We start from the raw sequence: 506,134 nt of genomic DNA, 5'->3' as shown, positions 1-506,134 counted from the left end.
GATGATTTCATAAGAGTTTTAACATTTATATTTGACTCTAACATCTTTTTATTCAATGGTAATTTCTTTAAACAAATCTTTGGCACTCCAATGGGCAGCAAAATATCCCCAATACTATGTAACTTTGTTTTGGATGAACTTATAACAACGTGTAAAGAAAAGATACTTTTTCACATACCTTTTATTAAACGATATGTTGATGATGATTTTATCGGTCCCTGAAAACAAAGTAACTGATGTGTTAAACACCTTTAACGCCCAATGTGAACACCTAAAGTTTACGGTTGAGAGAGAGGCTGATAATATGATTCCTTTTTTAGACATGCTAATCCATCGTGGCAGTGATGGCATTCTAAGGACGGAGTGGTATCCTAAACCTTGTTTTAGTAACCGTTTTATAAACTTTCATTCTCAACATCCATCTAAGATGAAAACAAATTTGGTTTTGGCCCTGAAAACTAGGGTTATCAACTTGTCACACATCGAGTTTAGAGACAAGGGACTAAAAAAGCTGAAATCTATATTACAAGAGAACTCTTATCCTATAGGGCTGTTAAATAAACTCATTTTCGGTTCTCCTTTTCCTTCGCATTTTTCTGACAACCAAAATTTTCATAACAATGAGGTCCGACAATTGCCATTGACACAGAACACATCAGTGATACCATCTAAAATAACTTATGGTTGCCTACCCTACATTCCAGTTTAGACACCGAAGCTAATGAACATCTTCAAAAATGTTAGTGATTTAAAAATTACAACCAAAAATGTGAAAACGGTATCGAAGTTATACACAAAAACAAAAGATCCTTTAACAATACAGGAGTTATCGAATGTTGTTTATTCTATACCGTGTAATAATTGTAACAAAATATATATAGGAGAATCATCTCGTAATTTTCACAGTAGGGTGATCTCACATCGTAGCGATATAAAAACAAAAAAATAAATGCATGTGCATTGACAGAACATGCATTAACGTTGAAACATGAATTTAATTTCGAGGATTTCTGTATTTTGGCAAAGGAAAAGAACCATTCAAAACGTGTTTTCTTGAAAATGTGTTCCATAAAATCTAGTACATCTTGCATCAATAAAAAGTCAGACATAGATAAACTGAGCAACATTTATTGTTATTTACTGGAAAAACATCCAAAATAACATTAATATCTATCTGTACCCGTACCCACACAAATTACACTTATATGCATAACATGTTGCATACCATTAAGACAGGTTTAAAAATAAAAATCACCTAAGATGGCCTCTAGTATTTCTTAAAAAGAAATATAATATTAAGTACACCTAATTACTTTTTAATCATAGGATTTTTTCTTTTTGTTCTCTATGTATATTTTTAATCATAGGATTTTTTCTTTTTGTTCTCTATGTGCCAGAGTTAAAACACACCAGTAAAAGATGACCAACAAAATTTTTACTATCTGTACCTACATTTTAAAGAATTATAAAATGTATTTTGTCCACTATTTTATATTTTATGTGTGTGTTATTAATGTTGAGTGTCTATGCTTTTATAAATAATCTCAACGACTAGTAAGTTGCACTGAAGATTTGTGATATTTTATAAATATTTACACTTTTTTTTCTTATTACAGTGTCTTGAAAAAGGAATAAAACCATTCCGAAAGCTAGACAAAAAGTCATAAGAGTGTTTCATTAACATCCCGGCCAATTTTCTGACTGCAACCCTAATAAACTGTGTTGTTTGTTTATATTGACAGTCACTAATATCCAGTAATTCTTATATATATATATATATATATATATATATATATATATATATATATACATATATATATATATATATATATATATATATATATATATATATATATATATATATATATATATGTATATATTGTTGTATACATCATATTTTTACACTAGATACATATTATTCATACTGTATAAATCCGTCAATGTCTACAATAAATGTTATCGTCCACCGGAAAGACGAGGTGAAAATTATCCAGTCGTTCGTTATTTTCCTGAAGAAGAATCTCTTCAGTACTTACTTTTTGCACCACCTAAACAATTGCAAGGTCCTACAGCATACTCAACAAGAAGTCGTTTGAAAAAGACTTTTTCAGACAAGCTTAATTTAAGAGTGTCTTAAAAACTTTAGTTTTTACATTTTTTCCTAACTCATAACTTTACTTTATTTTACAAAACTTTAATTATTATTATTTTGCTTTACTAATATTGTCAAATTTATTTTATTATCTTTTTGTAACATTTTATTTAAATCAAAATTTATTTTCTATTTCTAGTTTCTTTAAAATTTTCGTTAATTTTTAAAATCAAAAATTTTAAAAACAACCCCAGAGGTGTTGTATACCTCATATTTTTACACGAGATACTTATTATTCACACTGTATGAACGTATTTCAAATGTTTTTTTCCGTCACATAAATAATAATTTATAAATTTTCCAAACGCAATTAAAAACAGTAAACAAATTATTCCTTATTCACTAAGTATCGGAATATTCCCGTTCTAGAATAAGGTTTTTTCCTATTTTTCAATATTTTTTATTTTTTGAAATATTTTGTTTATTACAACTCATTATTTTGGACAAAGTAAATATTCGAGAACTATTTAATTAGAATAAAAGTAGTAAACAACTTCTTCCTAAATAACTGGAAGATTTGAGCTTCTGGGCTGTTTCTATATAAACTAAATCTCTTTGTAAACAAGTTAATTGTAGACTTACTTCAGTAGCAGCATATTCTAGTACACGAGAAAGTGCAACTAAAACAACACATTAGTATTTTGATGTTTTATTAAGCAACAAGTGTCTTAATTTAGTTACGGACCTTCTACAAAAGGTGCCCTGGTGACAGCAAAAGACGCCTCTCGTTCATTCCTAGCAAGAATACAACATCATTTTTGGTGACAGCACCAGCGGTGGGATCTCACTGGACTCTTGGGAACAAAAAGATCTACAGGCATTGGTCCTGGGTTGTGCAGTACACTTAACTAGTGAAACGGACCTCGAGAAAAGACAAAAGGTGAGTTATACTTATTTCTGTCATTCCTATCAAAAATTATTTTCCTTTCCCATACCTTTATTTGGCGATCGGAATTTTCTTGTTTTTCTTGTCCGGCTTTGGTGCTTAGAATTTTTGTCTTAGACTTTTTGTTTTCTCTTAGATAAAACTAAAAAACCTTAGTTTCTTTTTCCATTCTTTTTTGGAAATAGAAATTTTTTATTTTTGACTTTTTGTTTTTAAAACAAAATAAAAAAGTTTTATTTATAATGGAAGTTACAAGTTCCTCTTCTCAAACTCCAAACGAGAATTTGAATATAAATCTTAATACATTATTCAAATTCATGAAACCTTTTGATGGCAATCGACTTCATTTAAATCAATTTATTCTAAACGCAAAGTCTGCTTTTGACACATATTGACACATTTGACATATTTCGAGCATTGTCATCAATGAAATTGATATAGAATCTATCCATGAATGGGCAGATCTCAAACAAATGCTGAAGTCATTTTATGGCAGTGCAAAAAATATTGCACAGCTCTACGAAGAGTTAGAAACTATTCGTTAATTGCCAAACGAATCAATAACTGACTTTTATAAAAGAATCGATAAAATCAAAAATGACTACATAAATGCATAACTAAACTCATCAGAAAATGAAACTGATGATATGTGTGCAATCAAAAGAGGAATTCAAAAAACTACATTGCGGAGGTTTATCCTGCATTGCCATAGTCAAATATCTCAAATACTTAGAGCCCGTGACATAAAAACTATAAACGAAGCCTTTTCTCTTGCTCTACAAGAAGAGAAAATTCTAAATTATCATAGGGACTCTCCATATCAAGCATTCTGCTCTTATTGTAAAAAACAAGGGCATACTATCAAACAAAGTCGTAAAAAACCAAATTCTAATTCTAATCCGCAGTCTTATCCTAGTATTTCTAAATTCTGCAGTTATTGCAAAAATAAGTGTCATCATATTACTGAATGTCGTAAACGGCAATATAATAACAAAATGAAACCAAATATACATCAAAATCAAGGTCATTCGCAAAATCATGTACTTCAAGTGACCTCTACTGATACTGAATTACAATATCAAGAAATAATTCAGCAATTTCAACAAATTTCTTTTTTCAATCACACCTCGTACACTCATATTGTCCTCAAAAAATTCCAATAAAAAGCTTAATATTTTAGTTGATACGGGTGCTTCAATTTCTATAATTAAACATACCAGCATTCTTCCTCATAAAACATACCTGAATATCAAAGAAACCGAACAAATTTCAGGTATCGGATCTCCCAATCCAATTCGTACTTTAGGTACAACACATGTCGACCTACATAATCAAGATTCATCAATCAAGCCTAAATTTCACGTGGTAAATGCATTTCAAATTTTTACTCCTTTTGACGGTATTTTAGGAAATGATTTTTTTAGCCTAAACCAATGTGAAATAAATTATAAAATACAAACTCTAACAGTTAATGATAATATTTTTTCTTTTTCTGATTCTATCCAAAATAACACTATTCGTATACCACCTCGAAGCGAAATAATTGCAACAGTCAATACTAAATCTATTTCGCCATTTGAGGCATACATTTCTAAACGAGAAATTCAAGAAAATATTCTTATTCCAGATGTTATCACCACAAAAGTTGATAACATGATTAAAATTCCAATTCTAAATATTTCTGAGGAAGAAAAGATAATTCAGGTACCATGCATTGAAATGGAAACCTTTGAGTTGGTTGAAGATAAGCCAGCCACTCTAGTTCCTCCAAACTCTAAACTTTTTCCAATAAAAGTAGGAACTAATACAAAAAGAAGTAACCTTCTGGAAGAAAATTTACGAACCGAACATTTAAATGAGGAAGAACAAAATCTTTTATTAAATCTCTGTCACTAATAAATGAATTAACTTATACTAATACAACTGAACACAAAATCCCTACTTCTTCAAATCATTCTATTGCTGCAAAAACTTATCGCTATCCTAAATGTCATGAAGAAGAAGTCAAAAAACTAATTGACAAACCCTTTATTTTAACCACAGATGCTTCTAATGAAGCCATAGGTTCAGTTTTATCTCAAGGAGAAATAGGAAAAGACTTACCAATTTCCTACTACTCCAGAACTTTAAAAAGTGCTGAAAAGAATTATAGCACTACGGAAAAGGAATGTTTGGCGGTCATCGATTCCGTTAAACATTTTCGTCCTTATATTCTTGACAGAAAGATCTTCATAGTTTCCGATCATAAACCACTTTTATGGCTTATGAATATCAAAGATCCTTCTAGCCATTTAGTGCGTTGGAAATTAAAATTAATGGACTATGATTTCGAATTAAAATATAAATCAGGAAAATCAAATCAAAATGCTGTTGCACTTAGTCGACCAATATATCAAGTAAATAAAGAAATAAATCTCACAAATTGGGAAATATTCCATATAAATTATAAAAAACCTAATTTAAATATTATTGATATTCCGATAACCAAGATACAAAATCTAGTTTTTTTTTTGTCTTGTGATGCTGACCGTCACAATTTTCCCCTTGATTATCTTAAACAAACAAATCCAGATCATGATTTCCTTAAACATAATCCTAAAGACGTTTCAATTCTTAATACTCAAACTCAAACATATTTTCTTATTTTCCCAAAAAACAAATTCGAAGATGAAATTGAGAATACCATACTATTCGAAACATTACTCACTCTTTCTCAAATAATTTAAAAACAACAAATAAAAAATTTCACTATCATAAATCCTACTGTCTAAGATAAACAATTTCCATTGGATACGTTATTATCTATGTTTCAATATCTTTGTCCTAATCTCAAATATAAATTAAATCAAGATATTCGAACAGTTCTTATAACTTCAGAAGCTATAAATAACTGTCTAAAAGAAAATCATGACAGTCCTTTATCCGGTCATCAAGGTATTGAAAGAACTTATGATAAAATAAGAAAAGATTATTATTTGAATAACATGAAAGAAGGTATTAAAAAATATATTAAAGAATGCCCAATATGCCAAAAAGCAAAAACAAATTTAAAAAAAAATAAGTCACCGATGGAAATTACAACCAGATCTACCAAATTTTGCGAAAGAATCGCAATCGATATCGTGGGTAACACTTCCAGAAACTATAAAAGGCAAAAGATTTATTTTAACAATTTAAGACGATCTTACCAAATTTCTTCAAGCCTACGCTTTAAATGAACATAATGCTTAAACGGTAGCTAATAAATTAATGAAATTTTCTACAAATTTTGGATTTCCAGAATCTATTCTATCTGATCAAGGTAGAGAATTCATATCAGTTACTTTTAACGAATTCAATAAAACGATTAGTGTTAAACACGTCTTTAGTAGTCCATATCACCCACAAACAAATTGAACTTTGGAAAGATCTCATTTAACACTAAAAGACTATCTCAAATGCTATGTCAATGATAACGGTACAAATTGGGATAAATACTTGAATCAAGCAATATATGCTCATAATTCACATATTCACAAAAGTACCCAATTCACTCCCTACGAACTCGTATTCGGACAAATTCCTAGAGTACCAAAAGACTCAAAAACAAGAGATTATGAAGCTTTTCAAGAAGACTTCCAAAACAAAATATTAAAAACTACAGAAATAGGTAGGAATGCACAACTACAATCCAAAACACAATCAGAAGAAAATTATGATAAACCGCATAATTGCGAATATAATTTCAAAGAAAATGACTTAGTTTTAGTTTATGATGCATTATCCAAATCTCAAAATAAAAAATTAAAGCCAGACTATAAAGGACCTTATAAAATTATTCATATCCATAATAATAAAACAGCGACCTTACAAATATCAAAAAGTAAATTGAAAACTTATCATTTCAACTTACGAAAACCTTATTATTTTTTAGGAGATACTAACCCAAATCAAGAAGAAGAAAACAAAGAAAATGATGAATAAGAACATTTTGTTCCGTCTCCTTATATCCATTTTTCTTTCTTCTTCTTCTCAAATTCAATGTGCTCCTAATAAATTCTCTATTACTACAATTCCAAAGTCAAGTGGCATTTTTTATAATTCTTTAGGCCTAGCAAAAATCAGTAACAAAAAATTTACTTTACTAAACTTCCATAATCTGACATTTATCGAGGAACGTATAACAATTATTTCAAATTTCTATGAAAAATCCTTAAGTCTTTGTCATCATTTCTCTCATGATTATTTGCAAACAAAATGTAGCGAAACGCTTAAATTTATAAAATCTTCATGAAAATAAATTAATTTTAACTTTAATATTATAGCCCACAAAAATTTTAATAATAGAAGAAAACGTGGGCTTCTTAATGGGATAGGCGTCGGCCTTAAATGGTTATTCGGCGTCCCCGATGCGAAAGACGCAGATTTCTATTCCGATTCTATCAAAGCTTTAATGAATAATCAAAAAGAAACAGATTTATTAATGAAAGAACAAATATCATACACAATAACTAATATCAATAATTAATTAAATTCTCTACATCAAAATATAAAAGTAATCAATCAAAATTTTTAAAAATTTAACAAATTTGTTAGAAATACAATTACCAATCAACAGAGAACTACTATTGAATTAGACATGAATAATAATCTTATATTATTCATTAAAATGACCACGGAAACTCAAAAATTAATAGAATCCTATTTAAATTTACTAACTCTTGTGAGTCACGGTATAATCAGTTATAAAATATTAGCCCCCATCGATTTGCAAAAAGAATTAAAAAAAAATTTGTATTCGATATACATTGTCAATCACCTTGACTTTTGAAAACACATATCTTTATTATAAAATCATTGAAACCAAAGCTTTTGTTAAAAATAATCTTTTAATCATCTCTTTCGATATTCCTTTAACGACTGATCGATCATATGAACTATTTAAAATAATTCCATTGCCAATTCCACACCGTGTCAATCCTAAATCACACTCCTATATTGAACCTACAAAACCTTATATCCTTATTTCCAAATACAGAACTGTATACTCATTTCTAGAAGATTTGGCAACATGTGAAAATTACGAAACAAAAGAATTCCTTTGCAAAGACGTTTCCACCATAAGCAGATCACAAAAAAGTCCATGTGAAATGCAACTATTCTTATCCACTACTACGTCAATTCCTGAAACATGTCAAATAAGAAATATCTATGCCGAATCTAAAATATGGTTTTCTCTTCAAAACAATCAATGGTTGTACGTTTTGTACAAAACAACTACATTAGTAGTAGTATGTAACGAAGACACGTCTGAAGTAACTATCCAGATGATGGGCATCTTAAATCTTCAACCTTTCTGTAAAGCATACACTAATCAACAAGTCCTCAAAGCCACTACCACCATCATGGTTCAAAATTCTACACATCGAATTCCAATAACAGATATCACTGAATATGATTGCTGTATTAAATTTAGAAGTAACGCTACTGACCAAATTCAGCTTACTCCTATAAAGCTGACTAACTTAGATATTCAAGAACTCAACTATGCCCAACATAATCTACAGCAGTACGACGAGATTCTCCAAGACCATCTTAATTAACCTTTCATTATTAAACACACTACCTGGTACACATCAGCTCTTTAAATTGTACTAGGAATAGTCATTTTGATCATTACCTATAATTGTTGTAAATGGTTTGGTTTCCTTAAACTACTAAAAAGAATCTGCTGTTGTGTGAAAGAGCCAGCCAATACAAATCAACCCTTGAAAGCTATTTGTGGTCCATGCGTCAATGTCTACAATCAATGTTATCGTCCACCGAAAAGACGAGGTGAAAATTATCCAGTCGTTCGTTATCTTCCTGAAGAAGAATCTCTTCAGTACTTACTTTTGCACCACCTGAACAATTGCAAGGTCCTACAGCATACTCAACAAGAAGTCGTGTAAAAAAGACTTTTTCAGACAAGCTTAATTTAAGAGTGTCTTAAAAACTTATTAGTTTTTACATTTTTTACTAACTCATAACTTTATTTTACAAAACTATAATTATTATTATTTTGCTTTACTAATATTGTCAAATTTATTTTATTATCTTTCTGTAACATTTTATATAAATCAAAATTTATTTTCTATTTCTACTTTCTTTAAAATTTTTTTTAATTTTTAAAATCAAAAATTTTAAAAACAATCCCAGAGGTGTTGTATACCTCATATTTTTACACTAGATACTTAGTATTCACACTGTATAAACGTATTTCAAATTTCGTTTTCCGTCACATAAATAACAATTTATAAATTTTCCAAACGCAATTAAAAACAGTAAACAAATTATTCCTTATTCACTAAGTATCGAAATATTCCCGTTCTAGAATAAGGTTTCTTTCTATTTTCCAATATTTTTTATTTTTGGAATTATTTTGTTTATTACATCTCATTATTTTGGACAAAGTAAATATTCGAGAACTATTTAATTAGAATAAAAGTAGTAAACAACTTCTTCCTAAATAACTGGAAGATTTGAGCTTATATATATATATATATATATATATATATATATATATATATATATATATATATATATATATATATATAAAGTAGTTAGATATTATTGACTGACACGTTATGTAAAATAAAGTTTTATTTTGGGGTTGCAGTCATTAATAGGGCAGGAAAGTGAAACTCTTTGTTCTTTATCTAGCTTTCGCAAAATGTATTTGCTTCTTCAGGATATGCTAAAATATGGTATCAGTAAATACAATGAAATTAAAATTAAATAGCATTGTATAAAACTAGTATAAAAACTTACAACATGAGGTTAATCCATTAAATTTTCAAATTTACAAAACATTAAAACTTAACTCATTAAAATTATCTAGTTATGTAAGTACACTATTTTAATTTTATTTAATTTTGTAATAATATATTATAATATATAATGAATTTGTACAAAATTAAATAAAATTAAAATATTGTACTTACATAACTCGATAATTTTAATAAGTTAAGTTTTAATGTTTTGTAAATTTGAAAATTTAATGGATTAACCTCATGTTGTAAGTTTTTATACTAGTTTTATACAATGTTATTTAATTTAAATTTCATTGTATTTACTGATACCATATTTTAGCATATCCTGAAGAAGCAAATAAATTTTGCGAAAGCTAGATAAAGAACAAAGAGTTTCACTTCCCTGCCCTATTAATGACTGCAACCCCAAAATAAAACTTTATTATATATATATATATATATATATATATATATATATATATATATATATAATATATATATATAAATATATATATATATAATATATATATATAAATATATATATATATATATATATATATATATATATATATATATATATATATATATATATATATATATGAAAATTACTTAGTTCTCGGGAAGAACCGCGTTGAGAATTTATTACTCGACGTTTCGGCACCCATTTTGGAGCCATTATCAAGAGTGATAGGTTCGGTACGAGTTTGAGGTCTTAATCTGCCTACTCCCCTCACTCGAGACGTACCAGTATCGTGTTCTGTATTGCAAGAACTGTCTCTCGGCACTGAGGTCTCAATCTGCCTACTCCTCAGTGTCGAGTGACAACCGGTCTTACCCTGTGTGGCTGCTTATATAGATATCGGTTTGTATGAGTGTACCGATATCTTAATGCCCAGTCACATCATCACCCCGCCCAACTTAATTCAGTTGTCAACACTCTCATTTCTCGTTCCATAAGACTTACCGATAACACTCATAGGTCATCCGAAATTAATTCAATAAGGCAAACACTCTTACAAAACGGCTACCACAAAACCCAAATCAATAAGAGCGTTCAAAAACATCTAAACCCCATTCCATCCAAAAAAGAAACCTTGCCGCCGGATCAACCCAAAATCTTTCTACCTTTTATTAAAGGTATCACTGACAAGATCAGTAGAACTCTTCTTCCTCTAAATATCAAAACCATCTTCACTACTCACTCCAAGTTGTCCACTCTCGTCAGATCCGTAAAAGACCAAATCCCTAATGAAGACCATGGTGTCTACGAGATACCCTGTTCCAGTTGCCCACGTACATACATCGGACAGACAAACCGACGAATCCATAACCGTATTTACGAACATTCTATATCTGTCAAACATTCCGATACTACTTCAGCCCTAGCCCAACATCATATTCAAACAGGCCTTAAAATAGACTTCGAAAAAGCAAAAACCATCGCCCCCATCCGCTCCTTAAAATCGAGAATCATTCGTGAAGCTATCGAAATCGAAAAGCGGCCTAACAGCTTGAACATGCGCGATGACGCGAAACGATTGCCGGCAACATGGCGACCCCTGCTTCAGCGACCTCCCGCCCACACCGCTCAGGCCGCGTCAGTTCAGACCACGTCAGCGCATACCGTTCCCGCGCATACAGCGAGTATAAAAGCAGCCACACAGGGTAAGACCGGTTGTCACTCGACACTGAGGAGTAGGCAGATTGAGACCTCAGTGTCGAGAGACAGTTCTTGCAATACAGAACACGATACTGGTACGTCTCGAGTGAGACATGTCCTTTAACAAAACAGAACTTAACTTCTTCTAAAAATTTTAGTTATGTACCAATTGGCAGAAGAGGATAATACTGTCATATGTCGAAATGAAATAACAAACTTTCCTGAATTATTAATTAATTATCAAGGTTATCTTTATTTACAAGAAGACTAAATATGACAATTAGCTGTGTATTTCTTTTTAAGCTTTTAAGAAAGTTTATTACTTTGGAATTTGATACAAAACACACACACTGTCCACACAAACTTAAAATGATTGGATTCGACCCATATGAGGTGGAAACTGGACAAATCGTGGGAAGGTCAAACATCGAATTGGACTTCAGGTTATCCTGATGATAACAATATGTATTCTTCAAAACTCGGCTACTTAATTTTCACATAAAACCATGTGGGCCTCTTAAAACCATAGAAACGCTGTTTTTCAAACTCCCTAGCACGGAACACAGTAATAGGCCGGTGATTATCTCACTTTATAAAGACTGCCAAATAGCATTTTAAGATTAAATTTACCTCCTTCTAACTCATTGAATTAAACAAAAATTTTGCCAGTTTGTTTTGAAACCATCTGCTGAGAACCAATTCTACCGTTCTGAAGTCAATTCTCCTCGATTCATTCGACATTTCACTTTCAGTCCCCTCTATCCCCATCCAGTTTCTAGCTGTCAGCCAATCGGAACCGTTTTTTAAAGAATGATAATCGTAAATGTGAAAAATACATTAAAAATTTATTATAACACATTTATTATTACAATATCATTCGTCGCTGATACCGTCGCTAATACCGTCTTTATGTTTTACTATCTTTATTATTATCTTTATCTATATTTAAAGTTCTTGTTCAACACAATGTATCATTAGACGTTTCAAACGTTCTTGCAGCATTGTCGATCGAAGTTTTGATTTATTATGCTCAAGTACAACTTGTTACAGGAATTGTGACAGATTTTACCATTAGTTGGTTAAACGCGGAAAATATCTATTTTCTATTTTGTCGATACATCCAATCGTGCCAGTGATATTTCAAATCTTGATTTCCTAACTCATCTATAACGATATGATTTTACCTACTGAATAAATATGTTTTTTTATTCTTAGTCAAATTTATCGTTTAATGACTGAATCATTCGGTCTAAAAGTAGATAATATACAAAGAGTTTCACTTCTCTTTCATCGTTGACTTAAGCATTATAATCTAATGTGTTTTAGATAAAAATTTCAAAGTTTTTAACTTATTATTTCTGACCTTGAGGCCGAAGAACAGGCCGGCTTTAGAGCAGGTAGTTCAACTATTGACCATCTGTTTACTGTTACCCAGCTAAGCGAAAAAAAAAGTAGCATGAAATCATTAGTAGAAAGCATTAGAAGCAACAGAAATGGACTTCTGGAGAACAGTGGCTGGAAAATCAAGATTAGACAGAGTTAGAAACGAAAGAATACGAGAAATTATAGGTGTTAAGCACAATATAACAGAGGAAATCAGAAGAAATCAACTAAGATACTATGGACACGTCCAAAGAATGGATAAACATAGAATACCAAAGAAAGTATTGAACTGAATACCGCTTGAAAGAAGAAAGCAAGGTAGACCAAGATTAAGTTGGACAGAAGGAATAGATAAAGACTTAAGGGAGAAAGGAGTTAAAGAAAACCTTTGGAACGACCGAGATAAATGGAGACTGAAAATCAGAAGACGGCATAGAATGTTATACACTGATTGATTGATTTGTGACCTTTGTATTTTTAAGAGAATCTTTGTATTTTTAATATGATTAGCACAAGCAGTTAGCAATGCTAAATTAAGACAATAAGCATAGCAATGAATATACAAAATTTTAATATTTTTTCTATTGACATCTTTTCTGTACACCAGTAAAGTTTCCTAATATCGCTCAAAGGATACCTACAGCTGCAAGATCCTCCCATAAAACATTCATGTCCATGTAAAGTAGAATTTTGCGCGTTCAATTTTAAAATTACCAACGGTGGCCCGTATTAGGTATATCCACCTTAATTATAATTTTTAACTTATTTATTTTTATAATAACTTATTGATTTAGGATATCGATCCCAATTTTTGCTCCCCTCGAAAGGTAGTGTGGATTCCACGGCACCCGCTGTGGCCACGCCTATGGATACTTGTTAATATTTAAGCTTTTTACTTTTAAATAATTTTATTGATACATAATATAACTTATTAATTTTAGATAATACTGATTCAGATGACTTGGATATGACTTCTCCTAAAAATGAATTCAAAACAAGTTTTAATGGTGCAAAAAACGACGGATCTTTAACGACCAAAAAGACAACGACAACCAATCCTTCAGCAAAAAGTGTGTATACAACTCTAGCAAGACATCCAGTCACAATACTAACTCCAAGAACCACTAGCAAATTTATGCATGTAATATATTTTAAAACGCCACTTGTAACTCCTCGAGTGTTAAGAAGAACAACTAGTACCACACCAGGTTTTAAATCGTCAATGCCGAATAAGCAAGTAGCAGTTACTCGTTCTAAATTAACTTCTCTAGCTACTGTCATACCGCATCTACTTAGAACTACAGTTACAACTCCTACTACTTTAGTGACAGCAAATAAAGATGATGTAATTAATGTACCGAGACCTACAAACATCGATGAATTACTTTATGACGCTATAAGTGGATCTAAAGAATTTTGGTCAGGTGAAGTAGAAAATGGCATAAATACTCCAAACACAAGTAATTTCGGTAAAAGCAAGAAACTTTTCAGTCAGGTCAGACAAGTAGAAGAAACTCCGTATTTAGTAACCGTAACATTAAGTGTTTCTGCTGCTGTAGTTTTAATTTCTGTTGTTATTTTCGTAGTTATGAAGAGATATAAGTATTTCAGAAGTATACTACAATCTTCAAATGGGGAGAGTCAAAGTGACGTGCGGTATTTGACCAATTCTGACGTTCTGGACCTTTCCTTAGCTAATATTTATGACGAATTAATAAACTAACTTGTTTCAAAATGATTATAGGTAATAGGTAGAGTATTTTTGAAGATGTGCTGTTGAGTTTGTAAAACATTTAAAGAAAATAAATCCACAATGAAACAGTCCATATCATAAGTAAATTATTTATCTTTAAAATATAACCTAAATTGCTACGTAATTGCTTTAAAATATTTTTCCATATTGGTGAAACGTTAAATTTTCACTCCGTTCAATTTTTACTTTAGGGTAAAATTTTAACGTTAAATTTTTAATGGACGTCTTAAAATTTTACTCTCTAATACGGAGTAAGTACCACATTGGAAAAGTTGATCTATCCTATGTTAAAGAAAGATATTTAGGTGCTTGTTTAATTTCTCCCATGTTTTGTGGATGGACGAAGGTGCCGTAAATCTCCAAAAAATGGTTTTCTAATTGTTTCATTATTAGTCATTTCCACAAAACATGGGAGAAATTAAACAAGCACCTAAATATCTTTCTTTAACATAGGATAGATCAACTTTTCCAATGTGGTACTTACTCCGTATCAGAGAGTAAAATTTTAACGTTAAATTTTTAATGGACGTCTTAAAATTTTACTCTCTGATACGGAGTAAGTACCACATTGAAAAAGTTGATCTATCCTATGTTAAAGAAAGATATTTAGGTGCTTGTTTAATTTCTCCCATGTTTTGTGGAAATGACTAATAATGAAACAATTAGACAACCATTTTTTGGAGATTTACGGCACCTTCGTCCATTTTCTTTATCACTGAGTGTCTAAACCTTTTGATGATTATTTACGCATCAGCTCTCATTTTTAATATCTATGTATAATACACTAAGGCTGCTGTGCGAAAAACGAGGATAAGTATTTAACCTACTACATGTTTTTGTGTGCAAATGCGGGAGGAACTCCAATAATTTGGTATTTTACTGCAGGACCTGCATATCATGGTGTTTATATCTCGGGTTAGGCGGCCACCTGAGGGATTATGTAATTAAGCTGGTTATTAACAAATAAACATTTAACAAAGATTTTGATAGCTATTTTAATTCATTTTAGGGTATATGAAAGGAGCTCTTTTATAATGCTCGTCTTTTTTGAACCACTCTATTTCTGCCTGTCATGAAAAGCTCATTAGTGTAAGTTAATTTTGTTTATTAGTAACCAGAATTAGTAAACAAACGATTCAGTAAATTCAAGGCATTTAACAACACAAAATGCTCATAGATTTTTACTTTTTGTTAACATAGGAAAACAGTCCTGTGGTCAAGATTTGATCTCTGTTCAATTTTTTCACATGCGAAAAATCATGTCATTTTTCGCTGCATTACTTGCTACCATTCAACCACAATTTTACAATTATTTCTCATCCTTCAACCCTTCCTACTCACATTTTAACCCCGCTCCATTAGAAATACAGACAGTTGTAAGATAGCAAACAAGAAAGTCGCTCTCTTGATTGTTGACTGTCGCTAGGGACAGTCGTTGGCTTTTTCGTCTGCTGAGTCTCGCTAGGCAGGCGTATAATCTCTCTATCGCTACCTATCGCTTGGTACAGACTTACCGCGCTTTTTCTCCACTCTAATTATCTCTCTCGCTTATAGTTACGCGAAAAATACCGCAAATACTATTTTAAATCGTGTACAGACGAAATGTGCTATATCTCGTGATCTCAGTGTTAGTACCGCGAAACACGTGTTTAGAAACCGGTACCCGGACAGATCCTCGTATGAAGAACAACCGCGACTGAAAGCCTCTAAATACCCCGAGTGTGTGTGTGTGTACAGCAGAAGAATTGGTAAGACTTTGTATAAACTTATTTTGCTATAATCTGTACAACCTTTTACCACATATCCTAATTTATTTGAACCAGCGCTATGTAATACAGTCCTCATTAACTGAAATTATAGTCATAATTTCACATATGTACACCCTTTTTGTACATATTGTGGTCCTTCGAGCCGGATGTAAATTATAATATCATAATCTCTCTCTCACTCTCTATCTCTCTGTCTCACATCTTGATTCTACATAGTTTGGCACACTTTTAAGTCATATGTAAATCCTTATTCTCTCTGTTTTATCTCATGCTCGATTGAACATATTTTGATCCAATTCGGTTCAGATAATTCTTATCTCTGCTGTAAATCTCATTAGATTTGGTCCTTCGAAGTTATGTATTTCTATATATGTGTATATGTTCTCTGATATATATGTATATACGTATGTATTGATAAATCGATATATTGATTGATCGTCGTTTAATAATTTTCACCTGCGTAAATTCCAATTTTATGATTTTATTGTTCAAAAACGTTAGAAAGTCAGGTACAATTACCCATTGATAGATACTTGTGACGTAGTAAAAATCACAGCCTTTTGTCAACCAAAAATACCCATTATAATCCCAACTAATTGTATTGTTCTCTAGCACGTTTCGCCATAGGTACACATCTAGGTAAATAATTTGGGATTTTGTCCTATTATTCTGAATAATAAATTTTTACAAGAATTCTCCGCTGTTATTGTCATTAATCCCTAGCATAATAATTGCTTTATTAAAATCTCTTGCTGACACAAACTAAATTTTTACAATAATCTCTGCTCTTAGAAAGTATTTGCGTATTAATTGCTTTATTAAATCAATGAAAATTATCTCTATTAGTGTTAATTTAAATAAAATTCACGATACCAAATATAATTTTCACACAAAAAAACAAGAAACTGATAATCTCATTACACTCTTATATATACAATTTTTTCTCTTCTCTTTGTACTCTTATCAAGGGTCGCTGGGTTTCATTCTCTTTATCATTCATCTCTGTCTGGTACATTCTTATTATACTTTATTTAACTATACTATAGTCTGATTAGAAATGGTAGAAACTGCAAAATATTTACCCGCAAAGCGTGCAGCGAAAACAAACATTATAAGGATTATGAGCTCTAATGAACGAGATCTCACTAAATTTAGAATCAGAGAAAATATTACTCAACTTAAGGCTGCTTTTCAATCGTATTCAGAAGCTATGGAAAATCTAGCTGACGATGATAATGCTCTAGAAACGAAGATGAAAAATATATGGATGCCTTATGTTACTTGGAAGAAAAACTGGAGCGTATAGAAGATTCACTCTCTTCTAACTCACTATCGGGACAAGGATCAAGTCATAGCAATAGCACTGCCGCTAACTCTCGACAAAGCAATCAGGCTTCCAGAACTAAAAATAAATAAATTTAGCGGAAATTTACATAAGTTTCCGTCATTCTTTCAAACTTTTATTGGAATTATAGACGCTGATGACTCTCTCACCGACATTAAAAAATGTATATATCTCAAAAGCCTTTTGACACATGATGCATTAAAGGTTGTTGATAATATTCCCCTCTCTGGTGAAAATTATAGTTTGGTACGTGACACTTTGGAAAAAAGATATACAGACCATAATCTTATTGTGCAGCAATTGATAACTAATATTGTAGATACTAAAAGTCTACAAAATAACGCCTCATATTCAGAACTAAAAGACTTCACTCTCGCTATAACAAATTCTTATAGAGCTTTAAACAATCTCGATTTGTCATCCAAAGAACTTCTTAATTTGATTTTAATTCATATTACTTCCTCAAAGCTCGACAGTGCCACTCTCAGATTCATTGAATTTTTACCTGAATCAAATAAAATCAAAGATTTTAACCAATTTCTAACGATGGTAAATGACAGAGCAAAATATCTAGAAAATCACTATGCAAACTCTAAAGCGAAACATCAACCCTCAAAAGAGACAAGGTCCTCTTTTTACATAAGCACAGATAAAAATAAACCCCCATCTCAAGTAATGAAAGCTAAAGTATGCAGCTATTGTAAGTTGAATAACCATTCTATATATCTTTGTCAAGATTTCAAATCTCTATCTGCTCCCTCTAGGCGTAATTTTGTTCAACAAAATTCTCTTTGTACCACCTGCCTTGGAACCAGACATCGCACGATTGATTGTACCTTCAGGTATTCATGCTCTAATTGTAACAGAAGGCATCACTCTTTGCTTCACAGTGACTCGAGAAATCGCGAAGCCACGTCCACACATCGTGAGCACTCAAATTCATACAGATCTTCTCAAACAGTCGATGCTCACGTTTCTACACGGAATAGGATTGAACCTTATGCTTCAACGTCTAGTCCTTCTCGACATCTCCATCTACTCATGCTGTTTCAGCAGTCTCTACGTCGGCTCCTATGGTTTTATTAGGCACTGTACAGGCATATCTCATAGCCCCGAATGGAAAAAGAGAGTATGTTAAGGTCTTATTGGACCCAGCATCACAACTTAGTTTTGTCTCTAAAAGCTTGTTAAAGAAGATTGCGGCACCCACTTATAAAAATCATTTTAAGATTCATGGTATCGCCCAATCTATTTCAAATTCAACCCTTATGTCTGATCTGACTATCTTCTCTGCTGCTACAGACACTTGCATTAAAATCAAATGTTCAGTACTAGACAGTATCACTACTAAACTACCCCAAGTCCCAATTTCTATTAATAAGCTTAACTTGCCTACAGAAGTGGTATAAGCCGATCCAAACTTCCACTCTCCTTCTGAAGTAGATATATTGCTTGCCGCTGACATATGCGCAGATATATTGACAGATAATATCATACAGCTTGACTCTGGCCTTCCAATTCTTCAAGGCAGCTCATTTGGACACATTGTAAGTGGAAGAATTCCCGAATCTTTTATTCGAGGGAGGTGCTCTAAGTCTCAGTACGTAAATAATTTAGTCACTTGTGTTGCTCAGTCGTTTGATATGAAATTAGCTGATAGCGTTGATTTACACCTCACTCAAATCATCCAACGCTTCTGGGAAATCGAAGACATTCCCTTGGACCGTAAAGTATCTGTGTCACAACACCCTGCTGAGATACAGTTTATTAAATCTGTAGCAATCTTAAACACAAACAGATATCAGGTTAACATAGGTCTTAAAACTAATAGGAATCAGCTTAATTTAGGTAACACTTTCTTATCAGCTAAGAAGCGTTTTCTCAATCTAGAAAGAAAAACTTCATGCATCTCCAAAGTTGCTACATAATTATTCAAAAATCATACAGGATTATGCGACTGACGACAAGATTACACAAATTCCTTTAAAAATCCAAAACTCACAGCATCAATTTAATTATTTCTTGCCCCATTTCCCAGTTAAAAAAGTAGGTTCTTCAGGGATTCGAATTGTGTTTGACCCAAATAATAAGGTAGCAGGTGGACAATCTCCTAATGAGGTCTTAGACCCTGGGTACACATTCCAACCTGAATTATTTGATATTCTCCTAACCTTTAGGCAATATACCTTTGTATTAACTGCCGATATGTCCAATATGTATATGCAAATTATGATAAATCCCGAGGAAACCTTTGTGTTAAATTTCCTTTGGAGAGATCATCCTGATGAACCCATTCGCGCTTATCAACTAAAACGTCTTCCATTTGGACTCTCTTCATCTCCCTTTCTCGCTACACGTGTGTTAAAATATATTGCTGATTCCAATCAAACCACGCACCCAGTAGCCTCTCACACTCTAAGGAATTCGACATATATTGACGACATCTTGTCAGGCGCCAATAACTTAGAAGGCTTACATACACTTTATTCTCAACTATGCTCGCTTCTAAACACTCTTGGTTTCCAACTCCATAAAATACATTCAAATTCTCGTGATTTTTCAAGAGAATGTAACATGGCCTCCACTTCAGAAGTCAATCTTAACTTAGTTAACGGTTCCACTAAGGTTCTAGGTATTAACTGGTCACCTGATCTAAATGATTTCTCTTTTAAGCTGCCCGTTTATGAAGGGGCCCCTCCCCTAACAAAAAGAAAAGTATTGTCATATGTGTCACGAATGTATGACCCCTTAGGATTACTGTCACCCATTATAGTACACTCTAAACGGTTCTTACAACGTCTCTGGTCATTACCCTTAGATTGGGACAGTGAGATACTGGATGACCTATTGATCTTAGATTGGAAATCATTATTGGATACATTCCAATCAATATCTAAAATTACATTTCCCAGATGCCTGACACTTCCACTGCCTATATCGGATATGCAATTACATTGTTTCACCGATGCCTCTCAGGACGTCTATGCTGCTTGTGTGTATCTTCGAGTCGTGTATAGTGACAACACAGTCACGTCTCGCCTCATAGCATCGAAAACTAGAATAGCTCCACTAAAAAATAAACTAACTATTCCTCGGTTAGAATTATTTGGTATCTTATTAGGTGTCACTCTTACTAGAAAGGTACTTGAAGATTTTTCAAAAAACGTCACAATATCTGAAGTTCACATATTTTCAGACAGCCTCATCGCTTTAACATGGATTTTAACAACTAAATTTACATGGAATCCATTTTTACTTCATCGTGTCAGTCAAATCAAAGAATTAAGTAAATCCTTTTTATTTCATCATGTAAGTTCCTCTTTAAACGTAGCAGATTTGCCCTCTAGAGCCTCAGATATCACTCAGTCAAACTTAAAAAAATTAGACCGAAGGTCCCCCCTTTGTAGTTTTCAGTGTAATAGACTACTCTCAATTCACGATAAAAGAATAGACGGGAGATTTACTGGAACTCAGACACACTCAGATCACTCTAAGCACAACCTCTGACATATCTTAAGTGAATAATACCCTTGAAACCATTTTTAATAAATGTTCGTCATTCTCAAAAATTCAGAGAATTTTGGCATATGTTTTTCGTTTTCTCTCAAATCTAAGAAAAAGACATACTAATTCACCTTTAGAATTAGGACCACTGCAGGTTTGTGAAATAAGCTCCTCCACCACTGTGATTGTTAAGTACATACAATCACAGGCCTTTCCTAAAGAATTTCATGAGTTAAAACATCGGAAAATAATCTCTGATAAAACTATCATAAAACTAAATCCCTTCCTCTCTGAGAAAACTGGACTTCTTCATGTAGGTGGTAGATTAGAATTTGCCCCTATCTCTTTCGAACAGAAACATCCCTTGCTACTACCATCTAATCATTCAGTTGTCAAATTAATGATAAAACAAATGCATGTTAAATTGGGACATGCAGGTGCCTTGACCACATTGTCAAATTTTCGTTCGAAATATTGGCCTATCTCTGGACTAAGACAAACAAAGAAGATAATACACGACTGTGTAAAATGTTTCCGTTTCATGACACCCAAGTCAACACAACTTATGATAGATCTCCATCCCGATCGTGTTCTCTCGACAAGACCTTTCCAAAAGGTCTCAGTAGATTACGGAGGTTTTTTCATAATCCGATCTTCTCATCTTAGAAAGGCTCCATTATACAAAGCATACATAGCCTTCTTCATATGTATCACCACCAAATGTGTACATAGCGAACTTGTTACCGGCTTAACAGCTGATGCTTTTATTCTCACCCTTAAAAGATTTATTGCAAGGCGGAGTACTCCCGAGATTATATGGTCAGACAATGCTACTAATTTCTATGGTGCCCGCAATCAGCTTCTTGAGTTAAACTAACTCTTTAAAAGTAAGAACTTCTCGCAGAGGATTACTAATTTCTGCTCTGAAAACTCTATTCGTTTTAAATTTGGAGTGCTCGTAACCCTTCTCAATTTGGGTTGCATGAGGTAGGGATTAAAGGTGCCAAATACCATCTTTATTGTCTTGTAGGAAATCTTCGTTTTACCTTTGAAGTTTTTTATACAATAATTTGTCAAATCGAAGCCATTTTAAACTCAAGACCTATCACTCGGCTCTCAAACGATCCAAATGATCTTTCAGTCTTAACGCCCGGACACTTCCTTGTAGGAAAAAGTCTCACAAGTCCACCAGAACCAGATCTCTCACAAATACCACAGAACCGTCTTTCCCTCTTTCAGCATATCTCGAAAATTCATCAAACCTTTTGGAAAAGGTGGTCGGTGGAATATTTGCATATGACCCAAAGTAGGAGTAAGTAGAACATCGCTACTGATCCTTTAAAGATAGGTGATGTTGTACTAATTAAAGATGAAGAGACTCCCCCACTCCTCTGGCCTCTGGCAAAGATTATCGAAGTGCTCCCAGGCAAAGACTCTCTTGTTGGAACTGTTAGGGTATCCACACCTAATGGCGAATACCTTAGGTCAATAAAGAAAGTAGCTAGGTTACCCTTTAACCAATAGTGTCACTTTCTGCCAAATATGTATATAGTTTCTCTAGACTTTAGTTTCTCTAGATTTTAAATAGTTTTTAGTTATCTTAGTTCATTACAACAGTACCCCTAATGTATACTGGTTTACCCTCGTTCTCGAAGTAACTATTGGATACCCTATCCCAGTGGCGTAACTCTTCTCGCCCGCCCCCAGTATGTTCAATTTTTTCACATGCGAAAAATCATGTCATTTTTTCGCTGTATTACTAGCTACCATTCTACCACAATTTTACAATTATTTCCCGTTCTCCAACCCTTCTTACTTACAATTTAACCCCACTCCATTAGAAATACAGACAGTTGTAAGATAGCAAAGAAGAAGCTCTCTCTCTTGATTGCTGACTGTTGCTAGGGACAGTCGTGCGCTCTTTTCGTCTGCAGAGTCTCGCTAGGCAGCCGTATAATCTCTTTAACCTGTTACCTATCGCTTGGTACCTACTTACCACGCTTTTTCTCCACTCTAATTTATCTCTCTCGATTATAGTTACGCGAAAAATACCGCAAATACTATTTTAAATTGTGTACAGACGCAAATGTGCTCTACATCGTGATCTAAGTGTTAGTACCGCGAAACACGTGTTCAGAAACCGGTAACCGGACAGTTTTCCCGTATAAGAACAACCGCGACTGAAAGCCTCTAAATACCGCGAGTGTGTGTATGTGCAGCAGAAGAATTGGTAAGACTTTGTATAAACATAATTTGCTATAATCTGTATAACCTTTTACCACATATCCTTTTTGTACAGGAACCATACATGTATTTGAACCGAAAAGCATATCTCACTGGAGTCCACCCTTTGTCTGCATATGTGTCACACAATTTGTTTTTCCATTCATCCCAATTAGAATTTATTGAATATTTTATAAGCATCGACCTATACCAATACACTCATGATCCTTCTAAAAATAATCTCAGAAGTTCAATTGTTTCCATATTTTGATCTATTTGCAATCTTTTGCACTCATTTTTAAATATTTCCATCCATTGTAAAACGTTCACATTTTTACCTGTAAATTTTTTTATGCGCGCATGTGTTTTTCTATAGTCGATGTTGTTTAGTAGTAGACCAGTTGTTAGTTGTTAGAAGAGGCTCATTGTTGAGTAAATATCTGCCTATTACTTTCGTGTTAATTATTATTCTATTAGGTAAGTAATACACTGTTTAATAAATAAAATACATTTTTTATTTAGATTTCAAGTTTTAATAAAACAGTTCTGTAAAAAATACTACAGGAGTTAGGACTTTTTCTTGCCTTAAAATTATTTTTACAAAAGACGTAACTCCATATTAACCTAAAAATCTTAAAGTATTAAAACTAATAATATATTTCTGGTAAAATACTTCGTAGACCTACCTTCTTGAAATAATTAAGTTTTATTGGTTTACAAAATTTAGTTTACAAAAGAACGTACTACACAACCGAAGTACTTGCTACTGACCTGAAGGATCTACTACTAAACGTAGAGCCGTAGTGCTCTTGTGCGCATCACACCAATCGTATTAGAACTAGTTTTTCATGTGGTTTTTCATATGCTTGTGTTTTGTGAATAATTATTATTAGAATAAAAGTGAGCAGTGAGTAAAAATGAGTGGTTCAGATTCCGAAGCGACAAAAGAGTTAGGCGAGGACAAAAATGAACAAGTATTGTTTGTTAATCTTCTTGAAAATTATTAAATTTTATTTGATAAAAGAATGATCCCAAAAATTAAACATGAAAAGCTGCATTGAATAAATTAACTGCTGCCTTTAATAAAATTATCAAAAAAACATGGATTTAAAACAAATTATGAAGAAATTCAACAACATGGAAAGAAAGGTTAAAAAAATTTTTGACGTAAAAAAACTGGTAACAAAAAAATCGTACTAACTGACTGGTAAAGAAAATTCTATGAGTTATGGAACATTGGAGAAAATCCAGTCTTTCACAGGGTACAAGGTGCTTGTCAGGTCAGTGTAACAGAGGAGATTGGGGTTTCATCACAAAAAAATAATGATGAAAACGTTCTTTTTAGCTCCAATTCTGGTTGCCAAAAACTAACAGGCAGAGCTCCCAAATATCCTAGTGCGAGGGAGAAGTCGCTGATTGAACTACAGAAGACCTGCTTACGAAAACAAATTGAAGCAGCCGAAGCTCAAATTTCTTGTGCTCGTGCTCAACAGCCTTCGGCAAAAGCTCAGGAACGAGCCGCGAACAAAATTTGTATGTAGATGTGTATTTTTATAAAAACAAAGTTATAAACTAAATATTAAATAAATATGTGATTATGTTCGTGTTTAGTTTATAATAGAAATTAGTTTTATTTATATAATAGAAATCAAAATATTCGTTACGAATTTTTATTAGACCCTGTACATATGGTAATAATATATTATGTGTTAGTTGACATTATGAAATAGAGCCTCCGCAACCTCATTTCTACGTTGTGTGCCTCGATTTCGAATTTGTGCTTGATTTCCTTCAGGTATCACTGCATCTTGCACTACAATTTGAACTGGATCAAAATCATGGTACGAATCCTGCAGATGTTTAGATATGTTGTGAAGTACAAATGCACTTACAATATGTTTTGGAATGTTTTCAGTTTTTAGGCGAAAAGTATACTGTAACATTGGAAAACGCCTTTTCAACTGACCAAAACAGCGCTCGATGACACAACGTTCCTTCTCATGAATTGTATTATAATTTTGTTGAATAGGTGTGGTGGATTTTTAAAAGGTGTCAACAAAAACGGTGCAATACCATATCCTTCCTCACCTATCAAGGCTGCTCCTTGAACATTATTATACATAATTCGATAAACTACGGAGTTTTCGACTATCGTGCACGGAGCCTGGCCAACTCGCATTGACACTGGTAAATATTTCTTGGGCGTTACAAGTAGCTTATACATTTTATGGAATATACTCCTTTTCTATTTACGTATTCTTTACCATGGATACGTGGCTTTGTTATTTTAACGTGGGCACAATCAATAGCACCTATAACATTGGATATTTGCTTATTGGTATTTGCCCACTGATTGATAGCAACTTCAAATAACTTAGTAGTTAGTAGTTAGTATTAGGAAATGCTATCCAGTTATTTCTCTTTAAGTAAATTCCTTCTGAAACACTGATCAAAAAGGTAATATTTATATTTTTCAAAGTTTACAACTTATTTCCAAAACTAACCTAAACTTCTTAAAAATATCTCCATTTTTCGGGTGACAAGGGTCCACCTCTTTTTTCTACGGAATCGTCATCGTCAAGAAAATGACTAGCAAGCCACTCTACATTTTCTCTGTTGAATCTAAAACAAAAAATATGAAAGTAACTTTTTATAAAGATTTTATATTAATACCTAAATATATATACCTACATATGCAGTGCGCTGAAATAAGTCTTACCCCCCACTTTCCTACTTTCCCATTTAAAAAATCAAAGTTATGACTGTCACCTGAAGAAGTATTGCTTAAAGTTCGAAACATTGATGCTATAATATACTATGATTATTTTAAACATCGACCTCTCTGAGCGTTTTGCTTATATACTAAAAATAAATGAGTTAATATGGGGGTATTGCTGGCATTATTCCAGCAAACTGTATGAATAAAACTGCACTATTCATGATAATTACCTGAATATTTTACGATAAATATCGTCATTGTATATTCTTCCTGGTTTGTAGATTTTTCTACGACAAACATTCATAAATGCTACCATTTGTTAACAAAAAACACCTACGCTGAAGTCGTTCATCCACCAACTTCACCTAAACTGAAGCAAATTTTACTAAACTAGCAAATACTTCAAAAGCGTAGTACATCCTTCTATGTATCTGGTAAATAGTAGCAAATATTACGGAGGAAAGCAAAATGCTTTGTAAGTGTAGCAAGTACTACAAAAATGTAGAATTACTTGAAGCATTAGCAATACTACGTTTTATGCATTCCACCCAATGTTTATGCATAAAACCTGTTTAAAAAAATGTTTATTTATAAACTAACATAAAACCGCCTAACCTAGCTAAAAGTGTTAATTCCATATCTATTGAAGAGTTAGTAGTTTCAAGACCATTTTTTGAAAATAATAAATGATTGTTTTATTGATTAACAAAATTAAAATTAATTTTTATCATAATAGCTATTTAATTAATGTTTATTTCTAAATTAACTAACTAACGTATAACCACCTAACCTGTTGAACATTATTTTATTATTTAGAAATATATATAATTTCAGTGTTTTTGTATTGTTTCAGATTAAGAAATAATAATATTTCGAACAATCATGACCAGTAGAAGCCGTAAAATTATGGAAATGTTAAATAGTGTAAATACATCTGAGGTGACTAATGACATCTTAAATAGAGCAATTAATTCAAAAAATGAGATATTGGTTATAAGTGATACAGGATCTCGTTCTAAGCTAGAATTCTTAAATGGAAATACCGAAGTTTCTGTTTCAGCAGAAATTTCATTTGATGGTAGTCTACTGGAGTACTGCTAAATAATGATCCTTTGATTATGTCATCTTACACTGATGGTTTGATCAAATTTTTGAAACAAGCTTACACCATGACACAGTTAAAGATGGTAGGCTTACTGAGCAGTAATGTTTTAAAACAGTAACAGAAGACAGTGTTCTAGATAAAGCCTACAGATTAATATATTTGATGCTATTAATATTTGCGGGAATATTGAGATAGAAGACAACTTGGGCATACAACCTGATGAAACCATCTACCAGCCAATCACGTCCACTGCTGGACAGAGACCTCCACCAGTTCTTTTTAGTGATGAAACTATACTGGATAATAATGTATATCAGTTTCAGAATGTTGGAAAAAGAGTTGAACTTGAAGAGGTTCAGCAAATAGTTGAAATTGTGCAAAGAGTAGAACTTGAAGTATGAACAAACAGTTGAATTTAGAGGAGAGGAAATTATTGAAGAAGGTGTCCAGGTTACAGAAGAGCCAACTTCTAATAAAAGAAAATGGCAAAAACGTCACCAAGTAGTTTCAGGTAAAAAAATATTGATGGGAAATGGAAGTACGATATCCCTAAAGAGCAAAAGTCTTTAAAACAAAAATGTACCTGTACCAGAGGAGAAAAATCCATTATGAAATGTAGTATATTGTCCGAAGAAGATAGGCAAAAGATATTTAACCAGTCTTGGAAGATGTCTTGGAAGGAAAAGAAAGTTTTTGTTAGTACCCTCGTAATGGTCAAACCCTCAGAAAGGGCAAGAGACAGAAAAGAAATAGGAAAACGTCGAAAACAGACAACTTTTCTTTATTTTTTGATAGTAAATGACACAACACTAATGGTGTGTAAGACAATGTTTTTGACCACTCTGAATTTGGGGGAAAATAATTCGACTATGGAAAAAATCTTTGAATGAGTTTGAAAACTTAAATGATGATGAGTCACGTAGAAGTGTAGAACCTAGACCTAGACAGAAGAGAAAATCAGCTAAGAAAGAATCTAGTGTCATTTTACATGATTTTTTTGATAGCTTGGTGAAAATGGACTTACATTACTGTAGGCAGTCTTCAAGCAAAATGTATTTAGAGCCCAACTGGACATGTAAACAAGATCTTTACAGGGAGTATTGTAGATGAAGTCAAGAGAAAGAGAAAGATACAACATTACTGTCCTATTTTGTATTTTAAATACATTTGAGGACAAAAATTTATGCTTATTTAGACTTAATAAAGATGAATGTGAAACTTGTGTTGGTTACAAAGAGGGCCAAATTTCAAAAGAAATCTACGATATTAATCTTTCGAAAAAGGAAGGAGCCAGAGCTAAAAAGGAAAACAAAACAAACAAAAAGTACGTGTTCACAATGGACTTACAAAGTGTATTGCTTTGTCCAAAATCAAATGTCTCTAGTTTATATTATAAAACAAAGCTTGCTGTACACAATATTACTTTTTTTAACCTACACACTAAAGAGATAAAATATTATGTTTGGCATGAATCTGAAGATAGACTCACGCCTAATGAGTTCTCATCAATAATCTGCGACTTTATCAATTGTGAATGCCTCTTACAAAGCGAAGATCAATTAGTTACATTATACAGTGATGGGTGTGGGTACCAAAACAGAAATACTGTTCTGTCGAATGCTCTCCTTAATGTAGCTAAATTAAAAAACATAAAAATTGGACAGAAATATCTAACAAAAGGACACACTCAAATGGAAGCAGATTCGGTATACTCCCAAATTGAACGCCAAGTGAGAACAAGAAGTTTCAATGTTCCAGCAGATTACTGCGATGCTCTCAAGAAAGCTCGTACAAAGCCCAAGCCTTATGACGTGAAGTACCTTAACCACTCATTTTTTTTTAATATTGAAGGTACACGGAAAAATATAAAATCTATTAGGCCAGGAAAAAGATGCGGAGACCCTTGTGTTGCTGATATTGTTGCACTTCAATACCAGCTTGATTTAATTAACTACAAGTTACGTTTCACACAAGAGTGTAAACCTCTGGCTTTAATATGCAATATTCCATCAATTCAACGAGTGAATTTGAAAGATATTCCTAAACTGTACTCTGAAAGATTGAAAATAACAAAGAATAAATACAATAATCTTCAGGAGCTAAAGTAGACCCTTCCAACGGATTACTATTATTTTTATGATAATCTTCCATGGCAGTAGTTTAATATTTTTTATGTATTTTTAAATTTTATATTGTAATAAATAAATAAATACTTTAACATCTTGTGTGTCTCTTTTATTTTGTATACCCTAATTTACAAAATAAAATGTCATATCTCCTCAGTAAAATTAAGATTCTAGCCAGAAAAAGGCATATCTTCGGCAATTACATATTAAAATGTATTATTTTTTATTGAAAACTATATAAATAAGCTTTTCTATTTACAAAATAAATAAAACCATCGATAAAAATTAATATAATACAATTTTTTCTGTTTTTTTCTTCTCTTGTAAAATTAGCATGTTTGGAGTTACAATTACATTCCATGGGCTTAACTGTCCCAATGAAAATTATACCACATAAAATAATTTTAATTTACCAAATATTTATCGGTTTGTTTTTTTTTATAACATTGATAAAACAACATAAACAAGAAATTTGGATATTCGTAAAATAATTACACTTCCTATGAAAATTTTGAAATATTTTAATCTTTTTTCATATGTTTTTGTACTCACAAAAAAAATAAAATTCTGAATATTATAAAAAGAAACTTTTTAAATTTATTAAGCAATATTAATAATTTTTCTTTGGCGTTAAAAAAACTTTATGATATTTGCAATGTGAATCAGAACACTTTAATTAATTTTTTTTAAACTTTATTAAAATTTATGGTATTTGAAAATTGCGATAATTTTTGATCTTCTGATGGTATAAAGTCTTTTATTTGAAACATCCAAAAAATCTGTGACAAAGAATTATTGACTGACCTTTTAATTCACACACGACGATGTCTCCTTTCGACCATAATCAAAGCCTTCTCCGTTCTAAGTATCAACATATAAGCATACCAGCAACTCTTTCTCCAAAACACGAGCAGGCCTCTTTTACCAGTACTCGTTCAACAAACTCCAAAATTCTCTCCCCTCTTTCATATACTATAGTTTATTTTTATGAACGAGAGAGTAATTAGCATAATTTTAACTGGTAGCTCCGACCACTCCATGGGCGTGCTCAAGATTAATTGAAAAATTACTTTGAATAATTGTAAAAAATAAATGAATTATTTCAGTGTTATAAAGTGTTATGTGTATGTAAACAAAAGTGACCTCTTTTATCACACACTATATTAGAACTGACTGGCCTACATTAAAAAGGGTTTTAAAAAATTCACATTTCTTTTAATTTTTAAAAATTACAAAAGAGAAAAAGAGTTTTTAAAACCGTCTAAGGTATGTTAAATATATGAATAAAAATATTAATATAGAACTTACAGCTACTTGTTACAAATCCAAATCAGATTCAGAAGATGAACTTTTAGAACCAAGATTGATAATAACTGGCTCGATCATTTTATCAGTAATATTGTCCAGCTTCCACATTTTTTCCTCTTCTTTAATAGTGTGATTTACTGCCTTTTCCCAGTTTTCAGGATTTACATTATTTACGGCCTCCAAAAACAACTGTTTAACATCATGAATTTTAAAAGTGGTATTTTTTCTTGAAACTTCACTCTTTATCTGTGCCCATACCAGTTCAATCGGGTTTAATTCACAATGATATGGTGGGGATCTAAGTACTGTCATTCCACGATTTTTGGCAATTTCATCAATTTCGTATTTTTTAAATTTTTCTTTATGAAGGGCACACAACGAATAAAGTTCCTTTCTTATAGATCCGGGATGGTACGTAATATTTTTTGAACTCAGCCAATTCTGCAAGTCTTTTTTTAACCACTTGGTTGTGGGCAGTCCTTCTATAAGTCTGGAGTGATAACTTGCATTATCCATTACCATTACACAGTTCTTAGGAAGAAGATCTATCATTTGTTCGAACCATTCTTGAAAGACATCAGCGTTCATGTCTTCATGGTAGTCACCGGTACGAGTTGATTCAAAAGTTAATAAACCACCTTCAACAAAACCGTCTGAACTGCCAATGTGTACTATTATCAGCCTGCGTCCCTTTCCTGATGGTGGGGTTTAAACCAGTAGATAAGTTATTTACAAAAGCGTGCCGTTGACTTGTAACAGTTTCATTCTGCCAAAATTTATTTGGTGTATGACCTTCGTTGATCCATGTTTCATCAAGATAAAATATTTTTCTTTTTTGGTTTCTCATTTCCTTTATGGTTCTTAGAAAATGTCTTCTCCATATGACAATATCGCTTCTTTCTAATAAAATAGACTTTCTGGGATTCTTTTTCCAGCGGAAGCCTATTTCTTTTAAAAGTTTCCATAACGTACTTCGACTCATTTCTGGGTAATCCTTATCATCTCGAACTGAGACAAGAACTTTATCCAATGTTGGAAATTCTTGTCTAAAGAAGAATTCATGCACTTTCCGTCGAAGTCCTTCTTTAAAATGATATTCTATTTGAAATTTTGGTTTCCCTGGAGCATTACGTGGCATTTGAAAACTAATACATTTCTCTTCTTTAATAACTCTGTAAATCGTAGATTTCCCAACACCAAGTGTACTGCTAACTAACTCAACGGTCTCATCAACACTTTCACATAAACGTTTGTCTGTAAATGATTTAAAACAATTAAATATTAATGTTTTTTCATTAACTGTTAGAGGACCAATTTTTCGGCGTTTACACGGCACTTCCAAATTTTCCATAACACTAGTATACACAATAAACTGCACCTTGCAACTGAAGTACCTACTTTTAGTGAACTGTTAAGAATTTTGAATGCGCCACTTGGACCTTCCTATATACAAAATGGAAAAACCCACTATCACATTTTCTGTGGAATAAGTTCAGAAGGTAATTATCTAGTCAATTACTGTCGTAGATTCCTGGAATTAAAGAATTAAATGTTCTGTATTTGCTGAATTAAAATAAAACTGCACTATAAATGCTTTGTATTTATTGCATTAAAGATAGCACAATGATTTTATGTGTCTTTAGTTCTGAACGTGAACTCTGACTCTGACTGAAGTGCGTAGCATCTATGCGCACCGAATTTAAAGTCAAGTAGGGGAGATTGGCGCGTACATGCCCCCCGCCTTGAAATACATTTCAATACATTACACAAATTATGTATATACAAATTATAAAAATAAAATCAAAATGTTATGAACTAAAGAGAATGTAATTGTAAGTCCTTAACTAAAATGAAAATTTAAATGTTCGGTAATGGCGAAATGTTTTTAACCGCACGTTTGTATTCTCCGCGGGCTGTTTTCACTGTTACTACACGAGTTACACCATCTTGTCCTGGATGAATGGCTGTCACACGGCCTAATGGCCAACATAGAGGTGGAAAACGTGTGTCCTTGATTAGAACTAATTGTCCTACTTGTATGTTGGGTGGAGGGTCAGAAAACCATTTCTGACGTTGCTGCAACTCTCCCATGTATTCTTTGGACCAGCGATGCCATATGTGCTGGTGCATCATTTGAAAATGTTGATATCGAGACAACCTGTTTGTAGATATGTCCGTAAGATCGGGCTCTGGTAATGATGTGAATGGTCTCCCGATAAGAAAATGAGCTGGTGTGATAGGATTAAAATCATTAGGATTGGAACTAAGAGGTGAGAGTGGTCGGGAATTTAATACTGACTCTACTTGAACTAAAAGTGTTTGAAATTCTTCGAAAATGAGTAAGTTGTTTTTCATTGTTCGTCGTAAATGAACCTTCATTGACTTTATTCCTGCCTCCCAAATTCCCCCGAAATGTGGAGAATTTGCTGGAATAAATTTCCAAGCTATTTTATCATTTGCACAAAATGAGGCTAGTTCAGTTTTGTTATTAGTTAAAAAACTTGAAATTTCATCTAACTCACTCTTGGCTCCTATAAAATTAGTGCCATTATCTGAACATAATTGTAAAGGCCGCCCTCTTCTAGCTATAAAGCGTTTGAGGCAGGCAATGAATGCTTCGGAAGTAAGACTTGTAGCTATTTCAAGATGTATAGCCTTGGTTGTAAGACATATAAAGAGGCAAACCCAAGCCTTAAACGTTTTGCACCCGCGACCCTTCCTATCCTTTAGTAAAAAGGGCCCAGCGTAGTCTACACCGGTTGAATGAAAAGGAAACGTTTGAGTAACCCGTTCCTTGGACAGATCACCCATTATAGGGGTTTGAAAATAAGGTTTTGCCTTGAAACATGTTATGCAATTATGTACTGTTTTTCGAGCAATATTGCGGCCTGAAATTGGCCAAAACTTATCCCTGATAGATGAAAGTAGATGGTTGGGACCTGAATGAAGAAGCCTCCTATGTTCATGTATAAAAAGTAATTTAGTGAAATGAGAATCCTTGGGAAGTAGAATAGGATGGCGTTTTTCAAATGACCATGGGGAATGTTTGAGTCTACCTCCAACTCGCAAGATACCATTGTCATCCAAAAATGGGGAAAGAAACTTAATAGAACCTTTTCTTATTTTGCAGGATTTACTCAACAAGTTTATTTCTGAGCTGAAATGCTCAGCTTGAATTATCTTTGAAAGAATGTTTAATGCATTTGAAAGTTCTACACTGCTCAATGGCCCATGGAACTTATCGTTACCTGGTTTAAGGTTATGAATGAAACGTAAGCAAAATGCCATAGAGCGATGAAGTCTTGAAAATTTTGAAAATCGCTCAATGTCTATTATTGAAGAAACTCTTGTCGTCATTTGTAGCACTTGGGAGGTTTTGATGTCAGGAAGTTCTGTTTTTTCGAAAGCTGAAGCAATGGGCCATTTCACCGATGAAAGTGAAAGCCAGTCTGGACCATGCCACCATAAGGTAGATGGCATTAGTGAAGTCGGAGTGGCACCACGCGACAATAGATCGGCAGGGTTCGAAGACGAATTCACATGGTACCAATTTGTACATAAAGTCTTGCTCTGAATTTCAGATATCCTGTTTGCAACAAATGTTTTTAGTGAAGAAGATGACAAGTTTATCCAACCCAAGACTATTGTGGAATCTGTCCAATGAAATATGCTGCTAAACGATACTGTGAGAGCCCTTTGAATATGATGAGACAATTTGGCGGCTATAAGAGCACCGGATAACTCCAATCGAGGAATTGTAAGAGCCTTGATTGGACTCACCTTAGATTTGGCACAAAGCAGATGAACATGAATGTTGCCTTGAAGGTCAATTGTTCGAATGTATGCGCAGGCACCATAGGCCTTCTCACTTGCATCACAAAAGGTGTGGAGTTCAGTAAGGACAGGGTTGATGCATCTTTTACATGTCTAGGAATTGTGAAATTATTAATATTATTAAGCTCATCGCGTAGATTTACCCATATTGTATGAATGTATGCTGGGACAGACTCATCCCAAGATAAACGTTCCATCCAGAGTTTCTGAAGAAGAATTTTTGCTATGATAACGCAAGGACTTAGTAAGCCCAATGGATCAAAAATCTGAGATACACTGGATAGAATTAGACGTTTTGTAACAGTTTTACAGGAGCTGTCCACTAAAACCTCTGAATTGTAAGTTAGGACATCAGACGAAGATGACCAAAATATGCCTAAAGTTTTCGCATTTTCCTTAGAACCTAAGTTCAATGTGTTAAGTTGCACATTGGAATCCGCAATATGCATAAGAGCTTGAGGTTCGTTAGAGATCCACTTCCGCAGTTCGAAACAACCTTGTTTGAGGATTGAAGATACTTCCTTGCAAATATTGGACAGCTCTGTTAATGAATCAAAGCCTGTAAGTAGATCGTCTACGTAGAAGTCGTTTTGGATGACCTTGGAAGAAGCTGGAGATGCACTCATATTTTCTAAAGCAAGCTGAAAAATAGATCTTATGGCTAGATATGATGCGGAAGAGGTGCCATATGTAACGGTATTTAATTGAAATTCCAAAAGAGGATCTGAAGGCTTTTCTTTCCACAAGATCTGCTGAAGATTTCTTTGTGGAGGATGAATTGAAACTTGCCGATACATTTTACATATATCAGCTGAAACGACATATGTATGTTGCCTGAAGCGAAGTAAAATGTGAAAGAGATCATTTTGAATGGTTGGTCCTACCATTTGAATGTCGTTTAATGACCAGCCTGAAGATGAGGAACAAGAACCATCGAACACAACTCGCAGTTTGGTTGTAAGTGAATCTTCCTTTAGTACTCCATGATGTGGCAAGAAGAACTGTGTTGTGTGATTCGACGTTTCTACCTGGGACATGTGTCCTAAGTCTTGATACTCTCGCATAAATGAAATGTATAGATCTCGAAATTGTACATTCCGCTGAAGTTTACGTTCTAGACTATAAAACCGTTGAAGAGCAATAGATTTTGAGTCACCTAGTCTAGAAACAGGTTCCTTCAAAGGTATTGAGACCACGAAACGACCTTCATTGTCTCTGTAATGAGTTGAAGTAAACATATGCTCACAAGATTTTTCTTCTGGAGACTGAATTAACTCAGCACACTCCTCTATTTCCCAAAAGCGAGAAAGCTGAGTTTGTATGCTTAAGTTTTGGGAATGCCTTTGAGAAGAGCTTGATTTGTCTGAAAGAAGAGGTTTTGTAAGTGGCCCACTCACTATCCAACCGAACTTAGTTTTATGAAGAAATGGACCTGAAGGTTTAAGACGAATTTGTCCTATGCATAATGTTTCCCAAAACAAATCAGCACCTATGAGAAGATCAATTTGTTTGGGAATATGAAAATCAGGATCTGCTAATTTATGACATGAAGGTATCGAAAGAGACATCGGGTCAATAGGAGCTTCAGGTACGACATCGCATATTTCTGGAGCTACTAGACAGACTAGAGGAGCTGTAAATGGAGTGTTTTTAGAGAAAATCTGAATTTCACAAATGGATTGAATTGTAGATTCCACCTTAAATGCCCCTGAAATTGTAATATTTGTAGGCTTTCTCGGTAATCCAAGTTTATGACATAAATTTGAACTAATAAAGTTCGACTGGCTCCCTGGATCTAAAAGTGCTCTGCAGTCATGACGATTTCCCTTTGTATCAACAACCTCTAATAAAACAGTAGATAAAAGTACTTGTTTCGAACTTAAACTGAATGTGAAGAGAGACTGTTGTGCATGTGTCTCAGATGTAGAAGGTTTTGTATCATGCAACAGAGAATGATGCTTCACAGTGCATTTTTTGCAATGACCAAAGTTGCAACTGTTTAATTGATGCCCACGATTTAGACAGTTAATGCACAAATTGGACTTTTTTACTAAATCGATTCGTTCAGGTACAGACAACTTTAGAAATTTTGTACATGTATAAATTTTGTGATTTGGAGCATTGCATGATGAACAGGTATGGTTTGAAGTATGAAAACTTTTCTGAACATGAGAATTTAATCTATTACTAGATACTTTTGGTGATTTGGATGGCTGTGCCCTTATGTTTTGGGTTGAATTCGCCTCTGTATGTTTGTCCTTCATTTTTTTGAGCATTTTTGACTTTTGCTTTAAAAATGAAAGAAAAACTTCTAAATTGGGTGAATCGTTCATTGAATCTTTAGATTCCCATTCTCTAATTGTAATTGGATCGAGCTTGGTATACACTAAATATATCATTAGAGTATCCCATGACTCTGTAGGCTGTCCTAATGACCTTAAAGATCTTAAGTGCATTTTTACGTGATCTACCAAGTGGCTTAAACCTTTTGAAGATTCCCTTTTTATTGGATGAATGTCGAATAAAGCCTTGGTATGTACATGTAACAATGCCCTTTTATCTGTATATTGGTCACACAATAAATCCCAAGCTATTGGAAAATTATCATGTGTGACCTGCATGTTTGCAATAATTTCGAATGCTTCGCCCTGTAAAGATCTCTTTAAATAATGAAACCGCTGTACATTACTAATTGAACTATTGTTATTTATCAAACTGTCAAATGAATCTCTAAATTGTAGCCAATCACCTGATTCGCCTGAAAATGTTGGCAAATTGATGGCTGGCAACTTTACTTCTGAAAAATCGAATTTATTGTTATTTGAATTCTCAATGGAACTTGCATTATCTGTGCTATTTTCCTTAATCAGGGCTTGCGCTTGTGCAAGTATCGAATAAAAATCATTTTCAAAGGTTTCGCGTGTTTTATATTCGTTTTGCAAGTCCTCTTCCTCTACCAAGCATTCAATCTCTACCTGCATAACTGAATATTCAGCTAGTAGACTTTCAATATGTACAATTCTGTTTTTTAAGTCCCTATCGTCAAATGAATCAATTTGAGACATGCATTTATTTACATATGTCTGAAAATTTATTAAACGAGCTTTCAAACCACCTCGCTTAACACGAAGTCTTTTTAAATCTTGTGCTGATTCCATTTTTATTAAAAACAAATAAGCAAATATTAAATAAATCAACAACTGCTTTGTAAGAATGCAAATAAAACTGGACTATTTATGTATTGAATATGCCTCTTTGTAATAATATTTAATAATAGTAAAATATATCCTAAAATAATACGAGAAATAAATAATTGACTATTTGTATTGAATATGTCTGCGTAATATTTAATATGATGGTAAAATATATACCGTGAAATCGTAGAATAATATGAAAACAAAGAATGCAAATTTTTAATTTTGGTATAGGAATGAAAGGTAGTAGGGAATATAGCTCTTATTGAATAAGTAATACGTTACAGTTTTGCTGCCAATATGATCGAGTGTATCGCCTTAAGTATTCTAGCGTTCTAGTCGCTGGAAGCCCAGATGAAGTTGTTGTCGTCCAGATGAATATCGATACAGCGCACCGCTCTTGAATGCTGAACCTTGAATTGGCTGATCGGCTGGAACTGGTTCTGTATATGGGTTTAAATGTCCTTGTTTTTAATGGTTTTTTCGGCTTGGCGTCACTTCACAATCACTATGTATTATCATTGTATTATTGTATTTGTATTATTTATGAATTAATTAACTGTGGACGTGTGTATTATTTGAATCGAAGGACCAAATATGTAGCTTACGCTTGAAATGTTCTGTATTTGCTGAATTAAAATAAAACTGCACTATAAATGCTTTGTATTTATTGCATTAAAGATAGCACAATGATTTTATGTGTCTTTAGTTCTGAACGTGAACTCTGACTCTGACTGAAGTGCGTAGCATCTATGCGCACCGAATTTAAAGTCAAGTAGGGGAGATTGGCGCGTACAGTTTGATTGTTGAAACCCTTACTTCGTGGAATGCACTCATTTCAGATAAAATAAAACGTTTTATTTTATCTAAAGAATTAAACTTTATTTTGCAAATAGGCAAAGAATTAAACTTTATTTTGCAAATAGATAAAATAAAACGTTTTATTTTATCTAAAGAATTAAACTTTATTTTGCAAATAGGTAGGTACTTATTAAACTTTTATTGGTTATATATAACCAATAAAATAAACATCTTACATTTCTTGCAAATTCATTAGTACCTGTTAACCTCCATCACTCCGACACTGGCAACCTTATTTAGGGCTTAGTAACTCTCACAAGTATTGTATTCTATTCTGCTCCAACCTTTATACCTGGTGGTCATACTCAATTTAAAATTGTTTTCCTATATACTTCTGTAAACTTGTTGACAAATATCTGTTTTTCATTGAGTCACCCGTATCAACAGTTTAGGGATTTGCATACATAATTTATTGTTTTATTACTCTCTCATACATAAAAATACACTATAACAATCTCCTGAGACCCACGTATTTTTTTTCTTGGTGTCGCAAATATTTTCAATAGTTATAGTTCTTGTGACTTACTCACTTGGACTTTATAGAATCAAGGAGGTATTCGACTTCTCAACTTTGACCTACATCTCGTTTCACCTTTCATCCACCCACTTCTAACTATTAACACCACTGGCACTTGCTTCTTAACTGACTACACAAAACTTCAACTGCTGCTTTCGGATGACCATCACATAATAATCTTTTTTACTCCAAACTTTCAAAACATTCACTCACTTTCATCCCCATTCCAAACTCGCCAACCAATCAAAAAATTCCTATATCCCTCATCTTATTTTACATCAGAAAAACCCAAGCATCGCTTCTAAACATTTTTCTTTGAAAATGATAACGGTTTTGTCGTATACTTTCTAAATACAATAACTACCTGTTGGCTTTGGCCTTTCCTGCGAAACAAAACCAAAGGCTTTTAAAATATAACATCTACAAATAGGCTTTTTTAGATGTTATAAAAACTCTACGATAACTTAACATTAAAACTTACTAACTAAACGAGAAAAAAGAAACAAAAAACACAAGAAAAACTGTAAAAGAGCACTATTGTTCATTTAATTTTGACCGATGGCTTCATTTGAATGTTGGTTTAAGCATGTGGCTTGATTTTGTATATATGTTTCTTTGGGATGCAGGGAGGTACGATTATCGAAGGAATTGGTAAACGAAAAGGGACCGACCTTTTTTTAAAAAGGATTCATTTTTCCCTCCTTTTTTAACAAAAAGAAGAAAAAAAAAAAGAATAGGAATTAAGCTAATTTCTTGTAAGGGGTTTTATTATTTGTTTTGTATGATGAGAGAGTGATATATCTGGCTCAAGTTGTCGATGTTGGTTCTTTTATTTAGGGACGCTGGATGTTTTAGAATTTGGCACATTTCAAGGATGGATCGCTTGTGATAATTTTGTTGTTTGCACAATATTTTGGTATTCGTGGATTCGATACTGTATTTAGTTGAAATAGCGTGTTGAGCAAGGGCACAAGATGAATTAGAAATCCTAATGTCGCTTTTGTGGGACGTTAGTCGACCTTGAAGAGAGCGGCTGGTCTGGCCAATGTAGCAGGAGTTGCACTCTGCACAGGGTATATGATAGATGACATTAGTTTGTTCTAGAGGGGCCAATGGAGTTTTTGTCTTCGAAAATAACTTTTCTAAGGTTGTGGTGTTTTTTAAATCTATTTTAACAGGTAAGTTTTTGAAAAGTTTGTTAAGCTTGTTAGTGATTTGTGGAAAGTACGGGAGCGAAGCATATTTTGTTATAATATTGTTCCTATGGTTATGTTTATAGATCCTAGGGTTATTATGTCTTATGTTCAGTCATAGTTGAGAATTCGATGAATTTAGACATGCTTTTGATAAACGATTTTGTTTGTAAAATATAGTAGCGTACCCGTTTCTTTTGCACAGTAGGTACTGTATTTCGAAGTAACGTCGAGATCAGAGCAATTTTATTCATATACGCGTTACTGCTACATATTATTTGGAGAACCATTATTTGGACAACTTATTTGAAGTGTTTTTGGATTTATTTGGTTAAATTCGTCCGGTTTCGTTCTTAAGTGATAATTTCAAAATGTCGAAAAGAAAAAGAAAATGACCTGCAGGCTTTCAATATAGAAAAATAAAAGAGGCAAAAACTGACAAGAAAAAAAACTTAGCGGTGCACTGGAATCATTTTTGATGAAAAACATACATGAAAATGTAGAAGACTCGGATGTAAATTTACTACCTTCAACTTCAAGTATAAACCATAGAAAAAAGTACCAAACAATTGAATATTCCTGCGGATAGAGACGGAGGATTTGATCACAATAATAGAGATAGTGTGAGGTGCGAGTGCTGATGCTGAAACGCGTAAACCTGAAACCACCAACCAAGACAGAACAATTAATGTTCCAGTTAATCTGGATTGCAGTGTAGGAAGCTTCAGGATATACTTGGTTTCAGATGATCCCGACAAATGGCCTGCAAATATGAATCCAAGTGAAGTTCAATTTGTTGTTGAAAATTTTCCTAAGCAAATTATAAAAATTAACTTCCCCAGAGATACAAATAATAGGAAATTTTCAGAAACTTATTATTATCGCACATTACCTAATCAAGACCAAATTCATCGCCCGTGGTTACTTTACTCATTATCACTAAATATTGTTTTTGTGCACCTTGTAAACTGTTTTGCTGTGATGAAAGCAGCCGACAATTACTTAGTGGAATTAATGGGGTAAGTGACTGGCAACATTTAGCTATTATTTTAAAAGGACATGAATTCGGTGCAGCTCGTCTAAAATATTCTCACAAACTGTTTAAACTATCTACAGCATTAAAAAAAGGATTAAACAGTTGACTCTGCTCATCAAAAAATTATGTATTATATCATTAAAGATTATTATCTATTGTAAAATTTTTATCTAAACAATGTTTAGCTTTTAGTGGATCATCCAATAAGTTATTTGAACCGAATAATGGAAATTATTAGCGATTAGTTGAAATGATTTCTAAGTTTGACGCTGTATTATCAGAGCATCTTCGTCATCTGGAATCCAAGAGTACAAATATACCACATTATTTAGGAAGGAAACATATTAATTGTTTTATTGGCAAACTCTGTTCAGGACGTTATCCTAAAACAAATTCGAGAATCTAAATATTTTTCCATTATATTAGATTGTACCCCAGATATAACGCACGTAGAACAAATAACAATTGTAGTAAGATGTGTTTGAACTTCAACACCAGTTCAGATATTTGAATACTTCTTGGGCGTTTCTTCTGTAACTGACGTAACTGGACAAGGTCTGTTTGAATTTATAGAAAATAAACTGAATGAATTAAATATAAATATTAAAAATTTGCGTGGACAGGGTTACGATAATGGAGCCAATATGCGTGGTAAACACATTGGATTGCAGAAGAAAATCTTAGACAAATATCCTCGAGCTTTTTTATTCCCTGTTCTGCGCATAGTTTAGTGGTGAATGATGCAGTAAAAATAAGTTTTGAGTCAGTGGAATTTTTTAATACTGTACAGGAACTATATGTATTTTTTCTTCTTCCAATATTAGATGGAACATTTTATTAAAGCACCTTCCAAACTTGACATTAAAAGCATTGTCGGAGACGCGATGGGAGAGTCGGATCGATCCAATCGCACCATTAAAAACCCAGATTAGTGAAATATATGATGCTTTAGAAGAATTGCAAAATGATAACACAAGGAATATGAATACTAGGAGTTTAGCAAAATCCCTTAAAAATAAAATTTGGAAATTCAAATTCATGTGTTCCCTTGTATTGTGGCAAGATATTTTAAGTAAAATAAACGTGGTTAGCAAAATCCTTCAAAGTCCAAAATTTGACATAAAATCTTCACTTGATGCGCTTGATAATTTAAAAAAATATTTCATAACCAAACGTTTTAAGGAACATTTTCAAAATTTTGTAACCGAATCCAGAGAGATATCTACAAAAGCTAACAAAGAAGAAGATATCCCTAGCTCCTCTACCGAACGAATTAGAAGAAGAAAAGTGCATTTTGAGTATGAAGGAGCTGATGAACCTATATTATCTCCGGAATGGTCATTTAAAATAATTTTTTTTTTAAGATTTTGGATGCTGCCATAACAGCAATTGAAGAACGGTTTCAATTACTTCAACAGCACGCAGACATTTTTAGTGTAATATATGGCATAACCAAAGTTAAAAACGATGATGAACTTAAAACCAATTGTGAGAAAGTGAATCAAGCCCTTACAGACATAAACAGATCAAAGACTGACATTAGTGCAACCGATTTATGTGAAGAAATTAAAGCTCTTCAACCATTTTTTTCCGCAGAAAAAAGTCCTAGTGATATTCTTGAATATATTTATGAAAATAATCTTGTATCAACATTTCCCAACTTAACTATAATAGTACGTATATTCCTAACTCTACCTGTAACTGTAGCTACGGGTGAGCGGTCGTTTTCAAAACTTAAGATTATTAAAAACTATTTGCGATTCTCAATGAAGCAAGATAGACTTTATGCTGTATCAATGTTATCTATAGAACATGAAGTGTGTGCGACATTGGACATTAAAGATATTGTCAAAAAGTTTCCTGAGACGAAAGACCGAAAAGTGCGTTTTAAGTTTTTTTATGTGTTTATGTTTCTATTCACGGTTTATTTTAATTAAATGGACGTTTAAATTAAGATATTAGAATATACATATTCTGGACGTTAAATTATGGTTATTAAATTAAGCCAAAGGACGTTTAAATTAGGATATTAGGATGGGATAGTAGGATAATAGGATATACATTAGGATACACATTAGGATAATATATGGACGTTGGATCATGGAGATTAGTCTAAATGTTCAAGTAAGTATTTATCTATTTACAAATTATCATTGTTATATTATGCATCTTCTGCACATTTCTTTAAATAATAGTATGTATGTCTAAAGTATTGGAAGGAGGGCGACAAATATTAAGTTGCACACGGGCGGCCAATTCCTTAGCGGCCCTGCTTATACTCTAAGATCTTTTCTATTATTTGTAGTGAAATAATGATGCTTTTAAAAATAAAAGCGAAACGTATTCAAAGTAAATCAATGAAGTAGTGGACGACTTTCATTTGCCAATTATTGACCGATCAAACCTCTGCTATTCAACTATTGAAGATATTAAATGTATATATATATATATATATATATATATATATATATATATATATATATATATATATATATATATATATATATATATATATATTCAATATAAGTGTAATATCATACCCTTATTCATGTGAAGAGATAGCAGTTTGAATTCGTCTAAAAAGAGTTTATTATCGTTAAAATTCTACAATATAAATTATTAACAATAATAACATAACTTAACAAATATACAAACCTAAAAAGAGAATCAAGAACAATGCTATTTCTTACGCCATTAAGTAATTTGACAATTGTACCATACAATTTACAATATGTCTTAAATCAATAAAACTTAAACAGTCATACAACCTAACACTTTAAATAACTAAAAATAACTAAACCCTGCTGTTTCACTTAAAATAAACATAGGTTTACTTTTACATCCCCCTACCAAAAATGTATGATAAACCATCTAAGTATATGGTTTATCACAAGGCATCAATTTTGAAATATGGAAATAATTCATATCATTCTTTTTATATCCAATATCTACTTCATACAATGTATTTGAAATTTGTTTTTTTATTTGAAATGGACCTACTCTTACTTCGTCAAGTTTTTTTCTATTTAGTTTTGATTTATTTTCTACATATGCCCAATCTCCCTCTTTGAATTCACAGTATTTTCTATTTTTGTCATACAGTTTTTTATTATATTCATGATGTACCGAAATTTTATAGGCTATTTCTTTATCTTTTGATACATTTGTTGTCTCACACAGTTCCTCGGGAACAATCGGATCTGCTTTTCCAAAAAGCAAATATTCTGGGCTATATCCGGTTACAGAATGATCTGTTTTATTGTATTCCTGTATACATTCTTCAGCTATTTTTGTCCATGCTGGAATTCTAGTTTCATTTTGTTTGCATCTTATTCTGTTAACTAATGTCTGATTAAGTCTTTCATTTAATCCATTCGAGAATGGACAGTCTACTGCTGTAAAAATTAATTGAATATTTAAATGTTTCACAGGATTTCTAAATATTTTGGAATTAATTCCTGGATACTGATCTGTTAATAATGTTTTTATGGGGTGTTTATCTTGAATTTTGGCGATTAATTTTATGAAATCACTGTGGTCTGATTTTTAGAAGTAATTACAAACGCATATCTGGTGAAGTGATCTACAAGTAAGTGGAGGTATTTTTTTGTCGAACGATTGCCACCAAATCCTCCTATTGTATCTAAGGACATTATCTGAAAAGATTCTTTTGCTGGACCCAATTGTGACAAAAGACCATATTTTGGACCGATTCTTGTTTTATTTTTACAGCAGATCTCGGATTTTTGACAGATATCCTTTGCTAGTGAATCTATATTCTTAATGTATTAAAAATTTCTAATTTTGTTTGTTACTTTAACAGCACAAATATGACCATAAAATTTGTGAACTTTTGTTATTAACTCTTTTCCAAAATCTTTGGATGAAATTATTTTTTTTATTCTTCCTTAATTAATAAAATATATCTTGGTTCAAAATTGTTCCTCTCATTGTATCTATAACTTGTCGATTATTATTTTGGTCTTGTTTTATCTTAGTTAATGTGACTAGGTTTACTGTTCTTATGAATGTTTCTGCATTTTTCATATTTTCCAAAACTGGGTTTCTAGAAAGGCAGTCTGCTTCTACATTTTCTTTTCCAGGTTCATATTTAATGTCGAAGTCAAATTGTGAAAGAAAATGTGTCATATCTCCTAATTCTTCATCTGGCCTTGTACGAAGTTCTCTTCCCTCAAGAGGTTTATGATCAGTAATAACGAGAAATTTTCTTCCCATTAGCCAGTATTGCCAAAATTTTATTGCTTCTTTAATTGCCAGGCATTCTAAAATTTTTTTTTTTTTATTTAACATCCAATGTTTATTGCAATCTGTCTCATTATAAACAATAAGCAATATGTATAATATATGTACAGTAACATAGTGGGAAGCTGCCCAGTGGCGAGCACCCAGGTAAAAGATAACATAAATATAATCTATGATATATCAACTAATTTAAACTTTCATTTAACAAACAGAGCTTAATACAGGTAAACATCACTGACACACATATGAGAATTACAAGGCAAAAACACAAATTAAGGAAAGATTTAGAAAACACCTGTATAGAAACTTGTTATTTCACCGCACCATGACACTATGTTCTATTTTTCCTGATTTACTAGAGGTCCAAAGGGTCTGGTCGTTTTAATCTTCTTACGTGTGAAATGTTGAGCAGATCCGTGGCCAGCGGATTTGGATGTCAGGATAGTCTGTTCTTGTATACAGAGTTTACAGCAGATATTGCTTCGCAAACTGTTGGTAGCTGTAAATCGTGGTGTAATCTGTGGTTCGTGATATACCAAGGGGCATTACAGATCTGGTGCAGTACTTTCGATTGGAAACGTTGAAGTTTTTGTATGTTGGTATTACTTGCTGTACCCCAGATTTGTGCTGCATATTGCCATACCGGTTTTAAAATACATTTATATATCAGAAGTTTGTTCTCCAGGCTAAGATTTGATTTTCGACTCATGTACCAATACATTTTCCTGTAGATTAAGCTGAGTTGAAGGCGTTTCTTCCAGATGTGGATGCCCCAATTAAGTTTGGTATCCAAATGGATTCCTAAGTATTTAACGATGTTATTAACTGGTAGTTGAGTGTTGTTTATAGAAACTGGTGGCGCGACACCTTTTTTTAAAGTAAACGTTATTTGTGTTGATTTTAAACTGTTAACTTGGACTCGCCACAGCTTAAGCCAGCTCTCTAGTTTAAGTAGGTGATTTTGTAATACCTGGGCTGCTTCAGCTGCTGTAGAGTTTGAAGCCATGATAACTGTGTCATCGGCATATGTAGCGATTGTTGTATTGGTCGTCGTTGGGAGATCTGATGTGAATATAAAGTAGAGGATGGGTCCTAGTATGCTTCCTTGTGGAACTCCGGAACAAATTGGAAACAGGTTAGTGATTTCCCTACCTCTTTTGATTGAAAGAATCGATCTGTCAGGTAGGATCTTAAAAGTGAACTTATGGGATGAGGAAATATAGATTTAATTTTGGAGATAGGACCTACATGCCAAACTTTGTCGAATGCTTGAGAGTCATCTAGAAATGCAGCAGTACAGTAATTTTTTTGTTCAAGCGAATTTCTGATAGTCTTTACCACCCTATGAATTTGTTCGATAGTACCATATTGTTTCCTAAACCCAAACTGATAATTCGGTAAAACATTACTGTCATATAAACTAAGCTCCAGTCTTCTCAGAAAAAGCCGTTCAAATACTTTAGATATAATAGGCAATAAGCTAATAGGACGGTATGAAGATACTTCCGTGTGATCCTTATTAGGTTTTGGAATCAGAACAATTTGAGCAACTTTCCATTGGAGTGGAAAATAACCTGTTTTTAATATTGAATTAAATATATAAGTAATTAAACTTACGCCTTCGTTGGGTAGATTTTTTAGTACTAAACTAGATATTAAGTCATCTCCAGGTGACTTTTTAATTTCCAGATTATCAATTATTTCTTTGATTTCAGATTTCTTAACAGGTTTAATAGGTGGAGCCATTTGATATGGTGCATTTACGACTTCATGGATAGCTTGTTCTTCTTCAACTGAGACTTCCCTCTGATGCGGTTGAAATACTTCGCATAGATGATTTGCAAAAGTATATGCTTTATCTATGTCAGTTTTAGCCCAAGTGCCATTTTGTTTCCTGATTGGCATATTCATTTGTTCGTTGTGTTTAAGCTTTTTTGTTAGTTTCCACAGCGAATAGTTTGTATCATCTGCAGGTGAGAGGTTCTTTAAATATTTGTTGATTCCACTGTCTTTATGTTGGATCAGTTTTCTTTTGGGTAGTCTGCAAGCTCTATTCAGATTTGTTTTATCTTCTGGATGCCTAGTGAGCTGCCATATCTTTCGCAGTTTTCTTTTTTCCAATATGAGTGTATTTATGTGTGCAGGATAGGACTCGGAATTGTGTTTGTAATAAATTTCTGGGGTGGACGTCCAAGCAGCTTGCTAAATAACTGTAGTTAAGTGAGCAACTGCGTTTTCTATGTCACTATCACTTTTAAGAGGCAAGTTTAGATTGATGGATGTTTTTATTTCTTCTCTATATCTGTTCCAGTTTGTTCTTTTATTAGAGAGTGTTAAATGTTTAGAACAGTTATGAATTTGGCTTTGTAGATCTATGAAGAAAGGGGAATGATCTGATGAGAGTAGGTATGTGATATTCCTTTTACTATAGCAAAATTAATAAGATCAGGAATTTTTTGTCTATCAGTAGGCCAATACGTAGGCTCTCCAGTAGAGAAAGGAACTAAATGATTCTCATTAATACTTTTTAATAATTCTCGTCCACGTGAGGTTACGATTCTGGAACTCCATTTATGATGTTTGACATTATAATCTCCAGCAGAAATGAAACGGTGTCCTAGCTTCTTAAAGTATTCAGTAAAATGATCAGCTTTAATTATTTTATTCGGTGGACAGTAAACAGCAGATAGAATAATCGAGCCTTGTGAATCTTCGACCGACACTGATGTGGCTTGGATGTTAACTTTACTAATTTTATTTGTTTCATGATGCTTAATGTTATTTCTTATAATAATTGCCGTACCTCCGTGGGCTTTACCTAATGGATGTTGAGTTACATAGGTTGAATATTTGGGAATATGGAAATGGCTCTTATTAGTCATGTGTGTTTCGGAAATAAACATAACATCTAGATTATGATAGTAAATAAATGCTTTACCTTCGTGGAAATGAGTGGTTAAGCCATTGACATTCCAACAGCACATCTTTAGTTTAGTGTTGAAGGTTAAGCTTAGATATCAGAGAAATTATGAGATCAAACATCTTATCCATTCTTTCCATTAACTTATGTACTAGTAGTTCTAGATTATTTTGTATATGTTGAGGAGTTGTTGTTTCTATTATATGAGAAGTCTCATCTATGGTAGATGTATTTATATTATCTCTTCCTGCAACAATTTTCGCATAGCTTGTAGTTGGTTGAGTGCTTGAAGGAAATTCTGCACGAGGTGGTTGACTTGCGTTTTTATCTTGTAACGTTATAAACGTCACATCTTTATTAATTTATATTTTAATAATTATTTCATTTTAATTTCTTTATTAATTTATTAATTTCTTTATCTTCAGATTAATTTTTACTATTTTTTATTTATAAAAATAGTTGGCGCCCCATGTTTTTTCTCTTCTTCCTCTGTCTTTATTTTTTTACTCTCTTTCTGTCCTATAGAATAAATATTCGCCCTCTCACTTTTTTTCGGCAGACTATTCTGTTCCGTGTTGACTGACAAGCTAGTTTCATGATATCTATAGCAACATCCTATGACATCTGTGCTAACTTCATTCAGTCTCCCACTTTCTGTCAAAACAACTTTTTTGTAGTGGGATTATTTTTTGCCACTTTTTAAAATTTATAAAAGAAGGCAAAAATTATTATAAGACTCATTTTTATGGTCTACAAATTCTCTTGGGGTAAGTACTTTCATTGTGATATTTACTCTATAATTCTGACCACATTTCCAATATTTGTAACCTTACCTTCTTTCGAAAGCACATTTTTTTCCTGATGTATGCATTAGGACTCTTTAACAGAATTTAACTAAGTAGTAACATTTATATTTCATTTTATTCTTGCCATACGCTATTTGTTTAAGTGTAATTTTGTAAGATGGCAAGGAAGTTAAACCTTTCTTTTTGATGTGTTTCTAATGCAGTTGTTTCTTATCTTTTAGTTTATTGGACATATCAAAACCTTACTGGACAGTTTATTTTTATTGGACATTTCATTGGTTTATTGGAAATATTGGTTTATCAACAACTGAATTGACCAGATTGAATTGATTGGCCACATTCAATTTTACTAATCAGGACATACAGCCACGTGTGACTGCAGCTCTCTCTCCAGAAGCCACAACTTCTAATTGGAGGACCCAAAAGACAGATGAATTATCATATGAAATTCTTATTAGGAATGTCTCTGTCCCAAATACAGTAGAGGAAAAACGAAAGATCCTTGCTGGACTTCTTTCTCAGGAAGCCAGTAACCGTAGTTTTTCTGATGTTTCTGTTAATCTATCTTTTGATGTTGATTACCAACAAGCTTTAGCTTCCTATTCTGACCTATTAAGTCTTATATCTGATTATTCAGGTACAAAATCTGATAGTAGATTCAAAGCTTTCAGTTCTCGTTTAACTCATTTGTCTGGTAGAATCTCCCGTCTACAGCCAACTTCTGTAGATGAAGAAAAATTAAAAAAAGCTATCCGCTATGATTTGTTGAAATTAGAAGGTACTTTGTCTGACATTGTAGATCAACCTGATATGGTAGACCAACCTGTTGCTTCTACTCCTGATAGAGTAAACCTCAATTATTCTCAATCTTCAGTCTCGCCTGTTAAGTCTGTTCCTGTTTATAAATGGGGTATTAAAAAATTTTCTGGTAAAGAACCTCTAATTCCATTTCTCGAACAGATTGAAAGTTTTCTAGGAACTGCACTGATGAAGATTTATTCATCTCTGCAGGAGACCTATTTGAAGGTGCTGCTTTTACTTGGTGGTATAATCACTTTACAAAAAAATCTTTTAATTCTTGGTCTGAATTAGTTGCTTCCTTAAAGGAAACTTATTTACCTTACAATTATGAAAGAAATTTGTGGGAACAAATACGTTCTACAAAACAGTCTTTCAAACAACCTGTCTCTGCATATATTTCTTATATGGAGTCTTTGATGCTCCGGTCTTCAAAATCTATTCCTGAGTGTGAAAAAGTAGATGAAATCATTAATGGCTCTTCCTGATTATGTCAAGGCTCTTGCTTTCCAGGATGTGGAATCAGTTGCAGACCTTACAAAGTATTGTAAGAGATTTGAAGCCGCTCTTACTATTTCGTCCCGCAGTAAATTTTCTGTTGAGTCTCTTTCTTCTTCTGCTACATGTTGGAACTGCAACATGACAGGCCATACTTGTCAAGTATGTAATAAACCCAAGAGAAAGTTTTGTCATGGTTGTGGGTTTAAGAATATCACCACAAATAAATGTAGCAGATGTTCAAAAAACGGTTTGAAAGAACATTCCAGGGAAAACTTTTCGAAGACATTCAAACAACCCAAGTCAGTGAATGTGTCTAAGAAAGTTATACCTAAAACTACTTCTTTTATATCTTATGGTGATTTAAGCACTTTTCTTCAGTACAATCTGAAACTTTACCTTCTAGTACTTCTGTTCTTTCTAGTGGTCCTTTAAAATTCTAAGGTACATTTAAATTCTACTTCATTATTAGATGTTCATACTAATGATAATAGACCATATATTTCTATTTCTGTAGGTAGTGAAACAATCTCTGCACTTCTTGATACTGGCAGTAATGTTAGTATTATTGGTTTTCCTTCTTTATTTTTACTTAAAAAACTCAAATTAGCACTTAATTATGATGTTTCAAGTCAACTCACTACTGCTGATGGAAACATTCAGAGTATTTTAGGATATGTTTGGTTACCTGTTACTTTATTGAGTAAAACTCAATCACTTAAAGTGTTAATAGTTCCTTCTATTTCACATAAGATGATATTAGGTATGGATTTTATTCGTTTGTTTCAACTTTGTTTGGATTTCTCAAATTTTTCATTTAAGGCTACAGATTTATCTACTTGTGTAGTAAATACTGTTAGCAGTGCTGAAAATCTTTCTGACATTTAGCAGTCACAACTTAACTCTGTTCATCGTAGTGATTCTGTAAATGTAGTAACTGACTCTCTTTCAAGAATTCCTGAAGTATCTCAAGTTTCTCTCTTGAATTTATCTAATTTAAAAACAGATGCTTGGTATAGGAATATGATAAGGAAAGTTACAGTAAACCCTAACTTATATCCTGCTTTTAAGGTTCAGGATGATGTTCTCTATAAACATGTTTTTTCTAGCTCAAAGTTTTCCGATTCTTCTCCAGAATGGAAAATTTTTGTTCCTTCTCCACATAGGAAGGAAATTTTGCAAATATATCATGATGATCCTACAGCTGCTCATTTAGGTGTCTTTAAAACCCTTTCTAGGATTTCAGAATTGTATTACTGGCCTAAAATGAGATCATTTGTGGTGAACTATGTTCATAAATGTAAAGTTTGTGCTTCTTGCAAGCCTAGTAACTTACCTCCAGCTGGTCTTATGGGACAATATCGTGATATTAATTTTCCTTTTCAGTTTTTATCTGCTGATTTACTTGGTCCATATCCTAGATCTAAAAATGGAAATCGTTATCTTTTAGTTGTTGTTGACTGGTTTACAAAGTTCATGTTTGTACATCCTTTGGCTAATGCTACTTCTAAAGCTATTGTCAAGTTTATCGAAAATCAAGTTTTTCTTATTTTTGGTGTACCACAGATCTTTGCAGTTGATAATGGAAAACAATTTGTTTTCAAAGATTTTAAAACTTTGATGGAAAAGTACAAGGTACAAAAAATTTGGTATAATGCTAAATACTTTACTCAGATTAATCCTACTGAACGAGTTAATAAGACAATTGTTACTGCAATTAGGTCTTTTATTCAGGACAATCATAAAGATTGGGACAAGGAAATTTTTAAAATAGCCCAAGCTATTCGTCTAGCTAAACATGAAGTAACACAATTTTTTCCTTCATTTTTAACATTTGCTAGAAATGTTCCTGTTGATGGTTCATTCTTTGGTGCTATTAAAGAAACATCTAATAATATTGTTAATATTAACAATAAATTGTTTGATCCCAAGCCTTTAGAGAATATTTCTCCTATATTTAATGAAGATTAGAAGAGAATACGTCACTCTTACAATACCAACACTAAACGCTACAATTTACGTAGACGTGATGTAAAATTTCATGTAGGTGACAAAGTCTGGAAGAAAAATAATATCCTTTCAAAAGCTGTGGATGATTTTTCTGCTAAATTAGCTCCCAAATTTATTCCCTGTATTATACATAAAGTTTTATCTCCTTTAGTATATAATCTTAAGGATCTAGATGGTAAAGATCTTGGTAATTTTCATGTGCAAGATATTAAGTTAGATGTTACTGATTCTAGTGATGATGAGTCTCAATAATGTTGTATAATATAGTAAAGCATTATCTTTTATCTCTTTATATTTTGATATTTCTGTAGTTATGATAAACATATTAATCTTATTTATTTGACATTACCCTAACTGTTTATATATTCCTATTATTTTACTTTGGGTAATTGTTTTTGATTTTGATACAGCACTTTATGTATGACAACATGGTTAGTTGCATACATGGTGTATTAGTTTTCCTAGGATACATATATCCTAAGGAGATTTTGGGCCAGACTATATGAATCTGTGTTCCTTTTTGTTTTTTTAGAGACAATTAATATACCGTAGTAGGTATATATATATATTTTTTGGATGATGTGTTTTTTTTTATTTCTTTTGGAGTTAAAATAATTCTATGCATCTACTTTTGGAAATCTGGTGTAGAATTATGGCGCTTTGAAGTTTGATTGTAGTATACCTACTTTCACTTGTTTTCTTCTATTTTTGTAAACTATATTTATGCAGTACTTTATTCTTTTGTGTAGATCCCTGGTTTATATTTAGTGAGAATAACATTTCTTATGTATCATTATCTTATTTTCATTATTAACTTACTCTTAGTCTTCTAAGACTTGTTTTATGCAGTTACTATATCTCTTTTGTGTAGAACTTTGTCTTATTTGACATATCAAGTAAAGTTTATATGTATTTTTGAGTTGTTTATCAATAATTACATTTGCATATCAATGTCTACATGCTTTTACTCATTTTATAATTTTGATATTATTGTTACCTTACTTTAGGTACTCAGTTATCCTGAGTACAAATTTTTTTTGAGGTTCATTCATTAGCAGTATCCATTAACTATTCATTTTTGTGAGATATGATCTCTATATTATGTATTTACCTGACTTTGCTTATTTGTCTTTATTTTTGTATACTTACCTTTGACTTTGATTATTAACTAGACTTCATACTATGTGTATAGAATGCTATTTTGCAAAGAAAGTTTTGTACTTCCGACGAAGAATTTCTGAAGAATATACTTCAACAATGTATATCTGAATATATCAGATGCATTGCCCCTTTGTTATTATTATTTTTGTTATTGTGGGCCTGAGCTTTGATGCAGATGTACATTCGTACCACTGGATCTTCCTTAAATGGTGGGTTGTCTCCAGGGTATGGCGTCGGGGGGTTCATGGCACATAGGGCTATCGTCTCCGAGGAGCGCTGTCGTGGTTTAACCGTGGGCTATGGGCTACTGCGTTCATACCAACATGGTTTTAATTGATCCTTTGGTAGGGTCCATGTACAGTACCAAAGTCTACAGATACCCGATTAATTTAAATTAATATTCTTCATTCATTTTTAGTCTAATGAATACTAAAATTCATTGGGTAATATGCATTTATATTCCCCTGAGCGTTTCCCTCAAAAACTGTATATTATAATTATTAAATTTTTATTATAAACTTTATGCTACACCATCTTACTGCTTACTTTATAACAGTACCTATTTAATTTCAGCTTAATGAATACTGAAATTCATTGAATAATTTTTTTATTTTTCCAGAGATATTCTCTGTAGTAATTTATTAATATTAGATTAATAATTTTAGTGTGATGAATACTACAATTCATTGGGTAATTTTTTTTATTTTCCCCAGATTAACATCTGAAAATTATTTTGTAATTTTTTTTTAAATATAGCAAATTTGAGTTATACTTTAAATTTTTTATGAATAGTAATGTATACTTAATTACTTATATTCATTAATTTAATTATTTTGTTATAATATTTTAAATAACATATAACAAATTTTAGTTTGACGGATACTACAATTCGTTGGGAAGTATTCAATTTCCCTGAGTAATACTCTAAATTTTTTTTATGATCAATCTTTTGTTATTATATTTATTAACTTGATTGCTTTGTTATAAAGTATTTATTTTTGATTTGTTACTACAGATTACTACTGCATATATTTATTCCTAGGTAGAACATTGTGTTCTTGTTTTCTTTGAGAAAAATTTCTCAGTTGTGTTCGAAATTTTTCTGATGGGTGGTAGGAGTGTGTAACGTTATAAACGTCACATCTTTATTAATTTATATTTTAATAATTATTTCATTTTAATTTCTTTATTAATTTATTAATTTCTTTATCTTCAGTTTAATTTTTACTATTTTTTATTTATAAAAATAGTTGGCGCTCCATGTTTTTTCTCTTCTTCCTCTGTCTTTATTTTTTTTCTCTCTTTCTGTCCTATAGAATAAATATTCGCCCTCTCACTTTTGTTCGGCAGACTATTCTGTTCCGTGTTGACTGACAAGCTAGTTTCATGATATCTATAGCAACATCCTATGACATCTGTGCTAACTTCATTCAGTCTCCCACTTTCTGTCAAAACAACTTTTTTGTAGTGGGATTATTTTTTGCCACTTTTTAAAATTTATAAAAGAAGGCAAAAATTATTATAAGACTCATTTTTATGGTCTACAAATTCTCTTGGGGTAAGTACTTTCATTGTGATATTTACTCTATAATTCTGACCACATTTCCAATATTTGTAACCTTACCTTCTTTCGAAAGCACATTTTTTTCCTGATGTATGCATTAGGACTCTTTAACAGAATTTAACTAAGTAGTAACATTTATATTTCATTTTATTCTTGCCATACGCTATTTGTTTAAGTGTAATTTTGTAAGATGGCAAGGAAGTTAAACCTTTCTTTTTGATGTGTTTCTAATGCAGTTGTTTCTTATCTTTTAGTTTATTGGACATATCAAAACCTTACTGGACAGTTTATTTTTATTGGACATTTCATTGGTTTATTGGAAATATTGGTTTATCAACAACTGAATTGACCAGATTGAATTGATTGGCCACATTCAATTTTACTAATCAGGACATACAGCCACGTGTGACTGCAGCTCTCTCTCCAGAAGCCACAACTTCTAATTGGAGGACCCAACAGCTAGAACACACAAGCAGCCCATCGAAGCAATAAGTAACACTAATTAACTGTTAAGCTTTGGCAGGGTTAATTATTGTTTTTTTATTCATTTAAATAAATATGTTTGGTTAAAATTTGTCTTATTTGCTATCAACTGAAAACTCAGGTTCAATCCCTAGTTTAAGACAAGACGAACTCACCCTTGAGATACTGAGCTAGGCAAGGTATAGACGATAAGCTCCCATGGTTGATTGAGGTATTATTTTTACAATAGTATTTCAATTCTCTTTGGTAGTCTTATCGTTACAATCTCTAAGTGTTGGAAATTTTTTTTTCTGTATTTCTGTGTTTTTCACACATTTTACACAGCGCGGACTCCTGTGGCAATAATTGTGGGTGTGACCAAAATTTTGACATCTTTGACATTGGGGTCAAGGGGGGGTTTAGTAATTTTGTAATATTATATATATATCTTTATTGTTACTTTGGATAGCCAGTTCTATATTAAATAGTGGCAGATCTTTCTTTTTGCCTCTTTGCTTAATGTTGGAGATGTTCAGTGCTGTATGTCCGTGCGCTAGCAACGCTTTTTTAATGTCATCTGGATCTGTTGAAGGATGTAAATTACGTATAACAACTCGGAATCCACGGTTTTGTTTCAGTTGGTATGTATGGTACTAAGTATTTTTTTCTGCTAAAGATTTTACAATTAATGAATAGTTTTTGGATGAGTCAGCTTGAACTTTAATTTGGTTGTAGCAAGACATTTTAAAGTATATTTACCTGGAGTTATCTGCTGTAGTAATTCCTGTAGTGGTTTGATACACTTAACATTTTGGATAAATATAGGTGGTGGCTCTTCATCTTTTTTTTCTTCCAGCATTTCATCCTCTTCATTAGATTTATCATTTTCAAGTGCCTCGTATCTGTTAGATGTAAGAACAGTTTTACTTAGCCAATAATCTTTGAGTGTAGCTTGTTTGGTGTTTTTCAATTCAGGACTATCATCGTTGCGTTGACGTTTCTTGTGGTGGACTGATACCCATTCACTACCACTTTTTACCTCTTCTGCATCTGTGAGATTTTTTTGTGGTTTCTCTATTTGAAAGTTTGATAATTTTGTTTGTAGATCGATGTTGCGTATTTTAGATTTTTTCTGCTGTCCATCTAGAGAGTTGTAACTGTCTTTTCGATTTCTTCCAGGTGGAGGAGTGCTGGCTAGGCAGGATTTTCTAATGGCTGGATTTATGTCCTCAATGCATTGGTAGCTAGTTGGTTCTTGGTTATCTAGTTGGTGATCCATAGTTTTCCACTAATTACAACTAGGAATTGTTAAGACATTCTGGCATATTTTGTTAATATACCGGATTCTTTGTTGGATAATTATAATAACATTGAACACAAATTTTAAATTTCAAAAAATGAAATTTGTTTTTAAAAAATATTTTTATTTCTAAGCTACAATTTTAATGCATCTAAACTGAACAAGACCAAGAATAATAATAATTTTTACAATGCAAATAACAAAGAAACAATACGACAACTTCTGGGGAAACTACAGAGTAAGCCGCAGGTGTTGGTTGCGATTCTGCCAGGTCCGGACTTTCGTACCATGTAACTCCTCCGTCCTTAAGAGGAAAAAATAACGGAGGTATTTTTGGATTCCAAATTTTGGGGACATCTTTCTTCCAATGGAATTTCGTCAGGAACCCTCTTATTTTTGCAATACTTCCGGTATCTGGTGATGATGTAAATTATAACGATTAGTATTAATATAGATAAGATGACTGAACCGGTGCTGATAATGGGTGTAGTTGGAAAGCCAATTTCTTCTACTGGTGAAAGATTTCTGGTAATTCTGTTAATTTCGTATAGTCCTTCCATATCGATTTTGCTCAAATTGGTTACTTGATAATTTACCTTTTCAGTCGAGAAATTTTCTAGTTTTGGTAATATTATGATTTTTCCAGATTGGATTCGTGGATTGTTTGAAAATTTTAAGGTTCCAACTTCTATTTCACATTTTGGCGGGATTTCTATTAACGAAGGTTCTTTTATTTCCAAAAACGAATTGGACTCACATTTTGAGATTAATTTGACAGTACTGGATGGGATTATTAAGATCTGGTTCTCCATGACGTGCTCGATAATGGGTTCTTGTAGATTTACTTCAGTGGCGTAGCATTTCTCTGGGTAACGTCCATCAATTAATTTATAGGTGCAGGTATCTATTTGGGTGTAGTCCTGTTGGCAGTAGTATCTGGTTTCGAGGATGGGACATTCTTCTTTTATCGATAGTGATTTTTCTCCTTTTGCCAAGTAGGGATATAAAGGAATATATGTTTGATGATTTTGTATTACGGGGTAAACATGGAAAAAATCGTAATTTTCTGATTTGAATATAGGAACATGGATAGCGAATATAAGCTTGGATTCGTAAAAGGTTAGATTAGATTAGATTAAGAGAGGTGGCCTTTCGGCCTATTCCACTGCGACCTTTTCAGATCTATTGTGGTCCTCTAGTCCTAGATAACATTCTCTAGCCTGACCCTTTTTATAAAGTCTAGTAGCTTCGAGACTGTACCTTCCATGTAGCTATTTGCCGGTGGATTTTCTTCTCCTAATGCAAAGAACCGCACATTTGCCAGACTGTCACACTGACATAAAATGTGGTCTGCTGTTTCTTCTTCGAGGTGACAGAATCTGCACAGGTCATCATCTGATAATCCCATCAGCTTCAAGTGCCTATTCAGCTTACAGTGCCCTGTTAGAAGACCTACTATGACCTTGACTGTTTTCCTGTCTTTGCTTATTAGGTCTGCCGTAAATTTTGGCGAATGTTCTGTAATGAACTGTTTCGCCTGTCTTTGTCCTGGTGAATTCCTCCACCATTCCAGAGATTTGCGAGCTACCCACTTCCTTGTAGCCGTTCTTGTTACTGATTTAGCAACTCCGCAGAAGGGTTCCGGTCCAATGAATGGCAATGATGAGCCTTGTTTGGCCATTTCATATGCTTTTTCATTGCCCTTATGACCCTCGTGCCCCGGTACCCAGGCTACCGTAACCTTGCTACGGTCTCCTAGTTTATTTAGGGCACACACGCAATCCCATACTAGCTTAGAATTGACCTCTACGGAATTGAGTGCCTTAAGCGCTGCCTGACTATCTGTGAAGATAGCAACTGAACAGAACGTTCTTTCCTGCCTTTCTATTTCTTCCACGCAGTGATGGATTGCAGTTATTTCCGCCTGGAAAACTGTCACATCCTTAGATAGACTTACCGGGAAATCTATCCCTTGATTTGTCCCTACTATGCCGGCTCCCACACCCTCCGATGTTTTTGAGCCATCCGTGTACCAGGTAGCAGCAGCTTGTATGGGTACACCTTTATTCCAGTCTTCCCTGCCTGGTATCTTAATTGTGAACTTATTGTTAAAGCTATATCTCGTAACTGTTGCATCGATAGGTTTCCCCATCACAATATCGGCTTTTAGCTCCTCGATTAGCTTTCTGTTGTCAGTACCATGCATCTGGCTTATATGTCGCTGACTATGGATTAATCTGTGCATCACGGATCTGGCTTCGCCCTGTATAAAGATATGAAGTGGTGGTAGATTCAACAGGACTTCCAGCGATGCAGTAGGAGTTGTTTTTAAGGCCCCCGTAATGCACAGGCATGCTAGCCTTTGTGTATTACCTAGCAGCCTTATTGCTCCCCCTTGCTGCGTCTTTGTCCACCACGTCACCGAGCCATAGGTTATCATGGGTCTAATAACCCTTGTATATAGCCATAGAGTCATTTTGGGGTTAAGTCCCCAATTCTTACCGCACATTCTTCTACATCTGCCCAAGGACATAGTAGCTTTCTGTGTGGTTTTTAGAATGTGAGTATTCCATGTAAGCCTATGATCAAAATATACCCCAAGGTATTTTGTTTCTTTGGCAAATGAAATCTCTGTTCTTCCCAGCACCGGTGGTTTTAGGCCTTGTAGTGCTGTTTTTTTGGTGAAGTTGACAATTTGTGTTTTCTGAGCATTGACTATCAGTCTCTCTTGTTTACACCAGTCGTCAACTATATTTAGGGCTGCTTGCATTCTCTCAGAAACTACCTAAGCAAACCTGCCCCTGACAACGATTGCTATATCGTCAGCATATCTTAGACAATAAAAGCCTTCTGTGGACAGATTTCTGAGGAGATCATCTACCAAGGTTGCCCAAAGTAGAGGGGACAGAACTCCTCCTTGTGGACAGCCTCTGCCTACTTTTGCTTTGATGGTTGCTTTACCCAGAGTGGACATTACTGTCCTATTCTCCAGGGATGCCCTTATCCATCTGCATATTACCGCAGGTGCACCTCGTCTACTCATAGCCCCTATCAAAGAGCTGGTGGTAACATTATTAAATGCCCCTTCTATATCTAAAAAAGCGGCCATTGCTATCTCTTTGTCTTCCATTGACTTTGAGATAAGCCTATTTAGATCATCCAACGCGGAGTCCGTAGATTTACCAGGTTGGTATGCATATTGACGATTGCTTAGAGGATTATCTTTTAGCACTTCGTCTCTGATGTACCTATCAAGAAGCCTTTCCAGCGTTTTTAATAGAAAAGAAGATAGGCTTATCGGTCTATATGACTTTGGTGTTAGGTCTGATACTTTACCTACCTTAGGCAAGTATATGACTTTGACCTTTTGCCATATTTCCGGTACAATCCCCCATGCTAAAGTGGCTTTGAGGAGCTTGCATAGGTATGGTATCAATACCTCTAATCCCATATGCAACAGTATTGGATATATGCCATCTGTCCCTGGAGACTTATATGGCCGAAACTTATTTATAGCCCATCTAATTCTGTTTGGTCTTGTGATTGCTGTGGCTATTTTCCAATCTGTAGACCTTGGTCTAGTGAGCCTTTGGTCTATGTTGGTTTGCCTATCTGCATCATCCAGAATTGTTGAGCCCGGAAAGTGCGTGTTCATTAGTTCTCTAAGACTTTCCTCTTTGGTGTCCGTAAATTTGCCATTAGCTTTCTTTAGGAAACCTACTTCTTTGGTTGTAGCACCATCCTTTGCCAGGACTTTATGAATTCGAGAACATGCCGGGATATCTGTAATCTCCTCGCAAAACTCTCTCCATGAATTCCTTTTGGCTTTCCGAATTTCTTTATTGTATAGCGTTAGCTTATACCTGTAGGCATCCCAATCTTGGTTACTTTTGGCTTTATTAAATAGGCTTCGGACTTCCGACCTCATCTTCCTTAAGCCGTTGTTCCACCAGACTGTATTACTGCCCGTACTTTTCCTTGTTTTTTTTGGACAATTTTCCTGGTAAGCCGCCATAATAGCTTCGCTTATCGTTTCTGCCGCCGAATCTATAACCTCTGGGCTTTTAAACGAAATCGTACATTCCTCGAGATTTTTACTGAGGGACTCCCTATATCCTACCCAGTTTGTATCTCTAGGATTCCTGTATTTAATTTCCGATGGAAAAATATAAAGGTCAAATCGTATGTGTCTGTGATCCGAACATGAGGGTTCGTCAGACACAAACCAATTTGTTATTATATCACTTATCCTGCTCGTGCAGAGTGTTAAATCTAACACTTCTTTGCGTGCCTTAGTGACAAAAGTTGGCTTGTTTCCTATATTGGATATAACCAAACCTTTAGATAAGATGAAATTCAAAATATACTCACCCCTTGCATTGATGTTTGTGCTTCCCCACACGGTGTGATGTGCGTTGGCATCACATCCTATAATGAGCTGTAATCCTTTTCCTAGACAATATGCAACTATGTCGCTTATAATGCTTGGTGGACACAGAATCTCATCACCTGGAAAGTAAGCTGAACACACCACCAGTTTCTTCTCTCCTACTTCCGTGGTTATAGTTAGAACAGCTGTAACAATATCATCAGTGCAGAGCACCGGGATTAATGTACAATCTACTCTATTACTGTGAATTATACACGACCTTGGCCTTACAGCTTTGGGTGTGTATAAAAACTTACCTTGTTTGGTTGATAGGCCAGAAATCTTCTCACCTATCCTCCAAGGCTCCTGCAGGAGGGCCACATCAATGCCTTCTTGTTCCAATCTTCTAACTAGCGTTGCCGATGCGGCTTTTGCATGTTGAAGATTGGCCTGCAGGAGCCTTATTTCTCTCTTCATTGCGAAGAGATGGCCGGTTCTGGATCTGTGGACATTCCTTCTTCCGTGGGTCCGACACACTCTTGGACATTAGTCCTTATGGGTGTGTCAGCTCCACCCGAAGAAGGTTGTTCCTCGTCCTGAACCTCCATATGTAGGGCCTCAGGGTTGGAATCACCTCCTTCAGCCACCGCGCACTTATGTCGTCCGCACAGTTAAGTTCCAGGCAACCCGGCCTGTATGTACTCTTCAGGAAGCGAACCTGTGGTCCTGCTTCCGGAATTTTGTCATACGCACCCAAGATGGCTATTTCGACTGCCTTAAGCTTGTCTATATCCATCTTGGCTTCCGGGAATCCTGTTAGTACCACTGCAACCTTAACAGAAGCGGCAGCTTCGCTGAGAGTCACACCTTCGGTTCTTGGCCTTTTCCCTTTGCGTTGGCTTTCGGGTGGTGTGCTTCCGTCTGAACTTAGCCTTTTTGGGCCATCGATCTTCTGGGTTTGTATTACTTTTGTCATGGCCTTTATTGGCTTTGACGGCATCTCTTTTGCCCTTTCAGTCGCCTTGGTGAAATTGGCCTTTATTACAGCCCTTTTGGCTTGAACGTAATCTTGGCCTTGTTTCACCAGCCTACTGATTTTGGCTTTAGAAACGCCAGATAGCTTTGCAGCCCTAATTTCTTCGTCTGTCATGAGATCAACGTCTTCCAACGCTGTTACTCTGACAGCCATTTTGTTTCCTTGCCTACCAGCTTGAGAGATTTCTTTAGAAATTCCGGGCCTTTCGGCGTTCGGATTTTCTCCAGAAGCTCCCTGCCCTTCGGCTTTAGGAACTGTGATTTTGGCTTTGGAGTTCCCTGGCCCTTCGGCATCGGGAACCCTTTGGCCCTGAGTTTTTTTTGTATTTGTTTTTGTTTGTTTTTGAGATTCCATATTGATCCCACGAGTAGCTAGGGAAAGACAGTCAACTCCTCGCAGAGCCCCGCTTGCGAGGGTAAGGTCTAAATACTAAGGGGTGTGACCTGTTGCCCCAAAGGAACCGTTTGCGACACTGTCACCCCAGTGCCTCACAGCCTTCACCACGGTGTCTCACGGCTTGGCGTGGGGATTGTTTATCGACTATCTAGTCTAGATCCGCTGAGTTTAGTTTCAACAGGGCCACCACGTGAAGGGTGCAATCAAAGATTGATTACACACCCCCAATCATTGTTGGGGGTACCCAGCGGTCTTGGGATAGTTTAAGGAGGTGCAAAGTCCTAAGACTCTCCGTGCAAAACTTATCCCCTGAGATTTGTTTTTTTCCCGCTCAGCTTTACGCCGATTAGAAGAAGAGCGCATCCCCCGGCCCCTTCGTAAAAGGTTACTTGGGTACTGAGAAACAGATAGTATGTTAGCACATTGTTAAATTTTGCTATTTGTTCTTCTTTGTATATATGTGATAAATATGACATCATTTCTGAGATTTCTTGGGTAGATATTATTGAATTATGAAGAGTATTTCATTTAGAGAAAACGATCGAATTTTCAATATTGTCAATAAATGTTATTAAATTTTGGCAATCAAGATTAATCTGGTAAAGAATACTTTGATAAGTTATGTAATTATCCAAAGTGATTATTTTGGTTTCTAATGAATATTTAAATTTTTCTATATTGTCTTGTAATTTTTGTTGATTTTGCCACAAGGTTGATAAAGATTGATTATAATGATTAAGTTGACTGAAGGTTAAGTTCATGAATTACATTTTTCTGATTTAATTGTAAAATATTAATTGCTTTATCGTATCGTTCTCCATCGTCAGCATCTAAAGTTCCAAAAGCCCATTTATTAATTTTGCCTATTCCATCTAGAGGATACCTCTTTTAGAGCGAATATGTGGATGTAAATTTTCAAATTTTCTTTCGAGAATTTTTATTAAGAATTCGGTTCTTTTTGTCATTTGTTCAGCTAAGTTATGAAAAGATATAGGGTTAGAAGCATTACTTACTATTAGACTATTCTTAAGGCTATAAAAATGGTTAGTTAAACTAGTTATCTGTTTAGTTACTTCTCTTAAATCTAGATAGTGTATAAAGGTATGCTTAGTGTAAATAATTTTACAGGGCCCTAATAGTATGGGTAACAAAGGATTCGTTATAGGAGTAATTTTTACATCTTCTCCTTCACATCTCCGTTGAAGTGCCAAGAATATCAGGAGAAAACACGTTGTCCGGATTTTCATTTTCCTGAAAAGATATTTTTTGTTTTACTCTGGGTTTTCTGATTATATTTTTATGGTAATTTCCTTTATTAGTTTGTAAGATAAGGCCTGAATCTTGGACTACTTCAGTCTTTTTAAATTTTGGTGCCTTTTTATTGCGTAATTTTGTTTTGACGTATGCAACGTCCCGGTTAGAGAAATCTGGAGGGTCATTTCGATTTTCATTTAATTTGTTAATTATTTTTTCTTTTGTTTCTTCGTTTCTACTTTTTATTATTTCGTATAACTGTTTACTAGCTTTTTTATGGTTTTGTACATAGTATGATAAAATAAGGTTATCGTCCAAGTCGAAAGGATCTGGACTATTAATGTGTCCTTTTATTATTTCAAACGGGGTAAACTTAGTGATGGAATGAATTGAATTATTATAGCTTAGAATAGCATGTTTTATTAATTGGTTAGGGGTTAATTCTTTATTTTCTTCTCTAAGACAGCGAAAGCATTCTATTAGTGTAGAATGAAACCTTTCTACGGGGGAGTTGGAATTACTATTTTTAGAAGTTATGAAATGTAGTTCTATATGGTGAAGTTTACAAAAATCTTTAAGGTCATTATTTTTGAATTCTGTTCCACAGTCGGCAGTAATTTTATAAGGTAAACCGTGGTGGCTTACGAAGAGAAGTAAATTTTCCACTACGGAGGTGCCATTGACACTAGGTAAAGGATATGCTTGGGCATATCTCGAAAATGAATCTATAATCGTTAAATATGATTGGTTAGAAATTTTAAAGACATCTACATGAATATGTTCAAAGGGTTTTGATGCAGTGGGAGTTAGACTAAATTTTATAATTGGAGGATTTCTATCGTATTTGTTTTTAAGACAAGTTTCACAATTACTTATAAATCGTTCGATATCTTCTGCCATTTTTGGCCAATAGTAACGTGATCCTAGGGACATTTTTACTTCATTTATACCGCGATGTCCTTTTTTGTGTATGTGATAATACTCTAATTTTTCTTTCTGTTCCTGAGTATCTATTATGTCAGTTAAAAATTTTGTGGAATGTACAAATTTAAAAGCGGAATTTTTAAAATAATTCTGAACTATTACTACAAATGTTTCTGGTAAAATATTTTCTTTAAAGTACAACGCACGAGAATCGATCGAGCAATCGAAGTGTAAACACGCTATCAGTTATAGCAATTGGTGATAATTGAATTTTTAATTTTACCAAGTTTAAAATAATTATTCATAATTTTTATCTATATATATAAGCGGGGATCCTACAGCTTCTGCCGCATCCCGCATTTCGATCGCCATCTTTTTCTATCTCTCCAGGTGTCTTCATCAATGGCTCTGTCTTTCATGGTTTCCATAACACCTTGTATCCAAGACTTGGCTGGTCTTCCTCGTTTCCTTCTATTACTTGGATTGTATTCCATAGCTCTTTTTGGCCATCTGTTGTCGTCCATCCTCTGTACGTGTCCATACCATATTAACTGTCTAGTTTCTATTCTTTCAGAAGTTGTATGTACTCTATCTGTTTTTCTTCTAATTTCAGAATTAGGTATACGTTCTACTCTTGATATACGGCAAGCTCTTCTTAGGTAGTCCATTTCAACCGTGTCAACTTTTTTCTTTCCTTTTACTGTCATTTGCCAACATTCTGCTCCATATGTAAGAATGGGCTCTACAATTACTTTGTATTGTAATTTTTATCTACTTATAGTTAATTTTCCTAATCAAATAAGTATGTAGTGATAAGTAGTAGTGAGTGCAGTCTCTTTGCATCTTTAAAACTAAAGTAAGATGCACAATTATTATTTTATTTTGAAGTAAATAAACAATCTACTAAAGTAAGAAATAAAAACAAAGACAGGCTTCTTATTAATTAGTTTTCGTGCCTCTTATCAGTCTGATTTGCTTCAAGGCAGGTCCGGCCTGAGGGGGTACAAATAGTTATTGGGAAATAATGGAACTTCAAAATAATGCTGCAATTATTACTGTCAACAATACTAACAATCAACAACAAAGTTACTCAAGAGCTCTTACCCAACCGAAATTCCCTTTAAAAAATCAAGCTATAATTTTCAACTCCCTTAATGGAAAAAAACTAGAAGAATATCTTATATCCATCGGAACGAAAATTAGTCCGAAAAATATACTTTTCTCGTCTAGGATATCTAACAATAGAATATGTGTTTATCTATCCAGTGTGGCAAAGGTCGATGAATTCATGAACACTGACAATGGAATAATTACAGTAAATTCAGAACAAATTCAAACTCGCAGATTCATTACTCCAAGCCAACGCTTATTATTATCTAATGTGTGTCCATCTATCCCACATGATTGTATAGAACAAGAACTCCGAGAACAAGGCTATAACTTAGTATCTCCTTTAAATTTTCTCAGAATTGGGACAACCAACCCTGAGTATAAACACATTCTTAGTTTTCGTCGTTACATCTATATATCACCTCCCAACAATACGGTCCCAGACTCGATTTTATTATCTCATGATAACATATCATATCGTATTTTTTTGTCTCATGAAAGCCAGCTGTGTTCAAAGTGTAATCAAACAGGTCATTTCTCAAACAATTGCTTAACTGCAGTAAGTCAAGAGCCTACAAACAATACCAACATCCCTACCTCACCAAATGAAATCCCTATCATGACAACTGTACAAGTAAATGAAAAATCTTCACCTTCCCAACCTCTAACCCATAACATAGCACCAAATACACAAAATAATAATAACGATATAGATAAACAACCAACCACAGACATATCTACGCCTTCCCCAAAAATAAAGGAATCAGAAAATGTACAACAAACAGGTTCCAAACGCAGTATTACAGACGTAATAACACCTCCTCCGTCCTCACAAACTGAAGTTACATTTTTAGTACCAACTACGCAGAGAAAGAAGAAATCCAAAACTGATACTGAAGAAGAATCATGCTTGCCCAAAACACATGAACCAAAATCTAATGAAATACTGCCGTTACTGGAACCAACTAGGAAAATATTCAAAGAAGAATCGCTTAAACTCAGTTTTGATGAAATCGTCGATTTCTTTGTAAATGTTAAAGGAAACACAGATCCGTTAAGCTTAGTTAAAACATATACCGAGAATGTTCATGACTTTTTGAACCTATTAGCTAAAATTCATCCTTATTACAAAGACCGAAGTATGAAAAACAGAAGCACGAGAATAAGACGTAAGATTATGAAGCAACTAAAAATGGACCCGATAGCAATGAAGATATATCTAGAAGAAGAATCCGACACCTCTGTCGATTCAGCGTAAAGTACATAGTAAATAGAAGCAATGGCGTCCATAATACAATGGAACGTAAACGGTTTCTTCAGCCGTTACGAAATGCTAAAGCATATTATCTCTGAAATCAACCCAATGATACTTTGTTTACAAGAAACCAACTTTAAGGATTCTAGCCATGCATTCAAGTTTCAAAAATACTTAAACTTTTTCAAACACAGACAAAACGCTGATATAGCCAGTGGAGGGGTTGCTATTTACGTCGATAAACAATATGAAGCCCAGCAATTACAAATCAACACACATAGCTTTGAAGCAGTAGCGATTACAGTAAACATGGAACAAACAATCAATATTTGCAACATATATTTACCTCCTGATCAAATTAGTCCAAGAAGATTTTGATAATCTACTGCAACAAATCCCCAGCCCCCGCATTATTTTAGGCGATTTTAATTCACACAATTCACACAAATGTGGGGTTCAACAAAAACTAACGCAAGAGGCAAGATTGTGGAATTTTGTATGACCTCACAAAATCTTAATTTGTTAAACGATGGTAGACCCACCAGATTTAGCATTCAAACGGGTAGTCAGTCGGCCATCGACATATCTTTATGTGATCCAATGTTATCCCCAACACTAGAATGGGACGTTATCCCGTACCTATACGGAAGTGACCACTATCCCATTAAAATTACGTTTCCACGACAAAAAAATAACAATATTACCACAACCCCATCGAAATGGAATACAAAAAATGCAGACTGGGAGAACTTTACAAAATACATACAAAATGAAATAAACAACATAAAAGATATTACTCTTAATGACATAGATAAAGACCTAGATACCTTCATATCAATAATTAAAAAAGCAGCAGAAAATCATATTGAAAAAACAAAAACACTAAAATATCATAAACCTTTACCATGGTGGACCACAGAATGCAAAGAAGCCGTAAAAATGTATAAAAGAGTCTTCAATAGGTATAATCATCACAAAACTAGTGAAAATATGGTAGAATACAAAAAACGTCGAGCAGAAGCTAGATATATTCTCAAAAAATGCAGGAAAACATCATGGCAAAAATTCGTTGCAAGTATAAATAGTTCTACCCCAGCAAGTAAAGTGTGGCAAAATATAAGGAAAATATCTGGAAAAAAATGTTCAAATAAAATACCTTTCCTGGCAAAAGATAACAAAATTATAAGCGACCGAAAAGAAATTGCGGAGCTATTCGCCGGTGAATTTGAGTCAAATTCAAGTAACGATAACTATTCACCGGAATTTAAGCTCAAGAAACAAAGCATAGAAAAAACGAAGTTGGAATACTACTCTCAAGATGATAATATACTAAATGTGCCAATTACAATGCAAGAACTAAGGGATGCCCTAATGTCAACTAAAAACTCCGCTCCAGGTCCAGACGGCATACCATTAATTTTTTTGTTAAACCTACCAGAAAGTGGAATATCTTGGCTGCTAAAATTATACAATTTTATATGGACAAATCAGGTCTTTCCATCTGTATGGTCGGACAGCATTATAATTCCTCTGCTCAAGCCCAACAAAGACAGAACAAAGGTAGACTCGTACCGTCCTATATCACTCACTAATGTATCCTGCAAAGTTCTAGAAAAAATTATAAACAAAAGACTATTGTGGTACTTAGAACAAGAAAAACATTTAATTCCACAGCAAAGTGGCTTCCGTCAAAATAGATCATGCGTAGATAATCTATTAGATTTAGAATCAGAGATACACGAGGGTTTTGCAACTAATCAAGAAACCATCGCAGTGTTTTTCGATATTACCAAGGCGTACGATACAGTTTGGAGGTTTAACATTATATCAAAATTACACAAATGGGGAATCAGGGGTAATATGCTAAGATTCATAGAAAACTTTCTTCAGTCAAGAGCTTTCTCTGTGCGCGCCGATAATTCCACTTCAACAAAAAGAATTCAGGAAAACGGAACACCTCAGGGATCAGTTATGAGCCCAACTCTCTTTCTTGTCGCTATCAACGATATACTGGATCATTGCTCCCCGCTAATTAAGGGAAGACTATATGCCGATGATCTGGTTCTATTTGCAAAGGGCAAGAATATAAAAATGTTTCAAAAACACTTACAAGAATCCATTTACAAACTAGAGATATGGTCTACATCAGTAGGTGTACAATTCTCCGCACTAAAAACAAGATGCATGATTTTCTCAAGAAGGCACCGGATGCATAGAACTACACTAAAGCTGTGTGGCAAGCCGCTGGCATTCTCAGACAAAATTAATTTTCTCGGAGTGGTATTCGACCAAAAACTAACATGGAAACATCATATTTCAGAAATAAAAAAGTCTTGCCAAAGTGGATTAAACGTAATGAAAACATTATCAAATAAAAAATGGGGAACCGACGAAACCACATTATTAAATATTTATAAGTCACTCGTTAGATCAAAAATAGATTATGGGGCTATTGTATATGACTCGGCTAAAAAACACGTTACCAATCAACTTGAAATCATTCAAAACACAGCACTTCTGATCGCCACAGGTGCATTTAGAACCACACCCGTTAAGAATCTCCAATGTCTTACAGGAGAACCACCTCTTACCCTACGAAGGAAGTATCTAAGCCTTTCGCATGCATCTTCAGTAGCCAGTAACAAATTCCACCCAGTGTTTCGAAATACATTTACGGACCGGTATCTAGAAGCTTATAAAAAAAGTAAGTTCGATCCACCTTTCTATGAAAGAGTCCGAAGAAATTTAAAAGATCTGCAACTGCAAATTCCTGACCTCTATCCTTCAAATCTAAAAACTCCCCCTCCCTGGTTAATCATGATTCCCGAGATCAATACGACACTACTCCAATATCACAAATCAGAGACATCACCAAATGTAATCAGACAGTTATTTTTAAAAGAACTCGAGACTTGCGGGGAAAGTTTTTGTATTTATACAGATGCCTCCAAATCTGCAAACGACGTAGGAGCAGCATTTGTCACTCCACATGCATCCTTCCAATTTAAATTAAGGTCGGCCACCTCTATATACTCAGCAGAGTTATATGCAATATTACAAGCCCTCATTCATATCAAAAGTACAAAACAGTCTTCCTCCGTCATTATCTCAGATTCTCTAAACTCGTTAACGAAGAACAATTGATCAACTATTCACTAAGAACCCTATAGCCTTACTTATCAAGAAAGAACTTGCAGCCTTACAAGAAACTGGTTCCGAAGTCAAATTTATATGGGTTCCATCTCACATGGGAATACAAGGCAATAAAAAAGCAGACCTCCAAGTAAGGGAAGCTTACAAAAACGATCATGCTACAATAGTGTCAAAGACTATTTCCAGTGATATAAAACAGTTCGTCAAAGAAAAAGTGATCAGTGCGTGGCAAAATGAGTGGAATTTATCGGAATCTAAACTAAAAGAAATTAAATCGACAGTGAGTCCGTGGCGCCTAGTGAACTTAAAAAGAGCTGATCAAGTCAAAATCTCTCGACTTCGATTAGGTCATACCAACATTACACATAAGTACCTAATGAATAAGGAAGACATTCCAGTGTGTGAATACTGTCAAATCAACATTACTGTTAAACACCTCCTAACAGAATGTGGAAAATATACAGTCAACAGACAAAATAACAATATTTCCAACAATTTAAAAACAGTATTAGGTGAACATTTAAACATCAAAGACTTAATTAATTTTCTTAAAGATACATCTTTATATAATTTAATCTAATGTAAAAACTAATGTCGCTAATGACCCAAGTGGTTGAAGCGACTATTTTCTTTGTAAATAAAAAAAAAAAAGTACAACGCATAAATTTTTGGGATCTATATATTCTTTTACAAATTTAAAAATACTTTCTTCAATATTTCTTTGGGGTAAAGTAACATAAAATATATTATTATCAAATATTTTTTCATTTTTGCATTTTATTTTATTTATTTCTCCACCTGTTAATATAATTTGATTTTTATAAGTATTTAGGGATTTTTCGGTTATGGGTATACCTAGAATGGGATTTTCTAAAGAGGTATGACAGGTTTTTAAGTCTGAGTCATCTCTTTCGGGATTTTTAAGAGGGGGTAGAACTTGTATGTCCGAGATAATATTTATTTTACTAGTTGATCCATAATTTAGTAAGGAGTCAAGGTCTCCTTCTGAAAGTTGCGGTAAGTCGTCAAAGTTGCGTAGTTCATTATCTATTATTTCATTTATGTCACCTAAATTAACGTCCATCGATTCCGTTTCGAGAGCATTTAAATCGGAATCTATTTTAATTCTAGAAAGCGCGTCGGCTACTTTATTATTTTTCCCTTTTAAATATTGGATATCATAATCAAATTCTTCGAGCTTAAGTCTCCACCGTACTAAGCGAGAGTTTGGCTCTTTAAGTGAAAATAACCACTGAAGGGGTTTATGATCAGTTAAAATTTGGAATCTGCGACCGAAGAGGTAGGGTCGAAAATATTTGCAACCGTATACAATCGCTAATAACTCTTTTTCTATGGTTGAATAATTAATTTCGGCTGAATTTAACGTACGTGAGGCGTAACATATAGGATGGTTATCTTGCATAAGAACGCTGTTGTGGATAACTTTCTGATCCTTTTTTAAACACATGGTCATAGGTTTAGTTATAGCTGCAAAGTTTTTAATGAATTTTCTATAGTATCCTAACAAACCTAAGAATGACTTTATTTCTTTCTGCGTGGTAGGAACATTTTTAATCGCTCTAATCTTTTTTGGATTGGGTTTAACTCCGTCTGGGGTCACTATATGCCCTAAAAATTCAACTTCCTTTCTAAGGAATTCGCATTTATCAATTTGTATTTTTAATTGTGCATCTTTTAATTTTGCAAACACTAATTTTAAGTTTTGAATGTGCTCTTGGAGGCTTGTGCTAAAAATAATTATATCGTCCATATATACCATACAGATTTTGTTTTGTAAATCCTTTAATATTTCATCCATTACCCTTTGGAAGGTGGATGGTGTGTTTTTTAAGCCAAAAGGCATTCTTAAAAATTCGTAGTGTCCATTATTAACATTAAATGCTGTTTTTTCTATGGAGCAGGGGCTCATCTCGATTTGATGAAAACCGCTAGCTAGTCAAGAGTAGTAAAATATTTTGCTCGTCCTAATTTGTCCAATATTTCGGTAATATTGGGTATCGGATATCGATCACTAATGGTTTTATCATTAAGTTTCCTATAATCTATAACACAGCGAAATTTTTGTTGATTGGAAGAATCGAGTTTCTTCTTTACTATCCTATTACTGGCTCTAATAATTCCGTCGTCTAACATTTTGTCAATTTGCTTTTTAATTTCTTCCTTGTGAACCTAATGGTATCTGTACGACTTTACATATACAGGTTCCTCGTCGGTTGTTTTAATAACATGTTTTACTTTTGACGTAAATGTAAGTGGGTCACCGGGTTTCAAAAATATATCTTTATATTGCGAACATAATTTAATAATTTCGGATTTTTCTTCCGTGTTCATGTGATCCGGTCTAATAAGATTTTGGATTTGCATTTTATCTATTTTATAATTATTTTGTCTATTAGAAAATTCAAATTTATAACATTGATAAACGTTAGAATCGTATGGATAAGCGTTTATGGGTTTTAATAAAGTTATAGATAAATTTTTATTAGTTTCATTGACAAATTCTACTAAAGCTAAACCATCATTTGCTACAGTTAGCATTTCTGGTACATACATATCACCTAAAATTATCTTATCAATTAATATTTCACCGTTCGGTACGGTCACAGGGACTTCTTTTCTAATCTTCTCATAAGGGCCAGCAGATATTTCAAACTTTATGTCTGATGGTTTTCTAAATTTAATAGGGATTATTGTGTCTCTGCTAACGAGACATTTATTATTAAAATCAATGTTAAACTTCATGGATAATAGGTCATTAACCCCGACCAAGCCATCATAAAACTCATGAAAGTCATATAATATGTAGTGCAGTATGTTGTTTCGATTAAATTCTTGGAACGCCGGTATGGCTGCTTGGTATTTGATATCTTTCGTGCCAAGAGACGTAGAAATTGAAACGTTTGAAGAATATAATATGCAATATGAATAAAATTGTTCGGCAATACTGGGTTTTCGTACTACCAGTATCAATTAATAATTTTAATGGGGGATTAGAAGTAGTGATGTAAAGTAAAGGGTTATTAGAGGTTAAATTTAATTCGATTAAGTTATTTGGTTTTCTGAGGTGGTTTCCTGAAAATTCTGAGGAAAATAATCTAAATCTACTTGCTCACCGGAATGGATATCTGCGTCGACGTCGCTATGCGTCTGTTCGCATTCTTGTCTATCGTAATCATTATTATATAATTCTTCAACTATAATATTCGGCTTTTGTCCATTATTTTGAAAATAGTTTCTATTAAAATTATTTGTTCTTCTGTTGAACGTTGAAGGGAATGTAGAATTTGTGGAAATATTCATCGGTTCCGGTTTTGGGGCGAGATGTTGGGGAGTTCGATTTGGTCTGAAAACATTCATATTTCGGGAAGGTCTAAAGACTTCTGAGTTAGTTGGGAGTCTTTTAGGGGGTAGCTGTTGAGGCTGTACATTAATAGGTTGGCGAGGCCATTGGAAATTTTGGGGATAATTATTATTTGTATTAAAGTTTGGATTTTGGGGAATAGAAGAATTTGTTTGAAAATATTGATTATTCATGGGATTATAAAATTGCCTGTTTGGATTACGGAAATTCTGATTTCTGAAATTGCCTTTATTTTGGTGCGACTTATTGTCATTATTACTTGCATAAAATTTCTCGAAATTCTCAAATTCATTTACATAAGCTATGGCGTGTTCTAAAGTAGCTGGTGCTTTTAAATGCATATTATTTTTTAATGTGCCGGTACAACCCGTAATAAAAGTGTTTAGTGCTGTATTTTCGCAAAATTGTATGAAAACAGCCTTTTGATTTACATCAAGATTAGTATCATTGCTAATTCTTTGTACTATATTACTTACTAACAATTGTAATCTATTTCCAAATTCTATTAAATTTTCATTTCTTTGTGGCCTAGTTCTAGTAAGTTCTTGTGTTAAGGATTGTAAATTACGTTTATCAGAAAAACATTGTATAAGCGCGGCTTTTAAAAGTGCCCAATTATTAATTTCTACCCTATTTCCTACCATAAGCTCAGCTTTTCCTATAAGTTTTCTTGAATACATTCAAAAATGTGATCATTTAATTCTTGGTCATTATATGCTCTATATGTAATAATTAAGTTATCGCAAAGATAAATAAATTTATTTAGAGTATTAGTATCTCCATCATAAGGTCTAATATTTGAAATTTTTGAAAGGCAAGAAGGAACTTAGCACTCATCTCGATAGTCTTTGCCAACTACTTCTCCAAATTCGTCCACCCAAATGAAGGACTGCTGTCACTGAAGGGCTGCTTTCCAATGGGGGCTGCTTTCCACTAAAAGGAATGTTCTTTGGATTTGCACTTAAGGCGTTGAAACACCAAAGTCCCGAAAAAGTCTGCTTTCCGATAGATACGAAATTCACAGTTTCGCGACTCGCACAAATCCTACTGACTGCGCCAATTTTAAATTTCAAAAAATGAAATTTGTTTTTAAAAATATTTTTATTTCTAAGCTACAATTTTAATGCATCTAAACTGAACAAGACCAAGAATAATAATAATTTTTACAATGCAAATAACAAAGAAACAATACGACAACTTCTGGGGAAACTGCAGAGTAAGCCGCAGGTGTTGGTTGCGATTCTGCCAGGTCCGGACTTTCGTACCATGTAACTCACAATCACTTTTTCGGTTGTTTTTAACTTTCTTGATAACAAATGGCTTATACTAATTATAGGTACTAATTACAAAAAGATAAGATAATTATACACAAGTACTTCTTCGATGCTTGTTTCCAACACGAAGGTTCGAACGCGACTGCCTTTATTAGAAATAGCCTTTTTATTTTTTTGATGTTTGTTCAATTTTTTTGAAAAGTATGCTACGGGTTTCATTTCTCCATCTCTTTGTTTTTGTTTCAGAATTGCACCAATTCCTAGAACACTAGCATCTGTATATATAGTTGTAGGAGCATTTGGGTTAAAAATGGCTAGTATAGGTTCAGAACAGAGGATATTCTTTGCCCTATCAAAAGCTGTTTGGCAGCTTAAAGACCAGTGGAATTTGATATCTTTTCTAAGTAAATTATGTAGTGGCTCTAATAACCTAGCTGAATCTTTTATATATTTGTGGTAAAAATTTACTTTTCCCAAAAACTCTCTGATCGATATTAAATTATCATGTAACGGACGAACTGAATTGTTTCCCACAATGTGTCCCAAATATTTAACCTCTTCTCTTGCAAAATTACATTTTAGAAGTTTGAGCCTAAATCCCTCTTCAATAATTGCTTTCATAAGTCTTTCTATATGGTCTAAGTGTTCTTCAAATGATAATGAGAATATTAAAATGTCATCTATGTAGTTTATACAAAATGAATTTAAATTATGCTTCCTGATAATATTACTTAAAATTCTTTGAAATATTGCGGGAGATGTTTTAAGCCCAAAAGGTAAGCATTTCCATTGCCAATGACCACTTTGGGTAAAGAAGGCTGTCTTGTATTTATCTTTTATCCGAACTGGAATACAACAAAAAGCAGAATTTATATCTAAAGTAGTAAAGAACCTAGCATTCCTTGTTTTCGTCAAAATCTCGTCAATTAAAGGAAAAGGTTGGAGTAGAAAAGGATGCGGTACATCCCACTTTGACCTTTGACCCCGCACGCTCGACGCAGCTCCTCGCGCCTCTCGATAGCCCACGTGACCTAGGCGGGGTGACGTCATTGGACCAAGGACCGATTAATTATTTTTAATCATTTCTAAAATTATTAAAAAAGTTTCTCCTTACGTGTGGTTTGAACCCAGAACGTTTCTATTGGTCCGATCGTGACGTGCGAGGGCTCGTTGGAACGGGAAGGAGACGGGGAATATTTTGACACAAAAAACAAAGATGGGAGCATTGCCAAATGGGCGCTAAAATGTTTCTTCGTTGGTATTGGCCTGATTTTGACGTATGAGGTATCAAATGAAAGCGTTGGTGACACAGAAGCCATGTCAACGTTCAGTATGAACATTCTTTTTCTTCTTCTTTTCCGTACAGTGCCTAGGAGAACGTGACAGTCGACGCAGAACGTGAAATGTCGCGTGAAATGACGTGACATTCGACGCAGAACGTGACATTCGACGCAGGACGTGAAATGTCACGTGACATTCGACGTAGAACGTGACATTCGACGTAAAAGGTGAAATGTCACGCGAAATGACGTGACATTCGACGCATGACGTGACATTCGACGCAGAACGTAAAATGACGTGACATTCGATGCAGGACGTGACAGTTATGTGTCAACGCAAAAACGTCGCTGGACATACAAAACGCAAAGAAATTGTCAAAACGGCACTAAGCTTGTAACATCTAAACGGTTCAACGTACAACGACGTGCAAGGTATCGATGGAAAGGAGAGGTGGTAACGAACATGTTAAGATACAAATCAACCGCAAAGACATTGCGAAAACGGCACTAAGGTTGTAACGTCCAAACGGCTCAACGTACAACAATGTGTAAGATATCGATAAAAAGGGGAGGGGGTAACGAACATGTTAAGATAAAAATCAACCGCAAAGACATTACCAAAACGGCACTAAGGTTGTAACGTCCAAACGGCTCAACGTACAACAATGTGTAAGATATCGATGAAAATGGGAGGGGGTAATGAATATGTTAAGATAAAAATAAAACGTAAAGACATTACCAAAATGGCACTAAGCTTGTAACGTTTAAACGGCTCAGCGTACAACAATGTGTAAGGTATCGATGAAAAGGGGAGGTGGTAACGAATATGTTATGATAAAAACAAAACGCAAAGACATTGCCAAAACGGCACTAAGCTTGTAACGTCTAAACGGTTCAGCGTACAACAACGGGCAAGGTATCGATGGAAAGGAGAGGTGGTAACGAACATGTTAAGATAAAAATCAACCGCAAAGACATTACCAAAACGGCACTAAGGTTGTAACGTCCAAACGGCTCAACGTACAACAATGTGTAAGATATCGATGAAATGGGGAGGGGGTAACGAACATGTTAAGATAAAAATCAACCGCAAAGACATTACCAAAACGGCACCAAGGTTGTAACGTCCAAACGGCTCAACGTACAACAATGTGTAAGATATCGATGAAAAGGGGAGGGGGTAATGAATATGTTAAGATAAAAATAAAACGTAGACATTGCCAAAACGGCACTAAGCTTGTAACGTCCAAACGGCTCAGCGTACAACAACGTGCAAGGTATCGATGGAAAGGGGAGGCGGTAACGAATATGTTAAGATAAAAACAAAATGCAAAGACATTGCCAAAACGGCACTAAGCTTGTAACGTCCAAACCGCTCACCGTACAACAATGTGTAACGTATCGATGAAAAGGGGAGGGGCAATGAATATGTTAAGATAAAAATAAAACGTAAAGACATTGTCAAAAAGGAGACTAAGCTTCAAACGTTCAAACGGCTCAACGTACAACAACGTGCAGGATATCGATAGAAAGGGGTGGTGAGAACGAATATGTTAAGATAAAAATAAAACGCAACGACATTGACAAAAGTACATTAAGTTTGAAATGTTTAAACAACTCAACGTACGGCAATGTGCAAGGTATCGATGGAAAGGGTAGGTGTTATTAAATATGTTAAGATAAAAAGCAAACGCAAAAACAATGCCAAAACGGCAATAAGCTTGAAACGTCTAAACAACTTAACGTGCGACAACATGAAAAGTTTCGGTGAAAAGGGGAAGTGGTAATGAATACGTTAACACAAAAAACAAAGATGACGGTATTGTCAAAAGGACACTAAGCTTGTAAGTCTAAACGGCTCAACGTACAATAGCGTGCAAGATATCGATAGAAAGGGGGGTGGTCACGAACATGCTAAAACAAAACACAAATGCATAAACATTGCCAAAACGGCACTACAGCAAATCTCTGTTGTTATTAATCAGATTACTACGTGTAACACGTTAACTGAAAGAGGAGCGATATTTAATACGTAAACACAAAAAACAAAAGACAAAGACATTGTCAAAACGGCACTATATCGGATCTTTGTTGCTACTAATCGGATATAGAAAATAATGATCAAAGCAGTCTAAATGCAAACATTAAAAAACATCGAAAATCATGAGAGGCAACACGTAATAAAAATACTTTAAAAAAACATCAAAAATCATGAAAGGCAACACGCAAAAAGTAATAAACACATACAGCCAAGAAAATAATATTCACAAGCAGTACACATCAAAGAAAATACGGTTAAAATAATACTCAATTATGCAAACGAGACATGAACCTGTAAATTAACAACAAAGAATTGTAAAAACGTAGCGAGTACATACCCAGACAGGCGTAATCTTTGGAAAAAAAACGAGAGACAACCGAACAAAAATTTGTGAAATATGCTCAAATACAACAAAACTATGTTAAATACTGTCAAAATAAATACCTGCAAAGAAAAATGAACAAAATTTGGCGTAAACAATGGTAAAATATAATAAACTATGTAAATTACAGTCAAAAAAACAGTCTACACAGAAAGAAGAAGCAAAAAAAAAATAACAGAAAACATAACAGAAGAGGTACTAATGTGTACAACAAGTAAAAAAAGTAATAAACACGTACTAATGGCTAGCAAATAATGTTCAAATAAAATCGACATACAATGAAGTAATAAAACACTTATCGATGGATAGGAACTAATGATCAAAGCAGTCGACATACAATGAAAAATACATTTAAAAAACATCAAACTTATAAGAGGCGACACGCAAAAAGTAATAAGCACCAATCGACTAATAGGAAATAATGATCAAAGCAGGTGACATGCAATGAAAATACATTAAATAATATCAAAATTATAAGAGGAAACATACAAAACAATAATAAACACCTATCCGTCGGAAAGGTAATAAAATACAGTTAATACAATAAAAATTGAATTATGCTAAAAACGAGACATGAGACAGACAATTAGCGACAAATAGCAAAGAACATCAAAAAACGTTTACAAATACCTGAATACATATCCGATAGATGTAATCTTTGGAAAAACGAGACAAAAAGACGGAACTTCTGTGAAATATGTTAAAATAAAATAAAACTATGTAAACTACAGTTAAAAAATAATTACCTACGAAGAAATAAACGAAAAAATATATATAACGAACAAACATATCTTAAAACAGAAGAGGTGCTAATATGTAAAACAAGAAGGGTTACAACCTCACGGCAAATATACCGTCTCAAAAAAAAGCAAAGGGCAAGCCACCTAAACACAATAACAATAAAATAAAACATTAAAAATCATATTCCTAGCAGCCGTAAAAAGAAATAATGCATAAAGTCGACGAAATATCGTGAAAAATACATTAAAAACATCAAAAAACATACACACAAAATGTAAAAAAATGGAAAAAGCAATCTAGCATTTATCATGTAATCGTAGCAATAAAAAACATCACAAAGGACAAGAGGTGTTATGCATAAACAAAAATTACTAGTCACCATCCGATGGCAAAAGAAATTATCCGATGGCAAAAGAAATTAGTGCATAAGTCGTCGAAATACAGTAAAAACACAGAAATATCTACTAAAATACTGCTAAAGGTAAAGGTAAAAACAGTGCCAAAATGGTAGAGTAGAGCTAGACGTAATCTTTGGAAAAAATGAGACAACCGAACGAAAATCTGTGAAATATGCTCAAATACAATAAACTTATGTAAACTGCTGTCGCAAATAAAGAACTGCAAAGAAATAAACAAATATACAGGGGTGATATGCTAAAAAAATAATAAAAACTACATGTAAATTATTGTCAAAAATAAACACCTGCAAGGAAAAAAAGCAAAATCTAAAGTGAAAAAAAATGCTGAAATAAAATAAAAATATTTAAAATACAGTCACAAATAAATACATGCAAAAGAAATAAGCAAATATATAACGAAAAACAGAATACAGCATGCGTTTTATGTAAAAATAAGCAACTATATATGATAATCATTACTTGTCTGAGTAAACACTATTTGCGAAAACACTCACACTACGGCTGCAGAATCTTGGATATTGTCTATGTACAGAACACATCGACCCCAGTGTTCTCAGAAAATAACACAGAAACAGTAGACACACTAACAGTGGATGTATGTAGCAGATGCTACAGACTCTGTCACTGTAGTGTCACACGCCGTTTGTACCGTTCAATATCACAGAATACTAGCGGTATGTAACAATATAGTTTCTGAAGGATACGACTTTCAAATTTGATGACTGAATACTTGCATACTGATTTGAAAACTGTACAACCAAGTGCTTCCAGCCCATGCATTGATAACAAAAAACCGATAACTTGAAAAAACACATAAACATGTTTACTATTTTGGCTAATTTTCTAGGCTGGGATTATGAACAAATAATGGATCACTCAATATTCTTTCAATCTAAATCAAAAATAGTCTCAATACAAGCAAAAATAAGAGTGTATAAAATAATAATTCGTCCCACAATAATTTATGGAAGCGAGACATGGACTCTGAACCAGCGGGAAACGACAAAATTACTGGTACTGGAAAGAAAGATACTGCAGACTATCTATGGGCCTTGCAGAGAAGAGACAACAGGAGAATGGAAAAGAAGACACAATGATGAACTCCAGACAGTTTATGGAGATGAAAAATATAGTACGCTACATTAAAGCAAACCGAATAAGATGGGTGGGCTACGTACTAAGATCGAGTGACGAAAGACTTCTGAACGCCACATTCTGGGAAAGGCCCGATGGTAGAAGGTCAGTTGGTCGCCCAAGAAAAAGATGGAGTAGCCAGTGATCTACGCAAAATGGGAATACAGCAATGGGAAATAGCTACTCAGGACCGACAACAATGGAGGGAAATAGTAAACGCGGCCAAGACTCACATAGAGTTGTAGAGCCAAACGATGATGATGATTATGACAATATTCTTTCAGAAATTGCGGTTTTCGATTTAACCACGAGACTGTAAGAAAACGATAACTAGTAATGTACTACACAAAAACAATTAAATTTATCATCTGTAGTTTTAAATGAAATTAGGAAATAACAATTACCTAAATATGCATATATTTATTGTCCGCTAGATTGTACCCCTAAAATAGTACCAAATAGCCAATAAGGCCTGTCGTTCGATAGATCCAATAATATGTTATTTTTATTGGCAAAAAAAGTCAACCGAATCGACTGCTTTGACAAAACACAAAAAATATGTGTAATAGAACCACTGAAAGACCAAAAGACCTTGAAACGTCCAAACGGCTCAACACCCAACAACGTGCAAGGTATCAATGGAAAGGGGAGGGGGTAACGAATATGTTAAGATAAAAATAAAACGCAAAGATATTGAAAAAACGGTACTAAGCTTGTAAAGTCCAAATGGTTCAACGTACAATAATCTGCTACTAAATGACATCGACAAATAGAATACCACTTTACGTTAGGAGCATATACTAGAAGAGCAAAGTCACTCTCATTTAAGATTAAATGGTACCATTCTCTTGGTGACTCTTCGTAATCCTTTGCCATATCCTCTGACGAAAGAGCATTAATGCCGTTGACACTCAAAAGAGCCAGATAGGCGCTTTTTGACAAAATAGGCATATTTTAACTGAATGCTTAAGAACAAAGAACTGAACTCTCAAAACTGTATCACTAGACTAAAAGAGTCTTAACGAAGTCGTTAAATTTATCTACCAGTACAGCTTCCCCACCGTAATTGATTATTTCACGCATACGCCATTAACACGGGCAAAGGTCAAAGCGTGTCTTAAGATGGTAAATGTATTAGGTTAGATGGTCTCTGCATACCTCTGTCTACGCGTTACAGATGGTTCTGTGTGCCTCTGCATGTCTCTGCGTACTTCTGTCTACGTGTCACAGATGGCTCTGTGTGTCTCTGATTCATGTAATTTCACATGAAATGACGTGAATGACGTGACATTCGACGCAGGACGTGACATTTCACGTGAAATGTCATGTGAAATGACGTGAATGACGTGACATTCGACGCAGAGACACACAGAGCCATCTGTGACACGTAGACAGAAGTACGCAGAGACATGCAGAGGCACACAGAACCATCTGTAACACGTAGACAGAGGTACGCAGAGACCATCTAACCTAATACATTTACCATCTTAAGACACACTTTGACCTTTGACCGTGTTAATGGCGTATGCGTGAAATAATTAATTACGGTGGGGAAGCTGTACTGGTAGATAAATTTAACGACTTCGTTAGGACTCTTTTAGTATAGTGATACAGTTTTGAGAGTTCAGTTCTTTGTTCTTAAGCATTCAGTTAAAATATGCCTATTTTGTCAAAAAGCGCCTATCTGGCTCTTTGAGTGTCAACGGCATTAATGCTCTTTCGTCAGAGGATATGGCAAAGGATTACGAAGAGTCACCAAGAGAATAGTACCATTTAATCTTAAATGAGAGTGACTTTGCTCTTCTAGTATATGCTCCTAACGTAAAATGGTATTCTATTTGTCGATGTCATTTAGTAGCAGATTAGTAGTTTGTACGTTGAACCATTTGGACTTTACAAGCATAGTACCGTTTTTTCAATATCTTTGCGTTTTATTTTTATCTTAACATATTCGTTACCACCTCCCCTTTCCATTGATACCTTGCACGTTGTTGGGTGTTGAGCCGTTTGGACGTTTCAAGCTTAGTGCCATTTTGGCATTGTCCTTGCGTTTGCTTGTCACAGACCCTATCGATCACTATTGATTTTGTTGATCGATAATATCGGTCTTTTGGTCTTTCAGTGGTTCTATTACACATATTTTTTGTATTTTGTCAAAGCAGTCGATTCGGTTGATTTTTTTTGCCAATAAAAATAACATATTATTGAATCTATCGAACGACAGGCCTTATTGGCTATTTGGTACTATTTTAGGGGTACAATCTAGCGGGCAATAATTATATGCATATTTAGGTAATTGTTATTTCCTAATTTCATTCAAAACTACAGATGATAAATTTAATTGTTTTTGTGTAGTACAATACTAGTTATCGTTTTCTTACAGTCTCGTGGTTAGATCGAAAACCGCAATTCCTGAAAGAATATTGTCATAATCATCATCATCGTTTGGCTCTACAACTCTATGTGAGTCTTTGCCGCGTTTACTATTTACCTCCATTGTTGTCGGTCCTGAGTAGCTGTTTCCCATTGCTGTATTCCCATTTTGCGTAGATCACTGGCTACTCCATCTTTTTCTTGGGCGACCAACTGACCTTCTGCCATCGGGCCTTTCCCAGAATGTGGCGTTCAGAAGTCTTTCGTCACTCGATCTTAGTACGTAGCCCACCCATCTTATTCGGTTTGCTTTAATGTAGCGTACTATATTTTTCATCTCCATAAACTGTCTGGAGTTCATCATTGTGTCTTCTTTTCCATTCTCCTGTTGTCTCTTCTCTGCAAGGCCCATAGATAGTCTGCAGTATCTTTCTTTCCAGTACCAGTAATTTTGTCGTTTCCCGCTGGTTCAGAGTCCATGTCTCGCTTCCATAAATTATTGTGGGACGAATTATTATTTTATACACTCTTATTTTTGCTTGTATTGAGACTATTTTTGATTTAGATTGAAAGAATATTGAGTGATCCATTATTTGTTCATAATCCCAGCCTAGAAAATTAGCCAAAATAGTAAACATGTTTATGTGTTTTTTCAAGTTATCGGTTTTTTGTTATCAATGCATGGGCTGGAAGCACTTGGTTGTACAGTTTTCAAATCAGTATGCAAGTATTCAGTCATCAAATTTAAAAGTCGTATCCTTCAGAAACTATATTGTTACACACCGCTAGTATTCTGTGATATTGAACGGTACAAACGGCGTGTGACACTACAGTGACAGAGTCTGTAGCATCTGCTACATACATCCACTGTTAGTGTGTCTACTGTTTCTGTGTTATTTTCTGAGAACACTGGGGTCGATGTGTTCTGTACATAGACAATATCCAAGATTCTGCAGCCGTAGTGTGAGTGTTTTCGCAAATAGTGTTTACTCAGACAAGTAATGATTATCATATATAGTTGCTTATTTTTACATAAAACGCATGCTGTATTCTGTTTTTCGTTATATATTTGCTTATTTCTTTTGCATGTATTTATTTGTGACTGTATTTTAAATATTTTTATTTTATTTCAGCATTTTTTTCACTTTAGATTTTGCTTTTTTTCCTTGCAGGTGTTTATTTTTGACAATAATTTACATGTAGTTTTTATTATTTTTTTAGCATATCACCCCTGTATATTTGCTTATTTCTTTGCAGTTCTTTATTTGCGACAGCAGTTTACATAACTTTATTGTATTTGAGCATATTTCACAGATTTTCGTTCGGTTGTCTCATTTTTTCCAAAGATTACGTCTAGCTCTACTCTACCATTTTGGCACTGTTTTTACCTTTACCTTTAGCAGTATTTTAGTAGATATTTCTGTGTTTTCACTGTATTTCGACGACTTATGCACTAATTTCTTTTGCCATCGGATGGTGACTAGTAATTTTTGTTTATGCATAACACCTCTTGTCCTTTGTGATGTTTTTTATTGCTACAATTACATGATAAATGCTAGCTTGCTTTTTCCATTTTTTTACATTTTGTGTGTATGTTTTTTGATGTTTTTAATGTATTTTTCACGATATTTCGTCGACTTTATGCATTATTTCTTTTTACGGCTGCTAGGAATATGATTTTTAATGTTTTATTTTATTGTTATTGTGTTTAGGTGGCTTGCCCTTTGCTTTTTTTGTGAGACGGTATATTTGCCGTGAGGTTGTAACCCTTCTTGTTTTACATATTAGCACCTCTTCTGTTTTAAGATATGTTTGTTCGTTATATATATTTTTTCGTTTATTTCTTCGTAGGCAATTATTTTTTAACTGTATTTTAAATAGTTTTATTGTATTTTAACATATTTCACAGAAGTTCCGTCTTTTTGTCTCGTTTTTCCAAAGATTACATCTATCGGATATGTATTCAGGTATTTGTAAACGTTTTTTGATGTTCTTTGCTATTTGTCGCTAATTGTCTGTCTCATGTCTCGTTTTTAGCATAATTCAATTTTTATTGTATTAACTGTATTTTATTACCTTTCCGACGGATAGGTGTTTATTACTGTTTTGTATGTTTCCTCTTATAATTTTGATATTATTTAATGTATTTTCATTGCATGTCACCTGCTTTGATCATTATTTCCTATTAGCCGATTGGTGCTTATTACTTTTTGCGTATCGCCTCTTATAAGTTTGATGTTTTTTAAATGTATTTTTCATTGTATGTCGACTGCTTTGATCATTAGTTCCTATCCATCGATAAGTGTTTTATTACTTCATTGTATGTCGATTTTATTTGAACATTATTTGCTAGCCATCAGTACGTGTTTATTACTTTTTTACTTGTTGTACACATTAGTACCTCTTCTGTTATGTTTTTTGTTATTTTTTTTTGCTTCTTCTTTCTTTGTAGACTGTTTTTTTGACCGTAATTTACATAGTTTATTATATTTTACCATTGTTTACGCCAAATTTTGTTCATTTTTCTTTGCAGGTATTTATTTTGACAGTATTTAACATAGTTTTGTTGTATTTGAGCATATTTCACAAATTTTTGTTCGGTTGTCTCTTGTTTTTTTTCCAAAGATTACGCCTCTCTGGGTATGTACTCGCTACGTTTTTACAATTCTTTGTTGTTAATTTACAGGTTCATGTCTCGTTTGCATAATTGAGTATTATTTTAACCGTATTTTCTTTGATGTGTACTGCTTGTGAATATTATTTTCTTGGCTGTATGTGTTTATTACTTTTTGCGTGTTGCCTTTCATGATTTTTGATGTTTTTTAAAGTATTTTTATTACGTGTTGCCTTTCATGATTTTCGATGTTTTTTAATGTTTGCATGTAGACTGCTTTGATCATTATTTTCTATATCCGATTAGTAGCAACAAAGATCCGATATAGTACCGTTTTGACAATGTCTTTGTCTTTTGTTTTTTGTGTTTACGTATTAAATATCGCTCCTCTTTCAGTTAACGTGTTACACGTAGTAATCTGATAACAACAGAGATTTGCTGTAGTGCCGTTTTGGCAATGTTTATGCATTTGTGTTTTGTTTTAGCATGTTCGTGACCACCCCCCTTTCTATCGATATCTTGCACGCTATTGTACGTTGAGCCGTTTAGACTTACAAGCTTAGTGTCCTTTTGACAATACCGTCATCTTTGTTTTTTGTGTTAACGTATTCATTACCACTTCCCCTTTTCATCGAAACTTTTCATGTTGTCGCACGTTAAGTTGTTTAGATGTTTTAAGCTTAGTGTCTTTTTGACAATATCTTTACGTTTGATTTTTACCTAACATATTTATTACCACCTCCCCTTTCTATCGATACCTTCCACGTTGTCGTACGTTGAGTTGTTTAGACGTTTCAAGCTTATTGCCGTTTTGGCATTGTTTTTGCGTTTGCTTTTTATCTTAACATATTTAATAACACCTACCCTTTCCATCGATACCTTGCACATTGCCGTACGTTGAGTTGTTTAAACATTTCAAACTTAATGTACTTTTGTCAATGTCGTTGCGTTTTATTTTTATCTTAACATAATCGTTCTCACCACCCCTTTCTATCGATATCCTGCACGTTGTTGTACGTTGAGCCGTTTGGACGTTTGAAGCTTAGTCTCCTTTTTGACAATGTCTTGACGTTTGATTTTTACCTTAACATATTCATTATCACCTCCCCTTTCTATTGATACCTTCCACGTTGTCGTACGTTGAGTTGTTCAAACGTTTCAAACTTAGTACCGTTTTGGCATTGGCTTTGCGTTTGCTTTTTATCTTAACATATTCGTTCTCACCTCCCCTTTCCATCGATACCTTGCACGTTGTCGTACGTTAAGTTGTTCAGCCGTTTCAAGCTTAGTGTGCTTTTGGCAATGTCTTTGCGCTTTATTTTTATCTTAACATATTCGGTACAACCTCCCTTATCCATCAATACCTTGCACGTTGAGCCGTTTGGACGTTACATCTTAGTGCCGTTTTGGCGATGTCTTTTGCGTTTGTTTTTGTGTTAACGTATTGGTTACCCCTTTTCATCGATACCTCGCACGTCACGATCTGACCCATAACAACGGAGAGATGACGTAATGCCATTTTGGCATTGTCTTTGCGTTTACTTTTTGTCTTAACATATTCGTTCCCAACTCCCCTTTCCAACGATATCTTACACATTGTTGTACGTTGACCTGTTTAGACATTTCAAGCTTAGTGCCGTTTTGGCAATGTCTTTGCGTTTTATTTTTATCTTAACATATTCGTTACAACCTCCTCTTTCCATCGATAACTTACTTGTTGTTGTACGTTGAGCCGTTTGGACTTTACAAGATTAGTGCCGTTTTGACAATGTCTTTACGTTTTATTTTTATCTTAACATATTCATTGCCCCTCCCCTTTTCATTGATACCTTACACATTGTTGTACGGTGAGCGGTTTGGACGTTACAAGCTTAGTGCCGTTTTGGCAATATCTTTGCATTTTGTTTTTATCTTAACATATTCGTTACCGCCTCTCCTTTCCATCGATACCTTGCACGTCGTTGTACGCTGAGCCGTTTGGGCGTTACAAGCTTAGTGCCGTTTTGGCAATGTCTACGTTTTATTTTTATCTTAACATATTCATTACCCCCTCCCCTTTTCATCGATATCTTACACATTGTTGTACGTTGAGCCGTTTGGACGTTACAACCTTAGTGCCGTTTTGGTAATGTCTTTGCGGTTGATTTTTATCTTAACATTTTAGTTACCCCCTCCCATTTTAATCGATATCTTACACATTGTTGTACGTTGAGCCGTTTGGACGTTACAACCTTAGTGCCGTTTTGGTAATGTCTTTGCGGTTGATTTTTATCTTAACATGTTCGTTACCACCTCTCCTTTCCATCGATACCTTGCCCGTTGTTGTACGCTGAACTGTTTAGACGTTACAAGCTTATAGTTCGTCCCAAACCCTTCTTTCAGTGCGTCATAGTTGATCGAATTCTCTCTAACACATTAAGCTAGAAGTGACAGAAAAAAACGTGAGTCTGTGATTATTATACATAGAACTTAGAAAATTATTTATCGTAAAGCTAATTCTACTTACGGATGTACAATTGGTTGGAGTTTAGAATACGCTAAATAGATATCCAATAAATGATGCGCATAAATATAATTTGACGCAGAAGGTCTCGGTCTCGATCTTGACAGTACTTTCACAACGTCAACTGATAAAATAATTGTCATTCCAGGTTAGTATCAATTAGTATTATCAGACATTTTACAGTGAAAATTTAATTTTGTATTTATTGTCATAAAAATATTTTAAATATGCCGAGATATATCGAGAAAGAACAAAGACTAATATTAAAATTATTAAATTATTTTCAATTAGAAAAAGAGGGATTACGATCCTACAACTGTCAAATTTAACTAAAATGACATGCAATAATTCTCGACATTCTTAAAATCCTATATTATGTCAAAATTAGTGACGCACTAAAAGAAGGGTTTGACAGACTGTAGTGCCGTTTTGGCAATGTCTTTGCGTTTTGTTTTTATCATAACATATTCGTTACCACCTCCCCTTTTCATCGATACCTTACACATTGTTGTACGCTGAGCCGTTTGGACGTTAGAAGCTTAGTGCCATTTTGGTAATGTCTTTACGTTTTATTTTTATCTTAACATATTTATTACCCCCTCCCCTATCCATCGATACCTTGCACGTTGTTGTACGTTGAACCGTTTAGACGTTACAAGCTTGGTGCCGTTTTGACAATTTCTTTGCGTTTTGTATGTCAAGCGACGTTTTTGCGTTGACACATAACTGTCACGTCCTGCATCGAATGTCACGTCATTTTATGTTCTGCGTCGAATGTCACGTCCTGCTTTGAATGTCACGTCATTTCGCGTGACATTTCACCTTTTACGTCGAATGTCACGTTCTACGTCGAATGTCACGTGACATTTCACGTCCTGCGTCGAATGTCACGTTCTGCGTCGAATGTCACGTCATTTCACGCGACATTTCACGTTCTGCGTCGACTGTCACGTTCTCTTAGGCATTGTACGGAAAAGAAGAAGAAGAAGAATATTCATACTGAACGTTGACATGGCTTCTGTGTCACCAACGCTTTCATTTGACACCTCATACGTCAAAATCAGGCCAATAGCAACGAAGATACCTTTTAGCGCCCATTTGGCAATGCTCCTATCTTTGTTGTTTGTGTCAAAATATTCCCCGTCTCCTTCCCGTTCCAACGAGCCCTCGTACGTCACGATCGGACCAATAGAAACGTTCTAAGTTCAAACCACACGCAAGGAGAAACTTTTTTAATAATTTTAGAAATGATTAAAAATAATTAATCGGTCTGTGGTGCAATGACGTCACCCCGCCTAGGTCACGTGGGCTATCGAGAGGCGCGAGGAGCTGCGTCCAGCGTGCGGGGTCAAAGGTCAAAGTGGGGTGTACCGCATCCCTTTCTACTGGTTGGGGTTCAGGAATAATTAATTTGTTTAACTCACGAAAGTCAATGCACAATCTTGTTTTAGATCCTTCATCTTTTTTAAAAGCCAATTTAAAAGGTGCTGCAAAAGGTGAAGATGATTCTTCTATTAAATTTGCTTTTAATAATTGTCTTATTTGAAATTCTTTCTCTTTTTGGCCTTCTATCGAGCATCTATAGGGCCTTTTTGCAACAAATTTATGTTATAAAAGTTTAATTTGAGCTTCATTATTTTGAACCTGCCCAATGTCAAATTTATGTTTTGCAAAAATATTGTCATATTTATTTAGCAATATTTCTATTTTATTTTTCTGATATGGCAATAAATGTTCTAATTTTGCTTCAAAAAGTTCTGTGGGAATTCCCTTATTAAAGTTTATGGAGCTTATGGAGTATTCTGTAATATTAATATTATAATTAAATTTTTCGATTTTTTCTTCAATTTTTCCGTATAATCTTTGATAAAATTCTAAATTTAAAATGGAATCTAATCCGAGTAGAATATCGTACTCAAAATATTCATCATTTGTAACGATGAGTCAAAGCCATCACCGTTAAACCAGCGTGCGCGCGAACCAACCCATGAAGTAGGAGTGTATCGACAGTAGAAAGGGCAAAACTAATTACACAGCTCCGCTATATAAACCGCAACATTTCCTCATAGAGACAGAATCGACAGGTGTTGACTGAAGGTTCTCTTCTTCCCTACCCCGGCTTGTGGACATGTTGAGTTCACAAGTTGTTTCCGTCCCCCATACCGTCGTTACCCGAAGAGCGTGTTGAGCTCTTCACTACCCGTACTCTGAAGCAGTCGTGTTGAGACTGTCGAGGAGTGTCCTATTAACCCGAATCACTTAAGGGACGTGTTGAGTTCCTTTCCTTTCTTTGTACCTATCGTCCGCTGTTATTAAATCGATACAACGTTACCGTAAAATTTCAAATACACACTCGCTTGCCGATAAGACTAGTTCCATATGACAAGGTCAAACTTAATTTGAATAAATAGGCCAGGTACTGAGAAGACTAAATCAAGTTGTAAATATGTACATAAGATTTTTGTCAATTTAATTTAAGGAAGACAATAAAGTTTTATTTTTATTTTGAACTCTGTCTCTGACTGTCTAAAAGCTACCCGGATAGTGACTCCCACGAGAGGACGTCACAAATGGCGCCCGAGCAGAAAAATACGTTTTAAACAATAATACCGACCGAATTCCGAATTTTATTTTCATGAGACAGTACTACATTTCAAATTTTAATCAAAGACAGGGTGATTCACAGTTCAAAAATGACAGACGCTCCGGAAACGTCGAAGATTAGTTGGGTGTACCTATTAAAGAAAGACGAACTTATAGCCGAATTAACAAACAGAGAACAGCCGACGGAAGGGAATTTCAGCGAGCTAAGAGCGAGATTAGTTGCGATCATCAAGGCAGAGGAAATAGAAGAAAACCAGATGGAAGACAGACAAAGAAAGATGGAAATAGTACGCAAATGGGGGTTACACTTTGACGGTTCAAGAGACCCAATAGAATTCATAGAACGGTTGAAAGAACTCCAGACAGCTTACGGCCTACAAGACACCCACGTTTTACAAGCTCTACCAGGAACATTAAACGGGAAAGCTTTACTATGGTACAGAAACAATAATAAATATTGGAACGAATTAAAAGACTTCGAACAAGATTTCCGCAATTTCTTCGTTTCCTCCGTTCTCACGCAATCTCTGGAAGCTCAAATCCGGAACCAACTCCAACGAAACAACGAAGGTGTAAAAGACTACATCATTGATATTCAAACAATGATCAGAAGACATGGTGAATTCAATCACCAAGAAGAACTAAACAGGATATACACCAATATGAACCCGAAATACAAGTTGTATATAAAGAGGCAAGACGTATCGTCAACACAGGACATCATCAGATTAGCGGAAGAATATGATATGGTCCAAAAAGAAATATATAACAGAAACAATACAAGGTGTGACTGGACACAGGCAAATAGTCATAATAACAAAATACAGAATTTCGACAGACAGACTTGTTGTTGGAGATGCGGCCGCAGAGGCCACAATAGAAGAAACTGCAGAGCTATCGCTGTACTCTTCTGCAGCCATTGCGGAACCCGAGGAACAACTTCCAATAACTGCCAATGTAGAAGCCGACTGGAAAACTCCAACAGGACTGGACAAGAAGGAGGCAACCCAGTCAGCATTTAGAGTCCTCCCTAACAACCTCCAGCTACGCACACTATACAGATCAACGACCCCACACAACGATAACGTTCAGCAATGGTAAAAAGTTAAGAGCACTAATAGACACAGGAGCCCAAAATTCGTTTATAGGACAAAAAGGTAAAAAAATATTGGAACAATGTGGAACAAAAAGCGACAGAAAAGCTTTAAAGATCACGCTGGCAGATGGAAAAACCAGCAACATAGAAATCTGTTTTACAGCAAAATGTTCCATAGACAACGTTTGGAGAAATGCCAAGCTACATTTTTTACCAAACCTAGCTTCAGAAGTAGTACTGGGAATGCATGAAATAACAAGATGGGGCCTTGATTTATCAAACATCTTAAATAGAAATCGCGTAAGAAGGAGAGAACAATACCCAACCAGGACAGAACACGGATCCAGATCGTACAATGCAGGCAATAACCGAATACCGACCAATTCCAGGGTCAACGAAACACCAACCGCAAGATATCCGCTCCAACAGAGAAGCAAAATATATAACAAAACGACCCACCGTCTACCGACCGATACCGCGGTCGAAGACCACACCGAAAATATACCGACTACCGACCGATACCGCGGTCGACAACCAGACCGAAGATATACCGAACTACCGACCGATACCGCGGCCGACGACCAGACCGAAGATATTCCGTCATACATACCGGAATTCACGAACAGTCCGAAACGAGAGCAGCTCGACATCAGTACTACACTAAACAATACCGAAAAAAAACAATTACAGGAATTGTTACTAACAGAATTGGAGAAATTTAAACAAATTAAAGGAACAACACATCTAACCGAACATACAATAAAACTCAAACATAATAAAATAAAAATTTATTAAAATCCTTTGTAAAAGGTATATATTTTTAAAAACCCAAACGGGCTGTTTTAGACAAAACGTTTTCGGAATCCATTATTCCATCATCAGTGTCCTATAAAATATATAACCACTTAATTAAAAAGAACGTGAAGTTAAGATTTTGACCAAGATTAATGTAAAGTGTGGTTAATACTTACTAGGAGTACATGAATGTAGCCACTAAATACATGGGTAAAAACCCGTTAACAAATAATTAGTTACATTTGTTTTACATTATATTGTATAAATTATTAGGATGTTAAAGTTACCGTTGGATTAGGTAACATGGTGACATATGACTCCACGTTGAAGTTGCAAGTCCTGAGACGGTGTGTCTACGAGGACTTAATGGAAGCAACTGATTGAAATTTGAAATGACAATGTTGACAAGTTAGGACGGAACAAGTAACAGAGTAGTCAATATAACTGTATGTGTCTACTTAAGACAAAAGCCAACGTTAATTAAATTTGTTAAAGTAATAGATTTTTTGATATTAAATTAATATAACAGTATCAACCATCAATGTTGTTGTTTTTTAAAAATTGATTTTTATGTGTATGGGATGAAATGTGGAGAGAGGCAAAACCTCAGTTAGGCAACCAACTATGCATGTGTGTGGTAGTGTAATGAAAAGAGATTTTTATATTTAGGCCCTTTATGTTTCTTCAACATTTGGTACTTGGAAAATAGAAAATAGACACATGTAGAAGGTTGAGTTATAGAAATTTTGTTTGATATTGGTGGAAAATGAATGAATATATTTAAAATATGAAAGTGTTCTTACATGAATGAAATAAAACTTTTGTAGTATAATGGTCATGTGAAATTTAACTTATAACTTGATTATAGAAGGCCCTGTATGTCAAAAAACAACATTTGGTACCTGGTAAATGTAAAACTAATTAAGTTATAAGTACATGAAATTAAATATCTGATAGGGTGTTAACAGACTAAGTGGTATGGAAGTTTTATTTTATTATCTATTATGTGAAATGAATAGAAATTGATGGTTGGGACATGTTTTTTTTTAATAAGTTAATAGAATAGTACTCAACTTATAACTTAAGAAAGGCCCTATCTGTCATAAGCAACACTAGGTACATGGGAACTATAAAAGGATAAGTTACAAGTTATATGATTTGCAGGTGTATAATTGTCCAAAATGTGAAAATGGAATGGTTGTGGGTTGGCTCTGTTAGAATTAAGTAAAACGACAATTATGGGGTCAGCTTTAATGGTAATTAAGTTGTGGGATTTGTTTTTAATTCTTAATGGATATGAAGGTCTTAAGGTGTTCATTAAACTATTATCTAAAATAAACAAAATTTGATGGCTGGAGCATGGTTTTGTAGTATGTTGTAAGTATACTACTCAACTTATAACTTGAGAAAGGCCCTATCTGTCATAAAGCAACACTAGGTACATGAGAAATATAAAGAGATAAGTTATAAGTTGGGTGATTTTATAGGTGTATATAAACCTCAATTATGAAAAAGAAATGGTTCTAGGGTGGCTCTGATGAAATTGAGTGAAAAATAAGAAAATTATAGTGCTTTTGAAAAAATGTAGGATACGTAAAGAATACAGAAGGCTGAGATCCCCAGAGAGCTGCAACCAAACCCTAGGGGGGTTGTGTGGAAGAGTGAAATGAGGACTGAGAGGTTTGTTTGAAAGAGATGAAGAATAGTCTAAGGTTTGGAGGTGCCGACAAGAAGTATGGACAACAAAAGGTATAGTGGGTCGGATTAGAAGTTAGGGTTTACTAGAGAGAGATAAGGACTGATTGTGAGTGTGATGTGTAAACAGAAGAGTTTTTTGGAGTGGATTAAAGAAGATGAGTATTGGGCGGACAAATAGTGATAAATGTAGATTTTTGTTGTAAAAGTGAGTAGGGGATGAAGATTATGAAAATAGTTGGCGATGGAGAGGGAGGAAGTCTCGATTGAAGGATACATGACGATTGACGCAATTTGGGCTTTTTTGTTTTTCTTTAAGAATTTCAAGGTCTTCGTATAAGTCTAATTTAAGGAAATTTTTTTGGGGGATGTTGTGAATAAGTGAAACGTCTTCTGGGATATTAAGGGTGTGTTTGTGTTCTTTAAGATGTTGAGAGAAAGTGGAAGTATTTTCTCTTTTAGTGTGTTCTAGAGAACGTGAGGATAGTGATCTGCATGTTCTACCTATGTAAGAGGCATTGCAATCTGAACATTTTAATCTATACACTCCACTCCGATCCATATAATTGATGGGATCTTTGGAATTAGATATGTGTTGACCCAAATTGTTGGGTACTTTAAATGACACATGGATGTTTTCAACCGACCGTTGGATGAGATTTCGAATATCTCCAGAAAGACTTTCATGATAGTATGGAAGTGAAACGTAATTGGGCTTGGTGGTGAGGTGTCTGGGGAACGCATTCTCCTGTAGGGTCTTAAGGCGTTTTTTACGGATGAGTTTGTTGATGATGTTGGGATCATATCCATTGTTGACTGCTATTTGTCTAAGTATGTTGAATTCTTTTTTGTAATTTATGTCTGAAAGTGGAATGGTTTCTAAGCGGTGGATGTAACTGTGAAAAGCTGCATGTTTATGTGACATGGGGTGGTTAGATGTAAATGGAATTGTGTGATCAGTCTGTGTGGGTTTCCTATAGATACTGAAATCGAAGTGGTGAGTTAATCTGGTAATGGCGAGATCTAGAAAATTGATTGACATGGATGATTCTAGTTCCATAGTGAACTTGATATTGGGGTGAATTTGGTTAATTTTGGAAAGTAAATGTTCAGCTGAATTGGAATTACCTGAAATGAAGACTAAACAGTCATCAACATAGCGGAACCAATGGAGTATTTCAGGGTTTTTCATGATCTGTGTGGATTCTAAATGATCCATAAATACATCAGCCAAAAAAGGAGAGAGACAGCTACCCATGGCTAAGCCATCAGGTTGTCTATAGTATTTGTTGTTAAAAAAAAAAGAAATCTTGTTCTAAACAAAGTTGTAGAAGTTGGATAATGGATTTGGTAGTAGATGAAGTAATGGAGTTGGCTCTGAGAAGAGAATTAACCAGATTAATTGTTTCTTGTTTAGGGACAGACGTGAATAGAATAGAATCAAACATAATACACCGATCAAACAAAGATACAGGCCCCGAAACCCGGCAATGCAGAAGATCATAAACGATGAGATAGATAAGATGCTAGAAGAGAACGTGATAGAAAAATCCAATAGCCCGTACAGTTCCCCCATCGTCCTAGTAAAAAAGAAGGATAACAACGGATACAGATTTTGCATCTATTTTAGGAAAATCAACGACATCTCAGAAAAAGATGCCTACCCATTACCGTACATCAATCATATCCTAGAAAAGTTAAAATCTGCAAAATATTTTACCACGTTAGATCTAAAAAATGGATATTGGCAAGTACCACTTTCCGAAGCAAGCAAACCCTTGACCGCTTTCATAGCACCAGGAAAAGGACTATTCCAGTTCAAAGTACTTTCATTCGGATTACACGCCGCCTCCGCTACTTTTCAACGATTACTAGATACAATAATCGGCCCAGAAATGGAACCACATACATTCGCCTATTTAGACGACATAATAGTACTGAGGAAAACGTTCGAGGAACATATGGAAAACTTAAAAGAAGTACTTCACAGACTACAGCAGGCCAAACTACGAATTAATATAGACAAATGTAAATTCTGCAAAGAAGAGATAAATTATTTAGGCCATGTAGTAAACAAAACGGGAATAAAAGTGGACGACAACAAGACAAAAGCTATAGTCGAATATCCCGCGCCAAAAACCGTTAAACAACTACGCCGATTTTTGGGCATCATCTCATGGTATAGGAGATTTATAAAAGATTTTTCACGAACTACAGCCCCTTTAACAAAGCTACTAAAGAAAAAACAACATTGGACTTGGGACAGAGACCAAGAGGAAGCATTTAACAAAATAAAATTACTACTGACACAAGCTCCAATACTGATCTGCCCGGACTTCCAGAAAAGATTTTTTTTACAATCTGACGCTTCGAACCACGGTTTAGGAGTAGCTTTAGTACAAACAAACGACGAAGGACAGGAACAAGTCATCGCTTACGCAAGTCAAACCCTAACAAATGCCGAAAAAAATTACAGCGTTACAGAAAAAGAACTACTAGCGATCATCTTCGGTATAGAAAAGATGAAACCCTACATCGAAGGATACTAATTTTCAATTATCACAGATCATCAAAGTCTACGATACTTACAAACAATGGAAAACCCTACAGGTAGAATAGCTAGATGGGCAATGCTGCTGCAACAATTTGACTTCGATGTCATTTACAGAAAGGGCTCCCAGAACGTCCTGGCCGACGCGCTCTCTAGAGAACCAGTAGATCTGGTTTGCATAATAAACGTAGAAGATGTAGAACCCGACGAATGGTACAATAAAGCTTTAAATAAAATCCAGACAAATCCGCAACTATTTCCAGACTACTCTATCAAAGATGGACTTCTCTATCGACACTTCTGGGACAAATACGATTTAAAAGAGACAGAGGTATCCAACCCCTGGAAACTATGCATCCCAAACCACAAGAGACAACAACTCCTGGCAGAAAACCACGAGCAACCGACCGCAGGACATCTAGGAATAGCCAAAACAATAACCCGCCTAGCTAGAAAATACTACTGGCCAGGGATGTTTAAAGACGCCGCAAAGTTCGTCAGGAACTGCAAGAACTGTCAGCAATTTAAGCCGCAACAAAGCTTATTTCCAGGCCGCATGCAATCTACACAAATTCCGCCACATCCATGGCACACCGTTTCAACCGACATCATAGGAAACCAATCCAACATCCAGCAAAGGAAACAAATCTATAATGACATTCCAGGACACCTTTTCAAAATGGGTCGAAGCCATACCGATCAGAACAGCAACGGCAAAATCAGTCTGTCAGAACTTAAAAGATAAAATCATTATGAGATTCGGATCACCCAAAGAGCTAATAGCAGACAACGCAAGAACATACGATAACAGGGAAGTACGAAAGCTGCTAGACGAATTCCAGATTTCTAAAAGAAACATTCCGCCATATTCACCCCAGAATAATCCAGTAGAAAAAACAAACAGAGTAATCAAAACAATGATAGCTCAGTTCTGCGATAATAACCATAAGAAATGGGACACGAGCCTTCCAGAACTACTATTCGCATATAATACAGCTAAACACGATTCAACGGGTTTCTCCCCAGCCTTCCTGAACTTTGGACACGAACTAGAAATTCCAAGTAAAGTCGTAAAAACCCCAAACGACACACAACATACCGATCGAAACATAAAATGGCATAAACTACGAGAAACATTCGAACTAGTACGTACAAACCTGGAAAAAGCTTTTACAACTCAAAGCCATTACTACAACTTACGACGAAGAGAGTGGAAACCCACAATAAACGACAAAGTCATGAAAAGGGAATACCAACTCTCAAATGCCGCCAAAAATTTTAACGCCAAATTAGCACCGAAATTTTCAGGCCCATATACTATAACAAAAGTGTGTTCTAATGTAATATTCAAATTAAAACACGACGATAAAAACCGTACAATAACAGCTCATATCAAAGACCTAAAACCCGCATTTACCGATTTCCCTACTCCTTAATCAGTCCAAGCACTTACAGTCAACACCAAGTAGTAACAGTATATTTTAATACAGTTTTCCAGTAACCTTCAAATATAATGTCAGACACATTAGAAATATATTACAGGGACATAGAAATGGACGGCACAGTTACGCCGCCACCATACACCGTTCCAGAATTAATATCACCATTGGGGAACACACCAAAACCTTTTCGATGAACCAACCATGGGCACCACAAAAATTCAGAAAGTCCAGTCAATTCCAGTGTCAATCCCGCTGCTCTCACTAATTCCGCCGCAGCATAAAGGAAAAAATACAGACTGAGACTCCCGAACCAGGTGCTGAGGATAAAAACCAATAATTGAAGTCCCACGAAGGAAGACGTTTTTTTTAAAAGAGAGGAAGACGATTTTTTTTAAGAAGACGATATATTTTTTTTTAGGGCGGACATTTTTTATTTCGATGTATTGTAAATTTTTTTTTTAGGGTAACCAAGTACCTGGCAAGGAACAAAAATAAAAAAATTTTGTTCCAAAATTTTTTTTCCCAGGAAGAGGGGGTGTAACGATGAGTCAAAGCCATCACCGTTAAACCAGCGTGCGCGCGAACCAACCCATGAAGTAGGAGTGTATCGACAGTAGAAAGGGCAAAACTAATTACACAGCTCCGCTATATAAACCGCAACATTTCCTTATAGAGACAGAATCGACAGGTGTTGACTGAAGGTTCTCTTCTTCCCTACCCCGGCTTGTGGACGTGTTGAGTTCACAAGTTGTTTCCGTCCCCCATACCGTCGTTACCCGAAGAGCGTGTTGAGCTCTTCACTACCCGTACTTTGAAGCAGTCGTGTTGAGACTGTCGAGGAGTGTCCTATTAACCCGAATCACTTAAGGGACGTGTTGAGTTCCTTTCCTTTCTTTGTACCTATCGTCCGCTGTTATTAAATCGATACAACGTTACCGTAAAATTTCAAATACACACTAGCTTGCCGATAAGACTAGTTCCATATGACAAGGTCAAACTTAATTTGAATAAATAGGCCAGGTACTGAGAAGACTAAACCAAGTTGTAAATATGTACATAAGATTTTTGTCAATTTAATTTAAGGAAGACAATAAAGTTTTATTTTTATTTTAAACTCTCTCTCTGACTGTCTAAAAGCTACCCGGATAGTGACTCCCACGAGAGGACGTCACACATTAATTACAAAAAGATTAATATTTTTCTCAATTTTATTAATTTTCAGTTTTGCAATTAGTTTTTCTGTAAAATTTGTTCTGCCATTTATCGTTTTAAACATATTCCTATCTTCTTGAATATCTAATCCTAACTTTTTTGCCACCTTCGAATTCAGAAGAGTAACATTTGAGCCTGGGTCATAAACTCCACATAATTCTTTATTATTTAGGAATACTTTTAATTTGATCAATGGCAGCAAATCTAGTTTTTTTGTTCAGTTATTGTTTCATTTAATGTCTCCTGTATAGCAATATGATTAATATATTTAATATCATTTGATTTGTTTTCTTTTGTTACCTTTTTATCTTTTTGCTTTAAACGGCATATTGCCTCTGTATATTGACAAGTAGTTTTCTGTTCTTCTGGTATTATAGTAGTTTTTTGATAAAAATTTGGTTTTGTCTCCAATTTATTCTTCTTTTTTATAACTAAACTTTCCAATTTTCGTAATTCACCTACCAATTTTTCCATTGCTGTAACGTCAGCTCTATTAATATTATCTTGTATATAAATTGGCAAATTAGTTACAATTAAATTAATTAGTATATCAATGGGAAAATCATTCTTTATATTTAGCAATAAATTTTCTTTACGAAACGCATAATCAACAATACTACCACCTATATACCTAAAAGAATAAGCTTGCCTATGATTATGCCAACCTGTTTCACAAAAACTATCTAAAAAATTAATTTTCCCTACCTCAAAACTGTTATCTAAGCCTAATGTTATTATTTTTGATTCAAACCATTCTTTTGCTATTCCATCAAGAAACAAACGTAGAATCAAAATCTTGTCTTCATCACCAACCACCTCACATCGCAAACATTCTGATTCGAAGGTCTTGAGCCATGAATTCATTGGAACATTATTTCCATCAAAATTTCGAAGTACAAAATCATCTTTTATTTTTTTTTTAATTTTTCTTTTCAACTTTAGATAAATTTGTATCATTAAATTTCTGGAGCAACTCAGCAAATGATGGAAATTGTTCAGTTGTTTCTATCTTCTCATACACTGGTAATAAGGTCTGTTGTAAGTACCTACTCACTTTGATAAACCACATCACCATCTGAATCAAAATAAATCTCCTTCAAATTGTCTTCTAATGCTATAGTACATGTTCTAAAGGATCCTCTTGTTTTCATAGATGCTAACATATTCTTCACTTTTTTCAGATGAAATAGTTCAGAATGATCTATTTGAAGTTGTTTTTCAAAGGGGATTTCATAATAAAACGGGACCCTGTGGGCTGCAGCCACTTAAATTTATATACATTTTTCTTACTATCACTAGGTACTGTTTGCTTCTATAACCATGCAAATTCTCATTGATGTAAAATTCATTCTTAAATATCGTTTTGTCCAAATAACGGCTTGGAAATTTATAGTTATCACTATTTTTTTTTATCAGCTTAAGTTCTTGATTTATAAGTGTAATATCATACCCTTATTCATGTGAAGACATAGCAGTTTGAATTCGTCTAAAAAGAGTTTATTATCGTTACAATTCTACAATATAAATTATTAACAATAATAACATAACTAACATAACTTAAGAAATATACAAACCTAAAAAGAGAATCAAGAACAATGCTATTTCTTACGCCATTAAGTAATTTGACAATTGTACCATACAATTTACAATATGTCAATGTCAATAAAACTTAAACAGTCATACAACCTAAAACTTTAAATAACTAAAAATAACTGAACCCTACTGTTTCACTTAAAATAAACATAGTGAAATGAGAATTTATTTAACTGCTATGTCTTTATTTAAAGGTTCTTATTTTAATTTATTAAAAAGCACGATAACTTATATCAATTTATTTGACGAATCAAACATAATTTATATAGGCGAACGTAACATTTAAATCGCGAGCGCGTCTTCAAAATCAACTGTCCCTTCTATGAAAGCTCCGTTATTATATATCCGGGTCATCGGTTCGACCGTTTTCTGGAAGGTCCGTTCAGGTAAATAGAAGCCTCTCGTAAAATCTAAAACATAAACATGTGAATAAAAACATGTTTACAGGTTAAAAATATGACTCATATTTTTACGTAACAATAGGTTTACTTTTACATATATATATATATATATATATATATATATATATATATATATATATATATATATATATATATATATATATATATATATTATTGTGATATTTATAGTCTTGGTGCGCCAAGCAATAATTAGCTAATTAATTTTTTTGATTAATTAAAATTATTTAAATGATATGATTATGACTCTATCACAATTTTTAATTCTTTTATCTCAGGGTTAAATTCGTGCTTCAATATCTATGCTATTACATGTGAAAGGTAAGGTCCAGAAAATACCGGAATAATAAAAAACACATATGATCTACCACTATATATTGAAATAAAATTAATGAAATAATTCACACTCAAAAGTTTTCAATAAACAAATCTCATATAAGGATTCTCTAAATTTTGTTCTCCGTACGTGAACAATCAAAATTTATGGTACAAACAATATTAATTGAAATCTCAAAATTCCAAACTATTCTAACTCTCCTAATCAAAATATTTATATCCTTTCTAAATTAAGTGTAAAAATTGTGTTATCAATAAAAGAAAAAACTGCAGAAAACAAAATTATCTCTCTCTGATGATGAGTGGTCCAAATCCTTGTTCCTTGTAGATTATATTATCTCCTCTCAACCGCTCCCTATGTAATCAGCAATCTTACATCAGATTGTTGCAAGTATATCGTCCTTAATGATCTCCTTCAAAAGCACAAATCATTCAAATTATGATAGCCTTTCTCCTCTCGATAAACTGAATCTCTCGTTGGCCCGAGTGAAAAATTGACTCTTGGAATATCTTCTCTTTACGATAAACTGAATCTCTCGTTGGCCTGAACAGTGACTCTTGGAATATAAGTAGAGAAATATGACTTACAATATTTTGTTGTTTCAGCTTCTGTCAGATACACTAACTCCACAAAAACTCACTAACATTCAACACTACTGCTTGCTACATTTCGGGGACCGACAGAGAACAAACACTGTTCTTTCTTGAAGACTTGGAAACCAACTGCCTATATTTTCTCTCTCCTCAATCTAGCTAAACTTTCCTTATCCCACCTTTTTCAATCTCCGCCAATCAAAACTCGTCACAATTCCCCATTTTTTCATTTCGATAACAAACAAATTTTTACCTATAATTATAAAATTTCCTAAAACTTATTTACAAATATTATTTTCTATAATTCTTAAAACTAACAAAAACCTCTTTCTAAAATATCTTCTATTGTCCTTAATTACTGCACTAATGTATTTGTAAAAACCCGTTTCAATTTGTCTTTCACTTAAACTTATGCGGGTCACTTAAGTATAACAAAGCAATGATTGATGTAAAGCTTACATTTTGTTTGGTACAGGTAATTCAAGGATTTAATAACTTTCCTTCTCCGAAATGTTTGTTGGATATTATCCTAAATTATTTTAATTTTTTGTTGAACTTTGAAATATTTTAAACAAACCAATATTTTCTTGATTTTACATATCATAACAAATCCCCGCCATTTGATCTGCCGAAAACTCTTTGTTAAATTTTAAAATGACAAAAGTTTTTCAGGATCAAATCATTTCACTATGTTATTAAAATCTACTTATGATACTGATAAATGTCGTGAATGTTAAAATACCCCGTATATTGCCTGTCTTTATACGGGATTGGATATATTTTCGTTTTAAATTTTTCCAAGTATTTTCCCTTCAAAGAAAGTTCATAATTTTTAGCCACTCGGTTTACTTTATTAACAAGATCTCCATGGTTTCTTAAAATCTTCTCTATGTTTTCTCCACAATTTATTTTTCTTTCATCCTCCTTTTGTTCATATGTGTTCACTGTCCATAATACTTCTTCACACAATTCTGGATTCTCGTCCATTAGTGCCATTTTTTCTTCTGTTTTCCTTTTATCCTCTAATTCCCTTTGGTATTCCGAGCACCATGTTTCTATTCCTTTCATTTCTCTGATGATACTTTCTTTTTCTTCCTGCTTCCATTCTGTTTTATCGTCGGTTGCCGACAATTCTTCTGTACCTTCTATTTCCTGTTTTTCTCTGGTCTCCATCTTATTTTCCTGCTTTCTTTTCGAACTCTTCTTCTTTTTCTTCCTTCTCTTTTTCTCTTCTGTTAGATCTTGTTCTTGTACTTTCGGTTTATTCTCTACAGTCATATCGATTTCTTTGTGTTTTTCCTGTGCATTGATCCTTCCAGAATTTGTTTTCCTATCTGTTTGCTTTTCTTCTCCTGTGTTGTCTGGTTCTGCTCTGATTTCCATTTTATTTTCCGCAAAATTTATGGTGATATCTTTTTTCCTCAATTCATCAATTCCCGCTATCATATCATGATTTAAGTCTTCAATCACCACACATTTCATAATATGGAATTTGTTTCCCACTCTTATCTGTACTCCCAAACCTTCGTTTACTGTCGTCAAATTTTTATTGTTTGCACCCACTAAATCAACCCTAGGAATCTTATACACAAATCTGTCCAAATTTAATTCTTTTACTAGTTTTTTATTGATTAGCGATATCTCCGAGCCAGAATCAATCACAATTTTAATTGCTTTATGTTTTATAAATGCATCTAAAAATATTAGATTAGAATTAGAGATTTGTCTTTCGTTTCCTATTGCTACATGATTCATCTCCCTTCTATTTTGTTGTTGGAAGCTCTGGTTATTTCTATCATCCCTTTGTTCGTTAGTATTCCTATTCGGAGTATTTTGTGTATCTCTATTCCTGTTGTGATTTTCATATGTTCTATGTTGTGTGTCATTCCTGTTATCGTAATTTTGTTGTCTATTGTAATTATTGTAATTTCTCGGCCTATATTCGTTTGTTGATCTGGGATGTCGGTTTCTCTGGTCATAATTTGATGAATACCTTCTTTCCGCTCCATTATATTGGTCATGTTGTCTTCTATTTCTCATTTCTTTTCTTTTCGCTTCTTTTAATTGAAGGAATTGGCACAAACTATCAATATCTTGATAGTTTCTCAAAATCACGTGATCTTCCAACGTTTCCTCAAAATGTCTGCTGATCATTTCTACCAGCTGTTCGGTAGAATATTTGTATTCTAGATATTTTGAATTGTTATATATCTGCAAAGCATATCTTTCTTCAGATATTCCCATTTTTTCGTGATATTTTCCATTCTGTAGCTCTTGGTTGATTTCTCTCTGTTTATTTTTCCCTTAGAAATAGTTGAGAAATTTATTTTCAAAATCTGTCCAGTTTTCAAACTCATCTTCCTTGCTTTCATACCATAACGCTGCTCCTTCTTTCAAATGGTTTCTAATTGTTTCTTTGCAATCGTCAAAATATCTAATATGTTGTAATTTGGTTTTCAAATTTTTAACAAACGGTACTGGGTGTGTTTTCCGAATATCCCCGCCAAATTGTATTTTCGCCTCGCTTGTTCCATGGATAATAACTTCTTTTCTCTCTACCCCTCTTAGTTCAATTTCTGCCATTTGTTTTTCATTTTGCTTTAATCTTCTTTCTACTTCCTTCCTGTCTTCTTGTAGCGCCATTTCAAATTTTTCTTCTAACTGTTCTAATTCCTTTTTCTGGACCGTCTTACTATCTTTCATTACATTTTCAAGTTTGCTTTCTAATTCCTCCAAATTATCTTTAATTCTCATTTCTTGTTCTTTCATATCATTTTTAATTTTATTAATCTCTTCTATTTGTTGTATCAGTTCTTTCTTTATCCCCTCAACACATCCTCTAATTTCCTGTTCATAGTTTTCCAGACGCTGCTCTATATTGTTCATTGTTTGTTTTGTTTCCCGTTGGTTTTTTTCCATTTTTAGTGATGTTTCTTTTTGGTTTTTCTCTATTGTTTGTTTTGTTTCATCCATTTTCTTTGATGTTTCATTTTGGTTTTTCTCTATTGTTTGTGTCTGTATTTGCATTAGTTGTAATATTTTCTCTATTCCTGATAATTCTTTTTTCTCCTCAACTATTGTAACATTTCCTTCATTATCCGATCCTTCTTCAACAATTGTTTCCTCTTCTCTGTTATCCTCCTTCCTTTCCTGCATTTTACTTTGTCTCCTTGTGACAGACATGTTGTTACTTTTTGTTATTGTTTTTGTCCCCGCCAAATGTGAACTTTTACAACACTCTATATGTTTCAGAACACGACAATATTTCTCCCCAAATGTATTAAATTTTCACGACAAATATCAAATATGCAATCAGTAAAATTCAAATAATTCAAAATAAATATCAAATGTACGATTGGTAAAGAAAATAAAATCAAATAATTCAATAGCAGTAAATATCCACTAACTACGATCAATCAATAAATCAAATTTATATTCCCTGGAAAAATTGTCAAAATATTTTCAAATTCAAATTCCCTCAATGTTATATGTTTTTATCTCTGGATCACCTGTACTTATTCCAGATCTCTTTCCCTTCCTTCAAATGTAAAGCTGCGATATTTTCAAGCCCCACGTTTTGGAAGCCAGTTACTGTGATATTTATAGTCTTGGTGCGCCAAGCAATAATTAGCTAATTAATTTTTTTGATTAATTAAAATTATTTAAATGATATGATTATGACTCTATCACAATTTTTAATTCTTTTATCTCAGGGTTAAATTCGTGCTTCAATATCTATGCTATTACATGTGAAAGGTAAGGTCCAGAAAATACCGGAATAATAAAAAACACATATGATCTACCACTATATATTGAAATAAAATTAATGAAATAATTCACACTCAAAAGTTTTCAATAAACAAATCTCATATAAGGATTCTCTAAATTTTGTTCTCCGTACGTGAACAATCAAAATTTATGGTACAAACAATATTAATTGAAATCTCAAAATTCCAAACTATTCTAACTCTCCTAATCAAAATATTTATATCCTTTCTAAATTAAGTGTAAAAATTGTGTTATCAATAAAAGAAAAAACTGCAGAAAACAAAATTATCTCTCTCTGATGATGAGTGGTCCAAATCCTTGTTCCTTGTAGATTATATTATCTCCTCTCAACCGCTCCCTATGTAATCAGCAATCTTACATCAGATTGTTGCAAGTATATCGTCCTTAATGATCTCCTTCAAAAGCACAAATCATTCAAATTATGATAGCCTTTCTCCTCTCGATAAACTGAATCTCTCGTTGGCCCGAGTGAAAAATTGACTCTTGGAATATCTTCTCTTTACGATAAACTGAATCTCTCGTTGGCCTGAACAGTGACTCTTGGAATATAAGTAGAGAAATATGACTTACAATATTTTGTTGTTTCAGCTTCTGTCAGATACACTAACTCCACAAAAACTCACTAACATTCAACACTACTGCTTGCTACATTTCGGGGACCGACAGAGAACAAACACTGTTCTTTCTTGAAGACTTGGAAACCAACTGCCTATATTTTCTCTCTCCTCAATCTAGCTAAACTTTCCTTATCCCACCTTTTTCAATCTCCGCCAATCAAAACTCGTCACAATTCCCCATTTTTTCATTTCGATAACAAACAAATTTTTACCTATAATTATAAAATTTCCTAAAACTTATTTACAAATATTATTTTCTATAATTCTTAAAACTAACAAAAACCTCTTTCTAAAATATCTTCTATTGTCCTTAATTACTGCACTAATGTATTTGTAAAAACCCGTTTCAATTTGTCTTTCACTTAAACTTATGCGGGTCACTTAAGTATAACAAAGAAATGATTGATGTAAAGCTTACATTTTGTTTGGTACAGGTAATTCAAGGATTTAATAACTTTCCTTCTCCGAAATGTTTGTTGGATATTATCCTAAATTATTTTAATTTTTTGTTGAACTTTGAAATATTTTAAACAAACCAATATTTTCTTGATTTTACATATCATAACAATATATATATATATATATATATATATATATATATATATATATATATATATATATATATATATATATATATATATATATATATTATATATATATATATATATATATATATATTTATATATATATATATATATATATATATATATATATATATATATATATATTATATATATGAAGTAACAAGAAGTCAAGATACCTCTCTTTGATAGCAAATTAGGTGAACCGCAAATTCAAAGCCTCTTACTAGAATCTTCTGAACGACGCTAGAAGTATCCTTTTACTTTGACATGCATATACAATTCACCTTTGAAAATACTATCTTTTTCGCTCTTTACGTAGAGAAAAGACGTTTAAATAAAAGTAAAAGATTGCATTTTATTGCATAACAGAGCGAAAAAGATAGTATTTTTCAAGGGTGAATCGTAGATGCATGTCGAAGTAAAATGATACTTCTAGCGTCGTTCAAAATTTCTGGCCCATTACAATATCGGTAAGATTCGGTAATATTATTTCCACCATCATCAAACAACTCTGCTATATACATATTTCATTCTCTTCTTATTTCGTTCTCATTTACAATAATTTTGTTATTATTGTCAACTAGTACAGAGGAAACTCTTTTTTAAACATGTTGCTTATTTCTTTTACTTTTTTGTGCACATTAAAAAAGTCGTGCCTAGATATCACATCCTTCATTTGGTCGCACCATTCCCCCATTCAATTTTTGTTGGCTAATTTTATCTCCACTTTAATTCTTCTCTGTAGATGTCTACATTCTGTTTCATTCGATTTTATAAGTTGTAGCGATTCAAAATACTTAATTTAATACACAAAGCAGTAACTTTTGTGCGACCCTGTATACGGTGTTAAAGAAAGTGTATCGTGGAAAAAAACATTTTAGAGTTTATCTTTACTTCATATTAGACAAGCAATATGAGTCGTAAAGTGTCGTTTGATGTTCCGATAAAATCCATCAGAAGGAGAAAATAGACATCTTTGGATACTTCCCTACCTTATTTGTAATTAAAATTCCCTTTTGATAGACGTAAGATATACTTAAGACATCAATATAGTTTATATCCCGATGGATAGCCGGATGCTGAAAACATTTCCGAGCTTTTTACCCAAAACTGGATCATCTTTGTACTAGGATAAGTAAAATTTACCAATTTAAGCAAAAAACGTTAACATACACTCAGATGCAAAAAAACGCAATGGAGAAAATTTTGGTCAAATTCAAATTATTTAAATTTTTTTATTTTTGTCCCTATTTTGATGATTTTTTTTATTTGTGTAAAAATTTATAAATTTTAATTTAGTATAGTGAGTTTTTTAATAAAATTTTGTATTTGACTTATTATAAGGGGTTAATCGAAAGGTGGTTTTTTATCCTAACTGAAACATCTATCTATCTATATAAGGATTTTTACAGCCGTCGCCCCCTTCCTTCTTTCAGTCATCATCTCCAGTATTTTCTGTTCTGCCATTCTCCATCTCTAAGGTCTCGTCTTTCTATGGCCTCCATGATTTTCGGGGTCTACCTCTTTTCCTCCTTCCTATTGGGCTCCAATCCGAAATCTTTGCTATCCACCTTGTATGATCTGTTCTTCTCACATGTCCATACCAAATTAAACGTTTTACTTCGATGTCTTGTTCTACTGCCATTCTTGGTTTTATCTCCTCATTTCTAATGCGATCTTTTTTTGTCACTCTGCAGCTTCTTCTCATGAACTCCATTTCAGTTGCTGTGATTTTGGACCTGTTTCGTTTATTTATTACCCAATTATCTGCTCCATAGGTCATTATACTGCGTACCAAGGTCTTATAAATTCTCTTTTTTGTATTTCTGGTCATCTGTCTATCCCACAGTACGCCGTTCATTTGTTTAATACATGTTCTTGTTTGTGCTAATCTGCTGTTTATCTCTTGCTCGGTGGTTCCATTTTTTGAGAGTATGAATCTTAAATGTTTGAATTTGTTAGTGCCGTTAATTTCCCTATTATCGTCCATTTCCAAGTTTCTCACTGGTTCTTGCTCTGTTGTTAAATATTCTTTTCTAGATTTATTTCCAGTCCATTTTTTTGTGTATTCCTTTTCTAATTTTCGGAGCATATAGCATAGATCTTCTTCATTGAGCCGTTATGACTTGGTCATCTGCAAAGCTTTTTTTCAAACATCCTGTGGCATAATTCTGTCACCGGATTTTCTTAAAACCTTGTATTTCGGTTGCAAACGTGTCTTCTAAGTATTATGTTTTTATTGTATGTGAAGATATCGATTGGTTCATTTTTAGGAGCGAAATAACTTTGCCACCCACAATTTACAACTTTTTCTATTATTACCATTATCTTTTGTATTAATTTGTAATACGACGATGGAGGCTTTGGTGACTGGCTATCCAAGGAATGTCATATCGACATCCCAGAAGTACTGTATTTAAATAATGATTAAAAGCAACGACATGATCTTGGTTTTATTGAACAATGAAACAATAACAAAACATAAAAAAACAGCTTAAGTGTAACTTAACCTAAGTGAGCAAATAACAAAGAAAGACTACTAAAAACTAACTTAATACTTTGTATTGGCTCCCCTAGCATCTATAACTGCCCGTACACGTTGGCTCATGCTGTCTATGAGATAGCGAATATAATCTTGCTAGATGTTTTGCCATTCCTCTTCTAGAGCCAAGCAAAGTTCGTTATTGGGTTGAGATCTGGCGAACACGCTGGCCAGTTCATTTTATTAATAACAAATTTCCTCTAAATATTGCGTGACACGCATTGCAGTGTATATTGAATTGCAGATATATTGAAAAAAGGGTACTACGTGATTCGCTAAAATTTCCTCAATATACCAGTGTGCAGTCAACGAACCCTCAATAAATAACAATTCAGTGTGCGAATCTCGGGATACTCGTGCCCATACCATCATCGAACACTAATGTCTAGAGCCTGACCCACTACTCTGAGCCGCGTAATGTAGGTTGCCTATTATGAATTTGAATCGGGGAAATTACTGACAGACTTACGCATGACGTCCGACATCGGATAATCATTTTTGACTAAAATAGATGTTAATAATTATTTTTCTTTCAAAACGAATTGTCATTACAACAAGCAATTTTAGTTCTATCATATAATGATTTAATGACTCCCTTTTAAACATTTATGTTGTGATTTGATTTATAATTATTTAGATATTATGTTCATATGTGTTGGTTTTTGTATACATGAATCCCATATCCACTATTTTCCTTTGAGATTAAAACATCCAGAAAAGGCAACGATTTATTTTATTTCTTTTCCATTGTAAGTTTTATTGACTCCTCTTTTTTATCTTTTATTTATATTAATCAGAAGTGTGTCCAACAGATCATCTACATATTTCCAACGTATTGTGGGCTTTAAATTTTGATTAGGAATATTTGTTTTGGAATCTTCCGTCAATATATTAGCTAATAATGGATTTAAAGCACAGCCTAAAAATTTTGTTTATAGAAATCATTGTTTAGATGAAAATAAGTGTTGTCAGTAGATAATGTCAACAGTTCCGTTATAGCTGACACATTTAATTTAGTTCTAGTTGTTAATCTATCATTTTGTAATTTGGTCCTAAATTGTTTTCAAAGTTTCATCTAATGGTACATTTATATATAGACTATTTATTTATATAAAAACTTACTTAGAAAATATTACATATTATACAAATTAATGTACCAAATTATATTAACATTTAAAAAATATAGATAATTTTAATGAAATTTGTGATTTTTTTTCTATCTAATCGTTGTTTTATTTAAGTTAAGCATAGCCCCAGCTATACAGATCCCTGTTTATAGTAATAACTTCAGTTTGTTTTTGAATAATACATCTATAAAAAACGTGCTACATATTTGATTCATTCATGCCTTGTAATGTGATTTTTTTGGCTTGCTTAAAAACGTTTTAGAGACCTTTTCTTTGTAATATCAATAAATGAATAATTTCTCCGTTTCGAAATACATTATTCAGCACAGTTATATAAAAATTATTTATTAAATGATGGTTAGTTCCTCGAAAAGCTCTGGCTTTTAATATTTTTTGTTGCGTATATGAACATAAATATATCTAAATTATAAATCAAATCCCAACATAAATGTTAAAAAGGGAGTCATTGAATCATTATATGATAGAACTAAAATTGCCTGTTAAATGACAATCCGTTTTTAGAAGAGAAATAATTCTTATAACATCTATTTGAGTAAAAAATGATTATCCGATGTCGGACGTCATGCATGCGTAAGTCAGTAATTTTCCCGATTCAAATTCATAATAGGCAACCCACATTACGCGGCTCAGAGTAGTGGGTCAGGATCTAGACATTAGTTCATCGAACCCCCTCCATGGCTAACGCGGAGACTGAAAGCGCACTTCGCAAATCTCTCTCCAGTTGTCCAATTCGACGCCATACTCATCTCATCTGATGCGTGAAGACAGTATCTCGACTCATCCGTAAAAATAACATTACCCCGTTGTGCTAAATTCTAATGTAAATGTTCCCTGGAAAATTATAGTCTAGCCACTCTGTGCCGTGGAAGTAATTCGGGCCCAGTTGCTGGTCTGCAACTTTGCAAACCAAATTCATGTAATCTTCGACGAACTGTGAATACACTTACACTATTGCCTCGAACCTCTTGAAGCTAATTTCTTGTTTGTACCACTGTTAAATGACGATCACGCAAAGCGTTGACTCGTATAAAACGATCATCTAAAGCGGTAGTTTTGCGCTTCCTGCCACTTCACGCTTTACGCTTGTTTGTTCCAGTTCGTAAAAAACGTTTCACTATCCTTTGGATGGTAGAGCAATAAGTGTGTAGTACTCTAGCCACATATTCATAATTTCGGCCATCTTCAACCAGAACAACGGCTTTTGCACAATCTTCGACACTAAGAACCATGATCCATCATAGGTGAACCATGTCTCACAAAATGTACGTGTCAATATGACATAATGATAACAGTCACCAAAGCCACATCGTTGGCTTACAAAATAACTCCAAAATAATCAAAATTAAAAAAGTGCAAAAATGTGCATATAATCAAGGCATATTTTGACATGAAACAGAAAATAAAATGCTTAGGAGACATGGTTGCAACCGAAAAATAAGGTTTTAATATAATCTTATTATATTAACACCTTATTTTTCGCAAACGGAATTATTCCACAGGATGTTTAAAAGTTAGGATAATAAACCCACGTTTTAATTAACCCCGTACAATAAGTCAAATATAAAATTTTATCAAAAAAGTGACTATACCAAATTAAAATTTATAAAGTTATATACAGTGTGCTAAAAAATCATTAAAATAGGGCTAAAATAAAAAAATTGAAATACTTTGAATTTGACCAAAATTTTCTCCGTTGCGTTTTTTTTGCATCTGAGTGTATAATGCAATTGTGAAATGAGATAATAATGCATGTTATGACTCACTGCAACTAGTTCTTAAGAAAACACTAATAAGCAGTTAAAAATCAAAAGAAAAAGCAAGTACATCAATTTGGCTGAACTGTTATCAACAAAATTCGTTCGTATGATTGATTTAGTATCGGCAAATAGATCCTGTAGATTCTCAAGAAGCGACGCCTTTGCTCGATAGTTCCAATATTTAACCTAAGACCAAATCGTAATGGATTTGCCCAGAACTAACAATTAGTCTTTAAGCAAACACGTTTATCTTTAACAATAAGTAATAGTCATTCTGAAGATTTTTTGTGCAAACAGTAACTGGACAATGAGAATTGTGGAAATTTCTTATTTATGTTGAGGTGGTTAACGGTGCGCAAGGTTTCTTCATAGAATGGATATAGGCTTTAAGTTAAAACACGAGAATCCAAAAAAACAAGCAGGTCTAGTTAAAAAACTATTCTTTGGGTAAGTTATCCTGCAAGGTTTTTATACAGGTACAGATACTTTGTTTACTATCAAATGAGAGCTAAAAAATGTAGAAATAAATATAAGTAATATTATATTAATATATATATATATATATATATATATATATATATATATATATATATATATAAAAGAAATTGCTCTCAAGGTTACTTTAGATATTCACAAGCATAGACACCTTGAAATATGTCGACAAATTTTTTTTTTTTTTTTTTTTATTTATTTTGCTTCAACCACTTAGGGTTATTAGCATAAGAAAAATACAAAAGTGATAAAGACATACATAGGCATATACAAAATATCAATTACATAATAATGTATACAATATATATTTTAATTATTAATGTATTGTATTAAATTTTATTGAAAAGGTTTATAGTTTTCAAGAATTCTATCAAGTCAGCTACGTATTTAGATTCTCCTAAAAGTTCTTTTATTGTTTTTGGAAAATGATGATAATATAGTCTTTCCACTGAGTATATTGGACACTCAATCAAAATGTGCTTCACTGTCACTTTACATTCACAAACAAAACACACTGGTTCCTCTTCTTTCTTCAACAAGTATTCATGTGTAGTAGAAGTGTGTCCTAATCTGAGACGTGTTAATAGGACTTGATGTTGTCGCTTTGAAGGCCAGGAGTTCCATGGAAGGACGGAAGATATGTCGACAAATTGATTTACCAAAAGTTGACCACCGTTACGTCTTAGATCGTTATATGTTTTTGCTAAGAGCCAACCCTCTCTTTTCTCCCTGAACCAATTTTCCCTACAACTTCTTCTTCTTGTAGGGCCTATCCGTTTCGGATGTTGGCGACCATAATGGCCATCTGTATTTTCCAAACTCCTGCTCTGAAAAGATTTGTGATTGTTGTGTTGAACTACGTACGTAGATTTTCAGCCAGGAAATCCTTCGCCTCTCTTATTTTTGTTTTTTTTTCTACTTTTTCTTGTAAAGTTACTTCCAGCAATCCATATCTTTTGCTATTTCTTATGATGTGACCGAGGTATTCGATTTTGGTTGTTTTTATTGCGGTTAACAACTATTTCCCTTTTTGCATTCTTAATAAAACGTCCTGGTTAGTAACATCTTCGGTATAAGATATCTTCAGGATTCAAAGATAAAGCCATATTTCGAAAGCCTCAATTTTCTTGCAGCTAGCGTCTGTGAGAGTCCACGACTCAACTCCGTACAACAGTATAGGAAAAATATAATATCGTAGTAACCTGATTTTTATCTTCTTCTTCAAGTGCCCTCTCCGCTACGGAGTTTGGCAATCATCATTGCTATTCGTATCTTTGAAGCTGTTGCTCTAAATAATTGGTTAGATGTGCACTGGAACCAGTCTCTTAAATTGCGCAGCCAAGATATACGTCGTCTCCTCACTCTTCGTTTTTATAGGTACTGATAAATACTCTCTTGATTTTTATAGGTACTGATAAAGCAATGCATTTGAATAGCTTAGCCATTTTTTGAAATGCAGATCTTGCTTTCTCTATCTTACATTTTATTTCTAGGGAATGGTCCCAATTTTCATTGACGTTCGTACCAAGGTAGGCGTGTGTTTTTACTCTTTCTATTGATTGACCATTCACACTGATTCTTTCAATTTGCTGTTACTTCTTACAGATTATCATACATTTTGTTTTCCATATGTGAAAGTCCATATCTATGACTCAATTCTGTGACTCTATTAATTAATCCTCCTGGAGAGCTTCATAACCGTCAGCGAATACCACCGTGTAATCGACGTTTCTGATGTTATTAATACATTCTCCGTGAATTCAAATTCCGGCTTCAACATCCCTTACTGCTTCTTGAAAGATTTCCTCAAAGTATATGTTGAACCTTGGGTAAAACCAGGGGTAATAATAGACGGTTGAAGCGTAGCACTGGCCATGTTACCTTCCTTGTATACCGTAGGCCCTAGATATAGCAGACTACCCTGCTATACTCCCAAAGCCGCGACAGCGGTATAAAACGGGAGACTATTATATATGTTGAACAGCAAGGGTGATAGTATAGATCACTGTCGGATCCCATGTTAGATTTTGATACCATCGGATTCTCCTGCCTCTGTAGGATAGACGATGTTTGATTCCAGTAAAGATTGCTAATAATTCTTAGATAACAGGTGTTTATTCCAATATTTGTTAATATCTCCATCAGCTTGTCGTGTTTTACTATATCGAACGCTTTATGGTAATCAATGAAGCATGCATAAATATCGCAATTCACATCTCTACGTCGTTGAAATAGCACTTGTATGTTAAAGAGAGCCTCTCTCGTACCCACTGCGTTTCGAAAACCAAACTGTGTGCGATTGATTTTTTCTTCGCATAGTCCTAAACCTTAATGTTTTTTACTTAAGTTTTTATAATAACTTTTCTATATACATGTATGTTTATCACATGTTCTTTTGTTGTGCTAATTTTGTTAAATTGCAAACTATACCAAGTTTCAATTCATTGATTTATACAACTTTACTCTAAATGTCCAGTTTCGTAAGCTTTTTCATATTTTTAACATCATTGACTGCTACATGTCTTTGTAAGGTAACACACTTTTATTGTAACTTCTCTATGGATGTTTGGTTTCATATTGTTCTTTTTAGATGAACTGATGATGCTTTCTGAGCAGAAAGCGAAACGTCTTCAATGAATAGATGAAGTAGCCACCTTCTTTGTCTTTTATTTCTCCACTTTGACCGAAAAACCCACCACTCTTCGAGTGTACCTTAGTTTATTTTGGATTGACGGTCGTACTCCTTTTCTCGATTTATATATATATATATATATATATATATATATATATATATATATATATATATATATATATATATGTATATGTACACACACACACATATATATATATATATATATATATATATATATATATATATATATATATACAGGGTGTTTCAAAAAGGTATGTCATAAATTAAACCGCGCATTCCGGGGACAAATATAAATTTATTGAATCCAACTTACCATAGTTCAAAATTGTACACAAAAAAAGTTACAGCCCTTTGAAGTTACAAAATAAAAATTGTTTTTTTGCATTATCTCCTAAACTACTTGACACTTTGTAATAAAAATGGACACGTTACTTTCTTGTTCTAAAAGCATTTTTCATACAAATTAAACAACAAAATCTAGGCGCACAGAAAATTTTTAAGGGAGGTGTGCAGCCCTAAATCCCCCCAAACTTTTGAGTACGTTCAAATCAAATGAATTTTGTGGCATCATTAGTTTAACACATTATTTTTAAAATTTTTTTGCCTTCTATCACTTTTTTCAAAAAACAGTTTTTATTGAGTTAGGACCCTTTTCATTAACCTTTAAAACAAGACGTGCAACTAAATAAATGTCTTAAATAAAATGAAATTTAATGAAATAAAATACTTAAATAAAATGAAATGAATTAACAAGTACAAAAAATTTCTATATAAATAATAACGGATTTATTACGGCTGTCGCCGCTTCTCCGCCCCCAATTTCCATCTTTTTCTGTCATATGCAGTTGCCTCCTCTAAGTCTCTTGCCGCCATTGCTTCATCAATATCGTTGCGCCAACTTCTCCGTGGTCGTCCTCTCTTTCTTCTTTCAGGAGGGATCCATTCCAGTACTCTCCTAGGCCATCTGTACTCTGGCATTCTTTTAACATGTCCGAACCAGATTAATTGTTTTCTTTCTATGTCATCATTGATATTTCTCTCCATTTTCATTTCGTTTCTTATTTGTTCGTTTCTAACTCTCTCCAGTTTCGATCTACCGCAGCTTCGTCTCAGATAATCCATTTCTGTCGTCATAAGTTTGTTTTTATTAGCTTTGGTGACGTCCCATACTTCCGAACCGTAAAGTGTAATATTTTGAACTATACTACCGTAAATGTGTTTTTTGGTTTCTCGTCGAATTGTTTTTTGCCAGAGAAGAGAGTTTAAGGCACGGGTCGCTGCTCTGCCCTTGTTTATCCTTTCCCTGATTTCATCTGCGCTATTTCCCTTCTTGTTGAAAATGACCCCCAAATATTTGCAGGATTGCACGCCTTTGATTTTGTCGTCTTCCAAGACTAGGTCACATATTTCATCTGTTCCCACTGAGAGATATTCACATTTTGTCATATTCATGTTTAGACCTGCCACCTCATATTCTTCTTGCAGTTTTCTTACCATATAGCTAAGATCGTAGCTGTCTTCGGCAATTACTACCTGGTCATCCGCAAAGAAAAGTGTATATAGCTTGTTTTCTTCCACCGTTATTCCCATGTTTCCACATTTTTTTACCCATTTCACTAAGGATCTGTCCAAATAGATTTTAAATAAGGTGGGTGACAGACAGCAGCCTTGTCGTAGTCCTTTTGTTGTTTGAAAAGGAGAGGTGATTTCTTGTCCCATTTTAATTCTCGCAAAGTTTTGTTCGTAATATTTTTGAGTGGCGTTAATAAGAATTGGGTTTATTTTCAAGTTACCCATTTCTATCCATAGTTGGGAGATCGGTACACTGTCATATGCTTTTTCCAAATCTATTAAAGCTATATGAGTTTCTCTATTTCTCTGCACTCGTTTTTCCATTGCAATTTTTAATGTGAAGATATTATCCATAGTGGAGCGTCCGGCCCTAAATCCCGCTTGTTCTTCGGGTTGTTTGTCTTTGATATCATTTTCTATCAGGTTTCGTAGTACTTTTGAGTATAGTCGGCCTATAGTAGCAATCACTGCGATCCCTCTATAGTTTTTAGGATCCATCTTTGTGCCTTTCTTGTGTATTGGAGAGATATACGATTGTCTCCATTCTTCTGGAACTTCTTCTCCGTTTAAGCATCTTTCGAATAATTTTCGGATCATCTCAAACAGTTTTGATGATGCATATCTAATCAACTCTGGATGTATTCCGCCTGGGCCTGGAGATTTTTTTAATTTCATTCCCTTAACTGCTTCATTCACTTGTTCTATTGATATTTCGATTCTTCCTTCTACTTCCACTTATTCATTTGTCTGTTTAAACCTTTCTCTTCTCTCTGTTAATAAGTTCTCAAAATGCTCTACCCATGTGTTCTCTGGTATTCTATTTATTATGACTTGGTTTTTTGTCGTTGTTCTCATCGTTTTTATAGTTCTCCAGGCTTCAGAGCTCTTTGTCCCTCCTATATGGTTGTCTAGGTAATGGCATTTTTGTTCCCATGTACTATTTTTCTTTTTAACCACTTCTCGTTTGACTTCTTTATTCAAGTTTTTATATTGTTGTTTTGTACGTTCGTCTCCCTGTTGTAATAACTGTAGATATACTTCCTTCTTTCTTTTTATCCTTTCTTCCACTTCTTTATCCCACCAATATGGTTTATCTACTCTTCGTACCTGTGGCCCTAAGGCTTCTAGCGCTGCGTCTTTCATGCAGTTTTTTATATGTTCGTATTCATCCGTCGTTGATCTGTGTGATTCCTGTAGTTTTTGTGTTAGTCTCCAGGAGTAAAGTAACTGTGTGCTCTCGTTATCGTCAAAAAATTTCTATAACCTCAATAAATATGATATTACAGTAAATATTCAAAATGACGCCCATTTTCTTCAATACACATTCGGTATCGTTTTAATAAGGAAAACCGAATGCGCTGAAAACCATATTTCTCTGACGAAATTGATTTGCAGATTCAATTATTCTAACCCTCAATTTTGTTGTTCGTCCTCTATTGTTACAAAATACACTTTCTCTTTCATAAACCCCCACAAGCAAAAGTCCATGGGGTTAAGTCTGGGTGGCCAAGCAATAGGTGCGTCATGACCCCTTCCAATCCACCGACCAGTATACTGCCTGCAAAGGTATTGCCGGACTTCATTACTGTAATACGTTGGAGAGCTATCTTGTAGAAACCATATATTTTGCCTTATTGCAATATTCACTTCTTCCAAATACTCTTGTAAATCGTTTGCAAAGAACTGCAAATAATTATCACCAATTAAATTGTTGGGAAGAAATACTGAGCCTATTAGATTGTTATTCACAATTCCTGTCCAAACATTAACTTTGAAAGTCCTTTGGTGATGAGTCGTTTTTTGACGTAAGAATTTTCGTCGGCCGAAATGTGCTCGTTGTGATGGTTTGTTGTTCCATTTTTACTGAAGGTAGCCTCGTCGGTAAACTAAATATTTCTAATAAAATTAACATTTCAAGTGTTTTCTATTCCACCAACCTTTTTCTAACAACCAATCGCAAAATCCAATCGTTTTAGGATAATCTTCAACCAATAACTCTTGAACCGTTGTTAAGTGATAGGGTTTAAGCTGCTGATCCTTCAAACGCCTCCAAACCCTTACGTGAGGAACATTTAGTTGAGCAGCTATTACCCTTGTATTCCAGGGACTTGTACCCGTTTCCCGTAAACGATTTTTTACCGATTTTTCCCGTATTTTACTGCATAACGCCTTGCGGCTGCTCCACTATTTCCTTTACATTCACCTACGATATTCCCGATAGTTTATTAAAATTATAATTTAATCTGATCCAACATACCCAAAGTTAAATGCATATCTGCCATTTCCTGAAATGTGTAGGCCATTGTTATATCAAAATTTTTAATATTAATCTTATTCACACAATAAATGACAGCTTCAAATTATTGACTATTATTGATGGAACTGTTTGTAATTATTGTATCCGTAGAAACTAATTGTAATTTTATGGCCAACTAGGAAAAAACTAGTTTTTCAAAAAAGTGATGAGGCAAATTTTTTTAAAAATAATGTGTTAAACTAATGATGCCACAAAATCATCTGATTTGAACGTACTCAAAAGTTTGGGGGGATTTAGACCCCCCTAAAATTTTTCTGTGCGCTTAGATTTTGTTGTTTCTTTTATATGAAAAATGCTTTCAGAACAAGAAAGTAACGTGTCCATTTTTATTACAAAAGGTCAAGTAGTTTAGAAGATAATGCAATAAAACAATGTTTATTGTGTAACTCCAAAAGGCTATAACGTTTTTTGTTTATACGTTTGTACTAAGGTAAGTTGGATTCAATCAATTTATTTTTTCCCCGGAATGTGTGATTTAATTTATGACATACCTTTTTAAAACACTCTGTATATATATATATATATATATATATATATATATATATATATATATATATATATATATATAGTAAACTCTTAAATATTGGGGAAATCTGCAAGAAAGACTCTAATGAGTATCAATTGTTTCGCCGGACGTTTTCGCCAAAGAGAATTAATTTGGCTTCTTCAGGGCTGAAAGAGAATAAATTATAATTAGCTACTATATATTATCTATTAAAACATTATTGATCTTACCGTAACTTAGAATTGTAGAGTTAGAATATTAAAAAAACTTTGCTAGTAACATAGTGGCGTTTTTTGTTACTATGTGCAAAAAAAGTTTTTTTTTAAGGTTTGAAATGTATGGTAGCTTTGAACTTAACACGCAAAGGTATACCCAAGGTTAATCGAAAAACCCAATGTAACTACATTTAAAAGGAGGTAATTCTTTGAATTGTCGGCAATAACTAAATTTTTGATTTTTAGAAAGTTTAAAAGTGAGGTTCTGTTTTAGCCAGAACGCAAGCTCTGACAAATTCAGTAGTTCTTATGAATCTTTATGTCGTTAAGGTTCATTGGTAAAAAACGAATGAAATTAAATCCCAGTATAGGGAAATATTATTTTGATTTTCTTTATTTAATTATATTCTATTGTTCATGCATTATTATATCTTATTGAGATGTATCTAAGAAAAGCAAGGGAAAGTTATCTTTTTTAGTTAATGAAAATTAATTATAAAGGTAGGTTAGTTGTTAATGGATATATCAGTCAAATTAGTTATCTGTGATGTTGTACTGTTCTTGGTATCTGATTTAAGTAAGAAGTGGTATATATCGCTTAGATTCTTAATGTCACTCTTAACATTAATGGAGAAATCGTTAAGGAAAATATAAGACATTTTGATGAACTCTCTTTTAGATTTATTGTTCTCACGGTGGAGAATTGTAGTGTTCGTATAGTCCATGAGATGACCAGTGGAATGGACATGTTTGGCTTATGCACAACGGTCAGGGCGAAGTCACGTGATTTCAATAATTGAGATGTTTGACCGATGTAGGAATTGTTGCAAGAGAGACATGGAGTGTTGTAGACAATGTTACTAAGCCTATCTATGGGAGTCTTATCTTTTATCTTAGAATAAAGATTATTAATTGTTAGGGCTGATCTACAAGCCACATTAAGTTTAATGTTGTTATTATTATTACCAAAGCTATTTTCAACACTTTTCAGAATCCTTGTCAACCCCGGAGTGATATCTCTGAAATATATATATATATATATATATATATATATATATATATATATATATATATATATATATATATATACATATATACATATATAAATATGTATATATATATATATATATATATATATATATATATAAGTATATTATGTAACTCATAAAACTGTTTTATTTTATTTTTTTAAAAGTAGTGTTACGTTTTTTAGAAAAAAAAATGTGTGCGTTGTATAAAAATATTAAGTTTTTCCAACATCAAACTAATATTTTATTGTAAGCGTATTTAAATGTGGATATAGGCTTTTATAGTAGTTTTATAGTTCGGGGTCTCAATCTGCCTACTCCCTTCACTTGTGATGTACCAGTATCTTGTTCTCCAGAAATACGAGAACCGTCAAACGACACTGAGGATTCTTTTTAAACAATATACTGTGACTGAGGTCTCAAGTCTTTAAAATTACATTCTCGCCTCCCCTACTGTTGATGTGTCCCGCAAAGCCAATATAATTCCAAGACAAGCAGGTAGTTGCTTACTTTAAGGGTGGCACTTATTTCCTTGCTAGCCTACGAGTGCGTCTGACTACCATTAAAGTAGTCATTGCTCTTTTGATTATTCGTTCTATCCAAATAAGTCTCGAGTCCAATATACCCCGAGGTACTTTACAAACCAGATTTAATCATATTCTATTCCGAGGAACTAATCGCTCTAAATTCCTACTGCTAAATTTCATGATTTTAGACTTCTGGTAGCTTATCTTGCCTGTGTCCTTTTTCTTAATACATTTATTTATCTTTGGATATTTTTCTATTTTTATTACCTCGAACACAAAATATTCATTTAGCTACGAATTCTCTTGTTTCCTGTGAGCTATTTTGCTCTTTTTCTTTTTCATTTGTATAACTTTTTTTCCTCTTTTCACTAATGTTTATGAAATACTACAAAAGACATAACAAATAGAAAAACAGACAAAAGACAGAAAGATATATTGACACATTACAAATCTTCGTGGTTTTAATTTTAATTTAATTTAGCTGCGATTTTGTGGGCCAATAAAGTTCAAACGTAAATACTGAAGCGTTGATTAAAGTTGTGTAATAAGTTCTTGTTGCGGAAAATTTTAATAAGACGATAAACGGGTGATTATTCTGGAGTGTACATAAATTGTCAAGTAAACTGCTTCATTATTATATTTACTATGAGAATTCATGTAAATATTTAACAACGTATTAAAACTAGGTAACGTAATAATTATGTCAAAGCTTATAAAATTATTTCAATGTAGCATATGTTTTACATTGTGTATTTTGTATTTTTTCGGAATCAACTACAAGAGTTATAAGTAAAATTACATGTTTTTGTCATTTCGACTACCAGCTCATGGCCACTTACTATCTAGTCATATTTTAAAGGTCATCTGATCTCTGTTGATCTGGTCATCTGATATTTGTTGATTTTAAAACACTTGTTATTCCGGCTACTCTATACAGACATGTAACATGCTGGTTCCATTCGCGTCTTCTTCTCTGTCTTCCCCTTGGAACAATTCATGGCATTTTACAGGGATCTTTTTAAGTTGAATACTATGTTTATATGGGAAAAAGCCACAACAGATTGTAATAACTAGTACGTTTTAACTAAAAAAATTGACGTTTCGATTTCCATTTCGCCAAAGACGGCAAGAGACGGTTCCCAATAGGAAGACGATTAGTAGAAAGACCACGAAAACGATGGAACGACAACTTACTAGAGGCACATTGAAAAACAGACAGAGTTATGTCTACATAAGAAGAAGAAGAAGAAGATTTCCACTTCGGAAATCGTTCTTAAAAAAGATTATTAAATAATTTAGTTGAAGGAAGGTATGTATAACTGCCAAGATTGTTGACAAGGTTATGTCATGCCAATAAAATTGGAAGTTGATTCACTTTGGCGCACGGTGTTACAGGCATAGATTAATGAAACGAAAAATATAACATTTACGCAACAAACATATGAGCAAAAGCTGCCAAATATTTCTAGTTAGGACAAATGAGCGGGAGAAGGGACAGGTACATATTCAGTAGTAATATCCCTAGGACATTGATAATAGACGAGATAATTTCATGACAATCGAAAGCTCGTTCCTTGGTAACAGCACGAAGCCGAAGGCTGAGTGCTGTTACCACAAGCAACGAGCTTGAGAAATTTGTCATGAAATTATGAGGCATTCATCAATGTCCGAGGGATATTCGGCGGATAATTTTTCGAAAAAAAAAAATCATAACTCAACATAACGAAACATTTATTTATTAAAAGTACAGTTAGTAAAAGTACAATTATTAAAAGTTAAGTTAACATTAGATTCGTTGCTGTTCTCTACTATAGAAGATCTATTACTACGTAATGCTAATATGCTAATAGTAGGTTGTATTTCTGGGAATTTTTTCTTTGATTAGCGCATTTATACTTTGAACATTCTCATTGCCGAAACGTGACATTTTGAAATTTTTTTGGATGAAGTTGTCAAACTCGATCGTGTTGTCATAGGGATTAAAAATTGCACTGAATGCAATTATCAGTCTAATGTTGACATGATTGGGTGAAATTGTTCCACATGACACAAAATGACGAAATTTGAATGGTTGTTAGAACAGTCGAAAAATTATCAGGACAATTTTGGAATAATAAAATAATGACGATTTAGAGTATTTAATGAATAAATAATTTATTTAAAACAACTAAAAATAGTATGCGTACTTATACGTCCTATTTAAAGTATACAGTACTCGCAAGTTTTGCAGATATTAGTGATATTTTTTTTTTCAGGAGGGGAATGCATTAAATAAATAAATACTTTATTTCCTTTTAGATAAACATAGTTTGTGTAGAATTGGCCAGTGAATTAAGTAAAACAAACAAGTAAACAAACACTGTTTACATTAAAACATAAGTGCAGTTGTCGGTGAGAGTGGGTGCAGTTGTCCACATCTTTAGTTGAGAAGTGACAGCAGATGAAAAAAGAAGAAGACAATGAAGTTAGAAACAGATTTAATTTTTGAGCGTAAAAATAATTTGTGTAATGAGATTTTTGTAAGTTTCTTTTAATAACAATAAAGTCTACTAGTGTATCAGTTTTACACAAGCGAGTTATCAAACCAAACGATTTACCCCAACATTTTTTGGTCCAACGAGACGACTAGTGAGAAAAACCAGTGCAAGCGATTAGAAACACGTGTAAATTAACCTCAACAAAGGTGAGTTTTTCCTTATAATTTCCATTTAATTTTACCGTTACCATACATTTCCTATATTTCGAATTGACTTTTATTTGAGTTGAACTAGTACTAAGATGAATTCCGAAATTAACATATTAATAAGGGAAAGGGGCATATTAAAAGGTCAACTGTCTAGGCAGAGTAAGTTTTTTGAGAATCTTTCGGCGAATTTAGACGATAGAACTGCAAAAGAATTTGAAGTAAGGTTAGACAAAATCGAATGTTTATACGTAGAATTTAATATAAACCAAGAAGCAATAGAATTAACTGAGACGGCAGAATCTGGATTACAAGAGCACGAGGACGAGAGGGAATGCTTTGAAAAATTATACTTGCACTAATAAGTAATATGAAGTCAAAACTGGATAAATTTTATACTAGCAATAGTGCAGTCTCTTCAGGTTATAATTTATGCGATGCTCCGATTCAACAAAATCGCTCAAGAGCTGTCGATTTGCCCGCGATAAAATTGCCAAAATTCAGTGGCAGTTTTCAACAATGGATAGAGTTCAGAGATTCATTTAAAGCCTTAGTTGACGATAATAGTACATTGTCTAATATTCAAAAATTTTATTATTTACGATCATGTTTGAGTGATGAAGCATTAGAGCTTATAGTATCAATTTCAGTTTCCGAGAATAATTATATAATAGCGTGGGATTTGTTTAAAGATTGGTATGATCAAACGAGTTTATTAATCCATAGTCATATAAAAGAATTATTTGAATATCCTGTTATACAAAAAGAAAGTCATGTAAGTTTGAGATCATTTTATGATAGCTTCACTAAAAATTTGCGAGCATTGCAAGTTTTAGGAGAGAATGTAAACATGTGGGATAGGTTATTGATTTATTTGTTTACTAACAAGTTAGATAAATATACTCGTAGAGAATGGGAACTATTTTTGAGGGCGATTTGCCGACAATGATTGATTTTAATAAATTCTTTAAACAAAGATGTGAATTATTAGAGAAGCTTGAAGTTTCAAATGTAGTTCATGATAATACAAAAGAAAAAGTTCAATTTAAAGGTTTTAATAACAAATTCAATAACAATAAAAGGAATGCATTTGTAAGTACTTATCAAGAGGGATCAGGTGCGGTAACTTGTTATTTTTGTAAAGGAAAACATACTATTTTTCGATGTGAAAAGTTTTTATACTTATCCTCAGCTATGTGGTTATCTGAGATTCGTAAATTAAATCTATGTAAGAATTGTTTGAGACCAGGACATGACATTATGAGTTGTAGGCATTCAGGTTGTAAAGCTTGCGGAGGTCGACATAACTGTCTTCTACATGTCGATAGTTCTAGGGATACTAGGGTATCTAGCGATAATACAAGGGAAAATAATAATCATAAACAATCTAGCGATAATTGTAGAACTATTAACAATGACAATCTAACATTACAAACTACATGTGAAAATCATAACAATACACAAGTAGAAAGTAGTCATACTTGTTTTAGCGAGAAAATTATGACATCACAAGTGCTTCTGTCAACAGCCTTGGTCAATATTAAGGACAGCCAAGGCAATGTACATGACTGTAGGGCTCTGTTAGACAATGGATCACAAAGCAACTTTGTAACAAGGAGATTTTGTGAAAAATTAAATATAAGTATGGAGTCGGTTAATTTTAATATAATAGGAGTAGGGCAAGCGGTATCCAAGTTAAATAATCGAGTGAAGCTAAATATATCTTCTTGTACAAGCGATTTCAATTTAATTATTGATTGTTTAGTGTTAGAAAATATTACCTACAAGCTACCTACTACCTCATTTAATAACATTTTAAAAATACCAAAGGATATTAAATTGGCTGACCATACTTACAATCGAGCGAGAGAAATTGATGTGTTAATAAGATCATCTGTATTCTGGGAAATATTACAATTGGACAGGATTCAATTAGAAGATAGCAAAATTGTTCTAGAAGATAGCAAAATATAGAGTACTACAACTGATCGTCCAAGGGAAAATAGACAGCAGAAGGGGTCCAGGGAGGAGAAGACACTCGTGGCTCCAAAACTTGCGGCAATGGTTCGGATTATCATCTGCTGAACTATTCAGATCTGCCGTAAACAAAGTCAGAATAGCCATGTTGATTGCCAACGTTCGGAACGGACAAGGCACATGAAGAAGAAGAAAATTGTTCTACAAGAGACAAAATTAGGATGGATGTCTTGGGCGGCGTGATAAGCTCAACGTCTAGCCAGGTAGAAAAGCATGCTAGCAATTTTTCCAGTGAGTTGAGCCAGGAGCAGGCTATTGATAAAATATTGTTGAAATTATGGGAGATAAAAGATGTTCATTCTAGTGTAAAAACGATTCTTGCTGAAGAAGAGCAATATTGCGAAACTTATTTCAAAAATACATTCAAGCAACCAGCGGACAATAAATTCATTGTATCGATTCCATTTAAGGAAAATTTAACAGATCTAGGTGATTCACGTAAGAGTGCTTTACAAAGATATTTTTCACAAGAAAGTAGGCTCTTAACTCGTTCACTGCCGATCACGCAGCGTTTGCGTGATGCGGCTCATTGCCGAGAGGCCGATCGCGCATAAGCTGCGTGATGCGCATTTCTCTCTTTATTGTTGTCTGTAAGCGTCGGCTCATTTAATAATCAGTCTATCTTGTGTCGGCTTGTAGGCAAGGTGTATACAAATTGTTGTGCGGTCGCGGATTTAAATTTTCACGTAATTTCGATACCATTAAAAAGTTTGAAAATATGGATACTCGTGATTTGCCAGGCCCTTCTGGTGAACAGAAAAGACGAAAAATTACATTTAAAAATCCAAACAAACTAACTGAGGAAGAAATGTTAGCTTATGCGGCGCTTTCAGATTCGGAAGATAGTTTAGACTTAGACAATAATTCTAGTGATGATGAGCTGTATCAAGTAAGTGAAAGTGGAGATAGTAATAATGAAGATGCGTTTGAAAGAGAGAATTTACCAATATTACCTGAGCGTACCGTTCCTGTGGTAAATGATATAATATGGACTGATCCTCCCTTAGTGAATCGGCGGCAGCTTCCCTTTCTAGGAAATCCAAGTTTGAAGAAACAGCCGATAGGAAATAATCCAATAGACTATTTCAACATGCTGGTAGACCATAAATTTTATGATTTGATTGTGGAAGAATCAAATTTGTATGCCGAAGAGATATTTCTTGCTAGTGGTACAGTTCGACCAAGAATATCGGAGTGGAAGACGCTTACCGCAGAAGAATTGCGTGTTTTTCTTGGACTAATTCTGCATATGGGTACCATAAGAACTAATCGTATACAGGATTATTGGAGAAAACATCGACTATTTAATTTGAAATGTTTTTCGGAATATATGGGCCGAAATCGTTTCATGCTGATTCTGAGATGCATGCACTTCGCAAGGAATCCTGCGGTGGGAAACGTTCATTCAATAGATAGATTATATAAAATCAGACCCATTATTGACTATTTTAATGAAAAAATGATGGAGGTAAGTTTCCTCTTTTTTACCAGTAGACAAATATTCTATATATTGTATCTTTCAGGTCTACTCTCCATGTAAGGAGCTATTAATTGATGAGTCTATGTTATCATGGAAAGGTCGTTTGAGTTTTCGCCAGTACTTGCCTGGCAAAAGACATAAATATGGAATTAAATTTTATGTCTTGGCAGAACCAAATGGGCTTACTATGAAGCTTATGATTTATGCAGGTGCTAATGATGTGACGAGTGGTGTTGGTCATGCTGCTACTGTCGTTTTACAATTAATGCATGACCATTTGGATAAGGGGCATTCGTTGTTCCTAGACAATTTTTATAATAGTCATTCTCTGGCATCAACTCTGCTTCAAAGAAAAACTTTTTGTACAGGAACTCTTCGAATGAACCGGAAAGGAAACTGTGTTGATGTTATGAAAAAAAAAGTGCGTAGGGGTGAAGTAGTAGAAAAATGCGATGAAGTAAATGGCATCGTTATGGGCAAATCGCGCGATAAGCGGGACGTGACATTTATAAGCACAGAATTTAGCAGTACTTTTGTGGAAGTGACAAGGAAACGAGGTGAGGTGGTATCAAAACCACAAGCAATTGTGGAATATAATAAGTATATGTCGGGAGTAGATCGTAAAGACCAAATGCTCTCATATAATTCGTGTGATCGAAAAACTTTGCGTTGGTATAAAAAATCCGGCATACACGTGTTACAAATACTTTTGTTAAATTCGTGGTTTTTATATAATAAGTATTCGGGCAACAGGATCAGTTTTTATGAATTTCGAATAAATATTATTGATATTTTATTGCCAAAACCGAGTGCAATAATTCCACAACCAGCAAGTGCCCCTGTTCACCTTCCATCAGAACTTCCTAAATCTGATGGAAAGGTTCAACGTAAAGATTGTAGGATTTGCAGAAACATAAGCAAAATTAGAAAGATGACTAAATATTGCTGCAATATTTGTAATGGCAATCCAGGGCTGTGTTTGGAGCCGTGTTTTAAAATTTGGCATGAACAGTAGATGAGCGAAATTATTTCTTTTTTATTTACACATAAAACATTTGCAATTTGTTATTATGAAGCAAATCTTTGGATTATAAGCATAAAATTTTAATTTTGTTATGATTCTATTGATGATTCTATAGAGCAATCATGTTCTTTTTTTGGAAAAATATATATTTTTTTATATAATGATAATACTTTGTTCAATTTTATTTTTATTCACGAAAAAAAATTATTTATTATCACACAACATGTGCGTGATCGGCCGCTACGATTTCATACAACTTACCAGGCCGATCACGCACCATATGCGTGTCAGCTATTTTGGCAGCCACGTTTTCCAATTCATGTTAAGAATCGATAATCTGATATTTGTATACCAGAATAACCTGATTTGGATGCATATAAGCCAATCGGCTCCTAACAGATGATCACAAACTAAAGGCGGCAGCGAACGTGTTAAAAAATCCCGAGCTAAAACGCGATTATGATATGTTTATGCAAGAGTACTTACAATCGGGACATATGAGTGCGATTGATGAAGGAGTGCAACAATTATCTTACTATATGCCTCATCATGCAGTTGTTCGTGAAACAAGTAAAACTACACGTGTTCGAGTAGTATTTGATGCTTCAATGAAATCGGAATCCGGTCTGTCTCTTAATGAGGTACAATGTGTAGGACCGACCTTGCAAGATGATCTTTTTTCAATAGTTCTCCGGTTTCGAAAGTATCAATTTGTTATGACTGCAGACATATCAAAGATGTATCGAATGATTCAAGTATCTCCCGAACAACGTAAACTACAGAGAATATTTTGGAGACAAAACGCAGCCGATGACTTAAAATGTTATCAGCTGAACACAGTGACGTACGGTACGGCTTCAGCTCCTCTTATTTAGCTGTACGCTGTCTAACAAAATTAGCACGTGAACATGAAAAGGGTAATCCTAAAGCGAGTGAATCGATAAAAAGATATATGGATCATTATCTAGAAGGAGCAGATAGTGAGCATGAATTACTGACTTTACAAGCACAAGTGACATCCATTTTAGCGAGTGCAGGATTTCAACTCAGAAAATGGCTATGTAACAAAAGACGATTATTGACAAAATTCCAATTAGATACAAGCTTGGAATCAAGTTTCTTAAATTTAAACAATGGAGAGACGAACAAGACATTAGGGATATTATGGGACTCTGAATCTGATTCTATAAAATATTCCTTGCCAGTATTTCACGAAATGCGTTATATTGTCGTCTATTTCGCAGATTTTTGACCCTCTAGGTCTACTCAGTCCTATTGTAATAGTTTTGAAATTATTAATGCAATCACTATGGCAAGGGCGGTTCGATTGGGATGACAATCTTCCCGAAGAGATAGTTAATGTATGGTTGAATTTCAAGGACGACTTAATGAAGATTACTTATCTTACCATACCCAGAATGGTCACAGTATCTACGTATGTATCTACGGAATTGCATGGATTTGGCGATGCTAGCCAAAAGGCTTATGGTTGTTGTATATGGTGTAAAGTTCAATCAGGCCAATATATATCCAAACTTTTATGTTCAAAATCCAGAGTAGCACCAGTTAAAACGTTATTAACTATGCCGCGATTTGAGCTATGGGCTTCGTTGCTATTAGCACAGCTGGCACAGAGAACAATAAAGGATTAACAAATTAAGTTTGATAAGTGCTATTTTCATTCGGATTCACAGATAGCATTATCATGGATAAAAGGTCCAGCTAGTAAGTGGAAATTATTTGTAGCAAATCGTGTAAATGAAATTCAACAACTAACAGATGTGAGTGATTGGTATTATGTAGCGACTGGTCAAAATCCCGCGGATCTCGTCTCTAGGGGTATGAGCGTTGGTGAGATACTTATGTCAAATTTGTGGTGTAATGGTCCTAGTTGGCTAACTACAAATGATCTAAAAGAATTTATATCTAGTAAAATCCTAAATTTTTAAGGCTTACCAGAGCAAAAGGCTACTGCTCATCACTCAATATTAATTGATAATTTTAATTTGTGGACACGTTTTTCAAATTTGAATAAACTTATTCGAGTAACAGCGTATATTGCGAGATTTATGTTCAATTGTCAATTAAGGCTTAAGGTGAAAGATTTATGCGATAAGGAAAAAAGAGTGGGCTTATTTACTAGTAATGAATTAAAAGACGCACTCGATATATTAGTAACCTTGGCACAAAAGGAGTCTTTTCCTGAAGACTTTCAAAGATTAAGTAAGGGTTTAAGATTGAAACGCAATAGTACCTTATTATCTTTGAACCCATTTTTAGAGAATGGTATTATTCGAGTGGGTGGCCGGTTGCGGAAGTCAACCTAAGAATACGATAAAAAATATCCAAGAATTTTGTCACCTAAACATGTACTAACACGTTTAATTTTAAAATCTGAGCATCAACGATTGATCCATTGTGGGCCAACTATGTTGCAAGGGAATTGTCAGGAGCAGTATCTCATGCATTAGAGCAAAACATATACCTGGTAATTACATTATGGGAGAATTACCAGCTACACGAATAACACAATATTTACCTTTCATTAATATAGGAACGGATTTCGCTGGTCCGTTTTTGTTAAATGATCGATTGACTAGAAGTTCTAAATTAATAAAAAGCTATGTATGTATATTTGTATGTTTGTCGACAATGGCTGTGCACCTAGAGGTTACATCTGATTTAACCACTGCTTGTTTTCTAGTAGCTTTTAGACGATTTGTGAGCAGACGTGGAAAACCAAGTAAGGTTTATTCAGATAATGGAAAAACATATGTAGGTGCAAAAAAGGAACTACAAAGTCTTAATAACTTTCTTAAATTAATTACTATTAAAATGCCATAAAAAATAGCTTCAGAACAACTTTCTTAAAAATCAAGCGATATCGAAAGAATTCAATGGTTACTATACCGAGCAAGGAATAGATTGGCATTTCATACCTTCCAGAGCGCCAAATTTCAGAGGGATCTGGGAAGCCGGGGTTAAGAGTTTTAAATTTCATTTTAAGAGGGTTGTGGGAGAAGCACATTTAAATCTAGAAGAATTTCACACAGTACTGGTTCAAGTAGAATCAATTCTTAATTCACGTCCTTTATGCCCTATAACATCTTCTTCTGATCAGTTAAATCCTTTAACTCCCGCTCACCTTCTTCTGGGAAGAAGTTTAGTTTCGCTGCCAGACAGAGATGTCAGTCAGATACCAGAAAATCGTCTCAAGCGTTTCGAGGATTACAAAAAATTCTCCAGCATTTTTGGAGAAGATGGAAGAGAGAATATCTTGCTGAACTACAAATCAGAAGCAAGTGGAAACAACATTCCGAGAGAACCATCCAACCAAGGACCCTTAAGCTAGCGGGGACACATGAGCGGAATCCAATTTAACCTACGTAATATTTTTTCACCCATTTTTCACTAATTTATTACCACCCTAATAATTTTTCACCACCAAACCAACCTTAAGGGGAGCGATTCTGCTGGCTTAGATTCAAGCTAGCAGAATTCAAAAAAGAAACTTTTTGTTGATGGCATATTTTTTCACCCATTTTTCACTAATTTATTACCACCCTAATAATTTTTCACCACCAAACCACCCTTAATGGGAGCGATTCTGCTGGCTTAAGGTTCAAGCTAGCAGAATAATAAAATAAAAAATCTTTTTGTTGATGGCATATTTTTTCACCAATTTTTCACTAATTTATTACCACCCTAATAATTTTTCACCACCAAACCAACCTTAAGGGGAGCGATTCTGCTGGCTTAAGGTTCAAGCTAGCAGAATTCAAAAAAAAAACTTTTTGTTGATGGCATATTTTTTCACCCATTTTTCACTAATTTATTACCACCCTAATAATTTTTCACCACCAAACCAACCTTAAGGGGAGCGATTCTGCTGGCTTAGATTCAAGCTAGCAGAATTCAAAAAAGAAACTTTTTGTTGATGGCATATTTTTTCACCCATTTTTCACTAATTTATTACCACCCTAATAATTTTTCACCACCAAACCACCCTTAATGGGAGCGATTCTGCTGGCTTAAGGTTCAAGCTAGCAGAATAATAAAATAAAAAATCTTTTTGTTGATGGCATATTTTTTCACCAATTTTTCACTAATTTATTACCACCCTAATAATTTTTCACCACCAAACCAACCTTAAGGGGAGCGATTCTGCTGGCTTAAGGTTCAAGCTAGCAGAATTCAAAAAAAAAACTTTTTGTTGATGGCATATTTTTTTACCAATTTTTCACTAATTTATTACCACCCTAATAATTTTTCACCACCAAACCCCCCTTAATGGGAGCGATTCTGCTGGCTTAAGGTTCAAGCTAGCAGAATTAAAAAAAAAACTTTTTGTTGATGACATATTTTTTCACCCATTTTGCACTAATTTATTACCACACTAATAATTTTTCACCACCAAACCACCCTTAATGGGAGCGGTTCTTCTGGCTTAAGGTTCAAGATGGCAGAATTCAAAAAAAAAACTTTTTGTTGATGGCATATTTTTTTACCCATTTTTCACTAATTTATTACCACCCTAATATTGTTTCACCATTTAACCACCCTTAAGGGGAGCCATTCTGCTGGCTTGCGGTTCAAGCTAGCAGAATTAAAAAAACATATTTATAATATACCACAGTGTTTTGCTAGGTTTTTACGAATTTATTACCATCCTAGTAATTTTCAGCCCTTAACTACCCCTTGTGAAAAGTCAATAAATGTGTTAGATTAAAATTTAAGGAGAATTTTTTTTTCAAATTTACTGTCCACTACTTATAACTGAAATAAAAAAGTGTTTTATTAAGTTTATACTAAACTTTGACCATCCTGATAATTTTGCTCCCATAAACCTATTCGAAAACTTTCCTACTAGCTGAATATTTGAACCAGCAAAATAAGAAAAAAAACGTATTTTTGAAATACCTCAGTATTCTGCTAAGTTTTTACTAATTTATTACCACCCTAGTAATTTTTCACACCTAAACTACCCCTTGTGATAAGTCAATAATTCTGTTAGGTTAAAATTTAACGTGAAAAAAATCTTTTTTTACAATTTCACTATCCTCTACTTATAACTGACATAAAAAAGTATTTTTACCCTGATAAGTTTCCATCTCTAAACCAATCTTATTTGGAAACGTTCCTGCTAGCTTAATATTCGAGCCAGCGTAATTAAAAAAAATTATTTATGATATACCACAGTGTTTTGCTAAGTTTTTACGAATTTATTACCAACTTAGTAATTTTTTATCCCTCGACTAGCCCTTAGTGGAAGTCAATAGTTCTGCTATGTTTAAATTAAAGGTGAAAAAGTTTTGTTTTATAATTTTACTAAATACTATTTATAAGTAAAATAAGAAACTCTCTGGTTAGTTTTTACTAAATGTTAACCAACTTCACCAATTCCACCATCTACACATTTACGCTGGTTGAATGCAAAGCAAATCTTTTCGGAAATATGAGATACTACAGTATTATGCTAGATTTGTACTAATACATTACCATCCTAGTAATTTTTCACCCTTCAACTACCCTCTATGAGGAGTCAATAATAATTCTACTACGTTAAAATTTAAGGTGATAAAAAATCTATTTTTATAATTTTACTGTATTCTACTTGTAACTGAAAATATAAATTGCTTGCCTGGTTTTTACTAAATTTTATCCACCCTTATAATTTTTGACCCCCTAAGCCTCAGTTAATGGGAAACATTCAACAAGATACACATTGACGCTAGGTGAATAAAAAATCTTTTTGAAAACACAAGAGTGCTCTGCTAGAATTTTACTATATTTTTACCAGCCTAGTCATGTTTTTCTCAACTACCCTAATTGAAAAACATTTTCAAATGTTATTCTATACTAACTAATATTTATTTTTTAAATGTTTAAATATTAAAAATATGAAAACACTTTATTCCAAAAACTATAAATTTTACCTGTTTTAAAAAATTGACTCTGATTCGAGTCGTATTACATGGCTAAGCGAAATCGAATCGTTAGTCCCTTTTATGAATATAAAATAACTGATATCAAGTTGAGTTTTAGTAAATACAATGGAATTTTTATATTTCACAGAATAAATTACCAGGTAAGAAATATTCAAATTGAAATAATTTTATTACGTCTATTATATTATTTATCTGATTGTAAAGTTATTATTGTAAATCTATTGTTAAAAGATTTGTATTCATTAGGTAGATGAAAATTTGAAAAATAATTTAGGTATTTAATATTTTAATATTATTTAAATAAGAAGAGTATTAACGATTGGTCAAAACATAATTTTAAGATTAGGTGTATAACATAAAGAATTTATATTGCAAAACATTTTAGGATATAAATATTTTAAGTAGGTATATTCAAATGAGACCGAAATTACCGGTTGGTCAGAACAGCTGATATAGATTATTTGCGTAGTAAAATAAATTTATATTAGCAGCATTTTAAAAATTTAAAGATATTTGTATTTTAATTCTTTGTCGATTTTTCATTCATTGTCAGTTGAATATAGGTAAAAATTAAAGGTTATTACAAAAAAATATTAACTTATTTATTTTGTTTATGGAAATGTTTGAAAGAATCGCCCACGGAGAGATCTGGTTTCTCGGCACAATCCACACACTCATAAATTGGGTTTTTTCTTATTTTTAGGATAGGACATACTCTGCATCTTTTCGTTTTCGTTTCGCGTTTGTCCGATTTATTAGCAATTATTTATAGGTAAATGTTCGCGTGCGATATTTCGTCTTTCTTTGCTTTTTTATAAATTAATTTACGAATTAATTCTAACCTTGATATCGTCTTTTATGTCTTTTGTTTAGTATATTGTTTAAAATGTGGAAAGTCTAACTTTCCACGGTACCATCGATTCATCTAGCGATAATTATTTTACTGGATAACGCAGAGCAGTCATTTTATTATTAAAAAGTCTATAACTGTTCTTATTCTATAAAACCGATCTTCAGGAATAACATTCGGTCCCATTGGATTATGGATGAAGATTAAGCACCTTAAAATTATAAGAAAAAGATCTCTTCTGATGTTCTGCAAAAAAGATTTTAAGTTGAATAGTGGATCTGTTTTCCAATAACCCTCCAATCTTGAAATCCGTATGTGTCAGTGTGGAAGATAATTCCCATAAATACTAGAAATTCAAATAAGGAAAGTGGTTTACATCTTTAAATGCTAGAATTTACACAAACACCAACTTCACCAACTTTTTTATATGCTAAACATTGCAATATTGTTGTTTTGTACATTACCTATTTTTTAACAAAATTTTACAACTTAAAAAGGGATCATTTCCGTGAGTTGGCTGTATATCATATAGTTAAAAAACTCGAACATTGAAGTAAAACACTGTTGTGATTGGTATATTTAATTAAATTTTAAAAATCCTAAAGGATTAAGTTCAAAACGTTTTCGGACTTATCAGTCCATCTTCAGTGAAATTTGTAGTACGTAATTAATAAGTAATAGGTAAGTAGTAATTTTTAATTAAATATACCAATTATTATAACAGAAGTGTTTTTCACACACACACACACACACACTCGCACATACACCGTGTAAATGTATTGAAGTATTTTTAAAAAAACAAATTTATTTAATTTTTGTTAAAGGGGTAGTAAGGGGTAAAAAATTACTAAAGTTGTAATAAATTCGTAAAAACCTAGCAGAACACTGTGGTATATCATAATTATTTTTTTTTAATTCTGCTAGCTTGAACCGTAAGCCAGCAGAATCGCTCCCATTAAGGGTGGTTTGGTGGTGAAAAATTATTAGGGTGGTAATAAATTAGTGAAAAATGGGTGAAAAAATATGCCATCAACAAAAAGTTTTTTTTTGAATTCTGCTAGCTTAAACCTTAAGCCAGCAGAATCGCTCCCATTAAGGGTGGTTTGGTGGTGAAAAATTATTAGGGTGGTAATAAATTAGTGAAAAATTAGTGAAAAAATATGCCATCAACAAAAAGTTTTTTTTCTGAATTCTGCTAGCTTGAACCTTAAGCCAGCAGAATCGTTCCCATTAAGGGTGGTTTGGTGGTGAAAAAATATTAGGGTGGTAATAAATTAGTGAAAAATGGGTGAAAAAATATGCCATCAACAAAAAGTTTTTTTTTTTTTAATTCTGCTAGCTTGAACCTTAAGCCAGCAGAATCGCTCCTCTTAAGGTTGGTTTGGTGGTGAAAAATTATTAGGGTGGTAATAAATTAGTGAAAAATTGGTGAAAAAATATTACGTAGGTTAAATTGGATTCCGCTCATGTGTCCCCGCTAGCTTAAGGGACCTATCCAACCAGGAGATATTGTCCTAGTGATAGATGAACAGACTCCAACCCTAAGTTGGCCAATGGCTAAGATCGAACAAGTTCATCCAGGAACTGATGGAGTAGTGCGAGTGGTAACAGTCCGCATAAACAATAAAATGTTTAAACGACCCGTATCAAAACTTTGTATATTACCGACTGAAGCACTGGACATAGTTACAAGTGTTAACACGTTTCAAGGCGGCCGGTATGTTACGGAGAATTAAAACATAAGTGCAGTTGTCGGTGAGAGTGGGTGCAGTTGTCCACATCTTTAGTTGAGACGTGACAGCAAATAAAAGAAGAAGACAATGAAGTTAGAAACAGATTTAATTATTGAGCGTAAAAATAATTTGTGTAATGAGATTTTTGTAAGTTTCTTTTAATAACAATAAAGTCTACTAGTGTATCAGTTTTACACAAGCGAGTTATCAAACCAAGCGATTTACCCCAACAAACACACTAAACAAACTAACAACAAAATGGGTAATATTTAAAATTAAAGAAATTCTTCAATGGAATAGAAAATTTGTAGTCGCAAACTCCTTTAAATTTAGTTTAAAGCTTGTTACAGCTCTTAGATAATTTTATATGCATTGGTAATGTATTTGTCCCATTATACTAGAAATCCTAAAATATATATTTCACCTACATATTGGGCCATGTAAGGAATTTTTTTTGGAAATACCGAAGAAATTGTTATTGGACGGTAATTATTCGCTTGTTTATGGTCACCTTTTTTATGAATTGGTAGCAACTTTCCAGCTTTTATATAGTCTGGAAAGCCGTTTGTATTTTGAGAACGATTTCCCAAGTGGAAATTGAAACATCAATAAACTTATTTTAACCTTTAATTGTGCCTGATTCCTATTAAATTAGTAATTATCTGAAGAGTCGTCATTTGAAAATGATAAATTAACTAAATATGTTAAAGGCGACAATATAAAAGAAACAACCTTTTTTAGTAAAAGCCTTGAGATTTTTTAAAATTTTTGGTTTAATAATTCGTTTAATTCTAATCTAGTGTAAGGATGAAGAAGAAGTTGGTCATCCAAAACAGTGTTGTTACAAATGTATGTGCCACAGTATAGACAACAACCAGTATTCCCACTCCGCTTTGGCGCGAAAGTTCGCGCAATTTTACTCGCGCAGACAGCGACGCCATTTTCTCTGGTGTCCGAAAAATTTGACGGCTCTCATTGGTCATTGACCATTGTCATTTGTCATAGATAAATAATATAGAGGCCATTGTATTTGTTTACTTTTTGTGTATTTATAGATACAAATAATCTTTATACATTTTTTATTTCGCAATTGCGTTGTATAAGTACGTCGATATGTACAAAAATAAAAACAAAAAGACTTGCCACACTTGTGCAGCTATAAAGTGTTGTAATAATTCTAGAAAAAGTAATTTTAGCTTTTTTTCGTTTCCAAAAGATGTTAATAGGTGAGTGTTATTAGGATTAAAATTGTGTATTACAGATGCTAAGATGTTATATTATTTATTAACAGTGGATTTTCATCGTGTATTAAAAAATGTTTGTATTTAGGGTATTAAAAATTTGGTTAATGGCATGTGGACGAGAAGATTTATTGGATAAGGCAGAACATTTACATAGAAGTCATCGTCTTTGTGGTACTCATTTCGACAATAAGATGTTTCTGAATGGAATAACAAAATCGATTCTTCAGCAGTTCCCACAAATTTTCCTTTAATGGAGGGCTCATCAACTTTTGATCATACTTATTCTGCAGTAGTCCAAAACATATGTCTTCCAAGATGTCCTATTAATGAAGGTAAATAAAATAAATAATTAAGATGTAACACATATCTAAGCTTTCTCTTTTTCTTTTAGAAGTAGTGAAAAGTTCAGCTATGGATATAGAGAAAAATGTTAGTATTAAACATAAACCATCCACTATAACTGTACTTCAGGATATTACTATTACTCCTGGTAAAAACAACATATTCCATGGAGAACCTGAACATGTAACTACACGTCCAGTAACACCAAGTTCAACTCAAGTGTCACAATAATTATCAATAAATACTATCCGAAAAAATGTATTACGAAGTACAGTTATACAATTAAGGAAGGAAAACCATTATTTAAAAAAAAAAACTTCAGAAGTTACAGTCTACAGAAAAGAAGTATATTGACAATTGAAAAATTGAAGTTTTATAACATATTTGTGTGGATATTTAATGAAAAAATGTTTAAGAATTCCATAGTTGTGAAATATGTGGCAGATACTCAAAAATGTGTTAACTAACTTGTGAGATACTATTGTATATTCATATTTAACGGATATGAAAATAGAACTAATGAGACATATGGTAATCTAAAAATGCCTACTGGTGATTTTGTTAACTTTATTAGTATACTTGACTGTCTCTTTCACAAGAATTTTGACATATTAGCTGTACAGCCGAATATTATTAAAACATATGTTTCTCTATTTAGTACCATAAATTTTAGCCACCCTTGTGAACAATTTCCACTAAAATATTGTAGAACTTTATTTAGCTGTGTACGTTTGTACTATTCATTAAAATTCATGAAGAGAAATTTCAAGACTGAAAAACATGAAAATATATCCAAAAGAAAAAATAATAAATTGATTATTTGGAAACATCAATAAAGCATTATTTACTTGTTTATAACAATATAAAAAGTCAAAATACTCTTTTTTATTACAGTGATCAGATAATATCGATTAATAATTAATATACCTATTTAGGGGTTTTCTTCACATTATCTTATGTTTTTAGTGAGATGTAACTAAAATATCTGATCATATTCCATAAAAATGTATTAGAGTATTACTTCTAATTAATTAATAATTAATTATATTGACATTAATCAAGATCAAGTAAACAACAATGTAAAATATCATTCAAAATCACATTTGAACAAAAGCAATTGTTTATAGAATAATCCATACTCCTAAATTGCTTTAGCTAATTTCTTTTCATATTCCTTTGGCATATTAATTGCAAAGCCGAATATTATTAAAATAAAATATTGTATAACTTTATTTAGCTGTGTATGTTTGTACTATTCATTAAAATCCATGAAGAGAAATTTCAAGACTGAAAAACATGAAAATATAACCAAAAAAAAAAAATAATAAATTGGTTAATTGGTTATTTGGAAACATCAATAAAACATTATTTACTTGTTTATAGCAATATAATAAGTAAAAATACTCTTTTTTATTACAATGAACAGATAATATCAATCAATAATTAATATACCCATTTAGGGGTTTTCTTCACATCCTCTTGTGTTTTTAATGAGATGTAACTAAAATATCTTATCATATTCCATAAAAATGTATTAGAGTGTTTCTTCTAATTAATTAATAATTAATTATATTGACACTAATCAAGATCAAGTAAACAACAATGTAAAATATCATTCAAAATCACATTTGAACAAAAGCAATTAATTATAGAATAATCCATACTCCTAAATTGCTTTAGCTAATTTCTTTTCATATTCCTTCCCGTTCACTTCTTCAGAAATTACATTTCCATATATCTCATCGAAGAACTAATTATGGTTCAAATATAGGTATGATATGACTTCTCATACATGCAAATCATTGCTCATGAGATATAATTTGTTTAACTTCTGAAATTTTAAACTACAAAATGATACTTTGTAAACTTAATGTGTACTTGTTTTATACATGTATATTTGATTTTTATCTGTAATTGTATTTATCTACAATGTATTTTTGTCTAATTTTGACAGTGGGTCTGTCACCTTTGTTATTATTAAATAAATAAATAAATGTAATATCTAATGCAACATGTAATAATAAATGAAGTTCATTTAAAAATTTATTTTGTATTTCCACAAATACATTCTTAACATTAACAGGATGACGCTACTTTTAGCACTTTGTACGATTCCGTTAGACATCTAATGTACATCAACAAGGATTGTAAGAAAAAACTCAAAGAAAAATTGTGCTATGAAGTACAGTTATAAAATTATGGAAGGAAAACCATTATTTAAATAAAAAATTCAGAAAACATTCTGTACATTCTACAGAAAAGAAATGTGTCGATAATGTGACAATTGAAGACTACATGGCACTTACATCTAAATTTTGTCCTTCGTTAAATTTAGCTAATTTCATAAATGTTCAAATTTTACAGTCTAGAAAAAAGGAAAGAGGTATAAGATTCAGTAATCAGTTTAAACAGGATGTCTCTTAATGTACTTCAAGGGGCCAAAAGTTTTACAAAAATGTTTTGTGTAGCAAATTTTGTTTACCCAGCCCTAATATATTATTTAAAAATAATATACCAGACAGCTACTCAAAAAATGTAACTAATTTGTCGGCTAAAACTGTATATCAATATGTTAATGTATATAAAAATAGAACCGGTGACACATTTGGTAATCTAAAAATCCCTACTGGTGATTCTGTTGACTTTATAAGTAGGTATACTTGACATTCTCTTTCAAAAGAATTTTGACATAGTTGTAAAGCCGAATATTACTAAAACATGTTTCTCGACTTAGTACCATAACTTTTAGTCACCTTTTAAACAAAGTCCGTGTAGGTTTGTACTATTTATTAAAATTCAATAACAGAAATTTCAATACTCAAAAATCTGAAAACAAAACTAAAAGAAAAAATAATAAAATGATTATTTGGAAACATCAATAACACATTATTTAATCGTTTATATCGAAATAACAAGACAAAATAGTCTATTACAATGACCAGGTAAGATCAATCACTAATCAATATACCTATTTAGGAGTTTTGTTCACATCCTCTTGTGTTTTTAGTGAGATATAATTAAAATATATTAACTGATTCCAAACTCTGTACTTGAATTTTGAAATGAAACTTTGCATTTTATTCTACTTTATAACCATACAGCTTTAAAACTAGCATATTTATTAAAAACTGTTGCATAACTCTCTATTTGATTTTTTTGATAGTGTATAAGACAGTTTTGTAACAAATAGTTGTTACAGAACGTTAGAAAACAAAATCATAAATACAACGCAGTGAAAGAAACAATTTTAGTTTTTTTTTTAATTTCTCGAAGAATGAAAGGGTAACAAGAAAAGAGTTTTGAAATTGGTTGAAATTAAAATCAATTTCGTTAAATAAATCAAAGTCGGCTCTGTCGCGTCCATATGTGCAGTGCCACTCCACGGTTTTCATCCAAACAATATGGCGTCAAGGTCACCGAATTTTGACTAAAAAGATCAAAGGTACCGCGGTAGAGTGAGAATACTGGTTGTTATTTATACTGTGTATGTACGATCAGTTTTTTTGGGATGGTCGCAATTGCTACTAATGGAACATTTTTAAAAAACAGATTAAAAGTATTGACTATTTCTAATGAATCTATAATAATGTTATCCCTATTTGATAGCGTTATGTTACTTTCATTCTTTTTACATTTTAAAAAATCAGACATAATTTTTCAAGCACTTGTAGAAGGATTATTAATTGTTTTTATTATATTTTGGTAGTGGCATTTTTTGGTTGAATTTAAAAGCTTTTCATGATTTCTTGTTTTATGTTTATAATTACGCAACTCAGAAAATGCTCTAGATAATGCATGCAAATTTTTCAGCTCAGAACTTAATTGTCTCACCTTGTTATAAACCCATTTATTACTATTAGGTTTAGACCTTTTATATATAATAGGGAAGTTTATGTCAAAATGAAACATAAAAAGATTTAAAAAAGTATTAAAAGAAATATTTGTGTCCAAAATACCATATATTTAAGTCCAGACCTCTCTTGAGATTTCATTTATAAATTTATTAATACTAATGTCATTAAAATTTATTTTTGGTAGAAAATACTTGACTCACCTATCCTAAAATCAAAATTTAATCAGTACTTTGTGATGGTCGGACACATTATTATCGTTTACACCAGTAAGAGAAGAGGTTGAAAAATTTACAAACACATTATCAATGGTCGTAACGCTGGTATCCCTGACCCTAGTGGACCATTTACGAGATATGAGTTTACATTAAGAAGAAAGGACATTTTGCATTTTAATATCATCAGAATTTTAATACGTTGTATCAATATTAAAACCGTCGCATACAATAATATAGGTGTTAGATTTAAAAACGAAACTTAAAACAGATTTAAGATTTTCTAAAAAAGTATTAATATTACCAGATGGCAATCTATAACAGTTTAATATTATAACTATGTCATTTAACTTTTCTTTATAAGAAATGCAACAAAATTCTGAATGTTTACTGGCATAAACCTTTTGAACGTTGATTTTGTTTGTTTTGATTACATCTCTAATCCATATCCCTACATCTCCACATCTACTGAATTGTCACGTGTGTAGTTACCGTGTAGTTACTTAGTGCTTAGTGATTATATTAAATATTTGCTGTCGCAATCAGAAAAGTCAGTACGGTTGATTGCCTAATGCCAGAACTTCCGCTAGCTTTTTGTGCGATTAATAAGAGTTTCTGCAAAAATGCTATATGAGAATAAATTTTACACATTTAAGTTAGTTCACCTTAGAGTCAGTTAGCTACATCGGTTAGCATAAAGCTTAGTGTTTTTTAGGTTCTGGTTGGTATGGATTAGATCATATATCTACATTATGTTCTTCACACATCGCAGTATTTTTTAAAATTGGTAGATTCTAAAAATATGTAATACAGTTTGAAGATTTCAGTAAGTTATATTGCATGCATATGGATTTAAAAATTATTTATTGTGCCTTAGAGGTTATAGCATTTGTCTTTAGATACATTTTAAACGACGATTTTTCTCTGTCCAACGAATCTTCTGTGAAATGCAAATTACACATACGAGTGATTTTAGGTAGTTTTTTTTTCTCTGTATTACAAAACAATATCCCTACCTGACTGTAGGGGTAGCTTAGTGTAGCTTTTCTCCCTATTTACTTTACTGTTTAACTTTTGCATGACTTTGGGCTCTGTGCCTCTGAAAAAAATGTGTGTCCGATCAGGGGGTCGGCAGGAGGCTGACGGCCCCCTGTTCGGAAGTTGTGTGCTCGATCAAACAGTCGCCAATTTGGCAAAAACTAGTTTTGGTCTCCTTGCCGGCTGAGTGATCGATGGGTCTGGCCATCAAGCCCATGCTTGTCGCACACGGCCTCAATGCTCAGGTTTCGCGTTTGCCTAGGGCAATTGGTCCTAAAGGGCTGTTTCCTGAAGGGTTTTGCCTGAAGGGCATGTCTGAGGGGCCTTTGCCTGATGGGCTTTAATGACGTGTGGATCTGTGTCCAGCTATTTTTTCTTTAAATCTTTAAAGTTAACAGTTTGTTTGTTAGTGGAGATTTTGGTTGAAAATAATAGGGGTAGGGTTTGAGGGTGGGTGGGATGTACATTCCCAAGTGTATAATGCTGTCACACATCCCGTGTATATGTTTTTTGGGTTTTTGTTTTTTTTTTGTTTTAACTGGTTAGTGAAAATAAAGTAAATAACTAAAATAAGACAAATCATAATAAAAATGGGGTGGTGGTTGGGAGTTAAGGGTATTTCTTTGGTTAGCATATGCTCATTTTTTGGTTTTTTGATTTTTTTTTTGGATTTTGTGTTTTTTTTTGGCCAAAACTGTTAAGCTATCGGGGTTTAACCATGCGAGTATATTTTCTTTACGTTCAATCAGGGTTGTCCCCGTATCCTGCCAGCTGTTGTTTAGGCCGTCTATGTACCGTCCTTAGATTTGGATCGTAGTCAGTCAGCTCTCTTAGCAAACGGTTCGGATGGTTTCTGAGGTTTTCAAAAAGCTCATATGCATGTTCGTCCATCATGCTCAGGACTCTCTTTTGCTGCGAATCTATATATACGTACCTTAAAGTTACGTACGTAGTGATTTTAAGAGCCTCCCTGATCATGAATTTCTGTACAGTTTGGATTTTCTTCCTGTTTGTTTTACATGCATGTCCCCTCGCTGCAGAGGCGTATGTGAGGGATGGCAGAATGATAGCGTTTGCTATTCTTATTTTTGTTTTGAACCTCAGTTTACTTCTCCTTCCAATTAGCGAGGAGAGCTGACTTTTGAGGATCTTTGCCTTATGTACCGTTTAGTTTATGTATTCGGTAAAGGTGAGACGTCTATCTAGTGTTACTCCGAGATATTTGGCGTTGTTTGTCCATTCGACCGGAGTGTTTAAGATAGATAATTCCCTGTCTGGGATTCCTTCACGTCTTTTGTACATAACAGCCTGTGTTTTGTCCGGGTTAACGGCAATTTTTCACGTAACACACCAAGATTGCAGACGGTTTAGGGCCGTTTGTAAGTATCTGCTGGCCAGATCTGGATTGCTACTGCTAGCAGCTACAGCAGTGTAGTCAGCGTACAGACTGAGCATAGTTCGATGATCACTAGGGGTGTCCGAAGTGTATATGGTGTACAGATAAGGCGACAGCACAGCTCCCTGTGGCACCCCTGCCTCTATGGTTCCGACTTCGGATAGGGTGGACCCTATTCGAACCCTGAACCTTCTGTTGGCTAGGTACGAGGAGAGAAGGCATGTCATCGCCTTACTGTATCCTAGTTCGTTCATTTTATACAGCAGACCGTCGTGCCACACTCTGTCGAAGGCTTTACTGACTTTTAAGAAGGCGGCTGCTATATATTTTCTTTCGTTGAACCCTTTTGTGATGAACTCTGTCAGTCTCAGTATTTGCAGTTCGCAGGAGTGATTGCTCCTGAATTCGAACTGGGCCTCTGGAGTTGCTCCTATTGTATCGGATTCTTCCTTTAATCTGGCCAAGATAACTCTTTCCGAAATTTTGCTTATTGATGGTAATAAGCTAATGGGTCGGTAGTTTTGTGGAAACATCCCGTTTTTACCTGGTTTCCCTATCATGATAACATGAGCCTCCTTCCATCTGTCCGGAAAGTGTCTTAATCTTATAATATGATTTATTAAGTTCGTTAGATGAACAATGGCTTTCCTGGGCAGATTTTTTAAGGCTCTGTTTGTGATGTTATCTGGGCCTGGAGTATTCTTAGTGTTGGTCATTTTGATGAGCAGCTGGATTTCTTCAGGGGTGGTATGTTGAAGTGCTATGGTTTCTTTACTTCTTTTTAGGTGTCGGCTCCTTCTTTCCACTTCTTCTTCGAAGTCTGGATGTTCTGGAGGGGTATACTCTGTCTGCTTATGTTCTTCTTCTTCTTGCTTGCTTCTTTTGATTGGTTCTGGAGGGGTAGACTCTGTCTGCTTATGTTCTTATTCTTCTTGCTTGCTTCTGTTGATTGGCAAGACAAAGGAGTGGGAAATTAAGGGAAACGTACAGGCTGCGCACTTGTCGATGTTATATCTACAGGTTTCATTAATCTAGGTTACAGGCAACAGCCACATTTGTCTGAAAAGATGAGAGAACTATGGAAAATTAAAACTCTGATTATCTAAGTTTTCAGTATTGCTAATATCTGCTGTAAATATTGTAGAGTGTGCTTGTTTAGTGAACGTGCATTGTGTGCTGCTTATAAATATTGTGTATGATAGAGAATTATGTGTATACTGCATTTCTTATTCCGCTCTTGTTGGTATATTCTTGTTGGTGACTTCTTCTTTAAGTATTGACAACCAAAGCCTGCTGCATTCTGCTGATGGATTTGCCATACATTTTTCTTCATTAAGTAGGATGAGGGCTGCTTCTTTGGTTTCTCTGTTTTTCATATCTGTTTCTTTTATGGCTATTGTTGCAACTTTCCATTGTAGTCTATGTTTATTATCTCTTGCTGACCCGATTCCTGGCTCACTCCAGCTCTTTCCCTAATCACACCTCGTTGCCGATACTTTTCCTTCTAGTCTTATCCAACGTCCACCGTAACATTTTCTTTGCAGGCCACACTTCACCACCGTACACTAACGCAGTCCTTACCATACTCTTGTATATCTTTTCTTTCAGGCATCCTCCGTTTTTTGATATCGAAGAACTCCGCTTATTCGCTTCTATTTAAACCAGCCAGCCTGTATCCTGTTGGTAATTTCTCGATTTAGTGTTAGAGTAGGGCTGATCTGGTTTGAGGTGAATGTGAGAGGTGACATTCGGATTTTTGCAGAAAAAGTTAGCTAATGACTTCAGTAATATTAATTGACTTATTCTTCTTCTCAAATAGGTCAAGAATATTAATAAAAAAATTAAAATATTGACAAATTACCAAAAACATCGATTTTTCTACTTTTCATGCTTATAACTTAAAAAAAAATCATTTTGCAGCAAAGTCGTAATCAAGTAAAATAGCTAAAATTCAGTTTTCTATAAGATACAGCTGATTAGAAATGTTTTAATTTATTACCCTTACAATAAATACAAAAAAGACGAGGAAACAAGCATTTTCTTATTCAATGTTTTCAACCACTTGAATTACACGTAGGATCTTCATAATTCTTCTAGAAAATCTTTATAACTTAATAAAACGATTCACAAAATTTAATTTAAATCGATTTAACAAATTTTTTATTTTTATTTTTTTTACGTATACCGGATATCTATATTTGAAATTCAATTTTATTCAACATATTTTTTTTGGTATTTTTCATCCGCAATATCAATAATTTTTATTATTATAATATATGTTATAAATATCTTGAAGATATAAAAAATTTTATCAAGAAAGAACTCCGAAAGAAAAAGGTAATGGTTTAAAGTTTAAAGATTATCATACTGTTATTTATAACTTCGTCGTAAATGCCGGTCAACTTTGACCAATTGTATTTCAGAAACTACTACTCTTAATTTAAGTTTTTTGCTTTTAAAAGAAGCGTCTTGTCAAGTCTTTCTTAATGCCGTTTTTTGAATTTAATTCAAGGTAACAGTTACCGAGATATTCTATTTGTTTATAAGCCAAAAAATTGTTTATAATTATAAAACATTTCTGAGGCCGTCTAAATAAACCGATTTTAATTCCATAAAATATGTTAGATAGGTTAAGTACATTTTTATAAGTAGAAAAATTGGTAAACTTCTATATGGTCTAGTTTTTGTTTTTCAATATTAAAAAAAAAAAAATTAATGTTACCTATTTTAGTTTAATAATCTATTAAATAAATTGTAAAGAAATCTTGTGGACTGTTTAATTATGTTATAAAAATTTTTCAGAAAAAATATAAAGGTCTTAAGTGCAATATAAGTGGTTGAAAAACATTGAATAAGAAAAAGCTTGTTTTCCCCTCTTTTTTGTATTTATTGCTATTTTGCAGTAAGGATAATAAATTAAAAAGTTACTAACCAGCTGTTTCTTATAGAAAATTCAATTGTCGCTATTTTATTTTATGACGACTTTTCTCCAAAGTAAACTGTTTTAAGGTTGCGCCTAAGCAAGAAAATTAGAACAAATTGAAGTTTTTAGTAATTTTTAAATATTTTAATTTTTCTATTAACATTCCGATCTATTTGAGAGGGTGGAAAGTCAATTATTATTACTGAAATACAATTATTATTATCTTCCATCCACGTTTAGTTATTTTTTCACAGATCCGCTCTATTCTATGTCCCACTTTCCGTTATGTAAGAGACACGATATTTAAATTCTCCTACTCTTCCTAATTCCCCAGAAGCAACTACGATCAGTAGGAGAATTAAATTATTACGAACTGAAATTTAATTTGAAGAGAAGGATTTAAATAAACGTTAATATATACATTTTAAATTTAAAACGTGATATTGGTTAGACTCATAATATATTTATATAGGGAATATTTCTTAGTATAAGTATTTAGCATAGTTTTATTCGTTAGTTACGCCACTGCAATATACCACTTAAACCATATACTTAAGTCGCTATAAACCAGACGCCATTCAGGGGAGAAGGGGACAGGAAATATGTAGACGAGATCACACATTCTTGAGCTAAAGGGGGATTCGATATTTGTCGCTCGAACTAAATAGACGTAAATTATCGTGCACGCCGAAAAAGACGAAAGACGAAAACAATTAACGACGATGCCAAGTATAAATAAGAGGCTGACTGTAAAGTAACAAAACGACTCACGACGAAGCAGACGACAAGTGGCTGTTTGCAGACACGATAAGATTAATTTATGGTTTATGGATCTTTAGACCCACAGGATGATGACAAATGATCAGGTGACTTTGTTCCTTTAATAGATCGTGCGAAGATTATTTTTTTTATCATGAACTGTGAACATTAGGAAAGAAACAAACAAAAGTATTTGCAATTATTTTTTGATTTAACTTTACTCTGTTGATGTGAGGACTTATATTTTGATAATGATAGTTGATATTTGACTCAAATAATACTTTAATTTGAATGTTAAAATCAAAATCTTTTAGTAGGATATTTTGCTATAATCTGAGATATTATTGTACTTATTATATTGTTGTAATACAAAGAGATAAGAGTTGCGAATTAAATGCGACCACAACCTCGTTCACGGTAATACTAATTTAGACTACACTCAGAAAAATAATCTAAGTTTTAACTTTTTATTTTTTTTTAAATAACTTTGATATCAATTTTAAAAATGCAGTCTAAACAAACGACTTTATGACTAAAAACTGTGACTAAAAAAAGGGGTGCCTGGACAAACAAGAAGAACTTGCGAAATTTTTCAGGCTTTGCATGGGATAAAAATGACGACGTAATTAAACGTATTTGTTCGTTTTTGAATGAATTAAATGTAGATGATAAGAATGACAATGACGCGGACGACGATAAAGAAGCTTATGACGAAGATAAAGACGTTTATGACAATAAAGACGGTTTCGACGATGAAGACGATAATGAATACGAGGACGAAACTGAAAGTAGGCAAACAATGGCTTTAAAGACGAAGAAAAAAACAAAATCGGGTAGAATGACGGCCGGTAAAGTAAATGATTCTTTTGCTTTGACTTTTAAAGACGTAGAAGACAGCATAAGACCCTCCGACTGAAAAGACGATTATCCGGTGAGAAAACGGATTACTGACTTCGAAGAAATTTCTGAGTTAATGGGATGAAATGATTTGCAAATGCTAATTTTTGCCAAACGATCCCTAAAAGGAATTGCGAAACTGTATATTCAGTCAGAAAAAGAAATTAATAGCTGGAAACTATTGAAGAAAAGACTTATTTCGGAATTCGAAAATAAAATAGGTAGTGCTGAAATACATAAAATGCTGATGCGCAGAAAGAAGAAACATGATGAATGAAAGTGTACAAGAGTATGTACTGACGATGAGGGAAATTGGTAGCACAGGTAACATAGAAGACAAGGTCATAATACAATATACAATAGAAGGCATTCAAGATGACCCTGTTAACAAAGTTATACTTTATGGCGCAAACAACTTCAGAGACTTCAAGGAAAAAATTAAATTGTATGAACTCAATAAAAAACAGACGGCACAAATCCTCTACAACTGAAACGCATAGAAAGAAGTGGACAAACAATGAAGTACGACGGGATTATCGAAACAATGAAGTTAGAGGAGATGACAAAAGAATGTCGGAAAACAGAATTAAGAAAGAAGAACAATGTTATAATTGTGGAAATCGAGGGCACAGATCGAGAGATTGTCCTGATAAAGCCAAGGGAACGAAATGCTTCAAATGCAACCAATTTGGACACGTGGACACGTTTCCTTTAAATGACACGTTTCCTTTGAAAGTTAATCAAACCTTTGAGTTTGGATCAAAAGAAAGGAGGGCATTTTTAAAACTTAAAGAGCTGTTAACTAGTCAGCCGGTGTTAGAAATTTATCACCTAGATAGAGAAACCGAGTTACACACAGACGCTAGCAGTCATGGATATGGAGCTTGTCTTCTACAGAGATCAAGAGAAGATAATAAGTTTCACCCAGTTTATTATATAAGCAAGAAAACAAGTCCAGCCGATGAAAAGTATACAAGTTACAAATTAGAAGTTTTGGCTATAATAGAAGCAGTGAAAAAATTTCGTATCTATCTACTCGGAATCAAATTTAAAATAGTAACGGATTGTTCGGCATTTACTAAGACCATGAATAAAAAAGATTTAACTACCAGAGTTGCGAGGTGGGCTCTGTTACTGGAAGATTATCAATACAAACTGGAACACAGAAAGGGAACAAGGATGGGTCATGTAGACGCTCTCAGTCGATAACCTATAGTCATGATAATAAATGAGACATCAGTAGTACAAGAACCAGGTTTTATAGAAAGAATAATGCATGCTCAAGAAGCTGATAACCACATTCAAGCAATAAAGAAAATACTTGCTACGGAAGCTTACGAGGACTTTCTGATTAGAAACAATATTCTATTTAAATATGACGAAGGTAAGGAATTGTTATTCATTACAGTCATTCCGAAACGAATGCAAACAGAAGTAATTAAACTGTTACATTACGTAGGACATTTTGCTGTAACAAAAACACAGGAGTTAATTCAAAGAGAATGTTATATTCCTAACATCAAAGAAAAAGTCAAGCATTGTGTAAGAAATTGTATTAAGTGTATACTTGGAAGTAGAAAAGAAGGTAAAAACGAGGGTTGGTTACATCCGATAGTAAAAATCGATGGACCTTTACAAACATTTCATGTTGATCATTTAGAACCGTTAGCTACGACCAACAAGAACTATAATCACATTTTGGTGATCATCAACGATTTTCGCATGGTTAGAATGTATGAAGAGGCAACAGAAGGATTTTGGAAATCCCCTTAGAATAATATCCGATAGAGGTACCGCATTTACAGCGAACGAGTTCGAAGAGTATTGTCAAAGTGAAGAAATTAAGCACAATAAGATTACGACAGGTGTGCCAAGGGGCAATGGCCAAGTAGAACGTGTCAATAGAAAGTTAATCCCAGTATTAACCAAATTGAGTATAGAGGAACCGACGAAGTGGTATAAGCATATTTATAAGTTGCAACAGTTTTTTAATTCCACTTATCAAAGAAGCATTGATGCTACGCCATTCGAAGTACTTTTTGGCACAAAGATGAAGAATAGAGAGGATCTAAGGATGAAAGAAATAATAGAGCAGGAAATGATCAAACAATATGATGAAGGTAGAGACATGTTAAGAAACGAGAGTAGACGTCAGTTAATCAAAGTCCAGGAGGACAATAAGCGCAGGTATGACCTACGACGGAAGAAGCCGAGAATGTATAGAAAAGGGGACCTAGTGACAATTAAGAGAACGCAGTTTGGTGGTGGACTCAAGCTGAAGAAGAAATATCTCGGACCATATGTGGTAGTAGATGTTAAGCCAAATGATAGATATGATGTGAAAAAGTCAGGATACCATGAAGGCCCCCTGTACATCAACGTGCGCTGAATATATGAAGGCATGGTTAGGGAACCACTGCAAGATACCACTTAAACCATATACTGAAGTCGCTATAAACCAGACTCCATTCAGGGGCGAAGTGGACAAGAAATATGTAGACGAAATCACACATTCCTGAGCTAAAGGGGATTCGATATTTGTCGCTCGAACTGAATAGACGTAAATTATCGTGCACGCCGAAAAAGACGAAAGACGAAAACAATTAACGACGAGGTGTCCCACATTTTAAATCGCAGACAATTATCTGTAATCTTGTGTACCTGTAAATAACATCATTACAGTTTATTTTATGTAATAAAGACTTCTCGCACGGATCTCGGACTTTTATTCTAACGTTAGTTCCTCTTCAAATAATAAAAGAACTTTAATAGACCTATATTTATAATAAATATTGATAATTTTATTTTTGTACAGCCCATTAATCATATCTCGAAAGTGTGGCATACATCACAAAAAACACCTTTTGTTAGTTTAATGTTTTTTACACGTGAATTTTTTAATTACTGTACCAATAAATTGTCACCAACTTTCTAATGTTGACTTCTTGGAAATATGGAAATAAAACACAAAATTGTAATTACAATTAGACATTTAATTAACATTTCCATTTTAAGTTCGGAGCATTTAATTACAAGTTTATGATTTGTTTTTTAGATGGCTAATAAAACTAGTTCAACAAGGAACAAAGAAGCAATTGGAAATATCAGATTTATATGAGACACTGGATAAGGATAATTCGAAAAAATTAGGTGATTGTTTAGAGGGACATTGGAAGGCCGAAATTCTAAAAAGTCAAATTAAAAAGACGAGCCCAAGCCTTTTAAAAGCTATAATAAAAGCTTTTTATTTTGAATTTCTAATTTACGGCTTGGTCTGGTTTATATTAAATGTTGTGTTAAGGTAAGTATATGTACCTTCTTCTTCATGTACCATGTTCTTTCAGAAAGTTGGTATCATCATATCTATCTTAATTTTATTCACCGCTACCCTAAATATCATGCTTGTATTAACACCATACCAATCACGCAAGTTCTTCAACCATGAGGTTCTTCTTCGTCCTGGACTGCATTTGCCTGCTATTTTTCCTTTCATGATATTTTGTAGCAACCTATATTTGGGACCTCTCAGTACATGTCCGAAATATGTACCAGATATACGTAAAAGTCATATTAAATATCGATAAAGCAAATAGCAATAATATATAGAATAGTTACGTTGTCATCAATGTGTTACCCCTCTAGAGCAGGGTTGCTAATATTATAAAATAATATAAAGAGAAGATATTTTCTTGTTACCTTGTCATCTCTACATCAACTACATCTTGATTGTTGAAGTGAATGTCAAAACTAAATGGGTGAAATTTAGTTAAATACGTCGTCTTGTAGATTTTATCAAAAACTATTCGCACCATTCTTTTAAATCAGTAGAAAACGATGGATGTTTAGAGATTCTAACCCTATTAAAGTGATCATCTCTGAAAGAAAACGATATTTGTTCACGCATAATTGGGTAAAAGCAATGATTGTCATTCAAGCAATATCACTTGCTACGACCGCGTAGCATAATAAATTCTTAATGTATAGGTGATTAGATTGGTTAGTTTGTTTACAAACAACAGAGCAGTTGAATGTTAATATAATATTATCTCATAATGGCTACTAGTAAAAAGACTGATGAAAGAAAGAAAAATATGGGGAGGATGTACGAGGTTATGAAGAAAATAAGGTTACGATCCCACGAATTTGGTGAGTTTTGCAGATGCAAACGGCTAAAGTGCGTCGAAAAAGTAAGCAATAAAAACAAGGAACGTATTAAAAAGGAAAAGACAGTTAAGATTTGATTTCACGTACAAGGCGCTTGCGCATCCGCTTATACGTATTTCGGCCCAATAGGCCTCATTAGCCGGCTTTCGCAATCGCTCTGAACGTGAAATAAATCTTTCTGTCTTAGGAAGCAAATCTAACATGGCTTCGTATAGACGCAATGTGTCCTAAGACAAAAAAGATTTATGTCACGTTCAGAGCGATTGCGAAAGCTGCTCTGATAAGGCCTATTGGGCCGAAATACGCATAAGCGGATGCGCAAGCGCCCTGTACGTGAAATCAAATCTTAACTGTCTTTTCCTGTTTATTTCGATATACTCTGTACGAGTACTAGAAATCAATTCGCTAAGAATTTTGCTTAGTTGAGGAGATATGCTGGGGAATGCAATTTTTAGATTCCCCGTGTCTCTCTTAACATCTTTATCAACGTCTGTTTTGCCTTGCAATTCTTAGAAGGCACAGATTAAAGCGGAATTCTTGAATTTGGTTTCGAAAATTATTCTACGATTTTATTATCAGATGTCGCTACATTGCATCTATACGAAGCCATGCTAGATTTGCTTCCTAAGACAGAAAATATTTATTTCACGTTCAGAGCGATTGCGAAAGCCGTTCTGATGAGGCCTATTGGGCCGGAATACGTATAAGAGGATGCGCAAGCGCCCTGTACCTGAAATCAAATCTTAACTGCCTTTTCCTTTTTATTTCTATATACTCTGTACGAGTACTAGAAATCAATTCGCTAAGAATTTTGCTTAGTTAAGGAGATATGTTGTGGAATGCAATTTTTAGATTCCCCATGTCTCTCTTAACATCTTTATCAACGTCTGTTTTGCCTTGCAATTCTTAGAAGGCACAGATTAAAGCGGAATTCTTGAATTTGGTTTCGAAAATTAGTCTACGATTTTAAGGAACGTATTCTTTATTATTTCAACGCATTGTTATCGGATAACGAACAAAATTCATAACTTTGTTCTTTAATAATGCTAATAAATGTACAGAAACGATGATGAAGGACACAAAATAAGAATGAGGAAAACTTTTACGACTCAAGATGTATGTACAGAGTACGAATACAACCTGATGGGAACGACGATGATTCAATAACACAAAATATCACAGAAATTCAAGTTTGTGTTAAGTTTTTTTTGGCAGAACACGGGATTACTGCAAGTAAACTTCAACATTTACAGAAATCGTTAAAGAGAACAAGTTTTGTAACTAAAGATAGAAGAGGTGAAAAAAATTATAAAAATTTAAAACAAGAAGACTGTTCGTTCACATATTGAATCTTTTTAATCACGACAAAGTCATTACAGTGTACGTGACAATCAATCTAATAGCTATCTATCTGAAACTTTAAATATACGGAAAATATCAGGAAATTAAAGTTGCTTACCAGACATATCGAGGCTTTTTAGAAGGGACTTTAGTATAGTTTTTGGATATCTGCGGATTGACACATGCAGTGAATGTGACGAATTAAATGTCAAAATGAAAGCTGCAGAGAATAATGATGAACTTTCTAATATCACAATTGCTCGGGAGCTTCATCTACGTTAGGCCCAAATCTTTTATTAAAGGAAAATGCAGACAAACTAAAACCACGAACAAATGCGACATTCGAAGCGATAACTTTGGATTATGGAAAAATCATTTCATTGCCTAATATTGCCACGAATGATACATATTATCGCAGGCAGCTCTCTATGTACACAATTAATATACATGTACTATCTGGTTCTGAGTCGCATTTTTACACCTATCCCAAATATGTTGCAAAAAAGGGATATAAAAGTATATAAATTTCACAATATCACTTTTCAGTTGGGATTTCAAATCTTTGCTTATGCTCTCGATTGATCTGGTAACATTTAAGCTGGATAAAAGGACCGCTTTGAAGGCAGATAAAATCCGTGCTTTCTTTTGGATTTAATCAAATAACACATCAGCCGTTTCAATAAATGCCCCTTTTACTAACGTTCCATCTTCAAAAAGTTTCTTGTATTGCGCCAGTATGTAGGAAATTTGAAAAGGCACGATTGTTTCAGCTACTTATCGATTGTTTATTTGACATAGAGAAGATGGATTGCTGCCACTTAAAATATTTCTCAAATCTTGCAATTTTTGCTTTCTTAGCTCACTCTTTGGCCGAAAATCATTTTCATACTTTTTATGCATGATTTTACAATGCTTTTTTAAGTTCCGACGGTTTGGCAGTATCACTGAAGATCGACAAAAGACACAAACGCACATATTCTTTCTCCCAATCACTATTAAAATGGTACGTTTGTCTTTTTTTCCAGCGCACTCATTTAAATATTGCAACATCGCCACAAAGATTTATATAATGTTCCGTCGCCATAGGGCATTATCAACGAATAAAGACGCATATTTATAATATTATATAGAAGCACCCTTCAAATGGTAGAAAGGGTCACGTTAGTATACTTCTAAATACTCCTGTATATGGCGACTGATGAGGATAAGCCTCAATACATTTAAGTATTTTCAATTTGAGCTTCACGACTTCGAAGAAGTGTAACAAAAGTCCTTAATAAACGTCTGTTTAAAAGTTGGACTGAAAGGACAACTTTAATGTTAGAAATCACTGATCTAGATGATGGAAACTCACTATATAAACAAAGTCAGCTTTTGAACCACGTATTAAAATGCATAGGTCTCTTTTTTGCATTTTATGTAACTCGGTAATATAAAATTGAAGATAAAAAGAAAATAGAAAATGTTTCATATCAAGTTATTCGAACCAATGGTAGTCAATATTTTTTATTTTAGATGTTCCCAACCGATAATTTTATTTCGTTTCATAGCTCTATTCTCTGGAGAAAACAGGGAGAAAAATCAAGAAGAAATGTATACGTACGGAGGTCTTCTAATTTTAGTTTCAGTCCTTTCCATATTTTTTATGCATCATTTACAAATTGGACTGGCATCAATTGGTATGAGAATCAGAGTTGCTTGTTCTTCACTGGTGTATCGAAAGGTAAGAGAATCATATAAAGTCTAAGGTATAATAATCATAATTATATAGAGGTAAAATTTAGTTTAAGATTAGGCAAAGATACCATCAAATTGAATTAGTGGCGAAGAAATTCCAAAATATTAGATATTATTAGAATATTCAATATTCATAGTTTTCTTTTACAAAATGTAATTTATATTATTATGTTAAGTTAAGATGATCAAGGTAAGCTTAATAAAAATATTAAAATAACCCTATCTCCTATTCCTCCAAAAACTATATGCCAGCATACATGTTTTCTAAAACCTGTAAAGAAACCCGTTCATGGCATTACTCATTCCTTAAAACGCAACAAACATTCTGCCATAAACCATATTTCTGCAGATTTGATCCAAAAACCAGATCCATAAATTATCATTGTCATCATTAACCTATATGTGTCCACTGCTGGACATAGGTCTCCCTCAGCTGTTTCCATCCGTCTCTCTCTCGTGCGGCTTGCATCCAGTTGCTTCAGGTCGTCAGTCCATCTAGTTGGTGGGCGTCTTCTGCTCCATATTGCTTCTTGCCTTGGTCTCCACTCTATAATACGTTTTGTCCATCGGTTATCTGATAATCTGGCGACGTGTCCTTCCCAATTCTATTTTAACGACACGATTTTTTGGATAGAGTCTGTTGTTCTTGTTCTAGGACATATTTCTTCGTTTATGATTCACTCTCTCAGAGAGACACCCAACATCCGGCGCTCCATAGTCATCTGAGTTACGCAAATCTTATTAACTACCTTTTTTGTGAGTGTTAATGGTTTCGCTCCATAACTAAGTACATGTAACACATATTGGTCAAAGATTTTCCTTTTGAGGCTTATGGGTAGGTCCGATTTAAATACATCGTTTAATTTACCAAACGCTGCCCAGGCTAATCCTATGCGACGTGAGAGCTCACATGTCTGGTTATCTCTGCCCTACCGAATTTATTGTCCTAAGTACTTATACGATGTAGTCTGCACAATATTGCATCATCCATACGATCGGCTATAAGGACGATGTCATCTGCAAAGCTCAAATGACCGATCTTCTCTCCATTTATGTTGATACCATGCTTGTTCAGATGCGCCTTCTTACAAGTATGCTATAAAAGCGCCGTGAACAGTTTTGGAGAAACTGTGTATACTTGCCGTACTCCTCGCTATATACAGAATTTATTTGTTTCTTGTTCAGATAGTCTTACGCTAGGTGTGGCATTTTGGTAGATATATTTAATTATGTTAGTGTAGCGATGATCTATTCGGCATTCTGTCAATGCTTTTAACATTTTCTGAAGGCTTATGGTATTGAATGCTTTCTCGTAGTAGGCAAATATCAGTGCCAATGGTTTGTTGTAATCTGCAGACTTCTCTATTAGGTTCTTTATTACTAGTAAGTGGTCGTTAGTGCTGTATCCCGATCTAAATCCAGCTTGTTCTCTAGACTGATAAAAGCCTAATTTAGCGTCCAATTGTTTTTGATAATTTTTGTGAAAAGTTTATATATGGTGTAAAAACAAACTGATAGGACGGTAGTTTTTTTAAATCTGTTATGTTTCCTTGCTCGTGTAATTAAGTAAAGACTGCATTATTCCACTGAAACGAATTTTTTCCTTGTTAGACGCATTCGGTGAAAAGCTTGGCCAAAGCCTGGATAATTTTATTTTCACCTAGTTTGATCGCTTCGATCACTACTCCATCATCGCTAGGGGATTTGTTATTTTTCATTTCTAAAAGTGCTGTTTTGATTTCGTATGTAGTTAGTTTTGACATTAATTCTGATCCCTGGTTAATGATTTTAGGCAGGGGCTGATCTTGCCTTTCGTCGGTGCTCTCATACTTTTCGCGATAAAAGGATTAGACAACCTCAAGGATTTTGCTTCTATCAGCAGTAATGTTTCTATCTTTATTTTTTATTTTGTACATATTTTTATTGCCTATGTTGTTCGTATTTCGCCTCAAAACTTTTAAACTTTTGTTTTCTTGAAATATTTTGGTTATTTCTCTTATATTGTTTTATATACATAAGGGGTGGCGGACAGGGATGAAATTGCAATTTTTTGGGGAAAAATTAACGATCAGTAATATGTCCGCCATTTTCATGGCTCATTATTTAGCCCCTAAAAACTCTAAATCCAAAAGAGCGGACAGCTGGGTTGGTACAGAGAGCCATAAAACGGGGTCAAATGTACCACTTGCCTGCGCATTTTAGGTCTCGGTAACAATTTTCAAACTGATTTTATTATGATATTTTTATACCGATTGATTTGAAAATTTGTCTGCTCACTTCTGTTACTATTCTGAAAAGCGTCAAGTAGAGTTTTCCTCAAAATTTTCCAAAAAAATTTCCGTAAATGAAAATTTTCGTAATTTTTTGTGGTAAAATCTAATTTGTAGAATCATTTGTATAATTCTGTCAGTTATACCATGAATTTTTCCAAAAATTTTCAAACGATTTTTCCGATAAGAAAAAAAAATTTAGAAAAACTTTAAAAATTGCGTCATTTTTCTCACTCTCACTGATGTCATCACATTCATCATCTTCGTCACTTTCACTTTCAATAATATCACATTCATTATCTGCTTCATTTTCAATCACTACTTCTCGAATTGATTCTGGCATCTGAGGTCCACTAAACCATTTGAATTTATATGTTTCATCTTCAAACTCCCAACCATGTTCTTCAACAATCAATTCTGTTGGTACTTTTTTATGAGCATTTGTCCAAATATTTGAAATATAATGGGGTCGCAGTAGATGTTGGTGTAATTCATCTTGACATGGTGGTAAGCTTGAAGCATCGAAATTTTTTAGTTTTTTTTTAAAAGGCTCGTTCATATCATGCAACTTATACTGCCGGTTAAATAGTGAAAATCTGACATCGTTTACTTTTCTTTTTGGAATTGTTCTCGTCAGTCCTGTTCCATATAAGTGACATATATGAAAGTTTCTAAGGTTTCAAAAACTTCATTACAATCGAAGTCAGTTTCACCAAGTTGGATAAAAGCATCTTGATACTTATTACATTTAGCGCATGTGTCTAGAATTACTGATCTAAATGGAACGCGCATCATTATTATTTTAATATTTTAAAATACTAATGATGCAAAATTAATGTCCAAACAGAATTTGTAAAACTATAATTAACTAATGAAAAAAAAAAAAAATTCAATCAATTTGAAAGTTAAAAAAAATATTGAAAATATCTAAGTACAAAGTAAACTTCAAAACTTAAAAAATTGATAATTCGACTATTAAAATGATTTTTATTAATAATTATTTGTAAAATGTTAAAGGAATTCTACAAATTGAATTTTACCTTTTGATAAATAGAAATAATATATTTTGTATTTGATTATTAATGAAATAATAAATCAAATTTTTCTTATATCTGAACAACCATTATTTATGCAATATAAATTTAAAAACCTTTTTATTGTAATAAAAAATAAGTAAAATTACTATTTGTTATACCAAAAATATTTAATAGTTAACATTATAAAATTACTTGAATTTAATAAAATATCAAATATCAAACATTTATTCAATTAAAAATTAATTCGTAAAATATTTATATTTAAGAAAAAAATGTGATTTGTAAAGTAAATATGACTTTAGTTTGAAAAAAAAAAACATTATCATAATATCATTTTAAAACTACAAAATATTCTATAAAAGATTCAGACGATGACGTAGAGTTTTATCAAATGTTTTAGAAAAGTTTTTCTAATTTTTTTTTTAATCGGAAAAATCGTTTGAAAATTTTTGGAAAAAAATCATGGTATAACTTACAGAAAATCAAAAGAATTCTATAAATTAGATTTTACCTCAAAAAATTACGAAAATTTTCATTTACGGAAATTTTTTTGGAAAATTTTGAGGAAAACTCTACTTGACGCTTCTCAGAATAGTAATCAATCGGTATAAAAATATCATAATAAAATCAGTTTGAAAATTGTTACCGAGACCTAAAATGCGCGGGCAAGTGGTACATTTGACCCCGTTTTAGGCTCTCTGTACCAACCCAGCTGTCCGCCCTTTTCGTTTAGAGTTTTTAGGGGCTAAATAATGAGCCATGAAAATGGCGGACATATTACTTATCGTTAATTTTTCCCCAAAAAATTGCAATTTCACCCCTGTCCGCCACCCCTTATGTATCCACTCTCGCGTCCGCCCTTTGGGATTTCGTCTGGTTATACCAAGATCTTACTCTGGGCAAATTTTCAGCCATATTATCGATCGTTAATTTTTCTGAAAAAAATTACAACTTCATCCCTGTATAGCCACCCCCTGTACCACGAGGGGCGTCCGCCTGTAAGGCAAAGTCTTAACTCAGTTACAATGAATATATTCCAATAGAGAAATGTCATATTACTGATCAGTTCAAAATTTCGGCTCTATCCCTTGGACTATAAGGAAGCGATAAGTGGTTTGACAGCATAATAACTGCTTGTGTAATCTAGTTTTCACAGTGATTCTAGGCAACCTATTTGGGTGGAGTTTTGACTTGTTCTTGAATGAATTCAGAATCCAACAGCCCGCTGAAGTATTGGATTTTTATAATATAATTATTTGACAACCTTTTGTTGGCCAACCACCTAGAGCGGAGTTGAGCCGAAATACATTGATTTCGTATGTTCCGTTTTAAATTCGTTCAATCTGTATATATTTAATATTATATATATTGTATATATAATATATATATATATATATATATATATATATATATATATATGTATATATATATATAATGTAATATATATTAATATTATTATTTATGTGATATGTTTTGTATTATTTATTAAATGTTCATAATTATTTTAGGCTTTTGTATTTCAAAATAATAGTTACAATAAATCACTGTGTGACCGAGAACTGTCAATTTTGAAATACGTAAGTGTCATCTCCAATTGGCAAATTTCTTACGTGTTTGGTTTATACGCTGGTATATGTGAGTTCGAATCCCAATATAAATTTCCTTTTTTATTTTTGAAATATTTAAAAACCCCACGTTAGTCTTATTAAATATATGTAATATACGCAAAAATGCTAAATTTTAAAATAAAATGAAAATTTACAACATTATCCGAGTTGTTGGTCTTTTATTTTTATCTTCCACAAATATTTTTTGAAGTTATTCTTCTATACGTACGTTCGACGTTGGAAATTTGTGTGTATTCGTATATATTGAGTGAATCGGCAAAATCATTACATATGTAAGATATAGGTAAGAGAGAGACAGAAGATATATTTTCTCTCCCTTTCTCTCTAAAGAAAAAAATGTTCCTTTTGTAAACATATTTAATATTTATTAATATTATTATTTTTTTAATAATATTATTATCATGGTAAATTAAACATATGCGTAAGTTATGTATATTGTAATTTTTAAATACTTATAAATATTGCATTTTAATTTGTATTGTATTATAATATTAAATTATGTGGCAGTGTATTGTGTTATATTTGTATAATAATAACAAAATTAACAATGAATTTTACTGCAGAGTATGTGTAAAAAATTTTTTTGCATTCAATTCCTTTTATACATAATGAAAATAAAAATATATATTTTCATTAAAATATTGATTCTATCCTTCATTTACTTACTATACTCCTATTACAGGTCAAATGTTTATATACAGCAAACGTTGCACCATATACCTGTATACCTAATTCTTTTTCTCTTTCTGCTCTCTCTCTTACCTATAGCATTACATATGTAATGATTGTGCAGATTGACTCCCATATAAATTTGTAACGACGAACGCGTGTATAGAAGTATAACTTCTACCGGCAGTCCCACTGGACTACCACACCCGTTTTTTTACCTGTTAGCTCTTTGGTATTTTGGCTTAGTTTTTCTTTGTGGGCCAGAACGGTTGGGCAGTTTCCGAGCCTTTTTTTCCGTTTTTTTAGAGACTTTAATATGCCATTATTTGCTTGATCTACATCTTCTATTTCGTCTTGCAAGTCTTGTATTTGTCTGGTTTTTCTTTTCATTTCATTTCTTTTTTCTTATTTTTAGGATCATCTTTGTTCTTTCCAATTTATATTTCTTTCTTTCCAATACATTTAACAGTATCTTAGCTCGGATTAATCTGTGGTCGCTTCCTATTGAAAATTTGTTGAGTACTTCGATGCCTTTGATTATTTCTTTCCTGTTTGTTATAATCTAATCTATTTCATTTTTGACACTGCCATCTGGGCTGATCCATGTCCATTTACGCTGAGGCTTTTTATCGGAAATAGAGTTCATGATGAATAAATTTTTCTGGTTTAAGAAATTCAGTAATCTTTGCCCTCCTTTATTTCTTTCGCCATATATATACCAATAGCCATACTTACCCATTGCTACTTCTGCATTATCTTGTTTAAACCCTATTTGAAGTGTCTTCTTCAGCTCTAAAATGAAATACGTGTCCTGATTTAAGAGTAATTTGGGTTTCTCCTCTTCGTCTTATTTCACTGGGGGCCGATAATGTCCCATGTTATGTTTTTCAGCTCTTCCTTTATTTCCATCATCTTCTGGTCTGATATAAGAGTTCTAACATTGTATGAAGTAATATGCATTTGTCGCTCTTTGTAGTAGCCTGATTTTTTCCGAAGGTTCTTAGCAGCCTCTGCTCCAAACCTGTTCCAACTACTACCTTGGTTGGGGGTGTTGGACCCGCCGGAGGCTGAGGGCCGTTCACTAGTTTCGTCTTTCATGGAAAATAATATATAATATAAATAATAATATATAATAAATAATATTATAAAATAATAATAATCATATATATATATATATATATATATATATATACATATATATATATATATATATATATATATATATATATATATATACGTACATATATATATATATATATATATATATATATATATATATATATATATATGATATATTAGGATTATGATCTCTAAAAATAATTGAAAACAAATTAGACCAAGGCATAGACCATGAGCTACTTATAGAAATGAGCGAAGATATGGTGTGTAAAATAAAATTGCCAAGACGTACATTATATGGAGAGCTGGATCAAAAATGACAACATCGTCAATATTAGAACACAATATATATGGATTTTTATTTTAGAAAAAGTTTTAAATATAAACTTAATGACTTAAAAATAAATTATAAAACTTTAATTATAATTTTTTAATTTCTAGATTACCAAACTCAGTCACAAATCACTTGGACAAACTGCAGTGGGACAGGTGGTTAATTTATTGTCGAATGACGTTCACCGTTTTGATTTAGTGCTGCTACCATTGCACGCATTTTGGGCAATACCTTTTCAGTTTGTCATTTTATCTTATTTTATATGGCAACAAGTTCAAATAGCTTCTTTAGCTGGTTTATTTTCTATGGTGATTGTAAGCTTGCCAGTACAAGGTAAGTGTTGTCAACAATGTTTTAAATACGCGCAACGGAAAAAAGTAGTCAAATTTTATGATTATTCGATTTGCTCATTTGCTGATTTGCTGATTGACTGTCGGACGGTAAGCACGTGCGTGTGAAATGAGTTCGGTAGTGAAGAGAATAAACCAGTATAGAAGCGGTAAGCCGTTCAGTTAATTAAATATAATTTATTAGTATTTATACTCATTGTTATTATAAAATAAAGAAACAATAACAACAGACGTTCAGGCCAGGTTTGTCTTCGAAGAGTAGATCTGGACATCTGGACAGATCTGCTATAGCAATGTTTGTTTTTGTTTTTATCGCTTGTGCCATAAATAAAAATAAAATAGGCCAGGCCTTAAACAAAAATTATTAGACTATTTAAATTTATTTATTTATATTAGTTATTCAATGCGATGTTCGCAGAGAATACACAACGTTCACAAAATGAGCAGTCGCTTTATAATGCATGGTGTCAGTCAGAAGAAAATGTTAAGAGACTTAATATGGATAATCAACGGTTGAGTCAAATAATCGCCGATATGGAAAAGAGATTAGCGCAGCTGGAAAAAGCCGAACAACATACAGGGATAACCGCAAGTGCTGATGAATTACAAAAGAAATTAAAAACAGATAAACTTGAATACTGCACCGATGAAGAAGATTTAGCGTATGAAACGGGCTGGATAAAAACTGAAAACAGGAAAACTAACAAAAAACGTAAAATAAATACCTCATTATCTCCTCCCTCTCCACAAAAATCAAGTGCAGAAACACAAATTAAAAAACCAATAAAAAAACCAAAACCACCACCTTCGGTTGTAGTAGAAGGTTTTCAAAGTGCTGTTGACCTAAGCAAGCTTTTGACTGAGGCTGGTAGGTATTACCTTCACTATAAAAATCATAAACAGTGAAGTTATAAAAATTAATACAGCCAATAGCGATCATTATAGAGCTTTAATAGACAAATTAAATACGAGTAACCTTTCGTACCACACTTATGAAAATAAGCAAGAGGGACCGATTAGAGTTGTTGTTAAGAAATTACATCACACATGGCCACCAGAGGAAATAGTAAAAGACCTACAAAAACGACAATATAAAGCTATTAGAGCTGACAAGAAATTCAAATGGAAAACTAAAAAACCACTAGATATGTTCATCCTAACATTTATACAGGATGAAGATATAAATAGAATTTACGGCATAACAGACATACTTAGTACGAGAGTTGAAATCGAGCTACTAAGGAGTTCCAGATTAGTCCCACAATGTAAAAGATGCCAGGCTTACGGACACACGTGGAAATACTGTAAAAAGGAGCCACGATGTGTAAAATGTATTGGTAAACACATTACTAAAGATTGCCAAAAACCACCAGAAGATAAACCAAAATGTGTTCATTGTGGAGAAAACCATCCTGCAAACTACCGCGGATGTTATGTAGCTAAAAAATTTCAAACAATAAGAAACGAGAGAAGAAACAAAGACAATGTTATGAAAGCGCCCCATAGAGTTATTGAAAGCAAAAAACTAAAAACGGCAGAGGTCACTGAAAATAGAAGTTACAGCGATGTAACAAAAAATGCAAGGAGACATACATCATCGCAAGAAGAAAAAGAAACTGATATTACATTAAAAATGATATTGGAAAAGCTCACCAAGATTGATGACAAAATAACTAAAATCGATATCAGAGTTACCCGACTAGAGCATAGCGCTAAAGGAGCTATTCCAAAAATCAGAAATGGCTAAAGACCTCCGAATAATGGCGTGGAACGCAAATGGACTGTTACAACATCAGATCGAGTTGCAAGCAGTACTAGATATTGAGAAAATTGATCTGTGTCTCGTTTCTGAAACACACTTCACTAAACAGTCATATATAAAATTTAGGGGGTATAGAGTATATTCTACTGTACACCCAGATAATGCAGCCAAAGGAGGAAGCGCTATTATAATTAAAGGTAACATCTTGCATCATGAGGAATTAAAATATGCAACTGAGCACATACAAGCTACAACAGTCTGTATGAAGATGAAAACACATACCTTAAATATAAGTTTAATATATTGTCCTCCTAGACACTACATTAAAAGAGAGCAATATAAAGAGTTTATGAACACTTTAGGAAAAAGATACATCATCGGTGGCGACTTTAATGCAAAAAATACCCACTGGGGCTCTAAGTTAACTATAACTAAAGGAAAAGAACTATTGTCAGCTGTTAAGGAACAAAAGGGTGAAGTAATCTCTACTGGTAGACCAATATACTGGCCTACCGATAGGAACAAAATTCCAGACCTGATAGATTTCTTTATTTACAAAAATATCTCAGCTAACTATCTGGATATCAATGACGGCTGGGACATGAACTCTGATCACTCACCGATAATTTTAACTATGAGTGATACAGTGATTAAAAAAGAGTTTAATCCAATATTGACTAATAAAAAAACTGACTGGGAGAGCTTCAAAATAAACCTAGAACACAAAATGAATCTTGCTGTGCCATTGAGAAACAAGAGGCAACTTGATGACGAATTATGAGTCTTTATAAAAAATATCCAACAGGCAGCTTGGGAAAATACTCCCACAATAACTTCTAGAACAAAAGGGAACAACTATCCAAAAGAAATCCGAGAACTCATAGTAGAAAAAATGAAGTTAAGGAAAAAATGGCAGCAATATAGAGCTCCACGAGACAAAACTAGTCTAAATAATGCTACACAAAAACCAAAAAGGGAGATACATATTATAAAAAATTCAACAATTAATTATTTTTTAAGTAATTTAACAGCTGACCAGAACACAGATTATTCTTTATGGAAGGCAACAAAAAGAATGAAGAGACCAATTATTCATTCTCCTCCTATCAAATTGGAAAACGGCAACTGGGCTAGAAGTAACGAACAGAAAGCAGAACGATTTGCAGATCATTTAGAAAGCACGTTCAAACTCAACCACAATGATGGTAAAGAACTGACATGGGAAGAACCATTCCAAACTGAAGAAATAATAATGTTAACATCACTTAGAGAAGTATCAACAGAGATAAAAGAGAATATAAATCCTAAGAAAGCTCCAGGATATGATCTCATAACAGGCGAATTATTAAAAAATCTACCAAGAAAAGCCATAGTTAAGCTGACACACCTAATAAATGCTGCTATTAGATTGAGATATGTTCCCAGACTCTGGAAAGTAGCCGAAGTAATTATGATCGCCAAACCAGGTAAATCTCCTAATGAAGTGACATCCTATCGACCAATATCACTCCTTCCGGTGATGTCAAAACTATTTGAAAAACTTCTATTGAAAAGATTAAAACCAATAATAGAAAGAAAAAATCTTATACCAAATCATCAATTTGGTTTCAGAAATCAACATTCCACTATAGATCAAGTTCACAGAATAACGAATATAATAGAAAAAACATTAGAAGAAAATAAAGTCTGCTCTACAATCTTCTTGGATGTAGCACAGGCGTTTGATGAAGTCTGGCATGACGGTTTAAACTATAAACTAAGAACGTTCATGCCTAAACAGTATTCAGAAATCTTAAAATCATACATTGCGAATAGATATTTCAGAGTAAAACAAGAAGAAGTTTACACCAACTTAAGGGAGATCAAAGCTGGCGTGCCATAAGGGAGTGTCTTAGGTCCGGTCCTGTACCTATTGTATACGTGTGACATTCCAGAGCTAGAACAAAATACTATTGCCACCTTCGCGGATGATACAGTCATACTGGCGATAGGAGACACTAGTGAAGAAGCGACTGATAAGCTGCAACTATCAGTAAATAAAATACATAACTGGACCAGAAAATGGCGAATAAAATTAAATGAGACTAAATCTGCACACGTTAACTTTACAAATAAAAAAATAGAAAATTTACCAGTTAGAATAAATGATACCCGAATTTCTTATGCAACATCAGCAAAATACTTGGGCATCACCCTAGACGTGAAGCTGCGCTGGAAAGTCCATGTCAAAAAGAAAAGAGGGGAGCTTGATATTAGATATAAGAAATTATCAATTCATAATAAATTATCCATCTACAAGCAAGTACTGAGGCCAGTATGGGTATATGGGTGCCAACTCTGGGGCTGCACCAAAGGTAGTAATATACATATTATCCAGAGATTTCAAAACAAAGTACTGAGAAACATTGTTGATGCTCCTTGGTATATCCGTAATAGCAACCTCCACCAGGACCTGGGTATGGAAACTGATCGAAATAATCAAGAGAACAGCATGTGAATGTCGAGGCAATCCAGCTTCTTGACAACACTGAACTAAAGAGAAGACTCATAATGTAGCAGTCACAACTGCTAACATATAATTAATTAATATAATTTATTATTAAAATCCTAAAACCCCTCAGAATCCCGTTTATGAAACGTTTATGGACAATAGACGATATGATGCGCAAACTAAAGTGATCAAGAGGCGCTCGTCTAAAGTCAGTTTTGGCCAACAACTCACACAGCGAGGTGTATTTCTCCAAGCCTTAACCGGCATTTTTTTGTCTTAAAATCGGGTAGAAAATCTGGGATTGGATTTAATATTGTCCCCGAACATCAAGGGAGAAATTTTAACAACATAATATGATAAAGAATCTTGATTGAAAAACCCGGCTTCCAAATCTGCCGAAATGATTATTTAAAACCCAGATTTCACCCGATTAGGATAACGATTAATATTAGGATTAGTTTAACCAAACACCTACTTCAACCCATTGGTAACCAGGAACCGATTGTCTCCAGAACCACAGCGTTCGCCTTCATTCGCTTTTTTCGGAGCCCCAAGGACCGGCAGAGTCTTAATGGGACTTAACCAGGACAGCTGTAGTGTTGTGACAGACATTAACATCAAGTTTCATAGGGTTAAGAATTTTTCTTGTAACTTACAACTTTGTATATGCATATACCAAGGTTAGTACTTATTACAGTTTTTGTATCATCTATACGAAGTTAGGTAAATGGTTATTAATTAATTAAATTAGATTCATTGTTAGGGAAGGGGTTCATGATTTTTGTATAGCGGTTTTTAAAAGGGAAGGGAAGAAATTTATGTATCAGGCCTTTTAAAATTATATATATATATATATATATATATATATATATATATATATATATATATATATCTTTCCGAGTCTGTTGGATATACTCATCACACTTGATCACTTTAGATATCTCCCAGCATCTATGTGTAAGCATAACACTTACACATAGATCTGGTGTTTACTGCTTCGACACATATTAGTCATATATTTGTTAGGTAAGGAAGTTTCTTTTGTATAACCGTCACGGTTTTTTAGTATTTATATCCCCTACCTTACCTATCTAGGATTTAACTTTAATAACTAACCTTAGTGTTAAGATTTCGCTTCTCCCATGGACTTAGATTATATATTTACTAATACATTTTTTCGTTTGGCCCAGTAGTGGGGATATTTCATTTTGTCGTGGCTTTTTGGTCCTCGTATACCGTAGCCCCACTACTGTAATTATATTTTCTATATATATATATATATATATATATATATATATATATATATATATATGTTACGAGCAATGTCCGAGGACCAAAAACCATCTTGATGTTATTAAAACAAATCGCACTGCCATTAACCTCAATCAAGTAAGTATAAACAACAAACTATTATTAAATTGTATTTTACCATGTTTTAAATAATTGTAGCTTTCATCTGATGATGCCAATGAAAATTGGCGAAATATAATGAACTGTTGAACAGAGTACACTTGGCTTTCAATCAGCTGTATACCCAATTAACCTCAACCCCTTTATATATATATATATATATATATATATATATATATATATATATATATATAATATATATATATATATATATATATATATATATATATATATTGTTATGATTGTTTATTCTGACTTTAATCTTAGTTTATTGAGCCAATAAAAAAAGAATTGTAACTTATTTGTTATCAAAAGTAAAATAATCCTTATATTACCTGTGTTCGATGGATTCAAAAGATTTTCTAGTTGTCTTTTATCGGGATAGAGAAGAAAGATAAGAATAAAAATGTATTGTATTACAAAAATTTACGTTTCTTTATTTTATATGAACGAATAAAACAATTACCAAATTCTGTCGTTATCTTATCAATCAGCATACAAGAAAATAAATCAAATTTTTATAATAATAAGATTCTAAATCTACATACATTTATATTACGTGAAAACCAATTTTACTTAAATTTTTCTTTACTTGAAACAAGAAACAACAAAACTTTAAACTTTTGATTAGCCTACCAAAACCTTAGTTCTTAAATTTGAATGCTACTTATTTATGACACAAGGACCTCCTTTTATCAACTTGATGCCGTAAGAATACTTTCACATATACTTTACAAAATGCCCACGGTAGATACAAGGACCTCTTTTAATCTACTTGTTATCTCCTTCTGCAAAACTATTCACTTCTTTTTACAATGCCCGTATCCAAACTCACGAACCACACTCTATCTTGAGACAAACGACTGTTTCTTTCGATGACCAAATTATAACTAAATTCTCCGGTCTCATGATCGGCTCACAAATTCCCATTTAAAAACGACCGTCCAATTAAAAGCTCCAATTGTGTTTACCATGATTTTGGAAAAGCCTAATTTCGGTTTCAGAGAAAAACTAAATAGCTTACTTTAAAATTGGTTTTGTCAATACAATTTATACATATTTCAAAAGATTCGAATATGGTCATTTAATACTCGACTATACAAACAATGAAAAGATTAACTTACAGGTAAAATGTCTTCTAATTCTAAACAAAGGTTTTTTGATAATTTTATTTGAAACGAAAAAAGGTCGTTTGCCAAACAAATTTCTATTCTTATCTACACTAAATCTTATCTTAAATTACTATATTCAATTCGTTTATATTGATATCTTGAAATTTTATTTCAATGGATTTTTTTTTATTTATTTTTCTTTTGTTGGGAAAGAAGAAACATAACAAATCCCCGCCTTTGCATATGATAAAAATTACTAAATTATGCAGGGATTTTTCTCTATGCAAAAACAATACCAGTATTTTATTCATAATATTTGTAAACATCGTTGATATTATAAATTCCCCTAATCTTGTCTGATTCTATGTGCTTCAACTAATAACTATTTATCCCATTCTCATTTTTTACTATGTACTGACCCTCAAAAACAGGCATTAACTTTCCGCACACGTTGCTAGGTATGTTGGACACGCGCAATGCTCTCACCATAACCTTCTCACCTTTTTTGAAAGTAACTGGTCTTCTTTTCCTATTTTGGTCTTGCCTCTGGATATATTTTTCGTTTGCTCTCCACAATCTCCTCTGCACATTTTCCATTATCTGTGTATATTCCTTTTGTTCTCTATCTTCCCATGGTCTTAGTGGCATTATACCCTTCATTATATATTCTGGGGTCTCTTTCGTTACGGTGCTCGGGATGGTATTTAGATACGTTTCTACTTCGGCGACATTCCTATCCCATCGTCGATGTTGACCCTCTGTTGTAATTTGTAGAAACTTCGTCACTTCCTGTATAAAACGTTCCGAAGGATTACTCTGTGGATGTCTGATGCTAACAAAATTTGTCTCTATTCCCCGTTCTCGAAGTTGTCCCTTGAAACGATCATTTCTAAAATATGTTGCATTGTCTAGAAGAATCCTTCTTGGTGTTCCTACGGTGGCTATAAAATTGTCGATTTTTCTCATTATTTCTTCCCCTTTCGTGGTACGGCAACTGTATAATTTTACATATTTGGAAAACACATCTACCATGACTAAAACATGTTTATTCCTCTTCGTCGTCATAATTAGATCGCTTAACATATCTATTGCTACAACAACTAATTTGTTCCGGGATATAATATTTTTTGTAACCTTTTCATTTTTGAAATTTCTAATTTTATATTTTTGACAGATCTGGCACTTTTGTGTAATTTCTTTTGCGATGCGGTAATCTTGTCGGCAAATATAATTTTCTCGAAAAAACAGCCAGACTTTTCTGCTACCGATATGTCCATTGTCTTCGTGTAAATTTTTTACAATCTTCTCTGCCAATGTTTGTGTCACCAAATATAGTTCCCTTCCGTCTATTCTCTTGAAATATATGTCGTTTTCTATTTCCGCTCTTCTTTTTTCTCTTTCCTCCAATTCTCCTTGGTCTCTTCTTATTTTATTTAATGAGAATACACCTTCTTCTTGTGTCATGATATTTAGTCCCACATGTAACGTAATTGCTTCCTTTTTTCCTGTGTCTTCATCCCGTGTTAGCGCGTCGGCTATGATATTGTCTTTTCCTTTGATATACCGGAATTCAAAATCGTACTCCTGTAGTAATAGAATGCCTCTATGTATCCGATTATTCACCAACCGGTTCTTCATGATGTGAACCAAAGCGGCATGATCCGTCTCGATTGTGAATTTAGCTCCCAATAAGTAACATCTTAATTTGTTTACACAAAATAGTACACTGGCAAATTCCAATTCTGTCACACTATATTTTCTTTCGTGAGTTTTGGTCACCCGAGATATAAAACATATTGGCACTTGGTCGTTTTGTATCTGTGACAAAACTCCTGCAAACTTTTGTATTGACGCATCAGTTCGGAGTATGAATGGTAGATTATAATTGGGGTGGTATATTTTTGTTCCTTTTGCAAATTCTTGTTTTAAAAAGCCTTCTCCTGTTCTTCTTCCCAATTCCATTTTATCCCTTTCTTCAGCAATTTTATTAGAGGAATTTCCTTTTGGCTTAAATCGGGAATTAGTTTTTTAAAATAATTGATCGTGCCAAGCAAACCTCTCAATGTTCTCAAATTACTTCCTTTTGGAAAAATTGACATTTTTGGATGTTTAATTTTAATCCCGCTCTGTCCAATTCTTCCAGAATTATCTTTATATGTTTCATATGGCTCTGTATATCTCGTGAAAAAATCAACAAATCATCGATGTAATGGACTATGAAATCTTCGTATCGATTTAAAATAGAATGTAGAACCCGTACCAATGCTGCACAAGCGCTTTGTAAACCAAAAGGCACTACCTTGAACCTGTATACAATACCATCAATTGAGAACGCGGTATAGTTTCTACATTTTTCAGCTAAAGGTATCAACCAAAAACTATGCTTTAAATCAATTTTAGAGAATATGTGTGATCCTGTAATTCTTCCAAATATGGCCTCGATGTTTAGAGGTGATTCATATTGTGATACCGTGTGCTGGTTGATATTTCTGGCATCTAAACATAGTCTTAATTCTCCACTGCTTTTTTTACTATTACAATTGGATTAATATACGGTGAATCACATCGTTCAATTATTTGATCTTCAAACATTTTATTAATTTCTTCTTTCACCTGTTGTCGATATTTATATGGGATCGGGTAAGTCTTCGATCGAAAGTTTCCCAAGTTTTTTACCTCAAAAGAATGTTCGTACTTTTTTGCCACTCTGTTTTCCTCATTGATTAAAGTTTCGTGTTCTTTTAACATCAGACGCACCTCATTTTCTTTTTCTTCTCCACATATCAATTTTCTTTCTTTTTCCTCAGATTCTTGACACATATTTATCGCCCATTTTTCCACCTCTTTTTCATCAATCTCTTCCTTAAATACCACTGTTTCAATCATATCCTTTTCATTTTCCTTTGTTGACACTATTTCTTCTTCTTCTTCTTCGGGGCTCATCCCTTCTTTTGAGGACTCTCCGGTATTGACTTCCTTTATCCTTTTCTTAAGTTTTCTTCCTTTTCTTCTTTGTCCTTGCTTCGTTGCCAAATTCATTTCCACTGTTTGTTCTTTTTCCGAATTATCAATTTTCTTTTTCCCATATTCATTTGCCTGTTCTCCTTCTTTTTCTTCTGTTAGTTTCATCGTATTATTTTTGAAATCTATGACTACATGTTTTTCTGCCAGTTCGTCCACTCCTACAATCATGTCATGCGACATGTTTGGCATTATTACACATTGTAGTGCATACATTTTCTCATCCAATCGTACCCTCACTCGTATTCCTTCATTTATCGTTGCCAATGTCCGTTTATTTGCACCCACCAAATTTACCCTTGGTATTTTGTAAATTAAATTTGTCAAACTCACTTCTTCTATTAATTTTCTGTTTACCAATGTTATTTCTGAACCAGTGTCTATCAAAATTTTAATTGGTCTATTTTTTATGAAACCATCTACAAATTTTAAATTAACTCCTCTTCTTTCCTCATAATTTCCTGCTAATTTAATGAATTCCTTCGGATGACAAAAAATTCCTGCCTGGTTTTTTGGTTTTAGTGGGTGCTTTCGTGAAAAACCGTATGTTGTTCTTCCGTAGTTCTTCTTTCATCGCTGTGTCTTTCATTCTCATTTTCCTCTATTTGTGTATTATTTACCTCTCTTCTGTTTTCTTTTGGTCTGTCATATCCGTTCCGGTTTCCACGATATTCCTGTTCATTTCGTCTATTGTAATTTCTGTTTTCGGGATATGCGCGTGTGTTATTTCTGTTGTGATTTTCTCGATATCTGTCCTCATTCCATAGCCGATTTCTGAAATCATCATTTCCTCTTCTGTTTTCCCTATTTTCGTTTTCCCTCCTGGGAATAAATTTTCGTCTAGTGTAATCCCTTCTAAAATTTTGTCCTCTCTCTCTGTATTCCTGAGTTTCTCGGTGTCTGTCATTTTCTTGTGACCTTCTTGCTCTTTTTTCCTGTATCCGTGATGCCCTTATTTGTAGGAATTGGCATAAACTATCGATGTCTTTGTAGTTTTGTAGATTGATTTGATCTTCAATTGTGTCATCAAAATGTCTTGCAATCAACTCTACTAATTGCTCGGATGAATAATTGTATTGCAGATGTTTTGCGTTATTCTACATTTGCAATGCGTATGTTTCTTCTGATATACCCATCCTCTCATGGTATTTCCCATTTTGCAATTCCTTGTTTATCTGTAATTGCTCTGTCTTTCCCCAGAAAAAACTCAGAAATTTATTTTCAAATTCTTGCCAATTTTCAAATTCCTCCACTTTGCTGTCGAACCATAGACACGCCTCATCTTTGAGATGATTTCTGATCATTTCCTTAGCTGTCTCAAAGTTTCCCATGTATTGTATCTTCTTCTTTAGATTATTCATGAACGGTACGGGGTGAAGTTTTCTTACATCCCCGCCAAACTGTAATTTTACCTCGCTTGTTCCCTGGATACACATTTCCCTTCTCTCCCCGGAATTTTGTTCCTTTTTGATTTCCTCCATTTTTCTTTCTATTTCTCGCATGTCTTTTTATAGCGCCATTTTAAATTTTTCTTCTACCTGATCTAATTCCTTTTTCTGACAATTTCGTATCTCCTTTATTGTATTTTGGATATCTTTAATCTCTGTCTCTTGTTTTGCATTCTTTAAGGTTATTTCTTCTATCTGTTGTATCAGTTCTTTTTTTATCCCCTCAAAACATCCTTTAATTTCCTGTTCATAGTTTTCCAGACGCTGCTCTATATTCCTGTTATTTAGTTCTATTGCTTGCCTTGTTTCCCGTTGGTTTTCTTCCATTGTTTGTTTTGTTTCATCCATTATGTGTTTTGTTTCCAGTTGATTTCTATCAATTTTCTTTGATGTTTCAATTTGGTTTTTCTCTATTGTTTGTGTCTGTATTTGCATCATTGCTAATAATTTTTCCAGCATCCCTGTTTCTTTTCTTTCCTCCATTATTGTAGCATTTCCTTCATTATCCGATCCTTCATCAATAATTGTTTCCTCTTCTATCTTATCCTCTTTCCTTTCTTACGTTTTGCTTTGACTCCTTGTGGTCGACATGTTCGTTAGAATATTTATCCCCGCCAAATATGAAGTTTTGAAATTTGTGCAATAATATCCCCGCCAAATATGAAATTCGAGTAATGTTGCAAAGACGAAAACTTTTCCTCTTATCCCAAATGCAATAAATTCAAATAAATGCAATAAAATTTTAAAACTTTTGTCAGTTGTAAAAATCAATCAAATATCATAAATTATATCATGTAAAAATTTGTACCTAGAGAAATTTGAAATGTAATGTCATAAAAGCAAATATTATAAACTTTAACCATCGGCAAATAAATTTTCAATCAATCTGCTTTCTTTCTCTATTCGTTTAAATTTTAACTAGAAATACTTTCTACGCCTTACACGTTGGGGGCCATTAGTTATGATTGTTTATTCTGACTTTAATCTTAGTTTATTGAGCCAATAAAAAAGAATTTCAACGTATTTGTTATCAAAAGTAAAATAATCCTTATATTACCTGTGTTCGATGGATTCAAAAGATTTTCTAGTTGTCTTTTATCGGGATAGAGAAGAAAGATAAGAATAAAAATACATTATATTACAAAAATTTACGTTTCTTTATTTTATATGAACGAATAAAACAATTACCAAATTCTGTCGTTATCTTATCAATCAGCATACAAGAAAATAAATCAAATTTTTATAATAATAAGATTCTAAATCTACATACATTTATATTACGTGAAAACCAATTTTACTTAAATTTTTCTTTACTTAAAACAAGAAACAACAAAACTTTAAACTTTTGATTAGCCTACCAAAACCTTAGTTCTTAAATTTGAATGCTAATGACCATGATGTCAAACCGATCCTTCACAGATATAAAATTTAATTGTACAAACACTTACAGCTTTTCTTGTTGAGTTGTATGTTGGAACATACCCAACATACAACTGGAAAAGTCCAGTCTCCTCAACGATGTGATCTCTCCTCTTTGGCACCTCGGCTCCTTCCTAACGTCTCTGCAAACCTCCTGCAGACTACACAAAAACACCTGGTTCACTTCTTCAAACTCAGCTACTTATTTATGACACAAGGACCTCCTTTTATCAACTTGATGCCGTAAGAATACTTTCACATATACTTTACAAAATGCCCACGGTAGATACAAGGACCTCTTTTAATCTACTTGTTATCTCCTTCTGCAAAACTATTCACTTCTTTTTACAATGCCCGTATCCAAACTCACGAACCACACTCTATCTTAAGACAAACGACTGTTTCTTTCGATGACCAAATTATAACTAAATTCTCCGGTGTCATGATCGGCTCACAAATTCCCATTTAAAAACGACCGTCCAATCAAAAGCTCCAATTGTGTTTACCATGATTTTGGAAAAGCCTAATTTCGGTTTCAGAGAAAAACTAAATAGCTTACTTTAAAATTGGTTTTGTCAATACAATTTATATATATTTCAAAAGATTCGAATATGGTCATTTAATACTCGACTATACAAACAATGAAAAGATTAACTTACAGGTAAAATGTCTTCTAATTCTAAACAAAGGTTTTTTGATAATTTTGTTTGAAACGGAAAAAGGTCGTTTGCCAAACAAATTTCTATTCTTATCTACACTAAATCTTATCTTAAATTACTATATACAATTCGTTTATATTGATATCTTGAAATTTTATTTCGATGGATTTTTTTTTATTTTTTTTTCTTTGGTTGGGAAAGAAGAAACATAACAATATATATATATATATATATATATATATATATATATATATATATATATATATATATATTGTTATGATGTATTATTTGTGAATGATGAGCAATGAGTGTTTTTTAATAATATATATAGGGTTTTTATCAAAGAATTAGTTTGTAAGCACTTTTTTAAATTATCTTTATTATATCTATTATAAAACACACATATATATATATCTAACATAACCAATGCAAAATTTAAAATAAACTATCTTTAAATTGAAATTCTTAGGAAACTAATTAAATTATATAGACAATGTAAAATTTAAACAAACTATCTTTAAAATTGAAATAATTATGACACTAACTAAATTATATTAACAAAATTTTGTACCTTTCTTTCACTGAATGCCTAAATGAAAATGTTCTCCAAAATAAAGATTTTAATCACCACTCAATGTCTTCGTTCTCAGCCTCGGTTATCCTTGTTTTTGTGAAATTACTTTTTCCAATTATCAGCTTCCACCAATTTAAAATATATTTCTGCTTAACTGTATTTATATTTATTTTTTTTTTTAATACACCAATCTCCAATCACCAAATATTATATAATTTTAATTTTCAATTGATACTTTCTTCCATTATCCAATTACCATTTTTACATAACATAATTTTTAATCTTCAATAATATTATCTTTATACTGTTTATTAATCTTCATGAAACTTATTATATTGAACATCTGTACCTTCTGACTATTTTGAACTTACTGAACAATTGACTTCACTAACTAAATGTTTCTATCTTCTAACTAACTTTCTTACTAACTGACTGGCCTTATAGTAACTGTAACTGATAACTCATGACTGATGCCAAATCACCGGGTATTTATATCTTTTTCCATGTTCCAGAATCATCTGGCCAGAAATCATGTTCGATTTGTTCCATCTCCTACATGTCTGAATTTTCTGGAACAGTCCATTTCGCAAACAAAGCCATCTTTGGTTATCTAGAGAATTCCTTACTTTTCTATCGAGAATTTTATCGACATTTAGGCTTTTCAGATCAGAATATAAACTTAAATCAGTAACTAAAACACTCTAATTTAATAAACTACACATATTATTATAACTCCACTTTATATTCGTAATTATTATTTCAAATGTCATTTTAATGTATAGTCGGTTGCATGCACATGGCTCACTTAAATATTTTTAAAATATTATAATTATTAAAATAAAAATTTTTACACTTATTACATGCTAATTTCTTAAAAATGCCCTCACATAAATAATTTTTATAAAATTCTCTAGTATATAACTTATTAAAATAACCAAATACTTTTTATATCTAATATTATCTAGTATATGACTTGTAAATTAATCTTTTAAACACTATTTTTCTTTCCACCTATATTCTATTCATTTCAATATATATATATATATATATATATATATATATATATATATATATATATATATATATATATATATATATATATATATATATAGGTGAGTTGTTGTTAGTTGTCGATATTATAAATATATTTGTTACAAGTAATTTTGCTTTTATTTCAGTTCCTGCTTACAGTTATAATATAGCAGAACAAGGTCAAAAGTGTCTTTTTCGGTTTTTTTTTAAATCATTACAGGTTATTATATCAATAGTACTTTATTCCTTGTTGTTCATAACTTCATTTATTTTTTCTTTAATTTACTTCAGAAATTAGCTGGTGCCCATTTCAGTATTTTCCTAGGCATTTCCGTATATTCTCTTATCTTACCCTTTTTATAGTTCCAGATTTTCAGTTGCGTTATTATATTGTATTCTTTTGGTTAAAAGATCTCTTTTTCCCTTATCTCAAAGCCAAATTCTAGTGTAGTGAGGCTAGCCCGAATTCTTGCTTGAGGTTTTGTGTCTCTGTGTTCTTTTGAGCTAAGCCATTCTTTTTACAATAACTTCTTTGCTAGGTCTTCTCTAATTTATCATCTCCTTCTCCATATACCCCCCCCCCCTAAATTTTATTTAGGTTTCAATTGGCGCCCAACGTGGCGTGGCAAGCATAACACTTACACATAGATCTGGTGTTTACTGCTTCGACACATATTAGTCGTATATTTGTTAGGTAAGGAAGTTTCTTTTGTATAACCGTCACGGTTTTTTTAGTATTTATATCCCCTACCTTACCTATCTAGGATTTAACTTTAGTAACTAACCTTAGTGTTAGGATTTCGCTTCTCCCATCGACTTAGATTATATATTTACTAATACATTTTTCCTTTGGCCCAGTAGTGGGGATATTTCATTTTGTCGTGGCTTTTTGGTCCTCGGACATTGCTCGTAACATATATATATATATATATATATATATATATATATATATATATATATATATATATATATATATATATATATATGTTCGGATAAGTTTCCGCGGTCAGATAAATGAAAATTACTGAGTTCTCGGGAAGATTCTCAACGCGGTTCTTCCCGAGAACTCAGTAATTTTCATATATATATATATATATATATATATATATATATATATATATATATATATATATATATATATATATATATATATTTATAGTTGTATATATAGGTGAGTTTTGTTAGTTGTCGATATTATAAATATATTTGTTACAAGTAATTTTGCTTTTATTTCAGTTCCTGCTTACAGTTATAATATAGCAGAACAAGGTCAATAGTGTCTTTTTCGGTTTTTTTTTTTAAATTATTACAGGTTATTATATCAATAGTACTTTATTCCTTGTTGTTCATAACTTCATTTATTTTTATCTTTACCGGGCTTATCTTGACCTGAAAAATGGACACCCCATTTATGAATAGGAGCAGACTTAACGAAAGGAAATGAATTTGCTGAAACACTAGCATTATGAGGAGTTGACTGTGCCTGTGGAATCAATTTACAATCAAGTTCGTCGATTGTTAGGAATGGTTGGTTATTATAAGAAGTTTGTTAAGTCTTATTCGACCTTGTTGTCTCCTATCACAGATTTACTTCAAAATCGGAAAAAGGGACAAAATATTGTGTGGACTCCTGAGGCTAATGAAGCTTTCATTAAAATCAAGGAGGCTCTCACAAATTCTCCTGTTATGGTAGCCCCAGATTTTACTAAGCCTTTTTATCTGATGACAGATTGTTCTAACACTGCATCTGGAGGTGTACTCTATCAAATGGTAGATGGAGAAGAACACCCTATAGCTTATACAAGCAAGAAATTAAATAAAGCCCAGAAAAATTATACTACAACTGAAAAAGAGTTGCTAGCTATAATAACTGGTATTGAACATTTCAGATATTTTCTTGAGGGTCGTTCTTTCACGGTCATAACTGACCATAGTAGTTTGGTGTGGTTACAGAGTATGAAGAACCCATCTCCTCGTTTGGCTAGGTGGATTTTAAAATTGGCACAATATGATTATAAGATTGTTCATCGTAAAGCTGCAGGTGTAGTAGTCGCTGATGCACTCTCTAGAACGTTCGATATTAATTTGTTAAATTTATCTTCCTTGCAACCAGATGACTGGTATCGAAAAATGTTGTATGATGTACAGAATGTACCAGGTAAATTTCCTGATTTTAAAGTTGAACATGGTGTTTTGTATAAACATGTCTTAAGTTCCATGGATGCCCTTACTGGAATGTCGGATTGGAACATAGTCGTTCCAACTCCTAATAGAGCAGAGGTTTTGGCCACTTTTCATGACCATCCTACTGCAGCTCATTTTGGTTTTTACAAAACTTTCCGTCGTATATCGGAACTCTATTATTGGCCGAAGATGCATCAAACTGTACGTAGCTATAGCGCTAAATGAAAAATCTGTGCTACATGCAAACCGACAAATCTTCCCCAACCAGGTTTAATGGGTAGTTATCGACGGATTGATTTTCCATTTCAACTTATATCTTTAGATCTCATTGGTCCTTATCCTAGGTCTTATAAAGGTTCTCAGTATGCCTTAGTAGTTGTTGACTATTTTACAAAATTTCCTTTGGTTCATACTATGTCTAAGTCAACTACTTCATCCATTATCAAGTATCTTGAGAATGAGGTTTTCTTAATTTATGGTGTTCCACATATCGTGTCTTGCGATAATGGACCACAGTTCACAGCCAAGGCTTTTCACGACCTCATGTCTAAATATAATGTCCAAAAGATCTGGTACAATGCGAACTATCATCCACAAGTCAATCATAAATCAATCGTGACTGCTTTAAGGTCATATTCCTTTCCTGATCAAAGAGCTTGGGATACTCATATCCACTCTATAGTACAGGCTATCAGGACTTCTTCTCACGAAATAACCAAATGTCCTCCATCTTATTTGATGTTTGGTCGTCATGTTCCTCTTTCTGGTGATTATTTTGGTACAATTTCAGAAAATGCCAATAACTTTCCCACTATATCAGATAAATTACACCGTTTAGAAGATATTCAGCATCTTCCTGATATTTACGTGGATGTTCGCAAACGTTTGAAAGCATTTTATGCTAGAAATAAATGCCATTATGACTTGAGAAAGCGAGAGTTATCCTTCAGAATTGGAGATTCTGTGTTGAAAAGAAACTTTGTCAAATCTGATAAAGTGAACTTTCAATCGGCCAAGTTATGTCAGAAGTACATACCTTGCACAGTTATTAAGGTCATTTCTCCTTTAATTTATGAGTTGAAGGAAACTTTCACTGGCAGGAAACTAGGAAGGTTTCATGTCAAATACTTACTGGAGGACAAGACAGTAGGTCCACATAACTTGTCAGATAATTTGGATTCTTCATCTTCAAATGAATATTAACTGGTTCCTTATCAATGCTGTACCAGTTTGGTTGTTTAAGATCGGTTTATCTATTTTGTTTACCTGGCAAAACAATAAGATGTTGTGCTATTTTGCCTTCTATTTTTGTTATCTTATGTTAATGTTGGTTATTATCTTAGTTTATGGAATTGTTAATTTTGTTGTTTGTTTTTTCTTAAAAGTCCAACTGCATATCATAGGAGTACAGGATGGATATATGGGAATTTCCCCCATCTTGAGTTCTGAGTTGAATAGATATTTACAGGGATAATTCGGAAAACATTCCAAATATTTTCTTTAATAGTGTTGTATGGTTTTGTGGACCATGGCCATAAAGTGTCGGTGTTTTAGCGTGGGTTCAGGATTGATCACCCTGGATGTATGCCCTCACTTGGCTCAGAAATATATCAATACATATTAGTTGTTCCTTGAGTGTCTCTTAGGTTGAAATTAGAATGTGTCATTTAGAATTGGATCGTTCTGATATTCAGCAGTAAGTAAGTCTGTTTAACTTGGTTTGTTATCTCCTATGTTGTTATCTTCTCAAGAATTTGAGTTTAACATATCTTAGTATCTTGAGTTTGTACCTGTCTACCTACCATTCGTACGGATTGGTAGATATGAGTTTATCTTTACCTTGAGTGTATCTTTATCGTTACCTTAATTGAGTTTATCTCGTACCTTTACCTTAATTTAGTTATCTTTACCTTTACCTGGATAAGTTTATTTCTTATCTATATCTTATGAATATATATCTTATCTTTATCTTGATTATGGAGTCCTAAAAATCTGTCCTTTACTGTTCTTGTCGTGAGTAAAGAATTGGACCACGTCAATAGTACAGTTTGGGTATTACAGTTAGGATCTCTTTTATCTTTCCTTCTACCAAGTGTATAGCTGGTAGAAGTGAGTTTTGTGCATATCCTCTACCATGAGTAGATCTGGACTTGTAATTATCTTTTACCTTTTGTGCATATTCTTTACTACGAGTTGGGATTGCAGTTAACTTACTTAATTTTTTTTTAGCATACCCTATACCATGAGTATAGTGGGCTTGCTAGTATCTAGGCTGGCTAGTGCCTTTACCGATTGTGTGTTTTTCCTACCGCTGCTAAAGCAAGTAGATGTATTGAATTATCTTTTACCTTGAATTTTCGAATATGTTGCTGATATCCAGAACCATATCATATAGATGTTTAGGTTTGTAGTAATATAGTTTCAACTAGTTTTAATAAATTAAGCCCTCATTGAACTCTTGAGTGATTAATAGAATCTGTTCGCTCTAGTGTCAACGTTGGGTAAACTTGATAGGACTTTGTTTGAGTTTGTGTTGTGAATGGTTCTTGGTGTTATCTTTTAGAGGTTGTTAACACACCTCAGTAGTGTAGTTTATTTATAGTTTTACTAATACTTGGAAATATAGAATTTAAGTATTGTTGAAGGTTAATTTACTCTATATAAGGTTTAATTGAATTATATTGAATATTTTGGTATTGAGATTGATATTTCCATAAGGTTACTGAATTATATTTAGAAAGTACCTAAGTGATTGGGTTATATGTTTTTTTTTACTTTTCTTAATACTTTGTCTAAATAAATTAAATTATTTTAATTTTTTTTTGGTAAATTACACATTATTAAATAGATCACATGTTATCTGTCTACTGTACGTCTGTCAGTGTCATTACTTTTATCCCATCTCCTGAGTAAACAGTGTGGCTGATAAGCTCAAAATCCTTGTGGTTGACACCACAACGTTTCGGCTTCATCATATTCATCGTCTGGTTTGTCTTTAAGGCTAGATTGTCCTAGACAATAACAAAAAGGAAACTTCTGGTAAGTGGAAAGTTTTCCTTTTTTTTCTGGAGTTGAGAAAGGATGTAGCAGTCACAACTGCTAACATATAATTAATTAATATAATTTATTATTAAAATCCTAAAACCCCTCAGAATCCCGTTTATGAAACGTTTATGGGCAATAGACGATACGATGCGCAAACTAAAGTGATCAAGAGGCGCTCGTCTAAAGTCAGTTTTGGCCAACAACTCACACAGCGAGGTGTATTTCTCCAAGCCTTAACTGGCATTTTTTTGTCTTAAAATCGGGTAGAAAATCTGGGATTGGATTTAATATTGTCCCCGAACATCAAGGGAGAAATTGGAACAACATAATATGATAAAGAATCTTGATTGAAAAACCCGGCTTCTAAATCTGCCGAAATGATTATTTAAAACCCGGCTTCCAAATCTGCCGAAATGATTATTTAAAACCCAGATTTCACCCGATTAGGATAACGATTAATATTAGGATTAGTTTAACCAAACACCTACTTCAACCCATTGGTAAACAGGAACCGATTGTCTCCAGAACCACAGCGTTCTCCTTCATTCGCTTTTTTCGAAGCCCCAAGGACCGTCAGAGTCTTAAGGGGACTTAACCAGGACAGCTGTAGTGTTGTGACAGACATTAACATCAAGTTTCATAGGGTTAAGGTTTTTTCTTGTAACTTTCAACTTTGTATATGCATATACCAAGGTTAGTACTTATTACAGTTTTTGTATCATCTATAAGAAGTTAGGTAAATGGTTATTAATTAATTAAATTAGATTTATTATTAGGGAAGGGATTCATGATTTTTGTATAGCGGTTTTTAAAAGGGAAGGGAAGAAATTTATGTATCAGGGTTTTTAAAATTATATATATATATATATATATATATATATATATATATATCTTTCCAAGTCTGTTGGCCATACTCATCACACTTGATCACTTTAGATATCTCCCAGCATCTATGTGTAAGCATAACACTTACACATAGATCTGGTGTTTAGCTGCTTCGACACATATTAGTCTTATATTTGTTAGGTAAGGTAGTTTCTTTTTGTATAACCGTCACGGTTTTTTTTAGTATTTATATTCCCTACCTTACCTATCTAGGATTTAACTTTAGTAAGATTATATATTTACTAATACATTTTTTCGTTTGGCCCAGTAGTGGGGATATTTCATTTTGTCGTGGCTTTTTGGTCCTCGTATACCATAGCCCCACTACTGTAATTATATTTTCTACATATATATATATATATATATATATATATATATATATATATATATATATATATATATATATATATATATATAGGTGAGTTTTTGTTAGTTGTCGATATTATAAATATATTTGTTACAAGTAATTTTGCTTTTATTTCAGTTCCTGCTTACAGTTATAATATAGCAGAACAAGGTCAATAGTGTCTTTCGGTTTTTTTTTAATTATTACAGGTTATTATATCAATAGTACTTTATTCCTTGTTGTTCATAACTTCATTTATTTTTTCGTTAATTTCCTTCAGAAATTAGCTGGCGCCCATTTCAGTATTTTCCTAGGCATTTCCGTATATTCTCTTATCTTACCCTTTTTATAGTTTCAGATTTTCAGTTGCCTTATTATATTGTATTCTTTTGGTTAAAAGATCTATTTTTCCCTTATCTCAAAGCCAAATTCTAGTGTAGTGAGGCTAGCCCGAATTCTTGCTTGAGGTTTTGTGTCTCTGTGTTCTTTTGAGCTAAGCCATTCTTTTTACAATAACTTCTTTGCTAGGTCTTCTCTAATTTATCATCTCCTCATCCATATACCCCCCCCCCGTAAATTTAATTTAGGTTTTAATAAGGACAAAACCATTTGAGCTAGTGTAAATGTGTAACAGTTTAGTGTAAAAAGGAGAGTATAGTGCTGTGAAATTATTGCATGTTAGTTGTAGTGCATTAGTTAATAGATAAAATAAGAGTAAGCCATAGGGTAAGCCTTAGATTTAAGCATTTGCTGTTATTATGTTAGGTCAGAAAATAACTTATAATTGGTCATTTGTGACCAGATAGCAGTATACAAACACCGCACAGGTGTTAATAAAAAAAAAATTTATGAAATAAAAAGAGTATCTGTTATCATCTGTTATTTGCTGAGTGTGTTGTGTAGATCCAAATTTTCATAAAGATCTTACTATCATTATAATTTCATTACGTCAATAATTTATGGGCTTAGCAATTTAGGTGATATAACTCGAAATTCTGCAAAATAATATACGAACAAGTCAAACTGACAAGCAGCGAAAAGTGTGAAATGAAGTTGATCGAAATCGAAATCAACAACCAGGCAATGTCGCTTTTATTCCCCATCAAGCAGCATTCAATTGTAACGTAGCAATCCATTAAAATTTACAAAAATCGTCGCTATCGGAGAAATAAATGTTATGTGTCCACCTGGCAAATAATTTAAGAATTATGATAAAGATGAATTTCCTGGAATAATCCCCAAACATAAAGGAGATGCTACCTAGGAGAAGCAACGTTATTCTTAATAGTTTTCTTATCTTGGTGACTATCCATATGTTTATATATTTTCTCTCATATTCAAATTGTGCTTTCAATAATTGTCAATTTCTATTTGTAATTAAAGGTAATATAATTTTTACTACATTTTAAGGTTATCTCGGGCAATTAATGGGCAATTTTCGAGCCAATATAGCCAAGAAAACAGACAATAGAGTAAAACTGATGAGTGAAATCATATCAGGGATACAGGTGATAAAGATGTATGCTTGGGAAAAGCCATTTGAGAAAGTAATAGAAATAGCAAGAAAAAAGGAGATAAGATGTGTTACTCATACTTCTTATCTACGAGGGATATTCGCCAGCTGTATGGTGTTTATGGAGAGAATGTCATTGTGCTTCACCTTAATTTGTTACGTTTTATTGGGTAAGTTTAAGGTCTACTGTAAATTAGATAACGCAAAAAAAATAGTTTTTTCTTTTACTTTTTCATAAGTGGAATAATTGGGGGGACAAACAAGACATCTTCCAGCAGACAATGCATGGCAGTCAACGAGGCATTATTAATTCTTCGACGACTGTAGGTATGCTGAGATGACCACCTTTACAAACATTTCTTTTAAACTTCCCAGCGGTTTTACAGTCATATCAGTTTAGAACCGATTTGATTGAATCACATTGACTGTATAACATAATTAGTCAAGCACACATTTGAAGCGGACATTCGGTGTTGACAAAGCTACATCTTTTAATTTTTTTTCTTGTTTATTCAATTATAATTAATTACAAAAATTACGGGTAAGTGATATTTTTGAAGTCGTCTGTTTCACACTAAGTACTGTTATTTGCATGAATATATTTCAATTTTTTTTTTGTAGATCACTGTCTTTTATGTGGTATTCTGGCACGACCACAGAGCACTTCCTATATGAATTCTGCCAATATGAACAATCAAAAGTGGGGCTTCAGGTATTTGGAAAATATTTCCCAAAACGAAATTGACCAGCAGTTAATTGTTTCTGATATTGAAAGCGTGTTTGGAGATGAATTGAATGTGGATAAATTTCGGCGACCAAATAATGAGGATGTCTTTGATATTTTACATCGTATTTGAAGACCAAATTAACAATCAAGATGAAACAACCAATACTCCAAATAATCAAGAATCGAAATCGGATAGCGAAGACGATATACCGCTAGCAGTACGGCTAGCAAAGCGGGACACCTCTATATTTTGGACCCAAAATGAAAGTTATATAACATAAACAAATCAATTTATTGAAACTACAGGCCCCAAACATTCCAAATTCTGCAGAGAATCCCATAGATGTTTTTGAAACTATTTCCTGAGGATGTAATTCACCTAATTGTATTTTTAACCAATCTATATTACGTTCATAAACACGGAGGAGGAAATGGATTTACACTTACCACAGAAGACGAAGTCAAAACATTCCTTGGAGTCAATTTATTAATGGGTTTAAAGCAAATGCGGAGAAAATTACGGAGATTATTGGTCGCCACGTAATGAATTACAAGACCCTTTCATCAGTTCGGCTATGTTATTTAACATATTCGCTTGGTTACTAGGCAATTTACATCTGGTTGATAATACAATGCAGCCAAAAAAAACTGATCTCAGATTTGACAACTTTACAAAGTGCGACCTCTACTGATCAAACTCACGGATACGTTTCTTGCAGCACTGAATCCACATGAGTTTCAAGCTATTGATGAGTCTATGATACGATTCAAAGGTCGAAGAAGTACCGACAATACATGCCCAGTAAACCTATAAAACGTGGCTACAAAGTATGGATTAGAGCAGATTCAACCGAAATCATGTGTGAGTTTCGGAGATATGCCGGTAAAGTGGGAAATTACACCCAAAAAACTTGGGACAACGAGTCGTACATGATCTAACAAGGGTCTTAGTAAATAAATACTACTGAGTGTTTTTTGACAACTATTTCAACTAGATTGATCTTCAGAGATCTTTATTTTCGGACGGAATTTATGCAAGTGCAACCGTTAAAAAACAGAAAGGATTTACCAGAGTTCAAAACTGACAAACAAATGAGTGGAGGAGATACAGATTACCGTATTTCAATAGATGGACTATCTGCGTTGAAGTGGATGGATCGAAGAAGTGTGATTATTTTAGCAAATCACCAAAACCCAAGTTGTAAAGAGAATACAAAAAGACGCTAGTCTGAATGAGGTTTCATGTCCACAAATGTTAGTACTCTACAACTCACATATGGGATATGTTGACAATTTTGACATGCTGAAAAGTCTTTATGAGGTGAATCGTAAATCACATAAGTGGTGGCATAGAATATTTTTTGATTTTATGGATGTTTGCGACGTAAACGCATTTATTATATTTCAACTTAGACGCCAATCCAAAAGTATGCCTTTGAAAGAATTCCGGCTCTATGTGATTTGAGGCCTTATTGGAGCTACAGAACAATTAAAAACGGAAAGACCATCAGCAGAAAAACCAGTGAGTGAATTTAAAAAATATATTCCCTTGGAACTGTGCCCTTCAATGTCTTCTCATATGCCCAAAGAACTACTTCTTTGATATGTGCCAACTGCAGCACGACAGCAAATGTTAGTAGAACATAGTGGAAAAATTCAACTTGCAATATCGGACTTTGTCTCAAACACGACAAAAATTCTTTTGCAACGTTCCATGCAAAGCAATAGGAAGAATAGGAAGAAAGAAGTGCTACCTGTTTTTTTTCTCATTAAATTTTTTGTTAAGCTATGTTCCTGCTGGTATCTTGAGAATATCACATCCTGCAGGATATACTTCAGGATCAGCATTGTTTATTTTGACTGAATTTGTTTTAAGAATATACTAAAATAAATAAATTTCACAAAAATCCTGTTTTTTTAATTAAAAAAAAAATCGGGCTTCAAAGGGTTAATAAATATAATTAGATACTGATGATATTGCGCTTCTTGAGAACAGACTGGAAGACTTGCAGTAATTATCATAGAGATATAATACAAATAGACTTACTGCTGCAATACAATCGCGTTTCCCCAGTGCGACTGAAAAAACTGACGCAAACCAGTATCTGCATCTTTTTTTAATCGGCCGGATTTATCGACCATGTGACCTCTTTGGTCATTTAGGTGAAGTCTATGGTAGGAAAGTCCTTACATGAAGTCGTCCATGTGGCACAGTATCGCAGCCAATGGAGACAGCAAGCTAATAATATTTAGAGTGTTACCACGCCCTGACAAGGGCTCAAGGAATGAGGAGTAGGAGGTTAATAAATCCGGTAAACTAAAAAAAGATGTAGGGACTGCTTTGCGTGAGTTTTCTTTGTCGCACTGGAGCGACTGTATTGCAGCGCTCAGTCTATTTGTACTATATGTCTATGGGTATTGTTAAACTTTGTGACAGGTAAGAGTAGAGAGATGGCTCAACTTTAACGTCAAGCAGATCAGGTGATTGGTAGTTAGCAAACAGAGGAAATTTGAAGAGGAAATAAAAAAAATCAGCCGTATACAGTTTAAGTTTTGGAAAGCAGTGGGTACGACAGAACCTTTCTTTACCACACAAGTGCTATTTTAACCATGTAGAGATGTGAATTGCGATATTTATGCATGCATTATGCCATGCCATGCCAACAAATATTGGAATAAACACAGAGGTATATACTATTACATTTACTGTTTAACAGATACTTTAAAGAAATCTTTCAAGAAACAGTAGAGGATGTTGAAGCCGGAATTCGAATTAACGGAGAATGTATTAATAACATCAGATACGCGGATGACACGGTGGTATTCGCTGACAACAGCAAATTGGAAGAATCAGTGTGAATGGTCAACCAATAGAAAGGGTAAAAAACGCGTGTGGCAGTCCAGTGGGACTGCTGGTAGAAGTTATACTTCTATACACGCGTTCGCCGTTAAAAATTTATATAGGAGTCAATCTGCACAATCATTACATATGTAATGCTATAGATAAGAGAGAGCAGAAAGAGAAAAATAATTACTTATATAAATATATGGTGCATCGTTTGCTGTATATTAACATTTGACCTGTAATAGGAGTATAGTAAATTAAGGATTGTATCAATATTTTAATGAAAATATATATTTTTATTTTTATATATGTATAAAAGGAGTTGAATGCAAAAAAAAAAATTACACATACTCTGCAGTAAAATTCATTGTTTATTTTGTTATTAATTTAAAAATTACAATACAATAAATACACTGCAACATAATTCAATATAATAATACAATATAAATTAAAATGTAATATTCATAACTATTTAAAACAGCCAATATACATTAACTTACTTTACGAAGATAAAAATAAAAAACCAACAACTCGGATTATGTTGTAAATTTTCATTTTATTTTAAAATTTATATTTTTTGCGTATATTACATATATTTAACTTAATTTAATAAGATTAACGTGAGGTTTTTAAATATTTCAAAATAAGAAAGGAAATTCATAATTGGGATTTGAACTCACAACCACCAGCGTATGAACCAAACACGTAAAGGATTTGCAAATTAGACATGACACTAACGGATTTCAAAATTGACAGTTTTCGGTAAAACAGTGATTATTTTGAAATACAAAAGCCTAAAATAATTATAAACGTTTAATTTTAAATAATACAAAACATATCACATAAATAATAATATTAATACATATTATATTATATATAATATTATATATAATATTATATATATATATATATATATATATATATATATATATATATATATATATATATATATATATATATATACAATACAAAGGAACATTTTTATTCTCGAGAGAGGAAGAGAGAGAAAATATATCTTCTGTCTCTCTCTTACTCATTATCTTACATATGTAATGGTTTTACAGATTCACTCTCATGCAAATTTCCAAAGCCGACCGTGCGTATAGAAGTATAACTTCAAAAATATTATGTTTGCGGAATATATAAGCAAATATAAGGGTGGCCAAACTACGGCTTGCGAGCTATATGCGGCTCTTTGAAGGATTATTTGTTTCTCTACGAGATACGAATAAATGTATCCAAGTTTATTTGCATTTTTGTGTTATTATATTATAAATAAAACATTATTATCATTCTGTATGTGTATTAACACACTAATAAAAACAATGCGTTCCTTGGTCTTTTACTTTTTATGTTCATCAGCTCTTCTAGGCTGAAAATATACCTATTAGGGTATTTATCATTTTGTTTGTTATGCAATAATGTTCTGAGTTTTATCCTTAATAACGCTATATGGACCTGAAAACAAATAGTTTAGTTTAGCCCGGTCTTGTAGTAGGTTCATGTGTATTTGAAGGTTTCCTGATGCTACTTGGGGGTCATAATCAATGGATATTATGGCGGTGTCATCTGCGAACATGGCTACTGTGGTCGTATTTGTTGTTGGAATATCAGCAGTGTATATGAGGTACAGGAGGGGACCCAGGACACTTCCTTGACGGACACCGGATTTTATGGGATAGTAATGAGAGGTTTCTGTAAGGAATCTGACTTGAAAGTGACGTTCTGTGAGGTATGATTTTAAGAGTAGATAGTGAGGAGTGGGAAAGGGTGACTTAAGTTTATACAGGAGACTATCATGCCAAACACGGTCGAAGGCTTGTTCTATATCCAGGAAGGCAGCAGTGCAAATTTTTTTCTCTTCGAGGCATACATTAATGTTTTTAACAATCCTATGACACTGTTGTAGAGTTGAATGGGCTTCGCGGAAACCAAACTGGCGTGTGGGGATCACTGAATTAATTTCGATGTCTTCTGAGAATATTTGGAGCAGAAGTCTTTCTAAGATTTTTGACATTATTGGAAGTAAGCTGATTGGTCTATATGAAGTAGTAATATTTGGTGGTTTATTTGGTTTACTAATCATAATTATTTGTGCGAACTCCCAATTAATCGGGTAGTAGGCTAATCTTATGATACTATTATATATCATTGTTAGTAGGACAATTGCTTTTCTCGGTAATTTTTTTAATATTAGCCCAGTGATCATGTCAAAGCCTGGTGCTTTGTAGTTATTGCATCTAGAAATTTGTTCTTTGACATTATTAGGAGTAAAGCATTTGATTGGTAGCATCATTGAGCATGGAGCGTCTAAGAAGTTTTTAACTTGTTCTTCGTTATTATTGTTATTAAGTTCAGGTGCACCAAAAACGTGTGAGAGATGTTCAGCAAAGATTGATGCCTTTTCTTGTTCAGTTTTTCCCCAGCTTCCATCGGCTTTCCTTAAAGGTGGTATGTGCTGTGTAGGTGTCTTGAATGATTTCGTTGCTTTCCAGATGCTGTGGTCTTCTTTTAACAGGCTGTTGATGAATAGTTTAAATGTATCATTCCTCGCGTCTTGTAGAGCAGTTTTAAGTTGCCGTGTTAATCTATTGTATTCATTTTTATCTATAGGATTGCGACTGCTTTGCCATATGCGCCTGGCTCTTCTTTTTTGTACAACAAGACTTTTTATATATACGGGTATGTTGGTGTCACTTGGTTCTTTGTCATTCTGAGGGGGTGTAGCTATTTCAGCGGCTGCATGTATAGTTTTGGTGAGAAGAAGCACAGCATTATCGATATCGTCTGGTTGCTTTAATCTTATATTTAAATTTAAATTTTCATTTATGTAAGACTCGAATATATTCCAGTTGGTTTTTGATGTCGTTAACTTAGGGATATTCGGACGTTTTATAATTTGCGTAGATAGTGTCACAATTATGGGAGTATGGTCGGTGGACAGATCCCAGGATGTTTGTATGTCAAAATAATTTAAGGCCATGTTATGGAGGATAAAGAAGTCGAGTAGATCTGGGATTTTGTTTGGATCTGATGGCCAGTAGGTGGGTTGCCCTGTAGATAAGTAAGAGCTGTTTGTGTTAGCTATGGCTTGTCTGAGATTTTTTTCCTTTGTCGTACATAGTCTTGATCCCCAGTCCAATTTACTGAAACTCTTCCTTTTGTCACACAATATGATGTAGATACACTATTGTCGCGCTAGAGTCGAAGGAACTCGGGAAGTGGGATTCCATTATCACCCTAACCTATTCTTGTGCAGGTTTATGTTTGACAAGGGTTCCACCATTATAGACGAACTATCACTAATGTGCCTATGTTGATAACATCAACTAAAGGCGACAGTTTCTTCACTATCTAACACATACCGTACTTGAAAATATCAATAAATGTGTAATAAAATAATAATTAAATTTAACAATTAAATAATAATATCATCAATCAATATTTAATGGCTAGGCACCCCATTTTTCCATCTTCATTTCCAGTTTTTAATTACCATTTTACATTTTCTTTTCCTCTTATGTGGTCCTTGATTCTTATTCTTTAGGCATTATCTCCGTGTGGTGTTGGGCATTTTCCCGGCTTTTCTGATTTTCCATGTTCTACTTTCAAAAATAAGGGAATAATAAGGGAAATAAGGATTGTGCTTTTGCGTTATTTATTGATAACTCAACAATCACATCATAACCCGGGTCAGTTCGACGCGTTAACAATAGACGGTGTCTAAACTCTACTACTCACAAGAATAATTAATAATAATATCGTAAAACCAAAAGTTTCTTTTAAATATTAAATCTATGACACATAATTTTTGCTAACTCTACAGGGTCGAGCAAGAGATCTTTCAATTGTTAATCCATGTCACGCAATGTTTTTGGTTAACATGATGTTATTTTAATAAATAAAAGATTCAAAAACTCAATAACATAAGTGAAAACCTACCCTGGTGCAGATATTAAGTCAGACCATAACCCACTTGTCGCTAAGTTCCGTCTGAAATTTAAAAAAATCCAAAAACCTAATCCTTTAAGATACGATCTCAAACAACTAAAATATGATGACATAAAGCAAGAAGTACGGGAATATCTGAAGAACAACATATCTAAGTCAGAAGTAGTTAATGATGTTGACACAGAAATAAACCACTTAGAAAACATTGGGAAGGAAATATTAGACCAATACCTGCGACTGAAAAAGACAGAAAAGAAAAAATCATGGATGACCGACGGTATATTACAGATAATGGACAGAAGAAGAGAATCCAAGCGGAAAGACTACGTTGCATATTAATTTCTGGACAAAGAGATAAAAAAAGCTGTCAGAGAAGCTAAAAATAGAAATCTGGAAGAACAGTGTGAAGAAATCGAGATATTGGAACGTAAACACGATTCCTTCAACCTCCACAAAAAGATCAAAGAAGCAGCAGGTATCTATAAATCAAAAGGCCAGGACACTTAACAGATGCTCAAGGAAATCCAATAGTTGATATTGAAGAAACAAAAACAACATGGATGAACTATGTGACAAAAAATTTGAAGACGATAGGAATGTCACTATCACACAAAATAAAAATGACGATGCCGGACCACCTATTCTCGAAGCGGAAGTAGAAGCTGCTATAAACAACACTAAGGAGGGAAACGCTTCAGGACCAGACGAGTTCTACTCATAATTTTCGAAAATTATGGATAAAGACGAAGTAAAAAAACTTACCTTGATCTTCAACAATATATACCAAAGTGGAAAAATACCTCAACAGTGGCTAAGATCAACTTTTATAACAATCCCTAAAAAACCCAATGCCAAAAAATGTGAAGATTATCGAATAATAAGCCTTATGAGCCATCTCCTGACAACTTTTTTAAAAATTATACATAAAAGAATATATAAAAAGTGTGAAGAACATATGACAAACACACAATTCGGTTTCAGGGATGCATTGGATATTCGCGAGGCACTTTTTGCAATACAAGTTTTCTTTCAAAGATGTAGAGACGTTAATTGTGATATATATATATATATATATATATATATATATATATATATATATATATATATATATATATATGTGTGTGTGTGTGTGTGTGTTTTGTTGGTTACCAAAAAGCGTTCGATAGAATAAAACATGACGAACTGATGAAAATATTAAATTCAATTGGTCTAGACAGCAGAGATCACCGTATAATAAACAATATCTATTACGAACAAACTGCAGCTGTTAGAGTTGGGGATCAGTTAACAGACGACATAAAAAGAGGTGTGCGACAGGGATGTTTATTGTCCCCATTATTGTTCAATACATATTCAGAGTACATTATGAACCTCGTGCTAACAGACATAGACGAGGTAATACTTATAAACAGAGAACGATTGAACAACATAAGATACGCTGATGATAGTGTCATTTTTGCAGACAGTCTTGAAGGTCTGCAGACACTTGTCTCCAGGGTGGCAAAAGTAAGTAGCAGGTTTGGGCTTGATTTTAACATCAATACATGGTTATAAGCAAAAATAGGATACCACCTGGTCAATTACTAGTTAACCAACAACCTATAACACAAATCACCAACTTTTGTTATCTGGGTGCAAACTTAAATGAACAGTGGGACCAATCGACCAAAATTAAGATAACGATCGAGAAGGCAAGATCAGCTTTCGTCAAAATGAAGAAAATTTTTAACAGCCACGATATAAAATTCAAAGATTCAAATCAAAGATCTTCAAAGAGACTCAAAGCATTTGAGATGTGGTGCTATAGACGCATATTGAGGATTTTCTGGATAGACAGAGTTACCAACGAAGAAGTACTACATAGAATGGGTAAAGAGCGCGAACTAGTCGTAACCATAAAACGTCGCAAACTAGAATACCTGGGACATATAATGCGTAATGAACAACGATATGACCTACTTCGGACCATACTTCAAGGTAAAGTGCATGGAAAAGAGGTCCAGGAAGAAGAAGAATATCCTAGCTGCATAACCTGCGAAAATGGTTTAACTTAACCAATACCGGACTTTTCAGGGCAGCAGTCAAAAAAGTCAGAATAGCCATGTTAGTGTCCAACATCCGTAACGGATAGGCACCATAAGAAGAAGAATGATGTTATGTAGTTCCAAGTTTTTATTTTAGTGTATGTGGAATAGTTCATATTACATCCATTACATTATTCATTTTTGTTAGTTTACTTCTAAGTATATAAGATTGCTGAAACCATATTGCTCTTAAACATTCCACGATGATCTGATTGTTATTATCTAGAATTGATCTGTTTCCTAAATGTATTTTTTAACTCTCTTTTTACTTTCTTCTCTTCTTCATATATTTTTTATTAAAGATATACATATTTTAGTATTAACATTTTTCTAATATGATACTACCTAAAATAACATTATCATTTTTATATTATCTTTAATTTTTTTATAGGTAATAACATCACAGCTGAGAAAGTATTTTCTTTAGCTCAGGCTTTTAACATTCTACAATTATCCATGGCGATTTGGTATCCCTTAGCAGTTAGTCATGGAGCCGAGGCGCTAATATCAATTAAACGTCTTAAAACGTTTCTTATGTTAGAAGAAAAGGAGGTTAATCATATAAAAGAACTGTCAACGCCGGGAGTTGTTATGTCAAATGTAAGTAGTTCGTGGTCCGATTCTGGCGAAACGTTGCAAGATATTTCATTAAAAATTCCTCCAGGATTTTTATGTGTAGTAATTGGACCACTTGGTGCTGGAAAAAGTTCTTTATTACAGGTAAGTTTAAAAGATCATTTTTTTTGGGTAAAAGAAAGTACGACATTTTAACGGAAATAAACAGTGTTATATCTGAACAACAGGTAGTACGTACCACTCGGCAATAAAAATACATCTCAGATACGTCGCAAAAGGAATGGGGAGGGTGCGCTTGTCGGACTATGGTCCGTTTTAAGAGTCCAGTAAATAAAGACGATTGACATCTGCAAAATCACTGTTTCAAAGGCATCGGTGGCTTTTTCTGGCGACTGAAATCGCTGCACACGCATTAAATTCTTGATCTTTGGGAACGTGTAAAAGTCTTTGGGACTTAGATCAGAGCTATACGGTAAATGTTTTAACAATTCCATGTTTTGAAGCTCCAAAAAGGCAGTTGGGTAGTGTGAGCACTTGCATTGCCGTGATGTAGGATGATTCGTGTGTTGCTTTATCGGAGTTTTGCGATAAATTCTGGTAAACAAATGGTTATATACCAATCAGAAATAACCGTTCTTTGATATTCTGCAGCAATTGTTGTCATGTGACTACATTTTGACACAAAAGTTGCGACCATTTTCTTTGACTCACTTCGGGAACGGATCACTTTTGTTGGTTTTTCCTCATCGTAAAACACCCACATAGCGGATTGGCGTATATTGCCCGGTTCGTAGGAGTAAATTCAAGATTCATCGCTACTAACAATACTATAAACGTTTTTTGAGCTTCCTTTGTTGAACCGTTTCAATGTTTTTCGACACCAATTGAGACGAACCACTTTTTGCTTTTGCTCTTCTTTATGTAGAATCTTTTGAATCAAGGTCTTTAAAAAGTCCAAAGATGCCTCTATCTCCCGGTTGTTACACGGCGGTCATCCTTAACCCTAGAACCACAAGGTGGCGTCGCCTACGACCGGCGAATCCTACTATCCGCTCTTGAACTGATTTCATTATCCGGACGCAGCTAAGCATCTATCTACCTTTCGCATTTTTAGTTACCAGTTGATCGTCGAGTAGGTTAGTGCACCAGTTTCTGTCAGTTTTGAGATTTACGATAGCGGTCGCATACTTGGAATTTTACGACGGTAAATATGAAGGTTTTGTTGAAATAATTTATTTATTTATTTCTTACAATTGTTGCAGAGTGTTTACTATAAGGATGGAGTCAAAGAGGCCTAAATTAGATGTAGCCACACCCGGATTCAGCAATGGCTATAAGAGAAGACGGCCTTTGACGCAATTAGAGGTAGAACAATTGGCGAATGAAGGTTTTAGCGTCTCAGATGAGTTTGTAGAAAGCGATGAGAGTGAAACTGAAGACAACATAGATATAGAGGATACGGAGGATGATGAATTTGATGCCTTAATTCCAGAAAATCCTGATGTATCTCCGGAAATTGCAGTAGAAAGTACATATAAGTCCAAAACAAAAAGTGTTATATATGCTAAAAATGGGCGTAGGTGGTATCTAATTAGTTTCCATAGCAAAAATACCAGGGTTTCGAAAAAAACTTGGTTCTTCACTTGCCAGGACCGAAAGGACCAGCAAGAGTTTATTTTTTAGCAAAGAACTGGTGGGTATAATTGTAAAGTACACTAATGAGGAAATCGAAAGAAAAAAAATTAGATATAGGAGCAAGCAATGGTATCTTGGAGCAACGGATAGTGTCGAAATACGAGCGTTGTTTGGACTGTTATATTTGAGCGGAGTTTTAAAAAATGCCCATGTCACACTGAGTGATTTATGGTCACCAATTTTTGGACCTGTTCTCTTTAGGACAACCATGAACAAGATCCGTTTTGAACTTCTGATCAACTGTTCACGGTTTGATAGTAAGGAAACGGGAGAAGACAGAAGAAAGATTGATAAATTTACAGCTATCAGGGATATTTATGATATGTTCGAGAAATCCTGTAGACAAGTGTATACTCCATCGGAATATATAACAATAGATGAAACGCTTTTAGGATTTAGGGGTTGTTGTCGGTTCAAGATGTATATCCCAAATAAGCCCGACAAATATGGTCTTAAAGTCCTTACGATGTGTAATGCGAAAACATATTATATGTGCTCTGCTAAACCTTATATTGGAAAGGAGAAAAGAAAAAGTCAATGTTCGATTTCAACACAATACATGCTTGAGCTTACAACAGATATTCATGGGACAAATAGAAATTGTACTATGGACAATTGGTTTACCTTGTACGAAGCCGCAGAAAAATTACAGGAAAAGAATTTAACGCTGGTAGGAACAATTAGAAAAAATAAACCTGAAATTCCAAAGCAATTAGTGGAAAAAAAACGGAAAACATATTGATTCATCTTTGTTTGTTTTTGACGAAAACAGCACGTTAGTTTCTTACGTACCTAAGAAAAACAAGACTGTTATATTGTTATCAACTATGCACACGACAGCAGATATTGACGAAAAAACAAAGAAGCCTAAAATAATTTTGTCCTACAATGAAACAAAAGGTAACGTTGATACTTTTGATGAATTTTGTCATCTAACGACAGTCTCGAGGAAAAATCGTAAGTGGCCACTTCGAATTTTGTATTCTATGATTGATACTGCTGAATTCAATTCCTATGTGATATACAAATATAACTGCAAAACAAAATTACAGAAATGGTCCGCTTTTCTGAAAGATTTATCATATTCCCTTGTACAAGATTATTTGAAACAAAGAATAACCAATACACGCCTCTCAAGAGAAATTAGGAATAATATTCGTAAATGTCTGAATTGCGAAGATTAACAAGAAACTGCTCAAAAAATAAATGATTTATTAGACCGATGTGACTTCTGTTCCCGAAAAAACAACAGAAAGGCTCGAAATAAATGTGAACATTGCCATAAAAGTGTATGCGCCTAACATCGCCTTAACATTTGTGTAGATTGTAAATGACTTTTTTTTGTAAAAATTCAATGATCTTTTTTCTTTAACCAGTTTTAACACACTTTTTGATAAAAACGTTTGGTGACGCAATGTTTTCTTTAGTTTTCTAGTTTAAATTACAAATACGGCACATTTTTAAATTTCCTAATAATTGTTATAACTTTGGTGTTAATAAATCTTAATTTCAGTCTGTAATGTTAATTAATACCACTATTAAACACGCTTTTTACGGTAACAACTAAAGTTATAAATAGCAGGGATTGAAATATAAAGAGCGACTTTATCGGTCTTATATGACGCCACCCTGTTGCTAACGTTCTGCAAATTCCACCTTGTGGTTCTAGGGTTAATTACCTGACGAACCGCATCAATGTTTTGCTGTGTGACTGCTGTTTTGGATCGACCTGGCCTGAATTTGGAGAAACCACATTGAAATTCGTAATACCAGCGGGAAATAGTTTAATAGTGTGATGCCTCATTCCCAAATACAGAATCCGTTTTAGCGAGATACTGCTGTTGAGATAATCCTCTCCAAAGATTGTACGAAATTTTTGCTCGAAAATGTTCTCGGCTTAGATCCAATTTTTGGACCGACTTGCTAATTTCAAAAACTCACTGTATCTACACGACTTGCTGTATCGCAACGAAACTCTCGATTTATGTCAACAAAAAATTGAGGTTATATTTGTGTCGGAGGTTTTATTGGTGGTGCCCTTTAAACAGCTATGTGCAAAGCTAAAAAGAATACAATATTTATTATTTGACGTTACGGTAAAGAACACACATTTTTAATTTATCAAAACAAATTCTTTCGATATCATTACTTAATTTTTTTTCCTAGGTGTTTTTATTATATAGGGTGTGCCAAAAGAAGCGAAATCGTAGAATAATTCGCAAAATTTACATTGGATCAATAAATTGAAAAACTCTATCGAATGCTACTAAACATGACCCCACCTCACTCCCTAAATGTGGGGCGCGGTGCAATTTGTGTTATCCAATTATCCTTATTCAATATATTCGAATCGGATGGTTTCACAATGCACGTTGATTCTCATACAAGAATTACTAAAACAACATCTACCATAATTGATTATATTGTCTCAGATTTCTCACCCCTTGATGTACACTCTACAATTATTAATGCAGAACTTGAATTCTGGGTGGCACTTTCCTTCTGTGGACGTAGACTATAATTTCAGGAATTTTTTAGATAGCCTTGCCTGTATTTTCAATAAGGCATTTCCTTTAATTACAATTAAGTCACAACATCACAAAACCTGGACTACCAAAGGTATCCGCATATCAGCCAAGAACATACGTTCACTACTGTACATTAAGAAATTTATTACCAACGTCTTTATCACTGAATATATCTCCAAGTACAGAGGAACCTATCTAAAACTAATCAAAACAGCTAAAAAAATGTACTATTAGAATCGTTTGGGAAGCTCTAAAAATGTTGCAAGAGAAAATTGGTTCATAATAAAAGATATTCGAAATAAAACTAACAGAGCTCAAACATTTTCTCTTCCAAACCCTGAAAATCGAATTAAATACTTCGTTAATGTGAGTAAAAATATAACATCAACTATTTTGCCACAACAAGATGCCTATCTCCCTAATTCGAACAAGGTCTCGAATTCATTCTTTATAAGACCAGTTGATAAATATGAACTGATCCAAACAATCAGTAGTATTATAAGCAAATCTTCCTGTAGTACTTCAATCTCCCGAAAAATGTATTGTAAGTCCTGGTCTCACTAATTAACGATTTATTTGAGAAAAAGGTATATTTCCAGAGTGCCTAAAGACAGCCATTATTATTCCTCTTCTAAGGGTGGTGAAAAATCTAATGTCTGCAACTATAGACCTATTGCCATACTACCGGTACTATCCAAAATTATTGAGAGACTTGTAAAAGTCCGACTTATGTCCTTTCTCGTTGAAAACAATATTTTATCACAAAGTCAGTTTTGATTTTTATCTAATAAATGTACTAGCGATGCTATGTTTTCTGTACTACATGAGGTCTATCAAGCACTAAACAATATTCTTTATACTGCCACTATTGTTACTGATTATGCCAAAGCTTTTGATTGTGTAAATCACATTTTGATAAAAAAACTAAATTTCTACGGAATTCGACGTATTTCTTTGAATTGGTTCCAATATTACTTAAGGAATAGGAAACAACTAGTTAAAGCAAATGATATTGACTCTAGTCACAAAAGCATTATATGTGAAGTATTACTAGGTTCAGTATTGGGTTCTCTACTTTTCCTTATCTTTATAAATGACATCACTAACTTAAAAATCGATTAAAAAAATTTTCCTTTTGCTGATGATAGCAGTATTATCTGGAGAAACTCTAATATTGCAACTCTTCATGCAATTATAATTTCGGATCTAATTAAAATAAAAACTTGGTCCGACTCTAATTTACTCTTTTTTAACGTTGATAAAAAATTAGTGTTTTTAAATTTATTAATTAATTAATTTTGGTTTTCAATGATAAATATTACTTACAAATTTTTGGTACACCAATGGGTTCATCCATATCTCCCATCCTTGTTAACTTTGTCCTTGATGACTTGATATCTGAATGTTTGGGTCTTATAGATTTCCATATCCCTTTTGTTAAACGGTATGTTGATGACCTTTTGTTAGCCTTACCCCCTGACAAAGTAGAGTCTACCTTATCGATTTTTAATGGTTTTGATCCTCACTTACAGTTTACTTATGAACTTGAGGATCCTTCTAACAATAGTATTCCTTTCTTAGACATGCGTGTCTTTAGAAATAGTGACAATACACTAACTACAAGTTAGTACAGGAAACCTATGGCTAGTAATAAGTTTCTTAACTATCATTCTTGCCATTCGTCCAAATACAAAATAAATCTTATAAAAGCACTCAGCTGTAGGCTACATAGGTTAACACATCCTGATAACAAAAGGGATTCTCTTTTGTTACTCAGAAATATACTATCTGACAATTCTTACCGTACATCTCTCATAAATAAATACCTTTTTTAACAAGTTTTGGGTCTTCTATTGATGATTTACCTGATGGTGATCAACTAAGAATGATTTCTAATAATATTATGAACAACAGTACTCTACTTTCTCCTAACATTGCAACTTTCACCACCCATTACTCTTCACTACCCTATTTCCCATATGTTACTGAAAAGCTTATTAATTTGTACAAACAGAACAATATCCCTGTTAAGATTGCTATCAATAATGCTAAGACTGTCAGGAACTTGTTTTCTAAAATTAAAACACCTCTTTCCTTTTTGGAACAAGTGAATGTAGTCTATCACATACCCTGTTCTGAATGTGATGCATGTTATATTGGTCAGACTGGCCGTTCCCTTAAAGGACGCCTTACTTCACATCGTAGTGACATTAAACTTTCTAAACATACTTGTGCCCTTGCAGAACATGCAATCAACACCAAACATACTGAGAATTTTGATGATGTTAGAATTCTCTGTAGAGAACGTAACCTTAATAAGAGACATTTTATGGAGATGTGTCATATTTTGAAACAACCTAATGTATTAAATAAGAGAACTGATATCAGCAACTTAAGCCAAATTTACCATGCACTAATACTACAAAATTGATGCTTCCGTGTTCTACTTTTAATTATTGGTTTCTTCTTCAACTTCTTTTATTATATCATAACATTTATGTTGGCATCTACAAAACTTTTCCTTCAATCTTACCAGCTGATTGTCAGTTCTGACAGTCGAGCTTGGAAATACTTCATTTTCATGATATGATCATAACAGTCAAGAACCCTAGCCGTGCCGTTGTTAATATAACATTTCAAAATTGACAATTATATTTTTTGATAGATTTAATCAATCAATGTTTTCAAAAGTGAAATTAAAAAAAATTAATATAATATTAGTTAAATTGGGAATCTTCCGGCGTTCTGTGTTTCTGTGTTTTTGCTGATATATTTAGTAGATTAATTTTTGATGTTTCTTTGCAATAATAACATTTTAACGCTACAGATCTTTTAAAGGTAAGATCATTTACTTAATTGTTTTTCATATTAGATGTATCGCTAATAACACTCTTTTAGATGAACTGATGATGCTTATTGAACAATGGGCGAAACGTGTTCAATAAATAGATAAAGTAGCACAACTCTTGTCTTTTTTATCTCCAAATTGACCGAAAACATCCCATTCACTTACGAGTGCATATTTTTTTTTATATTAAATTACACAATCATATTCCTTAAAGATATATATATATATATATATATATATATATATATATATATATATATATATATATATATATATATATATATATATATATATCGAGAAAAGGAGTACGAACGTCAATCCAAAATAAACTAAGGTACACTCGAAGAGTGGTGGGTTTTTCGGTCAAAGTGGAGAAATAAAAGACGCCACCATTTACCCCACAGTGATTGATCTGTCAACAAAGAACAAAGCATGCGAAGTCAATCCAAAATATCATATATTATAATATTATGACGTCACGTAACGTAAGTTGTATTAATCTTCACCTGTTAGCTGGCTAACTAGTGACGTCATAATATTATAATATATGATATTTTGGATTAACTTCGCATGCTTTGTTCTTTGTTGACAGATCAATCACTGTGGGGTAAATGGTGATCTTAACCACCTTTTCCTTTCATTGTTTGGTTTTTTAACGACAAGCTGTCAACCAAATTTATCACATTCTTTGAATATACCGCCTTATTATATAGAAGTTGGTAGGTTGCCTTGCTGTTTATGTCATTTTGACCTTAAGGCCACTTCTCTTCACGTTGTTTGCGTGGGTGTTAAACCTGTAAATTCATTTATCGGCGAGACTCAGTAAGCTAAAGACTGGTAACTTTATTTTATCTTATTACTATTAATCTTAAATAACTTATAATGTTACCTAAAGTTAAAATTAAAATCTAATTTATTAAATAAAATTGTTGGAAGTGCATTCCTATGATCTTTCTAGTTCTCTACACTTTAAAATAAACCTTAATGTTTTTTACTTAAGTTTTTATAATAACTTTTTTATACATGTATGTTTATCACATGTTCTTTTGCTGTTCTAATTTTGTTAAATTGCAAACTATACCTAGTTTCAATTAATTGTTTTATACAACGTTAACTCTGAATGTCCAGTTTCGTAAGCTTTTTCATATTTTTAACATCATTGACTGCTACATGTCTTTGTAAGGTAACACACTTTTGTTGTAACTTCTCTATGGATGTTTGGTTTCATATTGTTCTTTTTAGATGAACTGATGATGCTTTCTGAGCAGAAAGCGAAACGTCTTCAATAAATAGATGAAGTAGCCACCTTCTTTGGCTACATTTCTATATGTAGAATTCTCTTCTGGAGAAAACCTCTCCACCTTTATCAAAGCAGTAGATAATTTAATAGTTTTCTTAGGCACCCAAGATTTAAATCCGTCCCAAGAATTTATCTTAAATTTCCATATCGTATCTCGAATTAAAGGAGAACCTAGAAATTTCTTAAACTATTCTAATAAAACCAATTGGACAGAAATTCGTCCGGCGTTATTAACTAAATACGGAGACAGACGTTCCGAAGACATATTAGTAACACAACTATCCACCACCGTCCAAAAACATAGTGAATCCTACGACAATTATCATCAGAGAATAACTACAAATCTGAATGATTTACTCCAACACATCACCCTAAACGATAATCCCGCGACAGTAACTTTTAAAACTCCATACTTTAAAAACATTGCCCGCAAAACCTTCTGTACCGGAATCAACGAGCCTTATTGCGAATACTTATCGCATTTTGAATTAAATTCCCTAGAAGAAGCCCTTCAAAAGTGTATTGCCTACGATAACCTCAAAAATCAGCAACAATGCATGAACTTCCTTAAGAGCCAACAAAACAAAAAGCAACCAATCAAAAATAAACCCTATCAATCTTCGAGTAATCAAAGATTCACAAACTTCCAACCCACACACTTAAACTTCCAACCCACGCATTCAAATTGTGTGAGACCTTCAAATCACAACACACAGCCCAATTTTAACTTCACTCCACAACAGAACTATAATTTTCCTCAGAGACAAAATTTCAGTTCTCACGAACAAAATCAATCCTTCCAACGAAACAATGTTCCGAAAAACAACCAACAAAGATTAAATAAATATAAAGCTCCTCGACCCCAACCAAATTTTGCCACTCCAATGAGCGGTGTTCAACCACAACCAGAAACCATCAGCTCATGACAATTACAACTAATAGAAGCCACAATTTTCACATAGACTCAAATGATACCCAATATTTCGAAAATGATTTCGAAAATCACGAATCCGAACAAGAGCCCGATTTGCGTGATGAAAATCATCAGGATTTTCAAGTCATCCCGTTAGACGATCATCCACCCCCTGTATAAACTTACATAATATCGAAAGTTCTCCTGAGTTACCCTGCTTCGTTACACCCAAAACACATCTACGCGTTTTAATCGTTACCGGCGGTTCCCATTCAATTTTAAATCCGCCAGCTTTCAAACTATTTGATAAAAATCATATTTATCTTTTTCGCTAACGTCAATGAAAATTACTTCCAAGCACGACTTAAATATTAAGACGCCACTATTCCTAGAATATGGAATTCCACAAACATTCGACGTAAAAATCGCCGACTTTAGTCAGCACTTTGATATCCTCCTTGGAAACTACGATCTGAAAAGATTCCATGCCACAATTGATTATGCAACTCATATTTTAACCTTTGAGAATCCTCATGTTAGCATTCCATTTGAAACTTTATATAAAAAAATTCCTGTAAACGTAGATCACGGTGACGTTTTACTACGCGAAAGACACTTTCAAGGTATCAAAATTCCCCATTCTATTTATGTTTCAAAAAACGGTTTTATAGACACTATCGACCTACCTATGCCTATGAAATTTAATAAGAGAATTGAAGCTGAGAACTTCTGTAATTATAATATAGTAGAAATTCCGACGACGCATTTTAATGAAAATAAAATTCGTACTTCGCACTTAAATAACGAAGAAAAGTATAAAATTATAAATCTTTGCAAGAAATATAAAGATGTATTTTACGATGAAAAGAAAAATTTAACTTTCACGTCAGCTTTTAGACACGAAATTAAAACGAAGGATGAAAATCCGATTTATGTAAAGGGATTTCGGCATCCCAAAGCAATGCAGGAAGAAATAAAAAAACAAATAAATAATTTATTAGATAATAAGATAATTCGACCGTCAATTTCACCGTACTCAGCTCCAGTTTGGATAGTACCAAAAAAAGCTGATGCCTCAGGTCAGAAAAAATTTAGATTAGTAATTGATTACAGGAAGCTCAACGATCATACTGAAAGTGATCGTTACCCACTTCCTCAGATAGATGAGATACTGGATAACTTAGGAAAAGCCAGTTATTTCACAACATTAGATTTAGCTCAAGGTTACCATCAGATTGAAGTTCATCCGGATTCTATTCGGAAAACAGCCTTTTCAGTTCCGCATGGTCACTTTGAATTTTTACGTATGCCCTTTGGTTTAAAGAATAGCCCAGCAACATTCGAAAGGTTAATGGACAATATTCTTAGGCCCTTTATTCATAAGTTTTGCTTCGTCTACATGGACGATGTCATTATTTTTTCCAAGTCACTGCAAGAACATTTAGTTCATATTGCTACTATTTTTGACACTTTCAGGACAAATAATTTAAAAATTCAGTTAGACAAATCTTCTGAGTTTCTCACGAAAGAAGTTTCTTTCTTAGGTCACGTAGTGACAACCGAAGGAATCAAACCTAACCCAGCAAAAATCGAAGCTATACAAAAATATCCTCTACCAAAAACAGTAAAAGAAATTAAATCATTTCTTGGTTTAATCGGTTACTACCGAAGATTCATACCCAACTTTGCAAAAATAACATCCCCATTTTCGAGATGTACTCGAAAAGGAGCAACTATTGACCCTACTAATCCAAATTATTTAGAATGTTTTGCAAAATGCAAACAATTGTTAACTAATTCCCCAGTTTTACAATATCCAGACTTCGAAAAGCCTTTTGTACTGACTACAGACGCTTCTAATATAGATATAGGATCAGTATTATCTCAAAACAATCACCATATTGCCTACTATTCTCGAACTCTTAATTCTGCAGAACAAAACTACTTCACTATTGAAAAAGAACTTTTAGCCATACTAGATTCTTGTAAATACTTCCGTATGTATTTATACAACCAAAAATTCACCGTAGAATCAGATCACAATCCTCTCGTATGGATCTACAAAATTAAAGACTCAACTTCTAGATTAGCCCGATGGAGACTTAAACTAGAAGAATATGATTTTGAAGTTAAATATAAAAAAGGCAAAGAGAATAAAGTTGCTGATGCTCTTAGCCCAGTCCAAATAAATGCCCTAAGCTCGAGTTCAGAATGAGCTGAACCACCGAGTTCAGAATGTGCTGAACCACCCGACAATTTCGACATTGACGATTTCCTTGCCGATTTTGACAACTTACAAAACAGTACTAACACACAACATACATCAGTTGAGAACCCTATCACTGGAATAGAGATTTCACCTGAACCAATTAATTTATCCTCAAACCAAATTATTTTCAAACCAGAGTCAAATAGTTTTGAAATTAAATACAAAAGAATTTTTAACAAACACCGTTACACTGTCACTTTGACAAATAATTGGAAAACAGAAATAGCAAATACCTTCCAAAATATCCTTAGACCAAATCAAAAATTTGCAATAACAATCCCTCACGAATTTAGACCTTTTATCTGTAACTTTTTTAAAGAAAAAATAAAGTCCACAGTCAAAGCAATATTTTGCAATATACTACTTCAGGACATAGAAGAAGAAAACCAACAAATAGAATGCATAAAGAAATATCACGTAGAAAATCACAACGGAATAATTGAAACTTACAAACACTTAAAACAAAAATTTTATTGGTCCTCAATGCAGACAACTATTTCTAATTTTATCAATAAATGCGAAATTTGCCTAAAAAATAAATATGAACGACGCCCTTATAAACTTCCCCAATTAGGACCATTGTTAGGTCAAAAACCTTTTGATATATTATATATCGATCTATTCCACTGCAATAAAAACCTGTATCTCACAATAATAGATTCTTTTTCCAAATACGGTCAATGCTATAAGCTAACCGAAAAAACTTCCATTTCCATACTAAATAAATTAAGACACTACTTTTCGCACCACAATTATCCAAAAAAGATTTCCTAAATATTTAGGAAACTAAGAAGAATTCCTAAATATCCACAAAATCGAAATACATTTTACAACAGTAAGCAATTCTTCCTCAAACTCTCCAGTAGAGCGCTTTCATTCAACTCTTATTGAAAAACTTAGGACCTTACAAGCCCAAAATCCAAATGATTTCAATCAATCCACAGTTCCACAGATTATTCCCCTTTCTCAATTCTGTACGGACCCTATGCAGAAGAAATACATTTTGACTTTGATCTTCCGATATACGAAACATAGTTTCAAAGACATAAAGAAGAACTCCAACCCTTTATTGCAGAACTATATAATAAACAAAAACAAAAAAGACAACAACTTTTAGATAGATAAAACGAAAATGCCGAAGATATTCCAGAAATAGACCTCACAAAATCCCTATATGTTTCTAAGAAAAAACATAAGTCCAAATTACAAGCCCCTTTCTCCACTATTAATCCAGAAACACAAGACAAAACAAAAATTATTGGTAAAACAGATAAACAAAATTTAACAAGCACTCACCTTAAATATGTAAAACGAATACGAAAACATGTAGACAAACCTACTCAAGACCCAAATTTTTCACAGGACAATCCTCGCCCTGGTCCATCCACTCAGTATTCACGATATTCCGACTAATGGTTACTATGCTGAAGAGATAGGCAAATCAAGAGAAATCTCCTACTATCACAGACACTTTCTTCATATTTCACTAGACAAACTATCCGAAACTATTGACGCTGGTCCGACAAACTATTTCAGAGATCACTTCAAGAATGCACCTCTCTCGCTACTGTACTCCCAATACACCCGCATACAAGAACAAACAAAAGATGATTTACACAAGATTACGCGAAAACAGAAACGCGGACTTTTTAATTTTCTAGGTACAGCCATCAAATACGTGACTGGAAATCCAGACGACTCTGACTTAGACGTATTAAAATCACACATAATCTCTTTAGAAAATAAACAAAACGAAATTATTAAAAAATTTAATAACCAAATATCTTATGGAAACTCTTTTAACACGAGATTCGATAAACTTTTAGAAAAACTAAATTCTGATAATTCAATTCTCATATCTGCACTTAACGAATTATCAGCTGATTTCGACAGCTATATCATTCTACACAATGAGATAATAAATCTCCAAAATATAAACGAATTTCTAATGAAACTTATAAGAACCATTACTTTATCTGAACTTAATATCTCTAATATAGAATTATTCACTTTAAAGGAAATAATATACCTTAAAGAGAACCTTCTCAAAATTTATCCCAGAAATTCAATTCCCAATAGTAATGAACACCCTTATGAACTTATAGAATCAACAAAAACTTTAGTTTGTGTAACTTCAAATACAATGCTCGTAATAATTAAAATCCCTATACTCCATGAAATTCCTTACACTACCTATAAAATCTATCCCATTCCAAACAAAGATCATGTTATGATTCTGCCACCTGCAAGCTACTATACAAATAATAAATGGTTCGACACTTGTATAGGACAAGGCGATAACATAGTTTGTTCCAACTATGTACAATCCAAATGTAACATACACAATGTAGATAATTGCACAAAAACATTAATCACAGAGAACTTTTTTCAAGAAACCAGCAAAGTCATATTGCTAGGAATAGTTCACCCAATGAGAATCCAGCAGATAGAAATTAATTCAACCAGCCTCTTGACGACAGATGTACCAATAATGATTGAATGTATCCAATTTAATAAAAAGACGTCTCAAGACATTTCCATTCCAAAAATTATATTTTTAACTATTTCAGCTTTCCTAATAATCTTCCTAATTAGGAAAAGAAAACGAATTTCCAAAATCCTATTTGGGGAAAAATTGCATCCTGCCCAGATCCAGATATTAGACGAGCTGATAGCCGAGGTAACCAAAACTTCGAGGACGAAGTCCCAACCAATGGAGGGAGGAGAAATGTAGCCATAAGCTCCCCTACTAATAAGAATCAGCAGATTCCGATATCCGATGTTATAAATAGGAAGAAATCAATATTTTTATTATTATTGTAATTATTATGTTTCAATGTCAAGTTTAAATCATTAAATGTAGTAGTTTGTAGTATTTCTCAAAATTGTAACTTTTATTTTCGAAATAAAGATTTTTTTTGGGAAACTCAACGTTGAAGAAACATTTATATATATATATATATATATATATATATATATATATATATATATATATATATATATATATATATATATATATATATATATATATATATATATATATATATATATATATATATATATATATATATATATATATATATATATATATATATATATATATATGATATATATGTATATATATAGATCTAGCGGTTAATGAGAGCTCCGTACTAAAACGGTATTATACTAACTCCAGGCGAATATACACCGTGTATATTATTATCTGGGTAGCGCTTTATGTGGACTCCGACCAACACGTCGGATTAAGTGGACTCTGTAATAGGTTAAAACACTTTTGGGATCCGTATACATTTCTTTGCGTACCCAACTAAACTCCTCCGATGTTGCCAATAATTTGATTAGTCGTAGATTTTTAAATTTTACAGCAGGTACGTTTTGGAACTTCAAATTTATTTAAATATCAATCAATTTAGTCATCGACACATTTCACAAATACGTACTTGGTTAATGTAGTTAAATATTTTAATAATTATAATTTATATTACTTGCTTTAATTATAGATAAACTGAAATTAGTGTCTATTATAAACTTTGAATAGGCAAGTGTCCATTTTTATGTACTAGAATTTTTTTTAATACATTGGCACTGAAATATTTATTATATTATAAATGTACTTTCCGATGTTTCGATTGCTATAGTGTATGACTTACAATATTTGTTTCATCAAGCAGTAAAATTTAAATTATAATAATTTATAAATCAATCTTAAAATTATAATTTTTTACTGTCTAATTTAAATATTTCGATTTTTTAATGTAGGGAATTCAATATACTACTATACTTTAGATACACATAAACACATAGATATAATATTTCGGTGTCTTATGGTATAATTTTAGCCAACATATCTATTACAATTACATATAATATGTTCGGCCTTATCGTTTTAAATACTTTGTCGCTTGTGCAAGCTATCATTGTTTTCAATGTTAAATCATTGTTTTTTGTATCTTGCGTTGTCAGGCATATAATTTTTAATTTAGAAGTACATGTATGTATAATATTCTTTTTTCTGTCACTTGGTTTAAATATAGTACACTTACATTCTTCTTGCTTATTTATTTTTATTCGTAATACTTATAAAGTATGTAATAACGCACCCGTTGTTGCAAAAATCAACAACGGGTACGAAAGATATCAGGTATTAGGGGTAGTATTTGTCAATCGAAATGCCGCTTACGACATATTAAATTAGAGAAAATTTCTCCAACAATTCTATGACGTCCCCTTAGATAAAAACATCACTTGTTTTATTCACAATCTAGATTGAATTGCTCTCTTCTGTTGATTCGCTTGTATTTGTTTTTCATTTTGTTGATTTTAAGTAAAACATTTTTCGTGTTCTCTTCACTTTGTTGAAGATGTCGCAGACGGGAGAGAGTTTCTTATGAGATCAATATCATTACCATATGCTAGAAGTTCTTGGTACTTTGGGCCATTAATGGATTGCATTTTAAATAGGCGATTTCTATTTTAGTAAGCTGTTCTTTAATTTTTTGAATATTTGAATTGAGAATCTGTATATTATTCGACTGTTTTATAACAGTGTTTCTTGTGTTATAGAATATAGTGCTGTTTATATAGTGCTGTTTAATAATAATAAAGTTCAAGCAACAATTCATATATGCAATAACTTGGTACTGATATCTCTGCTCCCCCATACCAGGTAGCAGTCCCGAAAACATTAAAACTGCTACACTCATGCTTCCTATTATCCAACGATTAGCCAGTCCAGGACTATACCCTTATTATGGTACTAATATTGCTGCTGTCCCTTATAAGTGAATAAAATATGCAAGGAAGGTTTTGGCAATTTAATAGGATTTTGTATGTTAGAATATTATTACTCCGAGAAAGTGAAAAATATCTATTTGTTATACGGATTTAATCTATAGATGAAATATTAGAATGCTATTAGCAACAAATAATATGGCAGATAATATGCTGGAATTAGCAGTAGCATGTACTAACAGTGGCCATACCTAGTCCACTGTTAGTACATGCTTTTAGAAAAGAGAAAGCCAACTTATCCAATTTAAAAGCAGACAAAATCAATTCCAAATATGGATTGTAAGCCAATCCCTTATGTAAAGACTCTAAAGTAATAATTAGTGAAACTGTAAGCCAACAGCATAAAGTGCTGGTACTAGATATACAAGTAAAATATGAAATAAAACCAAAATATCGAGGAGAGTCACAAAAACAATTAATTGACGTTAACAAGCGACAAAGTAGTTCAATTTAGAACAGAAATAAAAAAAGAATGTGTTGGAATATGGAAAAAGGTCATAATGAAATTTGGAGAAATGTGTCAAAAATTATTAAAGAGGGTGTAACTAAAATACTTGAAAAAATCTCAGAAAATTGACTTAAAAATTGGTAAATATAGATAGTCAGACGATGTTTAAGACAATATAAAAGACAAGAGAAGATTATATAAGGAGGGACAAGAAAAAATATCAGAATAAGATTATCAAAAGTATCAAATAGATAAAGAGGAAGCAAATGTGCGGTAGCACAATATAAGGTAGCAGCGCATGAAAAGCTGTACAATGAACTGAGTACTAAGAAAAAAACATATACAAAATTGTTAAAAGTGGAGCAAAGAAAACCAAAGATTTTAATCAGATTAAATGTATACGAGATAAATACATCAAACTATTTATGCAAGGAAAGGATCTAAAAAATAGCTACAAGGAGTTCTTTAACGACCAATTGAACTAAGAGTTTGAGAAAGCATCTATAGAGGCAACAGAGACAGTAATAGCAATGGTGCCGAAAATGACGACCGCGGAAGTAATTCAAGAGCTACATAAGATGAAAAAGAAAAGGCATAGGTCCTGATGGCATCCCTGGATATATATGATCAGCATTAGGAAAATCAGGAACAAGTTGGCTAACAGGACTATTTAATAGAATTTTGAAAGTAAGGCGAATACCGGATGAATTGAGAGCATTTTAGTACCTGTATACAAAAACAAAGTAGATGTTAAACTCTGTACAAACTATAGAGCCCTAAAACTACTCTGTCACACCATGAAACTGTGGGAGAGAATAATTGATAGTAGGATAGAGGAAGAAACAGAAATATTAGGAAATCAGTTTAAATTCATGCAAGGCATATCAACAACGGATGCAATTTTTATCATAAGGCAATTAATGGAAAACTAATGTTAGAACAAGTGAGGGTAAGACTGATAAATTTCATTTGAGAATAGTATTGCATCAGGGGTCAGTGCTAATCCCTTATCTCTTCTAATTAGTGTTGGAAAAATTAACGAAAACATGTTAAGGAGATATCCCTTGGTGCCTGATGTATGCTAACGATGTGGTGTTAGTAAGAGATGAGGAGAGATAATTGAATTAATGATTGAGACAATGAAGATGGGCGCTTGAGCAAAAAGGTCTAAAAATAAGGTAAACAAAAACAGAGTATCTAAAGTGTGCATTTAAAAATCAACATTAGATATTGATATTGGATACCCTATACTATTTATTCAACGGAAATACTAAGATCACACGGGGAGAATAATATGGGTTATTTCTGGTTTCGTCAAAATTTACGCTGAAATTACTAACAAGAGAGTGCTCTCACTTCCACATGTTGAAATTGATATATAGTACCAACAGATGCTAGTCATATACCATCAGCACTAATAAAATGGAAACTATCAAATTAATGTCAATTTCATTTAATCAAACGCACTAACCTTAAAAATGATCATTTAAGATAACACACCTCAAAAATATTGACAATAAATTAAAAATAGCTTAAGCGTTATAAAAGTAACAGCGCAGCAAAGCTCACAGCATGAGAATAGTGCCTCGTACTTTTATAAAGAAATTTGTTGACAGACAAATATTTATTTTTTTATATACTAGGTTCTAAGAAAAGTGTACTCAAAACGAATAAATATTATCTAACAAGTGTTTTATTCCAGTTTCATATGAAAGCACCAGATCTTAGATATTATAAATTTCGTCATAGGTGCAAATTATAAATGAAAACCAAATGATAGAGCATATAGTGAAATATAAATATCTTAGCCCTCTATTGCCCGACTTTTTTGTAAACTTGTTTGTTTATAAAATGTTTTAATTTGTATATGTGCTCAAATATCCATTTACAACAACTAGTAATTTTTTAGATTTTTTAAATCTCGTTTGGGGAGAGTTTTGGGAGTGTTTAGCAAAAACTAACGAATTAAGTTATATACTTATTTATTATGTCATTAAAAAAAACAAATATTTGTAGTTAGTTGTAGAACATAAAGCAACTTTACATTTATCGCACATTACTTTAGAAGTATTACAGCATCCTGGTTTTTTGCATCTTTCCTTTTTTTCAGAAATTACTGGCCAGTGGAAGGTTTGGTCAAGCCTAACTTCCTTTGGTAGTACAATAGCAGTAGATCCTCTCCTCTGTTTTTTTACAATTTCGTTCTCAATTTCACTGAGCCTGGGACGTCCTTTGTTTTTGATCTGATCATTGCTTGCTAACAGTACGCTACATAAATGGGACTTATGTAGCGTACTGGTTTTTCTTTTTAATTTCAAAGTAATCGCAATCACGACGATGCAACAACTAGCTGTTAACAACAGCTAAATCCAGAAGGTGAAAAAATATTTTTAGATACCACTTTTTAGATCTTATGTCTGTTCGGTAAAGAGCAATTAGTGAATCCATAAGATCGACACCTCCAATAAATTTATTATAAAATTGTACTGAATTTGGACAGCATACAATAATTCTTGATTTTTGTTTCTTATCCCACCTCTTGACTAACGAAGTAGGCTTAGAACCAACAAATGTACTAAGCAAATGAACCGGTTTATTATCGTACCACTTTAACGCTGTTTGTCTTATGCCATCTACTGTAGCGTGCTTTTCTTCTACAGTACCTCTGCCCTGTTTCTTCATATTCTTGTCATCAGAAAAATGGCAATAAGGCAATCTGTTTGGAAGAACAGTTCCCAAACATTGCAGTCCACGTTTTTCCATTTCAATCTGCAACTGAATGCCATTGAACCAGTTGTCAAAATATACTTTATAGTATTTGTTTGGTTTGATTATCTCACACAATCTTATTACTACATTACCGCTGGTGTCTACATTAGGTAAATGAAGGGGATCTTTAACAGTTCCTGTATATAATTCCCAGTTATAAACAATACCATTGCTATTACACAAAACAAATGCCTTGTATCCCCATTTTTTGGGTTTGTTCTTCATATATTGTTTTAAAGAATGTGCCTCTTTGAATGGTATCATGTGTTCATCAATACACAATTTTTCACTCATTGGAATACTTTGAAAATTTTAAAATAGACCGTTGATGAATGGTCTAATTTTGTATAACTTATCATTATTGTTGACCATATTTTCGTTATTATTGAAATGCGTTTTAGTTTTTATTTCTTCCCAGCGATTCCTAGATATAGTATCGACTATTTGAGCAATACGTGTTTCCTTCTGCCAAAATGATCTTGTCCTTGGCAAGCCATATATTGACATCAGTAGAACAGATCCAATAAATTGGTTTAATTCTGCTAGTGTCATATTCAATGGTTTATTTATATTCTTTTGCAGTGCATACAAATTACTTTGTTCTACTATGTTTTCCAGCATATTGGTAGATATCATCTTTTTAAAATAATGTAGAGGGGATTCCGGTTCTAATAATTTGCATGTTGGTAAATTACCTTTCCATTCTGGAATTGGAAATACTGTTAGAGAACCACTCTTCCACTGAATGTTTTTTACGATCATTTTTGACCTTTTGAGCACATTTTGTTCAGTGTGTTTTTCAGTTTTATCGGTATCGCCCTCATCTTCATCTTAGTCCAAATCTAAATTGGTATCCTGGTCTAAATTTGCTTCGTACAAATCGTCTTCATTTTCCATTTTATTTGATTCTGGATCGATTAATATCTGGGTACCTGGAAAATTTATTATTACTTTCTTATTATCACTATCAAAGTCAGAGTCTTTGGATTCCTCGGATATTTACTGCTTTTCCCGTAGAACGTTTTTGTATCCATCTTAAAGAAATAATTTAAAATAATATGGTAAAGTGTGGATTCAAAGCAACATACCTGTTTTTTATCACAGTACTGAAACAACACAATAAAATAAACAAATGTCAACGGTAATCAATATCTAAATGCTGATATAATGCCTCTGTATGTATTTTTATATAAATTGTACACAATTTATAACAATAAATCACGATCGAAAATACAAACTAATAAGGCAGTCATGTCCATTTGACATACTGTTAAACATTTCCATATAGGTTTCGTCATAGGTTCATAGAGTGTATTAAAATGTATAACCAAATATTGCATGAAATTAACAGAGTGCATACTAGAGTCGGAAATTGTTTTAAAAAAGTTTTCTGCATCAAAAACTCCTTTGTTACCTTGAGTACACACGGGGCTATAGAGGATTAAAATAGCTGTATCGAGCGAGGATAAGGTTATTGATGAGGAAAAAAAGACCTATCGCTAAGGAAGTGAGAAAGTAATAGGCAAACGCAAAGAGCACTTTAATTACATTAAATGAAATATGCATTACAATCTATCATGACACACATATCTTGATACACATAAAACAAGACAATTAATAAACCCGTTAAGAGAATCTTAAGAAATAATAACCAAAATTTAATTTTTAATACACAAAAGAAATAATGATATACAGAAGATACACAAATTAAAAAAACGTTATCCCCTTATTGTACGCAAGAGAGATACCTCTAGAAAAAATCAAAACGATCGAAAATATATACCAAAACAACACAATAAAAGTAAAAGTAGAAGAAGAACTAACCGACCCTATTGAAGGTGACAATGGAATAAGACAGGAATATTACCTGAGTCCTCTATTATTCAACCTGATTATGGATGAAATAATAAAAAATAAGAACTAAAAAAGGATAACAACTGGAAGAAAAACAAATTAAAATAATCTGCTGTGCAGACGACGCAATACTACTCTTTTAAAGTGAAAATGATTTACAACGTATGCTGTACCAATTTCATATAACCGCCAGAAAATTTAATATGTTAATTTGCCCAAAAGAGACAAAATGCATGGTTACAACAGCAAATTTACTAAGATGTTAATTGGAGCTGGAAGGTCATATAATAGAACAAGGGTTAGAGCTTAAATATCTAGGCATCACATTATCTAGCTACGGAAAGCTCGAAACTAAAGTGGAAGACCCAGTGAATAGAGCAAACAGAGCCACAGGCTGCATAAATGAAACATTATGAAGAAATAAAAATATCGAAACAGAAACGAAAGGCAGAATTTACAAAACAGTCATCAGACCAATAATGACATACGCGGCAGAAACAAGATCTGACACAGAGAGGACAAAAAGGATATGAAACAGCAGAGATGAAAACACTTAGAAAAATTGATGGTAAGACACTATGGGACAGAGCTAGAAGTACAGATATACGACGTAGATGCAAGGTGAAGAACATCAAAAACTGGTTAAGAAATAGAAGAGTAGAATGAAACGATCATATAAGCCGAATGACAACAAATAAAACAATAAAGACGGCAAGAGACGGTTAACCCATAGGAAGACGATCAGTAGGACGACCACGAAAACGATGGAAAGGCAACTTACTGGAGGCACATTGAAAAACAGACAGTTATGTCTATATGAAAAGAAAAAGTAGAAGAAGAAGAAGATACACAGGATAACCATTAAAATAGTTGCAAGAAAGATAAAATAAATCAGTCATATTAATGTAGAATAGCAGAGGACAGAGTATTTGTCATAGCTTTGGACAAGTACCCAATTGAAAAAAGAACACAGGTCGTTCAAAAAAGACGAAACTCTAGAAAGAAAATAGCATAGATTTAAAAAAATAAAAGCATAAACATGTCTTTTTCTACTTTTTAATATTGAAGATACGTAAATAGTACATTGAATTAAAATGTAACCTTTGATATCTGTGATAAACCCATCACCTGAACAGTGGCGCCGATGTATGTAGTTAAGATTGTTTACACTTATTTTACCTGTTTATTTTTTTATTATCTATATATGAGTTGTGACAGATATCACAAACTTATTTATTTTCCACAAAGAGGTTCTTTAGAACCTAAAATTATTACTATACAAATCTGATTCGACATATCTTCAAAAAGTAATACACGGCATGTAAAATTTAAATTTTTAATAAAAAGTAAAAGATTACGCATTACTTATGGGGTTTAAAAAACGAGCCTTTAGGAAGATTGAAGTACTAATAAGACCACCGCAATCGGGCATACCCCGGGTAATGATTAATTAATTAATCGGCTAATTCTTCAGTCACCCCTTTAATATGATTTTGTCAAATTGGTCCTTTTTAGGACCAACTATTCTAATAACATATGTCTATAACTGTTAAGGGTATATCTAAAAATCAAGAAACTTTACTTTATTTAAACTTATCAGACATATGAGCTAAACACGAATCTGACTAATTTCTAGTACAGGAAACACATATAGGGCCTAACCTAGGGTATTTGGTATATAGCTGATCGCTGAAAACCACATTATAGATATAGACATACTATTTCTATCGAAAAAAAAGCAAAGAATAACTCAAATTAAGAAAGAACAAAACCAGTCAGCTAAGAGAACCTTTTAACCTTCTACTACGGACGTGGTGCCCACATGACCCCCGACTAAATTCAAATTACGCGCAATTTTTTATTTTTGTTGTTATAGGTTTGTGACTTGCAGGTACCTTCAAGTTACAGTAACGTCGATCGCTTCACTTATTGATGAGTTTTTCAGTAGCGTGGTATTTAGTTTATAATATATCTAAAGTTCGAAAGGGGTCATTTTGGCACCACGTCAGTGTTTGTGAAAAATTTACGAAAATGACAGGTTCATCCGAAACACTACATTACGGTGATAAAAACTGTGAAGAAACTCTGTTAGCATGGCATGACGAGGTAGAAAGTGAGGGTAGCGATATGGAAGAGTCAGGTGGCTCTTTAAATGACATTGAAACTGAGCATGATACAGATTCGGTAGTAGAAGATGATAGTGAGGGAGCTAGTGGTGACTTGTCTTTTATAATGAAACCAAAGGGGCGTAGATGCCCTTGAAAAAAAAAATGTGCAAATTATAGTTCAAGTAGACGTACTAGGCGTTGGCCTATGGCGGTATTTTATTCCATCATCGACATCGCAGGAGTTAATTCATATATATTAAACCAAAGCTATCCAGAAGCAAATAACATACTACGGGCAGTATTTGTGAAGCTATTCGCCAAACAACTCGCTTAACGACATTTGAATAGAAGAATTATCAATCAAAGACTTCCAAGAGAATTGAGAATGAACATCAGTACAATACTGAACAAACCGATGATTGATGAAAACGTGCATCTCGATATGAACCACAAACGAAAAAGATGTGGGCTCTGTCCACGAAAAAATGATAAAAAGACTAAGAATTCATGTGATGTTTATAAGATATCTATGTGTGATAACTGTAGAGCTAATATTTGTAAAGAACGTACAAAGTAACTTTTTATCTGAATTCCAAAATTGCTAAAGTTTGGGTGTTGTAGTTTTTTATATGGGGGGTTTATTTTTTTGGTTTATTTTGTTTTTTCATATTTCGTATATTTGATCTTTAATTTTCCATAACTATTTTATAAACATTTTAAACAATAAAAAAATTACAACATTTTTAGTAAACCGTTTCATTATTTACGATATTTTGACATGTAATTTGTAATATGTTTAATAACTAACAATTTGGCAAAATATTATAAAAAAAAATGCATACACTAATGTAAAATATATCAAAAAAATTATATTGAACATATTTTGTCATATTTTTAAAAAATTTTGGCAATACCAAATAGAAATTACATGGGGTCCACATGGCACCACATCCGTAGTTATGTTTCAGAAAGAACACGTCAGTGGTAGAAGGTTAATGATTTTGAGCTTGGATCCACCATCTACATATTTAATGAAAAATAATACAAATACCGACATTGAGGATCTGAGCACAAAGCTTATTACGAAATCTGGACCAAAAACACTACAATGGCTTATCCAGATGATGAATAACTGTATTCAAATTAGGAGATACCCAAAGTCTAGAGACAAGCCAAAGTTGTTACCTTGCTTAAACCTGGCAAAAACTCCAACGACCACAAAAACTATCAGCCGAAATTTTTAGTTTGTCAGCTATTCAAAGTAATGTACATCACAAATACTAAATCAAAGATGGGTACGAAAAATATCGGGTATCAGTGGTGGTATTTTTCAATCTAAATGCCGCTTACGACACCTTAACTTACAGAATATTTTTTCAAAAACTATATGATATCCCCTTGGATAACAAACTCACTTATATTGTCTGCTTATGCCTACACAAGAGAATATTTTTTATATCACTCAATGGTAAGAATAGCAGATGAAGAACGGTCTCGCTTGGGGTAGCATAAAGGCACCTACACTGTATAACATTTACACAAACGAACGATCCATACCGGTAGATACTAGGACTTCTATTATATAGACGATACACCTATTATTGCACAATAAAAATAAACTATGAATCAATTTTCAGCCAAAACCCCTGAAAAGCTCGTGTGTGCTCCTTCAATTTTGCTAACATAGACGCTTTCACAAAACTGAACATCCAATAATGTCATGATTGTTGAACGTAGACTCCCTATAAATTCCTTGAAAATAGTTTGTATCGAACGGGGTCAGTCACAGATTATTGTTTAAAACTAAAAGGTAAATTGAGGACCAGAAATAATATTGTTCGCAAGCTTGTCAGCTAAAAATGAGGTGCACATCCTTCCACCCTTAAAACATAGACGCTTGCACTATTTGCATCTGCCGCCGAATATACCTTGTTAGACAAATTAACCATTCTTTGTTTTTGTGCACACTACTACCAATTTTAACACAAAAATATCTATTGTAGCTCTTAACCATATTTATTTTTAGATAACCGTTCATCGAGATATCATATGTAGTACACAAATAAGACCAGAACTAAAATAATAAAAAAGCTTTATAAAAGATATCGCAGAAGATTGGATGAAATAAAATTAGGTTTTATTAATCGGATGCTTACATAAGACGTACAAAGACATACTCACGTAAACAAAATATATTACGAAATTTCTGTAATTAAAAAAAACATCGAGTTCGGCATTGAACTAATAAAATTATATTAAATAAAAGAACAACATTTTTAAAAATGCAGAAAAAATAAAATTTCCTATGCAAGCGAATATTCCATTAAATAATAAGCCCAAATCCTTTTGTATCTATATACCTGTTTTTAAAGAACCAGTTACCTTTTAGTACGTAGTTATACCAGGTAATAAGATATCCTCTGTTACTCAGTGTAATGCGTATTAGATTACACTGTCTACGAACAGTAGATAAAAATAAGGAGCCCATATGAACCGTTCAGGGTATATGCTGAAAATATACGGTATAATCGCACAGTTGCCAAACTCTCAGAGCTTACTTAAACCAATAAACGTATGGTTCAAATATACATTGAAGAAGATCTGTACGACCCCTATAATATATACACGTGAACTAAACGATATACATTTATGATACAGGGGTATTTACGGGCTCCAAAAAATTTTTATAAATTATTAAACTCTACATGTTGATGAATCGACAGAACCAATATTATGGAATGGTCAAGTGAGCTCCGTATATCGGTATCCACTTGACCACGGAGCTCAATTGAACCTGAATTTTAACATGGGCGGAGTCCACTTTATGCCGTAGATATATATATATATATATATATATATATATATATATATATATATATATATATATATATATATATATATATATATATATATATATATGTATATTAAATGGTCAAATATATGGCCTTTGAAGACAAATTCGTTAAACTTCCCGTGTTCGAATCGGTATCAATAAAGTGTTATGATCATTTCGGCCTAACCCAGCCTCATCAGACACTTGGGCTGATACAAATTCAAACTCGGAAAGTCCCAAATCTTCACTACAACAGATTTGGGAGACATTCGTTGGACTTTCCGAGTTTGAATTTGTATCAGCCCAAGTGTCTAATGAGGCTGGGATAGGTCGAAATGATCAACACTTTATTAATACCGATTCGAGCACGGGAAGTTTAACGAATTTGTCTTCCTAGGCCTATATTTGGCCATTTAATTCAATAAAGCGATAGCAGCTTTCGCTAAAAGATTTAATCTTTTATATATATATATATATATATATATATATATATATATTTGTGTATCACATGCAGTTTTTTTCACATGAAGGTTTTATTATGCACTTTAGTTAAATTTTGCAATGGATTGTATATTTTATTATCTTTTTTTTTATATTCACCATTTATGTAATTTTAGTAAATTTTAATTGTTATTGTTTTTTTTTGAGTTTATGTAAGTTTTGTCCATAAAATTGTACAATTTTTAATAAGATATATAGCATATTTCAATAAAGCATATTTCTATTCTACCCCAACTTTAAAATCTTAAATGAAAAACTCCATTTTTTATTGCAGATTTGTATTTTTCGTGAAAAAATAAAGAAATGCTGAATTTGTTTTCGATTCGCGATATATGGCGCTGTAACTGCAACAAAAGTAGTACAGAATTTTTATGGTAGTGAATACAGTTATTTACGAATTTTTTGCACAATCTGTAATAAAAAGTGGGGTTTATAATTAAAATTTTAAAGTTGCCCCCCGGGGTTGGGATGGGGGTCGTATTTTTGGTGTCATGCGATGGATATTTGGAAAATATTACACATTTGTTTTTTAGTTTTTCATTTGGCAGTGTATTTCTCGAGACATTAGACCGTTTTCGATAATTTTCCTATGGTATCAGAATATTTGGTTTTTTTTCTGATTGTAGCGCCATCTACCAACAATTCGAAAAAATGTCTCGAACAAAACTTATTTATTTTTGTATAACGAATCAAAATCCGCCATAAAAAATTGGGGTTTCTATTTAAAATTTAAAATTGCCCCAGCCCCACTTCCAGGGAGTGAGGATCGGAGGTTATGTTTTGTCTTATTTGATAGATTTTGGAAAAATATTGAACATGTGTTTTTAAGTTTTTTTATCCAATGTAAATTTTGCGAAATAGTCGTCCATCCCGGTTCTTTTGGCACGGCCTCTATAATAAACTTCCTAACATTGAAAACAAAAGTTTTCAGTGATTTATTGTTTCATAACATTATTTTTATACCCGTGTTTAATTATGAAACTCTTATAGCTGCTTTTAGGAGAACTAGCTATTAAAACTGGAATGGTTCAAATGGGAGGAGAAATATCATATTGTTCCCAAGAACCTTGGCTTTTCCAGTCCACAATACGCAATAACATTCTCTTCGGCAGATCTTTTGACAAACAATTGTACGAAAAAGTCGTCAAAGTATGCGCATTAGAACGAGACTTTCAACAATTTCCAGAGCGAGACAAAACTGTGGTTGGAGAAAGAGGTGTTTCACTTAGCGGAGGTCAAAGAGCGAGAATTAATCTTGCTAGAGCTATTTATAGGCAAGCTGATGTTTACTTGTTGGATGATCCGCTATCAGCTGTAGATACACATGTTGGAAAACATTTGTTTAATCAATGTATTGTGAAGCACTTACGAGGAAAAACGAGAATATTGGTGACACATCAATTACAGTATTTGAAGAAGGCCAACCTTATAGTTGTTCTTAATCAGGTAAGAAAGCTATTTTAATCACAATTTGCTTGTTATATCAATAATTGTTTAATGATATTTAACAACTGTATACTTACTTTATACAACTTTTATGGGCGTGTGAAGGTTTGAGTTTGGTAAGAAAATTTTAAATATTTAAAAATGAGTTATCATAAATTGTATACGTAACTTGCCCCTACTGAAGTTTAATCTCTAAGAGATACGTACTACACACTATAAATAGCCTTAACAACCGAGCTAAAGTGATCCCGAAAACTCCTTGTCCTCACCAAGGACACAAACTCACCAGGAATCCCACTAAAAAAGTTTCATTCCCTTCAGCCAAACTTCTACACTTGACTGACAACCAACTTTTTGATGAATATCACGAGGTCCGAGAAGTAACTCCCATTAAATATTGCAGATAATATAAGCTGCAAGCCAAAAATGCTGATCCAAGAGCCGTTTTCATCATATATCTGGCGACAGCGGACGTGCTTCCTCCTCGAAGCGTGCTTAGGCTTTCAACTTCTTAAAAAAAGGGGTAACATTAACTTACTGCTACTCTCCTTTACTTACGTTACACTATCCTCCAAAACTTTTGCAAAAAAAGGAAACCCTTCCTTGAAGAGGCATATCGCCTAAACGAGGTAATAACGTTCGAGACTCGATTTTCTGAATTTATTATTTACCTTCATAAATAAATTGGTTTTTGCATTGGATTTAACATAAGCTCTAATTACTCTAAACATTTTTGATCAAGATTTCATTGATATTGGTGGTTTTTATGACGAATCGATTTGGTTTTACGCCTCATCACCAAACCTGGAAGGTCATGTGATTGGTAATTAATCTTTAGGGTTTTATTTCCGTAGATTAATTGTTATTTATGTCTATAGAGCTTTAACCCTTTTGTTTAGTCTGATTTTAGCTCCTTCAACCATTGAAACATAGTAATTTTCCTCGTCTTCTTTTTGATCTTTAATATACTGTTTGTTTGTAACCCTTCGCAGGTTAATAGACCAACAAGAGTGAGATTGTAATGTTAAAAAACATTTTATTATATGTGTAAAAATCAAAACTAAATCAAGGCAATAGAAACTGTTGTTTAAATATTAGGATTAGACTAACAAATTAATAAAGTAATGTTTTTAAGGGTAAAATCGAAACAGTGGGAACTTTCGAACAGTTATCGAGAAGCAAGTTGGATTTTGCCAAAATAATAGTGGACAGTGTAGAGCCCGGCGACAAACAGGAAGAGATAATCGAATCATCAGATCTTACAAATACTGTGTCAAAATCAAGAAAGGCTAGTGTAGCGTCTACCAAAGTAAGAACATACTTTTTAATTAAAATTATAATGTTCTTTTTAAGTTACAGTTAAAAAGTTTTCAGAAGATTTTTTAGATGTATCCTGTTTGGGGATTTCTTCCCGCTATTGATTTCACTATGAATGTAATTAAAACCAACTTGTTTATTTGAATTTTATTTCTCAAACCAACATGACAAAATTGTAATAAAAATATGTAAGTCCTCCACTTACGGAGTCTCGACAAAATGTTCCGCGTCAGACCGTCAGGCCACCTGTTGTCCTTCAACATCGACGATGAAGCTCACATGCAGCGTTGCCGACGTTGCCAAAATAGAATTTACAGAAAAGTCTGAACATATCCATCACTCTACGTCTCACCAAAATATTACATAACCACTGTCAAATATAAAATTTATTAAATCATACACTATTTAAACTAGTAAAAAAATATTTTATTCTAAATAATTACTTTGCATTATCATTAAACTGTAAAACATCTTTAGAAGACTGATATAATTATGTGAATATAATTTTCTAGAGTGATTTATCAGACAGCTTGGAATATTTTCAAGAAGATAATCTTAACAACGAAGAAATTGAACATGATCAACAGAATGCGGCGTGGAAAGAATATTTTCGGGCAACCAGACGCACTGGATTGTTAATAGTAGTTTTCGGCATGTTGGTTCTTGCTCAAACAATTTGTTCTGCAACTGATTTATGGGTGGCTTTTTGGTAAGACTTCGTTGTACAGAAATTATAGTATTTATAATAGGTTTTAAGCATCATAATGTGATATATCATTCAAGAAGATAAGTAGCTTCTTATAAATGTCGTCTGGTCTATTACGAATGTCAGTTTATTAGTGTTAAGTACTTGGAGGCTATCCTGAACTATCCTTTCATGTTGCTGCTCTTGTTTTTTACAATTGCTGTCTTGAATAGAACTGCTTCTTTCCCTTTCTACTTTAACATTAAACAAAAGCAACTCATGTTGTTAGTTCATTATTATCTTGCAATGCTTACATTTACGTATATCTTCTTTTCTTGTCATGTCATAAAACAGAATATTTTAGACTGATTTTGTCCACTTGTATTTGCATTCTCTTTTTCGAAAAAAATATATTAATAATCGCCATATCCACTGCTAATTCTGCATATCGTCTTCAGCATCATTTCTAGTTCTAAAGCCTAGCCCTCCATGTATTGCTCTCTTGGATTGACACACGTGTGCATCAAAATCACCTCCTATGAAATATCTTTCCTCTGATGAAATATATGTAAAGTAGACTTTACATTATGCAGTTTTCATGCATACAAGAGATATGCAAGACAGAATATTTCCAAGCAATACCTGTGCTAGACGAAAAATTAGAACGTGTTGTATTTGTCATGCTATTTTGATGTAATTTATCGTGAAATTCATGTTACCAATATAACAAAATTTCTAGTTTAGAATAAAACTTATCTACTTCGTCTCCCTTCCTAGTGTTACTTGTTCTTACAAAATTTGTATCGTATATGTATAAACACCATGATCCATGTGGATAGATGTTTGTCTTATTTAGATAAAAAGTTTTTATCTAAATAAGACAAATGTTTTTTGTTTACCATTTTTATATCATAATTATTTCTAACAATATTTTCTGGATTATAGGACAAATCAAGAAGAAATCAGACATAGCAGTTCGATTGCTTTAGAAACTGATCTTACAACTTCAGATAAACCTATTCTGTATGAAGCTAATCCGTTTAATATCAGCTCGAATGTAACGACGAATTATGTATACAAAGTAGAAGAACCATATTATGTTATAAGTGATGGCATTTTCGATTATGTTCATATAAAGAATAACGTGTATCATTTGCTTAAAACAAGCTATGCCATGAGTTTTTATGGATTTTTGATAGTAGGAGTTGTAATTTTGACCTTATTCAGATCAATGATGTTCGTTAAAGTTTGTATGATAGCTTCCGTTAATATACACTCGAAGATGTTTAGTACGTTATTAAGAGCACCTATAAGGTTTTTTGACACCAACGCAAGTGGGAGGATTCTTAATCGATTCTCAAAGGATATGGGATCCATAGATGAAATATTACCCAGAGTACTGTTGGAATCAGTGCAGGTAAGTGGTTTCTATAATAAAAAATCTGTATATGACAGTTGTAACACAAATGAACTTCTTCTTCTAGTACTGTATTCGATTATCGAACTTTGGCGATCATAGTGGCTACATTAATTTTGTTTACTGAAATTCGAAATAGATTAATGGATAACTTATGGTACCACTCTCGGAAATTTCTGATACAGGATGTTATTTTACCTGTGCTCCTTCTTTCGCGATATAACGTTGTATTCTGAGTTTAGTAGGAGAAGATTATGCTTAAGTAAAAGTTTTTTTGCTGATCCCGACACAAAAGTGTCGGGAAAATGAATAATAATAAAATGAAACTAAACAATGCCTCTTGGGTTCCTAGACCGTTTCTGAAGCCAAATGGTCCTCCCGGCCCATGTCTTCCTCGCATTTACCATATATTTGGTTGTGCATTTATATTATAAAATAGCATTTATATTTATTCTTTTTTTTAATACACCAATATCCAATCACCATATAACTATTATAATTTTAATTTCTTCTAATCTTCAACCAATATTCTTCTAATATACTTTCCAATACTATCTAATTTTAATATTAAATCACTGATTATTGCATAATTTATACTTTCTTCCTAATTCTGACTGACTTAATGACTTCATACTGACTTCATACTGACTACTTACTAACTGACTGACTTTATATTGACTTTATAGTAACTGTCCTCCTTGAATCCAAATCACCGAGTATTTATACTTTTTCAATGTTCCAGAACCAATGACGTATAATATATAGACTAAGCAGTCCCGTATTCTCCCTATATAATCGGGTGTCCTAAAGATCTCCGCTCAAGGTATGTTTACCAGAACAGCGGCGTGCTCATTTCTTTTTTGATGAAAATAATTATTTTTTAATTAAAATTAAATATTTGTGATTTTTTTGTGCTCTCGTCTATAAGAGAAAAAATTATTTTTATAATGTTTGTAAAGTACATAACCTGAATTTTAATCATTTTACCAACAGGAAATATTGAAGTTTCGCCTAAAGATTAAAAATTCTAATTTTTTAAATTGTATTAAGGACTATTGATTATTATTTAGTGTGAAGGAAATTTTGATAAATAAATCTAATCAGGTTTGCATTTTTATTAAGTGTTCCGAGTCTATTTATAGAGTCGAAAGATTGCTAGAAGTCTATAAATAGTAAGTGAAAATTTATATCACGTTCATATCACTTTTCAATCAGCTGTGTTGGCATCTATAGTTGATTTTCTTTTTCTGAAGCCTGGCGGATATTACCCTAGTGTATTTTCGGTAATTTATCTATTTCCCAATATGCTTAACAATATTTTATATGTGGTGTTCAGTAACATGATTCCTCTGTAGTTACTGATATCCTTCGGTCTCCTTTTTTAATATCGTTATTAGATGACCCTTTCTCTACATCAGTATACTTTCTGAGTTCCCTGTATTTTTTATTAGTAGTAAGAATCCAGTGCATCAAATTGTCTTCTTAATTTTTGATTAATTCATTGTTTATCATTTCCTAGTGGTTTTCACTGTTGCAATAATTTCCTTGTATAAAGCAACTTTTGAAGTTTATGTTAAGGAATTAGGAAGAAAATTAATAGGTTACTTGAGTGCAAACAAACAACAAACTTTTGAATTCTAATTTCGTGTTTTGTTCTAATGAATTAAAAACAAACAAAAAAAACATCAAATCAATTATACATTTTTAACAAAAAACATACAAAAGAAATAAATCATAAAACATTTTGCAACATAATTAGTAATTTTATTAACGCATTAATGCACACAACGTAATAAATACAGTTTCAATTATTATCTTCGTCTTCTTCTTCTTCTAATGGCGCTACAACCCTTTGTGAGTCTTGGCCTGCTTAACAATGTTCTTCCATTCTGCCCTGTCGGATACTTTCCTTCGCCACTGCCTGATGTTCATGGTTTTAAGATCCCTCTCTACGTCGTCTATCCATCTTTTACGGGGCCTTCCTCTTGTTCTGTTTCCTTGGGGCTTCCATCTCTGGACTACTGTTACAGCTCGATTATCTGGCATTCTTTCTAGGTGACCAAGCCAGTTTAGTCTTTGTGATTTTACAAATCTGACAATATCTGCGCTCTGCATTAGTTCATCCAGCTCGTGGTTCATTTTAATTCTCCACGAACTATCGCTGCATTGGGTTGGTCCAAATATCTTCCTTAGTATTTTGCGCTCAAATATTCTGAGTTGATTTTCATCAGTGATTGAGAGGGTCCACGTTTCACATCCATATGTGACCACTGGTCTAATTACTGTTTTGTAGATTCTCAGCTTAGACTCACGATTCAGTAACTTACTTTTCATTAAGTCTTTGTATGCATAAAAGCACTTATTACCGCTAAGAATCCGTGCTTGTATTTCTTGACTGATGTTGTTGTTGTTATTTATTATTGAGCCTAGGTAGGGAAAAGTGGAGGCATATTTGTAGGTATGGTTGTCTACCTTTAGATTCTCATGTTCATTCGATTTTGTGCACTCCATATATTTTGTTTTGCTTTCATTTATATATATATAGACCAAACGTAGCAGCTTCTCGTTTCAGTTCTATGACTTTTTCGCTCAATACCCTTTTGTTGCGGCTTATTATGGCAACATCATCCGCATATTTGCATAGCTCTTGTATTAATACAGCCGTTTACATCCAGTTTTCTAACAACAGCTTCTAAAGTTAGATTAAAAAGTGTTGTTGATAAGGCATCCCCTTGTCTAACTCCATTTTCAATATAAAAGGCCTGCGTCATATCTCCATCTATTCTCACCATAGCTTTGGAACCCTCCAGAGTCATTCGTATAAGTTTAACCAACTTATTGGGTATCCCTAACATAGATAGTTGCTTTAACATCTTTTGTCGATCTACTCCATCAAACGCCTGTTTGAAATCGATATACAAGTTGTAAATAGGTATGTTATATTCAACACATTTTTCATGTATACCTCTTAACATATGTATTTGGTCTATAGTTGACCTCTTTGGTCTGAAGCCACATTGGTATTCACCAATAATCTCCTCCGAAAACGATTCCAGGCAGCTATATATAATTCCTGATAATATCTTGTAGATGACATTTAAAACTGTTATGCCCCTATAATTTTTGCAGAGTCGTTTGTCTCCCCCTTTGTACATAGGAAGTATGATTCCCACTTTCCAATCTTTAGGGATGACTTCTAGTGTCCATATGCGGTCGATTAGTTTATGATACGCCTCCATAGCGCATGTCCACCATTCTTTAGTTCTGCAGTTATTCCATCTGTGCCAGGTGCTTTGTTATTTTTTAGATGTTTTATGACGTTTATCGTTTCTTCCAATGTTGGTTGCTTAACTAGTTGTTCTGCTGTGTGGTGAATTATCTCTTCATCTTCGTTTTGTTCTTTTTCTGGGTTTAACAGCTCTTGAAAATGCTCCTACCACCTTTTCATCATTTCCTCTTTCTCGCTAAAAATTGCCCCATTTTTGTCCTTGCAAACTGTTGATCTTGTTATGTATCCTTGGGTGCATTGCTTGATTTCCTTGTAAAATTTTCTAGCCTCTCTTCTGTTATTATAATCTGTAATTTGTTGTATTTTTCTATTCAACATTTCTCTCTTTTTCCTTCTGCATATTTTCTTTGCATCTTTTCTGAGTTCTTCATATGCCTTTCTATTCGATCGGGAATCCCTTTGTAGACATTTCTGTCTAGCTATATTTTTGCTATTTATTACTTGTTGGCAATCTTGGTCAAACCATTCCTAGTTTCTTTGGCTTGTGGTTTCACCTAATGTTTCCTTTGCCATATTTGTAATTGTCGTTTTGATGATATTCCATTCTTCTTCAATGTTGTTTTGTTCTCCTCTTTCATTTAATATTACTTTTATTTTCTGCTGGTACTCATTCTTCTTTTTAGGATTTTTAAACATATATGTATTCCATTTTCTTTGTTTGGCGCCTTTCTCTTTTCTTACCATTGATATTCTTTGTTTTATCTTCGATATAACCAAGAAATGGTCCGAATCGCAATTTGCGCCTCTATATGTTCTAACATCTGTTACGGAGGTTGCCCACCGCTTAGATATTAATATGTGATCAATTTGATTAAATTTATTAGTACCAGGTATCATCCAGGTTCCTTTATGAATATTTTTATGAGGAAAACACGTACTAACAACTCTTAGTTTGTTTGCCATTGCCAACTATGCCACTCTCACACCGTTGTTGCTGGTAATATCATGTAAACTATGCTTACCAAAGGATTCTGCATATATTTTCTCTTTTCCCAGCTTCGCGTTCATATCACCCAGAACTATAACTGCATCTCTCTTCTGTGCGTTTTCACATTCTACTTGTAGTTGGTCATAGAATTGGTCGGTTACTAGTTCATCTGCTGCTTCTGTTGGGGCATGGATATTAATAATTGTAACATTATGAAATTTTCCCCTTAGGCGTATTTTGCATATTCTTTCATTAACTGGAGTAAAACCCAATACTGACCTGCGGCATTTATGGTTTACCATAAAACCCACTCCAAAGTCTCCTTGTCTTTCTGCTCCACAGTAGTACATACTGTATTCTTTTTTATTTATGCAACCATGCCCTTTAAATCTGATTTCTTGGAGAGCTGCTATGTCTACTTCGTACTTCAATAGTTCCTGTGCAATACTTTGCATTTTACCTACCTGCAGCATGGTTTGGACATTCCAGGTTCCCCAAGTCCTTATTCCGTAGCTTTGGTCGTTGTCCGTTGGTCCGTCGGGTTAGTTCATTGTTCGTAGCATTCGTGATAGCTGAGTTTAAGGTGAACAGGTTATCGGCCTGTTGCACCCGAGTCCAGTGCCAGGGCTGCTGGCTATAGCTTCTGAACAAGCTATGCTTTCTCCCTTCCTCGTCCGCCCTGACCCTACCTTCCATTGGGGTTGGTTACCCAATCTCCAATAGGGTTGCTCAGGTTTACCGGGGTTCACCCGTGTGATCAAGATCACACTTCTTGGAGGTGAGGATAGGAATTGAGTAGGAGAGGCTAGAGATGTTATCTGGAAGCAACATCTTATATTGCGCCTCACTACTCCTTTGAACCCCTTCAATTATTATCTAAGACATACAATATGTTGTATATAAAGATACAACATGTTATAATAATAAATAAGTTGTATACCAAAGACTTCTATAATTGTAATTGTTTGGAAAAGTATCAAGACTGATTTAAATATTTTATTTTTAATATTCAGAATATGACCTTATTTAGTTTTAAATCTTTTATTCAATCATAGTATATTAGCTAAGTATAATATGGCTTTAGTTCATCCTTTAAATTCTCGAACTCAAATTGGCTGATTAATTATTGTCAAGTTCTGAGAATTCACTTGTCTGAAAACAACATGTTTTTGGGAAACATTTATCAACCCAAACACTTCAGAGTCCTTAAGGAAACATACCCATTCTTTGTGTAGAAAATTTAAAATGCCACTTTAAGCTTAATTCACGGAGGTCCTAAGAATAGAAGAACCACCCCAATGGATTCGCGTACATACATATTTTGTTTCGTATGATCGGCCACTTTACAACAACTTCTCATCGTGGACAGAAGCAAGCAAACCAGCATCGGGTGTGCATCCCATTTTTACCCTTAGACCTTAGACTCCGAGCGAGGCCCAACCACAGACAAAAGGTAAGTGAATCTCATATAGAATTGACAATAAGATATTAAATCTGCCAATTGTTATTTGAATTGCATTTTATTTTACATATGTATTTACGAACATTTGCTATTTTTCGCTAATTTACTTACAAACAAATTATTTCATTTTTTCGTTATTATTATTTATCGATTATCATTTAACCAGCGACCTCATTAAGTTTTATACAAAACATTTGGTTACTTCGGCCGGATGATAAATAATTATAACTTCAATTCATTTTGTTTCATTTAATTAATTGTTTTTTTTTTCTTTTCAATTTAACTTTGATTCGGTCCTTCGGCATTATTTTTAGACTTAATTTACATAATTAAATTTGGTCATATTTACGTAACAATTTTTAAATTTATTTCGACTTTTATAATTTATAATATCAATAGGTACTTTTATATTACACATTTTGACTTATATTACATATATTAATTATAAATATACGTGATCTGAAATTAGCAGATCACACATTCTATCAACCCGGTCCGATAGACATGCTGATAGGTGCTGAATTAGTTCTTCTCTTTTTAAAGTCTGGTCGAATTCTTGGCGAACCAAACCAACCTGTCGCTTTAGAAACCATTTTCGGTTATGTGCTACAAGGGCGAGTCTCTACGGATCTTTCAAATTGTAATTTTACCGCTTTACATACGTCTATGGATACAAACATAGATAGTCTTTTACAAAGGTTTTGGGAAGTCGAAAATATATCTAAACCTGTCATTTTGTCCCATGACGATCAAGTTTGTGAAAATATTTATAAGGCATTTACTTTCCGAGAGTCAACAGGCAGATTTTCTGTTCCTCTACCGTTTCGACAACCCAATCCTGTCTTTTGCGATACTTATTCTCAAGCATATCGTCGTTTTTGCATGTTAGAGAATCGTTTTAAGAAAATTCCGGATCTCAAAGAAAAATATGTTGAGTTTATGAATGAATATATTACTTCCCAACATATGGTCCCGGTTCCTGAATCCGATTTTAAATCGCCTACCTCGTATTATTTTGCTCATCACGCAGTTTTCAAAAAACAACTTGTTAATTCGTCTCTTGTTTCCAAAATTCGTATTGTCTTCGACGCCAGTCTACGTGACGTTCGAGGTGTGTCTCTCAATGATACTTTATATACAGGTCCTAAGCTTCAAAAGGACATCTCTTCGTTTTTACTTAATTTTCGATATTTTCGTTACTGCTTCACGTGCGATATAAAGCAAATGTATCGACAAATTAACGTAAACAGAGAATTTTGGAATTATCAAAGAATTATCTGGAGGTCGGATTCTTCTAAACCTCTCCAAGAATACTTTTTACGTACTGTTACGTACGGTGTTTCTTCTTCATCTTATCTCGCATTAAAAACCTTACAAGAGTTAGCTGAGTCGGCAGAGTCTCGTTTCCCTAATGCTTCACAAGCTTTAACGCGACATTTTTATATTGACGACGGTCTATTAGGAAGTGATTCTCTGTCATCTACCCGCTCTCTACAGTTAGAGCTTATTCAACTTTTAAAGCTCGGGGGTTTTGAGCTAGGCAAATGGGCCAGCAACCATCCCAGTCTACTCCAAGATTTTGGCTCCGATATTCTGACATCTTGTTCGTTTGATAAAGAGGAACCTTCCGTTATTAAGGTGCTAGGCCTGAAATGGGACCCGTCGACTGACGTCTTTTCTTATTCTTACTGTCCCCTTGACAAAACTTGTACAAAGCGGGCTATTCTTTCGGAAATTAGTCGTATTTTTGATCCTCTTGGTTTCATCTCCCCGTGTCTTTTAAGGGCCAAACGTCTGCTACAACAGTTGTGGCAATCCAATGTATCTTGGGATGATGAACCACCTGAACAAATACAACAGGTATGGCATCAGTTTAAAACCGAGTTACCTGACCTTGCAAACATTCAAATCCCTAGACACTTCGGCTTTAATAAATCTTCTAAAGTTGAGATTCATAGATTCTGCGATGCTTCAGAGTTAGGATACGCCAGCGTTGTATATTTCCGATTTAGTACTTCTGATAAATTTGAAACTGTACTTGTGTGTACTAAATGTCCAGTTTCTCCTCTGAAGGCACAATCTATTGCAAGATTGAAACTGTTGGCAGCTGTATTGCTAGCGGATCTAGTCGCCTTCATTAAAGAGTCGTTTAAGCATATCTTTTCTTTTTCCGATATTCATGTTTGGTCGGATTCCACGATTGCTCTTACTTGGGTTAATTCTTCTCCGCATAAATGGAAAACCTTTATTGCCAATCGAGTAAGACATATACAAGAACTTATACCATGTTCTTCTTGGCATTATGTGCCATCTAACCAAAACCCTGCTGATTGTGCTAGTCGTGGTTTGACACCGGCACAACTACTACAATTTTCACTCTGGTGGCGTGGTCCTGATTTTCTTTCGAAGTCAAGGGAGTGTTGGCCCTCTCAAGTTAATTTTCACTCCTCCCACTCCACGGAAATGTTAGAAGAAAAATTGACCACTGTATTATCATTGATACCGGTCATTTCGGATAATATCATCTCTACTTTACTTTCAAAATTTTTATCCCTGATAAAAATTCAGAAAGTCATGGTTTACGTCTTAAAATTCGTGGCTAAACTTCAAAGAAAAAACAATGCTGCATCTTTCGATTCCCTGAACAGTCATTTAGAGATGGAATCTGCGTTACGATACATTGTTAAGCACGTACAAGCTGACGTTTTTTTGGATATTTTCCTCAAAATTCAACAAAATTCGCTGTTACCCAAACCTTTTCGTAAACTCGCACCCTTTATTGATGAATATGGTCTTTTGAGAGTAGGAGGTCGATTATAAAAGTCTCGGTTGTCTTTTGATGTAAAACATCCATTGCTATTACCCAAAACTCATCGTCTCACCGATTTAATCATCGAATGGACTCATCAAATGCATCTGCACCCTGGTTTAAAGGCTATGCATTATTTATTACTTCAACGTTTTTGGATTCTGTCTCCGAAAAGTGCCATTCATCGCTGTTTGTCGAAGTGCATTCGTTGTTTTAGATGCCGACCTAAATCTTACAACCCCTTTATGGCAAACTTGCCAACAGTCCGAGTTACTCCGTTACGTGCTTTCCTGTCTGTTTGTGTGGATTTTGCAGGACCATTCTCGATATTAATGTCCAAACATAGAGGTGCAAAAACATATAAAGGATATGTTTGTGTATTCGTGTGTACGAGTACAAAGGCCATTCATCTGGAAGTAACTTCAAATCTTAGTTCTGAGTCCTTTTTGGCTGCCTTTCGTAGATTTGTATCTCGACGCGGTAAGTGCCTAACCATTAGGAGTGATCAAGGTACCAATTTTAAGGGAGCCAGCAACGAAATCATTAAACTAGCTCAATCTGCTGCTGAGACTCTTTCTATTACCTGGGATTTTGATCCACCCGGTGCCCCTCATTTTAATGGGTTAGCCGAGGCTGGGGTCAAATCATTCAAGAACCATATGTATCGTGTTTTGGGTACACAAATTTTGACTTATGAAGAGTTCTATACTCTTATGACTCAAATCGAGGCAGTTCTTAACTCCCGTCCTTTGTGTGCAGCAAGCTCTGACCCTAATGACTTGCAGGCACTGACTCCTGGTCATTTTTTAGTTTTTGAACCCTTAGTGGATTCAATTCCCGATCCAGATCTAAGCGCTTTAAAGATTAACCGTCTGAATCGTTGGCAGTTAATACAAAGGATAAGAGGGGACTTTTGGAAAAGATGGTCTAAAGAGTATATTCATTCTCTTCAAGAGCGATCTAAATGGCATAGTCCAACCCTGTCTCTCATTAAAGGTTCTCTAGTTCTCATAAAAAATGAACAACAGCCTCCTCTTCGCTGGCAATTGGCCAGAATCATTAAGTTGCATTACGGCACCGACGGTATTGTACGCGTTGTTAGTCTGAGGACAGCTTCAGATGGCATCCTACAACGTCCGGTGGTCAAGATCTGTCCACTACCTATTTGTTAACAACTATATTTTTCTTCATTTCTATTGTTATTATATTAATAGTTAAGTGTTTGTTTTTTATCCTTATCATTGTAGTTGTTTTTAAAAACATTCGTTTTGGGGCGGAGAATGTTTGGAAAAGTATCAAGACTGATTTAAATATTTTATTTTTAATATTCAGAATATGACCTTATTTAGTTTTAAATCTTTTATTCAATCATAGTATATTAGCTAAGTATAATTATTATTAATATTAATTAATATTAGTATTAATATATATTCAGAGTCCTTAAGGAAACATACCCATTCTTTGTGTAGATAATTTAAAATGCCACTTTAACCTTAATTTACGGCTATTCACGGAGGTCCTAAGAATAGAAGAACCACCCCAATGGATTCGCGTACATACATATTTTGTTTCGTATGATCGGCCACTTTACAACAACCTCTCATCGTGGACAGAAGCAAGCAAACCAGCATCGGGTGTGCATCCCATTTTTACCCTTAGACCTTAGACTCCGAGCGAGGCCCAACCACAGACAAAAGGTAAGTGAATCTCATATAGAATTGACAATAAGATATTAAATCTGCCAATTGTTATTTGAATTGCATTTTATTTTACATATCTATTTACGAACATTTGCTATTTTTTGCTAATTTACTTACAAACAAATTATTTCATTTTTTCGTTATTATTATTTATCGATTATCATTTAACCAGCGACCTTAAGTTTTATACAAAACAGTAATGGTGGTGTGAATATACAAAATAGGACAAGATAATGCCCTGCCTAGATCCCACAGGCCGATCAGTCTTACATCATTTTTATTGAAAGCAACAGAAACAATTCTTGATAGACATATTAAGGGAAGATCTTTGAGGGATCATTCTCTCAATGGCAACCAGCATGCATATCAAGAAGGAAATCAACAGAAACAGCAGTGGACAAAGTAGTTCAGAAAAAAATCAGTCACTCAATTAATAATGGAGAGAATATTTAGAAGGCACATTTAATATTGCCCTATCAAATAGATCCACTATCAATGTGTGTTACTATGTGTAACTGGATCAAAGCAATGCTGGAAAATATATTGTTGAGTGAATAGAAGATTGTTACAAAGGTGCAAGGAGAGATTTTGGCCAAAACTGTTAAGGGTGTCCACAGGGGGGAGTGTTTTCTCCCCTCCTCTGGTCACTCCTGGTGGATCACTTGATGTCACTGCTTGACGCACACAGGGGAAGAAATACATGCCTATAGGGATGATCTAGTAATTATGGTAAGAGGAAAATATGGTAATTTTCATTCCAGCACACTCCAAAGAACATTAAATATCCTTAGTAGGTAGTATGACATGGAAAAAATCTCTAGCAATCTTAGTAAAACATGTAGGAGTAATATTAGATAAGCAGCTTACATGTAACGCCGAGTTGGAAAGAATAATCTACAAAGCAAAGGTTTCCCTTTCTACATGTCAAAGAGTATGTGGGAAAATTTGGGGTTTGAAACCCAAACCGATGTACTGGCTATATATGACTAGTCAGATCTATGATAACGTATGGCGCACTTATATGGTAGTTTAAATAACAACAAAAGACCACTTAATAGAAGCTGAATAAGCTTCAAAGACAAGCATGCTTAATCATAACACGAGCAATGTTGACTACCCTAACTGCCTCATGGAGGTCATGCTTGATCTCTCTTCATTACATATATGGATGGAGAAGGATGTGAAGATAGGAGCATGCAGAAGGTGGATAAGATGTCAGGAAGTAAGGCAAAAGGATACCTGGATCAAATTTGGAGAGATAATTAAAAATTACCTAGATTTAGGAAATAGTACCAGATGCAATGCAACCTAAATATACTTTTGAAAAGTCGTTTACCGTCCTCTTTATAGGAAGGTACAAATAGGAGTTAAATAAAATCAATGCATTGGCCATTGATAAATTGTTGGCAGCACCATCACAAGTTAATGAATAGACTTTTATGCCTGAATCATAAATAAAATTTACTAAGGATGCTTTTTCTTATCCACAAAAACTCTCAATATAAAAAATATGCAACTGGCACTTTAAAATTGTCATTTAAGGCTACTAACATAAACACCAGTGCCTCTCATGCTTCTGGTATATTATCAGATTCTATATCTGTACCAAAATCTACAGAGCCAATAAATTTTTTCCCATCCCATTTTACTAGCTTACGAATAGACATTTCATTCAGAACTAAATTACACACAAGTGTAACACAAGTGTTACAAGTGTTTTATTTTGCTTCCCTGCTTCTTCAACTTTGTTTTTCAAAGCATTTAAAGCTTCTTTGGAAAATCCGGGTGCGCCATCAACAGTTTGGTACCATTTTGTTAGGGTTGATGGGTGTGGTAATGAATTATTAAAAGCTCTTCTTACAAAATCATAGGCTTTTGCTGAATATAATTTAAAGCCAGTGCAAATGACCTTAATTCTGGAGAATATTTGGCACATTTGGCACCCTTTAAAAATCGTTGAAACAAAGCTTTGGCTGATTCTGGTAAAGAGGCCTAAAACAATAAAAAATACAAAAATAAAAGAATATAATAATAATTTAATTTTGTTCCTTATAGAATATGTGAAAGACAACTTACCAACAACACAGATTCAGCATTTTCGGTAACATACAGTTTTTCTTTTAATGATTGTACCAATGCGTTTAATGTTGTTGCTTGTCGTTTTCATCTTTTAGTAGATTTTCTTAGGGTGTCAATTTGTTTCTTTTTTTTGCTATATACATGTTTACTGATTCCATGTATCTTTTTCTTTTTCTTAGGCAGTCTAAGTCCGACATGGAAAAATCCCCCACATAATGCTTCCTAAAAATAAAAAAAATTAATGAAAGAAAAATTGCTTATTCAAGGATATAATAATGCAAATGAAAAATTAAATGAATATTGCCTCTTGTTATTTTTTTTTAGCTATTAATTCTCTGTCTGCAGCATACCCTTCAATATTTTCCTTGCCTAAGAGATCCTCAGTTTCTGAGGCAGACAGTTAGTTCACTGCTAGCAGTTCGAAATTTAAATTGTGGGTGTCTGATGGACTAGGGAGAGCTTTAGTTCCTACCACCTCTTTAACGTCTTTATAAGACCTGTATGCAAAGAAAAAACAATATAGAAGAAACAATAAACAGAAAATTTATATAAATATTAAATACCAATGTAAAAATTTAATAAAAACATTACCCACCTTGGTATAGCTAATGGTTTTGCATTTTCTTTTAGACGAACAAAGTTAGATTTCATGATAACATCATTTGAATCAAAATGATCACAACAAATACATGACCATCTGGAAAGCTTGTTCTTATTTAATTGTAAAATGTATATCCAAATTTCCTGTTTTTCTTCGCCAAAAGGAAATCTATGAAAAAAATATTAGTTAGAAAAATTATATTTAAATGATTTTAATAAAAAAAAGACAAAAAATATAATGGAAATTGTTATTATTCATTATAATGCATAATAATTTATTTATTTATTAAATAAATAACAACTAAACGCCTCCACTGGCTATCAAAACATAACCTAAACATACATATAAAAAATAACTTACATACTTGAAAAGTGATAACGTTTCGCTCTTCGAACTTCAGCGACCACAAACAAGATACCTAAATGGCATTTTACTAAAATAGTAGGTAAATGACTCTCAAAAATTTTAAATAAAATTTGCTTGTCACAAAAAATATGTAAACACATAACTTCATATCAAAACAATAAACAATAACAAAGGTATTCATGTTGCGGACACTTTTTAAAGCATTCACGGAGTCTATATATTATACGTCATTGTCCAGAACCATCTGGCAAGAAATCATATTCGAATTGTTATATTACCTACATATATGAATCTTTTCGAATAGTCTATTTCGCAAACAAGGTTATCTTCCGTGTTCTAGAGAATTCTTTGTTTATCGAGAATTTTATGATCAGAATATAAACTTATATGTAAATTAAACAGCCTAAATTAATAAACTACACTATCTCAAATCCGTAATTATATGTAAATTAAACATCTCAAACCAATAAATAACCCCACTTCTACATTCGCAACCATCCCTTAACTGTCACTTTCAGAGTATATTTGGTTGCCTAGGCACACGGCTCACTTAAATATATCATAATTATTAAAAAAAAAAACTTTTTACACTTATTATATACTAATTTCTTAAGAATGCCTTCATATAAATATATTCTATAGTATATAACTTATTAAAATAACCAAATACTTTTTATATCTAATATTATCTAGTATATAACTTATAAATTATTTTTTTTAAACACTATTTTTCTTTCTCCTTTATTCAATATCATCTCAATATGTATATATAGACAGATATACATTTTTCACTTTTTTTAACAACTTAAAAGGCAACGCTTTTACTTACTTATTATCATCTTCAAATCGTAAAGTACATTCAATCAACTTACACATCTAAACGATTAATGGAATTCGCAGAAAACCTTTTCTTGTAGTAAAAGGCACGGTAAACTGCACTGGTGTTCTCCATAATGTGTAACACTTTGCTAAATTTTGGGTATAAAGTAAATATATGTGTCAAGAACCCGTTGTTCATAGTTGTTTTGCATATTTGGTTAAATTAAATTTGTTTTAATAAATAGTATTCTTGCATAATGTTATTTAACGTAAATTTCTTTTACCTACTTGTTTAATAATTTTTTCTGAAACAAATACTATCGTGCTAAGGATAATTTATATTCAAAGTAAATATATAAACTACTAAAATATCACTTTTAATTTTTGTTAAAAAATACTTCGGAGTAAACTAGAACATTTTGTCAATTTAAATAGTGGCGGTTAGATTGACCATACGTCTGTTAGAGTGTACCGTTTTTGAGACGTCTGCGCTTACGCGTTAAAGTCAGGATTTTGGTAAATAATACTTCTACTAAAAATAAAATAATTGTGGGAAAGATTTTAATTTGTTTATGTACGGTTTCCAACCATTTCTAAACTTTTTATCAAATATAATTAAATTACAATCGGCATTCCAAATGATCGTTAGGTTAATTTGCTTAACGTATTTAAAACCTTTGTAAGCGGTTATATTATATTTTACCTCACAAGCACAACAGTTAGAAAGTTTCTGTCATATTGATGTAAACTCAGTATATTGTAATTCAAACGTGTATTGGCGAACCTTTAAAGTCATTATTATGTATAAATCAACGCGTTTGTGACGCACTCGGGATAAGTGAAAGTAAGCTAAAAACTGTAATGAAGACTGTTAGAGATTCTCAAGAAGATCTTACTGTAACTGAGTATTACGGAGACAAGAAAACAACTCGTAAACATTCTAGGAGCGTTGACTTACCTGATGGAGAAAAATTTAAAATTCGCAATATTTTGTATCGAATGCGTGAAAACAATCAACATGTCAGTTTAAACGCTTTACTGGCCAAAATAAGAGAAAGTTTCTGAAATTAAGAGTACTAGCCTCTGAAAAATGTTGAGAGATTTAGGATTTAAATTCAAAAAAAGAAAATAATAGGTTACTTTTATGCGAAAGGAATGGTTTAATTTAATTTAAATCTGAAAATACTACATTCGTATACTTAGATGAGACATGGATATTTTCAAAGGGTGGAATTAAAAGAGTTTGGCAAGACGGCAGCATAGAATCAATAAAACACACAGATAGCGAAGGCAAAAGACATATTATTCTTCATGCAGGAGGGAAAGAAGGCTTTACAGAAAACGCAGATTTGATTTTTTCTTCAACTAACTAACTTTTTCTTCTCAAAATCAAAATCTGCTGATAACCATGAAAAAATGAATGCAGATATGTTTGTTAAATGGGTTGAGTAGAAACTGTTACCTAGTCTGAGTGAACCATCAGTTATAGTTTTAGATAATGTACCTTACCAGTCGGAGATTTTGGAGAAACGACGAAAACAGTCGTGGAATGTACCGAGCATAAAAGATTGGTTAGTTAAAAATAATATTAATTTTCCGGAATACGCCTTCAAATCAGAGTTACTGGAAGTTTCGAAAGTTAATGAAAAACCAACAGTTTATATAGTTGACCAAATTGTATCAAGGTATGGACATCAAGTAACTTTGAAGTAACATTGAGTAACTTGAACGTTGGCAACATGGCGTTTGACGAGAGTGTTTATAAAGAACTAGATCGTCTAAAAAAGTCCGATTTAATAGAAACTTATATCTAAAAAGGTGCCAAACTCGTTAAAAGTAAGTGAAAGTATTACACAACTGGTGGAATACAGGGAGACTGATAAGTCCGCTGAAAATGGTGTGATCAACAGTGATATTCTCGAGTTGAGGGTAGAAATCAATAAGCTAACATGTGATCTAAGATGTGCTAATATTGAAAGTTAATACTTGAAAGCTTTAAACAGTGAACTTACAAAAGGTAACCAACGTCGGGATGAAATAATATATTTGTTAAAATCGAAAAATATTCCTTCAATTGCACCTTCTAGTTCGAACGTTGCCAAATCTTCGGACAAAACAGTTAAACCATATAATACTAATATCTGCAAATCTATGGAGAAAGAAGACAATCGTAAAATTGAAAACAATCATGAAACGTTACAGAAAAAAAAGAAGGTAAATGTAAGTCAACTACCGTCTCTACATTGATTCCTCAACCGTCCAATAAGAAACATGATCTTATCACGGAACAAGAAAACATTATGACGTCAAACGTTTCTCTGAAAGAAGGCAGCTCTTCAGTCAACGGCAGATAGGAAGAAGTTCGTCAGAGAAGCAGAAGACAGAGAAAAGCTATTGTAGGCACAGGTACAAATACCACGATAAAAGGTACTCCCAAATTCGTGGATCTTCACGTATACAGAATAGAACCAACTGCAACAGCTGCTTCTATTGTACAGCATCTAAAGCCTCATTTTCCAGAGGTCATTTGTGAGGAGATAAATTCCCGTCATCCTGAATTATATGCATCCTTCAAAGTACGGATACACCAAGAACACTTCAAGAAGGCAATGGATCCTGCAGTATGGCCTAAGAACGCTTGTGTAAATAGTTTTTTATACCTACGGGGGCAACCCCAAAATCCGGGGTAAGTTTTAATCCAAATTTAATGCTGTTAAATATTCAAAGCATAAATAGTGATATAATTTGTGATATTATTTTAGAACTTACTTTTAATAGGAGCATAAATATTATCTGTTTAACCGAATTATGGGAATCAAATGATTCTATTGGGAACGTCAGCATTGAAAGTTTTATCCTAGCACGTTGTTATTTGCGAGGTAATTCAATACGAGGAGGAGGCGTAGGAATTTGGGTTCGAAAAGGTCTTAATTTTAATAACAAACTCAACTCTAGGATAAAGCAATATTGTGTTGATAAACATTCTGAATTTTGTATTACATTTTTAAAAAACAAGAAAAATAACTCATATGTTATATTACATTGTTACAGATCACCATATGGTGATTTAAGTATTTTTTTGACTAACCTCGAAGGTATTTTAAAATATTTATATAAATCAAATATACGTTTTGTAATATGTGGTGATTTTAATGTAGATACCAGAAATAACGACCATGTTAATCTACTCAATGTTTTACTGAATTTTAATCTTGTTAATTGGCCAACTAGAGTCATGGATACCAGCGTTACAACATTAGATAATGTATTGGTAAAATTCTCGAACTCCAGTTTGTCATGTGTACTTGACAACACTGTATCAGATGACAGAACAGTTTTAGTGGAACTTGACTTTGAAACGGAATTGCCATACTTTATACAAAAAAGACAATTTGGTGAGGAATCGATAAACCACTTTATCGTTAACCTCATTAACGAAAACTGGAATAATGTTTATGGAATCTTAGACACTAATCTAGCATTTCAAGCTTTTATAAATATCTTTTGGTATCATTTTAATAATAGCTTTCCATCAACAAGGAAAAAAATCAAAACAACTAAAAATAAATGGATTAATAATGAAGTGCAAAAGTCGAGTTTTGAATTAAGAAATTTACACGCTTTATCAAGGGCAGTACCAATTCTTAGAGATTTTTATTAACAACAAAGGAAAAAACAGAAAACTTTTGACTAAAACAAGAAAAAATTATTACCAGAAAATCATTACTTCAACTGATAATCCCTATAAAATCACGTGGAATATTGTCAATGGTTTTTCAAAAAGCGCTAATAACAATGCTAATACTTGTTTAATGTACGATGGCAATAATATAATAACAGATCCCCAAAAGGTAGCATGCACTTTTAACACATTTTTTAAAAATGCACCCATTGATATCGTGTCGAAAATTCCATGTAATACAGTAGACAAAGACAGTCAGTCAATTATTACAGATCATGAAAATTTCTTTCAGTTGTACCCATTTACTGGACAGGAACTGATCGAACTCCTGCATAGTAAACTTAAAAACAAATCCTCTAGTGGTTTTGACGAGATACCTGCATTTTTGGTGAAAAACGTTTTACCTTTTATAATCAATCCTTTAACTTATCTCACCAATTTGTCTTTTTGCAATGGGGACTTTCCTAATTACTTAAAGAGAGGCAAAGTAGTTCTCATTTTTAAAAAAGTAGATCCAAAACTAGTCAGCAATTATAGGCCTATAACAATTCCCAGTATATACCTAAAAAACAATAATATCATTACTATAAATCAACATGGATTTCAAGAAAATAAATCTACTAATACGGCAGTCTATGCATTTTATGCTCATTTAACCAGTTTGATTGATGCAGGCGAATGTCCTATTGGGATATTTTGTGATCTTAGTAGGGCATTTGACTGTGTCAACCATGAAATATTTAAAAACTGAAACAGATAGGTATTACAGGAAATTCTTTACAGTAGATTATGTCATTTCTAAACAATAGACAACAATATGTGAGCCTGCAGATGAGGATCGAGGATTGTGTGACCAGTTGTAGATCTAGTCTAGATCTAGTTTGTTACTACAAACATGGGTGTTCCCCAAGGATCTGTAATAGGACCAATTCTCTTTGAAGTCTACATTAACGACATCGTACAAGTGGACGGAGCGGTAAATTTCACTATATTTTGCGGATGATACGTCAATTATTCTATCTAATAAATCCAACGTAATCCTACAACATCAATGTAATGATTTTCTTTCATCTTTATATTCTTGGTTTTGCGATAACTCGTTGCATCTTCATGCAGAAAAAATGCAAGTTATACATTTTCACAATAAACAAAAATACCTGGAAAATTTTCAGCTTATTTTTAACCACATGCAAATAGCTACGGTGTCGTCAGGCAAGTTTTTGGGAATAACGATTGACGAAAGTTTGGATTGGAAGTTGCATTGTGGAGCGGTTGTTTCGAAGTTGAATTCCATTAACTATCTAATTAGAAATTTAAAATATGTTTTGACGGAAAATCAGCTAATTATGATTTATTATGCAGTCGTGGAGTCCAGGCTAAAATACGGGATATGTTTTTTGGTACGTCTGGTTATGCAAATGGTATTTTCGTCATACAAAAGAAAATATTGCGTTGTATCGCTGGTGTCTCCCGACTAACTAGTTATAGAGAATATTTTAAAAAATATAAAACTTTAACATTGGCGTGTCTATACATTTTTGAATTATGTGTTTTTATTTTTAATAACTTACATCAGTTTAAAACGAGTGGTGATATGCATAATTTAAATACTAGATATTGTAATAAACTTTATATACCATTTTCAAAAGATAGCATTAAATTTAAAAATTTAAATCGCCCAGGGTATACAGGTGTTTAATCATTTGCCCACAGTTGTAAAGTCCACCAGTTCAATAAATGTATTTAAGAGGAATCTTAGGCAATTTTTATGCGAAAAAGTGTTTTATACTGTCGAAGAATTTTTTAGATCTTAGATATTAGCTGTATTTTATTTAGCTTTTAAATTCATTTCATGTCTTGTTTAGTCTAGTTTAGTGTTTAGTTTTTAGCAATATATATTTATGACTAATTCTATACAAACTATGTTTGTCAGAAAGAAAATAAAGAATTTGATTTGATTTGATTTGAAGTACTACGGTTACCGCCATATCATTTCCAGTTTAATTCCATCGGACACATCTAGGGTATATGTAAAACGTATTATGATAATCACGTTGGATGCAGTAGATACAGTGACGATGCAGTTAGGGAAATGTGGCAAGAAGCTCTTAAAACTGCAACTCCAGAAATATGTGCCAAATTAAGTGCAAGTTAACCATTATATTTCTTCATTCATTATTAGCCAAATAAACAATATTATGTAAAATTCCATTTGAATTTTTTCTCATCATTTTATACAAATTATCTCTAACTGATAATACAGGCAAAAATATTCTAAACAAAGTAATTGAAAGGATTATGGAGAACTCCAGTGCAGTAAGTTGGTTGAATGTAGTGTAGTAAGTCTTTGCCGTGATTAGTATATTTGCCGTTGCCTTCCATTCCTGTCGATCCTGTGCCATTACCTACTTATTTGGTTTCATTAATTTATTAAAAATTAACTGTGTATGTTTCATCATTTTTGAACAACAGTTATCGTTTCAGGCTTTCCAAATTTCTTTTCACTATTGTGCTCACTGTTTTATATTAGTAATTGGCGAGAAATAATGTCTGAGTGGGGAGAAAATATTAATTAGGAATATTCTTTACATTTTACATGATATTTTTAATTGTAGAGTAAAGTATATACTATAATTAAAATATTTCAGATTTTTTTGGTACTGATAGGTATATTGGTGAATGTATCGATTTCAAGTCCGTACGCCATTATAGCTATGCTATTTTTGGGAATCTTTTTCCTAAAATTAAGATCTTGGTACCTATCCATAGCGATATCGTTGAAACATATAGAAGGAAAAGGTAAGTTAGTTTATATAAAAATGTGTAGTAAAACTTATTAAAATATTTTAACCTTAATATCTAATGAATAAATGTTTAATACCCATAAATCTAAAAAACAAGCAGTGAAAAACTCTTAAATTGTGTTATTTCAGCTGCAAGATATGAGACCATTAGGTATTTGCAAAACTTGCTCTTTGTTCGAGAGTCATTTTTTTGGGAAATTGAAGAAAAGGATTAACGACCGAGTAGTGCTTAACTCCCAACATAAAGCATCTTATTAATGTTGGTTAGAGTTTTTAGCAATATAAATTAGAAGTTTATAGCCTAAAATATTTACAGATTTTTAGAAAAAAAAATGTTTATTGCAAACAACCAGTTTTGCAAATAAATATATAAAATAATAATAAACCATATTTAGTTAAATAAAAAGCATAAGGCATTTATTCATGAAACACTCTTCGAAGATAATGGCCGAAAAGTTTCTTAAAATTCAAGTCACATGGCAAGTGAACTCTCACGCTTGTCTTTCTTCTACAGTAATGAGACTCGCTAGGGATTCTATAAATTTACGCTAGGGAGTAATGTACATGCTAGGGATTCTATACATTTTTTGATGCAGTTTCTTTTTTCATCATTTTTTGAACCCACTCTGTTTCCACCTCCACGTTCCCTGGGTAATTCCCCAGTGATAACAAAATTTCTTACAATTCTTTGTATGTGGTCCTTGCTTAAATTTGTGATTCCTAGAAACGACTTGGCACATACTTTAATCATTTTACCCTCATTCAAACGTACATGGTATTTTATCGACACTGCAGTATGATTAGATTTCCCTCTTTTTGGTTTCTGTCCCTTACAACAAATTAATATCAGAAGGACTTGTTTACTTTTATTTTTCGACTGATAAAGGTGAGAATGAAAATCTATCACTTGCTTCATCGTGAGTGTGGTACCTACAATATTACGGCAATCCGGGCCGTCGGTTATGACCACAATTTGAAAAGGCCAGTGGTGCTTTTGGTGTATTTCTGTAACAATACAACTTTTTAATAAACTTTTCTGTAGCCCTATCGAACGTTAAAACGCAAAAAACAAGTGAAACTGCATAAAAAATCATAAATTTTAATATGAAGCACTTACCTAGCAAGTTTATCCATATTCCTTTTATGTGTTTCTAACTGAAGAACTTTTCTGCGTTCTTTTCCCTGTAGAGTAAGTTTAACAAAACAACCAATTTCTCTTCTGACTCCATAAAAATAAAAAAACTGTTACTAATTCGTCAAAATACAACTGTTTAATCGCTTGAATAATTATAAACTACTGAAAATTTGTTTCTTCAACACAGCTGTTGTAGTAGCCAGGTCGTCACGTGAATCAACCGGCAAATTTCATTGGTGATAGAACAAACAGCGAATTTTTTCAGGTAAACCTTCAAAGCAACGAACGAGTTTTGCAAATAACTGTACTTTTGGAAACTTTTGTCGATTAGTGAGTTTTGCAAATAATGGTCTCATATGTTATATGACAATAAAAGTTATAAAAAAAGGCGTAAAGATGTCGAAAATTCGGGACCGAATGAGTTCTTCGGAAACGTGGAGAATATACGTACGTAGATACTATAATAACTGTAATTGTAATATATTCCACTTTTGACGTTGTTTAAAACCTTTTCGATTTACACGTAGTCTAAAATAAAATAATGGATTCCTGTAAAATAAAATAATGGATAATACCTTAAAGTTTTGCTTTTTGTAATGTTTTCTAGGAATATTTAGTCTTTAAAGTTTACAGGTAATATTTGCTGTTCGTTTTTTGCCAATTAGTATAATTTAATATACACAGATTGTCATATTGTTACCATTATGTTATTAAATTTTAGTGAAATCACCGGTGTTTTCTCACGTAAACTCTTCATTGAATGGTATGTCAACTATTAGAGCTTCTAAGACAGAAGATATACTTATTAAGGAATTTGACGAGCACCAAGTACGTAACTTGACATGTTTATCTTACCTTTATCATTAATTAGTTTTAATTTTTAGAATGTTCACACTTCCGCCTGGTATTTAACATTAGTATGCATATCGGCTTTTGGTCTTTGGATGGATATTATATGCATTGTATTTTTGACTTGTGTCATCTTAAGCTTCATCTTTTTGCAAGGCTGTAAGTTTTTTTGTATAGTGTAATTATTAGTTTGTCAACTGTTATAAACTTGGTATAAAATTATGCACTGCAATGGGAATTTAACCCACATTTCGAATTATGTATATTTATTTATAATTTTGATCTACTTTTATGATTGCTCTTAAATTCTTAAATACAAACCGACTTTTATAACATAAACCGGTGCTTTTATAAATATGTTTGTATTAATAGTCGAGATAATTTAAGTAAATAGTTAAAATAGCCAGAAAGAGTTGATTTATTAGACCGTAGAGAGTTTTCTAGATGTCTCGTGCAGATAAGAAATTTCTGGCATCTTTTCTGGGTGGCGAAAGCGGCAGGTGTTTCCAGCACTGAACAATCCATGAACGCTGTAGACAATCTGACCCTCCCCTTCTTGTGTATTCTATTATTTCTGAGTGGATGTTATCCTTGCCGACTACTTTACTTAGTATAACCATCTCTATTGCCTTCTCTAATTCTTCTCATTTTATGTGTTCTATCTCTTGTCTTCGCAATAAATTTTTGACGTAATGAAAATCGCTATTCATTTCTATTTTGGTTGACAGTGAAAAACAAAACAAAAATGTTAATATATAAATCGGGTAGATAGAAGAAAACGGATGTAGGCTTAGTCGTTTTATGGCGCCCCTCCGTTTCGGATGTTGACAATCAGCATGACTATCCAAACTTTGCTTGGAGATATTTGGAATAATATGTTTGTAGACGTATTTAACCACTTTCTTAGGTTTAAAGCCAATATTTCCAATAGCATGGCCAAGAAATTTCAATTTGCGCTCTTTGTATTAGTAATCTCGCATTCCTTGACAATTCTACGTATGACCTCAACATTAGTTACACGACAGACCATGAAATATTTAAGATGCGTATATAACACAAGACCTTGAAGGCCCGAATCTTTCCTAAAGAAGCCCCAGACAGTGTTTAAGCCTCTACTCTGCATAATAACGTAGAAAATACATAGCATCTGATGATAGATATTTTGGTACCATGTGGTAAATCGTGACTTCTGAAAAAATACTTCATCTTTCTTCTTCTTCATGTTCCATGTTCTTTTAGAACTTTGGTTACCATCATAGCTATCTTAATATTATTCACTGCCACCCTAAATAGCATGTGTTCAATTTTTTCACATGCAAAAAATCATGTCATTTTTTCGCTGTATTACTAGCTACCATTCTACCACAATTTTACAATTATTTCCCATTCTTCAACCCTTCCTACTCACTTTTTAACCCCACTCCATTAGAAATACACACAGTTGTAAGATAGCAAAGAAAGTCTCGCTCTCTTCCCTGTTGTCTATCGATGATAACGGACACTCTCTCTCCCCTGTTGACTATCGTTTGGTGACAAGGGTCTCTCTTGACTGCTGACTGTTGCTAGAAACAGTCGTCCTCTCTTTTCGTCTGCAGAGTCTCGCTAAGCAGACTTACCACGCTTTTCTTCACTCTAATTATCTCTCTCGATTATAGTTACGCGAAAAATACCGCAAATACTATTTTAAATTGTGTACAGACGCAAATGTGCTCTACATCGTGATCTAAGTGTTAGTACCGCGAAACACGTGTTCAGAAACCGGTAACCGGACAGTTTTCCCGTATAAGAACAACCGCGACTGAAAGCCTCTAAATACCGCGAGTGTGTGTATGTGCAGCAGAAGAATTGGTAAGACTTTGTATAAACATAATTTGCTATAATCTGTATAACCTTTTACCACATATCCTAATTTATTTGAACCAGCCCTATGTAATACAGTCCTCATTAACTGAAATTATATTCATAATTTCACATGTGTGCACCCTTTTTGTACAGCATGTTTGTATTAATACCATACCAATCTCGCAAGTTCTTCAACCAGGAAATCTTTCTTAATTCTGAATTGCATTCGCCTGCTATTTTCCCTTGCATATTATTTTGTAGTAATCTATATTTGGGACCTCTCATTACATGTCCGAAGTACTCCAGCTTTCTCTTCTAGGTGCTTTTTATAATCTCAGTAGTCATGCTACGACGTTCTAGGATTGTGGAGTCTCGAATTTTCTCCATCCAAGAAACTTTTAAAATTCTTCTACAGGACCACATTTCAAAAGCCTCAAGGCAATTTAGATAATCTATATTTACAGTCCAAGACTTTATATTGACACCATAAAGTAAGACCAAGAACACGTAGTAGCGAAGTAGGTGGATCCACAATGCCAATTTTAAGTCTCTGTAACATAATACCTTGGAAATCCTTCTAAAAGTGGCTCTGGCCTGATCAATTCTGGATCTAATTTCACCATGTCTCTCTGCGGTACAGTTTAACTGATATCCAAGGTAAAGAATTTGATCAACTTGCTCAAGTTTGGTACTACTTAAATTTATATACACGGTCTTATATTCTATTTTTTTCTATTATACAGTATTTTGGTTTTCCTTACGTTCCAACTTATTTTTAATATTTGTCTTAGAAGTCCTCCGTGAACGAATAACATTGGTGTGATACAATTTACTTTCAAACACCCAAACGTTAGACTGTTGTTTACTGTTAGATTTATATAAATTTATCGAAGTTTTATCTGCTGTAATAATGTTGTCATTTTGATCGAATTTTTCGGCGTTTCCTGACATCAAACAGTTCAAACAAAAGTATTTTTGGGCTTAGTACCAATTATGTAGAACCCATTTAAACAGAACTTTCTAATTATTCACGTACAATAAATTGTAGTGTCTGCAACTCACTGCTTTTTTAATCATGTTGTGTACAGCATTATTTTTTGAGAAACATGAATGTTCGTAAATACAGTGAAGCCACAGCTGAGTAACGCCATCAATTGGTCGATTGTAAACACTTAAAAAGCCTCGTATCTCATAAACAGAATTAGAATTTAATGCTTTCTACTTTTTTCTTAGTTTTTGAAGTAAATGGCAGCTTGGTAGGCCTGGCAATTTCTCAAAGTATGACTCTAACTGGCATGTTACAATATGGCATGAAGCAAACAGCCGAGGTAATTAATCAACTTACAGCAGTGGAAAGAGTGTTGCAGTACACTCATATTAACACGGAAGGACCTTTTGAATCACCGATAGGTAAGATAAAAGTATATAGTTTGGTATAAAGATTAAAATTCATTTTTATTTAATTACTTTTAGAAACACGTCCTGTCGAACCTTGGCCTAAATTTGGACGCGTGGACTATAAACACGTTTATTTAAAATACTCTGAAGATAATCCCCCAGTGTTAAGGAATCTGCAGTTTACAATTTTACCTGGACAAAAGGTAAATATTAATCACAATATTATCTGCTACAAATATAGATGATCTAAAGATGCTTTTGTTTTTTGCATTAAAAACCAACTGGAGGTTGTTGAGTTCAGTACCGTCGTGTAGGGACTTAACTGCGTCATTATTAGTGGAGTAGTTTAAATCCATGACATACCAGAATATTTGTAGATGCAAATAATTGTTAAATATTTTGTTTTAATTATAATCATATGAATATAATAATATATGAGATATTGTGACGATATGTTTAAAAGTGAATTAATGTCAGGTTTAATTTTTTTTGTTACATTTTTATATATTCTAAGTAGATACAGGCCCTCGCAAATATGGAAATAAAATTTAATATTAATTTTATTAGGTTGGTATTGTTGGACGCACCGGCGCTGGAAAATCGTCTTTGGTTGCAGCTCTGTTCCGTTTAGTTAATTTCCAAGGTACTATATTAATAGACGGAATAGATACAAAACGAATGGGACTTACATATCTAAGGAAAAAAATATCAATAATTCCACAGGAACCAGTATTGTTCTCTGCTACCTTAAGAAATAATCTAGATCCATTCGAAGAATTTACTGACGAACAAATATGGAAAGCGCTAGATCAGGTAAACATTGTAAATTAGAATTAAATAATATTTTTAAGCCAAATCACTTTAGAAATCACTGTTGTAAATGGTGTTTGCCTTATTGTTTGACAGTGAATACCCGTACTTATTCATTATGTTTTTTGACAGATTATCTCTACTACGAATACTGCTCGTAGTAAGTAATGAAGAAATAGGACTAAAACTAAATCAAGCAAAAGTTAAATATCTAACAAACGAATCTCTAGATATAACAGCATATCACTCTGGACAATATTAATACAGAAAATGTTGATTTATTTATATGCTTACGACAAAAAATCGAATTAACAAAACTTAACTTAAAGGTTAACTTAAATAGAAGATGTTTTATAGCATGAACAGCATTTGGAAGATTACAAACAGTATTTAAATCAACCTTACCAAACACTTTAAACGCAAAAACTTTTGATCAGTAGATTTTGCTGGCACTAGCATATGGAAATGTAACATGGGCTTTTAACAACATAGTCCACAAACTCCAAGTGAAAGTGAGAACTATAAAACGGAGAATACTCAACATTAAGCTCAGCGATCGCAAGTCCAATAAATAAATAAGAAGACGAACAAAAGTTACAGATGTAATCCAAAGGATTGACATGGTAAAATGGAACTGGGCAGGATACATAGGAATAATGGAAGACAACAGTTGGACAAAGCGAATTATTGAATGGCGACCAAGAGCAACCAAGAAAAGTAGAGGCAGACCTCAAACCAGGTGGACTGATGACAAAAAAACAACAAACAGCAATCAATGGACACACCCAAGGAAGGCTAACATTAGACGATGAATGGAATAGCTGTTAATGAGTATAATGAATACTGGTCAAGACAGTCTTGTTTAGTACTTTAGTTATCTGTTCATAAATAAATTTTCTTTATTAGAGTTTGTTTTCAGCCAATTATAATCTGAGGACTTGCAAGTGTATTGAAATTATTATTAGTTTAGTCGGAGCACAAAGTTAGAAACTATTGGGAATCCACTGAATGAACCAGCTGTATGCATAAATTTTTTTTAAATGATTTTTAAAGTTGTATTGCTCTTGGGTTCTAAAACTATTTTCTTTGGATATCTAGGTTGTAACCGTCAAACGGCCCGTCAGAAACGCTGGGTAGCAATGGGTAACAATATCACTACCGAAAGTTGGAAGCCAATGTAGAACAATAAAACCCTACAATAACAAAAGTGGTGAAAAAACGTAGACTAGAATGGCTCGGTCATCTAGAAAGAATGCAGGGTAATAGACTAGTCAAGAATATTGCTTGGAGAGTACCTGAGGGCAAAAAAAAGAGAGGAAGACCAAGAAAGAAATTTAGAGATGTAGTGACGAAATATGTCAGAGAGATGTGAATCAGAGATTGAAAGCTGATAGCTAAAAACAGAAAACGATGAAAATCATCCATCCAGCAATGGACCTAAAAGGCCTATTAACGCTGTACATATATACAATTAACTAATCATATTCATTATACATAAAAAATAAAAAAAAATACAGTTTCCATAGCAGCGGCCACCTACTGCAGTGTGTTACTTCCTATGGTCGACCATGTAGTTCGGAAAGTCCTCACCAAAAAAACTGAACAAAAATTGATATTAGGCGAAAAAACCCAGAAAAGATTTAACAATCCAAATGAATTTTCAAATGAAAATCCAGATTAAACAAGCAAAAGATATTATAAAAACTAACCTTCCTTTCTATTGAATTACCTCTAACTCTACCTTAACGTGACTTGACAGAGCAGAGTTGCTCACTGACAGATATATTTTGTCTATTGAAGGGAGGCATAGAAATTTATATACGTTCTACCTCAAGGAACATAATTGGGGCTGTATAAAGGAATTAGAATATTAGGTGAAAATTTAACAGTTGACTGAAGTGTTGCACGCCACCTACTTTTAGAATAAAAATAGTAAAATAAAATATAAGGTTAATAGATAAATAAAATCAAAAGAAATTGAAATAAAAATAATTATTTAAAGAAAAATGACAAACATGTGACTTTTATATCGTCACAAGGTTACATATAATATATAAGGGAAATCAGCAACAATTTTAATTCAAAATACGGTTATTTTGATGTTCTTAATAAAATATAGTGTCATCAAAATAAAACTTCTGATAAGTAATTAGGCAGAAGAATATCAGATGTATTTATTTTTGGAAAAAAAGAACATTAAGTATTTTGTACTAAAAATACATTCTAAATATAGAAATAGTTAATAAACAATATTTACAAAAGCTGCTAAAACTGTTCACATTCCTGAGCAAGGCAGTAACTCACAAGGTCATAAAACTTAACCTTATATTGGCAAGCATAATACGACTGTTTTTATTCTTCTTCTAGAGTTCTTCTAAATTAGTAGTCTTATTATGACCATAAGTAGATGACAGATCCCGTGATTTCACTGGCCACAAGATAGTACCTTGTGTTTCGCATATTAAACGGTATGGGAAGGTAATATTCCCACAGCAAAGCATGAAAGTGAAAAGCACTCATTGAACCAGACGATACAATATCTGGGACACGTAATGAGGGGACAGCGATATGAACTGCTAAGGCTGATAATACAGGGAAAGATAAGAGGAGGAAGGAGTATAGGAAGAAGGAGAGTGTCATGGTTGAAGAATTTAAGGGGCTGGTTTAAATACAGTTCTATAGAACTCTTCAGAGCAGCAGTAGATAGAATAAAGATAGTGATGATGATATCCAACCTCCGATCGGAAGACGACACTTAAAGAAGAAGAAGACGTCATTGAATCGATCACCATCAATTTTACGAATTACTGTAACAATTTGTTGCTGTAGTAGGTCCAAATACTTACTGTCCAAATAGGCATCCGTCTTGAAAAAATGGTGCGATCATATTATCTCCCAACATTCCATACCATACCTCTTCAAAAAAAAAAACCTATGTTGATTTTCTTGAGACCAGTAACGTACGTGGAATCAATTGTGATGGTTTAGTAATGGAAATGTTGTTTCATCCGTAAAGACAATACTCCATTACTCCTTTACAAAACTCTATGCGTTGTCTACACAACTCCGTTTACAAAACTCTGTGTCTACATTGTTGGATTTTCACTGACATACAAACAAATCATTGCTTGTTTCTGCTCTTGAATTTCATCAAAAACAGGCTCACGTTTGTGACAGCTAGGATTAACCCATCAACGTTAATTTTAACTAATAAAAATATTTGTGACTCTCGATACCGTTTTGAAGTTATACTTCTATATACGCGGTCGACACTGGAAACTTGCACGGGAGTGAATCGGTGAAATCATTACATATGTAAGATATGAGTAAGAGAGGCAGACGATATATTTCCTCTCTCTTTCTCTATCGGGAATAAAAATGTTCCTTTTGTATATATTTAATATAATATATATATATATATATATATATATATATATATATATATATATATATATATATATTAAATATATATATATATATATATATATATATAATATTATATATAATATAATATATACTAATATTATTATTTATATGATATGTTTTGTATTATTTATTAAATGTTCATAATGATTTTAGGCTTTTGTATTTCAAAACAATAAATCACTGTATGACCGAGAACTGTCAATTTTGAAATACGTAAGTGTCATGTCTAATTGACAAATTTTCGCTGGTATATTTCCTTTTTTATTTTTGAAATATTTAAAAACCTCACGTTAGTCTTATTAAATATATGTAATATACGCAAAAATGCTAAATTTTAAAATAAAATGAAAATTTACAACATTATCCAAGTTGTTGGTCTTTTATTTTTATCTTCCACAAACATTTTTTGAAGTTATACTTTTATACGCGCGTTAGACGTTGGAAATTTGTGTGTATTCGTATATATTGAGTGAATCGTCAAAATCATTACATATGTAACTTATAGATAAGAGTCTAAAGACAAAAGATATATTTTTTCTCTCTTTCTCTCTCGAGAATAAAAATGTTCCTTTTGTAAACATATTTAATATTTATTAATATTATTATTCTTTTATTAATAATATTATCATGGTAAATGAAACATATGCGTAAGTTATGTATATTGTCATTTTTAAATACTTATGAATATTGCATTTTAATTTGTATTGTATTATAATCTTGAATTATGTGGCAGTGTATTGTATTATATGTTTATTATTATTAACAAAATTAATAATGAATTTTACTACAGAGTATGTGTAAAAAAATTTTTTTGCATTCAACTCCTTTTATACATATATGAAAATAAAAATATATATTTTCATTAAAATATTGATTCAATCCGTCATTTACTTTCTATACTCCTATTACAGGTCAAATGTTTATATACAGCAAACGATGCACCATATACCTGTATACCTAATTCTTTTTCTCTTTCTGCTCTCTCTTACATATAGCATTACATATGTAATGATTGTACAGATTGATTCCCATATAAATTTGTAACGATGAACGCGTGTATAGAAGTATAACTTCTACCGGCAGTCCCACTGGACTGCCACACCCGTTTTTTTAATGTAGGGGTCGGTCGGTTTATAAATGCACCGTGATAAGAGTTCTTGAACTTATCAAAGATCAGTATTACCTTAGTAACAAATAAAGAACTTTTTCCGCAACTAAATATTTCATAAATAAATATATTTTTTATGGCGGGAACTATCTAAAAATGGCGGCAGCTATCTGCGCGGGCTAGAGGCGCGTACTATAAATTTTGTGCAAATTAACCTTTTAATTGTTTCTTATTCCATGGTATTACCCATCATCTAGAATTCAACAGCTTCATATCACCCTCTGATTTGCCTTTAGTTTCTGCTTAATCCTTAATTTTTTCATAAATACGTTACTATGTCTAGTAAAAGTGACTACGATTTGAACTGCATTGTTTATATCTCTAAAGCATGCATCTTTAACAACTAAATTTAATATGTGTACAAAACAATGCAGTTTTTTTGCTTTCTCCAAGCAAGTTCTTCACTCCAACCAGTCTGTTCGGTCCAGCATCCGTTCAGGCTTGACTTTTCCGAATGCGTTACAGCGGATCTGTTCAAGAATATAAATTAATTCATTTCTAGTAGAAAGCAGAATTTTATGTCTTGTGGATGCTAAGTACGCCGCTCTGTATTGTAATTTTAATTTTAAAATTAATATGCCATTGATTGTTAAAGAACGACCAGTTGTACCAGACTCATAATATTTTATTTTATTTTAGGTTGAACTAAAGGAACTATCACATTCTTTAGATTTGATGATATGTGAAGGAGGAAGTAATTTTAGTTTGGGTCAGAGACAATTAATATGCTTGGCTAGGGCAGTTTTAAGAAACAACAATATTCTGGTGTTAGATGAGGCAACAGCTAATGTGGATCATAGGTAAAATCTTTTGTTTTTTACAATAATGAGGTTGGACTTATAACATTGTAACAGTATAGTTTGTTTTCTTAGGTTTGGTTGTAAATGTTACCATCATTTTTCTTACTCCTTGGGACATATATCTTTATCTTGGCTGCAGTAGCGCGTACATATGTGTTGAACAAGGCTATGAGGTTCTTTAACCAGGATATTATCCTTCTTCCTGGACCTCGCTTTCCAAAAATTTTTCGCTGCAGGATATCTTATAGGCAAATCATCTCACTCAATCACTCACATCTCACTCACATCTCAATCACTCAAATCATCATTATCATCATTAGCTGATTTGAGTCCACTCCTAAACATAGTCCTCTCTTAAATAATGCCATTGCATACGATCTTGAGCACCTTATATTTAGTTGCGCTGGATGTGCTTGATATCGTCTGAGCACCTTGTTGGAGGACGTCCTCTATTACGATAAGCATAGTGTCTAGGTCTCCATTCTAAAATTTCCATGTCTGACTCTGGCAACATGCCCTGCCTAGTTCTATTTCAAGGTTGTAATTCTTTTAATTGCGTCCGTAACACCAGTTTTTTTTTACTATTTGATTTGAACCTGGTGGATATATTAAACATTGACCTTGCCATTGCTCTTTGTGCCACATATCTTATTGATTACTTTTCTGGTAAGAGTCAATGTTTCTTCTCCATACGTTTGAATTGGGAGTGTACATTAATCAAACACCTTTCTTTTCAAGCACATGGCAATATCTAATCTAAAGATTTCCCTCAGTTTTCCGTAAGCTATTACTCTTATTCTTCTGTTTAACTCTGTTGTTTGATGATCTCTTTCTAATTTAATGTCGTTTCCCATGTGCTTATAGTTTAAACTTGTTTAATCGTGTTAATGTTAATTTTAAAGCCAACTTGTGTACAAGAGCTCTGAAGGTATTAAACATGTTGGCAGGAATGATCTGCCAGGTCTGCCATAAGAACTATGTCGTTTGCAAACTTCATAAACTCCCCATTTATGTTAACTCCAATATTTTCCCAATTTTGTTTTTCACAGCACTCTGTAATAAAGCGGTGAATAGTTTCAGAGAGCTAGTGTCTTCTTGCTTAATATCCTTCTTCAAGGGAAATTTGTTTGTGTGGTCATAGTACATTATCACTGCAGCTGTTGCACTATTTTATATAATCTGAAAAAGAGTTATGTACCTATGATAAATCCTGCACTCTAAACATGGAGCTGTGCTGGACGGAGTCAAATGCTTTCTCAAAGTTTACAAATATTAATATCAATGACTTGTTATATTCTATACTTTCTTTATCAAGAATTTTATTAGTTGTCCTTGTGGTCAAGTGGTCATTGGTTCCAAAGCCACTCCTAAATCCGGCTTGCTCTAGTGGTTGGTGAAAATCTAACTTAGATCCAAGACTATTAGTAATTATTTCTATAAAGAGCTTATATAAATGAGGTAACAAGGTGATAGGTATACAGTTTTCAATTTCTGTTACATCTCCTTTTTTATGCAGTATTATCGTTATGGCGCTATTCCATTTTTCTGGTGTTATTCCTTCAATAAGCAGGCATTATAAAGAGTTTTTAAATCTGTTATGACACATTCGCCTTCTAGTTTTATCATTTCACTTATACTGCCATCTTCTCCAGGTATTTTGTTTGGTCAAATTATAGCCTGCTTTAAATATTTAAATTATGGCATCAAGACCCTCTTGAAGGAGCTTTGGGAATATACTATCTGGTCCCGCTTCCAATGGATAAAATATTTCTGTATTGCATCTGATTTTCTGAGAATGATATTTCTTATCCGAGGTCAAATAGATAGATAGATAGATAGATAGATAGATAGTTTATTTGACTGTAATTTACAACAAGGTTTACAGCAAGTCAAACTAAAATTATAAATATTAATCATTACAACAAAATGAAAACAATACATTAAAAATATTTAAAACATTAAAATGCATGTAAAACTTACAATATGGACATCATAATATAATTAAAATAACATTAAATTTGGTTATGTTACAGCTTGGGCATTCCCAGATACACTCTGGTAATATTCACCTAATGTATAAGGACACATGGTCACTAGGTACTCTTTGACTTGGTTTTTAAAAGCTGTAGTTGTATGAATGTTTTTAAATTTTTGAGGAAGTTAATTATACAATAGTAAACCAAAGACAGTAGATGACTTCCTACTTATTTCTAAATGTCGATAGGGTACTACAAACTCTCTTATTTCTTGTGTTTTGTGAGTAAATATCACTGTTACATAAAAAAGTTCTTTTATTTTTATGAATTAGTATCAATAATTCCAAAATGTAATATCCATACACTGTTAATATATTCAAATCTATAAATAGGTTTTTACAAGACCAACCATACGGAACACCTGCAATACATCTGACAATACGCTTTTGGACCTTGAAAACGTCCTTTATACTAGAAGAGTCACCCCAGACAGTTATACCGTAACTCATTGTCGATTGTACCTCAGCAAAATAAAAGAGACGAAGGTGTTGGAGACTAAGTATTCTACCCAAATTTCTCAATTGGTAACATTTAGAATTGAGTTTTTTACATACATTCCAACAATGAGTCTTAAAAGATAAATGAGAGTCGAAGATCATACGAATAGTCAACCCTGGTTAGGCTAAAGGTTAAATAAGTAACATTGTCCTGAATCAGGAGTTCAGATCTGAGAAAGTCTACACATAAAACATACTTAATAGTTCCACTTTGCAGTGTACCTGTACTTCTCATTTGGTATTTTTAGTCACTTGTTTTTTGATATCTCTTAATAATTGTGTTATAATACTTTCGTTCGATACAAATATATTTTCGAAATAAGTATATTATTGTTGTGTGTATACAAACTGATCTTTTTATTGTTTTATTTTTAGGACCGATTCTTTAATACAAACAACTATTCGTAACAAATTTAAAGATTATACTGTAATAACTATCGCACATAGACTTAATACGATTATGGATTATGACAAAGTTATTGTAATGAGTTATGGAAGAATGGTAGAATTTGGCCATCCGCATCAATTATTACAAGTACCAGATGGACACTTTCACAGAATGGTTTTGGAAACGGGACCTGTGATGTCTCTGCAACTTAAAGATGTGGCTATGTTGGCTTATTCAAATATCCTAAAGCTGGAAGTAGCTTCTACCAGTTGAGAGAAAATATATACTATTTTATTGTTATTATTTTATATGTTAGATATTAGATATTTATTATGTATTACTGTTTAAAAATAGCATTATATTAATATATAACTAAAAGACTTTGTTTTTTTTATTTAAGTATCCATTTTTAATTGGCTTTTACTATAACTGTTATTGTTTTGAAGCGAAACTTCCATATGGCTTCTACTTGCTTTGTATTTTACATTCTTTTACTATAGTGAAATGAGATTAACGTCATGGAATAGCGGGTCTTCACATCGATTAACTACTCTCGATAAATTCGTTTCTAATTATTATATATTTATTCAAAGCAAGTTTAAATTAAAAACTATATGAAAAATAACCAATACAATACAGACATTAAATGAAAAGTAAAAAATTAAAAGTATATCTATAAATGTGAGTAGATAAGGAAGCGGGGTCCTGAATCACTTTGGTAACCTGTCCATCAGGGTCTCCGATGCGAAGGTATCGATGCCATGATTTGACCTTGGGGGTGTACAAGAAGTACAAGAAGTGATCGACAATGACCAGAGGGTTGTAAGAACTGGTCGCTTATCGCTTGATCTCTTCTTCTTCTCTCCCGAAGAAGTGATCGACAATGACCAGAGGGTCGTAAGAACTAGTCGCTTATCTCTAGATCTCTTCTTCTCAGCCGAATAATTGTCACCTACGTTACCTGTATGTTTTTACACCTGTCTCACTTGTCTCTTCTTTGTCTTACCTGTCCTGAAGAAGTAAAAGAATCGGTCGACAATGACCAGAGGGGGTGTCTTTGAGTGGAACGGACCACCTTGTATGTCGAGTGCAAAACTCATCGCTTATCGCTTCATCTCCTCTTTATTTCGTTAAATTTGTACAGGGTGATCGAAAAAATAAATTTTGTATTGAGACTTGGAAATATTTTAGGTGTTGTTGCGTCAAATTTTTTTTTTGTGTACGATGCTTAGATATATCTGTATAGCCTGCCTAGCCTAGCCTGCCTAGTCTTTACTTTTGAAACTTGTAGGAAAAGGAAAAATAACTATGTATCACATAAATGCCTTATTGTGTATATATATATTTTAATGATATATGTGGGTAGATGTAAATAAAACAATATTGGATTGATACTATAAATTTTATTTGTTTTGAAACAAGTTATTTATTTTAAATAAATGTATCCAGCAAAATTTTGTCAGTAATCAAGATGTGTCTTGAGGTGTACATGCTAGACGAGTTTTATTCAAGGCTCTCAACTTTTAACAATTGGAAGGGGAATAAATCTGAAATAGAGTTAGCTGCTTGTGGATTTTACTTTCTCCAAGTGGAAGATATAGTAAAGTGTTTCAAGTGTGGCGTAGAGATTTACAAATGGGAATCAAATGACAATATAATCGAAGATCACAAAAAATTTAGTCCCGATTGTGCCTTTGTAGAAAGAGTTTATCCCATTTTTCAGAGAATCAACGACAACAACAAATAAATTGTGAGTGAGAACAATAAATATGCCTGTTCCTGTGAAACATAAATGTCCAAAGTGTGGGGGTGACACTGAAGAACGAAATGACCTGTGTATAAATTGTGAATTGGAAGAGGTGTACAAGGAAGAGAGTGGTGCTAAAAATATACCTAGTAGAATGTATGTAAAGAGACAGAGACCGCAACAATAAAAAATAATGTAATCGCATGATAAAAAATTAGAATAATAAAATAGCTGTAAATATAACATAAAGCTCATTTTTATTTTGCCCTTTGAATATGCCTGTACCTGTGACATATAAATGTACAAAGTGTGGTGGTGAAACTGAGATTCCAAATACACTTTGTGTAAATTGTTACTTAAAAAGTATATTTAGACAATTTGGTGGTGACAAAAATAACCCAAGTCATCTATTTATCCAAAAATAAGTATGCCTGTACCAGTAAAGTATAAATGTCCAAAGTGTGGTGGGGAGACTGAAATATCTAATAGGAATTGTATAAACTGTGACTACATAGAATATTTGAGATCCAGATCTGGTGCTAAAAATATACCAAGTAGTATGTTTGGTGAAATGTGAGGTCAGTTGTCTGAAGAAGAGAAAAAATATATAAAGACTTATATTTAGAATAACTATGTATTAATTTGTAAATCGTCTACGAGTACGCTACCAATATGTTAAACGCTGTCATTAATAAATTACCTTTCGAAATGCACATCCCTGGAGGTTATAGGTTTTGTGGACCCGGCACCAAATTACAGAAACGACTAGCACGAGGAGATAGGGGAATAAATGGATTAGACGAGGCGTGTCGTGAACATGATATTGCATATTCTCAAAATAAAGATCTATCCGAACGACATAAGGCAGATAAGATTCTAGGTGAAAAAGCTCTTGAACAGTTTCGATCGAAAAATACAGCATTTTCCGAAAAATTGGCAGCACTTGGTGTAGCTGGTGCAATGAAAGCAAAAGTGAAATTAGGTATGGGTCTAGGTTCTACTAAATATAAAGCTGTAACAAAAAGTTGTAATAAAGAATTGAACAAAGCTAAAAATAATTTAGAAAAACTAACTGAAAATATAGACCATTGTACTTTATTATTCCAAGGATTAACTATTTCCAAATCAAGTAAACGCAAACAAAATATCCAGCACAGAAATAAACAAAAAATACAACAAAAGCTTTTAAATCATAAAAGAGAAAAAGAAATTAGAGATGATATGGATGTAGACATTTCAAATGAGTTCGCTGTTGACTCTATAAACAGAGGAGACACAAGAAAAACGAAAAAACGGAAAATAAGTGATGAAAATATTATGGGTGCTAAAAAGCCAAAAAATGATGTAAACGAAATATTGAACAATACTCAAAAAAGAAAACGTGACGACGATAACGATACTATGGATGACCAAGCAATTAAAAAAATAAGATATAATGTATAAATATAAAAAATAATTTTATGTGATTTGTAATATAAATAAAATTGGTCACGAAGTATTTTTACTACATTTAAAAAAAAATACATTGACGCAAATCTACAACACGCTATGCAACGTGATTAAATTTTTATTTCTTCATCGAAAACACATTATACATACAATAAACATATTTAACGATAACGCTGACGTCAATGCATTTTTAGGTCAAATAGGTCACCAAAATACATTATATGCAGATAAGCACATTTTATTTAGATAATGATAAATTAATTTTGGAATAATAAACGTTTTAATGATAATCATGTTTTGTACTATTTTCTGCATTGCAATAAAGATCAAATAGGTCAGTCAATTACGTTAATATATATTTTTTTATTCTTACTATTTAAATTCGGTTAATTTTAAATTGATCTATCAGTTAGTCAGTGATACTAATTCAGTCTGAGTTGGTAATAAGCTGTGTGTTAACAGTTCAACAGCGAAAAAGTAAAACAGTGAAATGGGAGTTAAGAGTTGTGTTGTTGAATTCCATACTAAGCAAAGAGACAATGCCAGGACAAGACTCTTCACGAGAGAATTTAGTAGGTATCGGCAAAGAGATGAGGGTGTTCAAGCACCACAACTAGGGAGGCTTAACCATTTCGAACCCCATAGGGATGCCGATTACCCACTAAGAAGGAGACCGCTACCATTTCCAATCGAAGGAATCAACCACGTTAGAAGACAGTAATTTTAAAATTTTTTTATGTAATTAATAATAATTAATATATGCTCTATTTTCTATTGTCGTTTTTTTTTTAATAAAGACTTGTTGTTGTGTGTATTATGGGTAGTTGGTTGGAAACAGTCAAGATGGTTGGTAATAAGAAAAAGACAAGAAACAGCACTAAAAGAAAGGTCACATCCTCCTCCTCATCTTCTAAAAGAAAAATTTCAAAGCAAAAGTCATTTAGTTTATTGAGAGTAATTCGAGACATTAGAAAGAAACTATTGGAAAGCAAACCAAGAACGTTAAGGGAAGCTATTCAACAAGCATTACGAATTGTGAAATCCTACAAAAACATTAAAAAACCACGTGGTCGAGTAATCCAAGTTCCAAAAACTGGGGGTATATTACCTCTAATACCGATATTTGCTGGGTTGAGCGCATTGGGCACTATTGCTGGGGGTACATCAGCTATCGTGAAAACTATTAACGACGCAAAAGCAGCTAAAGAAGATTTACTCGAAAAACAACGTCATAATCGTAAAATGGAAGCACTGGCAATTGGAAAAGGTTTATACTTGAAACCATATAAAAGTGGAATGGGTATTTTTTTATGAATAAGAAAATGGATCAAATAAAAATTCCAAAACATGCTTTGACAAATGTAGAGTTACAAAAATATGCAAAATTAATGAAAATCCCACATTTTAGAGGTGTAATGATGAGAAATGGGTTTCCGAAAAAAATTTGGCAACATGAGAGTGGAATTATTAATTTAGACAATAAAGACGGTCCTGGAACTCATTGGACAGCTTACAAGAAGAATAAATCCAAAGTCGTATATTTTGATAGTTTTGGTAATCTGAGACCACCGTTGGAAGCTATATCATACTTTAATTCAAATGGTTATTCTCAAATTGTTTATAATCATAAAATTTATCAAACTTATAACACTGTAAATTGTGGACAATTGTGTTTAGATTTTTTAAATAAATACCCTTTTTAAAAGAATATTCTTTTATTTACTCTATGATTATCGTTTGAACATGTCGTACACTTTTGTGTTATCTGGAAGAGAATCGGTGTTATCAACAAAAATTTACCCACCAATTATTTTAAACGAAAATGAACAGTATGTACTAGGTTTAATAGATTTCATGTCATACAATACAATTCCAAATGTAGACCAAACAAACAACAAGTTTTATATAGATGGTTACGATATAACGATTCCACATGGTTCTTATGAAGTCGAAGATCTTTCAAATTATTTAACTGAAAAAATAACTGAATTAGAATTAAAAGTAGATCAAACACCAGATAAAGATGATACAGAAATTAATAAAGGAAAGAGTCAAGAAAAAATAATACAATTGGTAAAGGTGTGCCTAGAAAAAATCATAATATAGATCAACCTACAAGTTTGATATTGAGAATTAATAACAATACACTCAAATGTGAAATAAAAAGCAACAAAGTAATCCATTTTGAAAAACCAAATACCATTGCTCCCTTATTGGGATTTACACCAAAACGGCTCTCACCTTTAAAGACTCACGTAGCTGAGAATCCTGTGCATATCACAAAGGTTAATTCTATTTGTGTGGAATGTAATCTAATCACTAATTCATACGTCAATGAAAACCAAGGTCATATCATCCACATGTTTTATCCAAATGTCTTACCGGGTTACAAAATTGTGGAAATTCCAAAAAAGGTAATTTATTTACCTGTCACAAATAGATATATTGATGAAATTTTCATTAAAATAGTTGACCAGGACGGTAATCTTGTTAATTTCACACGAGAAGTTATTACGTTAAGACTACATTTAAAAAAAGTATAAATAATGGTTTTAATTTACAACTGTAGCAAATTTAATCCAGGTGTGGACAGTGTATATAATATTAAGAGTGTTGATAAAAACATTAGTGACAAGCAGACTCTCAAACCGTTGACAACAGAAAACAAAGTCTTTTTAACCTCACTAGGATTTAAAATAAAACACAACAACTACGACAGTGACAGGGAAAAAGAAAAGAAATACTTGGTGTAGAATAAAGTTTTTTATTAATACTAGAATACTAGGGATTTTCTTGAGGTGTACTTGTAAGAAGAGTGAATATGAGTTTTAACATTTTAAATATTGGAGATCGTGTATTGGTTGACAATTCAGTTGTGAGTCGAGAAATGCACAGTCATTTACCCTATGCCAATGCAACTTTTAATCATTGTGATGAAATAAGAATACCAATTCAGACTCAAGATATATACACCCTACCTTCTGAGAGTTATCTGTATATTGAAGGACGTTTAACGAATGATGGGAAAGAAAGCAATACTTTGCGCTTTATTAATAATGGTTTGATGCATTTATTTGATGAAATACGATATGAAATTGGAGGCTGTGTAATAGATAGAGTGAGAAATTTAGGTATAACAACGACAATGAAAAACTATGCTTCGTTCACACAAACTGAATCTAATCGATACAACTGTATAGGTTGGAGTATTAATGACACACCAACAGTTGCTGATAAAGCAGGAAATTTTAATGTTTGTATTCCACTCAAACTTGTACTTGGATTTTTTGAAGATTTTACAAAAATTCTTATTAACATACGCCAAGAACTCGTATTGATAAGAAGTTCAACTGATTTAAATGCAGTAATGTCTACAGTAGAAACTGAACTGAAACCAAAAGTGGAAATATTTAAATTAATATGGAAAATGCCTCATATTCAAGTGTCCGATTCAGAAAAGTTACGTTTATATAAATTTATTGAAAATGGGTCCAGTTTGGAGCTTGCATATAGAAGCTGGGAATATCATGAAATTCCTCTACTGCCTCAGACAATGAAATTTAACTGGAATGTAAAAACTACCAGTCTATTGGAGAGACCACGATTTGTTTTGTTTGCATTACAAACTGCCAAAAAGAATGCAATAAAAGAAGAGAACAGCTATTTTGATCACTGTAATCTTACAAACTTAAAGCTATTTCTAAATTCTGAAATGTACCCGTATGACAATTTGAACTTGAACTTTAGTAAAAGACATTATGCCCTTGCATATGAAATGTATGCACAATTTCAACCGTCGTACTATTACAAATCCATAGGAGATCCATGCCTTACTATGTTACAATTCTGTGCTGTTGCTCCGATATTTGTTATTGATTGCAGCAGACAAAATGAATCAATTAAATCAGGAAGTGTCGATATGAGAATAGAAATAGAAACTAATAAGAATATACCAGCTAACACAACTGCTTATTGTATAATTATACATGACCGTATTGTTAATTATAATCCTCTAACCAATGTAGTTCAAATGTTTTAACTGTAGTTCATCTAATGAAGCAAATCTGTACTTTGGGTTTTTAAGTATAAATAAAAAGTTAAAAAAAAAGTTTACTCTTATTTAACACCCTGTACACAATAAATATTTTCATAACCTTGTTGACATAAGTGTCTAATTGGGGGCTAGACTAGTACCAAATCTGAAAGCTGTTCAAGACCTGTTCAAAGCTGATCAGGACCTGTTCAAGACCTGTTCAAAGCTGTTCAAGACCTGTTCAAAGCTGATCAGGACCTGTTCAAGACCTGTTCAAGACCTGTTCAAAGCTGTTCAAGACCTGTTCAAGACCTGTTCGAGACCTGTTCAAGACCTGTTTAAAGCTGTTCAAGACCTGTTCAAAGCTGTTCAAGACCTGTTCAAAGCTGTTCAAGACCTGTTCAAGACCTGTTCAAGACCTGTTCAAAGCTGTTCAAGACCTGTTCAAGACCTGTTCAAGACCTGTTCAAGACCTGTTCAAGACCTGTTCGAGACCTGTTCAAGACCTGTTCAAGACCTGTTCGAGACCTGTTCAAAGCTGATCAGGACCTGTTCGGGACCTGATCCAGAGCTGTTCAGAAGTTAAGCGAATACCTACATTTTACGATGAATAAAGATTTGAAAAGACAACTTATAACTAAACGGAGAAACATCCAAAGTAAATTAAAACAATTAAAACAAGGACAAATAATCCAAGAAGATTTATTTAATCCAATTACAAAACACTTGAAAAATATCGAGAACAAGTTAAATAGTTCACAAAATTCCAGTCCAGAAAATGAAACAAAAAACGATGAACCTTTAAGGTACATTAAAAACGATGATGACGATAATGAAACTACTGACTTTGAAACAAGTGAAATCAAACAATCGATATTGGACAACATTGAAGTGGATGATATAAAAGAACAGATTAAAAATGATAAACACTCTGAAAATCGATTTGAAGATATTGCTAACCAGGCGCGTGTAGACTACTGGGATCAATATGATCCATTGCCTAGGAAATATATTACAAATATGCACGCTGATGTTCTAAACAAAGAATTTGATCATAAATATGGAATTCGATTTGATGAAACATCTGAAAAGCTACTGATTGGGAATTCTGAAATAGATTTAGATGGTGCTGATATTCTTTTAAAAAAGAAAAGGTACAGGGGAACACCCGGTTTATATGAGCTTTTGTTTAAGAAATATCCAGCTAGTTTTACAGATGAAGATGAGAATAACTATAAAAAGATAGTTGTAGCGACGAATGCTCACAGAAGGCATTACAGATCAAGTAAACAGATAGATGGTAGTAGATTAGAAAAATATAAAAAAATAATTGCACCAATAACAGAAGGTAAAGGATTGGTTATGGAAGTAAACAACAATAAAATCGATTACGTCCACTGGGATGATCCAAATGAACTTATAGAGCGATTACGTTTATTACTATCTTCACAGCTAGCTGGCCATACAGGACATACAAATGAAATAAATTCAATTATTGAAGAACTAAAAGAGGCAAACATTATAGAATAAATATCATGTCTGTTAAAAGAGATATCGTTAATGAGTTACACAAACCTGCAAGAATTAACTTTAAAAGACGAAGAATTATTATAAAATCTCTTAATGATTTGTTCCAAGCCGACTTGATTGATATGCAAAAATATTCAAATACAAACAGAAATTTCAAATATATTTTGGTTGTAATAAATTGTTTTTCAAAATTTTTATGGGCTTTACCACTAAAAAATAAATCAGGTGTTGAAGTAGCCAAATGTATGGAATATGTGTTTAAACAGCAAAAACCAAATAATCTTCAAACAGATATGGGAACTGAATTTTTTAATCCACATATGAAAAAATTGATGAAAAAATATAATATTAATCATTACAATGTATACAGTGAGAAAAAGGCTGCGATTGCTGAGCGAGTTATTCGCACGATTAAATCAATGATTTGGAAACAGTTTAGTTTCAACGGTACCTACAAATGGATTGATAATTTACAACAAGTTGTTATTGAATACAACAATAAAGTTCACAGAACAATAGGAATGAAACCAGTGGATGTTAAGAAGAAGCATGAAAAACTATTGTTAAACACTGTATACAATCACATTAAAATTGTCGATTTGGAAAGTCAAAAATTTCATATTGGTGATCATGTACGCATTTCAAAACATCGAGGAGTTTTTGACAAAAAATACAATCCAAATTGGTCTAATGAAATTTTCACTGTTTATAAAATAAAACTGGGAAACCCTATTACATATTATTTAAAAGACTATAAAGGTGAAGAAATTCTTGGGGGATTTTATAAGGACCAGTTACAAAAAGTTAAACATAAAGACAGTTATTTAGTTGAAAAGGTATTAAAGAGAAAGAAAAATAAAATTTTTGTCAAGTGGTTAGGTTTTGATAGTTCTCACAACTCATGGATAGATAAAAGTGACGCAATATAATAAAGAGGGGATAGAAAAATATGTAAAAGACGTTCCACTTGCAAGATTTTGTTTGTTGTTAGAGAATATCGAGAGAGTGAAAACATGTTCATTGTGGATATCCAAGGTTTCTCTTTTCCTGGGGAAGATGTATTTCTTTGTAGGGAAATTGCTATTTTAGATCCTACTACAGAAAACATTATACACAGAATGGTTGTTTTACCAGTAACAGAAGCAATGATAAATAAGTCATATATAAAATGTATCGAACAACAATGTGTTCAAAACCATGGTTTAAATTGGCAATCTTGGCATTTTTGTGATACTCATCTAAAATATGAAGAAATTTCAAAATTTTTACACGACAACGTATTAGACGAAACAATATTGGTAAGAAATCATGAAACAAAAAAATATTTGGAAAAATTCATGGAAAATCGCATTGATTGTGTAGAAGATGAACCTAATATACTTTCCGATGAGACTATGAATCATATTTTTAAATCACATCCATGTTTTCAACATAACAATGAAAATTTACAATGTGCTCTAAACAATGTATTTAATATTCATTATTGGTATAAATATTGTAGAAAGTGTTGACAATAAAAAAATAAAAATTAAAAATAGTCTTTTATTAATAGATACACACAAGACATTTATTTTTAAATTGATACCAGACATGAAGCTTGTAAAACAAAAGACTACGCTTGATGTGGAGAATAATTTATTGGAACCAATTGAGAATAAGTTTAAAAAGCATGGAGTTTTGTTCCCTTCAACTATTCGATGTCTTATAGTTGGCCCTTCAAATTGTGGTAAGACCAATGTGATGATAAGTCTATTGGAACATGCTAATGGATTAAAATTTGAAAATGTGTATATTTACTCAAAATCATTAATGCAACCAAAGTACAAATATTTAGAAACTTTGCTAGAACCAATTAAAGGAATAGGATATTATACTTACAGTGGAAGTACGGATATAATGCACCCATCTGAAGCGAAGCCCAATTCAATTTTTATCTTTGATGATGTTGCTTGTGACAACCAAGATGTTATTCGAGAATACTTTAGCATGTCTCGACATTCTCAGGTGGATCCATTTTATTTGAGTCAGAGTTATGCAAAAATACCTAAACACCTTATAAGAGACAATGCAAATATTTTAATTGTATTCAAACAAGACGATTTAAACCTAAAACACATTTACAATGACCACGTCGGAACAGATATGACTTTTGAAGATTTAAAAAAAATATGTTCGATATGCTGGAAAGAGAATTATGGATTCTTATCAATTTTTAAAGACAGTGAAATAAAGAATGGTCGATATAGAAAAAAAATTGATCAATATTTTTTATTAGAATAAAAGTTGTAAGTAATAAATAAATAAAGAGATATTATTAAAAAGTATTTTATTTTAATCTATAAAAATATATACACAGATATACATACAAAAATATTTTCCTCTCGCTCAATCTTCATTCCAATACCAACACATATCCGAAATAAAATATATACTAGTTACCTTTTTTCTAGTGGGAAGCAGAAAGCACTTACTTGTTTATTATGTTCTTTGACTTAGAAAATGATCTATATTCAGATCATTCTCATCACATTCTTCTTCTATATGTACTATTGTACTTGGAGGAATCGTTCTTTGCTTCTTGCTTGATGTTGAGGCAAGAGCCTCATCCGGTGCCTCTTGTATGTATAGTGGTCTCTTCAACCCAAGTTGCTTTTGGACTTGTTGATGTCGCTCAAACTCTTTCAATTCATCGTCCAACAAGTTAAATCTGTATCTTTTTACGACATTCTCTAAAATTTGGAATTCTTGCTCTGTCTTTACTTTGGTCCTCATATACCGAACCGGAAGATTCCCAAATTTCTTTTTAAGACTTTTGCTATTGGGTGTATAGCTGAGACTCACAAATATTTTACTTCCCTTAAGAGACACCTCTTTGACACCATATCTAAAATTTAACGAAATTAAACAATCATAAATAAAAATGTTATTAAAATACGATCATTAGAATAAAAAATACATAGATAGAATATAGAAAAAAGAAATTAGATAAATTAGTAAAATATCAAGAGGTAAAACAAAATAAAATAAAATTATTATAAATATTTAGATAAACAATAAAATCAAATGCAAATATGGTGAAATAAACAAGGAAAAAAGTGTATAAATAATAAACTCAATACTTACACAAACAATTCCTTTATAATAAGGAAAGCCGTTTCAATAGGAAAATGAACCGGATCTTCAGTTAAAATTACCAACTGACAGGGTACTGTTGCCATTCTTGATGTTGTTTGTTCACTGCTTGCTACTTACAATTGGATTAGTCTTAAACGACTGTCTGTATTTATAACAAGAAACTGAGAAAAAAAAACAATTTAACATTAAACTGACTTTGTAATTTTAAAACATTGCAAATAACTTATTTACATCAGAGTTAACCCTTTTGACCCATAAAAATGCAGTCACGTTGAACAACATCTTATTTGCGTCAGATTTAATCTTTTGACCCATAAAAATGCAGTCACATTGAATAACAACTTATCTGCATCAGATTTGATCTTTCTGACCTCTAAAAATACAATCACGTTTAATAACAACTAGTTTGCAAAATTATTGATAAATTTAAACTTTTTGATCCTAAAATATAATCACGTTGAATAACAAGTTACAGAAATACGTCAATTGATTTTTTTTACTGGATAAGTATAAATTGGAGAGCATCCTAATATTTGGGTTTTATTTGTGCATTCGAAAGTTACCAAGTTAAGTTGAACCAGTTACTAGTGAAAAAAAAATGAGTCAGCAAGTAGTCGATAACCTTTCCAACCAGATTGTAGAGAAGATGGAATCGGTAAGTAGATTAATTAAGAGAAAATCTGATTTACGAAACGTAATAAGATATTTGAAAAAACAAATTTTTATTTTGAATAAATGTTTAAAGAATAGGGTTTCTTGTGTTAAAAATTTTCACTGTATAGAAGCAAATTTAACTATTCTTAAAACATATCTTGAAAACTTTAAGAACAGACTAAATGCTAGAAAAACTCTTAAAAGGTGTTTATTGTGGCAGGATGTGGAATCTTGTTTTAATAGTAGAATAAAAACAGGGCTAATAGTCAATTTAAAATATAAAGAACCCAAAATATTTTTGGAAAAAGCTTTTAGGAGTTTTTCAATTCAAATTAGAAAAAGTTTGTTGTCGTGTCTTTTAAAAGTTAATTTGATTTTATATGGTGTTTTTATCAAACCACAAAATGGTGAAACCTCTATTAAACATTTTTCAACCAAAAATGTAACAATTGACCAAAATACAGACCTCAAGGATTGGTATAAAATTAATTGTATTAATGTGATTTTAAAAAAATTTGAGGAATTTCAAGAAAGAGATAGTGGTTGGGCACTATCACAGATTCTACATTTAAAAGTTAATATAAATAGGTATAATCCAATACTGAGTGGTATTTCCACCTATGTTAAATTACCTAAATATATAAGCAATACAAAGAGTGTAATTAACATTAAAAATTCTGATCCTTATTGTTTTCTCTGGTCAATTGTTGCAGCGTTACATCCTGCTAAAATCAATGTTACACGAACCTCATCTTATCCTCATTTTAGTAAGATATTAAAGTATCATAATATCAGTTTTCCCATTGACATAAAAGATATCCCTAAATTTGAAAATTTAAATAAACTTTCAATAAATGTTTTTACAACAAAAGGAACAGGAAAGGAAATTTTACCTTTGCTATTAAGTAAGACTAGTTTTTCTCCTCGTATTAATTTACTTTTAATTCATTCTCAAGATAATAGTACAAATAATAATAGTAGTGATGAGGATGATGGTCCTTTGTGTAGAAAAGATCTATTTCATTTTGCTTATATTAAAAATTTTTCAAGATTAGTAAATCAACAAGTTAAAAATGTTAGAAACAAAAAATGGTTTTGTGAAAGATGTTTTAATCATTTTAGTAATGATGCACTCTTACAAAATCATTTAGAGGACTGTATTAATTCAAATTCAGTTAAGATGGTTTTACCAACAGAAAAGAATAATATTATGAAATTTAAAAATTTTAAACATAAAGAACTTGTTCCTTTTGTTATTTATGCTGATCTAGAAAGTATTCTTATAAAATGCATTGACAATAACAATGATCCTAATATAAAAACTTATTTGTCTCAAAAGCATGAAGCTTTTAGTATAGCTTATTATTTTAAATCTTCTTATAATGATTCCTTATCATACTATAAATCATTTACCGGTCACGACTGTCTTGTGTGGTTTGTAAGAGAACTTGAAAAGATAGCAAAGAGAATAACTAGAGAAAATTTATTGCAAAAATTCAACAAGTTAGGTCCATTAACTGATAAAGAAAGACATGATTTTAATTTGAGTTTTGTTTGTCATATTTGCACTAAACCTATAGTCGATCCATTGGATAAAGTTAGAGATCATTGTCATATTACAGGAAAATTTCGAGGAGCTGCTCATAGATCTTGTAATGCTAATTATCAAAATACACATACAATTCCGATTGCATTTCATAATCTCTCTGGCTATGACGCACATTTTTTAATTAAAAGCCTTAATAATAACGTTAAAGGTAATATATCACTACTTCCTCTAAACAAAGAGAGGTATATATCATTTACCAAATACATTCAAAATACAAATATTAATTTTAGGTTTATAGATTCGTTTCGATTTATGTCTGATTCATTAGATAAACTTTCCTGTAATCTAGATGATGATCAAAAACAAATAACGAGAAGGTACTTTGAAGATGATTTTAAATTTAATTTAGTTAAACGAAAAGGTGTTTTCCCATATGAATACCTCGATCATTGGGAAAAGTTGCAAGATACTTGCTTGCCACCTATTGATAGTTTCTTTAGTAAAATTAATAATGAAGGAATAACTCATGAGGATTATCAACACGCATGCACTGTTTGGAACACGTTTGAGATAAAAAACTTGCAAGAGTACGCGGAATTATATTTAAAAACTGACGTATTACTTTTAAGTGATATTTTTGAAAACTTTAGACTGATGTGTTTAAAAACATACGGTTTAGATAGTTTGCATTATTTTACTTTACCAGGGTTAGCATTTGATGCCATGTTAAAAGTAACAAATGTAGAATTAGAGCTTTTAACAGATATCGAAATGGTTTTGTTCTTTGAAAAAGCAAAACGAGGAGGAGTGTCACAATGTAGTAACAGATATGCAGAAGCGAACAATAAGTACATGGGTGATAAATATAATCCTGGTAAAGAGACCTCTTATACAATGTACTTTGATGTGAACAATCTATATGGTTCAGCTATGAGTTATTTCCTTCCTTATGGAGGATTTGAATGGATACCCTTAAATGAAATTTACAATTACAATATATTAAATTGTCCCAATGATAGTGAATACGGATACATGCTGGAAGTGGACCTTGAGTATCCAAAAATACTTTTTAATTCACACAAAGATTTGCTATTGTGTCCAGAACACATAACTCCACCAACTTCTAATTCTACCATTAAAAAACTCTTAACGACATTGTATGATAAAAAGAAGTATGTTATTCATTATATGTATTTAAAACAAGTTATTAGCTTGGGACTGAAGCTTGCTAAGATTCATCGATGCCTAAAATTTAAACAATCACCTTGGTTAAAGAAATATATTGACTTAAACATTGAATTGAGAAAGGAGAGCAAAAATGAATTTGAAAAAAATTTATTCAAACTTTTTATAAACGCTCCGTATGGCAAAAGTATAGAGAATGTACGTAAATATAAGGATATAAAAATTGTAAACAAACTGGGTGGTACATACGGTGCTAACTATTACATTTCCCAACCGAATTTTTATAGTTGTACCATATTTGATGAAAATATGGTAATAATTGAAATGCAAAAACAGAAAATTAATTTTAACAAACCTATTTACATTGGGATGTGTATTTTAGATATTTCGAAAACAATTTTGTATGACTTCCATTATAATTATATTAAAAAAAAATTTCAAGATAAAGCCAAGTTATTATACACGGACACAGATAGTTTAATATATCAGTTTTTTGTTGATGATATATATGCTCATATTAAAGAGGATATTCATAAGTTTGACACATCAGAGTACACTGAAAATAATGTCTATAACATTCCCTTAAGGAATAAAAAAGTATTGGGCTTGATGAAAGATGAAAACAAAGGTCAAATTATGACACATTTTATAGGATTGCGCTCAAAAATGTACACGATAAAAACTTTAAATCAGGATCAGGAAATTAAAAAAGCAAAAGGAATTAAGAAATCAGCTTTAAAGGAACTAACTTATGAAGATTATTATAAAAGTTTATTTAAAAAAACAATTGTAGAGGTTTCCCAAAATTCTATTGTCTCCAAAAAACATGACGTCTATACAATAACTCAAAGAAAAGTTGCACTTAGTCCATATGATGATAAAAGAATGGTTAATTTTTTAAGCACTGACACTTTACCATGGGGTTTCAATGATAAATAATTCTTAAATACGTTTGATAGTAAAAAAGTTCCTTATTCTTTATTTATTATTTTGGTAATAAATAAAAGTTTGTTTTTTAAATTATCTTTCTATTTTTGTACATCAGGTTTTCTTTAACCGATTAATCTACAAATTAAAATGGGTCCTCTATGGTGTGGTAAGTTATTTCACATATAACTTAAAAAATATATCGGTAATTAAAGCTGTTTTTTTTTTCTTTAGAAAAGTAAATTGTCATGGGAAAAAGTTTTTACCGACCAAAAAAGATTTATAAAATTACAATCGAATACAAGAAGAAAAATAATACCATACACCCAACCTACTACTTCTATCATCAAAATGTATGGAACGTTATGGTGTGAAAACTGTAAAAAATTCTTTTGTTTTTGTCAAACTTCTTTAGAGATGCATGGAGCCATATTACCTGACTTGTATTGTTTCGAAACCATGCCTAAATCATAGCACACAAAGGTAGTAGTATTTGTAAAACAAATATTTCTTAATTAATTATTTTTATGTTTCAGCTTTTAGACCATGTAATTCCAAAGAACCGCGAATCCCTCCAGAAGATCAGGGATGGAATCGTATCCAATGAAGTGGTCAGGTACAAGGACCGGTACGATTCCCAAATATTACGGGGTCATTCTTCACATCATGATAACTTGGTGAGAGCGAGTTACATGGATTCTGTGACGAGGGACTATTATCGACAGGTTAAGAAAAATATACATTATAACAGTAGAGTGTATATTTTTAATCAGATAAATAACTTGTTTCAAAACAAATAAAATTTATAGTATCAATCCAATATTGTTTTATTTACATCTACCCACATATATCATTAAAATATATATATACACAATAAGGCATTTATGTGATACATAGTTATTTTTCCTTTTCCTACAAGTTTCAAAAGTAAAGACTAGGCAGGCTAGGCTAGGCAGGCTATACAGATATATCTAAGCATCGTACACAAAAAAAAATTTTTGACGCAACAACACCTAAAATATTTCCAAGTCTCAATACAAAATTTATTTTTTCGATCACCCTGTACAAATTTAACGAAAAGAAGAGGAGATGAAGCGATAAGCGATGAGTTTTGCACTCGACATACAAGGTGGTCCGTTCCACTCAAAGACACCCCCTCTGGTCATTGTCGACCGATTCTTTTACTTCTTCAGGACAGGTAAGACAAAGAAGAGACAAGTGAGACAGGTGTAAAAACATACAGGTAACGTAGTCAAAAGTAAAGATAAGACTAGGCAGGCTAGGCTAGGCAGGCTATACAGATATATCTAAGCATCGTACACAAAAAAAAAATTTGACGCAACAACACCTAAAATATTTCCAAGTCTCAATACAAAATTTATTTTTTCGATCACCCTGTACAAATTTAACGAAAAGAAGAGGAGATGAAGCGATAAGCGATGAGTTTTGCACTCGACATACAAGGTGGTCCGTTCCACTCAAAGACACCCCCTCTGGTCATTGTCGACCGATTCTTTTACTTCTTCAGGACAGGTAAGACAAAGAAGAGACAAGTGTAAAAACATACAGGTAACGTAGGTGACAATTCTTCGGCTGAGAAGAAGAGATCTAGAGATAAGCGACTAGGTCTTACGACCCTCTGGTCATTGTCGATCACTTCTTCGGGAGAGAAGAAGAAGAGATCAAGCGATAAGCGACCAGTTCTTACAACCCTCTGGTCATTGTCGATCACTTCTTGTACTTCTTGTACACCCCCAAGGTCAAATCATGGCATTGATACCTTCGCATCGAAGACCCTGATGGACAGGTTACCAAAGTGATTCAGGACCCCGCTTCCTTATCTACTAATGTGAACCCCGGAGGTAAAGGACACTATGTCCATTTTTATCGAAATTTAGATTATTGCACTTTTAAATATAACTTTTCTGGCTCTACACATGGGTAAAGCATACTATGTCCAGAGACAATTTTACGGCAAGTTACCGACTTTTTAATAAACACAAAGTCCATTTCCAGTCAGAGGTAAACAACACCATGTGGACTTGGTGTTATGACACCGTCATTTACCATCCGGACATAGTGTTATGTACCCTTGTACACTTCCCGTCATATAAAATTGGTACACTTTTTTTACCAATATAAACCAGTGTTCAGACCAGATATATATAAGAGAGCCTCTCTTACATATCTCTGGTTCAGACTGGAGACAATGATTTGTGAAACAATTCATTGTTGCCATCACAGATAACGGAATTGCACTAAATCTAAATAAAAAAAATAACGTTTAAAAATGTGTTTAGATAAATATTATTTTTATTATTAACAATAAAAAACGGTATCTAATAAATTTAATAACCAGAGAGTCGGTTGAGTTAATGTCCAAAATGTTTGAAGAATTTTTTAATAATGGAGATATGAAAAAATACTATTATTTCAGCAGTTTCGAATTAGTTATATTTAAATTCCACACTTGTTCACTGTAAAAGTTATTCATTTTGTATTAATTTCAAATTAAATTTTTAATTTTTTCAGTGTGTTTTATTTATTCTAGTATGCCACAATTCAATACAGTTTTGTGCTACACTTTACGAGAAACGAATGACAGCTCTCGATTTGAAATTAAACATAATAATTTAAAGTCATGTCTAAATTTTTTATTTTTTAACATTATTTAATTAAAATATTTTTATAAATTATAATAAAATATGATTCAAGTCCTTCTTTTAGCTGGTTTGATATAATATATTCGTTATAAGAAAGAAGTGGACAAAAATGATAATTTGTTTGGAGATGAAAATTCGGATATTGATAAAATCTATGAGCCTCTAAGTGGTGAAAGCTCAGAATCGGACGACAATGATATGAGACGTATAAGTAAACCAGCGAAAACAACGATAAAAGGGAAAGCGTAAATGTAAAAGGTAAATGGTAAAAGAGAAAGCGTAAAGGTAAAAAACGTGTAGTAAATGAACAAAATTGGGCCTATAATGTTCGCAAACGAAAAATAGCTGGTGGGAAAAAGTATCTCAGTAAAAGAGGAAAAGACATGCCTACAAAAACGTTAAAGCTTTCTTGCATGTGTCACATGAAATGCTCTGAAAGATTGCCAGAATACGAAAGGCAAAAAAATTTCAACTCATACTGGACTGAGACAAACGTTTCAGATCTTAAAAAGCAATTTATCTTCTCACGTATCGACATCCAACCTACTCTTCCATCAAGAAAAAAAGATCCAAATTCTACCAAATCTAAAAATAATACAATACACTACCATTTTACAGTGAACAATCAGCTATTGAAGGTGTGCAAGGTTATGTTTTTAAACACACTTTGTATATCTAATTTAGTAGTAGTAAATATGTTGAAAAAAATTGAGCCAGGAGGTTTAATAAAAGCTGATCAAAGAGGTAGACACACGCCAACGAATAAAACTCCTACCGAAACCATAAATAGTATACATCAACATATTAAATCATTCCCAAAATACGAGAGTCATTATTCCAGAGAAAGGAGTAAGAGAGATTATCTGGGCACAGAACTTACAATAGAAAAGATGTATCAACTGTACATTGATAAATGCAATAAGACATGTAGATCCAAAGCTCAGAGCAAAAAAGTGGTTGTACGCAGATATTTTTAATAAAGACTTCAAGTTGTCGTTTAAACTGCCTCAATTAAAAAATAATCTTACTGCAGATGAACTAACCAGTGTACAGGCTGATCATGATGCTCACCTAATTGAATCTAAAACTCGGTATAACTTAAAACAATTGGACTTTATAATAGCTAAAGAGTCACCAAAATACAAAGTACAAAAAATGCAAATGCTTTGCAAAAATGTTTGCCTTTACCACTAACAAACAACTGTATTAGTTTCTACAAAAGGAAGCTTTGGACATTAAATTTTACATTACGTGATGCCAGTGATACTTCTGTAAAATGTATAATGCGGGACGAATCGAAAGGGGCCCGAGGTGCAAATGAAATTGCCTCGTCAATTTTGAAATGGGCTGACAATACAATTCCAGGTAGTCAAGTAGAGGACATCACTCTTTGGACCGATAACTGCTATGGACAAAATAAAAATATAAGTGCTATTATATAATAAATATTATTATAATGTGATATTTTTGGATACTGCAAATAAAGACGATCACTCAAAAGTGTTTACTGAAAGGGCACACACATATGGAAGCAGACACTGTTCATGCTTTAATCGAAAGAAAAAGAAAGAAACTCTCCAATTTGGCCATTTTAACACCATGGGACTGGCAACAACTAGTTAGGCAAACATCAGGTAAATACACAGTACACAATATGGAACTTGCAGATTTCAAAAACTTCAAAACGCTGTTCAATAAGAAATTGTCATCTAATCCTCCTTTTGTAAGTAGAAAAAAAAATGTTAATAAAGACCCTGTTCTACTGTCAACATGTGTTTTCCTACAAGTCCAACAAGAACACATTGGAAAGTTCTTTTATAGACCGATTTCAATAATCAAAATATGTATAAAGTGGACTTCATGAAGTATCGAAGAGAGCAAGTAACGTTTCCAGCCCAATTAAATCAAGTCTCAGTAATCCCATTACCAATCACAAAACAAAAGTACAATGACTTAATTGCACTACTGCCTTTTGTTCCGTCAGTTTGTCATGCTTTTTATCAAAATTTAACACATAGCGATGTAGCCACAAACGATTACCCACAAGAAGATGAAGATGATATGGAGCATCTTTAACAATTTTGAAACTTGTCGTCTATAATTTTACTTAATTATTATAACATTATAATATTTACCTTTAATAAAATAATAGTATGGGCTGTTAAATGTGTTTGTATTGTTTATTTCGTAAAGACCTTAACATGCAATGCCACATTATTTAAAAAAGTTGTTAGAGGTAAACAACATTATGTCCAACTACACATTTTAAAATTTTTTTTAAATAATGAACGGCAACCTCAGGTATATAACACTTCATGGAATGAAAGACGATTATATACACCACAATAATAATATATTAATCTTGGTTAAATATAAGAAACATTTGAGTATTTACTGATTAGGTACAAATTTAAAAAAATTTAAAACTGCTCTCCTGAAAAAGTAAGAAAATGGACATAGTTTCCTTTACCTCCGAGGTACCGAAATAAAAAATAGTAAAACAAACCAAAAAATAAAAGATCGATTTTCATAATACCTACTACGACCCAACTTTAACTTAAATGGTAAAAATCTGTCAACTCTACATTATAACCTCAAAATTCTGATAATCTTTTTTGTCTTATGTTTGTTTAAAATGTTATTTTTTCCAAATATAAAGTGATACTGATAACTTTGTCAAGTTCAAATTAATCCAAAAATGAATTTATGTACGCCACTCAAAAGTTTACAAAGAAAGAATGAATTGTTTAGAATAAGAAACCTTTAATAATACTTTGTAACAAAGAGGTAAGTAATATCAATAAGATATAATAAACTTTGTCATCACATTAACAATGGTGAATAAAAAATCATTAAAAAGCCAAACGAACCGACATTAATGTTCTATTGTATATAGAGAAAATACTAATCAGCACATATTTTGACAATAATATTTTTTGCTTCTGGAAAAATGCAAATATCATGGATATATCCGAGGGCACAGCTTCAAGAATTGAAAATATATCAAACACATGATGAAATGGTCCAAGTTGAAGAAGAGTGTAATGCCATTCTATGATTTCCAAGGCACAAAGCTGCAGTTAATTGTACTTTAATGGGAATATATTCTTATGGAGGAATTTTTGCATTAAATGTCCAAAAAATCATTATAGTTTAAAAATTAGGAATATTGTTGCAAAATGGCTGGATTCTGTAGATGATCAAAGAACATTTAGTGATAGTGGCACACAAAGATTCGAAGCTGGAGCCTTTGTTAGGTTTATACTATTTTTTTATAGTTGATCAGTGTGGTTACAGGTTAAAATCATATTTAATGACACAGCTAGACAAGATGCTAGAACAGAAGCAGGGAATCTTTATAATGAATCTTCCAAATAAACTAAGAATGTTGTGGAAAAGCAATACAGCAGTATTTCATAACATCACCATCGAAAATATATGTAGTCTTGTTTCCTGTAGATCATAATCTAGATCAACAAGAAAACCATTTAACCCTTTGAAACCCGATTTTTATTAAATTAAAAAAAATACGATTTTTGTGAATATTATTTATTTTAGTATATTCTTAAAACAAATAAACAATGCCGATACTTAAGTATATCCTGCAGGATGTACCAAGATAACAGCAGGAACATAGCGTAACAAAAAATTAAATGAGAAGTAAAAACCAGGTAGTAATTCTTTCTTCCTATTCTTCCTATTGTTTTGCATGGAATGTTGCAAAACAATTTTTTTCGTGTTTTCGACTAAGTCCGACATTGGAAGATGAACATTTCCACTGTGTTCTGCTAACATTTGCTGTCATGCTGCAGTTGGCACATCTCAAAGAAGTAGTTCTTTAAGGCATATGAGAAGACTTTGAATGGCGCAGTTCAAAGGGAATATGCTTTTTGAATTAACTCACTGGTTTTTCTGCTAATGGTCTTCTTCTTTTTAATTGTTCTGGAGCTCCAATAAGGCCTCTAATCACAGAAAGCCGGAATTCTTAATGAAAAATTCTTAAGGAAAGACATACTTTTGGATTGGCTTCAAGGTTAAAATAGAATAAATGCGTTTACGACGCAAGCATCCACAAAATAAAAAAAAATATTTTATGCCATCACTTGTGTGATTTACAATTCACGTCATAAAGACTTTTCAGCATGTCAAATTTGTCAACATGTGAATTGTAGAGCACTACTATTCAGAGTAGCGTTTTTGTCTTCTCTTTACAACTTCGTTTGTTGCTGGATTTTGGTGATTTGCTAGAATAATCACCCTTCTGCGATATCTACTTCAACGCAGATGGTCCATCTGCTGAAATACCTGTCCTGAAATACTTGTCCTCGGTGGAATTTTCCACTTTACTGGTATATATCTGGAACTTGCACAATAAATGCGCTTGAATCTGCTCTAACTCATACTTTGTAGCCACGTTTTATAGGTTTATTGGGCATGTACTATCGGACACTGTTTAGACCTTTAAATCGTATCATAGACTCATCAATCGCTTGAAACTCATGTGGATTCAGTGCTGCAAGAAAAGTTTCCATGAGTTTGGCCAGTAGAGGTCGCACTTTGTAAAGTTTGTCAAATCCGGGATCAGTTTTTTTGGCTGCACTGAATTATCAACCAGATATAAGTTGCCTAGTAACCAAGCGAATCCGTTACGTGACATAGCCGAACTGATTAAAGGGTATCGTAATTCATCACTTGACGACCAATAATCTCTGTAACTGCGCATTTCCTTTATACCATTAATAAATTTACTCCAAGAAATATGACTTCGTCTTCTGTGGTAGGTTTAAATCCATTTCCTCCTCCGTGTTTATGAACGTAATAAAGATTGGTTTGAAATGCAATAGGTGAATTAATCCCCAGCAAATAATTCCAAAAACACATCTCTGGGGTTTTCTGCAGAAAGTTTGGAATGTTTGGGCCTGTAGTTTCAATAAATTGATTTGTTTGTGTTATATAACTTTCATTTTTCGTCCAAAATATAGAGTTATCTCGCTTTGCTAGCCGTAGTGCTAGCGGTACATCGTCTTCACTATCCGATTCTGATTCTTGATTATTTGGAGTATTGGTTGTTTCATCTTAATTGTTAATTTGGTCTTCAAACACGATGTTAATTTTTTCAATATCAAAGACATCCTCATTATTTGGTCGCCGAAATTGATCAACATCCAATTCATCTCACAAGACGCTTTTAATATTAGACACAATTGACTCCTGGACACTTGGAATTTCATCCAATAAGGCGTCAACCTCGTTTTGGGACATATTTTCTAAACGCCTGAAGCTCCATTTTTGATTTTGTATATTAGCAGAATTCATATAGGAAATGCCCAGTAGTCGTGCCAGAATACCACATAAAAGACAGTGATCTACAAAAAAAATTTAAATGTATTCATACAAATAACAGTACTTGGTGTGAAACAGACTTCAAAAATATGACATACCCGTAATTTTTGTAATTAATTTTAATTGAATAAACAAGAAAACAATTAAAATATGTCGCTCTGTCGAAACCGAATGTCCGCTTGAAAAGTATGCTTGACTAATTATGTTATCCAGTCAATGTAATTCAATCAAATCGGTTCTAAACTAGTTAGACACTTAGAATATAATATAGGCAACCAATTTTATATACTGGTATGACTGTAAAACCGCTGGAAAGTTTAAAATAAATGTTTGTAAGTTGTCAAAGGGTTAAGTAAGGCCATAAAAAGGAAAAAAAGAAGACAATTTTGCCCAATTTTAAGGTGAAATTGAGGGAAAATTATTGTGAGTTATATATAAGACAATATTTTGCAGAACTTGATTCACTATTCCCAAAAAAATATTTTCTATTAAACCAATTATTTTGTTTTTGAGGTAATTTACAAAGTATAAGTTTTACAGTTACTTTCACCTTTGTCAAGATAAATTTTATAGGATATTATGATGCTTACTTATATTTCAGTAATTTGCATTTTTATAATTGCCCATATATTAGTCATTAATATATTAGTTCAGCAATTTTTGTACTATGTTCTTAAAATTTATGTATCGTTTAAATTTACTTATTTAATATAAATAACACTGAAAGACAATACTTTTTATACAGTATATTATTTATTATAAATTTTCCTGAGCAAATTTTTGTTTTAATCATAATTCAATTTTTAATATTTTAATTTTTAAATCTAGTTCCTTAACATCTTTCATGATTGGTCTTTCTCTCTATTCTTTGTCCTGTTATCGATCTTTGTTTTTATGCAGAAATAATTAATAACAATTAAGGATTTTGCTCCAGTAATCTTGCCAACACTTTAGGATGATATTTTTAAAAAACGTTTTCAGTCTTTATGTTGGAAAAAGCGTCTTGTTTTGCAAAAAGGCTGGGGAGTTCATTTCGAGCGATTCCGACATGAAACGGAAGCCATATCATAGTGATAGATACTTCTAGTAAAAATAGGCTTTCGAAAGAGTTTTGGATAGACTGAAGTATAAGATGTGCACTTAATGCTTTTGAGACAATGGATTGATGCTAAAGAGTCGGTATCTATTGCTACTTTTTTATTCCTGATTATATTGAGTCAGCGGCTTGGAGAATAGAAAACAATTTAGCAGTATGTATGCAGCTGAAGAGTGGAAGAGTGCAAGATTTGATTGAATCTTTATTTGAAGTCACAGCACATCCAACAACTATAAGGCTCTTAGAAGCTTCTGTATATACAATTTCGTCAAAACCTTTATTAGTAATTAGTTCCTTAAAAGTTTGCCTTAGACATTGGGGGTTAATCTGATACGTGTCATAATTAATTTACGAGAGATTAAAATCTATTATCAATTTATTCCAGGGAGGCTTAGAGGTCATCATTATCATTCTGGCTTACCACCCTGCATAGGTCCTAGCCTCTTCAAGAATATTTATCTCCAATCGCCCCTATCCATCGCCTTTCTCCGACAAGCACGTATTCCCATATTTCTCATCTCTTCATCGATGTTATCAAGGAACCTTGTTCTGGGTTCTCCTCTTCTTCTCTGACCGATGGGTCTATTAAGGAGGGTTTTTCTAGCTGGGTCATTTTGTTCCATCCGCATTACATGTCCTATCCACCTCAGACTGTAACAGTCGTTACTTTTATTACAATTTGTATTTAAATAATAAACAATTTATATGAAAATAATTTCAGAGATGTAGTATGGGTTGCCTAACTTTAAGTGTTCATTTGCCCATTAAGTGTGTATTTTTAATAATTTAAGTTGTCACTCTGATCTAATTTGGTACCATTGCGGACAAGAGAAATGACAGGAGATTAAGGGAAGTGGAAAAATGGCTCTTCTTGGTTAATTAACTGTGAATTAAAATTCACTTCTGATCGGGAGTTTGAAGTGGTACACACACAGGTGGCAGTTAGCGAAAGAAAATCCAATTATTGCATAGAATTTCCTTCACTTCAAGAAGTTAAATATTCTAAGTATACCATAACGACTTAATTGACGGTGTTTTCGCAAACTCGGGAGGTGAAGTGAGATTTCTAGCACGGAATTAAGTAGCTATCTGGTAAATAATAATTTTTTATCTTATAAACATTAGAGTATTTTATCTATATCCTATTATTCAGATTCATTATTTCAAATTTTAATATAGTATTTTGTCCAAGGCCATTATATTTTTACTCTATGTGAAGCAAGGTCACGCTACATCCGATTGGATGGGTTTTTTTTATCTACCATAATTATCTTTTTGCTCCGGTTTCTTATGCTGAAAGAAACTTTCCTCACTTCTTCTTTGATTTCTTTTTTATCAATGTTGAGATTAGAAGTAATGGGGAATTGTTTTCAGCCACCTACCATGGAATTATAAATTTCCCTCAGAACATCCGAGGGAGAGTACCACTTCAACTCTAATAAGAATCAGGGTCATTTGGGACAAGCCAGGGAGTATTGTCTACTCCACCCTCATTTTTTCTCCAGCCTGCACCTAGAGGTAGGGCAGGACAGTCATCATCGAACTAAGCCAATTAGCACCAGCTCCGTGCTAATTTCGGACCTCAAGGAGGACTTCGCTGGGACACCGAAGCCATTCGGGAGTATCCTTCCAGACAACTGTTTCACCTAGGAGGACAGTTGGTTTTTGATTCAGAACTATATATATATCTTGTTTTACCAGTTATAGTTTTTTTTTATAACATATATATATATATATATATATATATATATATATATTAATTAATATAACTCCCCTTGGTGTAAGGTATCGGTAAGTTTGAGCTCAAATTCTACCCAGAGATTATCTTCCATTGTTTTTTTGTATTAACCATTTATTTCATTATTAACTTTAATTATTTCATTATTTGTTTACTTAACTAATTTTTTTTATATTTCATCTTGTGTTATTAACTCCGGTTATTATCCCTTCAGGATAATAGACCGTTTCAATTGTTTAACTTGGCTTGTTCCCATTTATATATATTATTTTGTTTGTATGTGAATTTAGAGTTGTTTAACAATATTGTTGGTCATATTGTAGGTAAGTTTGAGATATTTACTTGGCTATACGTTCTTCCAACGTTAGCATTATTTTTTGTTTAAGGTTGTTTTTTAACCTAGATGTAGGTTGTACACTCTATATCAGAGTTATTCTGTGTAACTTTCCACTTTTTACTATAGTTGTTTTCAACATTGTTTTTTAAAGATTATATTGTAAAATTTTCATATACTTTTTGGTAACTTAGAGATTGTCAAAATCTAAGAAGTTATATTTAATAAACTTGAATTTGTTTTGCATATAATTTTTTTTATTAATATTTCCTTACCTTTTTACATTTACAGCATTTTTGTTTATTACATCAACTTTAATCAATATTAGCAGTATACGATACCTGGAAGAGTGACCGTTACTCTTTTTAGAGTAGTATCCCTCTTCTGGCGCCCTCAATTTGTTTTCTTTGTTAATTTTCATTATATCTATTCATTTTTCTTATCTTCTTTTCTATCTATCATACATATTTTCCTGATTTACTGTCTTTAAAAGGCATGCAAATTGGCCGTATCCATCCTTGAGTTTCTAGTGGTCATTCTCTTGCCTACATTGCTAGCCTAGCCACATTCCGTTCAATATTTTTTTTTCATACTTCTTTACTTAATGGTTATCTATTTTATCCCATATATATAGACCACTCTTCTTATACATCTCTCCTCCTACACACCCCAGTATTTTGTTACAAGACACCTCCACCTCTTCTATCTTAATATGTTTTACGATATCAGGTTTCTGGTATATTCTATAAAGTTTAAAGTTGTATCGTTTTTTCCACACTCCATTGTCATTCACTTCTCCATCGAAACAGCCTAACATGTGTTCATTATTTTTTATTAGAGTCCAGGTCTCTAAACCATATGTTAGGACTGGGCGTATTATAGTTTTGTAGAGTTTCATTTTTGTATTTCTCGATATAATTGTGGATCTAAGGAGGAGATTGAGCCCAAAATACCATCTGTTTATGTAGCCTATCCATTTTTGTAGCTGATTCTTTTAATGCTACATACGCCTCTCTTACAGCATTTCCGTTCTCCCAACAATATTGATATTATCAGCATAGGCCAGGATTTGCACTGATTTATTATACAGTGGTTGTGATTTGTGACATACGTATTACTTTTTCCAGAGCTAGATTGAAAAGTATACAGGAAAGAGGGTCTCCCTGGCGCAGCCCATTATTTGTTTTAAAAGGTTCAGACAGCTTCCCTGAATTCGTACGCTACATTCAACTTTTTCAAGAGTTAGTTTTGTTAAATTTACCAACCGATTTGATATTTCTAGCTCTTTCATTGCTTTGAATATTTCTCTTCTATTCACAGAGTCGTACGCTGCTTTGTAGTATATAAATATGTGATGAATATTTCATCACACCATATTCCAGTGTTTTTTACAAAATTTATTTTAGGGTTGCAATCCGACGAGTTGTCGATTTACCACATCTGAAACCAGCCTGGTATTTTCCTACTATTCGTCCTGCATATGGTGCCATACAGTGACATAGTACTGTGGAAAATATTTTATACGATGCATTTAGAAGCATAATTCCTCTGTGGTTAGATCATTCAAAGATATCTCCTTTTTTGTATATGGTGCAAAGTATTCCAATATTCCAATCATTGGAGAGAATTTCTGTGTCCATATTTCTTTTATAAGCTGCTATAATGCCATAATGATATCATGGCCACCTTCTTTACATAGTTCAGCTGGGAGATGGCATAATCGTTGTTGGTTCCTCTTCCCTCTCGTCTGCTCCCCTTACCACATCTCTTTCATCTTCCAGGTTTTCTTCTTCTTCCTCCATATTAAGTTCCTGGTTAAAGTATTTCACCCATCTATTTAATACGTCTTTCCTTGTTATTAATAGGTAGCCATTCTGATTTCTGCATTGTCTTGTGATTGCCTTAAATTCTTTTCTGTCTGTAAACTTTCTTACATAATGCTCTGAATTCTTTCTCTCTGATAAGGTTTTCTATATATTTAAGTTCCGTATTTAGGTGGTTTCATTTTTTTCTTTTATGTATCCTCTTTTCTTCTCTTCTCTTTGTCTGTTAATTCTCTACAGTTGTTCTAGTTCCCCGGGTAAGCATCTTTCTGTAGGCTTCATTTTTTTCTTTTGTTGCATTCCTGCATTCATCGTCAAACCAATGATTTTTACGGGCACAAATTTCTGTTCATATTTTATCTTTCGCTGCTGCTTCAATGTCTTCCTTTATTTTGGTCCAGTAGGAGTCTATTTCTGTCTGGCCTTCTTCATTTACACTTTCATTCCTTAGCCCGTTGGTGATGTTTTTCAGGTACCGTTCTGCAATTGTCGCATCTCTTAGCTTTTGCACATTCCATTTTTTATCCATTTTATTTTCTTTACTGATGTTTGAAATTCTAGCTTTCAATGTTGAGATCACTAGGTAATGATCTGAGTCTATGTTTGCGCCTATATAACTTCTGCAGTTTATTACGTCTGTTTCATGCCTTAAATATATTAAGATGTGATCAATCTGACTAGTTGTTCCTCCGCCAGGATAGGTCCAGGTTTCCTTGTGTATGTTTTTGTGTTTAAAATAAGTGCTAGCTACTATCATATTTAATTCTTCTGCTAAGTTTATCTGTCGTAATCCATTATCGCTACTGATGTTTTGTAGATAATGCTTTCCTATAGTGGGTATGAAAAGTCGCTCTCGTCCTATTATTGCATTCATGTCACCTAATATAATCTTAATGTCATTTTTGGGACATCTCCTGTAGGCTTGCTCTGGGTCTTCGAAAACTCTTCTTTTATTTCCTCTGGTTTACCATCAGTTGGGGTATGTGCATTGATTAAACCGTAAAAAAAGAATTTATGGTTGTCGCGAGAGTGGCGAGAGAACTTATTAAGCTTAATAGCCTTTTGAACAGAAAAGTTAAAACCAGTCGCTGAAAAATATTTAAGTTATTGATCGGTATCTTTCTGGATCAGTTTGTACGTGACACATGACAAAACCAAACCCTAGATAGAAAATTGCTAACTAATCTGCTAAGAGTGCAAACTTGACTAGAGCTATGTTCGTTATTTTTGATTATTTCGTTATAGTCGGCATAACCAATGTTACTTATCGGTAACCTATTGACATCTATATCACACTCAGAACCTTCAAGTGCCTATGCAAAAAGATTCTCCACATAAAGATTAAACGGCACAGTGGAGAAAATACGTACCTGTCGTACGTCTCTTAAAATTTAAATAAATATATACTAAGTGATGAATTGACCGTTACTTGATGGAAATTCATTTTATATAACAATAACACACTGAAAACTTTGTTTTTAAAACTTACACAAAATTTATAATAATATCTTATCACTACAGCTATTTCGGCAGAGTGCCTTTCTCAAGTAATAAATTTTTGGTATGTGTTTACACTTTATAGACTTTAACTGAATAGGTTGAGGGGGGAGAACTGTTTGCCTCAAGTTGGTAATTCAGAATTATGTCTGTATTTTTTAAATTGTTAGTTTCCATAGATTCTAATAAAGATAGCTTAAGGCCTTAATTTTGGATGTAAAGAATTTTAAATTCGTCATTAAAAAATTATTATGATCTAGAAGGTGAAGTGAGTATGTAGAATCTGTTGGTCTAATATTAAAATCTGTTTTATGTTCTGTTATACGTTTTGTTAAAATTCTACCAGTTTGACCGATGTAAATTTTTGGGCAGTCGCCACATTTAAGTATATATAATATAAGTATAAGATACAATAAATTTTGTGAAAGTGGCAGTGAAGAAAAACAGTTTTTACAGAAGTTTTTAGTGTTTTATTGTTAAATGTATACTACTAGACTACTATAATTTGTAACCAATTACGAACAAAACAATTTGCATGTCTTGGATAAGTATATAAATTAATTAGTAAATTAGTATCAATACAATAATAAAATATGAAATATCTATTCACCTGTTTTTTTCCTGACATTCGGTGGTAATTATACTTGGAAGGAAAATTCTTATCCATTTTTTGTTATATTTTACGTAAGAGGATAGCCTAACGAATAAATTGATTGTCGTGAAGTGAAAACAATAACAAGTCTATTTTGTTTGTCATTGTTGATCTCATTTCCGACCTGACTGTTTGGAAGTAAGTATGTTTCTTCTTTAACTAAAAATAACAAAAACCATTTGAAATTTCTTTAATTTTTTTTGATAAGATTTATTTTGAGTTTAAAATAAAATGTCCCAATAATTCATTTAACATGTTTTATTATTTTTAACATATTATAATTTAATACTATATTATTCAATGTGCTTATAATTACGGCCATTATTCACAAGGGTGAATGTCGTAAATTATTCGTAAGAATAATATCCATTATAAGCGAATATAATACTATACTTTGTCCACGACTGTTGGATATTTATCAAAATATTTTTATTGAGGCAAATGTATATTATTTTTCTTACTCATAACACGAAAAACACTTTCAACATAAATGATAAATGATTATATGAACAATTTGTTAAACATAAATGATAAATGATTATATTATGAACAATTTGTTAAGTTAATAACAGGAATAGAATTAACAGCTAAATTAATGTTTTGATTATTATGAGAAATATTTTTATTGTTTATATAAGAATTAAGATTATTTACATAAACGGAGTTTGATATTTTTTAACTGTCTTATTAGTTTCTTAAGAAATTATCCATAGAGCTTTCAGCCACTGTTGACGATTTCCATCGACCTTGGCGTTTCAAAGCAGTTATCTCATCGTCTGCATAAACGACTAAGTTGCAGAAAATCTGCGAAAACTATGTCCAGAACATTTTCTGGATTTGGTATTTTAAAAAAAGCAGAAATATATTTCCCCATTTTTCAAATTTATTAATACCATTTTTATGGGAAGTATGTGTAACCTTTATAATAGTTTCTAAATGGTAAATCACATTTAATATGTGTATTTTCTGTATATTGTATAAAAAACAAAACATCAGTGACTGTAAATTTTCGAGCAATTTTGTTTTACTTTAGACATATTTATTAAATAAGCTAATCCAAAGTCTTTTAACCCAGATATGCACATTATGTCTACTTGTGATTTTAATTATTTTTTTTCTTATAATGGTTTAATTTAGGGTCAACTAAAATATATTAGACGAAAATAAAATTTATTTTTTTAATAAATATACAAAATTTTGGGCGTCCTATATGTAGGACGATGGGCACTTAAGGGTATCTACATTAACTATACACTTTTTGTATGGTATACCAAAAAACATTTGACGTGGAGTCCTTTGTCGCATTTTGAACATCTGGTGGTTGTTTTTTCATGGCAATGTGCACAGCGTGTTTGCTTATTTTGAGGAATTACCAAATGATCCATATGATCAAACCTAATGTCTAAACCTTCGGTGATTGACTTATGACCTTTCGAATGTGTTTTATTTTTTTTTATTTTGTATTACTAGCGCAGTGGCTACTCGTCTTCGGAATTTTAACTGATCTAGGTCCCCACCTCTTTGTCTATGCAGCTGCCAAGCATTTTGCAGACCTACATCAATACAGTGTGGCACCAGTGGAAAATACCATTTCTTGCCTTCCAGTGAAATTCTATAAAGGCTCAAATTTTGGTCGCATGTTTGCGTTGTACAAATTTACCAGATGTGGCTGCGACACCTAAAATATGTATTGTAAAATGTCATGAAACTATGCATGTTGTTGGAAATAAAAACTAAATGCGTTTGTAATAATAATCTAAAAAACTCTAACTTACCTGAATATTTGTCCGTTCTTTTCGTAAAAATCTTTTCACCCTATGCAGGGGGTTTACGCCTACTGCATTTGAGCACAGGGTAACAATGCTGTTGTCATGCCACTTCACGCCAATAATGTTCTGGTTTTCTGTATTTTGAAATCGAAAACGCCTCGAGCTTGCTGTTTCATTTCTTTTTAGTTTGTTAGTGGCCCATTAGGTATGCGGTTTTCACGTATTGTGCCGGTAGCGTTGAAAGTTTTCTCCGATAACAATTCTAACTTTTGATCTCCGATCAAAAAATAGGTGCATCCGTTTATTAGGCCACCTACCACCTAGTTCTTAAAACGTCGGCATACTCCAATACAACAGATGGCCCTACTCCATAATCAATATACTTTTCGCTAATATTAGTGGTAGCACCTTGGTAAGGTTCCATCCAATTTACGTAACCTAATCTACTTGCTCCTACCCAAAGTTTGTAGCCATAGCGAATTGGCTTATTGTGAATAAACTGTTTACAGCCATGGCGGCCGAAATATGGTACCATGGCTTTGTCAACACATTGCATTTCCTCACATTTACCAAATTTCAAAAATGCAGCATTGAGGTGATCAAACAATGGCCTAACTTTAGCAAATTTGTCGGATGTATTTATAGTGACGTTGTCAGTTAAGTAAAAGTGAGATAAAATATATTCAAATTTATTCCTTGACAAAGCTTCAGAAATCAGTATATTTTGACTGTCTCTTTCGTTTTCCCAGAACATTCTCCGCCTCGGAACTGGCGCATATCCACTGAGTAATAACACTCCAATGAATGCTTTTATCTCACGTTTTTCTATTTTCACGCAATGGTTTTGTTGCCCTGCATATCGATTTGATTCGACAACTATTAGGTCCAATATTTTGTCATCAAAAAATAAAGAAAACATATCTAAAGGGGTTTGCAGAGGTATTTCTTCTTCATCGTTACTAAATTCTTCACCATCATACACCAAATCTTTGGTTTCCCATTTATAAATCTTTTTTCTCTTTATTGTTTTTGTTCTCTTTGATGGCGTTTCATATTCTTTAACTGATGGGTCATCTTTGTCATCTTCTGTATTAGAGAAAATGTTTTGCCTTGTATTATATTTATGAAAATTTATTTCAGCAGGCGCTCTAAGCTGTTTAGCAGGTAGATTATTTATGGTAAGTGTGTCTAAGACACACTTACCATAAATAATGTACCTGCTAAACAGCTTAGAGCGCCTGCTGAAATAAATTTTAACCAGAATCTTCATCAGTTTGAGAATCCGTGGCATTTTCTGGCGGAGAAATAGTCAATGACTCAACATTCTTTATCATATCTTCCTCGTCCTCCAGCATAGCCAGTGCATCATTTAGAGAAAAACCCCTGGAAGTGTAAATATACATGACATATGCTAAATTATTGATATATTTTGTGTAAAAGCATGTAATTTACGCAAAAATAAAGTTTTGTATATAGTACTGTTATGTGCCCAACGTCCTACATGTAGGACGGTGTGGAAAAGAGGTTCAAAAATATATCATAACATATTTGTACATTACTGTTGATCCTATATTGCTAAATATACTTCTTTTTACGTTAAAATGCACATCCCAAAATATTATTTATATAGTTTTAAAAATAAAAATTTTGCTTACCTTGCGAACGAAACACCATACTCGGCCATTTTCAAATTTACACAATTTTGTATGTTAACTACATAAATATTATGGTGTAACTAATAGTCGTTTTATATTTTATTACATCGGGTAGTTCCTAGAGATCGATTACCTGTAGTCAGCATTTAGTTACGGGGCAAGAATGAGACAGGATCGGACTTTCTTCAGGCGTTCTATATGTAGGACGTTGGGCATATCTGGGTTAAATCATTAATTTATAAGCATTACACCTCATTACTCCGACAATTATTTCGATGTCTAGCCAATATGTAACAAAATAACAACCATTGACTTTGGACTCCAATATGTAACAAATTAGCAACCAATATGTAACAGTAAAGGTACCAGCTAGATTTTTGGGTGCAAATTGATTACCAATGTATTGTCACCTTAGTAAACTGTAAAAAGATACTTGAGATGCCAATTTTATTGTTAGGGCTTCAAGTAGCATTTTCTTAGGTGTAGGTAGGTTTACCTACTGTGAAATAAATATAGAGGTGGAAACGTGTAACGTGTCACAGCGATTACCATTGTGTTGTATGGTCAATAAAACAATGTCATGATCTATTATATATATATATATATATATATATATATATATATATATATATATATATATATATATATATATATTATTGTGATATTTAAAGTCTTGGTGCGCCAAGCAATAATTAGCTAGTTAATTTTTTTGATTAATTAAATTATTTAAATGATATGATTATGACTCTATCACAATTTTTAATTTTTTTATCTCAGGGTTAAATTCGTGCTTCAATATCTATGCTATTACATGTGAAAGGTAAGGTCCAGAGAATACCGGAATAATAAAAAACACATATGATCTAACACTATATATTGAAATAAAAATAATGAAATAATTCACACTCAAAAGTTTTCAATAAACAAATCTCATATAATGATTCTCAAAAATTTTGTTCTACGTACGTGAACAATCAAAATTAATGGTACAAACAATATTAATTGAAATCTCAAAATTCCGAACTATTCTAACTCTCCTAATCAAAATATTTATATCCTTTCTCAATTAAGTGTAAAAATTGTGTTATCAATAAAAGAAAAAAAACTGCAGAAAACAAAATATCTCTCTCTGATGATGAGTGGTCCAAATCCTTGTTCCTTGTAGACTATATTATCTCCTCTCAACCGCTCCCTATGTAATCAGCAATCTTACACAGATTGTTGCAAGTATATCGTCCTTAATGATCTCCTTCAAAAGCACAAATCATTCAAATTATGATAGCCTTTCTCCTCTCGATAAACTGAATCGCTCTTTGGCCCGAGTGAAAAATGACTCTTGGAATATCTTCTCTTTACGATAAACTGAATCTCTCGTTGGCCCGAACAGTGACTCTTGGAATATAAGTAGAGAAATATGACTTACAATATTTTGCTGCTTCAGCTTCTGTCAGATACACTAACTACACAAAAACTCACTAACATTCAACACTACTGCTTGCTACATTTCAGGAACCGCCATAGAACAGTCACTGTTCCTCTTACAGATTTGGAAAACCAACTGATTGTCTTTTCTCTCTCCTCAATCTCGCTAAACTTTTTCCTACATACTTATCCCACCTTTTTCAATCTCCGCCAATCAAAACTCGTCACAATTCCCCCATTTTTTCATTTCGATAACAAACAAATTTTTACCTATAATTATAAAATTTCCTAAAACTTATTTACAAATAATATTTTCTATAATTCTTAAAAACTAACAAAAACCTCTTTCTAAAATCTCTTCTATTTGTCTCTAATCACTGCATTAATGTATTTTGGAAAACCCCGTTCAATTGTCTTTTTGTTTTCACTTAAAATTATGCGGGTCACTCAAGTATAACAAAGAAATAATTTATGCAAAGCTTACATTTTGTTTAGTACAGGTAATTCAAGAAATTAATAACTCTCCTTCTTCGAAATGTTTGTTGGATATTATCCTACTTATCTGAATTATTTTAATGTTATTGAATTTTGAAATATTTTTAAACAAACCAATATTTTTCTCGATTTTACATATCATAACAAATCCCCGCCATTTGATCTGCCGAAAACTCTTTGTTAAATTTTAAAAATGACAAAAGTTTTCTAGGATCAAATTATTTCACTATGTTATTAAAATCTACTTATGATACTAACAAATGTCGTGAATGTTAAAATACCCCGTATATTGCCTGTCTTTATACGGGATTGGATATATTTTCGTTTTAAATTTTTCCAAGTATTTTCCCTTAAAAGAAAGTTCATAATTTTTAACCACTTGATTTACTTTATTAACAAAATCTCCATGGTTTCCTAAAATCTTCTCTATTTTCTTCTCCATGTTTTTTCCACAATTTATTCTTCTTTCATCCACCTTTTGTTCACATGTGTTCACTGTCCATAATACTTCTTCACAAAATTCTGGATTCTCGTCCATCAGTGCCATTTTTTCTTCTGTTTTCTTTTTATCCTCTAATTCCCTTTGGTATTCCGAGCACCATGTTTCTATTCCTTTCATTTCTCTGATGATACCTTCTTTTTCTTCCTGTTTCCATTCTGTTTTATCGTCGGTTGCCAACAATTCTTCTGTACCTTCTATTTCCTGTTTTTCTCTGGTCTCCATCTTATTTTCCTGCTTTCTTTTCGAACTCTTCTTCTTTTTCTTCCTTCTCTTTTTCTTTTCTGTTAGATCTTGTTCTTGTACTTTCGGTTTATCCTCTACAGTCATATCGATTTCTTTGCGTTTTTCCTGTGCATTGATCCTTCCAGAATTTGTTTTCCTATCTGTTTGCTTTTCTTCTCCTGTGTTGTCTGGTTCTGCTCTGATTTCCAGTTTATTTTCCGAAAAATTTATGGTGATATCTTTTTTCCTCAATTCATCAATTCCCGCTATCATATCATGATTTAAATCTTCAATCACCACACATTTCATAATATGGAATTTGTTTCCCACTCTTATCTGTACTCCCAAGCCTTCGTTTACTGTCGTCAAATTTTTATTGTTTGCACCCACTAAATCAACCCTAGGAATCTTATACACAAATCTGTCCAAATTTAATTCTTTTGCTAGTTTTTTATTGATTAGCGATATCTCCGATCCAGAATCAATCACAATTTTAATCGCTTTATGTTTTATAAATGCATCTAAAAATATTAGATTAGAATTAGAAATTTGTCTGTCGTTTCCTATTGCTACATGATTCATCTCCCTTCTATTTTGTTGTTGGAAGCTCTGGTTATTTCTATCGTCCCTTTGTTCGTTAGTATTCCTATTCGGAGGATTTTGTGCATCTCTATTCCTGTTGTGATTTTCATATGTTCTCTGTTGTGTGTCATTCCTGTTATCGTAATTTTGTTGACTATTGTAATTATTATAATTTCTCGGCCTATTCGTTTGTTGATCTGGGATGTCGGTTTCTCTGGTCATAATTTGATGAATACCTTCTTTCCGCTCCATTATATTGGTCATGTTGTCTTCTATTTCTCATTTCTTTTCTTTTCGCTTATTTTAATTGAAGGACTTGGCACAAACTATCAATATCTTGATAGTTTCTCAAAATCACGTGATCTTCCAACGTTTCCTCAAAATGTCTGCTGATCATTTCTACCAGCTGTTCGGTAGAATATTTGTATTCTAGATATTTTGAATTGTTATATATCTGCAAAGCATATCTTTCTTCAGATATTCCCATTTTTTCGTGATATTTTCCATTCTGTAGCTCTTGGTTGATTTCTCTCTGTTTATTTTTCCCCCAGAAATAGTTGAGAAATTTTTTTTTAAAATCTGTCCAATTTTCAAACTCATCTTCCTTGCTTTCATACCATAACGCTGCTCCTTCTTTCAAATGGTTTCTAATTGTTTCTTTGCAATCGTCAAAATATCTAATATGTTGTAATTTGGTTTTCAAATTTTTAACAAACGGTACTGGGTGTGTTTTCCGAATATCCCCACCAAATTGTATTTTCGACTCGCTTGTTCCATGGATGATAACTTCTTTTCTCTCTACCCCTCTTAGTTCAATTTCTGCCATTTGTTTTTCATTTTGCTTTAATCTTCTTTCTATTTCCTTCCTGTCTTCTTGTAGCGCCATTTCAAATTTTTCTTCTAACTGTTCTAATTCTTTTTTCTGTACAGTCTTAATATCTTTCATTTTAGTTTCTATTTCTTCTCTCTGCATCTCTAGTTTCCTCTCTGTTTCTTCTCTGACTTTTTCTAAACAGACTTTTACCTCATTTTCATATTTGTCAAAACGCTTTTCCATTTTTCTATCATTTTCTTCTAATTTTTGTTCTATTGCTAGCCTTGTTTCCCGTTGGTTTTCTTCCATTGTCTGTTTTGTTTCTTGTTGATTTCTATCAATTGTTTGTTTTGTTTCCAGTTGATTTTTATCCATTTTTTGTGACTGGAGTTGCATTAGTTGTAATATTTTATCTATTCCTGATAGTTCTTTTCTCTCCTCAACTATTGTCACATTTCCTTCATTATCCGATACTTCTTCCAAAATTGTTTCATCTTCTCTGTTATCCTCCTTCCTTTCTTGCATTTTGCTTTGACTCCTTGTGGTCGACATGTTGTTTCTTTTCGTTACTGTTTTTGTCCCCGCCAACTGTGAAATTTTACAACACTCTATATGTTTCAGAACACGACAATATTTCTCCCCAAATGTATTAAATTTTCACGACAAATATCAAATATGCAATCAGTAAAATTCAAATAATTCAAAATAAATATCAAATGTACGATTGGTAAAGAAAATAAAATCAAATAATTCAATAGCAGTAAATATCCACTAACTACGATCAATCAATAAATCAAATTTATATTCCCTGGAAAAATTGTCAAAATACTTTCAAATTCAAATTCCCTCAATGTTATATGTTTTTATCTCTGGATCACCTGTACTTATTCCAGATCTCTTTCCCTTCCTTCAAATGTAAAGCTGCGATATTTTCAAGCCCCACGTTTTGGAAGCCAGTTATTGTGATATTTAAAGTCTTGGTGCGCCAAGCAATAATTAGCTAATTAATTTTTTTGATTAATTAAATTATTTAAATGATATGATTATGACTCTATCACAATTTTTAATTTTTTTATCTCAGGGTTAAATTCGTGCTTCAATATCTATGCTATTACATGTGAAAGGTAAGGTCCAGAGAATACCGGAATAATAAAAAACACATATGATCTAACACTATATATTGAAATAAAAATAATGAAATAATTCACACTCAAAAGTTTTCAATAAACAAATCTCATATAATGATTCTCAAAAATTTTGTTCTACGTACGTGAACAATCAAAATTAATGGTACAAACAATATTAATTGAAATCTCAAAATTCCGAACTATTCTAACTCTCCTAATCAAAATATTTATATCCTTTCTAAATTAAGTGTAAAAATTGTGTTATCAATAAAAGAAAAAAAACTGCAGAAAACAAAATATCTCTCTCTGATGATGAGTGGTCCAAATCCTTGTTCCTTGTAGACTATATTATCTCCTCTCAACCGCTCCCTATGTAATCAGCAATCTTACACAGATTGTTGCAAGTATATCGTCCTTAATGATCTCCTTCAAAAGCACAAATCATTCAAATTATGATACCCTTTCTCCTCTCGATAAACTGAATCTCTCTTTGGCCCGAATGAAAAATGACTCTTGGAATATCTTCTCTTTACGATAAACTGAATCTCTCGTTGGCCTGAACAGTGACTCTTGGAATATAAGTAGACAAATATGACTTACAATATTTTGCTGCTTCAGCTACTGTCAGATACACTAACTACACAAAAACTCACTAACATTCAACACTACTGCTTGCTACATTTCAGGAACCGCCATAGAACAGTCACTGTTCCTCTTACAGATTTGGAAAACCAACTGATTGTCTTTTCTCTCTTCTCAATCTCGCTAAACTTTTTCCTACATACTTATCCCACCTTTTTCAATCTCCGCCAATCAAAACTCGTCACAATTCCCCCATTTTTTCATTTCGATAACAAACAAATTTTTACCTATAATTATAAAATTTCCTAAAACTTATTTACAAATAATATTTTCTATAATTCTTAAAAACTAACAAAAACCTCTTTCTAAAATCTCTTCTATTTGTCTCTAATCACTGCATTAATGTATTTTGGAAAACCCCGTTCAATTGTTTTTTTGTTTTCACTTAAAATTATGCGGGTCACTCAAGTATAACAAAGAAATAATTTATGCAAAGCTTACATTTTGTTTAGTACAGGTAATTCAAGAAATTAATAACTCTCCTTCTTCGAAATGTTTGTTGGATATTATCCTACTTATCTGAATTATTTTAATGTTATTGAATTTTGAAATATTTTTAAACAAACCAATATTTTTCTCGATTTTACATATCATAACAATATATATATATATATATATATATATATATATATATATATATATATATATATATATATATATATATATATATATATATATATATATATATATATATATATATAGATAAAATAAAGTTTTATTTTGAGGTTGCAGTCATTAATAGGGCAGGAAAGTGAAACTCTTTGTTCTTTATGAAGCTTTCGCAAAATTTATTTGCTTCTTAAGGATATGCTAAAATATGGTATCAATAAATACAATGAACTTAGAATTAAATAGCATTGTATAAAACTAGTATAAAAATTTACAACATGAGGTTAATCCATTAAATTTTCAAATTTACAAAACATTAAAACTTAACTTATTAAAATTATACAGTTATGTAAGTACAATATTTTAATTTTATTTAATTTTGTACAAATTCATTATGACATTGATTATGTTAATGTTTGATTTATGTCAGAAAGACACTCGTTTCTGTTTATTATATTTTTTGTTGTTGATAACTAGTTCTTGTTTGTTATTATGGTTACGTACAAAGTGGCGCCAAATATGAATATTTAAATTTTTTGAAATTATAGTATTTATAGTCACAAAATCTAATATTAGAAAATTATAGTATTAATTTTCGTAAGACAGAATGTAATTATAGATATTGCTTAGTTTATCAATATCAGTTTTTTTTATTAACGCATTGATATTTATTTATGCATACCATTTCTAAGAATTCTCTTTTATCTAATTGGTTTTCACGTCTTAATATATTAGTTTCATTGAAATTAAATGAATGATTTTCATTAATTGCATGATCTATTAATGCACACGTATTTTTATTATTTCTGAGGTCACTTTTATGTGACGTTAGTCTGCCTATTATATTTCTAGATGTGTGTCCGATGTATGACTTATCACAATTTTTGCATGGTATTATATAAACTACATTTGAGCTTTCCATAATGCTAATAGGTGATTTAGTTTTTGTATACAATGATGCTAATGTTTTAACATTTTTAGTTGCAATTTTAATATCAGAATAGTTAGCAAAGACTTTAGTTAGTTTGGGTGTTAATATTGGTATGTATTAATATAATACCATATTTTAGCATATCCTGAAGAAGCAAATAAATTTTACGAAAGCTTGATAAAGAACAAAGAGTTTCACTTTCCTGCCCTATTAATGACTGCAACCTCAAAATAAAACTTTATTTTACATAACGTGTCAGTCTTAATACCTAACTACTTTATATATATATATAAATATATATATATATATATATATATATATATATATATATATATTATAAGAAATACAGGATATTCGTGACTGTCGATATAAACAAAACCACCAGTTTATTCTGACTGCCCTAATAAACCGGTGGTTTTGTATATATATATATATATATATATATATATATATATATATATATATATATATATATATATATATATATATATATATATATATATATATATATTGATATGATTGGTGTTTATAGAAAATAATTTATAAGTTACACTACTAGATAATATTAGATATAAAAAGTATTTGGTTATTTTAATAAGTTATATACTAGAGAATTTTATAAAAATATATTTATGCGAGGGCATTTTTAAGAAATTAGCATATAATAATTGTAAAAAGTTGTATTTTAATAATTATAATATTGTAGATATATTTAAGTGAGCCATGCGACTAGGCAACCAAAAATACTCTTTAAAGTGACAGATAGAAATTCATAATTAGGAATATAAAGTGGGGTTATAATAATAAGTTAGTTTAAAATGTTTAATTTATATATAGTTACTGATTTAAGTGTATATTCTGATCTGAAAAGCCTAAATGTCAACAAAATTATCAATAGAAAATTAACGAATTCTCCAGAATGCAGAATTTGACCTTTGTTTACGGTCGAACATTCTGGAATAATGGTTATGTCTGTGGATCGAACATATACTGTTTCCAGAAAATTCAGACATGTGTTTAATGGAACAAATCGAACATGATTTCTTACCAGATGGTTCTGGAACATGGAAAAAGATATAAATACCCGGTGATTTGGATTCAGGCCATTCAGTTAGTCAATCAGTTATAAGTTACAGTTACTATGATGGCCAGTTTTTTAGTATGAAAGTTAGTTAGAGTCAGTCAATCAGTTATATTTGTTCAATATAGTGAGTTAAATCAAGATTAAGAAACAGTATAAAGAAAATATTTTTGAAGATTAAAAATTATGTTATATATAAATGATGATTGGATAATGGAAGAAGTATTAATTGAATATTAAAATTAAATAATACATTTGGTGATTGGATATTGGTATATAGAAAAGAAAAATAAATATAAATGCTGTTTGCTGGTTTGCTTGGTGGTTTATAAATGCTGGTGAAGAAAAATATCTTAAATTGGTGGAAGCTGATAATTGGAAAAAGTAATTTCACAAAAACAAGGATAACCGAAGCTGCGAAGAAGACATTGACTGGTAATTTTAATCTATACAGTGGAAAACAGTTCATTTAGGCATTCAGTGACAGAAAGGTACAAAAAATTGTTAATATAATTTAGTTAGTGTCATAACAATTTCAATTTTGAAGATAGTTTGTTTAAATTTTACATTGTCTATAGAATTTAATTAGTTTCATAAGAATTTCAATTTAAAGATAGTTTATTTTAAATTTACATTGGCTAGGTTAGATATATATGTGTGTTTCATAATAGATATAATAAAGATAATTTAAAAAAGTACTTACAAACTAATTCTTTGAGAACCGCGATAAAACCCTATAGATATAAATTGTTATGATGTGTTTTTTGTTTGAATGATGAGCAATGAGTATTTTTAATAATATAGGGTTTTTATCGCGGTTCTCAAAGAATTAGCTTGTAAGTACTTTTTTAAATTATCTTTATTATAACTATTATGAAACACACATATATATCTAACTTAGCCAATGTAAATTTAAAATAAACTATCTTTAAATTGATATTCTTATAAAACTAATTAAATTCTATAGACAATGTAAAATTTAAACAAACTATCTTCAAAATTGAAATTGTTATGACACTAACTAAATTATATTAACAAAATTTTGTACCTTTCTTTCACTGAATGCCTAAATGAACTGTTTTCCACTATATAGATTCTAATCACCACTGAATGTCTTCGTACTTCAGTTATCCTTGTTTTTTGTGAAATTACTTTTTTCAATTATCAGCTTCTACCAATTTAAGATATAGTTTTCTTCACCAGCATTTATACACCACCAACCAAACCAGCAAACAGCATTTATATTTATTCTTCTTTTCAATATACCAATATCCAATTATTATAAGTTGATTTATACTAATCTCCAACCATAATATAATTTAATTTCTTCCAATATACTTTTTTTAATCTTCAATAATTATTTGTGTATAATTATAAATGTGCATTAAATTATATGCATAAGTTTTAATCTTCATTTAACTCACTATATTAAACAATTGGACTATCTCCAACTAACTTTCATATTTCTTATTAAACTGCTTGACTGACTTACTAAAACTGTGAACAATTGACTTCACTAACTAATCTACTAACTTTCATAATAAACTGCTTGACTTCTGACTAAAAACTGCCATCTTGAATCCAAATCACGGGTATTTATATCCTTTTGGATATTCCAGAACCATCTGGTAAGAGATCATGTTCCAATTTGTTCTATTTCTTCGATATCGATGTTCTCGAAAAAAAAAATATCTGTTCTATCCACCGACATAATCATTATTCCAGAATGTTCGACCGTAAACAATCGTCACACTCTGCACTCTGGAGAATTCGTTAATGTTCCATTGATAATTTTGTTGACATTTAGGCTTTTCAGATCAGAATAAACATTCAAATTAGTAACTAACACTCTAATTTAATAAAATACACATTTCAAACAATATATTATTAAAACCCCACTTTGTATTCGTATTATGATTAATTTCTATCTGTCAATTACTTACTGTATAGTTGGTTGCCTAGGCACATGGCTCACTTAAATCTATTTACAACATTAAAATACAACTTTTTACAATTATTATATGATAATTTCTTAAAAATGCCCTCACATAAATAATTTTTATTAAATTCTCTAGTATATAACTTATTTAAAACAACCAAATATCTAATATTATGTAGTATATAACTTATAAATTATTTTCTATAAACCCTAATCGTATCAATACCCCAAAATCATATTTAAAATAAATAATTTACTTATTATTTTTTTAAATATTAATTTTCTCATACCTTATTAAATTTAATAAATTAATAATTCAATTTTTTTTTTTAAATGTGTTAAATACATCCCTGTTCGCTGTCTATGTCAAAGCAGAGAACAACGGAGCACAGTTCGGCTATTCTATGGTCAAACTGTCATGTCAAATGGGGCAATGGATGCGATATCAGAGAATAAAATATAACCTTAATTAAAAATATAATCGATATGGTGTTCTGTTTGTTTATAGACAAAATCTAGGAATTATTTCCATTCAAATAACTTTCATCAATATAAATTGGTAAGTTTTTCTTTTTTTTACTTTATTATATTAGAAAGACATTTTTATAGCAATTATAGTATCAATTTTGTGTCTAACCCCAAATTATGATTTTTAGGGTACAAATTAATTTCCATATATACAAAATTCAACAAGTACGATGTCAAATTGATTCAAAATAATGAAATCTACCATCTACCATTTAACAAATCAAGTCTATTGAACAAAATGGACACATCAGTAAGTTATTAGTGTTATTATATTTGTGTTAAAGGTATTGAAATCATTATTCAATCTCTTCATGATATTGAAAAATGTCGTTGATATGAAATATGCCTCTTAGTCTGTTCTCTGCATCTATTAACACATAACTCTTTAGTCCATTCTGATTTTCAATTGTATATGGACCTTCAAACATTGGTTGTAATTTCTTACAACGGTTTTCTTTAACATTACTTTTTCTAAGTGAACGAATTAACACTAGGTCTCCTTTTTGAAATGTGATTGGTTTTTTTATATTTCGATTTTGTCTTCTGATATATTTTTCAGCTTTCCTCCTAATTCGGTTATTCACTTTCTGCATTACTTGTTCTAACATATCCTGATTATATTCACTAATCCACTTTCTGTTTCCTATATGGCCAAACATTAAATATTCTGGTACTTCCTCTGTATTCAAATTATGTGTATTATTTAAAAAATACTCTACTTGTGGTATATGTTGCTGCCAAGTTTCGTGTTGATTTTGGCACAGTATCCTTAAATATTTTATAACTTCTTTAATATATCTTTCTGCAGGATTTGCCTGAGGATGTCTGATACTTGTAAAATGAATGTTGATTCCCTTTTTCTCACAAAATGTCCGAAATTTTTGGTTGTTAAAATATGTAGCATTATCTATTATGCAATTTCTAAATGGTCCTATTTCTTCGAAAAATTGATTAATATATAATTTTAATGTTTTAACATTTGTTCTAGAGCAGGGATATAGTTTAATAAATTTTGTATATAAATCAACTATCACTAGTATATGCTTTTTTCCTGTTGGACTGAGAACTAAATTTGAAATAAAATCCATGGAAACTGTATTTAGTTTTTCATATACAACATTAGATTTATATGTGTTCTGGTTTTTGAAATTCTTTTCTTTGTTTAGTTGACATATTGGGCATTGGGTAGTAATTTCTTTTGCTATAATTATGTCATTCTTTGCAAAATAATTGTCCCTAAATAGCATCCATAGCTTTCTTGAACCAATATGCATATAATTGTTATGTAAATTTTTCAATATTTTCTTTGCTAAAGTTCTAGTTATTACATATACTTCTATGCCATTTATTATTTTATAATAAACTCCATCTTTCCTAAGGACTTTTTGTTTTTCACTCAAATTGATCTGATCTCTTATAATTTCTTCTTTAGAATATAATCCAGTACTTTCTACTAATTGATTTAATCCAATTTTTATTGTTCGCTGCCCTTTTTGTGGTGTATTTTCTAACCTTGATAAAGTATCTGCCACTATATTGGATTTTCCAGAAATGTATTTGATTTCAAATGAGTATTCACTCAATATTAGACTCCACCGATGTATTCTACTGTTTCCATATTTGTTATTTAATATAGATGTTAAAGCTTGGTGATCTGTTTCTATTGTAAATTCATTACCCAGCAAATAAAATCTTAATTTTGTGACACAGTGTATTATACTTGCTAGTTCTAATTCTGAAACTGAGTAACCCTTTTCATGTGGCTTTGTAATTCTTGAAATGAATTGTATTGGGTATTCGACCCCATCATATATTTGTAATAATACCCCTGATAATCTCTCTATTGATGCATCTGTTCTTAATATGAATGGCTGTGTGTAGTCAGGATAGTATATTTTCAAATTTGACAGAAAAATGTTTTTAATTTCTTGGAATGCTAGTTCTCTTCTCTGATCCCATCTCCATTTTACACCTTTTCTCAGTAGTTCAAGTAATGGAATTTCTTTTATACTTAGATCTGGTATCATCCGTTTATAATAATTAATTATTCCAATAAATCCTCTTAAAGTTCTTAAATTGTGTGGTGTTTTATATTCCTGAATGACTTGTGTCCGTTCTGGATCCATTTCGATTCCCTTAGTGTTAAGTTTATAACCTAGATATATGACTTCTTTTTGAAAAAATGTACATTTTTCTTGATTTATTTTTAGTCCAACTTTGTCTAATCTATTTATTATAATTTTTAGGTGTTTCTCATGATCTTCAGCCGTTTTAGAAAAAATTAATATATCATCAATGTAGTGAATTACAAAATGTTCATATTGATCCAAAATATCATGAAGACATCTACATAGAGCACTGCAAGATGATTGAAGTCCAAATGGTACTACTTTGAATTGATATACTACTCCATCTATCTGAAATCCTGTATACTGTCTACTTTTTCTTTCTAGAGGTATTAACCAAAAGCTATGCTGTAAATCAATTTTAGTGAAAAATGACATTCCTGTAATTCTTCCTAATATTCCATCTATACTCATTGGTGCTTCAAATTGCTTTTCAGTAATCTTGTTAATATTCCTTGCATCCAAACATAACCTGATTTCACCTGATCTTTTTCGTACTACTACTATGGGGTTAATAAAAGGTGTGTCTGCCTTCTCAATGATCCCATCTTCTAACATATTATTAATTGTTTTGTTTACTTCTTCTCTGTATTTATATGGTATTGGGTATGATTTTGTTTTAAAATCTTTTTCTTCTTTAACTTTTATATTATGGATATAATTTTGTGCAATTCTATTTTCTTTATTGACAAGTCCCTTGTGTTGCTGCAATATGGAAATGACTATTGATTTATATTCTTCAGGGCAATTTAAAACTTTCATTATATCTTCTTCTTTACAAATAAAATTATTCTTCATTATGTACTCATTATTCCTTGCTTCCAATTTTACGCACTCCGCCTCGTAGGCATCCATCTGCTTAAAATTTCCATTCCTTAAATATTCACTACAATAATTATTCTTTACATTCTTCTGGGACATTTCCCTATCATCAAAATACATTTCTTCTTCATAAACATCATTATTTTCTTTTAATAATATCCTATCAACTCTTATTCCTTCTTCTACCTCATCTTTCTGCATAAATTTAATTATTTGCCCTTCCAAAGTTACCATTTTTTTTTCAAAATCTATCTTTACTTTCTTCTTTTCCAATTCATCATTTCCCATTAATATATCAACACATAAATCCTTGACAATAAATCCTTGCATATTAATTTCTTTATTAAGAATATTAATTTTAAAATTGGCTAGTTTATCAATTTCACCCAACTTCTTATTATTTGCACCAACAATTTTAATTTTTGGAATCTTTATTATATCTGATAATTTTAATGTATTAAAAATAAAATTCTCCGAGACTAAAGTACTTTCTGAACCAGTATCTATCATAATCTTAATCATTTTATTTTTGGCCAAAGCATTTATATAAATTAAATTAATAGATTCAATAATTTTCTCTTCATCTAAAGAAATAAATTCAGAAGGTTTTTCATAATAGCAATGGCCTAACTTGTAATTCAGAAAGTTTACTGCACAAAATTTTGATTATTAGAATTGTCCGATTGTATCTGACCACTTGGATCTGATGTCCTATGTCTTTCCCTACTATGACTTCTACTCACATTTTCCTGCCTTGTACTACTTCGTTCCCTGTCTTCGCAGCTTCTATTCCTTCGAACACAATTTACCTGTCTGTTATTGTTAGGTCGCTCTGTATTTCTTCTATTGTTAAAATCTTGTCTATTATTATTAGTACTGTTATTAAAATGTTGTCTATTATAACTAGTATTATTATTAAAATTCTGTCTATTTTGATTACTATTATTATTATTAAAATTTTGTAAACTATTACCATATCTATAATTATTATATGATTGTCTATATTGTTGATTATCATTTTTATTATATTGAAAGTTATTATTGTTTTTTCTGTTGTTATTATTACTTGTCATATTGCCTCTTTGTATTCTTTGAATAAAATTAATAAAACTATCTATTGTTTGAATATTTTGTACAGTTACGGTTTGCACAACATCAGCATCAAAATGTCTAGATACATTTAAGACTGTTTCATCCTCTCTAAGTGGTGGTTCTAAATATTTTGCAACTGTTATCAATTTCAATGCATAATCTACCATATTTGATTTTAAATTTTGATTATACTTTCCAAAATATAGAATTTCTCTAAACTTTGCTTGCTCTAATTCACCCCAATAATAATTTAAAAATTTATTTTCAAATGTTTGAAAGTTATCTAAATCATTTTCAATACTAGCAAACCAAGTTGCTGCATTGTCATTTAATGTCACTCTAATATAATCTTTAATATCATTAATATTATTCACAAATCTTAATTTATGTTTTAAACTATTTATGTATACTCTAGGATGCAAATTTTTTATATTACCAGAGAATTTAATCCCAGTCTCATTTGTTAAATTTAAGTAAGGTCTCCCTATGTCTCTCATTTGTGAAATATCATCTATTCTCTGTTCCACATTTCTTATTTGATTACAATTTATTTGGATATTTTGTTGTATATCGTCTAATTTTTCTTCTGTGTTTCTCCTGTCTTCGTTAATTTTTACTTCTAAGTTACATTTTTGCAACTCTATTTTCTGTTCTATTTCTATCTTATTATCTTGAATAATCCTCTTTACTTCTGTCCTCTCATTGTCTATCCTTTTCTTGTAGTCATTCCGTATACTTTTTATTTCATTTGCTACTTTTTTCTCTGCAGCTTCAAGTTTTTTATCCATTTGTTTTACAATTTTATTATTATTATCTTCTATTTTCTTTTCTAATTTTCTATAATTCTCTTCCAATTTCTGTTCCATTTTTTTCATGTCTTCTTTGACTTCTTTTGAATTCTCTTCCAATTTTTTTATGTCTTCTTTGATTTCTTTTGAATTCTCTTCCATTTTTTGTTCTATTTTTTTCGTATTCTCTCCCATTGTCTTGTTCATCTGCATCATTATTGACATCAAAGCTGCCATATTGACATTTTCCTCTCTTTCTGGATTCATTTCTGCAGTATCTTGTGGAGCTTGTACTAAACTCTCGTCTTGTATAGGTTGTGTTTCTACTTCCACATCTTCTTCATTCTTTTTGGTTCTTGTACCTTTCTTTCCTTGAGACATTTTGAGACTTTACTTGTTCAAATATAATTAAAATTAAAATCTATACTTTTTTCTTTCTACTGATAATTAATTTAATTATATGAGAGCACTTATCTTCCCAAACTAATTCTTTTAAATAGAGAGCCACCGCGTTGGGTGCCAAAATTGTTATGATGTGTTTTTTGTTTGAATGATGAGCAATGAGTATTTTTAATAATATAGGGTTTTTATCGCGGTTCTCAAAGAATTAGCTTGTAAGTACTTTTTTAAATTATCTTTATTATAACTATTATGAAACACACATATATATCTAACTTAGCCAATGTAAATTTAAAATAAACTATCTTTAAATTGATATTCTTATAAAACTAATTAAATTCTATAGACAATGTAAAATTTAAACAAACTATCTTCAAAATTGAAATTGTTATGACACTAACTAAATTATATTAACAAAATTTTGTACCTTTCTTTCACTGAATGCCTAAATGAACTGTTTTCCACTATATAGATTCTAATCACCACTGAATGTCTTCGTACTTCAGTTATCCTTGTTTTTTGTGAATTTACTTTTTCCAATTATCAGCTTCTACCAATTTAAGATATAGTTTTCTTCACCAGCATTTATACACCACCAACCAAACCAGCAAACAGCATTTATATTTATTCTTCTTTTCAATATACCAATATCCAATTATTATAAGTTGATTTATACTAATCTCCAACCATAATATAATTTAATTTCTTCCAATATACTTTTTTTAATCTTCAATAATTATTTGTGTATAATTATAAATGTGCATTAAATTATATGCATAATTTTTAATCTTCATTTAACTCACTATATTAAACAATTGGACTATCTCCAACTAACTTTCATATTTCTTATTAAACTGCTTGACTGACTTACTAAAACTGTGAACAATTGACTTCACTAACTAATCTACTAACTTTCATAATAAACTGCTTGACTTCTGACTAAAAACTGCCATCTTGAATCCAAATCACGGGTATTTATATCCTTTTGGATATTCCAGAACCATCTGGTAAGAGATCATGTTCCAATTTGTTCTATTTCTTCGATATCGATGTTCTCGAAAAAAAAATATCTGTTCTATCCACCGACATAATCATTATTCCAGAATGTTCGACCGTAAACAATCGTCACACTCTGCACTCTGGAGAATTCGTTAATGTTCCATTGATAATTTTGTTGACATTTAGGCTTTTCAGATCAGAATAAACATTCAAATTAGTAACTAACACTCTAATTTAATAAAATACACATTTCAAACAATATATTATTATAACCCCACTTTGTATTCGTATTATGATTAATTTCTATCTGTCAATTACTTACTGTATAGTTGGTTGCCTAGGCACATGGCTCACTTAAATCTATTTACAACATTAAAATACAACTTTTTACAATTATTATATGATAATTTCTTAAAAATGCCCTCACATAAATAATTTTTATTAAATTCTCTAGTATATAACTTATTTAAAACAACCAAATATCTAATATTATGTAGTATATAACTTATAAATTATTTTCTATAAACCCTAATCGTATCAATATATATATATATATATATATATATATATATATATATATATATATATATATATATATTATTATTATTAAAAATACTCATTGCTCATCATTCACAAACAAAACATCATCACAAATTGGCGCCCACCGCTGGGCTCTCTATTTAAAAGAATTAGTTTGGGAAGATAAGTGCTCTCATATAATTAAATTAATTATCATTAGATAGAAAAATTCTAGATTTTATTTTTAATTATATTTGAACAAGTAAAGTCTCAAAATGTCTCAAGGAAAGAAAGGTACAAGAAGCAAAAAGAATGAAGAAGATGTGGAAGTAGAAACACAACCTATACAAGAGGAGAGTTTAGTTCAAGTTCCACAAGATACTGCAGAAATGAATCCAGAAAGAGAAGAAAATGTCAATATGGCAGCTTTGATATCATTAATGATGCAGATGAACAAGACAATGGAAGAGAATTCAAAAGAAATCAAAGAAGACATGAAAAAAATGGAACAGAAAATGGAAGAGAATTCAAAAGAAATCAAAGAAGACATAAAAAAATTGGAAGAGAATTCAAAAGAAGTCAAAGAAGACATAAAAAAATTTGAAGAGAATTCAAAAGAAGTCAAAGAAGACACGAAAAAAATGGAACAGAAATTAGAAGAGAATTATAGAAAATTAGAAAAGAAAATAGAAGATAATAATAATAAAATTGTAAAACAAATAGAAAAACAAATGGATAAAAAACTTGAAACTGCAGAGAAAAAAGTAGCAAATGAAATAAAAAATATACGGAATGACTACAAGAAAAGGATAGAAAATGAGAGGACAGAAGTAAAGAGGATTATTCAAGATAATAAGATAGATATAGAACAGAAAATAGAGTTGCAGAAATGCAACTTAGAAGTAAAAATTAACGAAGACAGGAGAAACACAGAAGAAAAATTAGACGATATACAACAAAATATCCAAATAAATAGTAATCAAATAAGAAATGTGGAACAGAGAATAGATGATATTTCACAAATGAGAGACATAGGGCCCCCTGGCAAATGGCAAAAGGTAGACCGGTCCATCTGGCCTTTGTTGATCTAAAGAAAGCATATGACTCAATACCTAGAGTCAAATTATGGGAAGCAATGAATGATCTCGGAATCCGACAAACACTAATAAAAGCAGTTAAAGCACTATACAAAGAAAACTAAGTAGCTATTAAATGTGGAAATAAAGCCTACAATCCATTTAAGACGACAAAAGGACTTCTACAAGGCTGTGCTACGTCTCCTACTCTGTTTAAAATATTCTTGGAAAAGACACTCAAACCATGGAGGAGAAAGTGCGAAGGAATGGGCATACCAGTAAGAGACGAATACCTATACACCTTAAGTTTTGCCGACGATCAAGTAGTCATCGCACAAGATGAAGAAGATCTCAGCTTTATGCTCAGAAAACTAGAAGAAGAATATAAAAACAACGGAATGGAAATAAACTTAGAGAAAACCGAATACCTAACAACAGAAAACAAGGATATGAGAAACCTAGAGATAGACGAGGGAAGACAAATAAATGGAACAGATAAATTCAAGTATTTAGGAACCATAATATCGAACCAGGGAACAACAGAAGAAGATATAAACAATAGACTGAGACAAACAAGAAACTGTATAAGACAACTAAACTCAGTGTTGTGGGATAAGAACATTACGATAAAGACAAAAAAGAGAATATATAATACCCTGACAAGAAGTATCCTGACATATGGGTCCGAGAACTGGACAATAAACAAGAGAAATAGAGGTAGAATAAGAGCAGTAGAAATGGAGTTCCTGAGGAGAAGCTGTAGACTTACAAAAAGAGACAGAATTGAAAACGCAGAGATTAAGCGGAGAATGGGAGTGCAATCAGACATAATCGACTATATAGAGGAGAAGAGACTATCCTGGTACGGCCACGTCAGAAGAGCGGACAGAGGACGCTGGATAAATAAAATCACAGAATGGAGCCCGATTGGAAGAAGAAAGAGAGGAAGACCCCGAAGGTCATTCAGAGATGAAATCGACGAGGCTATGGAGAAAAGAACCCTGCGAGATGGAGACTGGAATGACAGGGAAAATTGGAGAAAACGGTTGAGTGAAGGAAGACAGTGAAAACTGTGGAAATCCTTAGTAGTAGTAGTAGTAGAGACATAGGGAGACCTTACTTAAATTTAACAAATGAGACTGGGATTAAATTCTCTGGTAATATAAAAAATTTGCATCCTAGAGTATACATAAATAGTTTAAAACATAAATTAAGATTTGTGAATAATATTAATGATATTAAAGATTATATTAAAATGACATTAAATGACAATGCAGCAACTTGGTTTGCTAGTATTGAAAATGATTTAGATAATTTTCAAACATTTGAAAATAAATTTTTAAATTATTATTGGGGTGAACTAGAGCAAGCCAAGTTTAGAGAAATTCTATATTTTGGAAAGTATAATTACAATTTAAAATCAAATATGGTAGATTATGCATTGAAACTGATAACAGTTGCAAAATATTTAGAACCACCACTTAGAGAGGATGAAACAGTCTTAAATGTATCTAGACATTTTGATGCTGATGTTGTGCAAACAGTAACTGTACAAAATATTCAAACAATAGAGAGTTTTATTAATTTTATTCAAAGAATACAAAGAGGTAATATGACAAGTAATAATAACAACAATAGAAAAGGCAATAATAACTTTCAATATAATAAGAATGATAATCAACAATATAGACAATCATATAACAATAATACTAGGTATGGTGATAGTTTACAAAATTTTAATAATAATAACAATAATCAAAATAGACAGAATCTTAATAACAATACTAGTTATAATAGACAAAATTTTAATAACAATACTAATTATAATAGACACGATTTTAACAATAGAAGAAATACAGAACGACCTAATTACAACAGACAGGTAAATTGTGTACGAAGGAATAGAAGCTGCGAAGACAGGGAACGAAATAGTACAAGGCAAGAAAATGTGAGTAGAAGTCATAGTAGGGAAAGACATAGGACATCAGATCCAAGTGGTCAGATTAAATCTGACAATTCTAATAATCAAAATTTTGTTCAGTAAACTTTCTGAATTACAAGTTGGGCCATTGCTATTATAAAAAACCTTCTGAATTTATTTCTCTAGATGAAGATAAAATTATTGAATCTATTAATTTAATTTATATAAATGCTTTGGCCAAAAATAAAATGATTAAGATTATGATAGATACTGGTTCAGAAAGTACTTTAGTCTAGGAGAATTTTATTTTTAATACATTAAAACTATCAGATATAATAAAGATTCCAAAAATTAAAATTGTTGGTACAAATAATAAGAAGTTGGGTGAAATTGATAAACTAGCCAATTTTAAAATTAATATTCTTAATAAAGAAATTAATATGCAAGGATTTATTGTCAAGGATTTATGTGTTGATATATTAATGGGAAATGATGAATTGGAAAAGAAGAAAGTAAAGATAGATTTTGAAGAAAAAATGGTAACTTTGGAAGGGCAAATAATTAAATTTATGCAGAAAGATGAGGGGGAAGAAGGAATAAGAGTTGATAGGATATTGTTAAAAGAAAATAATGATATTTATAAAGAAGAAATATATTTTGATGATAGGGAAATGTCCCAAAAGAATGTAAAGAATAATTATTGTAGTGAATATTTAAGGAATGGAAATTTCAAGCAGATGGATGCCTACGAGGTGGAGTGCGTAAAATTGGAAGCAAGGAATAATGAGTACATAATGAAGAATAATTTTATTTGTAAAGAAGAAGATATGATAAAAGTTTTAAATTGCCCTGAAGAATATAAATCAATAGTCGTTTCCATATTGCAGCAACACAAGGGACTTGTCAATAAAGAAAATAGAATTGCACAAAATTATATCCATAGTATAAAAGTTAAAGAAGAAAACGATTTTAAAACAAAATCATACCCAATACTATATAAATACAGAGAAGAAGTAAACAGAACGATTAATAATATGTTAGAAGATGGAATCATTGAGAAGGCAGTTACACGTTTCATAAAACCTTTAGTAGTAGTACATAAAAGATCAGGTGAAATCAGGTTATGTTTCGATGCAAGGAATATTAACAAGATTACTGAAAAGCAATTTGAAGCACCAATGAGTATAGATGGAATACTAGGAAGAATTACAGGAATGTCATTTTTCACTAAAATCGATTTACAGCATAGTTTCTGGTTAATACCTTTAGAAAGAAAAAGTAGACAGTATACGGGATTTCAGATAGATGGAGTAGTATATCAATTCAAAGTAGTACCATTTGGACTTCAATCATCTTGCAGTGCTCTATGTTAATGTCTTCATGATATTTTGGATCAATATGAACATTTTGTAATTCACTACATTGATGATATATTAATTTTTTCTAAAACTGCTGAAGATCATGAGAAACACCTAAAAATTATAATCAACAGATTAGACAAAGTTGGACTAAAAATAGATCAAGAAAAATGTACATTTTTTCAAAAAGAAGTAATATATCTAGGTTATAAACTTAATACTAAGGGAATCGAAATGGATCCAGAACGGACACAAGTCATTCAGGAATATAAAACACCACACAATTTAAGAACTTTAAGAGGATTCATTGGAATAAGTAATTATTATAAAAGGATGATACCAGATCTAAGTATAACACTAATAATAACAACACTAACAGCTTACTGATATATCCATTTTATTCAATAGACTTGATTTGTTAAATAGATGGTAGATTTCATTATTGTGAATCAATTTGACATCATACTTGTTGTCTTGTACATATGGAAATTATTTTGTACCCTAAAAATCATAATTTGGGGTTAGATACAAAATTGATTCTATAAATGTCTTTCTAATATAATAAAGTGTAAAACTTACGAATTCATATGGATGAAAGCCTGTTGAATGGAAATAATTCCTAGATTTTGTCTATAAATAAACATAACACAATAATAGATGATTAGATTATATGTTTATTTTCTCATATAGCCTCCAATTGCTCTGTTTGACATGACAGTTTGACATAGACAGCGAACAGGGATGTATTTAATAGAACACATTTTAAATAAAAAAAAATTGAATTATTAATTTATTAAGGTATGTGGATAAGAAAATTAATATTTAAAAAAATAATAAGTAAATTATTTATTTTAAATATTATTTTGGGGTATTGATATGATTGGTGTTTATAGAAAATAATTTATAAGTTACACTACTAGAGAATTTTATAAAAATATATTTATGTGAGGGCATTTTTAAGAAATTAGCATATAATAATTGTAAAAAGTTGTATTTTAATAATTATAATATTGTAGATATATTTAAGTGAGCCATGTGACTAGGCAACCAAAAATACTCTTTAAAGTGACAGATAGAAATTCATAATTAGGAATATAAAGTGGGGTTATAATAATAAGTTAGTTTAAAATGTTTAATTTATATATAGTTACTGATTTAAGTGTATATTCTGATCTGAAAAGCCTAAATGTCAACAAAATTATCAATAGAAAATTAACGAATTCTCCAGAATGCAGAATTTGACCTTTGTTTACGGTCGAACATTCTGGAATAATGGTTATGTCTGTGGATCGAACATATACTGTTTCCAGAAAATTCAGACATGTGTTTAATGGAACAAATCGAACATGATTTCTTACCAGATGGTTCTGGAACATGGAAAAAGATATAAATACCCGGTGATTTGGATTCAGGCCATTCAGTTAGTCAATCAGTTATGAGTTACAGTTACTATGATGGCCAGTTTTTTAGTATGAAAGTTAGTTAGAGTCAGTCAATCAGTTATAATTGTTCAATATAGTGAGTTAAATCAAGATTAAGAAACAGTATAAAGAAAATATTATTGAAGATTAAAAATTATGTTATGTATAAATGATGATTGGATAATGGAAGAAGTATTAATTGAATATTAAAATTAAATAATATATTTGGTGATTGGATATTCGTATATAGAAAAGAAGAATAAATATAAATGCTGTTTGGTGGTTTATAAATGCTGGTGAAGAAAAATATCTTAAATTGGTGGAAGCCGATAATTGGAAAAAGTAATTTCACAAAAACAAGGATAACCGAAGCTGCGAAGAAGACATTGAGTGGTGATTATAATCTATACAGTGGAAAACAGTTCATTTAGGCATTCAGTGACAGAAAGGTACAAAAATGTGTTAATATAATTTAGTTAGTGTCATAACAATTTCAATTTTGGAGATAGTTTGTTTAAATTTTACATTGTCTATAGAATTTAATTAGTTTCATAAGAATTTCAATTTAAAGATAGTTTATTTTAAATTTACATTGGCTAGGTTAGATATATATGTGTGTTTCATAATAGATATAATAAATATAATTTAAAAAAGTACTTACAAACTAATTCTTTGAGAACCGCGATAAAACCGTATACATATATATATATATATATATATATATATATATATATATATATATATATATATATATATATATATATATATATATATATATATATATATATGGGTAGTTCTCGGGAACCAGTCAGGAGGGCAGAGGGTGCTAAGAATCTGCGGAGTCTAAACCACTACCCAGCCAGATCAACAACACTATACGTAGCGACCTATAACTGCAGGTCGTTAGCGAACCAGGCAAGACTCATAGAGTTAGAAAATGAAGCAGTCAATATTAAATGGGATGTCATCGGAATAAGCGAAGTAAGACGAAAGGACGAAGAGTTAATAGAACTTGAATCGGGCAACATCCTCTATCACAAAGGAACAGAAAATGGACGAACAAGTGGAGTGGGGTTCCTAATTAATAAGAAATGGAAGGATAAGATAATCGACATAGCAAGCACCTCAGACAGAGTAGCTAGTCTAAGTCTAAGACTATCCAGAAGATACACCATCCAAATTGTGCAAGTATATGCACCAACCATATCCCACTCCAATGAGGAAATAGAGGAATTCTACAATGAAATAACTGAGGTGCTTAACAAGAACAAAAGCCAATTTAAGTATCTAGTCGGGGACTTTAATGCCAAAGTGGGTAAACAATCAAATCAAGAACAATGTGTCGGCAACTTTGGCATTGGAGAAAGAAATGAAAGGGGAGAGAGACTGGTTCAATACTCACATTACCAGAACCTCTCAATCGCCAATACCTATTTTAAGAAGAACCTCAATAGGAAATGGACATGGTTAGCTCCCAATGCAACTACCAAGAACGAAATAGATTTCATCCTAACTAATAAGCTGAAAACCATAAAGGATGTAAGTGTGCTCAACAAATTCCGAACAGGTAGCGATCACAGACTAATTAGATCTCGGGTCGTTCTAAACACTAAACTAGAAAGAATGAAATTACTCCAGAAACCAACTGCAGGGGTAAATATCACTAACCTAAGCAACAACTCGAAACGCTATCAAAATTTAATTCAAGAAAAATTACAAGACCCAACGAATAGCACACACTTAATGGAAACAATCTTAAATTGTGCCAAAGAAGTTGGAGGATCACAAGCACACAACAGCAATAGAAAACTTTCAGATGAAACAACAGCTCTCCTGAAACAACGAAGAGAAATGAAAATTAACTCCAATATTAATAGAATTGAATATACCGAACTGTGCAAAGTAATACGGAAAAAAATCGCAGAAGATATAAAAACCTACAATGAACGACTTGTACAAAATACAATCGAAAACCATAAAAACTATAGGAAAACCAAGAGGAAGTTGGCAATCGGTAGAAAGCAAATAATAGCATTGGGAAACAACAACGAAAGGATCACAAATAGGGATGAAATAATAAAACATGTAACCGAATTCTATGAGGGTCTATATAAAGCTGCGGAAGCACAAGAAATAGGCGAAGAAGAAATTGCGGTTCAAGAAGATGTACCAGATGTTCTCGTGGATGAGGTAGAGGCAGCTCTTAAGAGCATGAAGAACGGCAAGGCAGCCGGTAATGACGGTGTTACAGCCGAACTTCTAAAGATTGCTGGTCAAACAACTTGGAAAATCCTAGCAAAAATATACACAGACTGCCTAAAATCGAGACATATTCCAAAAAAGTGGAATTCAGCCAACATAATCCTTATTCACAAGAAAGGTAGCAAGGAAGACATTAGAAATTATAGACCGATCAGCTTGCTACCTGTGATATACAAGGTATTCACCAAAATCATTAACAACAGAATACAGAACACACTTGACGCTGCACAACCCCGAGAGCAAGCAGGCTTTAGAAGTGGCTTCAGCACAATGGATCATATTCAAACATTAAGGGAAGTAATGAGCAGAACAAAAGAATATGATCTACCACTGGCGCTAGCATTCATAGACTTCGAGAAAGCATTTGACTCCGTATACCCAAGAGCAGTCATAGAAGCTCTTGTCGACCAAGGAGTAGATAAACCATATGTCGAAACGCTAGCAAATATATACAAAGAGGCCACAGCTAGAGTAAGCATATATGAAAATACCCCAGAATTTCCCACTCAGAAAGGAGTCCGACAAGGAGACACCATATCCCCTAAGCTCTTCACTGCAACCTTAGAAAATATCTTCCGGAAATTAGACTGGAACAACCAAGGTCTATGTATAGATGGAGAATACCTAAACCATCTTAGATTCGCTGATGACATCATTCTAATTGCTAGAAGTCCTGAAGAGTTACAACTGCAAATTAATGACCTTAATACAGCCAGCAATGAGGTAGGCCTAAAAATGAACCTAGCAAAGACTAAAATAATGTGCAATGATCTGATCGCCAACGTGGAAATAAAAATTAATGAAACCTCGCTAGAAGTAGTAGATGAATACATATACCTGGGACAGCTCATACATAAATCGGGATCACTACTTCCGGAAATCAACAGACGAATAAAACAAGCGTGGTCAGCATTCGGACGAAATTCCATAGTCTTCAAGTCCAAAATGCCACTATACCTCAAGAAGAGAGTATTTGATCAATGCATATTACCCGTCTTGACATATGGATGTGAAACTTGGATATTAAAGAGAGAAATAACGTCGAAACTCCAAGTAACTCAAAGAGCAATGGAAAGATGTATGCTAGGGATAACAAAGAGGGATCGTAAAAGAATTGAATGGATACGGAGGCAAACCCAGGTGACTGATGTAATCCAAAGAATAAAATCCCTGAAATGGCAATGGGCAGGACATATGGCAAGAAGAACAGATAACAGATGGACCACTAGAACAACTATGTGGTACCCCAGGAACGCTAAGAGACCAAAGGGGCGCCCAAATCTCAGATGGGATTATGATATTAGAAAATTAACAGGAACAACGTGGTCTCGAATAGCACAAGATAGAAAAATATGGGCGCAAATGAGCGCAAATTATTAGAACAACGTATAATTAAGACATCGTCGAATAATAATAAGAACATAAAATAACATTAAAATAAGGGAGGCTGCACCGTAATTGGAAACGGTTGATAAAGCTGCACATGATGATGATGATGATATATATATATATATATATATATATATATATATATATATATATATATATATATATATATATATATATGTATATATATATATATATATATATATATATATATATATATATATATATATATATATATATATATATATTCTTCTTAAAGTGCCCTCTCCTCAATGGAGGTTGGCTACTACAATTTTAAAATCTTCTCTATCTTCAGCTGTTCTTATTAGCTGTTCAAAATTTAGCCCTGTCCATATATATATATATATATATATATATATATATATATATATATATATATATATATTGTTACGTCCCTCCACACATATTCTTAGTTTTTATTAATAATTTTTATTATTTTATTTTTATATTTAATTCTTTAATTAACGTGTGTGTATGTCTTATAATCGTGAATTAATACGGCCCTGTACATAACGCCCTATGAGACTTAAGTTAAGAAAAGCGAAGCTACGAGACGACACGCACCTCAATCACAGTCTTGTATAAATCAGCGCGCTAAACACTCCAGTATTTTTTTGTGTAAACCTGACGACGCGGCTTGTAAGAAGATTCTGCCCCCCGAGTTTTCCCCCAGTGCACTGTGGAAGAAGAAGAAGTGTTAGATCAACATCACAGGTACCGTAATTTGATTGCATACAGACACAATATTTATATTAATTGATAAATTTACATATAATTTATTTTCGTATAAAAATAATACCAGCACCTAAATAAACAATTATGAGCGAGTGTTTCTCTTATAGAATTTACAGTTGTTCATTTGGTCCTTCAGTTCCGAATTAAAATTAGTTTAAAGTAATTTATTCAATTATCAACGTGATTAAATTATATAAAATTTTAATTGTTTGGGCAAAGCTTCCCAAAAGTTCGTTTAAAATCATTTAAAAATACGTAACCAGTATACACATCTGGCAATCAGCTTCTTTAATCCCGAGTACGGCTACCTGACAGTGAACTACGAAAACAATGTCTCTGTATCTGACCTATTGTTAAATATAAGCCATAAGCCGTCACAGTTTCCAAAATCACATAAAATTTCTTTGACTACTACAATTTAGAATTCTTTAAATACAAGGGGTTTATAAGTTTATATATTTTATTTCAATAACTTAGGAAATTTTAAAAACGCAATATTTATTGAAGACTTTGGTTTTAAAAATATTTTATGCGTGTATTTCTAGTTACAATTAAATAAATATACTTTGAATTTTGTTTAAATAATACTTGGAGTGTTTTTTTTGTTTGCTCGATTATACATACTCAAATATAATAAATATTTATACTTATTGATACTTATTGAGTTTCATAACTTTAAAAGTATTACATATACGAGTAGATACTGAATTTATTGAGATCATTCTTTAAAGGTTCTTTGTGTTACATAAATTTCTCTTTCTATAAATAATAATGTCTTCCAGAAATTCAAATAGAATTGTTCGTTTGCGTGCATTGAGAAACGTTGACATTTGTAAAATTAAACAAATGGAAAAGCTGGCAGATGAAGTGTTAGTTGATGCTTCATTAATTCCAGGGTTTCTCTTTGCTGCAAAAGATTACGAAGCTATCAATACTAGTTTTAATGATCAACATACTGAATTAATTAATTTAATTGGTGTTGAGGAAGACGTAAATTTAGATACGGAAGAATTAATTAGATTGAATTTGTCAAGAGTATTAATAAAATAGCTTCTCTTTATTTTATACATAAGTCATTATTGAACATTACTACTATTGGAACTCAAAATGTGTCCGCTGATCCACATATTAGATCAAAAACTAATGTAAATCTTCCGAAACTAAATTTAAGTATATTTGCGGGCGAGATTACCGATTTTCCCACATTTATAGATTTGTATAATGCTCTTGTACATAATAATTCCGATCTTTCTAATATAGAAAAGTTTAGTTATCTTCTGCAATCACTTAAGGGAGTACCTTACAATTTAGTTAAAAGCATTAAGCTTCAAGATTCTAATTATATAATTGCGTACAACACCTTAATTGATCGCTATGAAGGTAAACGAGACTTATCTAGAGCTTCATGGAAAAATATACAAAATGCCAGTGTGGTTAAAACTGATGATCCTATCTCACTTCGAAAATTATTAGATATTTTCAATGAAAACTTAGCCTCTTTAGAAAAATTACTTTTTTCTCCCTCTTAGTGGGACTTCATTCTATTGAACTTACTGATGGACAAATTGGATGTAGAAACAGTTAGAGCTTTCGAATTACACTTTGCTTCAAAAAATGTACCTTCCTATGAGGAAGTTTATAAGTTCGCATTGCAGCGTTGCACTTCATTGGAGTCGTATAAAAGACAAGTCAGCAAAAATGTTAAATCTATTAATTCCGATATTTCTAATAACGTAAGGTATTTATCTCGTCAAACTTCTACATTTTTGACCAGTTCTGTCAAAAATAAGTGTCTATTTTGTGGTTCGGATCATGCTGTATTTAAATGCAATCAATTTCTTGCTTAATCACCTCAAAAACGTTTTGACTTTGCTAAACAGAATAAATGTTGTATAAACTGCTTGTCTAAAACTCATGTTACGGTCAAATGCCTTTCATCCAAAAGATGTACACATTGTAATAAAAAACATCATACTGCTCTTCACTTTGATAATCTCAATGCGAATGATCATTCTTCTTCTTCTTCTCACAACGAGGTTGCTAGTTCATCTAACTATCTTATGTCCTCTATTTCCGCCTTATCAAATACTTTGACAAATAACGTCTTGCTAGCTACAGCTACAATCTATGTTCTCGATCGTTTTGATAAAGCCTTGGAAGTTAGAGCCTTGTTAGACAGTGCGTCTCAAGCTAACTTCATTAGTAAATAATGTGCAAACAAATTAAGTCTTCCTAAATTAAATGCGGCTTTATCGATACAAGGTCTTGATAGAATGTGCACCCCAGCCAAATCAGGCGTAAAATTGAACATTTCTTCGTCTTATGATATAAACTTTCATTGCGAGATAGATGCAATAATTCTTCCTCAAATCTATCAAAACATGCCAACTGTTCCAATTTCCTTAGACAACTTGCCGTATCTTCAACATTTAAGGTTGGCTAATAAAATGACAAATATTCCAGGTAAAGTTGATGTTCTATTAGGAGCAAATATTTTTCCTTACATCTTAACAGGAGGAATTATTAAAACCCGTAATGATCAGCTTTCAGCTCTTAAAACAAGTTTCGGTTATGTTTTGATTGGAAATATTCCACCTACAAATATAACAAATATTTATTCCTTTGTTACGTCATTTTCTGCTAATGATTCTGAGCAATTAGATGCGACATTAAAACAATTCTGGGCCATTGAGGAAGTACCAGAAGTTAAATCTTATTCTCCGGAAGACTCGTTCTGTGAGAAGCTGTATACTCATACCACTTATAGAAATGCCGAGGGCAGATTTGTAGTAAATCTGCCTTTCAAAAACGAAATACCTTCGTTTGGCGACACAAAACGTTTAGCCTTACAAAGATTTAGTTCTTTAGAGCGCAGATTTGCCAAAAATGAATCACTTAAGATTCAATATTAAAGCTTTATCAAAAGTTCCATAGATAATCATTATTTAAATCCTATTCAGCCAAGTACGGCAATAAATAATGCTTATTATCTACCACACCATTGTATTTACAAGGAGTCCAGTACTACTCCATTGCGCGTTGTGTTTGATGCTTCCGCACACGCCCCTAATTTTTCGTCTTTAAACGATACGTTATATCCAGGTCCAAAATTACAAAATGATCTTTTAAATTTATTGCTTCAATTCAGGTTTCATAAATATGTCTTTACTGCAGATATTAAATCCATGTTTACTAAGATTCTTATTGCTCCTGAGCAACAAAGATTTCAAAGAATACTTTGGCGTTTTTCGGAACAGGAATCTATTGCTGAATACGAACTTACTCGGGTTACTTTCGGTTTGTCTAGCTCACCATATCTTGCAATTCGTACTCTACAGCAGCTAGCACTCGACAAACCGGACTTACCTGTAGCCTCATCTATACTCCTAAAAGATACTTACGTAGATGATATGGTGACAGGAAAGGAATCTTTACAAAATAGTATTCTTGCTATAAAAGAATGAATATCTTTATTAAAACGTGGTGGATTTGAGTTACGAAAATGGGCAAGTAATGCCCCTCAGTTATTCTCTCTCGCTAATATTCCTTTGGATCATATTCTGCAACAGTCTTTTTCATTTGACTTAGATCAATCTTCGTTGAAGGTATTAGGACTTGGATGGAATCCATCATCTGATGATTTCTTTTACAAAATTTTACCTCTTCAAGCTTCCTGTACAAAGCGAAATCTCTTAGCCCAAATAGCTCGCATATTCGATCCTTACGGTATTCTTAATCCTGTCACTTTGATAGTGAAGACTATTATTTAGCGTCTTTGGCTACTTGATTTAGATTGGGATGCAACTCCACCTTTGGAAATTACTTCAAGGTGGGAACAATTTAAAATTGAACTGCCTATACTGTCTAAGTTTACTATACCTCGTCATATTTCTTTAAATGGAATTATTTCCTATGAGCTTCATTGCTTTTGCGACACTTCTTTACGTGGATCTTCTGCTGTTACATACCTTCGTGTATGTTATGATACAGGAGTCATCAAAACTTATTTTCTTTTAGCCCGAACAAAGGTATCTCCTACCAGGGTACAAACTATTCCTCGTCTCGAGCTCAATGCAGCAGTAATTCTTAGTAAACTATTATCTTATATACTGCAGACTCTCATTATACCGTTTAGTAGAATTTACGCATGGTCAGATTCGACTGTTGTTCTTCATTGGATTAATTCACAGCCATATAAATGGAAAACCTTCGTCAGTAACAGAATTTCTTATATTCAAGACAGAATTGCTTCAAAACACTGGCGCTATATTCCTTCTTAATTAAATAGTGCGGATCACGGATCCCGTGGACTTTTCCCTGAGGATTTCTTAAATACTCCTGCTTGGTGGGTGGGTCTGGAGTTTCTTCGCGCTACTGAAGATAACTGGTCATTCTCCTTGACCAATTCTATCGAGAATAACTTAGAATTGAAACAGAAAAGTTGTCTTTTGTCTTTTCCATCTGATGAATTTGTCGATAATCTCTGTAATCGATTTTCTTTCTTTTCAAAATTAAAACGTATCTTTTCCTATGTTCTTAGATTTGTTGGTAACCTAAAATCAGTCAATCAACGAACAGTTGGAAGGCTTTCTATTTAGGAGCAAAGTAACGCCACTAATCAACTAATTAGATTAGTGAAACAAAGATATTTGAAGGAGGAAATAGAACAGGTTAAGGGTAATTCTATAAAATTCAAATATTTGAAAAAATTAAATCCCTTCTTTGATTCACATGATCTCCTAAGAGTGGGCGGAAGACAGCCAGTCAGAATTAGCGTATGACAAGCGCTTTCCTCTTCTTTTGCCTTCCAAAGGTAATTTTATCAAATTACTTATTTCGGAAATTCATATTATACATCTACATGCAGTCATTCAAGGTACGCACTTCACCTTGTCACAAAACTTTTGGATAATTTCATTCAAACGTGTTATTTTTTTGTCATTTTTTGGCCATTTTGCCAAACCATTTTCTTGCGTTGGCGTCGACTTTGGCGGTCCTTTTCTGATACAAGCCAATAAGCTTAAAAATGCTAAACGAACGAAAGCCTATATTTGCCTATTTGTATGCTTTGCTACTAAGGCTTTGCACTTAGAATTGGTATCTGAACTTAGTACCGAGACATTTTTAGCCTCATTCAGACGTTTTATAGCACGTCGAGGACGTTGCTCTGTTGTCTATTCTGATTGCGGAACAAATTTTGTAAGAGCAAAATCGTATTTAGAAGACATTAAGTCACATTTTGATAAAAACGACGTCATTACATGGCATTTAAATCCTCCGGCAGCTTCCCATTTTGGTGCATTGTTTGAAGCGGGTATAAAAAGCGTAAAAACACATGTGTCTAGAGTCATAGGCGAACAGGTTTTAACCTATGAAGAATTCAATACATTACTCATACAAATAGAGGCTGTCTTAAATAGTCGTCCCTTATGTCCTGTCAGTAATGATCCAAATGATTTTTCAGTTAACACCTGGACATTTTCTTACACTAGAGCCTTTAAAGATAATTCCCGATCGGGATTACAGGATGTTCATTTAAATAGGTTAAGTCGTTGGCAATTGCTGCAACGATTACATGCAGACTTTTGGCAAAGATGGAGCAGACAATATTTACATACTCTTCATCAACGCACGAAGTGGCATAAAAATAAGGGTAATCCTAATATAGGTACACTCGTACTAATACGTAATAAGACCAAGCCTCCCTTACAATGGCAAATGGGTCGAATTAAAACTTTAATTTTCGGTCAAGATGATATTGCTCGCGTAGCTATCGTACAAACCGCGAACAGTGAACTTAGGCGACCTTTGGTTAAGCTATGCCCTTTGCCTTATATTGACTAAAAATGCAAATATGCATTTTGGTGGGTGGGAATGTTACGTCCCTCCACACATATTCTTAGTTTTTATTAATAATTTTTATTATTTTATTTTTATATTTAATTCTTTAATTAACGTGTGTGTATGTCTTATAATCGTGAATTAATACGGCCCTGTACACAACGCCCTATGAGACTTAAGTTAGGGAAAGCGAAACACTCCAGTATTTTTTTGTGTAAACCTGACGACGCGGCTTTTAAGAAGATTCTGCCCCCTGAGTTTCCTCCCAGTGCACTGTGGAAGAAGAAGAAGTGTTAGATCAACATCACAGGTACCGTAATTTGATTGCATACACACACAATATTTATATTAATTGATGAATTTACATATAACTTATTTTCGTATAAAAATAATACCAGCACCTAAATAAACAATTATGAGCGAGTGTTTCTCTTATATAATTTACAGTTGTTCATATATATATATATATATATATATATATATATATATATATATATATATATATATATATATATATTAATGTGATATTAAAAGTCAGAGGTGCGCCAAACAATTAATTAGCTAATTAATTAATTAATTAAACTTATTGAAATGATGTAATTATGATTTTATCACACTATTTAATTCTCTTATCTCAGGGTTATATTCGTGCTTCAATATCTATGCTTTACATATGATAGGTAAGGTCTGAGGGATACCGGAATAATAAACATATATGATACAAAATTATATATTGAAATAAAATTTACAATCAAATATCTTAAACAAAAAATATCTCATATAAGGATTATCAAAATTTTGTTCTACGTACGTGAACCTTTAAAAATTAATGTTATATACTATATAAATGAAAATTTCAAATCAAAAAATTATTGTTCTATATCTCCTGATAAATATTTCTATCTTTTCTGAAGCAATAAAAAAAAACTTTGTTGATAAAGGAAAAACTGACGAATGGTAAAAAAAACTATCTCTCTGATGATGAGTTGTCCAAATCCTTGTTCCTTGTAGCCTACACTATCTATTCTTAGCAGTTCCCTAGGTAATCAGCAATCTTACAACAAATTATTGCGAGCCTATCGTCTTTAATGATCTCCTTCAGATGCACGTATCGTTCAAAAGATGCTAGCCTCTTCTCATCTCGATAAACTGAATCTCTCGTTCCGGCCTGAACAGTGACTCTTGGAATATATAAGTAGAAAAGTATGACTTACATTATTTTACTTGATCAGCCTCCGTCAGGATACGCTTAGTCCACGAAAACTCACAAACATTCACTTCTAATGCTTACTATCACTTGGGAACCGCCAAAGAACAACGACTGTTCGCCTTGCACCCTTGGAAAATAACTGATTATCTTTTCTCTCTCAAAAATTTAGCTAAACTCTCATCCGTACATAGCTATCCCACCTTTTTTTATCTCCTCCAATCACAGTTCATCATACGTATCTCCATCAACAATTTAGATAACAAACAAACAATTTTACCTACAATTATAAATTTCCTAAATACTATTAACATGCTAATTGGTTCTACAAATTCTTAAAAACTAACAGAGAATTATACATTTTAAATATTCCGATTCTATTGTCTTATTCACCGTATCCGCGTACAAGTCTATTTGGAAAATCCACTCTCCCATTGTTCCATTATTTCACTACGTTCACTCAAATATATTTTACAAAGAAAATAATTTATGCATATCATTAAATTTTGTTTACTACAGGTAATCCAAAGATAATGGACTTTCATTTCTTTAGGTGAATTATTTGACTAATAATATTTTATACTTTGAAATATTAAGAGCAAACCAATATTATTTTGTATTTTTACATAGCATAACAACTCTCCAGGATATCTTGAAAATTTATTTAGATGGTCTATTTAGTAATTTTAATTTTATCTTTGGCGGATAAAATGAATCATAACAATATATTGTTGTGATCTGCTTTATGATGTTTTATTATTAATTAACACTAATTTAATTAATCCAATTATTTAATTAATTAATTCACTAATTTATACAAAGTCATACAATTCAATTACTATTAAAATTTCTCAGGGTGCCTTTATTAATTTTACTTTAATCAGTTTACTTTATATATCTCTTCTAGTGGGTTCAGTATCTCCTAAATGCTCATAATCGGGATAGAAACAGGAAACGGAACTAACATTAAAACAACATAAATATGCACACAAATTATTATTTATTTTCAATAAGCAATACGATGAATATTAATAAATAACTTTTGTGGGCAATTATCTTTCCCAACAAACTCCTATACTCTAAATTTAATTTTAATTACAAACTATCTATTGATCTGTTTTATAATAATATCTACTAAAAAAATGAGCATATAAAAATATAATTTATTCAAAAAGAAAATAACTCTGAAACTGAAACTTGGAATCTTAGTTCGTATGCTTATATTTGATTTTATCTTTAGAATACCTTAAAATTTTCTTTCATTCAAATTATTTGACTGACCTTTATTTTTACACCGATGATGTCTCCTTTCGATCAAACCACAGTTCCTTCCTTGATTGATTATGTCCGGCTATCATCCAATCTTTCCCGTTCTCAGCATCGATCCAAACCGCATACCAGCAAACTACTCCTCCGAAAACACAAGCCCAAACCTCTTTTGACCGGTACTCTTTATTCACAAATTTTCCTTTCTTTCTCAATTATATCTCGTGGACTATGCAGACTCAAAAGAGGTATTAATCTTCTCGATTTTGATCTGCTCTCAGCTTCCACCTTTTTCACTAACAAACGAAAACACTGGTACTCAGATTGACTACACGAAAACACGTCTTCTCTTCTGGTCTGCCGGTAACATAATAATCTTTCCATCTCTCCCAGACAACCTTCTCAACTCTCTCATTCCCACCATTCTTTTTTAACCAATCATAAGCATTCATCTTTCCCACTTATTTTCGATTTAGAAAATTTCCAACATGATATTTAAAACAAATAAACTACTTTCACTCAAATTACTTTTCAGAAACCATTAACAATTTTGCCCTTTTCAACAGAAATAAGTTTCCAAATTCTTGTTATCTCTTATCTAAATCTAATTCTTATTTACTTTCGAAAAATGCCCACCGCAAATTACAATTAGAAGTTTATTCCCAAATCTATAATTATACGGGTTCCATTGTCCTTTCACTATTCACTCAGTCTTTCACGGAAAAACTCGTTAGGGTCCCGTCACGGAACAATGTTTTCTCTTATTCTAACTATTACAAATAAGTACAGGGTTGTATTTTAACTTATATGCCCGCGGTATATTAAAATAATAAAAAACTCTTTATTCTATTTCTGATCGATAAACTGATCCATAACAATATATATACATATATATATATATATATATATATATATATATATATATATATATATATATATATATATATATATATATATATATATAACTGTTTTGGATGGGTTGGAGTCAATAATAGGGCTATTGGTTAACTATTTTTTTATTCTCGAGCTTTCAATTGTGTTTACAATTATTATCAAGAGCTAAAAAAGACAAAATACTTACAAGGTTGAACTAAAAAGAAAAAACAATTTTTGTTAACTTACCAAATAAAAATTAGTTTGGTAAGTAAAAATCACTGCTTACATCTTCAAAATCTTTAATACAAAAATGTTTTTATCTAATAAATGTTTCTCTGAAAAATTTTTATAATTTTGAAAACATTTTTTTAATATAAGAATAATTGAATTTATAAATAAGTTCAAATAGCAACCAATTACAAATAGCCTCAATGTCATAAATGCCAACATAAAATTTTTATTTTTGACAATTATATTGCCAAAAGTAAACCGTTTAAACATTCTTTTTTGTTTAGTAACAAAACGAAGAAGATTTATTCACCGTTGACAGATGTCTGAAAGAATGTGACAGATATATGGAGAATTAAATATGACATTTTACAAGTTTTATATATAAATCATAAAGAAAGAATATAATTATAAATTTTGCTTAAATTTTGAATTTCAGATCTTTTGTTTAAACTCTTATCATTTTTGCTAATACAAACCATTTCCAAAAAAGTCCTTTTAAATTTATTACTTTCACTACATAAAATTTTAATGTTATCAAAATCCATAATATGGTCTTTATCGATTACATGTTCTGCCAAAGCACAAGATGGTTTTTTAATTTTGCAATCACTTTTGTGAGAAATAATGCGATTTGAAAGATTTCTTCCGGTCTCACCAACATATTCAGCCTCACACTGAGTACAACTAATGCTGTATACTAAATTCGTTTTTTCAAATTTGTCTATAGGATATTTAGTTTTAGAATATAAAGATGAAATAGTTTTGATGTTCTTTGTTGTTATTTTTATATTGTCAATAACCTTTAGTGTTTGTATTAATTTAGGTGTTAATGATGGTATAAAAGGTAGTGAATGATAATAGATGTTCTGATTGTTAGATACAATGTTTTGAGATTGAGCAAAAAATGGTGTTAAATTATTTATATTACCAATATTAGAAAAAAGCATCCTATGTAGCATATCTGGAGGATAAGAGTTTTCAATTAGAATATTTTTTAATAACTGAAGATCTTCCTGTAGATAATCTGGATGAGAAAGTTTTAAAACACGTTCTTTTAATCCTGTTATAAGGTTCATTTTCATCTTATTTGGATGGTGAGAGTAATACCTTATAAATCTATTACTACATATGGGTTTTCTGAACCATCTGGTTTTTAACATATTGTCTGTATTTCTTACAATTCTCATGTCAAGGAATGGTAGAGAATTATCTACCTCTTCCTCAACTGTGAATTGTATATGTTGATTATGACTGTTGAAAATGTTGACTGTTTCATGAATTTTGTGTTTAGGAAGTGCCAAAACTAAATCATCTACATATCTCTTAATAAAAGGAATGAAAAAAGTGTAATTACTGATACAATCACTGATAACATCATCCATGACATAGCTACTTAGAATGGGTGAAAGACTAGATTCCATAAGACTACCAAAAATTTGTTTATAAAATACACCATTAAATATAAAAATATTAGAATCAAAAACAAAGTTGATAAGTGTTTTGAAATGTAATAAGTCGATATTAGTGTGTTGTGAAATCTCATTCCAATGTTTTTCAACACTACTTATGATTAAATCTAAAGGCAAATTAGTAAAAAGAGATGTTACATCAAAACTAACTAAAACATAATTTTGTGGTAATTGGAAATTATTAATGAAAGAACTAAAATCAAATGAATCTTTAATGTAAAAATTGTTGTTTAAATTATAACATTAGTTAAGATGTCAGTGAGGAGCTGTGCTATTGGTCCATTAGGAGGGCATAAAGATGAAACAATTGGTCTCATAGATAAAGTTGGTTTATGTATTTTTGGCAGAGCATAGAACCGTGGAGCAATAGAATTATAAATTTTGAGCTCTTTTGCTTTTTTATTATCAATAAATTTCTTTATGTTTAATTTAGATACTAGACAATTTGCTTTTTGTTGCAAAGTACAAACAGGACTCCTTCCAAGTGTAGTGTAATACTTAGTATCATTTAAGAACTCTTAAATGTCATGGATGATGTTATCAGTGATTGTATCAACAATTGCACTTTTTTAATTCCTTTTGTTAAAAGATAAGTAGATAATTTAGTTTTGGCACTTCCTAAACACAAAATTCATGAAACAGTCAACATTTTCAACAATCATAATCAACATATACAATTTACAGTTGAGGAAGAGGTAGATAATTCTCTACCATTCCTTGACATGAGAATTGTAAGAAATACAGACAATATGTTGAAAACCAGATGGTTCAGAAAACCCATATGTAGTTATAGATTTATAAGCTATTACTCTCATCATCCAAATAAGATGAAAATGAACCTTATAACAGGATTAAAAGAACGTGTTTTAAAACTTTCTCATCCAGATTATCTACATGAAGATCTTCAATTGTTAAAAAATATTTTAATTGAAAACTCTTATCCTCCAGATATGCTACATAGGATGCTTTTTTCTAATATTGGTAATATAAATAATTTAACACCATTTTTTGCTCAATCTCAAAACATTGTATCTAACAATCAGAACATCTATTATCATTCACTACCTTTTATACCATCATTAACACCTAAATTAATACAAACACTAAAGGTTATTGACAATATAAAAATAGCAACAAAGAACATCAAAACTATTTCATCTTTATATTCTAAAACTAAATATCCTATAGACAAATTTGAAAAAACGAATTTAGTATACAGCATTAGTTGTACTCAGTGTGAGGCTGAATATGTTGGTGAGACCGGAAGAAATCTTTCAAATCGCATTATTTCTCACAAAAGTGATTGCAGAATTAAAAAACCATCTTGTGCTTTGGCAGAACATGTAATCGATAAAGACCATATTATGGATTTTGATAACATTAAAATTTTATGTAGTGAAAGTAATAAATTTAAAAGGACTTTTTTGGAAATGATTTGTATTAGCAAAAATGATAAGAGTTTAAACAAAAGATCTGAAATTCAAAATTTAAGCAAAATTTATAATTATATTCTTTCTTTATGATTTATATATATAAAACTTGTAAAATGTCATATTTAATTCTCCATATATCTGTCACATTCTTTCAGACATCTGTCAACGGTGAATAAATCTTCTTCTTTTTGTTACTAAATAAAAAAGAATGTTTAAACGAAGTTTTACTTTTGGCAATTTAATTGTCAAAAATAAAAATTTTATGTTGGCATTTATGACATTGAGGCTATTTGTAATTGGTTGCTATTTGAACTTATTTATAAATTCAATTATTCTTATATTAAAAAAATGTTTTCAAAATTATAAAAATTTTTCAGAGAAACATTTATTAGATAAAAACATTTTTGTATTAAATATTTTGAAGATGTAAGCAGTGATTTTTACTTACCAAACTAATTTTTATTTGGTAAGTTAACAAAAATTGTTTTTTCTTTTTAGTTCAACCTTGTAAGTATTTTGTCTTTTTTAGCTCTTGATAATAATTGTAAACACAATTGAAAGCTCGAGAATAAAAAAATAGTTAACCAATAGCCCTATTATTGACTCCAACCCATCCAAAACAGTTATATATTTGTTCCAAACGAGTCACAAGTACTTCTTTTTTCTTATTCTTATACAGATTGAACCAATTTAAAACGGAACATAAAATTTAATATATGTCTGTTTGAACTGCATTTGAAATAGTGGACCAATATAAAACTTGGACAAAAATAAATACATACCCGGTGATAGACATTGTATAAAATATCGTTCAACTATCTGTCTCCTTTAAAGGAAAGAGGAGTTTGCCTAATAGTCGGAGAGATAGAGCCGAAATTTTGAACTGATCAGTAATATGACATTTCTCTATTGGAATATATTCATTGTATCTGGGTTAAGACTTTGCCTTACAGGCGGACGTACCTCGTGGTACAGGGGGTGGCTATACAGGGATGAAGTTGAAATTTTTTTCGGAAAAATTAACGATCGATAATATGGCTGAAAATTTGCCCAGAGTAAGATCTTGGTATAACTAGACGAAATCCCAAAGGGCGGACGCGAGAGTGGATACATAAGGGGTGGCGGACAGGGGTGAAGTTGCAATTTTTTGGGGAAAAATTAACGATAAGTAATATGTCCGCCATTTTCATGGCTTATTATTTAGCCCCTAAAAACTCTAAATCCAAAAGGGCGGACAGCTGGGTTGGTACAGAGAGCCACAAAACGGGGTCAAATGTACCACTTGCCTGCGCATTTTAGGTCTCGGTAACAATTTTCAAACTGATTTTATTATGATATTTTTATACCGATTGATTTGAAAATTTGTATGCTCACTGCTGTTACTATTCTGAGAAGCGTCAAGTAGAGTTTTCCTCAAAATTTTCCAAAAAAATTTCCGTAAATGAAAATTTTCGTAATTTTTTGAGGTAAAATCTAATTTGTAGAATCCTTTCAATTTTCTGTAAGTTATACCATGATTTTTTTCCAAAAATTTTCAAACGATTTTTCCGATAAGAAAAAAAAAATTTAGAAAAACTTCGTCATTTTTCTCACTCTCATTGATGTTATCACATTCATAATCTTCGTCACTTTTACTTTCAATAATATCACATTCATTATCTGCTTCATTTTCAATCACTACTTCTCGAACTAATTCTGGCATCTGAGGTCCACTAAACCATTTGAATTTATATGTTTCATCTTCAAACTCCCAACCATGTTCTTCAACAATCAATTCTGTTGGTACTTTTTTATGAGCATTTGTCCAAATATTTGAAATATAATGAGCTCGCAGTAGATGTTGGTGTAATTCATCTTGACATGGTGGTAAGCTTGAAGCATCGAAATTTTTTAGTTTTTTTTTAAGGCTCGTTCACATCATGCAACTTATACTGCCGGTTAAATAGTAAAAATCTGACATCGTTTACTTTTCTTTTTGGAATTGTTCTCGTCAGTCCTGTTCCATATAAGTGACTAAGGTTTCAAAAACTTCATTACAATCGAAGTCAGTCAAATCGAAGTTGAATAAAAGCATCTTGATACTTATTACATTTAGCGCATGCGTCTAGAATTACTGATCTAAATGAACGCGCATCATTATTATTTTAATATTTTAAAATAATAATGATGCAAAATAATGTCCAAACAGAATTTGTAAAATTATAATTAACTAATGAAAAAAAATTCAATCAACTTGAAAGTTAAAAAAAAATCGGTTGCCTGTAAAGTCGGTTTTACGGGCGAAGATTTTACGTGACAACGTCTTTTTCTCGGTAGAATATTTATTGATATGAATATTATTAAATTGCACAATAGGAACAAGGAATTGAATGAAAATAAGAATTGCACAAATTTTAACTATAGAAATATATTTTGTTTACTAAAACATTGTACATGTAAACTTAAACTTAACTAATTTCTATTTGAGTGATTTTGTTGAGGATAGGACGATGATAGGAGAAATATGAAATGAAAGGAAGTGTTTCTGCTGTAATGTGTCTTGAACGCCAAGAACGCTCGAGAAAGACAGAGACACAAGCACGGAAGCACGCACCGATTCAACGCGCCTAATTCTCTAGTGCTGCGCGCGCAGCGGACCGATCATGTTTGAGTGGGAGAGAGACGCAAGGCATTCGCCGGTCCGGCGGGCCTCTCTCTCGTTCGGTGACTCACTGTAACAGACGTGAGCGGGCGTTACACTTTTTCATGAATGACTCCGAGCCACAACCTAATTTAAGACGTTGTCACGTTAAAAAAATATTGAAAATATCTACAAAGTAAATTTCAAAACTTAAAAAATTGATAATTCCACTATTAAATTGATTTTTATTAATAATTATTTATAAAATGTTAAAGGAATTCTACAATTTGAATTTTACCTATTGATAAATAGAAATAATATATTTTGTATTTGATTATTAATGTAATAATAAATCAAATTTTTCTTATATCTGAACAATCATTATTTATGCAATGTAAATTTAAAAACCTTTTTATTGTAATAAAAAATAAGTAAAATTACTATTTGTTATACCAAAAATATTTAATAGTTAACATTATAAATTCGGCCCTATCTCTTGGACTATAAGGAAGCGATAAGTGGATTGACAGCATAATAACTGCTTTTTAAGTCTAGTTTTTTAGTGATTCTAGGCAACCTATTTGGGTGGAGTTTTGACTTGTTCTTGAATGAGTTCCGAATCCAGTAGCCCGCTGAAGTATTGGATTTTTATAATATAATTATTTGACAACCTTTTGTTGGCCAACCACCTAGAGCGGAGTTGAGCCTAAATACATTGATTTCGTATGTTCCGTTTTAAATTCGTTCAATCTGTATATATATATATATATATATATATATATATATATATATATATATATATATATATATATATATATATATATATATATATATATTGGAAGTGATTATTTCGACCAAAAAATAATTTATAAATACGTTCAAATTATCGGGTAAAGTGGTCTGTAATAAAAATCTTTCTTTTTTCTAAATTACTCAATATTTCGCCATTTATTTAAAAGCTTCCTCAGGAGTAAACTAAAAACAATTTGAACTTTACAAAAAATGGCGTACAAATACATTTTAAAACACTCACAGAATTTAAAAGATTTTGCAAATAAAAACTGACATTGAAGTATTTGAAATATTGAAAGATTAAATTGTCTTAAGCACGTTCGTTACAGCTATACGATAAAAAATTCAAATTATTTCAAATGTAAAAATAAAAATAACAATAAAAGAAAAGTTAGACGAATAATATTTATTTGATGAATTATTAAGGTTAGTTGTTATTAAGATGAATGTTGGCTATTTTTAATATTTATAAATTTTGTTAAATATGTTACAATATATGTTACTTAACTGTCCAGTGTCCGTTTTATAATTTAAATTGTTTTATTTTTGTTAATGTAATACATTTCAAGAAATAATCTACTTTTGTAGTTATCAGTATGTGCCAAAATATCAGCTTTGTTATAGTCTAGCATATGACGAGTGTTTTCATAGTGCTCAACCACTGCGCAAGTATTTTTTCTCAAGCGGCAATCACTTTTATGTTGTGTGATGCGTTGTTTTAGCCATTGTGATGTTTGACCAATATAGCTATTTTGACATCCTAAACACGGTATTTCATAAACGACATTACTTTTATATAAGGTTGGTACTGGGTCTTTGATTTTTGAAAATAGTTGTTTGCTGTTCATGGTATTATATTTAGCTATACTAATATTAGGAACATTTTTGAATATGGATATGACAGAATGAGTTAGACCATTAATAAAGGGAAGTTTTTTATATTTGATTGATTTGTTATTAGAATCATGGACGGGACCGTCATAGAAATTAGTGCTGTAAATCAGTTTTTTTTAAATTTGTTTAGGATATCCGTTGTTACGAAAAATTTTGTATATTATGTTCAGATTTTTTTGTAAAAAGTTGTCATCAACAATGGACATTATCCTGTTTTTCATACCTAGTACGGTATTATATTTTTGACGGGTGGTATGGTTTGAATAGTAATTTATATACCTGCCTGATGCTATCGGCTTTTGGTACCAATCCAATGTCAAAATATTGTCATTTGTTCTTATTACTCTTGTGTCCAAAAATGGTATACTAAAATCTGTCTCAGTTTCAATTGTAAATGAAGATGTTTATTAAATGAATTAAAAATGTTTAGTGTGGTATTGATGTGATAAGATGGAACTGCACATATGATGTCATCGACATATTTATATATAAACGGTAATTCAAAAGGTAATTGCGTAATAACATTATCTAAGAGATGATCAGTTACAATAGTTGCAAGGATTGGACTAATCGGGGAACCCATTAACAGTACATGTAATCTACGCAGCTTATTATACGTAGGTAATGACAAAGTTTTAAATATTAAAGTAGATAAATTCATTAATGAGATTCATAAAAAACATTAAATTTAGAAATAAAAATAACTTGCAATAATGTTTCAAATGCGAAGAATGATATTAATAAGATTAAGTGTGAGTTGCAGCAGTTTGTTCCTACAAACATATTAATTGAATATGAACTAAGGTTAAAAAAGAGCTTTTCAAATGTTTTTAACAAAGTGAAACTTAATAACATAAAAAAATTTGAACAGCTAACCAATAACTTATTTTCCAACCAATTATTTTTAAACAATGACAAATGGTTCAAAAACTTGTCCAGCGTTGACTTTCCAAAAGAAGTGTCTGATTTTCTCTCTCTTGGTCCAAAATTTAGCGTTGAGTGTACACCCCCAGATTTTAAGTTAGATATTTTTTTAGCTGATGTAGAAAATATCATCGATGAGATAACAGTTGAATCTAAAGATATTCTTAGGGTACAAGTAACAAATGTAGTAACTAATTACTTACAGAATTCAAAATCTAAACCCCCCACAACAATGAACAAAATGTTTAAGTATGTAAAACAATATTTAAAGTTACATTTAGACTTACATTTTACAATCTGACAAAGGTGGATGTACGGTAGCTATAAACAAACAGGAGTATATCGACAAAACCTTAACGTTGTTAAACGACAAATCGACTTATAAGGGTTTGGACAAAGATCCTACGTCAGTGATACAAAAAAACTATAATGACCTAATAAAAACCTTAAAAAAACAAGATCAACTTACTGAACAAGTTGCAAAAAAGTTGATAATTTATGACTCATGTTTCCCTAAACTTTATTGTTTGCCTAAAATTCATAAATTTGACATTCTTCTCAGGCCTATTGTAAGTTCTGTAAAATCTACTACCTACAACATTTCTAAATTCCTTGCTGATACATTAACTGATGCCTTTGAATATCACAATAATTATAATTCTAAGGACACATTTACCTTTGTCAATGCTGTTAGGGGAATGCAGTTACCAAATGATAATGTTTTAATTTCTTTAGATGTGGTGTCGCTATTTACAAACATTCCACTAAATATGGTCACGGACATTATAGAATCAAATTGGAACCTTATAAAAGACTACACGACATTATCAAAAGACATTTTTCTACAAATTCTTAGGTTCCTTTTTAACAACACTTACTTTAGTTTCAATGGTAAATTTTATTCTCAAATTTTTGGAACACCGATGGGTTCCCCGATTAGTCCAATCCTTGCAACTATTGTAACTGATCATCTCTTAGATAATGTGATTACGCAATTACCTTTTGAATTACCGTTTATATATAAATATGTCGATGACATCATATGTGCAGTTCCATCTTATCACATCAATACCACACTAAACATTTTTAATTCATTTAATAAACATCTTCAGTTTACAATTGAAACTGAGACAGATTTTAGTATACCATTTTTAGACACAAGAGTAATAAGAACAAATGACAATATTTTTACATTGGATTGGTACCAAAAGCCCACAGCATCAGGCAGGTATATAGATTACTATTCAAACCATACCACCCGTCAAAAATATAATACCGTACTAGGTATGAAAAACAGGATAATGTCCATTGTTGATGACAACTTTTTACAAAAAAATCTGAACATAATATACAAAATTTTTCGTAACAACGGATATCCTAAACAAATTTAAAAAAAACTGATTTACAGCACTAATTTCTATGACGGTCCCGTCCATGATTCTAATAACAAATCAATCAAATATAAAAAACTTCCCTTTATTAATGGTCTAACTCATTCTGTCATATCCATATTCAAAAATGTTCCTAATATTAGTATAGCTAAATTTAATACCATGAACAGCAAACAACTATTTTCAGAAATCAGAGACCCAGTACCAACCTTATATAAAAGTAATGTCGTTTATGAAATACCGTGTTTAGGATGTCAAAATAGCTATATTGGTCAAACATCACAATGGCTAAAACAACGCATCACACAATATAAAAGTGATTGCCGCTTGAGAAAAAATACTTGCGCAGTGGTTGAGCACTATGAAAACACTGGTCATATGCTAGACTATAACAAAGCTGATATTTTGGCACAGGCTGATAACTACAAAAGTAGATTATTTCTTGAAATGTATTACATTAACAAAAATAAAAATACTTTAAATTATAAAACGGACACTGGACAGTTAAGTAACATATATTGTAACATATTTAACAAAATTTATAAATATTAAAAATAGCCAACATTCATCGTAATAACAACTAACCTTAATAATTTATCAAATAAATATTATTCTTCTAACTTTTCTTTTATTGTTATTTTTATTTTTACATTTGAAATAATTTGAATTTTTTATCGTATGGCTGTAACGAACGTGCTTAAGACAATTTAATCTTGACATTCAATATTTCAAATACTTCAATGTCAGTTTTTATTTGCAAAATCTTTTAAATTCTGTGAGTGTTTTAAAATGTATTTGTACGCCATTTTTTGTAATGTTCAAATTGTTTTTAGTTTACTCCTGAGGAAGCTTTTAAATAAATGGCGAAATATTGAGTAATTTAGAAAAAAGAAAGATTTTTATTACAGACCACTTTACCCGATAATTTGAGCGTATATATATATATATATATATATATATATATATATATATATATATATATATATATATATATATATATGTATATATATATATATATATATATATTTAAATTTTATATTTTTATATTTTTTAGCGGGTATTTGGTGTTGAAAACAAGAAAAATATAAAGCTGTTTTACCATGAATACAGGACATCACCTTAAATATGAAAATCCTAGGCCCAAGGCTAATCCATTATCGAAATTATTTTTTGGGTAAGTAATATAAAGTCTTTTTTTACCTACCATTTTTTTGCCAATTTATATATGTTATTAATATAAAAGCGTTTATATCGTATTTATTAATTTAAAAAAATGTCTGGTAAAACACATAGATAAGTTTCGTAATGAGAAAAAAGTAAGAATCGATTTAAGTGCTAAAGTAAAGATCGCCTTCTAATAGGACACACACATCTAAAGATTTGTTGATGCGATTTTTCTTTGCCCTGACTTCTATAAATATTTTAGTGAACCAGTTTCGTTTTTTTTTTTACTAATTTATTGACAGTAGATTTTTTTATGGGATTCCGGTCATGATATAAATTATTAAAGATATTAAACGTTTCTTGTTGACTTCTACGTATATAAACATATCCTATTATCATTAAAATTTCAATTCATTTTTTTTTCAGGTAGATATACAATCAATTATTGTTACTTTAAATATACACCAACAATACTAATTTAACGAAACGTAAAAGTTATTACTGTAATAGTTACAGTCATCTAAATGTATTAGTTTAACTTCAGTGAAGATAACGTAAATACAGAAATAATTCCGAAATTATGGAATTATTGTATAGGAAACATAACATAAAAAATAATCAGTATTTCTTAAGGACTTCAAAAGACAAAAAATATATAGGATGATCCATTTGAAATAAAAAAGTTCATTATATTTTCAGAAAAACCGAAGATCTGACAACAATGTTACTACCACCATAATATCGGTTGCAGATGAAGTTATTGTGGTAAGACGAAGAATATCCTGGTATAAGAACTTAAAGGAATGATTTGAATGCAGTAGTACAGAACTACTTAGAGCAGCAGTCAACATTGTCCTTATATCCATGATAATTTCCAACCTTCGATAGCAGATAGAACTTAAAGCTAGAAAGAAAATGAAGTAGAGTAGCTATAATAGAATGACTTTCTTAAAAACAGAATGAAGCAAAAGTATGAAGCTCCCATGCAAGACCAAAGTCATCAATAACTGATGATAAAATGAAAATGAACATATTTAAACTCTAATTTCACTATTTGGGAGAGTGAGTCATCGTTTGAAGGCGTAGAAGTGGGGAAAGACGTATGAAAATCCAGTGGCGTACACTCACTTTTATTTCAACGTTAGGTATATTATATTGTTTAAATATTATTGTTCAAAATAGGCCACAATATATTTATCTGCAGGTTTTTACTGAAGTTTCCATCTCTATATCCAAAGACCGTTTTCAAAGATATAAATTATAGTTATATTTATTTTATTTGTTTATTATTATATATTTATATATTCTTATATTATTTTCTTTTTTTTTCTTAACTTTAAAAACGGTCTCTGTAATAGAGATCGAAACGTCAGTAAAATAAACATGTAAATATATGTATTGTGGCGTATTTCCAACATTCTCCCTAAAAATACAGAATGCCACAAGCAAAAAGCCACAGAAAAATAAATATTGCTATCATTTGTATATTTGAAAACGATCTCTTTATATAGAGATCGAAACGTCAGTAAATTAAACATTTCAATTAAATATATTGTTACTTATTCCCAACATTATTTCTAAGTATACAGAACGGCAAGCAAAAAGCCATAAAAAAATAAATATTACTATCACTTGTATATTTGAAAACGATGTCTTTATAATAGAGATCGAAAAAACAGTAAATTATACCTATAAATAAATATTTTGTGGCTTATTCCATACAGTCTCCTAAAAATACAGAATGCCACAAACAAAAAGCTATAAAAAACAAGTAATTTTGCAGAAAGCTTACTGATGCCACCAGGCTGTCGCGGAAGTTACGCTCAAACGTCTTTTGACGTGACCCGTCCTTAAAGAGTTACACAATGAAATTTTTCTAAAACAAATTTTAAGACAGTTTCCACACCACCCGAGAGGTATGTCTTGTGGCGCGTCACTTTTTTTTTAAATGGGTGTTCGCCAAGAGCCATATTGTCCCATTAAATAAAATAAACAAAACACTTAAACAGTATAAAACAAAACAAAATAAAATCCTATAAAACAAAATAAAATTCTATAAAAACAAAATAAAAATAATTTTGGATGTAACAAAACATTGTACTATTCTATTTAAACACAAACACTATATACACTTACTATGTTCTTCTCGTTTTTTTTTTTTGTTTTTGGTTTTTTTATGCTGATGTTCCTACTAAACTATTAGAAAATATTATTCGCTGTCTAAATCTGAAGATGCAGTGCTGCTATCGCTGTCATTATCTTCGCCTGGTGTAATTATAATTGGGTCTAGTAAAACTTTGACATGAGTGCCAAGTTCCCACATACGATATTCTTCTTTAATTATGTGGCCTATACATTTAGTCCATTTCTCTGGAGTTACATGGAGGATTGCTTGAATCAAAAGTTCCTTAACTTCGTTTAATTTGAGCGTTTTGTTATTGCGTGCTACTTTTCCTTTCACTTGCGCCCAGATAAGTTCAATGAGATTAAGTTCGCAATGATAAGGTGCTAGACGTAGAACTTTGACACCATAATCTTTTGCAGTTTCATCCACAACATATTTAAGATATTCACTTTTTCTTAACCGTGCAATATCAAGTAGTTGAATTTTGAGCATTGATTCTTCGTATGCAATCCCCTTTTCTGTAAGCCATTCTTGAATTCTCCCTTTCCGCCATGCCGTCGTCGGTAATTGTTCTAGTCTGCGGCTATGATGTGGCGCATTGTCCATAACAACCACAGACCCAGATTCCAATTTTGGTAAGATTCTCTTAAACCAGCGCTCAAATACTTCGGAAGTCATTTCTTTATGATAATCACCTGTTTTTTTCGACTCAAATTGAAGCAAACCATTATCAAGGAACCCTGTATCACTTGCTATATGGGTGATGATTAAACGCCGTCCCTTTCCTGATGGAGCTTTTAATCCTGTAGACCAGCCTTCTATAAATGCTTCGCGTTTACTTTTGACATTTAAATCTTGCCAAACTTTTCCAACTGTATGACCTTCGTTAATCTAGGTTTCATCCAAATAATATATTTTGCGTCCAGTGCTGCGAATTTTTCGTATTTCTTCTAAATATTTTCTTCTCCACAGAATAATTTCATTTTTTTCTAATAGCATACTTTTTCTGTTGCGTTTTAGATATCGAAAGTTAATTTCGCGCATGGTTCTGATTAAGACCCTACGAGATATCTTGGGTAAAGAGTCATCGTTTTCGAGCTCTTGAGAAATTTTTTTTAGTGTTGGAATTTCACTCCGAAAATAAAATGAATGAATTTTTTAACGTATAATATTCCTTGTCTCGTCATCGAAAACCATGCTTTTCCTACCTCTAGTTTTACCTTTTTCCTGCTTTTTATTTTCCGATGTATTTTTAAGTACACGATAAATACAGCTAACGGATACTTTTGTTAAACTGCTACAAATGTCGACCGCTTCGCTAACATTTAATGCCATTTTTCTGCCGACAATTTCTTCATAAACGTTTCGTATCATTACATTCTCTTCGGACGTTAACATTTTCTTTCTCCTTTGCGGCTTTTCATTTTTGGAATCAACATCAGAATTTTGCTGTCTTCTCTTGGAACAACTCTGTTTTTCGTCCATTGTATTTCAATAATTTATGTATATACTATATATACAATAATTTCAACAATTCTGTATAAGAATATAACTAAAAATTTACTATAAAACCACAAACTATAACACTCTTATTATTAATAACACGTTTTATCAATACTACAATACAGTATTGTTAAAACAGTATTGACAACAATAAGTTTACAAACTTATCACATAAAATATACTCACAAAATGTACTACCCATAGAAACGCCAATGTACATGAACCATTTCTTCGGCGAAAAAATAATAAAAACTAGTTTTACGGCATGTCTGGGTCCGAATTGTAAAACGGAATTTTCTCGCTAATTCCAACATTGCCAAACGATTGAAAAATAATGTTTTAAAATATCGATTTTTATTTTATAAATTTAAATATGTAACGAAACGAAACATATAAATAAAATTTATTTCATTACAATTTTGTGCTTATTTTTTACTACTGAAAAAATCATGTTTTTTTGTATTTTTATGACGGTAATAATCGCTGCGTGGAAGAATATAGGTTTGGCTACACTGTACGACAACTTCTGGTCAAGTCTACTATAGAGAAGCACAAATAAATATACTACTTTATATATTCTGTAATTTCTTATGAGGAAACGCAAATTGCAATCGAGAAAACAGGCAGTTTTCGAGAGCCGCTGTGTACATTTAAATTTGAGGATATTCGGCATTTAAACTATGAAATCACTCTTCTAAATTGAGAGTTTCTACTATAAGATTATCTGGGGTACATATTACGAGAAAAACGATACACGTTTTAGCAAATAGTACTGGAAGGAAAGGTAAAGAGTAAAAAGACGTCGTGGCTACGTCATTTTGCCAATGGACAGCAATCTTTTTTTTTAATTGCCGTATTGCCAGATTCGTAAGAGCCTAAAAAAGTATTCATTGAATTCTGACAGGCAACGGTGGGGGAAATCTTTTTTGGACATCTACGTCACGGAACAAGACACCCTGGCATCTTTCGGCCGATTAGGATACTCGGCCACAAGACCCCAGGGTAGTGCCGGATTAACCGTGTTCCTACTAAAACTATAACCACCGTTCCAGAGAGGTGGCTTGCCACTCAATGAACAACTAAAATAAAAATCTAAAAATATATAAATAACCATACCTATTACCGTAAATCAGAAAATGTTTCAGACGTTAAGCCATAAACTAATAAATAATATTATCCATAAATTTCAGATCTCTAGCTCAATTTCCTCCTCTGTCCTCCTGCTCATTTTTCTTTATCACCTTAGAAATCAGACAGTGTACTTCTCTCCATTCTTTCTCTCCTCTCAACATTATGTTTACAACGTTTCTTTTATCCAGCCCGAAAGCCATTAGCCTCTCGAAATCTCCCCTCTTATTTGCCCATCTCTGGCAGTTAAAAATGTGGGCGGGAGCGTCCGGTACTCCACAAACAGTACAGTCTGCCAAGGCAGATTTGCCTATTCTATTTGTGAAGGTGCCAAAACTACTATGTCCGGTCAGAAACTAAGTCAGGAGGTAGTCTAGTTTCTTGAACTTATATTCCCACCACGGCCTTAGATCGGGAATAAGCTCCTTCGTCTACCTTGCCTTTCCGCTATTATTCGCCCATTCTCTCTGCCACTCTACTATCGTTCTTTCTCTCTCATTCTCATCCATATTTACATCCATCCTACTCACATACACCCTCGCTCGTTCTTTGCACAACAAAACGATCGGTATCACCGTTCCAATGACATATAGAGCCTCATTTGAAATTGTCCTATATGTTCTAGATACCCTGAGGAGCATTCGCCTTTTCGAAGTCTCCATAGCTTAGTGTATTTCGCAGTGTTTAGTATGCTACATCACACGGGGGCAGCGTAGGTTACCAACGACTGGAAAACTCCATTTAACACCTTTCTTTTGATGCTACCTGGGCCTCCAATGTTTGGCATCAGCCGTATTAACGCCTCCAATTTTGGTTCGCCTTCTCTACCTTCTTTTGAATATGTACTCCCAACCTTAGTCCTTCCGACAACCAGACTCCCAGATACTTAATCGATTTAACCGGTGCAACCTCCACACCTTCCACTATAAAGCGAAGAGAGGATTTTCACGGCTTCTTTTGAGAACTAACACCTTAGTTTTCTGAGGCACTAGCTGTAAATTGTTTTCTCTGATCCACCTACTAATGCGATGCAGGGCTGTGTTAGCAGCATTAGCCATGTCTATTTTCTGACTCGATTTCGCAACCAGTGCGAGATCATCAACATAAGCTACAAGAATGCATCCCCTTGGCATCTGTAGCCTCCACATCCCGTCGTACAGGACATTCTACAGGATGGGACCTAGTACTGAACCCTGCGGAACACCCTGCGACAAACTGATGCTGGTATCTTTTCTCTTATGGACCTGTCAGTAAAGTATTTGTCAAATACATTGACCAGGTACTCACTAACGCCCAATTCTCTCAGCCTGGACATGATTTTTTCCCATAATGCCGTATTAAAGGCATTCTTGACGTCAAGCAAGATGAGAGCCACCCATCTCTTTGTATCCTACGTGACTATCTATCTGTGACCGCATCTATGGTAGACCTTTTGGCCCTAAAACCATATTGGCAGTTTCTCAGTGCATGCTTTTCTTCTAGCTCTTGCTCAAGGCGGTCTTTTACAAGCTGTTCGTACAATTTAGCTATCGAACTAAGAAGGCAAATTGGCCGAAATCATACCTCTACCTTTCGAGATAAGGACAACCTTAGCTTCTTTCAACATTATTGGAAACTGCTGTTGTTCAAGCAGTTTGTTTAGCAATCTCAGAAAAACTTGCGGGTATCTTAGTGCGGCGAGTCTTACTGTTTTCGGCATGGCTTCATCTATACCAAATGCCTTTCGGATCTTTATCCGTCCAACAGCCTCGCCGAGTTCCAACTCAGTAAAAGGTTTCGCATCAACGAAACTAATAACCCCTTCACGCCTAGCATTCACCTGAGGAAAGGTAGGGTGTCTTTTTCCCCTTCGATTCGGTACAGACAATCTTGAAGCCCTGCCCTTAGATATCCCTTTCGAGATCCTGAAGCAGGTTACTCCACCTTTCTTTCTTAGATCTTCTTATCTCATTCCTGTATTTATTCTGCATTCGCTTTAATCCATTTATTCTCTCTTTCAAATATCCTGCTTATACTCTTCTTAACCTCTTACACTCCCTTCTTACTCTCATGCAATTTGTCCTTAGATTTTCAAGCTGCTCGTTCCACCAGTATGGTTGTTTTCTGTCATACCTCGCATTTGATCTTACACAAGACAACTCCTGTGCATCACTCAGACCCTCAGTTAGCTCACGCACATTCTCACTTCCCGGACCAATCAAGCCAAAACCATCTACAAAAACCTCCTCATTTAAACATCTCTTTAGATTGATATCCCCATTTTTACGTTTCTGTCCTTGGCTAGCTATTTCAAAACTCACATGCTTGTGTAAGCTAAGCGAGTCTTATTCCTAAACAGTCCAGCTGATGGCCCTGTTTAGAAATGTCGTTGAAACCAGTGTGATGTCCAGAAAGGATTCACTATTACCTCTCACAAATGTAGGTGCCTTACAGTCATTTAACACGGTAAGCCCCATGGCATGGATCCATTCTGCTAGGTATTTCCCTCTCCCATCTTGCACTCGTGGGCTCCATGGACGATCCTTCGCATTCAGGTCACCAGCTATGACGACCGGTACATGCTCCATCCTAGCGTTTTGCATAATCGAGTCAATGTACTCTTCATATACTCGAAGCGGGATGTTTGGTGAAACATAGCAAATGTACATTACCAGGTTTCCGACATATACCTTAACATAACCATTCCTAACGGAGTGTCTGGTAATGCCAGCTCCTCGATTCACCACGTATACGGCCACGTCAGATTTCCTATCTTTAATGATCCCCTGTCGAGAGACCAACTTTACGTTGGGCTCCTGAAATAGGATCATGTCATAACCTTATTTATTTTTATTTTTTGGATAGCAATCTACAGTTACGAAATGTTTTGCAATGCTCCTAACAACAAAATAATTTATTCCTGAATACGGTAGACGCTTACTCAGAAATGCACGGCACCTTAAGAAGAAGAACATATTTACAGCATGGACGAAGAATGATTGGTGAGAATTGATCGAGACAAAACACTAGTGGTACATCAACGTTGTGCTTTTCCGAAAGACTTAGAGCGTTAACTTAAGCTCGCTATGGGTACGTGGAATAAGAAAAAGCATTAAAAGTCGTCTAAACCAAATGATTTAACAGTTTAACTTCAAAATAAAAGTTTGAAAAAAACCATGTACCTTTGTAGTAATAATTGCTAATATTATTCAATTACTTGTCTGGTTCTAATTACCGCAAATGTCTATAGCGCAAATTAGCAGTAGTATGTTTATGGCGTGTTATTTTCTGCTATCTTAATGTCCTCGAGTTTTGTTATTTAGCAATTATTATCTACTAATTGAGTAATTGTTTCTTATTTACCAAATAATATATACTAATTTTAGAACAACATTTTTAGGTGGATGATTTCATTTATACGAAAAGGAAAAAAGGCCGAATTTCAGTTAAAAGATTTATTTAAATGTCAAGACAAAGACAGATCTCAGATTTTGGGAGACAAACTTCAGCGTGCTTGGGATGAAGAAATAGTTGCATTAAAACAAAATAACAAAAAACCTAGTTTGCTTAAAGCCTTGACAAAAACTCATTATTTTGAATTTATGCTTTATGGAATATTATGGTTTATATTATATGCTGTGATTATGTAAGTATATTGTGCTTTAATATGTTAAGAGATTCAAGTTATGTTAAAAGCTATGTTAAGCTATAATATATTAAGAGGTTTAATATATTAGAACAGTTGTGAGAGGGATTGATAAATTTCTTGTCAATAAAGGATTTTATCGGGACTCATTGTGGTATTTATTTTATAGAAGATAAACATTGCAATTACAAGATTAAAATGGATTTAGGGATGGCAAGTCTTACATTGATAACGTATTTTGCTTAAAGTAGATCATAAAAAAGAAAACAGCAAGAAGTTAATAACGAGAAGTAACTTTTATTGATCTGCAAAGACCTACGATACAGTACTCATAACAAAATTTTGATAAGTACTTTAAGACGCAAGATGCTACTAGAACGTCCTCAACGAAACAGAGCCCAAATGCTCATCGAAAAATACAATATAGAGTCGCTAGCAACACAGAGTACAAAACACCTTTATGCGAACTGGATTACCAGCAAATAAAAAAGGTCGAGTTACAACCAGAATGGGGAGTAGAAGATACTTGGCAAAAAATCAGGAAATGCATCAACCGAGCAGCAGAAGAAGCAATTGGAAAGCGGAAAATTAACATGAGGGCGATAAACCGTACCAAACCGTGATTTTGTCAAGAGGTAAAAGAACTCTCTGAATTAAAACGCAAATGCTATCTGAGATATAAAAACACACCATCGGAAGAAGCTCTTGCAGAATATGTCCAAGTAAAAAACGAAGTAAACGCAAGAATAAAATCAATCAAAAGAGAACATTGGACTAAATTCCCCAGCCACATGGACTACGACCTACATGGTACCCAAAAGAAAGTATGAAAAATGCTTCGGAACAGGAAAAAACCAGTTAACGAGTTCGTGCAGACCAAGGGAGTACCTATAGAGACATGGCAACAGCATTTTAAGGAGCTATATAATGCTGAAGAAACGCTGAATAAAAACGAATACAAGCAGATATAAGTGCTACAATCAATGACAACGAAGAGGTAGGCAAGGATCACGAAGCTAATAAACCGAAAATCACCTGGAACAGATGGTATATCCAATGAACTCTTAAAATATGGAGACCCTGAACTTGTAAGTAAACTATCACAACCATTTAACAAAATCTTAAACAACACAGAAACACCAGCGGAATGGCATACGAGCATCACAATCCCCATATTTAAAAAAGGACAAAAAACTTGCCCACAAAACTACAGAGGAATAACTCTCTTAAATACAACGATGAAACTTTTCACGAGTATTATTAAGGACACATTGGAAAGGCAATTCACTAATGCTGAAGAACAACAAGGTTTTACAAGAGGGTGGTCTTGCAGTTTTACAAATGCAGTATACATAATAAAACAAATAAAAAAAAAGCTATAGAGTTCGGCATGCCAGCGTATATTTGCTTCATTCATCTGACGGAGGCGTTTGACAGGGTTCGCCCGGGAGACATTCTAAATATAATAATAGAAAATAAAACACCGACCAACATAACAAAGATAGTCCATAACCTAAATAACAATGTAACAAAAGTTAGAGCAGGAGACCAATTCACTAAAAATATTCCAACGCCGGGAGGAATTAGACGAGGCGACAGTTTGAGCCCCTTCTTGTTTAACCTACTCATGGGCAAAATCATAAACAAAGTAACATCTCTCAATCTCGAATACAGAATGGGCAACAAAAGAATTGGTATGGTGTGTTACGCAGATGGTGCAGCAATTATTGCCGAATCAGATGATCTTAAGAGACGACAGCTCTTTCAGGTCTTTCAAATAAGCCGCCAACCACATATGACCATTTCTACCAACAAAACTAAATGTATGACAATAGCAAAAGATCCGCTCAGATATAAGTCAATGGTTGAGAATAACCCCATAGAACAGGTGATGCAATTTAGATATCTGGGCATAGATATATCAAGCACACACGACCCAGTAAAGGACCTAAGGAGTCAGATCAACAAAGCATCCACCTTGTCAAGATGTCTGCGGAAGATAGTTTGGTCAAATCCGTATATGCACACAGATAGTAAAATTAGAATCTACAAGACTTGCATACGACCAATCATAAAATATGGCATAGAAGTGCGCTAAGATACCAACAAAACGAAACAGATTTTCGGTTTCCGAAATAAAAACTAATACCCTAAGAACAATAGTGGACAAAATAAGAAGAGACAGGGTGAAAAATACAAACGTCAGAGAGCAGTGCAAAATTCAAGATATTGTAAGATGGGGAAGGCAGCGTAAGAGGATGTGGTACAATCATGTAAGACGAATGGCTGAGAATGGACTCCCAAAAATTGCCCTAGAAAACAACCCGCCCGGTTCAAGACCTCCCGGAAGACCACCTAGAAGATGGAGGGATAGTTGGCAATCTACCTCCCAGGAAATTAACCAGAGGCAGCTTCAAAATTAAACAAATCTCCAAGAAGTAGAAGACTTCAAGACGTTAATAAGAAAGTACCCTGGTATGAGAATATAATAATCAGGCAATTATCGTTCTCTCTTGTCGTTTTCCCATTACCGAGGCTCGTGATTTCTTCCAATATTCCTAAAATTTTTTCTCTATTGGTCTTTATCTTCAGCTGCCCTAAGAGCTTCGCAGAATGAGTTTCTAGATGAATTTATAATTTGGTCGGACCATCTAGTTGGTGATAATCCTCTTGATCTTCTCCCCGGAATGTTTCCAGAAACAATTAATCTCTCCAAACTATCGTCACCTCTGCGAACCACATGACCAAAAAATTGCAGAATACGTTGCAGACATATTGTGGACAGCCTTTTTTAATCTCAAGTTGGTTTAGAATGAAAAAGCTTGTCCTATGAGCTGTCCAAGGTATGCGCAGCATTCTTCTCCAGCACTACATCTCAAAGTCATCAATTTTTTGATACTCGTTTCCGCGAATAGTCCAACTCTCTGCCCTGTATAGAAATATTGAGAATACAAGTTCATTCACCAGTCTTATCTTGATATACGTCTCCGAACTTCTGCTTCTTCACAGTTACCATCGATAGTTATACTGGACCCGAGATAGACAAAACTGTTCACTCTCTGGCATTCCTGTAACATGTTAGTCAGTTGAATAGTGTAGAATCTGTCGACCCCCATAATTTTTGTCCGAGCTTTATTGATTTTGAGACGAACTTTATTGCTTTCATACTCAACTCTTCGCAGGAGATTAAATATTTCTTGCTCATTTGCTACTATAAGTGTAGTGTCATCAGCAAATCTTAAAGGCCATTAAAACAAACGGTAAAGAAGACATGTAATACATGCTAAGAAAGTTAACCAAAGAATATCAGAAATGAGGATCAATCCTTAATGCCAAAAAAATATGCCAAAATAACAAAGAATATAGGTATAACAAAAAGAATATAACAAAAAAAATTAAAAAGTTTATTATGATACTTGGCGGTTAACAGAGAGAAACTAAAGAAAGATAAAAGGCGAGGAAATTGATGTAATAATACGCATGCTGAGGATTTCGAGATGGGAGAGTATAAGAAATGAACAAATAAGCGAGCGCATGGTAATAAAAGGTACAATAATGGATAACATAGCAGAAAGGTAGCTCATACGGTATGGGCATGTACATAGAAGAGAGAAAGACTAAAAAAACATGGATGGAAGAAATAAGAAAATCAATGAGCTCCAAAGACCTCAGGAAAAGGCAATGCAACAATCAACATGCAGCGAAACAGGTCGGTCTAGTCATCAACGAGGAGAAAACCAAGTACATTCTGGTTACAAGGATCCTATAGCAAATAAGCAACGGGAAAGAGCATTTGGAAGTAATATCGTTGAATGTGCTGACAGTTTCACATACCTTGGCTCGCTAGAGACTTCTACCAATAAAACAAGCGACGAAATTAAAAGACGAATAAACCTTACAAACAGGGCATGCTATAGACTCCAAAAACAATTCCACTTAAGAAATATCCAAAGAAAAACTAAAATTGTTACATACAAAACACTACTGAGGCCGATCCTCACATACAGGGCCGAAACATGGACTCCAACGCAGAATGATGAAAGACTTCAGGGAATATTCGAGCGTAAGATACCCCGCAAAATATATGGAACTATAAATGATCAAGTACAGTGGCGCAATTTTGAATTATACCTTTTTAATAAACCAGATGTTGTAACGTTCATTGGAACATAGCGACTTAGATGGGCCGGGCACATATTACAAATGCTTGACAACACGATTGCTAAAAACCTAACGACAGGAACACCTATAGGAAAAAGAAGCAGAGGCCGACCGTGAATTAGGTGGTTATATGGAGTTGATACCGACTTAGTAATACTAGAGATCAGACACAAACCGAACAGAATGGCGATTAATCTAAGAGCAGGCCAGAATCCACAGAGGATTGTAGAGCCAAAGATGATGATGATGCGATTATCTGTTTCCTCTCTTTTTCTTTTTTATGTTTCAAATATTCAATCATTTTTGTTGATGATGATAATGATCGTAAAAGTTACAATAATGAATAATATAGCAAGAAGGCAGCTCATATAGTATAGGTAAGTACATAGAAGAGACGAAGACTAAAAAAACATGGATGGAAGAAGTAAGAAAATCACTGAGCTCTAAAGAACTCAGGGAAAGACAATGCAACAGTCGGCATGGATGGAAACTCATGTTGATTGTCATTGGCATCGGAAAACGCCAAAAAAACTTTGTAAACTGATTGTGATTAATCACCAAATAAACCCATTAATTTGAAATCTCACATTAATCTTAACTTCGTATATCTAACGATCCATAATTAACAAATAAATTCTAATGAATAGTTTAACGAGAACTTGGCACTCTAATCTTATTATTACAGGTGCTCACAGCCAGTGGTACTAGGAAAACTACTTTACTTTTTTTCAGTAGAGTTGACGGACGAAATAAGAACCAATATACACATTTATGGTTTGCTCCTAATAGCCTTAGATGCGACAGTAATATTAATTTATCATCACTGTTATTTTGGATTGATGTGTGTAGCAATGAGGGTCAAAATATCAGCATCCTCTTTAGTCTATCGCAAGGTAAGAAACAGATATTTTTCTTAAAATAAAATTTTTATAAATTGGTTATACACTTGATACATACCGAATTCTGGCCTATTTTACCAATATATATATATATATATATATATATATATATATATATATATATATATATATATATATATATATATATATCTATATATATTTATATATATTTATATATATATATATATATATATATATATATATATATATATATATATATATATATATTTACAACAGTAAGAAAAAAGAAGTACTTGTGACTCGTTTGGAAAAAATATATAAATGTTTTTGATGGGTTGGAGTCAATAAAAGGGGCTATTGGTTAACTATTTAATATCTCGAGCTTTCAATTGTGTTTACAATTCTTATCAAGAGCTGCTAAAAAAGACAAAATATCTTACAAAGTTGAACTATAAAGAAAAACATTTTTTGTTAACTCACCAAATAAAATTAGTTTCGTTAATAAAAATTGCTACAAATACATGTCAAAAAGAATTAATACTAAAATGCCCTTATCTAATAAATTCTTCCCTGAAATTTTAATAATTTTGAAAACATTTTCTTAACAAAAAAAATAATTGAATTTATAAATAGTTTAAAGTAGCAACCAATTACAAATAAGCCTCAATGTCATAAATGCCAACTTAAAATGTTTACCTTTGACAATTATATTGTCAAAAATAAAATTTTGTTTAAAAATTCTTTTTTGTTTAGTATCAAAAAAGAAGAAGAATTATTCACCATTGATAGATGTCTGAAAAAATGTAACAGATATATGGGAAATCAAATAAAAATGTGATATTTTTCAAGTTTCATATATAAATTATAAAAAAATAATATAATTATAAATTTTGCTTAGATTTTGAATTTCTGATCTTTTGTTTAAATTATTATCACTTTTGCTAATACAAACCATTTCCAAAAAAGTCTTTTTGAATTTATTACTTTCACTACATAAAATTTTAATGTTATCAAAATCCATAATATGGTCTTTATCGATTACATGCTCTGCCAAAGCACAAGCACATTAACACCTAAATTAATACAAACACTAATGGTTATTGACAATATAAAAACAGCAACAAAGAACATCAAAACTATTTCATCTTTATATTCCAAAACTAAATATCCTATAGACAAATTTGAAAAAACGAATGTAGTATACAGCATTAGTTGTACTCAGTGTCAAAGCACAAGATGGTTTTTTAATTCTCCAATCACTTTTGTGAGAAATAATGCGATTTGAAAGATTTCTTCCGGTCTCACCAACATAGTCAGATTCACACTGAGTACAACTAATTCTGTATACTACATTCGTTTTTTCAAATTTGTCTATAGGATATTTAGTTTTGGAATATAAAGATAAAATAGTTTTGATGTTCTTTGTTGCTATTTTTATATTGTCAATAACCTTTAGTGTTTGTATTAATTTAGGTGTTAATGATGGTATAAAAGGTAGTGAATGATAATAGATGTTCTGATTGTTAGATACAATGTTTTGAGATTTAGCAAAAAATGGTGTTAAGTTATTTATATTAACAATATTAGAAAAAAGCATCCTATGTAGCATATCTGGAGGATAAGAGTTTTCAATTAAAATATTTTTTAACAATTGAAGATCTTCATGTAGATAATCTGGATGAGAAAGTTTTAAAACACGTTCTTTTAATCCTGTTATAAGGTTCATTTTCATCTTATTTGGATGATGAGAGTAATAGCTTATAAATCTATAACTACATATGGGTTTTCTGAACCATCTGGTTTTCAACATATTGTCTGTATTTCTTACAATTCTCATGTCAAGGAATGGTAGAGAATTATCTACCTCTTCCTCAACTGTAAATTGTATATGTTGATTATGATTGTTGAAAATGTTGACTGTTTCATGAATTTTGTGTTTAGGAAGTGCCAAAACTAAATTATCTACTTATCTTTTAACAAAAGGAATTAAAAAAGTGCAATTGTTGATACAATCACTGATAACATCATCCATGACATAGCTACTTAGAATGGGTGAAAGACTAGATCCCATAGGACTACCAAAAATTTGTTTATAAAAGACACCATTAAATTAGAATCAAAAACAAAGTTGATAAGTGTTTTAAAATGTAATAAGTCAATATTAGTGTGTTGCGAAATCTCATCCCAATGTTTTTCAACACTACTTATGATTAAATCTAAAGGTAAATTGGTAAAAAGAGATGTTATACCAAAACTAACTAAAACATAATTGTGTGGTAATTGGAAATTATTAATGAAAGAACTAAAATCAAATGAATCTTTAATGTAAAAATTGTTGTTTAAATTATAAGCATTAGTTAAGATGTCAGTGAGGAGCTGTGCTATTGGTCCATTAGGAGGACATAAAGATGAAACAATTGGTCTCATAGATAAAGTTGGTTTATGTATTTTAGGTAGAGCATAAAACCGTGGAGCAATAGAATTATAAATTTTGAGCTCTTTTGCTTTTTTATTATCAATAAATTTCTTTCTGTTCTGTCTTTTAAAAAACTTGAAACTGCAGAGAAAAAAGTAGCAAATGAAATAAAAAATATACGGAATGACTACAAGAAAAGGATAGAAAATGAGAGGACAGAAGTAAAGAATTCAAGATAATAAGATAGATATAGAACAGAAAATAGAGTAGCAGAAATGTAACTTAGAAGTAAAAATTAACGAAGACAGGAGAAACACAGAAGAAAAATTGGACGATATACAACAAAATATCCAAATAAATAGTAATGAAATAAGAAATATGGAACAGAGAATAGATGATATTTCACAAATGAGAGACATAGGGAGACCTTACTTAAATTTAACAAATGAGACTGGGATTAAATTCTCTGGTAATATAAAAAATCTGCATCCTAGAGTATACATAAATAGTTTAAGACAAAAATTAAGATTAGTGAATAATATTAATGATATTAAAGATTATATTAGAATGACATTAAATGACAATGCGGCAAATTTGGTTTGCCAGTATTGAAAATGATTTGGATAATTTTCAAACATTTGAAAATAAATTTTTAAATTATTATTGGGGTGAATTAGAACAAGCCAAATTTAGGGAAGTTCTATATTTTGGAAAGTATAATCACAATTTAAAATCAAATAGGGTAGATTATGCATTAAAACTGATAACGGTTGCAAAATATTTAGAACCACCACTTAGAGAGGATGAAACAGTCTTAAATGTATCTAGATATTTAGATGCTGATGTTGTGCAAACAGTAACTGTACAAAATATTCAAACAATAGAGAGTTTTATTAATTTTATTCAAAGAATACAAAGAGGTAATATGACAAGTAATAATAACAACAATAGAAAAAACAATAATAAATTTCAATATAATAAGAATGATAATCAACAATATAGACAGTCATATAATAATAATAGATATGGTGATAATTTACAAAATTTTAATATAACAGTAATCAAAATAGACAGAATTTTAATAACAATACTAGTTATAATAGACAACATTTTAATAACAGTACTAATAATAATAGACAAGATTTTGACAATAGAAGAAATATAGAGCGACCTAACTATAACAGACAGGTAAATTGTGTACGAAGAGAAGCTGCGAAGACAGGGAACGAAATAGTACAAGGCAAGAAAATGTGAGTAGAAGTCATAGTAGTGAAAGACATACGACATCAGATCCAAGTGGTCAGATACAATCTGACAATTCTAACAATCAAAATTTTGTTCAGTAACCTTTCTGAATTACAAGTTAGGCCATTGCTATTATGAAAAACCTTCTGAATTTATTTCTTTAGATGAAGATAAAATTATTGAATCTATTAATTTAATTTATATAAATGCTTTGGCCAAAAATAAAATGATTAAGGTTATGATAGATACTGGTTCAGAAAGTACTTTAGTCTCGGAGAATTTTATTTTTAATACATTAAAACTATCAGATATAATAAAGATTCCAAAAATTAAAATTGTTGATGCAAATAATAAGAAGTTGGGTGAAATTGATAAACTAGCCAATTTTAAAATTAATATTCTTAATAAAGAAATTAATATGCAAGGATTTGTTGTCAAGGATTTATGTGTTGATATATTAATGGGAAATGATGAATTGGAAAAGAAGAAAGTAAAGATAGATTTTGAAGAAAAAATGGTAACTTTGGAAGGGCAAATAATTAAATTTATGCAGAAAGATGAGGTGGAAGAAGGAATAAGAGTTGATAGGATATTGTTAAAAGAAAGTAATAATGTTTATGAAGAAGAAATGTATTTTGAGGATAGGGAAATGTCCCAAAAGAATGTAAAGAATAATTGTAGTGAATATTTAAGGAATGGAAATTTTAAGCAGATGGATGCCTACGAGGTGGAGTGCGTAAAATTGGAAGCAAGGAATAATGAGTACATAATGAAGAATAATTTTATTTGTAAAGAAGAAGATGTGATAAAAGTTAATTGCCCTGAAGAATATAAATCAATAGTCGTTTCCATATTGCAGCAACACAAGGGACTTGTCAATAAAGAAAATATAATTGCACAAAATTATATCCATAGTATAAAAGTTAAAAAAGAAAAAGAATTTAAAACCAAATCATACCCAATACCATATAAATATAAAGAAGAAGTAAATAGAACGATTAATAATATGTTAGACGATGGAATCATTGAGAAGGCAGATACACGTTTTATAAACCCTATAGTAGTAGTACGTAAAAGATCAGGTGAAATCAGGTTATGTTTGGATGCAAGGAATATCAACAAGATTACTGAAAAGCAATTTGAAGCACCAATGAGTATAGATGGAATACTAGGAAGAATTAAAGGAATGTCATTTTTCATTAAAATCGATTTACAGCATAGTTTCTGGTTAATACCTCTAGAAAGAAAAAGTAGACAGTATACGGGATTTCAGATAGATGGAGTAGTATATCAATTCAAAGTAGTACCATTTGGACTTCAATCATCTTGCAGTGCTCTATGTAGATGTCTTCATGATATTTTGGATCAATATGAACATTTTGTAATTCACTACATTGATGATATATTAATTTTTTCTAAAACGGCTGAAGATCATGAGAAACACCTAAAAATTATAATCAACAGATTAGACAAAGTTGGACTAAAAATAAATCAAGAAAAATGTACATTTTTTCAAAAAGAAGTAATATATCTATAGTAGAAACCCTCAATTTAGAAGAGTGATATCATAGTTTAAACGCCGAATATCCTCAAATTTAAATGTACACAGCGGCCCTCGAAAACTGCCTGTTTTCTCGATTGCAATTTGCGTTTCCTCATAAGAAATTACAGAATATATAAAGTAGTATATTTATTTGTGCTTCTCTATAGTAGACTTGACCAGAAGTTGTCGTACAGTGTAGCCAATTCTTGTTCACAAGTAGTAATTATGGTCATACAAAACTTGTATTCTTCCACGCAGCGATTATTACCGTCATAAAAATACAAAAAAACCTGATTTTTTCAATAGTAAAAATTAAGCACAAAATTGTAATGGAATAAATTTTATTTATATGTTCCGTTTCGTTACATATTTAAATTTATAAAATAAAAATCGATATTTTAAAACAATATTTTTCAATCGTTTGGCAACTTTGGAATTAGCGACGGAACTCCGTTTCAATTCAGATCCACAGAAAGCCGTAAAACTAGTTTTTGTCGAGCGAGTGCCCATCAACAATAGTTCATTACATTGGCGTTTCTGAGAGTAGGGTATTTTATGCGATAAGTTTGTGTTATTGATAAAACGTGTTATTGATAATACGAGTGTTATAGTTTGTCGTTTTATAGTAAATTTTTAGTTATATTCTGTGATTATTTGGTTTGAGTTTTATTGGAGTTGGACGAAAAACCGAGTTGTTCCAAGAGAAGACTGCAAAATTCTGATGTTGATTCCAAAAATGAAATGCCGCAAAAGAGACGGAAAATGTTAACGTCCGAATAGAAGGTAATAATACGAAACGTTTATGAAGAAATTGTCGGCAGAAAAATGGAATTAAATGTTAGCCAAGCGGTCGACATTTGTAGCAGTTTAACAAAAGTATCCGTTAGCTGTATTTATCGTGTACTTAAAAATACATCGGAAAATAAAAAGCAAGAAAAAGGTAAAACTAGAGGTAGGAAAAGCATTGTTTTGGATGACGAGACAAGGAATATTATACGTCGAAAAATTCATTCATTTTATTTTCGGAGTAAAATTCCAATACTAAAAAATATTTCTCAAGAGCTCGAAAACGATGACTCCTTACCCAAGATATCTCGTAGAGTCTTAACCAGGACCATGCGTGAAATGAACTTTCGATATGTAAAACTCAACAGAAAAAGTATGCTATTAGAAAAAAATAAAATTATTGTGCGGAGAAGAAAATATTTAGAAGAAATACGCAAAATTCGCAGCACTGGACGCAAAATATGTTATTTGGATGAAACCTGGATTAACCAAGGTTGGAACAGGTCATACAGTTGGAAAAGTTTGGTAAGATTTAAATGTCAGGATTAAAAGCTCCATCAGGAAAGGGACGGCGTTTAATTGTCACCCACATAGGAAATGATACAGGGTTTCTTGATGATGGTTTTCTTCAATTTGAGTCGAAAAAAATAGGTGATTATTAAAGAAATTGAAAGGGAGGATTCAAGAATGGCTTACAGAAAAGGGGATTGCATACGAAGAATCAATGCTCAAAATTTAGCTACTTGACATTGCACGGTTAAGGAATTCAATATCTTAAATATGCTGTAGATGAAACTGCAAAAAATTATGGTGTCAAAGTTCTGCGTCTACCACCTTATCATTGCGAACTTAATCCCATTGAACTTATCTGGGAGCATGTGAAAGGAGAAGTAGCACGCAATAACAAAACGTTCAAATTAAACGAAATTAAGAAACTTTTGATTCAAGCAATCCTCCATGTAACTCCAGAGAAATGGGCTAAATGTATAGGCCACATAATTAAAGAAGAACATCGTATGTGGGAACTTGACACTCATATCAAAGTTTTACTAGAGCCAATTATAATTACACCAGGTGGTGAAGATAATGACAGCGATAGCAGCACTGCATCTTCAGGTTTAGACAGCGAATAATATTTTCTAATAGTTTAATAAGAACATCAGCATAAAAAAAACCAAAAACAAAAAAAAAACGAGAACATAGTAAGTTTGTATAGTGTTTGTGTTTAAACACATCAAACATTATTTTTATTTTGTTTTTATAGAATTTTATTTTGTTTTATAGGATTTTATTTTGTTTTGTTTTATACTGGTTAAGTGTTTTGTTCATTTTATTTAATAAGACAATATGGCTCTTGGCGAACACCCATTTAAAAAAAGTATCGCGCCACAAGACATACCTCTGGGGTGGTGTGGAAACTGTCTTAAAATTTGTTTTAAAAAAATTTCATTGTGTAACTCTTTAAGGACGGGTCACGTCAAAAGACGTGTTAGCGTAACTTCCGCGACAGTCGGTTGGTATCAGTAAACTTTCTGCAAAATTACTTCTTTTTTATAGCTTTTTGTTTGTGGCATTCTGTATTTTTAGGGGAATGTAGAGAATGAGCCACAAAATATTTATTCATATGTTTATTTATTGACGTTTCGATCTATATATCCAGAGACCGTTTTCAATTATACAAATGATAGTACTATTTATTTTCTATGGCTTTTCGCTTGTCGTTCTGTATTTTTAGAAATAATGTTGGGAATAAGCCACAATATATTTATTTAAATGTTTAATTTACGGACGTTTCGATCTCTATAAAGAGATCGTTTTCAAACATACAAATGACAGATATATTTATTTTTCTATAGCTGCTTGTTTGTGGCATTCTGTATTTTTAGGGAGAAGATTGGACATAAGCCACAATATATCTATTTACATGTTTAATACATTGACGTTTCGATCTCTATTCCGTTTTTAAAGATAGAAAAAAAAAGAAAATAAACAATATAAGATTATAAAAATATATAATAATAAAAAAATAAAATAAATATAACTATCATTTATATCTTTGAAAGCGGTCTTTGGATATAGAGATCGAAACGTCAGTAAAAACTTGTAAATAAATATATTGTGGCCTATTTCGAACATTAATATTTAAAAAATAAAATATAATTAACGTTAAAATAAAAGTAAGTGTACGTCACTGGATTTCCAAACGGCTTTTCGCATTTCTGGGCCTTTAAACGATGACTAACTCTCTCTAATAGTGAAATTATACTTTAGGTTATAAACTTAACACTAAGGGAATCGAAATGGATCCAGAACGGACACAGGACATTCAGGAATATAAAACACCACACAATTTAAGAACTTTAAGAGGATTCATTGGAATAATTAATTATTATAAAAGGATGATACCAGATCTAAGTATAAAAGAAATTCCATTACTTGAACTGCTGAGGAAAGGTGTAAAATGGAGATGGGATCAGAGAAGAGAACGAGCATTCCAAGAAATCAAAAACATTTTTCTGTCAAATTTAAAAATATACCATCCTGACTACACAAAACCATTCATATTAAGAACAGATGCATCCATAGAGAGATTTTCAGGGGTATTATTACAAATACATGATGGGGTCGAATACCCAATACAATTCATTTCAAGAATTACAAAGCCACATGAAAAGGGTTACTCAGTTTCAGAATTAGAACTAGCAAGTATCATACACTGTGTCACAAAATTAAGATTTTATTTGTTGGGTAATGAATTTACTATAGAAACAGATCACCAAGCTTTAACATCTATATTAAATAACAAATATGGAAACAGTAGAGTTCACCGGTGGAGTCTAATACTGAGTGAATATAGCTTTGAAATCAAATACATTTCTGGAAAATCCAACATAGTGGCAGATGCTTTATCAAGGTTAGAAAATACATCACAAAGAGGGCAGCGAACAATAAAAATTGGATTAAATCAGTTAGTAGAAAGCACTGGATTATATTCTAAAGAAGAAATCATAAGAGATCAGATCAATTTGAATGAAAAACAAAAAGTCCTTAAGAAAGATGGAGTTTATTATAAAATAATAAATGGCATAGAAGTGTATATAATAACTGGAGCTTTGGCAAGGAAAATATTGAAAAATTTACATAACAATTACATGCATATTGGTTTAAGAAAGCTATGGATGCTATTTAGGGACAATTATTTTGCAAAGAATGACATAAGTATAGCAAAAGAAATTACTACCCAATGCCAAATATGTCAAATAAACAAAGAAAAGAATTTCAAAAACCAGAACATATATAGATCTAATGTTGTATATGAAAAACTAAATAAAGTTTCCATGGATTTCATCTCAAATTTAGTTCCAAGTCCAACAGGAAAAAAGCATATACTAGTGATAGTTGATTTATATACAAAATTTATTAAACTATATTCCTGCTCCACAACAAATGTTAAAACATTGAAATTATATATTAATTAATTTTTTCGAAGAAATAGGACCATTTAGAAATTGCATAATAGATAATGCTACATATTTTAACAACCAAAAATTTCGGGCATTTTGTGAGAAAAAGGGAATCAACATTCATTTTACAAGTATCAGACATCCTCAGGCAAATCCTGCAGAAAGATATATTAAAGAAGTTATAAAATATTTAAGGATAGTATGCCAGGATCAACATGAAATGTGGCAGCAACATATACCACAAGTAGAATATTTTTTAAATAATACACATAATTTAAATACAGAGAAAGTACCAGAATATTTAATGTTTGGCCATATAGGAAACAGAAAATGGATTAGTGAATATAATCAGGATATGTTAGAACAAGTAATGCAGAAAGTGAATATCCGAATTAGGAGGAAAGCTGAAAAATATATCAGAAGACAAAATAAAAAACCAATCACATTTTAAAAAGGAGACCAAGTGTTAATTCGTTCACTTAGAAAGAGTAATGTTAGAGAAAACCGTTGTAAGAAATTACAACCAATGTTTGAAGGTCCATACAGAATTGAAAATCAGAATGGACTAAATAGTTATGTGTTGATAGATGCAGATAATAGACTAAGAGGCATGTTTCATATCAACGACATTTTTAAATATTATGAAGAGATTGAATAATGTCTTCTATATTTTTAACACTGATAGCAGTAAATAATAACAACACTAACAGTTCACTGATAGACCCATTTCATATTGATGGTAGATTTCATTGTTGTGAATCAATTGGACATCATCCAAATGGAAATTGTTTGTGCCCTAAAAATCATAATTTGGGGTTAGATACAAAATTGATTCTATAATTGTCTTTCTATAGATAATATGAATAGTGAAAAACTTACCAATTTATATTGATGAAAGTTATTTTGAACGGAAATATTTAACTAGCTATAAATACACATAACACAATATAGACACTTAGATTATTTTTATTCATTGTAAAATGTAAACACAAAGACTTCCATTTGACATGACAGTTTGACATAGACAGACAACAGGGATGTATTTAATGGAACAATTTAAAAAAAAATAAGAAATTAAATTAGTTAATTTATTATATTTACTAAGGTATGTGGATAAGAAAATTAATATTTAAAAAAATAATAAGTAAATTATTTATTTTAAAATTAATTTTGGGGTATTGAAATGATATAGAATATAGGAGAAAGAAAAATAGTGATTAAAAATAATTTATAAGTTACACACTAGATAATGTTATATATAAAAAGTATTTGGTTATTTTAATGTTATATACTATAAAAATTATTTATATTTATATTCTTAAGAAATTAGCATATAATAAGTGTAAAAAGTTTTTTTTTAATAATTATAATATTGTAAATATATTTAAGTGAGCCATGTGCATAGGCAACCAAAAATACTCTGAAAATGACATTCAAGTGATGGTTGATAATATAAAGTGGGGTTATTTCTTAATTTAAAATGTTTAGTTTATATATAGTTACGGATTTGAAGTAGTGTAGTTTATTAATTTAGGTTGTTTAAATTACATATAAGTTTATATTCTGATCTGAAAAGCCTAAATGTCAACAAAATTCTCGACAGAAAAGAAAAGAATTCTCTAGAACACGAGAGTTAACCCTGTTTGCGAGATAGACTATTCCAGAAAATTCATATATTTAGACAATAGAACAATTCGAATATGATTTCTTGTCAGATGATTCTGGAACATGGAAAAAGATATAAATACTCAGTGATTTGGAGTCAGTCGGGGCCAGTCAGTCAGTAAGTGGGACAGTTACAGTTACTATGATTTAAGTGAGCCATGTGCATAGGCAACCAAAAATACTCTGAAAATGACATTCAAGTGATATACGGTGACGTCAGTATAAGGAGACAGTTAGTTAGTAAGTTACAGTTAGTGAAGTCAGTTGTTCAGTAAGTTCAAGATTAATCAGTCAGAATTAGGAAGAAAGTATAAAGTATGCAATAATCAGTGATTTAGTATTACAATTTGATAGTATTGGAAAATATATTAAAAGAATATATGGTCAATGGAGATTAGAAGAAATTAAAATTATAATAGTTATATGGTGATTGGATATTGGTATATTAAAAAGAAGAATAAATATAAATGCTATTAAGAAGAAAAATATTTTAAATTGGTGGAAGCCGATAATTGGAAAAAGGAATTTCACAAAAACAAGGATAACCGAGGCTGAGAACGAAGACATTGAGTGGTGATTAAAATCTATATAGTGGATAATAGTTTATTTAGGCATTCAGTGACAGAAAGGTACAACATTTTGTTAATATAATTTAGTTAGTGTCATAACAATTTCAATTTTAAAGATAGTTTGTTTAAAATTTACATTGTCTATATAATTTCATAAGAATTTCAATTTAAAGATAATTTATTTTAAATTTTACATTGGTTATGTTAGATATATATGTGTGTTTCATAATAGATATAATAAAGATAATTTAAAAAAGTACAATACTAAAAATTATTACATTATACTATACTATATTATATTATTACAATATTAAAAAACACTCATTGCTCATTAAAACATCATTCACAAACAATACATCATCACAATATATATATATATATATATATATATATATATATATATATATATATATATATATATATATATATATATATATATATATATAAAATAAAGTTTTATTTTGAGGTTGCAGTCATTAATAGGGCAGGAAAGTGAAACTCTTTGTTCTTTAATCAAGCTTTCGCAAAATTTATTTGCTTCTTCAGGATATGCTAAAATATGGTATCAGTAAATACAATGAAATTAGAAATAAATAACATTGTATAAAACTAGTATAAAAACTTAGGACATGAGGTTAGTCCATTAAATTTTTAAATTCACAAAACATTAAAACTTAACTTATCAAAATTATATAGTTATGTAAGTACAATAATTTTAAAAAGTTAAGTTTTAATGTTTTGTGAATTTAAAAATTTAATACTTAAATTGATATACACTTCATGTAACGTGTGTCACTGTCTTCAATGTTTAAACCTTCTAGTGACTCTACATACACTAGTTTAATTTCATCCTTTTATTACTATTTTCATTGGATAATGGACAAAGTATGTGTTTACCAATTCCTTTACAATCGTAGTCGTGAATGTCCTATTTTCTTTCTTGTTGTGCAACATGAACATTATATACAACAAATAAAATAGTATAACTTTCCTTTAACTATCATTAAAATAAATAAATATTTTTTTTTTATTTTTTAATTTAAAATCACGAAATTAATAAATATTTTCAATTGTATACATCCGTTTTGTGGGACAGTACACACGACCAGTTTAATTGTAGCGTCATCTGTTATCTCTCCCCACTGGTCGAGCTTTTGAGTTTTTTTCTGCGCCGGTTTTTCTACGAACAGCTTATTGGAAAGCCATAATGGCGACTGGCAAGAATACTTACAACATGTCGTAAATCATTAATTTGGCAGTACGCACTTTTAGTGCGTTTAATAAGCAGTCGATATAATTGTTTTTATAATAAATATGTGATATTTTTACCTCTCAATGTTTTGTGTTTTAAATTAAACTGGTTTTTTAACTTAAAGTTAAAATAGACACGTGCTTTGTGTTGTCGGTATTTTTACTTGAGTAAATTTGCAAATAATTGCCAGACGGCTGATTTTCCAAGTTTTATTTACCAACTAAGGCTAATTTTATAATTCAGATATACTTGTTAAATCTAATTTTTTATGGATCAAGTAGGTGATTACATCCTTAATACACTATCAAAAGGTGTAAATTTTTAATGGAAGAATAATTCTTTATAACACTGGTAGCTATAATTACCATCGATATTGTATTACTGCTTATATATTATATTTTCAAAATTACTCTCCTTTCTATTATTCTTATCAGTTCTTTGTACGTCACTAATGACTATATAATTCTGGTTTTAAAGGCAAAATCATGTCAGTAAAATTAAATTTTATTTATTGTTTAAGTGAGTAATACAATGTTTTGTGGAATTGCTGGCTACTGTATTTGAAACCAGCTGTATAATGTTTAATGTTGGTACTTTCTATTCTGTCTAATATTGTTGTTTACTTAATATTAAAAACAGTTCATCCTACATTTTTTAAAAATATTATTAATATAAAAACATATTTTTTATACATATAAGTATTTCTAAATAAATCAACATATTATGTATATTAAAGATTATGAGACTTAGTCAAAAAGCTCTTACCGAAACTGGAGCTGGACAGATAATTAATTTATTATCTAATGATGTCAGCCGATTTGATTATGGATTATTGCCCTTACATTCTCTTTGGGTAATGCCTTTTCAAGTAATATTTTTAACCATTATCATCTGGCAACAAGTTGGTCTATCATCACTGGTTGGAATTATTGTTATGGGAATTATTAGTTTGCTGCTACAGGGTAAGTTGCTTTTTATTACTTACTTTATTTTAATGTGTTGCATTCTCCATTGTACTAGAATGTACTTACTACTGTGATTGTTCGCAAAATAATCATGGTATAAAATGTATATTTTTTTACTTTTTTGAGTACTCTCTTAAGAATATACATTGTACATATTTGAACAAAACAAAAATATATCTTTAATTTAATTTATACTTCTAAAATTGTATATTTCAAATTGTGACTATGCTTATTACGCTCATTTGGATATAAATTACTAAAGTTTCGAGTCCGAGATATGAATAACTATGCTTTGTAAACTTCTTCTTATTGCGATATCTCCTTCAGCGGTCAAAACATCTCCTTAGGTCTTTTAGCCACAAGTTCTGGCGTCTTCTAAATTATCTTTCGACCTTTGCTTCCAATACGATTTGGAGAAATTTATGTTTTTCCCCTCATATTCACTTTCTTTTTGTTGATTTTGTGCCCAAGTACCTCAGCGTTGGTAACTTTTTGAACCCATGAAATTCTCAACATTCATCTAAGAACTACCAACCATTTCTGAACTACCAACCGTTATTTATCACTATAGAGAAAAGTGAAGCAAGCTTATTTTTAACGTAATTCTAATCTACTTTTAAGAACTACCAACTCGTACCAAAATAGTAAAATCACTACTAAAATACGATTCTGCGTGAGTTTTGTTTGGAGAAAAAGTTACTGGTGAACCCAGGCAAACTTCTTGGCTCAGTTAAGTGTACTAACACATAAACTTTGAAACTTTGCAGAAGTAGAACAAAAACTGGAAACTGTCCTGAATTTGATGTCAGATTATTATAAATAATATTCGGTAATGCCAAGTCCAACTAAAGTTTAGGTATGTGCTTTCCATCTTCAGTCCCGACAGATCGAAAGGAAATCTTAACATCACCTAAAATTAGAACAAAGTTGAGTACACCAAAAACTAACAACACCAAAAACTAACATACCCCGAATTATACTTTTGACTGCTCGTTAACATAAAAGTTTTATTAAAAAACAAAATATGGTGGATGCGCGTCACAACATTATACGAAAGATTCATCAGTTATACGGATTTTTACAGTATCAATATCAATAGCGCAGGCGCTACGCTTGTTACCAGTTGGATCAAACCAACACCTCTAGATAAACTCTATAAAGTTTCAAGCCTCTTAAATCCTGACTACCGTGGAACGGACCAAGAATTTACCGAAAGATCCAGAGGAACCTTCGACAACTGCTACCCCCTTTTTGGACACGAACCTTATCCTGGCAGACTAAAATCAAGAAAGCGCTTCTTTAGTGCCTCGCTAGATGAACCATCAGTCTGTTACATACTGTTATACTCTACAATGGAAAGAGGTGATGTGACCACTGGAGGAGAGGGAGTGTACTAGCTATCTGATGAATGTAATGGTGAAATATCTTCTCGAGAGAAGGATCAAGGTTGAGAAGAGCACACTCATTGACCTAACGGCTGGAGTTCCACCGGGATCGGTATTGGATTCGACGCTATGGAACCTGGCATATGACGGGGTCATGAACTGCCAATATGAAGAAGATATAATCCCCTTCGCCTTTGCGGATGATTTCGCTGTGCTGGTAGAAGTGCGGGACAGATCACGGACTGGAACTCGTGGCGAAAAAGATCGAAGCCATCATTCTAAACGATAAACGAAAAAGACAAAGAATGGAACTCCAACGTGCAGGGTAACAGCTAACATCAAAGAAATGCGTCAAATATCTGGGAGTGATGGTACATCAAGATGGCAGATAGGGGGAGTATATACGGGTGGTATCCTGGAAGACAGTGAAGAAAGCGGCTACGCTGAAGAGGGTGATGCCCAACTTTGGGGGACCCAAATCAGAAACGAGAAGGAGCCTAAACGGTATTGTGCATTCGATTATCCTTTATACAGCACCAGTCTGGAGTGGGGCGGTAGATATACCGACCATATAAGGGACTCATGATACGAGTGGACAAAATGAGTCTGTTGTGATTAGCATGCGCCTACAGGACAGTATCTGTGGCGGATTTGGGGACTATCACGAGTTGCGTTCCCATGCACGTTTTAGCAGTCAAAAGGGGACATATCTATCAGCACGAAAGATGTTGCCCAGTATACTACAATGCTGATTTCGAGCCAAAGGGACTATGTGGACTGTGGTTACAGGCGACTGGATTACTTCCTGACGTAAGTGCTCACATGACATGTTTTAGGGTATATCTTCATAGGTTTAGAAGGTTTATAGGTCATTAAGAAGAAAGAAAAAGAAGAGAAGCAAGAGCCGGATCAACGACACAGATATTCTAGATAAAAAAGAAAATGCTCCAGAAGTATCGTCAACCTTACAGCGGCCATCCCACTTTTGGAGTACGGTACTTGCGACAATCAACTGCGCATAAGTAGGAGAGGGTGGTTTTAGTTGGTAGGCAGAATAGCAGAAAGGCATCCGTTTGCAGGATCTCATCCTTCTAGGGGGAAATGGGCTCGGATCTATGTTTAACACACGCCAGAAGGTTTTTAGAAAATTTCCACAAAGAAAAAAAGAAGTCTGTTACCCACTAACAGAAAATTCATAAAGTGGGAGTTTAAGTGACTGGTAAACGTAGCACATGACCAACCGTTTAAGAAATGACGTAGTTAGCACCATGTAAGTCAAATTTTATCCAATGAAGTCATGCCGAATAGGGAACATCTACCATATAGCCAGGGATAGAAAACATGAAACATCTACTAGTCTGCCAAATTGCCCGCATAGTTACACTCTCGATGACTTATTGATAGGCAACCAACTAGCATTGGTTATGAAATAATACTGGGCTTAGAAACTGTAGTTTTCCGGACATGAAAAAGTAAAATAGTAAGTCACCTTTTAATATCGGAGCACATTTTTTTTATAGAACAAATGATATGTTTGACATGAAGGATTATGGTGATGTTTTAAGTGGTTCCAGCGATATTAAAACGCCTAAACGATTTCGTAATAAGTCAGAAAATCGAACAGCCAAACTGACGAAAAGAACAAAAAAAAAAAGATTAGAGACAGGAAACATCTTAAGTGGATAACCAAAAATATTTTCCCAAGGGTCATGTTTACTATAGTTGGCGATCATCATGTTCCCATTTAATATTTCTACAGTTATAAGTAGTAGTATCTGCATTTTCGCAAAGAAAATTAAAGCCAAGATGATACTGGTTCATCAACTAGCCTATATTTGTTGACTGCTGAATGTAGGCCTCCTGTAAAGTTTTCCACCTATTATATTATATACCTAGTATATTATCTTGAGCCCATCTAGTCGGTAGTCATTTTCTGTTTCGATATGCCTCTTATCTTAGTTGCCATTTCAAAATCTTTCTGGTCAACATGTCCGGCCCAAGCTTATTTAGCCATGGCTACTTCTTCAAAATCATCACAGCTATTCCAGTCCGAATAGCTATGATGATTGCCGACCTCCGCCGCGGAGATGGCACTTGAAGAAGAAAAGATTTTTTCAACTGCATCCGTCACTCCTTTTTTCTTTTTATTTTTAGGTTTAGTACTTTATCTCTAATGGTAATACCTAACAGTGATCTTTCCATAGCATTTTAAGTAACTCTTATTTTATTTATTGTTTCTTATTTCCGAGTTAGTAGTACCATATGTAAGGACCGGTAAAACACATTAATTCAAAACCTTTCTTTTTAAACAAACTAAAATATTAGACTTAAAAATTTCAATTCAACAAAAGCAGCCCATATGGGACCTATTCTTCTTTTGTATTTCAGTTGTCTGATTATCTCGGCCTAAGCGAATCTCTTACAAGAGATATTTTTAAGCTACTACTTCGTCGATATTATGACTTTCAATCTGAATTTTACCGTTGACTACAAGGTTGGTCATATATTTTGTCTTGCTGAGAAGAAAAGTGTTGCAAGTGACATTTAGATAGTTTTGAGAAAATCAGAGTTAAATTGTAAGTAATAGCACAAAAAGACCAAACAAAATTTTAAAATCTAATTAAGTTGTTATTATTTTTATTAAGTTCTCTTAATGTTTTCATGTGCAATTTTTACAATCATATACATTTCATTTTTTTGAAAGTTTGTCTTACAAAATGTACATTTACCATTTTAGTAGTTTAGAGTAAAAGTGGTACATGTAAATATTATTACCAGTAAATAAACAAACGAAATGATATTATATATACTTGCTAGCAACTGAGCTAGATACCTTCCTCATCATTATAGTCACTCAAAAGTATTTTGTTATTGTCGTCTAGCTCTATACCATCTTCATTGTCCTTCTCTTTCTTTTCGTCAGGATGCATTTGCTTTGTGAAAATTTTGGCACAAAGCATAGTAGGTCTTGTAAATTCTTCCATTTTTCAGAGTCATTGGTAAACTGTACAGTTGGCTACGACTAATATTCTGAGATGTTCTTAAACGCATCTTCTTTACACAGTTAGCAGTTATAAATTCAGTCTCTTTATTGAGGATATACTTAAATTTCACAATAAATGGGCCTTTCTCAAAACGTATTCATTTTATTTCTTTCACCAACATCAACATTTTCCTGCACGTACTCGTTGAACTTTTTGAGTGGAATGAAGTGCTTCCTCTTTATTTCTTCACATTTAAACTTCTTAGAACTGTTTCTTATAGCATACATCCACACACTGGGGTGTGTGGATGTATGCTAAAAATATATATATATATATATATATATATATATATATATATATATATATATATATATATATATTGTATATATATATATATATATATATATATATATATATATATATATATATATACAAAAATATAAGGTACTGGCTTTTTGTACTTTACAATGACTCCGAAATCTCCATCGCATTCCTCGAAGGTATGTTCTGGTTCAACAAATTTGTAGTCTATTATTTCTAGCTGAGTTTCTTTAACCACGTACATAAAAATTTCACAATGGTTTTGTTCTTATTTTGTCGTAACTTTTTTATTAAGACCATCAATACATATCCAAAGACATGAAGAAACGTCCATAGAGCCTCTGGACGCAACTGATTCATCCCACATATACATGGAAGCACATTTCTTGCCCAAATCATGGATCCCAAAATTATATGTCCATAATACTCCGCGTATAAAACACTTCCTTGGTTGTAAGTGCTGGTGAAGGTGAAGTTTTTTGCAGATCGAAACAAACTGGTACCACTTCTTCATTCCTTGAAGTTTCCGTGACTATTGTTGTTTCTTTTTTGGCTTGCTGATTCGGTTTTTTGGTGATGAAGCTCTCTCCTGCACATTATTTTCTTTTTATCTAACTCACTTGTGCATGATTTTATTGATGTTTTGAACTTATTGCACTTACTACAAGTATCGGACATACTCAGAAGACATCTTTGCACATGCTCTAGATGAAGCACAAGAAGGAATAAAAGTCAATGGAAAAATCGTGAACAATATCAGGTATGCCGATGATACAGTACTGATTGCTGGCAGTGAAGAAGAACTACAAATTCTGTTAACCAAAGTAGTGCGAGAAGGAGAACTATACGGCCTTAAGGTGAATGTAAAAAAAAACCAAAACAATGGTAATTTCAAAAGAATACACACCAGTTATAAACATACTAGTCAACAACAATCTAGTTAAGTGAATAAGTTTAAGTATCTAGGCTATTGGATACATGAAACCTTAGACCAAGAACAAGAGGTAAATGTAGAATAGAACAGGCAAGAAACACCTTCCTAAAGATGCGACAGTTACTCACTACCCGTAATCTTGATTTGTCTCTACGATACCGCATGATAAAGTATTATGTATACAGTGTACTATTACACGGCGTGGACGCTTGGACGTTAACAGTCAGCTCGTTACGACGTTTAGAGAGCTTTGAGATGTAGGTATGTCGTCGTATACTGAAAATTCCATGGACCGACCGCGTAAGAAATGAAGTTTTAAGGCGTATGAATAAAGAACGTGAACTCACAGAAATTGTCAAGAAGCGTAAAACGTCTTATCTTGGACACATATTTAGACACGACAGGTATAACTTCCTTCAGCTTATTATAAAAGGGAAAATAAAAGGCAGATGTGGCCCGGGTAGACGACAAATGACCTGGCTGCGCAACATCAAAGATTGGACAGGGTTAGACTTTCAAAGTTTAATAAGGAAAGCCCAAAATAGGGGAGACTTTGTAGAGGTCATCGCCAACCTTCGTTAAGAAGACGGCACCTAAAGAAATTCGGTATTAAACACTCTCCTGTAGCACGATTCCTTTACAGGAGCTTCGTTATTTTGTTGACAGTGCTATAGGTAGTATGTAGGTGTGGTGAAGGAAGGTACTGTCTACAGGGATTGTAATGTCTGATGTAATGTCTGATGTAATGGCTGATATATTTTGGAAACATAAGTTTCCCTTATCAATTACATCCTGAGATAGTTTATTAAACATGGAGCACTTCCTATTTTAACAATAGTGGTGATTTCAAAGTCAGATATCCCATTTAAAATTCTCGAATGACTTCCATTATTGATATCCAAGGTGTTTGAGCAAAACATTTTGCAAACTCTCATATTTTTCAATTTGATAGTAACGCTCTTTCCTGTATTAGTAACAGCATCTGTACGTCGTCGTTTGGGCAAAGCAATCTCTGTATAAGACGTAATAAATGCATTCTGCATTCTAATTCCAATTTCCTAGACCTCAGAATTGATTAAATATTTCCTGTCTTTGTTCATCGGTGAATTTTTGACACTGAAATCTGCAAGTATGTATATAACTTTTTGCTTTTACTAACTTGTTTTAATAGCCTACGTATTCTTTATTTACATTCTTTTTTTTTTACTTGCCTCTTATTTAAATCGCTATATTTCAAATGTTTGTTGCCCTATTTCGTTAATGACATGTTTACATCAACATCTCCAATGTTTTCTAGATCATGATTACTATCGCTACTACTATCTTCTATTGGACTGTAGTTTTTGTCCCCTTCTGGATCGTGATGTTAAGAATAACTGTCAGATTCAGAAAAAAAGACATATTTTAAGGTTATGATATCAGTTTCCTTTAACTACTACCTTTTGAAGATATAAATAAATAAAATAGCACTATAAGATAACAATTGAAGACTTACCTTGCATTATTTTAAGGCTATTTTACAAATTTATATTCATATATACTTTTCTACAAAATGTCACTTGACCACTTTTCCTCTCAGCCCCTCAGTTGTTTTTAATGCTTTATAGAGTGTTTCCAGTATTTTTGTAGCTTTATTAATTCTATGATATAACGATGTCATCGGTAAATCTTATATTGGTAACTTGGTTATATGGATATTGGTTAACTTTGCGAATTTCTCTGCATATATATCTGCATTGATATAACATAACATAGAATGGTAGTTATTCTAAACAATTGTATTGGTTAATCATTCAACGATTGTTTATTGTGTTTTTAGGTTACATGGGAAAACTATCTGGAGACTATCGGTCAAAAATCGCAAAGAGAACGGATAAAAGAGTACAACTAATGAGCGAAATTGTATCAGGAATTCAAGTCATAAAAATGTACGCTTGGGAAAATCCATTTGAGAACTTAGTAAAATCAGTTAGAGCTCTGGAAATGAAAGACATTACAGTTTCGTCTTATTTAAAGGGAGTTTATGGAAGCCTAATGTTTTTTCTCGACAAATTTTCATTGTACCTTACAATTACTACATATGTCTTATTGGGTAAGATATTTTTAATTATTATTTAATTGTTTTTAAATCAATCAGAATCAATCAATACAATAAAGTTGTACGTGTAACCTGAAAAATATTTGTAAAGATCGTTCACCACAAACATAGTGCCTTTATTATCCCAATGGTCTCTATATTGATGGTAAATTAACAAAAATAATCCCCCCTTAACAATTTTTTATTGTTGAAAATTTATAAGTTATCAAGACCGCATTAAATCCTAATTAAATAATTCTGCAAATTTTTAGGGATCTAAATTCTAAGGATTTGAACTACCTACTTAAAGTTTATAATCTTAAGTTATTTCTTCACTGTATCCACATCCTCTTAATTTGTATATTAGCCCTTTATACCAGACTCTTTCGAATGTTTTAACTTACATCAAGTGATCTACTTTTGGTACGCGTTGACACTTAATAGTGTTCAACTGAATAAGTTGAGAACGGGAGAACTGTTTTTCTCAAGTTAGTCATTCAGAATTATGTCTGTATTTTTTAATTTGTTAGGCCTTTATATTAAATGTAAAGAATTTGAAATTGGTCATTAGAAAAATAATTAGAAATTTTGATGATGATATATGTCACTAGAAGGTGAAGTGCGTAGGTAGAATCTATTTTTCTGTTATTAAAAGCACTTTTGTGTTCTGCTATAGGTTTTTTAAAAGTTATACAAGTTTGACCGATGTAAGATTTTCATGTGGCAGTCGCCACATTTAAGAATGTATAAACCACTGTGTTGTAAGTGCCTTCTCTTTTGGCTTTTGTTATTCTTAATATATTTGTCTAAGTTGTTGTCTGTTTTTGAAGCTTTTTTTTTAATGTGTTTGGCTATTTTTGTTGATATCTTGCCTATATATTTAATTAAGCAGAAGGTACCGGGTTTTTCTCTGGTGGTGTAAATAATAATTTCAGAGCTTTCTTATGTAGTTTTCGATTTAAAATTTTATTTATTGTGTGTTCGTTGTACCCATTATTCACTGCTATTTGCTTAATGCTATTCAATTCTATCTCGAAGTTGTTTTTTGACACGAAAATTTCTGTTAATCTATGTAACATGTTATGGTAGACTGCCAATTTATGTTGTGTAGGATGGGATGGCAACAGCAGTAAGATAGTAGCAACAGAGATGGAATGCCTGCGAAGATGCTGCAGAGTAACAAGAATGGATAGGAGTAGTAATGACGAAATAAAGCAAAGAACGTCAATAGAAACAGACATACTAACATACATAGAACAAAAAAGACTAAAGTGTATGGAAATGTTAGAAGAACTAGTGACAGCAGATGGATAAAGAGAATAACGGAATGGAGCCCCATAGGAAGGAGTAAAAGAGGACGACCCCGAAAATCCTGGAGGAACGAAGTAGACGACGCCATGAGTAAGAGAGGCCTAAACGATGGAGAATGGGACAACAGAGAGAGATGGAAACGGTTGAGCGAGGGAAGGCAGTAAATACTGTAGAATCCCTGGATATATAATAGGATGAGATGGTGAACTGTGCATAATCATGTCAGTTTGGGTAGGTTTATGAAATATAGAAAACTCAGATTTGTTTTTAAGTGTGATAATTTTTAAATCTAGAAAATTTATAAATTGATTCTTTTTTTTTCTGTTGTAAATTCAATATGACTATGGAGTGAATTATTAATCGATAAGAAATGGTCAAGTTGTCTCTTAGTTCCTGTAAAACATACCAGTACATCGTCTACTATCTTCACCAATATAAAAACTGAATATAGGGTGTTTTGAAATCTTTGTTTCTAGATGATTCATAAAAATATCTGATAGCACTAGGCTTACCCCATTATAAGTGTGATTTGTATATATTTGATTATTAAATTCAAAGGTTTTCCTGGTTTATAAAAATTTTAAAATGTAGAATTTTAGATGTAAAGATTGGATTTGTAATATATTATTGTCCAAAAGGTTTTTTACTAGAACAAAAGTTTCTGTAGGAGGAATACTCGAAAAAGATTTCTACATCAAATTAATGAACTTAATCTGGATTTGTTAGTTAATTTAAAATATTAGTTATTTTATTAACTATTTAGTTCTATTTTATTTTTGACGGTAAATTTAGTTGAAAATTTAGTGTGTTCTAAAATAATCTCCTGCAGTTTTTTTGAAAGTTTGTATGACGGAGCTGTATAAAAAGAAACTACAGGTCTTATTGGGTGATTGGGTTCATGTAGTTTGATAAAAGAGTAAAATTTAGGAGGCTGTGGGTTCATAATGTATTTCTGTTCTATTGAATTTAATATTGATTTCGAATTTTTTAAGGCCAGTTTAATTTGATTTAATACTATTCCGTCGTATCTTTGTTTATTGTCATAATATTTTGATCATTTAAATATTCTATTGTTTTGTTATTACCTGTATTCTATTTTATCTTTCGTAATACATAGTAGCGTTACTTTTGTCTGCTTTTGTAAACACTTTCTTGTTTTTTATTGATTTATTTTTAATTGAAATCCATCACTTATCGTCCAAATTTTTTTTTTCTCTTTTGCCTTTAAAAGCCTTTATTAACATACAGTTGTCAAAACAAACGTAGATAGACCAGATTGAAAAATTTAAATCTCTTTTTAGGATATAGTATCACTGCCGAGAAGGTGTATTCTCTAACTAAAGCCTACAATATCCTCCAAGTGGCAATGGCCACGTGGTATCCTGCAGCGATAAGACTTGGATCAGAATGCTTAATATCTGTGAAACGACTTCAGGAGTTCCTACTACTAGAAGAAAAAAGAGATCAAGTTAACTATGAAAAGCCAAATTCTGACGTAATACTTTTCAACATTAATGCTTCTTGGACAACGGGTTCCACAACTTTCAAAAATCTTAACCTTAGAGTTCCAAATGGATCGTTATGCGTAATTATTGGCCCGGTTGGTGCTGGAAAAAGTTCTTTACTGCAGGTAAGTTTTACTTAATTTATTAAAATCGTTTTAAAAGGTTGAGAGCCAAGCCAAAAATTAGAAATTAAAAAAAATTTTTTTTTGAATTTGAATTTTGAATTTTCATTTAGTACTGTTTATTTATTAATGTTTTGTATTTGGAGAACTATTTTCAAAGTGAAAATCGAAACGTCGAAACAAACTTATTTTAAAATATAATCGTGGCTTATTTTCAATAAAAATAGTATCTAAATTGCATTAAGATGTCACATCTACATAATAGCAGAAGAAATACTAGGAAATTTTTCAAGGAAACCAAGCCTTACACTCAAGGACACATGACAAGAACAACCGTATGCAAGAACAAAAACAGGACAATTATCAGTGAGAAAGAGGAACTAATGAAAAGGTAGAAGGAGCATTTTCAAGAACTCTTAAATAACAAAACCAAGAAGAAGAAATAATTTATCACACAGCAGAACAATTGGTTGAGGAACCAACATTGTAAAAACTATATACGTTATAAAACATTTTTAAAAAATAACAAAATGCCTGCCACAGATGGGATAACTACAGACCTCATAAAGAATGATGGACATGAGCTATGAAAGCATTTCCATAAACTAGTCTGCCGCATATGGACACGAGAAGTCATCATAGAGGATTGGAGCCCTTTGTCAGCCAATCCAAATGCTTAAAAGCATCTTCCAGCACACTATGAAAAAGTTTAGATGACATTGGGTCTCCTTGTCTAACCTCCCACCTTATTTTTATGCGATTACTATTAGGATGTAATTTGACCGTTGTTGTTGCCTGTAGTTATACCATGCGGCAATAAATTCATTTTTAGCGTTATTATGTACTATGTGAAAAAACCTAAAACAGGTTGATTTTTATTCTTAAATTGACTATTTACATAATGAAAATAATATACCCCTCCAGCACCCCCTTTGAATTATAAGCACCCCTCAAAAATTTAAATTATAAAGAGGGTCGTATGGCACCTTGTTAGAAAGGGATTTTAGTCCTCTGTTCAGCAATATAAAGTTTTTTAAGTTTGGTGCAATCGGAACTGAGAAATTTATTTTTAAGATGTAAAATTTTGATAATGTCTATATCACAAAACTTTAGGTTGAATGAAGATAATAATGTTACATACTATTTAGAATGTATTTTTTAATGTACTTTGCAATTAAATTAAATATTCAAACTGACCACCATTCACTTCTTAACAATAACCGAGGCGATTTTCGAATTCTCCTACAATATTTTGTACGACCTAGCTGGTTATTTTGTTAATTTCTTCCGTTATCCTAACTTTTAAATCATCAATACTGTTTGGTCTATTAAATACACTTTAGATCTTAAATAACTCCATAAAAAGTAATCGAGAGGAGTCAAATCGGGGGATCTAGCCGGCCATTCGATCGTTCCACGTATTCCAATCTACTTATTGGGAAAAACCTCGTTTAAATAATTTCTAATTATACGTGCAAAATGCGATGGAGCTCCGTCTTTATGGTAGTAAATAGATCGATCTATCTCATTTGGATGATTCACATCAGGAAAAAATCTTCGTAATGTAGGCACTAAAAAGTTAATTAAAAATCTAGATAACCCTTACCAATAACTTTGCCCTCAAAAAAATAAGGACCAATAATTATTGTTAATGATACCAGCCCAAACATTAACTTTTTTAGGATATTGCGTGTGAGTTTCACACACCCAGTGAGGATTTTCTCTGCTCTACAGTTCTCTGTGTTAACCGTGAAACATAGCTTCATCAGAAACAACTATTTTGTTTATGAACTGCAAATCTGCATTCATCCTGTCCATCATCAATTCACAGAATTCTTGCCATCTTCAGTTAACTCCTGAAACAACTGAACTTTGTAAGGGTGCTATTTTTCTTTATGCAAAACTCACAGAATAGATTATTCACTTATATCATTGACGGCGACAAGTTCTCGAGTTGTCTTATGCGGATTTTCCTCAGTCTCTAGAAGTACATCTAACATCAGGAAATTTAATATTTCTACCTGGTTTTTCAATATTTTTTTCATGTCCAGTAAAACAAACTTCTTTTCAATTTTGCTAACTGTAGACTGCGAAACTTGTTGTCCAAGGTATTTATTATTAAACGTTTCACAAACCTCCTTCATAATCTCTTCCCATCATAATTATAATGTCTATTCTTTGAGTCTCGGACATAATTAAATTTAATACGCGCACAAATATTATACAGGCATGTTTTAGTACCTTTAAATGCCGAAACGACAGCAGCCTACTAGATTCATATCAATTGTTTATTTAGATTTTTGGCTAATATTTTATTATCTTTAAAGTTTTTTTTCCAATGTTTAGCAGAACAGATACGAAAATACCTGATTATTTCTAAAGTCCTATATTTTAATACAGTGCTAATTTAAAAGTTGGGATAACGGAAGAAATTAACAAAATAACCCCCGAGGTCACACAAAATGTTCAAAATCGAATTTCAAAATCGCCTCGGTTATTGTCAAGAAGTGAATAATGGTGGTCAAGTTAAACATTTAATAATTTAATTGTAAAAATCAATTTTCTCAGTTATAATTCCACAAACTCAAAACACTTTCTATTGGCGAACAGAGGACTAAACCTTTCTAATAAGGTGTCACACGACCATCTTTGTTATTTAAAATTTTCGAGGGGGTGATTATAATTCAAAAAGGGTGCTGGAGGAGGATAATATTTTCATACTGTAAATTGTCAATTTAAGAATAAAAATCGACCTGTTTCAGATTTTTTTCACATAGTACATAATAACGCTAAAAATAAATTCATTCCATACATATTGACCGCATGGTATATTGTATAATAATTTTGTCTACCTAGAGTTTAGCCTGTGAAGCAGAAGTTCGGAGACGTATTGGTATGGCAAAAAATGCGATGAGTAGCCTAATTAAAGTTTGAAAAGACAAATCTATCTCTCAAAATAGATCAGAAATAGTTTGGAGAGATTAATTATTTCTGGAAACGTTCCGGGGAGAAGATCAAGAGGACGATCACGAACTAGATGGTCCGACCAAATTAGGAATTCAGCTGGAAACTCATTCTGCGGAAACTCATTCTGCGAAGCTCTCAGAGCAGCTGAAGATAGAGACCAATGGAGAAAAATTGTTAGGAATATTGGAAGAAATCATGATCTTCAGTAATGGGGAAACGACAAGAGAGAGAGAGATGGAGAGAGAGATAGAGAGAGGGAGAGTGAGAGGGAGAGATAGATAGCCTTACCTGCATTGTTTAAGCAATTGCAGTGTATTGCTTATCTTAACTGTTTCAAAGGTAATAATCGGTATGTAATTGTCTAAATTTGCTTTGTCTCATGCTTTATGTAATATAATCATAGCAGTTGTTCCAGTCTGTTGAATATATTTTTTAAACTTCTGAATATTAGTTGGTTTCGTCAATTTTTTTAATTGTTTCTTATTTGTCATTTTGAGTCTTTCTTTTTTACTCACTCATAATAACCTATAATGACTGTTTGTTCAAAACTGGTTTTAAAAAACATTAACGTCTTTAAATAGTTCATTTTGTTTATTAAGAAGTAGCCAATTTTGTTATTAAGCAGTGGCCTGTATTTTCCTTGATAAATATTATAAGGATAAGTATGATAAGTAACAAATAAGATAGTGCTTAATGTTCGTTGAAGTATAAAATTTATTACTTGGCTTTATACTTTATTTCTTTATATCTTTTAGCTTTTGTTGGGAGAGATGGAACTTACACATGGGTCTATCCAGGTAGGAGGAAAAATATCATACAGTTCTCAGCAACCATGGCTTTTCCAATCAACAATACGCAACAATATACTCTTCGGGCAACCTCATAATAAAAATCATTATAATCAAATCATTGAGGTTTGTGCCTTAAAAACAGATTTTGACCAGTTTCCGAGAAGAGATAGAACCATTGTTGGAGAAAGAGGTGTTTCACTAAGTGGTGGACAGAAAGCTAGGATTAATCTGGCTAGAGCGGTTTATAGACAAGCCGATATTTATTTATTAGATGATCCATTGTCAGCTGTTGATACCCACGTTTGTAACCATTTGTTTGAAAAGTGTATAAGTCAGTATTTAGCAGGAAAAACGAGAATCCTAATTACACATCAGTTGCAGTATTTACAAAAAGCTGATATGATTGTTGTAATTAATGAGGTAAGTAATTGTATTAATATTTTTTAAATTATTTAAAAGTCAAAAGAAGTAATGAAAATTATTACACACCTACATTATAATACTTAAGAAACATTGACATTGAGTAACAAATTAAAATATTAGAATAAATAATAAAATATTTAATACTAGCAATTTAAGAAACGACAAACACACCGAATTAAAAACATAAAATATTCTTATAGTATACCGGCAAATACCTGGCCAAACTCAGACTATTAAGTAAAAGCTGTATTGGAAACAATGTTTAAAATGGTGTAATATGATTTTAAGCTTAAACGATATTAAGTGTAAAGTTTTTACTTCATCTATCAAAAGTTATACAAACCAACATAAGTCAAATTTTATACGAATTGGTACTCTGTGTTAACCTAAAACGTTGTGCTCTAATAGCATGTCCAGATCTTATACCATGATCATGGAATTGGAGTTTATGCTAAACTTACCTTTTTTGGTAGTGGCAGAATACCTCAATCCAAAAATAGTGTTGTAAAGTGTTTCCGATTGTCCGATCTTGCAAGTATTCTCAGATTTTTTTTGTGGTTTAAAAATTCTGCCTGCGTGACAAGAGCTACCCCAAACAGTTACCGTATTGTAAATGGATTGTAAATACCTATGGAACAGTGCAAAGAAGCACATGAATCAAGACGAAGATATAGACTTTATCAAAGAAGTCGAGGAACAGCAAGAATAACCAGAGGAATCAAATGAATCACCCCAACATCGCCAGAGGAAATAAACGAACTAATTAAAAATAGTTCTTCGAGGAAAGCACCTGGTTTAGATGAAATTACAAACACAGCTTTGAAGTATTTAGTAGACAAATTTACCAAACGCGATACTTAAATACGGTTTTTTACCAAACCGATGGAAGAAAGCCAATGTCATCATGATCCTAAAGCCAGAAAATGACACCACGAAGCCCATGTTATCTTGATCCTAAAGCCAGGAAAGGACACCACGTTCCCACAAAACTACAGGCCGATAGGCTTACTTCTAGCAGTCAGTAAGATTGTGAAAAGAGTTATACTCAGCAGACACTAAGCCGAGACAGATAGGCTAGGACTAGTCCCAGAAGCTCAGTTCGGATTTAGAGCAGACCACTCCAGCGAGCTACAAGCACTCAGACTAACAGTGTACATAACAGCCGGATTTAAAAAACAGAATTATACAGGATCAGCCCTGCTGGATGTAAGCAAAATCTTTGATAGAGTCTGGCATAAAGGACTGATTATAAAATGAGAGACGACACAGCGATTGAGGCCTAACACAGAAATATGGGTATAGCGGTCAACATATTGCGAGAAATAATTAGTTACGATGCGTTTCATCGATGGAAATAGATATACATCCAAAGTTCGTAGATCTATAAACGAAGATACTCGCGGCACTGTGCGGTGTCCGTTAATAAGATTTTACTTCCATTAAAAAAATATAAAAAACTTCGGCTTCGGCGACCAAAAAACCACTTCCTTAAGTAACGAGTCGCCGAACTGGGCGCAGCAGCTAATACTGTTAATTTTTGGTGACAAAATTTACCTATTTACCTATTAATTAATTAAATAATTATTTTAGGGCACAATAAAAGCGCAAGGCACATTTAAAGAGCTTTGTGAAAACGATATAGATTTTACAAAATATATGATGAATGGAGAAGAAGACGGTAGTACAGAGATCGAAGAAATCGAATTTATCGAAGAAACAACCGTTTCTAAACGTCCTCTAGATTCAGACATGACAAGTTCCCGAAAAATGTCTAGTGTGTCCCTTACTTTTGTGAGTATTTTATAATCTCAAGGTAATTTTTATTCTCGTTAACGTATTGTACAGTATAAAATTTTCGAGTTTTGTATTAGAATGTCTGTAGATATATTATCATGAAGACCTTTCATTTCTGATGGAACGTTTGCCGCTCTTACTTAGAGCTCGCAGATTCGCTTATTGCTGTGAATCATTCCAAATTGTTCTTGTAATATTCCTCTCCCTCGAGGAGTACTTCTGTCCCTACGAAATATAGTAAAATTATCAATGTTTACAACAGCATCGGGGATAGAAGCATTAAGCCAAGTTTCTGTTCTGGGGAATAATATGAGGTTTTAAATGTTTTGTTACGAAGAATTTTTAAACGTAGTGTTTAGAACTCATTACTACTTTTATCATGCGGGGATAACGTTTATCGTGATTCGGTTTACCGACTCTATAAAATATAATAGGACTTTCTTGACATCTGATGACTTCTAGGGCTAAATTAATTTTATTCTAATTATGATCTTTTTTACTTTGTGCGTCTCAGGTATGTTCAGGGACGTTCCTAATCAAAAAAAATTTAGAACGAGATATTCATCTCGTTTCTACAACATCTTTTTCAATCGTGCCAGATTCACAATATTATGGCATGATATTTTGTATAATCGTGTACAAAAAAATTGTTACTTGATATAACGTAATCTTTTTATTTATCACTACCTAGACCTGGCTTACCAGTTTGGCTCTGTAAGGACATTACTGCCCTTTCAATCGCGAGACGACCGGAATCAAATAAAGCGACCAGTGAGCACCAGCGATTTTTTTTTCTTTCAGTCTTCTCATTATTTTGTCGTTAGTTCCCACCTTGAACTCGTATTTATAATTCTTGATTGAATCCTCTTTCTTCAATTTCCACTACAATTTCTTGTTTGATCATTAGAAGTTTTTCTATCTTGTCTTCTATATTGTTAAATATTAAATTAAATCTACATTCTCTTATGTATAATCGAAAATTTGTATTATCTGGGTTTTTTTGTGATTTGATTACTTGAAATCGGCAGGCGTTATACTTATTTTTTGAATTTTCTATAACTTGAGTCCTATTTTAGCGATGAGGGAGTTGTAATCTAAATTTATATCTAAAGATAAGGCCACGAGAAATCAGATCGATTATTTATCAATTACTAAAAGATGCCGAAATTTAATTAAGATAACTAAAACAATACCTGGAGCAGATATCCCCTCCGATCATAACTTATTTATCAGTGATATCAAACTCCAACTTAAAAAAGTGACTAAAACTGAATAAAAACTTGTGTTTGAAATAATAGTCAACAAAATATACACGAGATAAAAAATAAGTTTGAAAAATCGGAAGAAATACATAACCTCAAAAACCACTAGAATCAGATCAAAACCATCATGTGCGAAACAACCAAAAAGTATAAAACTATTATTAAACGCAAACAGCAATAGATGGCTGATGAAACCTTAAGACTTTTCTTAAAATAGAAGAACTGCAGAAAAAAAATGACACGTTCGATATGTATAAAAAGGTGCAAGAAATAACTGGCAAGAAATAACTGACTGCAAGTGTAGACCACTTGCAGTCAGTTATTTCAGGGCTTGACAGACAAGCCAAATATTATACTCAATCAGTATAGTTTTGAGTTTTGAGGAACTGCTTGATGACGAAAGAACAGAAATTCAAATAGAAACTATATCGACTGAAAAACATAGCTTTCGATGAAAGGAAAAAACCTTTAAAACTATCTAAGAATAAGAAAACAACCGGTCCAGATAAAATTCCAAGCGAAATAATCAAACTACTCTACAATAAAGGTAAATATTCTCTTTTAAACCTCTTTATTAAAATATACGAAACAGTACATCTATCAGCAGAGTGGCACTGTCAACATTTGTAATGATACCACAAAAAATAGACGCTAAACAAGTTGCTGCCCAAATAGTATCACCACAGCATCGGTGTAATGAGCCATATACTGAAAATTTATTTAAGAATACTGTACTAAAGAATTAGCAAACAAAATAGCAGTACAACTCAGCGAAACACAGTTTGGTTTCAGAAACAATCTTGAAATTAGAGAACCATTATTCAGTTTGCAGGTTATGGTTCAAAGATGTAAGGATATAGAACAACTGATATATGTGTTTGCCGACTTCGAGAAGGATTTTGAACGGATTACATAGAACACAGTGACAGGTGGGAATTGATGAACAAGACCTACGTATTATCAAAAATTTATATTGACGTCAATATGGAACCATACGAATTGGTCAGAATACGATGAAAGCAGTGAAGATACGACATGAATTGAGACATGGATATATGTTTTACCTCTACTTTTTAATATCTAATGAAAAAATTGGAGGGCTTTGAGATCTATCTGGATCTATCAACGAATATTACGGATAAGCTAGGTTTACCGAATAAGAAATGAAATAGTTTTACACCGAATGAAAAAAAAAAAAACACAGAAATTACGAAAACAATACAAATTCGGAAGTTAAAATATTTCGGCCATGTAATGAGACATTCAAGGATGTACAGCCTTCTACACCTCATAATACAAGGCATCGGAAGAGGAGACACAGGCCGAAGAAGAACATCCTGGCTCCGAGATATCCGAAAGTGGTAGCATACCATATAACATGTTGTGAGCTGCCGTAAACAAAGGTATTGTTGCCAATCTGATCGCAAATTTTTAATAATGCAGGGTACTGAAAGAAGAAATAATAATAATAAAAAATGAATTTTGTATTATCCCGTATTATTCCGAGAGATTGGCTCAAATCAACATTTATTATATTACCAAAAAACCTAATGCAAGGATATGTAATGACCATGGTATAATTAGTCTAATGAGTCACACACTAAAAATATTCTTAAAAATGATCCACTTACTTAATAATTTTCAGAAAAGTGAAACAAGCCATCACTGAAACCCAATTTGAATTTAGGAATGTCATGGGTACACGAGAGGCATTATTTGGATTTAACGTCCACATGCAAAGATATATGGATGTAAACTAATCACTCTATGTTTGTTTTATTGATTATAATAAGGCGTTCGATAAGGTCCGACACAACCGTCCTATATCGTTAGTTAAAAATAAACACATTGACAAAAAAGACAAGAATAATAAATCATCTTTACTTTAACCAAACAAAAGTAAGAGTAGGCAAAGAACTTTCGGAGGAAAAGAGGCGTAAGGCAAGGTTGCATACTTTCCCTCTTATTGTTCAATTTATATTCGGAAGAAATAACTAAAAAATCACTCGAAAATGTAACAATTGGAATAAAAGTCAACGGCAGACCCATCAACAATATCAGATATTATTCCGATGATACTATACTAATTGCAGAGAATATACAAGATCTACAGACACTTTTAGATAATGTAGTGCATAAATGCTAGTGAGAAAAGCGGACTAACGGTTCGGGGTTCCAATGGAAAAAGTAAAAAAATACAAATATCTTGGTACAATTATTAATGAATATAACGAGTATATAGAAGAAATAAAAATGAGAATTGAACAAGCTAGAGCATTATTTAATAAGATGAGAAAAGTATTAGGCAGTAGAGATATTAGTTTGCAGCTCAAAATAATAATATTACGTTTATATGTGTTTTCGGTGCTGCTGTATGGGGTGGAGGCCTGGACCGTAAAAAAAGAGGTGAGAGATCGACTTGAAGTATTCGAGATGTGCCCCTACCGAAGAATATTAAAAATAAGTTGAGTAGACCAAATAACAAATGTTAAGGTCCTCAGAAAGATGATAAAGGAAATGGAAATCATGAATACGATTAAGATAAGAAAGTTACAATATCTCGGTCACGTTATGAGAGGAGAAAAATATGTGTTGTTACAAACCATTATGCAGGGAAAAATACAGGGAAAACGAAGTATTGGAAGAAGACGCATCTCCTGGCTCAACAATCTGAGAAAGCTCCTAGCTGTGATGATTACCAACCTCCTTAGAGGAGAAGGTACCTAAAGAAGATTAGGACACTAGTTTCAATTAATAATATAAGACGTTTTTCACTGATGATAGTCCGATAGAATTGAAAACGTTCTGAAAATTTTTTATAAATCTATTTTGGATAGTTTAATATTTTACTCAAGAAATTTTTACTTTATAGCAAGTTTTTTAAAACTATGGTATACATACAGCCAACCACATACAAATTTTAAATTTAAAAGTTATTTGCTTTATCATATATTGTCATTACGCTTATTTCGATTTAGGCGTTAATTCCAAAATGGTTTGCAATTTCCTTTCACTTCATATTTTTTATCATTCCTTAAATTCTATTAAATATTATGTTAAGTTTTAAAGGTGATTTTAGAGTGAACTATCCGAAAATGCCAGTTTTGCTAACGTGGATCAGAATGAAGAAGAAGGAAATGATCCAAATAGTAAATCGTTTAAAGACTATATTCTGGCTGTCCAAAAGATTTGGCTTCTTATATTTGTTCTAATAATAATGATTGTAGTTCAAGTGCTTTCTACTGGATCTGATTTTTGGATTTTCTTTTGGTAAGTAATTAGTTGTACAAATATGAGCCATCATTCATTTACTATAGTAATTAAATGAAATCTATGTGGTTCATGTGGCAATTAACATATTGTCAGATAAATATCCTTTTGACGTTTTTAAAACTTAAAATTTGCAGTATCAATCACAGTCCATCGTTATATTCGGAATTATATTCTCTCCAAAGAATTTTAAGAGTATAATATTGATAGCTGTGCACTTGAGAGCCAAAGATTAAGGGAAAAGGCTAAATTATATTAGATATCTACTTAATGTTCTAAGATAGTCCTGTGAAGGAAACCCGAGCTAAAGAGAGAGTCGCCCAGTTAGTACACCAGAAACCAAGCAGAAGACTGTAAATATGTCTCAAAAAATAGTTACCATAAAGACTAAACTAGAAGTTAAGGCCTTAAATGGGATAGCAATTTATGCACCTGAGAATAACAGAGATTTAAATACAAGAGAAATCTTCTACGAATATCTCAGAAGCACAGTAAACGCAATTCCAGAATATGAATATATGTTTATTATGGGTGACTTTAAAACCGGTGTTGGTAATGAGATAGTATCTTCTTCTTCTACGGCACTACAGCCCAAAATGAGCCTTGGCCTCCTTTATTTTTTGCCTCCACCCTTGTCTGTCTGTGGCTGCTCTTCTCCATACACGGACTCCTAAAAGTGCTTGTGCGTCGCTGCTTACTGTGTCTTCCCAGCGCTTTCTTGGCTTTCCAACTGGTCTCTTTCCCTGCATTCTGGCGTTCAGTGCTCGTTTTGGTAGCCTATCCTCTCCCATTCGTATCACATGTCCGGCCCATTGCAATCTTTGTATTCTAATGAAGTCTGACAGGGGTGTTTCCTTATACAGTTGATAGAGCTCGTTGTTATATCGAATTCTGAAGATTCCGTTTTCCCTCACAGGTCCTAGTATTCTCCTCAGTACTTTTCTTTCGAATGTGTCGAGTTTGTTTTTGGATGTTTCTTTCAGGACCTATGCTTCGCTGCCATAATATGCTATTGGCCGAATTAAAGTTTTATAGATTCTCATCTTTGTATTTCGGTGGTATAACTCATAACTTTATAATAATGAGATAGTATGTGGGATAAAACAACGATATAACGAGGATATCAGAAACTAAATCGGTGATCTGCTGACGGACTTGTAGTACAAATAAATTACGTATTCATCACTATCATCTAGCCTTCTGCATCCAAAGTTGAACATAGGCCTTCTCTAATTTCTTCCAAGCTTCCTACAGACAATGCCCAGCTATTCTTTAGACGTCGTCTGTTTATGATCTAGGTGGTCTAGCACTGCTTACTCTATCTGACCGTGGTCTCCACATTGTAATTTGCTGCCAGTAACACTTCAGCCATGCTATGCGCTGTATGGCATCTGTCCCTCTTATTTCTTCGATTCTAACCCTGTCTCTGAGAGTTCGAACCACCTGACTGGAAGCACACATTAGCAGAACGTTTTCTTTTTTAAATAATTGGGCATGTTGCTCTTGAAGATGTCTGATAGAGCTCCATATTCGGCCCATGCTAAAGTGATTTTTCTTTGCAGTTCAGCAGTTTGATTGTCCGTTGCAATTTGGATTTCATGATCTAAGTATTTACATTTATTAACTAATCCTATTTTGTTGCAATCGACTTTTAGATTTTCACTTGGTACCAGATTTGTCATGTATTGTGTCTTTTCAAAATTTTTGTTCAAACTAACTTCATTTCAGGCGGCATCTAACTAAGAGAGCATAGTTTTAATCTTTTTTAAATTATCTGCTATCACAACAATGTCGTCCACAAATCGTAGGTAAAGAGCGTTTCGCCGTCAATATTAATTTTATGGGTTCCTACTCCAATTTTTTGAAAGCATGTTCCAGAACTTCCGTAAAAAGTTTTGGAGATAACGTGTCTCCTTGTCTAATTCCTTTTTTGGTTCTTACAGTTTGTATCTGTATGTAGTCTTACGGGTATTGTATATATTCGCGGTGAGTTTGGACTACCGATAATCTATGCGATTTTTCTTCAACGTTCTCATTACGCTCTTAATTTCTATCGTATCGAATGCTTCGAGAAAGTCTACAGAAGGCAGGACCGATGGTCGGTTGTATTCGATAGATTTTTCTATAATCCTTTTAATGCAGTGGAGGTGATTGTTTATGCAAAAGTTTTTCCTAAATCCTGCCTATTTCATACGTTAGTAAAAATCTAATTTAGTTTTCAGTCTATTTATATTATTTTTGTAAATAACTTGTATATGTAGTTTAATAGGCATATGGATCGGTAATTCTCGAGGTCTGTTGGATCGCCCTTTTTATGTAATAAAATGGTAAGTGCACTGTACTATCTTGTAGCTGTTTCACTTTGGTACAGACAGGTTGAACAATTTTTTTATATTCTCTAAAAGTCTGTCGTCCCCTTTAAATGCGATTTCTATAAAAATATTATTTTCTCCCGAGGCTAAATTTATCTTTATTTCTTTTCATTCAAAAATTATCTTTATTTCTTTTCAATTTATTCAGTCCATTCCTTAGGTATCCAATTACGTATTAATAATACATTTTTTCGGTATGAACAAACCTATTGCACGAGATACATATGCAACCTTCGAACATTCAAACTCACAAACACCACAAAAAATTAGGCTGTTATTTGTTATAAGATTTTCATTTAAGGTTTCGTTAATTCGTTTAAATCTTTAAATGTTTTTTCGACTTCTGGGTCAACTGGGGGAAGAAGATTTACGGAATACCATGAATTGTTATTTTTGTTTTGTACTTCATTTGTACTGGAAGAATATTGTTTACAGAAGAGCTAAATTTGTCATTTTCATTCGGTATGTTTGAACAGGTTATAAAAGTTATACCTGTAAGTAATAAAAAAACGAATAGATAATAATAATAATTATTAACTACCCATAGCTTTACAATATACCTTTAGTAGTTCTCTTATCATTGTTATGAGAGTCCGATGAATTTGTTTCAGCAACTTTGCTATTATTATGGCCAGCTTCTGCACTATTTAGTTCATCTAATAAATGTTATTACGACCCAAACATTGCTTTGTAGGGAGACTGTTTTATTCCTACATGAAAAGCCCTGTTTTTCATTAATTGAATAAATTTAAGGCCTTCAGATCATTTAGATGTATTATTTGTTTGCGTCCACGGTATTAGCAAAATCCTGAATATCACGATTAGCCCTTTCGACGCTTCCTTGTGACTGACTATGCCGAGGCTTTCCATGAACAATTTTTAAATCCCACCACATATTTTTTAGTTCATTTATTACTGTATTAATTTTGTAAGGTGATCCTGATATACAAAGATGAAACGAAATGGTCCATCAGTTTCGGATTGCATGTAGGTCAAATCAACTTGACACCGACTATTCATTTCAGAAAATATCATAGGTTTTCAAACAAGGCCTTTTCGTTTTGAACTGAGTTTTTGCTGACAGGGTATGCAAAATTTAAAAAAAAAGTGTTACTACTTCTTGTGTTATATTTTTGTATTTATTATTTTACAAATTTAACATTATTGTTCTTCCTCCATGGCCAATACTTAAATGTGCTTTATACAGAATATCAAATAATTCTTCTTTTTTTACGTAATACAAAAATTTCTCCTTACCTTCTTGCAAAGGAACAATGAGTTTGAATTCATTTTCCACATTTTACTACATCGTATTTGGCCCGTTTTCTTAGCTTGTCGTTTACTTCTTTCACTTGATTACAAATTAAATCATATTTTTCACGAGATAAATAAGCAATGTTGTCATCCCTTTTTGCGGAAATAATTTTATCAAGATTCTCGTAAAACCGGTTTTTAAATTTATTGGATATAATATTGAATACTTAAATTTTCACTTTCAAATAACAAAATTTCTTGCACGAATCACTACCTTTATTCATTCATTCTCCATTCATACACATCCACACTCTATTCATCAGCAAGGACGTTCCCTGTCTCGTTCCAGGTAGCGCGTAGAAGACACTAATCGCTCCTAGTTCGGCATTATTTCCAGATGGGCATTTTCTCCTTCCCCACAGTCTGACTCACGCATTCCAACTCATAAAGTGTGACCCACTTTTCTAGCTTCACCTTTCAGCATCATTCACTCTTACCTTTAGCGTTGGTTTAGCAGTCTTTCTTCCTCTTCCTTTTTCTTGATCACTGCACGGATATAGCTGTGTATGTTAGTCCAAACTAATTTATTTTCAATCATTCTCTCAATTATTTCTCTCACTGTAACAAAATTCACACCTGTCTCTCTCTCCATTCTGTTCCTTTCCACTATCCATCTGCTGCAATCTAACATCGTATGTGTCACAGTGTCCGAGTATCCACAGTATATGCATTCATCTGTATCAGCCTTTCCGATCCTATAGAGGTAGTCCCTAAAACACCCGTGTCCTGTGAGCATCTGCGTCAGGAAATAATCCAGTCGCCTGTGGCCACAGTCCACCCAATCTCTTATGTTAGGGATCAGCATTTTCGTCCACTGTGCCACATCTTCCGTGTTGTTCCATTCTTCTTGCCATCTTTCAACTGACCTTTCCCTTTCCTGTCTTTTCTCGGCCACAGTAAGGTTTGGACCTCTTCTGTCATAAAGCTCTTTTCTTTCCACCGCCAAAACATGCAACGGAACACATCCAGTGATGGTCCATAAGGCTGCCGCAGACACAGTCCTGTAGGCGCATGCCACTCGCAACAGACTTGTTCTGTCTACTCGTGTCATGAGACTCCTACAGGCAGTTATCTCTATCGCCTCGCTCCAGACTGGTGCCGCGTAAAGGACAATCGACTGTACAACACCGTCTAAGACCCTCCTCCTTTCGGATTTGGGTCCTCCAATGTTCGGCATCACCCTCCCCAATGCAGCCGTACTATTCGCAGCCTTCCGGACCACTTCCCGCACGTGCTCTCCCCATTTTCCATTCTGGTGCAATGTCAGATCCTAGATACTTTACTTGTTTCTTAGGTGTAAGACATGCTCCCGCACATTTTAATTTAATATTTTGCCTATTCCTTGTCCCCTTCAGAATGATGGCTTCGGTTTTCTCTGTCGCAAGTTTCAGTCCGTGCTGCGTCATCCATTTCTTTACGACGCCGCCTGCGTTTCTAATCCGGTATTTGAGATCTGGCTCATCCAGGGCCACTACCAGTACAGCGAGGTCATCCGCGAATGCGAAGGGGATTGTACCCTCTCCGTATTCACAGTGCATATTAACCAACTAGACTGGTGAATTTCGATATTAATTGGGTAATATTGAGATTTACCTGATTTCGAACGTTAACCGTAACATATACATAAATTTTATTTAAAAATCCTTTATAAATGGTCTTTCGGGCTACATCGCAGAACGTTTTTTGGACTACCAAGTCCATTATCAATGCAGATACCTGGAATAAGTATCACATTACCATTTTAATGAAGGCACACAAAAAGGTTAAATTTTGACTAAGGTTAAAGCAAATGTGGTTGAATAATAGGTATACATGAGTGAAGCCACTAAATATGTGGGTAAAAACCATTTAAATGATAACCGAGATCGAAATATCACGTAAGGCTTTTATGACCTGAAAACCAGTTTTATGTAACAGAAACCTGTCGATACATTTTCGCAAGAAGGTCCTTAAATGTAATGTGTGGTCTCTCCCATTATACGGTTGTCAGACCTGGGCATTAACAACCACAAAATTAGAAGTAGTTGAATTGTGGTACTATCGACGGATCCTAAAAATATCAAGTGTTTCGCACACTTCCAATGAAGACGTTACTAAAATGATAACTTCAGAATGCCTGCTCAAAAACATCATAAAGAGGAGAATAATCCGGCCATATCATTATAGGACACAAATACCATCTAGTTTGCCTTATAATACAAGAAACAGTGGAGGGGAAAAGATAGATTGGTAGAAAGAAACTTTTATGTCTGCGTAATATTAGACAATGGTGTGTTGTCACAACAGAAGAATTATTTTGCGCAGCATAGATAGGTTTTAGAAAATTTTAAACATGATGACGACCAACATCTTAAACGGACACGACACGTAAAGAAGAAGAGACATCAATACACGTACCCAATGAACTCAGGATACCTGAAATGTTAATAAATCCCTATATATTGTAATACAAGATTTAGCACCTAAAACTTTGATGGTAGATATTATGTACTACTGTACTTCGGATTTTTTCTGGTAACTCCTCACGGTCAAACACAACATTACCGAGCAGATAATCTTTGAACTTAATTCATTTTTCACATTTTAATTTACTTTATACTTCATAATTAATCTTAATTTTTATTGTGTATCGTAATTGTTTCCTAGGATACCTAAAAAACTGATTTTGCAGATTATATATGCAAATTATGTACATATTTTGTTACTAATCTTTTATAACGTTTTAGGACTAGTAATGAGGACATTAAAAATTCTGCTGAGGAAATTAAAATTCAACCATTTTCAACAAACACCACTACACATGACGATAACATGTACCTTTACTATACATCTGATAACGAAACATATTCAGATGGTTCTTGGTATGATAAATATTTTGACTATGTTAAGAGTGATCACAAAATAAAGAAAATTCTTAAAACTAGATATTCCATATATGTTTACACTGTTATAATTGGAGGAGTTATCGTATTTGTACTTGCAAGAGGTTTTATATTCTATAAAACCTGCACAATAGCTTCTACTAACTTGCATAATAATATGTTCCATAAATTACTTCAAGCTCCGATGAGATTCTTTGACACCAATCCAAGTGGAAGAACACTAAACAGATTTTCGAAGGATATCGGGACTATTGATGAATATCTGCCAACTGTTTTGATTGACAGTCTTGGAGTAAGTTTATTTGTAGATATTACTGATAAATTACATCTATCTATCTCTTAATCAATCAATTTGTAAATTCTTTGTCATCTTCGACTGATCCCTATCCAATAATTTTTTATTTATATATTTGCAGCATGTTTATAGCATGATTATCAATTAATTGCAACTAAATACAACATGATCAAAGGCGATGCTGACGTACCTCCTTTTACTCCAGGCGTTCGTTGATGATCTGTCTCGGGTATCTAAACTATTTGTACCCGCCGTGTATGAGATTATAAGGAAACGAAGGTTTGTTTGTGAACAAACGCTATTGCTTTAAATACGAAAAAAACCGAAAAATGCAGTTTTTCTAATTTAGAGTATATTTCAGTCTGAAAATGACCAACCTGACCCTGCTATTAGAAAAAAGGGAAACATAGATAAAAAATCGATCTTCATTCAAATGCAGTTGAGGTTATGTGCTAAAAACATAGGGATAATATAAAAAAAGAGATTTTTGTCTAAAAATGGCAAACGTAATCACGCTAAGTTTGCCAAAAATTAGCTAGACATAACCTAAATTTTGTTTGAAAAATTCAAATATTTTTTCTGAGCTCAATTTTAATTAAAAAAATCAGAGGGTTTTTGAGCAATAAAATTTATATTCATGAATTTTTGCAGATTTTTTAAAGTAAAGGATCGCTTAGGAAATTTTTCTTTCGAAAAAACACATTTTTTGTGATAAAAACCCCTGGGACAACTAGGGAGTTAAAAATTTGATTAAGGGATTTTCTAAATATTATGTCTGTACTTTCGAGCATCTAATCCTAAATAAACATCCAGCCCAGTGTAGATTTTACCATCTTATTCCGCTCTAGCCTTTGAATAGTTTCTTTAAACATTCATGGATATGTTACTCCTGGCATTTACTGATGAATTTTATCGAGTACAATCTGTACTATTTATAGCCGTTAAGTACTTCCAGCGATCTGTTGGTTGGTACCAATTTGGAATTAGAATTTTCGTTGAAGAGAGAAGTTTTATATTTCGTAGTGTTGTAAGCTAGTAAAAACCGTTTAGACATAGACCTTCCTGTGTTCGATAAAACTCTACCGTACGATAAAACTACAATAAAACTGCACAAAGAAAGCTTTTAACTTTCTTTAAATACAAGTTCATAGCATATATAAAAAAAAACTTAGTGTTCCTTAGACATTTTTGATGTGTTTATTTGACCTGCAAATTTCCAATTATATTTTACGATTTTCTCTGTAATGTGTCGTTTAATAATTTTGTCGTTTACTCCACTGACCTGTAAACTGTTAGTTTAACAAAGCAAATTATAAACAATAATTAAACAAATGATGAACCTTATTTAGTAACAATTTTATGTCTTTAATTTTTTAGATATTACTAACTGCTATTGGTATCTTCGTAAACATAAGTATTTCAAATCATTACGTAATAATGGCATTATTTGTATTAGGACCGTTGTTTTTAATATTTAGAAGTTATTATATTTCTACAGCCAAGGTGTTGAAACATTTAGAGGGAATAGGTAAGTCAATAATACACTGCTAAACGAAAACTTTGTAACCTTTATAGTCATTTTAAAACATAATATATAATTAAGTCAATTTTAAAAAATTCTTCTATATCTCCACTTCCATTAATTAATAATAAATTAAATTAAATTACATTACTGCAATTATAATTATCAATTTTTGATATTTGATGTTTCTATCTCTTCTTCTTCTTTCTTAAGACAATGTTATGTCTTTTTAAAATTGTAGATTAAGTTGGAATTGCGATGCCCATATTTCATACTAGCGTTTAGGGGGTCTTCCGGGTAGTCTGCTGGTGTTTGGTTTCTCTTCCTTTAAAACTTATTAAGTCTATTATCACTCAGTGTATGAACGTGGTCTATCTATTCTCCTTTTCTGACTATACACTATTTTACAACCCCTTGGATGTTATACAGAGTCCTGATATCACTGCTCCTTACTCGACCTCTAAAAGTTTTGTCAGTAATTGATCAGAGGGCCTACATTTCTGTCGTTCTTAGTAGTTGTTTAGTAGTGGTTGTTTCTGCTCGTATTTCTGTGGCGTAGTTCAAAATATGTCTCATACAGGTTTTGTAAATTCGTGTTTTGCTTTCGATGTTCATATTTTATTTTATTATATTTTATATATTTTATTTTTCTATATTACATGGATAAGACCAGATATTTTCTAGGGAAAAAAAATCAATAATGAACAATGAACAAGATTATAAAAAAGAAGAGTTGAAGAAAGAAGAAACCTATACAGAAGTGAAATATAATTTATGCAAACTTAAAAACGGAAAACTGCGTCAGAAGACAGAATATGTGCAGAACTTATAAAATACGGTGAAGAGACACTAAACAGAACCATCTATAAACTAATAAAGAATATATGGAGTAAGGAAATAATACCCGAAGAATCAAAGTAGGGATTTACAGTGACAATACCAAAAAACGAAGACCATAGAATATGTAAAAACTACCGAACAATTAATTTACTGAATATAACATATATAAAGCAATGTCTGATATATTTAGAGACAGACTAAAAATATACACAGAACAAAGCATAGTGGATTGCCAGTACGGTTTCAGAAAAGTAAGGTCCATGATAGACGCTATATATACGATAAAACAAGTCATAGACAAAAAATTAGAGAAAGACGGTGAATCACGTATACTTTAAACAGGTGTTTGACAAACCAAACAGAAGAAAAGGATCCAGGACTTACAAGAGAGCAATATAATAACTAAAATTATAAGAATGATAGAAATGACAATGCAAGATTCCCAAGCCACAATAGACACCGGAAGAGAAAGACAAAAGTAATCAAAATAAAAAACTCATTTATTATCTCTTTTTTTAAGGTTTCATAGTATTTCCTATATCTTATTTTGACCACTATACAAATGATCTTCCATATCTGTAGAGTATTTCTTTTAGAAATCTTTTGATTATCTGGATTTATGTGTTTATTATATTCTTTACAGTTTTATAATTATCATAGGTTACTTTTTGAATTTGTTAAATCATGGTTTCATGTTGGTCTTTTCATTTTTTGTCACTTTAAATTTCTCTAGTGGCTCCTTTACAGCTGTTTTAAAATTATTACTAAATTTTATCCACGCGCTCTCGACATCGTTTTCCTCCAGAATTTTGCTTTCACCAATTTTCGTCATTAGACTTTGTTAATATAGGTATATTTCGTAGTATCGTCTCTGGTAAACTCGATATTGAGTTTTTCAATAGTTATGGGCTTGTTGTTTATTTTTCTGTGTATATAACTTTGTATTTTAGCTAATACTAGGCCATGATTCGTTCCTACGTTTTGGAGGGTAAAAATTTCGATTTGTGAAAATGTAATCTATGGTTGACTTTTGTGCTATGGTGTTCTCGAAGATATATTTATCCGGAGGTAGATTTGTTGTTTATGTATAAAAAGTATTATTAATTTGAGGCCCATTATGTGCGCAGAATGGGATAAGTTGTTCGCCACTACTATTTAAAGTTTCTTTAATAAATCTATTTTTGATACCTTCGATAATTTCGTCACCAATCGTTACATTAAAATATCCAATAATCATCACTCTCTCCGATTTCGGTAGTTGGTTAAAGGTGTTGTGAAGTTCGTTCGTTTGTGTCAGGAGCATATACACTTACTATATTGGTCCAAGTTACTGCATTGTTTTTGCTCGTTTTTGTCCATGTCTTTTAGTTATTTTAAGCCGTATTTCATGGGTTTCGGTTTTCGCACTTTTTTAAGTCTAAGAGCAATTATCGCAGCAAGTGGAAAATTTGACAAAAATTTGTAAACAAGTTATAATTTCTGGTTAATATTCCTGAATAGTCGCCACAAAATAATGCTTTTGTTTTCTTTTTAGCGAAATCTCCGGTATATTCACATGTTAACTCAACAATCAACGGACTTGCTACTATAAGATCCAGCAATTCAACCAATTTATTAATAGGAGAATTTGATGACCTACAAGTAAGTAACTAAGTTCTTCATGGAGAATATTGCTGTATTTCTCCAACACTATTTAAAATATACTATGGCTAGCAATGCTAGAAATGGGAATACAATGATCGTTAGTGGAGCTAACTCAAATGCGCATGACACACATGTCATCATCATCATTATCCAGCCTCAAGAGTCCACTGCTAAACATAGGCCTCTTCCTTATTTTTCCAACCTTGTCTATCTTGCGCCGCTCTTATCCAGTTTTTATTGAGTCTTCTTAATTCGTCAGTCCATCTTGTAGGTGGTCGACCGACGCTTCTCTTGTCTTCCCTTGGCCTCCATTCCAATAACCTCTTTGTCCATCGCCCATCTGTCACTCTGGCTATGTGTCCTGCCCATCTATGCTGTGTCCTGGCTATCTTCTCGATGATGTCAGTCACTCCGGTTCTTCTCCTGATGTCTTCGTTGGTTATTCTGTCTCGCAGAGTTATTCCTAACATGGATTGCTCCATTATTCTCTGCGTGACTCTAAGTTTTGTAGCTGCTGCTTTTGTTAAGGTAAGTGTTTCTGCTCCGTACGTCAAGACTGGGAGGACGCACTGATCAAATACCTTTCTCTTTAAGCATGTGGGCAGCTCACTTTTAAAAGTTTCTCTCAATTTTCCAAATGCTGCCAGAAGGCCGATTCTTCTCTTCAGTTCATGAGTCTGGTTATCCCTGCCAATCATAATTTCATGTCCCAGGTATTTATATCTATCTACGAGTTCTATTTCTTTCCCACCAATACTGATGTTCTGGTTGGGTACCAAATTGGTCATGATTTTTGTTTTCGAGATATTTATATTTAAACCTACATTTTCTGTAGCGACAACGAGTTCCTGTACCATCTCTTTTGCCATACCTAGATCTTCAGCTATTATAAGTATATCATCGGCGAAACGTAAGTTGTTTAGATATTCTCCATCTATTTTTATTCCCTTTGTCATCCAATCCAAATTCTTAAAAGCATGTTCTAGCACCGTATTAAAAAGTTTAGGTGGCATTGGGTCTCCTTGTCTAACCCCCCGTTCTATTTTTATGCGATTACTGTTAGTATGTAATCTGACAGTGGTTGTTGCCGGCAGGTATATTTTGTATAATAATTTAGTATATCTATAATCTAGCCTGCATTCTTTAAGCGCCTGTAATATTTTGCTTAGCTCAACTGTGTCAAAGGCTTTATGAAAATCGATAAATATTAGAACTAGAGGTTTATTGTATTCCACTGCTTTCTCTATTAGGGTTTTTATACTTTGTAAATGGTCATTTGTTCCGTAACTTTTTCGGAATCCTGCCTGTTCCCTTGGTTGATAAGTCTCTAATTTTCTTTCCATTCTCTTAACTAGTATTCGCGTAAACAACATATATGTATGGCTGAAAAGGCTAATCTGTCTGTAATTCTCTAAATTTGCTTTGTCTCCTGCTCTGTGTAATAGAATCATAGTAGCGTTGTTCCAGTCTGTTGGAATATTGGCGCTGTGAAGGCAGATATTGAAAAGTTGTTTAATTTTTTCAAGTAATACATCCCCTCCAATTTTTAGTGCTTCTGATACTATTCCATCTTCACCCGGGGTTCGATTATTTTTCATTTTCTTCAGGGCTTCTTTGATATCTGATTTTGTTATATAGGGCATTAAATCTGATCCTTGGTTTAATACCCCAGTTTTTAGTGTAATTGGAGGTTCCGTATTGTTATCTTTTTTTCTTGATCTATATAACTCTGTGTAGAACTCTTCGACTATTCTTAATATTTCATCTCTGTTCGTTGTTTCTTCTCCAGTTCTGTTTCTCAGTTTGTTAATTTCTATTTTCTCCTTTTGTACGCTCCTCTTCAAAACTTTCATGTTCTTATTTTGCTCTATTGCTTGTTTTGTTTTTTCTACATTGTAGTTTCTTATATCTTTTCTTATTGCCTTTGTGATCGTCTTATTTATTTGATTTATCGCTTCTTTGCTTATAGTGTTATCTCCTTTCATTTGTCGCCTTAGTTCTATAAGGGTTTTCGTGGGTTGACTCAGTTTTTCATCTTTTTTGCTTGTTGGACAATATTTAGTTTGAGCCTGTTGCATTGTGTTGACTATTTGTTTGTTCAATATATTGATGTCTGCTGTTGTTGTATCTTTCAATGAGTTACCAATATATTTTTCGAACTCCTGAATGTTAGTTGGTTTTGTCCATTTCTTTGGTTGTTTCTTATTTATTATTTTGAGTCTTTCTTTTTCGGTTGATATCGTTATTTTAGCTCTTACTAACCTATGATCACTGCTTGTACTGAACTGGTTTAGCACATTTCTTTACAATAGTCGATTTCGTTCCTTGTTTTTCCATCAGGACTTTCCCATGTCCATCTTCTGTGTTTTTTCTTTTTAAAGAAGCTGTTCATTTGATAGAGATTGTTTTCCAAAAGGAAAGTCAGTAGGTGTTTGCCTCTATCATTTCTGCCTTCGCTTCCAAAATTTCCCAATATTATTTCAGAGGGGTCTTCCTTAGTACCTATTTTGGCGTTGAAATCACCACCTATTATTAAGAAGTGGCCAGGATTTTCCTTGATTGCACAGGATATTTGGTCTTAGAATATTTGGACTTCTTCGTCTGGATCGGACATCCAGACGAAGACAGACATGTACAGGTAAAGGTATGAAACACAAAATCGATGCCATTTAGTATAACGTCAGGATTTAGACAAGAAGACCTCTTATTACCGCTGCTATTTAATTTGGCCTTAAAATATTCAATAAGTAAAATATCGTCTGAGATGACAGGGGAATTTCTGAATCGAGGATAAAAACTATTGTTGGCCTTTACTGATGATCAAGATGCAGTCACTTAATCTATAAGAGACTTGAGAGAGGTGTTTTTATAACTCGAGGAGCAAACAAGAAGTCTGGGTCTTCGAATAAATTAAATATATGCTAGTGACCAAAAATCCAAGACCAAGAGTTAGGTAGAACATAACTGTTAATAACCATAACTTTGAAGTAGTAAAAGAGTTTAAATATCTGGGAAAAATAATCACAGATGACAACCTCATAGAAAAATATGTCTCGGCAAGGATAGATGCAGGGAATAGAGCATTATACTCCCTATCATCATCATTAAGATTCAAGCTGCTAAAAAGAAAATGTAAATTAAGACTGTACAAGTCAATTACTTTACCAGTTGTTACATGTGGAAGTTAAACATAAATTCTATTTTGGCGGGAAATAAATAAGCTGCTGGTATCTGAAAGAAAGGGTTTCAGGCAAATAAAGAAGGCGCCGCAATACAGTATTGGTGACTCTGTCTGGTACTGAAAACATGGTCAAACATATAAAGGCTAACCGGGTAAGATGAGGCGGTCATGTGATAAGATCAAAAGAACACAGAGTGTTTTTTGAAAGACCAGAAGGTAGAAGATCAGTGGGCCGTCCCAGAAAAATATGGAAAGACGATGGTGAAGCCGATTTATCTAAAATTGGGGTGCAACAATGAAGGGCTACAGTGGATACGGCGAAAACTGACCCCAAGTTGTAAAGTAAGTCAAGAAGAAGAAGATTTAAATTAGACATAGCAAAAGAATTACATACTTGGAAAAAAGTGCCTTGGTATGGAAATAGAATTAAATAATACCTGCCTATATACACTACAATTTGCAGGTGATCAGGCATAGCAAACGATAAAAAAATATGCAATACATGATAAGAACGTTAACTAAAGAATATCAAAAATAGGGTCAGACATAGCAAATCTTGTACTAGATATGAACAAGAAGATAAAGACTGTTGATGAAAACAAATATCTAGAAACAATATTTAATCAAGAAGCATTACTTGATCATAATGACCAAAAAATTAACAACAGAATACTACAAGCTAAAAAAGCTGTAGAATGCCATAACTTAATTCTCTGAAACAAGAGTATAACACAAAAGGTAACGTTTAATATCCAGGTAACTCTAGTAAAAGTTATGTTATTAAACGGATCTGATACATCACTATTAAAAGAGAGGGTAATCGAAGAAAGATAGAAGCAATGGAAATGGATAAGGCAAACGCTAAAAATTTCAAAAAGGGAGAGAAAAAAATTAAAAAATCAGGAAACACAGGGAATGAGAAGATATAATATTTGATAACATATAACAAAAGTAGCTTATATTGTACGGGTATATACAGCGAATCGAAAACATTAGACTTCCTAAACAAGTACTCACATGGACAGCTACAGGAAGACAAAAGAGAGAAATACCAAAGAAAACATGAATGAAAGGAGAAAAAAAATAAATGAGCTCCAAATAACCAAAAAAAAAAAGGACAATGAAACAGACAATGGAACAACATACGCAAATGGAAATTGGGCATCGGACAACGTCGAAAGACGTTTTAAACCGAATGTATACTCGTATATTATTATTATGTTGCTTCTAGAATGCGAGAGAAAATTTCTGCTGTAGAAAACTCGTTTATAATATATTATACCCACCTTTTACTTACTACAAATAAATTGGGTGATATAGTACTCACCCGGTAAGTACCAAAAAATTTTTTTCTTACATTCTTTGACCTGTTTATTTTTTTAATTTTTGTGAAATAATGTGTCAAATAATATTTTTCAGAATACGCACACACCGACATGGTATTTATTAAATGCTTGTTCGACTTCATTTGGTCTCTGGTTAGATATGCTATCACTATTGTTTACAATTAGTATTACAATTAGCTTTATTGTATTACACAACGGTAAGTACAATTTACTAATTTTACTGGAAATAAGGCACAATTTTACAATAAAATAAGTTTATTTTGACTTTTGGTTTTAAACTTCAAATATCGTTCTCAAAGTACGATAAGAATTACGGTAAATATTAATCATTCTCAACAGTAAGTACTGTCCTATAAGTCTTGCACTGCATAGAACTAGGCGTAAAACTTTTTTGATATAACCTTTAGGAAGGGTTATATTCCCTTCACAACAATTCACAATTTACTAAACCAATAGCTAATAAGAAAACTTGGTGTCAAAACATAACTTTAGCCTTACATCATTCAAGGCATCCTACAAAGCTAGTCAGCTGTAGGTACGTGGGAACGGTTGAAAACTACAAAATTCTCATATAATAAAAACTATTCATGTTTTGTGGTTTTCTGTGTTACAAAGCTTATTGTTACAGAAGAATGGACACTCACCTCAAACGTTTTTTTGACATTTTTCTTCCAATTTTCTGGGTCTCCCGCACTTTTACGGAATCTTCCTGGCATAACTTCATCGATGACTCTATCCATGATCCAGTTACAATGTACAATAAGCAATAATATAAAATAAAAATATACACACTGCAAAGTTGTAACTGATAACATGCAGTAGAGAGTAGATAGCGGAAACAAAGATCGCGTGATCAAAAGGCGAGTGCTGATGGGTCGAAAGGCGCGGCTTTAGCGACGAGTCGTCTTTGACTCTGATAGTGCAAGAGCAGCCAGAGAAACAACTAACAGTGCAAGAAAATCCAATCCAACCATCGAATGAAAAAGCGAAGCAAAATATCTGGGGGTCATAATGACAAAGGACTGACATTCACAAAACATGTAGACGCTATAATACAAAAAGCAAACATGGCAAAAGCGTCAATAAGCGGACTCAAAGGCAGAAAAAGCAAATTAAGGACAAAAACAAAAATGAGACTAATAAATAGTATTATACTTTCGATAATAAAGTACGCATCTCTCGCATGGGACAGGTACGCAATACAACAAACAAAAAGATACAAGCGGCTCACAGTAGCAGCTTAAGAGAAGCAGTTAATGTTCTAAGATACGTTGCAGAACGATTCCTTTTCAGAGAACTGCAACAAATCAGGGTGACGGACATAATGAAGGAAAAAGCCAGGATAAAATTCGCAGAACTGGAGAATCACCCGAGTCCCATACTGCGAGAGATCATGAGATACGATGCATTTCATCGATAAAAACACAAACCTTCAAAACAACAAATATTGGAATAAAATAAAAAGGTATCCAGAGAGACAGAAATAAATACAAACCCTATAAAGAAAACAAACCCAAGAGAGAGAACCAATAAATACCCGGAGGGAATACAAACCCCAGAGAGAACAAGCCTTAGAGAGAAAATGAAGGAAAGACAGAGGACAGTTCATAGCTCTACCAATTTCAGACTAACACAAAGCACTGTGTAGGCTCCAACAAAGAAGACCTTACCATCACGACGTCTTACTAAAAAAAATCAATAAAAAACATAAAAAAGGCCTCGGTCGACAAAAAAAAAATTTAAAAAAATAGTAACAAAAAACCAGCGCAAGTCATCTAAAAATATTTATAAAACCCAAAAAAATCAAACACGTAGGGCCCAAACTCTTGAGCACCAAGTCTCGAACTGGGCAACAACCTACGAGCATGCAATTTCAGTTCCGCGGATAAGTCACATGAGGATCACAGGAATATAGCGCGCCACGCTGTCCTGAATTTAAAATCGATTAGGGAACCATGTTGGAGTTCTATTAACCAGGACTCTCACATGAAGAGCATTTGGCTGACTAACAAAAATAGAAGAAGTTTTAACTTTTACATATTTTATATAGAAAAAAAAACGATCGTTAGAAGCAGAAATCAATAGTAGAGTAGATAAAATCTACAATTGTGTCATAGAATGAACAAAACATTTATATGTAGAAAAGAAATATCACGAAATACAAAAATTAAAGATTTCAAAGTAGTTTGTAGATCTGTTCTGACTTTGGCAGCGAATCATAGATACTAACGGAATGGCAAGATATAGGCTATAGAGATGGAGATATAAGGAACAAATTGAAAATACAATTCGCAACGGCGTTTATAGAACAGAGACAGCTTGCTGGTGGGATCATTTACACCGCCGGATGAAAGATACTAAACCAGTGAGATGAGTCAAAAAAATTGAAAAACAAAAAAGATGTTGATATATATATATATATATATATATATATATATATATATATATATATATATATATATATATGCATATATATACATATATATATATATATATATATATATATATATATATATATATATATATATATATATATATATATGCATATATATACATATATATATATATATATATAATATATATATATATATATATATATATATATATATATATATATATATATATATTATATATATATATATATATTATATATATATATATATATATATATATATATTATATATATATATATATATATATATATATATATATATATATATATATATGTATATATATGCATATATATATATATATATATATATATATATATATATATGCATATATATATATATATATATATATATATATATATATATATGCATATATATACATATATATATATATATATATATATATATATATATATATATATATATATATATATATATATATATATATATAATATATATATATATAAATAATATATATATATATATATATATATACATATATATTCATATATATATAATATATATATATATATATATATATATATATATATATATATATATATATATATATATATATATATTTATGATATGACACATATTTATCGCCCATTCCTCCTCCTCTTTTTCATCAATCTCTTCCTTAAATACCAGTTTCAATCATATCCTTTTCATTTTCCTTTGTTGACACTATTTCTTTTTCTTCTTCGGGGCTCATCTCTTTTAAGTTTTCTTCCTTTTCTTCTTTGTCCTTGCTTCGTTGCCAAATTCATTTCCACTGTTTGTTCTTTTTTCGAATTATCAATTTTCTGTTTCCCATGACAGGACAATTTTCATTGTCCTGTTCTCCTTCTTTTTCTTCTGTTAGTTTCATCGTATTATTTTTGAAATCTATGACTACATGTTTTTCTGCCAGTTCGTCCACTCCTACAATCATGTCATGCGACATGTTTGGCATTATTACACATTGTAATGCATACATTTTCTCATCCAATCGTACCCTTACTCGTATTCCCTCATTTATCGTTGCCAATGTCCGTTTATTTGCCCCCACAAAATTTACCCTTGGTATTTTGTAGATTAAATTTGTCAAACTCACTTCTTCTATTAATTTTCTGTTTACCAATGTTATTTCTGAACCGGTGTCTATCAAAATTTTGATTGGTTTATTTTTGATGAAACCATCTACAAATTTTAAATTAACTCCTCTTCTTTCCTCATTATTTCCTGCTAATTTAATAAATTCCTTCGGGTGACAAAAAATTCCTGCCTGGTTTTTTGGTTTTACCAAAACTATTCCTGTTAATTTTGTCTATTGTAATTTCCGTTTTTGGGATATGCGCGTGTGTTATTTCTGTTGTGATTTTCACGATATCTGTCCTCATTCCATGGCCGATTTCTGAAATCATCATTTCCTCTTCTGTTTTCCCTCCTGGGAATAAATTCTCGTCTAGTGTAATCCCTCCTATAATTTTGTCCTCTCTCTCTCTGTATTCCTGAGTTTCTCGGTGTCTGTAATTTTCTTGTGACCTTCGTGCTCTTCTTTCCTGCATCCGTGATGCCCTTATTTGTGAAAATTGGCATAAACTATCGATGTCTTTGTAGTTTTGTAGATTGATTTGATCTTCAATTGTGTCATCAAAGTGTCTTGCAATCAACTCTACTAATTGCTCGGATGAATAATTGTATTGCAGATGTTTTGCGTTATTGTACATTTGCAATGCGTATGTTTTTTCTGATATACCTATCCTCTCATGGTATTTCCCATTTTGCAACTCCTTGTTTATCTGTAATTGCTCTGTCTTTCCCCAGAAAAAACTCAGAAATTTATTTTCAAATTCTTGCCAATTTTCAAATTCCTCCACTTTGCTGTCGAACCATAGACTCGCCTCATCTTTGAGATGATTTCTGATCATTTCCTTAGCTGTCGCAAAGTTTCCCATGTATTGTATCTTCTTCTTTAGATTATTCATGAACGGTGCGGGGTGCAGTTTTCTTACATCCCCGCCAAACTGTAATTTTGCTTCGCTTGTTCCATGGATGATAACTTCTTTTCTCTCTACTCCTCTTAGTTCAATTTCTGCTATTTGTTTTTCATTTTGCTTTAATCTCCTTTCTACTTGTTTCCTGTCTTCTTGTAGCGCCATTTCAAATTTTTCTTCTAACTGTTCTAATTCCTTTTTCTGGACAGTCTTAATATCTTTCATTTTAGTTTCTATTTATTCTCTCTGCATCTCTAGTTTTCTCTCTGTTTCTTCTCTGACTTTTTCTAAACAGACTTTTACATCATTTTCATATTTGTCCAAACGCTTTTCCCTTTTCCTCTCATTTTCTTCTAATTTTTGTTCATAGTTTTCCAAACGCTGCTCTATATTTCTGTTATTTCTATCCATTTTTTGTGATGTTTCTTTTTGGTTTTCTTCCATTCTTTGTGATTGTCATTGCAACATTTGTATTAGCTGGGCTATTCCAGATTTTTCTGTTTCCATAGCTGTTGTTTCTAAATTCTCTTTACTTTTGCTTCTTGTGATCGACATTTTCGTTAGATTATTTATCCCCGCCAAATATGAAGCTTTAAATTTGTGCAGTAACATCCCCGCCAAATATGAAATTCGAGTAATGTTGCAAAGACAAAAACTTTTCCTCTTATCCCAAATGCAATAAAATTTAAAACTTTTGTCAGTTGTAAAAATCAATCAAATATCATAAAATATATCATGCAAAAATTTGTACCTAGAGAAATTTGAAATGTTATGTCATAAAAGCGAATATTATAAACTTTAACCATCGGCAAATAAATTTTCAATCAATCTGCTTTCTTTCTCTATCCTTTTAAATTTCAACTAGAAATACTTTCTACGCTTTACACGTTAGGGGCCATTTGTTATGATTGTTTATTTTGACTGTGATTTTAATTTATTGAGCCAATAAAAGAATTATAACTTAATTGTTATCAAATGTAAAATAAGACTTCTTATATTTCCTGTGTTCGATGGATTCAAAGATTTTCTAGTTGTCCTTTATCGAGATAGAGAAGAAGGATAATAATAAAAGAAAATAGTATATTACAAAAATTTAAGCATTCTTTATTTTATATGAAAAAGAATAAAATAATTTTCAAATTCTGCCGTTATCTTATCAATCAGCGTACAAGAAAATAAATGAAATTTTTATAATAATAAGATTTTAAATCTACATAAATTTATAATAAGTGAAAACCAATTTTACTTAAACTTTCCTTTACTTGAAACAACAAACAACAAAACTGTAACTCAAACAAAACTCAATTCTTTAAATTTAAATGATAATGACCATGCTGTCAACACAGATCCTTCACAGATACCAATTTCAATTGTACAAAACACTTACAGCTTTTTTTTCTTATTGAATTGTATGTTGGCACATACCCAGAAAAGTCCAGTCTCCTCAACGATGTGATCTTTCCTCTTTGGCACCTCGGCTCCTTCTTAACGTCTCTGTAAACCTCCTGCAGACTACACAAAAACACCTGATTCACTTCTCCAAAAACTCAGCTACTTATTTATGACACAAAGACCTCCTTTTGTCAACTTGATGCGGTAAAACTACTTTCACATATACTTCACAAAATGCCCACGGTAGATACAAGGACCTCTTTTAATCTACTTGTTATCTCCTTTGGCAAAACTATACACTTCTTTTCACAATGCCGGTATTCAAACTCACGAACCACACTCTATCTTCTAACAAACGACTGTTTCCTTCGATGGCCAAGTTTGTTCGTAATTTGTGGGAAATAGGGAAGAGAAGCATATTTTGTGGCTGGTTTTGGGGTTAACGGGGAAATGTTCGTCGGTATGCTATTGGATATGGAAGCTAGTATTGCACCATTAGGTGTTTCCGAAATAGAATGACCATAGCTTTTAGAGAAAAGATATCTGTTGATGATGGATATACGGTAAGAGTTACCTAATATGGGGTAATGGTAATAGGGTATGGTAATGGGGTAATATGTCTTAGTAAGCTTCGACGTAGTATCACTGTTTTCTAATCTCCCACTCTCTAGCGTCGTCACGTCACTCCGGAACCATTGGAATGAAATCCAACCACACAGTCCAGTATCACGGGAAACATTCTCGGAATTATTAAAACTGACATTTGACACCAATTATCTAATATTTAATGACAAATATTATCGCTAAATCTTTGGAACTCCCATGGATCGTCCATTTCCCCCATTATAGTTAATTTCGTACTCGACGACCTTATCAATGAGAGTATCAGTAAATTAGATTTCCGGGTTCCCTTTGTAAAGCGTTATGTTGACGACTTGAGCCTAGCAACACCACCTGATAAGATTTTAAGCAACTTATCAGTCTTCAATAGCGTTGATCCTCACCTTCAATTTACATGTGAACTGAAGGTTGATAACAGCATACCGTTTTTGGACATGCGAATCATACGCACACATAGTAACACATTGGGCACTACGTGGTACAGGAAAGACATGGCAAGCAACCGGTTCTTAAATTACCACTCTACACACCCAATAAGATGCAAACATAACCTTGTACAAGCGCTTAGCTTTAGAGTACACACGTTGACCCATACGCGGTATAAGAGGGAATCTTTGGATTTACTCAAATCCATTCTCATTGATAACTCTTACCCCATATCCATCATCAACAAATATCTTTCCTCTAAAAGCTATGGTCATTCTATTTCGGAAACACCTAACGGTGCAATACTAGCCTCCATATCCAATAGCATACCGACGAACATTTCCCCGTTAACCCCAAAACCAGCCACAAAATATGCTTCTCTTCCCTATTTCCCACAAATTACGAACAAACTTACTAAACTATTCAAAAACATACCCGTCAAAATATCCCTAAAAAATACTAAAACCATTGGAAAGTTATTCTCCAAGTCTAAAACTCCACTAAGCTCGTTAGAGCACACCAATGTTGTCTATCAGATACCCTGTTCAGAATGCAACTCCTGCTACATTGGCCAGACCAGTCGGTCTCTCCTAGGGCGTATAACTTCACACAAAAGTGATATTAGACTTTCCAAACCCTCTTGTACCCTTGCACAACACCCCTATTCCACCAAACATCACATTGACTTCACAAATACCAAAATACTGGCGAAAGAAAATAACCATCAGAAACGCTCTTTTATTGAAATGTGTGAGATCCTCAAGAACTCATCGGCAATTAACAAAAGAACCGACATCGACAATTTGAGCCAGGTTTACCACTCTCTCATCTTACGAAATAAATAACCCCTATTCTCAGTTAAAATTTGGCTTATTTTCCAATAAAAAAATTACATAATCATCCTCTATTTCCAAGTTTCATTAAAACATAAATTAAAAATAATATATAAAATTTTTCCGCCATACAAATCCACCCGTCCAACTAATCATGCAATGACCCCTGTGGAAGTTTATAATTGTCTCAAACCTTGGAATTTGGTGACATATGGCCCTTTAAAAAGTTTTTGGTATCGCGTTACGTTGTTTGCATAGATTGCAATAAATCAGAGCTTTGTTTGCCTTCAGCGGAGAACCAACTAAATGAAGCCAAACGTTTGTTTAAAAATTTTTTAAATCTTCTTATCTACGAATATGAACATTATTTTCTGCAGAGTTTGTGTGTTTTTTGTTTTGGTTTTTTTTGTTAAGTTAGTTTTAAATAATGAGTAAAGTTTACAGTAGATATATAATAACATCGATAATATACTACATATTGAGTTGTAAGTTATGAACTATAAACATCTGTATTTCTTATAAACTCTGTATGTCATCTTTTATATTTTAGAGAACTGATGAAGCTTTAGAAGTATAAAGCGAAACGTCTTCGATAAACTTATGAAGTAGTCGACTTCTTTTTTTATTTGCCAACCTGAATGACCGATTAAACCTCTGAATTCACTAGTTGAATACTTTAGATATATATATATATATATATATATATATATATATATATATATATATATATATATATATACTTTGGTAGATAACTTTCGGGAAAGCGTCAAGTCAAGGATCGGCTAGAGATGGTATAAGCCAGAAAGTTACCTACCAAAGAATTGTATTCTTAGCGTCGTTATATACACTATATTTATATATATATATATATATATATATATATATACATATATATATATATATATATATATATATATATATATATATATATATATATATATATATATATTATATATATATATATATATTAAGAAAAATATTGCCTAGATTGTGAAATTCGACGTTCTTAATAAAAAATACAAAAACATTTTCTTTTTTTCTAGTTTCCGTAGTATCAGGTAGTTTAGTTGGTTTAGCGATAACACAGTCAATGAATCTGACTGGTATGTTACAGCATGCAATTCGACAGTATTCTGAACTTATAAATCAACTAACCAGCGTCGAAAGGGTTCTTCAATATACTAAATTAGATAAAGAAGGACCATTTAAAACTCTTCCAGGTTCGTATACTTTTTTATACTATATTGCAATTTTACCCCTTTATAGTTTTCATTTTTTTAGTTATAACTGTTCTGAAATTTTATATCTGCTATACACTGTATTTTTCGTCGAATTACGCCGTAGTTTTAAGTTTCCGAATAATTTGTGTCTTCTGTATTAAGTCTATTTAAAATTATGTATTACTTTTGCCGTATAAGCAGTTTTGTATTATAAACACATACGACGCACTGTCTGTCTCAAGATTACGGAGAAGGGGGTGGGGGGAATAGTTGCCGCCTAAGCATTTTGATTTATTTATACTGCTACATCTTTAAAAATTATACTGTTAACGTAAATAAAACTTCAAACCTTAGTACTTCAAACTCTATTTACGAAAAATTTTTAAACAAAATAAAAATAAAATTAAAACGGTTTTTCAGACTACTGCTGGTGGCCATATTTACCCGCTGCCGAAGGGTAAAAGTGACTGCTGCCACTATTACCCCCATTAAAGAATAGTTAAATGCAGAAATCGCAAATGTAAATTTTGCCTTCGAAACTGGTACTGGTCATTGTGTGCCCATTGGCCGCAAATGCTGCATTGGATCCAGAGTTCTCTCTTTTTACCGAATTCGTCACAAATTGTGCAACTACACTCATTGACAAAAATATCGAATATTTTGGAATTTTTAAATTTTTTTTTTGTAGTCACTTTATTTCAAAACAGTTTTAGATTAATGATGACATTCATATAGTAGGCTAATGTACTTAACTGGTTTGAAATATTTTGATCTTTATTTTGACGTTTATTCTGCGTTTAGTGTCATTCGTACATTTTATCATATAAATCCTTCTTCACGTAAAGGAAAAATCATACTAATTCGGTTATTTTTAGTTTAATTTATTAAGTTTAATTAAATATTGTTTTGATTTAACTAAGTTTAAAACAAGTCTGCTACCAATTCGATACTGTGATGAAGCCCAAGTAGCACAGATGGTAATTTTGTACGGGAAAGGATATGCACAAAATGATATCGCACGACGTCTCAGCAGAAATCAATCTATAATAGTTTCAAATATTTTAAAAAGGTACCGCGAAACAGGATATTTCGTACGAAGACCTGCTCAAGGATGCTCAAGTTGCACAGCCGCACTTATGACCGTTCTTTGGTTCTTATTTCTACACTAAATCGTTCATTGACATCGATGCACCTAAGAAATGAGCTATTAAATGTTAGACAAGTTAATGTAAGTTCAGAAACAGTTAGACGAAGATAAAAAGAAGCAAACTTAAAGCCCAGACGCCCCGCCAAAGTTCCACGTCTTCTCGAAAATCATAAAGCTCGTTATTTAGAATTTGCAAGAACACATATTCAGTAGAATATCGACAACTGGAAAAATGTTCTTTTTACTGATGGGACCAGAATCCTATTATGAAAGCTAGATGGTTAAAACCACGTCTACTAAGAGTTGGGGAACGATTCGCCAGCTGCAATCTCGCCCAGGCCGTTAGTTTTGGAGGTGGGGGCATAATTATTGGGAAAGATATTAGTTTGGAGGTACGCACCACACTCGTGTAGTGATTGAATGAATGACTGGCGACTCTTTCGTTTAAAACATTCTACAAGATCATTTTTTGCCATATGTTGGTAATATTGGATATGAAAAATTCTTGTTAATGCACGATAATGCTCGACCTCATGCCGCTGCCAAAGTGGTTCTTGATGAGGTCCAATCCAATCTTGATGAGGTTCAAATTCGAAGATTGGATTGGCCACCGTTTAGAAATGATTTAAATCCAATAGAGTACATGTGGGATCACCTAAAATATCGCATACGACAAATAAATCCCATTCCAAATACGATAGAGCAGCTTCGGCTTGCTGCACAGGATAAATGGAATGCAATTTCCCAAGGATATGTCAAAAATTTACTTGCAAGCATACCGAGAAGGATGTAAGCGGTAATAAGAGCTAGAGGTGAGAATACTCGTTACTGATCATGCACTTCTTCTAGTTAAAAAGACTTGTTTAAGCAATTTAAATTTGCATTTAAGTTTAAAGTAAAATAACTTTATTTACCCAATATTAAGCATTTATTTTTTTTCGCAATTTTCCTTGCATAACAACTTAAGATTGTTCATTAAACATTGTTAAAATAAACTCCATTTCACAATAAACGACTTGATTCGCCAGAATTTATTTTAAAAAAATAAAAATTAGAAAATTCCAAAATATTCGATATTTTTGTCCATGAGTGTATCTTCGTTAACGTCCCTATCACGGTCATCGTCATCATCCTCATCTTCGGATGATATATCTTCTGCGATCTTCTGTGTTCTTATACAATTTCTTTTTGGAACTATTCGATGCCTATTTTTCGTTTGGTTCCTTTGCTGGCTTTATTTTTCATTTGCTCGTCCTTCTTCCGCTTTTTTTCTTCTAGAAGTAACTTCATTGGTGTTGATGTCATTATTTCGGAATGCTGCTTCCTGTTGCTTTTGTGGTTGGATCTTTTATTTCCAACTGAGTCATCTTTTGAGCATCCTGGTAGTAGAATGATATCAACAAAAGATACTTCAAACTTTTTGTCATGTGTCGAACTTTCTTCATTTCCCTTAACTTTTTTATTATTCTTCTCCTTATCTAATTAACTTGCGGTGTGCAATGTGTACGGGGGTATGGTTAACATAATAATTCCTCGTTCTTTACAGAAATTATATGTCTCTAATGTACAGTGGCTACTGAGATTGTCGACGATTAACAAAACTGGATCCTCCTTTGAAGGTTTTACAACACTGTAAAAATGCTGTAAAAATTCGAGGAATATTTGCTCATTTATCCACCCATTATTCGAGCAGCAGTAGACTGCACCAGGTGGTCCATTTTTTTAACTCTGGTTTCATCCTTTTGCGGGCATAAATAAACAAAGCTATAATATATGTTTCTGAGGCACTTATGCAGCACATATTGGTTGTTATTTGACCTCTTTCTGCGCTTGTAATAAAGCCGACTCTCTTTTGTCCCTTTTCAGCAAGTATTTTTCCGGAGTTTTGGATGGTTGTTATACCTGTCTCGTCTGCATTATATATTTTGGATGCCGAAAATTTATATTTATCCAATATGGATTTTAAATTAAAGAAAAATAGGTTTACTTCAGTTTTGTTAAAAGCAGATATGCGGTTAATACTTGTCGCCTCCGGTTTTCTTAATCGAATAGTTGGATTTTTTTGCCGAGAAGATTTATAATGAGATCTGAATAGAACGAAAAACTGTAAGATTACATAAACACTTTTTATTACTATCAAAGCGACAGATTATTTTATAGAGTTATAGTAGTTTAACATTTTCAAAATAAATCCAAGGAATTTGTAATATTTTACCCTATAAACCAACTTAGTAATTCAAAAGTACATTATCGTAAAAGTTGTATGGTAAATCTCAATCCTTATCCCTTTGACTGGTCTTGTTCATTCGGTGCATCTTGCTACAAGGATATAATTTAAATACCCGCTTCTGGCCAGATATTTGAAACTGCTGAGATGAAAATTTTTTACCACTAGAGAAACTATTCTTCTTCTTTGAGTGCCTCTCCTATCGGAGATTGGATATCATTAGGGCGATTCTAATTTTATTTACTTCTGTTTTGAATAATAAGTTAATGGTACAGCCAAACCACTCTCTTAAATTTCTCATCGAGGACATTCTTCTACGGCCTGGATTTCTGCGTCCTTGGATTTTCCCTTGCATTATATTTTGTAGGAATGTGTACTTTTGTCCTCTCATCAGGTGGCATTAGTATTCAAGTTTTCTCTTTTTTATATTCAGATAACTTCTGGATCATTATATATTCTGTGTATTACCTTTTCATTTGTAATTTTATCCACCCTTAACTTATTTTTAGTATACGGCGGTAGCACCACATCTCAAAGCTTTCAAGATTTTTAACATTTCTCTGTTTAAGAGTCCATGCCTCAACACCGTAAAGCAAAGTACTGAATACATAGCATTTTAACATTCTAGTTCGTAGCTGAATACTAATATCACGTTTACAAAATAATTTTTTCATTTTTATAAAGGTAGACCTGGCAATTTCAATACGTCCTTTTATCTCGTGATTTTGGTCACTTGTTTCATTGATGAGGGTTCCCAAGTATTTGTATTCGCTTACTTTTTCGAGTTGGGTACCGTTTATTTCGATACTAGTGTTATGTATTGGATTCTTACTGAAGGTCATATATTTGGTTTTTTTGAACGTTCATCCTTATGCCGCAGTTATTACATATCTCATTCATACTTTCAACTAGATGTTGTAGATCTTCCGCTGTTCTTGTCATTATCACAGTATCGTCAGCATATCGAATGTTATTGATAACTTCTCCATTGATTATTATCCCTTCGTTTGCATGTGAGTGAGCTTCTTGGCATAATTGTTCGCTAAAGATATTAAATAAGAGCGGTGACAATATACAACCCTGCCGTACTCCTCTACGTATTTCTATTTGGTCCGATGTTTGGTCTTCTATTTTTATATTCGCTGATTCCAGTACAGACTTAATATTATTTGTATGTCTCTGGTGTCGATGTTCTTATCTTCCAGGATTTTTTTGAGTTTATTGTGGCGTACTTTGTCAAAGGTTTTTTCAAAGTCTATAAAGCAGGCGTGTACCTCTTGGTTAACATCTAGACATCTCTGTGTTAGGACGTGTTCAAGGCAAAGAGAGCTTCTCTTGTACCTAATCCTTTTCTGAATCCCATCTGTGTATCGTTAATATTGATATCTAACTGTTGATAGATTTGGCTGTGTATGACTAAGAAATATTTTAAGCAGATGACTCATCAAGGACATTGTCCGATGATCTGAACATTGCATTGCCTTAGTTTTCTTAGGTATGGTGACAAACGTACACAGCAACCATTCCTGAGGTAATATACCAGTACTGTATATTGTATTGAATAGATGTAATATTATGGTTACGGATTTATCATTCAAAAGCTTCAACAATTCTATGGGAATTTCATCAGGTCCATTTGCTTTTCCATTTTTAGCGTTTCTTATTGCGTATTTCACTTCTTCTTTTAATATGTCTGGCACAGTTGCATTGATTATCTGAGTTAAGTTGTTTCTATCGTCTTCAAATAATTCATTCTAATATTCTGTCCATCTTTTTATTTTATTCTCTAGATCTACAATAAGATTTCCATCTTTGTCCTTAAGTTTACCTATTTGCCATTTCTTTATGCTTCCTGTTATCTCTTTTACTTTTTGTGCGTACTGAACGCATCGTACTTTTTCTCATAGGTTTCCATTTCTTCACACTTTTCTTTAATCCACGCCTCTTTGGCTTCTTTTATTCTCTTTTTTATGTGTTTATTTATTTCTTTGAATTTGTCTAGGTAATTCTTCATCTTTCTTCTTTGTTCCATCAAGTCTAGTATATCTTGTGTCATCCACCCCTTATTCTTTTTTGTTGTTTTTGTAAGATGTTTCTTTTCTGCTGTTTGTATAGCTGTATTTATGTACTTAAACGTTATTTTTGGTTAACGTTATTTGTATGGTTAATTTGTTGCTGCACTGAACGGAGGTTTTCATTTATTTCTTCTCCTGTTTCTTGTCGTATATTTTTGTTTCTAAATTTGTGTAAATCTAGTCTTTCTGTGTGGTCTTCTAATCTTTTTTGGTCTCGCCTCTAGCACAGTAACTACCGGATTACGCTCTGAGCCTATATCAGCTCCTGGGTACGTCTTAGTACATTTAACAGCATTACGATACCTCCTTGCTATCATAATGTAGTCTATTTGATTTCTCACTATTTTTTCTTTGGTATGTTGTGGAGATGTCCATGTATATAACCGTCGAGGAGGTAATTTGAAAAAGGTGTTTGTTATTACGAAGTCTTCGCTTTGGCAAAATTGAATCAATCGATCTCCTCTGTCATTTCTGTTTCCAAGTCCATAGTTTCCTTCTTGTTCTCCTACTTTTCCTACTTAGAGAAACTATAACACAGCACAACTTTTTAAATCTAAATAAGTCATATAATATATCGTTGTAAAAGGTAGAAAAGTTTAAAGACCAAGTGACAAATGACCAAACAAAATAAAGTGGTAGCAGATGATGTGCATTGATTTTTTTTAAGGTTCTGAAACTATTTTCTTGTGGCATGCTTAGGAAAAATATTATGTTTTTAATATTATGGGACTAAGCCACAATTATTCGTTGTAAATATGATGAAAATCACATTTTTTTAATTAACCAATGTTTGACATTATATCCACTAATAACCCTGCGCGGTTGATGTGGTTTTGTGTTTAAATAAGAAAAAAAATATTTGACATTTCGTGTAACAAATACATGTATTATTTTACTTATTTCAGACAACCTTCCAAAAGAACACTGGCCCACACAAGGTAAAATAGAATTCAACGATGTTTCTCTCAGATACGCTGAAGAGGAGACTCTCGTTTTACGAGAAATCAGCTTTCAAATACCAGCTGGATGTAAGGTAACTAATTTTATAAATTGTTTAATCAAAATGCTTTTACAGGAAAATTATTTTTATTAGTTAACTATAAGAAAAATTATGTAAGTGCTATCGCATTCACTGTAAATGATCTAGCGGAAGATGGTTCAGGCCCTGTTCAGAAAACAAAAAGGCTTACAAAGTAGTTTACAATTCAAATGGATCTGCTACTTAGACCTGAATACGCTGGTATCAGATCGACCTATAAATGAACAGCAGGCCAAGAGATGAGGGCTTGCGGCTCAGTGTTACTCCTCCATAGATCCCTACCGGAAGAGCATGTATGTTTAAAAAACCGAAATATCGATAAATAGATAAAAACTGTTTCAGGCTATAATAATATACTTAATACTTGTTTATTTCGCTCCATTTTTTTCGGTCCCTTGCTTTTTCTCTCCAATCTCTAACACCTATTTCTGATAAGTCTTGTTTTACTGCTTCCAACCATTTCTTCTTTGATCGTCCCTTCTTTTTTTCCTCATCTCTCCCTCCTTCAGTATAGTTTTAACATTTCTGTTCTCTGGCATTCGTTTAATCTGACCAAGCTAACTCTTTGGTCTTGTATTTCTGCCGTAATTATTGGTTGTCCAAATTATTTCTGCTTATAATCTTTCGATGCTCCCATTATTTCTCTATACTTCTAATGTTATTATTAAGATTAATCTTTAAATTAAATTTTAAAAAAACTCTTATGTTTACGCTTTTAGATCGCTATTGTCGGACGCACTGGTTCCGGAAAGTCTTCCCTAGTAGCAGCTCTATTTAGGTTAGCGCCCACAGAAGGAGTTATAAAAGTCGACGATATTGATACTAAAATGATTGGATTAACTGATTTAAGAAAAAAAATATCAATCATTCCTCAGGAACCTGTATTATTCTCGGCGAGTTTAAGACATAATTTGGATCCATTTAACGAATATGATGATTCAGAAATATGGACTGCTTTGGAACAAGTAAGTACATTCACGCAATATTTTGTTTTATGATTTACTAAATTATTCAATGGTTTAATTTGTAACAATAAGGAAATATTTCATAACTTGTAATAAAAAAAAAGAAGCCTGTCTAGGATACTTATGCATATATTGTTGGTTTCATGCAGGTGACTGGATAGTAGGCTTCATGCCATTAAATTTTTGTATAAAAGTTAATACTGAACTAAACGTTTCGTGACTTTGCTTATCTTCTAAAATGGAAATATAACACACACACACACACATATATATATATATATATATATATATATATATATATATATATATATATATATATATATATATATATATATAATATAAGGTAGATCAGCGCATAATGTACTCATTCATCGTTTTTGTTGCAGGTAGAACTTAAAGATGTAGTGGACTCATTAGATTTTATTGTCTCTGAAGGTGGTAGCAACTTCAGTTTAGGCCAACGCCAACTGATTTGTTTGGCACGCGCTAGTTTAAGAAATAATAAAATTCTAGTTCTAGATGAAGCTACAGCAAATGTAGATCCTAGGTAAGATGTTTGGATGTTTAAAATATACAAAATACTTAAACAATTATTATTTTTTACTTTTTCATCCGGTCAGATCAACTATCATCTTGCAAACAGTTGGATCTTCAGCATTAACATGGTTAGAATAGAAACGTCTCTAATATATATATATATATATATATATATATATATATATATATATATATATATATATATATATATATATATATATATATATATATATATATATATATATGTATATAATATATATATATATATATTATATATATATATATATATATATATTATATATATATATATATTATATATATATTATATATATATATATTATATATATATATATATATATATATATATATATTATATATATATATATATATATATATATATATATATATATATATATATATATATATATATATATATATATATATATGTACGATTAATAGTATTACAAAACTTAATCTTAAATCTTAAATTCACCCGAGTTAAACCGCGTCAATTATTACTACGCCAAGCTTTCGACATCCTCTCTGAAGTTTTCTTTAGGGCTTCCGGAGTCCCAGTCTCGCGAGTCCCCAGCACTACTCCCACTGATGCTGCTACTACTACAATATCTATGGCTTTTCATATGGCTCATAATTAAAATATTGTCTGCTCCACACTCCAATCAAAATTTTGCCATCGGAAATATTCGCGCCAACCCCCACCCAAACCACGTCACCATCAGCAGTATAAATGAACTGTCCGCTGTTTTCAGTAGCAGTACTGCAGTGATGAGTGATCACTAGAGCAGTATCTGGGAGGGCTCGGGAGGCTAAAAACCTGGAAGCCCTGAAGAAGACATCGGAGAGGATGCCAAACAGAGAAACGAGACCCCACTCGAAAGAATGAAATCATTTCATAAATTTGCTGCTTATTTTATATTAATTTGAAGGCAGCTCAAATATCATTTGAGCTATTATCAAAATATATAACAATACTTTTGTTTTAGAACGGACTCCTTTATTCAAGCTACAATTCGAGAGAAGTTTCAAAATTGTACTGTAATTACAATTGCTCATAGGCTAAATACGATAATGGATTCGGACAAAGTACTAGTAATGAACTTTGGGAATATAGTGGAATTCGATCACCCCTATAAACTGTTGCAGATACCAAATGGGTACTTCTATAATATGGTTCAAGAAACCGGTTCAGTAATGGTACAACAACTAAAGGAAAAAGCTTACAAGGCCTATTTAAACGGGCGTTTCTGAATATTTTAAATCTAGACTCTTACAATAGGTTGCAATGTAATTAAGCCCAAATATAAGTTATTAGAGTTTTGTATTATGTAAAAAATATTAAAGTTTTAAGTAAATTAAAAAAATAATGTATTATTAAATACCAGTGTTTTAGCGGTTAAATACGCGACAAAGAAAATATCTGGTTTAACTGCTTTACGTTGTCCTACAAAAAATTAAGAGACTTATCATTTAGACAAGATGATATTCCTGTAAAAGTTTCGACAACATTAGAAGAAGGTAGCTATCTTGTTTATTTAATAGAATTACAATAGACCAAAACTACGAACAGACTCTATCGAGCTACATCACAGAACCTTTTCGGAAAGACTATTTCATCATCAGTGCTATCCTAAAATAAGTATTACTACTTTAATTAACGCAAACGTAAAAATTAAAATTTTGACTAGGGTTATAACAAAATGTTGTTTAATACTTATCAGGCTTACAGGTTTGAAGCAACTAAATTTGAAGTTGCTAGCCCTTAGACGAGGTGTTTTTGAGGACCTCTTGATAGCAACTGATCAAAATGATGCATTAGGATGGAGGTCTGAACAAAGCAGTCAATGTAACCGGAGGTATGTGTCTAAATGTGACTGTAGACATCTTTGTGTATAAATAAATGTGTTAGAATTTGATTAATAACAGTACCAACCATCAATATGTTGGAATTTAAAGGATATTCTCTTATTCATATCACGAGGTTATTTAGATTACTTTTCGTTAATTTTATTGTCAACTAAGATTATTTGACTGCGTTATTATACCGATTTGTGGCCAATGGATTAAGTCTGAAACCAAAACTCCTCTATACGCACAATCTCTGCAACACGAAGATCCAGTTAACGTATGCATATAATATGTCAACTAATATAAAACATAGAAGTATCATGAGTATACATAATTATATTCTACTCGATGACGAAATAATGCATCTTTGTCAAATGATGTTATTTATAGATTAATAGTAACGAGCGGATTACGAACGCTTAAATCATTTGACTAAAAGTAGACGAGCGAATAAGATTTGTGTTTATAGAAAATCCATATATAAATTTAATTTTTATATCAAGACTAGCTACTGCAAAATGTATTTGTGAACATCTGCGTTATCATTCAATTTACATAATGTACAATAAAAATCAATATTATTTCATCTAATTACTTAACAAATATTTACCATTTTGATTCATGGACATGATAATAAAATCAGTTATGTGAATTATATAATAGATAAGTAATTTACATTTCTTCAATGGATGCAATAAGACTTACAAACACACGAAAAGAAATATGATTAAATCTGTATATACATATATATATATATATATATATATATATATATATATATATATATATATATATATATATATATATATATATATATGTATATTATATATATATATATATATATATATATATATATATATATATATATATATATATATATATATATATATATATATATATATATATATATATTGTTATGATGTATATTTTGTGAATGATGTTTTAATGAGCAATGAGTGTTTTTTAATAATATATATAGGATTTTTATCGCGGTTCTCAAAGAATTAGTTTGTAAGCACTTTTTGAAATTATCTTTATTATATCTATTATGAAACACACATATATATTTAACATAGCCAATGTAAATTTAAAATAAACTATCTTTAAATTGAAATTCTTATGAAACTAATAAAATTATATAGACAATGTAAATTTTAAACAAACTATCTTTAAAATTGTAATTGTTATGACACTAAGTTATATTAACAAAATTTTGTACCTTTCTGTCACTGAATGCCTAAATGAAACTGTTCTCCAAAATAAAGATTTTAATCACCACTCAATGCCTTCGTTCTCAGCTTCGGTTATCCTTGTTTTTGTGAAATTCCTTTTTCCAATTATCAGCTTCCACCAATTTAAAATATTTTTCTTCTTAATAGCATTTATATTTATTCTTCTTTTTAATATACCAATATGCAATCACCAAATATATTATATAATTTTATTTTCAATTAATACTTTCTTTCATGATCCAATCACCATTTATACATAACATAATTTTTAATCTTCAATAATATTCTTCTAATATACTTTCCAATACTATCAAATTTTAATACTAAATCACTGATTATTGCATACTTTATACTTTCTTCCTAATTCTGACTGACTAATCTTCTACTTACTGAACAACTGACTTCACTAACTGTAACTAACTGTCTGACCGACCTTATACTGACTTCATAGTAACTGTTCTAATTGCTTACTGACTGACTGGCCATTTTGAATCCAAATCACCGAGTATTTATACCTTTTCAATGTTCCAGAACCATCTGGCAAGAAATCATATTCGAATTGTTCTATATATGAATGTTCTCGAAAAAGTATATCTTCGATCCACAGACATAACCATATTCGCGAAGGTTCTACCGTAAACAAAGGTTAAATTCTGTATTCTAGAGAATTCTTTACTTTTCTATCGAGAATTTTATTGACATTTAGGCTTTTCAGATCAGAATATAAACTTATATGTAATTTAAACAACCTAAATTAATAAATTACACTATTTCAAATCCGTAATTATATGTAAATTAAACATCTCAAACCAATAAATAACCCCACTTCTACAGTCGCAACCATTATTTAAATGTCTGTCACTTTTAGAGTATATTTGGTTGCCTATGCACATGGCTCACTTAAATATATTTACAATATTATAATTATTAAAAAAAAACTTTTTAAACTTATTATATGTCAATTTCTTAAGAATGCCCTCACATAAATATATTTTATAGTATATAACTTATTAAAATAACCAAATACTTTTTATATCTAATATTATGTAGTGTATAACTTATAAATTATTTTTAATCACTATTTTTCTTTCTCCTAGATTCAATATCATTTCAATATATATATATATATATATATATATATATATATATATATATATATATATATATATATATATATATGTTATGATATGTAAAATCGAGAAAAATATTGGTTTGTTTAAAAATATTTCAAAGTTCAAAAACATTAAAATAATTCAGATAAGTAGGATAATATCCAACAAACATTTCTAAGAAGGAAAGTTATTAAATTCTTGGATTACATGTACTAAACAAAATGTAAGCTTTGCATAAATTATTTCTTTGTTATACTTGAGTGACCCGCATAATTTTAAGTGAAATCCAAAGACAATTGAACCACATTAATGCAGTGATTAGAGACAAATAGAAGAGATTTTAGAAAGAGGTTTTTGTTAGTTTTAAGAATTATAGAAAATATTATTTGTAAATAAGTTTTAGGAAATTTTATAATTATAGGTAAAAATTTGTTTGTTATCGAAATGAAAAAATGGGGGAATTGTGACGAGTTTTGATTGGCGGAGATTGAAAAAGGTGGGATAAGTATGTAGGAAAAAGTTTAGCGAGATTGAGGAGAGAGAAAAGATAATCAGTTGATTTTCCAAGTCTGTAAGACGAACAGGGATTGTTCTCTGGTGGTTCCCAAGAAGTAGCAAGCAGTAGTGTTGAATGTTAGTGAGTTTTTGTGGAGTTAGTGTATCTGACAGAAGCTGAAGCAGCAAATTTCTTCATTGCCATCTGAATTAGAACAAAACTTAATCCGATCAAGAACCACCAACATTATCACTAATCACATTTTGAATACTTCTAAATCATCTAATACTTTTTTTCATAACTTATATACTAAAACTAAAAAATTTCTTAAATACAATCCTGAGCTCTTAGTGACAAAAGCAGACAAAGGTAATGTTACAGTCATCTAAGAAAGAACTCACTACTTACAACTGTGTTCTTCTCTTATAGATAATGATAGATCTTATGTTTCACTTACATCCAATCCCACTTCTTCTCTGCATACCATAATAATTCTACCAAAGTCAACCTAATCAAACAGATGAAAAATAGAGTAACAAAACTATCAGATCCTTCTTTTCATACAAAAAACCTACAAATCCTACAGAAACTTTTTATTTCAAACTCTTATCCAACACCATTAGTTTATAAGATTTTGTTTAATACTATCCATGACGAAGATATTTCACCTTCCTTCGCGACTAACAATGCTGATCCTGATGTCTTAAGTGGGAACCCAGTCTCGGATACTCCTATAAACAAATATTTTTCATTACCATATTTCAGAGATATCACTCCGGGGTTAACAAGGATTCTGAAAAGTGTTGAAAATAGCTTTGGCAATAATAATAACAACATTAAACTTAATGTGGCTTGTAGATCAGCCCTAACAATTAATAATCTTTATTCTAAGATAAAAGATAAGACTCCCATAGATAGGCTTAGTAATATTGTCTACAACATTCCATGTCTCTCTTGCAACAATTCCTACATCGGTCAAACATCTCAATTATTGAAATCACGTATTACACTACACAAAAGTGATTCTCGACTTCACCCTGACCGTTGTGCATTAGCCAAACATGTCCATTCCACTGGTCATCTCATGGACTATACTAACACCACAATTCTCCACCGTGAGAACAATAAATCTAAAAGAGAGTTCATTGAAATGTCTTATATTTTCCTTAACGATTTCTCCATTAATGTTAAGAGTGACATCAAGAATCTAAGCGATATATACCACCTGTTACTTAAATCAGATACCAAGAACAATACTATATCACAGATAACTAACTTGACTGATATATCCATTAACAACTAACATACCTTTATAATTAATTTTCATTAACAAAAAATATATAACATTCCCTTGCTTTTCTTAGATACGTCTCAATAATATTCAATAATACATGAACAATATAATATAATTAAATAAAGAAAATCAAAATAATATTTCCCTTTACTGGGATTTAAATTCATTCGTTTTTTACCAATGAACCTTAACGACATAAAGATTCATACGACCTACTGAAGTTGTCAGCGCTTGCGTTCTGGCTTAAACAGAACCTCACTTTTAACTATCTAAAAATCAAAAATTTAGTTATTGCCGACAATTCAAAGAATTACCTCCTTTTAAATGTAGTTGCAATGGGTTTTTCGATTAACCTTGGGTAAGCCTTTACGTGTCAAGTTCGAAGCTACCATACATTTCAATCCTTATAAAAAACTTTTTTTTGCACATAGTAACAAAAAACACCACTATGTTACTAGCAAAGTTTTTTAATATTCTAACTCTACAATTCTAAGTTACGGTAAGATCAATAATGTTTTAATAGATAATATATGGTAGCTAATTATAATTTATTCTCTTTCAGCCCTGAAGAAGCCAAATTAATTCTCTTTGGCGAAAACGTTCGGCGAAACAATTGATACACATTAGAGTAATTCTTGCAGATTTCCCCAATATTTAAGAGTTTACTATATTTATATATATATATATATATATATATATATATATATATATATATATATATATATATATATATATATATATATATATATATAGGGTATAGAGGGATATATAGGGTAAGAGCACCAGTTATTGGCCTCTTAAGGAGAGCACGTCGATATATCTATGAAATGTTTTGTCACTGTGGTCTAGTGTAACTATTTTTAACACCATGGAATTTTATTATTATTTCCACATATTGCAAAATTTTATTACGTTAATATTTCTTGTGTGAAAATATTTTAAATGTGTTGTTTTGTAAACGTGCAAATGAACCAGTTATTGGCCACCCTGTTCCAGTTATTGACACCATATGTGTTAGTGATTGGCCATCATTTTTTAAAGAGATATTTTACCAAATAATTCGTAAGTTAAAATAGATAGATAGGTAGGAATTTGGGTAAGCAAGGATTTTGTGATGAGCGTGGACACAAAAAAAACACATGTCAAAGTAAACTTTTATTTTTTATTTTGGCAAGACATATACTTGATCTGTGTCGCCATAGAATCTTGTTATGCAAGTTACATGATATGTTCTAAGACACATTTGGCATCTAATGCCTTCTTTACACTCTGTAATATTTAGTAGACATAGATAACACGCACCTTTAGTAACTTTTTGGTTTTTAAAATGTGATGGAATGTTTGATACCAAGTTTTTATTTTTAAAACGCGGAAGAACGTTTGATACCAAGTTTCGATTTTCAAAGTGTGAAGGAATATTTGATAATAAATTATCAGATAGAATTGTAGTTTTTGTTGAGGACTGATCTGTATTATTATCAAATAATTTCCGTTTGGATACAATTTTTTTCTCAGGGCTTGGAGATTTAGTGTGGGCGAGAAATATTTGCGGAGATAATCTCAAATTCACTTCTGGTGTAGGTGAATGCTTGAAAATGTCAATATTATCTTGGTTATTTACAGAGCTTGATGATTTTGTGTGAGAATGAGATTCTGGTATAGGAATTTTGACAAATTCAGGTAGTGGTGGCTCAAAAACCTCAATATTGTTACTTCTACTTTTCTGGTTTAGAAGAGAAAACACTTTTAATGCTTTTTTTATCTTTTTTTGATATTTTTCAATAGGAATGTGAACTTTTACACCTTTTTTTAATTTTTTGGGATTTTTATTATTCGAGCTTTTTATTTTCTTTTGATTTTCCTTAATACTCTGTTTCTCTTTTTTTTCAAGTTTCCTCTGTTCCTTTTTACGCTCCTCTTCTAATTTTTTTTCCATTTTTTCTTTTTCTATTTTTCTTCTATCTGATGAAGTTATCACAAATGGAAGCTTTTGAGTTTCCTTCTTTCCTTTTCGTGCTGGGGTATCTGGCCATATTAAGTAAGTCGCAATAGATTTATTTGTAGCATTTACAGATATATTTTCAGAAATGTTTAGGGATTTCTCGGGTTTTTTGGTTTTTTGGCCTTCTTTAACCGTTTTCGTCAAACTTGATTCAGCCTGATTTGTATATTCTTGTATTCTTTGCATGTTGAAAATTTCATTCTCAGATACCATCAAGGTTTCGTTCTCGATTTCAGGAATGTTTACAATTTCAGTATCATCTATTATTACAGGAATATCATTTATATCAAAAATTACTTCACTTGTGTCTAAAAATTTTACTTCTTCGTCTAAAATATTTTCTTGTTCGTCGTTTGTAGAAATTTGTACCGATGATTTTTCTGTAAATGCTGAAAAGATTTGTTTCAATATTTGGTAATCATCAGATTGAGTTTTACAATTATTTCGATATAGCTCTTTAATTTTGTCATTGCCAACTATTTCACAAAATTTTTTATAAGAAATTGTTGTATTTGGATCAATAAGTGTTGGTAAATCATTGTGCTCATCCAGATTATCTTCAGTTTCAAATTCTTTCCCAAGACATTTTGAATAGTCAAGAGCAGAAGAATTCCAAGGAAATATACCGCATGCCCTAAACCCACTTCTGATAACATCTGGATTTAACCTATCTATAGCAGATTTTAAAACAGGGGCAAACTGTACTTTCGTTAACACTTTTTGGGGGTTGTCTCTCCTAAACTGAAGCACAGCTTTGTTCCAAAAAGTTTTTAGAGGCTTAAATGCAGCCACATCCGCTGGTTGCAATAATCTCGTGGCATTAGGATATAAAGCTACTAAAATAATTTTTAAATCTGTACAAAGTTGACTTGTCTGTACAGTTAAATGGGTTTTATGCCCATCAACAAAAAGTATCACCGGACGTGAAATATTATTTCGATCTAAATAAGGGTTAAATATATTTTCAATATATTCATAAAAGTTTTTGTTGTCCATCCAACCATTTTCAGTTAAACCAATACCCCACGAATTCGGCACAGCACTTAGTATATCATTTGGCAATATTTTATGGGGATAAATTATCATAGGAGGTAAAATATTGCCTGTTGCAGAAAATGTGAACATAACTGTTAAGTTAACCTTTGGGTTATGTTCAATTTCATAGACGTTTCTGGAACCCTTCACAGCGAAAACCTTTTTATTTTTGGGACATAGATAAAAACATGTCTCGTCACCATTGAAGATTCTTGTTGGGTCTTGAAGAACGTCTGAAAGTCCTTTTTTATTTAGATAAGATTTTATATTGTCAAACCATTTGGTAATATCCCTTTGGTTAATGTTTGAACTTGCTGATGTCACTCCCTCTGAAGTCCTTAGCGAAATGTTGGGATTGTGCTTTAGAAATGCTGATAGCCATGTTTTACCTGGTCTATTTTCAACAAATGGATTAACTCTAGGGTTACTCTCTAAAAATGATTTAATGTCGTCAACACGAACAGGAAACTCTCCATTTTGACAATGAAAAATCCAGAGTTTCAGTTATTCCTCTTCATCCTTCGAAAGAAATGGATCTGGTCCATGGGTTATCTTGTAATGAAATTTTTCACTTTTCTGGTAATTTATAGTGGCTCTGAGAATATTAAAAATTCTTGAGGCTTCTCGCTCACTCATACCATTTTTAATTAACTCTAACGCTTTTTTAACATCGTCTTCGGAATACTTTTTTTTATAATTGTTTTCAGTTTTAGATCGTTTTGGCATATTTTCTAAAACAATTTATAATAATTAGTTATTGGCCACATATAAAACACTAGTTATTAACATATATCAATCACTAGATTCTTACAAAATCTAATGTTTTATGTAATCCCTAGATGGCCAATAACTGATAGATTGATAATTTCATGCATTAGTAGTTGGCCACCTTAAAATTTACGTTATTTGTATAAATAACGTTATATTCGTTATGCAGTTTGGAACAGGACATACACTATATTCTCACAAAAAGAGAAAATATAAAGTAGAAAGTAAATTGCAGTATCTAGTACTTACCGACCAACACAAGTTTCTATAGGTAAATAACAAAATTTCGGTTGCAAACTAGCGGCACAGAACAGTGTCTCATTCAACATCGAATACTGACTAAAATTTAATGGTTACCTTGCTAGATGTGTCATACTCTAGGAGACATGTTGCCAAACTTAAAAAAAGTAGTTAGAATTAACAAAATACCAATATTTTCCTAATTCTAATCAAAACATATTAGTAGGCCAATAACTAGCACATGGCCAACAACTGGTGCATTTACCCTATATATATATATATATATATATATATATATATATATATATATATATATATATATATATATATATATATATATATATATATATATATATATATATATATATATATATATATATATATAGGGTAGGGTGGGGTACATTGGTACGTGGGGCAACAATTCGAATTTACCGCCTTAATACAATCGAATATTTCCAGTATTTCAGTTATAGGCGCGCTGTCAGTCGATAAGAAGCCATCATAGCTCTTGTATGTGTAGAAGTGCATATAAACATTTTGTGGCCAGTTGAAAATTTTAGGGGTCAAAAGTAAGTTTTTTAACATTTCATCATATGGTAATTTAACCCTCAAAACAAAAAGTGTTGCTATTCGTGATTTAATATAATAATCTAAGATATAGGCTAAATGCCATATTTAGTTACAAGGTTAGAGTACATTGTAAACTGACGACGTAATTTTTTCGACGCCAGGGTCGGTTGGGGCAGATTGGACCAAATAGACGGGGCAGATTGGTACAGTGTACCAAACTGCCCCACGTGTGGTACATTGTACCAATATGTTCCATTTATTAAGTTAAAACTCTAGTAAAAATGTTGGTACAGGTTTTGTTTTTTTTTTACAGATGGTAAGAAATTACAAACGAAAAACAAATCGTGCAGATATAAATGCTGGAGATATAAAGAAAGCCGTATGGGAAGTAATTAAAAATAAAACAACAATTAGAAATGCCGCTTTAACGTTCAACATATCTAAAACCACTCTTCATAGACATGTGAAAAAATTAAGGTCTAAAACACAACATTTACAAATTGATGATTCAGCAAATGAATCACTTAGTGAAGGCGATTCCCCACATACGTCAAAATATGCATCCAGACAAGTCTTCATAGCAAAAGAAGAAGCTGAATTGGAAAAGTATTTTTCAAAGTCGTCAGCAATGCATTTCGGCTTAACGTATTCTAACGCCAGGTCACTAACCTATCAGTATGCTGTAGCCCTAAAAACCAACTTTCCTCCAAACTGGTCTGAACATCCACAAGCAGGCAAGGAATGGATGAGAGGATTTATGAAACGTCATCCTAACTTATCTTACAGGAAACCCGAAAACGTTAGTATTTCTAGGATATCTGCCTTTAATCCAGCAAATGTAAGAGTATTTTTTGAAAATTATACTGTGGTTCAAGCAAAATATAAATTTTTTTCAGATCGAATAGTAAACCTGGACGAAACGTCAATAACAACAGTATTGCAGACACCAAAATTTATTTGTCAGAGTGGACTAAAGCAAATTGGCCAATGCGTATCTGCTGAAAGAGGAAACTTAGTAACATTCTGCGGTATTATTACAGCGACTGGTTCAACTGTCCCTCCTGTGTATGTATTTCCGAGGGTGCATATGAAGGATGCGTTTATGTTTGGATCGGTACCTGGTTCAGTGGGGTTTGCATCTAAAAGTGAGTGGATGACGGCGGACATATTTGTAAAGGTGCTGGAACACATACAAAAACATATGAATTGCTCCATTGATAACAAAGTACTGTTAATTGTCGATAACCATGAAACTCATGTTTCTTTGGCTGCTATAAATTATTGCATAGCAAATGGACTAGTTATGTTATCATTCCCGCCACACTGCACCCATAGAATGCAGCCCCTAGACGTGGGAGTATATGGACCCTTTAAAAGTCGATGCAAGGTGGCTTTTAACGACTACATTCTGAGCCACCCTGGCAAAGGAATCACAATATACGATATTGCTCATTTAACCGCCAATCCATTATTGCTATCATTTAATCCGGTCAATATAATTAATGCTTTCCGTAAGTGTGGTATCTGGCCCATTAATTCACAAATTTTTAATGATTCTGATTTTATTGGTGTTTTGCACGAAGAGCAAAATCCTTTGGACGAGAATAAAGAAAATTCCACTTCAGAAGTAAATAAGTCTTCTAATTCCATAGAAGATAACACAATCGCAGAAGCTTCAACTTTGCTTAACACAACTCCCGAAAGTTCACTGAAAATTAATATTATAAGCAATGTTCGTTTAGTTCCTGCCAGCAATACAAACGAAAATGTTAAGGAGTTTGTGACTTCACTCATTACTGATATTGTGAATACTGTACTACATAATGTTACAAGTTCCTCCAAAGCCTCAAAAAAACAGTTTGTCGGCCTGCAAGATATAAGGCCCTATCCAACACTTTCACTAAACCGAAAAAAGTCAAATCGCAAACAAGGTCGATCCAAAATCTATACCAGTACACCTGAAAAGAATGAAATTGAAATAGAAACAGAAAGAAGAGAAAAAAAGAAATTAAAAGTAGTTAAACGAAAAATACCAGGTAATAAGGTGAAAGATGATTTTAAAAGTGTAGAAGTAGAACACAAAAACCGAGGACGCAATTTAATTTCATTCAACTCAATCTCAAGAGAAGAAAAGAAATTGAAAGTAGTGAAACGAAAAATACAGGGTAATGTGGTGAACGATGATTTTAAAAGTGTAGAAGTAGAACACAAAAACCGAGGAGACAACTCAATTTCATTTGGTCAAGGTATTAGTGATAGTAAAAAAAGAGGTCTATTGTAAGACCTAAACCTCCAAAAAGGAAACTTAGTTCTTCATCAAGTGATTCAGATGCCTCATTGGAATTGAAAAATTCATCTGATTCAGATATAGACATGACGGAAGATTATGAAATGGATGGTTTACTTGACGATACCAACATTTCTGTAGGGGATTTTATTCTTGTAAAATTTGCGACAACAAGATCAACATATCATTATGTAGGCTGTGTTCAAGATATCACCGACCCAGCTGAACCAGTGGTCAAATTTATGAGAAGAAAGCAAAATTATGGATTTTTTGACCCGATACAGGATGATATTAGCTCTATTCTAAAACGCGACATTGTAGCTAAACTGCCAAAACCCAATGAAGTGCCAGGGAGTACCAGAAGGCTGGCATCTTATATTAATTTTCCTGTTTCATTTATGAACTATGTTTTATAAACTTTGTGTGTGTGTTGTTTTATGAAAATCATAAATAAATGCAGAAAAATCATAAATAAATTTTTAGAAAAATCCTGAACGAAATTCCTAACAGCCATGAGATTATATGCGGAGGAGACCTGAATGCCAGAGTAGGAAAACAAGTTCAAAGTAAAGTGGTAGGCATGCATGGAGAAGAAACTGTTAACAACAACGGAGAAAGACTCATAAATATATGCCAACAATATAAGTTAAAGATTTTGAATGGTTTTTTCACCCACAAGAACATACATAAATACACCTGGTATCAGCACACAAGAGGTCTAAAATCGATAATAGATTATTTCATAACAAGACAACAAACTAAGTTAAGAGTACAGGACGTAAAAGTGAATAGAGGAGCAGAGTGCGGCTCGGACCACTGCCTGGTAATAGGAAAAATATATACACCATTCGTAGACAGGAACCACACAGACATCAACAAAGAACACAGAGAAAAAATAGAGAGAACTACGTACACCTTAGATAATCTAGATAACGAGAGCACACAGTTACTTTACTCCTGGAGACTAACACAAAAACTACAGGAATCACACAGATCAACGACGGATGAATACGAACATATAAAAAACTGCATGAAAGACGCAGCGCTAGAAGCCTTAGGGCCACAGGTACGAAGAGTAGATAAACCATATTGGTGGGATAAAGAAGTGGAAGAAAAGATAAAAAGAAAGAAGGAAGTATATCTACAGTTATTACAACAGGGAGACGAACATATAAAACAACAATATAAAAACTTGAATAAAGAAGTCAAACGAGAAGTGGTTAAAAAGAAAAATAGTACATGGGAACAAAAATGCCATTACCTAGACAACCAAATAGGAGGGACAAAGAGCTCTGAAGCCTGGAGAACTATAAAAACGATGAGAACAACGACAAAAAACCAAGTCATAATAAATAGAATACCAGAGAACACATGGGTAGAGCATTTTGAGAACTTATTAACAAAGAGAAGAGAAAGGTTTAAACAGACAAATGAACAAGTGGAAGTAGAAGGAAGAATCGAAATATCAATAGCACAAGTGAATGAAGCAGTTAAAGGAATGAAATTAAAAAAATCTCCAGGCCCAGGCGGAATACATCCAGATTTGATTAGGTATGGATCATCAAAACTGTTTGAGATGATCCGAAAATTATTCTAAAGATGCTTAAACGGAGAAGAAGTTCCAGAAGAATGGAGACAATCGTATTTCTCTCCAATACACAAGAAAGGCACAAAGATGGATCCTAAAAACTATAGAGGGATCGCAGTGATTGCTACTATAGGCCGACTATACTCAAAAGTACTACGAAACCTGATAGAAAATGATATTAAAGACAAACAACCCGAAGAACAAGCGGGATTTAGGGCCGGACGCTCCACTATGGATAATATCTTCACATTAAAAATTGCAATGGAAAAACGAGTGCAGAGAAATAGAGAAACTCATATAGCTTTAATAGATTTGGAAAAAGCATATGACAGTGTATCGATCTCCCAACTATGGATAGAAATGGGTAACTTGAAAATAAACCCAATTCTTATTAACGCCACTCAAAAATATTACGAACAAAACTTTGCAAGAATTAAAATGGGACAAGAAATCACCTCTTTTCAAACAACAAAAGGACTAAGACAAGGCTGCTGTCTGTCACCCACCTTATTTAAAATCTATTTAGACAGATCCTTAGTGAAATGGGTAAAAAAATGTAGAAACATGGGAATAACGGTGGAAGAAAACAAGCTATATACACTTTTCTTTGCGGATGACCAGGTAGTAATCGCCGAAGACAGCTACGATCTTAGCTATATGGTAAGAAAACTACAAGAAGAATATGAAGTGGCAGGTCTAAACATGAATATGACAAAATGTGAATATCTCTCAGTGGGAACAGATGAAATATGTGACCTAGTCTTGGAAGACGACAAAATCAAAGGCGTGCAATCCTACAAATATTTGGGGGTCATTTTTAACAAGAAGGGAAATAGCGCAGATGAAATCAGGGAAAGAATAAACAAGGGCAGAGCAGCGACCCGTGCCTTAAACTCTCTTCTCTGGCAAAAAACAATTCGACGAGAAACCAAAAAACACATTTACGGTAGTATAGTCCAAAGTATTACACTTTAAGGTTCGGAAGTATGGGACGTCACCAAAGCTAATAGAAACAAACTTATGACGACAGAAATGGATTATCTGAGACGAAGCTGCGGTAGATCGAAACTGGAGAGAGTTAGAAACGAACAAATAAGAAACGAAATGAAAATGGAGAGAAATATCAATGATGACATAGAAAGAAAACAATTAATCTGGTTCGGACATGTTAAAAGAATGCCAGAGTACAGATGGCCTAGGAGAGTACTGGAATGGATCCCTCCTGAAAGAAGAAAGAGAGGACGACCACGGAGAAGTTAGCGCAACGATATTGATGAAGCAATGGCGGCAAGAGACTTAGAAGAGGCAACTGCATATGACAGAAAAAGATGGAAATTGGGGGCGGAGAAGCGGCGACAGCCGTAATAAATTTGTTATTATATATATATATATATATATATATATATATATATATATATATATATATATATATATATATATATATATATATATATATACATCCTACTATCATTTTCGCATCGATACATTATGCTTTTACCATCAATTTAGCATCGTCTTGCAAAGTAACATCTGTATATCGACGCTACTTTACAAGACCTTAATAACTTTTTTCCTGTACTTGTTACAAGAATTTTAACCATCTCATTGATTAGAGTTTTGATACCGTGCTGGTATATTAAAATATCCGCTTTCTCTTTTTATCCCTTACTGTTATCTAAGTTTATTCCAGAAAATGTTTGAGTTTAAAATAATGGTACAGTGAAAATATTATATATATTTAGTTCAGGGTTTTACCGTTTACTCGCTGCCATTATATACATGAAAATGTATATCCCACTTTCATTATCAATCATTTTCGCATCAGAAATTTGGCATCGTTGTTGGATATAATATTACCCACAACGAAATAGTAAATTTAAGAATATATATATATATTTTTTTCATTCACAAATCATTCTGGCATCATGATTGGTTAAAAGTAACGGGTTATGATATATTGCAACTACCTATTGTATCTTCGCTCCAATTGGTCCAGTCGCGACGTACAGCGCCTCAAATGATAGGATTTAACCAATAAAATATAATAAGACAAAAAAATCAAATATAGCAGCATGTCAAAAAGGCCTTAATTATATATCTTCGTTTCTATAAGTCCAATCGTGACGTACAGTATCTCAAATGACAGGATTTAACCAATTGAAAACGATGAAATAAAAAAATGAAATACAGCAACATGTCAAATGGGCCGTAGTCACGTATCTTCGGTCCTATTAGTCCAATCGTGACGTGTAGTACCTCTAATGATATGATTTAACATAAAGAATACAATGGGATAGAAAAATCAAATGCAGAACAATGTCAAAAGGGCCTTAGTTGTGTATCTTTAGTTCTATTAGTCCAATGATGACGTGCAGTACCTCAAATGAAAGGATTTAACAAATAAAATACAATGAGGTATAAAAATTAAATGGAGTAGCATGTCAAAATGGCCTTAGTTATGTATCTTCGGTCCTATTAGTCCAATCGTGACGTACGATACCTCAAATGATAGCACTTAACCAATAGAATACAATGACATAAGAATACAATAAAATCAAATACAGCATCACGTCAAAAGGGCCTTAGTTACGTATCTTCGTTTTTAGTGGCCCAATCGTGACGTACAGTCCTCAAATGAGAGGATTTAACCAATCGAATACAATAAGATAGAAAAATAAATACATCAGCTTGTCAAAAGGGCCTTAGTTATGTATCTGCGGTCCTATTAGTCCAATCGTGATGTTTCGTACCTCAAATGATAGAATTTAACTAATAGAATACAATGAGATATAAAAATTAAATAGAGTAGCCTGGCAAAAGGGCCTTAGTTGTGTATCTTCAATCCTATTAGTCCAATCGTGACGTATAGTACCTCAAATGATACCATTTAACCAATAGAATACTACGACGTAGAAATCAAATACATCAACACGTCAAAAGGACCTTAGGTATATATCTTTGTTCCTATATATGTTATGTCAAAAGAGCCTTAGTTGCGTATCTCCGGTCCTATAGGTCTAATCATGACATATGGAGCCTAAAATGATAGGATTTAACGGATATAATACGATGGTGGAGAGAAATTAAACATGACGGCATCTAATAACACCTTAAACAGCAGCAATAAAACGAATTAACGCACAGAGGTGTGTGGCATATTACGTGACAGGATTTAGCGAATACCATACGCTTACGTCGTACATCTCTTTGCATACGTCCACTTTTAGTTAACTACTTAGTATGTATTCAGTACTTTGCTTAACGGTGTTGAGGCATGGACTCTTAAACAGAAGAATGTTAAAAATCTTAAAAGCTTTGAGATGTGGTGCTACCGCCGTATACTAAAAATAAGTTGGGTGGATAAAATTACAAATGAAGAGGTAATACGCAGAATAAATAACGATCCAGAAGTTATACTGAATATAAAAAAGAGAAAACTTGAATACTTTGGCCACCTGATGAGAGGACAAAAGTACACATTCCTACAAAATATAATGCAAGGAAAAATCCAAGGACGCAGAAATCCAGGTCATAGAAGAATGTCCTGGATGAGAAATTTAAGAGAGTGGTTTGGCTATACCACTAACGAATTATTCAAAACAGCAGTAAATAAAATTAGAATCGCCCTAATAATATCCAATCTCCGATAGGAGAGGCACTCAAAGAAGACGATATGATAAACTCGAAAAATTTCCAACGTTCACTGTTAGACATATGCCTTCCGTTCACTGCAAACATTTACTGCTCCTTGACGATATGCCTTCCGTTCACTGCAAACATTTACTGCTCCTTGACGCTGTGACGAGAATGAGATAGGATTTAACAAATAGAATGACAGAAAACTAAACAAGACAGTGTGTCAAACGTGCAATGCGTCGTAGAACGTGAAATATTAGGGTAAAATTATATGATGGCAATAGACGGTTCTTTAATACCCAGCAAACGACTCGCGTTGTAAAGTTACATAGGCGGGATCTGGGCCCTGATTCTATTTCATTTCGATGTCGAAATTTAAAAGCGACTACGCCATGACAGTCGCAATCGCTAGCGATTCTCATTCATTTCGATTGTAGTTAAAACTGGGGATATTTACTTTATCATTTTGACACTGCTGAAAATTTGGGTTGGCCCTGTTGTTTATTGGCTGCACTACGCTTGTTGAATGTTTGTTTTGTTTACGTTACGTGAACGTCTTTTTTTTCTTGTTTGAGTTGTTAAATCATAAATATTGGCCATTCTCAATTATATTTTGAATTGAAAGAAAAGATGGCAAGAAAAAAAAGGCGATGTGGGAGATCCTTAAGTTATAACCACTAAGATTTGACTTAGTGGTTATATTCTAATATATTTTTAAATTTACTGCAGCTTAGTAATACTAACCCTAAACATTTTGGGTATCCTAGAGGCATAAACACCTTCTTCCAAATATGGTTCTAATACCCTTATTAAATAATTTGCAGCTTGTTTATTAAGCCGGAATTGCTGCCTAAATTGAGCATCACTTAGTGAAAAAGAATTTTGAGTATCCCGTAACATTCTTCTTATCCTCCGTTATGAACGTCGGATATCTAACCTCTCTAATTCCTCCAAAACTAGCAAATGTCCGTAAAACACAGCCATATTGATACTTTTTACCTCAGTTTTCCTTGCAAGGATCAAAACACCGCCTACTTAAACTGAACCTAAGTTCACTTCTCCCAGTCCAGTCAGTCATGTCAGGTGTCAGATTAATTTCGACTCGAAATGAAATTTCAACCACTTTCTTGTGGTTGAAATTAATTTCGATAAGTCGAAAACTAGTGACGTCGTTTGGTTAGTTCAGCTGAAATCCACAAGGTTCGCAAAGTCGCATTTCGACGTCGCCATATTAATTTCGACATGTTTTGAGTCGAAATCTCAATTAGAATCAGGACCCTGTGCGAGAAAAAGTCGATCATTCGTTTTATAACCCAAAGGGGACCATAAAATATTCGACGTTAAAATGTGACATAATGTAACGGTATGACTGAAAACACTGAAAACTTTTGTTTTTAACTGTACGTCCGTGAATGACTTACCATTTTTTAAATAACGCTTAATATTGCACCTTTTTATTGTATTTTTTTCATCTTTCAAGATAATTCTTATATAAGAGGTCCGAATATACGAGACACCAGTGATTCATGCCGCACTATTAAAAATCCGACAGGAATTTGCATTTCTATAAAAAAATAGATTAATTTGTTTTGTTTATTAATTTAGTTTAATTTAGTTTAGTCGAAGAAGAGTTGCAGTAAAAGATTTTTCTAAATATAGGATGTAAACCATATTTGCTTTGTGAAAGAGAACCAGTTTATAATATTCCGGACAACGTAAAAACACCTTATTTTAGAATATTGGTCGATGAATTGAAATCATTGTTCAAGAAACGAATTATTCATGTGCAGATGTTTTACTATAAAAACATGCAAAAACCAAAATCTCGATTAAAAAAGTTGCAACCAGTTACTCACGATGAAACTTAACCCTATTATTGATTTTACAAGTGATAAAATGGGTCGACAAAAGACCAGTTTTAATCCTTACAACATATAAACAACATAGTTGTATCTTGGTTTAATTAAATGAAAAGAAAAATTATACACAAGTACTAAAACCACAAACTATTCTCGATTATAACTTAATGAAAAAGAGTGTTGATTTCAGTGATCAAGTGGCTTCTTACCAAAGCCCAATACGCAAAATTCTGAAGTGGTACCGGAAAGTGACAGTGGAATTAATATTTAATACCGCATTTAATACCGCAGTAGTCAATGCTTAGTTGCTAAATAATAGAAAACGTAAAAAAAGCGACAACCTATCCTTGAGTTCAGACTGGAGTTCGCGAAGGCATTTGCAAATAAAGAAATGTTGTAACCCTCACGACCAGTTGCACCCAAAAATACCATCTCAGGCAAAGCGATGTAGATAATACAAAGAGAAGAAAGTGTACAAGATGTTACAAAATTTTAAGAAGAAGCGTGACTAGTAGAAAGGCCGATAGAAAAGTTAAAAAAGTTAAAACATACTCTGAAGAATGTGATGGCAAAACTGCAATATGTCTAGTGTGCTTCATTGAAGCACATTAAAAAACAATTTTTTTTATACGGGAACTATTATTGAGTAAAAAGGTATTGTGCCTCAAGTGGCCTTATAGTGTTGGAAGTCGTAAGTTGACAGTTTCTAGTAGAACGCTGTTATTGTTAATTACCTCCGTAAAAGTGAGTTATAGTATTTATAAAAAAATGGATGTAAATAATATGCCTTCGACATCTAAAAAAGCTAGATGTGAACATAAACGTAGATTAAGTACTATTTAAATGGGAATAAGCCACAATTAAAGGTTAAAGTACGTTTATTGACGTTTCAATTTCCACTTCGGAAATCCACTTTCAGAAATCGGAAATTTTGAAACGTCAATAAACGTACTTTAACCTTTAATTGTGGCTTATTCCCATTTAAATAGTAATTACTTTAAAATGCCACAAGAAAATATCTTCAGAACAATAAACGCAGATTGACCACTGCTGAATTACAATCATTGTTAGAAGCATCTGGCGAGGACGATGTAAATTAAATGAATGGTGGAAGTGACTCTGATTGACTCTGACCAAATATTTACACAAAGTCGTTCAGAAAAATCGAGGATTGCGTTTTGGAAAGAGACAACACAAACAGAATTTAAGACTTTTCTCGGGCGTATGTTCCATATGGGGACAACTAAGATGAACCGTCTGAATGACTACTGGAAAAGTATGGGTAACTTCTATAATAGTGTTGACTTGACTAGACAATTGCTCATAGCCCATATTAAGAAATAACCGAATAGACAATCCTTACTTGTCAAAGAAACTAAAATAAAGTGAAGTGGTCTAAAAACTAAAAAGTCCCCTATTGAAACTGATTTTTAATAATAAATTTAATAATATGTTAAAGTTTCTTTAATATACTCTAAAACTGAAAGCGCAAAGAATCGACTGCAAGTTACAAAATACTGGTAGAGTCATACTGTTTGGACAAGTACAGTTGTTTAAATAATCTCTTTCTGTGATAAACAAATTGAATAAATTGTAAAATATTTTTTAATCTGCTTGATATTTAGCACATCATAACTCATCAATTGCCATAATTTCAAGTAGCTATATTACCTGTCGTTAGGCAAAAAACAAAGTTATTAACATTTATAAATTACTACAAACATAATATCTTAGAGTTTACGGTTTTTTGGAATTATCTCAATTATTTATGTATTTAAATTTGGTATTTCTCTACATAAAAAACTTTTTATGGTCTACAACGTTTATTTGAAATATTTTTCTTTAGAATGTATACAAAACGTTTTATAAGCAAAAAATTTTTTTTTGCCTTTTAAGATTGTTTAAAAAAACAAAGCAAAATCAACTGTACGTCTTTACGAATTTTTCGTCGGCTACCCCTCATACTATTTAGAATTTAAATTTCTGTATAAGATTTTTTTAAACTATTTAGCGAGGTTCCGTGAACTACTTTCTTATGGCATGGTCAAAGTCAAATATTATTTTTTTATGTGATTAAGCCACAATTATTGGTCGTTATTGAGATGAAAATTACATTTTTAATTAACTAATATTTAACGTTTTGATTTCCACCATTATTTTACAATAACTTTATTTATTGTACAAATTATGTAAACATGTGTATACACATTTTGTACAAAAAAACGTTTTTTGAGAACGATTTCCGGAATGGAAATCAAAATTTCAAACATTTACACGATCACAACCAATAATTAAGGCCTTAATCCCATAAAACCATAATATTTATCTCAAACTATTCATCGATAGCTTCGACTAAACAGGTTGTAAATTGAAATTTATGTAAAATATTCCCCTACACGATTCTCTGGGCAAAAATATCTAGGTTGAATAAATATAACATCTAAACGAAGAAAAAAACCCGTTGAGACTGCAACTTGTGAGCAGGTAGTTTCAATGTCGTTATTCGAAATTGAACCAAAGCGATCGATATTTAGGTATCTAAAATATAATTTTAAGGATTAATACCGACAACATCTATTGGCTCTAAAATGATGCCAAATACAGTGATTTTACCGCTCGATGTTAAAACGTAGGTATGACGTAAAAAATTAAATATATAAAAAAAATCGGAATATTGAAAAACCGACAACAGTGCCAAGCCTACAAAGGTGCACTAAACGAACATACACAATTTATAAATAGAAAATGATAGCAATTCTTGGTGATGCTAAATTACTGCAACGTGAAAAGAGTTTAAAAGGATAGCGGGATGTATATATATATATATATATATATATATATATATATATATATATATATATATATATATATATATATATATATAAATAAGTGCATCAAAAAGATCAATTTCGTTATTAGTTTCATGTTTATGACCATTGGGGCAGCTGGAGACTATGTGTTCCAAAGTACCCCTCGACGACCCAAACTACCCCACCATGGGGCACATTGGGAAAATGAGGTATGTAATTTTATTTTTATTTTTTTCAAAAATTATTTATAAATTTATACATAGTTCACAAAAAATAGTATCGTGAATCATCATACTAACTATTCCCGTGTTTGCTGGACTTACTATATATATATATATATATATATATATATATATATATATATATATATATATATATATATATATATATATATATATATTGATATGATTGGTGTTTAAAGAAAATAATTTATAAGTTATATACTAGATAATTTTAGATATAACAAGTATTTGGATATTTTAAGAAGTTATATACTAGAGAATTTAATAAAAATATATTTATGTAAGGGCATTTTTAACAAATTAGCATATAAAAAGTATTTTTTTAGTAATTATGATGTTGTAGATATATTTAAGTGAGCCATGTGACTAGGCAACCAGATATACATACTCTGAAGTGACGTTTAAGAATAATTACGAATATAAAGTGGGGTTATAATGATAATATGTTGTTTAAAATGTGTAATTTATTAAATTAAAATGTTTAATTTATATAAGTTACTGATTTAAATGTATACTCTGATCTGAAAAGCCTAAATGCCAACAAACTTCTCGATAGATAAGTAAGGAATTCTCTAGATCACCGGAGGTGGCTTTGTTTGCGAAATGGTTTGTTCCAGAAAATTCAGACATGTATTTAATAGAACAAATGGAACATGATTTCTTACCAGATGGTTCTGGAATATCCAAAAAGATATAAATACCCGGTGATTTGGATTCAAAGGTACAAAATTTTGTTAATATAATTTAGTTAGTAACATAACAATTTCAATTTTGAAGATATTTTTTTTAAATTTTACATTGTCTATAGAATTTAATTAGTTTCATAAGAATTTCAATTTAAAGATAGTTTATTTTAAATTTACATTGGCTAGGTTAGATATATATGTATGTTTCATAATAGATATAATAAAGATAATTTAAAAAAGTACTTACAAACTAATTCTTTGAGAACCGCGATAAAAACCCTATATTATTAAAAAATACTTATTGCTCATCATTCAAACAAACAATACATCATAACAATTTGGCGCCCACCGCGGGGCTCTTTATTTAAAAGAATTAGTTTGGGAAGATAAGTGCTCTCATATAATTAAATTAATTATCAGTAGAAAGAAAAAATTATAGATTTTATTTTTAATTATATTTGAACAAGTAAAGTCTCAAAATGTCTCAAGGAAAGAAAGGTACAAGAAGCAAAAAGGATGAAGAAGATGTGGAAGTAGAAACACAACCTATACAAGAGGAGAGTTTAGTTCAAGTTCCACAAGATACTGCAGAAATGAATCCAGAAAGAGAGGAAAATGTCAATATGGCAGCTTTGATGTCATTAATGATACAGATGAACAAGACAATGGAAGAGAATTCAAAAGAAATCAAAGAAGACATGAGAAAAATAGAACAAAAAATGGAACAGAATTCAAAAGAAGTCAAAGAAGACATGAAAAAAATGGAACAGAAATTGGAAGAGAATCATAGAAAATTAGAAAAGAAAATAGAAGATAATAATAATAAAATTGTAAAACAAATGGAAAAACAAATGTATAAAAAACTTGAAGCTGCAGAGAAAAAAGTAGCAAATGAAATAAAAAGTATACGGAATGACTACAAGAAAAGGATAGACAATGAGAGGACAGAAGTAAAGAGGATTATTCAAGATAATAAGATAGATATAGAACAGAAAATAGAGTTGCAGAAATGTAACTTAGAAGTAAAAATTAAGGAAGACAGGAGAAACGCAGAAGAAAAATTAGAGGATATACAACAAAATATCCAAATAAATAGTAATCAAATAAAAAATGTGGAACAGAGAATAGATGATATTTCACAAATGAGAGACATAGGGAGACCTTACTTCAATTTAACAAATGAGACTGGGATTAAATTCTCTGGTAATATAAAAAATTTGCATCCTAGAGTATACATAAATAGTTTAAAACATAAATTAAGATTTGTGAATAATATTAATGATATTAAAGATTATATTAGAATGACATTAAATGACAATGCAGCAACTTGGTTTGCTAGTATTGAAAATGATTTAGATAATTTTCAAACATTTGAAAATAAATTTTTAAATTATTATTGGGGTGAACTAGAGCAAGCTAAGTTTAGAGAAATTCTATATTTTGGAAAGTATAATCAAAATTTAAAATCAAATATGGTAGATTATGCATTGAAACTGATAACAGTTGCAAAATATTTAGAACCACACCGCTTAGAGAGGATGAAACGGTCTTAAATGTATCTAGACATTTTGATGCTGATGTTGTGCAAACAGTAACTGTACAAAATATTCAAACAATAGAGAGTTTTATTAATTTTATTCAAAGAATACAAAGAGGTAATATGACAAGTAAAAATAGTAACAACAAAAAAAAACAATAATAAATTTCAATATAATAAAAAAATGATAATCAACAATATAGACAATCATATAACAATAATACTAGGTATGGTGATAGTTTACAAAATTTTAATAATAATAACAGTAATCAAAATAGACAGAACTTTAATAACAATACTAGTTATAATAGACAAAATTTTAATAATAATACTAATTATAATAGACAACATTTTAATAACAGTACTAATAATAATAGACAAGATTTTAACAATAGAAGAAATACAGAGCGACCTAACTATAACAGACAGGTAAATTGTGTTCGAAGGAATAGAAGCTGCGAAGACAGGGAACGAAGTAGTACAAGGCAGGAAAATGTGAGTAGAAGTCATAGTAGGGAAAGACATAGGACATCAGATCCAAGTGGTCAGATACAATCTGACAATTCTAATAATCAAAATTTTGTTCAGTAAACTTTCTGAATTACAAGTTAGGCCATTAGTATTATGAAAAACCTTCTGAATTTATTTCTCTAGATGAAGATAAAATTATTGAATCTATTAATTTAATTTATATAAATGCTTTGGCCAACAATAAAATGATTAAAATTATGATAGATACTGGTTCAGAAAGTACTTTAGTCTCGGAGAATTTTATTTTTAATACATTAAAACTATCAGATATAATAAAGATTCCAAAAATTAAAATTGTTGGTGCAAATAATAAGAAGTTAGGTGAAATTGATAAACTAGCCAATTTTAAAATTAATATTCTTAATAAAGAAATTAATATGCAAGGATTTATTGTCAAGGATTTATGTGTTGATATATTAATGGGAAATGATGAATTGGAAAAGAAGAAAGTAAAGATAGATTTTGAAGAAAAAATGGTAACTTTGGAAGGGCAAATAATTAAATTTATGCAGAAAGATGAGGTGGAAGAAGGAATAAGAGTTGATAGGATATTATTAAAAGAAAATAATGATGTTTATGAAGAAGAAATGTATTTTGATGATAGGGAAATGTCCCAAAAGAATGTAAAGAATAATTATTGTAGTGAATATTTAAGGAATGGAAATTTTAAGCAGATGGATGCCTACGAGGTGGAGTGCGTAAAATTGGAAGCAAGGAATATTGAGTACATAATGAAGAATAATTTTATTTGTAAAGAAGAAGATGTGATAAAAGTCAATTGCCCTGAAGAATATAAATCAATAGTCGTTTCCATATTGCAGCAACACAAGGGACTTGTCAATTAAGAAAATAGAATTGCACAAAATTATATCCATAGTATAAAAGTTAAAGAAGAAAAAGATTTTAAAACAATATCATACCCAATACCATATAAATACAGAGAAGAAGTAAACAGAACGATTAATAATATGTTAAAAGATGGAATCATTGAGAAGGCAGATACACGTTTCATAAACCCAATAGTAGTAGTACGTAAAAGATCAGGTGAAATCAGGTTAGGTTTGGATGCAAGGAATATTAACAAGATCACTGAAAAGCAATTTGAAGCACCAATGAGTATAGATGGAATACTAGGAAGAATTACAGGAATGTCATTTTTCACTAAAATCGATTTACAGCATAGTTTCTGGTTAATACCTCTAGAAAGAAAAAGTAGACAGTATACAGGATTTCAGATAGATGGAGTAGTATATCAATTCAAAGTAGTACCATTTGGACTTCAATCATCTTGCAGTGCTCTATGTAGATGTCTTCATGATATTTTGGATCAATATGAACATTTTGTAATTCACTACATTGATATCTTAATTTTTTCTAAAACGGCTGAAGATCATGAGAAACACCTAAAAATTATAATAAATAGATTAGACAAAGTTGGACTAAAAATAAATCAAGAAAAATGTACATTTTTTCAAAAAGAAGTAATATATCTAGGTTATAAAATTAACACTAAGGGAATCGAAATGGATCCAGAACGGACACAAGTCATTCAGGAATATAAAACACCACACAATTTAAGAACTTTAAGAGGATTTATTGGAATAATTAATTATTATAAAAGGATGATACCAGATCTAAGTATAAAAGAAATTCCATTACTTGAACTACTGAGAAAAGGTGTAAAATGGAGATGGGATCAGAGAAGAGAACTAGCATTCCAAGAAATTAAAAACATTTTTCTGTCAAATTTAAAAATATATTATCCTGACTACACACAGCCATTCATATTAAGAACAGATGCATCCATAGAGAGATTATCAGGGGTATTATTACAAATACATGATGGGGTCGAATACCCAATACAATTCATTTCAAGAATTACAAAGCCACATGAAAAGGGTTACTCAGTTTCAGAATTAGAACTAGCAAGTATTATACATTGTGTCACAAAATTAAGATTTTATTTGTTGGGTAATGAATTTACAATAGAAACAGATCACCAAGCTTTAACATCTATATTAAATAACAAATATGGAAACAGTAGAATACATCGGTGGAGTCTAATATTGAGTGAATACTCCTTTGAAATCAAATACATTTCTGGAAAATCCAATATAGTGGCAGATGCTTTATCAAGGTTAGAAAATACATCACAAAAAGGGCAGCAAACAATAAAAATTGGATTAAATCAATTAGTAGAAAGTACAGGATTATATTCTAAAGAAGAAATTATAAGAGATCAGATCAATTTGAGTGAAAAAAAAAATCCTTAAGAAAGATGGAGTTTATTATAAAATAATAAATGGCATAGAAGTATATGTAATAACTAGAACTTTAGCAAGGAAAATATTGAAAAATTTACATAATAATTACATGCATATTGGTTCAAGAAAGCTATGGATGCTATTTAGGGACAATTATTTTGCAAAGAATGACATAAGTATAGCAAAAGAAATTACTACCCAATGCCAAATATGTCAAATAAACAAAGAAAAGAATTTCAAAAACCAGAACACATATAGATCTAATGTTGTATATGAAAAACTAAATACAGAGTCCATGGATTTTATTTCAAATTTAGTTCCAAGTCCAACAGGAAAAAAGCATATACTAGTGATAGTTGATTTATATACAAAATTTATTAAACTATATCCCTGCTCAAGAAAAAATGTTAAAACATTGAAATTATATATTAATCAATTTTTCGAAGAAATAGGACCATTTAGAAATTGCATAATAGATAATGCTACATATTTTAACAACCAAAAATTTCGAGCATTTTGTGAGAAAAAGGGAATCAACATTCATTTTACAAGTATCAGACATCCTCAGGCAAATCCTGCAGAAAGATATATTAAAGAAGTTATAAAATATTTAAGAATAGTGTGCCAAGATCAACATGAAACGTGGCAGCAACATATACCACAAGTAGAATATTTTTTAAATAATACACATAATTTAAATACAGAGGAAGTACCAGAATATTTAATGTTTGGCCATATAGGAAACAGAAAATGGATTAGTGAATGTAATCAGGATATGTTAGAACAAGTAATGCAGAAAGTGAATAACCGAATTAGGAGGAAAGCTGAAAAATATATCAGAAGACAAAATCGAAAAATAAAAAAACCAATCACATTTCAAAAGGGAGGTAAAGTGTTAATTCGTTCACTTAGAAAAAGTAATGTTAAAGAAAACCGTTGTAAGAAATTACAACCAATGTTTGAAGGTCCATACAGAATTGAAAATCAGAATGGACTAAATAGTTATGTGTTATAATATCAACGACATCTTTAAGTATTATGAAGAGATTGAATAATGTTTTCTATACCTTTTAACACTAATATAAAAACACTAACAGTTCACTGATATATCCATTTTATTCAATAGACTTGATTTGTTAAATAGATGGTAGATTTTATTGTTGTGAATCAATTTGACATCATATTTATTGTCTGGTACATATGGAAATTATTTTGTACCCTAAAAATCATAATTTGGGGTTAGATACAAAATTGATTCTATAAATAAATGTCTTTCTAATATAATAAAGTGTAAAACTTACCAATTTATATGGATGAAAGCCTTTTGAATGGAAATAATTCCTAGATTTGTATCCTAACATCCATGGTAAAATGTAGTAAACACAAAAACTTCCATTTGACATGACAGTTTGACATAGACAGTGAACAGGGATGTATCTAATAGAACATATTTTAAATAAAAAAAAATTGAATTATTAATTTACTAAGGTATGTAGATAAGAAAATTAATATTTAAAAAAATAATAAGTAAATTATTTATTGTAAATATTATTTTGGGGTATTGATATGATTGGTGTTTAAAGAAAATAATTTATAAGTTATATACTAGATAATTTTAGATATAACAAGTATTTGGTTATTTTAAGAAGTTATATACTAGAGAATTTAATAAAAATATATTTATGTAAGAGCATTTTTAACAAATTAGCATATAAAAAGTATTTTTTTAGTAATTATGATGTTGTAGATATATTTAAGTGAGCCATGTGACTAGGCAACCAGATATACATACTCTGAAGTGACGTTTAAGAATAATTACGAATATAAAGTGGGGTTATAATGATAATATGTTGTTTAAAATGTGTAATTTATTAAATTAAAATGTTTAATTTATATAAGTTACTGATTTAAATGTATACTCTGATCTGAAAAGCCTAAATGCCAACAAAATTCTCGATAGATAAGTAAGGAATTCTCTAGATCACCGGAGATGGCTTTGTTTGCGAAATGGTTTGTTCCAGAAAATTCAGACATGTATTTAATAGAACAAATGGAACATGATTTCTTACCAGATGGTTCTGGAACATCCAAAAAGATATAAATACCTGGTGATCTGGATTCAAAGTCAGTCAGAAAGTTTAAGTCAAGCAGTCAGAAAGTTTAAATCAAGCAGTCAGAAAGTTTAGTAAGAAAGTCGATTCAGTTAGTTATAAGTTTTTTAGTATGAAAATTAGTTAGAGGCAGTCAATCAGTTACAATTGTTCAATATAGTGAGTTAAATCAATATTAAAAAACAGTATAAAGAAAATAATATTGAAGATTAAAAATTATGTTATGTATAAATGATGATAATGGAAGAAGTATTAATTGAATATTAAAATTAAATGATATTTTGGTGATTGGATATTGATATATTAAAAAGAAGAATAAAAATAAATGCTGTTGCTGGTTTACTTGGTGGTTTATAAATGCTGTGAAGAAAAATATCTTAAATTGGTGGAAGCTGATAATTGGAAAAAGTAATTTCACAAAAACAGGGATAACCGAAGCTGAGAAGAAGACATTTGAGTGGTGATTATAATCTATATAGTGGAAAACGGTTCATTTAGGCATTCAGTGACAGAAAGGTACAAAATTTTGTTAATATAATTTAGTTAGTGTCATAACAATTTCAATTTTGAAGATATTGTGTTTAAATTTTACATTGTCTATAGAATTTAATTAGTTTCATAAGAATTTTAATTTAAAGATAGTTTATTTTAAATTTACATTGGCTAGGTTAGATATATATGTGTGTTTCATAATAGATATAATAAAGATAATTTAAAAAAGTACTTACAAACTAATTCTTTGAGAACCGCGATAAAAACCCTATATTATTAAAAAATACTCATTGCTCATCATTCAAACAAACAATACATCATAACAATATATATATATATATATATATATATATATATATATATAGATATATATATATATATATATATATATATATATATATATATATATATATTAGAAGTCCAGCAAACACGGGAATAGTTAGTATGATGATTCACGATACTATTTTTTGTGAACTATGTATAAATTTATAAATAATTTATGAAAAAAATAAAAATAAAATTATATATATATATATATATATATATATATTATATATATATATATTATATATATTATATATATATATATATATATATATATATATATATATATATATATATATATATATATATATATATATATATATTTTATCAATGGTATTCCGGGTTTGACTCCTCGTTAAATGTTGTTGGTTTTGATAAAAACCATTTTGACGACGTTTCGGCAAGATCTCACTTGCCATTTTCAAGTCTCTCTGGATGGTCTACTTCTTGTCGATGTTCGAGTGGAAGTGACGCTACGGGTGTTAGGCAGCTGGCTCAAATACTCCAGAATCCCGAGACACCTATAGAAGAATACGAAATGAAACAAAGCAGTTGGTAAGAAGAACAAAAAATTATTACTGGAAACAGTTTATAAAAAGGATGGAAAGCGACTTCTACGGTACACAAAAACAAATATGGAGTCATGAATGTGTTGCTTGTGTGAGTCCATTTCAAAAGGTAAAAGAAATAATAAATTAGACTTACTCACAATCAATTTAATTTAACTATCAGACGGTCGTCTGATAGTTAAATTAAATTGATTGTGAGTAAGTCTAATTTATTATTTCATTTACCTTTTACAAATATGGAGGTTTATAAAAAACCAACGGAAAGAAATGGCAGATTTGAAAGAATACCAATAACATACCAGCAAACGAATGGGAAAGATACCTGACGGAAGTGTTTAAAGGAAAGAAAAATAATAATCAACACAATAACGTTCCTGAATTAAGACACGAAATAGAAATCAGTTTTCAGGAAGTAGAGATAGCCATAAATTCACACAAAAATAGAAGGTCACCAGTACTAGTAGGAATAACCAACGATCTTCTAAAGCACGGAGAAGAAAGTATAACCCTAGAGATGACAAAACTTATACAAAAACTAATATTGCACTGCAAGATACCAGACGCATGAAGAAACAGCATAATGATACCAATGTTCAAGAAAAGAGATGAAGAAGACCCCAACAATTATAGAGGTATAAATCTACTGAACACCGCACTCAAGCTTACCACAAAAGTCCTAACCAACAAAATCAATAAACTAACAACTTTATCAGATAAACAACAAGGATTCAGATCCAGAAGATCCTGCGTAGACCTCGTATTTGTACTAAGACAAATCAAAGAAAAGGTCATTGAGTACAATAAACCAGCATATCTATGTTTTATAGACCTTAAAAAGGCTTTCGATCGCATCAATGTCGAAGACGTCTTATACCTACTGTATCAAAGAAACATATAATTAACATTATACCAATCAATATTATACAAAAAACATCTACTTACATAATCGAATACATGCAAAGATAAATGGAAAACTAACACATTGTCTACCAGTACAAAGCGCAGTCAGACAGGGTGACTCGTTAAGCCCATTTCTCTATAACATAATAATGGACGAAATAATACAAGCAGTACGTTAAGGTCATGGTTACAGAATGGGCAACAAAGAAATTCAAATAACTATTATGTTATCCAAACGACGCTGCATTAATCTCCGAGACAGAAGACGAGCTTTAAATATTAACACATATCTTCAATACAACAGCCAAGAAGTACAATATGATAATATCAGCAGAAAAAACCAAATGTATGACAACATCTAAATACCCACTACGATGTAAAATCAAAATTGATGGGAAAATTAAGCAGGAAGCAAGGTTTGGATATCTAGGAATAGATATAACTAGTTACGGAGATGTCGAAGAAAAAGTACGACAATAAAGCTTAAAAGCAAGTAAAGCGGCGGGATCTCTTAATGACATAATCTAGAAGATCAAACACCTAAGACAAGATACAAAAACTTACTTTACTTTTTCGTCTCTGGATCCGACTACAGTTTTTCTGCCCAATATCAGGCTACGTCTACACCCTTTGTATTTGCGAGCCATAAATCATCGAGGGTGTACTGTGATGGGTACAGTCTGCATACTCTCAGGTGCTCCACTTTTTGTATTTCCCCACATTCACAAAGTGCGTCGCTGTCTGTCTTGATGCCCCATTTAATGAGGTTCTGTTTTACAGGGGCAACACTTGTGCGTATACGATTGAGTGTCCGCCAGGTTCTCCAGACCAGGTTCATTCCATTAGGTCGTTCTGGATGTAGGGGGAACAGTTCGGGTGGTTCGACGCTGACATTTCTCATAAACCTTTTCCTCGATTTAAGTCGGCTTATTCCTGGCGGTTCGTCAAACCCGTATAATTGGTGCCTTTTATCGAAAGTTTGCCTGAACTTCTCCACATATTGTGAGGTGCATCTACGGTCGTCTGGTGATGCAAATCCAGCTACCCGGTACAGTAGGGGAAGAGGGGTAGGCTTCATACAGCCGGTAATTATTCTACATGTTTCATTTAACGCCGTGGTGACTTGTTAGGCGTGTCTAGATCTACCCCAGACGGGACAAGCATATTCCTGTTGAGAAACATAAGGCCTCAACTGTTGTCTTCAAGACCTGGGGGTTTGCACCCCACTTGCTCCCTACAAGTTTCCGGAGAAGGTTGTTTCTCGTAGAAACCTTTTGTCTTGTGCTCTGGCAGTGGAATTTATACGTTAGTGACCGGTCTAGTATTACTCCAAGATATTTGGGTCTATCAGTATATTTCAAGCGTTGTCCCTCCCAAGAAACATACAGTTTTACATGCGCCAGTTGGTTGTTGATATGGAATGCACATACTTGGGTTTTAGTAGGGTTTGGCTTTAATGAGTTTTGTTTGTAATAAGTTGGTATCATGTTTAAAGTCTCTTCCATTGTGGAGTGTTTTCCCTTTACGGCTATACCAAGGTCGTCAGCGTAGACAAAACTCTCAGTCTGAGGGTGTATTGGTTGGTCGTTGGTGTAGATGTTAAATATGGACGGCGCCACAACGCTTCCTTGAAATAAGCCATTTTTTTGGGTTCTCCATCTGCTCTTCTTTTCATATAGCACAACATAGAAACGTCTATTACACAACAGTGATCTAATAATATTTACCAGGTCATAGTCAAGCACAGTGTTATAGATCTTAGTTAGCAAGGTTCTGTGGTTTATCGTATCATAGGCCGCTGTGAGGTCTATCAAGGCTACTCCCACTATCTTTTTCTGCTCAAATCCCTCCTCTATGTATTCTGTTAGGTTCAGCACTTGGCCTGTGCATGATTTACCTGGTCTGAAGCCTGCTTGTTGTGGGATTAGTTTTGCATCTAATGTTTCCTGGATGCGATTTAAAATGAGGCGTTCACACAATTTGTACCAATGGCATAGCAGAGATATCGGACGGTAGCTACTCGGTAGTTCAGGGTCTTTCCCCATCCGTGATGGCATCCCCAGTATATCCAGGGAATTTAAAAGTTCTATTGTACTGTCGACTGACTTAAAATGTACAGATCACCTGATAACAACTGTTGAATCTGGAAGGTAATTTCGTTAACATTAACATTTTCCGCCGCCAAAATTGCGCACACAATGGCGAGTTACGATTCAAGTAATTATTCAGTGTAACCGGGAAGAATTCTTCTTGTTGTAGTGCCTATCCGTTTCCGATGTTGGCGACCATCATGAAAATCTGTATTTTGCAAACTGCTTTTTGGTTTTGACTGTTTTTATTGTGGTTGAGAGCTCTTTTCCTTTTTGCATTCTTAACAAACGTCCTGATTAGTAGTTAGAAAGTTAACGAACTATAATAAATTGTTTTAGGGATTTAGTAATTTTTATACAATTTTAACTAATTTCCAAAAATTTAAATAGTATAATTCAGACCAATAGAGATAAGGATAATTATACTTATTTAGTCGTTTTTAATTCCATTGTTAAAACTCCGAGGTAAATTTCCTAATACCAAATAATTTTTATTCATTTATTTTTAACTTAATAATAGAAAACTTCAAATTTAACAAGATAGTGCGCAAAAAAATAGATAACATACAGTCGGAAAATATTTAAATTAAAAAAAGGAAACGACGAGGGTGAATTCTCAGGATATGCGGATGACACCGCGTTAAAAGAGAGTATTGATCATTTACAAAGACTATCTCTAAAAATTTAGAAGGCAAATTTACATTATGGATTAAATATGAACTTTGATATAACCAAACTTCTAATTTTCAGCAAGAAACCTAATAATAATACTTAACTTATTATTGGCGACCAAAATGTCGGACTTTTCTATAAATATAAATATCTACTTAACTCGACTCTGTAAATTAGTGTCGATTTTTGTTATCGTAAATACCAGTTTTATTAGTATTTAATTACAATAAAAAGTGATAAACAAACAATTGTGTACAGATTGGTGATATTTTCTTCATTGCTGAATGCAACATGTTCCAAACAACAAGCAAGTATTGCGCAGTGGCATGATTATACCACGTTTTAAACCGCTCTATTATTTTTCAATTTTTAAATGTAAAATACGGAACAAAAATTTAATATTTTTAAATACTATCAACAAACAATAGTGCAGTGTTGATGCCAATCGACTCGACCCTACGTGAGTAACAAAAAACCTTTATATAAGACATTACAATAGTAAATATAACCTATATAATTCGAACCAAGTTTAACCTACTGGTTTTATCAACTGCTTTTTTGGAACCGTTCGGAACTGATTAACTCCGGTTCTTTGGCCGGTGACAGGACCGGACCTGCGGCAACGCGGGAAACAAAATAAAAATGACTTCAATTAACAACATGACTACTTCTACTTCAAATACACCAAAAAATACTTATTCCAATGTGGTAAATACGTTCAAACACCCAAGATAGGACCAAGCAGTAGTACTGTCCAGTATCGAAGGCATCAAAATCCACAATTACTACGTAGCAATTGGATCACTGGTTGGTCTATGTAACGTCTGGTTTGCATCTAGAATTCTAAACAACAGAATATCTATCTACCTCTCTACCAAAAGCATAGTCGATATTCTTCTTTATTCCTACAAATATATTAATATAAAATATAAATTAATATAAATGAGTCAGAAATAGTATTATGACAAGGCATTCGACTCCATAGAACTTTGGGCAATAGAGAGAGCTATGAACAACTGCACGATATACTCCCGATACAGAATGCTCATACACCATATGTATGCCAATATACCAATATATATATACCAATATACCAATCAACAGAGGAGTTCGCCAGGGAGATGTTATCTCACCAAAGCTATTCACACTTGGATTTGAAGACGTGTTCAAATACATTAACTAGGCAGACAAGGGAGTAAATGTTAATGGAAGAAAACTAAGTCATTTAAGATACGCTGATGACATTGTAATATTCGCTACAAGTTTCGAAGAACTACAGACCATGATGACGCAACTATTTCAAGCTTCGGAAAAAGTAGGTCTTAAGATGAACTTGGAAAAAACAAAAATAATGACAAATACACCAAACATTCCAAAAATAACATTGAACGACATAAATTTAGAAACAGTAAGCGAATACATCTACCTGGGACAGATAATGAAAATTAACATAGAAAATCAAACTGCCGAAATTACCAGAAAAATAAGGTTAGCGTGGGCAGGATTTGGAAAACTGAGTTGGATCTTGAAAAGCACTCAAATAGGACACTGGATTGATTTGGGGGATATGTCCAAAGTTGGATTACTTAAGGCTGAAGAAGAAGAAGAAGAAGAGTCAGAAATAGAGATAAGAGGATTAATCACACCAGCACAACGACTTGTAATTTCTAACGCATGTCGTTCAATTCCAAACAATGTCATTGAAGCAGAATTACAAAAATTAGGCATCACTGCAGTTTCCAAGATGGCTTTCCTAAGAGTGGGTATGACAGAAACCGAATATAGCCACGTCCTAAACGGACGTATAACTTAACAAGAATTTGATTATTCTCTAAACTGCCTTAAAAATACGACTTCCGGTCCAGATGATATTCTATCTATTTTCTTGAAAAATATTCCAGAATCAGCTAAACTTATCCTCCTAGAACTATTTAATTCAATATTTTTCAATAATATATTTCCCAAGATATAATGCCATGCAATTATCATCTCAATTCTTAAACTCAACAAACCTAAAGACTATCCCTTGTCATATCGTCCAATCTCCTTGACATGTAGTATGTGTAAACTAATGGAAAAGATTATAAATAACAGACTAGTATGGCATCTAGAAAACTCAATGTTATTGTCCCCCTATCAAATTGGGTTTTTGTAAAGGCAGATCCACTACCGACAATTTAGTATCGCTTGAGTCTGAAATCCATGAAGCATTTCTACACAATCAAAAATTACTAGCTGTCTTTATCGATATCAATAAAGCTTTCGACACTGCATGGAAATATAACATCTTAAAAATACTACAGAAATTTGAAATTGAGGGTCACACACTACCTTTTATACAAAATTTCTTAACTCATAGACACATTGAAGTAAGAGCTAACGGTTATACCTCTAGTCTACGCTCTCTTGAAAATGGAATTCCGCAAGGCTCCATTTTAAGCCCAACATTGTTTCTGATTGCAATAAATAACATCTTGGACGAAATGAGATCACCGATTAAAGCCAATTTATACGCAGACGACTTGATTATCTACCACAAAAGCAGAAGTGTGGAATGTGCGGCTGAAGTAATACAGAAGTTTTTACACACGCTGGAAAAATGGTCACTTAAAACTGGTTTTAACTTTTCTCCTGAAAAAACACAGTACATAATATTCAGCAAACGAAAAAATATAAAGAACGTTAATCTAACTTTAAATGGATATATTCTAAAACAAACAAACGAAATAAATTGCCTGGGGTTAACTCTAGATTGCACCCTAAACTGGAAAAGCCATATACATACCTTGCAAAAACAATGTCAACCTAGAATTAATCTCCTGAAAATTCTCTCAAACCGTACGTGAGGAGCAGATACAAGAACCCTATTAAACTTATACCAATCACTTATACCTAGCAAATTAGACTACGGCTCAATAGGTTATGGTACTGCCAAAAAAACTACATTAAAAAAACTAAACTCAATTCAATCAACGTCACTAAGAATTGTTCTGTGCGCATTTAGAACTAGCCCAACCAATAGCCTTCAAGTATTAGCTAACAAATTACCTTTACACTTAGGCAACAACTGTCACTAAATTATGCAACTCGTGTATTATCAAATCATCAAAATCCCATGCATTCAAATATCTTAAAACCTAAACGTATCAGTAATTACAAAAATAAACCTATGAATACACTCCCTTTTCATGAAAGGATCAAATTCAGTGGTTACGTCTGTGAGCTGTTTAGTGCCATCCTAAATCCAACCCAAAACTTTCCTTCTGGGTCAACTAGTCCACCAATTATAAATACATCTCTTAGTCGCTATCCCAAAACATCCACTAACCCAACAGTAATACATCAATCATACCATGAAATAATATCCCTATATCCAAAGTCTAAACACATCTACACTGATGCATCAAAAACTCAATCAGGACTAGCAGCGGCTTATATACATGGAGCAGACCATTTTAAAATACGACTCCGTCCGAGTTGTGGCATATTTACTGGAGAAGCACTGAAAGTTTGCAGAAAAAAATCCGCACCTCATTATATTATAATATCTGACTTATTAAGTACACTAAAAGCATTACAGCAATTGTATCCATTAAATGAAATTATAATGCTAATAAAAAATTAACTCATACTACTATCAACAAAAAATATAGAAATAACTTTTTTATGGGTGCCATCACAAGTGGGAATCAAGGGAAACGAAGCAGTGGACCAACTTGCGAATGAAGCTGTGTCACACATGCTAACAAGAAACGACCATAAAACCTCCATTAAAAAACATATTACCAACTTATGGCAGAGTAACTGGAATTCCACATCCAAGAAATTAAAAGATGTTATAGAAACTGTCGGCACCACCTTACCACTCCCACTCAAAAGTTGTGAACAAGTGATAATAACTCGACTACGATTAGGACATACTATATCAACCCATATTCACTTAATAAATAAAGAAGCCATCCCTTTCTGCCACAACTGCAAGACACAAATCACTGTGAAACATATTCTGTTAGAATGCAAAACATACACCCAAGAAAGAAGAAATAATAACCTCTCTACCAACATGAAGGATCTACTAAGCTGCCAGTTCAACCAAGTGCTAAAATATTTGAAAGACATTAAATTTTACAGTATTTAATAGAACATATTTAAGTTATATATACATTGTAAGAAATTGAATACTTGTAATTTGTGTTTGCACCCCCTGCTAACTCTTAGTAGTTGATGCAGGGTCATTTTTGTTTAAATAAAAAAAAAAAGAAAAAAAGCAAGTAAGCAAGAAGTATTGCAATATTTATAAACACATCTCTAGTTTTTTGTTATCAACCGACTGATAAGAAAGCATTTAATTCCGTCAAGAGCTCTTGACTTTTGGCAAACCAATACAGGCGTTTAGAATATGAGTTTTAGAATATGAGTTTGTTATTTACGGACAATTTTATTGCTTTGCACTAAAAAAGCAATAAAATTATGAATAATATATCTACAGACTATACCACAGCAATGCCTACATCCAGTAATACCGAATCTTCAATACCCACATCTTAAGTTGTTGCTATGAAATCTAGATCCAAGCCTTCCTTTCCTAAAAAGGAGAAAGCAATTATTTATCACTCAAAAGAAAACTTAAAACTATTTAACTATGTTAAATCCACTGGTGATATTGTTGGCTCTAAAAATATAATATTTGCATCTAGAATCTCGAACAACCGGATCTGCATATACCTAAGCAAAGTTGAACTTGTCGACCAGCTTATTACCAACAATCCCATTATTAAAGTAAACACTCTATACCTACCTATTAGGAGATTAGTTACTCCAGCAAAACGTGTCATAATTTCGAATGTCTGTCCCTCAATTCCTCACGATCTCGTAGAAAATGCTTTAAACGGCCTTAGTTTAAAACTAGTTTCTCTCGTCTCTTTCTTAAAAGCAGAAATTCAAGGAGATGAATATAGCCACATTCTCTTATTTCGAACACAAGTATACATAATTCCACCTACTGAAAATTATGAGCTTCAGACCTCACTAGTCATTGGATCCGATTTTGTACCATACCGTATATTTTTATCTACTGATAGAATGGAATGCTTTATTTGAAAGCAAACTGGCCATACAGCTGCAAGTTGTAGAAACTGTCAAAACACTAATGTTCCTCAATCTGCCGGTGAACAATCATTGGTAACAAAAACCTTATCAGCTACTACTTTAGAACAATTATCTGATTAACCTATACAAGGACAAAAGAGTACTTTCTAGTCCACTCAGCACTTTGGACTCCCACTCTATTGACCAACTAATATCTAATCCTTATATTGAAATCTCGTCATTGATGCCTCCTTCTAAAGACTTCATCTTTTGACATCGAGAGCGCCTTCGACAGTTTATTTCGTTCTACTGTATGGATCAAATTAAAAGAATACAATATTACGGGAAATACCTACATTACCTTTTATCGAAAAGTTTCTTTCTAAACGCCGCTTCAAAGTATTAATTAACGTAAAAGCTTTCTCAACCTACTTTCAGGAAAATGGGGTACCCTAAGGATCAGTTCTAAGTTCCACTTTATTATTTATAATAACTATTAATGATATTTGCAAGAATATTCACAACTCAGTGAAGGACAACTTATATGCTAACAACCTGATTTTATATTGCCGCAGTAAAGATATGTTCACAACTACAAATTTAATCCAAAAAGTAGTAAAACTAACTTTTTAGAAACTAACTTTTTGGTCTATAAGGTTTGGTATTAATTTCTCTGCTAAAAATCTAAAGTACTCAAATCCAGTAGAAGATTACGTAGCATATTATAACCTCAAATTAGATTAAATGGTACTCCGCTCACAGTAGCTAATGAACAAAAGATACTAGGTTTAATTTTTGATAGTCGACTAACATGGAAACCACAGATTGCAAATGTCAAAGCTAATTGCTTAACTAGATGAATTCTATTAAAATCTTTAGCAAACCATCACCGAGGAGCTGATGAAGATATCGTAATTAAAGCATACAGATCTCTCATTCGCTCTCGACTGGATTATGGATGCTTTGTATACATGTCAGCATCAAAGACTTTCTTAAGGACTATTGACATTATTCAGAATTCCGCAGTACGAATATGTATCGGAGCTTTTAAGATCCAGTTCCGCCAAAAGTCTTCGTTGTGAAACAGGTGATCCTTCCCTTTCGCTTTGCAGGCAACAAATTCTTTTGAAATACTTTGGTAGAGTGTCTTCGAACCAAAACAACCCTATATATAAGCTAATATACAAACCCTATAATTGTGAGCCGTACAATAAATACCAGACATTACCTCAAATTTTACTTTCCATTCACGACCTGTTGATTTTTCAATAACAGACACTCATATACTGTTCTCCTCCTACTACTCCTCCTTGGATTATTAGCCTACCAAAAATTAACCTTTCACTTAATAATTATCACAAAAATGAAACCGACAGTCAAATTCTGATGTAATCTTTCCTAGAGGTAGTCAACACAAACTCTTATGATGAGATTCTCTACAAAGATTGTAGAGAATCTCATCATTTTGATCGTTCGAACGATTTCCGAAGTGGAAATTGAAACGTCAATAAACGTATTTTAACCTTTAATTGTGGCTTATTCCCATTTAAATAGTAAATAATTTAAAATACCACAAGAAAATAGCTTCAGAACAATATTAAGCCTTTTGTGGTCTTCAATTTGTTGGAGTATTTATTGCCGGTTTTAACTCTTACCTTGTTGTTGTAAAGGTTTTTTACGGCTTCCATTAACCTCTGAGTTATCCTCCATCGACTCAATTAAAAATATATAATCTGGATTCCCACGTTGGCATTTTAAATAATGAGACTGCTGATACTACTGCAAAAGAAGCTAAAACAACCAAATCATACATCAAATCTTTTTAATTAGCATCAGATCTAAAACCACTTTTCAGGTCCCAAATCAAAAATCCTGACAGAACCAATGGAAGAGTTCAACCTCGAAATTACGCAAAATACAACTTACCATCGAAACCTTTCAGCTACTTAACTTAAGGAGTAGAGACAAAATAATCGTTCGCAGACTAAGAATTAGTCACACACGGCTGACACCAGGACACCTGATGGCTTCCGAGAAATCACCTGTTTGTGAAAACTGTAGTGAATTATTAACCGTTCAACATTATTCTTACACAGTGTGTCAAATACGAGCAAGAACAAAAAACAGTACTCTATACAAGGTCTTAAAAATATTATCCTCAACCAATTCGAACTCGTTCAGAATGTACTAGATTTCCTTCGAGAAACGAATTTGTATTACAAAATTTGGTATTTTTTTGTTACTTTCTCTGTCACATATTCTCTTTATTATAAATTAAACTTATGTTATGTAAAATGTATAGTAACAAAATTGACCCAGTGTCAATAACCTTCTAAAACTAAAAAAACCCTCGTATTTTTGTCAAAATATTTTCTTTAAGTTCGTCATAACTTGTCCCATAAACCAATTTTCATAAAAAATGTTAAGTTCTTAGCGTTTAATTATATTAATGCAAGTCATTATAATGACAATTTTTTACCTACAAATATACAAGTCATTGAGCTTGATAAAATATACTTTAACAATCGACGAGTTTACGTTACTATCTTAGGTATACATTTTCCTCTATTATTTTATAATGAATTTTAAATTATAAATTCCAAAATTATTTATTTATTTATTACAATATAATCGTTTTAAGTGGAATGTAAATTTAATGCTGTATTGCCGTAAAATTATGATAATGATGATAAAAATACAGGATATAACACTACTATGGGAAATATGACAATCTGTTGTTTATGACTCAAAGATTCTAAGAGAAAATGGAATTAATTTATCTAGTATTCCTATAATTAATTAATTAATTAATGTTTTGTATTTTGAGAACGATTTCCGAAGTGGAAATAGAAAAGTCAAATAAATTTAATTTTAAAGCAAAATTTTGGCTTATTTCCAACAAAAATAGTAAATTGCACCTAGAAAATATCGTACATATCGTATATAGGAAAATATATATAGTTATAGGTAATATATAGTTTTCTAAGCTAAATATATTACAAAAGAAAGAAAAAAATGCTGGCAAGAATTTCTATCCACTATTACTCCCTCTACGCCTACACTGTGTGGGAGAATGTTAGGAAAACATCTGGATGCAATAGTTCTAAGAAAGTTCTGTTGACCTTGTTCATCTATTATTGCATAAACGTATTATCTAATTTATATTGTTAAGGTACTTCCATTCGATAAACGCTAGTTGATAACTACTCCAAAGATTTTTTAAATGTAAAATACATAGAGAAAAACAAATAATAGATTACTAAATTATCTATTTAATTTCTATTATCAATAATAGAAACAATCCTATTTACAGACGGTCTGCAATGTCAGAACTAAATTAACCATTAAATATCGCTAAAAATCTGCACCAGGACCAGATATTAAAGGTGAAACACATATGTGTTTTCAAAATCTCCTAGAAAATGTCTGAGTGCCTTCACTTACTCTATAACAAAATAGTTTTTTTGTTTAACCCTATTTATTTTAACAATTTATTTCTTATTTACGAACAATGTTACTTCCTTACAAAGTAAAATGTATGTCTATTACATGGTCATGTAGGAAGAACTTCCAATAAAGTTTCCAAATAATGACAGAACATAAATTTAATTAATGTTTTAAAATTTACTTAGAATCGAATTTATTTCGATCTTATAATCTAGTTATTAAGTCACACTTAGTCTCTCTTCGTTTTTTTTTGCTGAGGTTAGAGATTTTTTTCTCAATAGGATAAACTTTTAGGTATCTTTCTATCACATGATTGAACACGTACCAGGGAGCATTTACTATCATTCGTAGAACTTTAGTTTGAAATTATCAAAAAAATAATAAAACAAAACAGAATTCTTCAAGAATGGAGATCAAGCATCTTAATACCTATTTTCAAAAAAGAAGACAAATTGGATCCGGAAAATTGTAGAGGAATTAATTTATTAAACGTAACACTAAAATTAGCAACCAAAGTGATAACAAATAAACTGAATGAAATTATAACACTGTAACCAAAATATTTTGCCTACCATAGGGTATTATTATATGAGGTAGAAGGTTGGGGATAGAAATTACTGGGCCGAAGATAGGGTAAGCAAAATAAACGCTACTTGTGCGAACGGCACTCAGGGTCTTGGTAGGAGAGCTGGGGTCGTGGATAAGTAAAAGACAAGGAAATTGGATTGGGGCAACTATAAAAAAATGAAATAAAGGGGTACTTATACAAATCTCTTGGGACAAACAAAACAGAAAGAAACAGGAAACACCTCTAGTAATTTATATGAAGCGCCACTTTGAGGTGCCTAATTATAACCATCACAACAGCTAGTTGTAACTGGAGATATAATTATTAAACATAAAAAACATATCTTTTTCAAATAAAACTCAAAAAGGGTTAGTTAAAAAGGAATAAACAAAATGTTAAAAAACAAAATTTAACATTTATTGTATCTTACCACAAACAGTTACAAAACATAGAGAACACAAGAATGCTCAAAAAAGACAATACAAAAATATTACCACAATAGTCACAAAATACAAAGAACTTACATGTCATCTACTGATTTACAAACTCAGGAGATGCTACAAAAACTTACAAAATAGCATGGAGGTTAACCTTTTTTTAAAAATAAAACAAATAAAATCAAAATAATAATAAAACGAGCTGTCATAAGTTAACAATAAATTTAAAAAAAAACTGAACACACAAATTGACAGCTAAAGTCAAACTCTAAAATTTTACAATTAAAAAAAAACAAAAATTTAAATTGTTACAAAAGCAATTATTTCTCTAAAAACTGTCTGTCTTTACTTGAAAATTAAACACAGAAAAAGTTACCTGAACCTCACTAAGCTTCATTCTGCATGTCTGGGGTCGGGAACTGGAAACATGGTGGAACTATACTGGGGGCAAATTCAGGATGACGATCAGGGATAAGAAGATGAGGGAGGAAGCCAGCACCGGCTGGATCACAACCTTGAAAACCCGTCTCCTTCAAAGACTGGAACAGGCACAGCACAATGGCAACATGAGGCCATCTTCAAAAACTATCGTAAAACTGCTACTATCACTTCATGCTACATTTCCATGAAAAGGGGCCAAAAACAGGAAAACACAAATGCGACTGTGAATTTGTGGATCCATACTTGTGATCCATACAGCGAACCAAGTAAGAGTTAATCTACACCTGCACCTACGGCGACTCAAGTACGAATGACGAATTTAAAAATTCGTTCATATAAGTTGAAAATAAACAAACACTTGACAGGAATTAAAACGCACAAGATTCCATTTCTACGACGTACCAAAATTGTAAGGCGACTTCGAACTATATCTACCATTGCCTTACAGGTAGTGGCTGGTTCTGTACCCGTGCACATCCTGGCCAGGGAAAGAGGTCGAATGTATCAGTGGGGCAACGGGGCGGTTGGTTCAGGGCCACAAGAAAGAGCCAGAAGCTTGGAGATGTGGCAGAGGGAATGGGCAGCCGAAGTCGAAAAGGCCGCCTGGACGAGGTCCCTGGTCCCAGATGTAGTGAGGTGGTAGGGGTATCGGCATCGGCGCGTCAACTACTACTTCACGCAGTTTTTGACGGGGCACGGATCGTTTCGGAAATACACCCATAGAATCGGTAGGTCCGGAGACGATCTATGTCTTGAGTGTGGAGTGGTGGACGATACGCGGCATGTTGTTTTCGACTGCCCTGCATACCACAAGGGGCGAAACGAACTGCAGCTGGGCCTGGGATCTCCACTAGGCGAGCCTCACGAGCTGATCGATAAAGCCATCGACAGCAAGCACGATTTCGAACTGATCATTGCCTTTGTTACAAAAACCATAAAGCACAAGGAAGAGAAACAGAGGCGGCTGCAGATGGACTGACCGCTATATTTATTTATTGTTTTAAAAATGTGTATTATTTATTTACTTATTTTATTGTGATTTATTTATTCAAGTTACTTTCGTTTTTTTTACTATATTTTATCTATACCAATTTTAGCTGTTTTTTATTTTTATTCTATCTACATTACTTTTAACTTATTTTTTTATCTATTTTTATCTATTAATTAATTTATTTTATTTCATTGTAGGGGCCGCGGGACATGGGACGGGAAAAGAATTTTTACATCCAATCCCGTCGGATGTCCCGATACCCCGAAAATTAGTGAATGAGGGTATGAATGCGGAACTGAATTGATGGAAGTATGAATGAATGGTGTTACTGTTAACTGCCAACTGGTTCTACTCGTTAGTTCCAATGTGGAAGGGGTGGCAACCAGGCTGTCTCGCCGGAATAAGGATTGAGCAGGACAGTAGCTTCACCGACCAGTCTCGCCCGGGCCTTATGCGGGAGAGGGAGGCCGTCAAATCCATGTAATGCACGCGAAAAGTGCCAGAGGGAAGTTAAGAGTAAGGCTGACGGGCCAGATATGCTCGCTAAGAGCGGTTCCTGGCCCGTCGGTCGGAGAAAGAGGGGGTGGTTTAGTCGGTAGGCGGTCTCGTCACGCGGTGAAGCGTGAGAGATTGAATCCGACACACCTGGGTAAAGGGCTGACACCCGATCCCAGACGGTCTATTAGAAGATTCCACCTCCAAAAAAAAAAAAGTGTTAAACAAAAACAACTAAATAAAAGAAAAAATACTATTGGAACTGATTAGCTTCACAAACATTCGTACAAATATTATTTACGGGATGCTAACGGATTAGATATGCAAGTATGTAAAACTTTTTTCCTCTCCAGGCTCTTCTAGAATCCTCTTAGGGTATGACAAAAGTAATGACCGATTTTTGAAAAATTTTAGAGGAACTGATAATACTAATGGTATTGTTCCCAAACAAGATCAACGAGGGCACCGACCAGTGAATTTTATTGACAAACAATCGTTCGTTGAACATATAAAGTCTTTTCGACCTACCGTATCTCATTATCGTCGGGAGCATGCTCCCAATCATCTATACTTACCATCTGATATTTCAATTACAATATTGTACAATGACTACAAAATAAGAATCCTGATTGTCAGGGTAGTTATGAGCTCTATCACCAGGAAATTGCAAAACTTAACATATCGTTTGCGCAACTTAGCTATGAAGAGTACTTCCAGTGTGCATAATATGATCTCCATAAGACCGAAGCCAATCATATTAATCCAACAGAAAATTATGTGGTATGTGAAAACTATGTATCTCACAGAAATAAATATGCCAGGAAAGAGTATGAAAGAGATGCGGAATCGCAGCTAAACTCATTAGATCTCATAGTTTCAGCAGATCTTCAGAAAGTGATAATGCTTTCAAGAGCAGATATGTTTAAAGAAGTCATTTTTTATAGGCGCATAGTTGCTTTTAATGAAAGTTTTTTTGCTGTCGGAAAAGGTAGAAACGTCCGTCCTTTAGGAATTCTGTGACGCGAAGGAATATCTGGAAGAAAAAAAGAAGATATAGTATCTACTTTCTACGCATTCTTTATAAAAAATAGGGATAAAGGATCCATAACAATTTGGCTTTTTGCTCGGGGCAAAACAAGAATTGGTGTTGGTTCAGATTTTTTTGTTTATATAGTAAATATTATAGAAGTTAACTTAAAACAATTAACCATAAAATTTATGTCCGCGGACCATTTTCACCACAACGTAGAAAAATTATTAAAGAGGGCCAAAACTGTTTTTACGGATTTTAATGACTATGTTAAATGTATTCTAAATGCAACAGACCAACGTTGTAGCATTAGAGATTGTAAATTTCTATGAGTGGACAGATTTCAGTCCAGAATATAAATTACAAAAGTTAACAGCACGTTGTTAACGCAGTAATCGCAATTTTTACGAGGGACGAGAAAACATTAAAATATAAAAACTGGTTTGACACAGAAGATTTGATAAAACTGAACTTTTTAAGTGCAGGTACATTTAAAACTGGTGTGACACTTCTAGCTCCACAAACATCTAACTGAAGAATTGGTCAAGGGAGAAAGCAAAATTTGCTGAATAACCTGCAAGGTATAATTCCAGCCAACAGGAGAAACTTTTGGGAAAAATTACCGGTAGACAATGCAGCTGAAGATGACGAAAATAGAGAATTTTAAGTTTTTTTACAATATTAGAAGGCTATATTAAGTTTTTTTTATATATAAAATAATATCTCATTATGAGTATAATAAAAGTTCGTTATAAACAATCTTGTCCTATCTGAGATTTTTCTTAAAATCTTAAGCTAAATCGTCCCATCTATCAAAACTCATGTAAGCTTTCAAACCAATTACTTCCGTGGATTATCTCATAAATCGTATATATATTCAACTATATCCAAACTTACAGTTTGATATCATTAATAATACGGATGGCCCAGCAAACTAAAGTTAATTGCATTTTTCTCAAAATAGCACAATTGGTAGATAGGACTTTTCAGCTTAGCAAGGCAGAATTACAGAACTTTTTTTGTAATTTTTAATTATATATTATATACCAACTGAAAATGTAATTTACTTTGTAATTTTATATTGCAATTATTGTATTTTGTCCTCCACTAATAACCCTTAGTGGTTAATGCAATTAACAAAAAAAATGATCAGAAAACGATGTGCAAAAATAAATTACCTAATTCCTAACAATAATTTGGTACAATGTACTACGTATCTTATACAAATCATTTTTATAAAAAAAATTGGTACTTAGAAAATATTGCGTAGAAATTATTATGAACAAAAATTAAAATTTTTATTTTCAGTCTATCATATTATAAAGTAAAATTCCAATATTATAATTAATAACAGCATTTTTTAAATGAACATCTGTCTGTTATTGCATGTAATGGGCAGTATCTATTCATAAATTACTTTTCTAATTATCGCCAGTGACCCTGAAAAAGCCTTATCAAATTTTGAAGAATATTTTATAGTACGTGATTTTCAGTTTCAATGAACTAAATTTGTCCATATTCCGTAATAGTTTACCGAGAAACGTGAACTCAATATTTTAATATTAATATTTTAATATAAGCTGTACGTATAATATATGTATATGTAATATATATAATTTATTTAACTAATTTGTGCTCCAATGACATACTATATGGCTTATAGTTCATCAGAGCAATAGCAACTACAGCGACTAATATTTGCAAATTTCGACAGGCCAGAGGATAGAAAAGAATTTGTTTAATTGTTTAGTTCTTAGCCACCAAAGCAGGTGAATATATATATATATATATATATATATATATATATATATATATATATATATATATATATATATATATATATATATATCTATATATTATTTAAACGAGAAAACGAGAAAAACTACAAGAAAACAGGAAAACAAGAAAAAAGAAAAGCATTAATCATTGGGAAGAAGCAAGTCGTTGCTCTAACAAACGAGAACACCAGAATTACAGACAGAAATGAAAAAATACAACCCGTGACTAAATTCTATAGCGAAATATACAAAAGCCCATGACACACTTGAAGAAGTAATCAGTAACCAAGAAGATATAACAGAAGTCCCTCCGGAAGAAGTAGAATCAACAATTACAAAAATCAAAAGCGGTCAAACAGATGGAATAGATGGTATAACAGTGGAATTGCTTAAATACGCTGGCAATAAAACCTGGAAAATCGTAGCTTGCATATTTACGAACTGCCTAAAATCGAGATGCATACCAGACCACTGGAATACAGCAAACTTAATTCTCATTCATAAGAAAGGTAGCAAAGAGGATATCAAAAACTACAGACCAATAACTCTACTCCCAATCGTATACAAGATATTCACAAAGATCATCAACAACAGATTAACAAACGCATTAAATGCTACACAGCCGAGAGAACAAGCTGGCGTCAGAAGTGGATTCAATACCATAGATCATATTCATACACTTCGAGAACTAATGAGTAGAGCTGAAGAATATGAAATACCGCCAGCATTAACCTTCATAGATTTCGAGAAGGATTTCGATTCTATACATCCCAAGGCAGTAATAGAAGCTTTGAGGAACCAAGGCATTGACAAACCGTATATAGAAACTTTAGCAAATATATACAGACAAGCAAAAGCTAAGGTAAAAATTTATGAACAAACTCCAGAATTTGCCATTGCCAGAGGCGTCCGACAAGGAGACGCAATATTACCAAAGCTCTTCACTGCAACTCTAGAATACATATTCAGCAAAATGAACTGGCAGAACAAAGGAATATCCATTGATGGAGAATACCTTAGCCATCTAAGATTTGCAGACGACATCGTTTTGATTGCTAATAATCCTGCAGAACTACAAGAACTTATAAGCGATCTAAATGCAGCTAGCAATGAAGTTTGACTAAAAATGAACTTGACAAAAACAAAAACCATATACAACGAGCTAGTGGATGTCCAAGATGTAATAATAAACAACACTGCACTTGAGACAGTAGACGAGTATGTATACCTGGAACAATTAATACATAAATCTGGCTCCTTACCTCCAGAATTCAAGAGAAGAATGAAACTAGCTTGGACATCTTTTGGTAGAAATTCAGTTATATTCAAATCGAAGATGCCAATCCACCTGAAGAAAAAAAGCATTCGACCAGTGTATACTACCAATCATGATATAAGGCTACGAAACTTGGAAACTAAAGAAAGAGATAATATCGAAACTCAAAGTAACTCGAAGGTCAATGGAGCGATGCATGCTAGGTATAACAAAGATAGATCGAAAAAGAATAGAATGGATCAGACAGAAAACCAAGGTTACTGATGTAATCCATAGAAATAAATCTTCAAAATGGCAGTGGGCGGGACAGTTAGCGAGAAGAACTGACAATAGGTGGTCCACTGGAATTACACTGTGGTATCCAAGAGGCGTGAAGAGACCAAGAAGAGATCCAAATTTAAGATGGGACTATGACATAAGGAAACAAGCCGGTACAACATGGCACCTAGAAAAGCGAATTTAAGACAATCCTGGACAGAGATAAAGAATTAATATGTAAGGGAGGCTACACCATAATTGGTAGAATATGCTGAAAATAATGGTATATATATACGAGTATATATATATATATATATATATATATATATATATATATATATATATATATATATATAGAAACTATTTTATTTTCTGGGTTTGTCGATCTGATGTAAATAAAACTTATTTAAATTTAGCTTAAACGTTTCGGCAAATTTGCCATTTTCAATAAGCACTTTATTAAACTTTAAACATTACATTTTATATTTAAATTTCATGTTTACACTTTTTTTAAAAAGTTTAACATGGAATAAAAATTGGTATCTGACATTGACAGATGACATCTGGCAGATAGCTTAAAGTATGAGTGGTTCAGGATCGTATCTTAAAAATCTGCCATAGTGCATTTAAAAAACAACTCAATTTATTAAATTATGATACATATTGGAAAGAATTTTGATGTCAGTCTTATTATTGATGGAATTTGGATCTTTTTTTATGTGAATCATCTCCAATATGCATAATTTGCATATGATTCACATAAAAAAAGATCCAAATTACATCAATAATAAGATTGACATCAAAGGTCTTTCCAATATGTATCATAATTTAATAAATTGAGTTCTGTTTTAAATGCACTTTTGCAGATTTTTAAGATACGACCCTGAACCACTCATACTTTAAGCTATCTGCCAGATGTCATCTGTCAATGTCAGATACCAATTTTTATTCCATGTTAAACTTTTTAAAAAAAGTGTAAACATGAAATTTAGATATAAAATGTAATGTTTAAAGTTTAATAAAGTACTTATTGAAAATGGCAAATTTGCCGAAACGTTTAAGCGAAATTTAAATAGTTTTATTTACATATTATTTACAATCAAAAATAGTTGAAAAACAGTAATAATATCTAAAATAATTTCTAATCTGTGAAAATGACAAGTTTGTAGAGTTTTAGTGTGGGTAAACATTAAATGGTAGCGGGCAGAGTTGATAGAATCCTGAGACCTAAATATAAATTAGGTCTTTACGCTTAGTGAACCAGTTTTTGAGTTTAAGTTATTTTCAACATTGGGTCATAGGTTTAACTTTTTCTTTTAAATTTCTTAGTATTACACTTTTAGGTAGTCCCGTCCCTGCTATTCCTTGTATATGCTCCAAACAGCTAAGCGTTTGTGATTTTGTTACTTTAAAATATTAGATTCTTAATTCTGCATCCGTACATTACAAATCCCCAAAATCTCCAAAGGCTACAGTGATAGCCCTCTTAAAACTAGGAAAGGATTCGGCGGTTACAAAGAGTTTTTAACCTGTCTCTCTTTTGTGGCACCTTTTCAATGCATTTGAAAGAATGATACTGATCCGAGAAGTTAAATTTGTGGAGAGCAAAATTGTGTGTGTGTGTGTGTGTGTGTAGATAGTGGATGGCATTAGAACTTGTCTATTTGCCACAGAATATTTGTATTTTTTTTTTATTATTATTATTAAGGATAGGATAGGGATAAAAACATGGCCACTCATTTCTTGTCTAGGGACCATCAAGACATTTTTATTAAGACAAACTAGACTAGGTCACGGGCAGGAGGTATTAACAAATGGGGTAAAACAGAGGTTTGGATTCTAATTACATAATGTTTGTAAACACATATTTATATACACATATATACATATACACATATTTAACCATAAATGAGCTCAATATCTATTTTTGCTTCTAAAACAAACTTGATTAAAAGGTTGTATATTTCTTTCTCTTGTTGTGCTAATAAAGTAGGAATGTTAGTTGGTAGACTTACAAACTTTTTCAGTTCTTGGTACAGCATATCTGTATGTGCAGTATATTTTTGACACTCTAAGAAAACGTGATTTATATCGGCTAAAGGTTTTTCTGGACAGTGAGGACAACACGGAGAATCTAAGATACCAATCCTAAACAAATGTGCTGGAAAGCGACCATGATTAAGTTTTAAACGTGATATAATTGATGACTTATATCTATTATAATCCCACGAGTTGATGTAAGAAATGTTCGTCGGTAAAACCGGTTGAAGTTTAAAATAGAGGTTCTCTGATGTAGTTGAAAATTTACTGTACTGAGTTTCCCATCTAACCCTTACATCAGCCTTATATAAATTAATAAGATCTGATGGGTTGCACATGTTTACTTTCAATTCTGAGTCAAGTGCTTTTTTAGCTGCGATATCAACTGCCTCATTCCCAGTTATTCCTGAATGACCTCTAACCCAGACTAGTGTAACTCGTACACCATACTCCTGCAGTTTATATAGACTATTTTTTATAGATAGAAGAATATTTTTATTATAATGATTAAAAGGAGGGCTTTTAATGGCGTTCAAAACTGAGAGAGAGTCTGTTACAATTACCACAGATAAAGGTAAATTCATCTCGCACCAATCTAAAGCTTTGCTAATAGCTATAGCCTCTGCACTGAAAATCGATAAATAATAAGGGACTTGATATTGCTAAACATGGTTAATATTAGAAACTAAAAATGCACAGCCTGTTTTAAATCTTTTTTTTGATCCATCCGTATAGATGATGATTTTATTCTCTCCTAAATTACAGAGTATAGATTTGAAAATTAATTTTGATAGAAATATATTATCTGGATAGTTTGGAATTATAATGGTTGGTTTAAATATTAAGGCTGCAAAATTGATTTCGTAAATAGGATATTTTTTTTGACTATGTATTAGTTCTTTATGTCTCTCAGTGTCAATAAAAGCATCAGCAAGAGGGGGAGACGTTTTAATTCTCCAATATTTGTTTGTAAGATTCTGGACCACTATATTTGATATTTTTTTGACCATAAATGTACTAAACGTCCTATACTTTATTAGCTGTTTATTAGCTAAGTACTCTCTTCGAAGGCACAAAGGCGGTTCTTGTGCTTCAGCGAGAACTGCACAATTCGGTGACGACATCATAATTCCTAGACTTATTTTAATTGCCTTATATTGAATTCTGTCTAAGATTAATAAGTTTGATTTGCTAGTTAAGGCATAAATAGTACATCCATAATCTATTATTGAGCGGATGTATGACTTGTAAAAAGTAAGAGATATTTTAACATCTGCACCCCATTTATATTTAGAAACTACACGCAGAAGATTGAGCCCTTTCTCACATTTTTGCTTTACGTGTTTTATGTGGCTGGTCCATAGGAGTTTATTATCTATATGGATGCCAAGATATTTATATTCTTTCACTACGGGTATAGTAAAATCACCTATGGTATACAAATCGGGTGTTTTAAGTCTGTGCCTAGTAAGACACATAACCGCTGTCTTTTGCTGTGAAACACTAAAACCCATAGTATGTAACCAATCACGCATGCAGCAAAAAATATACTCTAAATCTGTAATACATCGTTCATATGAACTATGGATAGTATAGAAACAAATATCATCCGCGTACTGTATAACTTTTATAGTGTCATTCATCAAACTATGCAGCTCTGCTGTGTATACATTAAATAAAAGTGGACTCAATATTGATCCCTGCGGCAAACCGTTATATACTGTTCTTGGCCCGTGGAGTACATTTCTGTGGCCACGAATATAAATTTTTCTGTTTAGAAACAAATTTATTAAGTTATTTGATACCTGTTTGCTGATACCCATTTTACACAATTTTGATTTTAAAATACTCAAATCAACCACATCATATGCACCTTTTAGATCCACAAATAGGCATAACATGTATTTGTTATCAGATAAGCATATTTGTGCATCTGTAACCATATGGGTCAATGCATCTATCGTACTACGGCCTCTCCGAAATCCATACTGTGTAGTGGGTAGGAGAGAATTGCTTTCAATAAAATGTTCTAGGCGAAACTTAATCATGCGTTCAAAAGTCTTGGTCAGACAAGACATTAACGATATAGGTCGATATGATGAGGGTAATTTTGGATCTTTAGATGGTTTTTTAATTAAACATATAACAATATTTTTTAAATCCTCAGCATAATCTTGTTTTACCCACCAGTTGTTAAAAATTTTTAAAATTATTTGTTTAGCTGAAACTGGAAGATTGTGTAAAATTTTATATGTGAAACCATCCAAACCGGGAGCCGTGCTTCTGGTTTGGTTTAATGCCAAAATTAACTCTGAATAAGTAAAAGTTTTAGACATAGTATCTGAAGTAGAACAAAAATGAAAATTTTTTTGATTGTCTACATTGACATTAGAGACCGAAGGCGGGGCCAGCTGATTCAGAACATCCTCAATTAAATCTTCGTGCAATGGAGGTTTCTTTTGTTTATGATATTTGTTTCTTATAGCTTTTACACAATTCCAAATGTTTGAAAGGGGTGTAGATCTATTGAGTTGATTAAGAAAGGTTATCCAACTATTTTTTTCTTTTAACTTGAAAATGAGTTTAGCCTTTGCTGCGATATTTTGGTAATTCAGATAATTTGTAATATTTCCTTGTCTTCTGAACAATTTAAGTGCGTGGGAGCGACTTTCAGCTATATCAGAACATTCTTTGTCCCACCAATAGGGCCTTGGGACAGAAGGAATGAAAGGTTTTTTAACGGGCATGGATGCAGATGCTGCTGAAGATATAACTTCAAATATTTTTTTTGTTATTTGACAGTTATCTGAATCATTTAGAGATAAATTTGAACTGATTTCATTTTCAATAAATGCTTGAAAGGCTGACCAATCGGCACGACCGTCATTCCACTTGGTTGCCGGATTGATTTCGATAGATATGGGAGCAATTTGAAGCTGAATCTGAATAGGGTAGTGATCAGAACCTAAAGTGTCTTGATATACGGACCAATTTACCAAATCTGCCAAAAAAGGGGAGATAGGAGTTAAATCAACTGCAGAGTGATTACCATTGGGATTAACTCTAGTGGGCGATCCATCATTTAAAGTAATTAGTTCCAAAAAATCTAAAGCTTCTGTTAAATCCTTTCCCCCGCGATCTTCCGGAATAGGGCCCCACCTGTAATGGTGTACATTAAAATCGCCGCAAAAAATTGTACGAGAGATATCAAACTGTACCAATAAGTTTAACCAATCTTTTTTTGTGGCTGCTATGTCTGAAGGTTTGTATACTGAAACGAAAGAAATATTTATATCTGCAATAAATACTGCACATACTTCAATGCCCCTTGAAAAATTTTGAATTATTTCACTTTCTTGGTAGTTAATTGTTTGTAAGATAAATATACCAACTCCGCCATATCCGTCATCACGACACCTTTTAATGAAGTTATATCCCTTAATATTAAAATTACTATTAGACCTAAGCCAAGTTTCGGAAAGTATGATAATATCAACATGGTTTTTATTAAGGTAATTTAACAAATTATTTTTATTAGATGTTATTGATCTACTATTCCACTGCAAAATTACTAATTGGTTTTTAATTGTTTGTTTATTAGCCATTTTTAAAGTTTAATCAGTAAAATAGTTTTTCACTTGAATCTGATTCACTATATGTTTCCATGGCATCATTTGGATCACTTGGAACAAACGCACTTTCTACAAAGTCCCGGATATTAGATTCCATGAGACTATTTGGTGGTAATTGAAAATTTTTTTGAAATTTATTTATGAAGGAGGTAATTAACATTATAGTTTTCTCTTTATAGTCCATAAATTCTTCTCTGTAGGGGTTAGGTATAATGGGTTTAGGTTTTTGACTAGGTTTAAAAGATTTTTTTACAGGCATCGTATCTGGTGTAGGAGAGGTTGGGTGTGTTCGTTTAATTGTTTTAACAGTATTCACTTTAGAAGCTGGTTTTGGTTTTTTAAAAGTACTATTAGATGATGGACTGTCGCCAGAAGTATTCGGTAAAGTTGGAAAATTGTTATCGTTGTTTAAAATAGAGAAACGGTTATTCGTAGCCACCTTCGCATATGATGGATTATTGTATATATTTTCGGCTTCTTTAAAAGAAATGTTTTCAACTGCCATAATTTGTTTTATCTTCTTTTGCTTTGCATATACAGGACAAATACGTGAAATTGAGGGGTGGTCGTTATTATTACAATAAATACACAAATTATTTTCTTTACAATCCTCTTTTGTATGACTTGTATCTGTACACTTTTGGCATCTCTCATTTTTTGATTTACATTGTCTAGCTGAGTGGCCATATCTCAGACATTTGAAACACTGTACAACGGGTTGTATGTAAGGTTCAACATGAAAATTGCATAAATTTATTTGTATACATTTTGGAATTTCATTTCCTAAAAATTCTACTATTATCATTTGTCTATTTACTAAAACTACGTTTCCATCAGAGTCTATAATTTTCCTTTTCATACGATTAACACTTGATACCTGTTTGTTTGATTTGATAGCCGTTAATAAATATTCTTCAGAAAAGAAAGTATCTACCATCCTGACAACTCATTTTTTGTGAGTGTAGAATTTAGGTATAAATGCTATTAACTCATTTTCTAATATAACTTCGTGGTTAACTAAACTATTGGCTATTTCTAAGGTATTAAAAATAACCTTTACCCTATTAACTCCTACCGGTTTAATGTCTATTACATCTTTTTTTAAAATTTCATCTTTAAGTAGAAAGTGCCCTATTTTAATTGGAAAAAGTCTCCCTAAATTTTTATTTTTATGTTCCACAAACACATAAAATGGGCCATTATCTTCTGGTCTATAACTGTTATTCATATCTATTTGCTGAACATACCTGCTATTATCACTATCAGTGTTTTTTTCATCGGGCGGCTTATCGCCGCCCGTTTTTTCTGACATCACTTACGCCTTAAAAAACTCTAATATGCTCTCCGTAAATATCAATACCAAAACTAACAACTAATTACACTTCTTATATTTTACAAGAAACAATCACCAGCTAATTCACAAAACTCGAATACGTCCACCCACCTTGACTAACGAATTCGAACTCCGAGAGCAAAATTAATCCAGGACAAGTAGTGTTCAGACTCGAAAAGTACTGATGTACTCAAAACCTTAACCTCACCCAATACATTCAAGATGGTTTTGAATGGAAAAAATAACAGAGGTAGGCGTTCATAGACCAAACTACCGACTATAACACAGTTAACCATTAACGGCTGCTGGCAAAACTCTTCTTCTTCTTCAAGTGCCATCTCCGCGGAGGAGGTCGGCAATCATCATAGCTATTCGGACTTTTGAGACGGCTGCTCTGAAAAGTTCATTTGATCTACATCCGTACCAGTCTCTCAGACTGCGCAGCCATGACATTCTACGCCTCCCTCTGCTTCTCTTTTCTTGGATCTTTCCCTGCATAATCAGTTGGAGCAAGGTGTATTTCTCTCCATGTGTAATATGTCCGAGATATTCCAATTTTCTTGCTTTAATCGTATTTAAAATTTCTATTTCTTTATCCATCCTTCTCAGAACCTCTTTGTTTTTGACGTGTTCTGTCCACGATATTTTCAGAATTCTTCTGTACACCCACAGCTCGAATGATTTTAGTTTTTTCATTGATGTCGCATTCAAGGTCCAAGATTTCATTCCATAAAACAAAGTCGAAAAAATATAGCACCTCGTCAACCTAAAGCTACGGTTTGTTAGAACAGTGCGCAGCGCACGGCACACACGTACAGTAGAATCTGGTGTACTCGACTCACGGCAGTTTTGGGTGAGTCGGTTTGTTAGACTAATTCGCATAGATACATACATTCTGTCGGGTTCAAAACAAGTTTAGAAATTAGATTCACGTTTGTTCTCTTAAAGGTTGTACGTTTAGAAAAATTATTTCTTGCAAACTTAACGCAATAATTTTATTACTCCAAGAAGAGGAGGAAGAAGAGGAGTTTATAATGTCAAATATAAATAAACGAAATAAAAATATCACTGAAATTTTTTCATGTCGTAATACAGAAGGTGCTTTTAAATTAACAGTCTAAAGAAGATTGTATTAAAACGAGGAAAAATTTCGAGAATATTTTAGACTTTCCAGAGATTTATTTGGAACTCTTACAATTTATAAGGGATGAAATTATTAAAAAAACCCTACAACAGAAGCCATCACCTTATTAGTACAATAATAACTATATCAAAATAAAATTAAAATTTCGGTATAGATGTGTACGCTGTGAGCTCAGCTGAACGTTTGCGTCCAAATCAAATAGCAATTGATTCCAGCGCACATCATCGACGTACACTGCTATCGCTCTGCAGAGCGCGCAACTAAGCAGAACCTAACAAACCGTTATCATGAAGAACCATTCCATGTCATTTTTGCGCCTACTTTTTTCCTGACCTCTTAGAAGTTGTATCGGTAAGCCAGAGTTCTATCTATAACCTCCAGCGTGTTTCTAGCATGCTTGTTATTAAGGTGAAAAACACTTACCTGTTTTTTTGTGGGATTAGATTTCCGATGATTTTCATTATAGTACATTTCTAAGCCTTCTGAAGTATTTGTCAGTTTTTTATGACTCCATTGAAAGTTCTTCCCTGAGCTGCCATATTTGTATGATCGACGTAAATAAATTGTTTTGTTTGTTGGTTTATGGGTTGGTTGTTGATGTGTATTGTCTATAATCGACGCAAGGACACTTTCCTATAAGATACCATTTTTTGATCCTTTCATCGACTTATTCCTGGACTAAAGTGTTACGTAGAAGGAAAGATTGTGTTCTAAAGAAAGTATTTCATTAACATAGTGAGTCGGATATTCTTTGTAGTTTCGTTTTTGAGTTTTTTTCAGCAGCGGTTGATGGTTAACTGTGTCATTAACGCAGAGAGAGTTCTGAACGCTAACTGTGTTATTCATTTTCGTTCAAAATCGTGTTCAATGTGTTGGGTGAGGTTAAGATTTTTTATCCGCCAAATCTTTCCCAAGTTTTAAAACAGATTCCTTTAAATTTTCTCGAGATTTTGGGGATTTGTAAGGTCCACATGCAAAAATTAATCATTCGTTCAAGCCACTCCATGGTTATTGGTCCAAATTTCATTATCATTCCTCCATCAATATTTTGTTCTCTCACTTTGTTCTATCTTGATCTTGACTTTTCGTTCTTGATCTCGTTCGTCGAAGACGGTGCCCTATCTGATTGGGTGTGACTTTTATTAGGTTACTGTTTTATTCTATCTCTATACGTGTCACCAGGTTGCACCATTTATTCATTTGGTTGACTTATATCGCATATAGCATGTCGTCCACGGCTTATATTGTTGCTTCTAAAAAAAATCGCATTCACATATATTGTTAGAAAGTAGGACAGCTAAAAACAAATAATAACAGGTGCCAAAAATGAAAATGTTTAAATAAACAAATGAAGGGACATTAAAATTTAAAATTAAAAATTGATATATTAGGGGAAACGTCGGGCTGACCCCAGTTGATATCTGAATGAGAGAGCTAATGGTAAGTTATTTAATTACTCAGTATGAATAATTGCTCAGTTGCAAGTTAATTTACAATAATAATTATAATTGGTAGTGCAAAATATAGTTTTTTAGAGTCCCTAGAAGGGATGGGAGAGGAAAGTTAAAGGACACATAGTGAACGAAAGAAGAGACACATCTCTTCTAATCTGGATATTATCGTATAAATATGTATTTGTCTCATGAAATCGAGCTATCATAACGAATTTGAAATTTAAATAATAAGAAAACTAGTTATAATAAAAGCTCTGGTATTTTGACTCTGTAAAACTCGAACATATTGATGTCTTTGTTTAATATAATCTATAGTGGATGGAGATGTGACTTAATTTCGTGGTTTTAGGAACTGTTTATAGAATCTAGTCATAATATATAAAATAATTTGTAAATATGCAAGAAATCAGCGGACTCACACTATGTATTGGTTTAGATTATATAAGATATCTGGGAGGAGTTTTATTTTGAAAAAAGCATAATTACAAACAAATAAAAAACAATAGTTGCTTCGTTACCTAATCGGGTACTTTATTGATTGTATTATTGGACAACATTTTTGTCGTCTGGTATTTTTATTTGGTACGTACAAATCTCAATTACTCTTATGTCAGAATATAAATACTTGGAATTAATTATGTGGTTCCAATTTATGTATAAAAATCTTAGTCTGTTTAATACGTCTATGGTATCTGGTATTGACAGGATTGGTTATTTTCCCTAAATTTCTTCCATTAGACTATTGGTTCCTTGGGTTTTCAAGTTTTTAATTGTAGCAAAAAATGTTTTTTCTTGTAGCAAAAATCTTTTTAGACATATATTAAACTATCAAATAAAATAATGTTCATATGACTCCTGGTGCCATTGTCAAGGCGTAAATATCTATCAACTCGTTTATTTATATTTATAAAAGACAATGACGAGACATATTTTTATGTTAAAGTTTTATTTAATTTATCTAATAACTAAAACGAACTTTTTAAAAGCCTCATTTGCACCAAAAAAGTTACCTACTAAAAATCTGAGTTGATTTTTCTTTTCTATATCGATTTTTACTTGCTAGGCACTAGATACCTCAGGAGTTTTCGGGTTGCAAATAGCAGTATGTTTCTAAAAGATAGACGAATTCCACAGAAAATATCAACTTTTTGATGCAAAAAACATTGACTTTGAAATGTGAAAACACACTCTTAGCACCAATATTTTTTTGAACATAAAAACTGAACTGATATGAACTGAAGAAAATAATAGTGCCGACACTCGGAACGAGGGCAATTGAGAATTTTTTGCGAGGTTTCAAAAAATTGAATGAGCGAAGTAATAGTGATTTTGGAACGTAAAAATATCGTAACTTAAAATCAACTAAGGGTCTGTTTAAAAGCACCTATAAACCTTTTTAAACAACACAAATGATGGTCGTTTTTACTATTAAAATAATCTTTTTTTCTACGGAACTACAGATCAAATTGAGCCTTGGCCTTCTTTTATTTTTTGCCTTCACCCTTGCTTGTCTGTGGCTGATCTTCTCCATATACGAACTCCTAAAAGGGCTTGTGCGTCGCTGTTTACTGTGTCTTCCCAGCGCTTTATTGGCTTTCCAACCAGTCTCTTTCTCTGCATTCTAGCATTCAGTGCTCTTTTTGGTAGCCTATCCTCCCCATTCTTATCACATGTCCGACCCATTGCAATCTTTGTATTTTAATGAAGTCTGACAGTGATGCTTCCTTATAAAAGTGATAAAGCTCGTTGTTGTATCGACTTCTGAAGATTCCGTTTTCCCTCACAGGTCCCAGTATTATTCTTCTCAGTACTTTCCTTTTGAATGTACCGAGTTTGCTTTTGGATGTGTATTTCGAAACCCTTCATTGCCATAGCATGCTATTGGTTGAATTAAGATTTTATAGATTCTCATCTTTGTATTTCGGTGGACATTTTTAGACTGAAATATATAGGAGAGGGCAAAATAAGCTCTGTTTGCCTGCCTTATTCTCTTCCGTATTTCTCCATCTTCTGATCAGTCAGCATATATTTTTACTCCCAGGTATGTAAACTTTCCAACCATTTCCAACCACAGATTATTAATTAATTAATTTAATTTCCAGTTAATTTCCTTTTTGTTTGTTGTGTGCTCCTGTTGATGTTCTACTCATAATATTAATATCATCGGCATAAGCGACCAGTTGAACCGTTCGGTTGGTCAGCAGGTTTCCTCGTTCAATTTGCATTTGCCTAACCGCATACTCAAGTGCCAGGTTAAACAGGTTAAACAAAGTTGAGGCCAGTCCATCTCCCCGCTTTAGTCCCTGCGAAATTTTGAAAAAGTCTGTCCGGTGGTTTTGTATTCGTACACATGCCTAAGTTTCATCCATTGTGGCTTTAATGAGTCTAATTAGCTTGTGTGGTATTGCCAATTCAGCCACTATATTGTAGAGTTTGTTTCTTTTGACTGAGTCGTATGCCTGTTTGAAGTCTACAAATACGTTGTAAACATCAATATTATGTTCCCATGATTTACTCAAGATCTGTTTGACTATAAATATTTGATCCAGTGTCGATCTTCCCCGACGGAAGCCCGTCTGATACTCTCCAATAATATTTTCTGCTAGTGGTTGAAGCTGCTGGTTTATAATAGACGTGAGGACTTTATACGCTGTACATAGTAAAGAAATTCCACGGTACTGTTTGCATCGGAGTTTGTCTTCTTTTTTATAGATCGGGCATACTATACTTTTCTTCCAGTCGTCGGGTATTTTCTCTTCTTGCCATATGTCTTTGATGAGCGCGTGGATGTGACTTGCGTGGCGACTACCTACCTTATACAATTCTGCTGGTATTACGTCAACTCCCGGGGCTTTATTGTTTTTCTGGGCTTTAATAGCTTCTAGAACTTCCTCTATGGTTGGAGCTTCTACTCCATTCTCTACTTCATTCTCTTCTACGTATCAATTTCGTCTTTCATGTCTACTTGTGTACCAAGTAAGGTCTGAAAATAATGCTTCCAGGTTTCTGTGACTTTCTGTTGGTCACTGATTATTTGCCCACTTTCATCTTTACATAGAGTCGTTTGAGGTTTATACCCACTTTTTTTTATCTTTTTTAGGTATTCGTAAGCTCCTCTAATTTCGCTGTTTTTAAAATTTTCTTCAATTTTTTCTATTTGTTCATTTTTATAGGCTCTTTTTTATTTCTACATATCTTGTCTGCTTTCCGTCTTGCGACTGCAAATGATGTTCATCTTTCCCGTATTTTTCTTGTTATATACTTTTAAAATATTGCTTTTGTATTATTTTAATATTTTTTTAATATTTACTTGTTTAATTTATTAAATAGTAATATTTAATGTATCAAAATATTTTCTATCGATCTATTAAGTATTTTAAAAAAATAATTTTAATGCAATATATCTCACAAGTTTTTCTAATTTTGTGGAAAATTTTGACGTGATAAGCTTAAACCGATTTCATATTCAGAATAGGCGTACCCGTATTAACTAAGAACATTATGTCAAATTTAAAACACCTCCTGTCGGCCTGTATTTAAACACAGCTGCAAAGTCCATATTACAGCCCACCATCTCCGATAGAGAAGCTTCTCAGTCCTTGGAGGAAATAAAAAATCATAGCTAGTGTTTGTAGCCTGCTTATTTAAGCAGGTTGTTTGTTTATTTATTTGTAATATTTCCAAATTAGTATAATATACACTTTATTGTAGCTTACACAGTAAATGCATCCACTAAAAATTTAATGATAAATTATACATTACGTACATACAACAAACATTTACATTGTTAAGATCTACTCTGTTACAGTTATTTATTTACTGTATTTCAAACACATTTTCTAATCCCTTTTGAGTGGTCCAATGGATATTTATTTCTTTTATTCATTATTGTCATTCATTATTGTCTATAGATGTCCTATCCTTCCAATTCAGCCACTAACACAGAGCTTCTCTGCGTATCTCAGGTTATTTATCAGAGAGTTGCGCACGGTGGCAATTAACCAAAATTGGGCGATCTTACTGCTGTTTGACTTCCGGAATGCTTTTGAAACCTTAAAATGGAAAGAGGTAATAAAGGATTTAAGAAAGCGGGTTACTTAATGAATTTGGTCTCGAAATATCTGTCTGCCGAGGCGCTGGGATTTATCACCAGGTGTATATGTTCCGCATGGACGTTAAAGAGAAGCGAAGATAGTAGTTGTTGACATAGTTGGTGTTGCCAACAATACAGATAAGCAGCACGAACACACTTATGATGGTTGCAGTATATATTGCGGAAAATATTTATGTCCCTTCCACCTAGATCGACATATGATGTTGGTGCTAGAGTGATTTAATCATCGAATAGTAGGTGGAAGGCAAGATTTCTTAAAAATTATCCTTGTTCCCGATATAAGGAAGGCACTTTGCAACTCATTACCCTTATTGTTATTTGGTTTTTATATTTTCTGGCCTCATTTGTTTTGGAGAGGGCTATGTATGTGGAAGTTCCACATTCACCCATTCCTGTGAAAGCGTTCTTGTTTTACATACTTCATCGAAAAAGTACGTTAATTTGTTAACTGTTGTTTTGCTGAGGTGTATGAAGTGTTTTGCTACTACACAGTCTTCTTCAGTAGCTTTGTTGCAATTTGTTTCTTTTATAGCGCATACAACTTGTACTCTTAATATGGGGAGATAGTCTCATTTTTTTATTGGTTGGTTGTTATCTCATTTGTTGTCTGCAAATAATTCTAGAAGAGATCTTTTCCAAATTTTATTTTTTTTTTAGGATTTATTACCATTTTGGTATTTTCGTCTTTATTATATTTATTATAGACATTTCTGAGCTTCCAACCTTTTAACCTTTTTTTATTTTTTTATGTAGTTTTAGGTTTTTGTGTTCTTGCTGAAGTTGTTCTACCTCTTCGCACCTCTTGTTTAGCCATTTTTCGTTTGCTATGTGTGTTTTTTAATTTTCCTGTTGAGACTTAAATACGCTGGACGATTTCTGTGTTTTTTTCTGATTGTCTTGCTTCCATCAATTTCAATGTCTTGACTGTTAACCGGGGCTGTCTTTTTTGGAATTTTGTCTCCCTATTTTAGCTTGTTCAGCTTCTGTTAGTGTTTCTTTAAGACTTGTCCTATTTTAATTTATTTTTGTTTCTTTTGTGTCTTAATGTGTGCAGCTGCTTGTCCTTTTATCTCCAGCTAATCGTCTACATACTCCCTATATTCTTAACTCACTCTATTTATTTATTTATTGCATTAGTTCATGCTATTTTGTTGTTTTAGAAATTTTTTTTTCAGTTCTAGTTTTAAAAAATTGGTTAAAATACAGTGTGAAGAGATAGTGTGGTTGTAACAAAAACATGATACATTTAATATGCATAAAAAGGTGAAACAAGCAGCTGGTCTTTAAAAATTCAACACAGCTAGCAAACTGCAGATCCACAGAAGAACATCATCAAAGATAAAAATCAAGAAATATGCATATGGACCAAAGACAAAGACATGTAAGAACTCTTTGATGATAATAGGTCCGAACAACCTCCGTCCTAAATATGTAATAACCACTTACCAATCACATCAGATGAAGTGGAAAAAGCAATATCACAATGAAAAAGTAACAAAGCTCCTGAATCTGACAATGCATATGCTGAACTCATAAAGCTATTTAACGCCGATGGTACTCAATGACTAACAAAAATATTTAATGACCTGTATTGAAACGGCGTAATACAAAGATCATGGCTGAAGTCAACGTTTATTGCTCTACCAAAGAAAACAAAATCCGTATCCTGCAACGATTTCCGGACCATCAGCTTAATGAGCGACATTTTAAACTTACTTCTACAAATTATGCATGAAAGGATATATAATAGACTATGCGAAGAAAAAATCAGCCGTATACAGTTTAATTTTTGGAAAGCAGTGGGTACGAGAGAACCTTTCTTTAGCACACAAGTGCTATTTTAACCATGTAGAGATGTGAATTGCGATACTTATGCATGCATTATGCCATGCCACGTCAACAAATATTGGAATAAACACAGAGGTATATACTATCACATTTACCGTTGAACATATACTTTAAAGAAATATTTCAAGAAACAGTAGAGGATGTTGAAGCCGGAATTCGAATTAACGGAGAATGTATTAATAACATTAGATACGCGGATGACACGGTGGTATTCGCTGACAACAGCAAATTGGAAGAATCAGTGTGAATGGTCAACCAATAGAAAGAGTAAAAATATACATCTAACTTGGTATAAACGTCAATAAAAATTGGAACCATTCCCTAGAAATAAAATTTAGGAAAGAGAAAGCAAGATCTGCATTTAGTTATTCAAATGCCATGATTTATTAGTACACATAAAAATCAGGTTACTACGATATTATATCTTCTCTATACTGTTGTACGGAGTTGAGTCGTGGACTCTCACAGACACTACCTGCAAGAAAATTGAGGCTTACGAAATGTGGCTTATCGTCGAATCCTGAAGATACCCTATACCGACCACGTTACTAACCAGGACGTTCTATTAAGAATTCAAAAAGGAAATGAGTTGTTAACCACAATAAAAACAGCCAAAATCAAATACCTCGGTCACATCATGAGAAACAGCGAAATATGTGGGTGGCTGCAATTAATTCTACAAAGAAAAGTGGAAGGAAAACGCGGACCAGGAAGGCGAAGGATTACCTGGCTGAAAAATCTACGTACGTGGTTCAATACAACAACCACAACCACTACAAATAGGCACTACAAGAAGTAGAAAAAGCTATTTTGTCGTTATTCCTGCTATTAATGTCGCATACGAGATAGGCTTTTGCGCTAAAGATGCTGTTGCATCTACTATTGACTGCAGTATAATCGATTTGATTTCTTATAATGTGACCTTTATATTTAGAAGACCATTAAGTGTATACACGTCATTTAGGTAGCATAAACCAAGTGTCGGTAGTAACAAGGTTGTTTTCTATACAGAACTCTCGCCACCCACAATCTCAAAGTTCTATGACAAATTTTGGATTTTATGAATTTTTAAGTTTGACTTAGTGAATCCTCAATAATACAAAGACTAATTAACAATCTATAAAACATCATGAACGCATTTTCAGATTTAACAATAATACATACGGAGTGATGAAGATCCGCTCTAGAAAGCCGCAAATTAAGATAAATCGGAAATCTATACACCCGCCCTGTAGTCTTATAAAGAATCCCACCATTTTCAAATATCCAATCAACCGCCATTTCCGAATTGTATTTAAATATACCAAAATATTATATACCTATCATTCCAAAATCCAAATATTGTATTGTTACTGGTGATGTGAAAAAAATTTTTGTATATGACAAATTGAAAAATCATAAAGTAAACTCAATAATAAAACAAAAAAATTTAGACTTGTGTAATTTATATTGATAATACAATTTTACGTTCATAAAGTACTTGATGTATAATAGTACTTAACTAATTGCTAGTCATTGACGAAAAAATTATTTATAATTAATAATTAATGTATATTTCCCAATCACTATAATATTAGTTCTAAGAACGCATCTATTTCAAGTAAAGCTTTGACATTGAATAATGTTATACATAAATTTCTCTAATATTTATTGTGCTGCATTCGTCGATATTTGATTTAAACCCAGTGCTTATTAGTTTATTTGATTTAAATCCAGTGGTTAGTAGAAAACTTTCTGTGGACCTATCCAAATAAACACCTACAAATCAACTAAGAACATGATATTTAGTGACTACAGCTAGATTAATCATTTCAAATTTTTTGATTGAAGATGACTACTCACACATTCGCATAGCCATACACCTTAACACAGAATACACATCCACATTTGCACATCTATATTGCATATATGCAGACTGCCACACAAAAAATACCTCATCATTTGATGAGATTTATTTAGCGACTAATGTGGTTCCAAATCCTGAGACGTAATACCATCATGGCCAAGCCATGTATGGAGCTGCCTATCTCCGGACGATTATACCATTAGCACGATATGTGTTTGAACAATATTGCGTCCTATTTCGTGAGAATAAAGTGAAGACGAGAAAAGAAAGATAGCCCAGAAGAGGACTGAGGCGTCCACAAATAAAAAGTGTAGAGGGAAAGAGCAGAGAAGCGGACTCTGTCCCTAACGCATTGTATGCAGATGGTGTCCCATGACTGGCATTTGTCTTGGATTTAATTTAGGCCTTTTCCTATCGTCAGCGATGCTTTTAGGTACTGCAAATAGCTGCAAATCGAGATATTTTATACCTAATCCTTTTCTGTCAAGTTAATTAGCTTTTTCGTTGCCGTGTACTACCGGATGATCTGGAACTTATACCATAGTGATACTGCTGCCCTATAGAACTCATAGCACGTTTAACCAGTTTATTGATTTTTCCCCGAATTCTTACATTAGGGTAGAACAGGACTACATAGAGTAGAATAGGACTTTAGGACTACAAGGATCCCTTATAATTGCTTAATTATCTACGCATACATTATTCGGCTTTAGTTCAAAAGCCCTGATGGTAATATGTATTTCATTTCACCGGCTTTCACTGGCCTTTCACAGCGCTTCTTCTTCTTCTTTAGGTGACGTGTCCATATTCAGACGTTGGCCATCATCATGTTTACAATATCTTGAAACTGTTCTCTATCGTCTGCTGCGCGAAATAATTCTTCTATTGTGGTACCACTATTCTCTAATATTACGCAGCCATGAAAGTTTATTTCGACCAATCCATCTCTTTCCGTGTATTATAAGGCGAAGTAAATGTTATTTGGGTTCTCTAATTATATGGCCAAAGTATTCTGTTTTTCATTTCTTTATGATGTTTGCGAACAAGCGTTTTGGCTTCATCATTTTAAGAATATCTTCATTGGAAATGTGCGAAACCCATGATATTTTAGGATTCGCCAATAGCACCACAATTTGAATGCTTCTAATTTGCTAAACATTGTGGTTTTTAATATCCATGTCTCACCATATAATAAGATAGACGACACATAACATTTTAGCAGCTTCTTGCGAATATGTATCGATAGGTTCCTGTTACATAAAACTAGTTTCCAGGTCATAAAAGGCTTACGTGATATTTCGATCCTGGTTATTATCTCTTCATCAAAGTCACAAGTTACATTTAACCAGCTGCCTAGTTATTTAAAATAGTTTACGCGTTCTATCTCCTCTCCATTAAGCGAAAGCAAACTTTGATCTATATAAATCTTTCCAACAGCTATCCTTGTCTTTGAATGCTAATTTTAAGGCCTCTCCGATCGATAACTTGCTTCACTGACTAGATTTACTAATGTTTGGAGATCTTGTAAATGTTCTGCAAGAACGGCTGTACCGTCAGCGTATCAGATTTTGTTGATTACTTATTCGTCCAATCTTACTCCCTCTTGTCTCTCGTGGGTGACAACACAACCTTGTCGTACTCCAGGTTTGATGGATAGGTTTTCAGTACGACTATCTCCAATTTGGATGGAGGCTACTTGATTGTAATATAAATATTTTAGCAGTCTTATATCGTAGTGGTCAAGTCCTGCTGTCAGCAGGCAATTGAAAAGTGTATCGTATTGGACTCGGTCGAATGCCTTCTCGAAGTTGACAAAACAAACATAAACGTTCTTTTGAAACTCATAGCTTTTTTGTAAAAGCACGCATATACAAAATATTGCCTACCTAATTTTTAGACCATTTCTAAATCAACACTGCTTATTACCCATTCTACTTTCGCACAGTGCAAGATTTAAAAAATCTCGATCTGGAATACAGAAGTATATTATTTTCGTGTACTAGAAATGTTTGCATTTTCACCACTACTGAATATTTCTACATCTGACCCTTCTGCAGTTTTAGACTCATCTGTATACAAGATATAACCCTGCAGTCTGGCTTATATATCTCCACGGCCTCATCCTACTCGTGGCACGCAAATTATTTAGGGCTTTATCTGTTTGTTATCTTGCTTTAAATAAATTTTTTATTATATTGGTTTTAAGTTTAGTCATTGATGAACTTTGTTTTTTATGTTACAATTTTTATTTTCAAAAAAAGTTCAACTCTTTTATTAACTAAATACTATATTTATTCTTTATTTTTCAATTTTAATCTTTAAAATATTATATTCGATTTCTTGTGTTCAGATCCCATATCTCTTTCATTCTATCCTATGCCTTAGACCATATCAAAAATTCATAATGTCTATGGCCCGATTCTACGCGACAAAATATATTTGTCAGTTGACAAGTCTTGACTTCTGTCATGTCAGTTTTAGTTTAATGAAGAAGTGAAGTGAAGAAGCGAAAATGTTTTTATAATCTGACATATATTAAAATAGATCTTTTAGCTAATAAATTCATTTTCTAAAAAAGTAAAAGTAAAAGTTCTCTAGGGTATGTTGAATTCTATGTATATGTATATATTCAATATTTAACCAATATCTAGAATCTTCTTTGGTAATTTTGAATATCTGTCATAGTTATTTCTGTACACAACTTACATACCATTATGTATAACCTACATAGCATAGTCTCTTTTAACTTTATAAACTGTTCGTATATGCTTGTAGAATCTTTATTAAAATTAATTTAAATAGAACAATTCTATGTATTTAGTTATCCTTGCCATCAGCTATGTTATTTCAAAGAATTGTTTTTTCTATGGCAAAGAAATATAAAACGCATGCAGTCGCTCTCATTTTATTTTTTTGGATCAATTAATTTTTTCTTGTCCACCTTTTGGTGGGGTGCGACATAGTCTAACTACATGGGTGGAATTTCTTGACCTTGTCGTACTACAGAAGTACTTTTCATGGGATAACAACTGCAGCTGCTATTTAGAACTCAAGAACTCAAGATACATACATGCAAGCATATGGATTTAGCTACATCAGAAGCCAACAACTAAGTTCAACAAGCGATCCAACTGCACGAAGCCAACAGTACATACAACAAGCCATCAGTATCATTTCTTAATTTTCTGTAAAGCTTTCGACATAATTTGCTTTGTTTTGTTAATTTAAATTCATGTGTGTATAATAAATATGATTAGTTAATATCTTGATTTATTTGTCCTAGCTAAATTCATTTTTTAGATTTGCATTAAGAAACGACGTTCTCACACCTGAGGGACTGAGCTAAACGAGGCCTTACAATTGGTTCCCAAAGAAAGTTGAAGTTTTATTGAGCTAGAAGTACAGATATACAACTAAGATACAAGATGGAGAACATCAAGAGTTGGGTAAGAAATAGAAGAGTAGAATCAAACGATTATATAAGCCGAATGACAACAAATAGAGTAGTAAAGACAGCAAGAGACAGTTTACCAATAGGAAGAAGATCAGTAGGAAGATCATGAAAACTATGGAACGACAACTTACTGGAGGCACATTGAAAAAGACAGAGTCGCGTATACATGAAAAAGAAGAAGAAGAAATAATTTAATAGAACAGCCAAACATGATAATATTCATCTCTAAAACGTAATAAATTTAAACATTAAAGGTATTCCTAAGATGCAAGCTTAGGGTTAACTGACAAACTTTATCGCATATTTTGGCATAATATGAAGTTTTGCATAAACATAGGTACTTCCTTTGTCAAAGTAACCTAAAATGTATAATATTAAAATAAAAGAGACAAATTAATAAAATATCGTCAAATGTTAAGTAATTCTGTTAAGCAATTTTATAGTAGCATCCTCACAAGGGTAAGCCTGTTAACGGTACAGATAGATAGATAGATTTAGAGTGGTGGCCTTTTGGCCTTTTTCACTGCGACCTTTTCAGATCTATTGTAGTCCTCTAGTACTAGATAACATTCTCTAGCCTGACCCTTTTTAAAAAGTCTAATAGCTTTAAGACCATACCTTCCATGTAGCAATTTGCCGGTGGATTTTCTTCTCCTAATACAAAGAACCGCACATTTTCCAGACTGTCAAACTGACATATAATGTGCTCTGCTGTTTCTTCTTTGAGGTGACAGAATCTACTCAGGTCATCATCTGATAATCCCATCAGCTTTAAGTGCCTATTTAGCTTAGAGTGCTCTGTTAGAAGACTACATACTATGGGACTGTTTTACTGTCTTTTAATTATTAGGTCTGTCGTAAATTTTGGCGAATGTTCTGTAATGAACTGTTTCGCCTGTATTTGTCCTGGTGAATTTCTCCACCATTTCAGAGATTTGTGAGCTACCCACTTCCTTGTAGCCGTTCTTGTTACTGTCTTTGCAACGCCGCAGAAGGGTTCCGGTCCAATGAATGGCATTGATGAGCCTTTTTTCGCCATTTTATCTGCTTTTTCATTGCCCTTATGACCCTTGTGCCCGGTACCCAGGTAACCGTAACCTTGCTACAGTCTTCTAGTTTATTTAGGGTACACACACAATCCCATACTAGCTTAGAATTGACCTCTACAGAATTGACTGGCTTAAGCGCTGCCTGACTATCTGTGAAGATAACAACTGAAGGGAAGTTCTTTTCTGCTTTTCTCTTTCTTACACGCAGTGATGGATTGCCGTTATCCATGCCGTTTCCTCCTGGAAAACTGTCACATCCTTAGATAGACTTACCTGGAAATGTATCTCTTGATGTTTCCCTATTATGCCGGCTTCCACAACCTCCAATATTTTTGAGCCATCCGTGTACCAGGTAGCAGCAGATTGTATGGATACACCTTCATTCCATACTTCCCTGCCCGGTATCTTAATAGTGAACTTATTCGTCTTACATTTGCATTACATGTCAGTACCATAGAAGTTGTTTGGACTGAAACCATCACTTCCAGTTTTTTCTTCTCTTTCATCGTCATTTACCAACATTCAGATCCATATTCCGGATCCGATTATCATGTTTGTTCGTAAACTAATTTTAAGAGACCAAAGTAATAAGTGTAGTGCTTGTACCACATTTGGACTTTTGGACTGTTATATTTTTTGATGTCCTGTTTCAGTGTTCCTTTCTTCGCTATCACTAAAAACTAGGTATTCAAATTTTTCGCTTTTTTTATATCTGTAATCGGGAGTTATGGGTCTCTTTCTTTGTCCTTTATTCTAAAATATTCCGTTTTGTTAATGCTGATAGTGAGTCCTCAATTTTCGTATTCTTCGGTTAACATTCGAAGGATAGAATCCATGTATTTAGTTTTCGTATTACTCGGTTAACCTTCGAATTCCATAATTTATGTCTTCCTCATCGTTTGCCATAATTACTTGATCGTCTGCGAAGAAAAGATGTGATGTACTTGTCCCCAAGTTCTATCCTCATTCCTGTGCATTTTTTCTTCAGTTGTTTAATGCTTCATAAATAAAGATTTTCAATAGAGTTGGACATAAAGAACATCCTTTCCTTAAGCCTTTTTTGACACCAAATTTGTCTGAAATTTTATTCCCCATTTTAACAGCACGTTTTGCATTTATGTATATATGTTCGCTATAGCATCGATGTATGCATTGCTTAGGCCAGCCGTCATCAATACTTCAATCTTTTTAAGGTTACTTATCATGGACCTTCTGTAAGTTAATGAACATTAAATAAGTCGGTAAATTTCTAGCTGTTCTTTTCTCTATACTTACTTCGGTTTTCTCTACTACAAACATATTATCAACACAAGATCTGCCAGCAAAGAATTCACTCTGATCTTCTATCTCCACGTATTTGTTTCCGATTCGTTCTTTTGTCAATCGACCGTAAAACCTCACCAATGAGCTAATGACGCTTATACCTCTGTAATTTTTACACTCCTTTCTGTCTTTGTTTTTGTTACTAGATACAAGCCAAGCTCCAATTTTCTCGAAAATTTTCTTATCTGATTAGTCATGTGTTAAAGATCTCCGATAATAATTCTATTAGTATTGACGGTCTGAGTTTTATTAATTTAATGGAGATGATTCCAGGTCCTGTTGCCCCCGGTTTTTTATTTCCTTTAAGGTTGGTCATTGGCATTTTATTTAAAAAATGCAGATAAAAATAAGTTATAAACACAAAAAATTTAAGAATCAAATTTCTTCATTAATTTTTGCATGTCAGCGATCCATGACACTTTGAATTCTCGCCACAAAATTTTACAGTTGCATTTGAGAAAAGTTTGACTAGAACCTTTGGATGACATAATTTGCTGCAGTTCTCAAAGTTATTTTCTTACTACTAATACCATTTGATTTAAACATGAATTGCGAATCGGTTTGAAGGAGCTCATTTTTTGAAATTTATCTATCTAGTGGTCCATTCTCAGTACTAAGTTTGTACAAGCCATCATTATTAATTTCAGAAACAATGGCTACTACATTTCTTGGAGTTAATCGACCTCTATGAACATCCGGCATTCGAATCAAAATATTAGTCTCTTTTTTAAAGGAACAAATCTTTTATTTGACTCACCTCTCATCATTTTATTGATTCTTATTTCTCATTAAACATTCTCTTACTTCTTTTGGTTAACTGATCATTGAAATTGTCGTCAACTTTGCCTTGTATATTGGGTGCATCTTCATTATTTTTATTCAGGTTATTATTGTCCAGGATTTCTAAAGATTCATTCATATATTTGTCTTATTCTCTAAATTCTCTTGGCCGGGTTCTAAACTATTGCTTTTGTCTACATTTTTTAAATAATTATCATCATGTTTGTCTTCCATGCTAGTTATTAATTCTTCCAAGTCTTTTTTATTTTTTAGTTTAACAAGGACATCTTTTGGAAGGTCTGCATCTTCGAAACCATTTGTTTGTCTGCTGCCAAACATGGCCTCATAAGGGCTCCTGCCAATTCCGCTATGAAAAGATCTGTTTTTCTTGGACTATACAAATCCCAACCCTTCGGACCATTTTGTATTATTATTGTTTACCCAGGTAATCAACATTTTCTAGACATTTTGATTAGCCCTCTCTACAGAGCCTTGACTTTGTGGGTGTCTTGCTCGACCGTGAACTATTTTCAGACCAGGCCATATAGTAGTTAGTTATAAAATAACCAAGTTAAATATCAACCAAGTGGTCTTGGTTCAACAACTTCAAGTGCTGTTTTGGTTTTCAATGGTCTCAAAAACAAAAATTTAGTCAAATGATCTTGGTAGTTTAAAATAAAGTTATATGAACCATCGGGCTCTGTTTACATATCTATCGGGTCAACCTACAATATGATTAATATTATATTTTCATATCTAAAAATTATTAGCTCTATATAATTACCTGATATCTACAGTTCATATATTTAAAATTATAGGCTTGACAACCAAGCATATCTATGGAATTTTTTTCTTCAACTTCTTTTTAACTCAAGCTCCATTTCTATAAACAGTAAAAAAATGTTTAAAGACTTTCTGACAAGTACTTGTTAAAGAGAAAGAGAGAGAGAGAGAGAAAGAGAGAGAGACCTAAAGGCTGTGTCTAACGCGTAGTTAATAAAAAACGGAAATTTGTACCTACCTTTTTCTCTTTTATGTCCTACATTTATGTGGGTTATATGCACAATATCAAATAATTGCTCACGATGAACAAAAAATTTGATTTCCTCTTCGTTACTGTGTCTTTTGGCTATCAGAATTTTTCCCAATGTTTTATATCGATTGAGTCTTCGATACTGTATAGGGAATTGTCCTTTACCCAATCTTTGCAATTCTTGTGCTTCTTTAACCTCATTAGTTTTGTATAGTCACCTTCTAAAAGTAGCGTAGACCTAATACTTGACTCCACGTAAAGTTTATTCAAACCATCCTTGATTTTCTTTTTAAGGTTTTCGATTGATTCACCCATTGTATTAGAAATTATCAGAAACTACACTGAATAAAACTCGTGTTACCGGTAAGATTCGATATGCGATTTCTGTATTTCCCTTTGCGGGAATTTATATTAACCATAAAGCGAATTTCGTCGTGTATTCCCGACGCCCTTCGTAGTTTTACATTGTGGGTCATTGTAATTTATCCACAACGCGTTCTGTGCATGTCAAAATACCCGAAACGCGATGTGAGAAATAAACGAAATTTACAACGCGTTGTGGGTATAAATTTCGGCCAATGACCAAATTCGGATATTGAGTACAACATTACCATTGAACGACCTATCAGAAACGGTGGGTGCCAATGGGTAACAATATAATTAATAAAACTGACAACTTTCTTTGGAAGCCAATTGTTAGGCCTAGTTTAGCTCAGTCTCACATCATTTTTTCGTCAGGTAATGTTCTCACGTTCAGCATTCAGCGTGTCAGTCCTGAATCAGAAAATAAACCTAGACGTAGAAAAAAGCGGAAGCAGAAGACCCACATGCAAGACTGAAGGTGTTATTAGGTAGAGAAAAGAATTGAATTAACGTATTTAAAGCATGAACGGGAGAAGTGGTAAGAAGTTCTTGACGTGTTCGTCAATATTACCGTTCCTTGTTATGCTTTAAAAATTATAATTTAGTCTATTTTTCTTTTTTTGC

At 32.5% G+C, this 506,134-nt stretch overlaps 6 protein-coding genes across 16 annotated transcripts in view; 5 read left to right on the top strand and 1 right to left on the bottom strand.

Annotated features, from left to right (window-relative positions):
• LOC140445523 (uncharacterized) overlaps nucleotides 1-14,675 on the top strand; it is a 297,375-nt gene extending 282,700 nt beyond the window's left edge. The window contains exon 8 of the mRNA XM_072537615.1: nucleotides 13,793-14,675. Coding sequence (XP_072393716.1) covers nucleotides 13,793-14,574 — 782 coding nt within the window. The 3' untranslated portion in view covers nucleotides 14,575-14,675. The remainder of the gene's footprint in view (nucleotides 1-13,792) is intronic.
• Nucleotides 2,536-29,416, top strand: LOC140445524 (uncharacterized). The gene is made up of 2 exons (XM_072537616.1): nucleotides 2,536-3,032; nucleotides 27,018-29,416. Exon 2 carries the CDS (start codon nucleotides 28,376-28,378, stop codon nucleotides 29,375-29,377), a length of 1,002 nt encoding a protein of 333 aa, XP_072393717.1. The 5' UTR covers nucleotides 2,536-3,032; nucleotides 27,018-28,375; the 3' UTR covers nucleotides 29,378-29,416.
• Nucleotides 29,417-32,560: 3,144 nt separating this feature from the next.
• Nucleotides 32,561-37,695, bottom strand: LOC140446486 (uncharacterized). Its single transcript, XM_072539040.1, has 2 exons — nucleotides 34,681-37,695; nucleotides 32,561-34,630 (listed from the first exon to the last, which is right to left on the bottom strand). The coding sequence occupies exons 1-2, from the start codon at nucleotides 37,693-37,695 to the stop codon at nucleotides 32,561-32,563; spliced, it is 5,085 nt and encodes a 1,694-aa protein (XP_072395141.1).
• Nucleotides 37,696-113,756: 76,061 nt separating this feature from the next.
• On the top strand, nucleotides 113,757-265,982 carry LOC140445522 (ATP-binding cassette sub-family C member 4-like). Of its 8 annotated transcripts, XM_072537609.1 has the most exons (20): nucleotides 113,827-113,981; nucleotides 120,871-120,998; nucleotides 125,142-125,526; nucleotides 154,319-154,564; nucleotides 158,319-158,491; nucleotides 165,670-165,895; nucleotides 188,711-188,983; nucleotides 198,812-199,140; nucleotides 226,847-227,302; nucleotides 228,438-228,611; nucleotides 229,132-229,328; nucleotides 230,250-230,721; nucleotides 251,105-251,255; nucleotides 253,117-253,223; nucleotides 253,280-253,403; nucleotides 256,320-256,496; nucleotides 256,560-256,687; nucleotides 257,052-257,297; nucleotides 262,528-262,688; nucleotides 265,597-265,982. In XM_072537609.1, exons 5-20 carry the CDS (start codon nucleotides 158,360-158,362, stop codon nucleotides 265,880-265,882), a joined length of 3,639 nt encoding a protein of 1,212 aa, XP_072393710.1. In that variant the 5' UTR covers nucleotides 113,827-113,981; nucleotides 120,871-120,998; nucleotides 125,142-125,526; nucleotides 154,319-154,564; nucleotides 158,319-158,359; the 3' UTR covers nucleotides 265,883-265,982. The 8 variants fall into 8 exon arrangements, with proteins under 8 accessions (XP_072393715.1, XP_072393707.1, XP_072393709.1 ...); XM_072537610.1 differs by lacking the exon at nucleotides 125,142-125,526; XM_072537612.1 differs by lacking the exon at nucleotides 120,871-120,998 and having other exon boundaries at nucleotides 113,838-113,981.
• A 13,355-nt stretch (nucleotides 265,983-279,337) lies between these two features.
• On the top strand, nucleotides 279,338-287,859 carry LOC140446485 (uncharacterized). Its single transcript, XM_072539039.1, has 3 exons — nucleotides 279,338-280,882; nucleotides 282,355-282,495; nucleotides 287,779-287,859. The coding sequence occupies exons 1-3, from the start codon at nucleotides 279,338-279,340 to the stop codon at nucleotides 287,857-287,859; spliced, it is 1,767 nt and encodes a 588-aa protein (XP_072395140.1).
• Nucleotides 287,090-430,460, top strand: LOC140445521 (ATP-binding cassette subfamily C member 4-like). Of its 4 annotated transcripts, none has more exons than XM_072537603.1 (19): nucleotides 287,090-287,268; nucleotides 348,206-348,325; nucleotides 356,451-356,696; nucleotides 361,543-361,750; nucleotides 375,394-375,619; nucleotides 383,066-383,338; nucleotides 385,936-386,264; nucleotides 389,984-390,439; nucleotides 392,033-392,233; nucleotides 396,578-396,768; nucleotides 403,181-403,628; nucleotides 405,009-405,159; nucleotides 407,528-407,634; nucleotides 412,238-412,361; nucleotides 420,909-421,085; nucleotides 427,440-427,567; nucleotides 428,293-428,538; nucleotides 428,925-429,085; nucleotides 430,080-430,460. In XM_072537603.1, the coding sequence occupies exons 2-19, from the start codon at nucleotides 348,252-348,254 to the stop codon at nucleotides 430,342-430,344; spliced, it is 4,011 nt and encodes a 1,336-aa protein (XP_072393704.1). In that variant the 5' UTR covers nucleotides 287,090-287,268; nucleotides 348,206-348,251; the 3' UTR covers nucleotides 430,345-430,460. The 4 variants fall into 4 exon arrangements, with proteins under 4 accessions (XP_072393704.1, XP_072393705.1, XP_072393703.1 ...); XM_072537604.1 differs by lacking the exon at nucleotides 287,090-287,268 and adding an exon at nucleotides 296,940-297,102; XM_072537602.1 differs by lacking the exon at nucleotides 287,090-287,268 and adding an exon at nucleotides 347,883-347,926.
• The last annotated feature ends 75,674 nt before the right edge of the window (nucleotides 430,461-506,134 follow it).

This window comes from Diabrotica undecimpunctata, chromosome 7 (assembly GCF_040954645.1).
Source record: "Diabrotica undecimpunctata isolate CICGRU chromosome 7, icDiaUnde3, whole genome shotgun sequence".
Lineage (NCBI taxonomy): Eukaryota > Metazoa > Arthropoda > Insecta > Coleoptera > Chrysomelidae > Diabrotica > Diabrotica undecimpunctata.
This window is presented reverse-complemented; position numbering and strand designations above follow the sequence as displayed.

Bases quoted from the DNA above. Each gene is read 5' to 3' on its own strand.
- LOC140445524 (XM_072537616.1), top strand. From the start codon at position 28,376: ATGAAGTCAAGAGAAAGAGAAAGATACAACATTACTGTCCTATTTTGT.
- LOC140446486 (XM_072539040.1), bottom strand. From the start codon at position 37,695: ATGGAATCAGCACAAGATTTAAAAAGACTTCGTGTTAAGCGAGGTGGT. The intron at 34,631-34,680 runs GTAAATCTACGC...CACAATTCCTAG, and splicing joins CATACATTCATACAATATGG to ACATGTAAAAGATGCATCAA.
- LOC140445522 (XM_072537606.1), top strand. From the start codon at position 113,908: ATGGATATAGGCTTTAAGTTAAAACACGAGAATCCAAAAAAACAAGCA. The intron at 251,256-253,116 runs GTAAGTTAGTTT...ATTAAATTTTAG, and splicing joins GAAACATATAGAAGGAAAAG to TGAAATCACCGGTGTTTTCT. The intron at 256,688-257,051 runs GTAAATATTAAT...TAATTTTATTAG, and splicing joins CAATTTTACCTGGACAAAAG to GTTGGTATTGTTGGACGCAC.
- LOC140446485 (XM_072539039.1), top strand. From the start codon at position 279,338: ATGGTTTTACCAACAGAAAAGAATAATATTATGAAATTTAAAAATTTT. The intron at 280,883-282,354 runs GTTATTCATTAT...TTTATGTTTCAG, and splicing joins TGTATGATAAAAAGAAGTAT to CTTTTAGACCATGTAATTCC. The intron at 282,496-287,778 runs GTGAGAGCGAGT...GTGTGGTTACAG, and splicing joins CTTCACATCATGATAACTTG to GTTAAAATCATATTTAATGA.
- LOC140445521 (XM_072537603.1), top strand. From the start codon at position 348,252: ATGAATACAGGACATCACCTTAAATATGAAAATCCTAGGCCCAAGGCT. The intron at 375,620-383,065 runs GTAAGTTGCTTT...TTGTGTTTTTAG, and splicing joins TATTAGTTTGCTGCTACAGG to GTTACATGGGAAAACTATCT. The intron at 428,539-428,924 runs GTAAGTACATTC...TTTTTGTTGCAG, and splicing joins TATGGACTGCTTTGGAACAA to GTAGAACTTAAAGATGTAGT.